The following is a 576,716-nucleotide window of genomic DNA, read 5'->3' as shown; positions in this document are numbered from 1 at the left end:
ACTAGGATAGCTTTCTTTAAAATGTTGTCTTAAACCTATCTACCATAAGAGTCGAATTGGACTGGTGCAAGGTGGCCACTTTAACTAGTGACCAGCATATGCCAGGCCAACTTCTCACACTTGGGGTCCAATTGAATAATCCAACTCCACCGGGTACTTACCTCAGAGCAAGTGCTGGTCAGTTAATTGCGGTTCAATTTAATAATCCAAATCCATTGGGTACTTACCTCCGGGCAGGTGCAGGTCAGTGACTTGGGGTCCAATTGAATAATCCAACTCCCCAATGTGCTAAACTCAGGGAATGTGCTGGTCAGTGATTTAGGGTCCAATATAATATTCCACCTCTGCCGGGTACTTACCTCAGGGCAAGGGCTGGACAGTGACTTGGGTCCAATTTAGTAATCCAACTCCACCCGGTACTTTGCTCCGAGCAGGTGCGGGTCAGGGACATGGGGTTCAATTTAATAATACAACTCCACTGGATACTTACCTCAGGGCAGGTGCTGGTCAGTGACTTAGAGTACAATATAATATTCCAACTTCGCCAGGTACTTACCTCAGGGCGGACGCTGGTCAGTGACTTGGTTTCAATTTATTAATCCAACTCCACTGGGTACGGACCTCAGGGCGCGTGGTGGTCAGTGGTTTAGGGCCAATTTAATATTCCAACTCCACTAAGTACTTACCAAAGGGCAGGTGCTGGACAATGACTTGAGTCTAATTTAATATTCAAACTCCACCCGGTACTTACCTCAAGGCAGGTGCTGGTCAGTGACTTGGGGTCCAATTTAATATTCCAACTCCTCCAAGTACTTACCTTAAGGCAGGTGCTGGACAATGACTTGAGTCCAATTTAATATCCCAATTCCATCCAGTACTCACCTCACGGCAGTGAATTGGAGTCCAATTTACTATTCCAACTCTACCGGGTACTTACCTCAAGGCAGGTGCTGGTCAGTGACCTGGGTCGAATTGAATGATCCAACTCAACCAGGTACTTACATGAAAGAAAACAAACACCCACATAGTCCTCTGAATTCACAAGACTTAACAAACCATTCCTTTATTTCATACACAAAACCAAAAAGCCAGAAACAGCAAACAGCTGTGCTAGAACTGAGACCAAACTCAAGCTTTATCCATCACACCCAAAAGAAAATTACCATCAGGTAACCGATTATTTTTATTCTACTTTGAAAACCCTTCCCACACTGTAAAAGCAACAATAAAAGTAAACTGCTGTACATTTCTTCCACAGCAAATTTGTAAAATGTCCTAACTCCAGAGAATATACCAAATAACAACATCTGTTTTTCTTCCAAGGATTGAAAATATTTAAAAAATACAAAGAAAAATGTCAAAGCATACACAATGCAACTTAATTTTTCTTCATTGTCCAACAGATTGTACAACGGTGGCATCCTCTAGACAGCTAATTATGTCAAATCCAGAACTGGAAACAATCTTTTAAAATATGGTGGCTATCTTTATTGCAAAGTCTGATTTACAGGACCAAGGAGTCATTTGAGGTGTGTACAATATTTCTCTTCCCATTGCACAGGCAGAGCGGTTACCCTGGAATATACCATTGTTAGGACAACAGAGCATAACCACTCTGCCTATGCAATGGAAATAAAAGTACGCGAAAATGTTCAACAAAGAAAGCTTCTTGAACACTCCTCCAATTAATCTTTTGGTACCATTTTAAGGGAAGTGCACGTTCCAGTGCACGTTACAAGTAGCATGACCTCAGTCCCCAACCTTAGAAGGACGGTTCAGAGGCAAAAACTAGCAAGTAATCCCCACTGTGTAACACCCCGAACCTTCGAAGACATTAGCATCCTTCCCCAACTAACTATAACTTTCTCCAATGAACCTTTCCTCCTATATGACAATGAAAACCCTTTAAAACAAACTTAAATTTTTAGCACTAACCATAACCTTGTAACCTTAGAGAATAGTCCAATTTGGATGATGGATGGAACATTTAAATCTACACCCCATCCATTTTCACAAATTCATACTCTTCATGCTAACAGGGATAACACAACTGTTCCTTTAGTGTATGCTTTGCTCGATGACAAACATTCCTCAACGTACACTGAATCTTAAACAGTGATCTAAAGCAAAACTCTGAATAAAAGTCCTGGAAAAGTAATAATTGATTTTGAATTAACCAAATTATACCCTGATACCCGCACTCAAGGATGTTTCTTCCACTTTTCACAGGCAAATTGGTGAAAGATTCAGAAATCTTTCTTGGCTGAGGACTATTTGTCAAGCAGTAAACTACAATTTGAATTAAGGAAACTAAATGCGTTATGTTTTGTACCACCAGTGTAGATGAATTCTACACTTCCATCAGCGAATTAGACTATTTTACCCAAAATGAAGAAAAATTGGCCCCTCTACTAAATTACTTTGAGGATACATGGATTGGCCGTCTAAGCAGGTCAGGTCGTAGGAGGAAACCAAGGTATCCTATAGAATGGTGGAACTTCTATCCAACATGCTTAGAGGGTGGTGTGAAAACTAACAATGCCATTGAGGAATGGCACAATTCCTTCAACAAATCAGTAGCCAAACATCATTATAATCTTTATCATTTTCTGGAAATTTTAAAGAAGGAACTAATGGGGTCATTTTAATGGTGAAAGGCCTGCCACCGCCAGCAGTGCGGTGGGGGGCCCTCCACAATCGGAAAGCAATTTTCCCCCTGCTACATTACAATGGCAGGGGGAATCGTTTTCCGACCGTGGCGGAAGCAAAGGCCGCCAACCACACTTCTACCACAGGCAATCGTATCAATTGCCTGGCGAGTGGTCAGCATGCCTAAAATGGTGGCTGTGCTTAGCAGGCACCGTCCACCAGATTAGGATGCTGGCCACAGCCAGCCTTTCTGTGGCTGGTAAACCGCCATTGAAAGTGTGGTGGAGATTGCATTCGGGGGCCCGTTGCGGGCCGCCCTTGTGTTGGGGGAGGTGGTGGTACACTGGAGGGTACCCATGGTACCCCCTACATTTCCATGCTAGAAGTGGCAGGCACTGCGTGGTGCCTGCCACGTAGTACAGGGAAACGCACTACATACAATTTTTAACATTGCAGCGGTTGCTGCAGCCAGCAGCACCCTCCGCAATGGTAAAGATGCAAGATGCCACCGCCACGGTGGCAGTCGCATTGTCATTCTACGTACAAGACCACCGCCATACAGGCTGGCGATCCCAAGCACCACCCCGATAGCGGGCGGACTCTAGTCCGCCTGCCATCGTAATGACCCCCTAAGTTTCCAGAAAATGAGACTAGTTCAATCACTGTCAGGTAGCCTGAATCCACAAATTTCTAAAAAGTAAAGAAATGTCTGAAAGACTATTGGAAAAACCAAAACAAATTTTGTTGATGGTGGCTTCTGACTACCTTGATAGTATTGCATATATACTACATTTCTAACACTATCTAACAACTTTCCCACATTACTTGCCAGTTTTTAAACAATCACCAATTCATCTGGATTTTTATTTTTTTATTCTATAAAGGGGCCGATTCTGATCTGGGTCGGAAGGGCACCAAACGCGATCCGGCAGGAAGAACTATGAGCCGTACGCGTGTTTTACGGCCGACACGTACAGCTGTATGAGCGAGCAAGTACCATGTGAGATTCACCGACCCAGTCGTTTCCGGGTCCGAACCGCTCCGTACGTCTCGGCCGGAAGCTAACCGTGGCATGCAATGGATGCGATTTACAACTGAGCCAGTACGATGCACGCGTCGGACAGCCTGTGCGAGCCGGAGTGTCCGGCTCGCTAAAGCTCCCAGAGTCTGACTTCGGGGGTCCGCGTCGGACCCCCTGACACCCGCAGCCCTACGACTCGGACACAGGGGGAGACCTATGGGTCTCCCCAACACAGGCATGTACAGTGCGGATGGCACCGATGCGTACCCACTGTAGGGGGCGCACTTGTTCGAGACGTACCCATTCAGTCAATGGGAGTGCATGTACGCGTCGTAAAACTGGCTCCCATTGACTTCTATGGAAGTTCGACCGAACCGAGTCTGACAGCATACGTGCGCATCGTACTCGCTCGGTCGGACTGGAGGGGTCCAGCTCGGTCAGAAAACACTCCGGATCCGACTCGGTCAGAGTGCTTTCCGACCTGGATCGGAATCGGCCCCAAAATGTAAGGAAAGTTGGGGTTCTTAACTTTTGATGTCTTCTTTTTTCAACTCATGGTGACTATAAAACACGCCAGATGTCACTATGAGTCTCCAAAACTTGCAAGAACAATTGATTCTCCACTCATTGATCCATTCGATTTTTTTTCTGGAAAATACAATTCAAAATTAAAGCTTCGAAAAAATCTCTTCCCAAAACATTTCAAAATAGGTAACTACATTAGCCTTAATCCACACCAAGAATGTTGCTTTTCATAAATGAATGAAATTACCAGTTTCTTACCCGAAAAAATGAAACATGTTTTTAGGCAATTACTTCACCCATAATCCACCAAAAGACTGCTTTGTCTTGAAGTTTAAAATACTGCACGATTTTCAAAAAATATTTGAAAAACATTTCTTCATGCTTCTATATTAGCCTTAATCCAAAGTACTTCAAAATTCTTTCCCCCATAAAAATTGTGTTTTTTTCACAAACAATATTTTTTTTTTCAACAAGGCAAATACATTAGTCTTGCTCCTCTACAATGACATTTTCTTTTCCAAAGATCCACTGTTCTCTTCACAATACATAAATCCATCTATGAAAGGCAACTGCATTAGCCTTAATCCTCATCTGCTACTACTGTGTGTTTTTTAAATGGCGGACTTCTTCCTCGACACCAAAATAGCTCAAGTCCTTTGTTGCTAAACTGCGGTTTTTTGATGACCCGAGATCCATCTACACCGATTTGAAAAAAAAAATAGTATATCCAAACACTTCTAATTTTGAAACGCCTATTTGTTTAAAAAAAAAAAAAAACACCCTCACGCGGAGAATAGTGAAGCTTACCTGCACTGGAAAAGTACACTATTACATCTACACAACCCTACGGACTGTCTTCAATCTAGAGCTAGCCACCATATTTCTTAAAAATATAAATTAAATCAGAATTACCTGACCGCAGATCTTCCCTCATCCAAATTTAAATACGCCGCTCCACCAACTGGTAAAATACACTACAACTGCATATGTCACCGCCTTCTACTAAAATAGAAAAGGGACTATTTTACCCATTGAACTGATTGGGATCCTGTGAGAAACAGCTCATTTTTATTATTTGAATTTGTTATTTTCTCGTTTGTGTAGCTAAAATATTTTAAATAAATATTTATTAAAAGTGTATTAAATAACAAAAAGTCAATAAAAATGATTTAACAAATATTGTAATTCTTTGTGAAAAATAAAATGTCTAACTCAAATGTCTCTCTATAATAATTATAAACTTAATAATGATTTAAACATTTTTTTTAAACCCACTGCTCTAACACCTTTAACTTATTTTAGATACCACTTACTGTTTTTTTCCCTTTTTTTATGTTAAAAAAATAGCTAAGCATTTAATTATGTACCAGGGTATTTAAAATAATTTCTACACCTATCCCATAAATCCCCAAAATTACATAACTAAATATGTGTTATTCATATTTTTATCTTTTAAATGAATAAATAAATATAATTATAAAAATATATAAACAATTAATGTTTAATGCCCGGGTATTCAAATTAATACCTGGGTATTAAAAAACTCCCACAACCATAACCCCTATACCACCTGTATTATGTCCCTAAAGGTAAGTATTGTAAAACTTTAATATCATTTAATTAATAATAAAACAACATTTATTTTAGGAGTTTAGTAATTAATACTCATGTATTTCTAATAAAACCTCAGTATTAATTCAATACTCAATAATAACTAATATATACTCACAGCCCCTTTCTTAAAGGTGTCTGTTAAAAATCATTCTAGTAAAATGATTTTTTAAATATATAAAAGTAATATTTAATACATGGGTATAAAAATAATACCTGAGTATTAAAACACTTTTCTGCCCATAACCCCTATATTCCCTGCATCCTGGCCCTTAAAATATGTATTGTAAAACTTTAATATAATTTAATTAATAATAAAATAGCACTTATTTTCAAAATGTTTATATTAATTAATACTCAGGTATATCTACTAAAACCTCAGTAATATTACAATACCAAATAATAACCAATATATCCCCACAATCCCTTTTTTAATTGTGTCTGTTAAAAATCTTCCTAGTAAAATGATTTATTACATATACTAAATGAATATTTAATACACAGGTATGAAAATTATAGTCGAGTTTTAAAACACTTCTCCGCCCATAACCTCTTACGTTTCTGCATACCGCCCCTTAAGGTAAGTATTGTAAAACTTTAATATAAATTAATTAATATTAAAATTGCATTTATATTAGGAGTTTAGATAATAATTAGAGCTCCCGGTTATATGGTATTCATTTTTAGGTCATTTCTGTCTTTATTTATCCATATTTATTTTTTGTCAACTTTTTCTGTATTTATCCATATATATTATGAGTTTTGTGAAAAAAAGTAAAGCCGAAACTGGTATATTTCCACTTTTATTTAACCAATCAATATGCAGTCATGCTTGAATGCCTGCCAGGTTTCAGTGATATGAACACCCGCAGAAGATAAATCAATGCACTTATATTAAAGTATGCACATTTCACTATCACCCTTGTGCATAGCTACTACTGTTTAAGCCTCTTTACTAAAATTCCATTCTTTTTTAACCCCCTTACCTTTCAATCCACACAGTTATTGGCCTACCAGTGTATTTAAAATCACTCAAAAAAGCACCCAATTTCCGTTTTTATCCACATTTAAAAATAAATACAGACAAGAAAATAAATGGTTTTCTGTCCGTATTTATCTGTAAAAATCAGTAAAAACAGAAAACAGGGAGCCTTAATAATAATTAAAACTCAGGTATTTCTAATAAAACTTCAGTATTAATACCAAACCCAATAATAACCAATATATCCCCACAACCCCTTTCTTAAATGTGTCTGTTAAAATGTTTCTAGTAAAATGATTTATTATATATATTAAATTAGTAATCAATACATGGATAAAAAAATTAATATGTGAGTATTAAAACACTTTCCAACCCATAACTCCTATATGGCCTGCACCCCATCCCTAAAGTTAAGTACACTTTTAAAAAAAAATAATATATAATTAACCAAATACAATTTTGAATACTTGGGTACTAAAATAAATACCTCAATATTAAAACACCTCCCCAACCCATAAACTCTACATATACCTGTAACCCTTCCCTAATTCTGAAATTCAAGAATTTAAAATATTGAATACTACTCAATTAAAAAAATTAAACAGAATTAATTCATAATTTACAATAAAACAAAGCCCCCCATAACATTATTAAAAAACGTAATTAATAATTAAAAAAATATTACTACTCACCCAAGATGCGTGGTTCAAGCTTGTTGTGGTTCACACACCTATGTTGTAAATGAAGACGTGGTTGAGTCAACGCATGGTTCAGGTGACCTCGTTGCTCTGACTTCGTTGTTAAAGTAATGCGTGGTTAAAGATGCGTGGTTCAGGTCATTTCTCATGTATTAATTCATGCAAGGGTGCATACTATGAACCAGGGTGTCAGTGCGCTTTATAGAGCAAAAAGAGCATGTGTAACATGGAGCCCATGACTACACGGCTGGAAATAAATTACAAAATATATATTTACCAGGAAAAAAATGTAAACAAAGGGAAATAGAAGGGAAAAGGCTAATTCAGGGAGTAGTGCAGATGGAAATCCGCACAGTGGAGCTAAAACGAGAACATGTCAGGTTTTCACTCTCTCGGCCAGTGGGCTTGCGTGAAGCAAGACTTAAAATTACAAGACTAGAAAAGTGCTGAAAGAAGAATATACGTGATGTCTTTGGTATTGTTGAGAACCAATGAGGGGAGCAGAAAAAAGGTAGGGTGGCAGTGACAGTGGAAGTCAGTGAAGGCAGATGTCAATGCAAGGGCTGACAGTGACGGATGAAAGTCTGTAACTTTGTCAGACTAAGTGACCATCTGTGAAGCTCTACTGGGCTGCAGGTGCAAGTAAAAGGGTGGTTTTATAGATTTATGGGGAGATTAGCAGGGCATGCACAGGTGAAAAAATGTCATGTGTTATCTCGAGCGAAGATAGAAACCTAGTTGTTCCATACCCAGGCAAGCAGGCAGAGAGGTAAGAAATCTGGTTACAAGGGCTCCTTTATGGTTCTGACGGGAGACAAGAGGTGAACATAAGCAGACTGCAACAGGCACGGAACGTCAGCAGAGAGACAGAGCCAATCAGAGAGATGCTCCAGATTGTGCCATGGAACTGGAAAGAGGACACACAGTATTGAATGTTTTAGAAACATTGGATGCTCCCAAGAAGTATTACGAGAAACCAGCGATCAGAACGATGGAAAAGAAGGCGCGTTTTGTAATCATACGTTGCCGGCCACTTTACTAAAGAATTATTATTTATTGAATATTAGAGAAGAAGTATGTATTTAACGCTTGTTGGTGATTTTGAGTCCTTACACTATACACACGAGGCATTCTCGTGGGAGATAGCGTTTACATCGCGGTTTTTACACCGCATGTAAACACAATGCAGTTGTTACAACGACCGCCTTGTTACAACGCAGTGCCATTACTACGCAAGTCGTTACAACGACTTGCGCTAGATGGTGCGCTGGATTTAGGAATAGTAAGGTTTACTATTCCAACACTTTCCATAGTGTTGCACACACTGGAGTTGGAATAGTGAATCATACTAATCCTAAATCCAACTCATCATCTAGTGCAAGTCGTTGTAACGACTTGCGTTGTAATGGCAGTGCTTTGTGACAACGCGGTCGCTGTAACGACCGTGTTGTGAATGCATCGCGGAGTCAAATCCGCGATGTAAAGAGACATGTTACATTATCACAAAGGTGCGTGGACTCCCAAAGTGGCTACCACGCAGTGCAGAAATTAAGAAGGGGGCACGGCCTCCCAAATTGGCCCGATGCTGAAAGATGAAGCTCAACATCCTTGAAGTGTGTGCCACACTGATCAAGATAAAGAAACGAACACTTGTGTGAAGAGCAACATGGGATTAGTTGGGTGGGAAAATTCTGCATTAAAATGCAAGCAGCTACAGTGTTGAAGCTGAACACAGGCAAACAGTACAACTAAAATCGATAGTCCCGCAAAAGTGTAAGGGTATCGTACTAGGTCAATGCTCCAAGTGGGAGGAAACGAAAGACAAAAAAGGAGGGACAAGAAGAACGACTGACCACTAGCAAGCAAGGATTTTTAAAGGACACTGAAAGAGACAAATTAAAGCAGTTCGCATGTTTCATATAGGTACCCTAATATAAGCCCAAGTAACATCATACCCTTTCACCTACATCACCCCCCCTGCATTACACAGCGACGAGCCTTTTTAGGATTGAACGCCTTATAAGGATTGAACCTTTTACCTAGTTCTAGTCCTGGGCACAGAAGGAGGTTTCCATGAACAATAGTGTTCTATGACTTCATCTTTAGACTGACACTGCATGAATGAATATTCATGAGGCCACTTGGAAACCAGGCAGGGGCTATACACCACCTTCGTACTATCTACCCACAAGGTTCATCCCATACGTCATTCTCATACTCAACAATGACTAACACAAGAACAAGGGACAAAGGGACTCTATATACTTTTCTGTATAAATACAGCACCTCTTGCTAGCAGTAGTTAGAAGGAACTGAGACTTCCAGGCCGACACACTGACCAGAGACGCTGAGGCTCCTGCATGTAGACGCTCGAGCTGACAGCGGTCTAAACATCCCTTGCGGGGTGTCCAACTCGAGTCCAATACGGGGTCCTACACTCTCTCGCTTCAGGTAATGGGGTTAGACTAAACCTAGAGGAATTCTTGGCTTTACACCTACTCACATCCTAGGTACACTTAGGTACATCTAGATAGGCATCGTAGGAGTATGCACACTTATATCTTGTATTTTATATTCATGTATTCGTTCATGAATGTTGGAAAATGGTAGAATTGTACTATCCTTTTATATTCACTGTACTGCTGATCATATATCTCTGCTACTGTCTAACGGTTGTCGCAGCACATATATTTTACATTGGAAGAACAACTGTGCAATAAATACTTATTAAACGCCCGACTGTTTCTTCTGTGTATCTCGCTGAGATGAAGTAAGTGAGCACGAGTGACTGAGTGAAAAGTAGTACATTGTTTCCATGTTCCTGGGGGATCAGGTTGCCATGTTCTAAGGTTGCCAGAAACTATTCTCTCCCCGATAAGAGGAGATTCTATTGGCACTGTGAGCTAGCTAGCCGCAAAACAGACTAACATATCGGGTGGGGGTGCTCAGAGTTAGTCTGCCACCAAGCCTACAGTTTATGTTACCAAAACGCGCAGGTCCTGTATGGGTAATATAGGAACTACACGACATGGCGCCACCAACGTTGGTTGGTACTTATTTAACCGTAGAATCTGAGTAGCTCAGTCGTGCTTATTCTCAGAAACCCCTACTCACACAACGGCAGAGATGTATGGAGTGGGTGGGCACACACTCCACCACAGCTGAGTAGGCGAAATATCCTATTTATTGGCTGTTGGTTAATCAAGCTTGACAGGATATAGTGTTCCTAAATAATTGTGCATAAAACCTTATCTTAGTTCTCTTGAACATACTTCTTTTTATCAAAATGACTCAGGACAGAGATCACCCAGTGGTAGTGGCTCGACGTATCTCACTAGACGGAGAAGACGTGGAAGGAATTCTGGTTGCACCCAAATACAGACCTACTATCACCCTGAAACTATTGGACAATGGGTTACAAGCTAGGGATGGATTCGTAGCCTTTGTGATTGAGGCACACGAATCAAACAAAACAGAGGTATTCTACTTGTGGGTTACATTCCCAGCAGCAGATGCACAAACACAGACATTCTACTACTATACAGATGGTGATGCACCAGTGGAATATAGTCCTTTCGATGACATAGAGTCACTTACCAGGAAAAATGTTACTGGTTTAATGGCGCCCTATCCCACTTAAGAGGAAGAATAAGGCTTGGTCCGTTAGGAAGACCAGGAGCAACATGGCCTATATTAGCAGGCTACACACCTCTTCCTGACATTGAAACAATGCCACACGGAGACTTACTCATCCAACACAAAGATTTATTTAAAATGTACAGAACATTGACGCAATTCGCCACGAGGACTTTCACAGTCCAACCAGCAACAGTTGCGACACATGCAACTCATTCCCAGAGTACAGCAACTAAAATTACCCCACAAACATCACACGCAGTAATGGACAAAATGCCCGCAAAACGCGAACAAATGCCATTCTGGGTGGCTCAGAAAACAACTCAGCTGGAGGCAATATTCCCAAATACTACCCCATTTGAAAAACACAGAGGTGCCGATCACGATCCTGTAAAAACCGGGTACGAACCGTCGGTCGGAGCGTATTCTCCGTCCGACTCGTACCCGGTTGCAAAACATTACAAACATGGAATTACGATTCGCACGGGAACACCATTTCCGTACGAATCGTAAAAAACCCCGACCGAACCAAATAAACATACAAATGCGATCCGGGAAAGCGCCGACCTGACGTTGGGACGCTTGCAGCCTGCCATTCACGAACCAGGAATAACGATTCGCACCGACGTCATCCCGCACGGTGATTATTTTCCGGCTGCCAAAAACTGCCGGGAAACCAGGACGACGCGAACAAGGACCACCAGTACGCGACGGACACACAGGACGACGCGAACAAGGAGGACCAGTACGCGACGGACAGACATGGACCCGAACCTACGAGTCATCCCGGCCCTCATAGCAATCGACCTCCTCTACAGGTTCGGACGCAGACGCCGCCGAAGGTCAGAACAACTAAGGGAGGGGGGAAAGTGGGGTGGGGTGGGGGTGGCAGGACCAGGGCTGGCCACAAACCCCCCACCAAAGTCACACAGCACACATGCCCTGGACATACCTGACTCCCATACCCTGGTCACTACGAGGGGGTGGGGGCGTGTCCAGATAAGCCAGCGACCGCCACAACGGAAGTTCGTCACGACGCGAACCGGCAACACAACCAGACATGTACGTCCCGTACCCACGCCTGAAGAGCGTGGGTACGAGTCGAACCACGCCCACACCCACGTCACCCCAACAATGGCGGGACGGCTCGTACCCACGTGGCAAAGGCCTGGGTACGGCCCGCACAAGCATCACACAGCGTGGGGACGGATATGTACGGACCCTACCACCACCCCGTATGCATGGAGCGTACCCCCACCCCAACAGTGTAAGTACGACCCGTACCCACCCGCGTACGTATGGAGCGTACCCCCACCCCAACAGTGTAAGTAAGACACGTACCCCCCACCCGCGTACGTATGGAGCGTACCCCCACCCCAACAGTGTAAGTAAGACACGTACCCCCCACCCGCGTACGTATGGAGCGTACCCCCACCCCAACAGTGTAAGTACGACTCGTACCCCCCCCACGTACGTATGGAGCGCACCCCCACCCCAACAGTGTAAGTACGACTCGTACCCCCCACCCGCGTACGTATGGAGCGTACCCCCACCCCAACAGTGTAAGTATGACCCGTACCCACCCGCGTACGTATGGAGCGTACCCCCACCCCAGCAGTGTAAGTACGACTCGTACCCCCCCCGCGTACGTATGGAGCGCACCCCCACCCCAACAGTGTAAGTACGACTCGTACCCCCCACCCGCGTACGTATGGAGCGTACCCCCACCCCAACAGTGTAAGTATGACCCGTACCCACCCGCGTACGTATGGAGCGTACCCCCACCCCAACAGTGTAAGTACGACTCGTACCCCCCACCCGCGTACGTATGGAGCGCACCCCCACCCCAACAGTGTAAGTACGACCCGTACCCACCCGCGTACGTATGGAGCGCACCCCCACCCCAACAGTGTAAGTACGACTCGTACCCCCCACCCGCGTACGTATGGAGCGTACCCCCACCCCAACAGTGTAAGTAAGACACGTACCCTCACCTCGAATGCATGGAGCGCATCCACATCCGTGTATGTCATGAGCGTACATATTGTGAAATCGGAGAGGTGGGTGCAGAGTCCTCCCAGCAGTGCCCTGAGACAGGAGAGGTGGGTGCAGAGTCCTCCCAGCAGTGCCCTGAGACAGGAGGGGTGGGTGCTGAGTCCTCCCAGCAGTGCCCAGAGACAGGAGGGGTGGGTGCCTAACACTCACAGCAGTGCCCAGAGACAGGAGGGGTGTGTGCAGACTCCTCCCAGCAGTGCCCAGAGACAGGAGGGGTGGGTGCAGAGTCCTCCCAGCAGTGCCCAGTGACAGGAGGGGTGGGTGCAGAGTCCTCCCAGCAGTGCCCAGACACAGGAGGGGTGGGTGCAGAGTCCTCCCAGCAGTGCCCTGAGACAGGAGGGGTGGGTGCAGAGTCCTCCCAGTAGTGCCCTGAGACAGGAGGGGTGGGTGCCTAACACTCACAGCAGTGCCCAGACACAGGAGGGGTGTGTGCAGAGACCTCCCAGCAGTGCCCAGACACAGGAGGGGTGGGTGCAGAGTCCTCCCAGCAGTGCCCAGAGACAGGAGGGGTGGGTGCCTAACACTCACAGCAGTGCCCAGAGACAGGAGGGGTGTGTGCAGAGTCCTCCCAGCAGTGCCCAGAGACAAGAGGGGTGGGTGCAGAGTCCTCCCAGCAGTGCCCAGACACAGGAGGGGTGGGTGCAGAGTCCTCCCAGCAGTGCCCAGTGACAGGAGGGGTGGGTGCAGAGTCCTCCCAGCAGTGCCCAGACACAGGAGTGGTGGGTGCAGAGTCCTCCCAGCAGTGCCCAGTGACAGGAGGGGTGGGTGCAGAGTCCTCCCAGAGGTGCCCAGACACAGGAGGGGTGGGTGCAGAGTCCTCCCAGCAGTGCCCTGAGACAGGAGGGGTGTGTGCAGAGTCCTCCCAGTAGTGCCCTGAGACAGGAGGGGTGGGTGCCTAACACTCACAGCAGTGCCCAGACACAGGAGGGGTGTGTGCAGAGACCTCCCAGCAGTGCCCAGACACAGGAGGGGTGGGTGCAGAGTCCTCCCAGCAGTGCCCAGAGACAGGAGGGGTGGGTGCCTAACACTCACAGCAGTGCCCAGACACAGGAGGGGTGTGTGCAGAGACCTCCCAGCAGTGCCCAGATACAGGAGGGGTGGGTGCAGAGTCCTCCCAGCAGTGCCCAGAGACAGGAGGGGTGGGTGCCTAACACTCACAGCAGTGCCCAGAGACAGGAGGGGTGTGTGCAGAGTCCTCCCAGCAGTGCCCAGAGACAGGAGGGGTGGGTGCAGAGTCCTCCCAGCAGTGCCCAGTGACAGGAGGGGTGGGTGCAGTGTCCTCCCAGCAGTGCCCAGACACAGGAGGGGTGGGTGCAGAGTCCTCCCAGCAGTGCCCTGAGACAGGAGGGGTGTGTGCAGAGTCCTCCCAGCAGTGCCCAGACACAGGAGGGGTGTGTGCAGAGTCCTCCCAGCAGTGCCCAGAGACAGGAGGGGTGGGTGCAGAGTCCTCCCAGCAGTGCCCAGAGACAGGAGGGGTGGGTGCAGAGTCCTCCCAGCAGTGCCCAGTGACAGGAGGGGTGGGTGCAGAGTCCTCCCAGCAGTGCCCAGACACAGGAGGGGTGGGTGCAGAGTCCTCCCAGCAGTGCCCTGAGACAGGAGGGGTGTGTGCAGAGTCCTCCCAGTAGTTCCCTGAGACAGGAGGGGTGGGTGCCTAACACTCACAGCAGTGCCCAGACACAGGAGGGGTGTGTGCAGAGACCTCCCAGCAGTGCCCAGACACAGGAGGGGTGGGTGCAGAGTCCTCCCAGCAGTGCCCAGAGACAGGAGGGGTGGGTGCCTAACACTCACAGCAGTGCCCAGAGACAGGAGGGGTGTGTGCAGAGTCCTCCCAGCAGTGCCCAGAGACAGGAGGGGTGGGTGCAGAGTCCTCCCAGCAGTGCCCAGACACAGGAGGGGTGGGTGCAGAGTCCTCCCAGCAGTGCCCAGACACAGGAGGGGTGGGTGCAGAGTCCTCCCAGCAGTGCCCAGACACAGGAGGGATGGGTGCCTATCACTCCCAGCAGTGCCCTGAGACAGGAGGGGTGGGTGCCTATCACTCCCAGCAGTGCCCATGGAACGCAAAGGGTGGAGTAGTCACAGATACCATGCCCACAAATGTCAGTCAGGTGCACAAAGACCCTGCAGTACATGTACCACATGTGTACGATGCTGGGAGCATACGCATGCATAGCGCAGAAAAGAAGACATGTACACATGAAGTCATGTCAATAGGCCACATACACAAGTACAATGACTACCAAGGATGCCACGAATGATGCAGGTGGAGACATCGCTCAGCATGCATGTGCAAAGGTGAAGGACTACGTCACACACCCAGCTAATGGACACACAGCTCTGTCCCAAAGTCAGGGGACACCCTGCAGGGAAGAAGTCTGGGTACACAGAGGAAGGAATACACCTTGGGACTATTGCAACATGCAGCAACTGCTTACATGAATGGACAAAGGTAGCTAACACCGTGTGATGGCACACAGATCCCAGGGTCCCCCCTATGAGCAGCACACTACTACATTTCCCACACACCCAACACATGACCAACACCCACAACCATGTAGCAGCCCCACCAACAGCAATGCCAGCAATGCAGGAGTGTTCCAAGGCCAAAATTAAAGAGCTTTATTCAGCATGAGAAAAAAAGTAGTATGACGTAAGTCCAATTATAACAAAGGCCATAGGGCAGTCCAGGTGTCCCAGCTGGATGGGGACACAGTGGGATGCGTGTCCCCTAGCTTGCCTGCACAGTTACAATCCATCGTCTTCCACAGGGGTGAGGGCATCATGTGGGGGGGAAGAAACAGGCACCGCAGGGACAGGAGGGTGAAGGGTAGGCGTTGTGGGTGCAGGGATGGAGGACTCCACCACAGGGGGTGGGGCAGGGCCAAAGGCGGAGGCCAGGATCTCACTGCACACCTTAGCAAGGTCCTCCAGGGACTCCCCTGCACCCGAAGGAACCACAGGCCCCAAGGAGGGGGGGGGGTCAGAGGGATGGGTCGCAGCGCCACTGGGGGAGGGTGTGGACAGGGGGGGGACTCAAGCACCCTGACCAAGGACTTCCTTGACCGCTTGCGTGGTGGCGTCACTGTGGGGCTCAGGGACAGAGCGGCCATGAACGAGTCTTTGGGGGAGATGTGGCCAGCAGAGCTGAGGGGAGGGGATTTGGAGGGAGTGGATTGGGTGGAATGCGGACTCCCACTCTGGCTGCGTGTCACACGTTTGCCCCCGACCCAGTGGGTGTGCCTACTGCACCCTGTGTGTGCGTGTCAGGAGGTGTGCGGCGGACCTTCCCTGCTGGTGTGGTGCCTGTGTCTGTTGTGGTGGGTGCATGCTTACGTCTGGGTGTATGTGGGACAGACATGAGAGTGGGAATTGTGGAAGGAGCAGGGGTAGGGGGTGGGACGTAGCGCTGCAGGAGACCCACTGCTGCAGTCAGTGTGGAGTCTATGGACCTCAGCAAGTTGCGTTGGTCAGCCTGCGATGAATGAATGCCCTCCAAGTATGCCTCCATGTTGTTGAGGACCTGGCTGTGGCCATGGAGGACATTAAGGATCGCAGTCTGACCAATCTGCAACTGCCGCTGGATGTCCACAGACTCAGCATTGGCGGCAGCAGTGGAGACAGGGGCAGGGGGTGCGGTGCCTGGCAGGAAGGAGACATGTGGGGACCGGGCACGCTGGGAAGGGACACGAGCACGTGGGAGGCGGCTGATGCCAATGGAGGGGGCGGTGCCAGATGTAGGGCTGCTGTCAGATGGTGGTGCAGCCACCGCCCACTCGGAGTGATCACCCTCGGACCCGTCAGCTTCGTAGTCTGTTGTGCCAGTCGACAGGTCCCCGGGGTCACTCTCCACCGCCTCTGTCCCACTCGAAATGCCAGCACTGATGTCACCGCTGGCACTGGTGCTCGGTCCCTCCGCGCCGTCTGTGTCCATGTCTCCCTCCGTGTCCCCCGACGATGCTGTGGGCAGGGTGAAGAGACAGGAAGTTATCATACACCTGTATACATAAGTCACATGAGTCAAATCTACGTAGGCAACAGTGCATAGCCTGAAACAAAGGAAGAGTTATATCTACATCACAAGGTACATATGTAGGGCATGCAAGACACAGTTTTTTGACCCACCATGCCATTGAAAATCCATGGAGAGCATCACACAATAGCAAATGAGATGATATGGAATTTTGACTGAGGAGCATGGCCCTGGGGACAATCCAGCACTGCATCTGCACCACACAGCGTGGCAGGAAAGTGGGATGAGCAGGGACAAAATCCATTAACTAGAGGCACATGCAGCATAGGAAATACTGAGAACATGGCCACCCTGACTGGCACACTGCACCTTGAGTGTATGTCCAGGCAAACATCACACACTGGGCAGTCCTAGCAAGGAGTTATCAGGTCTTGACATGTCGGACATGCCCGCACCACCCACCCCCTACATGAGACAAATCAATGGAGACACAGGAAGCATGTACATCTCTTAGTCTGGGTGAAATACACATGGGATGCTAAACTTCTATATTGCACACAAACTACCCAAGGTGCGGCAGTGCAAATTATCATGTACAAATGGGCAGCATCAGATGATTGCAACAAGACACAAAGGCAATGGCCACCGTGAGTATGTAATAGGAAAATCAGGTCAGGCTGTACAGTGGACACTTGTAATACACCTCACGTCAATATACATGTTTGCAGGGGACAATGGCACAGAGCACAACCTATGCTGTAGACACAGCGATTGTCGACATTCTCGGCTTACACACATGAGACCTAGGAAAATATGCCCCTGGGGACAGTAGTGGGCACACAACTCCATGCTCCTGAATGGGAATGACTGCGACACACGCTAACATCCCTGCACTAGGCCTAACGCACAATCATGCACATCATGTCACAGGCCACCACATGGGACATGCCTGCTGGAAGGCCTGCCACTCGAGAGATTAACTCCCATGTCTGGACACAGCATTAGTGCCAACTGACATGGAACCCACAAGTCCAGAACTGGACAGGGCACAGGCAAGGTCACACAACCTGTTACACACCACCCCCACACATGATGCTGCAGGCATTGTACACTTGGAGAAGGTGTCAGGCAACATAACCTTGTGATGGAGTGACTACACACAGACCAGGGAACACATTGCAAGGAGGGGAAGGGAGGCAGGAGAACACTGCAATACTGAGGGGAACATGATCTGCACAGCACCATAAACCCTGGAAGTGTATCCATGGAACAGTGCACTTACAAATGCTGGTGAAACACAACAAACACACACAAGTACCTACCCCCTTCCGGCTGCTGCATCTCCTGTAGACGCCTGTCCAAGTCAGGAAAGACCACCGCCAGCACACGTTTCTGGATGTGGGAGAGACGGCGGCGCCCGCGGTTCTTGTGGCTCTCAGGTGAGTCCCCCAGCAGGACCCGTGCGATCCTCCGCGTCCAGCACCGGATATCCTGCCAGCGTTTCCTCACCTGGGGCAGGCGCCGCTTCCGACCATCCGCACTCCTCACGGCGCTGACGGCGTCCAGCCATATCTTCTCCTTGGCAGAGGCGTCTACCTGTGAGGATGGACAAGTGACACTACATCAATACACCTGGCACATGTCACAGGGACACAGCAGGGACCCCCCTACAGTACATAGCATGTGGGTCACACCTGGACACAATGCCAGAAGTCACAGTCACGAAAAAGGGGCACAGTCTGTGCCAGTGGACACTGCACTCACCTGATAACCTGGTCGCCCATACAGCATGGGGTACTGTGGGAGGATCACATCCACCAAAGCCATGTTCTCCTCCAGGGTGAATGGCTGTGACCTCTCCACAGCCCTTGACATGGTTCCAGGGAATCAGTAGCAGCAGCTGGGTCGTGGAATACAGAGATGTGCAGGCAAGTGCTCCCTCATGGGACCTGGCTGCCTTATATCAGCCTTGCTGGCCCATCTCATGCACAGGGGTACAGAGTGATTGGTCACTCACATTTGCATCCTATGTTTCCTCCAATCCCTTCAAACCTAGCAGTCTGTGGGTTCTCTATCGGTTTCATTCTCCTGCATGATGTCAGCCCCACAAACACATTGCAACAAAGTAGAAGAATTCCAACTGACTTCTGCTGTGCACCTTCCAGAACAATTTCGAAATTTGAACTTGGTCTCCATGACAACCAGCATGCATGTAGGCCTTAATACTTGTCCCCTATGTAATTTTCAGCGTCACACACAGGTACGGTGCGTTTCGGGGCCCAAGGGCACCCCAAATGCATTGCAACGGCCCCTACACGCATGCCTACGTTCACTATCATTATGGGTCTCCTCGCGTATGCGTACTCGTCGTGGTACGGGCCGTACACACGCCTGTACGCTCACTATCACTACGAGTACGCATACGCGAGGACACCCATAGTGATAGTCAGCGTACAGGCGTGAGTACGGCCCCATCACTATGGGTGTCCTCGCGTATGCGTACTCGTCGTGGTACGGGCCGTACACACGCCTGTACGCTCACTATCACTACGAGTACGCATACGCGAGGACACCCATAGTGATGGGGCCGTACTCACGCCTGTACGCTCACTATCACTATGGGTGTCCTCGCGTATGCGTACTCGTCGTGGTACGGGCCGTACACACGCCTGTACGCTCACTATCACTACGAGTACGCATACGCGAGGACACCCATAGTGATGGGGCCGTACTCACGCCTGTACGCTCACTATCACTATGGGTGGACTCGCGTATGCGTAGTCGTAGTGGTACGGGCCGTACACACGCCTGTACGCTCGGCATCACGATGGGTACACATACGGCAGCACTCCCATAGTGATATGGGAACATACACAGGCCCTCTTCGCAGCAGTACAGCGGTTTTCACACATCACAGTGGTGACAGGCGGCACACAGGTAGGGATAGGGCGGACATACTTGTCCATGGATGGACATACTTGTCCATTGATTGACATCAAGGCATCATCTGTGCATTACTACATGTGTGGGGCACAGGTGTGACGGCCTGTGATGTGGCACATGACTCCTGAGTGGAGAAGGCACCAGTTGTATGATGAGATGTTTACAGATGTACCGTGTGATGGTGCAATGTGTGCCAGGCATGGCCTTGGCTCCTTTGACATGTGTGCATGTCGTTCTGCACACTTGGGGTTGGCGTCACTGGCATGGCACGGACACCAACACACGGAAGTGTCCCCTGATGCCCGGTACAGGGTTTATCACACCTGACTTTTCACTACCCACGGTGCACAATGTGACTATGTCATGTATGTGTGGGGGCTTCCCATCAGGTTGATGTTGGAGCACCCTCAAAAGCTGCAGCCGTTGCAGCAACCAACATGTGTCTGTGTGTAGATTGTCATTGCACACTGTTCCGCACACCATGCCACATGTGGTATCGGAAGTGAGGTGCACATGTATGCATGGGACACGGAGTAGCGTAACAAGGACATGTCAGCATCCTCACAAGGAATGTGTGGTGAGTCATGACATGTGCACCTTCATGGCAAGGTGTGTGGGCTGTCCTAGTGGAATGTCATTTGACCTGTGGATCCAGTGTTCCGCTACCAGTCTCTGCAATCGGCATCCTACTGCTGCTGATGTGTGGGCGTATGTCACTCCTGTCTTGCGTCTGGCTGTTCACTTGCACTGGGACACAGCTATTCCCATGGCGTGGCATGGGGAGGTTCTCAATCTCCGTGTGTAGCTGAGTCTTGGTAGGAGGGTCACCTGGCAGCCATACGTGTCCTGGGCATGTAGCACATACCTGACTCCCTATGTAGCATATGTGTATTGACAGATTAACATGTGCTCAGTACATATGATTTGTTGTCGTAGTGCCCTCACTCTTCCTTGTCATTTCCTAATTAATGCAGAGCGCCGCCTCTTGCCCGACCTATTCCGGACTTGGCTGCCATGCAGGAGAATGACAGCATCCGGCTCTACCGCTTCACCCAACCGTTGATTCTGGAGTTGACGGCGAGACTGGCACCACATCTGCAACCGCAGCACAGGTATCCTACGGCACTGACACCCCAGCTGAAGGTAATGGCTGCCCTACATTTTCTTGCCACGGGTACCTTTCAAAATACCATAGCTCATGTTGGTGGCATGTCCCAGAGCATGTTCTGCCGTGTGCTGCATGATTTCTTAGAGGCCATGTTGATTCACCTGGATGACTTCATCAAGTTCCCAACCCCTGAACAGATGACTGAGGTCAAGCGTGGATTCTATGCCCTGGGAGGGATGCCCCATGTCATTGGGTCCATAGATGGAACACATGTAGCTTTGGTACCACCACACGCACGGGAGGTGGTGTACCGCAATCGAAAGCACTACCACTCTATTAATGCCCTTGTGGTGTGTCAGGCCAACATGGTGATTTCACATGTCTGTGCTCGTTTTCCAGGATCAGCACACGATGCCTACATCATGAGGCGTAGCAGGATGCCTGAAATGATGATGCAGCGGCGCAACGAACGGGCATGTGTTGTTGGTGGGTACAGTCTGTCTGTCCTGTATTTTGCATTACCTACCAGCACTACCGCTTCACCACTTCTAACGATGTCCATGTGCTTCCCATGTAGGGGACGCTGGCTATCCCAACATGCATTGGCTGCTCACACCTCTCCGCAACCCCATCACGCCGGCCCAGCTCCGCTACAACACCGCCCATGGCCGGACAAGGCGAGTGATCGAGAGGACGTTTGGCCTGCTGAAGAGCCGATTCAGGTGCCTCCACAAGACCGGCGGCGCACTCCCATATGCCCCGGAGAAGGTCTGCAAGATCTTCATGGTCTGCTGCATGCTGCACAACATGGCAGTTGAAAGAACTGTGCCACTCATCCTGAATCAACATGACGAGGACCATCCACCCGTGGAGGACGAAGGGCTTGGCAATGTGGCTAGAGATGTGGAGGATGTGGAGCCGCAAGAGGACATCCGGACTCGGCTCATACGCGACTTCTTTGCTTAGTGGTGAGTACCAGTGTCTGAGTGTGCACGCATTGGTCCCCGTGTGGCATGTGTTGTGATGTGTGTGTCCACCTGCAGGTATGGCACGTGAGTCAGAGGTGTGTGTGGGTGTGTCACTGGAGTGATGGTGGCCGTGATGGTAGTATTTCCCCAGTCATAATTGTGACCTAGCATGTTGTCATCCATACATGTGTCGAGTACATGCACATGCAAGTGGCTGTGCTTTTTGTGGCTGACTTCTTGTGTGTCTCTCTTCCCCAGGTACTTGCGCATGCCGTCTGCTGCTTGCATTGTTGTGGCACTGCTATTCCTCCTGGACACGACATCGTGGGCTGACTCAGCGTTACAGGCACGGACACGTTTGGAAGTCTCCATAGGGTAAGGGATGCATCAGGGGTGTATTGGGTGTGGCAGGTGTTCACGATGTATGCACACTGGCCCTGTCGATGTTTGGTTCCTCTGCAGCCATGTGGCATCAGCATGGGACATGTCATGCAGCTGTGTACACCTGAATAGATGGTCTGCCTGGTAGACAGTCATCAGTGATGGGATAGGGGATTGTGATGATGGCATCAATGTGTGTGACACTGCCCTCGGACACATGCGGTTAGCATTGGCTTGACATGGTGTTGGACTTCCACATCAGCGGATCAATGGTGTATGGCAGTCTCTCCGTGAGCAGCTGTGGGTGTTGAGCTGTTAGCCGAGGCTTGTGTGCCAGTTCCATGGCGAACACACATTTGTGCTGCAGAAGGGGGGTTCCAGTGTTGGACCCACATGTTACTCCACATGATGTGTTCATGTGTACTTCAAGTAGCCTCTGCACTCCCGAAAACATGACTAATAAAGGTGTCCCTATGCCTCCAAGGTGCCTCTTCTCAGTCAATGCTGGTGTGTTGCCACGGTGCATCCAGCATGTCTGGCATGGTATTCCCTGATTGTGGCTATGTGTCTATGTGTCGAGTAGCAAGATGCAAGCTGTGTGTGTGTGCTGAGACTGTGTATTGGGCATGATGTCCATGACTGTGTGGGTATTGTGACATGTGCCATCCCCATGCATACAACGTTGTCCATGACCCCATTCTCTGCATCCACCGGACTCAAGCTTGCAGGACATGGTTCTGCCACCTGTCTACACATACCTGGGTGCCCCCCAGGACACTGGACTGGATCCCTGACCTCTGCGCATGACTGTTGCTGTACTCAATGTGTCTGTCAGCACGGTTGTTCGGCCACCCCCTCAGCTGGTTGGGCCCATCACGGGTGTGTATGGTGCTCCATGTCTGTCTTGCCTAATACACTGTGACCCATGTGTCCTGTGCCAGACTCAGGCCCCAGGGTGTGGATGGTTGAAGACAATAGATGACTCAGGCATGTTTAGACTTTACAAGACACATGTTAGCTAATTATGCAACCAGCAGGCATCTACTCTTCATAATGTGATTTATTATTGGGGGGGGGGGGGGGGGGACAAAGTGAGGGGCTTTCCGGGAGTTTGGAATCCAAAGTTCAGTAGGGGAGTTGGTGTCCTTGCCATTTGAAATCCTCACAGTCCATGCCACAGTCTTTGTCAACATTGGTCAGACAGTGACCAGCAGGGCCATGTGGCAGAGAATGTCTCTTGATGCTGTGATGCTGTTGGTCCAGTGGCCCAGGTGCCAGGCCAGGTGTCCTGGGAGATGGTGATGTAGCGCCGACCCTCACGGTCCTTTCCGTGGACGACCCGGCCTCCTGCGGGGACCCTCACCAGCAGGCCGTGACGACGTCTGGGATGCTCCATCGGATGTTACCTCCTCCTCCTCCTGATCCCTCCCTGTGGGTGGTGATGTTCTCCGCCTTCTGGCACAGGGAGGGTCGGCCATGTTGTCGGCCATCCGACGGAGTGTATCGTGAATCCCCTGGAACGCCGTCACTTGCTCAGCCTGTCTGTCCTCCATCCTCCGTTGGTGTTGCAGTAGACAGGCATGTTGCTGGGCCTGCTGGGTCTTGATCCCCTCTAGGATGGACACAACCTGGGCCATGCCCGTGGTGTCCTGCCGGTATGTGTCCATGATGTCACGGACATGGCCAAATACCGGTTCCCCAGCCAACTGGTCAGGCTCGCGCCTCCGCCGTCCTCCACTCCCACCACCCCTGCCCACTTGCACCTGGCCTGCACTTGTGGGTACATCGGGTCTCCGGGACCCCTGAGGGGTGGCATTGGCGTTGTCGCCTGCCTCCTCCTGGGTGCCCGGGACACCGTGTCCCTCCTGGCCAGCCTGGCTGCATTGTGGTGTTGGGGCAGGGATCCTGGGTGTCTCCTGGGATGTGGCAGGAGTGGGGGTGGTGGTTGGCACAGTTGTACCTGATGCAGGTGCTGCAGGTGGTTGGACACCAGAGGTGCCAGGTCGGTCGGGGTCGTCCACAGAGTGGTGAGAGTGGTCGCTGCCGGTGGGATCGGGCTCCCGCAGATCCGGGTCCTGTGAGTCTTCCCCCCCAGTGTTGGGGGGTGAACCACGACGTTGACCTGTGTGTGAGAGAGACAATGTTAATTTTGGTCCATGCAACATCCATGTTTCATCTGTTTCAAAGTTGGGACATTTCCTCTTGGAATTGGGATCTGTCTTGCATTCCACTCACAGTGCACTTGTGCATGGGTGTGTCCCTTGAGAACCACTTTGGCCCCTTTAACTATGTGTGGCACAGTCTTACTTGCTGCGTCAAGTGTGACTGCAGTCAGCAGTGGAGTGGGCAGGTGTGGCGAGCCATGCATTGGCGCCTTTCGTGTAGCACTGTACATGTGCACATGGAGTGGATCCACACACTTATATGATCCAGGTAGCTGTCGTTGTGCTCCTGAACAGGTTGTGACATAGCCCTGTGTTTTGCCATGGGGAAGAGGGGGGGGTTCTGGGACTGGCCACCCTTGTCTACATGCACGCAGTCTACCTGCTGACGAGCAGACATTCGCACACGCCACACGGCTGATTTGCTCTCCCTGTGTCTCGCTCCCTCTCTGTCCCCCTCTCCCTCCCTCTCTGTCCCCCTCTCCCTCCCTCTCTGTCCCCCTCTCCCTCCCTCTCTGTCCCCCTCTCCCTCCCTCTGTGTGTCACCCTCTGTCACCTCAGGCCAGCTTCCTGGGCACACACTGTTAGCAGATCTTTGAATGGGCCTTGGCTTGTTGAAGTGAGTTTGTTTCTGATCTCCAGGCACCCATTGGGTGTAGTGTCTGTGTGTGCGCTGCTGCTGTGGTGGTGTGTGCTGCCACTCTTTCACAATGTTGGCTGTTCATTAGCTGCTGTCATGTGCGAAACAGTGCCTTCACCCCCATGTGTTGATGCAAGGCGTCCGCCATTTGCTGGCAAGTCATTCCTGTGTTGGGACACACTGTTTGTCTGGCTGTAACCTAGGCCATATGGGCAGTGGGCATTGTTGTCTGCTTCGGAGTTGCACTATGTGATATTTGGTGCCCAGCCTCCCGCCATCCGGGTTACCGTGTCATGTGTTGGTGTCTTCTGTGGCCTGTGACTTGACATTGTCCAGCTGGGTGCATGGGGCATGGTGGCAGCAGTGGCATGTGCGTGTTCATGGAGTGTGGTTGAGTCATGCGATGGCTTGGTGTTAGAAAAGGTAGACGGACCGGGAGGGCCGGCCGGGGTCAGGAGGAGAGGTCTCCGGGGAGAACCGTCTCCAGCGATCGTACAGACAAGTAACTTCCCCCCCACAGACAGATACCACACACAGATAAGGTTCAGTGTTCTTTATAAGCACTTCTTAAGGTACGGTTGAATGGTACAAGGAGGTCTGGACTCAGGGGTCCCCTCGATTCGAGTCTCGCAAGGTAGGAAAGGGGGTAGCGGGACAGTCTGTTTACCAGTCAGGTAGTTCGGATGAGATGATGAGCTCACAATCCTCGAGCTTGGTGGTTAGGTGGTACGGGCCGCGGCAGCGCCAGCAGGTCCCGGTGTTGATGGTCGTTACAACGGGCCGCGGCAGCGCCAGCAGGTCCCAGGAAGACGGTCGATGTACGGTCCGCGGCAGCGCCAGCAGGTCCCGGTGAAGATGGTTGTTACAACGGGCCGCGGCAGCGCCAGCAGGTCCCAGGAAGATGGTCGATGTACGGTCCGCGGCAGCGCCAGCAGGTCCCGGTGAAGATGGTTGTTACAACGGGCCGCGGCAGCGCCAGCAGGTCCCAGGAAGATGGTCGATGTACGGTCCGCGGCAGCGCCAGCAGGTCCCGGTGAGGATGGAGATTGCAGAAGGCCGCGGCAGCGCCAGCAGGCAGAACGATGGGTCACAAGAGCGGGCTATGGCAGCGCCAGTAGACCGTCAAGGCTGAGTTCACTCGGTGTCTCTCGACTCCAGGATACAACTGCCTTCCTGCTCCGGAGCTGCCCCAGTTATAGGGCTGGTGCCCTTTGATGTCCGGACCCTCGCACTTGGAGGTCGGAGGGTCCGGGATGAAGGTGTCCAGATACCCAGCAGGGGGTGGAGCCAGTGCCTGGGGGAGCTGGGGGCGATCGGCACCTGGCGGGGGAGAGCCTTTGACACCTCGTTCTCCCATTGACCTGCCAAGTGGTCCGCTCACCTCCTGGGTGGATGGTGGTGCCGGGATGTCGGGGCCGGCCAGGCCCGGGGTTGGGGTCGGGGTGAGGCCACGCGGCCGCGTGGTGCAGGGCCCAAGATGGAGGCTTGACCCGGCCGGGGAAGCCGGTGGGGCTGGACCCCGTGATGAGTAGTGGTCCGAGGGCAGAAGATCCGTCGGGAGACGGGGTACAGGTGCTTGTCGCGGGGGTATGCCTGGTGGGCCGGAGCTCGGGCCCTGTCGTGCGGGGAGGGAGCAAGCCCTCTGTGTGGCCTGTCCAACATGCGTCCCCCCCAGCTGAAGGCGGGGAGAGTCACCCATCTCCTTGGGGACTCTCTTCGTCGAGGCGGAAAAAGCGGGACAGGCCATCCGCGTTGGCGTGGTCTTGGCCTGGTCGGTGCTCCACGGTGAAGTCCATTCCCTGCAGGGAAATGGACCAGCGCAAGAGTTTTGGGTTCTCCCCCCGCATCTGCATCAGCCATTGCAGGGGTCGATGGTCGGTTTGTACCCGGAAGTGGGTACCGAAGAGATATGGTCGGAGCTTTTTGAGGGCCCACACTACTGCAAATGCCTCCCTCTCGATGGTGCTCCAACGCTGTTCTCGGGCCAGGAGACGTCGACTGATGAAGGCCACCGGCTGGTCATGACCTTCGGGGTTCAACTGAGAGAGGACGGCCCCGATGCCGTGGTCGGAGGCGTCGGTCTGCACCACAAATTCCCGACTGTAATCGGGGGCCTGGAGCACAGGGGCGGTGCACAGGGCGGCCTTCAGCTTCTCGAAGGCCGCTTGACAATCAGGAGTCCAGTTAATCCGCTTCGGTTGGTTCTTGGACGTGAGACCCGTGAGGGGCCCCACGATGCTGCCGTAGTCCTTCACGAACCGCCGGTAGTAGCCGGTGAGCCCCAAGAAGGCTCGGACCTCGGTCTGGGTGACGGGGGGCTGCCAGGACTGGATGGCCGCAATCTTAAGTTGTAGGGGGGCCACCAGCCCGCTCCCCACTTGGTGCCCAAGGTAGGTCACAGACCCTTGGCCAATTTGGCACTTGCCGGCCTTAATGGTGAGGCCGGCCCGCTGGAGGGCTTGTAGGACCTCTTGGAGGTGACGGAGGTGGTCGGACCAGTGGCGGCTGTATACAGCGATATCGTCCAGGTAGGCAGCGCTGAACTCTTCGAGCCCCGCCAAGACCTGGTTCACAAGGCGTTGAAACGTGGCGGGGGCATTCTTCATGCCAAAGGGCATGACCTTGAATTGATAGTGGCCATCGGGGGTAGAGAAGGCTGACCGTTCCTGAGCCCTGGGTGTGAGGCCGATCTGCCAGTAGCCCGCTGTTAGGTCGAAGATACTAAGGTAGCGGGCGGCCCCCAGCCGGTCGATCAGCTCGTCTGCTCAGGGGATGGGATGAGCGTCGGTCCGGGTGACAGCGTTCAAGCCCCGGTAGTCGACGCAGAATCTCAGTTCAGGTGCGGTGCCGGGGGCAGCGGCTTTGGGAACCAATACAACCGGACTGGCCCAGGGACTGTCCGAGGGCTCGATGACCCCGATCGTGAGCATCTTGGCCACTTCCTCTTGTATGCAGGCCCGTACCCGATCTGGTACGCGGTAGGCCCGGTGTCGGACAGGGGGACTGTCCCCGGTGTCTACGTCGTGCAAACACCAAGGGGTGACCCCGGGGGTGAGGGAGAACAGGGCAGCGAACTGCAGCAGGAGGTTCCGGCAGTCCTGGCGTTGCTCCGAAGTGAGGGCGTCAGAGAGCCGGACCCCGTCCACGGAGCCGTCATTCTCCTGAGTCTTCAGAAGATCCGGGAGGGGTTCGGAGTCTCCCTCTGCCCCACTGTCCGTAGCCATCAGGAGGCTGAGTTCTGAGCGCACAAAGTGTGGTTTGAGTCGGTTGGTGTGGAGGACCCGAAGGGGGTTCCGGGAGGTCCCCATGTCGATGAGGTAAGTGACGGGGCTTTTGCGCTCGACCACTTTGAAGGGCCCCGTCCACTTATCTTGCAAGGCACATGGTTCGGTGGGGGACATCACCCATACCCGCTGACCAGGCTCGAATTCAACGGAGGAGGCATTGTGATCATACCACCTCTTCATGTCCTCCTGGCTGGCCTCGAGGTTCGCCTTGGCCATCTCCCTGAAGCGCCGGGTCTGGTTTCGTAGGGCCAGGATGTATTTGAAGACGTCTGGAGGGGTTGTTAGGGGGGCCATCTCCCAACCTTCCTTGACTAGGCTGAGGGGCCCTCGCACAGGGTGCCCGTACAGGAGTTCGAAAGGGCTAAAACCGAGGGACTTCTGGGGAACTTCCCGGTAGGCGAAGAGGAGGCACGGGAGTAGTACATCCCACTGGCGACGGAGGGGCTCTTCCAATCCCCCAATCATCCCCTTGAGAGTGCGGTTAAAACGCTCCACTAGTCCGTTCCCTTGGGGGTGATAGGGGGTCGTGAATCTGTAGGTGACCCCGCATTGTTGCCAGAGGGACTTCATGTATTTGGATATGAAATTTGTGCCTCGGTCGCTGACGACTTCTCGGGGGAAGCCTACCCGGGAGAAGATCCCCATTAGGGCCCGGCCAACCACCGGAGCTGTCACGGTACGTAGGGGCACCGCCTCGGGGTAGCGGGTGGCATGGTCCACTAGCACTAAGATGAACCTGTGTCCTTGTGCCGTGCGGGGGTCCAGAGGCCCCACAATGTCTATCCCCACCCTCTCGAACGGGGTGGTGACCACAGGGAAGGGTTGCAGAGGGGCTTTCAGCTTCCGACCACTCTTCCCGCTGGCTTGGCATGTGGGGCAAGATCGGCAGTGGTTCAGGACGTCATTCCTCATTTTTGGCCAGAAAAAGTGGGTCACTAGGCGACTGTACGTTTTGTCCTGGCCCAGGTGTCCAGCCAGGGGGACATCGTGGGCTAAGTTGAGCAGAAAGTCTCTGAAGCGGAGAGGTACCACCAGAACTCGACCGGCCCCCAGCTCGGCGATTCTTTGCTCGCTGTAGAGCAGGTCATTATCCCAGTAGACCCAGTGAGTTCCGGTGGCGTCCCCTGCGTTTTGGGCGCTGGCTTGTTGGCGGAGTCCCTCGAGGGAGGGACAGGTCTTTTGTTCCTGGCGGAACTGTTCTTGGGTGGGCCCCCCTTCTTGACGCCACTGAGCCAGATCCGGAAGGTCCTGGGGTTGCGCGTCCTCTTCGGTCGTCGGGTCCGGGAGGCCGGCCTCGCCGTTGCCCTCTACTGGGGCGACCGGGGGCGGAGGTGCTGGCCATTCGGGTTCTTCTGATCGGGGGGCGGCACGGGCGGCCATGGACCGGGTGGTTATGCAGGCCCAGTCCGGGAGGCCCAGCATCCCCAGGTGCTCTCTTCTCTCGACGGTGGCCCACGGGGAACTCTCGAGATCATTCCCCAGGAGGCAGTCCACGGGGGCATCGTCCCGGACCGTCACTTTCAGCAGGCCGGAGACCCCTCCCCATTCGAATGGGACGCAGGCCATTTTACACATACTCTCAGAGTTATCTGCCGAGCGGACGGGGCAGAGAATGTTCGGCAGGATCTGCTCGGGCTTCACCAGGTGACAGCGGACGGCCGTCACACTGGCGCCGGTGTCACGCAGGGCCTCGGCCCTCTGTCCATTAATGGTCACCCACTGACCGTATTTCCTGGTGTTGGCGGGTAGGGGAGCCCGCGGGACCATGTCTCTTCCCCCTAAGCACGCCAGGACCATGGCGGCCGGTTCCCACCCTTGCTGGGCCGGCTCATACTCTTCGGGTTCCTCCGATAATCGCTCTTCCCCCAGGGCGGCGGCCGCTACCTGGCGGGGCTTGGGTGTTTGGTTTAGCGGGCAGCTCGGGTCATTGGCGTAGTGGCCTAGTCGCTGGCACCGGTGGCACGTGACGTTGGCTCGGAACCCGGGCCGCAACGGGGGGTTGCCCCGACCGGCCGGAGGCGGGGTGCTGGCCACGGGTGTTGCTGGCAAGGCGTCTCTCCCTCGACCCTGGCCCCCTCCTCCTCCCCGAGGACGGTGCTGGCCTTGGCTGCTTCTGTTCTGGTCGTGTGGCCCTTTCCGGCCCACTCGGGTGCTTTCCCATCGGTCAGCTTCGGCGGCGAGCTGCCGGGGGTCAGTCAGCTTACTGTCGAGGAGGTGCTGCCTGAGCTCGACGAAACAGTTGTTTGACAGGTGCTCCCATACCATAAGGTTGAAGAGTTGTTCGTAGGTGGTGACCTGACTCCCCTTGATCCAACCCTCGAAGGCACGGCTGAAATAGTTCACGTATTCTACCCAAGTTGTACCTGGGATCCGGGTGCAATCTCTGAACCTCTGGCGGTACATCTCGGGTGTGAGGCCGTAGCGGGTGAGGAGGGCAGCCTTCATGTGGTCGTAGGACGACATTTGGTGATCTGGGAGCTGCAGTAGGGCATCGCGACCCTCGTTGATAAACCTCCCCCAAAGTCCGGCTCCCCAATCACTCCGGTCGATCCGGTGGGAGGTCATGGCGATCTCATAGGCTTTAAACCATTGCTGTATGTCGTCTTCTCGGACATACTCGCGGACAACATCCTTGGGGATATGGACTTTTTTCTCAATTGGCCCCGGGGTGTGTGGTCGCTCAGGCACCCCCAGTTCCTTATTCTGTTTTCGCAGTTCTATCTCCGCTAGTCGGCGCTCGTGCTCGAGCGTTATTTTTTTCTCCTCCAGCTCTCTCTGTCTCTGCTTCTCTTCTCGTTCATCTCGGAGCCGCATGTGCTCGAGGTTGAGTTTCTGTTCAGCTAACTTGAGTTCCCCATCCATCTTGAGTCGTGCCATCTCCAACTCGTGTAATCTGATTCTGTCTCTTTCTCGGATCTCCTCCTGTGAGAGGCCCGTTCCCCGCTCCTCGGGAGCCGTGGCGTTCCCCTCTGGTGTGATGCTGTTTTGGTCTGGTGTGACGCTGCTTTGGTCGGAGGGTCCTGCGACCCCAGTTTCTGTCCATGACTCAAGGGCGCGCTTTAGATCATCCTTGGTACTTAGGCCGGTGGTAGCAATGCCAAGTTCTATGCAAAATTGTCTCAGTTCGCGGTGGTTGTATTCTTCTAATTTCTCCATTTGGAATTTCTCGGTGGGGCTGCTATCTTTGGTCGACATCGTGTTTTTGTCGTGGGGTGAGCTACTCTCTGTACGATTACGCGTTGATTCGGATCCCACCGCTGCCACCAATGTTAGAAAAGGTAGACGGACCGGGAGGGCCGGCCGGGGTCAGGAGGAGAGGTCTCCGGGGAGAACCGTCTCCAGCGATCGTACAGACAAGTAACTTCCCCCCCACAGACAGATACCACACACGGATAAGGTTCAGTGTTCTTTATAAGCACTTCTTAAGGTACGGTTGAATGGTACAAGGAGGTCTGGACTCAGGGGTCCCCTCGATTCGAGTCTCGCAAGGTAGGAAAGGGGGTAGCGGGACAGTCTGTTTACCAGTCAGGTAGTTCGGATGAGATGATGAGCTCACAATCCTCGAGCTTGGTGGTTAGGTGGTACGGGCCGCGGCAGCGCCAGCAGGTCCCGGTGTTGATGGTCGTTACAACGGGCCGCGGCAGCGCCAGCAGGTCCCAGGAAGACGGTCGATGTACGGTCCGCGGCAGCGCCAGCAGGTCCCGGTGAAGATGGTTGTTACAACGGGCCGCGGCAGCGCCAGCAGGTCCCAGGAAGATGGTCGATGTACGGTCCGCGGCAGCGCCAGCAGGTCCCGGTGAAGATGGTTGTTACAACGGGCCGCGGCAGCGCCAGCAGGTCCCAGGAAGATGGTCGATGTACGGTCCGCGGCAGCGCCAGCAGGTCCCGGTGAGGATGGAGATTGCAGAAGGCCGCGGCAGCGCCAGCAGGCAGAACGATGGGTCACAAGAGCGGGCTACGGCAGCGCCAGTAGACCGTCAAGGCTGAGTTCACTCGGTGTCTCTCGACTCCAGGATACAACTGCCTTCCTGCTCCGGAGCTGCCCCAGTTATAGGGCTGGTGCCCTTTGATGTCCGGACCCTCGCACTTGGAGGTCGGAGGGTCCGGGATGAAGGTGTCCAGACACCCAGCAGGGGGTGGAGCCAGTGCCTGGGGGAGCTGGGGGCGATCGGCACCTGGCGGGGGAGAGCCTTTGACACCTCGTTCTCCCATTGACCTGCCAAGTGGTCCGCTCACCTCCTGGGTGGATGGTGGTGCCGGGATGTCGGGGCCGGCCAGGCCCGGGGTTGGGGTCGGGGTGAGGCCACGCGGCCGCGTGGTGCAGGGCCCAAGATGGAGGCTTGACCCGGCCGGGGAAGGCGGTGGGGCTGGACCCCGTGATGAGTAGTGGTCCGAGGGCAGAAGATCCGTCGGGAGACGGGGTACAGGTGCTTGTCGCGGGGGTATGCCTGGTGGGCCGGAGCTCGGGCCCTGTCGTGCGGGGAGGGAGCAAGCCCTCTGTGTGGCCTGTCCAACACTTGGGGTGGTTGCGTGCCTGTTAGTGATTTTGGTTGTGGATGCCGTTCCCCCCATGTGAGGTGCGTTGTTTGTGTACTCACCCGGGTCTCGGAGTCCTTCTAATCCTTCGACTGCCTCCACCGGCAGTATGGCCATCACCCTCTCCTCCCAGGGCTGGTACTGTACGGGTCTGCGGGAGGGCCCTCCTCCGGTGGCGTTGGCCTGGTCGTGTTCCTCCTGCCTCTTGGCTCTGACCCTCCTCCGCAGATCGTACCACCTGTTCTGGCATTCCTGCCTGGTCCTTCTGGTGTCCCCAACAGCATTCACAGCATCAATGATGGTCTGCCACATGGCTGTTTTTGCTACCATGCTGGTGTTTCTGACCAATGTTCCAAAGAGCTGTGGCTCGACTCTGAGGATTTCATCAACAAGAACCTCCAACTCTCGGTTACTGAACTTTGGATTCTTGGTAGTGGGCATGGTGAGGGGTGTGGGTGTGGATGGTGGGGTGTGTGTGTGGATGGTGGGGGGGGTGTGGATGGTTGTGGGTGTGTGGGTGTGGTTGTGCAGGTGTGTGTGTGTGTGAATGTGATGAGGGTGTGTTTGTGAAGGTGGTTGTGTGGAGATGTGCAAGTGTAAGGTGTGGTGAAGCTTGTAGTAAGGTGCTGGTAGTTGTCTGTGGTGTCTAGCAGCAGTGAGTCTGTTGCAAAGGCTCATGGTTTGTGTGTGTGGGCCCTTTTTATTGGTCCATTGGTGGGTGTGGCTGTGTTTGAAGTTTGGGTGGGTGTGTTATAAGGAGTGGTGGTGTTTAGTGCCTCTGTTTGTTTTTGGCAGTTGCAGGTCAGTGTATGTGTTTTTTCAGTGTTTGTTGGCCATGTTTAGTGGCTTTGTGCCATTCGAATAGTGTATTCTTGTGTTGTTTTGGATTTTCCTGGTTGTGTACGTGCGTTTTGAGCGTGTGTACGGTGTGTACATGGGCCATTTGGTTGTGCGGTGCTGGCCTTGTGTGTGGCTTGGTACGACTCGTACATGCGGTTGTGATGTTGGGGCCTGGGGAGCGCTCCGTACTTAGGAGGTTGTGTTGGGGGTGCGACTCTGACGTACTGGGGTGTGGGTACACGGTGGTACGACACGTACAGGGGTGTGGGTAGGACTCGAACGTACTGGGGTGTGGGTACACGGGGGTTCGACACGTACAGGGGTGGGGGTAGGACTCGAACGTACTGGGGTGTACATACACGGGTGGGGGTTCGACACGTACAGGGGTGTGGGTAGGACTCGAACGTACTGGGGTGTACATACACGGGTGGGGGTTCGACACATACTGGGGTGTGGGTAGGACTCGAACGTACTGGGGTGTACATACACGGGTGGGGGTTCGACACGTACAGGGGTGTGGGTAGGACTCGAACGTACTGGGGTGTACATACACGGGTGGGGGTTAGACACGTACAGGGGGGGTAGGACTCGAACGTACTGGGGTGTACATACACGGGTGGGGGTTCGACACGTACAGGGGTGTGGGTAGGACTCGAACGTACTGGGGTGTACATACACGGGTGGGGGTTAGACACGTACAGGGGGGGGTAGGACTCGAACGTACTGGGGTGTGGGTACACGGTGGTACGACACGTACAGGGGTGTGGGTAGGACTCGAACGTACTGGGGTGTACATACACGGGTGGGGGTTAGACACGTACAGGGGTGTGGGTAGGACTCGAACGTACTGGGGTGTACATACACGGGTGGGGGTTCGACACGTACAGGGGTGTGGGTAGGACTCGAACGTACTGGGGTGTACATACACGGGTGGGGGTTAGACACGTACAGGGGGGGGGTAGGACTCGAACATACTGGGGTGTGGGTAGGACTCGAACGTACTGGGGTGTACATACCCCCCGTGTATGTACACCCGAGTACGAGTCAAACCCCCCCGTGTATGTACACCCGAGTACGTGTCGAACTGTATGTGTCGGGGGTACGCACCGTACATACACGGGTGGGGGTACGACTCGAACGTACACGGGTGTACATACACGGGGGTTCGACTCGAACGTACTCGAGTGTACATACACGGGGGTACGGCGCGTACATGCGGGGGCTGGGGGGGGTACGGCGCGTACATGCGGGGGCTGGGGGGGGTACGGCGCGTACCGGGCATCTGTTTGGACGTCTCCATGGTTGCTATTGGAGTTCGGTGCGGACGGTCTTTTAACCATACGGTTGTACATTCGGACGCCCGGGACGGATCGTGATTCCCCGGTCGGACTTCGCTTTTCACGTTTGTACGGTAAATCGTCCGAGGACGTGTCGGACACTTTTTCCGACCCGGGGACGTGTGGGGAATTATTCCCAATGCGACTCGTATGGGCTTTTTACCATGCGAATCATGATTGACAGTTTGTACGGCACTTGTACGATTCGTACGGTAAAATGACCGGATACGAGTCGTACGGGAATTTTTTTTACCGGATCGTAATTGGCACCAGAATGTTAACAATCTGCTTTCCCATGAAGATAACACCACAATTGGAGGATTGTACACTTGGGGTACAATCTTTGCTGCCATATATACCTGAACTCCTGGTATTCCTTTATTAGCGGTGATACCAGATGTATTAAGACAAATACAGAATGAGTACGGAGCAGAGTCTGCTTTGAACTTGAGGATGATGTTGCTAAGCGACTTTGACCAGGTATCGGCCATAATCCTAGCTAGTATTAAAGGGGAAGCAGCGTCAGTGGCAATCCGCCAACGCCTAAGGGAGTTCAATCCGTTGGAACAACAACATCAACTTCCCAAAATAATTGTAGCTGCTTATGCAGAATTAGGCATAGAACAGTGGTTCCCAAACTTTTGACTCCTGAGGACCCCTATTGAGTCACCACTGGAAGCCGGGGACTCCCAAGCAATTTGTAGGATTTAACTTTCAAACATTAAATCAGTAATTCAAAAAAAATAAACAAACGTGTGCACTCAAAACAAATACTCAAATTACTAAGGATTTTAGGGGCATATTTACAAGTCCCTATCGCCATGGGAACGTCACTTTTTGCAATGTTCCTGTGGCAATAGGGGCTTTGCCTTATTTACAAGGCAGCGTTAAGCCACTTATTGTGGCTTAACGCTGCCTTGTAAATAAGGCCCCCTATCACGCAATGCTTAGCGTGAAAAAGGTGGGCAGTGGGAGTTGCAGTGGGCGTTTCACTCCAACACCCATTGATTTTGACGCTGCCCTCTATTTACAAGGTCAGCTTAAATAGGAGACAGCACCAAAATTAAGACCATGAAAAACCTGGTCTTAACTTGGCGAAATGAGGAGAAGTGCCTTATTTCTCCTCGTTTTTGCTTTTTACACCTTTGATTGTTTATGTTCAGGATGGTGACCCTTCCTGCACTTAAACAATCTTTAATAAAAATGACGTTTTGTAACTTCCATGTGTGCTGCATTAGGCAGCACACATAGAAGTGACAAAAAGGCATTACAAAATTGTTCATGTGCAGGAAGTGGGAACATAGCAGCATCAGGATAATGATAGACTGGGAATAAACATATGTTGCTAACTTTTACCATGCAGTTTGCAAGCAGCTCTTTGACAGTTTATAGGACACTGCTAGATTACGATTTTCCCTTATGAATTGCACAGTGACAAAAGAATCTCTGTGACAAAATCAGTAGCCCACTGACCTATGCACATAAAATACTGTTTTTAAAATGCATTGTACACGTTCTTTGCAGTAGGCATATTAACCCTCTGTGTCACATTAGATAAGTCAACGCTGCCACTAGACAAAACTTTCCTCACTCTCCAGCAGGTACATTAATCACTGGCATTTTCTTGACACTTTTATATTTGCTCAAAAACTGCTAATTTTACAAGGAACTTTGCAGTGCTTTTAAAACTGCTGCCTGCGGACCCCCTGGGAATGTGCCACGGACCCCTGGGGGTCCTCGGACCCCAGTTTGGGAAACACTGGCATAGAAAATTTGGGTGGGAAAGCCTTAAAACCACAACTGATGGGCAGTCCTGAAAAGGACACGTCTAAGCAGACACCTTTTTATTCTAAAAAAGAAGTGGGACAATAAAAAACAACAAAGCTTTACAAAAGGCAGATCTCAGTCCCGAGGTATCACTCCATATGTGTAGGGGGTGTCACTCCATATGAGGTCCTTATTTGCGACGAGAAAGTGTGTACCTGATCTTGATTGTGTAGGCACAGCGGCGGATAAGACACCATTTGATATCCATGATCGTTTGGCTGTTTTACAGGATCTAAATAAATCCAGGACACAACAAAGCAAAGTCCACAAAAAATAGACCGCCACTGGGGAAGTCAAGGCAGTCACAGCAAGACTTGTCTGGATCCCAAAAGTCGGGGATCTGGTCAGAGAGAAGATAGCGGACAGAAACCAATTCGGACCATCCTACAGAAAACCTGTACCTGTCCTAGCAATTCAAGGAACAAGAATTTTACTTTTGCCGCCTCTTGCCAGCAAAAAGGAGAAACGATTTGTCTCAATCGACTTAATCAAACCACACTATTTGGCTGATACTAAGCAGTAGGCCTTGTGGACTCCACAGTTGCAGACACCCTCCTCTTGCTGCAATCCAAGAAGTTCAAACAGAAAGACTCATCACTTTTGAAGAGCCTCCTGTACGGAATGAAAGACTATGCAACAATGCTATGGAATTCGTTCCCCTTGAACCTGAAGTTCAACTTCAAAACAGAACTTAAAATAATTCACAAGTTGCAATTAGACCTAATACAGAAGTCTACGTCAACATACCTCGACGAGAGCAAAATGCGATTTCAACAAATACCGATGCATTTCCAACAATTGATCGAATTGGTTCTGGCTATTTCATGAACTTTGATATGTATTCCTTGGATCCAAGCGAACCAGAAATGACGCCAGCCAAACAAACCTGCAAGCAACAAATCAAGAACTTTCTTAACTTTCTTCAAAAGACATACCTGGTATTGCCTTGGGTAGAACTCTGGGTAATTACTGGGATACTGTTTTTTATTTTCTGGCTAGACTTAGAAATAACTTTTAGCATGCTTATTAATGGAAGATACCTCCAAAAAACCTCTACAGTCCAAAAGGTCAACTTGATTCTGAAGCCACATCAATCATCACATCGTGAACAAAGAGACTTGTCATCAGTGAACATTACAGCAGTTCCTATACTGGACGGTATAGTATGGGACAAGGTTGATTTCGACATATTTGGCCCGACCGAACTTTTAAAAATATCTCATGTATTTAAAATTTCATTCAGTGACATCATCACCTCCAGTACATTTTCTGACGATTGGGAAACTGAAACTCTTAATAACATGTTGTCTGATTTATAGAACACTGCAGCATTTTCTAATACTGAAATGTTAGAAGGTTCTTCAGAATATGACACATTTTACTGTTACCAACATTATGGTCATCATTTGCTACACAAATCAATAACACCTCGAAATGTTTTTCAGTATCATCAACGGGAACATTGCCCTACACCACCAAAAAGTAGTTTGCAGACATTTGCACAAAAGTTTCATATTTTTCAGGGTTTAACATCACTGACCGACCTCATTTTTTTATAAGGTTATACTGACATCGGCACTGAAAATTATGCTGACTAACACCAAACAGATTTACTCTACTTCCTTTATTGCCCAACTGTCACAGGGTTTTGACCTATGGAAGGACACAATCGACTTAAAACCAGTCTGGGGTTCTAGAGACTGGCAAGTCCTGGAAACAGAAGCGCTATTTAGTGCTTGCCTCATTCTACAGCAGATGATATTTCTAAATGACACTGTGCAACAGACATCCTATCTTGGACTAGCCAAGAACAATGACATGAACACACCTCGGTTTGCAACACCATCACAGATGGAGGGGTGGCAGAATTTTACGTCATAGGAAGGGGCAACAGTACATGACATAATACAGTACAATAAAACAGACCCCAATTGGAAAGAACGGTTGGTTTGGCCCTTAGACACAAACAGATGTCATAAAAGATTCTTAGGTAATACCGAAGGGTTTAGTATACACAGGCCAGACCCACGCTATGTACAAAGAGAGCACCTAGGGGTAGTGACATCCTATAGTGTTGGGAAGTTGTGCCTTGATTGGCTAGAAACCTCAACACTCACAGAAGTGAAATAACACTTATCCTCACTCTCACAGGACATGGATCTTCGGGATTTTCTACAAGGTCCCAGGAAACATCGTCAAAAGCATTTCGTATATGCTGGCATCTATGCCACCTACAATGAAATCTGGAAAATATCGCAACAAGAGGCCGCAGGAAGAATACGGGCAATAGACCGTATTAACTTAGAGAAATCACTGGCTGTGGTGGATAATGGGTTAACAGACTTTGACCTCCAGGATTTATTCTTTAGGCAACATTGTGTCTTCTGCGATAGACATACTGGAACACGATTTGGCCATATTACAACACGAGCAATCTCAGTTACGTTCTATTATGTTACTAAGCTGGACGATGCAATCTTTGCACACAGGCTATGTGCCTTGGCGCTTTATCAACACGACTTCTCTGTTTTCTGGATATAATCTAACAGGTAAACAGGTTGAAATGAGACAAAGGGGAGCTAACGATACAATGCTGTGTACTGAAAAACTGGATTGACTACCATTTACAGTGGGGGAATCACCTTCTACTGAATGGCTAATCCATGGCCATATAACTCTACCGGTCACTACTTTTCAGTTTCAGCATTGCCTTGAGCAAAGGCAGGCAGGCAGATATGAAAACATGGGTAAGGAATACATTAAGGAATCCTGGGAATTACCGTACAGATTTCGATGCCGGAGTGGGGATCGTGAAGTGTTTCTTAGTGGTACAAATTGCAGGAAGAGTAAATATGGTTCTATCCCGGATACTGATTTACCCATAATACATTTTTGTAATAATGGCTCGGCTGATGATAGAGCATCCCGCTCCGCTGTTGATCTTAAGTGGTAAGGTCCTTTAACCAGACTACATCTTGTTTGGTAATACTGGATGGATTAAAATATCGCTCCGGTCTTCCTAGATATTTCAATTCTCTCTGATTAGAACAACCAGGCTATAGGAGATATCTTATTCATACAGTCAAGTATGATTCATCTGTTCAAACTTAAAGCATCTTTTAAGCAAATACTGCACCAAAGCAAGAGCTGTCACAACCAAATGAAATCTATGATAAAACTCATACCTAACTCTTTGTGTAAAATATCTGTAGGAATATAGTGCACTAAACCCACAATATTTGTTCTCAGCAATCCCAGGAGACTCTGGTGCCAATTACGATCCGGTAAAGATTTTCCCCGTACGACTCGTATCCGGTCTTTTTACCGTACGAATCGTACAAGTGCCGTACAAACTGCCAATTACGATTCGCATGGGAAAAAGACCATACGAATCGCATTGGGAATTATTCCCCACACGTCCTCGTGTCGGAAAATGTGTCCGACACGTCCTCGGACGATTTACCGTACAAATGTGAAAAGTGAAGTCCGACCGCGGAATCACGATCCACCCCGTGCGTCCGATGTTACAACCGTATGGAAAAAACACCGTCCGCACCGAACTCCCATAGCAACCATGGAGACATGTGCCCGCATACGCGCCCAACACTCCCCCCAGCCCCCGTACGTTCGAGTCGTACCCCCGCGTATGTATACCCCCACCCGTGTATGTACACCCGTGTACGTGTCGTACCCCCGTGTATGTACACCCGTGTACGTGTCGTACCCCCGTGTATGTACACCCGTGTACGTTAGAGTCGTACCCCCCGTGTATGTACACCCATGTACGTGTCGTACCCCCCGTGTATGTACACCCGTGTACGTCAGAGTCATACCCCCCCTGTATGTACACCCGTGTACGTGTCGTACCCCCGTGTATGTACACCCGTGTACGTTAGAGTCGTACCCCCATGTATGTGCACCCGTGTACGTGTCGTACCCCCCGTGTATGTACACCCGTGTACGTTAGAGTCGTACCCCCCCTGTATGTACACCCGTGTACGTGTCGTACCCCCCGTGTATGTACACCCGTGTACGTTCGTGTCGTACCCCCCCGGTATTTACACCTGTGAACATTCGTGTCGTACCCCCAGTGTATGTACACCTGTGTACGTGTCGTACCCCCCGTGTATGTACACCCGTGTACGTTCGAGTCGTACCCCCCGCCGTGTATGTACACCCGTGTACGTTAGAGTCGCACCCCCCGTGTATGTACACCCATGCACGTTCGAGTCGTACCCCCACCCGTGTATGTACACCCGTGTACGTTAGAGTCGTACCCCCCGTGTATGTACACCCATGTACGTTCGAGTCGTACCCCCATCCGTGTATGTACACCCGTGTACGTGTCGTACCCCCGTGTATATACACCCGTGTACGTACACCCGTGTACGTTCGTGTCGTACCCCCCCGTGTATGTACACCCGTGTACTTGTCATACCCCCCGTGTATGTACACCCGTGTACGTGTCGTACCCCCGTGTATGTACACCCGTGTACGTGTCGTACCCCCCGTGTATGTACACCCGTGTATGTTAGAGTCGTACCCCCCGTGTATGTACACCCGTGTACGTGTCGTACCCCCTGTGTATGTACACCCGTGTACGTGTCGTACCCCCCGTGTATGTACACCCGTGTACGTGTCGTACCCCCCATGTATGTACACCCGTGTACGTGTCGTACCCCCCGTGTATGTACACCCGTGTACGTTAGAGTCGTACCCCCACCCGCGTATGCATGGAGCGTACCCCCACCCCAACATTCTAAGTACGGAGCGCACCCCAGGCCCCAACATCACCACCTTCACACAACATCGCGCATGTACGAGTCGTACCAAGCCACACACAAGGACAGCACTGTACAACAAAATGGCCCATGTACACACCGTACACACGCTAAAAACGCACGTACACAACCAGGACAAACCAAAACAACACAAGAATACACCATTCGAATGGCACAAAGCCACAAAACATGTCCAACAGCCACTAAAACAACACATTCACTGACCTGCAACTGCCAAAAACAAAAACAGAGGCCCAAAACACAACCACTCCTTATAACACACCCACCCAAAGTTCAAACACAGCCACACCCACCAATGGACCAATAAAAAGGGCCCACACACACAAACCATGAGCCTTTGCAACAGACTCACTGCTGCCAGACCCCACAGACAACCTACAGCACCATACTAGAAGCTTTACCACACCTTACACTTGCACACCTTCACACACACACCTTCACAAACACCCCCTCATCACATTCACACACACACCTGCACAACCACACCCACACACCCACAACCATCCACCCCCCCCCACCATCCACACCCACACCCCTCACCATGCCCACTAACAAGAATCCAAAGTTCACTAGCCGAGAGTTGGAGGTCCTTGTCGATGAAATCCTCAGAGTCGAGCCACAGCTCTTTGGAACATTGGTCAGACAGACCAGCACTTCAGCAAAGACAGCCATGTGGCAGACGATCGTCGATGCTGTGAATGCTGTTGCGGACACCAGAAGGAACAAGCAGGAATGCCAAGCCAGGTGGTACGATCTGCGGAGGAGGGTCCGAGCCAAGATGACCGATGAACACAACCAGGCCAACGTCACTGGAGGAGGGCCAGCCCGCAGACCCGTACACTACCATCCCTGGGAGGAGAGGGTGATGGCCATACTGCCGGTGGTGGCAGTGGACGGAGTAGATGGACTCCGAGAGCCGGGTGAGTACACAAACAACTCACCTCACATGGGGGGAACGTCATCCACAACCAAACTCACAAACAGGCACACAACCACCCCAAGCTATCGCATGACTCAACCACACTCCATGAACACGCACATGCCACTGGCGCCACCATGCCCCATGCACCCAGCTGGACAATGTCAAGTCACAGGCCACAGAAGACACCAACACATGACACGGTAAGCCGGATGGCGGGAGGGTGGGCCCAAAAAATCACATAGTGCAACTCAGAAGCAGACAACAATGCCCCCTGCCGATATGGCCTAGGTCACAGCCAGACAAACAGTGTGTCCCAACACAGGAATGACTTGCCAGCAAATGGCGGACGCCTTGCATCAACACATGGGGGTGACGGCACGTTCTTGCACATGACAGCAGCTAATGAACAGCCAACACTGTGAAAGAGTGGCAGCACACACCACCACAGCAGCAGTGCAGACACAGACACTACACCCAATGGGTGCCTGGAGATCAGAAACAAACTCACATCAACAATCCAAGGGCCATTCAAAGATCTGCTAACAGTGTGTGCACAGGAAGCTGGGCTGAGGTGACAGAGGGTGACACACAGAGGGAGGGAGAGGGGGACAGAGAGGGAGGGAGACACAGGGAGACGGACAGAGGGAGGAGGCTGACACACAGAGGGAGGGAGAGGGGGACAGAGAGGGAGGGAGACACAGGGAGACGGACAGAGGGAGGAGGCTGACACACAGAGGGAGTGAGAGGGGGACAGAGAGGGAGGGAGACACAGGGACACGGACAGAGGGAGGAGGCTGACACACAGAGGGAGGGAGAGGGGAACAGAGAGGGAGGGAGACACAGGGAGACAGACAGAGGGAGGAGGCTGACACACAGAGGGAGGGAGAGGGGGACAGAGAGGGAGGGAGACACAGGGACACGGACAGAGGGAGGAGGCTGACATACAGAGGGAGGGAGAGGGGGACAGAGAGGGAGCGAGAAAGGGACACACAGGGAGAGCAAATCAGCCTTGTGGTGTGTGGGAATGTCCGCCTTGTCAGCAGGTAGACTGCGTGCATGTAGACAAGGGTGGCCAGTGCCAGAACCCCCCCTCTCCTCCATGGCAAAACACAGGGCCATGTCACAACCTGTGCACGAGCACAACGACAGCTACCTGCATCATATAAGTGTGTGGAACAACTCCATGTGCCCACGTACAGTGCTACACGGAAGGCGCCAATGCACGGCTCGCCACACCTGCCCACTCCACTGCTGACTGCAGTCACACTTGACGCAGCAAGTAAGACTGTGCCACACATAGGTAAACTCGCCAAAGCTGTGCCCAAGGGACATACCCATGCACAAGTGCACTGTAAGTGGAATGCAAGACATAACCAAATTCCCAGAGGAAATGTGCCAACTTTGAAACGAATGAAACATGGATGTTGCATGGAACAAAATTAACATTGTCTCTCTCACACACAGGTCAACGTCGTGGATCACCCCCCAACACTGGGGGGGAAGACTCACAGGACCCGGCTCGGCGGGATGAAGGAGCCACCGGCAGCGACGACTCTCACCACTCTGTGGACGAACCCGACCCCGACCAACCTGGCCCCTCTGGTGTCCAACGACCTGCAGCACCTGCGTCAGGTACAACTGGGCCAACCACCACCCCCACTCCTGCCACATCCCAGGAGACACCCAGGATCCCTTCCCCACCACCACAATGCAGCCAGGCTGGCCAGGAGGGACACGGTGTCCCGGGCACCCAGGAGGAGGCAGGCGACAACGCCAATGCCACCCCTCAGGGGTCCCGGAGACCCGATGTGCCCACAAGGGCATGCCAGGTGCAAGTGGGCAGGGGTGGTGGGAGTGGAGGACGGCGGAGGCGCGAGCCTGACCAGTTGGCTGGGGAACCGGTATATTCCCATGTCCAAAACATCCTGGACACATACCGGCAGGACACCACAGGCATGGCCCAGGTTGTGTCCATCCTCGAGGAGATCAAGACCCAGCAGGCCCAGCAACATGCGGAGCAACATGCCTGTCTGCAGCAACACCAACGGCGGATGGAGGACAGACAGGCTGAGCTCGTGACGGTGTTCACGGGAATTCACAGTACACTCCGTCGGATGGCCGACAACATGGGCAACCCTCCCTGTGCCAGCAGGCGTAGAACATCACCACCCACAGGGAGGGATCAGGAGGAGGAGGAGGAAACATCCGATGGAGCATCCCAAACATCATCAAGGCCTGCTTTTGAGGGCCCCCGCAGGAGAGCGGGTCGTCCACGGAAAAGACCGTGAGGGTCGGCGCTACAGCACCATCTCCCAGGACACCTGGCCTGGCACCTGGCCCACTGGAGCAACAGCAGCACAGCATCAAAAGACATTCTCTGCCACATGGACTTGCTGGTCACTGTCTGACCAATGTTGACAAAGACTGTGGCATGGACTCTGAGGATTTCATATGGCAAGGACACCAACTCCCCTAGTGAACTTTGGATTCCACACACCCGGAAAGCCCCTCATGTCAACCCCCCCCCCCCAACCAAAATAAAAAGTCACACCATGAAGAGAAGATGCCTACTGGTTGCATTATTACCTTACATGTGTCTTGTAAAGTGTTGGAAGGCGGACCTCGGGGAGTCGGAGAGACCACCCAGAGGGGCCCTCACACTGCACGAAGTAGCCGAGCGCTGCTGAGAAGCCTCCGGGGAGATCCTTCTCCTATCAGGTACTAGCACAGTAACACCACCACACAGGACTCAAGGAGGTTGTCTCAAGACGAGCAATTCTTTATCAGCACTTCAAGGGTACGGGACCAATATTTACATGAAAGGGATCAAGGGATCCACAAAAGTCTCAGTGTCTCTTTAGAAGGGAAGGGGTAGCGGGACAGTCTTTGGCAGGAGCTTGGTACGAGGGTACCTGGGACCCAGTTCTTATCCTCAAGCTGGAGGACCTCCGGATCTCGGAGGGGTCGAGCCGCGACGGCGTCCGTAGGGCTCTGGCGTTCCGTTCGTGGAGGGCCGCGACCAGGTCAGCGGGGCTCTCAAGATGGTTTCTGTTCAGCTCGAGCCGCGACGTCGTCAGCAGGGCTCCGAGGGAGGTTTCAGCGAGGTTGGGCCGCGACAGCGTCAGCAGGACCCCGATGTTCCGGGTGGCTTCAAGGTTTCAGCAAGAAGGAGCCGCGACGCAGTCTGCAGGGCTCGTGGTGGTTTCAAGCAAGAGTTCTTCTCCGTAGGGTCGGCCGCGATTCGATCAGCAGGGCTCTCGACTCCGGGATACAACTGCCGGTCTGTTGTGGGGTCGCCCCAGATATAGGCCTGGGGTCCTCTGATGTCCGGCCCCTTGCGCCCGGGGGGGGAAGAGGCCGGGTTGGGAGCGGGCAGACGCCTAGCAGGGGGAGGCGCCCGGCCCAGGAGAGATGGAGGCCGATCGCACCTTGGTGTGTGGGGACGGTTGGGGGTCCCATCGATACCGCCCTCCGCCAGGGCAAGGAAGTGTTCACGGGATACCCCCTGGCCAGTTCCTGGTGCCTCAATGTCTGGGCCTTGCTGGGGCCGAGGCCGGGTTGAGCGGGGTTATGTGTGCTGGTGTGCAGGGTCACGTGGCAGGTAACAAAATGGTGGAGACCCGAGGTGTAGGTGACCTCGTGCGGCTCGAACGGGTGGCCCGTGGAGGCCAGGGCGGGGAACGGGCCCAATCCCAGGGAAGTCAGGACCACGCCACGAGGCCGGGTCCAACAGGCGTCCCCCCCAGCCGAAGGCAGGGAGAGTCACCCATCTCCTTGGGGATTCTCCTCGTCAAGGCGGAAGAAGCGGGATAGGCCGTCAGCGTTGGCGTGGTCATTGCCGGGCCGGTGCTCAACAGAGAAGTCCATCCCTTGCAGGGTAATGGACCACCGCAGCAGCTTGGGATTCTCGCCTCTCATTTGCATTAACCACCGCAAGGGCCGGTGGTCGGTCTGGACCCGAAAGTGGGTACCGAAGAGATAGGGCCGGAGCTTTTTAAGGGCCCACACCACTGCGAAGGCCTCGCGCTCGATGGTGCTCCATCGTTGCTCCCGGGGCAGCAGCCGTCGGCTGATGAAGGCCACTGGTCGGTCGAGTCCCTTCTCATCAACCTGAGACAGGACGGCCCCGATCCCATATTCAGAGGCGTCTGTCTACACGATAAACTCTTTACTGTAGTCAGGGGCCTGGAGCACAGGGGCAGTGCACATTGCTGCTTTGAGAGTCTCGAAAGCTGATTGGCAGCGGAGAGTCCAGTGCACTTTCTTGGGCTGTTTCTTCGAGGTGAGCTCCGTGAGCGGCCCAACAATGCTCCCATAGTCTCGGATGAATCGCCGGTAGTATCCGGTGAGGCCCAGGAAGGCCCGTACAGCGGTCTGGGTAGTGGGGGGTTCCAATGCCTGGATGGCATCGACTTTTGGCTGGAGGGGGGCCACCCGACCGCTTCCCACCTGATGGCCCAGGTAGGTCACCGATCCCTGGCCGACCTGGCATTTGCTGGCCTTGATCATGAGCCCGGCCCTCTGGAGGGCGGCCAGGACTGCTTTGAGGTGACCCAGGTGCTCAGCCCAGTGGTTGCTGTATACGGCAATGTCATCCAAATAGGCCGCGCTGAAGGCCTCGAGCCCGGCCAAAACCTTGTTTACGAGTCTTTGAAAGGTGGCCGGGGCGTTCTTCATGCCGAAGGGCATCACCCGGAAGTGGTAATGCCCATCAGGGGTGGAAAATGCGGATCTTTCTTGGGCACTGGGGGTGAGCTGGATCTGCCAGTACCCGGCGGTGGGGTCCAGCGTGCTCAGGTAGTGGGCGGACCCCAAGCGGTCGATGAGTTCGTCGGCCCGGGGTATAGGATGGGCGTCCGTCTTGGTCACAGCATTCAGGGCTCGGTAGTCTACACAAAATCGTAACTCCGGGGGGTGGCCTGGTGCGGCGGCCTTCGGTACCAGGACGACAGGGCTGGCCCACGGGCTGTCGGAGGGCTCGATTACCCCGAGGGCCAACATCTTCGCTACTTCGGCCTGGATGCACGCCCGTACTTGGTCGGGTACCCTGTAGGCTCGGTGTCGCACGGGGGGACTGTCCCCGGTGTCGACGTCGTGGATGCACCGGTGGGTCACCCCCGGGGTGAGGGAGAAGAGGGCTGTGTAGTCCTGCAGCAGTTGTTGACATTCGTTACGCTGTTCTGGGGTCAGGGAGGAGGCGAGTTGGACACCCCTGATGGATCCGTCGTGGACGTTGTTCTGCAAGAGGTCGGGTAGGGGCTCGGAGTCGTCCTCGCCCCCCTCGTCGGTCGCCAGTAGCAGGCTCAGTTCGGTCCGGGCCAAGTGGGGTTTGAGCCGGTTAGCGTGTAGAACCCGGAGGGGGTTCCGGGGAGACTCCAGGTCGACTAGGTAGGTGACAGGGCTCTTCTTCTCCACCACCTTGAAGGGCCCGGTCCACTTGTCCTGGAGGGCGCAGGGCTCAACAGGGGCCATGACCCAGACTCGCTGGCCTGGCTCGAACTCGATTGTAGAGGTGTTCCGATCGTACCACCGCTTCATGTCCTCCTGGCTGGCCTCGAGGTTGGCTTCGGCCATGGCTCGGAACTTGCGGGTCTGGTTTCGTAGGGTCAGGAGGTATCGGTAGACGTCAGGAGGGGCGCCTTGGAGCTTCGTCTCCCAGCCCTCCTTGACCAGGCTGAGGGGTCCGCGGACCGAATGCCCATACAACAGTTCAAACGGGCTGAACCCCAGGGACTTCTGCGGGACCTCCCGATAAGCGAACAGGAGGCAGGGCAGTAGGACATCCCATCTCCGCCGGGGTTGCTCTTCCAGGCCCTGAATCATCCCCTTTAGGGTTCTGTTAAATCGCTCGACCAGTCCGTTCCCCTGAGGGTGATAGGGGGTGGTGAATTTATACGTGACCCCGCACTGTTGCCACAGGGACCGCATGTACATGGAGATGAAGTTTGTGCCCCGGTCGCTCACCACTTCGCGGGGAAATCCCACTCTTGAGAAGATTCCCATTAAGGCCCGGCCCACCACGGGGGCCGTTACAGTTCTCAGCGGGACAGCCTCCGGGTACCGGGTGGCGTGGTCCACGAGGACCAGGATGAAGCGGTGGCCCAGGGCGGTCCGGGGGTCCAGGGGCCCCACGATGTCGATCCCGACCCGTTCGAACGGGGTGCTGATGGCTGGGAAGGGCTGGAGGGGGGCCTTGACCCGACCCCCCGTCTTCCCGCTGGCTTGGCAGGTCTGGCAGGACCGGCAGTGGTTGTCCACGTCTCTCCGCATCCGGGGCCAGTAGAAGTGGGTCACCAGATGGCTGTAAGTTTTGTCTTGCCCTAGGTGTCCGGCGAGGGGCACGTCGTGGGCCAGGTTGAGAAGGAACTCCCGGAAGCGGAGGGGGACCACCAACACGCGGCTGGCCCCGAGTTCTGCCACTTTCTGTTCGCTGTACAATAGGCCCTCTGCCCAGTAGACCCAGTGGGTGCCGGTCTAGTCACCGTTGGCTTGCGCGGACGCCTGTTGTCGGACCCCTTCGAGAGAGGGACAGGACTGCTGTTCTTGCTGGAACTGCTCTCGGGTGGGGCCCCCTTCGTGGCGCCATTGTGCAAGTTCTGGTAGGGCGCCGAGGGAAGCGACCTCTTCGGGGGAGGGTTCAGTAGGTCCAGCGTCGGTGTCCGCTTCCCCCTCGCTGCAGGCGGGGGGTAGTGCGAGCCCCACGGGCTCGGCGGCACCGGAGGCCAGGGACGAGCGGGGGGCCTGGGCGGCCATGGACCGGGTGATGGCGCAGGCCCATTCGGATAGTCCCAGCATTCGGAGGTGCTCTCGTCGCTCCACTTGAGCCCAGGGGGAACTCTCTAGGTCGTTCCCCAGGAGGCAGTCCACTGGTGCGTCGTCGCGGACAGTCACCTTTAGTAGGCCTGTCACCCCTCCCCACTCGAAGGGGACCAGGGCCATCTGGCACAGGCTTTCGCTGTTGTCGGCCGTCCGGACGGGACACAGCACATTGGGTAGGATTTGTTCGGGGGTCACCAGGTGGCAGCGGACAGCGGTGACACTGGCGCCGGTGTCGCGAAGGGCTTCGGCACGTCGCCCATTGATGGAGACCTGCTGCTGGTATTTCTGGGTGTTGCTTGGGATGGGTGTGCGGGGCACCATTTCTCGGCTGCCCAGGCAGACCAGGGACATGGCCGCCGGCTCCCACTCGGTGGTTCCTCGGTCGAGGGGTTCTTCCTCCTCCTCTCCTTCCCCCAGGGCGGCGGCCGCCAGCTGTCAGGGCGGGGGCCCGCCGGCCCCGCTTCTTCGGTTCAGGGGGCAGACCGGATCGCTGGCATTGTGCCCGGTTTGTTGACAGCCGTAGCAGGTTATTGGGGGCCGTGGTCCGGTTCTGGCGGGGGTCGCTCCTCTTCGGGCTAGGCTCGGGGAGAGGTGTTGCTGAGGCGGCCCTCGAGGTGGGCTCCGGGGTGCCCCGGCGGGGGGGTCCCGGTTCCGGTTCGGCCCTCCCCCTCCTCCGCGTTGGCGGGGAGGTCCGGTGGGGTTCCTCTGGTACTCCCCCATCGAGTTTCGGGGGACTCGGGTGTTGACCCATCGATCGGCCTCGACGGCGAGTTTTCGTGGGTCGGTCATCTTGCTGTCGAGGAGGTGTTGCCTTAGTTCCACGAAACAGTTGTTGGATAGATGTTCCCAAACAATGAGGTCGACCAGCTGCCCGTAGGTGGTGACCTTGCTACCCTTGATCCACCCTTCTAGGGCCCGGCTGAAAAAGTCCACATATTCCACCCAGGTGGTACCAGGGATCTTCTTGCAGTCTCTAAACCGCTGGCGGTACATTTCTGCGGTTAGCCCGTAGCGGGTGAGCAGAGCCTCCTTCATGTGGTCGTAGGAGGTCATCACCTCTTCTGGCAGCTGGAGCAGTGTGTCTCGACCTTCACTAAGGAACCGACCCCACAGGCCGGCACCCCAGTCCTTTCGGGGCACCCGATGGGAGGTCATGGCCACCTCGTACGCCTTGAACCATTGTCGGATGTCGTCATTTTTGTAGTACTCCTTGATGACATCTTTAGGGATATGTACCTTGGCTTCGGCAGGCGGTAGGGTGTCTCTGTTACTGGGGGTGTCGGTCCCCCCTTTCTTTGCCTTGAGCTCGAGCTCTTTGAGACTCCGCTCGTGTTCAAGGGTCAGTTTCTTTTCTTCCAACTCTCGATGCCGTCTCTTCTCTTCTATCTCCTCTTGTAGCCGTAGCTGCTCTAGGGCCAGTTTCTTTTCCGCCAGCTGGAGTTCGCCGTCCAGCCGCAGTCGTGCGAGCTCTAGTTCGTGGTACCGGACCTTCTCCCGTTCTCGTATCTCCTCTTCGGAGAGGCCGGTTTCTAGGCTGTTTCTCCCTCCGGTTGCCGGAGTTGGTGCGGTTGATGTGGCCACCGTCAGGGGCAGGAGACCTTCGTCCTGGGAGGGGCCTGCCTCGGCCTCTAGCCAGGTCCTCAGGGCTTTCTGCATCTCTTCTTTGGTACCTAGGGCGGTGGTCGCAATACCCTTGTCCTTGCAGAACTGTTTCAATTCTTTGTGCGTGTATTCCTCCAACCGTTCGGGCTGGAACTCCGTGGTCGCATTGTTTTCTTGGTTGCTCATGGCTTCCGTTTGTCTGGATGGGTAGCTAGTGGGTTACTGGCTTGTACGTACTGCGTTCGGCTCGGATCCCGTCGCTGGCCACCAAATGTTGGAAGGCGGACCTCGGGGAGTCGGAGAGACCACCCAGAGGGGCCCTCACACTGCACGAAGTAGCCGAGCGCTGCTGAGAAGCCTCCGGGGAGATCCTTCTCCTATCAGGTACTAGCACAGTAACACCACCACACAGGACTCAAGGAGGTTGTCTCAAGACGAGCAATTCTTTATCAGCACTTCAAGGGTACGGGACCAATATTTACATGAAAGGGATCAAGGGATCCACAAAAGTGTCAGTGTCTCTTTAGAAGGGAAGGGGTAGCGGGACAGTCTTTGGCAGGAGCTTGGTACAAGGGTACCTGGGACCCAGTTCTTATCCTCAAGCTGGAGGACCTCCGGATCTCGGAGGGGTCGAGCCGCGACGGCATCCATAGGGCTCTGGCATTCCGTTCGTGGAGGGCCGCGACCAGGTCAGCGGGGCTCTCAAGATGGTTTCTGTTCAGCTCGAGCCGCGACGTCGTCAGCAGGGCTCCGAGGTAGGTTTCAGCGAGGTTGGGCCGCGACAGCGTCAGCAGGACCCCGATGTTCTGGGTGGCTTCAAGGTTTCAGCAAGAAGGAGCCGCGACGCAGTCTGCAGGGCTCGTGGTGGTTTCAAGCAAGAGTTCTTCTCCGTAGGGTCGGCCGCGATTCGATCAGCAGGGCTCTCGACTCCGGGATACAACTGCCGGTCTGTTGTGGGGTCGCCCCAGATATAGGCCTGGGGTCCTCTGATGTCCGGCCCCTTGCGCCCAGGGGGGGAAGAGGCCGGGTTGGGAGCGGGCAGACGCCCAGCAGGGGGAGGCGCCCGGCCCAGGAGAGATGGAGGCCGATCGCACCTTGGTGTGTGGGGACGGTTGGGGGTCCCATCGATACCGCCCTCCGCCAGGGCAAGGAAGTGTTCACGGGATACCCCCTGGCCAGTTCCTGGTGCCTCAATGTCTGGGCCTTGCTGGGGCCGAGGCCGGGTTGAGCGGGGTCATGTGTGCTGGTGTGCAGGGTCACGTGGCAGGTAACAAAATGGTGGAGCCCCGAGGTGTAGGTGACCTCGTGCGGCTCGAACGGGTGGCCCGTGGAGGCCAGGGCGGGGAACGGGCCCAATCCCAGGGAAGTCAGGACCATGCCACGAGGCCGGGTCCAACATAAAGTCTAACCATGCCTGAGTTCTCATTTGACTTCAACCATCCAAACCCTGGGGCCTGCGTCTGGCACAGGACACACATGGGTCACAGTGTATTAGGCAAGACAGACATGGAGCACCATACACACCCGTGATGGGCCCAACCAGCTGAGGGGGGGGCCGCACAACCGTGCCGACAGACATGTTGAGTACAGCGACAGCCATGCGCAGAGGTCAGGGATCATGTGGAGTGTCCTGGGGGGCACCCAGGTATGTGTGGACAGGTGGCAGAACCATGTCCTGCAAGCTTGTGTCAGGTGGATGCAGAGAATGGTGGCCTGGCCAACGTTGGATGCATGGGGATGGCACATGTCACAATACCCACACAGTCATGGACATCATGCACAATACACAGTCTAATCTCACACAAACAGCTTGCATCTTGCTACTCTACACATAGACACATAGCCACTATCACGGTAAACCATGCCAGACATGCCGTATGCCCCATGGCAACACACCAGCATTGACTGAGAAGAGGCACCTTGGAGGCATAGGGACACCTTTATTAGTCATGTATTCGCGATTGCAGAGGCAACTTGGAGTACACATGAACAGGTCATGTGGAGTAACATGTGGGTCCAACACTGGCACCCCCCTTCTGCAGCACAAATGCGTGATAGCCATGGAACTGACACACAAGTGTCGGCCAACAGCTAAACACCCCCTGCTGCTCACGGAGAGCCTGCCATACACCATTGATCCGCTGATGTGGAAGTCCCACACCATGTCAAGCCTATGCAAACCGTATGTGTCCGAGGGCAGTGTAACACACATTGATGCCATCATCACATTCCACAATCCCATCACTGATGACTGTCAACAAGTCTGACCATCTATTCAGGTGTACCCAGCTGCATGTCATGTGTACCATGGTGATGCGACATGTCTGCAGAGGAACCAAACATCGACAGGGGCAGTGTGCATACATCGTGAACAACTGCCACACCCAATACACCCCTGATGCATCCCTTACCCTAAGGAGACTTCCAAACTTGTCCGTGCGTGTAACGCTGAGTCAGCACACGATGACGTGTCCATGAGGAATAGCAGTGCCACAACAATGCAAGCAGCAGACGGCATGCGCACGTACCTGGGGAAGAGAGACACACAAGAAGTCAGCCACAAAAAGCACAGCCACTTGCATGTGCATGTACTCGACACATGTATGGATGACAACATGCTAGGTCACAATTATGACTGGGGAAATACACTCATCACTGGCACCATCACTCGAGTGACACATCCACACACACCTCTGACTCACGTGGCATACATGCAGATGGACACACACATCGCAACACATGCCACACGGGGACCAATGCGTGCACACACAGACACTGGTACTCACCACTAAGCAAAGAAGTCGCGTATGACCCGAGTCCGGATGTCCTCTTGCGGCTCCACATCCTCCACATCACTAGCCCCATTGCCAAGCCCTTCGTCCTCCACGGGTGGATGGTCCTGATCATCTTGATCCAGGATGAGTGGCACAGCTTTCTCAACTGCCATGTTGTGCAGCATGCAGCAGACCATGAAGATTTTGCAGACCTTCGCCGGGGCATATGGGAGGGCGCCGCCGGTCTTGTGGAGGCATCGGAATCGGCTCTTCAGGAGGCCAAATGTCCTCTCTATCACTCGCCTTGTCCGGCCATGGGCGGTGTTGTAGCGGAGCTGGGCTGGCGTGATGGGGTTGAGGAGAGGTGTGATCAGCCATGGCATGTTTGGATAGCCAGCGTCCCCTACATGGAAAGCACATGGACATAAGTAGGACAGGAGAAGCGGTCGTGCTGGAAGTCTACGCAAAATACAGGACAGACAGAGTGTACCCACCAACAACACATGCTCGTTCGTTGCGCAGCTGCGTCATCATTTCAGGCACCCTGCTACGCCTCATGATGTAGGCATCGTGTGCTGATCCTGGAAAACGAGCATAGACATGTGAAATCACCATGTTGGATAGACACACCACAAGGGCATTGATGGAGTGGTAGTGCTTGCGATTCCTGTATGCTACCTCCTGTGCCTGTGGTGGTACCAAAGCCACATGTGTCCCATCTATGGACCCAATGACATGGGGCATCCCTCCCAGGGCATAGAATCCACGCTTGACCCCAGTCAACATTTCAGGGGTTGGGAAATGGATGAACTCATCCAGGTGAAGCAACATGGCCTCTAAGAAATCATGCAGCACACGGCAGAACATGCTCTGGGACATGCCACCAACATGAGCTATGGTATTTTGAAAGGTACCCGTGGCAAGAAAATGTAGGGCTGCCATTACCTTCAGCTTGGGTGTCTGTGCCGTAGGATACCTGTGCAGCGGTTGCAGGTGTGGTGCCAGTCTCGCCGTCAACTCCAGAATCAACCGTTGGGGGAAGCGGTAGCACCGGATACAGTCATTGTTAGACGGCGACCTCAGAGGAGCCCGGAAAGGGGTCCTGACTACCCTGAGACCCACCCTCAAAGTATCGTAGCCGGGCACTGGCGGGAGACTCCTCAGGGGGAGGAATCTCGTATCTAGGATCGTACTTCTGGCACCACACGACACAGAGACACCATACCGTGCGTTCTTAGGAATCAATCTTTTATCAATCAAGTTAGCACTGCAAATATGTACAAGGAGAGCGCGGGCTCAATGAGTCTCGGAAGGGATAGGGGGTAGCGGGACAGTCTCTGGTAAAGGTTCAAGGCAAGGGCGTATCCGGCGCACAGCTCACAATCCTCGAGCTGGGGGATAGGTTTGTTGTAGTTGGGGTCCGGCGGGACCGTGGGAGTCTGTGGAAGCCGCGAGTCACTCAGCGGGCTCAGGTACAAGTTCGGAGGTCTTACGATCTTCAGGGAGCCGCGAGTCACTCAGCAGGGCTCAGGTACAAGTTCGGAGGTCTTACGATCTTCAGGGAGCCGCGAGTCACTCAGCAGGGCTCAGGTACAAGTTCGGAGGTCTTACGATCTTCAGGGAGCCGCGAGTCACTCAGCAGGGCTCAGGTACAAGTTCGGAGGTCTTACGATCTTCAGAGAGCCGCGAGTCACTCAGCAGGGCTCAGGTGGTTCTAAGTTCCAGGAGCCGCGACCGCGTCAGCAGGCTCTCGTCGTTCCAGCGTCGAATCTGCCGGACAGTCCCAGAGCACCCCTTGTTATAGGTCGACCCCTCTTTGATGTCCGGAGTCTGCCCAGGCAGGGGTCTGGTCGCCTGGGGGTTGCTTGTCGAGGTTTCCTGCCATTGTCTTTTGATCCTTTCAGGGCCGGGTCGGGAGGAGTCCCAGACACCCAGCAGGCATGGAGCCAGCCCTCAGGGAGGCCGGAGGGCCGATCGAAACCCATCGTCCCAGGGGAGTTCAGAGGTGCGATAGAAACTGCTCCTCCCTCTCTCATCCCCTGGCAAGCGTGATGTCCTCCAGCCGGAGTGGCGCCGCTAGGCCCGGGTCGCGCTGGGGCCGGGCGGCCATCTTGGTGCCTGAAGTGGGCACGCGGGCCCGGGGTGGCCGAAAGGAGAGAGGCCATGGACGAGGATGCCCGGGTCTGGTGAGTGTATTCTGGTGGGAAGGATCGGCTAGGCCGTGTGCTTGGGGCTGCAGGTACCAGGTTATGTGGTGCGGGGGCAAGTAGGGCCACGCTTACGAGGCCGGGTCCAACACGCGTCCCCCCCAGCTGAAAGCCGGAGAGAACTGCCCATCATCTTGGGGGGTTCTCTTCGCTGAGGCGGAAGAACCGGGAGAGGCCGTCAGCGTTGGCGTGGTCCGTGCCAGGGCGATGTTCTACGGTGAAATCCATCCCCTGGAGGGAGATTGACCACCGCAGTAGCTTGGGGTTCTCTCCTCGCATCTGCATAAGCCATCGCAAAGGCCGATGGTCGGTTTGGACTTTGAAATGGGTGCCGAACAGGTAGGGGCGTAGTTTCTTGAATGCCCAGACCACGGCAAAGGCTTCGCGCTCAATGGTGCTCCATCTCTGTTCTCTGGGCAACAGCCGCCGGCTGAGGAAGGCGATGGGCTGGTCTAGGCCTTGGTCATTCACCTGGGACAGGACGGCCCCAATGCCATGTTCGGAGGCGTCGGTTTGGACTACAAACTCTTTGGAGTAGTCAGGAGCCTGGAGGACGGGGGCAGTACACATGGCCTTCTTTAGGGCATCGAACGCCTCCTGGCAGGCAGTCGTCCACTGCACCTTCTTTGGCTGTTTTTTGGATGTGAGTTCTGTGAGGGGGCCGACAAGGCTGCCATACCCCCGGATGAATCTTCGGTAGTAGCCAGTGAGGCCCAGAAAGGCTCGGACCTCCGTTTGGGTGGTGGGTGGTTCCCAGGCCAAGATGGCGTCGATCTTCGGCTGTAGAGGGGCGACCTGGCCGCTCCCGAGCTGGTGCCCTAGGTAGACTACTGATCCTTGCCCAATCTGGCACTTGCTGGCTTTTACTGTGAGGCCTGCCTGGCGTAGGGCGGTTAGCACCTTCCGGAGGTGCTGGAGGTGCTCACTCCATTCGGCACTGAAAACGGCGATGTCGTTTAGATAGGCCGCGCTGAACTGTTCTAGCCCGGCCAGGACTCTATTCACCAGTCGCTGGAAGGTGGCCGGGGCATTTTTCATTCCGAAGGGCATTACGCAGAAGCGGTAGTGCCCATCTGGGGTGGAGAAGGCGGACCGCTCCTTGGCTCCCTCGGTGAGCGCAATCTGCCAGTATCCGCAGGTGAGGTCGAAAGTGCTGAGGAACCGGGCTGCCCCGAGTCGGTCAATGAGCTCGTCGGCCCGTGGAATGGGGTGGGCATCGGCTCGGGTGACGTCATTGAGCCCCCGGTAGTCCACGCAGAATCGGAGCTCGGGGGCGACACCGGGGGCTGCTGCCTTCGGGACCAGGACCACGGGGCTGGCCCAGGGACTGTCAGATGGCTCGATCACCCCCATGGTCAACATCTTTGAGACTTCAGCTTGAATGCAGGACCGGACCCGGTCAGGGACCCGGTATGCCCGGTGCTTCACCGGCGGGCTGTCCCCGGTGTCCACGTCATGGACACACCAGTCGGTGACTCGGGGGATCAGGGAGAAGAGGTTGGAAAATTGTCCTAGGAGCTGGCGGCAGTCCTCTTGTTGCTGGGCAGTGAGGGTTGGTGAGAGGTTCACTCCTTCCACGGAGCCATCCTGCTCCTTGACACACAGGAGGTCCGGGAGGGGATCGGACTCGTCTTCGGCCCCGTCATCGGTGGCCAGCAGGAGGCTCAGTTCTGTCCGCATGAAGTGAGGCTTGAGGCGGTTCACGTGAAGGACCCGAAGGGGATCCCGAGGCGACTGGACGTCCACCAAGTATGTGACTTGACTCTTCCGCTCAATCACTTTGTAGGGCCCGGTCCACCTGTCCTGGAGGGCGCCTGGCTTCACGGGGGCCATGACCCATACTTGCTGGCCCGGCTGGAACTCGACCAGAGTGGCATTCTGGTCGTACCAGCGCTTCATCTCTTCTTGGCTTGCCTCTAGGTTGGCCTCGGCCAGTGCTCGGAACTTCCTGGTCTGGTTCCGGAGGGTCAGGACATATTGGAACACATCTCGTGGGGTGGTCTGGGGTGCCGCCTCCCACCCTTCCTTAACCAAACTGAGGGGACCTCGGACGGGGTGTCCATAGAGCAACTCAAACGGGCTGAACCCTAGGGACTTCTGGGGGACTTTTCGGTAAGCGAACAAGAGGCAGGGGAGCAGGACGTCCCACTTACGCCGGAGGGGCTCTTCTAGGCCGGTGATCATCCCTTTCAGAGTCCTGTTAAACCTCTCTACTAGGCCGTTCCCTTGGGGATGGTACGGGGTGGTGAACTTATAGGACACTCCACATTGTTGCCACAGGGACGTCATGTACTTCGAGATAAAATTAGTGCCGCGATCGCTCACGACCTCGCGGGGAAAACCCACCCGGGAAAAGATTCCCATCAGGGCCCGGCCCACCACGGGGGCCGTGACGGTGCGTAGGGGGATAGCCTCAGGATAGCGGGTGGCGTGATCCACTAGGACCAGGATAAACTGGTGACCTTGGGAGGTGGGGGGGTCCAGGGGCCCCACGATGTCGATCCCGACTCGTTCGAAGGGGGTACTGACGACCGGGAAGGGTTGGAGGGGGGCCTTGTGCTTCCCCCCACTCTTCCCACTAGCTTGGCACGTGGGACAGGACTTGCAGTGGGCTTCTACGGCTGCTCTCATTCTAGGCCAGTAAAAATGGGTCACGAGACGGCTTTAGGTCTTGTCTTGACCCAGGTGGCCGGCGAGGGGGACGTCGTGGGCTAAGCCCAGGAGGAAGTCTCGGAAGCGGAGGGGTACCACCAGCACCCGTCCGGATCCCAGCTCCACCGACTTCTGCTCACTGTACAAAATGTTATTATCCCAATAAATTCGGTGTGTTCCGGTTTGGTCGCCTGCGGCTTGGCCCTCGGCCTGGCGCCGCAGTCCGATCAGGGAAGGACAAGTGGCTTGCTCCCGGCAAAATTCCTCCCGGGTGGTGGCGCCATTGGGCCAATTCGGGTAGATCGCCTAACTCGGGGACCGGGGCGGTGTCGGACGGTGAGGGTTCGTCGCTGGCGACTGACCCTTCCGATGGGGGGACGGGAGGACCCTCGGCGGTTACTGTTCGACTTCTCCCAGGGGGGGTGAGTCGAGCTGACATAGATCGAGTGGTGGCGCACACCCACTCGGGGAGTCCCATCATTCCTAGGTGGGCCTTGCGCTCGACGTGCTTCCAGGGAGAACTCTCCAGGTCGTTCCCTAAGAGGCAGTCGACCGGCTGGGAGGTTCTTACGGCAACCCTCAGTTTACCTGTCACCCCACCCCACTCAAACGGCACCAGGGCTACCTGACACATACTCTCTCTATTATCTGCGGAAATCACCGGGCAAAAGACGTTGGGGAGGATCTGCTCCTCGGGGACTAAGTGCCTGAGGACACCGGTGATGCTGGCCCCGGTGTCCCGCAGGGCCTCTATTTGGTGGCCATTGATCTTGACGAGCTGCCCGTATTTCTTCGTGTTGGAGGGCAGGAGGCTACCAGGGACCATCTCCCTATCTCCTAGGGATACTAGGGCCATAGCTGCGGGTTCCCACTCTCCGGTTTCCTCAACCTCTTCCCCCAGAGCTACGTTGGCTATCTGTCTCGCAGGGGTGATTTGGGTGGCCAAGGGGCACTCTGGGTCATTGGCGTAGTGCCCGGGTTTCTGGCAACGAAAACAAGTGACGGTTACCCGGTGTCCCCGTCTCCCGGGGGTCCGGTTACTGGTGGGGGGGGCGCTGGGAAAGGTGGAGGTTGGGTCTTTGGGGGGCTAGGCTGGGACTCTCGCTGCCCTCCCTGATTCCCTCCTCCTCTCTGGCGGGGTGGTCCCTGACTGGCTCGGGGGTATTCTCCTACCATGCCCCGGGGGACCCGGGTGTTGGTCCAGCGGTCTGCTTCCACAGCCAGCTTCCTGGGATCGGTGAGTTTGCTGTCAAGCAGATGCTGGCGTAGTTCCACAAAGCAGTTCGCAGCCAGGTGTTCCCACAACATGAGGTCAGTGAGTTCCTCGAGGGTGGTGACTTTGCTGCCCTTGATCCACCCATCGAAGGCTCGACTGAAAAAGTTTACATACTCCACCCAGGTGGTGCCCGGGATTTTCCTGCAGTCCCGGAATCGCTGACGGTACATCTCGGGGGTGAGGCCGTACCTTGTGAGTAGAGCCTCTTTCATATGGCTGTAGGAGGTCTGCAGAGAGATGGGTAGATCGAGCAGGGTGTCTCTTCCTTCGCTCAGAAACCGTCCCCACAACCCTGCCCCCCAGTCCTTCTGCGGGATCCGATGGGAGGTCATGGCGACCTCGTAGGCCCTGAACCATTGTTGAATGTCATCGTTTTTATAATATTCTTTGACCACGTCCTTGGGGATGTGGACCTTCTGCTCCGCTGGGGAGGCCGCCTCTCGGTTTCCCGGGGGTCTCCCTTCCTCGCTTTTGGGCTTGAGCTCGAGTTCCTTCAAGCTGCGTTCGTGCTCTAGTTGGAGCTTCCTTCCTTCGTGTTCCCGTTGGAGCTTCTTCTTTTCTAGCTCGCCTTGCACGCGCATTTGCTCTACTGCTAGCTTTTTTTCCGCTAACTTCAGTTCGCCTTCGATTTTGAGTTTGGCTAACTCGAGTTCGTGATTGCGGCTTCTCTCTCTGTCCGCGAGTTCTTCCGGGGATAGGCCCCCGTCTGGTACGATGCCTCGCACCTGATTGCTGCTGCTTTCGCCTTGGGGGGGTTCGGCTTCGTCGGGGCGCTCCCCTGGGCCTTCTGGGCGGGAGGCCCCGGCATCCACCCAAGCTTTCAGTTCTTTCTGCAAATCTTCCTTGGTGTTGAGACCGGTGGTAGCGATTTTAAGTTCTTTGCAGAATTGCTTTAGTTCTTTATGCGTGTATTCTTCTAGTTGTTCCACCTGGAACACCCTGTTGGCGTTGGTTTCTGCGGGGCTCATGGCGCTTCCTTCTGCCATCTTTGTCGGTAGTGCGTCCGTCGTTCACGGTACGATCTCTAGGTGATGGGCCCGAATCCCGTCGCTTGCCACCAATGTTAGACGGCGACCTCAGAGGAGCCCGGACAGGGGTCCTGACTACCCTGAGACCCACCCTCAAAGTATCGTAGCCGGGCACTGGCGGGAGACTCCTCAGGGGGAGGAATCTCGTATCTAGGATCGTACTTCTGGCACCACACGACACAGAGACACCACACCGTGCGTTCTTAGGAATCAATCTTTTATCAATCAAGTTAGCACTGCAAATATGTACAAGGAGAGCGCGGGCTCAATGAGTCTCGGAAGGGATAGGGGGTAGCGGGACAGTCTCTGGTAAAGGTTCAAGGCAAGGGCGTATCCGGCGCACAGCTCACAATCCTCGAGCTGGGGGATAGGTTTGTTGTAGTTGGGGTCCGGCGGGACCGTGGGAGTCTGTGGAAGCCGCGAGTCACTCAGCGGGCTCAGGTACAAGTTCGGAGGTCTTACGATCTTCAGGGAGCCGCGAGTCACTCAGCAGGGCTCAGGTACAAGTTCGGAGGTCTTACGATCTTCAGGGAGCCGCGAGTCACTCAGCAGGGCTCAGGTACAAGTTCGGAGGTCTTACGATCTTCAGGGAGCCGCGAGTCACTCAGCAGGGCTCAGGTACAAGTTCGGAGGTCTTACGATCTTCAGAGAGCCGCGAGTCACTCAGCAGGGCTCAGGTGGTTCTAAGTTCCAGGAGCCGCGACCGCGTCAGCAGGCTCTCGTCGTTCCAGCGTCGAATCTGCCGGACAGTCCCAGAGCACCCCTTGTTATAGGTCGACCCCTCTTTGATGTCCGGAGTCTGCCCAGGCAGGGGTCTGGTCGCCTGGGGGTTGCTTGTCGAGGTTTCCTGCCATTGTCTTTTGATCCTTTCAGGGCCGGGTCGGGAGGAGTCCCAGACACCCAGCAGGCATGGAGCCAGCCCTCAGGGAGGCCGGAGGGCCGATCGAAACCCATCGTCCCAGGGGAGTTCAGAGGTGCGATAGAAACTGCTCCTCCCTCTCTCATCCCCTGGCAAGCGTGATGTCCTCCAGCCGGAGTGGCGCCGCTAGGCCCGGGTCGCGCTGGGGCCGGGCGGCCATCTTGGTGCCTGAAGTGGGCACGCGGGCCCGGGGTGGCCGAAAGGAGAGAGGCCATGGACGAGGATGCCCGGGTCGGGTGCGTGTATTCTGGTGGGAAGGATCGGCTAGGCCGTGTGCTTGGGGCTGCAGGTACCAGGTTATGTGGTGCGGGGGCAAGTAGGGCCACGCTTACGAGGCCGGGTCCAACAGTCATTCTCCCGCATGGCAGCCAAGTCGGGGAAGAGGCGGCGCTCTGCAGTAATTTGGAAGTGACAAGGAAGAGTGAGTGCACTACAACAACAATTTATATGTACTGAGCACATGTTAACCTGTCAATACACATATGCTACATACGGAGTCAGGTATGTGCTACATGCCCTGGACACGTATGGCTGCCAGGTGACACTCCTACCAAGACCCAGCTACACACAGAGATTGTGAACCTCCACATGCCATGGCATGGGACTAGCTGTGTCCCAGTGTAAGTGAACAGCCAGACGCAAGAGAGAAGTGACATACATCCACACATCAGCAGAAGTAGGATGTTGATTGCAGAGACTGGTAGCGGAACACTAGGGCCACAGGTCACATGACATTACACTAGGACAGGCCACACACCTTGCCATGAAGGTGTACATGTGATGACTCACCACACATTCATAGAGAGGATGGAGACATGTCCTTGTTACGCTACTCTGTGTCCCATGCATACATACGCACCTCACATCGGGTACCACATGTGGCCTGGCGTGCGGAACAGTGTGCCATGTCAATCTACACACAGACACATGTTGGTTGCTGCAACAGCTGATGCTTTTGAGGGAGCACCAACATCAACCCAATGTGAACCCCCCACACATACATGACATAGTCACATGGTGCACCGTGGGTAGTGACCTGTCTGGTGTGGTAACCCCTGTAGCGGGCATCAGGGGACACTTGCGTGTGTTGTTGACCATGCCATGCCAGTGACGCTCATCCCAAGTGTGCAGTACGACATGCACACATGTCAAAGGAGTCAAAGGCATGCCCGGCACACATTGCACCGTCACACATAACATCTGTACACATCTCATCATACATCTGGTGCCTTCTCGACTCAGGAGTGAGTTGCCACATCACAGCCTTTCACACCTGTGCCCCACACATGTAGTACTGCCCAGACAATGGCTTGATGTCCATCCATGGACAAGTATGTCAGCCCTATTCCTTCCTGTGTGCTGCCTGTCACCACTGTGATGTGTGAAAGGCACCGTACTTTCGCTAAGAGGGCCTGTGTACATTCCCTATCACTATGGGAGTGCTGCCGTATGTGTACCCATAATGATAGTGAGCGCACGCAGGCGTGTACGGGCCGTACCACTATGGGTGTTCTCGCGTATGCGTACTCATAGTGGTACGGCCCGTACACACGCCTGTACGCTCACTATCACTATGGGTGTTCTCGCGTATGCGTACTCATAGTGATAGTGAGCGTACAGGCGTGTGTACGGTCCGTACCACTATGAGTACGCATACGCGGGAACACCCATAGTGGTACGGCCCGTACACACGCCTGTACGCTCTCTATCACTATGGGTGTTCTCACGTATGCGTACTCATAGTGGTACGGCCCGTACACACGCCTGTACGCTCACTATCACTATGGGTGTTCTCGCGTATGCGTACTCATAGTGGTACGGCCCGTACACACACCTGTACGCTCACTATCACTATGGGTGTTCTCGCGTATGCGTGCTCATAGTGGTACGGCCCGTACACACGCCTGTACGCTCACTATCACTATGGGTGTTCTCGCGTATGCGTACTCATAGTGGTACGGCCCGTACACACGCCTGTACGCTCACTATCACTATGGGTGTTCTCGCGTATGCGTACTCATAGTGGTACGGACCGTACACACGCCTGTACGCTCACTATCACTATGAGTACGCATACGCGAGAACACCCATAGTGATAGTGAGCGTACAGGCGTGTGTACGGGCCGTACCACTATGAGTACGCATACGCGAGAACATCCATAGTGATAGTGAGCGTACTGGCGTGTGTACGGGCCATACCACTATGAGTACGCATACGCGAGAACACCCATAGTGATACGGAGCATACGCACGCCTGTACGGTCCGTTGCTATGCATTTGGGGTGCCCTAGGGCCCCGGAACGCACCGTACCTGTGTGAAGCTCCAAATTACATAGGGGACACATGAGGGACAAGTATAAAGGCCTACATGCATGCTGGTTGTCATGGAGACCAAGTTTAAAGTTTGAATATTTGGAAGCAGGTGCACAGCAGTAGTCAGTTTGAATGAATCTACTTTGTTGCAATGTGCTTCAGGAGTTGACATCATGCTGAAGAAAAAAACCACAATGAGAACACACTGACTGTGCTAGGTTTGAAGGGATTGGAGGAAACATAGGATGCAAATGTGAGTGACCAATCACTCTGTACTCCTTTGCATGAAACAGGCCAGCAAGGCAGATATAAGGCAGCCAGGTCCCATGAGGGAGCACTTGCCTGCACATCTTTGTATTCGACGACCCAGCTGCTGCTACTGATTCCCTGGAACCATGTCAAGGTCTGTGGAGAGGTCACAGCCCTTCACCCTGGAGGAGAACCTGGCTTTGCTGGATGTGATCCTCCCACAGTACCCCATGCTGTATGGGCGACCAGGGTATCAGGTGAGTGCAGAGTCCACCAGCACAGACTGTGTCCCTTTTTTGTGAGTGTGACTTCTGGCATTGTGTCCAGGACAGGTGTGGCACACATGCTATGTACTGTAGGGGGGGTCCCGGGGGGGGGGGGGGGAATGCCTGATGTCTCCCAGCCAGTGCATGCTGTGGTGCATGTCTGCCGTCCTCACTTGCATTGTGTTTACTGTGACAATCACTGCATGGTGCATGCCACATTCTGCCTGTCTTGTCCTCCTGGGAATGTAGCCTCTGCAGTCCTCATGTGATTATGTGGTCACCCCAGTGTGACAGGTGACTGCACCACAGATGTGTGTTAGTTTTGTGTACCTGTGCTGAGAGTGTCCACATGATGTGTTCGTACCCTGGACATCGGTGTGTGTGTAAGTCCCCTGTCATGTGGGTGGGTGCATATGTGGAGTGTAGCACCCCAGCTGCATGAGGGATGGATATACCCTGCCCATGTGATGTGAGCAGGGAGCAGTGCTGTGTGTCTGACGTGCAGAGCCAGCCCCACACCTGTGAGCCCCCCCCCCGTCTAGTGGCACATGTGCAGAGTGAGGTTTGTCGCAGCATTTGGCAATGGCAGGTGAATGTCCTGTGCCTGTGTGTGTCTGTGTACTCTGCTGCGGTAGCGTCAGTGGCCTGTGGCATGTGACTGCTTAGAGGTGCTGCACATTATCCTGGTGTAGCTTGTGATGCACAGTGTGAGCCTGGATCATTGATTGTGTCGTTGCCCTCATTCCACCTGTGTACTTTCAATGGCACGTACTGCTTTTGCCCTTCCCCAGAGGATCATGTCCCTATGACAAAGGTGCAATGCGTTGGATGCATACTATGCCTTGTTGTAAACAGCACATTTGTTCTAATATGTCTCTCTGTGACATGTGCCTGGTGTATTGATGTAGTGTCACTTGTTCATCCTCACAGGTAGGCGCCTCTGCCAAGAAGCAGATATGGCTGACCGCCGTCAGTGCCGTGAGGAGTGCGGATGGTCGCAAGCGGCGCCTGGCCCAGGTGAGGAAACGCTGGCAGGATATCCGGTGCTGGACGCGGAGGATCGCACGGGTCCTGCTGGGGGACTCACCTGAGACCCATAAGAACCGGGGGCGCTGCCGTCTGACCCACATCCACAAGCGTGTGCTGGCGGTGGTATTTCCAGACTTGGAGAGGCGCTTACAGGAGAAGCAGCAGCAGGAAGGGGGTAGGTACATGTGTGTTTGTTGTGTGTCACCAGCATTTGTAAGTGCACAGTTGCATGGATACACTGCCAGGGTTTAAAGGTGCTGTGCAGATCCAGTTACCCACAGTATAGCTGTGCTCTCCTGCCTCCCTTCCCCTCCTTGCAATGTGTTCCCTGGTCTGTGTGTAGTCACTCCTTCACAAGGTAATGTAGGCTGGCGCTTTTTCCACGTGAACTATGCCTGTAGCATCATGTGTGGGGGTGGTGTCTAACAGGTTTGGGGACCTTGCCTGTGCCCTGTCCAGTTCAGTGCATGTGGGTTCCATGTCAGTTGGCACTGATGCTGAGTCCAGACATGGGTGTTATTCTCACAAGTGTCAGGCCTTACAGCGCGCATGTCCTATGTTGTGGCCTGTGACATGATGTGCATGAGTGTTCGATACGCATAGTGCAGGGATGGTGGCGTGTGTTGCAGTCATTCCCATTCAGGACCATGGAGTTGTGTGGCCACTGCTGTCCCCTGGGGCATATGTTCATAGGTGTCATGTGTGTCATCACAAAACGTGGACACTCTCAGTGTCTACAGCATAGGTTGTGCTCTGTGCCATTGTCCCCTGGCGCCATGTCTAATGACGTAAAATGTAGTACAAGTGTCTACTGTACAGCCTGACCTGATTGTCCTTGTTCATACTCACGGTGGCCAGTGCCTGTGTGTCTTGTTACAATATTCTGATGGTGGCCATTTGTACATGATTATTTGGACAGGCGCACCTTGGGTATTTGGCGTCCAATCTTGCATTTATGCAGCCCCTGTGTATTTCACCCAGACTAAGAGATGTAAGTGCCACCTGTGTCTCAACAAATTGTCTCATATAGGGGGTGGTTGGTGCGGGCCAAGCCTACATGTCAAAACCAGAATTCTCCTTGCTAGGTCTGGCCAGTGTGTGATGTTTGTCTGGACATACACTCAAGGTGCAGTGAGCCAGTCATGGTGGGCATGTTCTCAGTATTACCTATGCAGCATGTGCCTCAAGTTCATGTATATGGTCCCTGCTCATCCCTTTTTTCGGCAACGCTGTGTGGTGCAGATGCAGTGCTGGATTGTCCCCAGGGCCTGGCTCCTCTGTCAAACTCCATTTCATGTCATTTGCTATTGTGTCATGCTCTCCATGGATTTTCATTGGCATGGTGGGTCAACCAACTGTGTGTTGCATGCCCTACATCTGTACCTTGTTTTGTAGGTGTTACAGATCTTTCTTTGCAGGCTATGCACTGTAACCTATGTAGATTGGACTCATGTGACATATGTATACAGGTGTGTGATTAATTGCTGTCTCTTCACCTTGCCCACAGCATCGTCGGGGGACACGGAGGGAGACATGAGCACAGACGGAGCGGAGGGACCGAGCACCAGTGCCAGCGTTGACATCGTGCCTGGCACATTGAGTGGTACTGAGGCGGAGGAGAGTGAGGCCGAGGACCTGTCCACTGGCACGACTGAATATGAAGCTGACGGGTCCGAGGATGATCTCTCCGAGTGGGCGGAGGCTGCACCAGCAGCTGACAGCGGCACAACATCTCAGCCCGCCCCCTCCATTGCCATCAGCCGCCTCCCACTTGCTCGTGTCCCTTCCCAGCGTGCCCGGTCACCACATGTCTCCTTCCTGCCAGGCACCGCACCCCCTGCCCCTGTCTCCACTGCTGCCACCAATGCTGAGTCTGTGGACATCCAGCGGCAGTTGCAGGTTGGTCAGGCTGCGATTCTTAATGTCCTCCATGGCCACAGCCAAGTGCTGAACAACATGGAGGCATACTTGGAGGGCATTTTTTCATCGCAGGCTGACCAACGCCAGTTGCTGAGGTCCATAGACTCAACACTGACTGCAGCAGTGGGTCTCCTGCAGCGCTACGTCCCTCCCCCTACCCCTGCCCCATCCACACTTCCCACTCCCATGCCTGTCCCACGTACACCCAGACGTACGCATGCACCCACCACAACAGACACAGGCACCACACCAGCAGGGAAGGTCATACGCACACCTCCTGGCACGCACACACAGGGTGAAGTAGGCACACCCACTGGGTCGGGGGGCAAACGCAAGTCATGCAGCCAGAGTGGGAGTCCGCATCCCACCCAATCCACTCCCTCCAAATACCCTCCCCTCAGCTCTCCTGGCCACATATCCGGCAAGGACTCCTTCATGGCCGCTCTGTCCCTGAGCCCCACTGTGACACCACCCCGCAAGCGGTCAAGGGAGTCCCCGGTCAGGGTGGTTGTGTCCCCCTCCCTGTCCACACCCTCCCCCAGTGGCGCTGCGACCCATCCCTCCGCCCCCCCCCCTCCTTGGGGCCTGTGGTTCCTTCGGGTGCAGGGGAGACGCTGGAGGACCTTGCTAAGGTTTGCAGCGAGATCCTGGCCTCCGCCTTTGGCCCTGCCCCACCCCCTGTGGTGGAGTCCTCCATCCCTGCACCCACGACGCCTACCCTTCGCCCTCATGTCCCTGCGGTGCCTGGTACTTCCCCCCCCACATGATGCCCTCCACACTGTGGAAGACGAAGGAGTCTGACTGTGCAGGCAAGCTAGGGGACACGCGTCCCACTGTGTCCCCCATCCAGCTGTGACTCATGGACTGCCCTATGGGCTTTGTAAATATTGAACTTTATCCACTCACAAATTTTTTCGTAATGCTGAATAAAGCCAATTTTTTTTCCTTAGATCACTACTGCTTTTCTGGTATTGCTGTTGGTGGGGCTGCTACATGATTTTGGGTGGTGAACATGTGTTGGGTGTGTGGGAAATTTAGTAGTGTGCTGGTCATAGTGGGGACCCTGGTATCTGTGTGCCATCACAAGGTGTTAGCTAAGTGTCTTTGTTCATGTAAGCAGTTACTGCATGGTGAAATTGTCCCAAGGTGTGTTCCTTCCTCTGTGTACCCTGACATCTTCCCTGCAGGGTGTTTCCACTATGTGGTGCTGAGCTGTGTCTACATCAGCTGGGGGTGTGACGGACTCCTTCAACTTTGCACATGCATGCAGAGAGATGTCTCCACCTGCATCATTCGTGGCATCCTTGGTGATCACTGTACTTGTGTATGTAGTCTGTTGACATGACGTCATGTGGACATGTTCCCTTTTAGGCTGTATGCATGTGTATACTCCCAGCCTCGCACACATGTGGTACATGTACTGCAGGATCTTTGTGCACCTGACTGACATTTGTGGGCATAGGATCTGTGGGTACTCCACCCTTTTCTTTGCAGGGGCACTGCTGTGAGTGATAGGCACCCACCCCTCCTGTGTCTGGGCACTGCTGGGAGTGATAGGCACCCACCCCTCCTGTGTCTGGGCACTGCTGGGTGGACTCTGCACCCACCCCTCCTATGTCTGGGCACTGCTGGGAGGACTCTGCACCCACCCCTCCTATGTCTGGGCACTGCTGGGAGGACTCTGCACCCACCCCTCCTGTGTCTGGGCACTGCTGGGAGGACTCTGCACCCACCCCTCCTGTGTCTGGGCACTGCTGGGAGTGATAGGCACCCACCCCTCCTATGTCTGGGCACTGCTGGGAGGACTCTGCACCCACCCCTCCTGTGTCTGGGCACTGCTGGCAGTGATAGGCACCCACCCCTCCTGTGTCTGGGCACTGCTGGGAGTGATAGGCACCCACCCCTCCTGTGTCTGGGCACTGCTGGGTGGACTCTGCACCCACCCCTCCTATGTCTGGGCACTGCTGGGAGGACTCTGCACCCACCCCTCCTATGTCTGGGCACTGCTGGGAGGACACTGCACCCACCCCTCCTGTGTCTGGGCACTGCTGGGAGGACTCTGCACCCACCCCTCCTGTGTCTGTGCACTGCTGGGTGTGATAGGCACCCACCCCTCCTATGTCTGGGCACTGCTGGGAGGACTCTGCACCCACCCCTCCTGTGTCTGGGCACTGCTGGGAGTGATAGGCACCCACCCCTCCTGTGTCTGGGCACTGCTGGGAGTGATAGGCACCCACCCCTCCTGTGTCTGGGCACTGCTGGGTGGACTCTGCACCCACCCCTCCTATGTCTGGGCACTGCTGGGAGGACTCTGCACCCACCCCTCCTATGTCTGGGCACTGCTGGGAGGACTCTGCACCCACCCCTCCTGTGTCTGGGCACTGCTGGGAGGACTCTGCACCCACCCCTCCTGTGTCTGGGCACTGCTGGGAGTGATAGGCACCCACCCCTCCTATGTCTGGGCACTGCTGGGAGGACTCTTCACCCACCCCTTCTGAGTCTGGGCACTGCTGGGAGTGATAGGCACCCACCCCTCCTGTGTCTGGGCACTGCTGGGAGTGATAGGCACCCACCCCTCCTGTGTCTGGGCACTGCTGGGAGGACTCTGCACCCACCCCTCCTATGTCTGGGCACTGCTGGGAGGACTCTGCACCCACCCCTCCTGTGTCTGGGCACTGCTGGGAGGACTCTGCACCCACCCCTCCTGTGTCTGGGCACTGCTGGGAGTGATAGGCACCCACCCCTCCTATGTCTGGGCACTGCTGGGAGGACTCTGCACCCACCCCTCCTGTGTCTGGGCACTGCTGGGAGTGATAGGCACCCACGCCTCCTGTGTCTGGGCACTGCTGGGAGTGATAGGCACCCACCCCTCCTGTGTCTGGGCACTGCTGGGTGGACTCTGCACCCACCCCTCCTATGTCTGGGCACTGCTGGGAGGACTCTGCACCCACCCCTCCTATGTCTGGGCACTGCTGGGAGGACTCTGCACCCACCCCTCCTGTGTCTGGGCACTGCTGGGAGGACTCTGCACCCACCCCTCCTGTGTCTGGGCACTGCTGGGAGTGATAGGCACCCACCCCTCCTATGTCTGGGCACTGCTGGGAGGACTCTGCACCCACCCCTCCTATTTCACGATATGTACGCTTAGAACATACACAGGTGTGGGTTAGCTCCATGCATACGAGGTGGGGGTACGTGTCGTACATACACTGTTGCGGTGGGGGGTACGCTCCATACGTACGCAGGTGAGGGTACGGGTCATACATACACTGTTGGGGTGGGGGGTACGCTCCATACGTACGCGGGTGAGGGTACGGGTCGTACCTACACTGTTGGGGTGGGGGTACGCTCCATACATACGTGGGTGAGGGTACGGGTCGTACTTACACTGTTGGGGTTGGGGGTACGCTCCATGCATACGGGGGTGGGGGTACGGTCCGTATATATCCGTCCCCACGCTATGTGATGCTTGTGCGGCCCGTACCCAGGCCTTTGCCACGTGGGTACAGCCGTCCCGCCATTGTTGGGATGACGTAGGTGTGGGCGGGGTACGACTCGTACCCACGCTCTTAAGGCGTGGGTACGGGACGTACCTGTATTGTTGTGTTGCCGGTTCGCGTCGTCAAGCACTTCCGTTGTGGCGGACGAGATGGCTTTGCTGGACACGCCCCCACCCCCTCGTAGTGACCAGGGCCTGGGGTCAGGTATGTCCAGGGCATGTGTGCTGTGTGACTTTGGAGGGGGTTTTGTGGCCTGCTCCTGGTCCTGCCCCCCCCCCCCCTTTCCCCCCTCCCTTTGTTGTTCTGACCTTCTGCGGCGTCTGCGTCCGAACCTGTAGAGGAGGTCGACTGCTATGAGGGCCGGGATGACACGTAGGTTCGGGTCCATGTCTGTCCGTCGCGTACAGGTACTCCTTGTTCGCGTCGTCCTGATTTCCCGGCAGTTTTTGGCAGCCGGAAAATATTCACCGTGCGGGATGACGTCGGTGCGAATCGTAATTCCTGGTTCGTGAATGGCAGGCTGCGTGCGTCCCGACGTCACGTCGGCGCTTTCCCGGATCGCATTTGTATGTTTATTTTCGTCGGTCGGGGTTTTGTACGAATCGTACGGAAATGGAGTTTCCGTGCGAATCGTAATTCCATGTTTGTAAGTTTTGTCGACCGGGTACGCGTCGGACGGAGAATATGCTCCGTCCGACGGTTCGTACCCGGTTTTTACAGGATCGTGATCGGCACCTCTATGTTGACATAGCTCCAGATTTCGCTGCCAATGGTTGAAATTGGGATGCTTTTACCTTTATGGACATCCAACATGGTTTTCAAGGGTTTTTGCCACAAATGAGAAGAAAATCCACTACCCTCAGCACAAGATCTCATAAAATTACCAGTGTTCTTTTTTAGTACAGGTTGCAAACGGAGTTTACAATCTATTAAAATACCTAGATATGTAAAATTGTCAACACTACTTAAATGGTGACCCAGCACTGAAAAAATTGCACTTTTTAAATTTTCGGTCCAAAGATCATTACATGTGTCTTACTATTATTAGTACACAATCCAGGCTGCTCATAAAATCAACAACAAGATCTAAAAGCTGCTGTGAACTGCTCGTCGTGCGAGCAACACAGCATCATCAGCCTATAAAAGGACCAGGAGCAATCTGCCCTCGGCACTTGGAACATCTACACCCTGTACTTTAAGTGCCTTCGCCAAGCTATTGACATACATAATAAAGAGAAAGGGGTCCAAAACATAGCCCTGCCGGACTCCCTGTGTAAGTGCAAAGTGCTTGATGCATTTACCGTTGCTACCATAACAAACAGAAGCCCTCAGACCACAATGAAGTTCCGGGAGAAAGCTAACCAGACAATCATCCAACCCTACATATTCCTTCTCTGCCCAGAATTTTCCTCTGTTAACCAGATCGAACGCAGAGCTGCGATCCATGAAGATTGAGATTCTGTTCATCTGTGCCCCTCAATGCGCAAAACCCATGCTGAATATACAACAACATATTCTGTTCTTGGACCACTGGGTTCATCTATTCAGAATACCTCTTCCTATACATTTGACCTCTATATCTATTAAGCTAATGAGCCTGTAACAGGAGGAGTCATTCCTTTTCCCCTTCTTGTAAACTGGCACAATGGCAGCATGTCCCCAAGACTCCGGGAGCGAGCTATTAATAGCATCATGAGGATAAAGATTGAGGAATGAGGCCCAGAGGTCCACACATGCCTCAAACAGGTCACCTGAACCCCCATGCACCCCTGGGGCCGCACCACCAGGCAGAGATACAATCGCATCTCTAACCTCTCCCAATGCAGCCTTGTTGCCTCTCTGTGTATCGAGCCCGTGCGGGCTAGTCGCAGGTCGGCTCCTTATGATAACGAAAGGAGAGCTCGCCGACGAGGACAGAGCGGCTCGAGCCGACAAGTGTGCGATGAATGGGGTCAAGTCAAACAAACACCCCCTGGGTGCAGTGGGGCCGGGCGCAGTTATTATTATTGTCCGTATCTCTGGTACTCTTGTTATTAGTAACATTATCACCAGCAGGATTATTATTATTATTATTACTTTTATTATTATTATTATTATTATTATTATTATTATTATTATTATCCTTATCTCTGATACTCTTGTTATTAGTAACATTATCATCAGCATTATTATTATTAGTCTTATTATTATTATTATTATTATCATTATCATTATTATTATTATTGTTATTATTATTGTCCTTATCTCTGGTATTCTTGTTATTAGTAACATTATCATCAGCAGGATTATTATTATTACTACTATTATTATTATTATTATTAGTATTATCCTTATCTCTGATACTCTTGTTATTACTAACATTATCATCATCATTATTATCATTATCATCATCATCATCATCATCATCATCATCATCATCATCATCATCATCATCATCATCATCATCATTATTATTATTATTATTATTATTATTATTATTATTATTATCCTTATCTCTGATACTCTTGTTATTAGTAACATTATCATCAGCATTATTATTATTAGTCTTATTATTATTATTATTATTATCATTATCATTATTATTATTATTGTTATTATTATTGTCCTTATCTCTGGTATTCTTGTTATTAGTAACATTATCATCAGCAGGATTATTATTATTACTACTATTATTATTATTATTATTAGTATTATCCTTATCTCTGATACTCTTGTTATTACTAACATTATCATCATCATCATCATCATCATCATCATCATCATCATCATCATCATCATCATCATCATCATCATCATTATTATTATTATTATTATTATTATTATTATTATTATTATTATTATTATTATTATTATTAGAGAGAAGTGTGGCTCAATGGTTAGAGCGGCAGATCTCGATGCAGAGCACTGGTCCGCGACCAGGGTACAATTCCCGCCGCGGCAGGGTCTCGGGCTATAAATTCCGCGGACTGGATATTCTCCCCTCAGTGCCTATTCTAATCACGGGCCCCACGCTGCAACTCTGGGCAATAGCTTGCTTAATCTCCACAACGGCCCCAACAGCACTGGGATGCCTGGCTTCACCATGGGGGTGCCCAGGAGTGGACACTTCACACGGAAAACCAGGAAGGGTTCCTTCAGCGGTATGAGTACAGCGCTGAGATACCCCTAGGGGTGATTCGGCGCTATATAAGCACATACACATTTACATTATTGTTTATCGTTATTACTATGCTGATTAATATTTTAGTATAATTATTGTGTTTGTTGTTGTCATGAGATGGCCTGTGCAGAGATGGAAATGTGGCCTGGACAAGAGAGTGGCATCAACCCTCCTTCGAGTCCTCGGAGGGATCTCGCGGGCATCGTGCCAGGCGCTCTCATTAGTTTAATTGTCCTGAGGCTTGGGTCCTGCTTTACATTCACCGCTCCCTGGATGTCTCTCCTGTGAAAGCCCCCGGAGGACTGGGAAGGAAGGTCCCTTGGTGAAATCATGTGTGTTTAAAAACCCTGCTATGTTAGCAGTGAGGGCAGAGGGGCAGCCCTCCCTGGCATGGGCACCATATTCCTGTCTGCAGTGAGGTGTCCTTGTAGAGGACAGAAGGGCTGCCTGCCCTGGCATGGGCACTGCTTCCCTTCCTGCAGAGGTAGGTGAGTTAGAGCAGGGGGGCAGCCCTCCCTGGCGTGGGCACTGCTTCCCTTCCTGCAGAGGGACGTGAGTGAGAGCAGGGGGCAGCCCTCCCTGGCGTGGGCACTGCTTCCCTTCTTGCAGAGGTACGTGAGTGAGGGCAGGGGGGTAGCCCTCCCTGACATGGGGACTGCTTCCCTTCCTGCAGAGGTACGTGAGTGAGGGCAGGGGGGTAGCCCTCCCTGGCATGGGCACTGCTTCCCTTCCTGCAGAGGTACGTGAGTGAGGGCAGGGGGGCAGCCCTCCCTGGCATGGGCACTGCTTCCCTTCCTGCAGAGGTATGTGAGTGAGAGCAGGGGGCAGCCCTCCCTGGCGTGGGCACTGCTTCCCTTCCTGCAGAGGTACGTGAGTGCTGAGAGCAGGGGGCAGCCCTCCCTGGCATGGGCACTGCTTCCCTTCCTGCAGAGGTAGGTGAGTGAGAGCAGGGGGCAGCCCTCCCTGGCGTGGGCACTGCTTCCCTTCCCGCAGAGGTACGTGAGTGAGAGCAGGGGGCAGCCCTCCCTGGCATGGGCACTGCTTCCCTTCCTGCAGAGGTACGTGAGTGAGAGCAGGGGGCAGCCCTCCCTGGCGTGGGCACTGCTTCCCTTCCTGCAGAGGTACGTGAGTGCTGAGAGCAGGGGGCAGCCCTCCCTGGCGTGGGCACTGCTTCCCTTCCTGCAGAGGGACGTGAGTGAGAGCAGGGGGGCAGCCCTCCCTGGCATGGGCACTGCTTCCCTTCCTGCAGAGGTATGTGAGTGAGAGCAGGGGGCAGCCCTCCCTGGCGTGGGCACTGCTTCCCTTCCTGCAGAGGTACGTGAGTGCTGAGAGCAGGGGGCAGCCCTCCCTGGCGTGGGCACTGCTTCCCTTCCTGCAGAGGTACGTGAGTGCTGAGAGCAGGGGGCAGCCCTCCCTGGTGTGGGCACTGCTTCCCTTCCTGCAGAGGGACGTGAGTGAGAGCAGGGGGGCAGCCCTCCCTGGCATGGGCACTGCTTCCCTTCCTGCAGAGGTATGTGAGTGAGAGCAGGGGGCAGCCCTCCCTGGCGTGGGCACTGCTTCCCTTCCTGCAGAGGTACGTGAGTGCTGAGAGCAGGGGGCAGCCCTCCCTGGCGTGGGCACTGCTTCCCTTCCTGCAGAGGTACGTGAGTGCTGAGAGCAGGGGGCAGCCCTCCCTGGCGTGCGCGCTGCTTCCCTTCCTGCAGAAGTACGTGAGAGCTGAGAGCAGGGGGCAGCCCTCCCTGGCGTGGGCACTGCTTCCCTTCCTGCAGAGGTACGTGAGTGCTGAGAGCAGGGGGCAGCCCTCCCTGGCGTGGGCACTGCTTCCCTTCCTGCAGAAGTACGTGAGAGCTGAGAGCAGGGGGCAGCCCTCCCTGGCGTGGGCACTGCTTCCCTTCCTGCAGAGGTACGTGAGTGAGAGCAGGGGGGTAGTCCTCCCTGGAATGGGCACTGCTTGGGAGCCTGTAGCGGTGCAGGAGTGCTGACAGCAGAAGGACTGCCCGCCCTGGCATGGACACTGCTTGGCAGCATGCAGTGGTGTGAGTGCTAAGGGCAGGGGGGCAGCCCTCCCTGGCATGGGCACTGCTTGGGAGCTTGAAACAGCTTTGTGAGTGCTGAGCGCAGAGGGGCAGCCTTCCCTGGCATGGACACAGCTTGGCAGCGTGCAGATGTGTGTGAGGGTTGCGAGTCAGGAGACAGCCCTCCCTGGCATAGGCACTGCTTGGCAAACTGCAGTGGTGTGTGAGTGCTGAGAACAGAAGGACATCCTTCCAAGCATGGGCACAGCTTGGCAGCCTCCAAAAGTACATGAGTGCTGGGATCAGAGGATCAGCCCTTCCTGGCATGGCACTGCTTGGGAGCCTGTAGCGGTGCAGGAGTGCTGAGAGCAGGGGGGCAGCCCTCCCTGGAATGGGCTCTGCATGGCAGCCTTTAACGGTGTGTGAACGTTGAGAGCAGGAGGGCAGCCCTCCCTTGCATGGGCACTGCTTGGGGGTCTGCATCGGTGCACGAGTGCTGAGACCAGGGGGACAGCCCTACCTGGCATGGGCACTGCTTGACAGCCTGCAGCGGTATGAGTGCTGAGAGCAGAGGGGCAGCCCCCCCTGGCATGGGCACTTCTTGGGAGCCTGGAGAGGTGTGTGAGCGCTGAGAGTAGGGGGGCAGCCCTCCTTGCATGGGCACTGCTTGGCAACCTTCAGAGGTGTGATAGCTGGGGGCAGGGTTAGCTCTCCTTGGCAATGGGCATTGTTTGGGGGTCTGTAGCTGTGTGTGACTGCTGAGAGCAGAGGGGCAGCCCTCCCTGGCATGGGCACTGCTTGGCATCCTTCAGAGGTGTGATAGCTGATAGCAGGGGGCCAGCCCTCCCTGGCATGAGCACTGCTTGGCATCCTTCAGAGGTGTGATAGCTGATAGCAGGGGGCCAGCCCTCCCTGGCATGAGCACTGCTTGGCATCCTTCAGAGGTGTGATAGCTGGTAGCAGGAGGGCAGCCCTCCTTGGCAAGGGCACTGGTTGTCTTCCTGCAGAGGTATGTGAGTGCTGAGAGAAGAGGGGCATCCTTCTTTGGCATGGGCACTGATTGGCCGCCAGCAGCAGTGTGTGTGTGCTGAGGGCAGGAGAGCACTCCTACCTGGCATGGGCACTGCTTGGCAGCCTGCAGCGGTATGAGTGCTGAGAGCAGAGGGGCAGCCCTCCCTGGCATGGGCACTTCTTGGCATCCTTCAGAGGTGTGATAGCTGATAGCAGGGGACAGCCCTCCCTGGCAAGGGCAGTGCTTGGGGGTCTGCAGCTGTGTGTGAGTGCTGAGAGCAGGTGGGCAGCCTTCCCTCCATGGGCACTGCTTGGGGGTCTGCAGCGGTGTGTTAGTGCTGAGAGCAGGGGGGCAGCCTTCCCTCCATGGGCACTGCTTGGCGACCGTCAGAGGTGTGATAGCTGGTAGCAGGAGGGCAGCCCTCCCTGGCATGGGCACTGCTTGGGGGTCTGCAGCGGTGTGTTAGTGCTGAGAGCAGGGGGGCAGCCTTCCCTCCATGGGCACTGCTTGGCAACCGTCAGAGGTGTGATAGCTGGGGGCAGGGTTAGCTCTCCTTGGCAATGGGCATTGTTTGGGGGTCTGTAGCTGTGTTTGAGTGCTGAGAGCAGGGGGCCAGCCCTCCCTGGCATGAGCACTGCTTGGCATCCTTCAGAGGTGTGATAGCTGATAGCAGGGGGCAGCCCTCCCTGGCATGAGCACTGCTTGGCATCCTTCAGAGGTGTGATAGCTGATAGCAGGGGGCAGCCCTCCCTGGCAAGGGCAGTGCTTGGGGATCTGCAGCTGTGTGTGAGTGCTGAGAGCAGGTGGGCAGCCTTCCCTCCATGGGCACTGCTTGGGGGTCTGCAGCGGTGTGTTAGTGCTGAGAGCAGGGGGGCAGCCTTCCCTCCATGGGCACTGCTTGGCAACCATCAGAGGTGTGATAGCTGGTAGCAGGAGGGCAGCCCTCCTTGGCAAGGGCACTGGTTGTCTTCCTGCAGAGGTATGTGAGTGCTGAGAGAAGAGGGGCATCCTTCTTTGGCATGGGCACTGATTGGCCGCCAGCAGCAGTGTGTGTGTGCTGAGGGCAGGAGAGCACTCCTACCTGGCATGGGCACTGCTTGGCAGCCTGCAGCGGTATGAGTGCTGAGAGCAGAGGGGCAGCCCTCCCTGGCATGGGCACTTCTTGGCATCCTTCAGAGGTGTGATAGCTGATAGCAGGGGGCAGCCCTCCCTGGCAAGGGCAGTGCTTGGGGATCTGCAGCTGTGTGTGAGTGCTGAGAGCAGGTGGGCAGCCTTCCCTCCATGGGCACTGCTTGGGGGTCTGCAGCGGTGTGTTAGTGCTGAGAGCAGGGGGGCAGCCTTCCCTCCATGGGCACTGCTTGGCGACCGTCAGAGGTGTGATAGCTGGTAGCAGGAGGGCAGCCCACCCTGGCATGGGCACTGCTTGGGGGTCTGCAGCGGTGTGTTAGTGCTGAGAGCAGGGGGGCAGCCTTCCCTCCATGGGCACTGCTTGGCAACCGTCAGAGGTGTGATAGCTGGTAGCAGGAGGGCAGCCCTCCTTGGCAAGGGCACTGGTTGTCTTCCTGCAGAGGTATGTGAGTGCTGAGAGAAGAGGGGCATCCTTCTTTGGCATGGGCACTGATTGGCCGCCAGCAGCAGTGTGTGTGTGCTGAGGGCAGGAGAGCACTCCTACCTGGCATGGGCACTGCTTGGCAGCCTGCAGCGGTATGAGTGCTGAGAGCAGAGGGGCAGCCCTCCCTGGCATGGGCACTTCTTGGCATCCTTCAGAGGTGTGATAGCTGATAGCAGGGGGCAGCCCTCCCTGGCAAGGGCAGGGCTTGGGGGTCTGCAGCTGTGTGTGAGTGCTGAGAGCAGGTGGGCAGCCTTCCCTCCATGGGCACTGCTTGGGGGTCTGCAGCGGTGTGTTAGTGCTGAGAGCAGGGGGGCAGCCTTCCCTCCATGGGCACTGCTTGGCGACCGTCAGAGGTGTGATAGCTGGTAGCAGGAGGGCAGCCCTCCCTGGCATGGGCACTGCTTGGGGGTCTGCAGCGGTGTGTTAGTGCTGAGAGCAGGGGGGCAGCCTTCCCTCCATGGGCACTGCTTGGCAACCGTCAGAGGTGTGATAGCTGGTAGCAGGAGGGCAGCCCTCCTTGGCAAGGGCACTGGTTGTCTTCCTGCAGAGGTATGTGAGTGCTGAGAGAAGAGGGGCATCCTTCTTTGGCATGGGCACTGATTGGCCGCCAGCAGCAGTGTGTGTGTGCTGAGGGCAGGAGAGCACTCCTACCTGGCATGGGCACTGCTTGGCAGCCTGCAGCGGTATGAGTGCTGAGAGCAGAGGGGCAGCCCTCCCTGGCATGGGCACTTCTTGGCATCCTTCAGAGGTGTGATAGCTGATAGCAGGGGGCAGCCCTCCCTGGCAAGGGCAGTGCTTGGGGGTCTGCAGCTGTGTGTGAGTGCTGAGAGCAGGTGGGCAGCCTTCCCTCCATGGGCACTGCTTGGCAACCGTCAGAGGTGTGAAATCTGATAGCAGGGGGGCAGCCCTCCTTGGCAAGGGCACTGCTTGGGGGTCTGCAGCGGTGTGTGAGTGCTGAGAACAGAGGGGCATTAGTTTCTGCCCTCCTGTGCACTTGTACGTCTTTGATGCTTGCAGTGGTGTGGGTGGCAAGAGCCGAGGGGCACACCTCCATTGCATGTCATCTGCTTTACTGGGTGCGGTGGTGTGTTGGGGTAAATTCAGATGGCACTAACCTTGCCAGGGTTTCTCTCCTGGTGGAGCCTATAGACATGCCATGAAGCGCTTTATATGGAACGAGGAGCTGTAACAGGAATACCACCTGGAAGTTGAGGGCGCTGGGGTTCAACAAGCTCAGATTCCAGTGCGAACCTTTGTCACCACAGAGCTGCAAACGCAAATAGATTGAGAGTTTATTTTAAAATCTGTACTGAGGCAAACTATAAGTTAAATAGAGAAACAAAGGCCTGTTCGTTGCGGTGTGTTGAATATTCATGGACATGCTTCAATTATTTTGAATTTACAGAAATTAGACTGAAATATTATTACCAGTTATTGACACCTTTTCTCGTCCTGAAGGAACATATTTTAAAGTAGGTGCCATTATACAGAAATGATGCATTAAACTCGACACCCAGCTGTCTTTTTCTCCTCAAGCCCAGATGGATTTACAAAACTACTGTCTACTCTCAGACTTACACTACTCTTCCTTCTGAAACAAGGGGAACCTGCACATTAAAATTCGTTCTTATCTTTCATCTGGACTTTTGCAACTTCGTCAATCCAGGCCTTCCTCGGCCCTGTGTGAGACAGAGCTCTCATGTTTTTACACTTCATAGGAGGGAGAATTACTGACCCCATTTGATGACGTCACTGTGTGGGTCACGCTCTGAGGCCACCGTGCCAAGGGTACTTGGAAGGTCTCCCCAAATGTCCTTTCACAGCGGCCAGAGTTCTCTAATTCATGGCCTACGTCTGGTTGGGAAAGGTGTTAACTTGGTAAGTGGTTTGGTTTCAATGTCGCCATGTTAACGTTACATTAGTATTTATTAAGGCCCTCATTGAGTGAGTCCAGTTATCAGATTCATCACCTTGAGGGTAACCTCCTCAAAGGCCTTCTCATTCAAGGTCAAGTTGCAGGGAGCGTTCTTCTTTGTTTCCTCATAAAAGTGACAACAAGGTGGTGGAAGGAAGGAATACAGCCCTTGATTTCAGCCACTGGAAACCGATCCGAGCCGCATTCTCCACCATTGCTTTTTGCCCACCGTTCCATTCTAGACAGAGACCAGCCGTATGCAAATCAGTCCCGACCCTGCTCCAATAGGAAGAGTCCAGCTCGAAAGGTCAGACCCGAACAGCCAGACTGGGTCTGTGCATTGTCCGCCGCTCAACCAACCTGTACCCGACTGGAGCGAGCTGTACCCGACTGATGAGCTGTAATAAGGGCGAGCATGGTCTTTGGTTGCTTGCGTTATGGTTCAGAGCGGACCTGATGAGCCGTAATAAGGGCGAGCATGGTCTTTGGTTGCCTATTTTCTGGTTCAAAGCAGACCTGATGAGCCGTAATAAGGGCGAGCATGGTCTTCGGTTGCTTGTGTTCTGGTTCACAGCGGACCTGATGCCACCCTGTATGAAAAGAGCATAGGGAGAGGCGCCCATGCCTCAGGCAACACACTGCGCCCTATGAAAAGAGCATAGGGACAGGCGACCACGCCCCTGCTGCACTGCCCCAGGCCACATGCCACCCTGTATGAAAAGAGTATATGGACAGGCCCCCGCCCCTGTCACGCCGCCCCAAGCCACACGCTGCCCCGTATGAAAAGAGGATTGGGACAGGTGTCAGCGGCCCTGTAGCACGGCCCCAGGCCACACGCTGCCCCGTATGAAAGAGCATTGGGACAGGCGCCAGCGCCCCTGCCGCACTGCACGAGGCCACACGCTGCCCCATATGAAAAGAGCAAAGGGAGAGGCACCCACGCCCTAGCCGCACCGCCCCAGGCCACACGCTGCCCCCTATGAAAAGAGCATAGGGACCGACACCCGCACCCCTGCTGCACTGGCCCAGCCACACGCTGCCCCGTATGAAAAGAGCATAGGGAGAGGTTCCCACACCCCAGACGCACCACCCCAGGCCACATGCTGTCCCGTATGAAAAGAGCATAGGGACTGGCGCCAGTGCCCGAGCCGCACCACCCCAGTCAACACGCCACCCTGTATGAAAAGAGCATAGGGACTGGTGCCAGAGCCCCTGCCGCACCGCCCCAGGCCACCCGCTGCCCCGTATGAAAAGAGCATAGGGAGAGGCGCCCACCCCCCAGCCGTACCACCCAAGGCCACATGCCACCATGTATGGAAAGAGCAGAGGGACAGGCCCCCGCATTTGCCGCACCGCCCCAGGCCACACGCTGCCCCGTATTAAAGGTGCATAGGGACAGGCACCAGCGCCCTGCCACACCGCCCCAGGCCACACGCTGCCCCGTATTTAAAGAGCATAGGGAGAGTCGCCCACACCCCAGCCGCACCACCCCAGGCCACACGCTGCCCCGTATGAAAAGAGCATAGGGAAAGGCCCCCGCCCCTGCCGTAGCACTGCAGGCCACACGCAGCCCCCTATGAAAAGAGCATAGGGAGAGGTGCCCACGCCCCAGCCGCACTGCCCCAGGCCACACGCTACCCTAATGAAAAGAGCATAGGGAGAGGCGTCCACGCCCCAGCCGCACCGACCCGAGCCACACGCTGCCCTGTATTTAAAGAGCATAGGGAGAGGAGCCCACACCCCAGCCGCACCACCCCAGGCCACACGCTGCCCCGTATGAAAAGAGCATAGGGACAGGCGCCCAAGCCCCAGCCGCACCGCCCCAGGCCACATGCTGCACCGTATGAAAAGAGGATAGGGACAGGCCGCCGCTGCTGCCACACCACCCCAGGCCACAGGCTGCCCCATATGAAAAGACCATAGGGAGAGGTGTCCACGCCCCAGCCACACCGCCCCAGGCCACACACTGCCCCGTATTAAAGGAGCATATAGACAGGCGCCAACGCCCCTGCCACACCGCCCCAGGCCACACGCTGCCCATTATGAAAAGAGCATAGGGACTGGCACCCGCACCCCTGCTGCACTGGCCCCACCACATGCTGCCCCGTATGAAAAGAGCATAGGGAGAGGTGCCCACGCCCCAGCCGCACCGCCCCAGGCCACATGCTGCCCTGTATGAAAAGAGCAGAGGGACAGGCGCTAGCGCCCCTGCCGCACCACCCCAGTCCACACGCCGCCCCATATGAAAAGAGCATAGGGACAGGCCCAAGCCCCTGCCGCAACACTCCAGCCCACACGCCGGCCAGTATGAAAAGAGCATGGGGAGAGGCGCCCACGCCCTAGCCGCACTGCCCCAGGAACACACGCTACCCTGTTTGAAAAGAGCATAGGGAGAGGCGCCCACGCCCCAGCCGCATCGCCCCAGGCCACACGCTTCCCCCTATGAAAAAAGCATAGGGACAGGTGCCTGCGCCACAGCCACACTGACCCAGGCAACATGCTGCCCCCTATGAAAAGATCATAGGGACAGGAGCTCGCGCCCCTGCTGCACTACCCCAGGCCACACTCTGCCCCATATGAAAAGAGCATAGGGACAGGCGCCCAAGCCCCAGCCGCACCGCCCCAGGCCACATGCTGCCCCGTATTAAAGGAGCATAGGGGCAGGCGCCAGCGCCCCTGCTACACCGCCCCAGGCCACACGCTGCCCCATATGAAAAGAGCATAGGGAGAGGCGCCCACGCCCCAGCCGCACCGCCCAAGGAAACACGCCGCCCCGTATGAAAAGAGCATAGGGAGAGGCGCCCACGCCCCAGCCGCACTGACCCAGGCTACAGGCTGCCCCCTATGAAAAAATCATAGGGACAGGCACCCATGCCCCAGCTGCAACGCCCCAGGAACACACGCTACCCCGTTTGAAAAGAGCATAGGGAGAGGCGCTGTTAGAAGGCGACCCCAGGGCAGACAGGGAGATTGCCTGAACACCCTGAGACCCACCCTCGGGGTAACGTAGCCGGGTACTGGCGGGAGACTCCTCAGGGGAAGAATCTCGTATCTAGGATCGCACACACAGCACCACACGACAAAGAGACACCACACGGTAGGTTCTTGGGAACAGATCTTTTATCTATTCAACTTCGTCGTATCTTTATGATCACCAAGGTGGGTATGTACAAATAGAGCACGGGCTCAGAGAGTCTCGGTAGGGAAAGGGGGTAGCGGGACAGTCTTTGGGGACCCGGATCAATGCAGGGGCGTATCCAACGCACAGCTCACAATCCTCGAGCTGGGGGATACGCTGCGGTCCAGCCGGACCGAGGGAGTCGTTAGGAGCCGCGAGTCGCTCAGCAGGGCTCAAGCACAAGTTTGGAGGTCTTACGGTCTTCAGGGGAGCCGCGAGTCACTCAGCAGGGCTCAAGCACAAGTTCGGAGGTCTTACGATCTTCAGGGGAGCCGGGAGTCACTCAGCAGGGCTCAAGCACAAGTTTGGAGGTCTTACGATCTTCAGGGGAGCCGCGAGTCACTCAGCAGGGCTCAAGCACAAGTTCGGAGGTCTTACGATCTTCAGGGGAGCCGCGAGTCACTCAGCAGGGCTCAGAGGTTCCAAGGTTGCAAGGGAGCCGCGACCACATCAGCAGGGCTCTCGTCGTTCCAGAGTCGAATCTGCCTGATAGTCCCAGAGCACCCCTTGTTATAGGACCACCCCTCTTTGATGTCCGGGGTCCGTGTAGGCAGGGGTCTTAGCGCCTGGGGGCCGCTCGTTGGAGTTTCCTGCCGTTGTCCTTTGATCCTTTCAGGGCCGGGTCGGGAGGAGTCCCAGACACCCAGCAGGCGTGGAGCCAGCCCTCAGGGAGGCCGGAGGGCCGATCGAAACCCATCTCCCGAGGGGAGGTCAGAGGTGCGATGGAAACTGCTCCTCCCTCTCTCACTCCATGGGAGCGCGATGTTCATCAGCCGGGGCGGCGCCTCTAGGCCTGGGTTGTGCTGGGGCCGGGCGGCCATCGTAGGTGCATGAAGTGGACACGCAGGCCCTGTGGTGCGGGGAAAATGGAGGGCACGGACAGGGAAGTCCGGGTCGGGTGTGTGTGGGTCCTGGCAGGCAGGACCGGCTAGGCCATGTACTGAGGGACTGAATGAGGTGTAAGGGTCAGGGGATGTGGCTAGGGGTCAGGGATGGCCATGCCACAAGGCCGGGTCTAACAGGCGCCCACGCCCCAGCCGCATCGCCCCAGGCCACACGCTGCCCCCTATGAAAAAAGCATAGGGACAGGTGCCTCCGCCACAGCCGCACCGACCCAGGCAACACGCTGCCCCCTATGAAAAGAGCATAGGAAAGGGAGCTCGTGCCCCTGCTGCACTACCCCAGGCCACACTCTTCCCCGTATGAAAAGAGGATAGGGACAGGCCCCCGCCCCTGCTGCACCACCCCAGGCCACACGCCACTCTGTATAGAAAGAGCATAGGGACAGGCCCCCGCATTTGCCGCACCGCCCCAGGCCATACACTACCCTGTATTAACGGAGCATAGGGACAGGCGCCAGCACCCCTGCCACACCACCCCAGGCCACACGCTGCCCCATATGAAAAGAGCATAGGGAGGGGCACCCAAGCCCCAGCTGCTCCGCCCCAGGCCACACACTGCCCCGTTTGAAAAGAGCATCTGGACAGGCCCCCGCCCCTGCCGTAACACTGCAGGCCACAAGCCATCCCGTATGAAAAGAGCATAGGGAGAGGCGACCACGCCCCAGACGCACTGCCCCAGGCCACACGCTACCCTAATGAAAAGAGCATAGGGAGAGGCACCCACGCCCCAGCCGCACCGTACCCAGGCAGTACGCTGCCCCCTATGAAAAGAGCATAGGGACAGGTGCCCGTGCCCCTGCTGCACTGACCCAGGCCACATGCTGCACTGTATGAAAAGAGCATAGGGACAGGACCCTGCCCCCGCTCCCGCCCCTGCCACACCGCCCCAGGTCACACGCTGCCCCGTATGAAAAGAGCATAGGGACAGGCACCCAAGCTCCAGCCGCACCGCCCCAGGCCACACACTGCACCATATTAAAGGAGCATAGGGACAGGCACCAACGCCCCTGCCACACTGCCCCAGGCCACACGCTGCCCCATATGAAAAGAGCATAGGGAGAGGCACCCCAGCCGCACCGCCCCAGGCCACACGCTGCCCCATATGAAAAGAGCATAGGGAGAGGCACCCCAGCCGCACCGCCCCAGGCCACACCCTGCCCCATATGAAAAGAGCATAGGGAGAGGCACCCCAGCCGCACCGCCCCAGGCCACACGCTGCCCCATATGAAAAGAGCATAGGGAGAGGCACCCCAGCCGCACCGCCCCAGGCCACACCCTGCCCCATATGAAAAGAGCATAGGGAGAGGCACCCCAGCCGCACCGCCCCAGGCCACACGCTGCCCCATATGAAAAGAGCATAGGGAGAGGCACCCCAGCCGCACCCCCCCAGGCCACACCCTGCCCCATATGAAAAGAGCATAGGTACAGGCCCCCGCCCCTGCCGCAACACCCAAGGCCACATGCCGACCCGTATGAAAAGAGCATAGGAAGAGGCGCCCACACCCCAGCCGCACTGACCCAGGCAACACGCTGCCCCCTATGAAAAAATCATAGGGACAGGCGCCCGTGCCCCTGCTGCACCGCCCCAGGCCACACGCCACCCCTTATGAAAGGAACATAGGAAGAGGCGCCCGTGCCCATGCCGCACCGCCCCAGGCCACACGCCGCCCCGTATGAAAAGAGCATAGGGAGAGGCGGACCCCACTAAGATTCATTTTAAAGATACCTCAGTGGTCTCAAGCTCATGCTGCAGGGCTCTTTGTGTAACTTGTGGAGGCGCATACTTCCGGTGCAATCAGTGAGGAGGGTGTATGCGTGGAAACCTGTCGGCCACCACCAGTTCTAATCATAGGTATGTTACGACGTAATTGGTAAATACATCCACCCGTTGCTTAGGGCTTTACATATCTACGGGTCACAGGTTGTGTAAATTACAGACCATAAACAGGCTAATATTAAATTGAACGGTATTATTTTTATATAACATCCGTTTGGTTTTCGGTGTTTGTAAATCTCTACTTTACCAATGGATTGCAGTTTCCGCAGTGAGCATGGCCTGTGCTGTCAGTCTGGCCTGTGCATAGATGCGCAGCCGTAGCGAGAGGTTATGGTTCGGGGGTGGAGTCTAGTTTGAAAACACTGACCTGGGCAGGGAAACGCAAGTATTGCATAGTGCGGGATGGGGCTCCCTCGCACCACAACAAACAACACTGCCAACTGAGAGCCACACCAAAGCACTTCAACAGGGCGGCATGGGACAACGGGAAATTCATTTCTGGTATGTCTGCGCCCTCAGGTGGTCATTCTGAAAACCACATCTGAACAAGTCACATCGTGCAAGCGCCTCTCACCCTCTCTCTACCTTACGGGCTTCTCGTGGGTCTTTTTAGGTCTCGCCTGAGACAGCGCTTTAGCGCTGCTCTGGCGAGACTTATAGTAAGCGAGTTTTGGAAGTGCAAACGAGTGCTTTCAGGCCTCCAAATACAGTGCATGTGTGCCGGGCGCGCGCACCATTTGGAGGCCTGAAAGCACTCGTTTTCTTTCACTTTCGCCTGTCACACAGCCGCGCTTTGAAGTGTGATCGCGATTGCGATCACTTACATTTCACGGGCGCTTTGATGTTTTCAGTGAGCCGCGCGGCCACTGAGGACATCAAAGCGCCCATGAACACCATTTGCCACCCCCTTCCTGCTTGTTTTAAAGTTTACAAACTCTCAATTTACTGCAAAAAACGAGAGCTGGGTGCACATGCCCACGTAAAGAATTCAAAGACAAATTTATCGCTCACTATTATCACTGGGTGCCAAATCCTCCTTCCACCCCAATAGCAGGCGGCAGCAGTACACCCTGGTCTGTCCAACCAAAAGGCACATGGAGACTCTACAGCCTATCAGCTCTTCGGGACTGTGATGCGCTAATAGTGGCTGAATGTCTCCAATGCTCCAATCCCGAGCCACTTTACACATTAGCAGTACCGCCCCCTCCAGATTACCCTCAGAATCCGTTAAATCGTGAGATTGGTTGTTAAACGACCGGAAGTACCTACGTTACGAACCAATAGCATGCGTTAACAATCAGCTACGGACATGAGGCTTGATTCACGGATGGTCCCTGTAAGTAGCTGTATTGCTGCTAATTTTTATTTGCTTATGTGTGCCAATTTACTCGGTTTTAATTTTTTATGAGTGACATTTCAGTACCGTGTATGAGAAAAGAACAAAGCAGTAATATAGAAACTGCCCCATACACGTCAGAAATTATTCCTTTTTGTGCACGGTAATAATCTAGAAACTTCCTTAAACAACCACAGCGTTCTGTAACTTCTTACAGAAGGTCGCAATTTTCCTTTTCCTTGTTATACAAACATCTGTGGTGCCATAATAAACAACATGCACTGCAATTTGGTATCTGGCTTTCCACAGAAGGCACAACAGCACGCATATAATGTCATTTGGTAAACATGTAGGTGAAGTTCTAAAAAACTACTTTAAAAAGAAACACACCCTGCTGACTTTTAAGGTTGAATTAAATCAAAACATCTATCCAAAGTGGAACAGTCGTTCCTTGCCATAACTATCCTTAACAAGCATTTGCAATGCATTAGGTCTCGCATTTACGCGAGTTTGAGCTATTGGCATTGTAAATGACAATGCCAATAGGCATTGTTATTTGCAATGTCAATAGCTCAAACTCGCGTAAATGCGAGACCTAATGCATTGCAAATGCTTGTTACTTTTTAGGTCTCGCCTGACCCAGCGCATGTGCTGGTCTGGCGAGACTTATTGAGAGGGCTCCAAAAAGTGCTACCAGGCCAGCCTAGAGCTACAGTGCATGTGCGCGGGTGCACGCGCTCCGTTTTACCGCAATTACTTTCACTTTTGCGGCCGCAAGGCCGCTTTGATGTTGATCACGATCACGCTCGCAATCGCGATCACTTTCACTTTCGCGGCCGCAAGGTCGCTTGGCATAGCCAATAGGTCTCGATTTTGGGACCTTATAAGTATTTAGTTACGCAACTGTTGCATCGCTAAACACTTATAAGGTCCCAAAGGCGAGACCTATTGGCTATGCCAATGCCTGTTTTTGTTTGTAGTAAGGTCAGTAGCTCATATTACATACATATTTTACTTCTATTTTGTCTCCTGCAATGCACAATGTACTGCTTTGTAACCGTTGAGTTAGCGAGACGTTTTGAACTCCTCTCTCGTGGTGATAGTAAGTAAAACCCGTCCTCTCCTAGGGAGGTGCGACCGGTGCCACCGCACCTGGTGCGAACTGCAGGTTGGGGCGCAGTATATTATGGTTTTAAAAGCAGCTGCTTTTGCGTTCTTTGCCGCCAGCAATTTTCAGGCAACAATAACAATTTCAAAATAGCTCTTGTGATTATTTTTTTTTCTGGAGAGACAGAAAGGGGTTGGAGTTTTTTCTCGTGGACGTTTTTACTCATCCTGAGGTAGTGCTGAGGGTTAATGTGACTACTGCAAAGCGCTTTTACCATGGGGATCAAAAAGTGCCTATAATCATGTAAATAGGTCAGTAGGTTACTGCTTTCGCCAGAGAGATCCTACTGTTACTTGCACTTTATATGTTAAATCCTAATGTAGAACAGTGAGGAAATATCTCATCAAAGAGCTGCACGAAAAATGCGAAATACAGGCTGGAGCGTGATGATTTTTCCCCAGTCTTTCATTATCCTCATGTTGCAAAATGGGTTAATTTGGGTTGAATTCAATTTTTATTATTGAAGAGAACCCGCAACCATGGTGTTACTTTTAAATTCTAAGGGGCAGATTTACAAGCCCCTTGCGCCACTTTAGCGTCACTTTTCCTATGATAAAAGTGACACAAAAGTGGCGCAAGGCGCTTGTAAATCTGCCCCTAAATTTGTGCTTCTCCAGACCAAGCACTCTTAAACCATACTGACCACCAGTATGGATGACCTGTGACCCCTACAGCGTGTAGTCCTCTGTCTTACGTAACATTTCATGTACGCTGGTTTACACATGTATGATTGATTGTCTCTGTGTAATATGTGTAGTGTAAAGTGCTCTGACACCCTACAGTGGTATGAGTGGCGCGAGAAAACGAATTAAATGCATCTGAGAGAGAGCGGTTATGGAGACTTGGATGCTAGTTTGGAAATCCATGGCGGAGGTGGTCATTGAGGGGCGCCAGCAGAAATTGTTGCGCCGGGGGCCACCAGCGCCAAAGCCGGCCCTTCCTGAACCTCTTCAAGGACAAGGCGCCCTTTTACAGCCAGCGCCGCTCTCGTTTCATTGCACAGTCAGTGCCTCAAGCCACTACAACAACTCAACATTTTTGGACTTTTTATTATGAGTGGGTCTTACTACCTGAGTCTCTCTCATGGTAGATTCAGGGTAATTTAACTGAACGTGTTCCCTGCGAGTGTCTGCCTTTTAGGATAATGCTGCTGCGCATCTAGGGTAAGGGGCACTCGGCTGGTTACACATGAACACATGAACACATGAACACGCGTGTCGACTTGAGGAATTGGAAGCAATAACTAACAGCTCATGATGGGAGTTCTCCAACGTAAGTTTCCTTATTTGTCTTTGTATCATCACATTCGGTATTGTCTGTGTTGCTGTTATCCTTGTCTTCCTCTTGTTCTGTTTTTTTTTTTTAAGAGAACTTCTTCAAGGCGCATCTGGTGTAGTAATGTCTCTTCTCTGCCTTCTCTTTGCTGTATATGTAGCCTTCCTGTCCAGAGACATCCAGAAAGGAAGGTGAGTCCTGTATGTTGTAAAGTAGAAGTAGTATGTCCTCTCGTATCCATCTTCTCTGTCTAGCTCTTTTTTCTTTCTCCTCTTTCCTTCCCCTTTTCTCTTCTTCTGGGATGTGGGGGTTCAGTGGTGGAGTTCCTTATTGGGGAAGGAGAAATAGAATGGTCCCTCTTGTATACCATACAAGATGATAGCGCTATTGCTTTGACTTTGCTAAAAGAGGAGGGACTCATAGGTAGGTCTGACCCAAACAAATTATCTCCACTTAAAAAAAAAGAAAAACTTAAAAAGAGGAAAACCCAGAATCCATATCCCTGATTTAGCACCATAGCCTGACTTGTTCTGAATCCCTCAAAGTTACCTTCCTTTGAAGTTGCAACAGGTTCTCCTACATGTGTTACTTCGGAAGTTGACCACACACAGAAGAGAAAAACACTCTCTTTTATGAACTCTTTCTCCCCTCACTGACCTTTCTTTGCTTTTCTAATTCCCTCCCTCCAAATCCTTCCCTGGTCTAGAATCTGGGTCAGCCACACTCCTACTGGAGAGTGGCGATTCCGAGGACCTCTCCAGTGGGTTCTGCCTTCCAGAGGCGCTTAAAAAACGACTTTGGCCAGTTTTGGCTCGTTCTGGTTTCTTGCAGCACTTTTCAAGAACTCCTCTGTCTCTGATGCGCCCAGCTGGTATTCTCTTTCCTCAGAGCCATGCAGGACTCGCAGGTCCAGTGCCTCTTCTGCTCCCGATTCTCAGTTGCTCTCCTCCGCACACTTCCCACTCTCTGGCTCGTCTCGTGTTCTTCTCTCCGGCTCTCCTCCAGGACATGCACCTTTTTATAGGTCTCGCCTGTGAGAAGTTGGCCTGGTATATGCTGTCCACTAGTTATAGTGGGCACCTTGCACCAGTCCAAACAACGCCTTATGGTGATAGGTTGAAGGTAACCTTATTTGAAAGCTATCCCAGGGGTAGCTATGGAGAGCAGCCTTCAGGCTAAGTCTTGGAGGAATGTAAAGCAGCTTGTTTTACTAGTCTATAATCTCTTGATTGACCAAATAAAAGGAGAACCACACCAGGTATATATATAACATATATGTATTTATTACTAAACACACCCTGCTAGTCTCTTTATGAGGCTAGAGGTCAAAGCACACATGTTACACTTAATATATCACAGTAAATTAGCACAACATACGATAGGCCCTAGAGGCGAACCAAACCATATATTAAGAAAGTGGCATAAGAACCACGACTTGACAAGACACAAGGCCTAGAGCCTGTAGAATTGCTGGGACGCCAAGGAACAACCCAAGGTAGTGACACAGGGGACCCTCGGAGGACGTCTGCAGTGTGAGAACACAGCTGCGAGCTCTGTTAGCTTCTATGGGGAAAGTCGCGGTTGGAGTTTTAAAGTTTAAGGACACTTAGAGGTGGACTGGGAACAAACCCTTTTGGACTTAGATGGTGCTAGGGCCAACACCCATGGGAGCGCCAGAGTACTCGTGTTACCTCTCCCAGGGAAACCGGGTGCATATGTGTGAAATGGTGTTGGGTAGCGTAGTTGTTTTCAATGGCAGGATACTGAAAAGTGCTGTTGCCGGGAAGAAGAGAAGTGTCCAAAGAGTTCCAAGCCTGGATCAAAGATGTGAAGAACCTTGAAGCAGAGGGGACCGAGTCTGGGTCACTTGCCAGTGACCAGGGGCACGATAGATGAATGCCCACCGATGTTGGGTGCTTCAGGTGTGAGAAGGGGAACCTTGACTCTTCAGCCACGAGGACCAGGAGCTGGATTCGAGCTGTCCCATGAAGGTTGTTGAGTGCTGCAGTGCCGGTGCTCGGATTGCACACAACAAGCCGTGGCAACAGCAACCCACGCAGGAGGAGGAAAGATGCTTCGGGGCAGACCAGCAAGGTCCTGGGGACTGCCCAAGGAATGGAGAGTCAGGGCACATCTGGAGCAACCAGGGAAGCCCAATTAAAGTTAAAGTTGCCTTCACAGGGACCCACCAGTCAACGGACCAGGGATCGCGAAGGTACTTCAACCGAAAAACACAAAGGGCCGGCTCACGGAACACACGTGGAGTGTAAGCCAGCAATCGTCTGTGGAAAAGGTGCTTGGAGACTGGGCTACAAGTAACCCAATGCACAGCCTCAAGGAATGTCAAGAAGCTAATGCACTTGCAAATGTGCACGGTGTCCAGGGGTTCTGGTTCCACGGTACCCACGAGGACTACGGGTCTCAGCTTTGCTGGGGACTCGGGTCAGCCTCTGGGAAGTCTGGAAACCCACCTCCTGTGTTGCAAATACTTCGGAGTCCGGCAGGAGCTTCGGAGATGCAAACCGGTCAGATGCTTCTTTGGTGCCTGCCTTGCAGGGGAGTAACTCCTTTACTCCAAGAGAGATTCTTCAGTCATATAGTCGTGTAGATCGTCGAAGTTCCGGGATTTCTGTATCAGAGTTTCGTCCAGGTGTCATCTAAAGTCCTGTAGCCAGGGGTTCCTTTCTAATACCCAAGGAAGGGGTTGGACATACTCTGGGGACCCACCTATGGGAGGGTCAGGAAAGAGGGGTGGCTACACCCATTTCCTTTGTCCAGTTTCGCGCCAGAGCAGGGGCTGGTAGCCCCTGCAACCGGTTTGAGCTGGACTATGCGCAGGGACACCAAATGTGCCCCCAGTGCTGGAGTGCACCCACCCAGCCCTAATCCACTAAGGCCTGTCTGGGAGGTGCTAACACCTCCCTGTGACAGGAAACCTATTGTCCAGGCCTCCCCTGCCAGAGTTTCGGTCAGCAGCAGGAGGCCAGACTTGTATCTGTGGCTGGCAGCATCCATTTTGTGATGCCAGGGCTCTGTTAGCTGGTACCGGGTATACCGGTGCTGTCATGTCTCTCCCTCTAGAAGGGTGGGATCATACTCCCACACCAGTTACTGCTGTGGGGGTATGATTCCAAGGTGTTTGACACCAAACACGACATGTTTCCGCGCAGCCATCCCAAAATTAGCATTTACTGCGAGGTTATAATGCACTTAAGAGTATATGCTCAGGCTGCATCACAGACAACCCCAGAGAATAGATTCTGAAGGCTGCAGAGGGGCTCTGCTCATGCATGGGCACCCTTTAACATAAAACCAAGCACCCTGCCTTCAGGATTGATAACAAAAGACACACAATTGATGGACGGAATGCAGAACAAATCAAAACATTCCCCCCCAGTCAAGAGATCTGGGTTAAATCCATCATTCTTTTGCTCACCATGCCACCCCAGTTTAGACCTGGCTATATGCAAATCAGTCTTGACCCTGTGCCTCATGGGAACAGTCCAGCCTGAACTGCCAAGCCAGGTCCTCCCTGGCCCAGAAATAAGCATCCAAGGACCGGTTTTGGGGTTTCACCCCTCTTCAGCCAGGATAGCTTGTTTCCAGTGGCACAGTGAGCCCAGGACTCACATCTGAGCATACCTGGCGCACTTAGGGTGAGAAAGCAAAAGACACACAAATGATGGATGAAATGCAAAACAAATCAAAACGTTCACCCCCAGTCAAGAGATCTGGGTTAAATCCATCATTCTTTTGCTCACCATGCCACCCCAGTTTAGACCTGGTGTTAGACGGCGACCTCAGAGGAGCCCGGAAAGGGGTCCTGACTTCCCTGAGTCCCACCCGTGTTGTATTGTAGCCGGGCACTGGCGAGAGATTCCCCAGGGGGAGGAATCTCGCAACTAGGATCGTACTTCTGGCACCACACGACACAGAGAGACCACACTGGGTATTCTCAGAAACAAGCTTTATCAAATAGGTATCACTGCAAATATGTACAAGATGAGCACGGGCTCAAGAGTCTCGGAAAGGTAGGGGGTAGCGGGACTGTCTCTGGTAACGGTTCCAAGCAGGGACGTATCCGGCGCACAGCTCACAATCCTCGAGCTGGGGGATACGTGGTCGGAGTCGGGGTCCGGCGGGACCGTGAGAGTCTGGGGGAGCCGCGAGTCACTCAGCGGGCTCAGGTACAGGTTCGGAGGTCTTACGATCTTCAGGGAGCCGCGAGTCACTCAGCAGGGCTCAGGTCCAAGTTCGGAGGTCTTACGATCTTCAGGGAGCCGCGAGTCACTCAGCAGGGCTCAGGTACAAGTTCGGCGGTCTTACGATCTTCAGGGAGCCGCGAGTCACTCAGCAGGGCTCAGGTACAAGTTCGGAGGTCTTACGATCTTCAGGGAGCCGCGAGTCACTCAGCAGGGCTCAGGTGGGGTCCAGTTCCAGGAGCCGCGACCACGTCAGCAGGCTCTCGTTGTTCCAGCGTCGAATCTGCCGGACAGTCTCAGAGCACCCCTTGTTATAGGTCGACCCCGCTTTGATGTCCGGAGTCTGCGCAGGCAGGGGTCTTGTCACCTGGGGGCCGCTTGTCGGGGTTTCCTGCTATTGTCTTTTGATCCTTTCAGGGCCGGGTCGGGAGGAGTCCCAGACACCCAGCAGGCACGGAGCCAGCCCGCAGGGAGGCCGGAGGGCCGATCGAAACCCATCGTCCCAGGGGAGTTCAGAGGTGCGATAGAAACTGCTCCTCCCTCTCTCATCCCCTGGAAGCGTGATATCCTCCAGCCGGAGTGGCGCCTTGAGGCCCGGGTCGCGCTGGAGCCGGGCGGCCATCTTGTTGCAGGGAGTGGGCACGCGGGCCCGGGGTGGCCGAAAGGAGAGAGGCCATGGACGGGGATGTCCGGGGTTGGTGCAGGTGTCCTGGTGGGAAAGGTCGGCTGGGCCGCGTGCTTGGGCTGCAGGCACCAGGTTTCGGTGGTGCGGGGGCACGGAGGGCCATTCTACGAGGCCGGGTCCAACACGCGTCCCCCCCAGCTGAAAGCCGGAGAGAACTGCCCATCACCTTGGGGGGTTCTCGTCGCTGAGGCGGAAGAACCGGGAGAGGCCGTCAGCGTTGGCGTGGTCCGTACCAGGGCGGTGTTCTACGGTGAAGTCCATTCCTTGGAGGGAGATTGACCACCGCAGTAGCTTGGGGTTTTCTCCTCGCATCTGCATGAGCCATCGCAAGGGCCGATGGTCAGTTTGGACCCTGAAATGAGTGCCGAACAGATAGGGTTGTAGTTTCTTGAGTGCCCAGACCACGGCAAAGGCTTCGCGCTCTATGGTGCTCCACTTCTGTTCTCGGGGTAGCAGCCGCCGACTGAGGAAGGCGACGGGCTGGTCTAGGCCTTGATCATTCACTTGGGACAGGACGGCCCCAATGCCATGCTCGGAGGCATCGGTCTGGACTATGAACTCCTTGGTGTAGTCGGGAGCCTGGAGGACGGGGGCCGTGCACATGGCCTTTTTTAGAGCATCGAAAGCTTCCTGGCAGGCAGCCGTCCATTGCACCTTCTTTGGCTGTTTTTTAGACGTGAGTTCCGTGAGAGGGCCGACCAGGCTGCCATACCCCTGAATGAATCGGCGGTAGTAGCCCGTGAGTCCCAGAAAGGCTCGGACTTCCGTTTGGGTGATGGGGGGGTCCCAGGCCAGGATGGCGTCGATCTTTGGCTGTAGAGGAGCGACCTGGCCACTCCCGACTTGATGCCCCAGGTAGACTACGGATCCTTGCCCGATCTGGCACTTGCTGGCTTTTATGGTGAGGCCTGCCTGGCGCAGGGCGGTTAGCACTCTCCGGAGGTGCTGGAGGTGCTCACTCCACTCTGAACTGAAGACAGCGATGTCGTCCAGATAGGCCGCGCTGAACTGTTCTAGCCCGGCCAGGACCCTATTTACCAGTCTCTGGAAAGTGGCCGGGGCATTTTTCATCCCGAAGGGCATCACGCGGAAGCGGTAGTGCCCATCGGGGGTGGAGAAAGCAGACCTCTCCTTGGCCCCTTCGGTGAGCGCAATCTGCCAGTAGCCGCAGGTGAGGTCGAAAGTGCTGAGGAACCGGGCGGCCCCTAGTCGGTCAATGAGCTCGTCGGCTCGTGGAATGGGGTGGGCATCGGCTCGGGTAACGTCATTGAGCCCCCGGTAATCCACGCAGAACCGGAGCTCGGGGGCGACACCGGGGGCTGCTGCCTTCGGAACCAGGACCACGGGGCTGGCCCAGGGACTGTCAGAGGGCTCGATCACCCCCAGGGTCAACATCTTCGAGACTTCGGCTTGAATACAGGACCGGACCCGGTCAGGAACCCGGTAGGCTCGGTGTCTCACCGGCGGGCTGTCCCCGGTGTCCACATCGTGCACACACCAGTTGGTGACCCGGGGGGTCAGGGAGAAGAGGTCAGAAAATTGTCTGAGGAGCTGGCGGCAGTCCGCTTGTTGCTGGGCAGTGAGGGCTGGGGAGAGGTTTACTCCCTCCACGGAGCCATCCTGCTCCTTGACACACAGGAGGTCCGGGAGGGGATCCGACTCATCTTCGGCCCCGTCATCGGTGGCCAGCAGGAGGCTCAGTTCTGTCCGCACGAAGTGAGGCTTGAGGCGGTTCACGTGCAGGACCCGGAGGGGATCCCGAGGCGACTGGACGTCCACCAAGTAGGTGACTTGGCTCTTCCTCTCAACCACTTTGTAGGGCCCAGTCCATCGGTCCTGGAGAGCGCCAGGCTTCACGGGGGCCATGACCCACACCTGCTGGCCCGGCTGGAACTCGACCAGAGTAGCATTCTGGTCGTACCAGCGCTTCATTTCTTCTTGACTTGCCTCCAGGTTGGCTTCGGCCAGTTCTCGGAACCTCCTGGTCTGGTTCCGGAGGGCCAGGACATATTGGAACACATCTCGGGGGGTGTTCTGGGGTGCTGCCTCCCACCCTTCCTTAACCAAACTGAGGGGACCTCGGACGGGGGGTCCATAGAGTAATTCAAACGGGCTGAACCCTAAGGACTTCTGGGGGACCTCCCGGTAAGCGAACAAGAGGCAGGGGAGCAGGACGTCCCACTTACGCCGGAGGGGCTCTTCTAGGCCAGCGATCATCCCTTTCAAAGTCCTATTAAACCTCTCTACTAGGCCGTTCCCTTGGGGATGGTACGGGGTGGTGAACTTATAGGACACCCCACATTGTTGCCACAGGGACGTCATATACCTTGATATAAAATTAGTGCCGCGATCGCTCACGACCTCGCGGGGGAAACCCACTCTGGAAAAGATCCCCATCAGGGCCCGGCCCACCACGGGGGCCGTAATGGTGCGCAGGGGAATAGCCTCTGGATAGCGGGTGGCGTGGTCTACTAGGACCAAGATGAAACGGTGACCTTGGGAGGTGGGGGGGTCCAGTGGTCCCACGATGTCGATTCCGACTCGTTCGAAGGGGGTATTGACGACCGGGAAGGGTTGGAGGGGAGCCTTGCGCTTCCCCCCACTCTTCCCACTGGCTTGGCACGTGGGGCAGGACTTGCAGTGTGCCTCTACCGCTGCTTTCATCTTAGGCCAATAAAAATGGGTCACGAGACGGCTGTAGGTCTTGTCCTGACCCAGGTGACCGGCGAGGGGGACATCGTGGGCTAAGCCCAGGAGGAAATCCCGGAAGCGGAGGGGTACCACCAGTACCCGTCCGGATCCCAGCTCCACTGATTTCTGCTCACTATACAGGATGTTATTTTCCCAATAGATTCGGTGCGTTCCGGTCTGGTCACCTGCGGCTTGGCCCTCGGCCTGGCGCCGCAGCCCGACCAGGGAAGGACAGGTGGCTTGCTCCCGGCAAAATTCTTCCCGGGTTGGCCCGCCCTCGTGGCGCCAATGGGCCAACTCGGGTAGATCCCCCAACTCGGGGACCGGGGCGGGGTCGGATGGTGCGGGTTCGTCGCTGGCAACGGACCCTTCCGATGGGGGAACGGGAGGACCCTCGGCGGGGACGGTACGGGCTTCTTTGACCGGGATGCTCTCGACTTCTCTCCGGGGAGTGAGTCGGGCTGTCATAGATCGGGTGGTGGCACACACCCACTCGGGGAGTCCCATCATTCCTAGGTGGGCCTTGCGCACTACGTGCTTCCAGGGAGAACTCTCCAGGTCGTTCCCTAAGAGGCAGTCGACCGGCTGGGAGGTTCTTACGGCCACCTTGAGTTTACCTATCACCCCTCCCCACTCAAATGGCACCAGGGCTACCTGACACATACTTTCCCTATTGTCTGCGGATATTACAGGGCAAAAGACATTGGGGAGGATCTGCTCCTCGGGAACTAGGTGCCTGAGGACACCGGTGATACTGGCCCCGGTGTCCCGCAGGGCCTCTACCTGGTGGCCATTGATCTTGACGAGCTGCCCATATTTCTGTGTGTTGGACGGTAGGAGGCTACCAGGGATCATTTCCCTATCTCCCAGGGATACTAGGGCCATAGCGGCGGGTTCCCACTCCTCGGCTTCCTCAACCTCCTCCCCCAGGGCTACGTTGGCTATCTGTCTCGCAGGGGTGACTTGGGTGGCCATGGGGCACTCTGGGTCATTGGCGTAGTGCCCGGGTTTCTGGCAACGAAAACATGTGACGGTCACACGGTGTCCTCGTCTCCCAGGGGGCCCTGTTACTGGCGGGGGGGGCGCCGGGAAAGGTGGAGGTGGTGTCTTCGGGGGGCTAGGCTGGGACTCTCTCGGCCCTCCCTGGTTCCCTCCCCCTCTCTGGCGGGGTGGTCCCTGACTGGTTCGGGGGTACTCTCCTACCATGCCCCGGGAGACCCGGGTGTTGGTCCAGCGGTCGGCCTCCACAGCCAGCTTCCGGGGATCTGTGAGCTTGCTATCCAGCAGATGTTGACGTAGCTCTACGAAGCAGTTCGCAGCCAGATGTTCCCATAACATGAGGTCAGTGAGTTCGGCAAGGGTGGTGACCTTGCTGCCCTTGACCCACCCATCGAAGGCCCGACTAAAAAAGTTTACATACTCCACCCAGGTGGTGCCCGGGATCTTCCTGCAGTCCCGGAACCGTTGGCGGTACATTTCTGGGGTGAGGCCGTATCTTGTGAGGAGAGCCTCTTTCATGTGGCTGTAGGAGGTCTGCAGGGAGAGGGGTAGGTCGAGCAGGGTGTCCCTTCCTTCGCTCAGAAACCGCCCCCACAACCCCGCCCCCCAGTCCTTCTGTGGAATCCGATGGGAGGTCATGGCGACCTCGTAGGCCCGAAACCATTGCTGAATGTCATCGTTTTTATAATATTCTTTGACCACATCCTTGGGGATGTGGACCTTCTGTTCCGCTGGGGGGGCCGTCTCTCGGTTCCCCGAGGGCCTCCCGTCCTCATTTCGGGCCTTGAGCTCGAGTTCTTTTAAGCTGCGTTCGTGCTCTAGTTGGAGCTTTCTTCCTTCGTGCTCCCGTTGGAGCTTCTTTTCTTCCAGTTCGCCTTGTACGCGCATTTGCTCTACCGCTAGCTTTTTCTCCGCTAACTTCAATTCGCCCTCGATTTTGAGTTTGGCTAACTCGAGTTCATGACTGCGGCTTCTCTCTCTGTCCGCGAGTTCTCCCGGGGATAGGCCCCCGTCTGGTATAATGCCTTGCACCTGATTGTCGCTGCTTTCACTTGGAGGGGGTTCGGCTTCGTCGGGGCGCTCCCCCGTGCCTTCCGGGCGGGATGCCCCGGTCTCCACCCAAGTTTTCAGTGCTTTCTGCAAGTCTTCCTCAGTGTTGAGGCCGGTGGTAGCTATTTTAAGTTCTTTGCAAAATTGTTTTAGCTCTTTGTGTGTGTATTCTTCCAGATGCTCCACCTGGAACACTCTGTTGGCGTTGGTTTCTGCGGAGCTCATGGCGCTTCCTTCTGCCATCTTTGTTGGTCGTGCGTCCGTTGTTCACTGTACGATCTCTAGGTGATGGGCCCGAATCCCGTCGCTTGCCACCAATGTTAGACGGCGACCTCAGAGGAGCCCAGAAAGGGGTCCTGACTTCCCTGAGTCCCACCCGTGTTGTATTGTAGCCGGGCACTGGCGAGAGATTCCCCAGGGGGAGGAATCTCGCAACTAGGATCGTACTTCTGGCACCACACGACACAGAGAGACCACACTGGGTATTCTCAGAAACAAGCTTTATCAAATAGGTATCACTGCAAATATGTACAAGATGAGCATGGGCTCAAGAGTCTCGGAAAGGTAGGGGGTAGCGGGACTGTCTCTGGTAACGGTTCCAAGCAGGGACGTATCCGGCGCACAGCTCACAATCCTCGAGCTGGGGGATACGTGGTCGGAGTCGGGGTCCGGCGGGACCGTGAGAGTCTGGGGGAGCCGCGAGTCACTCAGCGGGCTCAGGTACAGGTTCGGAGGTCTTACGATCTTCAGGGAGCCGCGAGTCACTCAGCAGGGCTCAGGTCCAAGTTCGGAGGTCTTACGATCTTCAGGGAGCCGCGAGTCACTCAGCAGGGCTCAGGTACAAGTTCGGCGGTCTTACGATCTTCAGGGAGCCGCGAGTCACTCAGCAGGGCTCAGGTACAAGTTCGGAGGTCTTACGATCTTCAGGGAGACGCGAGTCACTCAGCAGGGCTCGGGTGGGGTCCAGTTCCAGGAGCCGCGACCACGTCAGCAGGCTCTCCAGCGTCGAATCTGCCGGACAGTCTCAGAGCACCCCTTGTTATAGGTCGACCCCGCTTTGATGTCCGGAGTCTGCGCAGGCAGGGGTCTTGTCACCTGGGGGCCGCTTGTCGGGGTTTCCTGCTATTGTCTTTTGATCATTTCAGGTCCGGGTCGGGAGGAGTCCCAGACACCCAGCAGGCACGGAGCCAGCCCGCAGGGAGGCCGGAGGGCCGATCGAAACCCCTCGTCCCAGGGGAGTTCAGAGGTGCGATAGAAACTGCTCCTCCCTCTCTCATCCCCTGGAAGCGTGATGTCCTCCAGCCGGAGTGGCGCCTTGAGGCCCGGGTCGCGCTGGAGCCGGGCGGCCATCTTGTTGCAGGGAGTGGGCACGCGGGCCCGGGGTGGCCGAAAGGAGAGAGGCCATGGACGGGGATGTCCGGGGTTGGTGCAGGTGTCCTGGTGGGAAAGGTCGGCTGGGCCGCGTGCTTGGGCTGCAGGCACCAGGTTTCGGTGGTGCGGGGGCACGGAGGGCCATTCTACGAGGCCGGGTCCAACACCTGGCTATATGCAAATCAGTCTTGACCCTGTGACTTATGGGAACAGTCCAGCCAGAACTGCCAAGCCAGGTCCTCCATGGCCCAGAAATAAGCATCCAAGGACCGGTTTCGGGGTTTCACCCCTCTTCAGCCAGGATAGCTTGTTTCCAGTGGCACAGTGAGCCCAGGACTCACATCTGAGCATACCTGGCGCACTTAGGGTGAGAAAGCAAAAGACACACAAATGATGGATGAAATGCAAAACAAATCAAAACGTTCACCCCCAGTCAAGAGATCTGGGTTAAATCCATCATTCTTTTGCTCACCATGCCACCCCAGTTTAGACCTGGCTATATGCAAATCAGTCTTGACCATGTGCCTCATGGGAACAGTCCAGCCCAAACTGCCAAGCCAGGTCCTCCCTGGACCAAAAACAAGCATGCTAGGACCGGTTTCGGGGTTTTACCCCGCTTCAGCCAGGATAGCTTGATTCCAGTGGCACAGTGAGCCCAGGACTCACGTCTGAGCATACCTGGCGCACTTAGGGCGAGAAAGCAAAAGACACACAATTGCTCAGACGTGAGTCCTGTGCTCTCCATGCCACTGGAATCAAGCTATCCTGGCTGAAGAGGGGTGAAACCCCGAAACCGGTCCTAGGATGCTTGTTTCCAGTCCAGGGAGGACCTGACAGTTCGGGCTGGACTGTTCCCATTGGGCACAGGGTCAAGACTGATTTGCATATGGCTGGGTCCAAACTGGAATGGCATGGTTAGCAAAAAAACGATGGATTTAGGCCCAGATCTCTGTACTGGGGTGAATGTATGACATTGTTCTGCATTCTGTCCATCAATAGTTCTTTTTGCATTTGTCACCCAGAGTGGGACAGGTATGCGCATACGTGAGTCCCGTGCTCTCCATGCCACTGGAATCAAGCTATCCTGGCTGAAGAGGGGTGAATCCCCGAAACCGGTCCTAGGATGCTTATTCCAGTCCAGGGAGGACCTGGCCTGGCAGTTCGGGCTGTACTGTTCTGTTGGACAGGCCACATGAAGGGCTTGCTCCCTCCCCGCATGACAGGGCCCAAGCCCCGGCCCTCCAGGTGTTACCCACAGAAACAACCCGCACCCCGTCTCCAGACGGAACTCCTGCCCCCGGACATCTCTGTATCATGGGGCCGAACCACTACCGGCTCCCTCGGCTGGACCGGCCGCCATCTTGGACACTGCACCACGAGGCCGCGTGGCCTCAGCTCGACCCTAACCCTGGGCCTGGCCAGGCCCCGACATCCCGGCACCACCATCCACCCAGGAGGTGAACGGACCACTTGGCAGGTAGATGGGAGAAAGAAGTGTCGATGGCAATTGGTCAAGGATTCTTCTTCAGAGCGTCGTCCAGGGATATCTGGTTTGCAATGGCAAGGTTTCCCTATCTTATACTAAAGGTAAGGGAGTGACTAGTTCTATGATCCCTCCTATGAGAGGGTCAGGGGAGTTGGTGGCTACACCCACTTTCCTTTGTCCAGTTTTGCGCCAGAGCAGGGGCAGGTAGCCCCTGAACCGGTTTGAGCTGGCATCTGCACAGAGGAGCCTATTGCTCCCCCATTGCAGGAATTCAAAGCACTCTAGGAGTGCACCCACCCAGCCCCAGGAAGGTGGTTACACCTCCCTGTGACAGGATGCCTATTGTTGGGCCTCCTCCACTGTGAGTTTCAGTAAGCAGCAGGAGGGCAGCCCAGTGTCTGTGCTGGTGGCATCCATTTTGTGATGCCAGGGCTCTTTCAGATTTCTACCGTGTTTCCACAGTAGGTACATGTCATCCCCTCTAGAAGGGTGGGATCATACTCCCTCGCCAGTTACTGGTGTGGGGGTTTTATTCCAAGTTGTTTGACACCAAACACGACATGTTTTTATGCAGTCATTCCAAAGTTAGCATTTACCGGTAGGTCATAATGCACTTAAGAGTATATGGTTTAACCGCATCCACAAACAGCCACAGAGGATAGACTCTGCCAGCTGCAGAGGGGTCCTGCTCATGCAGAGGTACCCCCTCACATTGTTAACCAAGCACCCTGCTCTCAGGATTGATAGGGCCTGCCATGGGGTGGCTGATAGATTTATATGTGTGTTTATGGTGAGATATAGAAACCTATATCTCAGTGAGGAGTGCTAACGCTACCTCACCCAGGCTGCAGTAGCAGGCCTGTGGTGTCAGATTGAGTCTGCTTCCCAGGGGTGGCATAATACATGCTGCAGCCCCTGGTATGCCTGTGAAGTGCCTATGCCCTAGGTACCTAAGGTACCATATACTAGGGGCTCATAAGGTACCACAGTATCCAATCATTAGTGCATCTAATATGCACACCAAGTCGTTTAGAGAGAACAGAGAGACTGGGGCCCTGATTAGAAGGGGCCCAGCCAGACTATAGCCAGAAACCAGTGTATACATCAGAAAAAAAGTGGGGGCAACATAAGTGCAGATCCTACTCTCCTACACCTAGTGAAGTCTGCACACCCCCACGTTATACAGAAGCCACCATCCCATCCTTTGTTCAGACCCCCGAACCTGTAGTAGTAGGCATCCTGCCTTTTTCAAGTGCTGCTATCATTTTACCGGCTAAGGCACATGTTGGTACCCTCCTGAGTCAACCTATCCAAAGAACACCTCAGGACTCAGCGCCGAGGCCTGGAAGGGTGGCAATAATACCCTAGAAGAAGGACATGCAGTGAGTGGTGGGACAGGAGGTCAGACAACTAGTGCAGGAGTGCACATTAACTCGCCAAGTGTAGAGCAAATACCACAACAAATCAACCTTGCACAGCTGAAAACAGAATGGGAGAAAATTGTTCCTCAAAATGAGTGGATGGATTGCCTAGGCCATTACGGGGAGAATGAGTTGCTCTACCTGAGTAAGGAGACAGCAAGAGTGGCAAAAGAGGTGCATGCAACGATGGAGAAGGTGGCGGATGAATGCAGAATGATATAACCCAGCAAAAAAAGTTGTGAGAGAATGCTAGGATGGAAATGTGGGATTTGATAAGAATGTTAAAATTACAAACTTGATGAAAATTGATTGAAAACAAAAATTGGGAAAATGGGAGATACTGAAAAGTTTAGAGAGCTGTGGTCCAAGAAATGGAAGGTTAAGGTGATGCAAAAGAGAGAGGGATCAAGAAAAGGTGAGGAAGGAGCCTTTGGAGGAGAGGTAAGGGAGTACCCCTTGCAGTAAGTGCAGGGAGGAGCATACATACCTGTTCCATGATCGCCATCAGACCGTTTCCATTTTACAAACGCTCTTCCAAAGCTCTGAGAAAATCTTTATGAATGGTACAAACATTGGAACAGATTATGACCACCTCCAAAGTCTTGGGGGAAGCCTTGGATGTGTTAATCGAAGTTATAGTCCCAAATGACCTGCGGGTAGAGTGTAAAAGACCAGTCCATTGGCCAACACAAGAATCGCCGTAGATGGCAGGGACTAATGCCCCTTCGCCCATCGTTAAAACTAAATACAATGCAGTCATAAAACATCTAAAGATGAATGTTCCACAAAGGGAGATGGATTGGCCCAAGATTTTCAGAACCTCTCAAGAGTGAAGTGCATGTTTGCTTTGAGAGACTGATGAAGATGTATAGAGAGCACAGCAGGATGAACGATTCGTCAGGTGATAACATGGGAGGGTTTCTTGCATCATTTGTACATGGACTGAGGACAGAGATTAGCAATCAAGTCAACCAAGGTGTCCTTTATTGGCCGATCAAACCAGTTGACGAGATCTTGCAGCATGTGAAATAATGCAGTTACACGGTGGAGGCAAAGCGGAAGAAGCTTAAGGAGAAGCCATTACTCATTTGGCACAGAGGGGAGGAGCTAAGGGTCTTAATGTTCAGCTCTAAGGACCTGAGTTAGACCCCAGTTTTGGAATGGCAATGCAAGGAGCCTCCATGAACTGCAGTGCAAATGACCCAGGGAAGAGGAGAGGTTGAGGTAAGATGTTAGGGACCACTATAAGTCCCCTAAAGAAAGTTACTCCATGTCACCTTTGTAACAGGTTGGGGTATTGGAAGCGGGACTGCAGTTAAAATCCAGACGAAATCATGACTGATTCCCAAGGTCCGAGTCCAGCAGGCCAGAGAGAGCTTCCCCTAATATATCCAGACCCCCTGTGGCTTGCCTGAAGGTTCCTAAATTATATATGTTGTCATGGAGAATTTGTTGAGGGGCCTGGAATCTGCATCCTGTGAAAGGGAGGGTTAGAAGGGGGTCTCAGAGGTGGATGGGACTTTTTCTTGTATTAGATTGAACGTGAAGGAGATAAACAATTTTTTCTTCATCGCATATGTGTGAAGACCATCTTTTCCACATTGGCAACGAGCTGAAACTCATCTCAACACCCAAGTACACTGCTTGCAAGCTTCAAGAGAAGTGTGCTTCTATGAAGCTATGTTGGCTGACTTTGCAGATTTTTATCGACACATCACTGAAGGTACGGCAAGCAATTTGATTTAAAAATACTCATATCACAGGGGTTTGCTAAGAGAGGATAATGGCTTCGTAGTGTAAACGGAGAAGTTCTGAAATTGTGTTTTACCCCTTTTTTAATGCATTAATTGGCATTGCATGTGTGCTTATTTCCTTAAAGTTTTCCAAAGGAATTTAATCACAGAATGTTAAGCATTGTGGGTATTAGAAGCTGTCAGTAACGAGAGGAAGAAAAAGAAACAGGCTGGACGTTAAGGTTGAAGGAATGCAGAGTGAACTCTAGGACACCATGAAGGATCTGCGAGAAACCAAACTGAATGAATGACGTCTTATAATAAAATAATTAAGTGATGATTTAGGAATCATCAGAGGGGGGGGGGGGGGTTGTTGGAGTTGTTTTTCTTCTTTCATATTAAAAGCATGATAAATTGAATGTACGCTAACTTATAGTGTCTTTCATCTTGCATCGACATCACAATATATCATGTGATGTGTACTGCTGCTGTTTGTGTTCTAAATAAAGTATTGTGCGGGTCCACACACTCTGTCCCAGGATATTGCCATACGATGTATCAATTGAGCTGCTTGAGTAAACTGCGAGAATGACTCAAATCCAATGTATTACTACAGTGAGAGAATCTTCAAATGTATTCTGTAGTAAAATGTTTCTTCTTGCTCATTTTCAATAGGTGCACATCCTGAGAACCATGTGTTGGTGTTGAATGTATCAATGTCTTTCTATGAAGTCCTGTGAAAGGGCATGTAGACTTCTGTACTCGGGGGACCCCGTATCCCCACCTTTAGAAGGTGAATCTTTGCCGGATTTCACTTGGAACTGTACTGAGTTCTGTTGTACTTTTGATACGTGAGCTTTGCTGATAAATGTACTGATGGCATGTTTTATGTAATTGGCTAATAATCCTTTCTATAAAGCTTTGAACGGCAAACCTTGTCCGTCGTTCTTTTCAAGAATACTTCAGCATTCGCCATTGAATTTCGTTCAATAGAAACAGTTCCAGTCAGTGAGCATCAAAGTCCGTTTCGGGACCGCTCCGCTTCCGGTACAAGCCATTGGCGTGCCTCATGAACAGGAATTTAGGATAGGGTTGCAAGCCGACATTGTTAAGAGCAGGGCTCGAGTCAGGGTACCACGCGGGTGGACGGCGTCCCCCCACTTATTTTACCAGGTTTTTCCGGGTGGACGCCGTCCCCCCTGCCCAAAAGCTGGACAGCATTGTGTGAGCAGAGAGCCCGGGTGGGAGGGAAGTTTCCCGTAAATTACCAAAGATATGCTAATATTTGTAATTGGAGACTTTAAGAGGCACCGGTGGTGTGTGCAGGCTGGAGTGATTGGGAGGCGGAGCGAGCAGGCGTTGGCGGTTAACGCTTGGAATGTGTGTCCTTCTGTATCTTGTGCACTTTTGAGCACTTCGTTGTGCAACTGGGGCACCCCCTCGGGGGAGTGGGGGGGAGGGGGGGTTGCAAAGGACATCGAGGAACAGACCAGGGGTAGCAGTGCTGTGAAATGCCCCGTCATCTAAAGGCATATGAATACTCATGAGATTCCTGTTGTGACGTCACTTCCAGTGACAGCGTCCCCCCACTTCTCTTCATGAGATTCCTGTTGTGACGTCACTTCCGGTGACAGCGTCCCCCCACTTCTCTTCATGAGATTCCTGTTGTGACGTCACTTCCGGTGACAGCGTCCCCCCACTTCTTTTTTTAGGACTTGTGCCCTGGTTAAGAGGTAATAACCAGGTCTATGAGTATGAAGGGAAGTACCTGCAAGAATCTGAATAAAAGCAGCAATCTTCCTCGCATCTGCTTCATGAAGTAGCCGCGGACAGTGTGTTGCTTCAGTCTTGAGTCCTTGTCATGATATATTCATTTCATGATGTCAGCAAGCCCAGAAGCCAGACAATCAGTTCACCTGATCAGGGTCCCAATACGTCATGCCATGGGATTTTCTGAAATGCCCTTCGTGGGCAATGAGTTACATGATCCCTGTCCAGTGATGTCATAAGTAGGCTAAATAGTTACTTTGAAACCTGAATAATCCAATCTCTTTGATCGCATAAAACTAAAAATTATGCACCGGCTCTCTGTTCCCTGGAAGCAGGCAGGATTCCTGCAGCTGCGGCCATCCCTGTGTGGCCCAAGCCGCTTGCTCATTAAGGCCGCCAGATGTTTGATAACGGCCCCTTTACATGGTCCAATGTGGCCAAGGTATAGTAGCCTTGTACAGTCTTCTTTTCTTATTGACTTATTGTAAGGCAGCTGGCCTGCAATGTTTGTATGCATGAAGCCATCAGTGGTGAAGCTTCCTGAAGCCCACGCAGATCAATGCGTCGCCAGGCTTATATGGAATTTATGTACACAGATTTAAACTAATATCGGTTCAGTTTCCACCTACCAGATTACCAGAGTGAAGTAAATTCTCTCCACGCTAGACGCAAAGATCCTGATGCATTTTGAGGTCTCAGATACGCAATGTCCACTCACGTAAGATCTCTCACTCATCTCTCTGGTATACAAACCTCCTTTCCACACCCATCTGATTATGATGTAATTACGTTATATTCAGTATTTCAATATTTTGTATGGAGTGGCTTCCGAATTCATTTGTTTTATGGACAGTCATGTTTAATGTTCCTTTCCATACAGGTGACCAGAGGATAACACAATGGAGAGAGGAAACCAAAGTCTGGTGACTGAATTTATTCTGTCTGGATTTTCTATTCCACCCCAGCTAAGAGCTGTGCTATTTCCAGTTTTTCTCATAATTTACCTCATCACGTTATTTGCAAACAGTCTCATCATTGCAGTTGTTCAAACTAATCCCCGGCTTCACTCTGCCATGTACTTTTTCCTTTGCAACTTGTCATTTTTGGATCTTTGCTTTTTGACAACAGACATCCCAATATGCCTAAAGGGCTTCCTCTTGGAAAAGAACACCATTACATACTCTGGATGTGTCACCCAAATGTACCTCGGATTCTCCCTAGGCGTGACCCAATGTTTCCTTCTGGCAGTCATGGCCTTGGATCGCTATTTTGCGATCTGCAACCCCTTGAATTATCAACGCCTGATGAGTAAAGTCGTCTGCATCAAAATATGCATCATTACTTGGACCAGTGGGTTCCTCATCTCTGTGGTGCATGTGTCCTTCACAATAACTGTACCCTTCTGTGGACACAATAAGGTCAACCATGTGGTCTGCGAAGTGGCTGCTGTCTTACGTTTAGCATGCATCGATACCCGCCTAATTGAGGCTGTGATCTCAGGGGTTGGGGTAGTGGTTCTCTTGGTTCCGCTGTCCTTAATCATCTTCACGTACCTTCACATCATCTCCACCATCCTGCGAATGCCGACAGCATCTGGCAGACAGAAGGCCTTCTCCACCTGCGGCTCCCACCTGATGGTGGTTAGCCTCTTCTACGGCACAACCATTATCATGTACATGAGCCCCAGGTCAATGATCTCAGCGGAGAGTGAAAAGGTCATCTCCGTCTTCTATGGCTTAGTGACTCCAGCGCTCAATCCAATCATATACACTCTACGCAACAAGGAAGTGAAAGAGGCTATGAAGAAACTTTGTAGCTGAAACAAGGACTGACAAAGATGCAAGGATGGAGCACTAAGAGAGAACCAGAAAGTGTGAACTGGTAGAGAAGACCTCGCAGGTGGTGGGATGTCATGTGTATTTAATCAATTGAGGGAGAGAGAAGCTTTGAACCATTCAGCTTCCAGGCAAGGATTCATTATCAAAAGAGAATGGATCACTTGTACCTGTGTGACCCGGGCTCCGATTGAAGAGCTAGCACAAGTTGCAGCAGCAGATACAGACAGGTCCAAAAAGCCCGCTGGTTCCCCAGAGGCGGCCCGCAAAATGGATAACCAGTTACAGGTACTAATAACCAGTAACAATCACAGAAGAAGGGTAAGTCAGTGACGTACCTCATTTGGGCTGAGAAAACTAGCAACCTCACAAAATCAAAGGTCCTGAAGAAAGCCCCCCGACCCACCTGGGAATTTATAGGGCTGAAACATGTCGACCGCTCACATGGACAAATTAGTGCGTTAGATTAGTAACTCACCTTCATAAGCACCACCTTGATTTTATTTTTTCCACATCTCCAATTAATTAAAGAAGTTTCTAATTTGGAAGAGTAGGCAATTTTAACTCACTTCACTTGAGCACTTTTTCATCACTAATCGCTACTATATTACCAGTGGTTCTGCCTCCAGGTGGAGGATAGCATACCCCAAAAAAAAACAATGATGATGCTGTTACGTCAAAAATAGGTGGATAATCAAGATATACCTCTCGACAACCTGTGTACGTGAATGAGGGTTTTTAAGAGGGCCACCATACCTAACCCTGGTCACACAGGTACAAGTGATCCATTCTTTTAAGATAAATAAAAGGGATGTCCATGTGACCATATCCTTTATTGGTTAATGCTTCAAAAATATTTTGAAACTTATAGTTTCCATCTTTCTGTTCCTGAGAAAAACTGACGCCCACACTGAGGGCCATTGAGATGTTGTTGTCTACACGAACATGTGGGTAGTTATATAATGTCACAACTGAATGAGATGGCCTTCCTAGGCATGTTCCATCACTGAATTTGTTAACTTTTGTTAAATAAACTTGTTTTCCTTCTAAAGAGGTCTCCTTTGGGAGGGTTTGTGATGTCATTTCAGCATAAATAACTTTGGAGACAATCCTACAAATATTTGATGATCTTCAAACTACTTTAGACATTGGCATCATAATGCATGAAGTCAAGCATGATGCTTTGAGAATAATTTGACATTTATGAACAATTTGATTAACTCAAACTCCATTTTTGGTCAATTTTTATCAGCAAAATTAAAATTGTGCTGGCTCACTTCACATCTACTCAATACTTCTGTTCCAGAGGAATGTGTTTTTATTTCATGCTAAAAAGTAGAAAAGCACTGTATCATTAATGGAACAAAATGTAAAAATGTTTTCATAATGTCTACAGAATGTTTCTTTTCAATTGGCATGGTTCATATGCATGTTTTAACTTAGATATAGGTTACAGCAGAAACTAACATCTGTAAAGTCAGGGTAGAAGGCATTGTTACAAGCGCTGTCCCACTGGTACCTGAAGGGAGCGCTCCACATCTTTCAGCATACGAAGACAGGAGTAAGGAGGAAGCCACCAAGGGCCATAGATGAGACCGGTTACAGCAAGTGACCCTTGGAGTCTTCACCGCTTTAGGCAAACTGATTCTGAGGAAGCACGCTACCACGATTACATGCAAAAACGTATCGAGGAAGCACGACCATATTCCCACCCTTATACACACATAGGATGGAAAGTACATGGAGACACTGTATTTCAAGATACCAATAACACAAAAAAAGAGAACAACTTATTAGGAAAACATTCCCTAAATTCCTATGGCACAGTGGGAAAAACCTGCTAACTTATATTTTTACATATATACATGATTGTCCATCCAAGCAGGAGTTTCTTGCTCCACTTGGAAATACATTTTTGGAAATGCTTATCCTTCTCCAGCCTTCCCGGAGGTAACCAGACCTCGCTCCATTAGAACTATCTTCATAGGCCGAAACAATAGTCAAGGGGGGCTCAGAGATAGCCAGAATATTTGCATTTTACTAAGCCAAATTATATTCCCAAAACAAAAGCCTGCACAGGGACAAGTCAAAGGATTCTCTTCTTGGTTTCCCATTGCAGAGGGTGCCGGAGGCAGAGAAAGAACTCTTGGAGGATGATCTTACTTACAAAGAGTTATTGGAGGCTCTGACAAGTGCAGTCTGGCAAAACGCTGGTACCCAATGGATATTTGTCAGAGTTTTTTAATATCTACGCCTCCAAGGCCATTACCTTACTGGAGAACGTGATAAAGGAATCAGTGGAGATCAACCAATTAACACTGGATCTGTGCATGAACAAGATAGTGGTCATTCACAAGCAGGGTTGCCCCTTGGACCTCTGCTCTTTCTGCGGCTCAATTTCCATCCCAAATGTTGAAGTCAAAACGTTGTGAAGGCCCTGGCAAACCTACTTACGAAAATAGCTATTTTTTCATTAGGCCGACCAAGCCAGTCTGGGTTTATACTGGGGAGGGATACTCAACATAATATACGAAGCCCCCTCAATGCACTAGCATTGGCAGATAGGCTGGGCGGAGCAGCACTGATCCTACTCACAAGTTTCAAGGAAGCTTGTGACTCAATGGGATAGGACTACTGTTCATCTTACTACAGAGGATTATATTTGGTCCTAGATTCATTGATTATATGAGGATTCTTAATACAGATCAATCAGTTAGAGGGAGAGTGAGGCAAACGCATTTCCAAAACAAACAGGCACCTGGCAAGGGTGCCCATTGTCATCGTTGGTCTTTGCTATCGCAAACAAACCATTGGAGGAATGGTTGAGAGTAGATTCTCAAGTGCAGGGGTTTGAGTGCCTTTAGGGGGTGCCGGACAGAGAAGCTTTGTACCCTGACAATGTTCTAGTGTTCTTTTCTAACCTGGCGTGGTTCTGCCCACAAGCCCTGTAGCTTATCTGGGTTTTCAGAGCCACCTCTGGACTACATTGAAATAACGCAAAGTCATCAATTTATGTAGTGAGTATTCTCCCTCAGGGTTTGGAGTGGAATCAGGGTCTGCAGATAAGCAGTGCTGGGTTCAGATAGTTAGGTGTCTACGGTACAAGATTTTACCCTGGCTTGGGATAAGAGAAGTCAGCCAGTATTTGAAAAACCAATTGGGGATATAATGTTATGAACAACACTTCCTCTGTCGTTCTTGGGCAGGTCAGCAAATTTTAAAATGGAGGCTCTTCTTCACCTATGATAGCAAATTCAGAATTTTTCTATCAAAATACCATGTTCCTTCTCTGGTTGAATCAATTCCATCTACTTATTCTGGGAGTAGGCATTTCACCCCCTTTGCAGGGGAACACATGAACTAACAGTGAAGGTCAGTCCTGACAACGAATGGTAAACCTCATAAAAAGAACTTAGAGAGCTGACAAGTCCGCATACCAGCCGGTGAATCTTCTTTCATCAGAGTAACTCTCTGCAGCAGTCTTGAGCGTGCCAGAGGTAAATGTGAATCCTTTTAATCTGCCCTTCTCCAGGTAAGTGAGGAAAAAAACCAAGCACCTCAAACTACAACCTGATGCTGATACATTTTTCTATCTCCGACAGTATACCAAGCCATCTCTAAATTACATATAATCTCCGAGTCGATTCTTTAGGACGAAGGAGATTGTTCGTTATTGGGATGGTTTTGGGGACTACTGTCCAAATGGGGTTGGAAAGTGCTAACATTCCTTGGTATGGTTTTAGCCATCGTTTTCTCTTGTTGTCTTTGTATGCACTGTGGTCCCGCCATCTGCGACCTTTGTGCTACTGTGTGCATCCCAAAACCTAAGACACAAAGAACAGAGAATATTAGAATGATGTTAAAGCAACAGCTCGATGACCTCATGGCTATCGACATCGACTCAGATTAACGTGAGTCTGTGTATCTTGCCTGAGTTCTGGCAAAAGGAGGGTCTGAGGAAATTTGATTTTCGATCACAATCGTATTGAGCCTTCATTTTGTGCTCCGCCGCCATTTTGTGTTGCCCTCTCTCAGGCAGCACGACAAACGAAGTCTTTTCTGCTTTTCCTGCAGTATTGTGTCAAAATAGCCTTGTGCCTCTGTTTACAAAGCTGGTGTTAGAAACTGGCCGAGTACACTAATCCCTGTCTGGTTTTTCTAATCCCTGTCTCAACTATCTGTTGGATTACACTATTCTCTTCTGATTTTATCTTATCTTCTGGCCTTCACTGTCCTCTGCTCGTATTCTCTCGTTTCACAACTGTCCTCCAAAACACACAAACGTATCTCGCCACCTGCAAGTCAGTTACAGACACATTAATACCTTAACCTGTGGGGAGGGGTGGCAAACACAGTTGGAGGAGAGGCTTCTTCAGGTTACTCGATACTTTTGTTTTCCAATTCTTTCTATTGGCTCTGACTTATTTTCAGACTATTCTTATTGGTTTTTCATGTATGTTTTAGGTGTCTCCTTCGTTAATGTATATGTCACCTATGTACTATAAAAGATTGTGCGCCACGGAGTGAAGTGGCAGTCTCCTGAGAACATACCGTGTGTACTTCTAGGACAACTGTACTAGCTGCAGCTAATAAAATCTGATCTTTTACGCCGACAGAGTGTCCCGTGTCTCTGTTAGCTGAAGCAGGAGAACCCAGGAGATTAAGGCGTACCCTGCGCCGCCAGGCCCATAAGGTTTCTGGTTCTTCAAATGGCGCCCAACGTGGGGCGGCTTCAGAGGTAGTGGTTCTGCCTGAAGGTCGTGAGGAACCCCGCAAGAAAATTCTGGAGGAATCGCGAACCACGTCAAGCGACCCCTGTATGTCGAAAGTGGTCCGAAGGTCTTTTGCAGCGTGGTTACTCCTTCCTAATGGCTACTGATGACTGCTGCCCTGACTGCCGCCTTGCCTTGGCCCTCTTTTTGGTGATGTATGGTAAAGCGAGACGATAGACGGGCCTCTGTTGGTGTAAGAAGACATCTTAGTTAAGTATTGGTGGGTCGCTCCCACATTTGGTTCTTTGGTTCTTTGGTTGTTTGGTTCTTAGGTTCTTTGGGTCTTTGATTCGGGTATTGCAATAACCGAAGCCGAGGGGTAAGTACATTTGTGCTGTGTTAATTGAGTTAACCCCCTTGATGTTTGTGAACAGTCCAGTGAAATAACGATGCCTGGTCTGACTAAGTTTAAGAAACTTTGTTGCTTTGGTTGTAATAGAGATTCCCGGCTGGAGGACTCTTGTCCGATTCCTTCGGTTGGAACTCCCACTTATGAGCTCTATTCTAAACATGGGCTTGGCCCCATTGCCTTTAACGAGACATGGATCCGATACACGAAGAATGATGGTGTTTTAAAATGGCCAGAAAATGGTAGTTTCGAGCCTGACATACTAGATAATTTGGAAACTATTTTATTTTTAAAAAAAGCCCGGCCGGCAATGTTTGACTCTTTTCGCCTTTGGCGTAAGGAAGCCAAACAGAGAAAAATTAAGCACGAAAAATGAGATAGGAAAGCACAGGGTATGACAATTATACAGGCTGCCCAGCAATTTAAAGATGATGAAGTTAACAATGCGATGGAAATTTCAGAGAGACAGCATCGTATGGCGATAGATAAATGCTATCCGATGTTCCCAGCTTCCCCTTCTGATAAAAGAAAGGATTTAGAGGAAGATCCCTTGATGTCTCACTTATTGAGATTGCCTCTGCCCTATGTACAAGGTGCTAATGCACCCCCGTTGTTACAGCCTGTTCAGCCGCCAGTTGCGCCTCCGCTTGCTCCGGCTCTTCCATATTTGCCCCATCAAGTATTGCCGCCTCTGCCAGCTTTGCCTTCGACTCCTTTTCCTTCATCTTCTTTGCCCTCTGCTCCTCCGGTAATTACTGATTCCTCTTTAGTTAGTTCTCCTAATACCTTGTCCCCTATCCTTATGTCCAATTCTCCGTTTATGAGTAAACGACTCACAGATACGGTCGCTGGTCTTTTATCTCCTTTCTTTGAGGCGTTAAATGTGTCTCCGGCATTTTCTCGAAGACAGTCTCGTAGTCAGTTCCCAGCTTCCGAAGAACGAGAAAGGTTGGACTCTCTCGCTCGCAAATGGATTGAGAAGGGTCCTCAGTATAGTGTACTCGACATTATGCCTACCTTCTCACAGTGGAATGCGCCTACGCAGAGATATGTTTTCAATGTTATGTGTGATACTCTCGTTAAAGGTTGGGAGGATATGGACTTGGGTTTGGTTCCTCAGGGTCTGTTAGATATTCAGGCTAACTTTGATAAGGGACTCATTGTGGGTTCTAAGATTGAGGACGCTGTAAAGACACTTGTTACCTTTAGAACCTTATTTACCTCACAGACTTTTCTTGACTCCGATCCCTCAGTTAGGTTGACACTGAAAAATTACCCAATGAGAGAGGTTCCTCCAGTATGGAGAGAAGAGGTTCCAGCAGCAGGTGCTAATCAAGCTATTCCTACTCACTTCCAGCGAATATGGGTACATGTCCCCTGGAAAAGATCTGAAGTTTTGGCTCTTAAACAGTCTCTACCGGATCCTCGTAAGAACCCTGCAGGTTACTATAAAGAATTGTCACAGACTGTTGATGCCTGCATCATGAATTTAGCAGATATTGATATGTTGATGGGGAATGTAGTCCCACAAGCATTATGGGCTAGGACTCGTAAAGAGAATCATGCCCAAGAATTAGGTGGAGACTGGGATGCTATAATTGCCGCAGATAGAGCCCAAGTGGGTGATGCGAAGCCTGATGCTTTGATTTCAGAACTCCCTGGTAGGATTATTACATTAATGAAAACGATGATGCCTGCCTTGAGAGTTAACTGGGATAAACTAGCCGCGTGTAAACAGAAGAAAGATGAGAGTGTCTCCGATTTCTTCACTCGTTTCGAGGAGACATTCATTGATCACAGTGGTCAGGACATGACTACGGAGGGTGGACAGCGATTATTTGTAGATAAGTTCGTATTTAATTTGCTACCCGAGCTGTCGCATAAGTTGAAAGACTCCGAAAGTTCATGGGCTGTTTCCTCTTCATCCCAGATATTGGCTACTGCTCAATATTATGTAAATAGAGATAAAGAAGAAAAAGATAAGCAAGAGAAAAAGACTAAAGAATTGAAAACTAAGGTTCTCTTGCAACAGGCTTATCCACCTCGTTATGCTGAGCCCCAGTTTCAGCAGCCTCCACAGTTTCAGAGGGTGTATCAAAAGCCTGAGCCATATATTCCGCGACCTTTGTTAGGTCCTAATCAATGTGCCTATTGTAGGGAGGAAGGGCATTTTAAGAATAGTTGTCCGGTTTTATTACAGCGCAATGGGACACTATCTGCTCCACGAGGTCGTGGTTGCCTCCAGTCAGCAAACAGAGGTAGAGGTCGAGGTATGTTGACCCAAGAACAGCGTTCCATTCCTCCTTCTAATTCCATGAACTATTTTGATCAGCAAAACGTCCGGTCCACACAGTATTACAATGAGGATTGTTATGTTGAAGGCGAGAATGAAAGTCTTCATGCTAACTAGGACAGCCATGGACAAAGTAAGGGAGTTGTGTCGATTCCAGTAGCTCAGAATGGACCGTATGTTAATGTCACTACAATGGGTGTTTCAGAGCCATTTCTTTTAGATACTGGTGCGATGAGAAGTTCTATCATTCATTCAAAACTCCCTGGGGCACCTTTGTCTGGCTTAACGAATGTATCTGTAGGTTTTTCTGGCGCCCCAGTTCGTAATCCGGTTTCTTGCCCTTTGCCTATTTCAATTGGCCCTTATTATTTAGAAGTTCCGCTTCTCTTAACGAATGGTTGCGGCGAGAATCTATTGGGCTTGGATCTATTGAAAAGATTACATGCAACGATATATTGCTCTCCTTCTGGTATATATCTTACTTTAGGACAGAAACTGACTTCTCCAATGTATTTGTCTAAAGATCAATTTCCACCTGAATTGCTCTCTCTTCCTACAACGCTTTGGGCCACGGGTCCAAATGATGTTGGTTGTCTTGAAATTCCACCTTATGTTGTTACTCTCAAGCCCAATGCTGAATTGCCACGTGCTCCTCAATATAGAATTTCCACTGAAGGTGAAAGAGCGCTTTTGGAAATCATTCATGATTTGATTCAGAAGGATGTGGTTGAGGAAACGAGAGGTAGCAAATGTAATAGCCCTATTCTTCCTGTTCTTAAACGCACTGATCCTTCTCAGCCTCCTGTTTATCGCTTTGTAATTGATCTTCGGGAGGTAAACAAAATTGTTGTACCACAGTTTCCTGTTGTCCCAGATATCACTGCACTGTTGACGATGATACCTTCTACAGCGGTTTGTTTTTCTGTTATCGATCTGAAAAATGCTTTCTTTAGTATTCCCATTGCCGAAGAGAGTAGAGATATTTTTGGCTTCTCTCTTGGAGGCCGAAGCTTTCGGTTCAAGCGCGCACCTCAAGGCTATTGTGAAAGTCCCTCTATTTATAGTCAAGCTCTGAAATGTCATCTTGATGCTTTTTCCTTGCCGTCTGGTGCTGCTCTCATTCAGTACATAGACGACTTGTTAATCGCTGCTGATTCAGAGGATATATGTAAGAATGTGACGGTTGCATTGTTGCGACACCTATCCAATCTTAATCATAAGGTTTCACCTTCTAAGCTACAATATGTTCGCCAAGAGGTTACCTACTTGGGTCATCTCTTATCAAAGGAGGGAAGACGATTAACCCCAGAACGTATCCAAGCTATTGCGCAAATGTCTGTGCCATCCACACAAAGAGAGGTACGTGCCTTTCTGGGCATTACTTCCTATTGTAGGCAGTGGATCCCTAACTTCTCTCTGTTGGCCAAACCTTTGTTGGCATTCACTTTGAAAGATACGCCTCAGCCCCTTCCATGGACTGACGAATGTCAGAGGAGTTTTACTGACTGACGTGCTGCTCTGTGTTCCGCTCCTGTACTAGGTACTCCTGATTACAGTAAGCCTTTTACGCTCTATGTTCACGAAAGAGAAGGTTGTGCGTTGTCAATCTTAACACAGCGATTTGGAGATAAACAGCGACCATGTGCCTATTTTTCGGCTACGTTAGATCCAGTAGCTAAAGCATTGCCTAGTTGTCTTAAAGCGACAGCAGCAGCAGCAATTTCTATTCGACAATCGGCTGGAGTGGTGCTAGATAATACTCTCATTGTTATGGTGCCAAATGCAGTGGATACTTTGCTAAACAGAACAAAAACACAGCATCTTACGAGTGCTCGTTTGTCTGGATATGAGCTGACGCTCTTGGCTAGTCACGTGCATATCAAACGATGTAATACTTTAAATCCAGCTACTTTGTTGCCTCTTCCAGAAGAGAAAGGTGTTCAAGAACAACATGATTGTTTCTTCCGTACTGAAGAAGAGACAAAAGGTAGAATTGACTTAACAGATACGCCATTAGTGAATCCTAATGGAACGCTATGGGTAGATGGTTCTTGTTTTAAGCTTCCTAATGGAGAGACAACTTCAGCCTATGCTGTTACTACCTTGCATACAGTCGTGGAAACAGCACGCATCAGACATAATTCAGCTCAGGCAGCTGAACTGATAGCCTTAACCAGTGCGTGTGTGTTATCCAAAGGAAAAAGAGTGAACGTGTATACCAATAGCCAGTATGCTTTTGGTGTGGCGTTCAATTTTGGACGTTTGTGGAAAGAAAGGGGATTCCTTACTTCCCACGGCACTAAGATACAACATGGTCAGTTGATGACTGACCTTCTTGAGTCACTTGCTTTGCCTACCCAGATAGCAATTGTGAAGTGTAGCGCACATAAGAAGATTACTGACGATGTTGGTCACGGGAATGCATTTGCGGATGAGGTAGCGAAAAAGACAGCCAGAGATGCTACAAGTCGCATGTATGTTGCGGGCCCTGCAAATTGGGTCAGAGAAAAAGGAATGTATGAGGACACAGTAGAAAGTGTGAAATCAATTCAAGAAGAGGCTACAGAGAAAGAATTGAGAAAGTGGAAAGAAAGTACAGGAATGTTAGATGAGATGGGATTTTGGGTGGAATTGTCCGAGCACCAACGTTGGCTGTTACCAGACGCTTATGTACTACCTGTAGTTACTATGGCGCATGGTCTAGCCCACCTAAGTGCGAAAGGAATATGCAAGCTTCTGGCTCCAGTGTGGCAAAACGAAGGAATCCCAAAGTGTGCAGAAAATGTAGTGAAACATTGCATTATTTGCTTAATGTACAATCCGGGAAAGGGAACCCCAACTTCAGCAGGTCATTTTGCTCCTCCGGCCTATCCATTTGAGGTGTTGCAAATCGATTACATTCACATGGAACGATGCAACAATCTCAAATATGTTCTAGTGGTGGTATGTGCCTTTTCCAGATGGATAGAGGCTTACCCCCTGAAAGACAATACTGCTTTATCTACAGCCAAAGTACTTCTAAAGGAGTTTTTTCCTAGATTTGGTTTGCCGCGCATTGTCTGGAGTGACAATGGGAGTGAATTTGTGGGCCAAGTCATGCAAAAAGTTTGTGCAGGTCTTGGTATAAAACAGAAGTTCCATGCGGCAAACCATCCACAGTCAGCGGGTCTAGTGGAGTGCTACAATGGTACTTTAAAGCTTAAGCTTGCGAAAGTGCAGGCTAGTACAGGCCTTAGTTGGCCCGATGCCCTACCTTTGGCTCTTCTATCCACCAGAACGGCTGTGCATTCTCGTTTGGGACTTAGCCCTTATGAGATAGTTTTCGGACGCCCAGCTAATATATGGGGAGTCCCTCGCCCTAAAAAGTATTCAGACTTGCCATACCCGATGTTGATTGATTATTTGCACGACCTCACAACTAAATTGCGTGTTCTCCATCAACAGGTTCAGAGCGTTTTGCCAGGGGCCTCCACAGACTCAGGTCATTCCATCCAACCAGGTGACTGGGTTTGTGTGAAGAATTTCCAAAGGACGAAGAATTTGGAGCCTCGCTAGAGAGAACCCCGTCAGGTTCTCTTGACCACTCGTACAGCAGTAAAGGTTGAAGGAAAGAACAACTGGATCCATGGCGTGCACTGCAAGAAGGTTCCTTTGCCTTTGCCCTTTGATCAGTGGGTCCGTAAGGGTATAAGTGACTCTGAAAGCGAGAAGGTTCCACATTTTATACCTTTTAGTGATGCACACTTGAATGAAACACTGTCAGAAAAAGAAAACAACGACATTCTCCAAGAAGCTTTGTTTCATGATCAGACTGTACCCGATAAGGCTCATTACAATTTAAGACCTAGATTGAAGAAGAAAACTTGAGATTCTCTCTTATATGTAATTTCTATCCCGGTTGCAGAGTCATGGTAGGAGTCTTGGTTGTGACCTGAGTAGTGGCAATAGGCCTGCAGGACTTGCAGTGTCATAGGACGGCAGACAATCGTGACCAAGTGATTAAGGAAGATTGCCGTGAGCATCCATTTAGAAGATGGAAACTACATTTGGCGAAAGAGAGAGAAAGAACAAAATGAAAGACAATTATTGTAAAATAATGTACAGTCGTTGTGGTATAACTTTATGTGTTTTTATATTATTGTGTATTTTGTTGGCGTGTATAGGTTGGATTGTTCATGCTATGCAGCAAAAAGTTGTCCCTTCTTCTATTACTGTGCCTTCTTATTCTACTATCTCTCCGCATCTATTTGATACACTTCCTCAACATGAACTTGTTAGAAGAATTGAATATTACAATAATTTGTTTATCCAGTTATTACACCAACACCAATTAGTAATTAATACAACCGATTGTTGGGTGTGAGGACTAATGCCTCATACCACAGAAAAAGGGATGCCATATTTAGTCCTTCCATTCTCTTATGAAGGTTCTGCTTGGGCTTATTTTGTAATTTTCTCTAACGCCTATCAAAGCCGATTTAAACGACCTGTCAGTTCTTATATTAGTGGACCAGGTTTCAGTCATAGTACGTTAATAAAGGGAATGGTAGCTATGGCTAAAATCATGGAAAATAGTAAAATTTCTGCTGATGAGAGAAAAGCATATACTAATTGGAACGTCACTCATTATATCACTAGCCTTAGTGATAAGGTTAAACAGGGAAAATCTCCACCAATTTGGACTGTACCTCATCAAGGCAATTTCTGTTTGCAAATAAATGACCAGACTACTGACATCGAACAGAGAAGAAGCTTTTGTTCCCATACGTACATCCACTCATCTCAGAATTCGCCGCCGTTAGTGCCATCTCAGGGCACGTATTTTATCTGTCACGATAGAGCCTATACGTGGTTGCCAACTGATTTTTCTGGAACTTGCTATATAGCTTTTCTTCTTCCCCCTACATACACTGCTTCTTCAAATTTTCATAAGAACAGATATGGCAGAGGAATTATTGATTCCAAAGACACAACAGGACAAGAGGGAGGAGACTTCCTAAAAGGATTTCTTCCTTTTTGGGGTCCTATGGCAAACAGCAGGAGTATGAGACAACTGGTTTGTGTTGTAGAGACTACCATAGACATCACTGTAGGAGCTTTGAGTAATATTACAGCGGAACTACAGGCGGATCGTCTTATGACTTTGCAGAACCGAGTTGCCTTAGATGTTATTCTTGCAGATCGTGGTGGAGTCTGTAAATTGATCAAATCAAGTTGCTGTATTTATATACCTGATGATGCTCCGACAGTATACCAAGCCATCTCTAAATTACATATAATCTCCGAGTCGATTCTTCAGGACGAAGGAGATTGTTCGTTATTGGGATGGTTTTGGGGACTACTGTCCAAATGGGGTTGGAAAGTGCTAACATTCCTTGGTATGGTTTTAGCCATCGTTTTCTCTTGTTGTCTTTGTATGCACTGTGGTCCCGCCATCTGCGACCTTTGTGCTACTGTGTGCATCCCAAAACCTAAGACACAAAGAACAGAGAATATTAGAATGATGTTACAGCAACAGCTCGATGACCTCATGGCTATCGACATCGACTCAGATTAACGTGAGTCTGTGTATCTTGCCTGAGTTCTGGCAAAAGGAGGGTCTGAGGAAATTTGATTTTCGATCACAATCGTATTGAGCCTTCATTTTGTGCTCCGCCGCCATTTTGTGTTGCCCTCACTCAGGCAGCACGACAAACGAAGTCTTTTCTGCTTTTCCTGCAGTATTGTGTCAAAATAGCCTTGTGCCTCTGTTTACAAAGCTGGTGTTAGAAACTGGCCGAGTACACTAATCCTTGTCTGGTTTTTCTAATCCCTGTCTCAACTATCTGTTGGATTACACTATTCTCTTCTGATTTTATCTTATCTTCTGGCCTTCACTGTCCTCTGCTCGTATTCTCTCGTTTCACAACTGTCCTCCAAAACACACAAACGTATCTCGCCACCTGCAAGTCAGTTACAGACACATTAATACCTTAACCTGTGGGGAGGGGTGGCAAACACAGTTAGAGGAGAAGCTTCTTCGGGTTACTCGATACTTTTGTTTTCCAATTCTTTCTATTGGCTCTGACTTATTTCCAGACTATTCTTATTGGTTTTTCATGTATGTTTTAAGTGTAACCTTCGTTAATGTATATGTCACCTATGTGCTATAAAAGATTGTGTGCCACGGAGTGAAGTGGCAGTCTCCTGAGAACATACCGTGTGTACTTCTAGGACAACTGTACTAGCTGCAGCTAATAAAATCTGATCTTTTACGCCAACAGAGTGTCCCCGTGCCTCTGTTAGCTGAAGCAGGAGAACCCAGGAGATTAAGGCGTACCCTGCGCCGCCAGGCCCATAAGGTTTCTGGTTCTTCACACTATCCAAATGACCCCCTTGGTTTGAGAGAGAGCGGGACTTCACCTGGAGACAGGGAGGTACTTCTAAGACTAAGTGGGGGCCCGTGAGAGTGAATGAAGTTTTTAAAAACCAGTGTAATTGCCGAATTACATTTATTCAGAAAGGCAATTATATGGTATTAAAATGACAGGTACGGTGAAAAAAAGGGGGGATTATTGCTCCGTCACCGTAGTGGCTAAATTTGTCGACATTTTTCTGCCTTTTTGGCCCAAAGGGTCCGCGGCATTGCTCCGTAAAACTGTCTACTCCTTCAACACAGGATGCTCACTCACTTTCTCTCCACCTCCCTCCCCCTCATACTTCCACTGCTACCCATGTGCTAACACTCTCTTATACCCCCTCATCAGTCCTCCACCGCTGATCTATCCTGTCCTTCCTTACTGCATTCTATTCCTCCCCACCTCCCCCATGCCTACACCCTCCCCTCCCCTCCCCACCTCCCCCATGCCTACACCCTCCCCACCTCCCCCCATGCCTACACCCTCCCCTCCCCCTCTCCCCCTCACTTTCCATGGACTCTTATCCCTCCCTGTCGCCCACCCCTTCTCCGTCCCATCCCCTTATCCTCGCCCCCTCTCTTCCCTACATCCTTTCCTACAACCTCGCCGATGAGACTACTAACACCGTCAACCCCATTGGTACCTAACCTAAAAGTTATCGCTTATCCAAGATGCTCATCTCCCCTCACACCCGTCCGCTATCATACAATGCTGCAGACCCCACAGACGGTACCCACTAGGGAGCCGGCTCCGCCTAAGCGACTTGGGTACATACTACCCCACCACATGTAGGTTGCCATCCAGCTTCCTTGACCCTCAGAACTATCTATAATTGTATGCGAGCACTCCTCTGAGGCTCTAGCCCTTATCTCCCACCCTGCCCCCTCCCATGGCTATCCCCCATCCTTCCCTTCCCTCCCTATTCTCACCGTTATGTGCTATGTACTATGTACCTTTTCATCCTAATGACCATTGTATGAAGTCGCCATACCTGATGATTACCCATGCTATGTACCCCTATGCCTTCCTTAATTTGCAACACAAACAAAAGAACGCCCACTGGCTGCCACTATCACTAGCTTTCAGGCCACAGCTATGGGGGCAATTAATAGTGCCGTTGAGTGTGTGGAGGAGAGGCTGGGGGCGACAAAGAAAGCTGTGCAAGTTAGCCCCACGGGCGGAGGGGCCACGACTCCACAAGCGCCTCGTTTGGTAGGTGATGATAGAACTCGGCGGAAGTCACAAACCCATGTGTGTCAAAGGCGGTTTAGAGAGTGTTTCGGGTAATGTACGGGGAGCCCAGATTGACACCTCTCGTTCACCACCCCCAGAAAAGGTCAAAGGTTGCAATGAACCTCCTCCTCGACGGAAGCTGCCTCCAGCAGCTACAAAAGCAACTCTTAGCAGGGGGGACACAGTGATGCCCCTCAGATCGACCCAGTAACAGGAGTCCGGAAGGACGCTTCGATGCATATTAGGTTCGCAGACGTCTTAAATCAATCTTTAAAAACATATTTTGACCCAATTTTGGCCATTCTTAATAGCATCGATACTTCATAGAAGATTTTAATTGGGTGAAGTTTAACAGGTCTCTCCAGCAGATCCGAAAAGTCTTTGGAATTAAGTCAAAGACCAGAATCACAACCTGTTGCCCGCAGTTAAGGCGGGATGGGTCCAACACAAGAGTAGGGCCACCAAGATCAAATAAAGAGACCAACACCCCGGAAATCCTTCTGATCTCACTCCCCAAACTAGAAGAGCTGGGGATCGCACGTGGCACAAATAAGCGTCCAGCTTGGATCTGGATGTGGGACCAGTTCACTGGAGATGATGGGACTGATGGTGACGAGCATCAGGTACCGAGATCCAGCGCGCGAAGAATCCTTCAGCCCCCGCCAGAAGCAGTCCCTTTGATAACAGTTCCAGAGAATACTCCATATTTATAATATGATGAGGACACACAGCAATTAAAAAAATAAAGTTGTACATTGGATACAAAAATCTACCTATTGGCATAATTGTGAGGATCTATTTAAGAGCACAAACCATGTACAGAGAGGTGCCAATTACGATCCGGCAAAAACCGGGTACGAACCGTCGGACGGAGCATATTCCCCGTCCGACGCGTACCCGGTCGTGTAAATATACAAACATGGAATTACGATTCGGACGGAAACACCTTTTCCGTACGAATCGTACAAAACACCGACCGACGAAAATCAACGTACAAATGCGATCCGGGAAAGCGCCGACCTGACGTCGGGACGCACGCAGCCTGCCATTCACGAACCAGGAATTACGATTCGCACCGACGTCATCCCGCACGGTGAATATTTTCCGGCTGCCAAAAACTGCCGGGAAATCAGGACGACGCGAACAAGGAGTACCAGTACGCGACGGACAGACAGGACGACGTGAACAAGGAGTACCAGTACGCGACGGACAGACAGGACGACGTGAACAACGAGTACCAGTACGCGACGGACAGACAGGACGACCCGAAAAAGGAGTACCAGTACGCGACGGACAGACATGGACCCGAACCTACGTGTCATCCCGGCCCTCATAGCAGTCGACCTCCTCTACAGGTTACGACGCAGACGCCGCAGAAGGTCAGAACAACTAAGGGAGGGGGGAAAGGGGGGGAGAGGGGGGGGCAGGAGCAGGGGCAGGCCACAAAACCCCCACCATAGTCACACAGCACACATGCCCTGGACATACCTGACTCCCAGGCCCTGGTCACTACGAGGGGGTGGGGCCTTGTCCAGCCAAGCCAGCGACCGCCACAACGGAAGTCCTTGACGACGCGAACCTGCAACACAACCAGACAGGTACGTCCCGTACCCACGCCTTAAGAGCGTGGGTACGAGTCGTACCACGCCCACACCTACGTCACCCCAACAATGGCGGGACGGCTCGTACCCACGTGGCAAAGGCCTGGGGACGGCCCGCACAAGCATCACATAGCGTGGGGACGGATATGTACGGACCGTACCCCCACCCCGTATGCATGGAGCGGACCCCCAACCCCAACAGTGCAAGTACGACACGTACCCCCACCCGCAGACGTATGGAGCATACCCCCACCCCAATAGTGTAAGTACGACCCGTACCCCCACCCGCGGACGTATGGAGCGTACCCCCACCCCAACAGTGTAAGTACGACACGTACCCTCACCTCGAATGCATGGAGCGTACCCCCACCCCAACAGTGTAAGTACGACCCGTACCCCCACCCGCGGACGTATGGAGCGTACCCCCACCCCAACAGTGTAAGTACAACACGTACCCTCACCTCGAATGCATGGAGCGTACCCCCCACCCCAACAGTGTAAGTACGACTCGTACCCCCACCCGCGGACGTATGGAGCGTACCCCCACCCCAACAGTGTAAGTACGACACGTACCCTCACCTTTAATGCATGGAGCGTACCCCCCACCCCAACAGTGTAAGTACGACCCGTACCCCCACCCGCAGACGAATGGAGCGTACCCCCACCCCAACAGTGTAAGTACGACCCGTACCCCCACCCGCGGACGTATGGAGCGTACCCCCACCTTAACAGTGTAAGTACGACACGTACCCTCACCTCGAATGCATGGAGCGTACCCCCCACCCCAACAGTGTAAGTACGACCCGTACCCCCACCCGCGGACATATGGAGTGTACCCCCACCCCAACAGTGTAAGTACGACACGTACCCTCACCTCGAATGCATGGAGCGTACCCCCCACCCCAACAGTGTAAGTACGACACGTACCCCCACCTCGAATGCATGGAGCGTACCCACATCCGTGTATGTAATGAGCGTACATATTGTGAAATGGGAGAGGTGTGTGCAGAGTCCTCCCAGCAGTGCCCAGACACAGGAGGGGTGTGTGCAGAGTCCTCCCAGCAGTGCCCAGACACAGGAGGGGTGGGTTCCTATCACTCCCAGCAGTGCCCAGAGACAGGAGGGGTGGGTGCAGAGTCCTACCAGCAGTGCCCAGACACAGGAGGGGTGTGTGCAGAGTCCTCCCAGCAGTGCCCAGACACAGGAGGGGTGAGTGCAGAGTCCTCCCAGCAGTGCCCAGAGACAGGAGGGGTTGGTGCAGAGTCCTCCCAGCAGTGCCCAGACACAGGAGGGGTGGGTTCCTATCACTCCCAGCAGTGCCCTGAGACAGGAGGGGTGGGTGGCTATCACTCCCAGCAGTGCCCTGAGACAGGAGGGGTGGGTGCAGAGTCCTCCCAGCAGTGCCCTGAGACAGGTGGGGTGGGTGCAGAGTCCTCCCAGCAGTGCCCAGACACAGGAGGGGTGGGTGCCCATCACTCCCAGCAGTGCCCAGAGACAGGAGGGGTGGGTGCAGAGTCCTCCCAGCAGTGCCCAGACACAGGAGGGGTGGGTGCAGAGTCCTCCCAGCAGTGCCCAGAGACAGGAGGGGTGTGTGCAGAGTCTTCCCAGCAGTGCCCAGACACAGGAGGGGTGGGTGCAGAGTCCTCCCAGCAGTGCCCAGAGACAGGAGGGGTGGGTGCCCATCACTCCCAGCAGTGCCCAGAGACAGGAGGGGTGGGTGCAGAGTCCTCCCAGCAGTGCCCAGAGACAGGAGGGGTGGGTGCAGAGTCCTCCCAGCAGTGCCCAGAGACAGGAGGGGTGTGTGCAGTCCTCCCAGCAGTGCCCAGACACAGGAGGGGTGGGTGCAGAGTCCTCCCAGCAGTGCCCAGAGACAGGAGGGGTGGGTGCCTATCACTCCCAGCAGTGCCCAGAGACAGGAGGGGTGGGTGCAGAGTCCTCCCAGCAGTGCCCAGACACAGAAGGGGTGGGTGCAGAGTCCTCCCAGCAGCGCCCTGAGACAGGAGGGGTGTGTGCAGAGTCCTCCCAGCAGTGCCCAGACACAGGAGGGGTGGGTGCCTATCACTCCCAGCAGTGCCCAGACACAGGAGGGGTGTGTGCAGAGTCCTCCCAGCAGTGCCCTGAGACAGGAGGGGTGGGTGCCAATCACTCCCAGCAGTGCCCAGAGACAGGAGGGGTGGGTGCAGAGTCCTCCCAGCAGTGCCCAGACACAGGAGGGGTGGGTGCAGAGTCCTCCCAGCAGTGCCCAGAGACAGGAGGGGTGGGTGCAGAGTCCTCCCAGCAGTGCCCAGACACAGGAGGGGTGGGTTCCTATCACTCCCAGCAGTGCCCTGAGACAGGAGGGGTGGGTGCCTATCACTCCCAGCAGTGCCCTGAGACAGGAGGGGTGGGTGCAGAGTCCTGCCAACAGTGCCCTGAGACAGGAGGGGTGGGTGCAGAGTCCTCCCAGCAGTGCCCAGACACAGGAGGGGTGGGTGCCCATCACTCCCAGCAGTGCCCAGAGACAGGAGGGGTGGGTGCAGAGTCCTCCCAGCAGTGCCCTGAGACAGGAGGGGTGGGTGCAGAGTCCTCCCAGCAGTGCCCTGAGACAGGAGGGGTGGGTGCAGAGTCCTCCCAGCAGTGCCCTGAGACAGGAGGGGTTAGTGCCTATCACTCCCAGCAGTGCCCAGAGACAGGAGGGGTGGGTGCAGAGTCCTCCCAGCAGTGCCCAGACACAGGAGGGGTGGGTGCCCATCACTCCCAGCAGTGCCCATGGAACGCAAAGGGTGGAGTAGCCACAGATACCATGCCCACAAATGTCAGTCAGGTGCACAAAGACCCTGCAGTACATGTACCACATGTGTGCGAGGCTGGGAGTAGACGCATGCATAGGGCCAAAAGGAAAACATGTCCACATGAAGTCATGTCAATAGTCCACATACACAAGTACAATGACTACCAAGGATGCCACGAATGATGCAGGTGGAGAATGGCTCAGCATGCATGTGCAAAGGTGAAGGACTACGTCACACACCCAGCTAATGTACACACAGCTCTGCGCTAAATTCAGGGGACACCCTGCAGGGAAGAAGTCAGGGTACACAGAGGAAGGAATACACCTTGGGACAATTGCAACATGCAGCAACTGCTTACATGAATGGAGAAAGGTAGCTAACACCGTGTGATGGCACACAGATCCCAGGGTCCCCCCTATGAGCAGCACACTACTACATTTCCCACACACCCAACACATGACCAACACCCACAACCATGTAGCAGCCCCACCAACAGCAATGCCAGCAAAGCAGGAGTGTTCCAAGGGAAAAACTAGTATGAAGTAAGTCCAATAATTACAAAGCCCATAGGGCAGTCCAGGAGTCACAGCTGGATGGGGGACACAGTGGGATGCGTGTCCCCTAGCTTGCCTGCACAGTTACAAGCCGTTGTCTTCCACAGGGGTGAGGGCATCATGTTGGGGGGAAGGAACAGGCACCGCAGGGACAGGAGGGCGAAGGGTAGGCGACGTGGGTGCAGGGATGGAGGACTCCACCACGGGGGGTGGGGCAGGGCCAAAGGTGGATTCTAGGAGCGCGCTGCACACCTCGGCAAGGTCCTCCAGGGACTCCCCTGCACCCGAAGGAACCACAGGCCCCAAGGAGGGGGGGGTCAGAGGGATGGGTCGCAGCGCCACTGTGGGAGGGTGTGGACAGGGGGGGGGACTCAAGCACCCTGACCGTGGACTTCCTTGACCGCTTGCGGGGTGGTGTCACTGTGGGGGTCAGGGACAGAGCGGCCATGAAGGAGTCTTTGGGGGAGATCTGGCCAGGAGAGCTGAGGGGAGGGGATTTGGAGGGAGTGGATTGGGTGGAATGCGGACTCCCACTCTGGCTGCGTGTCACACGTTTGCCCCCCGACCCAGTGGGTGTGCCTACTTCACCCTGTATGTGCGTGTCAGGAGGTGTGCGGCGGACCTTCCCTGCTGGTGTGGTGCCTGTGTGTGTTGTGGTGGGTGCATGCTTACGTCTGGGTGTATGTGGGACAGGCATGGGAGTGGGAAGTGTGGAAGGGGCAGGGGTAGGGGGTGGGACGTAGCGCTGCAGGAGACCGACTGCTGCAGTCAGTGTGGAGTCTATGGACCTCAGCAAGTTGCGTTGGTCAGCCTGCGATGAATGAATGCCCTCCAAGTATGCCTCCATGTTGTTGAGGACCTGGCTGTGGGCATGGAGGACATTAAGGATCGCAGTCTGACCAATCTGCAACTGCCGCTGGATGTCCACAGACTCAGCATTGGCGGCAGCAGTGGAGACAGGGGCAGGGGGTGCGGTGCCTGGCAGGAAGGAGACATGTGGTGACCGGGCACGTTGGGAAGGGACACGAGCACGTGGGAGGCGGCTGATGCCAATGGAGGGGGCGGTGCCAGATGTAGGGCTGCTGTCAGATGGTGGTGCAGCCACCGCCCACTCGGAGAGATCATCCTCGGACCCGTCAGCTTCATACTCTGTTGTGCCAGTCGACAGGTCCCCAGGTTCACTCTCCTCCGCCTCAGTCCCACTCGAAGTGCCAGCCCCGATGTCACCGCTGGCACTGGTGCTCGGTCCCTCCGCGCCGTCTGTGTCCATGTCTCCCTCCGTGTCCCCCGATGATGCTGTGGGCAGGGTGAAGAGACATACATCAATCATACACCTGTATACATATGTCACGTGAGTCAAATCTACTTAGGTTACAGTGCATAGCCTGAAACAAAGGAAGAGTTACAACTACAAAACAAGGTACATATGTCGGCCCTGCAGGACACAGTTGTGTGACCCACCATGCCATGGAAAAACTATGGAGAGCATGACACAATAGCAAATGAGATGACATGGAATTTTGACTGAGGAGCAAGGCCCTGGGGACAATACAGCACTGCATCTGCACCACACAGCGTGGCAGGAAATTGGGATGAGCAGGGACCATATCCAGGAACCAGAGGCACATGCAGCATAGGTAATACTGATAACATGCCCACCCTGACTGGCACACTGCACCTTGAGTGTATGTCCAGACAAACATCACACACTGGCCAGTCCTAGCAAGGAGATAACAGGTCTTGACATGTAGGCCATGCCCGCACCACCCACCCCCTACATGAGACAAATCTGTGGAGACACAGGAAGCACCTACATCTCTTAGTCTGGGTGAAATACACATGGGATGCAATAATTCAAGATTGCACACCAAATACCCAAGGTGCGCCTGTCCAAATAATCACGTACAAATGGGCATCATCAGATGATTGCAACAAGACACACAGGCAATGGCCACCGTGAGTATGTACTTTGAAAATCAGGTCAGGCTGGACAGTGGACACTTGTAATAGATCTCACGTCAAGAAACATGGTGCCAGGGGACAATGGCACAGAGCACAACCTATGCTGTAGACACAGAGATTGTCGACATTTTCGGATTACACACATGATACCTAGGAAAAGATGCCCCTGGGGACAGTAGTGGCCACACAACTCCATGCTCCTGAATGGGAATGACTGCAACACACGCTAACATCCCTGCACTATGCGTAACGCACACTCATGCACATCATGTCACAGGCCACCACATGGGACATGCCTGCTGGAAGGCCTGGCACTCAAGAGATTAACTCCCATGTCTGGACTCAGCATTAGTGCCAACTGACATGGAACCCACAAGTCCAGAACTGGACAGGGCACAGGCAAGGTCACAAAACCTGTAACACACCACCCCCACACATGATGCTGCAGGCATTGCACACTTGTAGAAGGTGTCAGGCTACATAACCTTGTGATGGAGTGACTACACACAGACCAGGGAACACATTGCAAGGAGGGGAAGGGAGGCAGGAGAGCACTGCAATACTGTGGGGAACAGGATCTGCACAGCACCATAAACCCTGGAAGTGTATCCATGGAACAGTGCACTTACAAATGCTGGTGAAACACAACAAACACACACATGTACCTACCCCCTTACGGCTGCTGCATGTCCTGTAGACGCCTGTCCAAGTCTGGAAAGACCACCGCCAGCACACGTTTCTGGATGTGGGAGAGACGGCGGCGCCCGCGGTTCTTGTGGCTCTCAGGTGAGTCCCCCAGCAGGACCCGTGCGATCCTCCGCGTCCAGCACCAGATATCCTGCCAGCGTTTCCTCACCTGGGACAGGTGCCGCCTCCGACCATCCGCACTCCTCACGGCGCTGACGGCGTCCAGCCATATCTGCTCCTTGGCAGAGGCGTCTACCTGTGAGGATGAACAAGTGACACTACATCAATACACCTGGCACATGTCACAGGGACACAGATTAGAACACATTTGCTGTTTACAACAAGGCATAGTGTGCATCCAACGCATTACACCTTTGTCATAGGGACATGATCCTCTGGGGAAAGGCCAAAAGCAGTACGTGCCATTGAAAGGACACAGGTGGAATGAGGGCAACTACACAATCAATGATCCAGGCTCACACTGTGCATCACACCCACCCCTCCTGTCTCAGGGCACAGCTGGGAGTGATAGGCACCCACCCCTCCTGTCTCAGGGCACTGCTGGGAGTGATAGGCACCCACCCCTCCTGTCTCAGGGCACTGCTGGGAGACATCAGGCATTCCCCCCCCTGGGACCCCCCCTATAGTACATAGCATGTGTGTCACCTGGACACAATGGCAGAAGTCACAGTCACAAAAAAGGGACACAGTCTGTGCCAGTGGACACTGCACTCACCTGATAACCTGGTCGCCCATACAGCATGGGGTACCGTGGGAGGATCACTTCCACCAAAGCCATGTTCTCCTCCAGGGTGAATGGCTGTGACCTCTCCACAGCCCTTGACATGGTTCCAGGGAATCAGTAGCAGCAGCTGGGTCGTGGAATACAGAGATGTGCAGGCAAGTGCTCCCTCATGGGACCTGGCTGCCTTATATCTGCCTTGCTGGCCCATCTCATGCACAGGAGTACAGAGTGATTGGTCACTCACATTTGCATCCTATGTTTCCTCCAATCCCTTCAAACCTAGCAGTCTGTGGGTTCTCTATCTGTTTTTTTCTCCTGCATGATGTCAGCCCCACAAACACATTGCAACAAAGTAGATTAATTCCAACTGACTTCTGCTGTGCACCTTCCAGAACAAATTCAAATTTTAAACTTGGTCTCCATGACAACGAGCATACATGTAGGCCTTAATACTTGTCCCTCATGTGTCCCCTATGTAATTTGGAGCTTTACACACAGGTACGGTGCATTCGGGGGCCCTAGGGCACCCCAAATGCATTGCAACGGCCCGTACACGCGTGCCTACGTTCACTATCACTATGGGTGTCCTCGCGTATGCGTACTCATAGTGGTACGGGCCGTACACACGCCTGTACGCTCCCTATCACTATGGGTGTCCTCGCGTATGCGTACTCGTAGTGGTACGGGTCGTACACACGCCTGTACGCTCCCTATCACTATGGGTGTCCTCGCGTATGCATACACGTAGTTGTACGGGCCGTACACACGCCTGTACTCTCCCTATCACTATGGGTGTCCTCGCGTATGCGTACATGTAGTGATAGGGAGCGTACGGGCGTGTGTACGGCCCGTACCACTACGAGTACGCATACGCGAGGACACCCATAGTGATAGTGAGCGTACAGGCGTGTGTACGGCCCGTACCACTACGAGTACGCATACGCGAGGACACCCATAGTGATAGGGAGCGTAAAGGCGTGTGTACGGCCCGTACCACTACGAGTACGCATACGCGAGGACACCCATAGTGATAGGGAGCGTACAGGCGTGTGTACGGCCCGTACCACTACGAGTACGCATACGCGAGAACACCCATAGGGATAGTGAGCGTACAGGCGTGTGTACGGCCCGTACCACTACGAGTACGCATACGCGAGGACACTCATAGTGATAGGGAGCGTACAGGCGTGTGTACGGCCCGTACCACTACGAGTACGCATACGCGAGGACACCCATAGTGATAGGGAGCGTACAGGCGTGTGTACGGCCCTACCACTATGGGTGTTCTTGCGTATGCGTACTCGTAGTGGTACGGACCGTGCACATGCCTGTACGCTCGCCATCACGATGGGTACACATACGGCAGCACTCCCATAGTGATATGGGAACGTACACAGGCCCTCTTAGCAGCAGTACGGCGGTTTTCACACATCACAGTGGTGACAGGCGGCACACAGGTAGGAATAGAGCGGACATACTTGTCCATGGCTGGACATACTTGTCCATGAATGGACATCAAGGCATCGTCTGTGCATTACTACATGTGTGGGGCACAGGTGTGACAGGCTGTGATGTGGAACATTACTCCTGAGTCGAGAAGGCACCAGATGTATGATGAGATGTGTACAGATGTACTGTGTGACGGTGCAATGTGTGCCAGGCATGCCCTTGACTCCTTTGACATGTGTGCATGTCGTACTGCACACTTGGGATGAGCGTCACAGGCATGGCACGGACACCAACACACGGAAGTGTCCCCTGATGCCCGGTACAGGGGTTACCACACCTGACTTGTCACTACCCACGGTGCACAATGTGACTATGTCATGTATGTGTGGGGGCTTCCCATCAGGTTGATGTTGGAGCACCCTCAAAAGCTGCAGCTGTTGCAGCAACCAACATGTGTCTGTGTGTAGATTGACATTCCATACTGTTCCGCACACCATGCCACATGTGGTATCGGATGTGAGGTGCGTATGTATGCATGGGACACGGAGTAGCGTGACAAGTACATGTCTGCATCCTCTCAATGAATGTGTGGTGAGTCATGACATGTGCACCTTCATGGCAAGGTGTGTGGGCTGTCCTAGTGTAATGTCATGTGACCTGTGGCTCTAGTGTTCTGCTACCAGTCTCTGCAATCGGCATCCTACTTCTGCTGATGTGTGGGTGTATGTCACTCCTGTCTTGCGTCTGGCTGTTCACTTGCACTGGGACACAGCTAATCCCATGGCATGGCATGGGGAGGTTCTCAATCTCCGTGTGTAGCTGGGTCTTGGTAGGAGTGTCACCTGGCAGCCATACGTGTCCAGGGCATGTAGCACATACCTGACTCCCTATGTAGCATATGTGTATTGACAGATTAACATGTGCTCAGTACATATAAATTGTTGTCGTAGTGCACTCACTCTTCCTTGTCACTTCCAAATTACTGCAGAGCACCGCCTCTTGCCCGACCAATTCCGGACTTGGCTGCCATGCGGGAGAATGACAGTATCCGGTGCTACCGCTTCCCCCAACCGTTGATTCTGGAGTTGACGGCGAGACTGGCACCACACCTGCAACCGCAGCACAGGTATCCTACGGCACTGACACCCCAGCTGAAGGTAATGGCAGCCATACATTTTCTTGCCACGGGTACCTTTCAATATACCATAGCTCATGTTGGTGGCATGTCCCAGAGCATGTTCTGCCGTGTGCTGCATGATTTCTTAGAGGCCATGTTGATTCACCTGGATGACTTCATCAAGTTCCCAACCCCTGAAATGTTGACTGGGGTCAAGCGTGGATTCTATGCCCTGGGAGGGATGCCCCATGTCATTGGGTCCATAGATGGGACACATGTAGCTTTGGTACCACCACACGCACGGGAGGTAGCGTACCGCAATCGGAAGCACTACCACTCCATCAATGCCCTTGTGGTGTGTCTGTCCAACATGGTGATTTCACATGTCTATGCTCGTTTTCCAGGATCAGCACACGATGCCTACATCATGAGGCGTAGCAGGATGCCTGAAATGATGATGCAGCTGCGCAACGAAAGAGCATGTGTTGTTGGTGGGTACAGTCTGTCTGTCCTGTATTTTGCATAGCCTACCAGCACGACCGCTTCACCAGTTCTAACGATGTCCATGTGCTTCCCATGTAGGGGACGCTGGCTATCCCAACATGCCATGGCTGCTCACACCTCTCCGCAACCCCATCACAACGGCTCAGCTCCGCTACAACACCGCCCATGGCCGGACAAGGCGAGTGATAGAGAGGACGTTTGGCCTGCTGAAGAGCCGATTTCGGTGCCTCCACAAGACCGGCGGCGCGCTCCCATATGCCCCTGTGAAGGTCTGCAAAATCTTCATGGTCTGCTGCATGCTGCACAACATGGCAGTTGAGAAAGCTGTGCCACTCATCCTGGATCAACATGACGAGGACCATCCACCCGTGGAGGACGAAGGGCTTGGCAATGGGGCTAGTGATGTGGAGGATGTGGAGCCGCAAGAGGACATCCGTACTCGGCTCATACGCGACTTCTTCGCTTAGTGGTGAGTACCAGTGTCTGGTTGTGCACGCATTGGTCCCCGTGTGGCATGTGTTGTGATGTGTGTCTCCACCTGCATGTATGGCACGTGAGTCAGAGGTGTGTATGGGTGTGTCACTGGAGTGATGGTGGCAGTGATGGTTGGATTTCCCCACTCATAATTATGAACTAGCATATTGTCATCCATACATGTGTCGAGTACATGCACATGCAAGTGGCTGTGCTTTTAGTGGCTGACTTCTTGTGTGTCTCTCATCCCCGGGTATTTGCGCATGCCGTCTGCTGGTTGCATTGTTGTGGCCCTGCTATTCCTCATGGACACGTCATGGTGTGCTGACTCAGCGTTACATGCACGGACAAGTTTGGAAGTCTCCTTAGGGTAAGGGATGCATCAGGGGTGTATTGGTTGTGGCAGTTGTTCACGATGTATGCACACTGCCCCTGTCGATGTTTGGTTCCTCTGCAGCCATGTAGCATCACCATGGGACACGACATGCAGCTGTGTACACCTGAATAGATGGTCTGACTGGTTGACAGTCATCAGTGATGGGATAGTGGATTGTGATGATGGCATCAATGTGTGTAACACTGCCCTCGGACACATACGGTTTGCATTGGCTTGACATGCTGTGGGACTACTACATCAGCGGATCAATGGTGTATGGCTGTCTCTCCGTGAGCAGCTGTGGGTGTTTAGCTGTTGGCCGACTTTTGTGTGCCAGTTCCATGGCTATCACGCATTTGTGCTGCAGAAGGAGGGTGCCAGTGTTGGACCCACATGTTACTCCACATGACGTGTTCATGTGTACTTCGAGTTGCCTCTGCAATCCAGAAACATGACTAATAAAGGTGTCCCTATGCCTCCAAGGTGCCTCTTCTCAGTCATTGCTGGTGTGTTGCCACGGTGCATCCAGCATGTCTGGCATGGTTGTCCCTGATAGTGGCCATGTATCTATGTGTCGAGTAGCAAGATGCAAGCTGTGTGTGTGGGCTGAGACTGTGTATTATGCATGATGTCCATGAGTGTGTGGGTATTGTGACATGTGCCATCCCCATGCATCCAACGTTGGCCAGGCCCCCATTCTCTGCATCCACCAGACTCACGCTTGCAGGACATGGTTCTGCCACCTGTCTACACATACCTGGGTGCCCCCCAGGACACTGGACGGGATCCCTGACCTCTGGGCATGACTGTTGCTGTACTCAATGTGTCTGTCAGCACGGTTGTGCGGCCACCCCCTCAGCTGGTTGGGCCCATCACGGATGTGTATGGTGCTCCATGTCTGTCTTGCCTAATACACTGTGGCCCGTGTGTCCTGTGCCAGACTCAGGCCCCAGGGTGTGGATGGTTGAAGTCAAAAGAGAACTCAGGCATGTTTAGACTTTACTAGACACATGTAAGGTAATAATGCAACCAGCAGGCATCTTCTCTTCATGGTGTGAATTTTTATTTTGGGGGGGGGGGGGGTATGACGTGAGGGGCTTCCCGGGAGTTTGGAATCCAAAGTTCAGTAGGGGAGTTGGTGTCCTTGCCATTGGAAATCCTCAGAGTCCATGCCACAGTCTTTGTCCACATTGGTCAGACAGTGATGTAAATGTAAATGTATGTGTCTTGTAAAGCGCACTGCTGCCCTGAGGCGTCGTGGCGCTGTAGACCGCTGGGGAACCCGTCCTGGCTATCCCTGTGAGATGGTCCCTCCTGGGTATCTCCAAGGTGAAACCAGGCATCCCCGGCGAATGTGGGGGGCCGTTGTGGAGATGAGGCAAGCTAATGCCCAGAGTTGCCGAGTGTGTTCCTGGTTAGAGTAGGTACCGAGGCGAGAATTATCGAGTCCGTTTTGACCCTGGTCCACAACCCTGCCGCGTCGGGAATTGAACCCTGGTCCCTGGCCGATTCTCTGCTTGCGGATCTGCCGCCTCTAACCAGTGAGCCACACCTCTCCACAGTGACCAGCAAGGCCATGTGGCAGAGAATGTCTCTTGATGCTGTGATGCTGTTGCTCCAGTGGGCCAGGTGCCAGGTGCCAGGCCAGGTGTCCTGGGAGATGGTGATGTAGTGCCGACCCTCACGGTCCTTTCCGTGGACGACCCGGCCTCCTGCGGGGACCCTCAGAAGCAGGCCGTGACGATGTTTGGGATGCTCCATCGGATGTTTCCTCCTCCTCCTGATCCCTCCCTGTGGGTGGTGATGTTCTACGCCTTCTGGCACAGGGAGGGTTGCCGATGTTGTCGGCCATCCGACGGAGTGTATCGTGAATCCCCTGGAACACCGTCACTTGCTCTGCCTGTCTGTCCTCCATCCTCCGTTGGTGTTGCAGTAGACAGGCATGTAGCTCCGCATGTTGCTGGGCCTGCTGGGTCTTGATCCCCTTGAGGACGGACACAACCTGGGCCATGCCCATGGTGTCCTGCCGGTATGAGTCCAGGATGTTACGGACATGGGAATATACCGGATCCCCAGCCAACTGGTCAGGCTGGCGCCTCCGCCGTCCTCCACTCCCACCACCCCTGCCTACTTGCACCTGGCCTGCCCTTGTGGGCACATCGGGTCTCCGGGACCCCTGAGGGGTGGCATTGGCGTTGTCGCCTGCCTCCTCCTGGGTGTCCGGGACACCGTGTCCCTCCAGGCCAGCCTGGCTGCTTTGTGGTGGTGGGGCAGGGATCCTGGGTGTCTCCTGGGATGTGGCAGGAGTGGGAGTGGTGGTTGGCCCCGTTGTACCTGACGCAGGTGCTGCAGGTGGTTGGACACCAGAGGGGCCAGGTTGGTCGGGGTCGTCCACAGAGTGGTGAGAGTCGTCGCTGCCGGTGGGATCGGGCTCCCGCAGATCCGGGTCCTGTGAGTCTTCCCCCCCAGTGTTGGGGGGTGAACCACGACGTTGACCTGTGTGTGAGAGAGACAATGTTAATTTTGGTCCATGCAACATCCATGTTTCATCAGTTTCAACGTTGACACCTTTCCTCTTGGAATTAGGATCTGTCTTGCATTCCACTCACAGTGCACTTGTGCATGGGTGTGTCCCTTGGGCACCACTTTGGCCCCTTTCACTATGTGTGGCACAGTCTTACTTGCTGCGTCAAGTGTGACTGCAGTCAGCAGTGGAGTGGGCAGGTGTGGCGAGCCATGCATTGGCGCCTTCCGTGTAGCACTGTACATGTGCACATGGAGTGGATCCACACACTTATATAATGCAGGCAGCTGTCGTTGTGCTCGTGAACAGGTTGTGACATGGCCCTGTGTTTTGCCATGGGGAAGAGGGGGGGTTTTGGCACTGGCCACCCTTGGCTACATGCACGCAGTCTACCTGCTGACGAGCAGACATTCCCACACACCACACAGCTGATTTGCTCTCCCTGTGTCTCCCTCCCTCTCTGTCCCCCTCTCCCTCCCTCTCTGTCCCCCTCTCCCTCCCTCCGTGTGTCAGCCTCCTCCCTCTGTCCGTGTCCCTGTGTCTCCCTCTCCCTCCCTCCGTGTGTCAGCCTCCTCCCTCTGTCCGTGTCCCTGTGTCTCCCTCCCTCTCTGTCCCCCTCTCCCTCCCTCTCTGTCCCCCTCTCCCTCCCTCCGTGTGTCAGCCTCCTCCCTCTGTCCGTGTCCCTGTGTCTCCCTCCCTCTCTGTCCCCCTCTCCCTCCCTCTCTGTCCCCCTCTCCCTCCCTCCGTGTGTCAGCCTCCTCCCTCTGTCCGTCTCCCTGTGTCTCCCTCCCTCTCTGTCCCCCTCTCCCTCCCTCTGTGACCCCCTCTCCCTCCCTCTGTGTGTCACCCTCTGTCACCTCAGCCCAGCTTCCTGGGCACACACTGTTAGCAGATCTTTGAATGGCCCTTGGCTTGTTGATGTGAGTTTGTGATCTCCAGGCACCCATTGGGTGTAGTGTCTGTCTCTGCGCTGCTGCTGTGGTGGTGTGTGCTGCCACTCTTTCACAATGTTGGCTGTTAATTAGCTGCTGTCATGTGCAAAACAGTGCCTTCACCCCCATGTGTTGATGCAAGGCGTCCGCCATTTGCTGGCGAGTCTTTCCTGTGTGGGGACACAGTGTTTGTATGGCTGTGATCTAGGCCATATGGGCAGAGGGCATTGTTGTCTGCTTCTGAGTTGCACTATGTGAATTTTGGGGCCCACCCTCCCGCCATCCGGGTTACCGTGTCATGTGTTGGTGTCTTCTGTGGCCTGTGACTTGACATTGTCCAGCTGGGTGCATGGGGCATGGTGGCGCCAGTGGCATGTGCGTGTTCATGGAGTGTGGTTGAGTCATGCGATAGCTTGGGGTGGTTGCGTGCCTGTTAGTGATTTTGGTTGTGGATGACGTTCCCCCCATGTGAGGTGCGTTGTTTGTGTACTCACCCGGGTCTCGGAGTCCTCCTAATCCTTCGACTGCCTCCACCGGCTGTATGGCCATCACCCTCTCCTCCCAGGGCTGGTAGTGTACGGGTCTGCGGGAGGGCCCTCCTCCAGTGGCGTTGGCCTGGTTGTGTTCCTCCAGCATCTTGGCTCGGACCCTCCTCCGCAGATCGTACCACCTGGCTTGGCATTCATGCCTGGTCCTTCTGGTGTCTGCAACAGCATTCACAGCATCGACGATGGTCTGCCACATGGCTGTTTTTGCTGCAATGCTGGTCTGTCTGACCAATGTTCCAAAGAGCTGTGGCTCGACTCTGAGGATTTCATCGACAAGGACCTCCAACTCTCGGTTACTGAACTTTGGATTCTTGTTAGTGGGCATGGTGAGGGGTGTGGGTGTGGATGGGGGGGGTGTGTGTGGATGGTTGTGGGTGTGTGGGTGTGGTTGTGCAGGTGTGTGTGTGTGTGAATGTGATGAGGGTGTGTTTGTGAAGGTGGTTGTGTGAAGGGGTGCAAGTGTAAGGTGTGGTGAAGCTTGTAGTATGGTGCTGTAGGTTGTCTGAGGGGTCTGGCAGCAGTGAGTCTGTTGCAAAGGCTCATGGTTTGTGTGTGTGGGCCCTTTTTATTGGTCCATTGGTGGGTGTGGCTGTGTTTGAAGTTTGGGTGGGTGTGTTATAAGGAGTGGTGGTGTTTTGGGCCTCTGTTTGTTTTTGGCAGTTGCAGGTCAGTGAATGTGTATTTTTAGTGTTTGTTGGACATGTTTTGTGGCTTTGTGCCATTTGAATGGTGTATTCTTGTGTTGTTTTGTTTTGTCCTGGTTGTGTACGTGCGTTTTTAGCGTGTGTACGGTGTGTACATGGGCCATTTGGTTGTACGGTGCTGTCCTTGTGTGTGGCTTGGTACGACTCGTACATGCGGTTGTGATGTTGGGGCCTGGGGTGCGCTCCGTACTTAGGAGGTTGTGTTGGGGGTGCGACTGGAACGTACTGGGGTGTACATTGACGGTGGTACGACACGTACAGGGGTGGGGGTACGACTCTAACGTACTGGGGTGTACATAGACGGTGGTACGACACGTACAGGGGTGGGGGTACGACTCGAACGTACTGGGGTGTACATTGACGGTGGTACGACACGTACAAGGGTGGGGGTACGACTGGAACGTACTGGGGTGTACATAGACGGTGGTACGACACGTACAGGGGTGGGGGTACGACTCGAATGTACTGGGGTGTACATACATGGGGGTCGGACATGTACAGGGGTGGGGGTACGGCTTGAACGTACAGGGGTGTACATACATGGGTCGGACACGTACAGGGGTGGGTGTACGACTCAAACGTACTGGGGTGTACATACATGGGGGTGGGACACATACAGGGGTGGGGGTACGACTGGAACGTACAGGGGTGTACATTGACGGTGGTACGACACGTACAGGGGTGGGGGTACGACTCGAACGTACTGGGGTGTACATAGACGGTGGTACGACACGTACAGGGGTGGGGGTACGACTCGAACGTACTGGGGTGTACATTGACGGTGGTACGACACGTACAGGGGTGGGGGTACGACTGGAACGTACTGGGGTGTACATAGACGGTGGTACGACACGTACAGGGGTGGGGGTACGACTCGAATGTACTGGGGTGTACATACAAGGGGGTCGGACACGTACAGGGGTGGGGGTACGGCTCGAACGTACTGGGGTGTACATACATGGGGGTGGGACACGTACAGGGGTGGGGGTACGACTGGAACGTACTGGGGTGTACATAGACGGTGGTACGACACGTACAAGGGTGGGGGTATGACTGGAACGTACTGGGGTGTACATAGACGGTGGTACGACACGTACAGGGGTGGGGGTACGACTCGAACGTACTGGGGTGTACATGGTACGACACGTACAGGGGTGGGGGTATGACTGGAACGTACTGGGGTATACATAGACGGTGGTACGACACGTACAGGGGTGGGGGTACGACTCGAATGTACTGGGGTGTACATACATGGGGGTCGGACACGTACAGGGGTGGGGGTACGGCTCGAACGTACTGGGGTGTACATACATGGGGGTGGGACACGTACAGGGGTGGGGGTACGACTGGAACGTACTGGGGTGTACATAGACGGTGGTACGACACGTACAGGGGTGGGGGTACGACTGGAACGTACTGGGGTGTACATAGACGGTGGTACGACACGTACAGGGGTGTGGGTACGACTCGAACGTACTGGGGTGTACATTGACGGTGGTACGACACGTACAGGGGTGGGGGTACGACTGGAACGTACTGGGGTGTACATAGACGGTGGTACGACACGTACAGGGGTGGGGGTACGACTCGAATGTACTGGGGTATACATACATGGGGGTCGGACACGTACAGGGGTGGGGGTACGGCTCGAACGTACAGGGGTGTACATACATGGGGGTCGGACACGTACAGGGGTGGGTGTACGACTCGAACGTACTGGGGTGTACATACATGGGGTGGGACACGTACAGGGGTGGGGGTACGACTCGAACGTACAGGGGTGTACATACACGGGTGGGGGTGTACATACACGGGGGGTACGTCTCGGACGTACGGGGGTGGGGGGGAGTGTTGGGCGCATATGCGGGCACATGTCTCCATGGTTGCTATGGGAGTTCGGTGCGGACGGTGTTTTTTCCATACGGTTGTAACATCGGACGCACGGGATGGATCGTGATTCCTCGGTCGGACTTGACTTTTCACATTTGTACGGTAAATCGTCCGAGGACGTGTCGGACACATTTTCCGACCCGAGGACGTGTGGGAAATCATTCCCGATGCGGTTCGTATGGACTTTTTACCATGCGAATCGTGATTGCCAGTTCGTACGGCAATTGTACGATTCGTACGGTAAAAAGACCGGATACGAGTCGCACGGGGAATTTTTTTACCGGATCATAATTGGCACCAGAGTGTTGCTGGCGGCCCTCAAACAAAGGAGGGCCCCGGAGACTGTAGTGTTGTTAATTTTACAAACAAATATATGGCTGGGTCTCTCCTGGAAAGACTTTCTAGATGACGTCCGACAAGGGGGAGGATGATGGCCGTTCCTCAAGGGGGCGGATCATGGCCGTTCCTCAAGGGGGCGGATCATGGCCGTTCCTCAAGGGGTCGGGTCATGGCCGTTCCTCAAGGGGGCGGGTCATGGCCGTTCTTCTCGGTTAGTTTTATAAACCAAGTGTGCAGGTTTCTTCCACGCTACGTCCCACACATGGAGGTGCTCCTGAGTTATTCCCCATTTCGACGCACAATCGCTTTCTTCCTTTGGAGCAGATTGACTGACTGCAACCCCAGAGGTTATAGGTTGCTCAGGAACTGTCAAGAGAGGCCATGGTGGAAGTCACCCAGGGAGATGGGATTCCTTCTTCTGTAAGAGCTAAAACGGAATTAGATTCTGTCATCCAGCTGGGAAAGAAGGGGGGCCCATTTATGTTTGCAAGCCTTGCCCTGGACTCTGAAGTTCTCATGGCAGTGATGGCTGTGCAGGGGGCACAGGTCAGGCCCTTCAAAAGATCAATACATGGAAGTGCTTATTTTGGAAAGGGGCGGGTCTTGCAGCAAGGTGAGAAGTGATGACTGTTTAGATCTTGTAAAGGGCCCCCGATGTTGTTTGCCTCCAAGATACCTGGGACTAGGAAATAGTATATATTGATGGGTTCGTATCTATCCACCCCAGCTGCTCACTCGTAAGGGGGTCACAGCCGAGGTGGGCTGCTTACTTTAATGGCAACCACCCTGGATAAAAAGACCCGAAATTCCCACTTCGACTTGCCGCATATCACATTATGTACAAACCAAATGTCACACTTGTAACTGTAATTTAAAAAATATATAATTGTATTGAAGCCAACACTGAATTAGCTGTTAGGCTTGAAAGCTCTCAAAGTAAATATCTCACGGATCTTAATACTGATCATATCATCTTAGGGGGGGGGGGATTTTAATTGCAGGTCAGGCCCATTATCAAAAATGTGGGTTTATAGACAGATGGGAGAGATTTCTGTCATTTTGAACACAGCCACTGTGGGGATGTTTTTAATTCTATCCAAATTCTCTCTTTTCTGACAATAGATTTCAACACACAGTGAGGACAAGAGGAGGGCACATGTCCCGGCAGAGGCCAGGGCCGTCCTATTGCTTGTATTGTTCTCTCAGAGCATTATAAACCAAGGTCAGTGTACCCCTCTACTCTAAAAATATAGGGGCATATTTTCAATAATTATCGCTGGCCGTGCTTAGCGATAATTTTGTTATCACAGGCTATCTCTGGAATTTATCGCCCTGGTAGCGCGTTATTAACAACGTGTTTCTCCAGGGCGATATAAATTCCAGAGATAGCGAGGTTATCTCCCTTTTGCAGGGAAAATCGCTGGATTTCCAGTGATGTTCCCTGCAAAACGGCGATAACCTTGCTGATACGACCCACAGGGTCGTATCAGCATAATCCACCCCCTATGTTAGGCATGGCTAAATCAGGATTCTAGCAGACGTTAGATTTTGGCGAAAACGGCCATTTTTGCCAAAATCTAACGTCTGCTAGAATCATGTGGGCTGCCTTGTAAATATCGCGATGTAAACATTATCGATATTTGCAAGGTAGTCCATCCGGGGTACGCCCAGTAACGCCCACTTTGCATCTCATTACAGATGCAAAGGGAGGCGTTGGGAAAAAGAGTGCTAACATGCAATTATGCATGTTAGCACCCTCTTGTAAATAGGGCGCTGGTTTTAGCTCCGCTTTTTTGGCTTTGTAAGCCAAAAAAGAGGAGATAAAGCCCTTGTAAATATGCCCCATAGTTTTGTGATCATTCCCCTTGTCGGTTGATTTTGAAACACAGACCAAGAAATTAACATTAGGCGTACAGCCGATAATCTATAACAAAAGTAAGAACCTCGGGGCAGATTTATGTTGCACTTGCGGCACTTTTGCGCTGCCGTTGCGTCACTTTTGTGACGCAGCAGCGGCGCAAATCCTGCGCCATGGTGCGGGGCATTTACAAACGTGACGCATCTCCCAGATGCGTCACGTTGTAAAGCCCTGCGCCACATGTAGGCGTTCCAGGGCAGGTGGGGGCGTTCCGGCGCAGGAACGCCTCCTAAAAGTGGCTGAGTGAAATCTACAAGATTTCACTCAGTCACTTTTAGGCCCATGCTGCGTCAAAACCCTGCGCCTGCTTGAAGCAGGCGTAAGGATTGACGCAGCATTGTACAGATAGGGCCCCCCCAGATCATTGCTGGAGCTGCGTCGCACTTGCGACGCAACTCCAGCAATGCGCCACTTTTCGGCACAAATGCGTCACGCATCTGTGCCGTTTTTGCCCCATGGTGCGCCGCATTATAAATGCGGCGCATCCATGGTGGCGCAGCTGTGGCGCATAATAACTGGCGCATCCCTGCTGATATGCAGGGATGCGCCAGTCGTCATAAATCTGCCCCCTCGTGCGTAAATGGGCCTCCGTAAACCCTGACATTCTTCTTGAAAGATGAATGAATGAAATTAGGTACCAAGTCTGGACTTGTTTAGAAAGTGACATAAACCCACAAAGTACGCTGGAATCTTTTGCCGATATAACCCAAACAATGAATGAAATTTTAAAAATTTACCAAAAGACAAAAACCCATAAACCCCATAAATGGTTCAATAGCGAGTGCTCACGGAGTGATAATAATCGCATTATGGCCTTAAAACAGAAGCCCAGGGATAAAGGGACTGTGAGATCATGTAGACATCACTTTATACAGGCACCTTCGGCTCACAGGGTGACCATCAAGAAAGAGGCGTGGCAGAGAATATATGAAGCAAGTGTCAGCAAAGATTCGATCTCTTTTGAGAGACTGTTCATGCTCCCTTTTTTCAGGATAGTCATAATAGCTGTATTGATGTTATTATCCCACCTGATAAATAGATGATCATTTTTACTGACGTATACGAGAGTGATGGGGAGCGTATTTGCCCAGTAGAGTTTGATAGTCACACTGATGAGAGTGACCGAAAGTTGGCCCCTCCCACATATAAGGAAGGCATTAACCCAGACCACGAAGGTCAAAGCACCTGGCCCGGATGGTGCCCCGGCTGACCTCTTTATGGCAAGCCCTGACTTATGGCTCCCAGAGTTAACTAACACCCTAAGCTGTGTTGCAATGTCAGGCCCGTTAAAATCTTGGTCCGGTGTGATAACTGTTCCCATTTTTAAAAAGGGAGACAGGTCAAACCGTAAATGTTATCGCCCAATCTCATTAATTGATTACACATGTAAGTTAATGGGTAGGGTTATACTCGATCACTTAGAAACATGGGTAGACAAGAAACGGAAATTTTCAGAGGTTCAATATGGATTCAGGAGAGGTTTGGGCACCGTCGAGCAGAGCCTCTACTTCCTCCTGTTCATAACAAAGTACACATTGGCTAAAATTTATGGATTTGACATCTGCTTTTGACTGGGTGGAGAGAGGGAAACTCTGGGAAGAGATGCTGGGAATGGGCATAGATTCACCCGTGGTATATTTCTGAGCACAGATCCATCAAGATGTGACAGGTCGAGTTAGATGTGGGGCAGATGGTGAACTCTTAGCACCGTTCAAAATGAATTGTGGGGTGAGACAAGTGTGCGTGTTAGCCTCTTTTCTGTTCTGTCTATATATTTTATGTTGATCTTGAGTTATTTGAATCAGGGTGCGGCTGATGGTGCAAGGGTGGGTTCTAGAAATCTCCCAGCGCTGTTATATGCGGATGATTGTGTACTGATCTCAAGAACTGGTGTGGGCTTACAAACTCTTTGAAACCGATTTAATGATTTTATGAGCAACTTGGGTCTGAAGACTAATACAGCTAAGTCACACGTCATGGTGGTTGGGAAAACTCCCTCTTAGTTAAGATCTTGTTTTATCAATATTGATAAGCTACTCCATGAATTAAACTTCTCCTATTTAGGTGCCCCTTTTGACCACAGAGGCTCTTGGCATCAACTCATTGAAGTTAGGAAAAGAAGTTTTGATAAAACCCTTGTGGCACTATTTAGGTTTGTGAGGAAATTGGGTTCTAAACCCATTAACGCAATAATTAACATCTATATTGCCCAGTGCTGTTCTGTCATCCTGTATGGGGCCGGAGTTTGGGGCTTTTTCAATGTTTCCATTTTGCAATCGACAGAAAATGTTTTCCTCAGAATACTATTGACAATCCCCTCCAGCCTCCCGAGCATCTTAAGTCATATGGAATTCGGCTTGACCCCTCCAATACATCGTATTCAAACTGCCCCAAATACGCAACGGGTCTGTATCCGGTCGAATGAAGGACCAGCCCTCAATCGAGCAATAATACAGGATTGTTTAAGTCTTGATCATATGCATAAAATACCTTGGCTTAGGTATATTAAAAAGCAGTTTGAATTTATGGGGAGACCAGATTGCTTTACCAATCCACAACTCATTACCACCGTCATGAAATCTCAGCTAAAGCAGGATTGTTTTACTGTTTTAATGGAGCACAGGGAACGTATGGAGTCGGGCAAGAAGGGCGTAGCCAATGATCTGCCCTTGGGTTGTACCAAACGAATAGAGCCATACCTTTAGTTCCCTTTCGGTCATTCCTAAAGATTCTTTCTTGTCAGATTTAGGTTCAGTATCGCTCATCTATTGCGCTCTTATCCCGGCAGACTATATTATGACTCTTACTTAGACCCTCGCCCATGTGACTGCATATCATTCCAGGACATGCGGCAGTTCCTTTTATTCTGCCAGTTAGACTCTAGACCTCGGAGAGGTTTTATCATTCCAGTATGGAGGGTGCTGAACATCAGGAAATGCAGGCCAGCGCTACGTCACCTCCAGCTTCTTAAAACAGAATATATATGTCAAATCATTTAAACATGTATTTTCACTGCACTGCGACTAAGAAATATAGTAGGGAAATGAATAATTGACATATTTTGTGTTGTAGTTTATACTAATAATTCCCTCACAAGACAACATTTTATATGAAGGTCACTCATTTTTGCCCTTTTATGTGGCACTCTGCACTTTAAATGTTTTTTTATGGCTAGTTTTATAGTTTTTAATGCAACCTATATGAACATAGAATTTGTACACATTGACTGAGTATTGGAGGATATACATTCAGTGATTTTAATGATGGTATATAATGTAAGTCATTCGATGAATAATGTTCATTGATTTAGTTAGTGTTTAGCTTTATGCAGTTTTTATTATAACTTATATGAGTTCATCTTTGCTTCACTCAACTAAGACTTAAGATTCTTGATGTTGTTAAGATGATTAGCTTTGACGAACCGAATAAGTACATCAATTTTTAGATTGTTTGACATGGTCAGTGCATAATAACAAAACATAACACTTGTATTGTAAAGTGCACTTAAAACCCATGGGCCTCAAGGCACTGAATAACAGATGTTTACTGTAACTCAATGGTGTTCATTTTATCGACCTGTAATGGACAGGAGGGCTGAGCGGGCCCGCCGAGTTTTGAACCTGTGACCATGACGTCAGACACAGGCCCCAGAAGTGGATGCATTAGTCCACTAAGCCACCAGACCCAGCTATACATGTGTTCATGTATTTTTTTAATGTATATTTCTGCTACTCTTATGGTTACTTAAACCGAATAAAGTTTACTGACTGACTGACAAAGGGAACAGTCACTATTTTGGTACCCCCCACACCCACCCCCAAAAAAAGTTGAGAACCTTTCATAGTAACTGCAGGGAGTTGAAACTGCACCACTGAAAACCGAAGTCTCGATTTTTGCCCACCACATTTTCAATGAGGGGTTCTTGCTGGCTAACTACAAAGGAATCCACGTTCAACATTAGAATGTATAACCTTGATACCTGATGCAAGGAGCCGTCTTCACTGCTAGAATGTATTACCTAGCCGGTGTAAGGATGTTTCCTCTCCTTCTCTGGGCAGGGAGTGGATTGCATCCTGCGAGCTCCCGCCACAGCCTTTCAATTCAGGTGTGCGGTCGGCTCAATTAACTAAGAGCTCTGCCTGCTTCTGTTCCTGGTGATGTTCAGCCACCATCTCTCCTCTCCTGTGCACTCAGCTCAGATGAGCAGCTCAGGGGATTATGGGGCATGACCCTCAGAGGGAGCGAGCTTCTTGTATGCAGACGTCTCACCGGTGCCAGAGATTCACTGACACCCAGTGCAAATGAACATACTTCCTTAGTTGTTTATTGGGATAACAAATATATTGTGGAAATGTGAACAAATAGTTATTTTTACTACTTGTTTCTGAACATTTTGGCCAGTACTGATCCCAATCCAAGATGGCCGAATTAATTCCAGATTACCCGACATCCTGTATGGCAGTATGTAAGGGGAGGCAGTAGTTTGTGCCAGATTGCGCACTCAGTGAACTCCGAGAATTCTCCCCCTTCTCCACTTTCTGCTTAACTTCCTGCTTGGTCTGGACAGCTGGAAGGTTTTTCTGGTTCCCATTTATTTCCTTCCTGTTGGATATTATTTCTGGAGCATTTTAAAACTCCAGTTTCAATCTGGCATCTGCCACTGCCTCTAGAGATAGTAGACTGTGCCTATGAAGAACCAGATGCATGGGGGCTAGCTTCCAAAGAGCTCCTCTTCAACCCTACAATGTATCATCTAACCAGACTGATCGATGGATACTAGATGCATGGGGCTGTAACTACCAAAGAGTCCATCTTCAACACTAGACTGTATTACCTAACCAGACTGATCAATTGATAGTAGATGCATGGGGGCTAACAACCAGGGTTCATCTTCAATGCTTGAACATATTACCTAACCAGACTGATCAATTGATACTTGTTGCATGGGGGCTAACAACCAGGGTTCATCTTCAATGCTAGAACATATTACCTAACCAGACTGATCAATGGGTACCAGATGTATGGGGCTAATAACCAGGGTCCATCCTTCAGCACTAGAATTTATTACCTAACCAGACAAGATGTCTGGGGGCTAACAACCAGGGTCCATCGTCAATGCTAGAATTTATACCAAATCAAGCTGATTGATGCATGTGTGATGCAGGGGAAACTAACTCCCAAAGAGTTCATCTTCAACGTCGGAATTTATTTTGTGACCAGACTGATCAATGGATGCTTGATGCATGGGGATAAGTATCGAAGAGCTTGATGCATGGGGATAAGTATCGAAGAGTCCATCTTCAACGCTGGAATTTATTATGTGACCAGACTGATCGATGGATGCTTGATGCATGGGGATAAGTATCGAAGAGCTTGATGCACGGGGATAAGTATTGAAGAGTCCATCTTCAACGCTGGAATTTATTATGTGACCAGACTGATCGATGGATGCTTGATGCATGGGGATAAGTATCGAAGAGCTTGATGCATGGGATAAGTATCGAAGAGTCCATCTTCAACGCTGGAATTTATTATGTGACCAGACTGATCGATGGATGCTTGATGCATGGGGATAAGTATCGAAGAGCTTGATGCATGGGGATAAGTATCGAAGAGTCCATCTTCAACGCTGGAATTTATTATGTGACCAGACAGATCGATGGATGCTTGATGCATGGGGATAAGTATCGAAGAGCTTGATGCATGGGATAAGTATCGAAGAGTCCATCTTCAATGCTGGAATTTATTATGTGACCAGACTGATCGATGGATGCTTGATGCATGGGGATAAGTATCGAAGAGATTGATGCATGGGGATAAGTATCGAAGAGTCCATCTTCAACGCTCGACTTTATTATGTGACCAGACTGATCGATGGATGCTTGATGCATGGGGATAAGTATCGAAGAGCTTGATGCATGGGGATAAGTATCGAAGAGTCCATCTTCAATGCTGGAATTTATTATGTGACCAGACTGATCGATGGATGCTTGATGCATGGGGGTAAGTATCGAAGAGCTTGATGCATGGGGATAAGTATCGAAGAGTCCATCTTCAATGCTGGAATTTATTATGTGACCAGACTGATCGATGGATGCTTGATGCATGGGGATAAGTATCGAAGAGCTTGATGCAAGGGGATAAGTATCGAAGAGTCCATCTTCAACGCTGGAATTTATTACCTAACCAGATTCATCAATGGGTACTTGATGCAAGTGACTAACTAGCAAAGATTCATTCTTCAATGCTAAAATATATCACCTAACCAGATTGATTGAAGGATACTTGATGTATGGGGGTTAGCTACTCCAGACTGATCAATAGATGCTTGATGCAGTGGGGCTACCTACCAAAGAGTCCATCTTCAACACTCAAACTAAACCAGACTGAAAAATGCATAATTAACGCACGGAGTGCATCCTCAATCCTAGAATATTTTAAATAACCAGATTGATTGATGGGTACTTGACATATATGGGTTAGCTACTCCAGACAGAGAGATGGATTCTTGATGCAGGGCGATTAGCAGCCAAAGAATTCATCTTTAGTGCTGGAATTTATTACCCACCTATGAACTACATCCTTGGAAACACCCAGAGATAAAGGTTGACCTACACAGCTTGTAATATCAATTTTGTAACTCATAATGAGGGCCTCAGTGGTGTTGTTAGTTTGTTTCTTTCTTATGTTTGTGCAGTTTGCTTTATGGTTTCTGCAACCAAAATAAACCATTTTGTGAAGATGAAGATTTAATTGTTGAACAATATAATTTGGATGTTTCCACTTCTACACCCATTCTGAGTTCACCTGTAATTATGTTCTTACCAATAAGAGTTTCTACCTACACTGGATCCTGCTCACATTCCAGCAAGTAAAATCTGCAGAAATGTAAATGGAGACGATGGCCCAGAATAGGTGAAAACTCAAAGAAACAGGAGCACAAACTCCAAGTCCAGCAGTTAAAACTTTAGAATGACTGCAGTTGCACCCCACTGAATACATACTCAAATTTAATCTGCATCCTCCTTTCAGGGGACACCAAGCTCTGTTTCCTTGCAACCTCTTATTGAGGGCCTAAGTTCCGTCTGAGGGGTGCACTTTAAACTAGTCTCCCCACTTTAGGGGAAGCAGCTCAGATGCTTCTGCTCTGGATTGAACACACAACAGGTGATGGGAGGGTGCCCACAATAAGTCTAACCACTGGCAATCGCTCTGGCCGCATCCCAACCCATCATTCTTTTTGCCACCATGCCACCTCAGATTACACCCAGCAATATGCATATCAGTCTTGACCCTGCTACAACAGGAACAGTCCAGCCCGAACTGCCTAGCCAGGTCCTCTCTGAACCAGAGCACAAGCAATCCAAGACCGGTTTCATCATCCTGATTATGGCCCTTCAGTTGGGTGAAGCTCAGTTCCAGTGGCACAGAGCGCACAGGACCCACCTCTGAGGATAACCTTGGCCACTTGGGGTGTTACATAAAACACACAAAGGGTGATGGGAGGATCCCTGCAATAAGTCTATCCACCGGCAAACGCTTAGGGTAGCATTCCTAACCGTCTTTCTTTAGGCCACCATGCCACCTCAGATTAGACCCAGCTACATGCACATCAGTCTTGACCCCGCTCCAATCCAAACAGTCCCATCATCACCTTTTGTGTTTTTTATGTACTGTCCTAAATGGCAAGAGTATGCACAGACGTGGGTTCAATGTTCACTGTGCCACTGGAACCAAGGTATACCTGGCTGACGAACCCTTATCAGGGCGAAACGGGTCCTAGATTGCTTGTGTTCCAGTTTGGGGAGGACCTGGCCTGGTAGTTCGGCTGGACTTTTCCCATGAAAAGCAGGGTCAAGACTGATGTGCATATGACTGGGTCCAAGCTGGGGTGGGATGGTGAGCAGAAGCTTGGATGCTACCCCGAGCAATTGCCAGTGGTTAGAGAAATTGCAATCATTTTTGCGTGTTGCTGCTCTGGATTGACCATGCACTGGACTCTCATCACCTCCACAATTGCACCATGAGTAGCTGCAGAGCGTAAGGACCGTGATTGACTTATTGATTTTTCACTAAAAATCCTCACTGAGAGACTCCCAGTGACAGAAGTCTCCTGCTTAGAATTATGTATCAGAAACAAATATGTTTGTTTTTCAACTTAAACAAAATGCTCTGTACCCCTGGACCGGGCAGGGCTCCAGAAAGGGATTTTGTGGTCTAAAACTGAGGGTTTGCTGTTACCATCTCATGTCCTTTGGCCATTATTACCATGTAAATGTCTATTCTATATCTCCCTCAGAATAATATATTGTAAAACAAAGATAGCATATGCACCACAGTTGCCATTAGGGCGTCTTCCAAATTTTGGAGCTTGCCCTGGTGGTTTTGGAAGGGTGAGTAGCGCTGGAGTATTGCACATATGTGACCTATTTTACAACAGACTTCCCCAGTCGAGGACGGTTATCGTGGCACTGAGTGTATGTATTATATATATTTATTGTCTACTTTTATGGCTTTTGCCAAAATAAAGTTATTTATGATGACAGGACGAGGTCATCCCTGCAGGCCAGATTCTGGTGCATGCATCACTCGTGAGAGTGACACAACTTGAGGTCACGTATAGTCGGAGCTCTGCAGACACACAATGCTGCACTCGCTATGGTCCTAGTAGGTGCACTCGCTATGATCCTAGTAGGTGCACTCGCTATGGTCCTAGTAGGTGCACTCGCTATGGTCCTAGTAGGTGCACTTGCTATGGTCCTAGTAGGTGCACTTGCTATGGTCCTAGTAGGTGCACTTGCTATGGTCCTAGTAGGTGCACTCGCTATGGTCCTAGTAGGTGCACTCGCTATGGTCCTAGTAGGTGCACTCGCTATGGTCCTAGTAGGTGCACTCGCTATGGTCCTAGTAGGTGCACTTGCTATGGTCCTAGTAGGTGCACTTGCTATGGTCCTAGTAGGTGCACTCGCTATGGTCCTAGTAGGTGCACTCGCTATGGTCCTAGTAGGTGCACTTGCTATGGTCCTAGTAGGTGCACTCGCTATGGTCCTAGTAGGTGCTATAAAACTAGTGTCCTGCTTTATGCTATAAAGCAAAAGGTTCTGTTGAAGCTGGCAGGCTTGAAGTCGAAATGGTGTTCAGGAGCAAGACCTCTGACCCCGGTCTGAGGCCTGCTCTTCTCCCCAGCAGCTCTGCTGTGCCCTGCTCCACCGCAGACCCTCTTGGCCCAACCCAGGTAGGATTCAAGACCGCTGTGTGCTGAGTTCCCACCTCGCTGGCATCCTGTAATTGCCTTGTCCCCTCCTGTGAGTATCATGACTGTAGCTTTTTCCCACTTGTGCTTGCGCTATTGTTCTTGCATTCTGCTCAATTATTGTTATTTCTCCCTCTGTAATTGTGCCCATCCGTTGTTTCTGTGCCCATCCGTTGTTTCTGTGCCCATCCGTTGTTTCTGTGCCCATCCGTTGTTTCTGTGCCCATCCGTTGTTTCTGTGCCCATCCGTTGTTTTTGTTGTGTCCGTGTACTTTTTCCCGCTATTACCGCCCCGCTCCCGCCTCCCAGCTGCACGTTCCCTACCCCCACCCCTACTTAATGGTGGCCCCTGTGCAGACGTGCCCAGCGGGTGCAACGCTGGCGCGCTGAAGGTGCGCCTAAGGCAAGCCCTTCTGCGCTAGTCCACAACCTGACTGCGGCCAGGGCCAGGAACCCTGGATCAACAACCTTCCACTGCTACGACCCCACCGCCCTCCTCACACTCCACCCCGAAAGACTCCGAGACTGCCAGCAAGCCTCACCTAACACGACCCATGGCCAGTTCTCCTGCCGCCAATGCCACCAGACCCTCACCACCACCCCAGCCTCCAACACCACCGACATCAGCATCAGCGACACGCTAAGATGCATTCTCCTCAACGTGCGCTCCGTACACAAACACGCAGTGGAAATCTGGAACCTACTCAACTCTCTCTCGGCCAACAGCACCTTCTTCACGGAGATCTGGACCAACGCCTCCTCCGCCCCCGACAACAACACTGCCATCCCGGACGGGTACAAGATCCAGAGGAAGGACTGTCCCAACCACCTGGGAGGAGGCCTCGCCATCACCCACAAGAGCAACCCCCGCTTCACCACATTCAGCGATACCTTCCCCTCAGCCGAACACCTGAACTTCCAGATCCAGACCAGCCCCAATGCCACATTCCGAGGAGAACCCTCGTCTACAGACCTCCCTGCCCCCGGACACCTTTCACCACCACCATCTCCAACTTCATCGCACCCCACGCCATTGCATGAATGAGCTACATACTAATTGGAGACTTGAACTTCCACCTTGACGACGCCAGCGACCCCAACTCCACCATCCTTCGAGACAACGTTGCTAATATCGGACTTAAACAACTCGTCACCACACCAACCCACAGAGCAGGACACACCCTCGACCCCATCTTCGCTGCAGGAAACAGTGTTCACTTTAGCCACACAATGCAACCGCCATGGACCGACCACCGCTGCATGCACTTCACTGTCGACAAACCCAAGGCACACAAACCAGCCCCACGCCCACCACGAAGGAACTAGAGCAAGGTCACCGTTGAGTAAATTAACTCCACCCTCACCCGAAACAACCACACCTGGGCATCCAATGCAAACATCGCAGCCAGAGGACTCCACACTTGGATCTCCAACTGTGCAGACGAGCTCGCCCACTACGCCGCCCCGACAAACAGCGTTACAACAAACAAATGATGGACGGAATGCTGACAATGCAGACATTCTCCCCCAGTCAAGAGATCTGGGTTAAATCCATCGTTCTTTTGCCCACTACGCCACCCCAGTTTAGACATGGCCATATGCAAATCAGTCTTGACCCTGTGCCTCATGGGAACAGTCCAGCCCGAACTGCCAAGCCATGTCTTCCCTGGACCGGAATCAAGCATCCTAGGACCGGTTTCTGGCTATCAGCCGTCATCAGCAAGGATAGCTTCACTCCAGTGGCGTAGTGAGCACGGGTCCCACGTCTGGGAATACCCATCCCACTTAGGGCGAAAAGCGTTACAACAAACAAATGATGGACGGAATGCTGACAATGCAGACATTCTCCCCCAGTCAAGAGATCTGGGTTAAATCCATCGTTCTTTTGCCCACTACGCCACCCCAGTTTAGACATGGCCATATGCAAATCAGTCTTGACCCTGTGCCTCATGGGAACAGTCCAGCCCGAACTGCCAAGCCATGTCTTCCCTGGACCGGAATCAAGCATCCTAGGACCGGTTTCTGGCTATCAGCCGTCATCAGCAAGGATAGCTTCACTCCAGTGGCGTAGTGAGCACGGGTCCCACGTCTGGGAATACCCATCCCACTTAGGGCGAAAAGCGTTACAACAAACAAATGATGGACGGAATGCTGACAATGCAGACATTCTCCCCCAGTCAAGAGATCTGGGTTAAATCCATCGTTCTTTTGCCCACTACGCCACCCCAGTTTAGACATGGCCATATGCAAATCAGTCTTGACCCTGTGCCTCATGGGAACAGTCCAGCCCGAACTGCCAAGCCATGTCTTCCCTGGACCGGAATCAAGCATCCTAGGACCGGTTTCTGGCTATCAGCCATCATCAGCAAGGATAGCTTCACTCCAGTGGCGTAGTGAGCACGGGTCCCACGTCTGGGAATACCCATCCCACTTAGGGCGAAAAGCGTTACAACAAACAAATGATGGACGGAATGCTGACAATGCAGACATTCTCCCCCAGTCAAGAGATCTGGGTTAAATCCATCGTTCTTTTGCCCACTACGCCACCCCAGTTTAGACATGGCCATATGCGAATCAGTCTTGACCCTGTGCCTCATGGGAACAGTCCAGCCCGAACTGCCAAGCCATGTCTTCCCTGGACCGGAATCAAGCATCCTAGGACCGGTTTCTGGCTATCAGCCATCATCAGCAAGGATAGCTTCACTCCAGTGGCGTAGTGAGCACGGGTCCCACGTCTGGGAATACCCATCCCACTTAGGGCGAAAAGCGTTACAACAAACAAATGATGGACGGAATGCTGACAATGCAGACATTCTCCCCCAGTCAAGAGATCTGGGTTAAATCCATCGTTCTTTTGCCCACTACGCCACCCCAGTTTAGACATGGCCATATGCAAATCAGTCTTGACCCTGTGCCTCATGCGAACAGTCCAGCCCGAACTGCCAAGCCATGTCTTCCCTGGACCGGAATCAAGCATCCTAGGACCGGTTTCTGGCTATCAGCCGTCATCAGCAAGGATAGCTTCACTCCAGTGGCGTAGTGAGCACGGGTCCCACGTCTGGGAATACCCATCCCACTTAGGGCGAAAAGCGTTACAACAAACAAATGATGGACGGAATGCTGACAATGCAGACATTCTCCCCCAGTCAAGAGATCTGGGTTAAATCCATCGTTCTTTTGCCCACTACGCCACCCCAGTTTAGACATGGCCATATGCAAATCAGTCTTGACCCTGTGCCTCATGGGAACAGTCCAGCCCGAACCGCCAAGCCATGTCTTCCCTGGACCGGAATCAAGCATCCTAGGACCGGTTTCTGGCTATCAGCCGTCATCAGCAAGGATAGCTTCACTCCAGTGGCGTAGTGAGCACGGGTCCCACGTCTGGGAATACCCATCCCACTTAGGGCGAAAAGCGTTACAACAAACAAATGATGGACGGAATGCTGACAATGCAGACATTCTCCCCCAGTCAAGAGATCTGGGTTAAATCCATCGTTCTTTTGCCCACTACGCCACCCCAGTTTAGACATGGCCATATGCAAATCAGTCTTGACCCTGTGCCTCATGGGAACAGTCCAGCCCGAACTGCCAAGCCATGTCTTCCCTGGACCGGAATCAAGCATCCTAGGACCGGTTTCTGGCTATCAGCCGTCATCAGCAAGGATAGCTTCACTCCAGTGGCGTAGTGAGCACGGGTCCCACGTCTGGGAATACCCATCCCACTTAGGGCGAAAAGCGTTACAACAAACAAAACTGGAATCAAGCTATCCTGGCTGACGAGGGCTGAAAGCCCGAAACCGGTCCTAGGATGCTTGTTTCCAGTCCAGGGAGGACCTGGCTTGGCAGTTCGGGCTGGACTGTTCCCATGGGGCACAGGGTCAAGACTGATTTGCATATGGCTGGGTTCAAACTGGAATGGCATGGTGAGCAAAAAAACGATGGATTTAGGCCCAGATCTCTGTACTGGGGTGAATGTATGACATTGTTCTGCATTCTGTCCATCAATTGTTGTTTTTGCCCCGACAAACAGCGCCCTACGAAAGCCGCCTGGTTCACCACCCATCTTCAAGAAGCCAGGTGCACCTGCAGATGCCTGGAGAAGAATTAGAGAAACACCAAGACAACTGAAAGCTACTCCACCTATAAGGACGCCGTGACAAACTACCACAACCAAATCAGAACTACCAAGAGGAACTTCATCTGCAACAAAATCCTCGCCAACTCCAAGGAACTCTTCAACGTCATTCAGGAATTCACCAACCCATGCAGCGAAGCCACAGACATCATTCCATCCCAAGACCTCTGCGACAAGCTGGGAGCCCACTTCCACCTCAAGATCAAAACCCTCTAAGACAACTTCATCGACCATCCACCAGAAGCCGCAGCAGGCCCCCCACCCCCACAAAGAAACCATCCAGCTCACCATCTCCAACTGGATGCCGATCACGACCGAAGACACTGCCTCAACTATGAAAGGCATCCACTCGGGGCCCCCACAGACCCATGCCCTCCTCATATCTACCACAGAGCCGCGGCCGCCATCGCGCCAGAACTGCAACGCACCATCAACACCACCTTCAAAACAGGCACCTTCCCAGATGACTAGAAGCACACAGAAGTCCGGCCCCTGCTCTAGAAGCCCACAGCAGACCCCACTGATATCAAGAACTACTGGCCCATCTCGCTCCTCCCCTTTGCAGCCAAAGTTGCAGAGAAAACATGTCAGCAGGGAACTGACATGATTCATCGAAGAGAACGCCATCCTTGATCCATCCCAATCCAGATTCCAGAGCAACCACAGCACAGAGACCGCCATACTCACCGCCACAGATGACATCCACACCCTCCTGGACCAAGGCCACTCCGTAGCCCTCATCCTACGCGACCTGGCAGCGGCCTTCGACACCGTCTCTCACCGCACACTAGTCGCCAGACTGCATGACACCAGGAACGGCCCTGGACTGGATCCGATCATTCCCCACCGGCAGAAGCTAAGAATCAGACTACCACCTTTCCCCTCCGATCCCACGAAAATCACCTGTGGAGTCCCACAGGGTTCATCACTGAGCCCTACCCTCTTCCACATCTACATGGCCCCCCTCACAGCCATCGTGCGACAACACGGCCTCAACATCCTATCCTATGCCGACAACACCCAGCTCATCCTCTCCCTCACCTAAGACCCCACCACGCCAAACTCAACTTTCAGAAAGGAATGCAAGACTTAGCGGTATGGATGACCAACAGCTTCCTGAAGCTCAATTCCGAGAAGACAGAAATCCTCATCCTTGGAGTCATCCCTTCAGCATGGGACAACACCTGGTGGCCGACTGCCCTCGAAAGCTCTACTACCCCCTCACACCACACCAATATTCTCGGCAATGTACTCGACTCATCACTCACCATGAACCATCAGGTCAACTCCGTCACCTCCAGCTGCTTCAACACCCTCTGCATCCTTCGCAAGACCATCAAATGGATCCCCCGCAAGTCAAGGAAGACAGTCACCCACGCACTCATCACCAGCAGACTGGACTATGGAAATGCACTCTACGCCGGCATCAACAAGTCCCTACTCCGCAAACTCCAGACAATACAGAACACCTCCGCCAGACTCGTCCTTGGCATCCCCTGGCACGAACACATCAGCCAACACCATACGAAGACTCCGCTGGCTCCCCATTGTTGTGTACAGATTTAGATTCCGTATATAGGTTTCCCGATTTCTTCCCTTATATAGGTACAATTCACATTGCCCTTATTTGGACATAGAAATCCGGCCCTTATTTAGACATTGTCCGTACAAACCAAATACAGGCATGGCCAACTACATCCGTCCATCCACGTCACAACAAATTCTAGGAAAACCAGACCCTTAAGCCTTTAGGAATTTCCCTCAGCTTGAATATTTATTTCTCCAAGAACTCATTAAGTATGCATGAACATCTATTCCTTAGGGGTTCATTCATGACGTTCCTCTGCCCGACATTTACGTCAATACTGGCATTCCCAGACACCTTCAAGGTATAAATATACCAGCACTTGCCCTGGCAAATTGTGGTTCCCGGAGGATTCGATCCAACCCAGACTATGCGGTTCGCCACGGCAAGTTTGGATGGAGATCGAGTTCCAGCCTGATGCACTGATCTGACGCTGCTATCCTCCTCACAGAGAATCCAGCTCCAGTGCTCTCTGACTTCCCTTGCGGGAGGTTAGACTATCGACTCCAGAAAAGAGATTCCAATCTCTCTCATTCTAAGGTATGGAGCTGACTTGAACTTACTTTTTGCAACTCTTGGCTATACTAAAATATAGCTGGCTATACTTTAGAAATGGCACCTACTTCAAACCTCGTATTGCACTTAGGATAGGTACACTGGGGTAGAACAATTTAGAAGCATCAGATGAGTATCACATTTTAGCTTATGTTATTTATTTATGTATTGTGATTAATATAAGTCATAGCTACAAACCATGCTATTGCAGAATTATTTTATCTTACTGCTAACCTCATACATATTATACTTCGCAGTCTGTCTTACGATTGTAGCAATTCATATCTCTTGCATGAGAAATAAGACTGTTCAATAAACCCTTTTATTGAAACGCCCGTCTCTCTATTTCTGTGCAACTCTGTAGAAACGAAGCATGCACGATTGACTGAGTGAAACTGTTATCTATTGTTTCCACGATTCTGAGACTGTTCTTATTCTAAAAGGAAACAAAGATGTCATGTTTATGCGGTTGTCAGAGACTAATCCCTTCTTGTATATTCGAGAAGTTTCTAGTAACCTCTGAGTTAGCTGGCACACACAAGTAATTAAGTTTAATATACTTGATAGAGACATACTGACCATAGTCCTATGTCAAATCTATAGTGTATGTTATTCCAATGCGTAGAGCCTATCAGGGATATAGGAACTACACTACACCACACCAAGGAGAAAAGAGTCACCTTCAAAATCCTCACTCACGCCTACAAATGCCTCCACAACAAAGGATCCAAATACCTCAATGACAGAATCAACTTCCACGTACCCAAAAGAAACGTTGATCTTCCAACCTCGCACTGGCCGAAACCCCGCACATCCATAACGCTATAGCAGGCAGAATATCCTTCTCTCACATCGCGGCCAAGACCTGGATTGAGCTACCGGCAGACAACAGACGCGCCCCTCCCTGAACACCTTCAGGAAGACTCTCAAGACCTGGCTCTTTGGCTAAACAGATCTGCAGACCCCCCCCCCCCCCCTTCCTCAGCGCCTTGAGATGTTCACGGGTGACTAGCGTACTTAGAATTCCCCTGATTGATTGATTGATTGATTGAGACATAATAAGGCCACTGACAGATGAGGAATTGCACACAACTCTGTAATATATCACCATAATTTCCAGTGAAGCCCATTTTAAACCTTTACAATTATCTGTAGTGCAAATATTTCACATTCAATGCCTCAAGGCAATATACCCAAGAGTCCCAGACATGTTTCCTATGTCAGGAATAAAGGAATTAGGCAGGCTTGGATAGTCACTTTTGGGACTGGTTGCCATTGAATATAGTCAAGAAAGCCACTAAGGCTGTTGATGACCAGTCTATGGTGGCTGGACCCTTAGGCTCTTGATGATCAGTCTATGGTTGCTGGGCCCTTAGGGTGTTGATGACCAGTCTATGGCGGTTGGGCCCTTAGGCTCTTGATGGCCAGTCTATGGTGGCTGGGCCCTTAGGCTGTTGATAACCAGTCTTTGTTGGCTGGGCCCCTAGGCTCTTGATGACCAGTCTATGGTGGCTGGGCCCTTAGGCTCTTGATGACCACTCTATGGTGGCTGGGCCTTTAGGGTGTTGATGACCAGTCCATGGCGGCTGAGCCCTTAGGCTCTTGATGGCCAGTCCATGGCAGCTGGGCCCTTAGGCTCTTGATGGCCAGTCTATGGTGGCTGGGCCCTTAGGGTGTTGATGACCAGTCTATGGCGGCTGGGCCCTTAGGCTCTTGATGGCCAGTCTATGGTGGCTGGGCCCTTAGGCTGTTGATGACCAGTCTATGTTGGCTGGGCCCTTAGGCTGTTGGTGACCAGTCTATGGTGGCTGTGCCCTTAGGCTGTTGGTCACCAGTCTATGGTGGCTGGACCCTTAGGCTGCTGGTGACCAGTCTATGGTGGCCGGGCCCTTAGGCTGTTGATGACCAGTCTGTGGTGGCTGGGCCCTTAGGCTGTTGAAGGCCAGTCTATGGTGGCTGGGCCCCCTAGGGTGTTGATGACCAGTCTATGGTGGCTGGGCCCTTAGGCTCTTGATGGCCAGTCTATGGTGGCTGGGCCCTTAGGGTGTTGATGACCAGTCTATGGCGGCTGGGCCCTTAGGCTCTTGATGGCCAGTCTATGGTGGCTGGGCCCTTAGGCTGTTGATGACCAATCTATGTTGGCTGGGCCCTTAGGCTGTTGGTGACCAGTCTATGGTGGATGTGCCCTTAGGCTGTTGGTGACCAGTCTATGGTGACTGGACCCTTAGGCTGTTGGTGACCAGTCTATGGTGGCCGGGCCCATAGGCTGTTGATGACCAGTCTGTGGTGGCTGGGCCTTTAGGCTGTTGATGACCAGTCTATGGTGGCCGTGCCCTTAGGCTGTTGATAGCCACCAGTCTATGGTGGCTGTGCCCTTAGGCTGTTGGTGACCAGTCTATGGTGGCTGGGCCCTTAGGCTGTTGGTGACCAGTCTGTGGTAGCTGGGCCCTTAGGCTGTTGATGACCAGTCTATGGTGGCTGTGCCCTTAGGCTGTTGGTGACCAGTCTATGGTGGCTGGGCCCTTAGGCTGTTGGTGACCAGTCTATGGTGGCTGGGCCCTTAGGCTGTTGGTGACCAGTCTATGGTGGCTGGGCCATTAGGATCATCCTTGGTGGAGGTGAAGGGGAGACACGTTCAGGTCTGAAGTGGCCGCAGGGCTTTATAAACTCCTTAGGAACATGTTTGGAAAACTTTTCTCTGTTGTAATGGCTCCTTCACTGCCACTTAGTTCGTTTACCGTTGTTGTGTTGCTCACACTTCTTATTTTGTTCCTTTCTTGGTTCCATGACCACCTTGCCTGAATTCTGACCTCTCTGGATTATGGTTTGGTTCTGTTAGCTGTCCTATTGCATGAACTCTGGTTTATGATTTGGTTGTGGTTGCTGAATGGTTGTGTGAACTTTGTCTTGCCTCTGGATTCCATATAGGTTTCCCGCAGCCCGCCATTATGAAGCTGGTTAGTATATCCACCAGTACCTCTTCTTCTCAGAGTATTTAGGTGTTTATGCAACATAATAAAAAGTTGTTGGTGTTTTTACCTTCAGCATAGTTTGGCATTCATGTCTGAAGACACTATTGTGGATCCCCTGAAATGTAAGAGATGTGTGGTTGACAAGACTGCGCCATTCCAGCCGTTTCTTCTCTCTCGCTCCAGTCGTACTCCTTCCGCTCCAGGGTTCAGGTCTGCTGCTCGTGCTTCCACATGCAGGGGCAGAACTATGTTCGGAGGAGTGGGGCGGATTATTCTCAGACTACTGGACAAGATCTGGCAATCTTTACCTCGTACGCAATGGGCAACTGCTGTAGATGTTTTCCATATGGAATGGGAATAGCAACCCCTGACACATTCAGGGAAGAGGAGACTGACCTCACGACCGTGCCGGGCAGGTGTAGTTTAAAAGCACCCGGGATGTGTCTACTGGGCTGATGGTGCATCCTATTTATGACTGATAAAACTCTGAATTTGTGGTTTCACCACTGCTGCTCCCTAAGAAACTGATGGCATGGCTTGAAGATCTCCATTCACGCCTCAGGTTTTTGGGCAGAACTACTGAAATGGACCAATGCTAATAATAACATGAACACAATACCAACAGCAGGACGGCGGTCGTGGGATGCCACACTGGTACACCTGGCTCTAAAATAGGGACAACATTACCTGCATTGGAGTCTGCTACTAAGCCTGGCTAGAAAGTAGGGCAGGAGAAGTTGCATCATAGGATGGCCATTCTGCTAAACTGGGCACTCAATCAATCAATCAGGGAATTGTAAGCGCGCTACTCACCCGTGAGGGTCCCAAGGCACTAAGGTGGGGGGGCACTAAAATAGGGAAGGTGGTAATTGCATCTAAGGATGCAACGCTGCTAAGACTAGTTTGAAAATCGAGAAGATGGTAGTTGCATCAGAGGATTCTGGTAAAGGTGGTTCTTAAATTGAAAGGCAGTAGTTGCTGAAAGGATGTTACTAAACCTGCCTCTAAAATAGTACAGGCGGTAGGTGCACCAAAGGATGCCGTGTTCTTAAACCTGACCCTAAAATGAAGAGGGCGGTAGTAGCCTGGAAGGATGCTATAATTCTGATGAAAGCCATGCCCACACCCCCTCCACATGGATCCAGTGATCATGGGTGTGGCCATGAGACACTGGGGATGAGGCTGCCACTGATGCAGACCTCTAGGTCTTGCATGAACAGTGTGACCTGCAGGAGTGCCTTGCCTCGGATTCTGTGGGAATCACAGAGTCTGAATTCCCTCCATGGGCATGTTCTAACAAGGGGCACTGAGAGGATCCAGAAGCAGGCGTAAACATAGATGTGACTTATTGTGCGCTCGAGAAACATGAACATTCCCATGGTCGTGACTTGTCGTTTTTTTCAAATTCTTTTTGTGGTTTGCATGACATCAAATGAGCACAACAGGTTTGACGCACGCGCACGTGTGCACAGACACCAACACGCTGCTTCTTTGATAATTAATCAATTTGTACAACACAAAATGAAACATATTATAAATTAACAAAACAAGATTGATGCATAGTATCTAAAATCTCAACAAATTAATAATTTTGACTCAAATCGCACCCAATTCTAACTGAAAAGTATCCTCTAAGGCCAGATGGGCATAGAATTCAGTTTGCGATTTCGTAATAGCAAATGTTTGCAATTTGCTATTAGGAAATCACAAACAGCTATGTACAACAGTGTGTTTTACACTGTTTACGATTTCCAATGGATAGCAAGGGACCTACCTCTTTAATATTCATGAGGCAGGTCGCAATTTGAGACTTATTGGGAATGGCCGGCACTCACAAGGATGGTGGCCTGCTCGAGTCAGCAGACCACCATGTCTGGGACTGCTTTTTAAATAAAGCAGTTTTTATTTTTTGAATGAAGTCCTTGTTCCTTAAAGGAAAACGCGCTGCATTTAAAAAAAGAGAAAATGAAAGTTTCCTTTTCATTTTTTAAGAGCAGGCAGTGGTCCGTGGCATCGCTGCCTGCTCTTAAAAAATATTGCCGCCCACATTCATAAAATGGAAGGGGTCCCTTGGGGATCCCTCCCTGTTTGCTAATGGGTTACCACCAATGTTCCCTCTAATTCTTATCCTCTGTGTGCGGCAGTGTAGTGTCTCCGAACGCTGCAGCCATGGCTATGTGCGCCAAAACCCTAGCAGCCTAGCTCTGTTAAGGAGAGAAATGTTATTCTTCTGTTTCATGTAACATCTCCTATGCATTGATTTACACATTATGATTCAGTGTCTCTGTGTAATGTGTATGCGAAGTAAAGTGCTTAACACCTTACAGTGGTGTGCATGGCGCTATTAAACAAACAAAATATGAGAGTGAGAGGGGTTATGGAGACTTGAGGGGTACTGGTAAAGGTTGGTAATGAGAGTATCCGTGGCGGAGGTGGTCTTTGGGGCGTTAAACATTGTCACACCAGGCGCCACCAGCACTAAAGCCGGCCCTGTTCAAATTGAACTAATAATTACAGTGAAATTATGAAAACATCCCACATTGCAATTTTAGACCTTGGCAGCTATGTTGCTGCATTTCTTCTCTTAGTAGGGTTGGGCTGCGGGGTGATTGTGTGCCTTTGTTAGAAGACGACCTCAGAGGGGCCCGGAGGGGCACTGACTAGCCTGAGGTCAACCCTCAAGGTATCGTAGCCGGGCACTGGCGGGAGACTCCTCAGGGGAGGAATCTCGTATCTAGGATCGTACCCTCGGCACCACACGACAAAGAGACACCACACCGGGAGTTCTTAAGAACAAATCTTTATCAGATCGGAGTCGTAGGATCTTTATGATCAGCAAGGCAAAATATATACAAGTGGAGCGCAGGCTCACAGAGTCTCCGAGGGGGTAGGGGGTAGCGGGACAGTCTTTGGGGATATGGATCAAATGCAGGGGCGTACCCGGCGCACAGCTCACAATCCTCGAGCTGGGGGATACGCTTGTCGTCGTCGGGGTCCGGCGGGACCAAGAGAGTCTGTGGGAGCCGCGAGTCACTCAGCAGGGCTCAAGCACAAGTCGGAGGTCTTACGATCTTTTTGGGGAGCCGCGAGTCACTCAGCAGGGCTCAAGCACAGGTTCGGAGGTCTTACGATCTTCAGGGATCTTCAGGGAGCCGCGAGTCACTCAGCAGGGTTCAAGCACAAGTTCGGAGGTCTTACGATCTTCAGGGAGCCGCGAGTCACTCAGCAGGGCTCAGGTGTTTCCAAAGGCGAATCTGCCGGATAGTCCCAGAGCACCCCTTATTATAGGACGACTCCTCTTTTGATGTCCGGAGTCTATGCAGGCAGGGGTCTTGTCACCTGGGGGTCGCTTGTCGGGGTTTCCTGCTATTGTCTTTTGATCCGTTCAGGGCCGGGTCGGGAGGAGTCCCAGACACCCAGCAGGCGTGGAGCCAGCCCTCGGGGAGGCCGGCGGGCCGATCGAAACCCACCTTCCCAGGGGAGCTCAGAGGTGCGATGGAAACTGCTCCTCCCTCTCTCATCCCAATGGGAGCGCGATGTCTCCCAGCCGGAGTGGCGCCTCTAGGCCAGGGTCGCGCCGGGGCCGGGCGGCCATCATGGTGCATGAAGTGGGCACGCGGGCCCGGTGTGGCCGAAAGGAGGAAGGCCACGGACGGGGAAGTCCGGGTCGGGTGTGTGTGGGTTCTAGTGGGAAGGATCGGCTAGGCCGTGGGCTCGGGGGCTGCGTGAGGTGCATGGGTCAGGTTAGGTGGTGCGGGGACAGGGATGGCTATGCTACGAGGCCGGGTCTAACACGCGTCCCCCCCAGCTGAAAGCCGGAGAGAACTACCCATCCTCTTGAGGGTTCTCTTCGCTGAGGCGGAAGAACCGGGAGAGGCCATCGGCGTTGGCGTGGTCAGTACCAGGGCGATGTTCCACGGTGAAATCCATCCCCTGGAGGGAGATTGACCACCACAGTAGTTTGAGGTTTTCTCCTCGTATCTGCATGAGCCATCGCAAGGGGCGATGGTCGGTTTGGACCTTGAAATGGGTGCCGAACAGATAGGGGCGTAACTTCTTGAGGGCCCAGACTACGGCGAACGCCTCGCGCTCGATGGTGCTCCATCTCTGTTCTCTGGGCAACTGCCTTCGGCTGAGGAGGGCTACGGGTTGGTCTAGGCCTTGGTCATTCACCTGGGACAGGACGGCCCCAATTCCATGCTCGGAGGCGTCCGTTTGTACCACAAACTCCTTGGAGTAGTCGGGAGCCTGAAGGACGGAGGCTGTGCACATGGCCGTTTTTAGGGCATCGAACGCCTCTTGGCAGGGAGTCCCGTGAGGGGGCCGACTAGGCTGCCGTACCCCCGGATGAATCTCCGGTAGTAGCCTGTGAGGCCCAGAAAGGCCCGGACCTCTGTTTGGGTAGTGGGGGGTTCCCAGGCTAGGATGGCGTCGATTTTGGGCTGTAGAGGGGCGACCTGGCCGCTTCCGACCTGGTGCCCCAGGTAGGCTACCGAACCTTGCCCAATCTGGCACTTGCTGGCTTTCACGGTGAGGCCTGCCTGGCGCAGGGCGGTTAGCACCCTCCGGAGGTGCTGGAGGTGCTCACTCCATTCGGAACTGAAAACTACGATATCGTCTAGATAGGCAGCGCTGAATTTTTCCAGCCCGGACAGGACTCTATTTACCAGTCGCTGGAAGGTGGCCGGGGCATTTTTCATCCCGAAGGGCATCACGCAAAAGTGATAGTGCCCATTCGGGGTGGAGAAGGCGGACCGCTCCTTGGCTCCTTCTGTGAGCGCAATTTGCCAGTAGCCGCAGGTGAGATCGAAGGTGCTGAGGAACCGAGCAGCCCCGAGTCGGTCAATGAGTTCGTCGGCTCGGGGAATGGGGTGGGCATCGGCTCGGGTGACTTCATTGAGTCCCCGGTAGTCCACGCAGAAGCGGAGTTCTGGGGCGACACCGGGGGCAGCTGCTTTCGGGACCAGGACCACGGGGCTGGCCCAGGGACTGTCTGAGGGTTCGATCACTCCTAAGGTCAACATCTTTGAGACTTCGGCTTGAATGCAGGACCGGACCCGATCAGGGACTCGGTAGGCTCGGTGTTTCACCGGCGGGCTGTCTCCGGTGTCCACGTCATGGACACACCAGTCTTGGGGGACCAGGGAGAAGAGGTCGGAAAACTGCCCTAGGAGCTGGCGGCAATCCTCACGTTGCTGGGAAGTGAGGGATGGGGAGAGGTTCACTCCCTCTACGGAGCCGTCCTTCTCTTTGGTGCACAGAAGATCAGGGAGGGGATCCGACTCCTCCTCGGCCCCGTCATCGGTGGCCAGCAGGAGGCTCAGCTCCGTCCGCACAAAGTGGGGCTTGAGGCGGTTCACGTGGAGGACCCGGAGGGGGTCCCGTGGTGACTGGACGTCCACCAAGTACGTGACCTGGCTCTTCCGCTCAATCACTTTGAAGGGCCCGGTCCATTTATCCTGGAGGGCGCAGGGTTTCACGGGGGCCATGACCCATGTTGGAAGGCGGACCCCGGGGGAGTCGGAGTGACCACCCAGGGGGGCCCCCACACTGTACGAAGTAGCCGAGCGCTGCTGAGAAGCCTCCTAGGAGAGGTCCTTCTCCTATACTGTACCAGCACAGTAACACCACCACACAGGACTCGAGGCTGTTTATCACGATGAGCAATTCTTTATCAGCATTTAGGAGGTTACGGTTATCGATATATACAAGGGGGGGATCGAGGGATCCGCAAGAGTCTCAAAGTCTTTGGTAGGGACGGGGTAGCAGGACAGTCTTTGGTAGTGGCGGGGTACGAGGGTACCTTAGGCCCAGTTCTTGTTCCTCAAGCTGGAGGGACTCCGTGTCCCGGAGTGGTCGAGCCGCGACGGCATCAGCAGGGCTCTGGTGATCAGTTCGTGGAGCTTGAGCCGCGACTAGGTCAGCAGGGCTCTTCAGGTGGTTCAGTTCAGCTCGAGCCGCGACGACGTCAGCAGGGCTCTGGGGGAGGCTTCAGCGAGGGTGGGCCGCGACGGCGTCAGCAGGGCCCCGATGTTCCGTGAGGTTCCTTGTCTCAATAAGGTGGAGCCGTGACGCAGTCAGCTGGGCTCGTGTTATAGGGTCAAGCAAGAGTTCTTCTCCGTAGGGTCAGCCGCGATTCCATCAGCAGGGCTCTTGACTCCGGGATACAACTGCCGTTCCCTTGCGCGGTTGCCCCAGATATAGGTCTGGAGCTCTTTGATGTCCGGACCCTCGCGCCTGGGGGGGGTGGAGAGGCCGGGCTGGGAGAGGCCAGACGCCCAGCGGGAGAGGCGCCAGGCCCGGGGAGGCCGGAGGACGATCGCACCTAGGTGTGGGGGGGACGGTGGGGGTCCCATCGAAACTCTCCTCCTCCGGGAGAGGTGAAGTGGCCACGTGGTGCCCCCTGGCCAGATCTTGGTGCCTCGATGTCGGGGCTTCGCTGGGGCCGAGGCCGGGGGGAGCCGGGTTGCGTGGGCTGGTGCGTGGAGCAAGCATGGAGGGAACCCCGAAGAGATGAGGGGTTCCTGTGCGGCCTGGAAAAGGGGGCCGCTGAGGCGGGTGTAGGCAAATGGATACAATCCAAGGGGGACCTCGAAGGAAGGAGAGGTCCCTGGTGGCCTGAAAGGGCGGCCCGTGTAGGCCGGTGCGGGGGGGCGAGCACAAACCAAAAGGGTTAAGACCACGCCACGAGGCCGGGTCCAACAGGCGTCCCCCCCAGCCGAAGGCAGGGAGAGTCACCCATTTCCTTAGGGGTTCTACTCGTCGAGGCGTAAGAAGCGGGACAGGCCGTCGGCGTTGGCGTGGTCACTGCCGGGCCGGTGTTCAACAGAAAAGTCCATCCCTTGCAGCGAGATGGACCATCGCAGCAGCTTGGGGTTCTCGCCCCTCATTTGCATTAACCACCGCAAGGGCCGGTGGTTGGTCTGGACCCGGAAGTGGGTGCCGAAGAGATAGGGCCGGAGCTTTTTGAGGGCCCTCACTACAGCGAAGGCCTCCCGCTCGATGGTGCTCCACCGCTGCTCCCGGGGCAGCAGCCGTCGGCTGATGAAGGCCACGAGTCTGTCGAGTCCCTCCGAATCTACCTGGGACAGGACGGCCCCAATTCCATATTCGGAGGCGTCCGTCTGCACCACAAACTCCTTGCTGTAGTCCGGGGCCTGTAGCACGGGGGCCGTGCACATTGCTGTTTTGAGGGCCTCGAAGGCCGCTTGGCAGCGGGGGGTCCACTGTACCTTCTTGGGCTGCTTTTTTGACGTGAGCTCTGTGAGGGGGCCGACAATGCTCCCATAGTCTCTGATGAATCGCCGGTAGTACCCGGTGAGGCCCAGGAAGGCCCGGACAGCTGTCTGGGTGGTGGGGGGTTCCCACGCCTGGATGGCATCAACTTTCGGTTGGAGGGGAGCCACCTGGCCGCTCCCTACTTGATGGCCCAGATAGGTCACCGATCCTTGGCCTATCTGGCATTTGCTGGCCTTGATCGCGAGCCCGGCCCTTTGGAGGGCGGTCAGGACTGCTTTGAGGTGTCCCAGGTGCTCAGCCCAGTGGCTGCTGTATACGGCAATGTCATCCAAATAAGCCGCGCTGAAGGCCTCTAGCCCGGCCAGGACCTTGTTCACTAGTCTCTGGAAGGTGGCCGGGGTGTTCTTCATGCCGAAGGGCATCACCCGAAAGTGGTAGTGCCCGTCAGGGGTGGAGAAAGCGGATCTTTCTTGGGCACCGGGGGTGAGCTGGATCTGCCAGTACCCGGCGGTGAGGTCAAAAGTGCTCAGGTAGCGGGCTGCCCCTAAGCGGTCGATGAGCTCGTCGGCCCGGGGAAGAGGATGGGCATCGGTCTTGGTAACGGTGTTCAGGGCCCGGTAGTCCACACAAAGTCGTAGCTCCGGGAGGGTGCCTGGTGCGGCGGCTTTGGGCACCAGGACGACGGGACTGGCCCACGGGCTGTCGGAGGGCTCTATGACCCCGAGGGCCAGCATCTTCGCCACCTCAGCCTGGATGCAGGCCCGTACTCGGTCGGGTACTCTGTAGGCTCTGTGTCGCACGGGGGGACTGTCCCCAGTGTCGACGTCGTGGACACACCATGGAGTCACCCCCGGAATGAGGGAGAAGAGGGCCGCAAAGGGCTGCAACAGTTGCTGACAGTCGTGGTGCTGTTCCGGGATCAGGGAGGGGGCGAGTTGGATGCCTTCGATGGTCCCGTCGTGGTCGCTGGTCCGCAGGAGGTCGGGTAGGGGCTCGGAGTCGCCTTCGCCCCCGCCGTCGGTCGCTAGCAGTAGGCTTAGTTCAGTCCGGGCAAAGTGGGGTTTGAGACGGTTAGCGTGCAGAACCCGGAGGGGGTTCCGGGGAGACTCCATGTCGATCAGGTAGGTGACAGGGCTCTTCTTTTCCACCACCTTGAAGGGCCCGGTCCATTTGTCCTGGAGGGCGCAGGGGTCAACCGGTGACATGACCCAGACCTGCTGGCCCGGCTCAAACTCAATGGTAGAGGCGTTTTGATCGTACCATCTTTTCATGTCCTCTTGGCTGGCCTCGAGGTTGGCTTCGGCCAGGGCTCGGAAACTTCGGGTCTGGTTGCGGAGGGTCAGGAGGTATCTGTAGACGTCGGGAGGGGCATCTCGGGGCTTCGTCTCCCAGCCTTCCTTGACCAGGCTGAGGGGTCCTCGGACGGGATGCCCGTACAACAATTCGAAAGGGCTGAACCCCAGGGACTTCTGCGGGACCTCCCGATAGGCAAACAGGAGGCACGGCAGCAGGACATCCCATCTCCGCCGTAGGGGCTCTTCCAGGCCCTTGATCATGCCTTTTAAGGTTCTGTTGAACCGCTCGACCAGTCCGTTCCCCTGAGGGTGGTATGGGGTGGTGAACTTGTACGTGACCCCGCACTGCTGCCACAGGGACCGCATGTATTTAGAGATCAAGTTCGTACCTTGGTCGCTCACCACTTCTCGGGGGAACCCCACTCTCGAGAAGATCTCCATTAAGGCCTGGCCCACTACGGGGGTGGTCACAGTTCGAAGCGGGATGGCCTCAGGGTACCTGGTTGCGTGGTCTACGAGGACCAGGATGAAGCGGTGACCCAGGGCGGTCTGGGGGTCCAGGGGCCCTACGATGTCTATTCCGACCCGTTCGAAGGGGGTGTTGACTGCTGGGAAGGGCTGGAGAGGGGCTTTGACCCGTCCCCCCGTCTTGCCGCTGGCTTGGAAGGTCTGGCAGGACCGGCAGTGGTTGTCCATGTCCCTCCGCATCCGGGGCCAGTAGAAGTGGGTCACCAGGCGGCTGTAGGTTTTGTCCTGCCCCAGGTGCCCAGCGAGGGGCACATCATGTGCCAGGTTAAGGAGGAACTCCCGAAACCGGAGAGGGACCACCAGCACTCGACTGGCCCCTAGTTCGGCAATCTTCTGCTCGCTGTACAGTAGTCCTTCAGCCCAATAGACCCAGTGGGTTCCGGTCTGGTCACCGTTGGCCTGCAAGGCCGCTTGTTGCCGGACTCCTTCAAGGGAGGGGCAGGTCTTCTGTTCCTGCAAGAACTGTTCTCTGGTGGGGCCCCCGTCGTGGCGCCATTGGGCAAGTTCCGGGAGTGTGCCGAGAGAGGCGATCTCGTCCGGGGGGGCACCGTGGATCTGGCATTGGTGCCCGCTTCTTCCTCGCTGGAGGCAGGCGGTGGCACGGGCCCCTCGGGCTCGACGGTGTCAGCGGCCATGGACGAACGGGGAGCCTGGGCGGCCATGGACCGGGTGGTGGCGCAGGCCCATTCGGGTAGTCCTAGCATTCGGAGATGCTCTCGCCGCTCCACTTGAGCCCAGGGGGAACTCTCGAGGTCGTTCCCCAGGAGGCAGTCCACCGGAGCGTCGTCGCGGACAGTCACCTTCAGTATGCCCGTCACCCCTCCCCATTCGAAGGGAATCTGTGCCATCTGGCACATGCTCTCGCTGTTGTCGGCCGTCCGGACGGGGCATAGCACATTTGGCAGGATCTGTTCGGGGGCCACCAGGTGGCAGCGGACAGCGGTGACACTGGCTCCGGTGTCACAGAGGGCTTCGGCCCGTCGTCCATTGATATTGACCCACTGTTGGTACTTCTGGGTGTTGCTCGGGATGGGGGTTCGGGGCACCATTTCTCGGCTGCCCAGGCAGACCAGGGACATAGCCGCCGGCTCCCACTCAGTGGACGCCCCGCTGAGGGGTTCTTCCTCTTCCTCCCCTTCTCCCAGGGCGGCAGCCACTAGTTGTCGGGGCGGGGGCCCGCTGGTCCCACTTCGTCGGTTCATGGGGCAGGCAGGGTCACTGGCATAGTGTCCTGTTTGTTGGCAGCCGTAGCAGGTTATCGTGGGCCGGGGTCCGGCTTTGGCTGGCGTCGTCCCTCTTCGGGCTAGGCTCGGGGAGGTGTGTTGCTGAGGCGGCCCTCGCGGCGGACTCCGGGGCGGCCCGGCTGGGATGACCCGATTCCTGTTCGACCCTCCTCCCCCGCCGCGCTGGCGGGGGGGTCCGGTGGGGTTTCGCTGGTACTCCCCCATCGAGCTCCGGGGGACTCGGGTGTTGACCCATCGATCGGCCTCGGTGGCCAGCTTCCGCGGCTCAGTCAGCTTGCTGTCGAGGAGGTGTTGTCTTAGCTCCACGAAGCAGTTGTTGGAGAGGTGTTCCCAAATAATGAGGTCGACCAGCTGCCCGTAGGTGGCGACCTTGCTCCCCTTGATCCAACCTTCTAGGGCCCTGCTGAAAAAGTCAACATACTCTACCCACGTGGTACCGGGGATTTTCTTGCAGTCTCTGAACCGCTGGCGGTACATTTCCGCGGTTAGTCCATAGCGGGTGAGCAGGGCCTCCTTCATATGGTCGTACGAGGTCATCACTTCTTCCGGGAGCTGGAGTAGGGTGTCTCGGCCCTCGCTAAGGAACCGACCCCATAGGCCGGCACCCCAATCCTTCCGGGGTACCCGATGGGAGGTCATGGCCACCTCGTACGCCTTAAACCACTGCTGGATGTCGTCGTTTTTATAGTACTCCTTGACGACATCTTTGGGAATATGGACCTTGGCCTCGGTGGGCGGCAGAGCGTCTCTATTGCTGGGGGTGCCGGTCTCCCCCTTCTGGGCCTTGAGCTCGAGTTCTTTGAGGCCCAGCTCGTGTTCGAGGGTCAGCCTTTTCTCCTCCAGCTCTCGATGCCGCTTCTTCTCCTCTATCTCCTCTTGTAGCCATAGCTGTTCTATGGCCAATTTCTTTTCGGCCAGCAAGAGTTCGCCGTCCAGCCGAAGTCGTGTGAGCTCTAGCTCATGGGTCCGGACCTTCTCCCGCTCTCGTATTTCTTCCGCGGAGAGGCCGGTTTCCAGGCTGTTTCTCCCCCCGTTCGCGGGGGTCGGGGCTGGTGGCGTGGCTGCATTCAGGGGCAGGGGACCTTCGCTCTGGGAGGGACCCGCCTCGGACTCTATCCAGGTTCTCAGGGCTTCCTGCATCTCTTCCTTGGTACCTAGGCCGGTGGTCGCAATGCCCTTGTCCTTGCAGAACTGTTTTAACTCTTTGTGTGTGTACTCTTCCAATCGTTCTGGTTGGAACTCCATGGTCTCTGTTCGTCTGGATAGATAGCGAGTGGGTTACTGGCTTGTACGCTCTGCGTTCGGCTCGGATCCTGTCGCTGGCCACCAAATGTTGGAAGGCGGACCCCGGGGGAGTCGGAGTGACCACCCAGGGGGGCCCCCACACTGTACGAAGTAGCCGAGCGCTGCTGAGAAGCCTCCTAGGAGAGGTCCTTCTCCTATACTGTACCAGCACAGTAACACCACCACACAGGACTCGAGGCTGTTTATCACGATGAGCAATTCTTTATCAGCATTTAGGAGGTTACGGTTATCGATATATACAAGGGGGGGATCGAGGGATCCGCAAGAGTCTCAAAGTCTTTGGTAGGGACGGGGTAGCGGGACAGTCTTTGGTAGTGGCGGGGTATGAGGGTACCTTAGACCCAGTTCTTGTTCCTCAAGCTGGAGGGACTCCGTGTCCCGGAGTGGTCGAGCCGCGACGGCGTCAGCAGTGCTCTGGTGATCAGTTCGTGGAGCTTGAGCCGCGACTAGGTCAGCAGGGCTCTTCAGGTGGTTCAGTTCAGCTCGAGCCGCGACGAAGTCAGCAGGGCTCTGGGGGAGGCTTCAGCGAGGGTGGGCCGCGACGGCGTCAGCAGGGCCCCGATGTTCCGTGAGGTTCCTTGTCTCAATAAGGTGGAGCCGCGACGCAGTCAGCTGGGCTCGTGTTATAGGGTCAAGCAAGAGTTCTTCTCTGTAGGGTCAGCCGCGATTCCATCAGCAGGGCTCTTGACTCCGGTATACAACTGCCGTTCCCTTGCGGGGTTGCCCCAGATATAGGCATGGAGCTCTTTGATGTCCGGACCCTCGCGCCTGGGGGGGGCGGAGAGGCCGGGCTGGGAGAGGCCAGACGCCCAGCGGGAGAGGCGCCAGGCCCGGGGAGGCCGGAGGACGATCGCACCTAGGTGTGGGGGGGACGGTGGGGGTCCCATCGAAACTCTCCTCCTCCGGGAGAGGTGAAGTGGCCACGTGGTGCCCCCTGGCCAGATCTTGGTGCCTCGATGTCGGGGCTTCGCTGGGGCCGAGGCCGGGGGGAGCCGGGTTGCGTGGGCTGGTGCGTGGAGCAAGCATGGAGGGAACCCCGAAGAGATGAGGGGTTCCTGTGCGGCCTGGAAAAGGGGGCCGCTGAGGCGGGTGTAGGCAAATGGATACAATCCAAGGGGGACCTCGAAGGAAGGAGAGGTCCCTGGTGGCCTGAAAGGGCGGCCCGTGTAGGCCGGTGCGGGGGGACGAGCACAAACCAAGAGGGTTAAGACCACGCCACGAGGCCGGGTCCAACAACCCATACCTGCTGGCCCGGCTGGAACTCGACCAGAGTGGCGTTCTGGTCGTACCAGCGCTTCATCTCTTCCTGGCTCGCCTCCAGGTTAGCCTCGGCCAGCTCTCGGAACTTCCTAGTCTGGTTTCGGAGGGTCAGGACGTATTGGAACACATCGCGGGGGTGGCCTCGGGGCACCGCCTCCCACCCTTCCTTGACCAGGCTGAGAGGCCCCCGGACGGGGTGCCCGTAGAGTAACTCAAAGGGGCTGAACCCCAAGGATTTCTGGGGAACTTCTCGGTAGGCGAACAGGAGGCAGGGGAGCAGGACGTCCCACTTACGCCGGAGGGGCTCTTCCAGGCCCGCGATCATTCCTTTCAGAGTCCTGTTAAACCGCTCTAGCAGGCCGTTTTCTTGGGGGTGGTACAGGGTGGTGAACTTATAGGACACTCCGAATTGTTGCCACAAGGACGTCATGTATCTGGAGATGAAGTTCGTACCGCGATCGCTCACGACCTCGCGGGGAAAACCCATACGGGAAAAGATTCCCATCAACGCCCGGCCCACCACGGGGGCTGTGACGGTGCGCAGGGGTATGGCTTCAGGGTATCGGGTGGCATGATCCACCAGGACGAGGATAAAGCGGTGCCCTTGGGAGGTTGGGGGGTCCAGAGGCCCCACGATGTCGATCCCAACTCGCTCAAAAGGGGTACTGACGACAGAGAAGGGTTGGAGGGGAGCCTTGCGCTTTCCTCCGCTCTTCCCACTGGCCTAGCATGTGAGACAGGACTTGCAGTGGGCTTCTACATCTGCTTTCATTCAGGGCCAGTAGAAGTGAGTCACGAGGCGACTGTAGGTTTTGTCCTGGCCTAAGTGGCCTGCGCGGGGAACGTCGTGGGCCAAGCCCAGGAGGAGGTCTCGGAAGCGTAGGGGTACCACCAGCACCCGGGCGGATCCTAGCTCCACTGACTTCTGCTCGTTGTACAAAAGGTCATTCTCCCAATACACCTGGTGCGTTCCAGTTTGGTGGCCCGCGGCCTGGGCCTCTGCCTGTTGCCGGGGCCCGACCAGGGAAGGACAGGTAGCCTGCTCTCGGCAGAACTCCTCTCGGGAGGGGCCCCCCTCGTGGCGCCACTGGGCCAACTCGGGCAGATTGCCTAACTCGGTGACCTGTGCGGAGTCGGAAGGTGGGGGTTCGTCACTGGTGACCGACCCTCCTTGTGGGGGGTCGTTTGGTCCCTCGGCGGGGACCATCCTGTCTTCAGTAGTCGGGGCGTCGTCGACTTCCCCAAGGGGGGTCAGTCGGGCCGCCATGGATCGGGTGGTGGCGCACACCCACTCAGGAAGACCCATCATCCCTAGGTGGGTCTTGCGCTCGACTTGTTTCCAGGGGGAACTTTCCAGATCGTTCCCCAGGAGACAGTCGACTGGCTGGGAGGTTCTCACTGCGACTTTCAGTTTACCGACCACCCCTCCCCATTCAAAAGGCACCAGGGCTACCTTACACAGACTTTCCGTGTTGTCAGCGGAAATGACCGGGCAAAAGACGTTGGGGAGGACCTGGTCTTCGTTGACCAAATGACTGAGGACACCGGTGATGCTGGCCCCGGTGTCACGAAGGGCTTCTACTTGGTGGCCATGGATTGTGACGAGCTGCCCATATTTCTTCGTGTTGGAGGGCAGGAGGCTTCCAGGGACCATTTCTCTATCTCCTAAGGATACTAGGGCCATTGCTGCGGGTTCCCACTCTACGGTCTCCTCAACCTCCTCCCCCAGTGCTACATTGGCTAGCTGTCTAGCGGGGCGTGCTGCCTGGGTGATGTGTGGGACCATGGGGCACTCAGGGTCGTTGGCGTAATGCCCGGGCTTCTGACAACGGAAACAAGTGATGGTCACCCGGTGCCCCCGTCTCAGGGGGGGGGGGCGGATACAGCTGGTGGGGGTGCCGGGAAAGGCGGAGGTTGGGTTTTCGGGGGACTGGACTGGGATTCTCTCTGCCCTGTACATAAGGAAGAGGGGGGGACCGGGAGCTAGTTATGGTCCAGTGTCTGTGCTCCGTGTTATATCTATAATATTCAAATGTAGACACTGTTCCTAGAGAGGGAAAGGGCAAAAAGAAAGAGATAAACGAGGCGAGAGGCCTAGGCTAGTATTAGACCCAACTACACTAGGATTAGGTGGGGGGGGGGGCATACCTTAGTTTCTCTTGTTGCCCTCACACACCCCGAAGGATGTCATGCTTCATCATTGGGCGTTTGCTCCTCGTCGGGCCGGCGCTGCAATGCCCTACGGGTCCCCCGAAGGGTCACTTTAGCGGAGATCTTTTAGAGAAAACGCCGTTTGGTGCATGCGGGTGTGTGGTTTGGGTCCTAATAAAAAGATGTGTGGTGATGGGGTGTGTTAGTGACGTGGTAGCCTAAAAATGTCTAAGGGTTACTGGGATAAGGTTTAATGTGAATAGCACCCTTGACATAATAAAAAACCCGTAGGTTGGGTGTTACCTTATTGGAAATAATGTGCCATTAGGTAACTTGTGTGTGGTCATGCGGTCGACATGTTTCGCGCCCCAATGGTCCAAAAGAGGATCCCTGGCGCTTCCTCAGGACCAAAAAAGAGTGAAAGTGAATGTGCACTAAGGGATACTACCCTCAGTTACTATCCGGGCGTCCACTCCGAGGTAGCACTGCTCTCTGTGTGAGAGTCAGGTCGCTCCAGGATAGACAGCCTAGGTAAATATGGAGACAAAGAAAAAGAAAAAGGAGAACATCCTGCCTATTAAAGAATGTTCACCTATCCAAGATATTCAAAAAAACGAGTGCACAATAAAAACATACATACAGAAGGGATATCGCCTCCACTCACGGGTGGTGGCGTGATGGGGTCTCAACGATAAGCTGCCGGGTGCCTGGGCCAGGGAAAGGGACCTGGAAAGGAGACAGCCCGTCGCCGACCGGAGTCGCCCATTAGTCCAGGCACTGACCGTGGTAGAGGTTAAACCAAATGTCCAAAGCCTCATGTGGCATACAGTGTATAGGTCTGTCATTACGGTTCCTACTGCTATATGTTACAAACACTCACCTAAAGACGGGGAGAATAATGCTCCATAGGTTAGGGGACGAGCGTACACACCTTCTAGTGCTGTGAAAAAGGAATAAATGACAGGCAACTGCTAGTCAATCCAGCTCATATAGATTCTAAACTTGTCTGAGCTGTCTTGTACACTGTATTTGAGTCAATGGCCAGTCTCCTCAGTACTCACAAATGCGTTTTTACTCACAGTTTTGCTCCGGCGTGGCCTCTTCACCACCTACCCCAGTCGTCCTCCTACCTGGAATGGAGACGAGGATCTCTACGGGTTTCTTATGTAGTGCCCGCGTTGACTTAATTGGGGCGAGAACCGTGTCCGGTCGTTAACGAGGAGCAGCTGTGTTTTCGTTAGTGTGTGTTTGACGCGCATGTGCAGAAGGTAGACAGGTGAACGAGGCGCATGCGTATATCAAAAAATGTGGTTCCGGCTCTCGTTCTGCTGTTGCCATGGTTATGTGCCTGTGCAGTCCTCAGTGTTATGTGTATACAGCTGAGTAGCGTTTAGCAAACTATCTACACGGTTCGAAAAAGCCCATCTAGTACAGAAAATAGGGCGATCATAATTTGAATAACTCGTCTTAGTGTTGGAGCATCATGCTGCCACTGATATACGGTCAGTCGTGAACTCGGGAGAGTTTATTGTTGATTGTTAAATGAGACTCGGGGGGATCGAGGAGGGGGGGGGGGCGGGGGGGCGGGGGGCGAGGAAGGAGAGAAATTGCGTACCAATCTCATTATCATGATATTACGGGTAGCTCCCTATCAGATTGGTCAAAGCTAAGGGAGCGAAAGTGGAGTCAAGTTGTTAGGGTGCTCCTAGTTGCGACAGAACCCCCTAGGGAGGGGCCGGTCGTGCCTTAGTCTTAAGGTCGTTGTGTGGCTGGTGACTCAGGGAAGCGTATTCTAGAGCCTCCTATCTCATATGAACAGTGTCGCTCCAAAAAAGAGAGGTGTCATGAAGATAAGGGAGACCCTGGGCTTGTTATGGCTAGATCGTACCTCAGTCTTAAGGTCGTTGTGTGGCAGGTGACCCAGGGAAACACATTCTAGAGCCTCCTGTCTCATTTGAACATAATTGCTAAATGAAGAGAGGTATCACGAGGATAAAAGGAGACCATAGGCATGTATATGGCTAGGTGTGAGCTCGTAAGAATGTAGTTATGGGTGTGTACTGCTGAGTTGGCATATAAACCCCTCATATTGGGTTATAATTCAGTCCATGGTATATCGTCGTTCAGGCCCACCTCATTGGTCCGGAGACGATGTACCCAGCGCTGTTCTCTGCGCAGTAGGGTGTTATTATTCCAGTGTTGATTGTTTTCCAAAACTGTCCACTTGATGTCGTCACATGTATGCCCTTTTTCCATGTAATGATTCGTTAGTCTGGTTGCTGATCTCCCCCGTCGGATCGTACTCCTATGTTCGCTTATCCTTAGTTTCACCTGTCTTGTGGTCATCCCCACGTAGCGCAGTGTGCAAGGACAGGTGATGAGGTACACACAGTTTTTTGTGTTGCAGTTCGTGTGGCTCCGTTGGTCCCACGTGACTTTGTCCAGCTCCAAGTGTGTAGTATGTTTGGTGAAGGGACATGCACTACAATTGCCGCATGGGTAGTGGCCTTTTACAGCAGGGAGGGACCATAAGGTGGATTCCTGACGAGTGGTCTTCACGCGTGGTCTCGTGTTGATCAGTTGGTCCCGTAGGTTGGTAGTCCTCTTGAACGCAAACCTGGGGCGCTCCAACATGAGATTACCTGTGTTCAGAATTCTCCAATTACGGTTCACGATGTTTTTGATTTGGTTTGATAGAGGGGTGAAGGTTGTGACACAGGTGATGGTGTTGTCGGTTTCCTTAGTTTTTTCTTCTAGGAGTGCCTGGCGGTTGTTGTTCCTGGCTCGTTTGCATGCTCGTTGTATGACCCTTTCAGGGTAATGTCTTTCTTTTAGATTAGATGTGAGGGAGTTTGCTTGAATGTCATATTCATGGGTGTCACTACAATTCCTGCGAATCCGCAGGAATTGTCCAAAGGGCAAATTTTCCCTCAGTGCTTTGGGGTGATGGCTGTGAAAATCAAGTAGGCTGTTACAATCAGTCGTTTTTTTGTAGATGGTAGTGTTGAGTTTACCCCTTTCGAGGGTGATCAGTAGATCCAGGAAAGGAATCTCTTTTTCACTTTCTGTTTTGGTAAAACGTAGGTGAGGGTTCAAGTTGTTTATCCATGTGTAGAATTCCTGGCAGGTCTCCGCACCACCCTTCCATAGGATGAGCACATCATCGATGTATCGTTTCCACGTTACCATGTTCTCTCTGTAGGGGTTATTCTCAGTGAAGATGTTATTAGCCTCAAAATGCGCCATGTACAGCCCTGCCAGGCTCGGCGCGAATGTACTCCCCATGCTGGTCCCTTGTATCTGATGGTAAATGGTGGTCTTGTACATAAAGAAGTTGTTCTTAAGGGCCAGCATGATCAGTTCTGTGATGAAGCTCGCAGGTGTGTTGGTGGGTAAGTCTGTCTCGAGTAAGAGTTGTTCAACTACTTCAATCGTAGCATCTTGCGGGATGTTTGTATACAATGCCTCTACGTCTAAAGTTAAGAGGAGGTTGATGGGCTCGGTATTGTTCTCGTTGATCTCTTGTATCAGGTTCAAGACGTCCCTGGTGTCTTTCAAGTAGGCCGGAGTGGCTTGTACCATAGGTCGGAGGAAGAAGTCACTGAACTTGCTCAGTGGCTCCAATAGCGAGCCTATTCCAGAGACGATCGGTCGTCCTGGTGGTGGAATGATGCCCTTGTGTATTTTGGGTAGTAGGTAGAAGTATCTCGGTGGGATCAGTCTCCAACTTCTTGTAGTATTCGGATCTCCCGAGTTGTTTGACGCATTCTCTTTCGTAATCCTCTACTGACAAGTGGAGCCACTGTCATATTGTCAGTAGAGGATTACGAAAGAGAATGCGTCAAACAACTCGGGAGATCCGAATACTACAAGAAGTTGGAGACTGATCCCACCGAGAGACTTCTATCACGGATACGCATCCTTGTCAACGAAGCTACCAATGAGGGGTGGATCACAGCCCACGAGGCGGCATTCCTTATTAACGAGAACCCTAGGATGCCGTACTTCTACCTACTACCCAAAATACACAAGGGCATCATTCCACCACCAGGACGACCGATCGTCTCTGGAATAGGCTCGCTATTGGAGCCACTGAGCAAGTTCAGTGACTTCTTCCTCCGACCTATGGTACAAGCCACTCCGGCCTACTTGAAAGACACCAGGGACGTCTTGAACCTGATACAAGAGATCAACGAGAACAATACCGAGCCCATCAACCTCCTCTTAACTTTAGACGTAGAGGCATTGTATACAAACATCCCGCAAGATGCTACGATTGAAGTAGTTGAACAACTCTTACTCGAGACAGACTTACCCACCAACACACCTGCGAGCTTCATCACAGAACTGATCATGCTGGCCCTTAAGAACAACTTCTTTATGTACAAGACCACCATTTACCATCAGATACAAGGGACCAGCATGGGGAGTACATTCGCGCCGAGCCTGGCAGGGCTGTACATGGCGCATTTTGAGGCTAATAACATCTTCACTGAGAATAACCCCTACAGAGAGAACATGGTAACGTGGAAACGATACATCGATGATGTGCTCATCCTATGGAAGGGTGGTGCGGAGACCTGCCAGGAATTCTACACATGGATAAACAACTTGAACCCTCACCTACGTTTTACCAAAACAGAAAGTGAAAAAGAGATTCCTTTCCTGGATCTACTGATCACCCTCGAAAGGGGTAAACTCAACACTACCATCTACAAAAAAACGACTGATTGTAACAGCCTACTTGATTTTCACAGCCATCACCCCAAAGCACTGAGGGAAAATTTGCCCTTTGGACAATTCCTGCGGATTCGCAGGAATTGTAGTGACACCCATGAATATGACATTCAAGCAAACTCCCTCACATCTAATCTAAAAGAAAGACATTACCCTGAAAGGGTCATACAACGAGCATGCAAACGAGCCAGGAACAACAACCGCCAGGCACTCCTAGAAGAAAAAACTAAGGAAACCGACAACACCATCACCTGTGTCACAACCTTCACCCCTCTATCAAACCAAATCAAAAACATCGTGAACCGTAATTGGAGAATTCTGAACACAGGTAATCTCATGTTGGAGCGCCCCAGGTTTGCGTTCAAGAGGACTACCAACCTACGGGACCAACTGATCAACACGAGACCACGCGTGAAGACCACTCGTCAGGAATCCACCTTATGGTCCCTCCCTGCTGTAAAAGGCCACTACCCATGCGGCAATTGTAGTGCATGTCCCTTCACCAAACATACTACACACTTGGAGCTGGACAAAGTCACGTGGGACCAACGGAGCCACACGAACTGCAACACAAAAAACTGTGTGTACCTCATCACCTGTCCTTGCACACTGCGCTACGTGGGGATGACCACAAGACAGGTGAAACTAAGGATAAGCGAACATAGGAGTACGATCCGACGGGGGAGATCAGCAACCAGACTAACGAATCATTACATGGAAAAAGGGCATACATGTGACGACATCAAGTGGACAGTTTTGGAAAACAATCAACACTGGAATAATAACACCCTACTGCGCAGAGAACAGCGCTGGGTACATCGTCTCCGGACCAATGAGGTGGGCCTGAACGACGATATACCATGGACTGAATTATAACCCAATATGAGGGGTTTATATGCCAACTCAGCAGTACACACCCATAACTACATTCTTACGAGCTCACACCTAGCCATATACATGCCTATGGTCTCCTTTTATCCTCGTGATACCTCTCTTCATTTAGCAATTATGTTCAAATGAGACAGGAGGCTCTAGAATGTGTTTCCCTGGGTCACCTGCCACACAACGACCTTAAGACTGAGGTACGATCTAGCCATAACAAGCCCAGGGTCTCCCTTATCTTCATGACACCTCTCTTTTTTGGAGCGACACTGTTCATATGAGATAGGAGGCTCTAGAATACGCTTCCCTGAGTCACCAGCCACACAACGACCTTAAGACTAAGGCACGACCGGCCCCTCCCTAGGGGGTTCTGTCGCAACTAGGAGCACCCTAACAACTTGACTCCACTTTCGCTCCCTTAGCTTTGACCAATCTGATAGGGAGCTACCCGTAATATCATGATAATGAGATTGGTACGCAATTTCTCTCCTTCCTCGCCCCCCGCCCCCCCGCCCCCCCCCCTCCTCGATCCCCCCGAGTCTCATTTAACAATCAACAATAAACTCTCCCGAGTTCACGACTGACCGTATATCAGTGGCAGCATGATGCTCCAACACTAAGACGAGTTATTCAAATTATGATCGCCCTATTTTCTGTACTAGATGGGCTTTTTCGAACCGTGTAGATAGTTTGCTAAACGCTACTCAGCTGTATACACATAACACTGAGGACTGCACAGGCACATAACCATGGCAACAGCAGAACGAGAGCCGGAACCACATTTTTTGATATACGCATGCGCCTCGTTCACCTGTCTACCTTCTGCACATGCGCGTCAAACACACACTAACGAAAACACAGCTGCTCCTCGTTAACGACCGGACACGGTTCTCGCCCCAATTAAGTCAACGCGGGCACTACATAAGAAACCCGTAGAGATCCTCGTCTCCATTCCAGGTAGGAGGACGACTGGGGTAGGTGGTGAAGAGGCCACGCCGGAGCAAAACTGTGAGTAAAAACGCATTTGTGAGTACTGAGGAGACTGGCCATTGACTCAAATACAGTGTACAAGACAGCTCAGACAAGTTTAGAATCTATATGAGCTGGATTGACTAGCAGTTGCCTGTCATTTATTCCTTTTTCACAGCACTAGAAGGTGTGTACGCTCGTCCCCTAACCTATGGAGCATTATTCTCCCCGTCTTTAGGTGAGTGTTTGTAACATATAGCAGTAGGAACCGTAATGACAGACCTATACACTGTATGCCACATGAGGCTTTGGACATTTGGTTTAACCTCTACCACGGTCAGTGCCTGGACTAATGGGCGACTCCGGTCGGCGACGGGCTGTCTCCTTTCCAGGTCCCTTTCCCTGGCCCAGGCACCCGGCAGCTTATCGTTGAGACCCCATCACGCCACCACCCGTGAGTGGAGGCGATATCCCTTCTGTATGTATGTTTTTATTGTGCACTCGTTTTTTTGAATATCTTGGATAGGTGAACATTCTTTAATAGGCAGGATGTTCTCCTTTTTCTTTTTCTTTGTCTCCATATTTACCTAGGCTGTCTATCCTGGAGCGACCTGACTCTCACACAGAGAGCAGTGCTACCTCGGAGTGGACGCCCGGATAGTAACTGAGGGTAGTATCCCTTAGTGCACATTCACTTTCACTCTTTTTTGGTCCTGAGGAAGCGCCAGGGATCCTCTTTTGGACCATTGGGGCGCGAAACATGTCGACCGCATGACCACACACAAGTTACCTAATGGCACATTATTTCCAATAAGGTAACACCCAACCTACGGGTTTTTTATTATGTCAAGGGTGCTATTCACATTAAACCTTATCCCAGTAACCCTTAGACATTTTTAGGCTACCACGTCACTAACACACCCCATCACCACACATCTTTTTATTAGGACCCAAACCACACACCCGCATGCACCAAACGGCGTTTTCTCTAAAAGATCTCCGCTAAAGTGACCCTTCGGGGGACCCGTAGGGCATTGCAGCGCCGGCCCGACGAGGAGCAAACGCCCAATGATGAAGCATGACATCCTTCGGGGTGTGTGAGGGCAACAAGAGAAACTAAGGTATGCACCCCCCCCCACCTAATCCTAGTGTAGTTGGGTCTAATACTAGCCTAGGCCTCTCGCCTCGTTTATCTCTTTCTTTTTGCCCTTTCCCTCTCTAGGAACAGTGTCTACATTAGAATATTATTCTCTCTGCCCTCCCTGGTTCCCCCCCCTCTCTGGCGGGGTGGTCCCTGACTGGCTCGGGGGTACTCTCCTACAGGGCCCCGGGAGACCCGGGTGTTGGTCCAGCGATCCGCCTCGACAGCCAGCTTTCTCGGATCCGTGAGCTTGCTGTCGAGCAGATGCTGGCGCAGTTCCACAAAGCAGTTCGCAGCCAGGTGTTCCCACAACATAAGGTCCGTTAGTTCTTCTAGGGTGGTTACCTTGATGCCCTTGATCCACCCATCGAATGCGCGGCTGAAGAAGTTCACATACTCCACCCAGGTGGTGCCCGGGATCTTCCTGCAGTCCCGGAACCGCTGGCGGTACATCTCCTGGGTGAGGCCGTACCTTGTGAGGAGGGCCTCTTTCATATGGTCGTAGGAGGTCTGCATGGAGGTTGGTAGGTCGAGCAGGGTGTCTCTCCCCTCGCTCAGGAATCGTCCCCACAACCCGGCCCCCCAATCCTTCTGCGGGACCCGGTGAGAGGTCATGGCGACCTCGTATGCCCTGAACCACTGTTGAATGTCATTGTTTTTGTAATATTCTTTGACCACATCCTTGGGGATGTGGACCTTTTGCTCCGCCGGGGAGGCCGCCTCTCGGTTCCCCGGGGGCCGCGATTCTTCGCTTTTTGCTTTTAGCTCCATTTCCTTCAAGCTGCGTTCGTGCTCCAGTTGAAGTCTCCTTCCTTCGTGTTCCCGTTGGAGTTTCTTCTCTTCTAGTTCTCCTTGCACTCGCATCTGTTCCACTGCTAGCTTTTTCTCGGCTAATTTCAACTTGCCCTCGATTTTGAGTTTGGCTAATTCGAGTTTGTGATGGCGACTTCTTTCTCTGTCTGCGAGTTCCTCCGGGGATAGGCCCCCATCTGGTACGAAGCTTCGCACCTGGTTGCTGCTGCGTTCTCCTTGGGAGGGTCCAGCTTCGTCGTGGGGCTCCCCCGCTCCTTCTGGGCGGGGGGCTCCAGAATCCACCCAAGCTTTCAGTGCCTTCTGCATATCTTCTGTGGTATTGAGACCAGTGGTAGCGATTTTGAGTTCTTTGCAGAATTGCTTCAGTTCTCTGTGTGTGTACTCCCCCAGTTGTTCCGCCTGGAACACGGTACTGGTGTAGTTTTCTGTGAGAACCACGGCGTTTCCTTCTGCCATCTTTGTCGGTAGTGCGTCAGCCGTTCACGGTACGATCTCTAGATTATGGGCCCGAATCCCGTCGCTTGCCACCAATGTTAGAAGGCGACCTCAGAGGGGCCCGGAGGGGCACTGACTAGCCTGAGGTCAACCCTCAAGGTATCGTAGCCGGGCACTGGCGGGAGACTCCTCAGGGGAGGAATCTCGTATCTAGGATCGTACACTCGGCACCACACGACAAAGAGACACCACACCGGGAGTTCTTAAGAACAAATCTTTATCAGATCGGAGTTGTGGGATCTTTATGATCAGCAAGGCAAAATATATACAAGTGGAGCGCAGGCTCACAGAGTCTCGGAGGGGGTAGGGGGTAGCGGGACAGTCTTTGGGGATATGGATCAAATGCAAGGGCGTACCCGGCGCACAGCTCACAATCCTCGAGCTGGGGGATACGCTTGTCGTCGTCGGGGTCCGGCGGGACCAAGAGAGTCTGTGGGAGCCGCGAGTCACTCAGCAGGGCTCAAGCACAAGTCGGAGGTCTTACGATCTTTTTGGGGAGCCGCAAGTCACTCAGCAGGGCTCAAGCACAGGTTCGGAGGTCTTACGATCTTCAGGGAGCCGCGAGTCACTCAGCAGGGTTCAAGCACAAGTTCGGAGGTCTTACGATCTTCAGGGAGCCGCGAGTCACTCAGCAGGGCTCAGGTGTTTCCAAAGGCGAATCTGCCGGATAGTCCCAGAGCACCCCTTATTATAGGACGACTCCTCTTTTGATGTCCGGAGTCTATGCAGGCAGGGTTCTTTTCACCTGGGGGTCGCTTGTCGGGGTTTCCTGCTATTGTCTTTTGATCCTTTCAGGGCCGGGTCGGGAGGAGTCCCAGACACTCAGCAGCCGTGGAGTCAGCCCTCGGGGAGGCCGGCGGGCCGATCGAAACCCACCTTCCCAGGGGAGCTCAGAGATGCGATGGAAACTGCTCCTCCCTCTCTCATCCCAATGGGAGCGCGATGTCTCCCAGCCGGAGTGGCGCCTCTAGGCCAGGGTCGCGCTGGGGCTGGGCGGCCATCATGGTGCATGAAGTGGGCACGCGGGCCCGGTGTGGCTGAAAGGAGGAAGGCCACGGACGGGGAAGTCCGGGTCGGGTGTGTGTGGGTTCTAGTGGGAAGGATCGGCTAGGCCGTGGGCTCGGGTGCTACGTGAGGTGCATGGGTCAGGTTAGGTGGTGCGGGGACAGGGATGGCTATGCTACGAGGCCGGGTCTAACAGCCTTTGTTAAGGTTTTCGTGTTAATTGCAGCTCATGATGGGTGCTGTGATTAACATGAAAACCTTAACATCGTAAGGATTTTGAGTGCCAGGGCCAAACTTATTTCTGGAGCCCCTGATTAGAACAGCTTGGGATTTATGATCCAATTTCATCTTTTTCATGTCCTTTTTGGCCAGGTCACCGACACTGCAGAGGCACACTGTTCCAAATTCTAAATGTGCTTCCATCTAATATTCACGGATAGTAATATGTTTTTTCAAAATTGTAACATGGCCTGAAGGAAAAGGAGAGGAGACTTGTGAGAAATAGGATTTAGTGGCGGAGAAAGGGGGAGAGAGGAACTAAGTAGAAAAAAAGTCAGGGCGCAAAGACGAGGAATGAAGAAGGGGTAATGGAGAAATTGGTAAGAGAGGGACGGAAAGAGAAAGGCAGCCAGAGGCTTTGGAGAACTGGGAGGGAGAACGGAGAATGAAAAACCGGTAAGAGAGAAAGCAAAGAACAGGCAGCGAGAGGGAAATGGAGACAAGAATGGGATGGGGAAGAATGGGAAAGTGGGTAAACGTGGAGCGGGACTGATATGAGGAAGAAGAAAAAGAAGAGAAGGAGACACGAGAGCAGCTGGGGAGAGGAAGGAAAAAGGACAAAAGATATGTTAGAGAAGACAGCGAGTGTGGTATGGCAAAGCTTCGGAAGTAGCGTCTCTGCATATCGACGTCAGAGAAGACAACGAGTGTGTTATGGCAAGGCTTCGGAAGTAGCGTCTCTGCACATTGACATTGGGGGGTTCTATAAGGAGCCTTTATCGCCATCTTGTCATTTCGAAACGTGCACTCTATGTAACCGTGCTCACATGAACAAACTAGGAAGGGTGGAAGGCTGGTTAGGCCTTGCCAACATTTTTAATCTTGCGAAGATGCAGGTCTGAGCAGATGGCAGCTGCAAGTGTGTAAATGACGGATCCATCTGTCGGGAGTATTCTCTTCACTAACACTTGCTTCCCTTCTCTTTTTGAAACTCAGGGGCAGTGACACTAGGCATATCGATGTGCCCTGCTCACACTGCATACTTCTCACTAGTAGAGAAGCTAGGGCATGGCGTAGACAGTGTGGGTGGGGCAGCACCTGAGGGTGGGTCTAGGGGTGGAAACTCCCCTGACCCTAACTCTAATTCTGACCAGACTGGTGATAATGACCAGACTGTGGTGAACACAGACCACCAGGATGAGGATGAGGAGGATGACAATAATTCCACTTCCTTTATTCCTCCTGGTAGGCCTGACAACAGGGCTAGAAGGGATAGATCTATGTCAAGGGGATCTGTCCAGTCTAACTCCTCTATAGGGACCTCTGTCTCTTCTCACAGAGGAAGGGAAACCTCCCAGGAGAGGAGAGAGAGACTGCTGAAGTATGAGCAAGACAAGTTCAACCTCAGAAAACATCTGATGGCCTTAGATAGGGAAGCCCTTGAGCTCTACAGAGCTAGTAAAAAGGAGTACCTAGAGTCCCTTGGTGGCAGCAATTTCCCTAGAGATAGGGAGAGGTCTTATGACCATAGAAACCCAAGTAAGATTGTCCCTCCCTACCAGAGTGGGGATGACATCCACAAATGGATAACTGCCTTGCAGAGGGCCTGTAAAGTACAGAAGGTCCCTCAAGGTCAGTGGGCTGCAATCTTATGGCTCTCCTTTGCAGACGAAGGTAGAGATAAGCTCCACACTGTAAGAGAAGAGGATGCTGATGATTACAAAGTCTTGAAAAGTGCACTAATAGATGGGTTTGGCCTAACCACTGAACAATACAGGTTAAAGTTCAGAGACACCCAAAAAGCACACAATCAGGACTGGGTTGACTTTGTTGACTGTGCTGCTAAGGCTCTGGAAGGTTGGTTATTGGGCAGTAAGGTGTGTGAATTCAAAGGATTCTATAATCTGATAATAAGGGAGCAGACTCTTAATAACTGTCAAAATCAGCTGTTGCACCAGTACCTGGTAGACTTAGATCTGACCTCTCCCCAAGAATTGGGAAAGAAGGCAGACAAACGGGTCAGAACCAGGGTGAGGCAGAAGGTACAGAACCAAGGTGGTGACCCAAAGAAGCAAGATTCCAAAAACTGTGACAAGGGTGGGGACAAGGGTAAAGACCAGAAGTCTTCTAAAGGGCCCCACAAATCTTCTTCAGGTGGGGATTCACAGTCAGGAAAGGGTAAAGGCCAAAAGAAACCTTGGTGCAAAATCTGTAAACAGAAAACTCACTGGACTAGTGACGGCACCAAGGCCAAAGAAAATAGTCCAGCCCCCACCAATGCCCCTAAGGCACCTGCTCCCCCTAGTGCAGTTACAATTGGTGGTGGGAATGCACCGAATAGGGTTGTAGTAGGGTTGACCCTGGGTTCTGAGATGGACTCTGGCCTAGTCAGAGTACCAACTCAGGCTGTGCTTGTCAGTGATGGAGGCATGGATATGTCCCCCTTTGTGAGTCCCAGTAACTTGTGCAAATACAGACAGCAGCCTTTAATTAATGGAGTTGAAGCTTGGGCATTCAGGGACACAGGAGCAAGTGTCACAATGGTGACAAAAGATCTTGTGGATCCTGGGCAGATTATACTTGGTGAAATGTACCAAGTTACCAATGCTAGCAATGTCAGAACAGACCATTCTCTGGCAGTTGTTAACTTCTCCTGGGGAGGGGTAACTGGCCTTAAGAAGGTTGTGGTAAGTGCAGACCTACCAGTACAGTGCTTGCTTGGCAATAATCTAGAGACTGCAGCTTGGGCTGAAGTGGAGCTCAGGACACATGCAGAAATGTTAGGAATCCCTGCACATGTCTTTGCTGTGACCAGGTCACAGGCAAAAATGTCAAAAGCTGGACAGGCTGTGGATTCTGGAATAATTGACCAGGTGCCTCACAAGAGGAGGAGCAGTAGGGTTAAGTCAGAGTCTTCCCACCTGTCTCAGGAAACTGATCAGTCTCCTCAGGGAGATGATCTTGAGCCTGCAGAAGTTATTGTCCCAGAGGAGCTTGAACCTGACCAGATTGAGTTATTGGGGACAGGGGGCCCTTCTAGGTCTGACCTGAGCCAGGAGCAGAAATCCTGCCCCTCTCTTGAAACCCTCGGACAGCAAGCTGCTGATGAGGGTGCTGGGAATGCTAGTGGCACCCATAAAGTTTATTGGGATGATGGACTCCTATACTCAGAGAGTAGAGACCCCAAGCCTGGTGCATCCAGGAGGTTGGTTATACCTCTGGAGTTTAGGGGTTTCCTATTGTCACTAGCCCATGATATTCCCCTAGCAGGACACGTAGGCAAGAACAAGACTTGGGACAGAATTGTTCCTCACTTTCACTGGCCCCACATGTCTGAAGACACAAAGGAGTTTTGTCGCTCCTGTGTAACCTGTCAAGCCAGTGGCAAAGCAGGTGTCACCACAAAGACCCCCGTGTTACCACTACCTGTGGTGGGGTTGCAATTTGAAAGGGTAGGGATTGACATTGTTGATCCCATGGATCCCCAAACAGCATCTGGGCACAGATTTATACTGGTGGTAGTGGATCATGCCACCTGGTATCCAGAAGCAATTCCCCTAAGGACCACTACAGCACCTGTAGTGGCAAGAGCTCTCTTGAGTGTGTTCTCAAGAGTAGGCTTTCCAAAGGAGGTAGCATCTGACAGGGATGCAAACTTCATGTCTAGTTACTTGACTGCTATGTGGAAGGAGTGTGGAGTGAACTACAAGTTCACCACACCCTATCACCCACAATGCACTGGTTTGGTTGAGAGATTCAACAAAACCTTAAAGGGCATGATCAAAGGATTCCCAGAGAAGCTTAGGCGAAAATGGCACCTGCTCTCGCCCTGCCTTTTATTTGCATACAGGGAGGTGCCTCAGAAGGGGGTTGGCTACAGCCCATTTGAACTTCTGTTTGGTCACCCTGTCAGGGGTCCATTGTGTTTGGTGAAGGAAGGATGGAAGTTACCTCTCAAGCCCCCAAAGCAAGACATAGTGGACTAAGTACTTGGTCTCCACTCCAGGGTGGCTGAGTACATGAAAAAGGCAAACAAAAACCTTGAGGCTAGCCAGGCACTGCAAAAAGCCTGGCATGACCAAAAGGCTGTACTGACTGTTTACCAGCCAGGACAGAAAGTGTGGGTGTTGGAGCCTGTGGCACCAGCAGCTCTCCAGGACAAGTGGAGTGGACCCCACACTATTGTTGAACAGAAAGGGGAGGTTACCTACTTGGTAGACCTGGGAACCCCTAGGAGTCCCCATAGGGTTCTCCATGTCAACAGGCTGAAGCCATACGTGTACAGGGCTGACATGGGCTTGCTCATGGCAACTGATGAGGGACAAGAGGAAGAGAGTGACCCACTCCCTGACCTCCTCTCACAGAACCCTGATGATGGGTCAGTTGATGGTGTAGCCTTGGCAGGCAGCCTCACTGCCCAGCAACAAGCTGATTGCAGACAGGTGCTCAATCAGTTCAGACACATTTTCTCACTGACTCGAAGTCAGACTACCTGGTGCACTCATGAAGTGGACACTGGGGACAGTCTGCCTATTAAAAATAAGATTTATAGGCAACCTGACCATGTCAGGGACTGTATCAGCACAGAAGTCCAGAAAATGTTGGAGTTAGGTGTTATTGAACCCTCAGATAGCCCCTGGTCTAGTCCAGTGGTCCTTGTTCCAAAACCTCACACCAGTGGTGGAAAAAGAGAGATGAGGTTTTGTGTGGACTACAGGGGTCTCAATGCAGTCACTAGGACTGATGCCCATCCAATACCAAGGGCAGATGAGCTGATTGACACTTTGGCCTCAGCCAAGTACCAAAGCACATTTGACTTGACAGCTGGCTACTGGCAGATCAGACTAGTTGATGATGAAAAAGCCAAAGACAGCATTTTCTACCCCTTGTGGGTGCTACCAATTTGTGGTAATGCCCTATGTTTGAAGAATGCACCTGCCACTTTCCAAAGGTTGGTGAATACAGTTCTCACAGGTCTGGAAGACTTTAGTGCAGCATATCTAGATGATATTGCTGTCTTTATCTCCACCTGGGAGGATCACCTGGTCCACCTAAGGAATGTTTTGGAGGCCCTGCAAAAAGCAGGCCTAACTATCAAGGCTACTAAGTGCCAGATAGAGCAGAGTCAGGTTGTGTACCTGGGCCACTTTGTAGGTGGAGGCCAGGTTCAACCATTGCAGAGCAAAATCCAGACCATAATGGACTGGGTTGCTCCAACTACCCAGACTCAGGTGAGAGCCTTCTTAGGCCTGACTGGGTACTATAGGAGATTTGTCAAAGGGTATGGATCAATAGTGACACCCTTGAATGACTTAACTTCTAAGAAAATGCCCAAAAATGTTCGGTGGACAGCTAGCTGTCAAAAGGCATTTGATGACCTGAAGCAGGCCATGTGCACTACTCCCATTCTACAGAGTCCTGACTACTCCAAGAAGTTCATTGTACAAACTGATGCATCTGAATTGGGGGTTGGGGCTGTACTGTCACAACTGAATGAAGAAGGTCAGGATCAGCCAGTAGCTTTCATATGTAGAAGGCTGACCCCTAGAGAGAAACGTTGGTCAGCCATTGAGAGGGAGGCCTTTGCTGTGGTTTGGGCTCTGAAGAAGTTGAGGCCATACTTGTTTGGTACTCACTTCCTTGTTCAGATAGACCATAAGCCCCTCTTATGGCTAAAACAAATGAAGGGTGAAAACCCCAAACTGCTTAGGTGGTCCATTTCCCACAGGGGATGGACTTTACAGTGGAACATAGACCTGGGAGTAACCATGCCAATGCAGATGGACTCTCTATGTATTTCCACTTAGAACGTGAAGACTCAACTGGTCAAGGTTAGTTTAATGTCCCTGCGTTTGGGGGGGGGGGGGTTGTGTAGGAGAGTAGGATCTGCTTCACATGGGTACCCCCACTTTTTGCTGGTGTTTCACTGTTTTATTTACCTTAGTCTAGCTGTGGCCCTGCTAATCAGGACCACAGCCTAGCTACTTCCTCTCTAAAATGGTTTCCATGTACATTAGGTACATATCTAATTGGATTCTGGAGTGCCTTATAAGCCCCTAGTATATGGTATACTATGTACCTAGGGCATAGGTACCTCAGAGGCCTATCAGGGGCTGCAGCATATATTATGCCACCCCTGGGAAGCACTCCAAAATGGCACTACAGGTCTGCTACTGCAGCCTAGGTAAGGGTGTGCTTGCAGCCCTTACAGTGGTATAGGCTACCTATATCCACACACATATATACAGACACATATAAACCTATAAGCCACTCCTACGGCAGGCCTTGACAATCCTGAAGGCAGAGTGCTTGGTTTTATGTGAGAGGGTGCCCAAGCATGAGCTGAGCCCCTCTGCAGCTTTCGGAAATACTTACTTATGACTCCATGCACTTTGGCGGTAATCAATATGATTTGCTTCTATTGTGCCCAATTTCCTTTAAGTGTTTTGTTTTGGTTTTTAGATCATTAGTATAACATGTATTTGAACTTCAGATGTTAAACCTAGGTGTGCCCACTGCTTGATTCTCAAAGCTATAGGGTCACAGTCTTTTGTCATGCCCTGCTCTGAGGGGATCGTCTGGCCTTCAAACACACTCTGCACCCAGTTGCCATAAAACAAAACCCATAGAGTGCAACGCTACTGAGAAGTGGTGTACGTATGTGTGACCCACCACACATACAACTATTAGATAATTATTTATTTTGTAGTTGCATCACATATATAGTTTTTAAGGATATCCTGAGCCGCCAGTAATAAAATTTAAATGGCAAGGACTCTCAGAGATATTTTTAAACCACCCGACATCACACCTTTGCACCACACCAGCTCCGCTGTAATCAGGCGTCGTAGCACAACCGGGGGGCATTCGACCACCCGGTTGGGACCCCAATGATGAAGCATGACACCAACCAGGTTGGTGTGTGAGGGGTCTTTTAACCAACCCAGTGGGTTCCCAAACACTGTCTCACAGTGATCGTATCACACTTTGTTGGGTTTGTCCACCATTGATAAAACACTCGTGCATTCCTGTTAGACCTGGCACCTTGGCGTGAGTCTCCCTTCCACTTTTTGTCGCTGTGCCTCATGTGTTTTTATGGTGTTGGCCGCTCAGCGCACTCTGCCACTGCCAACCAGTGCCACAGTGCAAGTGCTCCCTATGTAAATGTATATGTTGGTTGGATCCCATGATTGGATTATTTGGTTTACTGTCAGACCCCAGTAAAGTGCACCAGGAGTGCCAGGGCGTGTAAATACAAATGCTGCTGATGGGCTTGCAGCACTGGTTGTGCCACCCACAGAAGCGGCCTGGTAAAATGTGTCTAGGGTCTGCCATTGCAGAATCCGCATGCAGGCTGGTACTGACATGCTGACTGGCAAGTGCCCACACTTGCCAGTCCCTAAACCTTCCCTTAACTTCATGTTAGTCACCCCTCTGGTAGGCCCAAGGGCAGGGTGCGTTGTGAGCCTAAGGTAGGACAAGCCCTGATGTGCGTGGCATGTCCTAATAGTGAATGACCGCCATTTTTGTAGTTCACTATTGTAAGGCTACCCTGTTCTCATAGGCCAGAATGGGCGGTTAAGATTGTTCCATCCTATGATCCTAACCGACCCAGGGAACAGGGTAGAAGATCGAGTTTAGTATGCCTGAACTCGGAATAATAAGGTACATTTTTTCGTAAGTTTTATTTTAATATTCTGTGTTTGCTAAGGCCACTTTTAGAAAGTTGGCCTTTGCTTGCCTAACCATTTCAGCCCGCCTCTGCGTGATGTGTATCTGATGTCTGGCTTGCGTGAGTGACAGGGCAGGGGGAACCCAGATGGGCAGGGCTAGGTAGCCTGGTGGTGAATAGGAAGATTGACAGGTAGATGGGTGGGAGGAGTACACCTGAACTCTGAATAGGACCGTGCTCTGCCACCACATAGCTGGCTCCGCCCCCTGTGGAGCGTCTGATCACTCTGCCTTGCACTCTGAAAGAAGAAGCCTGCATCGTGTCAACAAAGTGCTCCAGAACCAGACTGAACTACGCAAGGGACACCCTGGCCTGGGAGAACAAAAGAAATGCAGTATAAATGTAGGAGCCCTGCTCCTAAGAAATCAGATCCGCTTTTGACCAAAAGAAGAATCTCTGCCTGAGGAGGAGGCGCCAGGAAAGCTGTAAGGAGGAAGACTGTCCCTATCCTGGGGGACTGGCCTGCAGTGGTGACCTTGCTGCCAAGGGAGAGAAGAGGAACCTTGCTTTATTTTTACTTTCAAGACTTGTGCTTTTCAAAACGATGTCCAAGGGCTTGGAAACGAGCTTGCCCCCTGAACTGAGCCCCAGGACTATTGGGCTCAACATGACCTTCACTAGCCCGCCGCTGGACTGTGGTGTTCCTTCCCTCGCCGAAATCGTGACTCTTGTGCCCTCCAGCCCCTCCTTGAGCTGTGACCTGACTGCTTAGCCGCCCCTGCCTTGGGAAGAGCCTCGCTCGATCTGAGCCGATCCCCCGACGCCGTGCTGGGCTGCCCGTCACCTCACTCGCCGGAGGCTCGCTGCGCAGCTTCACCCCTCCCGCCGGAATCGCCGTTGTGAGCATCTCCAAGCCTCGGACGGCCCGGACGCAGACTGCGTGCCCGGCTGCCCCGCTTTGTTCACTTGCCACCTGCAACACCCCGCTCTTGCCGTGAGCCTGAAGGATCAGACCCCCATCGTGAAGTGTGGGAGCCCCGGACGCCGCCTCGTCCTTCTGATGAAGAGCCGCTGAAATCCCGCACCCGCCTTCGTGTCAAGAAACAAGGTACTGTACTTACGAACTCAACCGCGAGCTCGCATCGGATCCAGGGTCCGCAACGTTCTGATTTCCCTGTCGTCTGCCGCGTGCTTCCCGGTTGCCGCCTCAGCGCGAAGTGCGCTGAGGCCCACAGTCACCTTTGTGCCCGCCTAAGAACTTTCCGTAACAAAGAGAACTTTACCGTATTTATAGAAATTGTGGCCCCACCGTTTCACCGTCACTGGGCTGTGTATTAACTCTGCTGAAACTATATAAAAATCTTATTTTCGTATACAACCTGATTGGTGTCCGTTTGTGGTGCATGCAAGGGGTTTACTGTATGTGTAATTGCAATTGCTTAACCGTGTACGCCTAAGGTTTAGCCTTGACTGCTCGTGCCACGCACCTAGAGGGTGAGCAGGGGTTATTCTGAGGAGTCATCCTTCACCCTGACTAGAAGTAAAAGGTCCCTGCTTGTCACTGGTACTTACCTGCGCCAACCAGAGCCCCCTCATTTCTAACAATTCCCCACACTGCCTCCATATTTTTGTCAGTGTCTGAGTCTTTTTTGTCATGCCAGTTTTTTATCAAAGTGTGTTGACACTGAGTATCTGTGTGTGTGTGAGAGATTTTGTGGCATTGTCCCAGTCATGTGTGTGGTTTGGTGTGCACCCCTGTACCGATGCGATTAATGTTTGAGATAGTGGAGGCTTACAAATGATGGGCCTGATCCACAAAGGTAAAGTTAAACCAAAAGTCCAACTTAGACCAAAAGTCTAACTTTACTACTTTTTAGTATTCACAAAGGCAAGTTAGTACGAGTAAAGTTAGAGTTTTGGTCTGTGTTAGACATTTGGTCTAACTTTATGTTTGTGAATACCGAAAAGTGGTATGGTTAGATTTTTGATCTAAGCTAGATTTTAGTCTAACTCTGCCTTGGTGAATACCTGAAAAGCAGTAAAGTTTGACTTTTGGTCTAACTTTACCATTGGGAATACCTGAAAAGCAGTAAAGTTAGACTTTTGGTCTAAGTTAAACTTTTGGTCTAACTTTACCTTTGTGAATCAGGCCTGGTATATATAAGTGTGGCTCTGAACGTGACACAGTACTTCGTGCTTATGTATGTGTTTTGAGTGGGTCTGTGTCTGAGACATTGGTGTTGTTCAAATATCATTTTGGTTCATGTTTTAGAATTATTTATAATTCTTATTATGGTAAATGTTAGAAATGGGGGTCTCTAGTTGGCAGAGGTAGGTACATTTGTCCAAATAGGGATCCTTGCTTCTAGTCAGGGTAAGGGGGATACACGCTTGAGATAACCCCTGCTCACCCCCTGGGTAGCTTGGTACGAGCAGAGAGACTGATCCCAAAGGCAATGTTTAAAGTATTTGTACTCAAGACACACAGTAATACAGTGAAAACACCACACATGGGCACCACACCAGTTTAGAAAAATAAAGTATCTTTATCTAAACTCAACACGACCAAAACAACAAAAATCCAACATACACGTAATAAGAAAATAACTTTAAAAAGGTTACAACTTGGCCCATAGAAAACTATGGATGTGTGATTTCTCTCACAGTACCTGTAGTTGCGACAAAATTCACAAGGCCGAACAGCCGCAGAGATGGGAAGCGTCGGAAAACAAAGCGATGCGTCAGTCCCTGAGACCATGGTGAGGTGATGCGACAGTTCTGCTGCACGCAGGAGAAGTGATGTGTTGAATCCGGTCAGTTGGGAAAAGTGATGCATCGGTTCCGAGGCGGTTCTCATCCGCGGGTGATGCATTGGGAAAACTTGCCACACAGGTACGATGCGTAGAAATCCACGATGCATTAGCGATCGATGTTCACAGGAACAAATACATCCAGCATATGCATATAATATATATATATATATATCCCACCCAGACAACATGGATAACCCCGACGTTACCTTACAGGACATAGCAGCCATGCTGGTTAGTATCCAAGCTGAAAACCGTAGTCTACGACACGATATAACTACCTTACAAGGGCAGGTGGGTGTGGGAAACACAGGACCTTGGGGTACCTCCCCTATACATCGACCCCGGCAAGAAGGGATATTAAGGCCTCCCTTGTTCAACCGGGGGGTCCCTCACCTTCTCCCTCGACTGCTTCCCCACCCGTTCAGGTCATAGCCCAACCTGCGGCACAGCTGGCCGCACCAGAACGTTTCTATGGCAATAGCACTGTTGGACAGGCCACACGAAGGGCTTGCTCCCTCCCCGCATGACAGGGCCCAAGCCCCGGCCCGCCAGGCGTGACCCACGAGAATCACCCGCACCCCGTCTCCCGACGGAACTCCTGCCCTCGGACCTCCATGTATCACGGGCCCAAGCCACCACCGGCTCCCTCGGCCGGGTCAAGCCGCCATCTTGGGCCCTGCGCCGCGAGGCCGCGTGACCTCCCCCCGACCCTAACCCTGGGCCTGGCCGGCCCCGACATCCCGGCACCACCATCCACCCAGGAGGTGAGCGGACCACTTGGCAGGTCAAGGGGAGAACGAAGCGCCAAGGACTCTCCCCCGCCAGGTGACGATCGCCTCCAGCTCCCCCAGGCACCGGCTCCACCCTCCCGCTGGGTGTCTGGACACCTTCATCCCGGACCCTCCGACCTCCAAGTGCGAGGGTCCGGACATCAAAGGGCACCTGCCCTATAACTGGGGCAGCTCCGGAGCAGGAAGGCAGTTGTATCCTGGAGTCGAGAGACACTGAGAGAACTCAGCCTTGACGGACTACTGGCGCTGCCGTAGCCCTATCTTGTGAACTATCGTCCTGCCTGCTGGCGCTGCCGCGGCCTTCTGCAACATCCATCCTCGTCGGGACCTGCTGGCGCTGCCGCGGCCCGTTGTAACGACCACCTTCACCGGGACCTGCTGGCGCTGCCGCGGACCGTACCTCGACCATCTTCACTGGGACCTGCTGGCGCTGCCGCGGACCGTGTATCGACCATCTTCACCGGGACCTGCTGGCGCTGCCGCGGCCCGTACCAGCTAGACCACCAAGCTCGAGGATTGTGAGCTACCCACCATACCATCTCAACTACCAGACTGGTAACCAGACTGTCCCGCTACCCCCTTTCCCATCTTGAGAGACTTGAATCGAGGGGACCCCTGAGTCCAGACCTCCTTGTACCTTGTTATCGTACCTTAGGAAGTGCTTATAAAGAACGCTAACTCATCTCCTTGTGTGGTATCTGTCTGTGGGGGGGAAGTTATTTGTCTGTACGATCGCTGGAGACGGCTCTCCCCGGAGACCTCTCCCCTTGTCCTCGGCCGACCCTCCCGGTCCGTCTAACATTGGTGGCCAGCGGCGCGATCCGAATCAACGCGTAATCGTACAGAGAGTAGCTCACCCCACGACAAAACCACGATGTCAGCCAAAGATAGCGGTTCCACTGAAAAGTTCCAAATGGATAAGTTGGAAGAATATAGCCACCGCGAACTTAAACAATTCTGCATGGAACTAGGCATTGCTACCACCGGCCTGAGTACCAAAGATGATTTGAAGCGCGCCCTTGAGTCGTGGGCAGAAACTGGGATCGCCGGATCCTCCGACCAAAACAGTGTCGCACCAGAGGGGAACGCCACGGCTCCCGAGGAGCGGGGAACGGGCCTCTCGCAGGAAGAGATCCAGGAAAGAGAAAGGACCAGATTACACGAGTTGGAAATGGCACGACTCAAGATGGACGGTGAACTAAAGTTGGCCGCGCAGAAACTAAATCTAGAGCACCTGCGGCTCCGAGAGGAACGAGAGGAAAAACAGAGACAGAGAGAGCTTGAGGAAAAAAGAATAACACTCGAACACGAGCGCAAACTGGCGGAAATAGAACTTCGGAAACAGAATAAAGAACCGGGGGTACCTGAGCGACCGCACACCCCAGGGGCAACCGAGAAAAAAGTCCACATCCCCAAGGATGTTGTCCGAGAGTATGTCCGAGAAGACGACATACAGCAGTGGTTCAAAGCCTACGAGATCGCCATGACCTCCCACCGGATCGACCGGAGTGATTGGGGAGCCGGACTGTGGGGGAGGTTCGTCAACGAAGGTCGCGATGCCCTGTTGCAGCTCCCAGATCACCAAATGACGTCCTACGACCACATGAAGGCTGCCCTCCTAACCCGCTACGGTCTCACACCCGAGATGTACCGCCAGAGGTTCAGAGATTGCACCCTGATCCCGGGTACAACTTGGGTGGAGTACGTGAACTATTTCAGCCGAGCCTTCGAGGGTTGGATCAAGGGGAGCCATGTAACGACCTACGAACAACTCTTTAACCTTATGGTATGGGAACACCTGTCGAACAACTGTTTCGTCGAGCTCAGGCAGCACCTCCTCGACAGTAAATTGACTGACCCCCGGCAGCTCGCCGCTGAAGCTGACCGATGGGAAAGCACCCGAGTGGGCCGGAGAGGACCACACGAGCAGAATCGAAGCAACCAAGGCCAGCACCGTCCTCGGGGAGGAGGAGGAGGCCAGGGGCGAGGGAGAGACACCCTCCCGGCAACACCCGTGGCCAGCACCCCGCCCCCGGCCAGCCGGGGAAACCCCCCGATGCGTCCAGGGTTCCGAGCCAATGTCACATGCCACCGATGCCAGCGAGTCGGCCATTACGCCAATGACCCGAGCTGCCCGCAGAACCCAACGCCCAAGCCCCGCCAGGTAGCTGCCGCAGCCCTGGGGGAAGAACGACTATCAGAGGAACAGGTAGAGTATGAGCCGGCCCAGCAAGAGTGGGAACCGGCCGCCATGGTTCTAGCGTGCCTAGGGGGAAAAGACATAGTCCCGCGGGCTCCCCTACCCGCCAACACCAGGAAATACGGTCAGTGGGTGACCATTAATGGGCATCGGGCCGAGGCCTTACGTGACACAGGCGCCAGTGTGACGGCCGTCCGCTGTCACCTGGTGAAACCCGAGCAGATCCTGCCGAACATTCTCTGCCCCGTCCGCTCAGCCGACAATTCCGAAAGTCTGTGTCAAATGGCCTGCGTCCCCTTCGAATGGGGAGGGCTCTCCGGCCTGTTGAAAGTGACGGTCCGGGATGATGCCCCCGTGGACTGCCTCCTGGGGAATGACCTGGAGAGTTCCCCGTGGGCCACCGTCGAGAGAAGAGAGCACCTGGGGATGCTGGGCCTCCCGGACTGGGCCTGCGTAACCACCCGGTCCATGGCCGCCCGTGCCGTCCCCCGACCAGAAGAACCGGAATGGCCGGCACCTCCGCCCCCGGTCGCCCCCGTAGAAGACAACGGCGAGGCCAACCCCCCGGGACCAACGACCGAAGGGGACGCGCAACCCCAGGACTTCCCCGGCCTGGCTCAGTGGCGTCAAGAAGGGGGGCCCACCCAAGAACAGTTCCGCCAGGAGCAAAAGACCTGCCCCTCCCTCGAGGGACTCCGCCAACAAGCCAGCGCCCAGAGCGCAGGGGACTCCACCGGAACTCACTGGGTCTACTGGGAGAACGACCTGCTATACAGCGAACAGAGAATCGCAGAGCTAGGGGCCGGTCGAGTACTGGTGGTACCTCTCCGCTTCAGAGACTTCCTGCTCAACCTGGCCCACGATGTCCCCCTGGCTGGACACCTGGGCCAAGACAAGACTTACAGTCGCCTAGTGACCCACTTTTTCTGGCCGAAGATGCGGAACGACGTCCTGAACCACTGCCGGTCCTGCCCCATGTGCCAGGCCAGCGGGAAGAGTGGCCGTAAGCTGAAAGCCCCTCTACAGCCCTTCCCAGTGGTCACCACCCCGTTCGAGAGGGTAGGAATAGACATTGTGGGGCCCCTGGACCCCCGCACGGCACAAGGACATAGGTTCATCCTGGTACTGGTGGATCACGCCACCCGCTACCCCGAGGCGGTGCCTCTACGAACTGTAACAGCTCCGGTGGTTGGCCGGGCCCTAATGGGGATCTTCTCCCGGGTGGGCTTCCCCCGAGAAGTCGTCAGCGACCGAGGCACGAACTTCATCTCAAAATACATGAAGTCCCTCTGGCAACAGTGCGGGGTCACCTACCGATTCACGACCCCCTATCACCCCCAAGGGAACGGACTAGTGGAGCGATTCAACCGCACTCTCAAGGGGATGATTGGGGGATTGGAAGAGCCCCTCCGTCGCCAGTGGGATGTACTACTCCCGTGCCTCCTCTTCGCCTACCGAGAAGTTCCCCAGAAGTCCCTCGGCTTTAGCCCTTTCGAACTCCTGTACGGGCACCCTGTGCGAGGGCCCCTCAGCCTAGTCAAAGAAGGTTGGGAGATGGCCCCCCTAAAGACCCCTCCAGACGTCTTCAAGTACCTCCTGGCCCTACGCAATCAGACCCGGCGCTTCAGGGAGATGGCCAAGGCGAACCTCGAGGCCAGCCAGGAAGACATGAAGAGGTGGTATGATCACAATGCCTCCTCCGTCGAGTTCGAACCTGGTCAACAAGTGTGGGTGATGTCCCCCACCGAACCATGTGCCTTGCAAGATAAGTGGACGGGGCCCTTCAAGGTGGTCGAGCGCAAAAGCCCCGTCACTTACCTCATCGACATGGGGACCCCCCCGGAACCCCCTTCGGGTCCTCCACACCAACAGACTCAAACCACACTTTGTGCGCTCAGAACTCAGCCTCCTGATGGCTACGGACAGTGGGGCAGAGGAGGACTCCGAACCCCTCCCGGATCTCCTGAAGACTCAGGAGAACGACGGTTCCGTGGACGGGGTCCGGCTCTCCGATGCCCTCACCCCAGAGCAACGCCAGGGCTGCCGGGACCTCCTGCTGCGGTTCGCTTCACTGTTTTCCCTCACTCCCGGGGTCACCCCTTGGTGCTTGCACGACGTCGACACCGGGGACAGTCCCCCTATCCGACACCGGGCCTACCGCGTACCAGATCGGGTACGGGCCTGCATACAAGAGGAAGTGGCCAAAATGCTCACGATCGGGGTCATCGAGCCCTCGGACAGTCCCTGGGCCAGCCCGGTTGTACTGGTCCCCAAAGCCGCTGCCCCCGGCACCACACCTGAACTGAGATTCTGCGTCGACTACCGGGGCTTGAACGCTGTCACCCGAACCGACGCTCATCCTATCCCCCGAGCGGATGAATTGATCGACCGGCTGGGGGCCGCCCGCTACCTCAGTATCTTCGACCTAACAGCGGGCTACTGGCAGATCGGTCTCACACCCCGGGCTCAGGAACGGTCCGCCTTCTCTACCCCCGATGGCCACTACCACTTCAAGGTCATGCCCTTCGGCAGGAAGAACGCCCCCGCTACATTTCAACGTCTTGTGAACCAGGTCTTGGCGGGGCTCGAAGAGTTCAGCGCTGCCTACCTGGACGATATCGCTGTATACAGCCGCCACTGGTCCGACCACCTCCGCCACCTCCAGGAGGTCCTACAGGCCCTCCAGCGGGCCGGCCTCACGATTAAGGCCGGCAAATGCCAAATTGGCCAAGGGTCCGTGACCTACCTGGGACACCAGGTGGGAAGCGGGCTGGTGGCCCCACTGCAACTTAAAATTGCTGCCATCCAGTCCTGGCAGCCCCCCGTCACCCAGACCGAAGTCCGAGCCTTCTTGGGGCTCACCGGCTACTACCGGCGGTTCGTGAGGGACTACGGCAGCATTGTAGGGCCCCTCACGGGTCTCACGTCCAAGAACCAACCGAAGCGGATTAACTGGACCCCCGATTGTCAAGCGGCCTTCGAAAGGCTGAAGGCCACCCTGTGCACCGCCCCTGTGCTCCAGGCCCCCGATTACAGTCGGGAATTCGTGGTACAGACAGACGCCTCCGACCACGGCATCGGGGTGGTTCTTTCCCAAGTGAACCCCGAGGGTCACGACCAGCCGGTGGCCTTCATCAGCCGACGTCTCCTGGCCCGAGAACAGCGCTGGAGCACAATCGAGAGGGAGGCCTTCGCAGTGGTGTGGGCCCTCAAGAAGCTCCGGCCCTATCTCTTCGGTACCCACTTCCGGGTACAAACCGACCATAGACCCCTGCAGTGGCTGATGCAGATGCGGGGGGAGAACCCAAAACTATTGCGCTGGTCCATCTCCCTGCAGGGGATGAACTTCACCGTGGAGCACCGACCGGGCCAAGACCACGCCAACGCAGATGGCCTGTCACGCTTCTTCCGCCTCGACGAGGAGAGTCCCCAAGAAGATGGGTGACTCTCCCCGCCTTCAGCTGGGGGGGACGCATGTTGGACAGGCCACACGAAGGGCTTGCTCCCTCCCCGCATGACAGGGCCCAAGCCCCGGCCCGCCAGGCGTGACCCACGAGAATCACCCGCACCCCGTCTCCCGACGGAACTCATGCCCTCGGACCTCCATGTATCACGGGCCCAAGCCACCACCGGCTCCCTCGGCCGGGTCAAGCCGCCATCTTGGGCCCTGCGCCGCGAGGCCGCGTGACCTCCCCCCGACCCTAACCCTGGGCCTGGCCGGCCCCGACATCCCGGCACCACCATCCACCCAGGAGGTGAGCGGACCACTTGGCAGGTCAAGGGGAGAACGAAGCGCCAAGGACTCTCCCCCGCCAGGTGACGATCGCCTCCAGCTCCCCCAGGCACCGGCTCCACCCTCCCGCTGGGTGTCTGGACACCTTCATCCCGGACCCTCCGACCTCCAAGTGCGAGGGTCCGGACATCAAAGGGCACCTGCCCTATAACTGGGGCAGCTCCGGAGCAGGAAGGCAGTTGTATCCTGGAGTCGAGAGACACCGAGAGAACTCAGCCTTGACGGACTACTGGCGCTGCCGTAGCCCTATCTTGTGAACTATCGTCCTGCCTGCTGGCGCTGCCGCGGCCTTCTGCAACATCCATCCTCGTCGGGACCTGCTGGCGCTGCCGCGGCCCGTTGTAACGACCACCTTCACCGGGACCTGCTGGCGCTGCCGCGGACCGTACCTCAACCATCTTCACTGGGACCTGCTGGCGCTGCCGCGGACCGTGTATCGACCATCTTCACCGGGACCTGCTGGCGCTGCCGCGGCCCGTACCAGCTAGACCACCAAGCTCGAGGATTGTGAGCTACCCACCATACCATCTCAACTACCAGACTGGTAACCAGACTGTCCCGCTACCCCCTTTCCCATCTTGAGAGACTTGAATCGAGGGGACCCCTGAGTCCAGACCTCCTTGTACCTTGTTATCGTACCTTAGGAAGTGCTTATAAAGAACGCTAACTCATCTCCTTGTGTGGTATCTGTCTGTGGGGGGGAAGTTATTTGTCTGTACGATCGCTGGAGACGGCTCTCCCCGGAGACCTCTCCCCTTGTCCTCGGCCGACCCTCCCGGTCCGTCTAACAAGCACGAAATACAGCATTTTCCTTAACCAATGCCACCTGCACTTCATGGCCAGAGCGACTGCTTTCCCCGATGACGCCTCCAAGGTCACTTTTGTTCTCTCCTATTTAGGAGGCGACGCTGCCCAGGGGTCCATTCCTTTGGTGGAGAACGACGAGCCCTTGCTATACAACTTTCCAGTTTTTAAAGAGACCATGCGACGTATGTTCGCCCGCCATACATTCGTGCAAGCCGCGGACAACGAATTACTCAATTTGAAACAGGGCAACACAGAACTGCTGCATTACATTACCACCTTCACTCGTCTGGTGGTGGAAGCCCGCTGGCCAGAATCAAAACAAGTGTCGGTGTTCTATAGAGGCCTACGCGATGAGTTGAAAGACCTCATCTCCCAAATGACAGACCCACCAGAGGAGATCGGCCCGTTTATTGATATGGTAGTCAGACAGAACTATCGCCTACAAGAGCGGAGAACCGAAAAGACCAAGGGAGGTGAGGCCAGACTCCCTGGGCCCGATTCACAGAACAAACTTAAGACAAAATCCTAAACTTAGTACCATTTTGGTATTCACAGAATGCACTTACTACTTCTGGTATTCACAGAATGAACTTACTACTTTTGCGATTCACAGAATAAACTTACTACTTTTGCTATTCACAGAATGGATTTAAGACTACTAACTTTACGTCCGCACTCGGGCCGGAAATTCCGGGCCGGAGGCGGGGCTTCCGGGCCGGAGGCGGAGCTTCCGGCCCAGAGGTGGAGATTTTAAATCTCCGCCACTGGGCGGAATCCCCACCTCTGGGCCGGAAGCTCCGCCTCCGGCCCGGAAGCTCCGCCTCCGGGCCGGAAGCTCCGCCTCCGGGCCGGAAGCCCCGCCTCCGGCCCGGAAGCTCCGCCTCCGGGCCGGAATTTCCGGCCCGAGTGCGGACGTAAAGTTAGTAGTCTTAAATCAAGTCTGTGAATAGCAAAAGTAGTAAGTTTATTCTGTGAATCGCAAAAGTAGTAAGTTCATTCTGTGAATCCCAGAAGTAGTAAGTGCATTCTGTGAATACCAAAATGGTACTAAGTTTAGGATTTTGTCTTAAGTTTGTTCTGTGAATCGGGCCCCCTGTGTACAGAGACACGCCAAAACCCCGCGATGCTCCTGAGCCCATGCAGATCGGAGGTGTCCGTGCCCCCTTAAGAAAAGAAGAAAAGGAAAAAAGACGGAAACAGAACTTATGCCTGTATTGTGGCAAGAACGGTCATTTCGTGCGGGACTGCCCTGCAAAGCCCCGTCAGCCCAGAGAGAGGACTCCTTCTGTTCTCCCGATCATCCGAGGAGAAGGGTTGGGAAACGGGACCTCCCAGTAGCAAACGGGGTCTGTCTACTGGGACTGCTAGCCGAGAAAAAACAGACCCCTACCATCTGTGCCGACCACCACCACATGGGCGTGCCGGTGTTCTTGCAGTCATCAACAGGATCATCATGGCACGTCGTAGCCTTGATCGACTCAGGAGCAACCGGGAATTTCATCGATGCCCAGTACATGACGGGTCTGGGCATGCAGAAACGAACAAAAAGAAAACCCGAAACCGTGAAAGCAGTGGACGGCACGGACTTGACTTCCGGACTAATCCGATATCAAACAGAAGACCTGCAAATGGTGCTGGAAAACCAGCACACAGAGACCATCGCCTTTGATATCATCGATGCCCCTCAGTTTAGGCTTATATTAGGCCTTCCCTGGCTGGTACAGCACAATCTCCTGATTAATTGGGCAACCGGTAAAACCGTATTGGACTCTGTCCATTGTGTTCACTCTTGCTACTCTTCGGAGACAACAAACATTACAAAGGAGGTCCAGGCCTGTACACTGCCACGGGACGGGATGGGTATGGTCACACACGAGACCGTACCCAGGGAATACAGAGACCTGGCTCACGTCTTTGACGAACAAGGTACCAACACCCTACCCCCACATCGCCACTTCGACTGCAGAATTGATCTACTTCCAGGATCCACGCTCCCCTGCAGCCGTGTTTATTCCCTCACAGAAAAGGAAAACGAACATCTTCGCGCCTACCTCACCCAGTACCTACAGAACGGATTTATTCGCCGTTCCAAATCTCCTGTCTCTTCCCCCCTCTTCTTCGTGGCGAAGAAAGAAGGCGATCTACGCACTTGTATAGACTTTAGGGCGATGAACGCCATTACAATTAAGAACAGGTATCCTCTACCATCGATACCCGACCTACTGGATCAAGTGAAAGGTGCTGCCATATATACAAAGCTGGATTTACGAGGGGCCTATCATCTTGTCAGAGTCTGTGAGGGGGATGAGTGGAAAACCGCCTTCCGAACACGGTACGGGTTTTTCGAGTATCGTGTCATGCCCTTCGGACTCTGCAATGCCCCAGCCGCCTTTCAGTATTTTATTGATGAGGTGTTAAGGGAATTCATCGACCACTTCTGCATCGTGTATATCGATGATATACTGATTTACTCCGCAGACATGAAGGAGCACCTCCAACATGTGCGAGCTATACTCCAGAAATTGCAGCAACACGGGCTGTACGTAAAGCTAGAGAAGAGCGTGTTCCACACCACAACGGTGGAATTCCTGGGACACATTCTAACACTGGGAGGCGTTCAAATGGATTCCAGAAAAGTTGACGCCATATTGCAGTGGCCGTCCCCAGGCTCCGTGAAACAAGTCCAGAGGTTCCATGGGTTCGCAAACTACTACCGACGCTTTATTGCGGGCTTTTCCCGGACTGTTACCCCCATTACATGCTTATTACATAAAGGGGCATGTTTCCTATGGGACGCCAAAGCAGAACAGGCGTTTCAAGAACTAAAGACCAGGTTCACCTCGGCTCCGATACTGAAGCACCCCGACCCTAATCGCCCCTTTATAGTAGAGGCCGATGCCTCACAGAACGCCCTAGGGGGAGTATTATCGCACAGAGACAGCAAAACCGATCTGCTCCACCCGGTAGCCTACTACTCCAGGAAGCTACAACCAGCAGAACGCAATTACTCCATTGGAGATAGGGAGCTCTTGGCCATCAAAACAGCGTTTGAGGAATGGTGGCATTACCTAAAGGACGCTAAACACACGGTGACAATCTTTACCGATCACAGAAATCTACGGTTCCTCCGTTCAGCCAGAGCCTTGACGGCGAGACAACTACGCTGGACTCTCTTCTTCAACGAATACGATTTCCAGATCACCTACCGACCCGGAAGGGAGAACGCCAAGGCCGACGCCTTGTCCAGGCTAGAGGAAACCGAAGACCAGGCACCCTCCACAGAACCAGTACCCGTTATTCCCATCCGATGCTTCCAGGGAGCAGTGTCCTCCTCCTCCTTTTTGACACAACTGCACCACGATCTAAAACAAAAGGATCCGAAGGACTGGACAGGAGACATCCAAGGACTTACAGAACAAGACGGATTCCTGTTCAAGGAGGGGCGGTATTACTTACCACTACCTACTCACCAGCAACAAGCACTGGTCATGTGCCACGACCACCCCCTATCTGGTCACCCGGGGTACCAGAAAAACAAGGACCATTCTGGTGGCCTACCCTAAACCTTGACACACAGGCCTACATAGCTCGTTGCCCTGTCTGCACTCAAGGAAAGACACCCTCACAACCCGTAGTAGGGCTGTTGCATCCCATTCCTGTTCCCCCTTGCCCGTGGCACACCGTCTCGATGGACTTCGTAGTGGAACTCCCTAAGACCACCACGGGATACACTACCATCCTTACTATCGTGGACCACCTAACGAAAATGGCACATTTCGTACCACTGAAACAACTACCCTCAGCTGCGGAATTGGCAGCCATCTTCATGCAGAATGTGGTACGACTACATGGAATCCCTTCAGTGCTAATAACAGACAGAGGAACTCAATTCGTGTCCAGGTTCTGGACAGAGGTTTGCTCTCTTTTGCACATGGAAGCACGTTTGTCATCATCCCACCATCCCCAAACCGATGGACAGGCAGAGCGAACGAATCGTACCATGGAACAATACCTCCGTTGCTTGCTGCTTTCCTTTGAAACAGAATGGTCCAATGTGTTATGGATGGTGAAGTACGCCTACAATAACAATAAACATGCTGCCACTGGGGTTTTCCCGTTCTATTGTCTCCAAGGACACCATCCCAGAACGACTCCCTGGGAAGAGGCCCAGACTTGTGTAATACCTACCATACAGGAGCATCATGCCTTCCTCCGCACCGTATGGCAGCAAACCCGTTTCGAGCTAGCCAAAGAATACTACAAACAAAACACAGATAAACACAGGCAAACCGAACCTACCTACGTAGCAGGGGATAGGGTGTGGGTGTCCATCAATAACCTCAACACACATGGGCCCAAGAAACTGTTGCCCCGATACATAGGTCCCTATCCCATAGCTCGGGTTATCAATCAGGTGTCCATGAGGCTATCACTGCCTCCCCACATGAAAATCCACCCTGTCTTTCACGTCTCTCTCTTACGTCCTGCCAATCCTGACTGCTTGATAGCGGAGCCCCCTCCTCCTGTTCCTGTGGATGACCACATGGAATACGAGGTTCGGGCCATCCTTGATTCCCGTAGAACAAGGGGGAAACTCTTTTACCTGGTAGATTGGAAGGGGTATGGCCCAGAAGAACGCTCCTTGGAGCCCCTTTCACATGTCCGTAATGTGCCTACCTTGGTTCGTGCCTTTCATACCCGGCAACCCCAGAAGCCCCGTCCTGTTACACCTCTTTGACCTGCGGGTTGGTCTATTTTAGGGGTGGGTACTGTCATGTTCTCGCTCGCCTCCTCGCTTCCTGATGAACGGGAGCGAGGCAGTCTCCTCTGGTAACGAGACTCCTCCCACCTAAATCCGCCTGGCAGGGTAGCAGTCTAGTTGTTGAAGGTCAACGCAGCTGACGCTACCGGCCGGCCGGCACTTCCGGTTGATTCTGCTTTTCAACGCAGAAGACGCCCACATCAGCGCTTCAGATACTTCCCCTGAGCTTCGCAGGAGCGTACGTGAAGGCTCTCTCTGCAACCGGTCACTCTGTCCGGACCGCGCAAGGGCGCCCACAGATTCTTCCTTGGTGACTCTTGCAGAGGCACGGAGTCACGCTTGCCTTGTCTTCCCCTTCAGCGCAGGAGCGCTTAACCCTTTCTCCCGCGACTCGTGCGACGGCACGAAGTCGCGTTCACTGTTGTCCCGCAAACTCAGCGCAGGAGCGCTTAACCCTTTCTTTCGCGACTCGTGCGACGGCACGAAGTCGCGCTTACTTTGCCTCACAAATCCAGCGCAGGAGCGCTTAACCCTTTCTTTCGCGACTCGTGCGACGGCACGAAGTCGCGCTTACTTTGCCTCACAAACACAGCGCAGGAGCGCTTAACCCTTTCTTTCGCGACTCATGCGACGGCACGAAGTCGTGCTTACTTTGCCTCACAGACCCAGCGCAGGAGCGCTTGATCCCTTCCTCAGCGGCTCATGCAACTGCCCGAAGTCGCACTTGCTTTGATCCTTCAACTCAGCACAGGAGCATTTTATTTCAGGTGACCCTTGAGGGATTCATGGTTTATGTTACCTGTATCTGCCCACTGTACTTGGTGCATGTGTCTGCCCCCCCCTTTAACTGGCGCGATTGTTACACCTGCATCCTCTCTCGCCATTAGGTGGTTTCGACACAAGAACCAGAAAATCACGGAGGGTGCCCCACCACGACATCCACCATATTGCTTTCACCCACTTCTTGGCAGCCTCCCCCGGTTCCCTCTTTGACCTGGTTAGTGTATTTGGTCCTTCCAGAAGGAGAAGGGCACAGGAGGGGGTTGTCCACGTCGTCCCCGTGGGATCTCTCCACAAGCAGGAGGTAAGAATTGTGGGGACCTGACAGCCCCCTGTTCAAGAAGTCTCAGGAACAGCAAAGACTCCAAGCCCAATGCCATCTATGACGCCGCTGCTGACTCCGTGTCCTGAAGGCACCGCAGAGGGCACCGCCGCAACGCCGCACCGCAACCTTGGTCTCACTGACAACGCCTGTCGACGCCGCCACCGAGCCGCTGCTTGCCCCGCGACCTGTGGGCACAGTAATCCGCACCGCCTCGCTTCACGCTGAAGCTTTGGCACCTCAGAGAGCACTGCCGCAATGCCGCACCGCGACCCTGGCCTCACCGCCGCCGCCTGTTGATGCTGTCACTGAGCCGCTGCTCGCACCGTGACCTGTGGGCACCGCACTCCGCACTGCTTCGCTTCACGAATACACCTTGATATCCCCGATGACGACACTCCAAGCCGGACTCGATGCCACTGCTTGCACCGTGATTTGAGAGCATCGCTCGTAAAGTTACACGACGCACCGCCCTCATCCCGCACCGCAGCCTGGGCCTACCGACACCAGTGCCATCGACTCCAGTTCGTCAGCCGACGACAGCGCTTCAGCAACGTCGCCGCCGCTGCTGCACCGTGACCTGCCAGCACCATGACGAGCACCGCCTTCATCTGAAACCGCGACCCTGGTCTCACCGACGACGCCATCTGACGCCGCCACCGATCCGCTGCTCGCACCGCGACCTAAGGGCACCGCATGCCGCACCGCTGCATTTCGCACTGCATCACCCGACGCCTGCCGACGCCAGCGCTCCTGACTCCATCAGAGAGGAGATCGACCTGCAACGCGTGTGACAATGAGAGGTCATCGACGACCTGCATTTCTGAAAGGTACTGTGTGCAGGTCTTCCCGACACCGTAGCTGACCCTCGACGCCGCGGTCAGCCAGAACTGTTTGGATTTGTTTGTTCACGATGTCGTGGATGGATGCCGGATGGAACATATAGGCGAAAGGTTTCCCCTAAGTGCTTTTAGGTCCAAGAGGAGGGGAGAACGACAAATGAAGAAAGGGAACCTCTTATCTGACCTGTCTTATTCTTGTAGAATTAATCTCTTGTATACTACAAAAACCCCCAAGGTGCAAAGTTACTCAGAAAGCATTTTCATTTTTTTATATAGGATATTTATTATTTACTTTTTTTAAAAGAAAAAAATATATACATAACAGAGTATTCATGATTGTTAGGTTGGCATCTAATTCATGTATAGAGCATGCACTGTATTTCCTCATAAATTTAAATTTTCATAAGTGCTTGTGAACATGAAACAAAACTATATAAAAAGACTTTTGTTTAGAGACCCCAAAAAGAAAATCAAGGAAACCGTCACATCAACATTCTCACCTATCATTCACTCCTGCATACTAACAAACATTCTCCATAGATACATTTTCATTAAAAACCAACAAACCATCTCTAGAAAGAGATCCTACTTCAATTCTAATGCAAACAAAATTAGTGTGTATCCATAGATTTATGACAGTTCTTATTATGTCCTAGAATTCTGAAGTCATGACGTTTTAAGTCGAATTCTTCTGAGGATCTCCCAGAGTGTGGTTGGTGCTTCTGGTCGACGTACGTTTCGGAGACTGACTATAAGTACCACGTCTCCTTCTTCAGGACCAGTGTGTTGTTACAGATATCTTTTAACATCTGAACGGCGAAAAAGTAGGGGTTCTCTCTATGTGGGAATACAGAAAAAAAGTTTTGCATGTATGAGAGTCAAACTTGCAACTGGGGGTTAGTTAATTTTCAAATAGTCTTATATGTAAGTGCTCTCGCTTAGTTAGAGCCAATGCAGCTAAAGATTAGTATTAGCAGCATCACTATAACGTTTCCAACAGTATTGCAAACAGAAAAAAAGGGATAGTGCCCAAGCGATGAGTGACCCAATGGTGCTTCAAAGTACAAAAGGCGTGCCATAGGAAAAGTTAAAACCTCCATGAGCTTGCTATGAGTCACACGGACTAGTAGAAAAAAGGGAGAGTAAAAGAAAGGAGGTATAGACGTAATGTTCGCCTACGTGTATTTGTTGGCTTGGCCTCTGATATCCAAACACCTGTTCCGTGCTCCCACTGATATAGTGGGTACGATGGTATTCTAGAGGTCTATAGGATACAAATAGGGTAGAGATATACCTTATAAATATGAGCTGGTGTTAGTCATTATACTACGAAAAACATAGATTTAAAGTTGTCTCACCCTTTATAAGTTTTATGTGTATATCTTGGCATGTAAGGCCATTGCTCATTCTTACATGCTGTTTATTCAAAAACACAACGAAAACGATTGGTCCCACTGTGTCTGATAATTGTTTCAATTTCATCTAAGGATAAAAAATGAGAGTGTATATGTATCAGGGATACAATAGCACAAAGATCCTTCAACAAAGGTGAGATTAGGGTACCTTGCGATGCTTACCCAAGTTACTTAGGTGCATAAGTCCTTAAACAGATACGCTGCATGTCAATCCTGTTGGCTTGCGCAATTTAACTCGTTGTGTTCAGGGGTACAATCTAAAAAGGGGAGAGGAAACAAGAGTTTGCTATTGCAATCTTGTCAGTTAAATGGATGTGCAGTCAGTGATGTTATTACTGGAGGAAAGCCTATGTTAATGGTGACCTGGTGATGTCTTTAATGTTATAAGTGCTCAAGCTGTGGTAAGGTTGCTTCGAGCGACTGCGCATCGGGTGCGGGTTTTTAGAGGTGACCTATCCCCTGAGCATATTAACAGTACTAAGTATGTGGGTTCTGATTGTAAACTTAGCACACGCTATATGCAGGACGTGTGAATGTTGCATAATGAACATAATTAAAACCAGGATACACATTAATATATGATAACTGTATCCAAATCATGTGGTCATTGCGGGGGAGACACAACTAAAGCCTGCAGTCACATGCAGGTATACACGTGCAACGTAGATCTTAGTATGTGTACTATACTGGTGCTCCTGCAGTCGCGAGGTCGGAGTTGGCAGTGTACATTACCCATTAGGTTGTGTATTTTTCATGCAGTTTCTATTTCTATCACACACTCATGTATCAATTCGTGAGCGGCTATGTCCAAAGCGGTTAGTCGTTGCGCAGAAAAACAATTTGAATGAGCGGTCATACGCAAGTGTACACGTGCAAAACGGTTTGGTAGGGCCCCTACGGTCGCGGGATAAAAATAGACATACCCTTTAAAATGAAAATCCTCGATATTTTGATATTTGCTTTCTATTTATCTCAATTAGTTAAGTTATAGGGTCTTGCACTGTCCTTACCTCCTAGCTAGCGTCGCTTGTCGTTTTCCTCATCGCCAAGTTAGGGAAGCGGGAGTATGATGGTAGCCGTGTATTTGTTTGAAAGGCACTGCGATCACGTGTTGCAACGTGAGAGTCAGGTGGCGTACGCGTTCGTACGATAGGAACAAACCGAGTGTCACAGTCAGCGCCATCTTCGGATGGTATTTGAATTGGTGAAAAGACGTGGTACTTGCCGGATACATGGTGATTGAGGTTGACAAATACGAAATAGATTAGTCCGAAATAATTACATGCAGATGTATATTGCTCAACTTTGTGTGGAGAATATCTATGGCCGTACATGTACTAGTATAGGGCGTGTGTATATTAGTGCTGGTCCTATATTGGAAGGACTGCAAAAGCGGATTCGATGTCTAGATAGTAGGCAGTCACTGTATGCGCTGGCATTGTTTTAATGGTGGCTCTATATAGCGTGCACAGACACACCAATATTACAGTCTCCGGGAGCTAATATGGGCGCCATCTTGGAGTGGTCTAAAGTGATCTGAGTTAGAAAACAGATCCTCACAGTGCGGCATACCACTTCTACAGTTGCTGTACTACCGGCGCGATAACTTAAAAAAATGTAACAGAGCCATCATAAGCTAGTCTGGGATGAGTGTTGGTAATGAATAACACGACTATTTCTCGTTGTCTGTGTTCTATAGGACAGACCCAGTATTATAGAGTGTGAATGGTATTGAGCTGGGCAGAGTCTAACCAACAGAAACAGAAATAACAGAGGGCCAGATAAGTTGGAAGTCCACCAATGCAGGATTGAAAACACGAATTGGCAGACATATTACAGAAATCTAAAGGGTTGGGAACAGTATATGTCAATTATTCTGTAACTAGCCATATTATTTCCTCGTTCAGACCTTTACGTACAGTGTCCAGATGAAAGGTCCAGAATGTTTCACGCTGTTTTCTGGTTTTGGCTGGGTCCTTGCCTGGTACTGTCTTGACCTTTTCTATAATAATCCATGTTATTTCTGTTTCCTTATGGTTGCAATCGAGGTAATGTTTGACCAGAGGTGCTTGTAACTTTTTGGTTCTTATCGCTGATTTATGTTCCGAGAGTCTCAGCCGAAACTCTCTAGATGTTTCCCCTATGTAGCCAAGGCCGCATGGGCATAATATCAGGTAAATAACATTTGAGCTCCTACAGTTGGTCATTTGTTGTAGTTTACCTGATTTTTCGCCATATGTCCAAGTTTGTGAAACTATGGCGTGTTCGCATGCATGGCAGTTGCCACATCTGTGGTTACCTATTGGTAGTGGTTTGCCATCCAAGGTGGTTTGTCTGGTCTTGTTTTGTGGTTGGAACCTACTGTGCACCAATGTATCTTTAAGGTTGGAATTCCTTCTGAAGGCTACTATAGGTTTGTGTATGGTGTCGGTATCTTCGTTGGTGTTCAGGATTTTCCAATTTTTATCCAAGATCTGTTTGATTTTATGATTGATATTCGAATGGTCTACCACGCATACAAGTTTGTCTATTTTCTCTTTGGGTTCATTACTAATAAGGGCATCTCTGTTATCGTATTTAGCCCGTTTGAGTGACTGACGTATCAGTCTTCTCGGGTAGCCTCTGAGAAGGTGCATGCTCTATATATGAATTAGATGCCAACCTAACAATCATGAATACTCTGTTATGTATATCTTTTTCTCTTTTAAAAAAAGTAAATAATAAATATCCTATATAAAAAAATGAAAATGTTTTCTGAGTAACTTTGCACCTTGGGGGTTTTTGTAGTATACAAGAGATTAATTCTACACGAATAAGACAGGTCAGATAAGAGGTTCCCTTTCTTCAATTGGATGCCGGATGGAGCTATCGACATCCAGGAACTGTTTTTCAAAGATACTCTGATAACTGAAGATTTTTAAGTACTGTATTGTGGATTTTTATCGTATTGGTCTTGTCTTAAGTATATAAAAATATTGGATATTTTTCTAAACTGGTGTGGTGTCCGTTTGTAGTGCTTACACTGTATTACTGTTGGTTATGCGCAAATGCTTTACACACTGCCTCTAAGATAAGCCTGACTGCTCATGCCAAGCTACCAAGGGGGTGAGCAGGGGTTATTTTAGGAGTGTAACTCCTTTATCCTGACTAGGAAGAAGGGTTCCTACTTGGACAAAGGTGCAAGCCCTTGCCAACTAGAGACCCCCATTTCTAACAAGTGCAATCTGTGAATGGTAGTTTATTGTATATTTTGTAGTACTGCTGTAGCACTACAAAGTGCAGTTGATGAATCAGTCCTGTAGTGTACCAAAATGTTGCAGTAGATGATAAAGTGCAGATATTGTGGTATAATTTTAAGTATGAATGCTGTAATTTAGATTCTTTCATTTTTTTATGTTATGTTAATATTTTGGGGTCTTTTTTCTGGGTCTATTAAGTGGGTTACAATTTACAAGTAAATGCTTAAAATGTAATAACATATTTTTTAAATATTTTTTAGTGATTTGGATGAGGAGTGTGTGGAAATGTACTGCATTTGGAATGTTGTTGGGGCTTGATGATGAAAAAAGGGAATGGGAAGCCATAAGGGTTCTGTAAAGAAGCAGGGATGAGAGGGCTGGAGCTGGAGGTTACTGGATGTAATGATATGCTTACAAATGAAGCTTAAGAAGAATCCACTCTACACGTGGTCACTACAGATTTTGGCGACAAGCGATTCTGCGCAGGGGGCTGACAATTGGAAGTGACCTCCACCCCTGGACAAGTGCTGTCATATGGGATAACAGTGCTAAAGGAAGGTATTAGCCTTGCACTGTAAGTTTTGTGTACACTTGTGGATTAAATGTGGTGTTCCCCTCAAGGGACAGCGTGAAGATTAATGATTTTAGGCAAGATATGAGAGTTATACTGCTGTGAAACAGATCGAGGAATCTGAGACTTCCGTATTGAATGAAATATCTAATTAGGAGTATTGCGAGTGGAGTGAAAGAAGCTACAAATATCTTAAATTTGATTTTTTGTGAGACTTAGCCAGGTGGCTCAAGTGCAATCTTACACGCTATTGTTCAAGTACGGCCTGAGCGATGTGAACGTGTTGCATTCCTCGTGCTACCGTTCACGCGACAGCTCAAGTGCTCAAGAGCCTCTCATATTACCTCAGTTCTGAGCTTGAGCATGTTGTGGTTCCTCTTGCTCAAGTCATGGTACATGGCAGCGCGGTCACGGTTCCTCCTTCACACTGCAGTCACGCAGTCCCTGTGTGTGTGCCGCCTGCCTGAAATCCTGAAGATTCCTACAAGGGGTTCTTTTGACAACAAAGCTTATGTACTTAAAACTATTTCTAAAGCCCTAATTGGTGGCTTTTAACAAATAAATTTACATCAATTGAATTAATTCAAAACTAATATCAGCAACTGAAGAAACAAAAATTAAAGAAAAACGGGAGTATACTTATAGTGAACAAATTTATGTAGAAAATTCTATTACAAAAAAGGCGTACAAAATACAATTCACATGATTACAAAAGTGGCTGAGACAGATTATTCCACAGTAGATACTTTCTCATGAACACTTAATAGCTATTTCTAAAAATCTTACATAAGGAAAACATCATTGAAAATACAATGAACAATTCCCAAAGCAAACTTGACAAATGAAAATGGGTTCAAATGTCGATGTTTCGGTCTTGTTTACTCTCGCATTTATAGGACCATCTTCAGGACGAAGTATTGTGATGTGGACTGAAGACCCTTGAGCAAAGCAAAATTAATCAGTCTGCTTGTGAATTTTATACGGATGGTGATAGACAAAAATGGGGATCAAGGGACGTATGGTGGCGGCTATCAGGTCAAAAATGGCTCACCACATGACTGTGTTTAGTTTTGGTTAGTCAGACACTCCCTCTGCAGTCCTAGGGGTAATGTCGTCATGGGACAACTTTTGATTTAATCAGGAGTTGTTCCTGTCACACGTGCGTCCGTCATAGATTGGGTTTGCACTTTAGGCCGCGGGAAATCAACTTAGCCAACGCAGGGAGTTTGCACTGCAGTCCCAGCATGTGAAAGGGAAAGGGAAAGAGAGGTTCACTGAAACAAACAAAGGACCTCTGCCTGCTACTGCATGGAAAGGGTGGATATGTCCAACTGAGATTGAAAGAAAGACTGTGAACATGAATATCAGATATTCACAGCGATTATTTCAAATTATTATATAGAGCTGTTATTTTAATATATTATTTCAATTTATTATGGTAGCTTGGTATTTTAGTATTGTGAGACCGGCCTCGTGGCGTGGGCCCTCCCGACCAGCAAGCTACCCTGCAACCGCACCGATCCTCGATGTCACAGACTTCCGGCCCCCATGGCCCAAAATCCCGAGGGCCGGCCAGATCCCCAACACGCATGCCCGGCCGAGGGAGAGCGAAACCCCCCAAACCAGACCGAGAGGCGCCGACCCTGTCACACCTCTGGTCTCTTCCCCGAGGGAGGTTTCGATCGATCACCAGGCCCCCGGTGAGCGGCCGCCTTGCCTGCTGGGCGTCTGGAGTCCCTCCCGGACCCACCTGAACAGATCAAAGGGCCGAGCGACAGGAAGCCCCGACACACCGCCCCAGGCACCCAGACCCCTCTCGGCAAGGACTCCGGACTTCAAAGAGGAGGGGAAGTATAACAAGGGGTGTGGAAGGGACGGGAGGCAGAGAAGACCTGGACTGACGAGAGCCTGCTGACTTGGTCGCGGCTCGATCGCTCCCCGAACCAAAGAACTCCGAACCATCTGAGCCCTGCTGACGCTGTCGCGGCTCCCCGAACTCTGAACCATTTGAGCCCTGCTGACGCTGTCGCGGCTCCCCGAACTCTGAACCATCTGAGCCCTGCTGACGCCGTCGCGGCTCCCCGAACTACGAACCTCCGGTGCCTGCTGAGTGACTCGCGGCCCGCTCCTCCAAGAGAATCGGCAGAGATTGCCGAGAGAAGCAACATCCCCTCAGCTCGAGGATTGAGAGCTGTGCGCCGGATACTCCGCAGAGACACTGATTCAAAGACTGTCCCGCTACCCCTTACCTCTCATCACGAGATCGCTGCCGCTTGTGGCACCAATTCTGCACCTGCCTTCCGGATCATAAAGATCCCTGACAACTAACGATAAAATCTATTGTCTTACAAAGAATTACTGTGTGGTGTCCCTCTATCCGAAGTGAGTAAGCGCAGCGTGTGCGATCCTAGGTATGAGACCCTTCCAGGAAGGGCCTCCCCGCTCTTGCTCGGCCTAACTCTGGGAAAGGTGGGCCTCCGGGTGGTCGGGAACGCATTCCGCAGCCTCCCCGGGGAACGCCTTCCAACATTTGGTGGCAGGCGACGGGATCCGAGCCAACACCTAGAGATCGTGTAGTAGACGGCTGACGCACTACCAAGAAGAAATGGAAGGAGAAACTTCCATAGGTGCCGCAGGCACAAACCCGAGCACGACATTCCAAGAGGACCAGTTAGAATCTTATACGCACCGAGAACTGAAACAATTTTGCAAAGACCTTGGAATCGCTACCACCGGACTAAGCACGAAAGAGGACTTCCAGGGAGCATTAAAAACCTGGTGCGAGGCGGGAGCTCCCCGGACACAAACAGAAGGAGAGCCTCCTAATGAACCACGAATCACCCCGGGGAGGAACGGCGCCCCCGAGGGGGGCCTATCCCCAGAGGAACTAGCGGACCGAGAAAGAGGTCGCAACCACGAACTAGAACTAGCAAAATTAAAAATCGAGGGAGAGCTAAAACTGGCCGAAAAGAAAGTGGCGGTGGAACAATTACGCCTACAAGGAGAACTCGAGGAAAAGAAACGAAAAAGAGAACACGAAGAAAGAAAACTCCAACTGGAGCACGAACGTAGCCTGAAAGAGATCGAGCTCAAGGCTAAGAATGCGGAGGCCAGACCCTCGGAAACCCAACCCCTCTCCTCCACCGTGGAACCAAAGGTCCACATCCCCAAAGATGTGGTGAAGGAATACTATAAGAACGACGACATCCAGCAATGGTTCAAAGCCTACGAAGTCGCCATAACCTCCCACCGAGTCCCGCAGAAAGACTGGGGGGCTGGGCTGTGGGGCCGGTTCCTGAGCGAGGGGAGAGATACCCTGCTGGACCTGCCCTCCACGGTGATGAACTCCTACAGTCACATGAAAGAGGCCCTAGTAGCCAGATATGGGCTCACCCCTGAAATGTACCGGCAACGGTTTAGAGACTGCAAGAAGATACCCGGTACCACCTGGGTGGAGTACGTGAACTTTTACAGCCGGGCCTTGGACGGGTGGATCAAGGGCAGCAAGGTCTCCACCTTTGAGGAGCTGTTCGACCTAATCGCATGGGAACACTTGTCCGCTAATTGCTTTGTAGAGCTGCGCCAGCACCTCCTGGACAGCAAACTCACAGACCCTCGAAAACTGGCCATCGAGGCTGACCGGTGGGTAAACACCCGGGCCTCCCGGGGTCCCGTGGGAGACTACGGTCGCCACAGTCAGGGACCCCCCCGCCAGAGGGGCGGAGGGAATCAAGGCCGGCCAAGGGAACTCCCGGGGGGATCCCCGCTCAGCCCCCCCAGAGGACAACCTCCGCCCTTTCCAGCTCCACCTCCGGCCAGCACCGGGCCACCGGGGAGGCCAGGGCCCCGAGTGAGGATCACCTGTTTCCACTGCCAACAGACCGGACACTATGCCAGCAACCCTCAATGTCCCATGTACCAGCGAACCGCCACAACAACCCCGCCGGCTCGACAAATGGCCTCCGTAGCCCTGGGGGAAGAGATGGAAGACTCCGAAGAAGGGGAACCAGCCGCCATGGCCTTGGTCTCCCTGGGGGACCGGGAGATGGTTCCCGGAACGTCCCTGCCCGCCAACACGAAGAAGTACCGACAGCAGGTGACGGTCAACGGTCACCGCGTCGAGGGCCTCCGGGACACGGGGGCGAGTGTCACGGCGGTTCATTGTCACCTGGTCTCCGAAAATCAGATCCTGCCCGGCGCCTTTTGTCCCGTCATATCATCAGACAATTCCGAGAGCCTCTGCCGGATGGCCCTAGTTCCCTTCAAATGGGGGGGAGTCACCGGCAAGTTAAAAGTGGCGGTCCGAACCTCCCAGCCCGTGGACTGCCTCCTGGGCAACGACCTTGAGAATTCCCCGTGGGGAAAAGTGGAACGAAGAGCCCATCTCAAGATGATGGGCCTACCCGAATGGGTATGCGCCACCACGCGCTCGATGACTCTCAGAGTGCCTTCCTCCGAGGTGGGGGAGGCCATGCCGCTAAGCACCGCCACCATCCCCGAGGTCCAGGATGCGCCACCCGAGTTCAACGACCCCCTTCCGGACGAAGCGACCGTTCCCGACGAGGGGTCCGTGCCTCCCGACCCCGAACCCCTGACCGAGCTCGGGGACCTGCCGGAAATGGCCCAGTGGCACTGCGAAGGAGGCCCCTCCCGAGAAGAATTCTGCCAAGAACAATCCACCTGCCCTTCCCTCATTGGACCCCGACAACAGGCCGAGGCCCAAGCAGCAGGCAACCGGACCGGCACCCACTGGGTATACTGGGAAAACGGCCTCCTGTACAGCGAGCAGAAGTCGGCCGAGTTGGGATCGGCCCGAGTACTGGTGGTACCCCTGCGCTTCCGAAGTCTCCTCCTGGGCCTGGCCCATGATGTACCCCTGGCCGGACACTTAGGCCAAGATAAGACCTACCAGCGACTCGTCACCCACTTCTATTGGCCCAAGATGCGAGCGAATGTGGAGGCCCACTGCAAGTCCTGCCTCATGTGCCAGGCCAGCGGAAAGAGTGGGGGGAAGCGCAAGGCTCCGCTACAACCCTTCCCCGTCGTCAGTACCCCTTTTGAGCGGGTAGGAATCGACATCGTGGGACCGCTGGACCCCAAGACCGCCCAGGGCCACCGGTTCATCCTCGTCCTGGTGGACCATGCCACCCGCTACCCGAGGCCATCCCCCTCCGCACCGTGACGGCCCCCGTGGTGGGCCGGGCCTTGATGGGGATCTTCTCCCGCGTGGGGTTCCCCCGCAATGTCGTGAGTGATCGGGGTACGAACTTTATCTCCAGATACATGAGGTCCCTCTGGCAGCAGTGCGGAGTATCGTACAAGTTCACCACCCCGTACCACCCCCAAGGGAATGGCCTAGTCGAGCGCTTTAACAGGACACTGAAAGGAATGATCATGGGCCTCGAAGAACCTCTACGCCGGAGATGGGACGTCCTCCTCCCATGCCTCCTGTTCGCCTACCGGGAAGTTCCACAAAAATCCCTGGGGTTCAGCCCATTCGAACTGCTATATGGACATCCCGTCCGGGGACCCGTGAGCCTGGTCAAGGAGGGTTGGGAAACGACTCTCCGGGGGACCCCTCCGGATGTGTTCCGATACATCTTGGCGCTCCGCAACCAGACCCGGAAATTCCGAGAACTCGCAGAGGCGAACCTCGAGGCTAGCCAGGAAGAGATGAAGCGCTGGTATGACCAGAATGCTACGCTGGTCGAGTTTCAGCCGGGCCAACAAGTCTGGGTCATGGCGCCGGTGAAACCCTGCGCCCTCCAAGATAAATGGACTGGACCCTTCAAGGTGGTCGAGCGGAAGAGCCAAGTCACCTATCTCGTCGATGTGCAGTCCCCGCGGAACCCCCTCTGGGTTCTCCACGTGAACCGCCTCAAACCCCACTTTGTGAGGACGGAGCTGAGTTTACTCCTGGCCACCGACGATGGGGCCGAAGAAGACACCGAGCCCCTTCCAGACCCCCTGGGGGCGAAAGAGACCGATGGTTCCGTGGAGGGGGTGAGACTATCAACCGCCCTCACAGCCCAACAGTCTGACGACTGCCGTCAGCTACTAAGGCAGTTCGCGGACCTCTTCTCCCTGACCCCTGGGGTCACCAACTGGTGTGTCCACGACGTGAACACCGGCGACAGCCCGCCAGTGAGACACCGGGCCTACCGGGTCCCTGATCGGGTCCGAACCTGCATCCAGACCGAGGTAGCGAAGATGCTGGCCCTCGGGGTGATTGAACCCTCCGACAGCCCCTGGGCCAGCCCGGTAGTCCTGGTTCCGAAAGCGGCTACCCCGGGTGTCGCCCCCAAGCTGAGGTTTTGCGTGGACTACCGAGGACTCAATGCGGTCACCCGAGCGGACGCTCACCCTATGCCCCGCGCAGACGAGCTCTTTGACCGCCTCGGGCCGCTCGCTACCTCAGCACCTTCGACCTAACTTGTGGATACTGGCAGATTGCCCTCACCGAGGGAGCCAAGGAGTGCTCCGCCTTCTCCACCCCGGATGGGCACTACCGCTTTAGGGTGATGCCGTTTGGAATGAAGAATGCCCCGGCCACCTTCCAGCGGCTGGTGAACAGGGTCCTGTCCGGACTAGAGGGGTTCAGCGCAGCATATCTCGACGATATAGCGGTATTCAGCTCCCAATGGACCGAGCACCTCCAGCACCTCCGACAAGTCCTGCTGGCTCTGCGCTGGGCCGGCCTCACCATCAAAGCCAGCAAATGTCAAATTGGGCACGGCTCCGTAACCTATCTGGGGCACCAGGTGGGAAGCGGACAGGTCGCCCCCCTCCAGCCAAAGATCGACGCCATCTTGTCCTGGGAACCCCCCACGACCCAAACGGAAGTCCGGGCCTTCCTGGGCCTCACTGGTTACTACCGGAGGTTTATTAAGAACTATGGCAGCATCGCAGGCCCCCTCACAGAACTAACCTCCAAAAAACACCCCAAGAAAGTACACTGGACCCCCCCATGCCAGAAGGCGTTCGACACCCTAAAGGCCGCCATGTGCGCGGCTCCGGTGCTCAAAGCACCCGACTACGCCCAGGAGTTTGTGGTCAAGACGGACGCCTCGGAACACGGCATCGGGGCTGTCCTCTCCCAGTTCGACGACAAGGGCATAGATCGGCCCATAGCCTTCATCAGCCGAAGGTTACTGCCCCGGGAACAGCGGTGGAGCACAATTGAACGAGAGACTTTCGCAGTAGTCTGGGCCCTCAAAAAGCTACGGCCCTACCTGTTTGGAACACACTATGCTGGAAGAATTGCTAGAAGCAAGAAACATATTGCTGTTTGGATGAAGGAGAATGATATGAGCAAACATAGTGTAAGGAACTCTGAAAAAGAGGTCACTGCAATCGCAGTTCAAGAAATAAAGGTGAAGAAACCTGCCAAAAGTGTGTAAACTAGTCCAAGTAAAATCGAAGACAAAAAAAGGATATTATGTTGCAGGTGTGGGGGTCTGGGGCACATTGCCTCCAGTTTTGCGTGTGGGGCTAGGAATGTGGTGTGCAGATCTTGTGGAAGAAAGGGGCATTAGGCATAGGTTTGAAGATCTCAGGGGAGGATGCAGGATTCCAATATGAAATTGGTGGAGGGTTTGGATGAGAGCCAGGAGGAAATTATATTAACAATAAATGAGGTGGGTGATTCGACCCAGCAAGGAGATCACGGCGACCAGAGTAAAGGGGTGAAATGGGAGAGTACAGATAAGTTGGAGAAGCGTCATTGTGACATTAGGGACGGCGCAGGTTAAGATGTTAGTTGATTCAGGGAGTTTGTTTACTTTGGTGTCCCAGGAAACTTTTAAAAAATGATCTTAAGAGGGAGATCAGCGAAGTACATCAGGCAGATGTGAAGACTGTAGGATGTGGTGGCAAAATAATTAACATATTTTGGATGCGATAGATGGATATTTTCTTTTTTTTAAAGTAGTGTGCATGGTAGGGTGCATGTGACTGTGGAAGGATCTAATCTTTTGGGGTGGTGGCACTAGAAAGATTTGAATATTGTTTGGATCCTAATGATGAGGAGCCTGTCATGGTCATGGAAACTGTGGAAGAATGTGAAGTGCCAATGCATGGTGTGGATGATGTTGACACTGAGTGAGGTAGGAGATTGGTACAAACATTTCCACACGTATTTACAGATGTTAGGTATGTTGGAAAAATGTACCCATCGTATAATTCTAAAGAAACATGCTGTTCTGGTAGGCCATAAGGTGAGACACATACTATTTACGATGAGAGAACCACTTCAGCAAGAATTAGACATGCCACTGAAAGGAAATATCATTGAGCCAATTGAGTCCAGAATGGCTTGCTCCCATTGTGGTTGCCCCTAAGGAAGGTAACAAGATTCATCTTTGTATTGACTTGAGAGATTTGAACAAAAATATATGAGTGGATCGCAAAGCCAGTGCCCAATATTGCAGAGTTGTTGAGTGTGATTGGTGGAGGCAAGGTGTTCAGTGTCTTGGACATGTTGGCAGCATATCACAAAGTGAATTTACATCAAGAGTCTCGCCATCTTACCTTTTCGTCACTCCTTTGGGAGCCTTTCAATATTGCTGGATGCCATTTGGTTTGACTTCGTCCTCTGCAGCTCTTCAGAGGATAATGCACAGCATCTTTCAGGGAATGCAAGGAGTACTATGCTTCCAAGATTGGATTGGAGAGCATGATGTAACTATAAAAAAAGAGAAATGTCAGATAAGAAGGGAGCAGATAAATTATTTGGGACGTGAGATTTCTGTAAAAGGTAGAAGGCCTATGTGAGAAGTTGGCCTGGTATATGCTGTCCACTTGTTATAGTGGCCACCTTGCACCAGTCCAAACAACCCCTTATTGATGATAGGTTAAAGATAACCTTTATTGAAAGCTATCCTAGTGGTAGCTATGGAGAGCAGCCTTCAGGCTAAGTCTTGAAGGAATGTAAAGCAGCTTGTTTTACCAGTCCATAATCTCTTGAGTGGCTAAATGAAAGGAGACCACACCAGGTATATATATAAAATGTATGCATTTATTCCTAAACACACCCTACTAGTCTCTGTATGAGGCTAGAGGTAAAAGCACATATGTTATACTTCAAATATTACAGTAAATTAGCACAATACACGTTAGGCCCTAGGGGCAGACCAAACCATATACTAAGTAAGTGGTATAAGAACCATGACTTGACTAGACACAAGACCTAGAGCCTGTAGAATCTCTGGGACCCCAAGGAACCACCCAAGGTAGTGACACAGGGGACCCACGGGGGACATGTGCAGTGTGAGAACACAGCCACGAGCTTCCGTTAGCATCTATGGGGAAAGTCGCGGTTAGAATTTTAAAGTTTAAGGACACTTAGGAGTGGACTAGGACCAAACCCTTTTGGAATTAGATGGTTCTAGGGCCAACACCCACGGGAGGACCGGAGTACTCGTGTTACCTCACCCTGGGAAACCGGGTGCAGAGCTGTCGCATCATCCTTTTCAATGGCAGGAGACTGAAAAGTGTTGATGCCGTGAAGAGAAGTGTCCGAAGAGATCCAAGCCTGGATCGAAGATGTGAAGAACCTGAAAGCAGAGGGGAGAGAGTCTGGGTCGCTTGCCAGTGACCAGGGGCACGATAGAAGAATGCTCACCAATGTCGGGTGCTTCAGGTGCGAAGAGAGGAAGCTTGACTCTTCAGCCCGAGGACTTGGAGGCGTCGAGGATGACCAGGAGCTGGGTTCGAGCTGTCCCACGAAGGATGTCGAGTGCTGCAGCGTTGGTGCCCGGATTGGACAAAATAAGCCTTGGCAACAGCAACTCACGCAGAAAGAGGAGAAATGCTTTGGTGCGGACCAGCAAGGTCCTGGGGACTCCCCAAGTGATGGAGAGTCAGGGAACACCTGGAGCAACCAGGGGAGCCCAATTAAAGTAAGAGTTGCCTTCGCAGGGACCCACCAGTCAACAGACCAGGGATCGCGAAGGAGCCTAGAACGAACACACAAAGGGTGGGCTCATGGAAAACGTGTGGAGTGTAGGCCAGCAATCTTCAGTGGAAAAGATGCTTGGGGTCTGGGCTACAAGTAAACCAATGCACAGCCTCAAGGGATGTTGAGAAGCTGATGCACTTGCAAAATCTGCACGGTGTCCAGGGGTTCCGGTTCCACGAAACCCATGAGGGCTATGGGTCTCAGCTTTGCTGGGGACTCGGGTCAGCCTCTGGGAAGTCTGGAAACCCATCTCCTGTGTTGCAAATTCTTCGGCGGGATTTTCAGAGATGCAGACCGGACAGATGCGTCTTTGGTGCCTGTCAAGCAGGGGAGTAACTCCTTTACTCCAAGGGAGATTCTTCAGTCATCTAGTCGTGTAGATCGTCAAAGTTCTGGGATTTCTGTATCAGAGTTTCGTCCAGGTGTAATCTAAAGTCCTGTAGTCAGGGGTTCCTTCTTTATACCCATGGACTTACTCTGGGGACCCACCTATGGGAGGGTTTGGAAAGAGGGGTGGCTACACCCATTTCCTTTGTCCATTTTTGTGCCAGAGCAGGGGTTGGTAGCCCCTGCAACCGGTTTGAGCTGGACTATGCACAGGGACACCAAATGTGCCCCCAGTGCAGACTTCAAAGCACTCCTGGAGTGCTCCCACCCAGCCCTAATCCACTAAGGCCTGTCTGGGAGGTGTTAACACCTCCCTGTGACAGGAAACCTATTGTCCAGGCCTCCCCTGCCGGAGTTTTGGTCAGCAGCAGGAAGCCAGACCCGTGTCTGTGGCTGGCAGCATCCATTTTGTGATGCCAGTGCTCCGTTAGCTGGTACCAGGTGTTGGACTTGGCCCTTCTGGCAAGTTCACCCCTGAAACTTTTTTGCTTTTATTGGTGACTTGGTGATAGTGGTTTTTGGTTCCTGCGCACTTTCCCTGGGTCCCAGGGTAAAGTGCGTACGCACGCTGAATGCATGTGGTGAGATAGGCCTGCCCTCCCATAGGAATGCATGGGGAATGTATGTGTCCCTAGTAGTTCCTGATGCGTGGGGTGTGCAGGCCCGAGTTTGGTATGTGCGGACTCGTGTGATTGAATGCTGCGCGATGATGTGTGCGGCGTGCATGTACCTAGTGTGGAAGTGCCACTTCTAGAAGTGGGCACTTCTGTGTGCAGTGTGTCTGGCGTGTGATTGGCTGGAGCTGGCTGGTGAGCCTGGCTCCAGGAGTCTGGTTGGGTCTGCCCCAGTGGTGAGTGTGAGATTAGCATGCTGATGGCTGGGGAGGAGTGCACCTTGGACCTGAATAGGGCAGGGTTTTCCCCACACAATGCTTGCTCCGCCCCCTGTGGAGCGACCGACGACCCTAGCCCTGCCAGTGAATAGAGTGAGGGGCTGAGCACATCAAGGGTGCTCCCCAACCAGCTGCGACTGGTTTTCCCCCTCACCCTGAACCCAGAACAAAGGGATTTGGTGTATAAAAGAGGGGCTGTGACCCCATGAAAATGTTCTCGTTCTGTACTTGAATCTGCCAGGGGCGTGCTGCTGCTGGGGCCCAGGGGAAGGCTTGCCTCCCTGGGCCCTGCCCAGCCCCTGGATGCCCTGGACGCTGGAGGACTTCTGGGACCATTCTTTGCCATTGCCCCATACTTTCCAAAGACCTCTTTGCTGGGAGCTTTTTGCTCCATTTCTTTATGCCTCCAGGACTTTATTGACCTAGCGCCTGGAAAGCGCTATCTTTTCCCCCAGGAAGGAGGAACATGTGGGCCTTGGCAGCGCTGGGCTGCAATCTCCGCCGAGGGAATCCCGACGTAGGGATTCCCCCGTAATGCTGGTCTCGCGGGTGCCCACCCCGCTGCCTTTGCTTTAATTTTATGCAGGTGCCCACCCTGCGTCTCCGTTTCCGTATTATAACTAAGCGGGTGCCCACCCCGCGTCATGGCCGCCTATTTTGATATTTGAATAAGCGGGTGCCCACCCCGCTGTACGATGTCCTAACCGAGGGAGCCTACCCCTCTGTGCTGCCAAAGTTTGCCGCTGCCGCCCGCGGCCCGCCTGGTTGTGGGCGGGGCCGCGGGACAGAAGCGGAAGTGCCGCCATTTTCCCCGGAGCCTCGCAGGCTCCACCAGTGAAGTCCCGGTCCCGAGATGGGGGACCGGGCGAAGACCGGCGCATCCAGGGACGGGGCTCTCATGAGGTGAGAGAGCCCCGCCAGTACAGAGAAGTCCCGGTCCCAGAAGAGGGACCGGGCGAGGAGAGAGCCCTGCATGTAAGGCGCCGCTCCGGAGTCCCCGGAGACCGATTCCTGCCTCCGCCTCCCCCAGCCGGTGAGTGTGCGAGAGAGTCCGGGTGGGGGGGAGGCAGTGTCAGAGCGGCCCCGTCTGGCAGCGGGCCGCTCCACCGAGGCAGGCATGTTTGTTAGAGCGCCCCTTCTGTAGTAAGGAATCCCTTAATACGTCCATGCATTGTTAAGTTAGCATAACCACGTTAGATGTTAGAAAGCCATCTTGCTGCTTTTGCGCACGACACTGCGTTTACATGTTATTGCTTAAACAAACTGCTGACTCGAGCTTTGCCTCACATGAGAGCAATCTGTTGTTACCATCCCGAGCTCTGCGCAGCGACCTTGGTCTGTACATGGTGTGACAAACAGTCTGGGTTGTTAGACAATGCATGTTTTCCACTCTAGGTTGATCGACCCACTATTTAGCCATAACACACGGGCAGCTGCGAATACCTGAAAGCTGGGGCTTTTAATATTGCAGACATCATGTTTAATATTCAGACCGAAGACGAGCCTTCCTGCGAGAAGACTCCTGATGCTCCTGTGATGTGAATTCACTAAGCTGATCTTTGAGGTATGGGGTCCCCTATTCAAGCCTAAGAGACCTTCTATTAGCATAATAATAATATTAGCTTCTTAGTAAAGGGAAGGTGGTAGTATCCACTGTCATTTATAACATGATCACTCCTTTTATATTCTATGGTATTGTAACGATGCTGATGGTTTTAATTATAATCATTTGTCTGCTTGTATTAGCCAAAGTACTGCATATGAGGACACGTGGTCTATAAAAATAAACTCTTTTTATTTTCACCGTGGCTCTGTTTTATTCTTGTTGTGGACTGATGTAAGAATAATATACGAACAGGTATTTCCGATTCCCACCATTCCTGAGAGTACACTGAGTCGCGTGTTCTGGGTTGTCTTTTCATTGGGACCGCCGAGCTAAATCTCGGATACCGAATGGGACACTTATGCTAGCCGGATACTGGGTTCTGGGTTCTGAGGTGAGTTTTTGGTACACCACAATTCACTGAGGTCCTGGGGTTCTACGCATAGTTCTGTGTATAAGCAGAATCCCTGCAACATGGCGCACCTAACGTTTGGTCTATGAGTTGAAACGCCTTAGTAGTGCTTATATTAGTCCACAACACCCTCATTCTTGTTTCCGGATAACAAGTCTGACGGATTTAAACCTACCTATTTCTGTTGATATAGGTTTCTTCAAGCTTGATCATTAAAAAGGTTATTGAAGCCTTGTGCTACTGATTACTTCGAGTGTAGCTTGTCCTTATGTCGGTAGAAATAGCGGCGCATAGCCGTGCAGCTCTGAAACGTCATTTGACGCAGTATGGGGTGCCGGACACTGGTATGAACGTCATCTTTGTGGTAGGAGCCGATGCGGCTCATCCTTATGAGTTGTACTCTTGGGTGACGCTGCCGGCGGTGAGTGAGGACGATAACTCCTTTCATTCTTACACTGCCACTGCCGTGCCAGCGAACTATACACCGTATAGGACACAGGAAATACCAATATCTGCTTGGCAGCATCTTATTTGGTTTAATGGCGCCCTTCCCCATGCGGTTATACCGCCGAGAATGGGCCCCTTATCAATTGCAGGGGCCACTTGGCCGGTACTAGCCGGATTTACGCCTCATCCCCGTTACCTCACGGTGACGGTGGCTGAATTGCGTGTACTACACACTGCCCTTATTACAGTTTACAGGGCGTTGGTGCAGTACGTGTCGCGCAATGTGCAGGCGGGGGCACCTGCTGTTGCGGGACAGCCTACTGACCACCACGCGGTGGTCATTAGTCCTGTTATGGTTAATTCTGTTATGGGCAAGCGCCCCCAAACGCGGGATGATTTCCCCTTTTGGCTTGCTGAAAAATTTGACCAGATAGAAGCGGTTTACCCGAATACATCTCCTGTGGAGAAACACAGGATCCTTACCATTAGTTTGCCTAAGGACTTGGTACCCGACATTGATGATTGTGTGAACTGGGGCAAGGTCTTTGCAGCGACGTACTCACAGTGCTTTGGCACTCCGTCTATGTCGGTGCTGCCCTCCGTTATTAAACGTGTTCAAGATAACCACGGAGCGGAGTCTGCGATAGAATTAGGCATGCGGCTCCTCGGACAGTTTGACCTGGTGGCTACCATGATAATGTGCAACCTTAAGGGTGATGCTATGCAGTTCCAAGTTCGTAATGAACTGAAGAAAGTTGCTGATGAGGATAAGCTGCGGGAATTTGCGAAAATAATCTCGTCTGCGTACAGAGATTTGGGTCGTAGCTCTTTAGGAGTTAAGCCTGTGATCAAAACTCCCGAAATTAAGCAGCAGGGTAAGGCGGAAGCCTCTGGTAAGGATGACCGTCCAAACTTTCCGAAACAAAATTGGCGGTCAAAACAACAGGGAAAGCAGCAGCAGAAACAGGGCTCTCGGCCTGCCTCTCCCGTACAGTCAGGTAGTGAACGCACTTATGATCTGCGTGATCGTGCTACTATTAAGTCTCCTGATAGATTTCAGGTTTCTGAACAACGTTCTCCTCGTTCTTCACAGGAAACATCGGCTTCACAGTCCGGTGGCGGAGGCGGTGGCAAAGGTCGGGGTGCTCCACAAACAAGTGACCAGCCACGGCAGACTGAGGGTAAAGGCAAGCAGGACGAATTTGCACGACAAAGACCCCCGTTTCAGAAGAAGAAAGTGGCTGCTCTGACGGCAAGGTATGCCTCAGATAGTGCGGACACAGCTTCGGAACCGGACATGGGCGCTGACGCTCCTGGACAACGCAGCGGAAATTACCATAGTCCGTCAAGCTCTGCGTCCATTTCTGGTGGCGACAGCAACTGATATCTTGTTGAGACAGCTGACACCAGAGTGGCTCCCCCTGACAGACTTTATGAAATAGTCTTACTGATTGAGGGTGACATTCAACGTACAATAAAGGGGATTTTTGGGGATAATCTGACTACCACCTATGATATCCTCCTAGCGGAGGCAGATTGGCCCCCAGCTTTCATTTTAGAAGCTCCTAGAGGGGAGGAGGTAATCCTCCCGTCCTTTGCGCACACAGTGCCTAAGGACCAGGCTGAAGTGTATGCTGAGGAGTGGGCGCTGGCGCTTGCGCCGGCGGTGTATCGTACTCAAGTGGGATGGGACAGGTTGTCCCCCTGCCATGAGATTCCATTGCGGTCTATGCCCCAGCCTCAACCCCAATATCCCATGCGTCATGAAGCTAGACCGCACGTCGCAGCAATCCTTGAACAATTGGAATATCAGGGTGTTATTGAAACTTGTGTGTCACCTATGAATAACCCTTTATTCACTGTGACGAAGCCTGACGGGTCGTACCGTTTAGTTTTGGATTACCGGCACTTAAATTCGCATTGCCGGACCTGCGCGGTACAAAATACTCATAGCTCGGCTCTTGTCGATACTCTCGTGCGTAAGAGATTTAAAACGACACTTGACATCTCCAATGGCTTTTTTAGCAATAACCTGTCCACACTGAGTAGCCAGTGGACGGCGTTTACTTCGGGCGGCAAACAAAAACAGTTCACAAGATTAGCCATGGGCTATAAAAACAGCCCTGGCGTCTTTTCCGCTCGCGTGGTCTCTCTCTTAGAGAGAATAGACCCCGACGCATACTCCTATGTTGACGATATCTACCTCACGGATGATGAGCTGATGCCACATCTGTCTCGAGTCGACAATATTATAGTGAGTTTTGCAGACTATGGCTACAAATTTAATTTTGCGAAGTCTCACATCGCGGAATATACAGTGTTGTTTTTGGGCTACGAGCTCAACAATGAAGGTAAGGGATTGGCTCCTCACTTTCTGGAGAAGTGCGCATGCCTGCGTGCTCCTACAACACTGAAAAAATTGCAATCTCTGCTGGGCTTTCTGAATTTCGGTCGTACGTATATTCCGGATTATGCCCAGCGTATCAAGCCGCTATACGCCTTGGTACAACCTTCTTTTTCGAAGTCTAGCTGGCAACTAGAACATTCTGCTATCTTACAGTCTTTACAGGCTGATCTTCTTGCTTCACAATATTTGCTGACACGTGATAACCGCACTAACCTGGTAATAAGAATAGTGCCAGGCGCAGTGGGTTTCACGTATTTGACGTTCAATGAGGGCGATACAGTCCCCATTGCGTATAAATCACACTTGTACACCTCTGCTGAATTACGTTTTTCCACTGTCGGGAAAGTTCTGACGGCGGTACAGATGGCGATCCTTAAAGAACGCGCACTGTCGCATGGAAAACAAATACTGGTTGTAACACCGTATCCTGCCCTGGAGGCAGTGACAAAAGCAAGTGTACCGAATTCTAAAGCTTTGCATCCACGGTGGATACAATGGGCCACGACTCTGACATCACCAGATGTCACTTATATCTTTGACGCCTCTTTACAGACTCAGGAGTACTTGCAGTATGAATTCGTTCATCCGGCTCCTCTGTCTTTGCGCCCGCTCGAAGAATACCATTGTGTCATATACACTGACAGCTCGGCGCAGCCGGCGATTGGATCAAAGCATGCCTATTCTGCGGCTTGCGCAATTGTCGTAGGTACATTCGTAAATGGTGAATTCCAATCTGATGCAGTGCATACGCAGTCATTGGGTGATTGTACCGCGCAATTGGCGGAGCTTCGAGCTCTGGTGCTTGCACTGGAGTTTGCTGATTCCCGAGTCACTACTCTTATAGTGAGTGACTCCTTTTATTGTTTCCAGTCCTACAATGACAATTTACACTTCTGGTCTCAAAACGATTATCGCGATACCAAAGGTAGCACAATTAAGCATAAATTGCTTTGGGTTCGAGTGGCAGACTTTAAAGAACGTCTCCCTCTTGTGAATGTTATTCACACTCTTGGTCACCAACGACTTGGTGTCCATGCTGTCGGTAACAGCTTGGCTGACGAGGCAGCTAAAACCGCAGTGGCTACATACTTAGTGGCAGCAGTTACAAGATCCAAAAGTAAGTTTGATGATGACATCTTGGCAGCTATTGCTGCTACAGAGAAAGGAAGTGATTACCCGAAGGGTTTTCCTTCTCGTTATTTTTATCACTTAAGTCCTGATAACGTCCCGTTAGTGAGGATTAACGACGTTGGTGACAGAATTATTCCCAACGCGGACTGCAGACCAGCTTTGATATTAGCAGCGCACGAGGGGTTGGCGTCAGCCCACGCCGGCGTGTCCGCTACTATATCTCTGTTACAACAACGTTACTGGTGGTTTGGTTTATATAAACAAGCGCGCGCTTATGTACTTGATTGTGACATTTGCCAACAGATTAAACCTTCCTCTGTTGCGCGCCCACCACAGACACAGTTGTACATATCTAATAAACCATTTGGTTGTGTTTATTTAGATCACTGCGGTCCTTTTTCTTCTGTTACTGCGTACAAGTATGTCTTGGTTGCAGTGGATTCGTGCACACGTTTTCTCTGGGTATGGCCACAAAGGAGTGCTGACTCGCGGACTGTCATCAGGGATTTGCGTGTCTTTGTGGGAACTTTTGCGTGTGGTACCTTCCATTCTGATCAGGGCCCTGCGTTCGCCTCTAAGGCTTACAAGGAGGCTATGAGAAATTTGGGGGTCCAAGTCAAATTTTCGTCCCCCTACCGACCTGAGGGTAATAGTGTGGTGGAGCGAATGAACCGTGACTTAAAGCAATCTTTGACAGCACGTGTTTTAGGCACAGGCCGGAACTGGCTAGCCCATTTGTATAACGTCCAACGTGCACTTAATAATCTCCCTAGAAGGTCTCTGGGTGGGCGGACCCCGTACATGATGCTCTTCGGAATCAGGATGTTTGTCCCAGACCTTGATGGTCTAGACATGGCGGCGTCGACCGCACCCTTTGACGTAGATGATCACTGTGCTGTTTTGCAGACTCTACAAGAAGCCAGAGACACTCTTTCGAAGGAACACTTGCCCTCCACGTCTGAAGCTGAGGTTCAGATTCCGGTAGTCGGCTGGCTACCCCGAGTTGGAGACCTGGTCCGTGAGAAGGTGGAGAACAAGAAGGAGTTCGGCCCCTCTTATCGTGCACCAGTTCCAGTGCTTGGAGTGCAGGGTACAAGAACAGTCATTTTACCTCCACTTCCTGGTCGAAAAGAAAACAGGTACATCTCTATTGACAATGTCAAACTTCAGCGAGTGGCCGATACTTCTTAGTCTGACTCCAGCAGTTTCATGCCAGACGATGCAAAGAAATTCAATGTTGGTTCCTGCTTCTAACACCTTGTCTGATGTTGCCATCGAGATGCAGTTAGTTACTGATCCCTTGTTACTACCACCGGCTGGTGGTCTGCCCGAAGAGACTGGATATGCTTATCCTACAAATGGTCACTCGCCTGTTTTACAATCTACGGCGCTTGACCAGTCCCGTTTCTCCTTTGACACTAACTCATTGCCCTCCACTCCCCCTTCGAAAATTGCTGTTTTTGCTAGTTGGTTTAAAAGACATTTTTTGCTCACCCCTTGGACATGCATCTGGCTGATGCTTTTCAGTGTTTTTTTGTTTATGTCCATTGGATTTGTAATAGTGTTTTTCCGTCTGGTGAATGGACACTATTCCACTGAGAGATCTACAATTAGACTTATCAATGGAACTTTGGCCCCACACTCCTCGTCCCACATCATGAAAAGGGACCAGACTTTTGTGAATATTACTGCCTGGCCCATTTTGGATGGAATTGCGTGGGATGCTGTTAAATTCCAAATTCATGGTCCTACAGAGGTCATCAATGTTCCTAATGTATTTCGTGTTTCTATGGGTGATGTGGTTAAGCAGAACATTCGTTCTGATGATTGGGATGTTCACGCCATTGAAGCACTGTTTTCTGATTTGAAATATTATGCCGCTTTTGATGCAGAAGATTTATATGAGAATGCGGCTAATTATGCTGAACAGTATTGTTTTCAACATTATGGCAATCACTTCCTGCATAAAGCTAATACATTTCGTAATTTTGTAAATTTTACCCAATGGGAACACTGCCCTACACCATCTTTAGGCAGTTCACCTACATTGGTTGATAAATATACTTATTTTACTGATTTCAGTGTTTCTAGCCCAGCATCCTTTTATTTTAAAGTGTTGCCTGAGTCTGCCTCAAAGGTTAGACTGACACACCAAATTACTGTATTCTAAGTCCTTTATGGATGAGTTGTCAATCAAAGGTTATGACCTGTGGAAGGCTACTGTTGATCTTAAATCTGTTTGGGGTTCCAAACCGTGGCAGGTTCAGGGAACTGAAGCTTTACATCGTGCCTGTCTTGTACCAAATCATATATTGTTTTTGAATTCAACCATCTTCCAGACCACCTGTCTCGGATTGGCAACTACTAAAAAACTGAATTTCCCCTCTGTTCCGGATCTGGGCGCTTACCCAAATTGGGATAACCAAACTGATCTGTCCCTTCCTGCTTTGCAGTCATTAGTTTCTAATACATCTTTCAATATTTCGAAATTTAGTAGTGAAGGATGGTTAGTTTGGCAAAGCAGTTCCGATACTTGTCAACGTCGTTTTCTAGGTCTCAAACCGGGGTATACTCAGCAACACGTAGACCCTCGGTTTGAGTCCTCTCATACAGTAACCACCTACTCTGTAGGGAAATTATGTCAATCCTGGCTGCGACATTCCACCTTGGCGTCTGTCAAAGTTCATTTATCGAAATTACATGACAAAATAGATTTGAATGATTTTGTTAAAGGTCCTGTGGGTGGCAGATCCAAGAGGTGGGCGTATGCTATTTACAACGAAGTATGGAAATTGTCGCAAATTGAAGCAGCTTCTAGATTGAGGGCTATTGACCAAGCAAATATGGAAAAGGTATTAGCCGTTGTAGATAACAGCATTAACACTCTTTCTTCCAGGATTTATACATTAGACAATATTGTTTCTTCAATTGTTGATATTGTACATGATGATGTGTCTGTATTGTACCATGGTCAAAACCAGTTGCGTTCTGTTATGCAGTTTGCATGGACGTTACAAACGTTAAAGGCAGGGAAGGTCCCCTGGGACTATATGAATACGACATTGTTATTCCTTCCCTTTAACCTTAGTGTAAAGCAACAGTTCATGTCCATGAAGGATGCTACGTATTCATTGTTACACATTGAAAAATTGGAGCCGTTACCTTTCTCTGTGGCGGAATTGAATTCAGCCGTGTGGTTAGTACATGGGTTGATCACTCTCCCGTTCGCGCTTTTTATGTTTACATCATGTATGAAACACTATGCTCTGGGTAGATATGACCAACTGGGTACCACTTTCATACATGAGGTGTGGTCACTCCCTTTTACGTATAGATGTACAAGAGACGGTGCAGAGGTTTACCTGAAAGGTGAGGAGTGTACCTCGACACCTGATCATTCTGTAGTATGTAGGCACATTCAGTTACACGGTGCTTGCAATGTACACGCCCCGAATTTGGCCTGCGTCCTCAAAGGTATCCCAGTGCCAGTGATTACACCGTCTTTCACGCTGCTTGCAAACGGTAGTTATTTAATTTTGAATAATGAAGCTTGCTGCGGGATGTTAGTGGGAATCCCATATATAGTAACTGTATCGCAGCGAGTAGTCTGCTGCAATAATGTTCTATTTCCACCCCCGCATGGGCGGCTGGATGTTTCCATCTGGCCTTCGATTCCGACCTTGAAAGCAGAGTTCAACAAGATGAGCAGAATAAGAGCTCTATTGTCCCAAAAGGAGGTGCCATTGACTTCCTCCCGAGAAACATTTGTCCTTCACGTGGCAAATACGCGCACTGAGGTGCAGGCGCTTTTGAATACTGACCTCCCCCTACATTTTGGAGCTTTGATCCAAACAATTTTCAATGCCTCGTCAACAACTGGCCTGGCTCATTTTTTTAAACTTGTGGGCTCAGGCCTCGTGACCTCCTTCCAAACTATTTTTGGTGTGATTCCGGCATTTTTTCATTCTATTTTTTCGAGCATCTTTGGCGGTTTCCCGCTGCTTCTGGCGCTGGTGGCAGGTGTGCTGCTTTTACTTTTCGTCTTACGAAATGGCTGCTCTTTCTGTGCCCCACGACAACCTGTCCCGGCTGCGTCTTCTTCGTGACAGGATGCTTGAATATTATGGTACGCTGCCATTGGCAACTTTGAGCCTGGCTTATGGATTATCCTTCCGGTATTCCTACTTCACCTGCGTGCAACCTGTCTTTCACTGCCTAGATTGTCCCTTTGAATGGCCTCTGGATTTCTGCTTAACCAACACGGTGTCTCCGGTGCCGGATTATGATCGACTGATGAGGCCCTTAGTGTCTCACGAGTTTGCCTGTTCTGGTGTTCGGATTATGGCCTGTGGTGCGGCGCATGGCATCCTGGGTAATTGGGACGTCGCAAGGGCTGCTTATGACTTCTTGAATATGAGCTATCTGGAGGAACACGTCGGTTGCCCTCTGATTGTGCTAGAGGCTCCGCTTATTGAAGAACATGTATGTTCCTTTTCCTTGCTTAACTGGATGGCTGAAACTTTTAGCGGCAGTGCCAACGATTTTCTGTTGGAGGCTGTTGCTACGTATGCTGCATACACGTTCATGGATTGAGTGAACTGTCTTCCGCTGCGTTTTTTCCACCATGCCCTGAACGTTACCTGTGACTTTGGAGTGCTGGCTAAAGCAGCATTTTTTTTTATTTTTTTATTTCCCATTTTTGAGGTTTTTTTGTTGTTTTGCTTGATTTCAATTTGAATACGCCTTGTCCTGCTCTGTCGAAATTGAACTCTGCGTTCTCTCATTTCTTCCCTACTGGTTAGTGCTTCGATCAAGGGGGCATGTAGTAAGGAATCCCTTAATACGTCCATGCATTGTTAAGTTAGCATAACCACGTTAGATGTTAGAAAGCCATCTTGCTGCTTTTGCGCACGACACTGCGTTTACACGTTATTGATTAAACAAACTGCTGACTCGAGCTTTGCCTCACATGAGAGCAATCTGTTGTTACCATCCCAAGCTCTGCGCAGCGACCTTGGTCTGTACATGGTGTGTCAAACAGTCTGGGTTGTTAGACAATGCATGTTTTCCACTCTAGGTTGATCGACCCACTATTTAGCCATAACACACGGGCAGCTGCGAATACCTGAAAGCTGGGGCTTTTAATATTGCAGACATCATGTTTAATATTCAGACCGAAGACGAGCCTTCCTGCGAGAAGACTCCTGATGCTCCTGTGATGTGAATTCACTAAGCTGATCTTTGAGGTATGGGGTCCCCTATTCAAGCCTAAGAGACCTTCTATTAGCATAATAATAATATTAGCTTCTTAGTAAAGGGAAGGTGGTAGTATCCACTGTCATTTATAACATGATCACTCCTTTTATATTCTATGGTATTGTAACGATGCTGATGGTTTTAATTATAATCATTTGTCTGCTTGTATTAGCCAAAGTACTGCATATGAGGACACGTGGTCTATAAAAATAAACTCTTTTTATTTTCACCGTGGCTCTGTTTTATTCTTGTCGTGGACTGATGTAAGAATAATATACGAACAGGTATTTCCGATTCCCACCATTCCTGAGAGTACACTGAGTCGCGTGTTCTGGGTTGTCTTTTCATTGGGACCGCCGAGCTAAATCTCGGATAACGAATGGGACACTTATGCTAGCCGGATACTGGGTTCTGGGTTCTGAGGTGAGTTTTTGGTACACCACAATTCACTGAGGTCCTGGGGTTCTACGCATAGTTCTGTGTATAAGCAGAATCCCTGCAACACTTCGCTCCTACGATTACGGGGGCATGGTTGTTTTTCTGTTGTGGTGCCTGGTGAAGGCACAGTACCGGTGATGTTTAGAGCGGCCCCGGATGGCAGCGGGCCGCTCCAACGACGGGCATGATGGTTTACAGAGCCTACGAGGCTCCAACGCTGGGTGCCAGTTCCTCGTGTGGGGACATGTTCATTTCAGAGCCCTGAGTGGCTCCAGCACGTGTGCCAGTTGTTCTCTGAGCCAGAGGGCTCCAACGTTTGGCCCCCCTCAGTTCCCTAAGAGCCAGAGAGGCTCCCACCCAGCCTTGTTTGCCCAGAGAGCGAGTGCGCTCCACAGTACTTTGGGGCAAGTTCCTTTTCGATATTGGCGCCCAGTTATTTCAGGAGCCCGTGCGCTCCATGGGGACATGTTACTTTCTGAGCCAGATGGCTCCCACGTTTGGGCCTATTGTTTCAGGGGCTATTGAGAGCCCCTGCCTTATTTGCCTTCCCAGCTGCGCAGCACTTAGTGCCAGCTGCAGCGTTTAGGCCCTGCTTTGTCCCCAGCTGCCCAGCAAGTAGTGGGCAGCTGCTACGTTTAGGTTTTGGTGCAACCTGGACTATAATGTGATTTTGCTGCTAGGAAATGTACTGTGTAGTATGTTTTGCGCCACTTGTGTTCATGCTTTTGGTGCTAGGAAATGTACTGTATATAGCATGCTTTGCGCACCCTGTGTCTTATACCTCTAAGTGTGGTTATCTCTGCCTAGAAGGTTGTTTTACCTGTTTAGGTTGAGGGTAGGGAGAATGTACTTCCCTGTGCGATGTGCGCCCCTAGTATAGTTATACTTAGGTGGTTAGGTCTAATGCGTTAGACCAATGAGAATTGCATAATGTGATTTATGCCCCTGTGATAGATGCAGGATAGGTTTTACACCTGATGCTAGTGTGATGACGCTGAGGTCATTATTGCGCCAGTAGAGACTGGTTGTGCTCTACAGTTACTTTGTGTTATGTTCTACGTTTACTATTGGTGATTTGTGCTATGTTCTAAGTGCTAATTCCTGACAGTGGTCCATGTGGCCCTGTCCCCTGTACATATAATCCCTTGTAAATTCTGCCCGTGCCTGTTGGCACATTGTAAAGTGTGTGTTTTTATCTAATGTGTTGTGGTATAATACAAAGGTTATTTTTATACAATACCTTGTGTGGAGTTTCTTTTGTGGTGGGCCTTGGGTGTTGTTGCTGGGTGCGCGCGTAAACGCTTTACACATCGCCTCAGAGATAAGCCTGACTGCTCGTGCCAAGCTACCAAGGGGGTGAGCAGGGGTTATCTTTGGCGTGTAACTTCCTTGCCCTGACTAGAGTGGTGGTTTCTGCCTGGCTTTGGCGCAAGCCCTAGCCAACCAGAAATCCCATTTCTAACACCAGGTATACCGGTGCTGTCATGTCTCTCCCTCTAGAAGGGTGGGATCATACTCCCACACCAGGTCCTGGTGTGGGGGTACGATTCCAAGGTGTTTGACACCAAACACAACATGTTTCTGTGCAGCCAGTCAAAAGTCAGCATTTACCATTTAGTTATAATGCACTTAAGAGTATATGGTCAGGCTGCATCACAGACAACCCCGGAGAAGAGACTCCGAAGGCTGCAGAGGGGCTCTACTCATGCATGGGCACCCTCTCACACAAAACCAAGTACCCTGCCTGCAGGATTGATAAGGCCTGCCATAGGGGTGACTGAAGGTTTATATGTGCAGTGATAGGGTGAGATATAGTGAACCTATATCTCTGTAAGGGGTGCATGCACCATCTTACCCAGGCTGCAGTAGCAGTTCTGTGGTGTGATTTTGGAGGGCTTCCCAGGGGTGGCATAATATATGCTGCAGGCCCTGGTAGGCCTCTGGGGTACCTATGCCCTGGGTACATAGTATACCATATACTAGGGACTTATAAGGGCACCCCAGAATCCAATCTATGGTGTACCTAAGGTACATGGAATCAATTTAGAGAGGAAGCAGCTAGGCTGGGGTCCTAAATAGCAGGGCCCCAGCCAGACTAAAGTAGAAAAACAGTGAAACATCAGCAAAAAGTGGGGGTAACCATAATAAGCAGATCCTACTCTCCTACAGCCTAAAAGAAGCATTGTGAAGGCAGTCGAAGATGCACAACACCCTTGTGATAAGGAACAATTAAAATAGTTTCTTGGACTTGCAGAATACTGCTCCAGGTTTGTATCCAATTTTGCTGATATGGTGGAACCAATGAGAAGATTGTTAAAGAAAGGGGTGTTGTTTGAGTGCAGTACAGAATGTGAGATACCATTTAATAATGTCAAATGGTCACTTGCACATGCCATTTTCAGGCAATTTTGATGTCAATAAAAGAACCATAGTAACATCTGATGTGAGTAACATGGGTCTTGGTGCAGTGTTGACCCAAAGCGGGGATGATGAGGAAAGGATCATTGGATTTGCATCGTAAAGATTGCAAGGGGCGGGGCAGTCATACTCTGCCATTGAAAAGGAGGCGTTGGCCTGCTGTTGGGGAATGAATCACTTTAGGTTTTACTTGTGGGGATTACCTTCTGTGCTCAAGACAGATCACAAGCCATTATGGCATATTTTCAAAGGTGGAAGAGGTCTTGACGGTAGTGTGACACCTCGCATCTCTAGATGGGAGATGTCGGTAATGGACTTCAATTTTGTGGTTGAATTTGTTAGAGGGAAGAAAAATGTGGTTGCTGATTGTCTGTCACTTATGCCTGTGGAGGAGGGAGAAGATGTTGGATTTCAGATAACATTGAACAAGTGACGGTTCCTATTGAGGGGAACTTGGTTTGAAACAAGAGGAGTGGAAGGATGCATTGCTTAGAGACGAGGAATACAAAGAATTGAGAAAACTCATAAGCAGTGGTTGGCAATCCACTGGTGTTTTGAGTGAAGGTCTGGGACAGTATTTAAGAGGGAAGGATGAATTGAGTATTCAGGCAGATAAGATTTTGAGGTGCAGTCGAATTGTTCCATCCAAAGTATTGAGAGGAAGGTTGGTGAAGATTGTCCATGAGGGGCATTTGGGTAAAGTATGATGAAGAGGAGATTGAGGCAATTCTTTTGGTGGCCGGGAATGGACAAGAAGGTGGAAACTGTTTTGATTGTTATGCTTGTAGTAACAGTTATATGAGCAGGGTTGTCAGGCAACCACCTCTTGGGTGCATGAACGTGCCCGCTCAGCCACGGGAGAAGTTAGCTATGGATTTCTTGGGTCCTATGAAGAAATTGGGTCCAAGGAATGGATTTTTGGTGGTTCTGGTGGATTACCATAGTAAACGGATTGTGATTTAGTCCATGGAGCATATTACTACCACGAGGGTGATTGGGTTTTTGAAGGAAGTAGTTTTGGAGGAAGGGATTCCGAAGGTGTTGGTTATGGACAATGGGGTGCAGTTGGTTTCGAGTATCATGGAGGAATGTTTGGCAGATTTTGGTATTAGACATGATATGGTGGCATCGTTCAGACCGCAGGCAAATGGTTTAGTGGAGAGGGTCAATCGCATCATAATGGATCGTATTCAGCAGTCCTTGGAGAATGGACTGTTGTGGAAAGAGGAGTTGAACAGAATGTTGTGGGCTCACAGAGTGACTCCTCATTCAGTAACTGGAGTGTCTCCTTTTGTTGCTCTTACGGGCAGAGAACCAGCAACAAAGGAATCTCCCATGTGGTTGCAGAGGAAAGATCAGATTTGGGTGGACCGTGAGTGCATGGCAAAAAGGGTGATGGAATCCCAGAATCGAAATATGTTTAATTATGACATGAGGAAAGGAGTGAAAACTGTGAGGATTGCTTGTAGTGACTGGTTTGTCATGAAGAAAATGGGTCATGTGAGGAAAGCGGAAAGCAAATTTTTCCAGCCACAGAAAATGATTGATGTGAAGGGATCCGTCATCAGATTGGAAGATGGAAAAGAGTGGAGTGCGGGAAATTTGTATAAGGTGAAAAATCCTGATATCGGCAAATTAGTTGTGTTTCCAGATTCTTATAGTCGTTGAATTGTATAAAATTATTGAAGTTGTATGTTTATTGTTTTATTAGGGTGGTTTGAGCAATTGCCAATTGGTACTGTTTTATGGGAAGGGGGGAGATATGTGGAAATGTACTACATTTGAAATGTTGGTGGGGCTTGATGATGTAAAAGGGAATGGGAAGCTATGAGGGTTCTGTAAAGAAGCAGGGAGGAGAGGGCTGGAGCTGGAGGTTACTGAATGTAATGAAATGCTTACAAATAAAGAAGCTTAAGAAACCACTCTTCGCGTGATCACTACAGAGTGTTTTTCTGTTATTGTTTTAAAATAATTAAAAATTATTTTTGTCATCAGATTTTTATTGACTTTTGAAGAAAAAAATAAACAGTCTTAATTAGTATACTAAATAGCTTGTAAATGTCAAGCATACAAAACATACAGTTTGAATGAGTGGAAAATATTTCCTAGACAGACCTTCGTAAACTGTATACTACTTCCTTACATAGACAACTTCATTCTTATCAAACTTTTAACTACGTATCAGTGAGGCAGAAGAAAAATACATTGTAGAGGCAAAAAAGGCAAGATTTAACTTTCAGTTATGAAAATAACAGACCCATTGGAGAAAGGCAAGGTATAACGATTATAAAAGTTGACTTATTTGTCATGAGAGGAAATACTTCCATATTAAATAAGTAGACAACGATAAATAATGTATGCAAATGTCTGCCTGTTACTTTGAATAATGTTGTTTGTATGCAATCGGGTCTTTCTTGACAGGTCCCTAACAACCATTAATTATTGTGACAGTGATGATACAAATGGGCACCATATAGGGTCAAAAATATGTGATTGGTCTAGGAGTCGATAGAACATTTTCTCATTCGCTGCTGCCATTGCCAGTGATTGTGACGGGGATAAGTCCAAAAGTACATTGTTTGAAGTATTTCTGATGCTTGCTACCCTTTGCCAGGTGGTTTGCAGAGATTTACAGGACAATATCAGGTATATTGTACCTTCGCCAGGATCTCTATACTTTCAGCAATAAGAGGTTGGAGACTAATTGGCAAGTCATAGTCTCTGGAAGGGGGATGGGAGGATTGTCTTTTTATGTAATGTAGTTTGTTTCTCTTCCAAATATATTATGCAAGTTTAGCTTGCCACATTTCTCTTTTAGATGTTGTTGTAGTGACTTAAAATGCAGCTCTTTGTTCAGTGTTATACAGCCCTGATGTGACACCTCTAAAGCCCCTCCACCCCTTTAGATACAAGCGTAAAGGGGACTGAGGCAAGGGGAAAGCGTCACATGCATGCAGTATTTTAGAGGAATATATCTTCACCTTTGGGTTTTTTTCTAAATGAAATTCTTCTTGGAGTGTTTCAAAGGGTTTGACCTTTCCTCCAGTTAGTATTTGATCAATCTGCTTAATTCTCGACTGGCAACTCTAACCAGTGAATCATGCATTTTTCAATCTGTAATGCAGTACTATTTCAAACTAGGGCTTGTGTATCTACAAGTCCTTTGAGCTCTAGCTATTTGTGGGTGTGGGTTCATACTTATTCTGTTTCTTCAGAATTAGATTTGAGGGATCGCTTTTGGCTGCTGCACTTTTGTCTAAATTCCAGGTGCAAGGCTGTCTTCCATCATGTGTTCTTTCTAGTTGCAACCAGTCTGGTGCTTCCAGGTCTAAGAGGTAGGCTAGGTGATGGGTTTTAGGCGATAGGTCCATTTTTGGTAACCTCAGGCCCCCTGATGGGGTGACCACCCATAGTTTAGAACATTTCAATTTGCATATTGTGGTCCCCAGATATAGTCCTTGATCATTTTGGTGATGCACTGAAACAAAGGTTTAGGAAAGGAGAGAGAGAGCATTCCAAACAGGCCTTGAAACATCTACTCACCCACTCACTATGGCAAGGCAGAGTTTATCAGGACAAGCTATTTTTAGGACCTACTGGCCCATTTTAGCGAGCGATCCCAAGAACCGGTGTTACGTTAATTCAGAAAGTGAATGAGCAATAAAGGCGCATTTGCTTTGTGCTCAAGGACAGAGGTCAAATGCCACCATAGGTCTTCTTACAAATTGCTGCTTATTATATCCTAGAGATTCGTTTTTAATTTTCCTTCTCTGACTGCTAAGTTAGACTTTTCTGTAAAGTGAACTGTGAACCTATGTGTGGAATTGCAGTTAGAATAATAAATAAATCCGTTCCATCCTCCCCAAACATATACACTTTCCTCATACATAGAAAATCTGGCCTACTCCTTTCCTTAATTTTATTTTAAAAAAATTGGAGTTGGAATACTAAGTTTGCCCCTCTCCCTATATACACTTTCCCCAACATTTGTCGGCCTGGTGTAAGAATACTAAATTTGACTTCCTTTATTTAAGTATTTTATTCAATGTTTGTGGGAGGGGAATTAGTAAAATAAATATACCCACGCACACAAGGCTCTATACAACCATGGTCCTGCCTACATTAACCACCGCCTGAACTTCAACCAACCGCCTGGATACCCTAGCAGGTGATTAACCGCGCTTTATAAATCCTGCTGCTATTATTTGTTCTTTTGCCATGATGTCATTTACTTTTTCATTTTTACCATGTTCAAATCTATTCCAGTGTGCAAGAAATTGCACATAACATATGTAGAATGGTTTCTGAATGGAAGTTTCTATGGAACCAACAGTTTCTGTCCTTTCTCTTCAGTATTGATTCTGTGGCATTGCATTTTACTGAACGCTTTGACACAACCATTAAACGTATTTGGTTTATTGACAGTACTGTTTCTTTGCTATTCTCCTAGCTATACTTTCCTTAAGACAGTTTCATCATATTCAAAACATTACGGACTTTCCCTAATGTGTGTTCTCTGGTGTCTTCTTAGGTGATCCTTTGTACTAGAAGCATACTCGCATTCAGAACACTGATAGGGTTTCTCATCTGTATGGGTTCTATGGTGTGTCACTAGATTTGATTTAGTAGTAAAAGTCTTTCCACATTCCCTACATGTATACGGCCTTAGACCGGCATGGGCTGCTTGATGTCTGTTTAGATGGCTTTTGCCTTTAAAAGCCTTGCCACACTCAGTACATTTAAATGGTTTCTCCCCAGTGTGGCTTCTCTGATGTAGAGTTAGATTTGCCTTTGTAATGAATGCTTTATCACATTCAGAACATGTATATGGTTTCTCCCCAGTGTGAGTTCTCTGATGAAGTACAAGTACTCCCATTGTACTATACACTTTGTCACATTCCACACATTTATATGATTTCTCACCAGTGTGAACTTTGTGATGTGAAAATAAATGGGCCTTAGTAGTAAAAGCTTTGTCACATTCAGTACATTTATATGGTTTCTCACCTGTGTGATTTCTCTGATGTAACGTCAGCTGAGAATTTGTTCGAAAAACCATATCACATTCTGTGCATTTATATGGTTTCTCCCCTGTGTGTTTTCTATGATGAAGCAAAAGCTGTCCTTTTGTACTGAAAACCTTGTCACATTCAGTGCATTTATGTAGTAGCTTACCGGTGTGGATATTCAAATGTTTATATAGATAGTCCTTAGTGGTATACGCCTTGTGACATTCAGGACATTTATACAGTTTCTTGCCCTCGTGATTTCTCTGATGTTGCGTCAGCTGTTTGTTTGTACTGTAAGTCTTCTCACAATTAGTGCATTTGTATGGTTTCTCGCCAGTATGATTTCTCTCGTGTACCATCAGTTGTCCCTTTGTCGTGTAAGCATTGGTGCATTCTGAACATTTATATGCTCTTTCAGCTGAATGGATTCTCCTGTGTTGCGTCACATCATGCTTCCTAATGAAAGCTTTGTTACATTCAGTACATTTATATGGTCTTTCCCTGGTGTGAATTCGCTGATGTCTCATTAAGTGTCCTTTGGTAATGAAAGCCATGTCACATGCATTGCATGCATATGGTTTCTCTCCTGTATGGCTTCTTTGATGTATCACTAGCTCTCCTTTTGTCCAGAATGCCTTGTCACATTCTGTACATTTATGGGGTTTCTCAACAGTGTGGGTGTTCTGATGACGCAACAGAATATTTATGAGCTTGAAACACATGCCACATTCTAAACATCTATATGGTTTCTCTCCAGTATGGCTTCTCTGATGTACTTCCAGTTGCCCCTTTGCAAAGAAAGCTTTGTCACACTCAGTACATTTAAATGGTTTTAGTCCTAAGTGGCGTTCCAGATGTACCTTAAGAGAGCCCTTTGTGCAGAAAGCTTTTCCGCATTCAGAACATTTATATGGTTTCTCACCTGTGTGAATTCTATGATGACATTTAAGATCATTTCTTGTAATGTAAGACTTGTGACATTCACTACATTTATATGGTCTCAGTCCAGTGTGACCCGCTTCATGTACCTTTAGATGGCAGCTTTTAATAAAGGTTTTGTTACATTCTGAACATTTATAACGTCTCTCCATTACTTCACTTTAAAAAAACATATATATGAAATCCTTGTCAAACAGACTGTTGCTTACATTGAAACTTTTTAAAATTTAGTTCATATATTAGAGTTCCACAAGTATCAAGGTCTCCTTGGATTAGTGTTTCACCTTTTGGAATGGTATTACATCCAAATTGTACTTATAGTGTATGTCCCATAAAGTCCTTTACATTGCATGTTTGTAACATTTAGTAGATATCTGCAGCTCCTCAGGATACACTGAAGTATATAACTGTGGTCTTTCCCATGTGGAAAGCAAATGATTTGCCCTTTTGATGAAACGTGTCATACTCATTAGACACAAAATGTGTGTTGGTGTCATATACCCATTGTATACACTTGCAATGGAATATCTTATTTCACCAATAATGACTGTAGATATTTTCGATCCCCTTTGGATTTTTTGTGTCTTACATGCTCCCTGATATTTAGCTCCCATGGGCAGAGCCAGTGAGTTCCCAGCTACTTCTAGGGAAGAGGTGCTTCCAGAAATGATTTGCCAGCTACGTCAATGGAGGAGTTACTTCAGGAAACAGTTGAAGGTGCTGTTGTTTTTCCTTTCTTGCATTTCTTCAAACTGAAGGACTAGAAAAACAGAGAGCTGACATTAGTTCATAACCTAAGAATAAATTCATCATAAATATAACAATCTGTTATTAACATATTTCTATATCTTTCTGATGTCATTTGTAGTGCTCCAAATTACTTCACCCTCTTACTAGTTAAATCAAACTTCTGCGTAGAGACTCCAGGGACCCCACTCACAAGATAGCCATCAGCCAAAGATACTGGATAAAATCTTGCCGAAGCTTAAAACTTAACATTACCAGAAGATAGTTTGTTCTTCTTTGATGGCTCTCCTTCATAAAGCCCCATGGTCCAGCCACAGACATTACCTCCTCACTTCCTCATGTGATGCTCCAAATGGGCTCGGAAGCAATACCAATATTTACCAGCATTATCCCAGTGCAAGCACTGCACCACGACTGGGCGCTATTCTACCAAGAATGCCCACATCATAAGAAAAATTACCATAATTAGGGCCTGATTTAAAAGTCGGCGGAGGGGAACACTCCATCACAAATGTGACGGATATCCCATCAACCGTATAACAATCAAATTCTATTACATGGGGATCTACCGTATTACAATCAAATTCTATTACATGGGGATGGTAATACGGTACACAGGATATCCGTCATGTTAGTGACTTAATATTCCCTCCGCTGACTTCCAAATCGGGCCCTAAGTCAGAAAGATTATGATAGGAATGAACACCACAGTGCCAAGACTGCCAACAACTGATGTATAATTGGCACCTTAAAAGCAGAGCAAGTCTCAAAAGAATGAATACTTTTGTGCCACAAATTCCCATAAAATGTAAAGAATGATCAACATTCTGCTTGTTCACATCTGCACCATCAATTAGCAATATATAACGTATGCACAGTCACTGACTAATCCTAAATAAGTGTTCAGATTTGCACTATCTCTAAAATATTAATTGAACTGAGATTGTATCCAACCTTCACATATCCTAACTGCTACTTTTCTAAAGAATTTGAGGTCTAAATCCCTATGCAAAAAAACATATTTGAAATTGAACAATCATGGCTTTATCTATAGCCAGAAAAGATTGTCTACTTGCTGCACAAAAATAAAAGGTCTCATCCTTTAAACTGTGCAGCTCAGTTATATAAATTAAAACGAGGATGTGCCCTGTCACCCTATCTAGATATCCATATATCTCCTTCCAGGCTTGTCTGGGTGTTTTTGAAGCCCAGACAAAATGAACTGGAGTTTTCTGAAGAAAGCTGGTTCAATGTATTTGGGAAAGGCCTGAAACAGAAAGCTAAACTTAATGTAAGATCACAGTTTTCACAGCGTTTATTCATCCTATGATAGTCAGGCACAGCTTGATGTATTTTTCTTAAATTAAAGTTTCAACCTTGGATAGGATCAAATCGCAATTAGCTTTTTTCATTTCTTTTGATTTGTATTTTACATATTCTGGTTCCCAGATATTTCCCTGTTGATATAACCAAGATTGACTTACACTGTTCCACTGCATTAGCTCACACTTAGTATGGATGTCCTTATACTGAGACAAACCACTCAACTCTTTAAGGATTGGGGGAGGGCTGTTTATACGTTCACATTGCTTAGGAATGTGAGCTAATCACCGGCATATAATTTCACTTTTAGCTCAAACCGAGGACAGGTTAAGGGCAGTATGCTTTTATCTATTTTAGGAGCAATGAAGAGGAGAGAGGACAATCCTGATTCGCACCCTCCAAAGGGGAATCCAAAATCTAGTAGTCACCCTTAGACAGTTGTAGCCCAAGCAAATAAAAGCATCTGGAGCATCAACTACATATATGGAAAGTGTTTTTTTTCTCCATTAGAGCAGAATCAGCTCCGTGGTCAAGCATATTAATGTGTAGTCAATTGGCACTGGAAGTAATCCCTGTTGATCTAAATGAATGGCCCTCCATTTCACCCTGCTCAACCCCATATTAGGAAAGAAACGAGCCAATAGAAGTCACACATTTTCAGGCCCTCGTGGAATTTATTAAAGACTGCAATTAAGACAGATTACCATAAGTGTGGTGCTTCAGTAGTGGTAATCAGTTTTGTAAATTATTTCTCCAACAATGGAAGCAAATTAGGATGATTCAAAACAGCTCCTATTTCTGCAGACGGTATAGAAGCAATTAATGGAACTGCATCTTCATCATCATCATCATCCAGTCTAGGAAAACCTATGGTCATAGGACAGCAACGATGGCCTTCTTTGGGACCAGCAGTACTTTTTCAGACAGTACTGAACTGAACTCCTCTTTGAACACTTTGAACTATTTTTGCAGCATTTCAAGAGTAATCCTATTTACAATATTGTGGCTTTTTATCGTTATTGGTCTTGTGTTAAGTCTATATATAAATATACTTATTTTTTATAACTACTTGTGTGGTGTCCCTTTGTAGTGTCCCTCACTGTGTTACTGTGTATGGTCATAAATGCTTCACACACTGCCTCTGAGATAAGCCAAGCTGCTCGTGCTACGTTACCACAGGGTTGAGCAGGGGTTATCAAAGGGTGTAGCCCGCTTACTCTGACTTAGGAAGAAGGGTCCCTACTTGGACAGTGGACAGCCATTGCAAACTAGAGACCCCCATTTCTAACATGCAGCCTCAATCTTTTTCACATATATTTGCTGCATTTCCCACATAATCCATCATATGCTGTATAATCTGCAAATAAAATTTAACAACAACAAAAAAATGTTTCTAACTCATAGGGTTTAAAAGTTTGTAAAAAAGCAGTGACACGTGTTGCCAGGCAGTGGAAGGCCCTTGGCAAAGGATGACTGGTCACCTTTCTGATGCTTATCGCCTTATTTGTGGTTTAAACTGGTACTAATGAGGTGGAAGCAATACCCAGGCAATACTACCAAGTGTATAATTGACAAAATAATGAAGTGATACTACCACAAATATTGCCCTAATTAGTCCGCATAAGTTGCCTTTACTTGATGTATAATTTGGTGAATCCTGACGCATAATTTGGTCTTCCTATGCCGCATAATTCCACTGGCCCCATATATAATTTTAGCAGCCCACGAGAAGTACATCCTGGTCATCAGGAATACTTGACGCAGGAAAGAACATAGAAACTCAATTGTTTTTCTAAAACACATCACAAGATATTATGATTCTTATTGGTGAAAAGAAAATTGCTACTGGCTTTCAATTACTGAAATCTAAAGAGATTATTTCACACACAAAAAGCTAACGAAAACATTTTTTTTAAATGTTAAAGATTGTCGACGTAGAGTATTGACCCAGCAGCCCTAGCACTAAAGTGCAGTTCTGTTTAGGCCAATTTGCACAAAGGCAGTCACTCACTGTGCAGTACACCCAATGACTGGAGTGGGCTGAACCTTGGCTCCATGCTGTATACCGTGATAAGAGGAGACAAAATGTGAATGACATTTCAACAGACCAATCCAATGCATGCTTTGTTATGTACATGCATATATTTTTCTATTTATTTTTTACTGTATAAGGCTGGTGAAGCAGCTAAGTGACAGTGTTAGTGCTGATTTTTCCTTACAACAGTGAAAACTTTGGGGGTTCAATTTGAGTACAAATTCAAAAACGTACGCTTGTGGGTTTGCACTTAAACGTGGCAGTAGATTGTCAATTTCTGGACTACTCAAAGAGTTATTAGAAGTACCCCTCGGAAGCTGCAATAGTCACAATTCAAAGGAGTATTCTGCATTCCACAGGCATAATTATATAGAGGTACAATTAATTACACATTAGAAAATGTCGTGAATGAGTGCAATAGTACTTCAACTATTTTTTTTATTGTTTTCTCTAGAAGGAAAATGTGTATTTCTGCAGAGCAAGCCCTTCCCATAAACCACATCAAAGTAGTTGTTGTTCCTTTCCTAACCGCACCCTGCTAGCAGACTCACTTCCGGTCTTGTCAATAAAAAATCTTTGATTGTTTCAATGAAGGTAATGGGCAAAAAAAGGATTGTATTTACCAGAAAATAAGTACGCTTTTGGGTATTTCCAAGCTTTCCGAGTTTATACAGCCTGATAAACAACCCGCCCTCTTAGAAGATTTACTCACAAAAAAAATGGTGTGACTAAATCTTTTGCAGGAGAGTAAAACCACATTTAAGAAATATAAAACAACTGCTTAGTGGTTTTAACGACTCTGGTTGTTTGAATTAGGCACATCGTTTAATGGTCCGGCATCTGATAAGATTCTCAAAGATGGGGGCCACATTACATTTCCCCATTTGAATATTAAAATACCAGACATGCCTTTAGGACTGTTGTTTTTACTGTATCCCCAAGCCATAAGATATATGGACTAGCTGCACCCCTCTGCTAAGTCTCCTAGTCTGTGTTACTAACACCTGATGCTACATGGGACACGTGCTGGTTGATAAATGCATCGGTGTGCAGAGGGGTGAGAACAGAATGACATTATGGTCCCTACATTCAGGCCTGTTTCTATGAATGATTACCCAGTACTCAGGACACAAGCCATTCACCCATGTAGCAGTCTAGTTGTTGGCCGCCTCAGGGACCTCAGACCCCAACCCGGAAATCCATACACACAATGTATCACCTTCTGGCCAGGCGTGGCCAGAAGGCTTTAAATAAACGTGCCGGAGTCGCTCGGGACTTCCGGTCAATGCTAGCACACCTTGAGTCTGTTGTCCCCTCATTTCACCCGCATGGCCTACCCCCAACTCTAGGCCCTGACACTGGCAACGAGGGTGGGATAGAAAAGAAAATCTCACCGGCTTTCCTGTCAGCCGGAATCGCCTGATCCAACCGCCAATCTGCCGGAATGCCCTGCTGAAGCAATCGGAAGCGGGCAGTGGAGCAGAACGTCAAGCGGCAAATCACCGGCCAGTGGAAGAAGGTACCGCGGATATCAGTGACGGTGCCGCCTGGAAGGATTCCCCCTCCCAGCAGCGAAGCGTCAGTGCTCCCGGCAACGTCCTGCCTGAGCCTGCGTAAGAGCCCAAAGAAGCACACACGCGTGAGCGAGATGCTCAGGGGCCAGGCCGCGCTAGGATCTAGGAAGCGCGCATGCGCAGGCCAGACTGGCCCGATCCTCCAGGCTGCCATCAATCAAAGGCAGTGACAGCACCCAGCGGTCTCAGCAGGAACAAACAAGCATTGGCAAGGCCCATCCCCAGAAATCAATAAGTACTGGCAGAGCCCAATGCAAGAAGGGCAAACCAGCTTTACACCTCGACAATAAGCACTGGCAAAATCAAAAAAAAAGGCAGGACTGTCAAACAGTAAGCCATAAACAAGCACTGACAAAACCAGGCGACAGCAGCCAGTCACTGGTGAAGCACATCAAACCACACACTCAACAGAGGCCGTCAGGAAGCAAGCAGGCGATGTCACCATGCTTAGCCATGACAGATCAGGCGGGGGCAGCAGCAGCTCCACATCAAGCGGCCCGGCAGCTCCACCAGCGCCTATACACTCCCAAGTCAGTGCTCTACCACCTTTAAGTGAACTGATTGAACCGGCAACTGCATCGCCAAGGTGGAAAGTGTGGGTTGGCCGACTGGACAACTATTTTATCGCCACCAGAGAGAGATGGCGCCGTCAAGAGGTCGTTGCTGCTACACTTCGCAGGGGATGAGATATATAAATTGTTCACGCACCTACCAAACACTGGGCCCCCCACAGATTACGACGCAGCCGTAAGGGCACTCAATGCCCATTTCGACCCTCAACTACATCTCGATTACGAGCGTTTTAAATTGCGGCAAGCCCGTCAAAGAGAGGGTGAGTCTATGCAAGCTTTCCACGCACGCTTGAGGGAGCTGGCCAGCACATGCACTGATGATGATCCAGCTAAAGAGGTGCACGCGCAACTAAACCAAGGGTGCAGAAACAAAACTCTAAGGACTCTCATCCTTCGGCAATCCCGGATCTCCCTAGAAGACATGCTTGTTTTAGCGCGATCCCACAACCTGTCCGAAGTCAGGTCCACAGCGATGGAAGCGGCGCTCATGCCTACAGCTGGTCAAGCTGTGACAGTCAAAACAGAGCGGGCGGACGCAACCCACACCCCAGGTCGTGGCAACTGAGGGCGATGGCCCACGAGAAGACCGCGCCAGCCGCAGTGCGGATACTGTGATAGAGAAGAACATGTCCCAAGCGGCTTCCCTGCCAGAGGGAAGACATGTTCGAAGTGCGTAATCCCCAATCATTTCTCCAGCGTATGCCGAGGGGGTATGCGGAGCAGAGGAGTTGCAGGACGAAGGCCACCAACCAAAGTGGTGAGGCACCTCTCGCTAGAGGATCCTGACATGGCACGAACGCTGAAGGCATCTCCTCAGCACAGGACATACCTCGAGGACCCGTCCACTGAAGAGGAAGAAGAGTGCTTCCTCATATATTTCGCAAGCGACCTCAAACGAAGGCGACGCCCTCACTCGACATGCGCTATTGAGATTGCAGGATCCCCCATTACGGCCCTCATTGACACCGGGGCCTCAGTCAATGTCATGCGGAGCCAACATTACAAGAGATTGAACCCAAGGCCACAACTCACACCATCCAAAGTTAGGATCCTCACGTATGGTAGTCAAGCGCCACTACCACTAAGAGGCAAAATGACTGTTCAAGTAAAGTCAGAAAGTCACGAAGTGACAACCACATTCCATGTGGTCGATAGAGAAGCAGACATCCTAGAAGGAAGTCACACCGCTGAAGAACTAAGCAAAGTGACGTTCGCAAATGCGGTGAGGACACTACAAACAGAAGATATCCTAGAACTATTCCCACAGCTGTTCAAAGGGCAAGGGAGCATGAAGCAACCTCCCATACGTTTGCACATTGACAAGTCAGTAAAGCTCGTGGCCCTAAGACACCGACGCATTTGGTTTCACCTACGACCATTAGTTGAGCAGGAGCTACTTAAACTTGAACAACAAGGGGTGATAGAAAAGTAACTGGACCAACCCCCTGGGTATCCCCCATGGTAATAGCCGAAAAACCGAAACAGCCTGGACAGATCAGACTTTGCATAGATATGCGCATGAACAATCAGGCGATACGACGGGAAAGACACTTGACGCCCACCGTGGATGATATCCTCGCTGACCTAAACGGGTCCAGGTGGTTTTCTAAGCTAGACTTCAACGCAGGATACCACCAGTTGAGGTTGGCAGAAGAAAGCAGGTATATAACCAATTTTTCGACACACCTGGGGCTCAGACGCTACAAAAGGCTAAACTTTGGAATATCATCGGCTGCCAAAATTTTCCAAAACGCTGTGAGGGAAGTCTTGTCCGGGATCCAAGGAGTATTGAATGTCAGCGATGACATCTTAATACACTCAGCGACCCTAGAGGATCATCACCGGCAACTCCAGGCCAACCTCCAGCGCCTCACCGAACATGGGGTGACCCTCCACAAGGAGAAGTGCCAGTTCTTTAAAAAATCATTCGAATTCTTTGGCTATGTTTTCAGCAAGGAGGGTGTGAAGGTAGACCCCGAAAATCACAGGCAATCCAACTAGCCCCAGCCCCCACAACGGCGTCGGAAGTTTGAAGCTTCTTGGGTATGGCAACATACTGTGGGAGATTCATACCCAATGTTGCGACTGTTGCAGAGCCGTTGCGGAGCTTGACAAGGAAGGACGTTGGGTGGAAGTGGGGCCCAGAAGAGGAGGAAGCTTTCCGTAAGGTAAAATCAGCTTTGTTGGAAAAGACGACCATGGCCTACTTCGATACTAAACGACCAACAGAACTGATAGTGGACGCCAGCCCTGTAGGCCTGGGAGCCATGCTGACACAAGAAACAGACCCAGGAACATGGGTCCCGCTAGCATTCGCAAACAAGTCACTGACAGCAACAGAGACAAGGTATTCACAAATTGAACGCGAAGCACTTGCCATCAAGTGGGCCTGCAACCACTTTCATCTATATTTGAGCGGGCACCCTTTCCGTGTGGTAACAGATCACCAACCGCTGATTCCGTTGTTCAAGGGAACCGCACCTCATCTGCCGCCACGGATCGAGAGATGAGCTATTCAACTCCAGCACTATCAATTAGATCTAGTCTACAGGCCAGGTGCCAAAAATCCAGCGGATTTCTTATCACGACATCCGGCGGTCTCCCCGGAAGAAACCTCCAAGCAAGAAAAGTTGAAGGAGGAGTTTGTCAACATGGTCACGCAGTGGGCCTGCCCAAAAGCCCTTACCATATCAGAAATTGAGACTCATACCCAGTCGGACATGATTCTAAAGAAAGTGCTGGAAGCAATACAGAAAGGCTCATGGGCCATGTTCCTCCACGACGTGAGTGGATGGAACGAAGCAGACTGGTCCCGTCTGGGGAAGGTGTGGAGAGTCCATGCAAAACTGAGCGCTGCAGCCAATGGCGTAGTATTTACATATCTCTGACCCTCCAAGATCGGGTGACCGCTCTAGCACATGAAGGTCACCAAGGAACTAGACGGATGAAAGCCAGGATGAGGGAGAAGATTTGGTTCCCGAACCTAGAAGAAGCCGTAGATGACTTTGTACGCGGGTGCCGAGCATGTCAACTCGCTGGAGGCCCGGAGGCCCCAGCTCCAGTGATAACCGAAGACCCGGCACCGTCACCCTGGTCGTGGATCAGTCTTGATTCTGGAAGTTTTCCAGACGGGCAAGTGACCGCTGTCCTGATTGATGGTTACACGAAGTACCCCGTGGTGGAGGTGCTACCGTCAACTGCGTTCGACCACCTGCTACCAATGCTGGATAAGACTTTTGCACCATTTGGTCTGCCACACGTCGTCAAAACAGACAATGGGCCCCCATTCCAAGGGCACGAATTCAAGGAATTTCTGTCGCGCCTAGGCGTAAAACATCACTGCATCACACCGCAGTGGCCCCAAGCGAACGGTGAGGCAGAAAGGTTCAAGTGGACATTGAACAAAGTTCTACGCATATCCGTGGCCGAACAGTCAGACCCGGAAGTCGCCCTCCAGAGATTACAGCGGGAGTACCGGAGCACTCCACACTGACCCACTCAAAGGTCCCTGTGGTCGCTGATGCTATCTGGGCAGAGACGGGACAACATCCCAGTAGCGGTTAACTGGGAACCTGAACCTTATGACCCGGTGAGCCCTCAAGCAAGGAGGCCAGCCAACAACGAAAGAGCGAGCAGACGGCGAAGAGCACAGACCCGACCGATGACGCCAGGATGTGTTGTCCTAGTGAGAAACCGTCGCAGCGGAGGCAAGTTCCGCATGCCCTATAAACCAGGGCTATGGCTTGTCAAATCAGTCAAAGGCACGGCTGTGACAGCCGAGAAGGATGGAGAGGTCATCATTCGGAACATCTCATGGTTCAAGTGAGTGCCTGTCTCAGAAAGGGAGAGACCGAGAGCTGAAGTGTCGCCTGAAGAAGGAAGCGGGTGCCTAGACGTCATTCCCTAGCGCCACGGGTAGCCCGAGCCTGATCCCGGTGACTCCGGAAATTTACGGAGACCCCAGAACAGAAGACCTGTCGGTCACGGATGATAGCGCTAGCCCGAGAGGAGGCACCCAGCAACATCGGTACAATCTGAGACCTCACCCGAGGCCCAATCAAAGACTTGCTGACTATGTGTGTTAACTTTTATTTTGCTTTGATTTTGAACTGATTTGGGATGGGATGTAGCGGTCTAGTTGTTGGCCGCCTCAGGAAGCTGAGACCTCAACCCGGAACACCATACACACAATGTATCACCTTCTGGCCAGGCATGGCCAGAAAGCTTTAAACGGGCCGGAGTCGCTCTGGACTTCCGGTCCATACCAGCACACCTTGAATCTGTTGTCCCCTCATTTCACCCGCATGGCCTACCCCCAACTCTAGGCCCTGACAACCCATACGTTTGACACTCCTGTTATACTTTTGAGACTCAGCTTTAATAAAATCTCAATAAATGCACACTGAAGCAGAGCAAAGCGTATCGACTGATGAAAAGGTGAAAAATAGAGCATGATGGCAATATCACAAAATAAACACTGAACGTTCATAGTTAATGGACCTTCAGTTTTGCAATGGAAACGTGCATGAAAAATCAATTGTATAAATATCACCTCAAGCCATATCACACCAGCCTTGAATAACAGACAGAAACCACAACAAATTCAACAAACTAGTATAAAACATGGCCGGATCCCATGTTTGATGATTTTAGTTTGTTGAATTGGTGTGGATCCCAAGTGTTCCCAGGCTATGCATGCACTAGGGATGTGTGGCTCCTCTCTACTATCCTTACATTAGGTAAACTCCATGCGAAGGGCCCTCCCAGAGGTCCAGGCCCCCCGTGGAGGGCTGCAGGCCCCCCACAAACACTGGCAGTGCTGGGCTGGGCCCAGGGGCGCAAGCACACTCCTGCCCCCATGCAGGGCTTGTACCTTCTGCAGTGAAGGGCCCCCAGAGGGTGCAGGCCCCCCCCAGGCCCCCTTGGGGAGGGCTGCAGACCCCCCACAAACACTGGCAATGTTGGGCTGGGTCCAGGGGTGCAGGCAGACTCCTACCCCCCCTGCAGGGCTTGTACCTTCTGTAGTGAAGGGCCTGATCACCCGGGGCACCGCCCAGAGGGCAGAGGTGCTTTATTTGTGCAGGTGCTGTTGATGGCTCTGGCTCATGTCCACTGACAAGGGTTTGTAAGGAGCCTCCAGTGCAGGAACTATCAAACCCCTCACCCATGCCACGTACTTCAGGATTTGAACTGATCTTCGTGAGATAAAATCCAAGAAACTGTCTTTACAGAAACCATAAAACGGATCCTAGAATGCGCCCTTACTCTCTGCGGTCAGCTGCCGTCCTGCCTGCAGGAGACACTCCTGGGCCTTGTGGGCTCGATCGGTGTCTGTGGATCTGGACATGCGCACTCCTTCCGTGATCGGTGTCTCTAGTTCTGAGCGTGGGCGCACTGCTCGCATGAACCGTATTTCTGGGTTTGAGCATGCGCACTCCTCACGGGCGTCTCTGGTTCTGAGCGTGCGCACCTCTCCTGCAATCGGTCCAGCCTTTTGAGCCTATTTCTGAGCATGCGCATTCCGCCATCTCTGTGATCGGTGTGTCTGGTCCTGAGCATGCGCACTCTTCCCTCTGCTGTGCTACAAAAGTCCGTATTTAAGTCTCTGCTAATGCGTGCAGAAGAGCACAGCCTCTGAGCATGCGCACAATCGAACTTCCGGCAGAAGACTGTAACGTGTATTTTTATATATGTTTTTATCCAGCCTTGCCAAGTATCACGCATCAGGCGCTAGACTAATGCCTTTCAGTGTAGTGATCCGCATCACTGCACTGAAATGCAAAGTCACGCATTATAGCCTCCTCACCCGTCAAGTCGGAGCGCTGCTATATTCAAATGTACCACACAAGCTACACTGGCAGCTCGCTGGGCGCGCTGTTCGTGGCAGGCTTGGGGGCTCTGGCGCAGCTGCAAGAGTTGCACAGTGTTACAATGTATCACTTAGGACACGCGTGCGGCATTTGCGTTCACTGACGTCAGGACGTCGGATTCATTGCTTGCCCAATGGCAACCAGGACATTGTACGCCACTTTAGCCGCCGTAGGTGGCATGTCTCAAAGTTTGCAATGAGCTGCTGCCTGCTCTAAGGCCTTGCTGCTGGGACAATGGCAGCATAGCACACCCCTCACACCGCATGGTGGGTGGTTCCCAGCGATGGACCCAACCGGCGGCTCACATACCCGCTGGGACACACTGCAGTGCTGCCGAGGGCAATATGGAAAATAGCTTACCGCTGCAGTGCGCGCACGTGGTATTCCGCAACCGGACTAGATCCCACCGGCCGTGGCTGTAAAACAGTGTGTGTGTGTGTGCTCAGGTCCTGGCTGAGACAGAATCATGGGGCATGAGGAGACATTAATGCCATCCTCGAAAGAAGTAAGTGTGCCTGAGTCCAGTATATTAGTTGCTTTAAGTGCGAAGGCCACAATTCTATTGAAAGGAGGGCGGGGCACACGGCAATACTTTTAAACTTAATGTTGTGAAGCCCCGCAACGCGACTGATGGACCCGGACGGTCCCAACCCCTGGCACAGACCACGGTCAGCGGCCACGGGGAAAGTATGTGTGGGTCCCAGTGCCCCTTGAAGTGTGTATAATCTCTGACATTTGGTTGGCAACGGTATTGGTTTTAAATTAGCAGTTGTAGCGCGGTCATGATCACCTGCCTGCCAGTGCCCTCTAGCAGAAGTTCACACAAAGTATGTGTCAGGAGCCTGCCAGTGGCGTCTCGCAGCAGAGCAACATTGGATAGTGTAATGTTGTGCCCTTTACCAAGTGGTAGCGCCCCACAGATGACACTAGGCGTAATGGTGGTGTAGCAGGGTTTTATTCCTAAATACACATTCCCAGCAGGAGCGCCGGTACGGAGCTCCGATCCCCTTTGAATCGGCGCGCTAGTGCCGAATCCAAAATGGCCGCCGCCGGAAGTCCGGTGACGTCGCACGTAGTGCGCGCCGCGGACTAGACCGCAACACCACATCTCCCTCCTTTATAAACACAACATGCCAAGTCCCTCCTTCCCACTTGAACAGTCTTACTTGTGGTCCAGGCTGAACTCTTCGAATCTTCGTGGCAGCATTATTCTCCTCCCGCAGCGTGTTCTCCTGCCTCCTGTGCTCGCAGTCGGGGTGGTGTCCCCCCCACTCGGGAACGCCGCTCCACTCGCTTCTCTGAGTTCAGGACCACCCAACTCTGTCTCTACCACTGTCTCTTGGTCACTTAGTCCTGGTGTCTCGACTCCCCCTTCTCTTGGACTCCAGGTCCCTTGAGGGGAACTTCCTACTTCTCCTTCTGGTCTTCTCCTATCGCCCTTTGCCGCCGGTGTGGACCTGGTCCTTTCCATGCTGTTCAGTTCCGTTCTCTGCTCTGTCTCATCGGCCCTGGTACATCTTGCCTTACGATCTTGGGCCCATATCTTCCCGTCGCTCAGTAAGGCTGATGTGGAGTAGGGTTCCACTACCTGGAATGGGGGCGTGAATTTGCTGTCCCCCTTCCTCCCAGGTGTTGGCAACTTCACCCTCACCCACTCTCCTCTTTCCAGTGCGACTTCCTTAGCGTTATGCCTTGAGTCGTAGTAGTTTGTGTACACGGCTTGCGCCTTTTCCAAGTTCTTGCGCACCACTGCCGGTGACCAATGACTCTGCACGGTGAGCCTCTTCCAGGCCACGTTGTCTCGGGTGAACGGTTCTCTTCCTCTCAGTATTCGGAACGGGCTGTAGCCTGTGGAAGAGGGAGTTATCCTGTAAGCCCATAGCAGACGCTTAAGTTCCTTCTCCCAGCTTGCCCCTTGCCCGATTGCCGCTTGCACAGACCCCATTATTACTCTATTAAATCTCTCCACTGCTCCATTCCCCGCGGGGTGGTAGACCGGGGTGCGTCTGACCGTTATCCCATTTCTGTCCATGAAGGCGTCCCATTTGGTCGACGTGAACTGTGGGCCGTTGTCGCTTAGGATCCCCTTGGGGATTCCTTCCCTGATGAATATGTCCGTGAGGAATCCTAAGATGGTGTCTGTCTCCGCGTTCTCATCCACATGGACTTCTGGCCACTTCGAGTACCTGTCAACGACCACGGTGAGGTACTTCTGGTTACCGCTGGCGTCTTGTATGGTGCCTAGGACGTCTATTGAGATTTCTTCCCACGGATTTTTCGGACAATCAAAACGTCCCAGCGGTGGACGCAGCACCCTTTGTGTCTTGTCTGCATTGCTGCACTGCTCACACGCTCTGACGTGTCGTTCCACCGCGAGGTCCAACCCTGGCCACCAGTAGTCCTCCTTTACTCTTCCCTTCGTTTTCACGATTCCCAAATGCCCTTCATGGGCCAAGGCCACCACTCTAGATATCAACGCCATCGGAGGTACTACCTTGTTACCCCGGAACAGAAAACTTGGGTCGTCCCCAAACGACAGTTCTTCTCTGACCTCCCAGTACTGTTTGAGTTCTTCTCCGAGTAGCCTCTTCTCCGGCCACCCTTGCGTCACATATATTTTGACTGCCTTTTCCTTCTCGTCTGACTCATACTCTTCTTCCCACTCCTGCCTGCTGATGGCTTTCTCGTGATCGCCCATGAACGCCACTGCGTACTCCGCCCAATTTTCTGCGTCTTGCGTCTCTGCAGATTGCTTAGCTGCTGCCCTGCTTAGGTAGTCCGCTACTCTGTTCCTGGTACCAGGTATGTACTCCACATCGTACACGTAGTCGAGGAGTCGTAGCGTCATCTTGGCGATTCTTGGTGTTGCGTGCTCATGGCCGTTGGACGTGAGAACTTTTACCAGGGGTTTGTGGTCTGTTCGTAAGAGGAATCTTCCTCCCCACAGGATCTGTCGGAACCTCTCCACCGCCCACACCACGGCCAGCATTTCTTTTTCAATCACGCTGAATTTGCGTTCATTGTCAGCCAACGTGCGGGACGCGAAGCTGATTGTGGCTGTCATTCCTTGTGCAGACCTTTGAGTTAGTACCGCCCCTAGGCCTCGGTCGCTCGCGTCTGTGGTCAGGATCGTGGGAGCCGTTGGGTCGAACCCTTGAATGGGTACAGCATCGCATATTTCTCTTTTCATCCTCTCGAATTCCAGCTGTTGTTCTTCCTTCCATGCAAACGCCGTTTTGTCCTTCAGGATCGACCTCAGGTGGTGTGTCTTTGATGCGAAGTGGGATACGAACTTGCTGTAGAATTCAGCCATCCCTAAGAACGTCCGTACCTCCTCCTTGCTTGAGGGTGTGGGTGCATCCCTGATGGCAGCCACGTTGGACGATTTGGGTTTTATGCCCTCCTGGCTGATTTCATGCCCCAGGTACGTGACAGTTTCCATTCCAAACTTGCACTTGTCCCACTGGGCTGTGAGCCCATTCTGCTTAAGTACTGCCAGTACATCCGTTAGCTTCCGGTCATGTTCTTCCCTGGAGGCTCCCATCACCAAGATGTCGTCCTGGAAGTACTGGATTCCCTCCATCTTGTTGAACAGGCGGTACATCAATTTTTGGAACACTGCTGCAGCAGAGGCAAGCCCGAACGGCATCCGTAAGAATTTGTAGCACCCAAACGGTGTTATGAACGATGTGAGATGGTTGCACGATTTGTGGAGTGCGATCTGGTGGTATGCAGACGTCAAGTCTACAGTGGAGAACCACCTGGCACCCTTGGTCTTGGCTAGCATCTCGTTGATGCGGGGAAGAGGGAACTTGTCCACCACAATGTTCTTGTTGAGTTCCCTGAGGTCCACACACAACCTCACCTTCCCGTTCGGCTTCTGCGCCACAACTAAGGGGGCCAACCATTCCGCATTGTCGATGGCTTCGATGATCCCGTTGTCCTCTAACCTCTGCAGTTCCTCTTGTACTGCCTCCCTGGTGCGGAACGGAATGTTTCGCACTTTGTGGGACACTGGTCGGGCTCCTTCCTTCAGGTTTATTCTGTGCGTAAATTTGGTTAACTTCCCTATATTGTCTCTGAAGACTTCGGGAAACTCCTCCTTCCACTGCCTTGCTCCCACTCCAGGGTCTTCTTCCATCATGAGCACTTGTACACGTCCTCCCGGGTTCAACTTTATCCCTAGCTTTCCTTGATCCCTCCATCCTAACACTGATGGCCCCTTTTCTGCCACGTATAATTTCCCTTCGCACGTTCTACCCTTGAACTCGAAGGTTAGGGGGCAATACCCTACCATCGGTATGGGTTCCCCAGTGAATGTCACAGGATGGATGTCCGTGGGACGCAGTTGGTGTGTTGTAACCGGTGCGAAGTCCTCCTCCCATATCTTCCTTCTTATGATCGTGTAGGGGGAACCTGAGTCTGCGACCATTGTGACTCTTACTCCCCCGATGTTCATGTCGCATCTAGGTTTCTTGTCGACCGCACCGTCGATCCCCAATATCTGATCCTCTATCATCAGGATCTCTTCGTCGTCCTCCTGGCTTTCCGCCTCTTCCTCCTTGCCTGTCTCCTGTGCCACATACTTCACTTGCTGCCTTGGTGCTTTCCTTCGGCATACTCTTTCGTAATGGCCCATCAGGCCACAGTACGTACACTTAGCTCGGAACGCTGGGCACACTTTGTCGTTGGCGGCATGTCTATTACTGCCGCATCTGTAGCACGTGTTGGTGCTCCCTTGTCCCTGTACCTGCTGTTTCGCGCCCCGGGTCGTGGGCTTCCTGTATGTTCGCGTGTTGTGTTGTTCTGCCGCCACTTGACCCTCGCGGTTCTTCCGTTCCTCTATCCTGCACACCGCTTGTTCTGGGAGACGGTCTTTCTTAGCCGCCTCTGCACACCTCTTGGACATTTCTGCTTTCTTCACCATGGCCACCACTGTCTTAAGGGGTTCGTCCCCGTTATCCCACAGCTTTTCCTGGATGGAAGTGTTCACTGCATGCATTACTATCTGGTCCCTGATCAACTCTTCCTGGAAGGTCCCAAATTTGCACGTCAGGGCCAGCTTCTGCAATGCCGCCACATACTGGTCGATCGTTTCCCCTTTGTGCTACGCTCTGTGGTAGAAGTTGTACCTGTCTACGACTGTACACACCGTCGGGCGGTAATGGGCGTCCAGATCGTCAATTGCGTGCTGAAACACATCATCGTCTCCTGCCGGCCGCACTACCTTCACCAGATCGTCGTATACTCTCTGACCCGCTGGGCCCAGATGATGTAAGAGTATCCTCTTCCTGCGCGTGCTCGGGAATACTGCGTCGCCCTCCTCCTCTAGAGCGAACAGGTAGTTCATGAAATACCGCTTCCAGTCCTCCCACGGCATCTCCGGAACCCCCGCCTTTGTTAGGAAGGGTACTGGGTTCGGCAACGAGGACGATGTGGTACTCATCTTGCTCCCAGCTCCCTTCCGCCGCGTTCTTGGGCTCGAACCACTCGACGCACTGGTGCCACTGGAGCCCCCTTCGCCTGGGTCGTCGTCTTGGCCGGACTTTCCGCTTCCTGGGTGTCCTTCTGTGACCCCCGCCACGATGTATGGAGTTGCCTGGCCACGTGCACCCCCTTGGCGCTATCCCTTCTCCGCCGGCTGCTGCCGTCCTGGACCAGGCTGGGCTGGGACCCTTCCGTCCTGATGCGCCCCCTCTGCCGCTCTCCGTAACACTGCCGCACTCCTGCTAGGGTGGTGGCGGTGACCGTGGTTGTAGTCAGCATGCACACCACGTGGCATTCACCCTGGAGGCAGCGCTGGTCCGTTTTACCTCCTCGTCGCCATTGTAATGTTGTGCCCTTTACCAAGTGGTAGCGGCCCACAGATGACACTAGGCGTAATGGTGGTGTAGCAGGGTTTTATTCCTAAATACACATTCCCAGCAGGAGCGCCGGTACGGAGCTCCGATCCCCTTTGAATCGGCGCGCTAGTGCCGAATCCAAAATGGCCACCGCCGGAAGTCCGGTGACGTCGCACGTAGTGCGCGCCGCGGACTAGACCGCAACACCACAGATAGCTCTCTGTGATAGCCCTGCTGCGGTGTGATCTGTGCGCCCAAGGTAAGGGGGAGGCGGCGGACCAGGGTGTGATTATTTTTGGGTGTCTGTGAGTCAAGGAGTAATGTTAAATTAATGCTGCTTGCTGCGAGTGACCTATGTGCCTCAGCAGCCTAGTGCTCAGCTACTTGTCCACGAGTCAGCTGTGTTGACTCTCTTAATTTTAAATCTAGGCACCTTATCTATGCTGCTGTTTGCAGGACTGGGCAGGTAGCGCGATCCGCTTTCGGGGTAATCATAATTTTTATTAGGGTTGAGGAGACTCGTTTTAATAGGCTACAGTGCCATGGCTGCCGGCTCACATTGACTGCCTGAGGCTTCCCAGTGTCTGTCTGTCTGCGGCGGTGTCCACAAGTCAGCTGACTGTGTCACTTTATTTTTTGGGGCCGCTGACAAGGTGTGTTGTTGAGGAGCATCAGCTATAGCTACAACCGAAGGTAGCAGGGAGAGGTGGACATAGGATTGTGCCTACTACAGATTTAAAACTGGAGTTAATTGCCATGTTTTAGGTTGCTTATGTGCGATACTCCTTATGTGCTTTGTTCCTATGTATGACATCTCAATTCTTGAGTTATGGCACTCTCACAGTTAATAGAATAAAGCAGTTGTGTACATGCAACGTAAGTAATGCCTCACCTATATGCAATGTGATGCTCTAGAGTGGATGTTGAAACACCTGTGATGTTTATGCAACATTTACAATGAATAATGCATACAACAGTGTCATGCCATCCTCACAATCACTCCGTAAAGCCTGTGTCCGTCGTTTTTAACCTTTTACCTGCTTGATATATACATGAGCGTGTTTGGATTTAAACGTTTTGGCGAGCTAACACTGCAGGGCCGGAGACCAGAAAAGCTTGCTTTGGGGTGGTATACGCTGCCTTTAGTCAGTTCTGCGCGTGCCCATGTGCTCATCTCTGCTACCTCTGACTGGCTCTGAGGGAAAGAGAACAACTGGAGCACAGGGAGATAGGGATTGACAGTCTGACTTCTGGTACCATGGTCAAACAAAGCATAACCTGATGCTGAAAGCCTGTCATCATGTTTAATTTTGCTCGTGAGAAAGAGTCACTCACAGTCGTTGAATGTCACTCATAATTACACTGAAATTATGAAAATGTCACTCATAAGCAATCTGAAACCTTGGCAGCTATGATAACCTATCTTATGTATTTCAGTGCTATGCCTTCTATTCTGCATGTATTTCTTTAATCGTCTCTCTTTATTCTGTTTGGAACTCACAGTATGGTTCTGAGAACTTAAAGGTGTCGTTCCTTGCCTGTCCTCAGAGCCATATGCATGTCATGTCTGTGTGGTGGGTCCTAATTCAAGGATTAATGTACCTTACTTCCAGACAACGACTTTGTGACTTATTTTGGGAATTTACTGATACAACCCACACTACTTTTGATACCACTGGGGTGTTGAGAAGTTCGTAGAATATTTTTATCGTCTACGTTAAAAGGACTCACCAACGGATTTCTACACAATTAGCCCAGCCTTGTTGGAATTTGCGCAGGACAAGACTCTGCTTCGTGAGTTGAATGTGATTGATTTATTTTTGTTGTTGGCCATCAGTCCTTTACGTTTGCTTCCTACCGTAACGGCTTCTCGCAGCATTTTTTGACTTACTGCTATCGTTATTCCTGTGATGCTACCTGGGCTGTGGCGCTCCTAGGTTGCACCCGGTACTTGCTTTCCCTGCTATTGTGACACTTTCCATGGCTGGGAGAAGGCTGCCATGTCCCCTTCACGTCAGACCCTGCTGCTGTGACGCTTGCCGTTGCTGGGAGAGGGAGGACGCTCCCTAGAATCTTCACATCTGACGTCGGACCCCCCGTATAACACACAGGACATCCGCAGCCATAGCACCAGCAGTAGGCAACACTCCCCACCCCACCACAATAGCATGCATGTTCTACGCATAAATAAAACACAGCACACAATTTTTGTTTGGGGAAAACTGCTGCAGGTTTATTACATACACCGTTATGTAATATGGTGGGTTATCTTACGGGCGATCCAAGGGCAGGCAACCATCTGGGCCGCCTGCCCGCCTGATGAGCCAAGCAGCACTGGGGCGAACCCCATCTGTGCTGCCCCTTCTGGTGATCCTCTTCCCGGATCACGGTCCCTTATTACTCACGCCCCTTTCAGGGCGGAGCGTAGCAAGACAAGCCACCGGTTGTTCAGGCCCACAACCGCCCGAAGGACTAATGGGGCGCCGACACGGTTTTCCAGGAACCTCCCATGAGGCTCCTGGGCTCTGGCACCCCCTATGGTGCCGCGCAGAGGTACCCTTCGGTACCCATTTGCTTCCAGATCGCCCTGTAACTCCGCCTGCAACGAAAAAGAACTACATTACAACATTCTATGCCTCCCCCGCTGCTTCCACGCCGGGTAAGCGGTAGGGTGGGAGACGGCGTGTCCAGGGCGCAAAAGAGGAAGGCCAGTGGGTGGGGGAGGCCTATTTACCGCCCGTTCCTCGCGCCCCAGAAATGACACGCCCTGCAAGCCGCAGCACCCTGGCTGCCAGAGTAAGGGGACTCCTCCCTGAGGGGTCCCCACACTGAGAAGATGGGGGGTGGGCTAGTGCCTCGCTGGCACTAGAGGCCTGCCCTCCTTAGGGCACCCTGCGGGCGCCTCTGGAAGCCGCATAGAACCAGCAGTAGGCAACACTCCCCACCCCACCACAATAGCATGCATATTCTACGCATAAATAAAACACACTACACAATTTTTGTTTGGGTAAAGCTGCTGCAGGTTTATTACATACACTGTTATGTAATATGGTGGGTTATCTTACGGGCGATCCAAGGGCAGGCAACCATCTGGGCCGCCTGCCTGCCTATTGAGCCAAGCAGCACTGGGGTGAACCCCATCTGTGCTGCCCCTTCTGGTGATCCTCTTCCAGGATCACGGTCCCTTATTACTCACGCCCCTTTCAGGGCAGAGCGTAGCAAGGCAAGCCCCTGGCTGTTCAGGCCCACAACCGCCCGAAGGACTAACGGGGCGCCGACACGGTTTTCCAGGAACCTCCCATGAGGCTCCTGGGCTCTGGCACCCCCTATGGTGCAGCGCAGAGGTACCCTTCGGTACCCATTTGCTTCCAGATCGCCCTGTAACTCCGCCACAGCTCTGGAGGCGGCCACCGTAAACCCTCAGCCAACTTAAAACGCGCCACAGGGCGTGTTTGCAGACATGTCACCTCAGGCCATGACCCCTTCCTTCACCATTGTGCAAACGCGCCCCGTGGCGAGTTGTAAGTTGGGGAATTAATACTGAGGGTCCCTGAGGGCCAGCTAGCCCAACAGGTATCTCCAGTATGCGCCAGGGAGCTGCGTTGCAGACAGGTGTTCAGAGGCCACGCCCCTTTTTACACCTCTCTGCAACGCAGCTCTCTGGCACTTACTGGAGGTACCTAGTGGGCTAGTTTGACCGTAGGGACCCTTAGGATTCAAGGAGACTTAATCTCTACACTTAGAACGGCCACAGGGCGCGTTTACACAGTGGTGAAGGGAGGGGACGGGGCCTGAGGTGACGTGTGCAAACACTGCCTGCGGCAAGTTTTAAGTTGGGGAAATAATTCCCCTTGAATCCTGAGGGACCCTGGGGGCCAACTAGCCCACCAGGTGCTTCCAGTATGCCCCACTGCGCTGCGTTGCAGAGAGGTGGTGCAGGCCGTGCCCCTTTTTACACCTCTCTGCAATGGCGCTCACTGGACATACCTAGTGGGCTAATTTGCCCCTAGGGACCCTCAGGTTTCAAGGGGACTTAATCTCCCAACTTAAAACGGCCACAGGGCGTGTTTACACAGTGGGGCAGGGAGGGGACGGGGCCTGAGGTGACGTGTGCAAACACGCCCTGTGGCGCGTTTTAAGTTGGGGAAATAATTCCCCTTCAATCCTGAGGGCTCCGGGGGGCCAACTAGCCCATTAGGTGCTTCCAGTAGTCACCACTGCGCTGCGTTGCAGAGAGGTGGTCTAGGCCGTGCCCCTTTTTATACCTCTCTGCAATGCAGCTATGTGGCGCTTACTGGAGGTAACTAGTGGGCTAGTTGGACCCTAGGAACCCTTAGGATTCAAGGGGACTTAATCTCCCAACTTAAAACGGCCACAGGGCACGTTTACACAGTGGTGAAGGAAGGGGGACGGGGCCTAAGGTGACGTGTGCTAACACGCCCTGTGGCACGTTTTGAGTTATGGAAATAATTCCCCTTCAATCCTGAGGGACCAACTAGTCCACCAGGTGCTTCCAGTAAGCACCACTGCGCTGCGTTGCAGAGAGATGGTCTAGGCCGTGCCCCTTTTTACATCTCTCTGTGACACTTACTGGAGGTACCTAGTGGGCTAGTTGGACCCTAGGGACCCTCAGGATTCAAGGGGACGTAATCTCCCAACTTAAAACGGCCACAGAGCGTGTTTGCACAGTGGTGAAGGGAGGGGACGGGACCTGAGGTGACTTGTGCAAACATGCCCTGTGGCGTGTTTTAAGAGGTAGTTTTAATCCCCCTGCCCTATTATATACTAGGGGCTTACAAAGGAGGTCATGTTAATCACAGGGGGACCCCAATGCATAGTGTTCCCTAGTGTATGTAGGTGTTTTCACTGTATTCTAAGTGTGTTTTAACATAGCACTGGCTCTAGGACTGGTTAGTCAGACTCAGTTACCACCAGTATCCGTCTGAAAAAGTTGAGGGTACAGGTTGATTTTGCAACAAGGCTTCTTTCTTCTCTTCTGTTTGTTCTTTCTGCACGTTTTCCTTCTTCCTGCACTTTTCTTTGTCTTTGAGGACTTCTGTTGCTTCTTTCTGCATTTCTTTTTTTTCTTTCTGTGCGTTTTTTCTTCTTTCTTCACATGTCCTATCTCTGTAGGCATAGTTAGAAATTAGCATTTAAAAAAAACCTTTGAAATTCACTGAAAAAACCATAGGTTTCAAGCACGTTATAGAAAGGAATTAGCATTTAAAAAACCTTAGAAATTCACTTAAAAAACCATAGGTTTCAGGGGCGTTATAGTTTGCTGGACATTTCACTCGTACAAAACCATTGAAATTCCCCCGTTATAGTTAGTTCAGCTAACTATAACTCGCACGCCCGCAATGCACTGCTGATGACGTCACATATTACATCACTCATGACATCACTGATGACATCATCCTTGTGATACAGTGGCAGACCTCCTCTCACCGTAATTTAACCTTTGATACACACATAAAATGGAAACTAAAATTTTCAAAACAATGGACATACCAATACCAGTTACAACTACCTATTCAGTAATTCTAAGATCTACATACACATCCACTCATTCACCAACAGTCCCATATAGTCACTCATACATGTACTCACTCATCATATGTACTCATACACCTATATATCCTGTTACACACTGCCGCTCATCCATAGAGTTACTCACACACATAGTCACTGATGCTAATAAAGAATCAAACATCCATGTACTTGCATATAAAGTTATAGACACACCACCACACTTACTTCTACAAAAACTTACACATACTTACTCTTTTGAACACTCACTTATAGAAACACATACTTATTCATAAAGGAACTCTTCCAATCTCTCACTCTCACATATACTCACTTATATACTCCAATACTCACATATACTAGTTTAAAATATATGTAGTTACTTATAAAGACACTATTGAGACAGTCATTCACTCACTAACACACCCATAAACACACTCATCCACCCATACAGTAATGCACACATACATTCTTCAGCACATACAAATAGTGACTCACTCATTCATGCATGTATGTATGAACTAAGTAATACCCCCACTGAACCATACAGACACTCATACTGATACTCGAAAAACCAAGTAATAACCCATATAGACACTCATGTAGCTACTCACCAAGCCATGCAGCCACTTATACACAAGGTGAGAGACTGCTACAGATATTTATATATTTAAACATTACTCACTAACCCATGTATTCACTAAGATACACATAATCAGTCAGTTATACAATCACTTTTTCATTACAAAAATCATCCATTTAGACACTTATGTACCCTTTTTATCTTCCATCGACCTTGAGATATACATATATAAAACATATTTCATTTTCAGAAAAACTCACATTCACTGTATGACGTCATCAGTGATGTCATCAGTGATGTCATGAGTGATGTAATAGGTGACGTCATCAGCAGTGCATTGCGGGTGCGCGAGTTATAGTTAGCTGAACTAACTATAACGGGGAATTTCAATGGTTTTGTTATTGTTGTTATTGTTAGGGAGATTTCTAAAGCGCATGACTCACCCTGGGGCATCTCGGCGCTGTACCTAGTTGAAGACTAAGGAGGATAAGAGAAACACGTGACGGAAGAGAGAATTCCCAGTGATCAGAACAAAAAGGTTTTCAGTTGTTTCCTGAAAGTACTAAGGGTAGAACATCCACGAAAGGAAATAGGTAGCATATTCCAATAGCGAGGGGCAAGATATGAAAAAGCCTTTCCCCCGGAGCAGGAGAGACGAATTCGGGGGATCTTCAGGAAACCAAGAGAGTTTGATCTAAGGTTGCGGGTCGAAGTCTGTTTAGTGAGCCTTCTTAACCGGTATTTGGGGCCTTTGCCGTTTAGGGCCTTTTATGTAAGACAGCAGGTCTTGAAGTATGATCGTTTCCCGACCGGGAGCCAATGAAGGTCTCGCAACAGAGGGGCTGAAGGTGAACCCACAGGACGGTTTAGAATCATTCACACAGCGGTGTTTTGAATGACCTGCAGTTTTTTTAGCAGCGTCGGGCCTAATTCTGCCAGCAAGGCATTACCATAGTCGAGGCGGCTGATCACCATGGCCTGGACTAGGGTTCTGCGATGCTTGGTGGGAAGGAAGGGCAGGATCTTCCGTAAGAGCCGAAGGCTGAAATAGCAGGAACTGGAGATTGCTGCTATATGTTCCTTCATGGATAGAGCCCGGTCAAGTTTAAACCCCAAATTTTTCACTACTGGTTTAACGGGGGGGGGGGGGGGAATGACACCCAGCTCTTGAGGCCACCAGTCATGGGACCAGAAAAGAGGGGCTTTCCTAATTAACATGATTTCAGTCTTGCTTGGATTCAATTGGAGATAGTTTCCAGTCATCCAATTAGAAATGGCAAGAATACCAGCCGCGAAACGTAGATGTTCTGATTCTGCTTCAGGGTTAATTTTGAAGATAAGCTGGGTGTCGTCCACGTATGAGACTATCTCAAATCCACATGACTCTGCTATTTTAGCCAATGGGGACATGTTCATATTAAACAGTGTGGGACTGAGGGAGGAACCCTGGGGTACACCTTTATCCAGACAGCACTTGTCCGAGCGGTAGGCCCCAGCAGGATTGTTTAATTTCTGTCAGACAGAAAATTCTGCAGCCATTGTAGGGCTTGATCTTGGATGCCACAGGAAAGCAGTCTCTCCGTCAGCTTGGAGTGTGCGATGGTGTCAAAAGCTGCGGAGAGATCCAGGAGGACCAGAATAGCTGATCCTCCGGCATCCATTTCTTGCCTCAGTGAGTTGGTCACCGCTAGGATTGCGGTTTCGGTGCTGAATCCCGGACGGAAACATGATTGTGAAGGATCCAAAAGATTATTGGAACCCAGATAAAGACTCAGCTGTCTATTTATGGCCGATTCGAGTAATTTGCCCAACAAGGGTAGCAGAGATATGGCGCAGTAGTTACTAAGTACATGGGGGTCCGCAGCCGGTATTTTCAGGATAGGTCGGACATAGGCTTCCTTCCAAATGGAAGGAATTTTGCCTGAAATGATGGAACAGTTGAAAATTCCTTGAATTTCCGGGGCGCAACATGAAGCTAAGAGGGCCATAATTCAGGGGGGGCAAAGGTCACTAGGTGAGCCAGATTTAGCCGAGGATAACAAATTTGTGACTTCGGTTATCGAGATAGGTTCAAATTGTTTGAGATTGCAGAAAGTCCGGTGGTTGGTTTCTAAAGAACTTATGCGAGAGGCTGAGGTCTGGGCTAGGGGGGAGGAGAAGTTGGTGTAAATCAAAGTGATTTTTTTCATGAAAATGAGTTGCAAGAGAGTTACAAAGTTCCTGTGACGAGTGAAATGTCCAGATAACTATAACGCCCCTGAAATCTATGTTTTTTTCAGTGAATATATACATATATATATTTTTTTAAATTTTTTTTCCAACAAACGTCACACGGGGACAAGCTGAGGCTTGCAACGGATGCACAAATATCCACATGAGGAGAAAACATTTATTTTGGGGCATTTTGTTCACATAAGGGGTCCCTCAGAGACTAATATGTTCAACTCATGAAGTCAGGGTACCTATACCCTGACCCTTTCTACAGCTTTCAGAATATATTTCCAGCCCCCAAGACCGTGCTCCACTATATAAAATGTCATTATATAAAATGCCGACCACACTATTGGCTTTCTAATGATACATTATTTAGGGCACTATGTGCCATACATGATGTATCATTAGAAAGCCAATTATAGGTCTTGTTGCATTTAGTACATTCATATGGTGCTAGAAATGGGGTTTCTAGTTGGCAGAGGTTTGCATCTTGTAGAGACCACCACTCTGGCCAGGGTACACTAGATACACACTAAAAGATAAACTGCACTCACCCTCTAGTAGTTTGGTACAGAGCGGTCAGGGTTATCTAAAGAGGCAATGTGTAAAGTATTTGTGGAAAACACACCCACAGTAACACAATGAAAACACCACTGAAATACTCCACACAGCTTAAGAAAAAATAGACAATAATCTTAGAAATAAATAAAGACCAAAACGAGATATTTAAAGAATAAAATGAGTTCTAGCACTTTGAAGCGATAAGCAATAATGACAGTTATCTAGTGGCGCTGGACCGAGGCAAAGTCAAAAGTTTGGGTCGATCGTGCTAGAGCGCAGGCTGGCTACAGGACCCATGCAGGCCCCGGCGAACAAAGTACTTTATCTTAGTTGCAACAGCAAAATGTGTCAATTTTCTCCATGCAGTTGTGGCGATGCATTGGTGCTGAAGATGAAGTGCTGGAGCCAAGAAGCACTGGTTCCAAAGCGATGCACTAGTTTCTCCCCATACACGAGGGATGCATCGATCTCTGCTATGCTCCTGCAGCGGTGATGCACGGTTCCATGCGTCGGGTTCTGCAGGCAATGCATGGGTTTCAATGAGATGCCCAGGGTCTGCTCCTACCACAGTGACAATGCGTTGATTTCTGCTCATGCAGTCAGCGGATGCATCAGTGTGTCTGTAGCAAGAATCTTGGCCACTTTCCATGAACCATGCACAAAAGCAGGGGTAGAGACTTTGATTTCCCTGAGTCTCAATCAACAGGCAACCCATTGGAGATCACTCTGGTTGCAAGGCAGAGTCCAGCTCTCCTCAGCAGAGTCAGACAGCAGCGGAGCACCACTAGAGAAAAGCAGTCCTTCCAGGTGAGCAGTCCGGGAAAGGTGACAGTCCTTTAAGTAGCACAACAGTTCTTCTAACAGTGTAATAACAGGTCCAGAAGTGCTTGCTCTAGTAAGGCCAGCGAACCAGTGCGTATACCCAGTTGTGCTTTTAAAGTTGAGGTGACTTCAAACAAGGGTCTTTGAAGTGCACTAATGTCCTTTTTTCTGAGCCCTGGATTCAGACTATCTGTGGGGGATAATCAACACTTTATGCGGGGACAGGACACTACCTATTCAGATGTAACCGTCCGCTCCTTCCTCCCTTCCTTCCCGGTAAGAGCCATCAGGATACAGATGGGTACTGAGACACAGCTGACCTTCCTGTGTTTTGGACAGTCGGGAGGGAATGCACAAAGTGTAGCTGTCATCCACCTCAGACTTCTATTGGAGACAGGCTGCAGACACACACAGCTGTTAGAACAGAGAAATATCCACTTTCTAAAAGTGGCATTTCTAAAATAGTAATGTTAAATCCAACTTTACCAGTAAAGAGGATTTATCATCGCCATTCCAAAGATATAAAACTTGATACAGCTTCTCCTTTCAAATCAGGAATTAGAGCTTAAAAGTCTATTAAGGAATTCCCAATGTTAACCTAAGAGACAGGTAGACTTCACTGTAGTGAAAAACGAATTTGGGTGTTTCCTACGACCAGGACATATTAAGCTTAAAACTACATGTCCTGCCTTTTACTTACACAGCACCATGTCCTGTGGGCTAACTAGGGCCTACCTTAGGGTTACATATGTAATAAAAGAGGAGTTTAAGGCTTGGCAAGTAGTTTCAATTGCCAAGTCAAAGTAGCAGAAACTGCACACACAGGGCCTGCAATGGCAGACCTGAGACAGGTTTGAAAGACAACTTGTGTGGGAGGCACAATCAATGCTGCAGACCCATAAGTTGCATTCAATTTACAGGCTCTGGGTATATAGTATACCACTTTACAAGGGACTTACAAGTAAATTAAATATACCAATTGTGTATACACTAATGATACCATGTTTAGGGAAGAAGCACATGCCCTATAGCACCGGTCAGCTGTGGTAAAGTGCTCAGAGTCCTAAGGCTGACAAAAAGAATCAGCAAAAAGGGAAGGTAAGCAGGGAAAACGTCTGGGGAAAGACCACCCTAAGGCTGACAGCTCTAAAACATGTCCCCTCCAGCTGTCAGTGGGGAGAGCTACCCAACCTCTGGGGAGTTCTCATCACTAAGGTGGCAAAACCTGGCTAGATCATCAGCATTGGCGTTGAGTACCCCTTGTCTGCGTTCTGCCCTGCAGTCCATACGCTGCAGGCAAATGGACCACCGCCAAAGAGGTTTTGCATGAGCCACCGGAAGGGCCTGCGGTCAGTCTGAATCCGGAAGTGAGCACCAAACAGGTATGGTTACAACTTCTTCAGTGCCCAGACCACAGCAAAAGCTTCTCTTTCTATTGCACTTCACCTTTGTTCCCAGGGGAGTAAACTCCAGGAGATGAAGGCCACAGGTTGGTCTAGGCCCTACGTATTGTGTTGCAAAGGTACTACCCCCTACACCACGCTCTGAGGCATCAGTTTGAACAATAAATTCCCTGGAAAGGTCAGGGGGCCCTAAGCACAGGAGTTATGCACATGGAATGCTTAAGGGAGTCAAATGTTTTTTGCCATGCCTCTGTCCAAATCATATTTCTGGGCCGCTTTTCAAAAGTCAGCTATGTCAAAGGGGCAACAAAGGTGCCATAGCCCTTGACAAACCTCCTATAGCACCAATTGAGGCCCAAGAATGCTCTAACCTCAGCCTGGATTTTGAGGGGTACCCAGGCCATGATAGTCTCCATGTTGGTCTGGAGGGATTGCACCGGCCCCCTGCCTACCAAGTGTCCCAAGTACACCACAGACCCCTGCCCTATCTGCCATTTACTTGGCTTGATGTTCAGGTCTGCCTGTTGCACAGCATGAAGCACTTTCTGAAGGTGAAAAAGGTAGTCCTTACAGCTGCTACTGAAGAGGTCTATGTCATCCAGATAAGCAGCACTCAAGGCCTCCATTCCAGCAAGAACCTGGTCCACCAACCTCTGGAAGGTGGTAGGGGCATTTTTGAGTCCAAAGGGAATCACTCTAAACTGATAGTGGCCCTCTGAAATGGAGAAGCGTGTCCTCTCCTTTGCTCCTTCTGTTAGGGTGATCTGCCAGTACACTGATGTAAGATCAAAGGTACTTCAGTACTGGTCAGCCCCTAACTGTTCAATAAGCTCATCAATCCGGGGATGGGATGAGCATCTGTCTTTGAAACGGAGTTGAGCCCTCTATAACCCACACAGAACATAAGTTCAGGTGTGGTGCCCAGTGTGGCAGCTTTTGGTACCAGTACCACAGGACTGGACCAGGGAGTACTGGAGGGTTCTATCACCGTCAATTCCAGCATCTTGGAAATCTCTTCCTTAATGCTGGCCCTCACCATGTCTCACAGCGGGTAGGATTTATTCTTCACTGGAAGGTTGTCCTTTGTACCCACATCATGGGTACACAGGTGGTTAGTCCCAGGGATGAGGGAGAACAGAGAGGAACACTGCCCCACACTTGGAGGCAGTCTACCTGCTGTTCAGGATCCAGACTGGGGGACAGGATTACTCCCTTCACTGATCCATATTTCTCATTGGAGGCTAAGATGCCAGGGAGGTTCTCTCTCCGGTTCCTCCTCTCTAACTGTTACCAAAAGCATGGTAAGCTCCCACCTCTCAATGTGGAGTTTGAGGCGATTGACATGGAGCACCCTGTGGGGTTGCCTAGGGGTCTGGAGGTCCACCAGGTAGATGGCCACACCCTTCCTTGCAATCACTTCATAGGGCTCAGTCCAACAGTCCTGGATGGTCATGGGTTCCACAGGTTCTATAACCCACACTTTCTGCCCAGGTTGCAAGTCAACAGTGATAGAATTTTGGTCATACCACTGTTTCATTACATCCTGACATGCTTCCACATCTAAGCCGTTTGGCTTCTGAAGGCCAGCATGCAGTTCACTATATCCCGAGGAACCTTCCTGGGAGCTTGCTCCCACCCATCCTTCACGAAGCTCAGAGGTCCTCTAACTGGGTGTCCATACAGAAGCTCAAAGGGGCTGAAGCCCACTCCCTTCTGTGGCACCTCTCTGTATGTAAACAAAAGGCATGGCAAAAGGAGGTCCCCCTTACACCTCAAAGACTCAGGAAGCCTCTAATCATGCCCTTCAGGGTCTTGCTGAAGCTCTCAACTAACTAATTTGTTTGTGGGTGGTTTGAAGTGGAAAACGTGTAGGTTACTCCATATTCCTTACGCATTGACTGCATATAAGCAGACATGAAGTTGGTGCCCCTGCCAGACACCACTTCCTAGGGGGAAACCACTCACATAAAAGTCCCCATCAAGGTCTTTGCCATTGCAGGTACAGCGATGGTCCTCTGAGTTATTGCGTCTGGGTACCTAGTGGCATGATCCATTAAAACCAGGATAAACTTGTTGCCTGGAGAAGTCTGGGGATCCATAAGCCCTTTCAAAAGCTGTGCCAATGACCAGCAAGGGATTGAGGGGGTCTTTAAGCCTCTGCCTTGTCTTCCCACTGGCTTGGCAGGTCACGCAAGTCCTACAGAACACATCTGAGGAAGTCTTGATACTAGAATAAGTTGTGAACAAGTCTTGCAAGGGTCTTGTATTGGCCCAGGTGTCCTGCCCAGGTAATTTTGTGAGCCAGCTCCAGTAGGAAGCCCCTGTACATTGGAGGGCCTCCAAGGCCCTTGCTTTCCCATGCACAGGATCCTTAGGCTCAATGTAAAAAAGGTTGCCCTCCCAGTATATGGGATCACTTCCAGAGGCATCACCAGTTGCTTGGGCTTCAGCCTGTTGTCTGAAGCCCTCGATGGTTGGGCACTCCCTTTGTGCCCTACAAAACTCCTCCTTGGTTGGTCTGCCTTCTACATGCCATTCGGCAAGTTCTGAAAGGTCACCAAGGGGAGCAATGTTCTCCTCAGTGGGATCCAGGGCACCCACTGCAGATGCCCCATTCACTCTAGCTGGGAGATATGCAGGGGCTGGTTGTCCATGCCCTCTTGTTATGTTTGGTAATTGCATTGATTATGTAAGGGAGTGTATTTTCTTTGAGCAACATGCTTTGGTTATCTATTGCATATTAATAGGTTTGTGTTTAGTTGAGAGCGTCAAATCTTGCACTGCGATTTTGTATTCTGGAACACTTCACTACATGTCAGTTATTAGAAGACATTGGATTACACAGTTGTGTTGTACTGTGCTGCTGTGCAATAAACTATTATATTTTATTCAGAGGTATGATCTTTACAAGCCGTCCGATCGTATCTGGGATAGGCTCCCTTCTGGAACCTTTGAGCCAGTTCAGTGACTTCTTTTTGCGTCCTTTGGTCCAGGCTACTCCAGCTTACCTCAAAGACACCAGAGATGTGCTCAACCTCATCCGAACCATTAATGATGAAAACACCGAGGAAATCAACTTACTGCTCACACTGGACGTGGAAGCACTCTATACGAATATTCCGCAGGAGGCAACCATCGAAGTGGTAAGCAACTTGTTACAAAACTCGGAACTTCCAACGTCTACACCGGCAAACTTCATCTCGGCCCTCATTGCCCTTGCTCTCACCAACAACTATTTTATGTACAAAACCACCATCTACCACCAGGTACAAGGCACCAGCATGGGGAGCACCTTCGCGCCGAGCTTGGCTGGATTGTACATGTCACATTTTGAGACCAACCACATCTTCACAGACGCCAACCCGTTTCACCGACACCTGGTCACTTGGAAACGGTACATAGACGATGTGCTGATCCTATGGAGAGGACAGGCATCTAAGACACTGGAATTCTTTGAGTGGATCAACAATCAGGACCCCCATTTACGCTTCACTATGACCTCCAGTGACGAGAAAATCCCTTTCCTGGATTTATCTATCCAACTAGAAAATGGGATACTTCACACCAGCACGTACAAAAAAGAGACAGACTGCAACAGCCTCCTGAGTTTTAAGAGCCACCACCCAAAAGCTCTACGGGAAAACTTACCCTACGGCCAGTTTCTCAGGATTAGGCGCAATTGCAGCAAACTACAGGATTTTGACAGACAAGCCACCACCCTATCTGAGAACCTGGCGAAGAGGCACTATCCAGCAAAAGTAATCAACCAAGCTAAAAAACGGGCTAGGAACAACACTCGTGAGGGCCTCCTGGAAACGAGAGAGCCCGATACCAATAACGTGATCACCTGCGTCACAACCTTCACCCCCCTCTCCAACAAAATCAAAAGAATCATCAACCGTAACTGGAGAATCATAAACAGTGATGCACTAAACATCCCAGCACCTCGTTTTGCCTTTAAAAGAACCAGTAATTTAAGAGACCAACTGATTAATACACGGCCACGCCAGAAACAAGCGAGAAGAGAGAACACTCTGTGGGACCTGCCAGCAGTGAAGGGGCATTACCCGTGTGGCTCATGTAGTACCTGCACCACAACATGACACACGAAAGTCTTAGAAATTGGTGAGCTAAAATGGGAACAAAGGAAGCACACGAACTGCAACACCACTAATTGTGTATACTTGATCTCATGCCCATGCGAACTCTACTACGTAGGCATGACCACCAGACCCATCAAAACAAGGATCAGTGAACACAAAAGTACCATCAGACGAGCCCGCGCAGCCACTAAATTGACGAACCATTTTCTGGAAAAAGGGCACCCCTGTGAAGCGATCCAATGGACCATCCTGGAATCCAATAATAACTGGACTAGCGAGTCGCTCTTTAGGCGCGAACAACGCTGGGTGCACCGCCTGCACACAGACACCCAGGGGCTCAACGACGATATCCCATGGACCGAGCTCTAATACTGTCATTTTTGTATGCATGTATAATGTGTAATCCATCGTACATCGTCCCTCCGGCTAGGAGCCAAACAACTGAATGATTAGACCAACGCTCGTCTCAATAGCTCTTAGGTGTATCTCCCGGGCCTGTTTGGGCCGTACCAACTATGAGGAGATACTGCTATATTCTAAACACTATCCGGTAAAGGATGGGACATTTACACCTTCCGCACACGTTAGCGAGTTATCACTTGGCCCCGCCCATACTCCGCCACACCCTCAAACTTGGCAACATGCAGGGTAGACCGGCCATAGGCTGACAGTGACACACCTACTTGTGTGGTCTAGTTTGCTATTCCGGTATTAACACACTGTAAGCACTTCACGGTCCGCATGCGTGTAGTAACACACCTCACAGACAATACGCATGCGCCAAAACACCTAATCACGCATGCACAAGAGAACACTGGAACACTCTGTTTCACCGCGCATGCGCAGCTCCGGCCTCCCATGACTCATCGTGCCGTCGAAACCGGAAATAGGTACCTCCTTCAATCACGGGGCTCAGTCTTTAAATATCATGGGCTAGGCAAAATCAATCACCTCCGAGCAGGCGTCTGGACCGGGCAGGTTTCCAGTGCCGTCACCTGAGCAACCCGTGAGTATGACTCGAGGCGATCCAGCTACCCAGATTACAACGTAAGCATTTATCCTGCTCTACATTTGGCAACGATGTAAGTAAATCTAACGCTCCACTTTGTTTCCTTTACCCTCTGGGTATTCCCTGCTGATACGCATCATTTCCGACTTACAGCCCTAGATGGTGTGGGCCTCCTACGCCGCTTTTTAACTCAAGGAGTAATTCCAACTCTTATTATAGGTAAGACTACTCTTAGCGCACTTCATTCGTGTTGAACTTACGAATCTAGTTACACACACAACACACGTGTCTTTTTGACTGGCCTGGTAGACGACACGCCAGGTGAGCCCGCTGCACAGCCAAGTGGAGGTGTCCGGGCCCCGCGGGGTACAGCAGTTTACCTAGCGAGTCTCCAGCTGGGTTCTGTGACCGCCTCCGGGACCCGGGACCAACCATCTTTTGACTGGCATGGGACCACACCCACGCCTGCCCGCTTCTCCAGAACTTTGAGAGTAGCCTGGGCCTCCAGGTGCATGATACTATGACTGTCTCATTGTAAATATGTGATTTCTCGAATCACTGTGTACTTATGCGGATCGACAAGGCACGTCCGCATATGTATTTTAACTTCTGCATTTCTCTTTGTTTTATCTTTCTTTTGGTCTAGGTACACCGCAAAGGGGGCATAACAGACTCCTTTTTTCACACACTACCTGTTTAGGAGACACTGTACTCCCCCCCCTTTATTGCCGAGTGAGAGGGTGATATTTTACCCCCCCCACTACACATAGTCTGGGCACCTCTCCCCACACTCTTCACCTCTACTGGTCCTGATGAAGCGCCATGGATCATTCTGACCACTAAAAGGCGCGAAACATGTCGACCATTTGACCTGTATCTTCAGTTACTACTGACACATTACGTTTTGATTAGTAACATCTTTCCACGTTTTTTAGTGTACCAAGGGTACCTTCTTATTAAATTAGCTTCCCAGGTAACCCTTAGGTATTTTTATTCCTGCACACACTACCGTCACCACTGACCCTGGCACTCCCCCTCCACATACCCGCATGCACCAATCGGCAGCTCTCTTAAAAGATCTCCACTAAAGAGACCCTTCGGGGGACCCGTAGGGCATTGCACCGCCGGCCCGACGAGGAGCACTGCCCGATGATGAAGCATGACATCCTTCGGGGTGTGTGAGGGCAACAAGAGACACTTTTGTTGTCTCCCCCCCATCCTGAGTACCCCATCCTAGACCACGAACAGATAGATCCATCCCTTCCTCTTTACTTTCCTCTTGTTGAGGTACGGTCTTGGTTGACTTTCAACCATACCGACCCTGGAACAGTGCCTTCTAGTAATTACCCTATTGACTTCTCGGAGCACAGGCACTGGACCATTAACCAGCTCCTGGTCCCCCCCTCCCCTTTTTTTGGATACAGTATTAAGCACGGCGGCTCAGCCGAGGGACCCTCTCTTTCACTTGCTTTCCTCATCTTTTTCCTCTCTTGTTTCCTTCCCCATTTCCACTTCTTGACCCTTCTCCCCCACCTTCCCTGAGACATGTCATTTTCTACCTTGGGGGACAACCTAGGCCTCAGCTACGGTGAGGACATTGTGGCTGAAATCCTGAGAACCCCTTCACTCCTAGATGTTGATGGCAACACAGCAGGGACCAGCGCACAAGGCGACTGGAATACCCTTACTTCTCTCAAAAAACTTCAGGTAAAGACCGCTCTTCACGGCTCTATTATGACCGAATACCTCAGAGCAAACTCTGCACCTAACGGATTGCTGGTCCGCACGGCACCGAGGATCTTTTTGGAAGACCTTATATTCAGACGCGAATGGAGCCAAATTGCATGGAAATGCACTCGGGATTGGATCATTTTGATCATCAGTACCGCAAAACGCCTATCGGATGCTTTGATTGTTAAGATCAATATAGCAGAGAACGGTCTCAAAACCAGCATTAGCCTTTCTGCATATAAAACTCGCCTAGCAGAGATAAACTCTGAAATCTCTGACCACCGAGACTACCTTCTAAACCAGAAGATAACCAAACTACAGAAGGACCTGAAGAGATTTGATAGGGAAAAGATCTATCTCTATACAAAAGAGGACTTCCAACCAACAGAGACCGACACGATCTCTGACGATGGATCATCAACGTCTAACCAATCAGGTCGTTCCTCGGGTAGCAACTCGAGTAATCATAGCTGGGGCCGTCGCTCCAACCCACAGGGTCTATTACCACCACCACTAGGGCCACCACCTTTCTACGGTTTTCCACCCCAACCATTCCCACAACACGGACCCATGTGGTACCCTCCATACAACCCACTACAACAGGGTTTTCAGCAACCATTCCTCCACAACCCTCCTCCTCCTTTTCAGAACAGAGGCAGGGGCAGAGGCAGAGGAAGAAGAAGAGGGAACAAGCAGGTACATTGGCAAGATCCGGACAACCAACAGAGAACAACGAGAAGCATGGCACAACACCAACAAAAAAACTGATCGTCAACCTGTCTTCGAGACCTTTGAATGCCGACGAGACCACAGCCTTGGAACTAGGACTTGGGTTTGTGCCCACTCCACAGGAGGACAATTTCAGAACCAATGAGGAACTACATCAACTGTTTCGCAAAGTGAGACTTAGGGCCTTCTTCAAAGACAACCAAACACAGACTGAGGACGACACTGGCTTGAGACCCCCGTCGAAATTCACCCCCACCGCTGGGATGGTCCCACACGAGGTCCTCACTTTCGAAAAAGCTGTTCTCAAGGAGGTTAATCGATTAGAACCTCCGAACGCTTACAACAACTTTCCCAAAAAACTGCGGAGAGCGGTAACCACCCTTCAGAATGATGACTCCATCGTAATAAAACCGGCGGACAAAGGGGGCGCCACTGTGATCCTCGACATACAGGACTATGAGAAGGAGTGCCTGCGCCAACTTAACAACACTGAGTACTATGAGATTCTAGAGACCGATCCAACTTCAAGGCTACTGAACCAGATCAGAACCTTGGTCAATGAAGCAGCAACAGAGGGATGGATTACATCTAAAGAAGCAGCCTTTTTGGTGAATCCATCTCCTAGGATGCCCTACTTCTATCTTCTACCTAAGATCCATAAGGGGGTAACCCCGTGCCCTGGCCGTCCGATCGTATCTGGGATAGGCTCCCTTCTGGAACCTTTGAGCCAGTTCAGTGACTTCTTTTTGCGTCCTTTGGTCCAGGCTACTCCAGCTTACCTCAAAGACACCAGAGATGTGCTCAACCTCATCCGAACCATTAATGATGAAAACACCGAGGAAATCAACTTACTGCTCACACTGGACGTGGAAGCACTCTATACGAATATTCCGCAGGAGGCAACCATCGAAGTGGTAAGCAACTTGTTACAAAACTCGGAACTTCCAACGTCTACACCGGCAAACTTCATCTCGGCCCTCATTGCCCTTGCTCTCACCAACAACTATTTTATGTACAAAACCACCATCTACCACCAGGTACAAGGCACCAGCATGGGGAGCACCTTCGCGCCGAGCTTGGCTGGATTGTACATGTCACATTTTGAGACCAACCACATCTTCACAGACGCCAACCCGTTTCACCGACACCTGGTCACTTGGAAACGGTACATAGACGATGTGCTGATCCTATGGAGAGGACAGGCATCTAAGACACTGGAATTCTTTGAGTGGATCAACAATCAGGACCCCCATTTACGCTTCACTATGACCTCCAGTGACGAGAAAATCCCTTTCCTGGATTTATCTATCCAACTAGAAAATGGGATACTTCACACCAGCACGTACAAAAAAGAGACAGACTGCAACAGCCTCCTGAGTTTTAAGAGCCACCACCCAAAAGCTCTACGGGAAAACTTACCCTACGGCCAGTTTCTCAGGATTAGGCGCAATTGCAGCAAACTACAGGATTTTGACAGACAAGCCACCACCCTATCTGAGAACCTGGCGAAGAGGCACTATCCAGCAAAAGTAATCAACCAAGCTAAAAAACGGGCTAGGAACAACACTCGTGAGGGCCTCCTGGAAACGAGAGAGCCCGATACCAATAACGTGATCACCTGCGTCACAACCTTCACCCCCCTCTCCAACAAAATCAAAAGAATCATCAACCGTAACTGGAGAATCATAAACAGTGATGCACTAAACATCCCAGCACCTCGTTTTGCCTTTAAAAGAACCAGTAATTTAAGAGACCAACTGACTAATACACGGCCACGCCAGAAACAAGCGAGAAGAGAGAACACTCTGTGGGACCTGCCAGCAGTGAAGGGGCATTACCCGTGTGGCTCATGTAGTGCCTGCACCACAACACGACACACGAAAGTCTTGGAAATTGGTGAGCTAAAATGGGAACAAAGGAAGCACACGAACTGCAACACCACTAATTGTGTATACTTGATCTCGTGCCCATGCGAACTCTACTACGTAGGCATGACCACCAGACCCATCAAAACAAGGATCAGTGAACACAAAAGTACCATCAGACGAGCCCGCGCAGCCACTAAATTGACGAACCATTTTCTGGAAAAAGGGCACCCCTGTGAAGCGATCCAATGGACCATCCTGGAATCCAATAATAACTGGACTAGCGAGTCGCTCTTTAGGCGCGAACAACGCTGGGTGCACCGCCTGCACACAGACACCCAGGGGCTCAACGACGATATCCCATGGACCGAGCTCTAATACTGTCATTTTTGTATGCATGTATAATGTGTAATCCATCGTACATCGTCCCTCCGGCTAGGAGCCAAACAACTGAATGATTAGACCAACGCTCGTCTCAATAGCTCTTAGGTGTATCTCCCGGGCCTGTTTGGGCCGTACCAACTATGAGGAGATACTGCTATATTCTAAACACTATCCGGTAAAGGATGGGACATTTACACCTTCCGCACACGTTAGCGAGTTATCACTTGGCCCCGCCCATACTCCGCCACACCCTCAAACTTGGCAACATGCAGGGTAGACTGGCCATAGGCTGACAGTGACACACCTACTTGTGTGGTCTAGTTTGCTATTCCGGTATTAACACACTGTAAGCACTTCACAGTCCGCATGCGTGTAGTAACACACCTCACAGACAATACGCATGCGCCAAAACACCTAATCACGCATGCACAAGAGAACACTGGAACACTCTGTTTCACCGCGCATGCGCAGCTCCGGCCTCCCATGACTCATCGTGCCGTCGAAACCGGAAATAGGTACCTCCTTCAATCACGGGGCTCAGTCTTTAAATATCATGGGCTAGGCAAAATCAATCACCTCCGAGCAGGCGTCTGGACCGGGCAGGTTTCCAGTGCCATCACCTGAGCAACCCGTGAGTATGACTCGAGGCGATCCAGCTACCCAGATTACAACGTAAGCATTTATCCTGCTCTACATTTGGCAACGATGTAAGTAAATCTAACGCTCCACTTTGTTTCCTTTACCCTCTGGGTATTCCCTGCTGATACGCATCATTTCCGACTTACAGCCCTAGATGGTGTGGGCCTCCTACGCCGCTTTTTAACTCAAGGAGTAATTCCAACTCTTATTATAGGTAAGACTACTCTTAGCGCACTTCATTCGTGTTGAACTTACGAATCTAGTTACACACACAACACACGTGTCTTTTTGACTGGCCTGGTAGACGACACGCCAGGTGAGCCCGCTGCACAGCCAAGTGGAGGTGTCCGGGCCCCGCGGGGTACAGCAGTTTACCTAGCGAGTCTCCAGCTGGGTTCTGTGACCGCCTCCGGGACCCGGGACCAACCATCTTTTGACTGGCATGGGACCACACCCACGCCTGCCCGCTTCTCCAGAACTTTGAGAGTAGCCTGGGCCTCCAGGTGCATGATACTATGACTGTCTCATTGTAAATATGTGATTTCTCGAATCACTGTGTACTTATGCGGATCGACAAGGCACGTCCGCATATGTATTTTAACTTCTGCATTTCTCTTTGTTTTATCTTTCTTTTGGTCTCGGTACAACGCAAAGGGGGCATAACAGACTCCTTTTTTCACACACTACCTGTTTAGGAGACACTGTACTCCCCCCCCTTTATTGCCGAGTGAGAGGGTGATATTTTACCCCCCCCACTACACATAGTCTGGGCACCTCTCCCCACACTCTTCACCTCTACTGGTCCTGATGAAGCGCCATGGATCATTCTGACCACTAAAAGGCGCGAAACATGTCGACCATTTGACCTGTATCTTCAGTTACTACTGACACATTACGTTTTGATTAGTAACATCTTTCCACGTTTTTTAGTGTACCAAGGGTACCTTCTTATTAAATTAGCTTCCCAGGTAACCCTTAGGTATTTTTATTCCTGCACACACTACCGTCACCACTGACCCTGGCACTCCCCCTCCACATACCCGCATGCACCAATCGGCAGCTCTCTTAAAAGATCTCCGCTAAAGAGACCCTTCGGGGGACCCGTAGGGCATTGCACCGCCGGCCCGACGAGGAGCACTGCCCGATGATGAAGCATGACATCCTTCGGGGTGTGTGAGGGCAACAAGAGACACTTTTGTTGTCTCCCCCCCATCCTGAGTACCCCATCCTAGACCACGAACAGATAGATCCATCCCTTCCTCTTTACTTTCCTCTTGTTGAGGTACGGTCTTGGTTGACTTTCAACCATACCGACCCTGGAACAGTGCCTTCTAGTAATTACCCTATTGACTTCTCGGAGCACAGGCACTGGACCATTAACCAGCTCCTGGTCCCCCCCTCCCCTTTTTTTGGATACAGAATTTTGGTCATACCACTGTTTCATTACATCCTGACATGCTTCCACATCTAAGCCGTTTGGCTTCTGAAGGCCAGCATGCAGTTCACTATATCCCGAGGAACCTTCCTGGGAGCTTGCTCCCACCCATCCTTCACGAAGCTCAGAGGTCCTCTAACTGGGTGTCCATACAGAAGCTCAAAGGGGCTGAAGCCCACTCCCTTCTGTGGCACCTCTCTGTATGTAAACAAAAGGCATGGCAAAAGGAGGTCCCCCTTACACCTCAAAGACTCAGGAAGCCTCTAATCATGCCCTTCAGGGTCTTGCTGAAGCTCTCAACTAACTAATTTGTTTGTGGGTGGTTTGAAGTGGAAAACGTGTAGGTTACTCCATATTCCTTACGCATTGACTGCATATAAGCAGACATGAAGTTGGTGCCCCTGCCAGACACCACTTCCTAGGGGGAAACCACTCACATAAAAGTCCCCATCAAGGTCTTTGCCATTGCAGGTACAGCGATGGTCCTCTGAGTTATTGCGTCTGGGTACCTAGTGGCATGATCCATTAAAACCAGGATAAACTTGTTGCCTGGAGAAGTCTGGGGATCCATAAGCCCTTTCAAAAGCTGTGCCAATGACCAGCAAGGGATTGAGGGGGTCTTTAAGCCTCTGCCTTGTCTTCCCACTGGCTTGGCAGGTCACGCAAGTCCTACAGAACACATCTGAGGAAGTCTTGATACTAGAATAAGTTGTGAACAAGTCTTGCAAGGGTCTTGTATTGGCCCAGGTGTCCTGCCCAGGTAATTTTGTGAGCCAGCTCCAGTAGGAAGCCCCTGTACATTGGAGGGCCTCCAAGGCCCTTGCTTTCCCATGCACAGGATCCTTAGGCTCAATGTAAAAAAGGTTGCCCTCCCAGTATATGGGATCACTTCCAGAGGCATCACCAGTTGCTTGGGCTTCAGCCTGTTGTCTGAAGCCCTCGATGGTTGGGCACTCCCTTTGTGCCCTACAAAACTCCTCCTTGGTTGGTCTGCCTTCTACATGCCATTCGGCAAGTTCTGAAAGGTCACCAAGGGGAGCAATGTTCTCCTCAGTGGGATCCAGGGCACCCACTGCAGATGCCCCATTCACTCTAGCTGGGAGATATGCAGGGGTGGTTGTCCATGCCCTCTTGTTATGTTTGGTAATTGCATTGATTATGTAAGGGAGTGTATTTTCTTTGAGCAACATGCTTTGGTTATCTATTGCATATTAATAGGTTTGTGTTTAGTTGAGAGCGTCAAATCTTGCACTGCGATTTTGTATTCTGGAACACTTCACTACATGTCAGTTATTAGAAGACATTGGATTACACAGTTATGTTGTACTGTGCTGCTGTGCAATAAACTATTATATTTTATTCAGAGGTATGATCTTTACAATGGCGACAAGTTGTAGAGGGTTACCTACTACAACATCGTCTGCTGCACAGGAGCAATAATACTTCCACCGAACCCGAAACAAGAATATGCAACACCTCTGCATGGATCGCAAGAATCACCGGTTTACCTCCAACTGCGACACCGCTGCATGGATCGTTCTGTTTGGAGACCGGTTCTTTGGTGATGATTATCCAACCTTATAAGCCGATTTTCAGCATTTTATACTTTTTTGATGTTTAGCTGCCGCGACCGATATTTCATGCACTGCTGCCACGAGCACTACAATTAGGAGCAAGTAATGCTGCCATGAGCCCCACTCTCTCTCTCTTGTGAGAGAGAGAGAGTACCTCTACACACGGCTCATTGTCAACAGCTTTGTTTATCTTAGGGCTTGAATACAGACGCATAGTTCCTTGGCAACAGCATTGCTTCGTTACGGCCTGACCTACGTGAAGCGTCATGCTCTTCTCTCTCTCCATACTGACGTTCCACTTCCTCGTAGGCTCACCTGGTTGTTTCCGGATTCTGAGATTCTTTTCAGTTTTGTACGCACACGTAATATCAAGTTCTGCTTTATTAACTCTTCAGTTCCACAATACTACGACGAAATGACGGCAAGTCCAGCTCACTGAAGGTATTGGGGCAGTCATTGCATAAAGGATTATTTACTTTGTTGGAGAATGCTAATGTTAGCTTTAGGTAACGTAATATTAGTTTTTCCTTCATGCTGAGGAGTTAATGGTACAGTTTTGGCACAGTTTCTTAAAGAAAAAAGTGACATATAAAGAACCATTTTATTTCGCAATAGTGCTTTTTCACTTTGACTTAATTACCTTTTCTAACAGTTTCAAACAAAATACAATTTGATACTCGAGCCAAATTTTGTAGAATAAAGGGGAACCTCCTATCCCTTGGACTAGATGGAAAGAGGTGTTTATAACGTGTCATAACAGCTATCGATGGGGAAAGAATGGCGTCAGAAAGGGGAAAAAACATATTATTGCATTGTTTGGGTTCAGAAGGTCAGGTGGTTTTTTGAACCCTACCACCTGTGGAAGGACAAAGTGATAGGAATGTATATGAGGAAGCCATGTTGAGAATGGAGCACCGCCTTAAGCCTACATTCCGTGCTGCCTTATACGGATTTAAGTTCTGTACCTGTACACAGGAAGAAAATTAAACATTTGAGGAGTTCCTCATAGGAATGCAGTCACTTTCAACTAACTATAATTTTGGACCTATTACTGATTAGATGATTAGAGACCAAATTATAGTCCACGTTAGGAGCAAAAACGTCCAAGAACAATTGTGGGTTTTGGAGGATCCAAACTTACAGATGGTTATTGCTACTGTCAAAGCTCTAGAACAATCAGAAATATGGATGAAATCATTGAGCAAAGAAAATTAGAATGCAGAGGATGTGTGTAGTGTGGGTTCGAGAGGTCCCAGGGCAGGTAGTCAGTCAGTCTTCAGGTAGCTTTCACGGAAATATTCAACCTGTGAATACTAGCAGTTTCCATGGGGGTAATCAAACACTCAGAAGAGGAGACAGGAATTGTTACCGTTTTGAATGTGGCAGCACCAACTACATAGCCTTGTAGCCTTTGTGTCCTGCATTAGGTAGAGAATGCAGCAACTGTGGGCGCCTAGGACATTTTGCAAGAGTTGCAGAGATTCCAGAAAATAGGTGGTACTACAGGCATAAATGGGAAAGTTTTGCATGTAAGTGATGATTGGGACCAGAATGAAGAAGGCGAAGGCAATAAGAGTATAGTTCTGTCCATTTCTAAAGGTATGGATGGATCAGAAATGGATGGTACTGAGGTACAGGAAGCTTAGAGACCACCCAAATGTAGTATTCACGTATTAGAAGTAAATCTAGAGTTGATGGCTGATTCGGGATCACCATGGACTATTGTTACTAAAGACTATTGTGTGTGACGGTTGGGAAAAAAAATGTTTGGATACGCTCAAGGAGTCTAATATAATTGCAGAGTTTTGATTGTTCCAGGATTGACATGTTAGGGTATGAGGGAGTAGGTATTGAGTTCAAAGGGAGAATGTGCAGATTAAATTATATGGGGCTGTCAAGGGTGTGAATATGTTGGGGTGGCAAGACCAAGGAAACTTGGGGCATTATCCTTAACCTGAGGTGTAAGGATCCTGTGTTATTACAGTCTGAGTGTGAGCAAAGGGATGGAATAATACAATTGTTCCCCAAGGTTTCAGTCATCGTATTAAAGTAAAGCTAATGCTGTTCCTGTGAAACACAAACTTAAGGGGGTACCAGTGAATGCCAAACAGGAATTAAAAGGAGTGCTGGAAGAGTTTGTCAATGAAGCGATAATTGAAGAGGTTGAATCCTCTAAGTGGGTATCGCCCATTGTTTTGGCTCGCAAACCTAAAAAGGGCATCAGGGTATCAGTGGACATGAGGGCCCTTAATGCAGATTTAGCGGAGGAATGTCACCTATTGCCGAACTTAAATGAAGTTTTGAGTATGCTTGAAGAGCCAAAGTTTTTTCCACTTTGGATCTTAGTTCGGCATACCATCAAAGTGAACTTAGAGGAACTCAAGCATTTCACTGCATTTCTTATTCCCCAGGGTTTATTTCAATTTAAAAGGATGCCATTTGGATTTGCCCCTGCAGCTTCGTTATTCCAGAACGATACCAAAGGGGATGATGGACGGAGCGTTTGAGCAAATAAAACACTCATCCCCAGTCAACTGATCTGGGTTTAATCCATCATCATTCTTTAGCTCACTCCACCACCCCAGTTCAGACATGGCCATATGCAAATCAGTCTGACCCTGTGCCTCATGGGAACAGTCCAGCCTGAACTGCCAAGCCATGTCTTCCCTGGACCGGAAACAAGCATCCTGGGACCGGTTTCGGGTTCATAACCCCCATCAGCCAGGTTATCTTGAATCCAGTGGCAAAGTGAGCAAGGGACCCACGTCTGAGTATACCCTACCAACTTAGGGCGAACAAAGTGATACCAAAGGGGATGATGGACAGAGCGTTTGAGCAAATCAAACACTCACCCCAAGTCAACTAATCTGGGTTTAATCCATCATCATTCTTTAGCTCACTCCACCACCCCAGTTCAGACATGGCCATATGCAAATCAGTCTGACCCTGTGCCTCATGGGAACAGTCCAGCCCGAACTGCCAAGCCATATCTTCCCTGGATGGGAAACAAGCATCCTGGGACCGGTTTCGGGTTCATAACCCTTATCAGCCAGGCTATATTGAATCCAGTGGCAAAGTGAGCAAGAGACCCACATCTGGGCATACCCTGCCAACATAGGGCGAACAAAAAGATACCAAAGGGGATGATGCACGGAGCGTTTGAGCAAATCAAACACTCACCCCCAGTCAACTGATCTGGGTTTAATCCATCATCATTCTTTAGGAAACTTTGGTATCGCTTTGTTCGCCCTAAATTGGCAGGGTATGCCCAGACGTGGTTCCCTTGCTCACTTTGCCACTGGATTCAAGATAGCCTGGCAGATGAGGGTTATGAACCCGAAACCGGTCCCAGGATGCTTGTTTCCCATCCAGGGAAGACATGGCTTGGCAGTTCGGGCTGGACTGTTCCCATGAGGCACTGGGTCAGACTGATTTGCAGATGGCCATGTCTGAACTGGGGTGGTGGAGTGAGCTAAAGAATGATGATGGATTAAACCCAGATCAGTTGATTGGGGGCGAGTGTTTGATTTGCTTAAATGCTCCGTCCATCATCCCCTTTGGTATCACTTCGTTATTCCAGAGAGCAAAGTTCCACATTTTTAAAGATCTGGATAAATGCGTGAAGTGCTTCCAGTATAACATCTTGATATTTTCTCAAAATGACGAAGAAAACAGGGAGCATGTAGTTACTGTGTGGAAATTATTGGAAGGATTAATACTGAAGGGAGAGAAATGTAAACTTTTCTGTGAATCTGTTAAATATTTAGGGCACACTTTGTCGGGTGAACGGGTGGTTCCAAAAAATGTTCCTGCTTCTAATAACAAGGAGAAACTGTTATCTTTTGCAGGATTATGCGAATATTACAGTGAATTCATACAGGCTTTTGCTACTAAGAGACCTTAGGAGGAGTAAAGCGTAATTTATATGGACAGACAAACAACAGGTTGCTTTCCAGCAGATAAAAAGGGAAATTGCACATGCTTCCACATTGTGACCTTTTTGTAGAAATGACATGCACTATTACAGTTTGTATGGTATTGGGAGAGGTTTGGGACAGAAATGTGGTGAAGAAGAATAGTGTGTTGCGTTTGCGTATAAGACACTGAGTGAGACAGAAAGAAGGTATTCAGTTATTGAGAAGGAGCTCCTGACGTGTATAAGCGATTGAGCACTTCCGTAACTATGTGTGGAGGAGTAGGTTCAATCTTAGGACATACCACAAGCCACTGGTGAGCATTTTGTCTCCTGGTGGGAAGTAGAACGCCACTGCACGGATTGCCAGACTTGCCTCAAGGTTACAGGAATATAACTTTGGAGTAGAATATCTGCCAGTTAAACGTAACGTTACAGCTGATTGTTTATCTAGGTTGCCATGTCCTGATGAAGGTGATGTGGAGCGTGAGGAAATTGAAATGATTACAAAAGTTAAGGATTTTGTGGGTGTGGAGTTTGCTGGATTGTCAGAGGAAGCATGGAAAAACAGATGGAGGAAGATGACAACTTGCAAATGGTTAAGTAGTACTTAGTAATTGGAAGGCCTAAAGAGAAGAGTGTTATCACTGAAACACAACCATTTTTCATAGTTTCAGAAGAATTGGTTATGGAAGGTGACTTATTATTCAAGAAGGGAAAGAGTGTTCCTCCTGCTGGAATGTGAGGACAGATTCTGGAGTTGGCTCACCAGTGACATCTGGGAATATCTTTAATGTAGAAACTGGTTAGGTCTGTTTTCTGGTGGCCTGGATTGGATACAATGATATACTTCAGGCCTCAAAAAATCATGAAAAATGTTACTGGACCGAGAACACCTGTTTTTTCCAGCTTAACGGACCATTAAATGCTAAAAATATCTCTTCCTGCTAAAATCTCACTGACAATTTTGAATGTATTTTTCGAGGCCTGGACCTGCTGGTAAGGGATTGTAGTGTATGTTTGAAAAGTGATAAAATGCTCATAGTGTTTCATGCTCTACTTAATCCGGTTTCCTGGTCGGTCTCACCTAGGGAAAAAGTAGCTTTTTATATATAACTGGTCCTTTTAGCACTCTACCTCAGGAAGCGATAATCGCCCTGATCATGATTGACTATCATTCTAAGTAGCCAGAGGTTACATTTGTGCCACAGATGACTTCTAAGGCTGCTGTTGAATTTTTTAGAGAAATATTTTCTAATGAAGGTTGTCTTGAAGTGATGGTGACGGACAAAGGTTGGTCTTCTTTCTACATGCTGTTCGGCAAGTTCTGAAAGGTCACCAAGGATAGCAATGTTCTCCTTAGTGGGATCCAGGGCGCCCACTGCAGATGCCCCATTCACTCTAGCTGGGAGATATTCAGGGGCTGGATTCCCATGCCCTCTTTTTATGGATGGTCATTTTAATTATTATGGAAGGAAGTGTATTTTCTTTGTATAACATGCTTTGGGTATCTATTGCATGTTAATAGGTTAGTGTTTATTAAAGAGTGTCAAGTGTTCCACTGTAATTCTGTATTCATGGAACACTTGACTACATGTCCGTTATTAGAAGACATTGGATTACACAGTCCTGTTGTACTGTGCTGCTGTAAAATAAACTATAATTTTTGTATACACCGGTTTCATCTTTACACTTCTGCCTTTCCCCTTCATAGCAGCTGGCTGGGCCCTTATTCCAGGCTCCAGCGTTTTGAGTGCCATCCTGGGCAACCAAGGACCTTGTTGTGGCACAGAGCCACTCAGGTAACCCCAAAATGTTCAAATGAACCTTGAGCTCCACTTCCTTCCAGGAAGTCTGCGCAAGGTCAATACCAAGCAAACAGTCCATAGGCATGGCACGGCTCACAGCAAATTTCAGAAGACCTGAACCCCCCCACTCAAATGGAACAAGGGCCACTGGTTAGTGACCCTCTCTGTTGTCAGCCACCACAACCTGGTGTAATGCATCGGGTATCACGTGCTCTGGGGACGTCAGCTGACTCCTTACCATAGTCATGCTGGCACCTGTATCCCTCAGAGTCTCTGTTGCATGGATCCTGCTGGTAAAGTAGGACTGTGTCTTATAATGACAAGACGTCAGAATGTAGGGACTCAGTCGGTCTACAACATCAGTACCTATCAGTCCAATCCCTGACTAGCTCATAGGGCCTCACCTGAACTCCTAACCTCTCCACAGTAACAAGTGATTTCGGCAACCTCGAACAGGACACTCTGGTCCCCAAGGGAACTGTGGAAACAGATCTTACCACTTTCGCTGTTCACTCATGCATGCCTATGGTAGACACAAGAAAGACAAAGTTTGTATACAATACATTTATTGAAACTATCATAGTCTAGCAGGTAACAAATGTGCTGCGATTATTAGGCAAATTAAGCTAAACAGAGTAACCAGCACTACGCACAAACAGGATAAATATCCGACCATCGCAAATTATCTATCTATCTAGATCTATCCTTACTCTTGGAGCACCGTGTTGGTGTTATTTGTAAGATCTCTGGGATTAGCCGAAGACCCTATACTTGATAGTGTAGTCAGGTGGTCAGCATCAAGAACATAAACTCAGCTTGCGCAGGGCTGTATGTCAATCAATGCAATCATTCCAGCACAGTCCTCACCGCCGGAATACTCCTTTCTGACCGCCAAGAAGACAGGTTACATTTTATATAATAATAACTGCTGTGTTGGAAAATGCATCTGTGCAACAATGTTATGTCTAAACATTAGAAGCTGTGGTTGAACGAACAATACAAAAGAATACACTATGTTGTTCTATATTCCGTCTAGCCTTGTATGAAATGTGCAAACTGTATTCCAAGAAGAGCCACTAAATAACAAGCAACATGTGCAGCATATTCCTAGAATAATGTCGCAAAAGCAAACATGTGACATATGACCATGCAAAGCAGAGTTCGTCTAAAATGTGAAAATAAGGGACAACCAAAGTGGGTCCAAAAGGGATATCCCTACACTTTCATACCTTGCCCACTGATGGTGACCCATTACCTAAACTTTGTAGTTTTAGAGAGCACGTGGATCTTAGGAACCGTCTCACTGTCACCCAGGGACACTATGGTAACCCCACTAAACTTCCCCCCGTTAACTGGGACAAACTCCTCCCCCAGCACTGAACTCACAACTCCTGGAACCTTTCCTCCAGTGGCAGGTTTTGCTCTTTTTAGACACTTGTTAGGGTGGTTTTTCTTCTGGTGGCCAGATTATGAATGGGACATTTTCTCTTATGGATTATTTTGGAGGCCTAAAGAGAAGTCCTTATTTTTGTCTCCTCCTCCTTCTGTTGGGAACCCTAACCACTCTTTTGGTAGTTTCCCCCCAGAAGCCTTCTTGGATACTCTCATGCTGGTCCAGATGCCCACCTCCTCAGCAAGCTTCCTGGGGTCAGAAAGCTTGCTATCAACCAGGTGTTGGCGCAAATCTAGAAAACAAATATCAAGCATGTGCTCCTTCAAAATCAAGTTGTACAGCCCTGAATAATCATTAAACTTACTGCACCTCACCCAGCCCTTCAGCGCCTTTCTAGTATAATCCAAGAAATCCATCCAGGCCTGTGATGTGAGGCTGGCTCTGAACGATTGCCTATACTTCTCAGGGGTCAACACAAACTTACTAAGATGGCCTTCATTACAGTGAAGCATGTCTGGTCCCCACTTCTAGTGTCAGGAGTGTATCCCTCCCCACTGTGGATATGTATCGCCATGAACTCTCCTTGGGGAGAGGATGAGGTCCGTCGGCTAAATTGCCGACTTAGGTCCTGGAAACCAGGGTTAGAGCCTCGAGGTCGCGTCCACATCCTGTGATTCTGGGCAAATCACTTAATCTCCCCGTGCCTGAATGTGTAATATAAATACGGTGCTCATGTAAAGCGCTCCAATACCTTCGGGTCGAATTCGCGCAGTATAAATATGCAAAAAAACTACCATCCCAAGTCTCCTCTGGGACTTTGTGCACTCTTATAGCTGCTTCATATATTGCAAACCACTTAGCTATATCATCCCCTACCACAAAGCTGGGCACCAACTCTTTGAGAATAATAATTCTGGTTTCACTAGTGGACATTTTGGGATTGCTGTAGGGCTCTTATGTCCAGTTCCTTTAGATTAAGGTCAAGGGGCAGTTTCTTCTCCTCAAGAGCTGCTTGCATTTTGGTAAGCTCTAGCTTGAGCCTCCTCTCTTCCATCCTGCCCTCAAGCTCCTCTGAGGACAGGTTCCTTGCAAATGAAATGCTGCTGCCTGCTCTAGGGACACCAGCTGCATTACACCTAATACTTGCTTGCCTCTCCTCAGGCAGTTCCAAGACATTATCTAGGCTCCTCATCCTCCTCCCTAATTTCCTGCTTCTCCTCTTCTGAGACCCGAGACCCTGTATCCCGGACCTCTTCCTAAGATCTCAAAGCCTTCTGCAGCTCCACCTTCTGGGTTTAGCCTTTAGTAGACACTTGAAACTCCTTGCAACAGTCTTTAAGCTGGGCCCCCTGTAGGATTCTAACTTGGCCAGCTCAAAGTTAATTAATACAGGTGCAGGTGCTGCTTCTCCAGAGGCAGACATGGTTTAGTAAAAAATTAAAAAGCCAATTTGGGAGAACTAAAAAATGTCAAATTGCTCTCAGTATAGAGTTGTAGTGAACAATGAGTTACTTTATGGTATTGCACAAAAACAAGTCCCATCCTCGCCGCTGATCACCATTGTTAGAAATGGGGTTTCTGCTTGGCTGAGGTATCCACATTGTCCAAATAAAGACCACCACTCTAGTCAGGATAAGCTAGATACACACTAAAAGATAACCTGTGCTCACCCTGTGGTAGCTTGGCATAGAGCAGTCAGGCTTATCTAAAGAAGCAATGTGTAAAATATTTGTGCAACAAACACAAACACATACAGTAACACATTGAAAACACCACAAAAAAATCCACACAGGTTTAGAAAATTAGACAATACTTTTATAAATAAATCAAGGCCGAAACAAAATCCAATAAGTAGAAGTTGAGTTATGAATTCTTAAAGAATAAAGAAATCTAGTGCTTAGAAGCAATAAGCGCCGATGGGGGTTATCCGGTCGCTCTGGACCGGGGCAAAGTGTAAAGTTCAGACCAAATGCAAAGGCGCTCAGGCCGGCTACAGGACCCACTCAGACCCCCGAGAACAAAGTACTTAATCCTGGTCGCAACAGCGAGAGGACTTGATTTTTTCTCAACAGAAGAGTCCCGTCACTCTAGCAGACAGTATAAGGTAAACCGAAGTAATTGAGAACTAAACGGAGTCAAATAGCCAGGTTTTGACTTGCCTTTTAAAGGCAAGGTATCAACCTGCCGTAGTTTGAAAGGAAGATTATTCCATAGTTTTGACAATCGCACATTAAAGAGACTGCTACCACATTGAGACTTCAGGAATTTTTGGATCCGCAGGAGGCGACTATTGTTGGATCTAAGAGCCCTTTTTGGAGTTTATGGAGACAGCCTATTTAACAGATAACTTGCGGCCTTGCCATGAAAAGCTCTGAAAGCCAACGTGAGGGATTTGAAATTAATACAGAGTTCCACCGGGAGCAAAGGCAAGTGCCTCAAATGTGGCAAGATATGGTGATGCCTTTGACCTCTCCTGATTAGTCTAGACACTGCATTCTGAATTAACTGAAGTCAGTGTATCAAATACACAGTCCAAGTTAGAGTCAGTTTGAGTAGTCCAGGAGGGATGTAACCAATGAATGAACTACCGTTTTGCTTGTCTCTCTGGAACCAGATCTAGACACTTCATTAAAGTTTTCATCTTCAGAAAACAGAAAAATATGTTTAATTTGCACCTCAAATGAGAGAGAGGAATCAAAGAGAACACCCACATTTCCAATTGACAAGGTAGGATTAGGAGGGAGAGGTGTCGATCTCTGTAATCCTGCTGTGGTGGTGGTCACGTTCTGCAGATGATGTGTCAGTTCCGATGTGATGCGCAGGGTCTGCTCCTGCCTCAGGGATGATGCATCGATTTCTGCTTATGCAGTTAGTGGCTGTCTCAGTGCCGCTATAGAAAATATCTGGGTCCACTTCCAGCGGACCAGGCACAAGAGCAGGGACAGAGTCTTTAATTTCCCTGCGTCTCAATCAGCAGGAGGCAAGCCACTAATCCTTTGGAGACAACTTTCCAGCTTCCCTCAGCAGAGGTAGAAAGCAGCAGGGCTGTCCTTCAGGGTGGCAGTACTTTAAGCAGCACAGCAGTTCTTCCAACAGAGTGTAGCTACAGGTCATTAAGTGTCTGATTTGTTGGGATCAGAGACGCAGTACTTATACTCAGTTGTGCCTTGGAAGTGTGGTGACTTGAAAGAAGCATCTATGAAGTACACAAATGTCCTTTCTTCTCAGCCCAGGCTATTTGTGGGGAGTAATCAGCCCTTTGAGGACACGACACTACCAATTCAGATGTAAGTGTCAGCTCCTCCCTTCCTTCCTGCCTAGGAAGAGCCATCAGAATGCAGATGAATACTCAGACACAACTAACCTTCATGTGTTTGTGGCTGTCTAGAGGGAATGCACAAAGTGTAGCTGCCACTCATACCAGACATGTATGGGAGACAGGCTGCAGGCACACAGAGCAGTAAGAACAGAGGAATGTCCACTTTCTAAAAGTATATTTTATACAGACAGTGGTCCCTCACAAAACAACGATGAGAAAAAGTGAATAAATAAAGAAATGCAATGAGATCTATATTAGTTTGTCCATCCGGACAAAAATACTTCAATACATTTGTATTTAAGAAAAAAATCAAGTGGAACACAATACTGACAGTTAAAAAAAGAGAGGAAAGAGAGGCTCAGGCATTCTTTACTGCTTGGAGACAAGTAAGCAGTTTACCAAGCTAATATGAATATTAACATCATAGCACAATTTATTGAATAATACATAAGACAGTGTCAAGGTGTGTAGAGTTGACGATCCCTTACAAACAAGATACCAGGATCATCATCAGGACATAGGTATATATGACTGAGGCTAATGCCTGTTGATCGTTCACAGCAGTGAACCAGATCCCATAAAGGACAGATACTGGAGAGGTACGCGCAATAGCGGTTGTCACATGGAGGTCCACTAAGGTGGTCCGATGACTAAAGCAGGAGTATACCGATAAGGCTGGCAACCAACTGCGGGGCCAGACATAACATGCGGCGAGATCCCAGCTGGTGGAAGAGAGTTGCGAAGTTATGAGGAAATAGTCGGACCATCAGTAGTGTGCCTTACCGGTAGTCTGACTATTTTCACATCGCCTAGAAACTCTCTTCCTCCGCGAGCCAGGATCTCGCCATATGCTACATCTGGCCCCGCAGTTGATTGCGCTTACCTCTCCAGTATCAGTCCCCTATGGGACCTGGTTCACTGCTGTGAATGATCAACAGGCATTAGCCTCCGGCATATATACCTATGTCCTGATGATGATCCCTGTACCTTGTTTGTAAGGGATCAAAACTACGCCGACTGTACACACCTTGACCCTGTCTTATGCAATATTCAATGAATTGTACTGTGGTGTTTATGTTCATATTAGCTTGGTAAACTGCGTACATGTCTCCAAGCAGTAAAGAATGCCTGAGCCTCTCTTTCTTAACAGTAACAGTGTTTGTGTTTCTCTTGATTTTTTCTTAAATATACATATATTAAAGTATTCTTGTCCGGATGGACAAACTAATATAGATCTCATTGCGTTTCTATATTTATTCCCATTTTCTCATCCTTGTTTTGTGAGGGACCACTGTTTGTATAAAATATACGTACCCAAGGTCCCTGACCAATTCAAATTGGGTTCCCTTGTCTACTCATAACACTTTCTAAAAGTGGCATTCCTAAAATAGTAATGTTGAATCCATCTTTACCAGTAAAAAGCATTTATCACCAATATTTCAAATATATAAAACATGACCGAGCTACTTCTTTCCAAACAGGAATTACAGCTTAAAAATGTATTAAGGAATTCCTAATGTTAACTTATGAGAGGAGTAGGCCTCACAGTAGTGAAAAAATAATTTGGGTGTTTGTCACTACCAGGACATGTAAAGATTAAAAGTACATGTTCTAACTTTTACTTACATAGCACCCTGCCCTATGGGCTACCTAGGGCCTACCTTAACAGCGACCTGTATGTAGTAAAAGGGAAGTTTAAGGCTAGGCACGTAGTTTTAAATGCAAGACGGAGTGGCAGTAAACTACACACACAGGGCCTGCAATGACAGGCCTGAGACAGGTTTGAAAAGCTACTTGCGTGGGAGGCACAATCAGGGTTGCAGGCTTACTAGTAGCATTTAATTTACAGGCGCTGGGTATATGGTACACCACTTTACAAAGGACTTATAAGTACATTAAATATGCCAATTGTGTATTTACCAATGACGATACTCAGATTGTAGTGGCAGTTCCAAATCAGCCGAGTACCATCAGAAAACAATTCCATGACTGTATGGCAGCAGTCAGCACCTGGATGAGCAGTAACTGCTTTAAACTGAAATCCAACACAACTGAGATGGAACTGTTCAGAAATGGTCCCTCTTTTTGGTCTCCGAGTTGGTGGCCAGAAGAACTGGGATGTTTACCTAAGCCGATTGTTAAAGCTAAAAGGTTTTGAAGTGATCGTAGATAACAAGCTCTGCTTTTCTAGTTAGGTTAACGCTTCAACATCATCTACTTTTCTATTCTTAAAAAGATCAAAACTATCTTAGATTTTATTCCTCCTATCTCCCAAAAAAGTGTAATATCGACCTTAGTTATGGCCAGGCCAGACTACTGCAACAGCCTATATCTGAATTTACAGCAACATCTAAAATGCAGGTGTTGCAAAATACTGCAGCAAAAGTACTCTCACAAACAACCAAATTTACCTGGGTGAGAAATAATATTCAAAAACTGCATTGGCTGCCAGTGAAAAGCAGGAAAAAATGTAAAGCACTGTGCATTGCTTACAAGACACTACATAACTTGGGATCCCCCTAATTCACTCACATGCTTAGGTGGTATATACCCAATAGGACACTTCGATCTGCCAATTCTAAACCCTTGGTGGTACCCAGGTTTAAAAAAGATGACTTGGGGGGCAGAAGTTTCTTCACAGGAACTATTGTGGCCTGGATTGAACTTTCTTTGAATATCTGTACCGCCACACGCTTGCTGACCTTTGGAAAGGCCTTGAAAACCTGTCTCTTCAGTAATTAGACGATAGCAAGGTCACTAGGAACCTAATAACCCTAGATCAGGGAGCTAGTGCCAGGACACCTCAGGGTAACAGTGTGCTCTATAAATTAAATTAGCATAACATTACCATGTTTAGGGGAGAAGCACATGCACTTTAGCACTTGTCACCAATGGTAAAGTGCTCAGAGTCCTAACGCCAACATAAAGAATCAACAAATAGAGGAGGTAAGCAGGAAAAGGTCTGGGGATAGACCACCCTAAGGCTGACAGGTCTAACATATGGTTTCTCCCTGTGTTGATTTTTTGATGTTACATTAGAACGCTCGGTTACATTCCATACAATTGAATGGTTTTTCCCAATGTGGATATTCTGGTGTTGTAACAGCTCACATTTTGTCTTGAACGCCTTATCGCATTGAGTACATTTCTGTGATGTTAGACTAGTGTGCAGTATCTTATGTATTATTAGTCAATTCTACTAAATGATTTGCCACATTCAGCACATTTATATGGTTTCTACCCGGTGTGGATTTTTTGGTGTTGTGCTAGTTGTTGCCTTCCAAAGTAGGCTTTGTCACATTCAGTGAATTCAGAAGGTTTTTACCAGTGTGGATTTTCTGGTGTTGCACCAGTTTTCCCTTTGTGATAAATAAATTGTCACATTCAGAGCATTCATATAGTTTCTCGTCAGTGTGGAGTTTCTGATGATTCATTAGGCTTTGCTTGGTAGCAAATGCTTTGTCACATTCAGTGCATTCAAATGGTTTCTCCCCAGTGTGGGTTTTTTGATGCTCTGTCAACTGCTTCTTTGTAATGAACGCTTTTTCACATTCAGTACATTCAAATGGTTTCTCCCCAGTGTGGATTTTCCAATGTCGCATTAGGCTAACCTTTGTACTTAAAACCTTATCACATTCACTGCATTCACACTGTTTCTCCCCAGTGTGGGTTTTCTGATGGACTATTAGGTTTTTATTAGTAAAGAATGACTTATTGCATTCAGTACATTCATATGGTTTCTCCCCTGTGTGAACTTTCTGATGTTGCATTAGCTCTTTGTTTGTAACAAACGCCTTGTCACATTCATTGCATTCATATGGTTTCTCCCCAGTGTGGACTTTATGGTGTTGTGTTAGTTCTCCCTTTGTAATGAATGCCTTGTCACATTCAGTACATTCATAGGGTTTCTCACCAGTGTGGACTTTCTGGTGTCGCTCAAGTCGATCCTTCCTAGTGTAGGCCTTATCACATTCAGTGCATTCAAATGGTTTCTCTCCAGTGTGGATTTGCTGGTGTTGGGTTAGTTCCTTCCTTGTAATGTAGGCCTTGTCACATTCAGTACATTTATAAGGTTTCTCACCAGTGTGGAGTTTGTGATGTCGCGTTAGATTTCCCTTTAGTCTGAATGCCTTATCACATTCAGTGCATTCATATGGTTTCTCTGTAGTGTGGAATTTCTGATGAACCGTTAAGGATTCCTTTCTACTAAATGCCTTGCCACATTTAGCACATTCATATGGTTTCTCCCCAGTGTGGATTTTCTGATGTCTCATTAGGCCTGCCTTTATACTGAATGCCTTATCACATTCACTACATTCATATGTTTTCTCACCAGTGTGGACTTTTTGGTGGCGCAATAGCTGTTCCTTTTTAATGAATGCCTTGTCACATTCAGTACATTCATATGGTTTTTCCCCAGTGTGGAGTTTCTGATGATTCATTAAGTTTTGCTTTCTAATGAATGCCTTGTCACATTCAGAACATTTATATATTTTTTGTCCCGTATGGACATGCTGATGTTGCGTTAACTGTCTCTTTGTAACGAATGCCTTATCGCATTCACTACATTCATAGGGCTTCTCCTTGGTGTGAACCATCTGATGGAGTATTAGGTTTCGACTAGTAAAGAATGACTTAATGCATTCAGTACATTTAAATGGTTTTACTCCTGTGTGGACTTTCTGGTGGTGCACAAGCCGTTCCTTTCTAATAAAAGCCTTGTCACATTCAGTACATTCAAATGGTTTCTCCCCACTGTGGACTTTCTGATGTAGCATTAGCTTTGCGTTTGTAATAAACGCCTTGTCACATTCAGTACATTTATATGGTTTCACCCCTGCATGGATTTTCTGATGTCGTGTTAACTCTCCCCTTTTAATGAATGCCTTGCCACATTCAATACATTCAAATGGCTTCCCCCCAATGTGGACTTTCTGGTGCCGCGAAAGTCGATCCTTTCTAGAGAGGGCCTTGTCGTTTTCAGTACATTCATATGGTTTCTCACCTGTGTGGAGTTTTTGAGGTTTCAATAAATGTTCTTTCCGTCTGCATGCCTTGTCACGTTCTGTGCATTCATTTGATTTATTACTAGTGTGGATTTTCTGGTGAGATATTAGGTTTCTATTTGTAAAGGATGACTTATCGCATTCAGTACTTTCATACTGTTTCTCCTCAGTGTGGACGTTCTTATGTTTCATTAGCTCTTCATTTGTAATGAACGCCTTGTCACATTCAGTACATATACATGGTTTCTCTCCTGCATGGACTTTCTGATGTTTAATTAACTGTCCCTTTGTAAAGAATTTATTTTGACATTCAGTGCATTCATGTAGTTTGTCTCCTGTGACAATTTTCTGATGTTTCATTAGTTTTCCCTTTGTAATGAATACCTTGTCATATTCATTGTAATCATATTGTTTCTCTCCAGTGTGGAGTTTCTGATGATTCATTATGTTTTCCTTTTTAATGAAAGCCTTGTTGCATTCAGCACATTTATATGGTTTCTCACCAGCCTGGAGTTATCGATGTTGCATTAGATTTTCTTTTAAAGTCAATGCTGTGTCACATTCAGTACATTCCAATGATTTCTCACCGGTGTGGAGCTTCTGAAGTCGCCTAAAGCATTTCTTTAGAATGAAACCCTTGGCACAATTAAAACATTGGATGACTTCCGCTCTCTGTGTCCCGCCTGAAGTATGTTTAGAAATCCTTTTTTTATATAAAGCGTTTTCACATTAAAAATATGAATAAGGAAGGACTTTCCATTATGTGGATGGTGAATTAAAACGGATATCTCTTGTTCATCACTTCCTTATTAGATTCAATACATTTGCACAATCTTTTTTCCAATGTGCCAAAGTCAAGCATTTAAAATGTCATGCTTTTATAAATTTTTCCAGAAATGCTTTGGTTCATAGTGTGGTCGAGTATCTGTGTAGAATACAAAATAGTTTAGAGTTCCGTCAAAAGTTAAATGCTTTTAAATTTATTAGGCACATATTGCCACTCCAAAGTGCAGTATTGGCACTCAAATGAGATCACATCTCCTGGAAGAACATAAGCCATAGCAACAATCTTAGACCTTGCTTCTGTAGTTTTGGATTCTTTATGCCATGGGAAGTTGCATTTACCTCAAACCTTGTTAAAACTGTTGTTACACACAATTTATTTCAAACACTTTAATGTTTGATCCAGTTTCTTTCATGCTTTATTTGTTTTACCTGTTGGGGTGACAAAAACAGATTTTGAAAGAGTTACAAGTCAATTCCACATATGTTTGAAACCGATATGTAGGCAAAATCAAATATACGCATAAAGGACATAAATGATGAAAGGATGTGTAAAGTAAAACTGTTTCACCGCCCCCTCTGATATCACATTGTGGCCACTGGTTCCAATGTCTCTCTGACCTCCTGCCCACCCTCTCAGTCTTGCAAAGTGAACACACTTTCTATTGTTGTTCCCAAGCCCCCCGCACCCTCTGGTCTCTGATAGTCACGACTTGGTTTAATGTTCTCCATGTGCTGTCACTGTTCTGTTCAGACTCATGCAATGACCCCTACTCAAAGTTTATCATATGGGGCCTTTGGTTCTGATGACCTCCTTGAGCTCCTCATGTCATGTCCAGCACACACAGAAACCAATAGCTACAATGCTCCCCTATCACCAAGATTTTATGCCACAACAAGAGGCTAACATTATGCATTCTCTTCCCCAGCGGCTACTTATAAAAGAACCATAGAGAACATAGGAAAAATGTCAAAAAACTACATCATGCAGTACATTCACCCCTCTTTTCAGGGCTACTCCTCAGACAGTTAAGTGTCCTTGCGTTTGTGTTGTAAGAACCTACTGTTTTAGCTTGGTTAGAGGCATGTTTTATTTTTGGAAGTTAATTTTCATTATTGGCTATTCATCATGATACGTTTAGCTTCGGAAGGGTCTTCTTTTGTTTTAACATTTACAAACATCTTTAACTTTAATTCACATCTGGTAGGTCTGAAGGTTTCTAACGCAGGGTGATTTCAGTTAGGATTGTGATTTAGGAAAAGTTTCAATTTTCCGGACTGTTCCTAGAAAGCTTGCCATATTTCATAATTACATGCAAACCATCCCCTAAAAAATCACTCGGATTTAACAAGAAGAGAAGCACATTGTCTGAACAATGTCAGAAACAAAGCCAAATGTACTAAAAATGTGATTGCAAAACCGGTTGCGAATTATGTATTTACCTTTTGCAACCCTTATTTTATTTTATGTACTGACCTATGAAGTACTAGATCTGTCCAACGAATAACAGGCAGTTGCAAAACACCCTGCATAATGAATATTCAACAGGCAGATCACAATCTGCTACCCCCTATGATTGACTACAATTACAGGGATGGTGCCTGCAAGGGACAGCATACTACATTCCCTGTGATTATATTTGAAAATTGCAAGTTTTTTTCTAATTTTTTAAAGCAGCTCAAGTTCTTTAAAGGAAGTGGGCTGCTTAAAAAAAAAGGGGCTCCTTTTGGAAAACTTCAGTGATAGCTGGCAGTGGTTCTCTAGACTGTTGCCTACTACCTTCAAAGCTCCCACCCCGGTAACAACGGGGAAGGGGACGAAAGGATACCTGTTAGAATGGTCATGAAATGAAATTAAATATTTATAAAGCGTGCGGATACTCACAAGGAGTGTCCCGGCGCTGATCTCATGGCAGAAACCTCATGAAAGACTAACCCCACCCGTAGTTATTGTTGGAACAGCCACGTTTTCAGTTGTTTCCTAAAGGACAGCAGGTCCTGCGCTTGCCTCAGATATAGTGGTAATTCATTCCATAAACACGCAGCATGCACCTGAAAAGACCTTCCTCCAATCCGAGATTTTGTGAACTTAGGAATCACTATAAGAGATTGCCTAGAGGATCTAAGGACCCGTTGAGGCTGGTAGCATTGGATTCTGTTCCTCAGGTATACAGCACCCGTATCATGGAAAGCCCGATAAGCAAGCACTAAGGCCTTAAACTGAACACCTTATCTCACCGGGAGCCAATGAAGGGCTTCCAGGAGATGTGACATACGTGTTCTGGTGCTTACCCTAAGAATAGCTCTGGCCGCAGCGTTCTGCACAACCTGCAGCCGAGTGAGCAAATACTCAGGCAGCCCCAGATAAAAGATGTTCACATAGTCCAGCCTGGATGTGATCAAGGCTTGCACAACGATCTTACGGGACTCCATCGGTAGGAGAGGAAGGAAGTTCTTTACCATTCTTATCAGGCCGAAGCAGGTGCCAGCGACTGCTTGGATTTGGGCCTTCATAGTAAGATCGAGCCCAGCTTGACTGGGGCCGAAGAAGGTGACATGTCGCTGGGCCCCCATTCATTCCAGTCCTCGTTTGGGGAGCAACCCAAAAAAATTATTTCAGATTTTTCTGAATTACATTTGAGTTGGTCCCGTCGTAGCTACGCGAACACCTCAGTTAGACATTCTTTTATCTCCCATCCGCGAAAGCACGCTCCTTTATCACAAGTAAACAGGAGTCGGCATAGGAAATAATCTTTGCTCCATGCTGCTCAGCCAGAAGAGCGAGAGGGGCCATATATATATATATTAAAAAGGGTGGGGCTCAAGACGGAGCCCTGCGGGACCCCTACTTGCATTGAGGTGCTAGTCGCTGAAAATGGCGGAGACCAGATTTCCTGTTGCCTCTCCGAAAGCAACGAAGCAAACCATTTGTACACCATACCCCCAACCCCACACTCTGCCAACCTATGCAGAAGCCGGTCATGGGGCACGGTGTCAAAGGACGCAGACAGATCCAGTAGTATTAAGACAGCGCTGCCCCTTTTGTCCATTTGAGCTTTAATAATTTCAGAGACCTCCAGTAAGGCTGTTTCTCTACTAAGAGAGTCTCTGAAGCCCGACTGGCTCTCATGCAGCACAAGGTTACCTTCTATGAAGTCTGTTAGTACAGAGTTGACGTACTTCTCCAAGACCTTCAAATAGAAAGGCAGCAGGGAGATAGGCCTGTAGTTGGATGCGATCGCAGGATCGGCTGAAGGCTTTTTAAACAGCAGAATAATTTTGGCCCTTTTCCAACAACTGGGTACTGTTCCATGTCCAAGGGAAGAATAAAGAACTGAATTGATTGCCGGGTTTAGAGGTTCCGCAATCTTCTTCAGAATCCTAGCTGGGCAGGGGTCGGACGGAGAGCCCGACTTCAGGGAGGTCATAATATCCAGAGATTTTTCCAGGGAGATGGGAGGAAAAAGGGAGAGTGCACAGCACGACCTCGGTGGCCGGACACCCAAAGGCCTATCCACTTCAGGAGGACCCATTGGGGCAAATGATTGTTGGATCAGATGGATCTTGTCATGGAAGGGTAAAGACCTTGCTTACAGCACTGGGAGATGTGAAATCTTTAACAATTTTAAATATTTCTTTACTTTTATTCGCCGCCCCTTTTATTTTTAAGGTAAAGATTTTTTTCTTTTCCGTCCGGACATCGTTATAATAGGCTTTCAAAGCTTGTTTGTAAATAACTAGGTCCGTGGAATTATACTTGGTACGCCAGACTCTTTCTAGGCGCTTGCAGGCACTTCTGCTTTCCCTGAGTGTCACTGTAAACCACGGTGCGGAGGCACGGTTTCTTGTGCCATTCGGCATTTTATGAGGAGCCAATACCCTCACCTGATCTTCCAGCCATTGCTCCAGACCAGGAGCGTCGATTTCTGGATCTCCGCTAACTGGAATCGGGTGCTTCCCCAGGGCACTCTCTAGGCTGTCAGGCGTAAACTTATTAAAAGGTCTAAAAATAACAGGATGAAGCATCTCCCTGTGTTGAGCGTGCGCTGCAAATTTCGGAAATTTAAAGTTCAGGAGATAGTGATCCGACCATACCAATGGTTGGGGAGCCTCTATTTCCGTACTCACATTGGAGAATACTTGATCTAATGTATGACGTCGCTCGCGCAGCGTCTCGTTTTGTAGGCGCCAGGTCTTAACAACTAGACTGCGCTTGGAGTAAAAATGGCGGACTCGGGCATGTCAGGATAGTACTGGCGTTCAGCTGCCCCCAACCGCAAGGAATATGAAAAAAATTAACAACAGTTCCCCACAATTTCCACTGCAGAGAGCCACAATTCAATTCCCCCAAGACAGTTGTTTTTTTAAAAATGCCACAAGAGCTTCAATTCAATTTCCCCCCAAACAGTGATTTCAAAAATGCCACGACCCCTTAACCACAACAGCAGCAGTGATGGATTTACAAGGCAGACACACAATAATTCCACGCACACTATCGGCAGGCAAGTACAGCAGTGTCAGTTTCAAATACGAGATCGGGCGCGCTCGCGCAGAGTCTCGTTTTGTAGGCGCCAGTTCTTAACAACTAGACCGTGCTTGGAGTAAAAAATGGCGAACTCTGGCATGTCAGGATAGTACTGGCGTTCAGCTGCCCCCAGCCGCAAGGAATATGAAAAAATCCTTGACATGCCTCTCAAACCTTTTGGCTTTGCCCTTCCTCTTTAGCTGGATTAATTGTGTTGGCATTAGGACTCTGTGCTCATTACCACTGCTAACTACTCTAAAGTGAGTGAGCTCACTCCTCCAAACAAGGTAGAATTGGCTTACACCTAATTGGCACATCTAATATAGCTTTATGGCCCGCTGCTGAGGGCTATACCGGTTGTTAAAGACCCTGGACAAGAGTTATAGGCCTGAGCTAAGGCGATGGAGAGAGCCTTTAAAAACTAGTATATAAGGCTATTGGAACATTGCACACACTAAGGATAGAATGGTATAAATTAAAAAGGGTGAAACAGACAGACAACCATTGGAATGTTGGGGCAAAAGATTACATCAGCCATTGCAAGCCCCGAGCCCCTTCATTGTCTCCAATGGGGCTCTCAAAATTCCAATGTTCTAATTTACCTGCAAGTCCCTGTTAAAGTGGTACTGCATGTACCTCAGGCCTGTAAATTAAATGCGACTCATGGGCCTGCAGCACCCCTTGTGTCATCCACTAAAGTTACCCTTTAAAACATGTCTTAAGGCTCCTACTGTAGCCTATATTGCAGTTTTAAAATTGCCAAACTGCTATTTCGACCTGCCAAAATAAATCTTTTAGAAAAAATGTGTGATACCTGACCAAACTTTTATGATGTTCTTCTCAATTCCGTTTTCTTTATTCGCAGTTACTCCTGGACGAAGGGTGTTGCACCCTAAATGCATTGGGTCACACGTCAAAAATTTTAATTATCAGCTTTTCGTACTGAGATAGCATCAACATTAATCTGCAAGTTTGGAGCAACATTTGTATCAGAAGTCTAAATTCGACATGTTTTGAATAAATTGTGTACAACAGTGCAAGAATTATGACTATTTTAACTTGAAGATTTTGAATATCGACAAAAAGCAAATAACAATGATTATCATTGAAGACCTCTGGCATAAAGGTGTGTGTTTTGGTTTTCGTTCACCTGAGGTAAACTAACTTGTAAAATAAATCTTTTGCCGGGACTAAACTTTTGTTTTTAATACATAAAAGCCTCTAGAGGCTTATAGGGCAGGGTGCATTGTATTTAAAAAGGAGGAGATGTTGGTTAAAGTCATTTTTCACTGTTGCAAGGGCTATTGCTCCCTTTGAAAACACTGGGTTACCTTATTATATTTAATAAGCGCTAACTTTGGATTGGGAGCACACAGAGATCTGCTGTTTACATTCAAAATAATAGTAATTGAAAATACTCTTCAATGATAAAGGCAGATTTTAAGTTACAATTCTAAAAATGCCACGTTTAGAAAGCTTGCTATTTTGTCCTAATCATTTATGCCTTTTAACAGCATCCTGTGCCAAGGACCATGAATAGCTCTGCTGTTGTGGTTTGTGTACTGAATCCTGTCAGACAGAGACACAAAATGAGCCTAGGTGTTCATAGGAAGGGCCAAACTGTCAGGGTGGCTAGGGGGAGCTGTGTCTTGCCCCCCTTACACTTCAAAGAATCCTCTTACAAGACACACAAAGGACACTCACACCAGCCTTTTGTTACCCCAGACCTCTTAAAGCCTTGACAGGGAAAGGGAAGACATTTCCAGAACTGTTTGTGGGGTAGGATATTGTGTGTGGGGGGGGGGGGCGACGGGACAACACTAAGGCTGGTACCAGGTATAAATGTTGGACTTCTTGAGCCATTCTTCAATACACTCCTGGACCTGCTGAGATTACAGAAAAAGGACTGGCTTGTCCCCCAGAGGACTGTCCTACTGTTGAGGCCGACCTTGCTCTCCGAGAATAAAGTCTGGAACTGCTCCCTTTATTCCGGGCTAATCTGAGGGACTCCAAGGCTGAGTTGGCTGACCTCCTGGAATCCAAAAATCTCCAAAGGCCTCCTTGTAAATGCCCAGCTGACCTGTTGCAACTGGACCTGCAACTAGAACTGCCTGAGCCCTGCTAGATGGAGTCTCCAGAAGCGTCTCCCCAGGTCCTGGATCCATAGCTAGCATCAGAGTGCATTCCTCTTCAAGAAAAAGAACTAATGAAGTTTTGATCAATTTATTAATTTATTTATCTAAATTGGTTTGGGATTTTTCTTGTGTTTTACTTTATAACTGTCAGTGTGCTGCATAAATACTTTACAATGCCTCTAAGTTAAGCTTGACAGCTTTCTGCCAAGCTACCTGAGAGTTAAGCACAGGTTTATTTAGTGACATGTTTGGTTCACCCTGACAAGGATTGTGATTGAGTGGGGCTTTCAACCCCTCAACATATAACCCAGTTTCTTACAAGACAAATTTCCCTGTGCAAATCAGTTACCAGTGGAAGAAACAGCCAACATCATGGGGACTATCCACTCCGGGGCTCCGCCGGACCACTTCCCACATCACTGCTACAACATGGGTGCCTCCCCAATCAGGAAAGTACTCATACATCCTGAGCACCTCCATCACCAATGCGGCGTTCCCGCAGGGAAGGAAACATGCAGGAGTAAACACACTTGAAAAGAAACCTTCAGCAGACCCCAACAGATAGCAAACTACCACTTTTCTCAATACTACTCCACCCAGGCAAGGTCATGGAGTAAGACATTGACAAGCAACTCGCGGTGAGCAGTCAAAATATCGAATTTTGGATATTGACCTACAATTATATCAAGTTTACAATATCGTAGGGACAGAATATCGATGTCAAGAATATCGGTGACCAGAATATCGACCTTAAGGTAAGTAATATCGTTTTTTTTATATCGAAGTTAGTAATATCGAAGTAAGTAATATCGTAAGCAAAAATTCTGTTGTTAGTATCGATATTTATATTAGTGTTATGTATTTTAGTATGTATTTTATATGTATGTAACATTGTTTGTAATGTATTCTAAATATTTCTAAATATATGTATTAAATGTTTAGAAATTACTAATTTTTTAAGTAAATTTTGCGTTTTAGTATCAGAGCGGGTTGTGGGTTTATAGGGGCATAGGGAGGGAAGTAATTTATTAATAATTAATTAATTAATATGGTTTATAGTTGTAGTTGAGTATTAATTTATTGTTAATTATTAATTGGCAATTGATTTCTAATAATTAATTTATCATATTAATTATAAATGTATTGTTTTATTTATTGTTATTGTTTATTAATTTATTGTTAATTAGTAATGGGTAATACATTTTTATTAATTGATTAATAGATAATGAAATTAATTATGTTAATTTTTATGTGTAGCGGGTTGTGGGTTTATAGGGGAATAGGGTGGGAAGTAATCTAATAATTAAAAATGTATGTTTTAATTTATGGTTATTGATAAATAATTTATTGGTAATTAATTATTAATTGGTAGTTAATTTTATTAATTGAATAATTTATTATATTAATTTATTCTTATTATTTATTTGTTTTAATTGTTAATTTATTAATTGGTAATACATTTTTCATTAATAGATTAATGGCAAATTAAGTTAATTGTGTTCTTTTTCATCTGCAGCGGGTTGTGTGTTTATGGGGAAATAGGGTGCGAAGTAATTTAATTTTATTTAAGTAATTATTTATTTTATTTTCTTGGTATTTATTATTAATTTCTTAGTTAATTAATTTTATAAGTTATTTATTTTAAAAAAAATTATTTAATTAATAAGTATGTTAATTTAACCCCTTTCCTATCCAATACTTTCCCTGCTGTTTCACTCCCTGGAGTGGGAATAGTCATTTTTAACCCTACGCTATCCAACACTTTTCCTACTGTTGCAATCTCTGGAGTGGGAATAGTAATTTTAACCCCTACGCTATCCAACACTTTCCCTACTGTTGCACTCCCTGGAGTGGGAATACAAATTTTTACCCACCCGCTATCCAACACTTTCCGTACTGTTGCACTCACTGGAGTGGGAATAGTAATTTATACTCCTCCGCTATCCAACACTTTCCCTACTGTTGCACTCTCTGGAGTGGGAATAGTCATTTTAACCCCTACGCTATCCAACACTTTCCCTACTGTTGCACTCACTGGGGTGGGAATAGTAATTTGTACCCCTATGCTATCCAACACTTTCCCTACTGTTGCACTCTCTGGAGTGGGAATAGTAAATTTTACCCCTACGCTATCCAACACTTTTCCTAATGTTGCACTCACTGGAATGGGAATGGTAATTTCTACGCCTACGCTATCCAACACTTTCCCTAATGTTGCACTCACTGGGGTGGGAATAGTAATTTTTATCCCTACGCTATCCAACATTTTCCTTAGTGTTGCACTGTTTTGAGTTAGAATAGTAATTGTATTACTTCTACTATCTAATATTTTTTATATAATTTTTGTTAATGTAGTATATAATGAATATTAAAAAGAGTGTTTTTTTTAACTTGTTATATATATATTTATTAATTTTTTATTTATATTGTTTAATGTGGATAGATGTATTTATAATACATATGACATTTTAAAACAAGCATTGGCATAGCCAATAGGTTTCGGCTTTGGGTCCTTATAAGTGTTTACCCACAGCTAGTGGCTTTGTCAATGTCTTTAAGCACTGTTGTAGAGCACTCTGGCTGCGGTGCAGCATGTTAAAAAGTTATCATAAAAAAGTGTTGTAAGCATTTTTGTTACCTTACATATAAGCAAGAAAACATTATGTACAAATGAACGACCTTGAGAGGCAAAAAGGGTTGGTATGGAGTTAGTGGCATGGTACTGACTCTGTAGCAGCCCTACTGACTTCAGGGTTGTCAGTCAGTCATGAGATCTACCTTTTTGTCTGGATGGATGCGTGCAGCGGAGGCTGGATGGCCGAACGAATGAACAGATGCATCAATGGAATTTCTGTGGATATTCGAAATAAGCAAAAATGGATGAAAGGATGGAAAGGTGAAATGCTAATGAATAGGTGGGTGGGAGGATGACTTAAAAAGATAAAATGTGAAATGTAAATCCAGTATTTGTAAAGTGCACAGCTACCGGAGGCATCCCGGCGCTGGGGGTCGTCGGGAAGATTCAGCGAGCTATTGCCCAGAGTCGCATGGTGCTGGGCTGACCTACCACCGGTGCCGGGGATCGAACCGTGAGCCCCAGCGTCCGGTGTCAGTCGCCCTAGCCGCAGCGCCACAGCTCTTCCCTCGCTAGATCGCTGAGTGGATGTAATGGCGAAGGAAACTCTTCATGGAAGTGTCGGGTTTATTTGGTTTACTCACACAGTGTCATTAGAGGTTTGGTTAAAAGTGGGGGGTGTTTTCGTTTTCTGACTGCATCCCTGAAAATACTTTAAAAATACTCCAGAGTCCATCTATAAATGCATCTGATGGTGAGTAACACAAGATGCGATGCTTTTATTTTCCCGAAAAATAAAACACTCCAACTAAAATCGCATTTGGAAATGTATGGACTTGCACTTCCTACTGACCTCAAATCTACGATAGTAACATTTAAAAAATAATAATAATAAGGAACACAGAACTAAGAGTTGTGTACTTATCGTGGTTGGCATTGACTATATAATTGGCACAAAAAGGTGGAGAAGATAAAAATGACCATTGTGTGGTAAATATTCACGGACAAAGGCGTAGTCCCAAGATGACCTCTTGGTGAACCTCGGTGAGGTTCTGAAGTGGAGCAGAGACCCTGAGACCCTGTCTTTAAAACATTAGTCACAGTACTGCTGGTTAATGAAGTACCACGCCCAATTGCCGCCATTAAAGTAGACAATAATGCATTGTTTCCTTGCATGTAGACCTACTACATCTTGTTACTTCTTTACCAGTTCCTTAAACACAGGCAAGGGGGCTGTAATTATGTTATTTTTCTTCTTTCTTTGAAGGGCCTGTAGCTGATCTAAAACTCTTCCCCTGCGCAATAAATACGCTGCTCAAGTGTCCCGATGCTCATGCAAACTTAGAAGCCAACAAGCATAGGAAGTTAGGACAGCGCACATCTAAGAAATGAATCTACTCACAGAACCATAGTCCGCAAACTCCTGAAGATGCATTTCACGGTGTGACAATAAGGTACAAGACTGTTCGATTACAGCATGTTACAAGATTATTATTTGACTCGGAAGTCACCAAGCCCGCTTTATTTACCACCATATATTAATGTAGTTGGCTACGATATGGTGCACGCCTCATACCAAGTCACTGTCGCCGTCACACCGCTTTCCACAGACGCAAACATACACAATATGAAAACAAATCACAGGAAACATACCTAATGTAAATTAAAGTACAGCGTCCCATGAGTGGTGTGCACGCGCAGTAAGGGTGAAAACAGCACCACATGCGGCCACCACCACCCCACAGTCCAGCCTGCAGCCTCGACTGCCCCACAGCACCACCTGAAGCCACCCAGTCCTACCTGGGAGCCGCTTGTGTTGGTGGTCTCTGTCCACTGCTGTCAGTGAGTGGGGGCGCTTTCACCTGTTGTCTAGCCACCTTCACAGTGACCACAGCACCCTTACATTTAACAGGAAGGTATCTTACTTACACCATTAGAAACGGCAGAACTGGGGTATGTAGCGCTATAAAACACTGTATTAATCATCTCTAGGCACTACTGTTGGTGCCAGGTTCCATGTGTTTTAGGAAAGCTCTTTCGTCCCCTTCATCCATCTCCTCGACCCAAAGCCCTTGAAGAGGGTCCATTCTGGGGCCCCCAGGGTCTCTCCTCACAGCACGCCATGCTGCTGCCAGCCCTATCTTCCCTCAAGATGCCCCCTCCCACTGCACCGGGACCCAGGGGTCCAGGGATCACACTCCCGGGTCTCACCTCGCACTCTCTGCTCGGTTTAATGAAGAACTCGTTATAGAACTTGCTGCACTGATCCGGCACCACCCACCGCATGGTTGTATCTGTGATGGAGGGGGCCCCGGAGAGATAGTGCAGGCCCGGGTCCCCTGCCCCGCTGCGCTCTGCCAGAGTCACAGGAAACATACCTAATGTCAATTAAAGTACAGCGTCCCTTGAGTGGTGTGCACGCGAATTAAGGGTGAAAAAACCCAGCGATCTCAGAGGGATGGTGGGGGCATTACAGCCGCCATGCTTCTGCTTCCGGGTAACGAGCCGTGATGGACAGGTCAGGCAAGAAAGAGTGCAAATCCACTCAGCCAATCAGAAGAGAAGACAAGCATTTAAAAATGCAATAGGACTAGTATTTACGAGAGCCCTATTGCATTGTAAACAAAACTGCGGTCGTGCAAGAAGGCAGGAAAGGGAGTGGGTGGGGGGGTTGTGGTGGACAGAGAAGTGACGGACTGCAGGAGGGAACGGCGGAGGCAGGGGAACAGTACTGTTTTGAAAGTAAAGGGGCCGATAGCCATGGAGGGACAAAAATGACGTCATGGCCGTCAGAAGGCGGGACTAACTTGCCTAACATTAGAATGCGGCATTTACAATTTCGGCCAATTAAAAAGATAGCCGGAATGATTGCGGAGCTTCCCCCACTATTCTGTATAAAGCATCTCTCGACGAGACAGCGCATGCGCTGCCTAGGCCGAGACCTAAACATTATAAGTTATTAAAATAATTATTAAAAATTATTAGTAAGTATATATATTATATGTATATGTTTAATTTATTTTTACATTATATATATATATATATTCACTGAAAAAACGATAAGCTTTAGGGAAAGTTATAGTTAGTTGGACATTTCACTCGTACAAAACCAGAGAAATTCCCCTGTTATAGTTAGTTCAGCTAACTATAACTTGCGCCCCTGCAATGCACTGCTGATGACGTCACATATTACATCACTCATGACATGGTCAGTGACATGGTCAGTTGCTGGAACCTTCTAGAAGAAGGGTGGGGTTTACTTTTGCCACCTTAGAGGGTGGTCACCTGACCTAGGGATACTGAAGGTAAGGAGGGAACATTTTTCGTCAGTTGGGGCGACGACGACCTGGGGGAACCTACGCAGGAGTTTTAGGCGGTAGGGCCTAGTCAGGGACCTATGCCACTGAAAGTGACAGGGCTTAGGTGCTGCCTTTTAAGTTGAGTGAGGGATCCTGAACTAGCCCACTGATCTGTCCCAGTGGGAGGGGAACACAGGGACAACCTACCAAGCCTGACTTAGAACTTCCTTCAGTCACCAACTCAATCTACCCCCCGCCCCCCCCCAAGGAACCAAACTACTAAGGGCGCCAGAACCAACAAGAGCCAAGAGGACCTCAAAGCTAACCACAGAAACTTACCACAGAAACTTACCACAGAACTGCTGGGGGATCGACCAGGTACCTGCGTGTGCCACTCCTGCGCTCCCTGACTTAACCTGGGCTCCCTCCCTAGCTTGTTCTGCCACTGGCGTGTGGCCTGCCACCTCTCCACCTACCTGCCCCGAGCTAGGGCATCATTGTGGGAGTAGGGGGTGCTGGGCGCCAAACCAATCGCCACCTCCCAAGCTGCGGGCCAACCCTTAATTTCCTCCACCCCCGCTGAGGGAAACCTGGAAATCACTAATCGCCGCGGCCCTGTGCCGCAAAGATCGCACCCGGTTATCTCTGGGGACCCGCGGGGAAGACCGGGGCACCCCCGCTGCCGTCGCGGCCCGTGGCCCTCAGGGGAGAGAGGGTCGCGGGAATCCGAGGAAAGGCCTCGTTAGGCCTGAAGCCAGGCACAGAGTCACCTGACAGGGGCGGACTGCTGAACGCCGCCCCCGCTGCTTCGCCATTCTCTGGGTAGGCCGCGCCCCCGCAGGCCGCTCTGTCATTGGCGGCTGCGGGCGCGCCTGGTCCGGAACTCCGGCGGAGATATTCCACGAGCAGCCCTCTTCGGCCCGGACACGGACAGGAGGCGCGCGCGGCTGGCGGGAGAGGCTCGGAGGCAAGTGAGCCCCCGCCCAGCGCGAGGACCATTGGGAGTGACCCGCGAGGGGTCGAAGACCAAGGTAACCCCCGGGGAGGAGGGCGGACGGCTGAGTAGAGGCCTGGGACTCGCCCCTCCCCCGGGGAAGTCCTTTGCTGAGCCCCGTGGGGCCCCCAATGCCCCGGTAATGGGAGTGAACCGGCCCGTGGCCCAGCCGACGCTTGCCCCGTGAAGGGCTGAGCGAGCACCAGCGAGGGAAGGGTTTTGGGAAGATAGGGGGGACTGTTCACCCCTGCCTCAGACTGCCAGAACTCGACGGCTAGAAGTTAAGGCCCTAACTCAAGGCAAAATTGGGTGGATTTTTTTGATTATGCCCGTAAGGCTCTAGATGGTTGGGTGCGTGGCAGCGAGGTGCACGATTACGAGGGCTTGTATGATCTGTTTTTAAGAGAGCACCTCTTGGATAAGTGTTTTCTGGAGCTGCGCCAACATCTGGTGGACCGCAAGTTGACTGATCCCCGTGAGGTTGCGGAGGAGGCGGACATTTGGGTTAGCACCCGGGTGTCTCACAAGGGCCCCGGGGGAGATGGCCCGAAAGGCGGACAGGGTTTCCCCCAGAAGAAAGGGGGGGGGGAGATAAAAAGGTGGAGTTCTCCAGAGGCCCACAAACTAGACAGTTTGGGAAAGGAGTATGGACCCCACCTCAGTCCAATTCCCCAAAGCCCACTTACCCTGACAAGAGTCAGCAGCCAAGGATTGTGCGGTGCTATGAATGTGGGGAGATTGGACACTACAAGAGCGATCCTAAGTGTCGCAAGAGACCCCCAGCCCCAACGGGCGGGAAGAGCCCCGGGATGGCTAGTGTAGCGCTTGGGGTGGAGCTGCCCCTAGATAGGGAAGGGGAGTGGACAGGCCTGACCCTGGTTTCACTCGGGGATAGAGAGATGGTCCCAGTGGTGTCCCTACCCCCGAACACTGCTAAATACCAGCAGAGGGTGAGAGTTAATAGGGAGGAGGTGGAGGCTCTGAGGGACACAGGTGCCAGCATGACCACCGTAGTGAGGCGGCTGGTGTCCCCTGAGCAGGTGATCCCAGAGGAGTTCCATCCGGCCGTGTTGGCTGACGGCAGTGTGAGTTACTATCCAGTGGCTCAAGTTCCCTTTGAGTGGGGAGGAGTCAAAGGCCTATTGAGAGTTGCGGTGAGCCCTGCCTTGCCTGTGGGGTGCTTACTAGGGAACGATCTAGAGCACACCGACTGGAAAGATGTGGAATTTCGAGCCCATACTGAGATGCTGGGGTTACCAGGATGGACTTGCGTAGTCACGTGGTCCATGGCTGCCCGGCATGGAACTCAACCCGGGTTGGAGCCTGGGATAATGGCCCAACCCAACGCCGATTTTGGAGAGAAGAATGTGGTGGAGGACACGCCCCGTGTGATGGATGGGGAGCCCGCGGAGGTACCCCGGAGTCCGCGGAGGTGGATGTTGTTCCCGTGGGGGACATGCCGACCCTTGCCGACTGGCATGTGGAAGGAGGGCCTACCCGGGAGGACTTTTGTCAGGCGCAGAGGGAGTGCCCTACGCTTGATGGCATGCGGCGGCAGGCCGAAGCCCAAGCGGCCAATCAGGAGACTGGCGGTTATCACGTGTATTGGGAGGATGGCCCCCTTTACAGTGAGCCTAAGGTTCCGGTGCATGGATCTTCGAGGGCCTTAGTGGTCCCCCAATGCTACCGGGCCTTCCTGTTGGAGTTGGCGCATGAGATACCCTTAGCCGGACACCTGGGCCAGGACAAAACCTTTGCGCGGTTGGTCCCACATTTTTATTGGCCCAGGATGAGAGTTGCCTCAGACACCTATTGTAAGACCTGTAAGTCTTGCCAGGCGAGTGGCAAGACTGGGACTAAACTGAAGGTCCCTTTGGAACCGACTCCCGGTGGTCGGGACCCATTTTGAGCGGGTTGGCATCGACATTGTTGGACCGTTGGACCCTCCGACCTCAGAGGGACACCGGTTCATTTTGGTATTGGTGGACCACGTCACTCGGTACCCGGAGGCTATTCCTCTGAGGACCATCACTGCACCGGTGGTGGCGCGGGCCCTGTTGGGGATTTTTACCCGAGTGGGATTCCCCAAGGTCGTGGTGTCAGACAGGGGCACGAATTTCATGTCGGCCTACATGCAGGCCATGTGGAAGGAGTGTGGGGTGACCTATCGGTTCTCCACTCCTTACCACCCCCAGACTAACGGGCTCGTAGAGCGCTTTAACAAAATCTTAAAGGGGATGATCCGGAGCCTGCCAGAGGACTTGAGGCGGAAGTGGGACGTCCTCCTCCCTTGCCTGCTGTTCTCCTACCGTGAGGTGCCGCAGAAGGGAGTCGGGTTCAGCCCTTTTGAGCTGCTCTATGGCCATCCCGTTAGGGGGCCCCTCAGCCTGGTGAAGGAGGGGTGGGAAAAGACTTCGAAGAAGCTTCCCCGTGATGTTGTCAGCTACATGCTGGCATTCCGCAGCCAGATGGCCAAGCTGTGGAAGGCAGCCTCAGATAATCTGGAGGCTAGCCAAGCCGTCATGAAGGAGTGGTATGACCGCAACGCTCGGACGGTGGAGTTGGACGCTGGACAGAAGGTGTGGGTCATGGAGCCTGGGGAACTTAGCGCCCTCCAGGACTGGTGAACTGGTCCGTACGAAATTGTGGAGCGACGAGGCCAGACTACCTATGTCATTGACTTGAAGACCCCCCGTCAGCCCCATCGGGTGCTCCCCGTCAACCGCCTGAAGCCGCACCATGAGCGATCTGAGCTTGCTCTCCTCATGGTGACGGATGGGAGCGAGGAGGAAGAGAGTGAGACTCTTCCTGACCTTTCGGCGGCCCAGGAAAAGGATGGATCGGCGGACGGCGTGATCCTCTCCCCATCCTTGACCCCAGAGCAACAGAGGGACTGCCGCCAGGTGCTGGGGCAGTACGCCTCGTTGTTCTCCCTCACGCCTGGAATCACTCATTTGTATACCCATGATGTGGACACAGGAGACAGCCCACCGGTAAAGGACAAGTCTTATCGGCTATCGGACAGAGTGAAGAACAGCATCCAGAGTGAGGTGGCAAAAATGCTGGCGCTGGGGGTGATCGAACCTTCCAGTAGCCCGTGGGCTAGTCCGGTGGTGTTGGTGCTGAAAGCGGCCCCACCGGGCACCACACCAGAACTGCGGTTCTGTGTGGACTACAGGGCATTGAACTCTGTCACGAAGACAGACGCTCATCCGATCCCACGAGCAGACGAGCTGGTGGACCAGCTGGGAGCAGCCCGGTACCTCAGCACCATCGATTTGACGTCTGGGTACTGGCAAATTGCCATGGCCGATGGAGCAAGGGAGAAAACAGCGTTCTCCACCCCAAGGGCCACTTCCAGTTTAGAGTGATGCCCTTCGGGCTCAAGAATGCTCCGGCCACTTTCCAGCGGTTGGTTAACCAGGTCCTGTCTGGCCTGGAGTCCTTCTCAGCGGCATATCTGGTTGACATAGCTGTCTTCAGTAGCACCTGGGAGGACCATCTGCTGCACCTCCAGGAGGTACTGCAGGCTCTGCAACGTGCTGGTCTAACTATCAAGGCCAGCAAGTGCCAGATTGGACAGGGATCTGTCATTTACCTGGGACACCTGGTGGACGGGGGTAAGGTGCAACCTCTCCAGGCCAAAATTGAATCCATCATGGCCTGGGAGCCCCCAAAGACCCAAACTGAGGTCCAAGCTTTCCTCGGCCTCACTGGGTATTACCGCCGGTTTGTCAAGGGATATGGTACCATTGTAGCCCCCTTGACAGAATTGACGTCCAAGAAGCAGCCACGAAAAGTAATCTGGACGGCTGCTTGCCAGGAGGCATTCGAGACTCTGAAACATGCGATGTGTACCGCTCCGGTGCTTGCGTCACCGGACTTCGCAAAGGAATTCATTGTACGGACGGACGCCTCAGAGCACGGCATAGGTGCGGTGCTCTCGCAACTCAACACCGAAGGCCAAGACCAACCTGTGGCCTTTATCTCCAGAATACTCCTCTCTCTGGAACAACGGTGGAGCACCATCGAGCGAGAAGCCTTCGCGGTGGTCTGGGCTCTGAAGAAGTTGATGCCATACCTCTTTGGCTCTCACTTCCTGATTCAGACGGACCACCGCCCCCTTCGCTGGCTCATTCAGATGATAGGCTAAAATCCCAAGTTGCTAAGGTGGTCCATTTCCCTACAAGGGATGGACTTTCGGGTGGAACATCGGCCCGGAGTGGACCACGCCAATGCTGACGGTCTCTCCCGGTTTTTCCGCCTTAGCGACGAGAACTCCCTAGAGGTTGGGTAGCTCTCCCCTCTTTCGGCTGGGGGGGACGCGTGTTAGACCTGTCAGCCCTAGGGTGGTCTTTCCCTGTATTTTTGCCCTTGCCTCCTTTTTTACACCCACTTTTTCGTTGGCCTTAGGTCTCCGAGCGACTTTCCATTGCTAATCAGTGTTAAGGTGCAGGTGCTCTCTTCCCCCAATATGGCTGCCACAGGCCCCTGCTACTGCGGAGTGGCCTTTTTAGTAGCACCCTAGTTGCCAGGAGCTGGCTGGGACCCTACAACATTGTTGCAACACCAGCCCGTCTCTTTGTCCTATAGCTAGAGTGGGGAAGCTCCTGGAACTTGCTGGAACCTTCTAGAAGAAGGGTGGGGTTTACTTTTGCCGCCTTAGAGGGTGGTCACCTGACCTAGGGATACTTAAGGAAAAGAGGGAACATTTTTAGTCAGTTGGGGCGACGACGACCTGGGGGAACTTACGCAGGAGTTTTAGGCGGTAGGGCCTAGTCAGGGACCTATGCCACTGAAAGCGACAAGGCTTAGGTGCTTCCTTTTAAGTTGATTGAGGGATCCTGAATTAGCCCTCTGATCTGGCCCAGCGGGAGGGGAACCCAGGGACAACCTACCAAGCCTGACTGAGAACTTCCTTCAGTCACCAACTCAATCTACCCCCCCCCCCCACCCCCCCCCCCCCAAGGAACCAAACTACTAAGGGCGCCAGAGCCAACAAGCGCCAAGAGGACCTTAAAACTTACCACAGAAACTTACCACAGAACTGCTGGGGGATCGACCAGGTACCTGCGTGTGCCACTCCTGCGCTCCCTGACTTAACCTGGGCTCCCTCCCTAGCTTGTTCTGCCACTGGCGTGTGGCCTGCCACCTCTCCACCTACCTGCCCAGAGCTGGGGCGTCATTGTGGGAGTAGGGGGCGCTGGGCGCCAAACCAATCGCCACACCCCAAGCTGCGGGCCAACCCTTAATTTCCTCCACCCCCGCTGAGGGGGACCTGGAAATCACTCACTGCCGCGGCCCTGTGCCGCAAAGATCGCACACGGTTATCTTTGGGGACCCGCGGGGAAGACCGGGGCACCCCCGCTGCCGTCACGGCCCGTGGGACGCGGCCCGCAGGGGAGAGAGGGTCGCGGGAATCCGAGGTAAGGCCTCGATAGGCCCTGAAGCCAGGTACAGAGTCACCTGACGGGGGCGGACTGCTGAACGCCGCCCCCGCTGCTTCGCCATTCGCGGGGTAGGCCGCGCCCCCGCAGGCCACTCTGTCATTGGCGGCAGCGGGCGCGCCTGGCCCGGAACTTCGGCGGAGGTATTCCACGAGCAGCCCTCTTCGGCCCGGACAGCGCCGGGAGGCGCGCGCGGCTGGCGGGAGAGGCTCGGAGGCAAGTGAGCCCCCGCCCAGCGCGAGGATCATCGGGAGTGACCCGCGATGGGTCGAAGACCAAGGTAACCCCCGGAGAGGAGGGCGGACGGTCGAGTAGAGGCCCGGGACTCGCCCCTCCCCTGGGGAAGTCCTTTGCTGCGCCCCGTGGGGCCCCTAATGCCCCGGTAATGGGAGTGAACCGGCCCGTGGCCCAGCCGACGCTTGCCCCGTGAAGGGCTGAGCGAGCACCAGCGAGGGAAGGGTTTTGGGAAGATAGGGGGGACTGTTCACCCCTGCCTCAGACTGCCAGAACTCGACGGCTAGAATCTAAGGCCCTAACTCAAGGCTCTGATATAACGCCTCATTCAAAGCTCGGATGCAGTGCTTTGACCCCAGGCTCTGATGTAGTGCTTTAATGTGATACACTGGTCCCAGGCCCTGATTCAATGCTCTGAGTAAACGTGGGGCCCCGGGCTCAGAGGTAAAAGTAATGTTCAGCGCTTCAGTGACATGCAAGATATAGCGCTTCAGTGATATGCAATGTTTAGCGCTTCAATGATATGCAATGTGTAGAGCTTCAGTGATATGCAATGTGTAGAGCTTCAGTGACATGCAAGATATAGCGCTTCAGTGATATGCAATGGTTAGCGCTTCCGTGATATGAAATGTTTAGCGCTTCCGTGATATGGAATGTTTAGCGCTTCCATGACCTGTAATGTTTAACGCTCTAAAGGATTACCCAGTTTAGCGCTGCAATGACCTGCAATGTTTGAGGCCCTAATGGATTGCCATGTGCGGCGCTAGGCGCCAATGCTGTGTTTGACGCTCTCCAGAATCGCCAGGTGCCGCGCTTTGATTCAATGCTAGGTTTTGATGTTTTAAAGAACTGCCAATCTATTCCTAATGAAATGCTTTTGGTCCTAATGTTGATCTAGATAAAACTGATTGGTTTTATTCAACCTGCTGTGTGGTGTCAATTATTGTTATTGTTATTGTTATTGTTAGGTGTATTTGTAAAGCGCAACATTCATCCTGCAAGGATATCACGGCGCTGCAAAAAATAACAGTCAACCAAAGCATTAACCTGAGAGCATATTGGTTATTCTGGAGTAGGGAATAGTGCAGTTTTTAGTTTTTTCTTGAAGATGGTATAGGAGTCCGTGAGTCTGAGGTTGATCGGTAGTTCATTCCAACATTTTGCAGCAATATGTGAAAAAGCATTTCCGCCCATTCTGGAAAGCTTAATCCGAGTGGTGGCTGCTTTGGCTGAGGCTTGCGAACGTAGGTTCCGCGCTGGAGCATAGAACTTAATTCTATTTCGTAGAATGTAAGGGCCTGTATTGTGGATTGTTTTATGGGCAATACATAGCATTTTAAACATGGCTCTTTGTCTCATGGGCAGCCAGTGTAAGGCTCTCAGACAGCTTGTGGCAGAGTCGTACTTTCTCTTATTGCAAACTGCTTTTGCTGCAGCATTCTGGACCAATTGTAATTTTCTAAATAAGTAGTCCGACATTCCTACAAATAGCGAATTGCCATAATCCAGCCTGCTAACTAGTAATGACTGGACAAGGATCTGTCTACATTCAAGTGGGATCCAGGGGAAGACCCTTTTCAATCTTTTTAATATGGCAAATCCTTTGCCACATATTGAGGAGACATGGCATTTCAAAGATAAAGTGGTATCCATCTGAATTCCTAAATTCCTAGCAGACGATGTGGGGATTGGTGGAGAGCCTAAAGAGGTTGGCCACCAGGTGTTATCCCAGAGCTGTTTGGCCCCACCAAAAAGTAGAATTTCTGATTTGTCAGCGTTCAGTTTTAAATAATGGCCGTGCATCCAATTGGATAGCTCTGACAGGCAGTTGTGTAATCTACTTTTGGTGTCATTATCTCCATTTAGGGTTACCATCAGCTGAGTATCATCAGCGTAGGAGCAGATATTAATGCCCCATTTCTTGCCAATTAATGCCAAAGAGGAGACATATACATTGAACAATGTTGGGCTCAATGTAGCTCCTTGGGGAACTCCATATTTAATCTTACGGGGGGTAGAGGTAAAGTTACCTAAACAAATAGACTGGGATCTGTTTGATAAAAAAGACTCCAGCCAGTTTAGGGCTTTACCTTGTATTCCTTTTGCAGCAAGTATATGAATTAGCAGTTTATGGGACACGGTATCAAATGCCGCTGATAAATCAAGGAGTATCAGGGCCACCGTTTTACCTTTATCGACCTGCATACGAATGTCGTCCATTACGGCCAAAAGCGTTGTTTCTGTGCTGTTGTTAGATCTAAATCCTGTTTGGGAGACATCGAGAAGATTGTTGATCTCTAGATAACTTGACAGTTGTTTTGATACCAGTCTTTCTAACACCTTCGATAAGAAGGGGAGCTGTGAAATGGGGCGGTAGTTGGCTGGATCGTTAATATCCGCACCCGCCTTTTTTAGTAATGGAATTACTGCCGATTTTTTCCAAACTTCTGGAAAGACAGCTTGCTCCAGAGACTGGTTAAAAACTTTTGTGACTGCGGGGCCAATTATAGGAGTCAGTTGGGAAAAAATGAAGTGTGGGCAAACATCCCATGGTGAGCCAGATTTAATTTCTGACATGGTTTTAGTGATCTCATCTTCTGAGAATGGGCCAAAGGTAGAGCAGTTGGTTTGCAAAGTAGGGTCAATCTGATACTCCACAGAGGCCTGAGCGTTATTTGTGAAAGGGGCATATATTTTATCACAAAAGTAATCGCTGATTTTTGAGCAGTTCTCTTGTGATGGAGTCAGATTGGATGTGAGACAAGGAGGATTACAAAATTCTTTTACAATTTTAAAAAGCTCCTTGGATGAATTTTTATTCTCTAAGATTTTTTGAGAAAGGTAGTCTTTCTTTGCTTTACGTATGGCAGTGTGGTATATTTTCAGCTGATGTTTGTAAATGGCTCTGTCTTCGGCGTTTCTACTTATTCTCCATTTATGCTCCAGTGAGGTGCATTTTCTTTTTTCGATTTTTAGGTCTGGGCCATACCATTTCTCAGAGGTTTTTGATTTCAATCGATTGGTTGCGCGAGTCCGTGAACAGTGGTCAAGTGCTTTCTCTATGTTCTCTCGTAAGAGGCAAATTTTTTCTTCGCATGTCATTTCGGAGCTAGAAAAAAAGGAAAAATCTTCCTTGAATTTTTCCAAGGAAAATTTGCTCCAACATTTAGTGGAGTTGACCGACTGAACTAGCGGTCTGTTGGTTTTTAAAGGTAGGTTTAAGGTAAAATCTATCCTGGAGTGGTCTGTCCATGTCAAAGGAGTTATATCCGTAATGTTGGTCTTTGATATGTTTGTAAATATAAGATCTAGCATATGCCCCGCTCTGTGTGTGGGGCGAGCTATTTTCTGTGATAGTTGTAGGATTTCCATGTCTGTAGTAAGTTGTTTAGTTAGGGAATTATTGGTTAAATCGAAATGAACATTGAAGTCACCAATGACTATAATGTTTTTGTGATTGAGGCAGAATGGAAGGATTTGTTCGAGAAGTTGGGTGCTAAAATCAGTTGTACTATTTGGGGGATTGTAGATGATTGCACATCCGAGGATAACCTGAGTGTTGATGAAAATGGAGATGGTTAGCACGTCGTGATTACTTAGTTGAGTGACTGTTTCTTGGTAACATGAAAAACTATCTTTAAATATCATGGCCACTCCGCCACCTCTCTTAGTTTGTCGATTTAGATTAATGATTTTATACCCAGTGGGAAGGGCTGCGGTGATATCCGGGGTATTGTGCTCACCCAGCCAAGTCTCCGAGATGAAGACAAAATCGGGTCTGCTATCATGTAACATGTCCCATAGCTCTGTCGAATGTTTAGGGAGGGACCTAGCATTAACATAAATGCATGTGTAGTCCTGTGTGGGTGTGACTTCCGATGAGGGTAGCTCCAAGTGGTTACAACTCCATCTACAGTGGCGGCAGCTAAAGGGGCCCATGGTGTGGGAGGGTCCAACCTTCGCACAAAGGGGGGCTGTTAAGGGAGTATTTAACATAAGCAGCTCACCTCGCGTGTAAACCATTGAGGGTTTGCCTGGTCTGCCTGTAGTTGGGGAGGCAGGGGTTGTGGCCCCTGGTCCCGGCCTGTCGCGGACGGGCGCAGACGGGCGCAGATGGGCTCGCCTTTGGCGCGCATTCGACGCGCCCGCTGCGCTCGTCCGCTGCGCTTCCTGTAGGGACACATCTTTTATAAGAGAAATAGATGAAGGGGCGAGTCTCTGAGCAGGGGGCGGGGCCTTCAATCGGCCAATGGCGTTCCCGTGTTTCCTCCAGTCACCCTCCCACGTCAGCTGTCAGGGCGCTGAGCGCAGAGCGCAGGTAATGCTCGTTAATTTAAAACAGCGAAAATTCACAAATCATATATAATTTTTAAAATGGAACAGATAATCCTACTCCCGGCTGAGCCTCAGGAGGAACTGCAATTTAAAGCGCAGCGCTCGTAGTCAGCGCGCGCTTTTGTAGTGCAGAGGGGCGAGTCTCTGAGCAGGGGGCGTGGCCTTCAATCGGCCAATGGCGTTCCCGTGTTTGCTCCAGTCACCCTCCCACGTCAGCTGTCAGGGCGCTGAGCGCAGAGCGCAGGTAATGCTCGTTAATTTAAAACAGCGAAAATTCACAAATCATATATAATTTTTAAAATGGAACAGATAATCCTACTCCCGGCTGAGCCTCAGGAGGAACTGCAATTTAAAGCGCAGCGCTCGTAGTCAGCGCGTGCTTTTGCAGTGCAGAGGGGCGAGTCTCTGAGCAGGGGGCGTGGCCTTCAATCGGCCAATGGCGTTCCCGTGTTTGCTCCAGTCACCCTCCCACGTCAGCTGTCAGGGCGCTGAGCGCAGAGCGCAGGTAATGCTCGTTAATTTAAAACAGCGAAAATTCACAAATCATATATAATTTTTAAAATGGAACAGATAATCCTACTCCCGGCTGAGCCTCAGGAGGAACTGCAATTTAAAGCGCAGCGCTCGTAGTCAGCGCGCGCTTTTGTAGTGCAGAGGGGCGAGTCTCTGAGCAGGGGGCGTGGCCTTCAATCGGCCAATGGCGTTCCCGTGTTTGCTCCAGTCACCCTCCCACGTCAGCTGTCAGGGCGCTGAGCGCAGAGCGCAGGTAATGCTCGTTAATTTAAAACAGCGAAAATTCACAAATCATATATAATTTTTAAAATGGAACAGATAATCCTACTCCCGGCTGAGCCTCAGGAGGAACTGCAATTTAAAGCGCAGCGCTCGTAGTCAGCGCGCGCTTTTGCAGTGCAGAGGGGCGAGTCTCTGAGCAGGGGGCGTGGCCTTCAATCGGCCAATGGCGTTCCCGTGTTTGCTCCAGTCACCCTCCCACGTCAGCTGTCAGGGCGCTGAGCGCAGAGCGCAGGTAATGCTCGTTAATTTAAAACAGCGAAAATTCACAAATCATATATAATTTTTAAAATGGAACAGATAATCCTACTCCCGGCTGAGCCTCAGGAGGAACTGCAATTTAAAGCAATTATTGCGGGCGTTTCCTGTCTCAGTGGATGTGTGTGCTGTATGGTCACTTTACATGTAAGCCTTTGGATGCCTACCTGCTCGCGCCACGCTACCCCCATAGGGCCTGGTGACTCCCGGTCCTACATTGGTGGCAGCGGTGGGATAAGGACCTGTGACTATACAGCACCCTCCAGTGAGACGGAGGGCGCCGCAATTAGACGCCTATTGTGTATTTTAGCTCTGCATCTTTTATTGCTGCATTAATTGACCCCCACTGCCTAGACTGAGTGTGTGGAGTCCTGGTTAGCCCAACACTGTTACTCACATCCTAGTATTTTTCTTGCCTTGATGTCTCGGTCCCCACCTGTCACAATGGAGTTCCAGTTAGCCAACCTTGAGGGGTATACAGTAAGGCAGCTGAGAGAATTCGGGCAGGGGATGGGGGTGCTGGGGGTGCGGAGAGCCAAAGGACCGGAACTCCGTGCAGCCTTGAGGGCATGGGTAGAGGCCCATCCAGAGGGGAGAGGGGATGGAGGACAGGAGGGGCAGGGTGCACCTCAGGAGGAGAGCACGCAGGAGGAGCTAGACCTGCTCAATGTTGATGTTTCTGAAAACTTGCCACCAGGGAGACGTTCTGGGGCAAGCAGTAGTGCAGGGTCTAGGAGGAGTGCGTCACCAGAAGAGTATGAGGACAGGAGGGAGGAAAGGCAGTTGAAGTGGGAGCTGGCCAAGCTAGAACACGAAAGGGAAAATAGACGATTAGCGATGGAGGAGAAGAAGCTGGCGCACGAGCTTCAGCTTAAAGAGTTGGAGCTGCGAGCGCTACAGTTGAATACGTCAGGTAATGATAATGGTGGCAGCGTACCAAAGGCTCAACAGGAGCCAAAATTGTATCTACCCAAGGATGTGATTGCCAGTTACACGGTGGGGATGACATCGCCAAGTGGCTGGAGGCGTATGAAGTGGCCTTGACAGCCCATGGGGTACCTGAAAGCAACTGGGGGGGTGGCCTGTTTCGCTACATACCTCCCAATGTCAGGGACACCCTCTTGTACCTAGCAAAGGCGGATCAGGTCATGTATGCCCCCATGAAAGAGGCGTTACTTAAGAAATTTGGCCTCAACCCTGAAAGGTATCGGCAGAAGTTCTGTGGCAGCCATAAGCTGTCCACGCAAAATTGGGTGGATTTTTTTGATTATGCCCATAAGGCTCTAGATGGTTGGGTGCGTGGCAGCGAGGTGCACGATTACGAGGGCTTGTATAATCTGTTTTTAAGAGAGCACCTCTTGGATAAGTGTTTTCCGGAGCTGCGCCAACATCTGGTGGACAGCAAGTTGACTGATCCCCGTGAGCTTGCGGAGGAGGCGGACATTTGGGTTAGCACCCGGGTGTCTCACAAGGGCCCCGGGGGAGATGGCCCGAAAGGCGGACAGGGTTTCCCCCAGAAGAAAGAGGGGGGAGATAAAAAGGTGGAGTTCTCCAGAGGCCCACAAACTAGACAGTTTGGGAAAGGAGTAGGGACCCCACCTCAGTCCAATTCCCCAAAGCCCACTTACCCTGACAAGAGTCAGCAGCCAAGGATTGTGCGGTGCTCTGAATGTGGGGAGATTGGACACTACAAGGGCGATCCTAAGTGTCGCAAGAGACCCCCAGCCCCAACGGGCGGGAAGAGCCCCGGGGTGGCTAGTGTAGCGCTTGGGGTGGAGCTGCCCCTAGATAGGGAATGGGAGTGGACAGGCCTGACGATGATTTCACTCGGGGATAGAGAGATGGTCCCAGTGGTGTCCCTACCCCCGAACACTGCTAAATACCAGCAGAGGGTGAGAGTTAACGGGGAGGAGGTGGAGGCTCTGAGGGACACAGGTGCCAGCATGACCACCGTAGTGAGGCAGCTGGTGTCCCCTGAGCAGGTGATCCCTGAGGAGTTCCATCCGGCCGTGTCGGCTGACGGCAGTGTGAGTCACTATCCAGTGGCTCAAGTTCCCTTTGAGTGGGGAGGAGTCAAAGGCCTATTGAGAGTTGCGGTGAGCCCTGCCTTGCGTGTGGGGTGCTTACTAGGGAACGATCTAGAGCACACCGACTGGAAAGATGTGGAATTTCGAGCCCATACTGAGATGCTGGGGTTACTGACGAGACGCACTCTGCTGAGTAGCTGAGAGGCCGTCTCGGGGGCAGCCGCTGCTATAGGACCGCACCTAATCTTAACTGTTCCTGCCAGCTTTCGGCCTATCTCTCTCCTTCCGTTCCCTATTAAAATCTTAGAGAAGGCGGTGAGCAGATCCCTCTCGAGTTATCTTGAGGCCAACCGTCTGCTGGACAAGGACCAGTTCGGCTTCCGCCCATGCCACGGAACCGAGTCTGCATTAGTCACCATGATGGACTCGTTGCGGATGCGGGCTGACACAGGGAGCACCGCTGTTTTGGTGCTCCTAGATCTGTCAGCCGCATTCGATACCGTGAGCCATAAAACTCTTCTGGGACGGTTGACGGAGGCTGGGGTGGAGGGCCAGGCACTACAGTGGCTTTGTTCCTACTTAGCGGGAAGGCACCAAATGGTGACTATGGGTCCTTTCGTCTCGGAGAACACACCCGTGGACTTTGGAGTTCCACAGGGTTCCAGCATCAGCCCCATCCTGTTTAATATATACCTGCAGCCGCTATTTTCCATCATTAAAACGTTCGGGGTGGAGCTGATCAACTATGCGGATGATACTCAACTGGCCTTCTCTCTGGAAGGAAAACAGGCAGTTCCCCTGGAGCAGTTCCAAAGCTGCATGAGGCAGACTACGGACTGGCTGCGGAGAAACTGCCTGCAGTTCAACGGAGACAAAACTGAACTGCTGCTCTATGCACCAACAAAACTGATCCAACATCTACCAGTGGATCTCAGGCTCGCTCCGGACACAGCCCCACTGACGCCAGCTAGCACGGTACGGAATCTGGGGGTTTTATTCGATAACAACCTCCAGCTGGTTTCACAGGCTAGTAAAACTTCCAGCACCTGTTTTGGTCTGCTGCGACTTCTACGTCGAATTCTTCCGCTGCTGCCTGCAGGCTCCCACAACACGGTCGTCAGAAGCATCATCCTCAGCAGACTGGATTACTGTAACTCTCTGTACCTCGGAGCCCCCCAATACACTCTGCAGGGGCTACAGAGAGTTCAGTCAGCTGCTGCCAAGTTGGCACTTGGTCGCAAGTTTGATTCATCCTCCACCCAGGCACTAAGAGAACTACACTGGCTACCCGTTAGAGAGAGGGTCCTTTTCAAGTCTCTGTGCCTGGTTCATAAGGCAATTCATGGAATAGGCCCGATCCCACTCCAGGAAAGATTCGCCTGGTACTCCCCCGTAAGGCAGCTGCGGTCATCCAAGGCCAATCTACTGGTACAGCCCAGCTTCAAACGGGCTAGACTGGGGGGGGGAGGGCCTTTAGGGTGGTCGGAGCCCAAAGCTGGAACGCGCTCCCACCCGAACTCAGACAGACGCAGTCACTGGTGGAATTCAGAAGGAGCCTTAAGACCTGGCTTTTCCCAGCAGCATGATGTCCCCGACTTTGCCTCTTCGTGCGATAAAACATCTCGTCTGGTCAGAGCGCCTGGATACCCGTAGGGTTACAGTTCTTCTGCGCTATATAAATTTTTTATACTATACTACCAGGATGGACTTGCATAGTCACGCGGTCCATGGCTGCCCAGGCATGGAACTCAACCCGGGTTGGAGCCTGGGATAATGGCCCAACTCAACGCCGATTTTGGAGAGGAGAATGTGGTGGAGGACACGCCCCGTGTGCTGGATGGGGAGCCCACGGAGGTACCCCGGAGTCCGCGGAGGTGGATGTCTTGCCGACCCTTGCCGACTGGCATGTGGAAGGAGGGCCTACCCGGGAGGAATTTTTTCAGGCGCAGAGGGAGTGCCTCACGCTTGATGGCATGCGGCGGCAGGCCGAAGCCCAAGCGGCCAATCAGGAGACTGGCCGTTATCACGTGTATTGGGAGGATGGCCTCCTTTACAGTGAGCCTAAGGTTCCGATGCATGGATCTTCGAGGGCCTTAGTGGTCCCCCAATGCTACCGGGCCTTCCTGTTGGAGTTGGAGCATGAGATACCCTTAGCCGGACACCTGGGCCAGGACAAAACCTTTGCGCGGTTGGTCCCACATTTTTATTGGCCCAGGATGAGAGTTGCCTCAGACACCTATTGTAAGACCTGTAAGTCTTGCCAGGCGAGTGGCAAGACTGGGACTAAACTGAAGGTCTCTTTGGAACCGCTCCCGGTGGTCGGGACCCCTTTTGAGCGGGTCGGAATCGACATTGTTGGACCGTTGGACCCTCCGACCTCAGCGGGACACCGGTTCATTTTGGTATTAGTGGACCACGTCACTCGGTACCCGGAGGCTATTCCTCTGAGGACCATCACTGCACCGGTGGTGGCGCGGGCCCTGTTGGGGATTTTTACCCGAGTGGGATTCCCCAAGGTCGTGGTGTCAGACAGGGGCACGAATTTCATGTCGGCCTACATGCAGGCCATGTGGAAGGAGTGTGGGGTGACCTATCGGTTCTCCACTCCTTACCACCCCCAGACTAACGGGCTCGTAGAGCGCTTTAACAAAACCTTAAAGGGGATGATCCGGAGCCTGCCAGAGGACTTGAGGCGGAAGTGGGACGTCCTCCTCCCTTGCCTGTTGTTCTCCTACCGTGAGGTGCCGCAGAAGGGAGTCGGGTTCAGCCCTTTTGAGCTGCTCTATGGCCATCCCGTTAGGGGGCCCCTCAGCCTGGTGAAGGAGGGGTGGGAGAAGACTTCGAAGAACCTTACCCGTGATGTTGTCAGCTACATGCTGGCATTCCGAGATGGCCATGCTGTGGAAGGCAGCCTCAGATAATCTGGAGGCTAGCCAAGCCGTCATGAAGGAGTGGTATGACCGCAACGCTCGGACGGTGGAGTTGGACGCTGGACAGAAGGTGTGGGTCATGGAGCCTGGGGAGCTTAGCGCCCTCCTGGGCCGGTGAACTGGTCCATACGAAATTGTGGAGCGACGAGGCCAGACTACCTATGTCGTTGACTTAAAGACCCCCCCGTCAGCCCCATCGGGTGCTCCACGTCAACCGCCTGAAGCCGCACCATGAGCGATCTGAGCTTGCTCTCCTCATGGTGACGGATGGGAGCGAGGAGGAAGAGAGGGAGACTCTTCCTGACCTTCTGGCGGCTCAGGGGAAGGATGGATCGGTGGAGGGCGTGATCCTCTCACCATCCTTGACCCCAGAGCAACAGAGGGACTGCCGCCAGGTGCTGGGGCAGTACGCCTCGTTGTTCTCCCTCATGCCTGGAATCACTCATTTGTGTACCCATGATGTGGACACAGGAGACAGCCCACCGGTAAAGAACAAGTCTTATCGGCTATGGGACAGAGTGAAGAACAGCATCCAGAGTGAGGTGGCAAAAATGCTGGGGGTGATCGAACCTTCCAGTAGCCCGTGGGCTAGTCCGGTGGTGTTGGTGCCGAAAGCGGCCCCACCGGGCACCACACCAGAACTGCGGTTCTGTGTGGACTACAGGGGATTGAACTCTGTCACGAAGACAGACGCTCATCCGATCCCACGAGCAGACGAGCTGGTGGACCGGCTGGGAGCAGCCCGGTACCTCAGCACCATCGATTTGACATCTGGGTACTGGCAAATTGCCATGGCCGATGGAGCAAGGGAGAAAACAGCGTTCTCCACCCCCGAGGGCCACTTCCAGTTTAGAGTGATGCCCTTCGGGCTCAAGAATGCTCCGGCCACTTTCCAGCGGTTGGTGAACCAGGTCCTGTCTGGCCTGGAGTCCTTCTCAGCGGCATATCTGGTTGACATAGCTCTCTTCAGTAGCACCTGGGAGGACCATCTGCTGCACCTCCAGGAGGTACTGCAGGCTCTGCAACGTGCTGGTCTAACTATCAAGGCCAGCAAGTGCCAAATTGCGCAGGGATCTGTCATTTACCTGGGACACCTGGTGGGCGGGGGTAAGGTGCAACCCCTCCAGGCCAAAATTGAATCCATCATGGCCTGGGAGCCCCCAAAGACCCAAACTGCGGTCCGGGCTTTCCTCGGCCTCACTGGGTATTACCGCCGGTTTGTCAAGGGATATGGTACCATTGTAGCCCCCTTGACAGAATTGACGTCCAAGAAGCAGCCACGAAAAGTAATCTGGACGGCTGCTTGCCAGGAGGCATTCGAGACTCTGAAACATGCGATGTGTACCGCTCCGGTGCTTGCGACACCGGACTTCGCAAAGGAATTCATTGTACGGACGGACGCCTCAGAGCACGGCATAGGTGCGGTGCTCTCGCAACTCAACACCGAAGGCCAAGACCAACCTGTGGCCTTTATTTCCAGAAGACTCCTCCCTCGGGAACAACGGTGGAGCACGATCGAGCGAGAAGCCTTCGCGGTGGTCTGGGCTCTGAAGAAGTTGAGGCCATACCTCTTTGGCTCTCACTTCCTGATTCAGACGGACCACCGCCCCCTTCGCTGGCTCATGCAGATGAGAGACGAAAATCTCAAGTTGCTAAGGTGGTCCATTTCCCTACAGGGGATGGACTTTCGGGTGGAACATCGGCCCGGAGTTGACCACGCCAATGCTGACGGTCTCTCCCGGTTTTTCCGCCTTAGCGATGAGAACTCCCTAGAGGTTGGGTAGCTCTCCCCTCTTTCGGCTGGGGGGGACGCGTGTTAGACCTGTCAGCCCTAGGGTGGTCTTTCCCTGTATTTTTGCCCTTGCCTCCTTTTTTCCACCCTCTTTTTCGTTGGCCTTAGGTCTCCGAGCGACTTTCCATTGCTAATCAGTGTTAAGGTGCAGGTGCTCTCTTCCCCCAATATGGCTGCCACAGGCCCCTTCTACTGCGGAGTGGCCTTTTTAGTAGCACCCTAGTTGCCAGGAGCTGGCTGGGACCCTACAACATTGTTGCGACACCAGCCCGCCTCTTTGTCCTATAGCTAGAGTGGGGAAGCTCCTGGAACTTGCTGGAACCTTCAAGAAGAAGGGTGGGGTTTACTTTTGCCGCCTTAGAGGGTGGTCACCTGACCTAGGGATACTTAAGGAAAAGAGGGAACATTTTTAGTCAGTTGGGGCGACGACGACCTGGGGGAACCTACGCAGGAGTTTTAGGCGGTAGGGCCTAGTCAGGGACCTATGCCACTGAAAGTGACAGGGCTTAGGTGCTGCCTTTTAAGTTGAGTGAGGGATCCTGAACTAGCCCACTGATTTGGCCCAGTGGGAGGGGAACCCAGGGACAACCTACCAAGCCTGACTGAGAACTTCCTTCAGTCACCAACTCAATCTACCCCCCCCCCCCCCCCCCCCAAGGAACCAAACTACTAAGGGCGCCAGAACCAACAAGCGCCAAGAGGACCTTAAAACTTACCACAGAAACTTACCACAGAACTGCTGGGGGATCGACCAGGTACCTGCGCTGTGCCACTCCTGCGCTCCCTGACTTAACCTGGGCTCCCTCCCTAGCTTGTTCTGCCACTGGCGTGTGGCCTGCCACCTCTCCACCTACCTGCCCCGAGCTGGGGCGTCATTGTGGGAGTAGGGGGCGCTGGGCGCCAAACCAATCGCCACACCCCAAGCTGCGGGCCAACCCTTAATTTCCTCCACCCCCACTGAGGGGGACCTGGAAATCACTCACTGCCGCGGCCCTGTGCCGCAAAGATCGCACCCGGTTATCTCTGGGGACCCGCGGGGAAGACCGGGGCACCCCGCCGCCGTCACGGCCCGTGGGACGCAGCCCTCAGGGGAGAGAGGGTCGCGGGAATCCGAGGAAAGGCTTTGATAGGCCCTGAAGCCAGGCACAGAGTCACCTGACGGGGGCGGACTGCTGAACGCCGCCCCCGCTGCTTCGCAATTCGCTGGGTAGGCCGCGCCCCCGCAGGCCTCTCTGTCATTGGCGGCAGCAGGCGCGCCTGGCACGGAACTCCGGCGGAGGTATTCCACGAGCAGCCCTCTGCGGCCCGGACACCGCCGGGAGGCGCGCGCGGCTGGCGGGAGAGGCTCGGAGGCAAGTGAGCCCCCGCCCAGCGCGAGGATCATCGGGAGTGACCCGCGAGGGGTCAAAGACCAAGGTAACCCCCGGGGAGGAGGGCGGACGGCCGAGTAGAGGCCCGGGACTCGCCCCTCCCCCGGGGAAGTCCTTTGCTGAGCCCCGTGGGGCCCCCAATGCCCCGGTAATGGGAGTGAACCGGCCCGTGGCCCAGCCGACGCTTGCCCCGTGAAGGGCTGAGCGAGCACCAGCGAGGGAAGGGTTTTGGGAAGATAGGGGGGACTGTTCACCCCTGCCTCAGACTGCCAGAACTCGACGGCTAGAATCTAAGTCCCTAACTCAAGGCTCTGATATAACGCCACATTCGATGCTCGGATGCAGTGCTTTGACCCCAGGCTCTGATGTAGTGCTTTAATGCGATACTCTGGTCCCAGGCCCTGATTCAATGCTCTGAGTAAACGTGGGGCCCCGGGCTCAGAGGTAAAAGTAATGTTCAGCGCTTCAGGGACATGCAAGATATAGCGCTTCAGTGATATGCAATGTTTAGCGCTTCAGTGATATGCAATGTGTAGAGCTTCAGTGACATGCAATGTGGAGAGCTTCAGTGACATGCAATGGTTAGCGCTTCCGTGATATGAAATGTTTAGCGCTTCCGTGATATGAAATGTTTAGCGCTTCCATGACCTACAATGTTTAACGCTCTAAAGGATTATCCAGTTTAGCGCTGCAATGACCTGCAATGTTTGAGGCCTTAATGGATTGCCATGTGCGGCACTAGGCGCCAATGCTGTGCTTGACGCTCTCTCCAGGATCGCCAGGTGCCGCGCTTTGATTCAATGCCAGGTTTTGATATTTTAAGGAACTGCCAATCTATTCCTAATGAAATGCTTTTGATCCTAATGTTGATCTAGATAAAACTGATTGGTTTTATTCAACCTGCTGTGTGGTGTCAATTATTGCGGGCGTTTCCTGTCTCAGTGGATGTGTGTGCTGTATGGTCACTTTACACATAAGCCTTTGGATGCCTACCTGCTCGCCACGCTACCCCCATAGGGCCTGGTGACTCCCGGTCCTACAACCACCATCAGCATGCATCATGGCGCTGTACTCTTTGGCCCGATCTGCTGCAGTTATTTGGGTAGGTAGATGTGATCGGTGCTTCACAGTCTTCAAAGGCTGCATAAACTTCTCCATCGTGCTTTTGTTGTGGTGGGTTGTTTGCCGCTTGGAATCCAAAAGATCTCTGGCTTGTGGCACACTTGCGTTATTCACCTACAAATATATTTGGTGTTACTAGATGTGTTCCAAAGGGGAAAAGGACATTGCAGTTGTTGGACGGAAAGTTAAGAAAACGTAGGTTAAACGTGGTTAAAAATGCATGTAACTCTGAAGCAAAGTTGCATACATGGCGCGTTAACATACAGGTAGGCAGAGGTCCTTCCAAGGGAAATGGCACACTTGTGTAGTCCCGCTAGGCAACTTTTAGTCTGTGGAGGGCAGTGGGGGTGCGAGGTAAACATAAAAAACATAAGGCAAAAGTGTTTCCCCCCAAAAAAACAACCGTGCCCAAAAGTGCCTGCAAAGAAAAAATCACATTTGGGCAAAAACGGGAAGAAGGGGAAGGATGAGCCACCTGCAAAGAAAGTGAAACCTAACCGCGCAAAACAAATTTGTACAAGTGTACTTGTAGGAGCATGTGAGAAGTTGGCCTGGTATATGATGCTCACTAGTTAAAGTGATCACCTTGTACCATGCCAAGCAACCCTTATGGTGTGGTTGTAAGTCAACCTTTTCGGACTAGCTACCCTAGTGGTAGCGTAGGCTAAGCAGTCTTTGAGGCTAAACTCGTGAAGCGTGTTAAGCCAGCTGTTTTACCAAATGCAACCCCCTTTTTTACCAATGAAAGGACACCACACAGATATATATTCAAAATATATATGTATTTATTTCTCAAAGTAACCCCTAGTCTCTTTATGAGCACAGGAGCACAAATCGTCAAACAAGATTATCACAGAATACACAGAAGTTGCACTTTATATGGATAGGCCCTGGTGGCCACTCGAACCATATACTAAAATAGTGGTATAAGTACCACGAACAGAAAAGGGAAAAGGCCTAGGGCCTCTAGAATCGCTGGGCCTACAAGGAGCTAACGTCAGTTAGTGACCAGGAGGTCCACGGGTGGCGTGTGCAGAGCAAATAGTCACACGCGTGCTCCCATAGGTTTCAATGGGTGCGTAAAAAGTACAAAGTTACTGCAAAGAGGATCTTCCGGATGGACTAGGAACTCAAGATTTGGAACACAGGCACTAGAGATGTAATACTACACTTGGGCACAGGTGTGCCAGCTTTACCTCACCCACAGGAAGCGGGTGCATAGGCCTCGAAGTGCGTCGGGTTTCTTCTATCTGTTCCGTGGAGCTTGAAGACAAAGATGCTGCAGGCGGTCGGTCCGGGAGAGATGCAGTGGATCCAAGAGTGGATCGGAGATGTTGAAGACCTGTAAGCAGAGGGGACATTGTTCACAGTCACTAGCCAGTGACCAGCGTGGCACCAGGTGGGTACCAGGCAATGTCGGGTGCAAACAGGAAGAAAGGTGTAGCTTGTCTCTGCAGCCACGTGGTCCCTGGAGGTCGACGACGTCCAGGAGTCGGTTCACGAGCTGTCCCACGCAGGCTCTCGCTGTCGGCGGTGTCGGCGACTTGATCGAAGCAAACAAGCCTTGGCAAAAGCAATTGTTGTAGGAAATGAAATAAGCTGATGGTTCTGACCAGCAAGGTCAGAAGAACTGCTCCTTTGGAGGGGAGCAAGGGCCAGTCTGGAGCAACCAGACCAGCGGTGTATTTCTTGAAGTTCGTCGCCAAGATGGCTACCAGCCAGCGGGCCAGCAACCGGTTAGGCGCGTCGAGTGGCAAAATGCAGAAGGGCCCCACGCAGATCGTGGAGATGCTGGAGGGCTCACCTTTGGTGCAGATGCTGCTCGGGTGTTGGGCTTCTCAGATCCCAAAGCACAACTTGGAGGGAGCCTCGGTTGTTGCGCTTGTCAGCTTGTCGTAGTCGTTCCAAGATGGCTGGCTCCACGTGTCTCGGTGCCTCCACGGGTCTCCTCTTTTCAGGGACTGTGGATCGGGCGGTGAGAGGTCTGGAGGTCCAGGTCTTGTCAGTCTCTGGGCTCGGGCTCCGGCGGGAGGCGGCGGCAAAGCAGACGTTGATTCGCTGGATGGTGCTTGCGTTAGCAAGGTGGTCACTCCCTGACCACAGGGGAGATTGGCTTCAGTCCTCTGTGCAGCAGAGCGTCGAAGTTCCCGTCTTCTTCTTAGTGTTAAGTTGATTCCAGGATGTCTGAAGTCTTAGGACACAGCTCCTACCTTTAAGCGGATTCTAGGGGCCGGACTACCTGCTAGGTCCCTCCCTATGGGTGGGACCAGGAAGGGGGGTGGTTACACCCCCAATCCTTTGTCCAGCTCGCCCCAGGCCCGGGACTGGTGTGCCCCAGGACCGGTTTGAACTGGCATATGCACCGAGGCTCCTTGTGAGCCACAGGCATGTCTGGTTTCTTTCAAGCCCTACCTGACCAATACACAAAATCCTGTCTGGGGTGGTGCACGCACCTCCCCTGGCAGGAAACCCTTTGTCCACACCTCCCAAGCTGGAAGGACTCCCAGCAGCAGGAGGGCAGACTTGTGTCTGTGGTGGCAGCATCCATTTTGTGGAGCTGAGGCTATGTCTGATTTTACCCGGGTTTCAGGTACTGTACATGTCGTGTCCCTCTAGAAGGGTGGAATGCTAACCCCGTCGCCAGAATTGGCGAGGGGTTAGTATTCCAATTCGTATGACACCTTACTCGACATGTTTTGATAAAGCCAAACCAAAGATAGCATTTAACCGCGAGGTTCATAATGCACTCAAGAGTATATGGTATGACGATATCTGGAAACAGTAGAAGGAAGTTGTTCCGACCACTGCAGACAGGCTCAGCTCATGCCAGAGCACCATCTCACATGGAACCAAGCACTCTGCCTTCAGGATTGTTAAGGCCTGCCATAGGAGTGACTTATAGGTTACCAGGTGTCCCATTTAAGGTTAGGTATAGGTATACTACACCTAAGTAAGAGGTGATTACACCAACTTACCCCAGCTGAGTGATCAGCCAGTTGTGTCAAATTGTTAGGCCAAGCCTGGGGTGGCATAATACATGCTTCAGCCCCTGGCAGGCCTTGGGTACACCAATGCCCTGGGTACCTAGTGTACACTGGTACAGGGGCTGACAGGGTGATCCAACCAATTGGGTATGTACCTAGGGTACATGGAGTCCATTTTAAAGAGAGAACAGCCAGGCTGAGATCCTGAATAGCAGGATCTCAGGCCAACTAAGTCGAAAAACCAGCTAGACACTAGGCAAAAATTTGGGGGTAACCATAGTCAGATATCCACCTTCCTACACAACCCCCCCCCAAACGAAGGGAGATAAGGCTGACCTTGACCAGGTAAGCCTATATTGCCCAAGTGGCCATATAAGGAGGAACCAGCACTGGCATGGTTACCCCCTGTCTCATGGTCCACTAAGCAATCCCTCACCCTAAGGGTATCAGAGGGTCTCCACCATAGGGAATCTCTACCTTTGGTGTGTCTTGGCAAAGTAAAAGGCTGGTGTTGAGATGGAGTACTGAAGTGAGTGTCCTCAAAGTGAGGCCTCACCTTCCTCCAATCCCCCTCCACCATGGATGCCTTTCTTTCCTTAACTGAGTTGCACTGTGCTCTCAGGGTCAGCCTCTGGCTACCTAAAGCTGGAGGCTGGGTCCCTTTTGTGGGCTTACTGGAGGGACAGGTCAGGTCTGGGGCCCTAAGGTCCCATGTTTGCCTGTACCCAACAGAATCCCTCTGGGGGAGATCCCTAACTACCTGTAAAGGAGATCCCTCAGGAATGTTTTTACCCATCACCTGACTAGGGCTACTAGCCAGGCAATCCTCATTCTTTTGATGGGGGGGTTCTTGTGGACAGGGGCCCTCTTGGGGTCCACTGGCCTCCCTGACCTCTGCAGCCCTGGGCTGACTGAGGCAGGGTAGAGAGAGGCAGGCTACCTGCACCAGACTGGGTCCCACCTTGGAAGGGGCCACTGACATTAGAGGCTCTGCCATGCCAGGCCTGGCTACCTCTGGGGCAGTTCCTTCACAAGGGGTGAGGTCAGCTCCCTGAGGAGGCTGACTTTTTCCTAATGTCTGGGGAGAGGGAGACTTTTCTTCCTCCCCACTACTCTCTGTTTGTGTGGAGTGATCCATAGTTTCAGGCTTCACTACACCTATGTCAGTCTGAGTATAGGCTGAGACCATTACAGCCTTGCCAACCTTTTCAGGGGGGCACTCAGTTTGTGTTTGAGCTGTGACTGTCACAGCTCTGCCAGTCTCTACAGGGAAGTCTGTCTGTGCCTGGGCTGTGGCTACCACTGCCCTTCCAACTTTTCCAGGGAGGAAATCTATTTGGACAGGGGTTGTGAATGGCACAACCCCACTACCCTTTTGTGAAAGGCCTACCATTTTGGAATGGGTGTCTTGTTCAACTCCAGCCCAAGCTGAGAGTTCTAAGTCATTCCCCAGTAAGCAGTCTACAGGCAAGGTTGGGGACACTGCCACCCTTTTAGGGCCGGTGACACCTCCCCAGCTGAGACATACCTCTGCCATGGGATGACTGTTCTGTTTGCCATCAATGTTGGTCACCTGGTAGGAGAAACCAGGCAAAAGCTGCTCAGAGGGAACTAGCCAATGGGCCACCATTGTGATGCTAGCTCCAGTGTCTCTGTAGGCCTCAGCTTTTGTACCATTGATGTAGGGCTCCTGTCTGTACCTACCCAAAGTGTTGGGACAGGCAGTGAAGTTGGCAAACCCCATGCCACCATCACAGACAAGAGTATCTGCTGCAGGGGAATTGGCTAAGCCAGGGTCCCCCTGTGTTCCCCAAGTAAACCCACCTAAATTTTTGGGGGCACTCCCACCACCTGGGGGATTACTGCTGACAGTAATAGGTGGTGTGACAGGAGTAATTGGAGGAACAGTTTTGTTTGTAGCCCTTGGGCAACTGCTGTCAGTTTTCCAATGCCCAGGAGTTTTACACTCATGGCAGTAAGGCTTTTTACCTGTGGTAGAGGAGGGAGCTTGGGACCCACCACCCTGTGTGGAGTTTTGGGGCCCTGAGGAAGATTTCTCTTTTGCCTTATCCCCTCCCTTCTCTTGAGGTTTGGTGGTATCTTTCTTTTGGTCACCACCCTGATTCTTAGGCCTGATCCTGGTCCTGACCCATTTATCTGCCCTCTTTCCCAATTCTTGGGGAGAGGTCAAATCTGAGTCTACCAGGTGTTGATGGAGGAGCTGGTTTTGACAGTTACTTAAAATCTGTTCTCTCATCATCAAATTGTACAATCCTGTATAATCAGATACCTTACTTCCCAGCAACCAACCCTCCAAAGCCTTAGTGGCACATTCAACATATTCAGACCAGTCCTGAGTCTGTGTCTTCTGGGTGTCTCTGAACATTAACCTGTACTGTTCAGTGGTTAAGCCTAACCCATCAACTAGGACACTCTTCAGGACTCTGTAGTTTCTGACATCCTCCTCCCTAACAGTGAGGAGTCTATCTCTGCCTCTTCCTTCAAAGGAGAGCCAGAGGATTGCTGCCCACTGGTCTTCAGGAACCTGCTGTACTTTGCAGGCTCTCTCAAGAGCAGTTATCCATTTGTGGATATCATCCCCACTTTTGTAGGGGGGCACAACCTTAGACAGGTTCCTATTATCAAAGACCCTATCTTTGTCCTTAGGGACAATGCTGCCACCAGTGGGTATAGACCCACTCTCTCTAGGTTGCCTAGCCTTCCTCAGTTTTTCTTCCATCAGGGCTACCTCTAGCTCCTGCTTCCTGATCCTCAGCTGGGCTTCCTGCATTCTGGCCTCATGTTCCCTCCTCTGAGGGGTGGTCATCCTTTTCCTGGAGTGACCTTGAGAGCCTCTAGAGCCATGGGAAGCATTGGAGTCACCTGAGCGATTCCTTTGCCTCCCAAGCCCTGTGTTAAGTCCACTGGGGAGATCCAATGGGGTAAACCCACTGTCAATCCCCAATAGCCTTAGTTTAGCTGGGCCAAGTATAACACTTGGCACTGGGCTAGTTCTCCCTTCATCCTCACCACTTTCTGTATCCCCATCACTTTCCTCCTCTGTAGTATGGTGCTCATCTAAGGGATGGCTATTGGAAGGGGGTACCTCTGTGGCATCTTCAGAAGGGGGGCCTCCTGTTCCTGACCCTAAGGGGGCTAACTGGGAAGCTTTCCTGAGTTCTCTCTGATTCTCATCATTTTGTAAGAGTTCTCTGAGCTCAGCAGAGGTAGGATTCTTGGGCTGTTTAAGGCCTCTAAGAGTTGCCAAATGCCTGAGCTCATTCTGGTTAAGGGTAGCAAAGCTGGATGGTGCCCTCTGGGGGTCACTCTCAACAGAGATGGGTACAGTGGACCCCTCTGCCACGGCCATTGCTCTTAAGTGTGGGTGGATGTGTTGCAGTCTACCTACACTTGGGTTTACCTACTAAACCTATCTAGTAGTTGTAGTCAGGGTGTGCTACTCCCTTTGCTCTACAACAACTAAGTTCAGTAGAACTTATGTATATCTAATCTTGTTTTATATGTACCTACAGGTACCTATGTGATCTTTCAATTGGTAACCAAGAGATTACAATGGTAAAACACAGCAAGCTCAAATCCAACCGCTGCTCACCAATGTGAGAAGTTGGCCTGGTATATGATGCTCACTAGTTAAAGTGATCACCTTGTACCATGCCAAGCAACCCTTATGGTGTGGTTGTAAGTCAACCTTTTCGGACTAGCTGCCCTAGTGGTAGCGTAGGCTAAGCAGTCTTTGAGGCTAAACTCGTGAAGCGTGTTAAGCCAGCTGTTTTACCAAATGCAACCCCCTTATATACCAATGAAAGGACACCACACAGATATATATTCAAAATATATATGTATTTATTTCTCAAAGTAACCCCTAGTCTCTTTATGAGCACAGGAGCACAAATCGTCAAACAAGATTATCACAGAATACACAGAAGTTGCACTTTATATGGATAGGCCCTGGTGGCCACTCGAACCATATACTAAAATAGTGGTATAAGTACCACGAACAGAAAAGGGAAAAGGCCTAGGGCCTCTAGAATCGCTGGGCCTACAAGGAGCTAACGTCAGTTAGTGACCAGGAGGTCCACGGGTGGCGTGTGCAGAGCAAATAGTCACACGCGTGCTCCCATAGGTTTCAATGGGTGCGTAAAAAGTACAAAGTTACTGCAAAGAGGATCTTCCGGATGGACTAGGAACTCAAGATTTGGAACACAGGCACTAGAGATGTAATACTACACTTGGGCACAGGTGTGCCAGTGACAAAACACAGCACCAAATGCACCACTCAATTCATAGAATACAAATAAGTCCAAGTCTTCAAAGTAGTACGTTTTCCAAAGGGTTCTTCTTTATTGTTCAATTAAAATGTGAATTTTTTGACAACAGCAAAAACAGCCGACGCGTTTCGTCCAACTTTGGACTTCTTCAGGGCTAAGATCGTAGGTTGAAATATAAGCACATACAGTTCTGATTGGCTCAAATCGAAAGTCTAACACAATCCAGTCGGATAAGGTATATCCTTGGTATAAGATCACAATCCTGTATAGGAGAGGAAATGAATAATACTAATTAGAATTCGGAAGTTCAGAAACAATGTTCCTAAGCCATCAGTGACAGGTCATAGTCGGATGATAAGAACGAATTTGTCTTATCCTGGGATACCCGATTCAGTATCCAAGAGCGAAATGAAAGGCAAGCGTCCGCTCCGTCCAGTGACACCTTATTATTATATTGAGTCACTCTTAAATCCGGTGCTGTCTAAGTGGGATTCCGCTAGCCTTGTGGTTTTTACTTACAGAGGTGTGCCAGCTTTACCTCACCCACAGGAAGCGGGTGCATAGGCCTCGAAGTGCGTCGGGTTTCTTCTATCTGTTCCGTGGAGCTTGAAGACAAAGATGCTGCAGGCGGTCGGTCCGGGAGAGATGCAGTGGATCCAAGAGTGGATCGGAGATGTTGAAGACCTGTAAGCAGAGGGGACATTGTTCACAGTCACTAGCCAGTGACCAGCGTGGCACCAGGTGGGTACCAGGCAATGTCGGGTGCAAACAGGAAGAAAGGTGTAGCTTGTCTCTGCAGCCACGTGGTCCCTGGAGGTCGACGACGTCCAGGAGTCGGTTCACGAGCTGTCCCACGCAGGCTCTCGCTGTCGGCGGTGTCGGCGACTTGATCGAAGCAAACAAGCCTTGGCAAAAGCAATTGTTGTAGGAAATGAAATAAGCTGATGGTTCTGACCAGCAAGGTCAGAAGAACTGCTCCTTTGGAGGGGAGCAAGGGCCAGTCTGGAGCAACCAGACCAGCGGTGTATTTCTTGAAGGTCGTCGCCAAGATGGCTACCAGCCAGCGGGCCAGCAACCGGTTAGGCGCGTCGAGTGGCAAAATGCAGAAGGGCCCCACGCAGATCGTGGAGATGCTGGAGGGCTCACCTTTGGTGCAGATGCTGCTCGGGTGTTGGGCTTCTCAGATCCCAAAGCACAACTTGGAGGGAGCCTCGGTTGTTGCGCTTGTCAGCTTGTCGTAGTCGTTCCAAGATGGCTGGCTCCACGTGTCTCGGTGCCTCCACGGGTCTCCTCTTTTCAGGGACTGTGGATCGGGCGGTGAGAGGTCTGGAGGTCCAGGTCTTGTCAGTCTCTGGGCTCGGGCTCCGGCGGGAGGCGGCGGCAAAGCAGACGTTGATTCGCTGGATGGTGCTTGCGTTAGCAAGGTGGTCACTCCCTGACCACAGGGGAGATTGGCTTCAGTCCTCTGTGCAGCAGAGCGTCGAAGTTCCCGTCTTCTTCTTAGTGTTAAGTTGATTCCAGGATGTCTGAAGTCTTAGGACACAGCTCCTACCTTTAAGCGGATTCTAGGGGCCGGACTACCTGCTAGGTCCCTCCCTATGGGTGGGACCAGGAAGGGGGGTGGTTACACCCCCAATCCTTTGTCCAGCTCGCCCCAGGCCCGGGACTGGTGTGCCCCAGGACCGGTTTGAACTGGCATATGCACCGAGGCTCCTTGTGAGCCACAGGCATGTCTGGTTTCTTTCAAGCCCTACCTGACCAATACACAAAATCCTGTCTGGGGTGGTGCACGCACCTCCCCTGGCAGGAAACCCTTTGTCCTCACCTCCCAAGCTGGAAGGACTCCCAGCAGCAGGAGGGAAGACTTGTGTCTGTGGTGGCAGCATCCATTTTGTGGAGCTGAGGCTATGTCTGATTTTACCCGGGTTTCAGGTACTGTACATGTCGTGTCCCTCTAGAAGGGTGGAATGCTAACCCCGTCGCCAGAATTGGCGAGGGGTTAGTATTCCAATTCGTATGACACCTTACTCGACATGTTTTGATAAAGCCAAACCAAAGATAGCATTTAACCGCGAGGTTCATAATGCACTTAAGAGTATATGGTATGACGATATCTGGAAACAGTAGAAGGAAGTTGTTCCGACCACTGCAGACAGGCTCAGCTCATGCCAGAGCACCATCTCACATGGAACCAAGCACTCTGCCTTCAGGATTGTTAAGGCCTGCCATAGGAGTGACTTATAGGTTACCAGTGTCCCATTTAAGGTTAGGTATAGGTATACTACACCTAAGTAAGAGGTGATTACACCAACTTACCCCAGCTGAGTGATCAGCCAGTTGTGTCAAATTGTTAGGCCAAGCCTGGGGTGGCATAATACATGCTTCAGCCCCTGGCAGGCCTTGGGTACACCAATGCCCTGGGTACCTAGTGTACACTGGTACAGGGGCTGACAGGGTGATCCAACCAATTGGGTATGTACCTAGGGTACATGGAGTCCATTTTAAAGAGAGAACAGCCAGGCTGAGATCCTGAATAGCAGGATCTCAGGCCAACTAAGTCGAAAAACCAGCTAGACACTAGGCAAAAATTTGGGGGTAACCATAGTCAGATATCCACCTTCCTACAGAGCACATATGCCCGGTGTTTACACTCGGGGCGGGGGCCAACAGTGCTTAACGGGAGTCTAGGGGAAAACCCCAAGACAGCACCAAACCAGCCCCAAGAAATACAAAAAACAAAATTACAATTATGAAACACACATGATCACGCAGAATCCCATCACCAAACCATGCACAGCGCTCCCACCCATCGCAAGTAGGACTTCACAAATATTTAGCATATGTGGTATTCATCTCCCCGGAAGTATACAGAAACCAAAACTTACTCGTTCTGTGCAGCAGAAAGCATATATTAGTTGCCAGACGGCCCAATGGCTCTTCAACCAGCAGCTTCTTTCCTCCGGGACTCTACAAAAGAAGAAAAAAAGAGTTACAGCTGGCTTGGCTAGCCCTTCCCATGGCACCTGTCCCACATCACTGACACCTCCCCCACTACGCCGCTTTAAAAACCACAGCACCCCCTTGTACCCCCTGGGCCCGCATGACCAGCTGGCCCCAAAAGAATGGCATCTGGACCTGCCGCACACCGGGCATGCGACGGGGAAAAACTTACCTGTGCTCTGCACCGGCTCTTGAACCAGCAGCTTCTTTCCTCCGGGACTCTACAAAAGAAGAAAAAAGAGTTACAGATGGCTTGGCTAGCCCTTCCCATGGCACCTGTCCTACATCACTGACACCTCCCCCACTACGCCGCTTTAAAAACCACAGAACCCCTTGTGCCCCCTGGGCCCGCATGACCAGCTGGCCCCAAAAGAATGGCACCTGGACCTGCCGCACACCGGGCACGCGTGCCCGGTGTGCAGAGGGCCCCCAACAAACTTTTTTTTTACAAAAATGCCCTGTGTACAGCAGGCCCCGGCAGAAATGTCACCTGAGGGCCCGCCGCACACTGGGCCCCCAACAAACTTTTTTTTTTCAAAAATGCCCCCGGGGGGCCCGCTGCGTGCCCTGTGTGCGGGGGGCCCCCAACAAACTTTTTTTTTAAATGGCAGCCCGGGCCCGCCGCGTGCCCTGTGTGCAGCGGGCCCTGGCAGAAATGTCACCCGAGGGCCTGCCGCACACTGGGCACGCGGCGGGCCCCCAACAACCTTTTTTTTTTCAAAAATGCCCCCGGGGGCATGCCACGTGCCCTGTGTGCGGCGGGCCCCCTCCAAACTTTTTTTTTACAAAAATGGCAGCTGGGGCCCGCCGCATGCCCTGTGTGCGCCGGGCCCCCAACAAACTTTTTTTTTAACAAAAAATAGCAGCCGGGGCCCGGCGCGTGCCCTGTGTGCGGCGGGCCGCCAACAAACTTTCTTTTTTTACAAAAAAGCCCCCCCCCCCCGAGGGCCCACCGCGTACCCTGTGTGCGGCGGGCCCCCAACAAACTTTTTTTTTAACAAAAAATAGCAGCCGGGGCCCGGCGCGTGCCCTGTGTGCGGCGGGCCGCCAACAAACTTTTCTTTTTCAAAAATGCCCCCCTGAGGGCCCGCCGCGTGCCCTGTGGGCAGCGGGCCCCGGCAGAAATGTCACCCGAGTGCCCGCCGCACACTGGGCACGCGGCGAGCCCCCAACAAACTTTTTTTTTCAAAAATGCCCCCGGGGGGCCCGCCGCGTGCCCTGTGTGCGGCGGGCCCCCAACAAACTTTTTTTTTTCAATAATGCCCCCCCGAGGGCCCGCCGCACACTGGGCACGCGGCTGGCCCCCAACAAACTTTTTTTTTTCAAAAATGCCCCCGGGGGTCAGCCGCGTGCCCTGTGTGCGGAGGGCCCCCAACAAACTTTTTTTTAAACAAGAAATGGCAGCCGGGGCCCGCCGCGTGCCCTGTGTGCGGCGGGCCGCCAACAAACTTTTCTTTTTCAAAAATGCCCCCCTGAGGGCCCGCCGCGTACCCTGTGGGCAGCGGGCCCCGGCAGAAATGTCACCCGAGTGCCCGCCGCACACTGGGCACGCGGCGAGCCCCCAACAAACTTTTTTTTTCAAAAATGCCCCGGGGGGCCCGCCGCGTGCCCTGTGTGCGGCGGGCCCCCAACAAACTTTTTTTTTTCAAAAATGCCCCCCCGAGGGCCCGCCGCACACTGGGCACGCGGCTGGCCCCCAACAAACTTTTTTTTTTCAAAAATGCCCCCGGGGGGCCAGCCGCGTGCCCTGTGTGCGGAGGGCCCCCAACAAACTTTTTTTTAAACAAGAAATGGCAGCCGGGGCCCGCCGCGTGCCCTGTGTGCGGCGGGCCCCGGCAGAAATGCCACCCGAAGGCCCGCCGCACACTGGGCACGCGGCAGGCCCCCAACAAATTTTTTTTTTCAAAAAATGCCCCCCAGGGCCCGCTGCGTGCCCTGTGTGTGGCGGGCCCTTGGCAGAAATGCCACCTGAGGGCCCGTCGCGCACTGGGCACGCGGCGGGCCCCCAACAATTCCAGCCAGCAGTACAGCAGCTTACCTGGGCCTCCCGCCGCACGACCGCACCAACGATCGACCAACGATGATGCTCCAGCCGCTCCAGACCAGCCAGGTGAGTCAGCAGCAGGAAAGAACAGCACAGCAGGGCAGGTGAGGAGTGTAGATAAACATCACCTCGCCTGCCTGCTGTGAGGACCCCCCTTCTATTGGCCCCGTGGCAAGAGCCACTGGGCCAATAGAAGGGTGGGTCTGGATGCCAGGATTTCGCGGGCACTTTTGTAAAAATCGCAGCATTTTTACAAAAGTGCCGATTTCGCGATTTTTTTGCAAATCGCGAAATCCTGGAGGGTCTGCTAAGTGCGCTGCCGTGTAGTCAAGATATAGATCAGACATTCCAAGGCCACCATCAAAGGTGGACTTACACACAGATTGAAAAGCAACCTTATGACATCCTCCAGCCAATACAAAGTGCATGAGCTTGGAGGTCAGGAAGAGGAACTACTTGCAAGGAATGAGATATGGATAGTTCCTCAGGACATAAAAATAGCACAAAAAGAGACACATCATCTTGAAGAGCGCAAAGCACCAAAAGGGATTAAGCGGTAGAGTGGCCCAGCGGTGTAGGTCCCAATCAAGAGTTTGTGCAAGTCCCTTAAAATGAAGTCCCCATGCTAGATCAGGGAGATGGGATATGTGAATCCCCAGATATTTGTAGGAATTGCGTTGGATGGAGATGTCTGGGCACCAAGACCGCCCCTTTACCTCCACAAGGGTGTACTTGCCCACATTAATCTGAAGGAATGACGCCTCGCCATATAGACAAAGGTTGTCCAGGCAAAGAGGTCCAGAGGCCTGAGGGTGTCCAAGGAATAGGAGAATGTTATCCGCATATAACGCGATACTGTCTTCAAACACAACTCCCCACCACCATCTCTGTACCCAGGCGTCGCACCGTATAAGACATACCGGAGGCTCTATCGAAAGGAAGGAAAGCGGGCAACCCTGGCACATACCCTGTCGGATGGGAAAGGGGGTTGATAAGATGCCATTCACCCAAACCTGGGCAGTCGAGTTACAGTAAAGAAGACGAATCGTCCAACAAAATGTATTTCCTAAGCCTGCCCGCAGGAGATCTGTGTCCAAAAAGTCCCAGGAGATCATGTCCAAGGCCTTAGAAAAAATCTATAAGCAAGAGGGCCAGCATGTCACCTAAGTCCTGCGTATGAGAAAGGGCCGCCTGCACGACCCCGCATAAAAACACATTTCTCTGGGTGAATGAGATAGGGAAGAGTCCGGGTTAGTTGAGTTGACAAAGCCCTGGAAAATATCTTAATATCAGAGTTACTGAGAGAGATGGGATGATAACACTGGTCCCTGGGGAGGCCTTCTTTAGGAAGAACCACAGTGGTGGCGCAGTACAGATCTGGGAGGAATATTATACTGCAGCAGTGTAGAAATTGAGCAGATGGGGGGGGCAGAGCATCTTAAAACTGCTTGCCCTACTCAATGGCGTAACCATCTAGGCCCGCAGTTTTCTCAGATTGTAAAGGCATCACGGCAGTCTCCTCTACGGTGAGGTCCTTATCTAATTCCCGGGACAAGAACTCAAGAATGGATGTTAGCGGAATATCAAAGAGAATGAGATGGTCTCTCTCCGGTGAAGACTGTGGGTGTCGGGCACACAAACCCTGGTAGAAATCTGCAAAAGCTCGAGCAATCTCAGGTAGATCCTCAAAGAGGTGACCAGATGAGCCCCAAATCGTAGGCACCACTCTGTCAGAGATGCCACGGGTCACCAACTAGTATAGCAACTTGCCAGATTTTTCACTCGCTTCATACAGCTTGGGCGAAAGCTAGGAGACGATGAATCTCCTCCGCCTCATGGTGGCGTAGGTCGGTCTCCAGATGAAGTATTTGGACCTCCAGCTCAGCTATTCGCGCCAGCCGCCGGGCCTCACAACGCCGCAAATAGCCCTTCAAGTGGCCCCTTAAGCAGGGCTTGCAGGATGCCCACAGTGTAACTGCAGAGGATACTGAGCTCACATAAAGTTGAAAGAAGGCCTTTAGTTCCTCCTCCACAAATTGGACGCAGTCAGGGGCCTGCAGTTACCAGATAATGAATCTCTAGGCAGGGTGAAGGGGGTGGTTGAGTACCCCATTCCATTAAGAGGGGTGCATGGTCAGAGATGCCACGTGGAAGAATAATTACCAATTGGACAGAGAGAAGGTCGGCGGCTGGTAGCCATAGCAGGTCAATTTGCGATTCCATATTGTGGGCCGCCGATTGGTATGTATAGGCTTGCGTCGCAGGTTGTCATGAGCGCCAAGCATCGCACAGCCCCATAGAAACTGCCCAGGAAAATAAACAGACCGAACGAGTCTGCCAGGCCTGATATGAAGCGGTGGAGGAATGAAGGTAGGGTTAAGGACCGCTTTAAAGTCCCCTCCAATCACTGTAGTCCCCACAGGGACGGTCAAGATAAAAGATCGTAACATCTGGAGAGTGGATTGCAACAGTGGTGGGGGAACATAGAAAATGAAGTTATAATGCTTGGCTGCCAGGTGACCCTCAATTCCCACATATCGCCCCTGGAGATCCTCATCGATCTTGGTGACCGTAAAAGTGAGGGATTTATGTAAGAATATAGCAACTCCCGGGAGCCCTTCACAAATCCAGAGTGAAAAACCCTGTCATACCCAGAGCATCCCAGAAAGGCCTATATCTCTTAACATAGTGCAGCACCTCAAAGCGGTTGATCTGGTTTAGGACACCGCTGGTGTTCCAGGAGAGGACCATCAAGTTAAGGACAGACATGGCAAGTGAGGAAAGGCTCTGTAGGTCCTGCCAAAGGCCATGAATATCTGTCTACTTTATGATCAATTTGTAAAAAAGGGTCTGCAGCTCCTGTCAAAGAGTCAGGGTCTACCAGGAGGCAGGTGGGGAGAGTGCTCTCTTAGAAGCATGGGCCCTCACACACCCTGAGGGGTGTCATGCTTCATCATTGGGTGGCTCCTCGTTGGGTCGGCACTGCAACGGGCCCGCAAGGACCCTCACACACCCCAAGGGGTGTCATGCTTCCTCATCGGGCGGCTCCTCATTGGGTCCGCACTGCAACGCCCAACGGGCCCCGCAAGGGCCCTTACACACCCTGAGGGGTGTCATGCTTCATCATCGGGTGGCTCCTCATTGGGTCGACACTGCAACGCTCAACGGGCCCCGCAAGGGCCCTCACACACCCTGAGGGGTGTCATGCTTCATCATCGGGTGGCTCCTCATTGAGTTGGCACTGCAACGCCCAACGGGCCCCACAAAGGCCCTCACACACCCTGAGGGGTGTCATGCTTCATCATCGGGCGGCTCCTCATTGGGTCGTCACTGCAATGCCCAACGGGCCCCACAAGAGGGCTCTCCACCGGAGTTCTTATTATTTTGCTGATGAGTGAGGTGTGGTGGTGGAGTGTGACTAGATTAAAAAAATGTGCAGCAAAAATAACTAAAGAACCACACTGCGGAACCCTTTGGCCTTCGGCAGCGGGTGGCGAAACACTCACCTGGACACCTGGTAACCTGTGGGGGACCTGCGAGGCGGACGCCCTCGCATGCTCACGACGCTGTTGGTGTTTGCTGGCTGCCACACGAAGGGAGCGCCGGACTACGGCTCCCAGGATCCTAGCGGGTACCGCCCCCTCACGCCAGCACTTCCGCCCGGAGGCGCTAAAACCAAACGGCTCCCTCGGTGGAGCGGGAGACACTGCAGAACACTTTGGCCTTCGGCAGCGGGCGGCGAAACACTCACCTGGACACCTGGCAACCTGTGGGGGACCTGCGAGGCGGACGCCCTCGCATGCTCACGACGCTGTTGGTGTTTGCTGGCTGCTACACGAAGGGAGCGCCGGTCTACGGCTCCCAGGATCCTAGCGGGTACCGCCCCCTCACGCCAGCACTTCCGCCCGGAGGCGCTAAAATCAAACGGCTTCCTCCGCGTCGCGGGACGCGCGCGGGCGGCGCCGGGCTAAGTCCGGGCAAAGGGCGGGCCCTCTGTGGCCCTCAGAGGACCGAGAGAGGCCGGGTCGGGCCACGTCATTAAGGTGTAAGGCATATACCCGCGAGCACCTGGATTGGGTGACCTGCTTATCCCCTGGATTACAGATATTGTTGTACTGGTTTTATTTTATTCATTTTGGCTACCTTGTATCACTGTATGTGTTGGTGATATTATATTGTGTTATTGTTTAATTTAAATTTTAGGAATTCCCAGGGTTTTGCTTACCATGGCTAAATCTACACTGGGAAGTAAATCCTCTACTGCCTCAACATTAGATAACTACTTAGTTAAAGTAGTTACAAAAATTAATAGCGATAGGCGCAAATCCCTAGGTCAGGGGTCCAATTCAACGACCACCTGCCCTTTATTAGATGATACATCCACCATATCTTCCCCTCCATTTCACGGCGTGAACAGTTCCAATGATAACCACGATTTGGTAACCCTGGGCGATCGAGTTCTTGTTGAACAAGAATTGCCAGAAGCTAATAGGGAACCAGTAAATGATGTAAATGAGGTCCCATCAGAGGAATCCCCGGACCTGACTATTCAGAGAGTTCTGAGATCCCGTAAACGCACTCAATTGAAACAGGGAGGTGCACGAAGCATCCACAAAAAAACAGGTTCTGCGTCTTTAATCGGGGTTACCTCGGAGGTAGCCTCTCCTAATAATCTAACAACTAAGATTGATCCTGACCAATTAGATCTTTTGGCAGGCTTTTTGGAGGCTAAAATTTTAAAAATAGTTGTACCCCTAGTAACCAAGATTGGCGAACTATCGGCAGAGATTGAAGGTTTACGTAATCTCGTGGCCCTTAGTAACAATTCTTCCGGGAAATCTTGTAGTGTAGCTGGGGGTTCATGTGGAACTGTTGATCCTCATAAGTCCCCAAAGGTAATTTCAAATTGTGCTGAATCCCTGGCCGTTGTACCCACGATCAACGTGAATAATACTTTACCACTAGATAGCTGTTCAAGGAGCAACCAGGTACCCAGGAGCATGCATACGGGTGGAGTGAAACCAGACTTACCCCCTGATTGCGCCCTTTTTGTTGTAGTGTTAACAAATGTACCCCCCCTGAAGGATGGTGCCCAAAAAATTAATTCAGAATCCCACGAATCTCTTAAAAATAAAACAGTTTCGTGGTTAAATAAACATTGTGGATTTCCAGTGCATTTAGCCCACCAGATATTAACAACTAGAAGAGTTTCATGGATAGGGCATTCTCGTAAGAACACAAAGGGGGATTGTGTTATAATAAACTTTAGCAATCCTTCCTTAGTCAATAACACCCTATTAAAAGCTACCTTGCTCCCTCATACCGATCAGGGTATTACCCTCCGATCACTGGGTTATTTTTATAGGCAACAGACAAATCTACCCATTAGTGATCCGTTGGAGGGCAGAGTACGTTACCCTGAAGGACAGTTTTTTCATGGTGTCGTCACTTCTAACCGTTTTCAAGTTTTGATTGATTTAGACTCTAATGATTGACTCCACCATGATTGGGTTACTCCTAGATCTACCAGGGAAGCTTCAATTTCAATATTGGAGGAGGACCAGGGATTAAGTGGAATTGAGTTAAGCACGAGGGTAGAGGGCACCTCAAATGCTATGACTGGAGTGAGGAATGTTAATGTTGAAAATGTGGATAGTATAGCTGTTGTTCCATTGCAGCCCCTAGGCACAAGTGTCCTTAGTTGGAATATAGCCGGCCTTAACAGCAAAGCGCATGATCCCATATGGAGGGACTGTTTATTAGGCCATGAAATTATTGGGCTACAAGAAACTTGGGACACTGAAAGTACCTTCTTGTTGGATGGGTTTTCTGCTTTTTGGTCACCTGCGGTGGTCTCTTGCAGGGGGAGGGCAAAAGGCGGACTTCTCACTCTCATTTCATTGACACTCGAGGGTAAATATAGTAAAGTGGAGTCAGGTTCGCCTCATTGCCTAGCAGTGGAAATTCAATCCAACTCTAATGGGAACTGGCTTATTGTTAATTTTTATAATTCGTTTACTAAGAGTACGCCAAATGAACATTTAGTCAGTCTATATGATTTTTTGCAAATGTATAATGAAAATAACAAGAATCCCTATTCGGTTATAGTGCTTGGTGATTTTAATGTTCATTGTTGTTTTAGCAACTGTTTTGTATGGGACAGCTTAGGTCCATCAAACCAAGGAAATACGCATTTCGAACATACACCACAGGGTATGTATCTAGATGAGCTTCTTGCTGGCAATGCCTTGGTTCACCCCGTTAATCATCCAAATGATATCCCAACCTATAAAGGAAGCGGCTTGGGCTCCACCATTGATTACATTTTTGTCAGCACAACCCTAGCAGATAATGTTAGTCGATACAAGGTAAATTGGTCTATTTACAGTGACCATAATTCCGTCCAGATAATCCTGACTGACGATCTTAGGAAAAGAGAATCTGACAATCCCACTGTCAGAACTCTGGACATAAGGCCAACTGACCAAACACGTCGCCTGAAATGGTGTCAAGTGGTACCAAAGGACTTTAATGAGAATTTGTTGGGAACGGTTGGGGATGAAATGCATATGTGTTTGCAAGATGGGATTTTTGGTGAAGCGGTCCTGACAGCTTATGGTAAAATTTGTTCTCAGGTAAACAGTGATCTTAAAAAAGCATGTAAGGCCAAACCTACGAACGGGGAGAAATGGTTTGATCATAGCTGCTCATCAGCCCAACGGAAGCTAATGAGAGCTCTGAAAGCTGTTCCACCAGACAGAGCAGAAATCGCTGTATTCAGGAAAGCCTATAAAAAGGCACAGAATAAGCGTAAAAATGAAATTAGGGAAGAGGCATGGAATGAACTTTTATCCATCGATGTTATCAAAAATAGTGCCAAATTTTGGTCTATCGTAAACAAGCCTTTTTTTAACGGTAAAAGTAATAACGAGCTTGACTGCGGTATCCAAGAAGATAAGTGGTTTAGCCATTTCAAACAGGTGTATGATGGAGATGGCCCTAGGGAGACGTCCTCACTTAACTTGGAGAATTATACCCTGTCCTTTACAGAACTAGAGGTCACAAATGCCATCATGCAAATGACAAGCAATAAGGCGCCGGGACCTGACGGAGTCCCGGCAGACCTTTTTAAATCAGATATAAAAACCTGGTCTAAAATTTTATTCAATGTCTTCGTAAACGCATGTCAACTGGGCCTACCGTCGACTTGGGCGAAATCTGTCATCATACCTATTTTTAAAAAGGGTGATAGAGGTGATCCGAGCTGTTACCGTCCAATCTCCCTAATAGATTCATCCGTGAAAGTACTGGGGAGGGTTGTCCTTGCCCAACTGACTGGTTGGCTAGAGGAAACAGGAACGCTCTCTAAGGTCCAGTACGGATTTAGAAAAGGGATGGGCACCATAGATCAATGTCTAAACTTACAACTATTAATTGGCAAATACACAGTGGCCAAGAAGGGAACCTTATTGGTAGCCTTTATGGACCTGTCATCGGCCTTTGACCGTGTAAATAGCTCAAAACTATGGTCCCTGCTCCTATCCCATGGAGTAGACAAAGACATCGTCTACTTCTTAGCTGATCTACATAGAGAGTTATCGGCTACAGTTCGGTATGATCAAATGGGCAATTGTACAAAAGATATACCCATATCAAATGGTGTTAGACGAGGGTGCATTTTGGCACCTCTCCTTTTTACACTTTACATAAATGAATTAGACAATGCCCTAATCGCCTCATGTAATGATATCCCTCGTGCAGGGAAATGTTTAATCCCTGCACTTTTATATGCCGATGACGCCGCCCTAGTCGCAAGAACGGGAGTGGGCCTTCAGTTACTGCTTGATTCATTTGCAGGTTTTATGAAGGCCCTGGATTTAACTGTCAATTTTGCTAAATCGCATGTTATGGTCATTGGTCAAAAATCCGCTAAGTCTAAAACCTTTAAATGTGGGGGTCACCAATTATCCAGGGTATCTTCATTTCCTTATCTGGGCGTTCTTTTTGACGACCAAGGTTCCTGGGTAACCCAAATAATAGCAAAAAAGATTGTTTTATCTAGAGCAACTGTGGGTGTTCTGGGTTTTGCCAGAAAGCTAGGCGCCAGACCAATGAGGGCCCTCATTCAAGTTTATAAAGCCAAGTGTCTCTCCTTGGCATTGTATGGAGCTGAGATATGGGGCATCAAAAATGTCAAAAGCATTCAGATTGTCGAGGATAGGTTCTTAAAAAACCTCCTTTCAGTCCCAATCTCAACTGCTAACTATAATGTCCATCAGGAACTCGGAATCGGTTTTTTAGAAGATAGCATTGCCCTGGCCCCATTATTGAAATGGATTAGCATTTGGCTTAACCCGGATCTACAGCTGAATCGTACAATTATGAAAGATTGTACATTGCTAGATTATGGGTCGCGTATACCCTGGCTGAAATATATTCAGAACCTGGCTATAAAGCTAGGTAGACCTGAATTATATCAGTCTCCAGAGGCCCTAGTAAAAGGTGACATTAAATGGTGCAAAGAAACATTTATGCACATATCTACCATGGATAGGGAAGGGAACGAGTTGGTTAAGGGCACCGTTAGGGCTCACCAGCTTTGTAAAACAACACCATCCATGGAACCATATTTAGGATTTGTCACAAATGTAAATCACCGTTTCCTTCTGACTAGATTCGGACTAAATCAATTACATCTCCTGTTTGGAGATAGGAAAGGTTGGAAAAGGGCTGTGGACCTTGGCCCTTGTTCCTGTGACAATTTTTCCCCACAGGATATGACACATTTTTTCTTCTTTTGTGAGCACTTTATTGATATAAGGAAACGCTTTTTACTCCCTATATTAAGAAACAAAGGCTTTGTTCAGGTGAGACCTGCTCTTCTTTACCTTCAGATGTTAAATGATGTTTGGGAAACTCTTAATATTGCGAATTTTTTATCCGTTGTAATTCGCTCCTTGAGGAAATGAACTGTATCCTTTTTAATGTTTTAAATTGGACACGTTGCTCTGTTTTATTAATTTGTGTCAATGTGTTTTTTAGCTGTAATGATCATTTAAAATGAAATCTGTATTTTTAAGCCTATTTATTGTAGTATGCTTTTATGGTTTTGCACTTAAACCGAATAAAGACTTTTGACTGACTGACTAACTAAAGAATCCAAAACACAATGTAATCACTGGGTTCCTTTGTTATGGTTAAAAACGTCGAGTCAGGTGAGAGATGCATACAAGGTCCTCTCCAACACTAGGTTGTGTTTATGAGGAAATAGAGGGTCAACATGTTTCATGCCTGTTACTGTCTAAAAGATCATGGCATTTCATCAGGACCAAGAATCCTTACTTACTTGTTTGGGGATGGTAAACCAGGTCATGTAGATAAAACCAAACCCTAAATAAATCACACAGATATATAGTATACCTTCTGGGGGAAGACATAGAGAGGGAAGAGGTAATGAAGGAACAGAATGTTAAAATACAATATCATCATGCTATGCCATTTGCAAACAGAGGCATGCAGGACGCTATCCCGATCAATGCAGATGTGGGACATAAACCACAGTAATTAACAAGCATTGGCCTAGCCAATAGGTCTTGCCTTTGGGGCCTTATAAGTGTTTAGCCAGAGATATTTGCAATGTTTTTAAGGTATGTGTAGAGCAATGTAGCTGCTGTGTTTAGCACATGGTATACACACCGGTAATAATCCGGAAGTAAAAGCCTAGTGTACCATGGTATAGACCGGGAATGCTCCGGAACTGGAAGCGTAGTGTGCTATGGTAAATACACCGGTAATGCTCCAGAAGTGGAGCATTTTCAGTAATCGGAAGTGGAAGCGTAGTGTGCTATAGTATGCACACCGATAACGCTTTGGAAGCATAGTGTGACATGGTAAACACACCGGTAATACTCCGGAAGAAAAAGCCTAGTGTACCATGGTATACACCGGTAATGCTCCGGAAGTGGAAGCGTAGTTTACCATGGTATACACACCAGTAAAGCTCCGGAAGTGGAAGCATAGTTTACCATGGTATACACACCGGTAATGCTCCGGAAGTGGAAGCAGAGTGTGCCATGGTATACACATGGGTAATGGTCTAGAAGTAAATGCCTAGTGTGCCATGGTATACACACCGGTAATGCTCCAGAAGTGGAAGCTTAGTGTCCATGGTATACACTCCGGTAATGCTTCGGAAGTGGAAGCGCAGTGTGCCATGGTATAGACAGCGGTAATACTCAGGAAGTAAAAGCCTATTGTACCATGGTATACACCGGTAATGCTCCGGAATTGGAAGCAAAGTGTCCATGGTATACACACCATTAATGCTCCGGAACTGGAAGCCTAGTGGGCCATGGTAAACACACCGGTAATGCTCCGGAAGTGAGGCATTTTTAGTAGTCGGAAGTGGAAACGTAGTGTGCTACGGTAAACACACCGGTAATGCACCAAAACCAAACGCCTAGTGTACCATGGTATACACCGGTAATGCTCTGGAATAGGAAGCATAATGTGCCATGGTAAACACACCAGTAATACTCTGGAAGTAAAAGCCTAGTGTGCAATGGTAAACACCGGTAATGCTCCGGAAGTGGAAGCGTAGTGTGCCATGGTAAACAAACCAGTAATGCTCCAAAACTTGAAGCGTAGTGTGCCATGGTATACACACCGGTAATGCTCCAGAAGTGCAAGCATAGTGTGCCATGCTATACACACCGGTAATACTCCAGATGTAAAAGCATAGTGTCCATGGTATACACACCGATAAAGCTCCGGAAGTGGAAGCGTAGTATGCCATGGAATACATACCGGTAATGCTCCGGAAGTGGAAGCGTTGTGTGCTATGGTAAACACACCGGTAATGCTCCAAAAGTAGAAGCGTAGTATGCTATGGTATACACACCTGTAATACTCTGGAACTAAACGCCTATTGTACCATGGTATACACCGGTAATGCTCCGGAATAGGAAGCATAGTGTGCCATGGTAAACCCACCGGTAATACCCCGGAAGTAAAAGCCTAGTGTACCATGGTATACAACGGTAATGCTACGGAAGTGGAAGCATAGTGTGCCATGGTAAACACACCGGTAATGCTCCAAAAGTTGAAGCGTAGTCTGCCATGGTATACACACCAGTAATGCTCCAGAAGTGGAGGTGTAGTGTGTCATGGTATACACTGGTAATGCTCCGGAACTGGAAGCATGGTGCCATGGTATACACGGCGGTAATACTCAGGAAGTAAAAGCCTATTGTACCATGGTATACACCGGTAATGCTCAGGAATTGGAAGCAAAGTGTCCATGGTATACACACCGGTAATGCTCCGGAACTGGAAGCCTAGTGGGCCATGGTAAACACACCGGTAATGCTCCGGAAGTGAGGCATTTTTAGTAATCGGAAGTGGAAGCGTAGTGTGCTATGGTAAACACACCGGTAATGCACCAAAACCAAAAGCCTAGTGTACCATGGTATACACCGGTAATGCTCCGGAATAGGAAGCATAGTGTGCCATGGTAAACACACCGGTAATACTCCGGAAGTAAAAGCCCAATGTGCCATGGTATACACCGGTAATGCTCTGGAAGTGGAAGCATAGTGTGCCATGGTAAACAAACTAGTAATGCTCCAAAAGTTGAAGCGTGGTGTGCCATGGTATACACACCAGTTATGCTCCAGAAGTGGAAGTATAGTGTGCCATGGTATACACACCGGTAATACTCCAGAAGTAAAAGCATAGTGTCCATGGTATACACACCGGTAATGCTCCGGAAGTGGAAGCGTAGTATGCCATGGAATACACACCGGTAATGCTCCGAAAGTGGAAGCGTTGTGTGCTATGGTAAACACACTGGTAATGCTCCAAAAGTAGAAGCGGAGTATGGCATGGTATATGCACTGGTAATACTCTGGAACTAAAAGCCTATTGTACCATGGTATACACCGGTAATGCTCCGAAATAGGAAGCATAGTGTGCCATGGTAAACACACCGGTAATACCCCGGAGGTAAAAGCCTAGTGTACCATGGTATACACTGGTAATGCTACGGAAGTGGAAGCATAGTGTGCCATGGTAAACACACCGGTAATGCTCCAGAAGTGGAAGTGTAGTGTGTCATGGTATACACTGGTAATGCTTCGGAATTGGAAGCATAGTGTCCATGGTATACACACCGGTAATGCTCAGGAAATGGAAGGTTAGTGCGCCATGGTAAACACACCGGTAATGCTGTGGAAGTGGAGCATTTCCAGTCATCAGAAGTGGAAGCGTAGTGTGCTATGGTATGCACACCGGTAATGCTTCAGAAGCATAGTGTGCCATGGTATACACACTGGTAATACTCAGGAAGTAAAAGTCTATTGTACCATGGTATACACCGGTAATGCTCCGGAATTGGAAGCATAGTGCACATGGTATACACATCGGTAATGCTCCGGAAGTGCAAGCGTGGTGTGCCATGGTATACACACCGGTAATGCTCTGCCGTGGAAGCATAGTGTCCATGGTATACACACCGGTAATGCTCCAAAAGTAGAAGCGTAGTGTGCCATGGTATACACACCAGTAATACTCCGGAAGTAAAACCCTAGTGTACCATGGTATACACCGGTAATGCTCCGGAATTGGAAGCATAGTGTCCATGGTATACACACCGGTAATGCTCTGGAAGTGGAAGCGTAGTGTGCCATGGTATACATACCGGTAATGCTCTGGAAGTGGAAGCATATTGTGCCATGGTATACACACGTGAAATGCTCCGGAAGTGTAAGCGTAGTGTCCCTGGTATACACACCGGTAATGCTCCTGAAGTGGAAACGTAGTGTGACATGGTGTACACATCGGTAATACTTAGGAAGTAAAAGCCTATTGTACCATGGTATGAACCTTTAATGCTCCAGAATTGGAAGCAGAGTGTACATGGTATACACACTGGTAATGCTCCGGAACTGGAAACATAGTGTGCTATGGTAAACACACCGGTAATGCTCCGGAACTGGAAGCATAGTGTGGTATGGTAAACACACCGGTAACGCCCCAAAAGTAGAAGCGTAGTGTGCCATGGTACATACACGGGTAATGCTCCAGAAGTGGAAGCGTAGTGTGCCATGGTGAACATACCAGTAATACTCCGAAAGTAAAAGCCTAGTGTACCATGGTATACGCCGGTAATGTTCCGGAATAGGAAGCATAGTGTCCCATGGTAAACACACCGGTAATACTCCGGAAGTAAAAGCCTAGTGTGCCATGGTATAAACCGGTAATGCTCCGGAAGGGGAAGCGTAGTGTGTGCCATGGTAAACACACCCGTAATGACAAAGGTGCCTACAGCATTGAGGGGAGAGAAGCTGCCAGAGGATGTAATTACATCTTTTTTAAACTTGTGCCTTGTGAAAAATTACATCCAGGATGCTCAGTGTTGTATTAAAAAAGTGCTGTTATAGATTTTCTGCAAACTATTAAGTTTTATTTAAGTAACCTGATCCTGGAATGCAGCGCCAAGATAGCCCCACATTTGTTTATGGAACTAAAAACCAGCGCGGTCGCGAAAGTCAAACGTCCGCTCGCTCCCGAGAACCATAAGCCATGGGAGTGAACGTTTACAGAAAAGGCGGGACATACCCCCGCCTTTGGTCATTTGCGTGCTTTCATTTTTGAAAGCCACACGCAATGGCCAATAAAATGTGTGGGTGTAAACAAATTCACACGGAGAAGTCTGTAGGAAGTTGGGAGTGCTTACAAGAAGCCTCCCCATAGAGAAGCGCATGCGCGCTGCGCTAGTCTAGACTTAAAAACCACAAAGTAAGCCAATAATACAAGCATGCAGGTCATTATCGCCATTAATGCTTCATAGCTGTGGAAAAGTCCACCTCAGTAATTAAAAACACTATGTCGGCCAGTCACACATATCACACAACACGTACCGTATGCCCAGTGATAGAGCGAAGATCAGATGAAGGAAGCTGCCTGATGGTCCCATGGACGGGACTTACCAAATCACGGCATACCGAAGGTCATAATGAGAAAGTCAAATAAAAGGCGGCAAATTTTGCAAAGCTCCTGCCAATGTTGGAGCTTAGGTTAGCAGGCCGGTTGCAGCGTTATCATTGTCGGAGGAAAAACAGTTTACTTGCAGTTGGCGGTGATCACGTCTAGCGGCCGACCTACCCCTTATTCCGCCAATTCAGGAGTGATTCTCTCAGGGCATGCACGTTTTTTAACCTTTTCGGTGCTCATGACGGAACGGTTCCGTCATGAGCGTCGGTTGAGCTGTGCTCATGACGGAACCGTTCCGTCATGACCACGCCCGCGCAAGAAACGGTCAGCGCTGAGCGGGAATCGGCGCCGCATGGAAGAGGTTAAGGGACTTCTGGTCCAAGGAGACCAGAAGATAGAGTGGGGGATACAAATTGCTGAGTTTCATTTTGGGCACCATCTTAGGTGAAGAGAGACACCCAGCGAGTCATCAGTGACAGAATAGACTTACTGTAATGGTTAACGTAGTTAATATGCAGTGTTTAGTATTGTGGAAACTAGCTGAAATGGCTGTTAGCATCAGCTGAAGCCATTTTGTTTTTGGCAGCCATTTTAGTTAGCCATGTGCTCGCCATGTGCTTCTCCCTCTTCACTATTGCCTGCCCGTGTATTCTGCTTAAGTCATCAGTTACAGTTAACTTCTTCAGCAATGAGCCAGAGCCTTGCACATGCTCAGAAAGACCTGTAGCTGCCAGAATGCACCTGCTCTTAGTGTATAACGGGCAGGCTGTTTTTACTGATGTAAGGAGAAATGTCTCCCCTCCCACTTTGTTGAGCAAGCAATATTTGTATGCCCATATTAGTCAATAATTATTCTTGTATATGCCACCCCTTGGTCTCATGCTGACTATGCAACAAATGTATATATAAGGTCCCTGGTCTCTGTACTCCTTAGACTGCCTCCTACAGTGGCCTGAGGGTACCGTATTGACGCAGTCTCCCTCATGTGAGGTTAATAAAATTGTTATTTTGATATTCCAGCTTCCGTGTCAATCTCTTCTTTGTTGGTTTAAGGACCAGGTGCATCAGTGAATCCCTAAAAAGGCTTTTTTATTCTACAGTATGCTTCCTGAAAGGTTGATTTACCGGCTGGGGAACCCCCCGGAGAAGGTCTTTTGAATCATGTTGTGAGAACATGGTCTGAGATATTCCAGGATGGGATGAACTTGGACCCATTGGCATTTGATTAAAAGGCAAGGAGACAGGATTTCTGATAACGTGAAGAAAACATGGCCCGAGTAGTTCACCGTTGGGTGGGATGGACTTAAACCCACCAGCATTTGATAAAAGGCATGGATACCGTGAATCCCCCAGCATACAATTCCAAAGTGTGGATGTATAATGGGGGTTATCCCTGCGAATAATTGTGCTATTGAGATTGACAAGCCTACAGAATGCATTCTGCAACACTTGGCAAGGTGTGATTGTAGGAGAGTAGGGTCTGCTATCCTATGGTCACCCCAAATTTTTGGTTTTTGCTTCACTGGTTTTTGACATATTAAGGCTGTGGGCCTGCTAATCAGACCCCCAGCCTGCTGTTCTCTCTAACTAAATTGACACTGTGCACCCTAGGTGCATAACCAATTGGAATTGGATCACCCTGTGAGCCCCTGTACCAGTGTACACTAGGTACCCAGGGCATTGGTGTACCTAAGGCCTACCAGGGGCTGAAGCATGTATTGTGCCACCCCTGGCCTGGCCTAGCAATTTGACACAACTGGCTGATCACTCAGCTGGGGTAAGTTGGTGTAACCACCTCTTACTTAGGTGTAGTATACCTATACCTAACCTTAAATGGGACACATGTTAACCTATAAGTCACTCCTATGGCAGGCCTTGACAATCCTGGAGGCAGAGTGCTTGGTTCCATGTGAGATGGTGCTCTGGCATGAGCTGAGCCTGTCTGCAGTGGTCGGAACAACTTCCTTCTACCGTTTCCAGATATCGCCATACCATATACTCTTAAGTGCATTATGAACCTCGCGGTTAAATGCTATCTTTGGTTTGGCTTTATCAAAACATGTCGAGTAAGGTGTCATACGAATTGGAATACTAACCCCTCGCCAATTCTGGCGACGGGGTTAGCATTCCACCCTTCTACAGGGACACGACATGTACAGTACCTGAAACCCGGGTAAAATCAGACATAGCCTCAGCTCCACAAAATGGATGCTGCCACCACAGACACAAGTCTGCCCTCCTGCTGCTGGGAGTCCTTCCAGCTTGGGAGACGTGGACAAAGGGTTTCCTGCCAGGGGAGGTGCGAGCACCACCCCAGACAGGATTTTGTGTATTGGTCAGGTAGGGCTTGAAAGAAACCAGACATGCCTGAGGCTCACAAGGAGCCTCGGTGCATATGCCAGTTCAAACCGGTCCTGGGGCACACCAGCCCCGGACCTGGGGCGAGCTGGACAAATGATTGGGGGTGTAATCACCCCCCTTCCTGGTCCCACCCTTAGGGAGGGACCAAGCAGGTAGTCCGGCCCCTAGAATCTGCTTAAAGGTAGGAGCTGTGTCCTAAGACTTCAGACATCCTGGAATCAACTTAACCACAAGAAGAAGACGGGAACTTCGACGCTCTGCTGCACAGAGGACAGAAGGAAATCTCCCCTATGGTCAGGGAGTGACCATCGTGCTAACGCAAGCACCAACCAGCTATTCGACGTCTGCTTTGCCGCCACCTCCCGCCGGAGCCCGAGCCCAGAGCCCGACAAGACCTGGACCTCCAGACCTCTCGCAGCCCGATCCACAGTCCCTACAAAGAAGGAACCCGTGGAGGCACCGAGACACGTGGAGCCAGCCATCTTGGAAGACCGACGACAAGCTGCAAGCGCGACAACAGAGGCTCCCTCCAAGTTGTGCTTTGGGTCCTGAGAAGCCCAACACCCGAGCGGCATCTGCACCAAAGGTGAGCCCTCCAGCATCTCCACAATCTGCGTGGGGCCCCTCTGCACTTTGCATCTCGACGCGCCTGCCCGGTCCCTGGCCCGTTGGCTAGTGGCCATTTTGGCGACCTAACTTGAAATCAACGACGCTGGTCTGGTTGCTCCAGACTGGCCCCAGCTGCTCTCTAAAAGAGCAGCCCCTCTGACCTTGCTGGTCAGAACAATCAGCTTTCTTGACTTTCCACGACTCCTGCCTTTGCCAAGGCTTGTTTGCTTCTTTCGAGTCGCCGACACCGCCGACAGCGAGAGCCTGCGTGGGACAGCTCGTGACTCGACTCCTGGACGTCGTCGACCTTCAGGGACCACGTGGCTGCGGAGACAAGCTACACCTCTTCACCTGTTGGCACCCGACATCGCCTGGTACCTATCTGGTGCCACGCCGGTCACTGGCTAGTGACTGTGAACACTGTCCCCTCTGCTTTCAGGTCTTCTACAACTCCGATCCACTCTTGGATCCAACGCATCTCTTCTGGACCGACCGCCTGCAGCATCTTTGTCATCAGGCTCCATTGAATCGATAGAAGAAACCCGACGCACTTCGAGACCTATGCACCCGCTTCCTGTGGGTGAGGTAAAGCTGGCACTCCGGTGCCCAAGTGTAGAGAAACACCTCTAGTGTCTGTGTTTTGAATCTCAAATTCGTAGTCCATCCAGAAGACCCTTTCTGCAGTAACTTTTAAACTTTTACGCACCCATTGAAAACCTATGGGAGCCCACGTGTAACTTTCCTCACTGCACACGCGACCCGTGGACCTCTTGGTCACTAACTGAAGTTAGCTCCTTGTAGGCCCAGCGATTCTAGAGGCCCTAGGCCTTTTCCCTTTCCTGTTCGTGGTACTTATACCACTATTTTAGTATATGGTTTGAGTGGCCACCAGGGCCCATTCATATAAAGGGCAACTTCTGTATATTATAACGTTGTCTTGTTTAACGATTTGTGCTCCTGTGCTCATAAAGAGTCTAGGGGATACTTTGAGTAATAAATACATATATATTTTGAATATATATCTGTGTGGTGTCCTTTCATTGGTATAAAGGGGGGTTATATTTGGTAAAACAGCCTGCTTAACACGCTTTAACGAGTTTAGCCTCAAAGACTGCTTAGCCTACGCTACCACTAGGGCAGCTAGTCTGAAAAGGTTGACTTACAACCACACCATAAGGGTTGCTTGGCATGGTACAAGGTGGTCACTATAACTAGTGAACATCATATACCAGGCCAACTTCTCACATTGGTGAGCAGCGGTTGGATTTGAGCTTGCTGTGTTTTACCATTGTAATCTCTTGGTTACCAATTGAAAGATCACATAGGTACCTGTAGGTACATATAAAACAAGATAGATATACTTAAGTTCTACTGAACTTAGTTGTTGTAGAGCAAAGGGAGTAGCACACCCTGACTACAACTACTAGATAGGTTTAGTAGGAAAACCCAAGTGTAGGTAGATTGCAACACATCCACCCACACTTAAGAGCAATGGCTGGGGCAGAGGGGTCCAATGTACCCATCTCTGTTGAGAGTGACCCCCAGAGGGCACCATCCATCTTTGCTACCCTAAACCAAAATGAGCTCAGGCAGTTGGCAAATATCAGGAGCCTTAAACAGCCCAAGAACCCTACCTCTGCTGAACTCAGGGAGCTTTTACAAGCTGATGAAGATCAGAAAGCTCTCAAGAAAGCCTCCCAGTTAGGCCCCTTAGGGACTGGAACAGGAGGCCCCCCTTCTGAAGATGCTACTGAGGAACCCCTTTCCAATAGTCACCCCTTAGATGAGATTCATACTACAGAGGATGAAAGTGATAAGGGTACTGATACAGAAGGTAGTGAGGATAAAGGGAGAACTAGCCCAGTGCAAAGTGTTATACGTGGCCCAGCTAAACTAAGGCTATTGGGGACTGACAATGGGATCATCCCATTGGATCTCCCCAGTGAACTTAACCAAGGGCTTGGGAGGCAAAGGAATCACTCAGGTGAATCTAATGCTTCTCATGCCTCTAGAGGCTCTCAAGGTCACTCCAGAAGGAGGATGACCACCCCTCAGAGGAGGGAGCATGAGGTCAGAATGCAGGAAGCTCAGCTGAGAATCAGGAGACAGGAGCTAGAAGTAGCTCTGATGGAAGAGAAACTGAGTAGGCTAGGCAACCTAGAGAGACTGGGTCTATACCCACTGGTGGCAGCATTGTCCCTAAGGACAAAGATAGGGTCTTTGACAATAGGAACCTGTCCAAGGTTGTGCCCCCCTACAAAAGTGGGGATGATATCCACAAGTGGATGACTGCTCTTGAGAGAGCCTGCAAAGTGTAGCAGGTTCCTGAAGACCAGTGGGCAGCAATCTTATGGCTCTCCTTTGAAGGAAGAGGCAGAGATAGACTCCTCACTGTTAGGGAGGAGGATGTCAGAAACTACAGAGCCCTGAAGAGTGTCCTAGTTGATGGGTTAGGCTTAACCACTGAACAGTACAGGTTAATGTTCAGAGACACCCAGAAGACAAAGACTCAGGACTGGTCTGAATACATTGAATGTGCCACTAAGGCTTTGGAGGGTTGGTTGCTGGGAAGTAAGGTATCTAATTATACATGATTGTACAATTTGATGATGAGAGAACAGATTTTAAATAACTGTCAGAACCAGCAACTGCATCAACACTTGGTTGACTCAGATCTGACCTCTCCCCAAGAATTGGGAAAGAAGGCAGACAAATGGGTCAGAACCAGGGTTAAGCAAAAGAACCAGAACCAGGGCCAAGGGGGTGATCAGAAGAAAACAGACCAAAAGGGTGGAGATCAGAAATCTAAAGACCAGAAGTCTTCAACAGGGCCCCAAACTAGCACTAACGAGGGTGGGTCCCAACCTAAAGGGAAGAAGAAAGAAGGTCCAAAGAAACCCTGGTGCAAATCTTGCAAGAATACAACTCACTGGACTAGTGATTGTAAGAAGGGTGGAGCCCCCAACACTGTTGCCCCTAAGGCACCTGCTCCCAGTACTACTGTTAGCAGTGTTGGTCCCCAGACAAAGGGTGTAGTGGGAATCACTATGGGAACTGAAGGAGATTCTGACTTGGACAGAACCCTGACACAGGCAGTCTTGATCTGTGATGGGGACATGGATTTGTCCCTGACTGTGAGCCCCAGTAACCTGGGCAAGTACAGACAGACTTCTTTAATAAATGAAAAAGTGGCTCAAGCCTACAGGGACACATGTGCCCGTGTCACTATGGTGACACCAGGCTTTGTGGATCCTGGACAGTACATACCAGGTGAGAATTACCTGGTGACCAATGCCAGCAATGCCACTACTTCACACAGTGTGGCAGTTGTTAACTTCTCATGGGGAGGGGTAACTGGCCTCAAAAGGGTTGTGGTTAGTGCAGACCTCCCAGTAGAATGGTTGTTGGGCAATGACCTAGAGAGTTCTCTATGGTCAGAAGTGGAGTACAGGACACATGCAGAGATGTTAGGTATATCACCACATGTCATTGCTGTGACCAGGTCACAGGCCAAAAAGTGCCTTACTGAACCACAGGTCTTGGATCCTGGAACAATGGACCAAGCACCTACCAAGAAGAAGAACAGGAGGGTTAAGGCTGTGCCTTACCCCTGCCTCCAAGTGATGATCAGCCTTCCCAGGAAGATGATCTAGAGAACCCTGAAGGAACTGTCCCTGAAGAGCTTGAACCTGATCAGGTTGAGTTTCTGGGGACAGGGGGACCTTCCAGGGCTGACTTGGGACAGGCTCGGTTATCCTGTCCATCTCTTGAACCCCTCAGACAGCTGGCTGCTGCTGAGGCTGCTGGGAATGCTCAAGGTACCCATAAAGTGTATTGGGATGATGGGCTCCTTTATTCAGAGGCTAGAGACCCAAAACCTGGTGCAATCAGGAGGTTGGTTATGCCTCTGCAATTTAGGGGCTTCCTTCTTACCTTGGCCCATGATATTCCTCTAGCAGGACACTTAGGCCAGAACAAGACTTGGGACAGGCTTGTCCCTTACTTTCACTGGCCTCACATGAATGAAGATACCAAGGAGTTTTGTCGCTCCTGTCTAACCTGCCAAGCCAGTGGCAAATCAGGTGGCACAACAAAGGCCCCCCTAATACCACTACCTGTGGTGGGGGTCCCCTTTGAAAGAGTGGGAATAGATATAGTGGGTCCCATGGATCCTCCCACTGCATCTGGGCACAGATTTATACTGGTGGTAGTGGATAATGCCACCAGGTATCCAGAGGCAATTCCCCTTAGGACCACTACAGCTCCTGTTGTGGCCAGGGCCCTGCTGGGAGTATTCTCCAGAGTGGGGTTTCCTAAGGAGGTGGTTTCTGACAGAGGTACCAACTTCATGTCAGGATACTTGACAGCTATGTGGAAGGAATGTGGTGTCAACTACAAGTTCACCACTCCTTATCACCCACAATGCAATGGGCTTTTTGAGAGATTCAACAAGACCCTAAAGGGTATGATCAAAGGATTACCTGAAAAGCTCAGGTGAAGATGGGACATCCTTCTACCCTGCCTTCTGTTTGCTTACAGAGAGGTCCCACAAAAAGGAGTTGGCTACAGCCCCTTTGAATTGTTGTTTGGGCACCCTGTAAGAGGCCCACTGTGTTTAGTGAAGGAAGGATGGGAGTTACCTCTCAAAAAGCCTAAACAAGACATAGTGGACTATGTACTTGGTCTCCGCTCCAGGATGGCTGAGCATATGGAGAAGGCATCCAAAAACCTTGAGGCAAGCCAGGCCTTACAGAAAGCTTGGCATGACCAAAAGGCTGTCTTGGTTGAGTTTCAGCCAGGACAGAAGGTATGGGTGTTGGAGCCAGTGGCCCCAGCAGCACTCCAAGACAAATGGTCTGGACCCCATACAATCCTGGAAAAGAAGGGAGAGGTTACCTACTTGGTGGACCTAGGAACTCCCAGGAGTCCCCACAGGGTACTCCATGTTAACAGGTTAAAAGCATATGTTGACAGGGCAGACATGGGCTTGCTCATGGCTACAGATGAGGGACAGGAGGAAGAGAGTGACCCTCTCCCAGACCTGTTGTCTCAGAACCCTGAAGATGGTTCAGTTGAAGGAGTGACCCTTGGAGGCAACCTCACTGAGCATCAGCAGATTGAATGTAGACAGGTTCTACAATCATTTCAACACATGTTTTCATTGATACCTAGTCAAACTGACTGGTGTACCCATGTGGTGGACACTGGTGACAGTCTGCCTGTGAAGAACAAACTTTACAGACAACCTGACCACGTCAGGGACTGTATAAAGGCTGAGGTACACAAAATGCTGGAACTGGGTGTCATTGAACCCTCAGAGAGCCCCTGGGCTAGCCCAGCGGTTCTGGTCCCCAAACCTCACACCAAAGATGGCAAGAGAGAGATGAGGTTCTGTGTGGATTACAGAGGACTCAATGCTGTCACTAGGACAGATGCACATCCTATTCCAAGGGCAGATGAGCTCATAGATAAACTGGCTTCTGCTAAGTTTTTGAGCACATTTGATTTGACAGCTGGCTATTGGCAAATCAGGTTAGCTGAAGAGTCTAAGGCCAAAACAGCATTCTCAACCCCAGGTGGGCATTATCAATTTTTGGTGATGCCCTTTGGTCTGAAGAATGCACCTGCCACCTTCCAAAGGTTGGTAAATCAAGTCCTTACTGGGTTGGATGACTTTTGTGCAGCATATCTTGATGACATTGCTGTCTTTAGCTCCACCTGGGAGGATCACCTGATCCACCTGAAGAAGGTACTTGAGGCTCTGCAAAAGGCAACCTCACTATCAAGGCTACTAAGTGCCAGATAGGGCAGAGTAAGGTTGTGTATTTGGGCCACCTTGTAGGTGGAGGCCAAGTTCAACCACTGGAGAGTAAGATACAATCCATCAAGGACTGGTCTCCTCCAACCACCCAGACTCAAGTTCGAGCTTTCTTGGGCTTGACTGGGTACTACAGGAAGTTTGTTAAGAACTATGGGTCCATTGTGACTCCTCTTAATGATCTGACATCCAAGAAGATGCCCAAAAAGGTTCAGTGGACAGTAAGCTGTCAAAAGGCATTTGATGACCTGAAGAAGGCCATGTGCTCTGCACCTATCCTGAAAAGTCCTGACTACTCCAAAGAGTTTATTGTCCAAACAGATGCTTCTGAGTTGGGTGTGGGAGCTGTGCTGTCACAACTTAATGTAGATGGTCAAGACCAACCCATTGCTTTTATTAGCAGAAGGTTGACCCCCAGAGAGAAGAATTGGTCAGCTATTGAGAGGGAGGCCTTTGCTGTGGTGTGGGCCCTGAAGAAGCTGAGGCCATACTTGTTTGGCACTCACTTCAAGATTCAGACCGACCATAAGCCCCTCTTGTGGCTAAATCAGATGAAGGGTGAAAACCCCAAACTGCTTAGGTGGTCCATTTCCCTACAGGGGATGGACTTTACAGTGGAGCACCGGCCAGGTACAGACCATGGGAATGCAGATGGTCTCTCCAGGTACTTCCACTTAGGACATGAAGACGAGACTGGTCAAGGCTAGTTTAATGTCCCTGCGTTTGGGGGGGGGTGTGTAGGAGAGTAGGGTCTGCTATCCTATGGTCACCCCAAATGTTTGCTTTTTGCTTCACTGGTTTTGACATATTGAGGCTGTGGACCTGCTAATCAGACCCCCAGCCTGCTGTTCTCTCTAACTAAATTGACACTGTGCACCCTAGGTGCATAACCAATTGGAATTGGATCACCCTGTGAGCCCCTGTACCAGTGTACACTAGGTACCCAGGGCATTGGTGTACCTAAGGCCTACCAGGGGCTGAAGCGTGTATTGTGCCACCCCTGGCCTGGCCTAGCAATTTGACACAACTGGCTGATCACTCAGCTGGGGTAAGTTGGTGTAACCACCTCTTACTTAGATGTAGTATACCTATACCTAACCTTAAATGGGACACATGTTAACCTATAAGTCACCCCTATGGCAGGCCTTGACAATCCTGGAGGCAGAGTGCTTGGTTCCATGTGAGATGGTGCTCTGGCATGAGCTGAGCCTGTCTGCAGTGGTCGGAACAACTTCCTTCTACCGTTTCCAGATATCGTCATACCATATACTCTTAAGTGCATTATGAACCTTGCGGTTAAATGCTATCTTTGGTTTGGCTTTATCAAAACATGTCGAGTAAGGTGTCATACGAATTCGAATACTAACCCCTCGCCAATTCTGGTGACGGGGTTAGCATTCCACCCTTCTAGAGGGACACGACATGTACAGTACCTGAAACCAGGGTAAAATCAGACATAGCCTCAGCTCCACAAAATGGATGCTGCCACCACAGACACAAGTCTGCCCTCCTGCTGCTGGGAGTCCTTCCAGCTTGGGAGACGTGGACAAAGGGTTTTCTGCCAGGGGAGGTGCGAGCACCACCCCAGACAGGATTTTGTGTATTGGTCAGGAAGGGCTTGAAAGAACCAGACATGCCTGAGGCTCACAAGGAGCCTCGGTGCATATGCCAGTTCAAACCGGTCCTGGGGCACACCAGCCCCGGACCTGGGGCGAGCTGGACAAAGGATTGGGGGTGTAACCACCCCCCTTCCTGGTCCCACCCTTAGGGAGGGACCTAGCAGGTAGTCCGGCCCCTAGAATCCGCTTAAAGGTAGGAGCTGTGTCCTAAGACTTCAGACATCCTGGAATCAACTTAACCACAAGAAGAAGACGGGAACTTCGACGCTCTGCTGCACAGAGGACAGAAGGAAATCTCCCCTATGGTCAGGGAGTGACCATCTTGCTAACGCAAGCACCAACCAGCTATTCGACGTCTGCTTTGCCGCCGCCTCCCGCCGGAGCCCGAGCCCAGAGCCCGACAAGACCTGGACCTCCAGACCTCTCACAGCCCGATCCACAGTCTCTGCAAAGAAGGAAGGAACCCGTGGAGGCACCGAGACACGTGGAGCCAGCCATCTTGGAAGACCGACGACAAGCTGCAAGCGCGACAACAGAGGCTCCCTCCAAGTTGTGCTTTGGGTCCTGAGAAGCCCAACACCCGAGCGGCATCTGCACCAAAGGTGAGCCCTCCAGCATCTCCACGATCTGCGTGGGGCCCCTCTGCACTTTGCATCTCGACGCGCCTCCCGGTCCCTGGCCCGTTGACTAGTGGCCATTTTGGCGACCTAACTTGAAATCAACGACGCTGGTCTGGTTGCTCCAGACTGGCCCCAGCTGCTCTTTAAAAGAGCAGACCCTCTGACCTTGCTGGTCAGAACAATCAGCTTTCTTGACTTTCCACGACTCCTGCCTTTGCCAAGGCTTGTTTGCTTCTTTCGAGTCGCCGACACCGCCGACAGCGAGAGCCTGCGTGGGACAGCTCGTGACTCGACTCCTGGACGTCGTCGACCTTCAGGGACCACGTGGCTGCGGAGACAAGCTACACCTCTTCACCTGTTGGCACCCGACATCGCCTGGTACCTATCTGGTGCCACGCCGGTCACTGGCTAGTGACTGTGAACACTGTCCCCTCTGCTTTCAGGTCTTCTACAACTCCGATCCACCCTTGGATCCAACGCATCTCTTCTGGACCGACCGCCTGCAGCATCTTTGTCATCAGGCTCCATTGAATCGATAGAAGAAACCCGACGCACTTCGAGACCTATGCACCCGCTTCCTGTGGGTGAGGTAAAGCTGGCACTCCGGTGCCCAAGTGTAGAGAAACATCTCTAGTGTCTGTGTTTTGAATCTTAAGTTCGTAGTCCATCCAGAAGACCCTTTCTGCAGTAACTTTTAAACTTTTACTCACCCATTGAAAACCTATGGGAGCCCGCGTGTAACTTTCCTCACTGCACACGCGACCCGTGGACCTCCTGGTCACTAACTGAAGTTAGCTCCTTGTAGGTCCAGCGATTCTAGAGGCCCTAGGCCTTTTCCCTTTCCTGTTCGTGGTACTTATACCACTATTTTAGTATATGGTTTGAGTGGCCACCAGGGCCCATCCATATAAAGTGTAACTTCTGTATATTGTAATACTTTCTTGTTTAACGATTTGTGCTCCTGTGCTCATAAAGAGTCTAGGGGATACTTTGAGTAATAAATACATATATATTTTGAATGTATATCTGTGTGATGTCCTTTCATTGGTATAAAAGGGGGTTATATTTGGTAAAACAGCCTGCTTAACACGCTTTAACGAGTTTAGCCTCAAAGACTGCTTAGCCTACGCTACCACTAGGGCAGCTAGTCCGAAAAGGTTGACTTACAACCACACCATAAGGGTTGCTTGGCATGGTACAAGGTGGTCACTATAACTAGTGAACATCATATACCAGGCCAACTTCTCACAGTGATCAACACAGTCTAAAAGACACATGAGAAGTCTTGGAACTATCTGCTGTGAAAACCCCTGAAAATAAGACATGGTTAGAACAACAAACCCAGCTCAAGTAGCCAAATGAACTTGCTCCCTCAACTCCCCCAACCCACACTTCTACCCAGGAGGCATCTGTCACCCTGAAACAAACTACACCTACATTATAGAACACAGGGGGATACATCTGAGGTTCCTAAGTGCCCATTAAGTAGGAGAATGTTCCTGACCATATACAGGTGAATATCAATTTAGGCCATAACCATCTGGCCTAGGGCAGTAAGAGCAGCGTCGAGTCCCGGCATGGGGCAACAAGAGCTAAGTTGAGAAGCAGGCACCGGGCAGATGTACATCCTAGTGAACAAATAGGGGCAAGAATTGCCCGACGTGGTGCCCCTGCTATTTCTGGCAGCAGTGCAATACAAATTAAATGTGACACAGAGGAGGCTACCCACACAGCACTGAATATATCAATGGGGAGATATGTCCAGTCGCATGCGAGGAATGTTTCGACAGTACCCGTCGTGTGGGATAAACAAGGAGGTTTGATTTCAGGGTCGATGGAAGTTTTGCAGATTATTACATAGTGTTATATGCCCCAAATAATCATATTGGCATAGAGCTGGGCCAAGAATTTCTCAAAGACATCCCACCACGTGCTTTATCAGTAGAGGCACGTAAACAACTCGGTTAAGGACCTGGTGTCGTCCCTGGCGAAAATGCATATGGGGCGGGCTTCGGGACCTAATGGCTTCCAGAGTGAGTTTTTGAAGCTTTATATGCCACAGCTAGGTAGCTCATTAGTAGAAGAGGTAGGAGTCATCAGATGCCTCCATGCTCCCCGAGACTGGCGACATGTGGAGATTGTTGTATTCCCGAAGCCGGGACGACCGCTGGATCTACATTCCCTGTACCATCTGATCTCTCTCCTCAGCTTCGAAGTGAAGCTTCTGGCCAAAACCCTGGCCAAGAGACTACTGAAATGTATGTCTGATCTTGTACACCTTGGCCAAGCGAGCTTCATGCCCCAGCGGTCCACATGTCATAACATTAGATGCGTTTATAAGGCCTTGGCCATGGTCGACCGCCTAGCACTCCCAGTTGCGGTACTTTTAGCAGATATGGACAAAGCATTTGACTCTGTTAGCTGGCAATATTTATTTGCTCTAATGAAGAGCATCAACTTCGGCCCGCGCTTCCTCAACAACGTAAATCTCATGTACACGGGCCTGACAGCTTTGGTCTGGGTCGCGAGTGCGACTGCAGCTCCTTTCAGGGTGGGCAGGGGCACCAGCCAGGGATGCCCACTTACCCGATTATTATTTGCTTTGGCAATAGAACACCTTGCAATCTGGGTCCATTCAGACCCTTTGCTGACAGGATTTGAGTGGTCATAGAAGCTATCAGACTGAGTACCTCTCTATGCTGACGACGCATTGTTTTTCCTCACTAATACACGATTCTTGGGCCCGCATTTATTGCAGATTCTGCACATCTTCGGGGAGACAACGGGACTACACACGAAAAAAGGGATATTGGTAGTGTTGTTCATGAGAAAGTCCGAGAGAGATTGGACATGGGCTTTCGGTCTGAATGTAGCAACAGATGGCTTTAAGTATCTGGGTGTATATATTACTCCAAATCCAGCAATTGCCTAGGACCACAATATTGCTCCATTACTGCCCCATATACGTGAGGAGAACAAAGTATGGTCCCCGCTACCTCTCTCCCTACTTGGTCGCTCAATGATTTTTTAAATGGTTTCAATGCCGTGAATGCTCTATCAATTACAGAATTATCTTTTCACCATCCCCCCCCAGCACGGTTTAAGCAGGTCAACACAGCCCTCACACAGTTCCTATGGGGTGGGGGGCAGTGCGCATTGCCTTACTGACTTGTGTCCAGTCCACCTTTAACAGGGGTATTGCTACCCCAGATGTCTACCCATATTATGCAGCAACTCACCTCCTCCATATCAATGAATGGGCAGACCCAGTGTACGCGACAGAGCGCTGGGGGATGCCTTGCGTGTACACTTTCTCTATGGTAGTAAGATAAAAGAGTTACACCCTGCACGCTACCCAAACAGTGTTTCGACTGTGGAAACAGACACTAAAACCAATGGGCTGGTGGACTCGACTGACCCAGATGACTCCACTATGGGTGGGAGGGACCTTTATAAGCCAGGTGGCGTCCCTTTTGGGATTTCAGCAGTGGGATGCCATCGGCATCTCAACTTTGGGAGATGTCATGCAGGGATTAGTCCTTAAATCCTTTCAAGAATAACAGACAGACTTTCAATTGCGCCATCAGCAACTGTATAGATATCACCAACTGCAGCACGCTCTTACTCCCTGTATACATGGCTTACAGGAACTACCAGAATTCAACCCATTAGAGGGCAAACTATTAACTGGGGATCTGGGCACACACAAAATAAGACAAGTCGACCAGACACTAGTGACACGTAGTACATCCTCACTGACAACCATGAGACAGACCTGGCAAGAAGACATACCCACACTAAATAATGACGACTGGATGGAGGCTCTGATGGCACCACGTGAAGCAGCAATATTGGCCACGCTGTGTCTTATCCTATTGAAATTCCTTCATAGAGCCTATTTAACCAGATGTCGCCTATGGCGCATGGGCGTCATTGCCTCGCCGGTCTGCCTGAGGTATGGGATAGCGAGGGCACCTTCCTACATACAGTATGGGAATGTAGAACTAACTAGGAACGAGGCAGCCTCGGCCAATGGGCTCCTGCCGCTGCACCCTACTCTGGCATGAAAGCTCTGTGTGTATAACATTGCCACCCATTGAAATGAATCAGAAAGGATGCAAACAGACTCAGGAAGCAGACTGGTCCAACTGATGAGAACTCACAAGATTATGAGAAAAATTTTTCATACCTCTGCTCCAAGAAATGGGAGACTATGCTTGCCTCGTACGGCAATGAAGCATCAACAATTTCTACCTCTTATCAAAAAGCAGCGAGTCTCAAGGGCTCGGGTCAACCATGCTTAGAGCCTTGCAGCGTTCAGTGGAGGCGATTAATTTTCAGGCAAATAAAATGGACATACAGATCAGCCTTCTGAGCACCCTAGCAATGTACGTAGCAGGAATTGACGAGAAAATCACAAACTTAAATAATCTGCTAAAAAGAGCACAGACTGGCACACAGGGTGCTGGACCAGCATGCAATTCTCCCCTGTCCTTGACCAGCTGCCAACACTTGAGACAATGTCGCAGTGACTCATCGATCTTAAGGATAGGGTTAAAGACAGGCCCTATAAGGTTATAGGACGTCCGCAAGATGAAGCAATAACGGTTCATATATACAAGACGGGGCATGACTGCGCTTCAAAAGGGTGTAACTACAGGGAAGGCTGAGGAGCCGCAGTGTGGGAAACTCTCTGAGTGGAATTAATGAACATACAATCGTTAGTGTGGTCCTCCTGGAACCGACCCCGGTGAGACGCCAGCACTAACAACAAGCATACGAGAGCCCGGCAGGGATCCTCCAACAATGGTCTTGGTGCCAAAATCTTAGAGAGAACAAACATTTGCAATGCAATCGGTCTTGCATTTGGGACCTTATAAGTATTTATCCATCTAGCACATTATCCTGGGTGCTGCAATAGTAAACAAAATGGACATTCATCATCACTAATGAATGCAATAAACTTCGTGATGTGACCTAGCAACGAATCTCCATAAAGCTAAAGACAATTAAATTGGGAAATCCACACACAGCTTTGAAACTGAACGCCGCTATTGGCCTCACAGCTACACTGTAAATTGTTTTTTAACTGAAACAAGATACTTAAAAATAAATATTAAAAGCCTCACTGTGAGCATGCATGGCGTAGCTCTGTAGTCCAGAGCTATTTGACACAGTGTTTCCGAGCTTACAAGCATCACGCGTAGGCTCAACATCCTGTGATTCTGGGCAAATTAGTTAATCACCCCATGCCTAGAAAAAAAAGAATGTGTCCTTCTGTAATGTAACTAACAGGTGCTTGTGTAAGGCGCTCCAATACCTCCAGGTCGAGTTCCTGTTATATAAAACTGCAAAACATAAAAACGTAATGGAAAGAGGGCTCCCTGGACAACTCTGAAACACTGAACACAGACGTTTCTACCCTGCAATATTTAGCCTCTAATCACGTCTCTACTAACCCCCTCGTGATCGGTCACCCTCATACCGGAAAGGCAAGGGAGTGCCACTCGTCAGATTCTGGGAGCTGCAGGTCTCCTCCACGGAAAAGCCGGATCGCCGTCCCCCCACCGACCCCAGTGGAAGACTCTCGAAACCTACACTCCCTCATCCAATCAGAGCCTTCGGATCGCAAACTACAGGAAGCCTCACTACACTCTGCACATTGTCCAGACATGATGCTCAGACTTGACTGTCGCGCTCACTTTAGGACCCCTCTCATAGGAACTTATGGCCTGTATTGTCGCTCCAACTATGACACTGCTAGTACTACATCACGACCTTTAACTCTTAAACGTTCCGATCTACCGGTAGAAGTAGTGAGCTTTCTCTCCCGTCCACTCTGCGAAGACCCCACATAATAAACGGTACTCAGACAAGAAAAATGAAGTACTGTGCATACTAAATTAAGCGGGCGCCTTGCTTAAATGAGGCACTAGGAGGCCCGAGTTAGATGATTTAAAAAATAATAATAATAATGTAGACAGTGGACGCGGAGCTAGAACATCAAGCGTGGCACCCCTGAATATTAAATTACGGCAAGCGCCGTGGTAGAACATAAAGCTCAAAAGTTGCACAAAATATGAAAAGTAAAAGCATCGGTTTACGAGAACATTTTTAAAGCTTGCGGTAGTAGCGTGTCAAATGCCTCCAACAGTCAGTCTCAATTTGATTTAACATTCAACAAATAACGAACAGTCTGGTGCACGCTCTGAAGTCCTACCTGGTCTGTCACCAGTCAAGCCTGAAGGCACAGACAACCGGAGGGCGAGTAAACAAACAGCGCCAACCGGTTACTGGCCACGCCGAACGTCGCTTCGCTGCTTGTGCTGTCTCTGCCTCCCACAGTGAATCGCCACTGTTTTGTCACGCATGCCTACGATGCAAGGCATTGCGCGCATGCGAGACAAAGAGTGCAAATTTAGCCACCTATCAGAAAACAAACAAGCACTGAAAATGCAATAGGACTCATATTTACGCGAGCCCTATTGCATTTTAAACAAAAGAGCAGTAATTAAAGAAGGCACGAATGGGAGAGGGTGGGGGGTGGTTGAGGTCAAAAAAATTACAGACTGCGGGAGGAAACGGGTAGACGTAGGGGAACAAAACAATATTTAAAGAAAAGGGGCTGATAGCCTCGGAAGAACAAAACTGACGACATGGCCGTCAGGAGGCAGAACTAAGAAGCCAAAAACCAATCACAATGCTGAATTTGTGATTGGAGCCAATAAAAATGATGGATGGAAAGTGGGCGGAGCTTCCCCCAGCTATAGTGTATACTGCATGCTTTGCAAAGTGATGGCAGTGCGTTGCACTGTAACGCTATGCGAGACCTAAAAAAAGGAAGGGTTGCAATAAAAAACTTCCTCAAGCAAGTAGTTTGGCAGCCTACCCAATTTTTAACACAGGAAACAGACCATCCTCACTTGCCTACGAACAAAACCTCACAAACAAAAACCTGCCTTAGATATGTGTGAGGTCCCAGAAGCAAACGTGCAAAAGCCGGAAGTCAGCAGCGAGAACGAAATGCCCAGCAGTATAGGGACTGCCCAGGAAGCAGCCCTACTGAATATCCTGGATCGAGTCATGGTAAATAACCGGTTTCTACATGCTATCCCTCCGAAGACCGTCTGCCCGAACGGGTTTGTTAGAACACAGACAGACATTGCATGGAGCCTCATCTAACCTCAAAGGATTGAACATAGCAATGGAGAAGAGGCCGTACCCAGGTGCTTCAAGGCTAAGGACGATTCCATCAACCCACAAATGGATCACACCAGTCTGGGTCACGAGCTCCACCCTAAAAGGTAAACTATAGCTGTTCGCCCCTGGAAGAGCAGTGTTCAATTACTCAGTGTCATTTGTTGGACCCAAGAAAAAACTGACATACTCACAGGAAGCAGTCTGCACATTAATTTACTCAGAATACACATCTAGGGACCCTTTTGACATCCTAAAGAGGGGTAACATTCTCAAGCGTATCCATTCTACGGACACGTTTGGTGAGGTCACATCACAAGATGTTATTTCAATAGAATTCATCGATCCAGAACCAGGACAGTGTAATGAATCCACCAAAGTAACTTGCGGCTCAAATGAGTTGGCTCAGAAGGTTTCGAAGGTGGCCAAGACTCTCAGAAACTAGGGGATCATAATCATTCTGTCAGGGAGTACGGGATATCTGCACGTCCTGGAGGTTTTGAGGAAGGATGAATCAACACTGACTCGACCTAGACATTTTCTGTTTTAATAAATGCATTGAGCAAATCCCCAGGCCCTTCACAACAGCATTTTAGAAGGCCTTCAAATAAGCCTGCCCCAGGCCTTGAGGCAGCAGCTGAATGGGGCCTCCTGTCAGGGGCTTTGAACACACCCAGACTTTTAGGATGACAAAACATTTATCCAGCCATTCTCACACATAAGGGGCGCAGGGTATGTTCCTGGAATATCAATAGTTTGGTCCACAAGCTGAAAGACCCTAAAACCCTTGAACACATCTGGTTGTTTCAAGTAGTGCTTCTGCAAGAGACTTGGTCCCAGGTGGCACTCCATCTGGAGGACTTTGTTATTCTCTTTGTCCCAGTGATCAAAGCGCATAAGCACAAGCGTTGTAAGGGGGGACTTGCAATATATGTATCTGCCACTAGTGCAATTGAATGCCTGGAGCAGGAAAGCAATGAGTATGGCTTGCAAGTAGTAGACAAGTAGACATGGTCCTCAAACATCAAATGGCCTGTCGAAGAAAAGCACGATGGTGAATGTTTATATCCACCCAAATGCAGGATCAAGACCAGAGTTAACTGACAGGTTGAGTGACCTGATTTTGTGGCAAAGATTGAGAGGCACGACAACTGTCTCAGGTGATTTTAACACGTAGCTAATGAGCACATTTCCCATGAATGAGGTTATAGAGGCTTAAGACACACTTTGGATAAAACCCAATCAAGAAACTCCCCAGAGGGAAAAAGAAGATAAAAGAGGTCAAATATTACAAGGTAACCTGGAATACCGTGGCCTCAAAACACTAAACGGCAAAATGACCCCTGAGAAACCGCCTGGTCTTTCTTATTTAATGAACTCTGGGGCATCTCTTATCGATTATACCTTTGTGAGCCTTCCAATGCTGCAGGTTGTCACTGCTTTTGGCTTCGGGGAGAGATTGGAAAGTGGTCATCAACCGCAAGAGATAACCCTGGAAATATATTTGGAAGACCATGCACTCACGGTTCAACAAGAAATACCAGGTTATACAATTAATCTCACACACAATAGGTTCACTACAAACTTTGTAAATCAACATGCCAAGCCAGTCCCGCCGACAGGCAACGTCATGAACACAAGGATGGCCCTTCACAGGGATAGGGGTGTAACTCCTTGATCAGGAGCACCAAAAAGAAAGTTAATCAACTCATGCGGGCTCTGAAAAGGTCACAAAAGGACTCTGAAACCCTTCATAATCTTAGGGAAGTGAGGAAAGATCTAAAAAGATTAAAATGGAAGACTCGGACCGAGTGTCATGACTCTTTTTGGTCAAGGCAGCTGTATGACATTAAGAAAAACAACTCTGCAAATTCTTGGTGGACCATGAATGGGACTGGCAGACCTCTCCCAGGAGTGGCGATCTCTAATATTTCGGAGGCTACTTGGTATCACTTCCTGTTCATCTACTTCAATACTGATGTGCAGGTGGAACACACATACTTATACAGATGACTCAAATCCATCTAAAATGTTGTGAACTCCACAAAGGGAAAGGGATCAGAAACCATCCTGGTGCATTATCAACACATGTACCATTAAGTTGCAAATGGGTGAAGAGAAGAGGCGCTGGGCTGGAATGGAGTCCCGCCAGGTGCAGATACGGATGACCCATCATTCTGGACAGCTCAACTAACCCCGCTCTTTAATCTCATTATGCAGCCCCATTATATCTTGCCCTCATGGCGGGGATTGAGTTTCTCACCAATCTTCAAGGGAGGGGACAAAGGGGATACTGGAAACTACAGCTAAATACTTTGCAGGAGTATTATTGGAAGAACAACAGCCCTGGGCAGAGGCGAACACCAGCATACTGCCAAACCAAACTGGCTTCAACAAACATAGAGGGGCCTCAGCTAACATCATGACACTTTCCTTGCTGAATGACTCTGCAAAGACAAACAACTTCCCGGTTCACTCAGGCTTTATAGACCATAAGTCAGCATTTGATGTGGTTGGCCGGGGGAGGCTCTGGAGAAAACTGGCCAACCTGAATATTACGGACAGTCTGTCAAGGGCCCTGGAACTACTGCCCACTGATAGGTGGGTCAGCGTTAAACTAGGGATGGCTGCCACCTGTCAAAGGCAGCGCCTTCTTGATGGAACGTTGGCCTTTTCAGCAAGAAACGGACGGACTATTAATAGGAAGAAAAACAAAACATTAGTAGCTCAAGGTGAAAGGTTAAAGAAGCGCACCTGCCCCCTGGGAAGCGAAAATATTGAATCGGCTCCAAACGTCAAGTATCTTGGGGTTCACTCCAATGGGAAAGGAAGGTACAGTGAAGAAATGGAAGAAATAAGAAAGAAAGGCAACACATTGACCTTCGGCCTAAGGTCTCTCGACAATAAGATGAAAGTACCATAGCTTACGCTGATTTTGTATGTGGCTCAAGCAAAGGTCCTCCCAACACGGACCTATGGAAGCGAGGCCCTCAGGGGACGGGACAATGTATCTTGGACAAAATGATGCTTAAAGTATACAGGTAAATCTTCCAATTACCATCATATACATCACTGGCCCAAATCAGACTGGAGATCGGCATTACCAAACAATCATTGGTTCGGAAAGCGGCCCTTTATGATCTGTTGTCGCAGACTAAAGCTGGAACCGGAGGGTTCCCTGGGCTATCATCTTTGGTCTAAATTGGAAGATAGACCGCGTCCCCTGCCATGGGTCTATCTGCATCAGTCCCCGTGCACCCTCGGTCTATCCAGAGTCTGGGATTCACCTCTGAGCCACCTGGAGTTTAGAAAAAGTAACTAAATCTAGTACACAGCTGCTTTCAGCGGCTGAGGATAAAGCCAGCTTGACCAAACATAGATATGGATGGATGGCACTTCGCAGTTATACCAGGCTGAAACCACAGGGCTACCTAAGTGAATCCTACAGTAATCAGGTTAAGGGACAGTTCCTGAAATAAAGGCTGGGGATGCTACCCATCTAAAGACATTACCCTCTGTGGAGAAGAAGAGGAGGACAGGAGATCTGTCGGCTATGTGAACATTCTCCATGTACTTTGCTTATGCAGTTCTGTTATAGGGGATTGGCGTGTGAAATGGAAAGATCGAGGAATAAGGTCATGCAGGGAGGAAGTGATGGCCTCTTTTGAACCAACGGATGCTGTGCTGAGCTGCGCAACGCTGACATTCCTTCAGGGTGTGGGAAATGGGCTGTGGCTAAGGATCCAGCGGAAGCAGTGGGAGAAAGAAGAGCTCTAAGGATCCAGTGGAAGCAGTGGGAGAGAGAAGAGCTCTAAGGATCCAGTGGAAGCAGTGGGAGAGAGAAGAGCTCTAAGGATACTGTAGAAGCAGTGGGAGAGAGAGGAGCTCTAAGGATCCAGCGGAAGCAGTGGGAGAGAGAAGAGCTCTAAGGATCCAGCGGAAGCAGTGGGAGAGAGAAGAGCTCTAAGGATCCAGCGGAAGCAGTGGGAGAGAGAAGAGCTCTAAGGATCCAGCGGAAGCAGTGGGAGAGAGAAGAGCTCTAAGGATCCAGCGGAAGCAGTGGGAGAGAGAGGAGCTCTAAGGATCCAGCGGAAGCAGTGGGAGAGAGAAGAGCTCTAAGGATCCAGCGGAAGCAGTGGGAGAGAGAAGAGCTCTAAGGATCCAGCTGAAGCAGTGGGAGAGAGAAGAGCTCCAAGGATCCAGCGGAAGCAGTGGGAGAGAGAAGAGCTCCAAGGATCCAGCAGAAGCAGTGGGAGAGAGAAGAGCTCTAAGGATCCAGCGGAAGCAGTGGGAGAGAGAAGAGCTCTAAGGATCCAGCGGAAGCAGTGGGAGAGAGAAGAGCTCTAAGGATCCAGCGGAAGCAGTGGGAGAGAGAAGAGCTCTAAGGATACTGTAGAAGCAGTGGGAGAGAGAACAGCTCTAAGGATCCAGCGGAAGCAGTGGGAGAGAGAAGAGCTCTAAGGATCCAGCGGAAGCAGTGGGAGAGAGAAGAGCTCTAAGGATCCAGCTGAAGCAGTGGGAGAGAGAAGAGCTCCAAGGATCCAGCGGAAGCAGTGGGAGAGAGAAGAGCTCCAAGGATACAGCAGAAGCAGTGGGAGAGAGAAGAGCTCTAAGGATCCAGTGGAAGCAGTGGGAGAGAGAAGAGCTCTAAGGATCCAGTGGAAGCAGTGGGAGAGAGAAGAGCTCTAAAGATCCAGCAGAAGCAGTGGGAGAAAGAAGAGCTCCAAGGATCCTGCAGAAGCAGTGGGAGAGAGAAGAGCTCTAAGGATCCAGCGGAAGCAGTGGGAGAGAGAAGAGCTCTAAGGATCCAGCGGAAGCAGTGGGAGAGAGAAGAGCTCTAAGGATCCAGCGGAAGCAGTGGGAGAGAGAAGAGCTCTAAGGATCCAGCGGAAGCAGTGGGAGAGAGAACAGCTCTAAGGATCCAGCGGAAGCAGTGGGAGAGAGAAGAGCTCTAAGGATCCAGCGGAAGCAGTGGGAGAGAGAAGAGCTCCAAGGATCCAGCGGAAGCAGTGGGAGAGAGAAGAGCTCCAAGGATCCAGCGGAAGCAGTGGGAGAGAGAGGATCTCTAAGGATCCAGTAGAAGCAGTGGGAGAGAGAAGAGCTCTAAGGATCCAGTGGAAGCAGTGGGAGAGAGAGGAGCTCTAAGGATCCAGTGGAAGCAGTGGGAGAGAGAAGAGCTCTAAGGATCCAGCGGAAGCAGTGGGAGAGAGAAGAGCTCCAAGGATCCAGCGGAAGCAGTGGGAGAGAGAAGATCTCTAAGAATCCAGTGGAAGCAGTGGGAGAGCGAAGAGCTCTAAGAATCTAGTTTGCATTGTTGAGTGATCTGCAGCATTATTGAGGTCATAGTTTCTGTAACGCCAACGGGTCGCTTTAGCCTAAATTTACTCGGCACAGGGGGTCGCTCTACGGAGGAGACGAGGAGGCATGAACGTCACCAAATACCATTTGGTTTTGACCCTTGAAAGATCCACTCAAAATAGTCCGGTAACTGTCCTAGATTTTACAATGAGCATTTGCACTCCAATACCCATAGTGCCCTTTGCATTTTAATGGTTGCACGTGCACCCTACCCCCATGCTGCCGAAAGCAGTTTCTAGCAGAGGTAGGGGTGTGCCTCTTTGGGGAAGGCAGAGCACCTTTAGGCATGTTTGTTCTAGTTTTAAGGAAGGCCCACTAGAACTCATTTTCCCAGGGTAACTCATATATCGCAATGTGCATTTACATTCTAGCTGCACATTGCTATATGCAGTTTACCTGCAGCAAAGGCACTTCCGGCCCCACATAGTCTTACGCACCTTGCGGGGTTGGTGCAGGTTGGGGAGGGCACCAGCACTCGAAAGACACCGCTCTCTCCCTGAACAATGGATGGTTGTTTAGTATGGCTGTAGTACAGCCAACACAGCACTTTAATTGCCACAATCCCTTAGGTATTCAAAATCTTAAATGCATTCGCTGCTAAGCCTGAGTGCCTATAAGTTCATGGAGCCAACAATTTTGAGTAGAAAGGTAGGTAGAGGGGGTTCCTCTCTTACCTCTGCCTAATGCATGGCCAAGAGGCTTATAAGCTTTGTGTGTTATTTTAAATGGGCTTACAAATGATAAACTCTGACATGTAGTCATTTATGAAGACGCTTTGGATGTGAATGTTTTATGTGTTTTATAATGTGTTTTATTGGGCATTACTTTGCAATGCTTTTTAGTAATCAAACAATAAGGATATTAACATGATAAATACAATAAAGACTGTTAAAATGGTGTTTACGTTTCGCATTTTAACATCTTTAATGCAGTAGACAACTTGTTGAAATCCACTGCATGAATCCCGTAGTGCGGAGAAAGTCAGTGGGTCGTTTACCACAAAATAAGAAGAAAATGCTTCTGGTGCATGCACCAGTAGCACCTTTCTTTTAAAAATGATTACTGGTATCTCACACCCCCACGACTCCACAGAGGCAACCCGACACGAAGCCCCCAATGCTGCACAGCGTGTGGCTCGCTGGGTACCCTGACCCACCTGCTGTGAGAATGCCCTCAAATCTCGAGCTACTGGAAGCAGGTACTAGATCATATTGATGCCCATGTTGACACCCAGATACCTCGCTTTCCTGCTCACACTCTCTTGGGTCTTCCCAATCCTCTTACCTTTCCACTCAGAACACGAAGGGGCAGGCAGATAGCACTAGCACTGGGGGCGGCTCTACAAAATATCCTATCCCACTGGGGGACGACCACCTCGCCCACCTATCTTGGGTGGCTCCATAGGTTGTGGCGTATTCTTGGGATGGAGATGATCTCTTTTGCTCACTAACCCAGGGGCTTCATTCCAGGATCTCTGGAAACCCTTCTAGTCGCTGCTAACCTCGGAGTTTAAAGAAGTTACCTGCCCGATGTATCTGAGTCTGTTGTGCCTAGCCGACCCAAGACAAACTGCACCTCCAGACGATATGATGCACCAACGGGCATAGGCTACATAGGGACAGAAGCCCCAGGTCAGGGGGCAAGTCCAAGGGCACCTACTGTAAAAGCCTTATGCCTCAAAGGGAGGGGGGGGGGGGCTTGTTTCATGTATTTACTTTATCTAAGCCAGCCTACTCGATGGGGCTCACAGCAGTGCTTAAAGGGTGAATTGCAATTTTGTATATTGTATGGCTAACCTGAAATCAATAAAGAAATGTAGACATAAAAATGATTACTCCCAATCTGCCCTCTCTCTGGGAGACGGGCAGAAAGACTACTAGACACTAGTGATTTTTTTATTATAGAAAAAAAGTATTGAGTTAGAGTGGCACACTCACGCATCGGGCCCGACACCCACCCCTAATGCGACCCACACTTTTTCTGCCCCTCTACCAGGGGTACTATGGTTTCCCACTTATCTGCCCTCAGAGGCAAAAAGTCCACTAGCACCAGGGTTTTCTTTTATTATAGAAAACAAATATTGGGATCGGACGCCCCACTCAGGAATAAGGCCGGATGCCCACCCCTGAAGGTCCCATGTGGGTGGGAAAGGATACTAGACACCAAACGTGTATGTATATATATACATACATACACACCTATATATTTTATTTATTTTCCCATACCCAAAAACAACCCCAACTCCATGGTAAATTAAAGGAAATTTGAATTCTTTTAAGTGCATTTTTGACATATTGCCCGACAGAGGGGGTAAATTCAAGTTTCCTCTCGCTGCCCATGATGAATTCAGGCGATATACAGGCTCTGGGTCAAACCCAAACATTTTTAAAACTATTTACCCATGGGTGTCCAGGGGTGTGTGACTTGTATGGATTCAACCATGTTTTCTTACTAGGAATGGCATCCAAACCTCAAACTTTGCTTAAAACCATTTGTGGCTTTTCACCAGTCACGCTTAATGCCGGGGCTTGTCCCACGGTGAAGGCCCACTGACATTTCATCCCCGTACACTGCAGTAATTAGGTGCTGCAGTGCAGGTGGCATCACATCTGGGATGAAAAATCTGCATATCGCCTTCGCATGGTCACTGGTTTGGTCTGTACCCGTCACAGGTTATTGGTCTCGTCATTCAAGAAGGGAGCGATTCTACTGCGAGGAGGGTGGAAGGAGTGACATCTGAGGGTAGAAGAACACCTCCTGGTTCACTATCCCAAACAAAAATGGGAACAAGAACATTGCAAATCAAGGCGAGGAGGGTGGAAGGAGTAACATCTGAGGGTAGGAAAACACCTCCTGGTTCACGATCCTAAACAATAATGGGAACAAGAACATTGAAAATCAAGGCGAGGAGGGTGGAAGGAGTAACATCTGAGGGTAGGATAACTCCTCCTGGTTCACGATCCCAAACAATAATGGGAACAAGAACTTTGAAAATCAAGGTGAGGAGGGTGGAAGGAACAACATCTGAGGGTAGGATAAAACCTCCTGGTTCACTATCCCAAACAATAATGGGAACAAGAACTTTGAAAATCAAGGTGAGGAGGGTGGAAGGAGCAACATCTGAGGGTAGGATAACACCTCCTGGTTCACGATCCCAAACAATATTGGGAATAAGAACTTTGAAAATCAAGGCGAGGAGGGTGGAAGGAGCGACCTCGGAGGGTAGGAGAACACCTCCTGGTTCACGATCAAAACAATAATGGAAACATGAACTTTGAAAATCAAGGCGAGGAGGGTGGAAGGAGCGACCTCGGAGGGTAGGAGAACACCTCCTGGTTCACTATCCCAAACAATAATGGTAACAAGAACTTTGAAAATCAAGGCGAGGAGGGTGGAAGGAGTGACATCTGAGGGTAGGATAACTCCTCCTGGTTCACTATCCCAAACAAAAATGGGAACAAGAACTTTGAAAATCAAGGCGAGGAGGGTGGAAGGAGCGACCTCGGAGGGTAGGAGAACACCTCCTGGTTCACGATCCCAAACAAAAATGGGAACAAGAACTTTGAAAATCAAGGCGAGGAGGGTGGAAGGAGTAACATCTGAGGGTAGGATAGCAACTCCTGGTTCACGATCCCAAACAATAATGGAAACAAGAACTTTGAAAATCAAGGCGAGGAGGGTGGAAGGAGTCACATCTGAGGGTAGGATAACACCTCCTGGTTCACTATCCCAAACAATAATGGGAACAAAAACTTTGAAAATCAAGGCGAGGAGGGTGGAAAGAGTAACATCTGAGGGTAGGATAACACCTCCTGGTTCACGATCCCAAACAGTAATGGAAACAAGAACTTTTAAAATCAAGGCGAGGAGGGTGGAAGGAGTAACATCTGAGGGTAGGATAACACCTCCTGGTTCACTATCCCAAACAATAATGGGAACAAGAACTTTGAAAATCAAGGCGAGGAGGGTGGAAGGAGCGACCTCGGAGGGTAGGAGAACACCTCCTGGTTCACGATCCCAAACAATAATGGAAACAAGAACTTTGAAAATCAAGGCGAGGAGGGTGGAAGGAGTAACATCTGAGGGTAGGATAACACCTCCTGGTTCACTATCCCAAACAATAATGGGAACAAGAACTTTGAAAATCAAGGCGAGGAGGGTGGAAGGAGCGACCTCGGAGGGTAGGAGAACACCTCCTGGTTCACGATCAAAACAATAATGGAAACAAGAACTTTGAAAATCAAGGCGAGGAGGGTGGAAGGAGTAACATCTGAGGGTAGGATAACACCTCCTGGTTCACTATCCCAAACAATAATGGTAACAAGAACTTTGAAAATCAAGGCGAGGAGGGTGGAAGGAGTGACATCTGAGGGTAGGATAACTCCTCCTGGTTCACTATCCCAAACAAAAATGGGAACAAGAACTTTGAAAATCAAGGCGAGGAGGGTGGAAGGAGCGACCTCGGAGGGTAGGAGAACACCTCCTGGTTCACGATCCCAAACAAAAATGGGAACAAGAACTTTGAAAATCAAGGCGAGGAGGGTGGAAGGAGTAACATCTGAGGGTAGGATAACACCTCCTGGTTCACGATCCCAAACAATAATGGAAACAAGAACTTTGAAAATCAAGGCGAGGAGGGTGGAAGGAGCGACCTCGGAGGGTAGGAGAACACCTCCTGGTTCACGATCCCAAACAATAATGGAAACAAGAACTTTGAAAATCAAGGCGAGGAGGGTGGAAGGAGTAACATCTGAGGGTAGGATAACACCTCCTGGTTCACTATCCCAAACAATAATGGGAACAAGAACTTTGAAAATCAAGGCGAGGAGGGTGGAGGGAGCGACATCTGAGGGTAGGATAACTCCTCCTGGTTCACTATCCCAAACAAAAATGGGAACAAGAACTTTGAAAATCAAGGCGAGGAGTGTGGAAGGAGCGACCTCGGAGGGTAGGAGAACACCTCCTGGTTCACGATCCCAAACAAAAATGGGAACAAGAACTTTGAAAATCAAGGCGAGGAGGGTGGAAGGAGTAACATCTGAGGGTAGGATAACACCTCCTGGTTCACGATCCCAAACAATAATGGAAACAAGAACTTTGAAAATCAAGGCGAGGAGGGTGGAAGGAGTAACATCTGAGGGTAGGATAACACCTCCTGGTTCACTATCCCAAACAATAATGGGAACAAGAACTTTGAAAATCAAGGCGAGGAGGGTGGAAGGAGTAACATCTGAGGGTAGGATAACACCTCCTGGTTCACGATCCCAAACAGTAATGGAAACAGGAACTTTGAAAATCAAGGCGAGGAGGGTGGAAGGAGTAACATCTGAGGGTAGGATAACACCTCCTGGTTCACTATCCCAAACAATAATGGGAACAAGAACTTTGAAAATCAAGGCGAGGAGGGTGGAAGGAGCGACCTCGGAGGGTAGGAGAACACCTCCTGGTTCACGATCCCAAACAATAATGGAAACAAGAACTTTGAAAATCAAGGCGAGGAGGGTGGAAGGAGTAACATCTGAGGGTAGGATAACACCTCCTGGTTCACCATCCCAAACAATAATGGGAACAAGAACTTTGAAAATCAAGGCGAGGAGGGTGGAGGGAGTGACATCTGAGGGTAGGATAACTCCTCCTGGTTCACTATCCCAAACAAAAATGGGAACAAGAACCTTGAAAATCAAGGCGAGGAGGGTGGAAGGAGCGACCTCGGAGGGTAGGAGAACACCTCCTGGTTCACGATCAAAACAATAATGGAAACAAGAACTTTGAAAATCAAGGCGAGGAGGGTGGAAGGAGTAACATCTGAGGGTAGGATAACACCTCCTGGTTCACTATCCCAAACAATAATGGTAACAAGAACTTTGAAAATCAAGGCGAGGAGGGTGGAAGGAGTGACATCTGAGGGTAGGATAACTCCTCCTGGTTCACTATCCCAAACAAAAATGGGAACAAGAACTTTGAAAATCAAGGCGAGGAGGGTGGAAGGAGCGACCTCGGAGGGTAGGAGAACACCTCCTGGTTCACGATCCCAAACAAAAATGGGAACAAGAACTTTGAAAATCAAGGCGAGGAGGGTGGAAGGAGTAACATCTGAGGGTAGGATAACACCTCCTGGTTCACGATCCCAAACAATAATGGAAACAAGAACTTTGAAAATCAAGGCGAGGAGGGTGGAAGGAGTAACATCTGAGGGTAGGATAACACCTCCTGGTTCACAATCCCAAACAATAATGGGAACAAGAACTTTGAAAATCAAGGCGAGGAGGGTGGAAGGAGCAACATCTGAGGGTAGGATAACACCTCCTGGTTCACTATCCCAAACAATAATGGGAACAAGAACTTTGAAAATCAAGGCGAGGAGGGTGGAAGGAGTAACATCTGAGGGTAGGATAACACCTCCTGGTTCACGATCCCAAACAATAATGGAAACAAAAACTTTGAAAATCAAAGCGAGGAGGGTGGAAGGAGTAACATCTGAGGGTAGGATAACACCTCCTGGTTCACGATCCCAAACAATAATGGGAACAAGAACTTTGAAAATCAAGGCGAGGAGGGTGGAAGGAGTAACATCTGAGGGTAGGATAACACCTCCTGGTTCACTATCCCAAACAAAAATGGGAACAAGAACTTTGAAAATCAAGGCGAGGAGGGTGGAAGGAGCGACCTCGGAGGGTAGGAGAACACCTCCTGGTTCACGATCAAAACAATAATGGAAACAAGAACTTTGAAAATCAAGGCGAGGAGGGTGGAAGGAGTAACATCTGAGGGTAGGATAACACCTCCTGGTTCACTATCCCAAACAATAATGGTAACAAGAACTTTGAAAATCAAGGCGAGGAGGGTGGAAGGAGTGACATCTGAGGGTAGGATAACTCCTCCTGGTTCACTATCCCAAACAAAAATGGGAACAAGAACTTTGAAAATCAAGGCGAGGAGGGTGGAAGGAGCGACCTCGGAGGGTAGGAGAACACCTCCTGGTTCACGATCCCAAACAAAAATGGGAACAAGAACTTTGAAAATCAAGGCGAGGAGGGTGGAAGGAGTAACATCTGAGGGTAGGATAACACCTCCTGGTTCACGATCCCAAACAATAATGGAAACAAGAACTTTGAAAATCAAGGCGAGGAGGGTGGAAGGAGTAACATCTGAGGGTAGGATAACACCTCCTGGTTCACTATCCCAAACAATAATGGGAACAAGAACTTTGAACATCAAGGCGAGGAGGGTGGAAGGAGTAACATCTGAGGGTAGGATAACACCTCCTGGTTCACGATCCCAAACAGTAATGGAAACAAGAACTTTGAAAATCAAGGCGAGGAGGGTGGAAGGAGTAACATCTGAGGGTAGGATAACACCTCCTGGTTCACTATCCCAAACAATAATGGGAACAAGAACTTTGAAAATCAAGGCGAGGAGGGTGGAAGGAGCGACCTCGGAGGGTAGGAGAACACCTCCTGGTTCACGATCCCAAACAATAATGGAAACAAGAACTTTGAAAATCAAGGCGAGGAGGGTGGAAGGAGTAACATCTGAGGGTAGGATAACACCTCCTGGTTCACTATCCCAAACAATAATGGGAACAAGAACTTTGAAAATCAAGGCAAGGAGGGTGGAGGGAGCGACATCTGAGGGTAGGATAACTCCTCCTGGTTCACTATCCCAAACAAAAATGGGAACAAGAACTTTGAAAATCAAGGCGAGGAGGGTGGAAGGAGTGACATCTGAGGGTAGGATAACTCCTCCTGGTTCACTATCCCAAACAAAAATGGGAACAAGAACTTTGAAAATCAAGGCGAGGAGTGTGGAAGGAGCGACCTCGGAGGGTAGGAGAACACCTCCTGGTTCACGATCCCAAACAAAAATGGGAACAAGAACTTTGAAAATCAAGGCGAGGAGGGTGGAAGGAGTAACATCTGAGGGTAGGATAACACCTCCTGCTTCACGATCCCAAACAATAATGGAAACAAGAACTTTGAAAATCAAGGCGAGGAGGGTGGAAGGAGTAACATCTGAGGGTAGGATAACACCTCCTGGTTCACTATCCCAAACAATAATGGGAACAAGAACTTTGAAAATCAAGGCGAGGAGGGTGGAAGGAGTAACATCTGAGGGTAGGATAACACCTCCTGGTTCACGATCCCAAACAGTAATGGAAACAGGAACTTTGAAAATCAAGGCGAGGAGGGTGGAAGGAGTAACATCTGAGGGTAGGATAACACCTCCTGGTTCACTATCTCAAACAATAATGGGAACAATAACTTTGAAAATCAAGGCGAGGAGGGTGGAAGGAGCGACCTCGGAGGGTAGGAGAACACCTCCTGGTTCACGATCCCAAACAATAATGGAAACAAGAACTTTGAAAATCAAGGCGAGGAGGGTGGAAGGAGTAACATCTGAGGGTAGGATAACACCTCCTGGTTCACTATCCCAAACAATAATGGGAACAAGAACTTTGAAAATCAAGGCGAGGAGGGTGGAGGGAGTGACATCTGAGGGTAGGATAACTCCTCCTGGTTCACTATCCCAAACAAAAATGGGAACAAGAACTTTGAAAATCAAGGCGAGGAGGGTGGAAGGAGCGACCTCGGAGGGAAGGAGAACACCTCCTGGTTCACGATCCCAAACAAAAATGGGAACAAGAACTTTGAAAATCAAGGCGAGGAGGGTGGAAGGAGTAACATCTGAGGGTAGGATAACACCTCCTGGTTCACTATCCCAAACAATAATGGGAACAAGAACTTTGAAAATCAAGGCGAGGAGGGTGGAAGGAGTAACATCTGAGGGTAGGATAACACCTCCTGGTTCACGATCCCAAACAGTAATGGAAACAAGAACTTTGAAAATCAAGGCGAGGAGGGTGGAAGGAGTAACATCTGAGGGTAGGATAACACCTCCTGGTTCACTATCCCAAACAATAATGGGAACAAGAACTTTGAAAATCAAGGCGAGGAGGGTGGAAGGAGCGACCTCGGAGGGTAGGAGAACACCTCCTGGTTCACGATCCCAAACAATAATGGAAACAAGAACTTTGAAAATCAAGGCGAGGAGGGTGGAAGGAGTAACATCTGAGGGTAGGATAACACCTCCTGGTTCACTATCCCAAACAATAATGGGAACAAGAACTTTGAAAATCAAGGCGAGGAGGGTGGAGGGAGCGACATCTGAGGGTAGGATAACTCCTCCTGGTTCACTATCCCAAACAAAAATGGGAACAAGAACTTTGAAAATCAAGGCGAGGAGGGTGGAAGGAGTGACATCTGAGGGTAGGATAACTCCTCCTGGTTCACTATCCCAAACAAAAATGGGAACAAGAACTTTGAAAATCAAGGCGAGGAGTGTGGAAGGAGCGACCTCGGAGGGTAGGAGAACACCTCCTGGTTCACGATCCCAAACAAAAATGGGAACAAGAACTTTGAAAATCAAGGCGAGGAGGGTGGAAGGAGTAACATCTGAGGGTAGGATAACACCTCCTGGTTCACGATCCCAAACAATAATGGAAACAAGAACTTTGAAAATCAAGGCGAGGAGGGTGGAAGGAGTAACATCTGAGGGTAGGATAACACCTCCTGGTTCACTATCCCAAACAATAATGGGAACAAGAACTTTGAAAATCAAGGCGAGGAGGGTGGAAGGAGTAACATCTGAGGGTAGGATAACACCTCCTGGTTCACGATCCCAAACAGTAATGGAAACAGGAACTTTGAAAATCAAGGCGAGGAGGGTGGAAGGAGTAACATCTGAGGGTAGGATAACACCTCCTGGTTCACTATCCCAAACAATAATGGGAACAAGAACTTTGAAAATCAAGGCGAGGAGGGTGGAAGGAGCGACCTCGGAGGGTAGGAGAACACCTCCTGGTTCACGATCCCAAACAATAATGGAAACAAGAACTTTGAAAATCAAGGCGAGGAGGGTGGAAGGAGTAACATCTGAGGGTAGGATAACACCTCCTGGTTCACTATCCCAAACAATAATGGGAACAAGAACTTTGAAAATCAAGGCGAGGAGGGTGGAGGGAGTGACATCTGAGGGTAGGATAACTCCTCCTGGTTCACTATCCCAAACAAATATGGGAACAAGAACTTTGAAAATCAAGGCGAGGAGGGTGGAAGGAGTAACATCTGAGGGTAGGATAACACCTCCTGGTTCACTATCCCAAACAATAATGGGAACAAGAACTTTGAAAATCAAGGCGAGGAGGGTGGAAGGAGTAACATCTGAGGGTAGGATAACACCTCCTGGTTCACGATCCCAAACAATAATGGAAACAAGAACTTTGAAAATCAAGGCGAGGAGGGTGGAAGGAGTAACATCTGAGGGTAGGATAACACCTCCTGGTTCACGATCCCAAACAATAATGGGAACAAGAACTTTGAAAATCAAGGCGAGGAGGGTGGAAGGAGTAACATCTGAGGGTAGGATAACACCTCCTGGTTCACTATCCCAAACAATAATGGGAACAAGAACTTTGAAAATCAAGGCGAGGAGGGTGGAAGGAGTAACATCTGAGGGTAGGATAACACCTCCTGGTTCACGATCCCAAACAATAATGGGAACAAGAACTTTGAAAATCAAGGCGAGGAGGGTGGAAGGAGTAACATCTGAGGGTAGGATAACACCTCCTGGTTCACGATCCCAAACAGTAATGGAAACAAGAACTTTGAAAATCAAGGCGAGGAGGGTGGAAGGAGTAACATCTGAGGATAGGATAACACCTCCTGGTTCACGATCCTAAACAGTAATGGAAACAAGAACTTTGAAAATCAAGGCGAGGATGGTGGAAGGAGTAACATCTGAGGGTAGGATAACACCTCCTGGTTCACGATCCCAAACAATAATGGAAACAAGAACTTTGAAAATCAAGGCGAGGAGGGTGGAAGGAGTAACATCTGAGGGTAGGATAACACCTCCTGGTTCACGATCCCAAACAGTAATGGAAACAAGAACTTTGAAAATCAAGGCGAGGAGGGTGGAAGGAGTAACATCTGAGGGTAGGATAACACCTCTTGGTTCACGATCCCAAACAATAATGGGAACAAGAACTTTGAAAATCAAGGCGAGGAGGGTGGAAGGAGTGACATCTGAGGGTAGGATAACACCTCCTGGTTCACGATCCCAAACAATAATGGGAACAAGAACTTTGAAAATCAAGGCGAGGAGGGTGGAAGGAGTAACATCTGAGGGTAGGATAACACCTCCTGGTTCACTATCCCAAACAATAATGGGAACAAGAACTTTGAAAATCAAGGCGAGGAGGGTGGAGGGAGTGACATCTGAGGGTAGGATAACTCCTCCTGGTTCACTATCCCAAACAAATATGGGAACAAGAACTTTGAAAATCAAGGCGAGGAGGGTGGAAGGAGTAACATCTGAGGGTAGGATAACACCTCCTGGTTCACTATCCCAAACAATAATGGGAACAAGAACTTTGAAAATCAAGGCGAGGAGGGTGGAAGGAGTAACATCTGAGGGTAGGATAACACCTCCTGGTTCACGATCCCAAACAATAATGGAAACAAGAACTTTGAAAATCAAGGCGAGGAGGGTGGAAGGAGTAACATCTGAGGGTAGGATAACACCTCCTGGTTCACGATCCCAAACAATAATGGGAACAAGAACTTTGAAAATCAAGGCGAGGAGGGTGGAAGGAGTAACATCTGAGGGTAGGATAACACCTCCTGGTTCACTATCCCAAACAATAATGGGAACAAGAACTTTGAAAATCAAGGCGAGGAGGGTGGAAGGAGTAACATCTGAGGGTAGGATAACACCTCCTGGTTCACGATCCCAAACAATAATGGGAACAAGAACTTTGAAAATCAAGGCGAGGAGGGTGGAAGGAGTAACATCTGAGGGTAGGATAACACCTCCTGGTTCACGATCCCAAACAGTAATGGAAACAAGAACTTTGAAAATCAAGGCGAGGAGGGTGGAAGGAGTAACATCTGAGGATAGGATAACACCTCCTGGTTCACGATCCTAAACAGTAATGGAAACAAGAACTTTGAAAATCAAGGCGAGGATGGTGGAAGGAGTAACATCTGAGGGTAGGATAACACCTCCTGGTTCACGATCCCAAACAGTAATGGAAACAAGAACTTTGAAAATCAAGGCGAGGAGGGTGGAAGGAGTAACATCTGAGGGTAGGATAACACCTCTTGGTTCACGATCCCAAACAATAATGGGAACAAGAACTTTGAAAATCAAGGCGAGGAGGGTGGAAGGAGTGACATCTGAGGGTAGGATAACACCTCCTGGTTCACGATCCCAAACAATAATGGGAACAAGAACTTTGAAAATCAAGGCTCCATTCAAGCGGAAAGGAGAAAACAAAATACTAGTATCTGCCCTATTTCAACATATAAGCGATTTACAAGGAAAGTTATTGAGAAATCAGAAGAATCCCTGGAAAGGACACTCACGCGCTCTTTCTTGGAAGAACAGCCAATGGAATAGGAACGTCCTTCCCGGAACTCTAGTGTTTTCAGATGTTGCCAGGACCAGTCTGAAGTCTGACTCTGAAAAATAAAAAAGAGCAGCAGTGGCTTAAGAGAGGGTGACACAAACACTACGATGCTCTGGCAGATGTTGAGGCCCAGGACAAAGGGTTGTTTAATTAGTAAAGTACTGTCAAGCATCACAAACACCACATGGCAGAGAGCACCAGGCCAGAGAGGGAGAAACACTGAGCATTGATAGAGAGGAGTTCAGCCAGCAGAGTATCACCTACGTCCAAGAGGCAGATGAGAAAGATTTCAAGCCTGTGGCCAGCTAGATCAGGGCAATGTGCAGTAAATGGACACTAACCAGTGTGCAAGACATTTATTAGTGACCGGCTGGATGCACCAATAGCTTACATCGCTGTTGATTCAGGGCACTGTTCCCTTATATTGATTATTGCCGCCTACAATGGGTGCTGACAAATCTCTCTGGGCTTCTGGTGAGGAAATAAGACATTGATTAGAAGTTTTTGATACTATAAATGGGAACTAAATATCGAGGAGAAACATTTTTATAAGGATAAAAAAGTTCAGAGAAGGCATACGATTGTTTAGTTGGAAATTGTGATTTACTGAATTATAGAGGACACACCCTTATCTTTTTATTTAGATCAAATGGGGTTGTCTTTTTGTGAGATGTTGGTGATACTCTGTAGAAGAACAAGGGAGGGCTGCCTGCGGTCTGACAAAGTGGAAGAAATTACCTCAGTTTGTAAAAAGAGGAGGGGCAGTGGTTTAGACTTAATGATCAGAAATATGTAATTAGGGATAGAATTAAATGTTAGACATTCTTATGGTTGTGCAGCTAAGAACGGAATGTGCGCTTGAAAGGAGAAATGTAAAAATGTGTTGCAGAGTTGGTACCAATGGGGCTCGTGATGCTGGTGACGAAAGAGCAGAGTGTCATCATGGAGCAAATTTGGAGGGAATATCTGAAGGAAGATTAAGGAGGTGCCCTGTGTGTATAATTACTACAGTAGGTCTGAGCAGATAAAACATCTAATTATAAGTATGAAGAAGTAACTAATGGTTTAAAAGTGAAGAAGGCAACAGGACCGGATCATGACTGAATCTCAAATCCAGTGTTATTACAAGAAGGGAATTTTTGGGTAACATCTTTCATTCTGTTTTTGCACTTATAAACAAAACTGGGGAATACCTCCCTCTTGGAAGCTACTTTGGAAAAAGGGAGATCCCTCAAACCCTTGGTCATAGTCATTCATTTCATCACTTGATTCCTCCTTGGAGGAGTTATGTCTTACCCGTTCAACCAGTCTATTTTAAGGAATGGTAAAGTACATCACAGCAGATGTTTGCATTGTGGAGTGTGGTAACAAAGAAGGAGTTAACATGCAATGTATTTCTCTGCTTCGAGGACTTCCATGCTGCACTCAACAGGGTTGATCAGAGAACTTTGTGGTCAAAACTGATTCAAATACATGTTTCATGCAATGAATCAAATGCTGGCAGCCCTGCATAAGAACACTTGGACAAGAGGGTATGAGAATAAAGTGAGGCCTTGACAGGTAAAATATTAAGGTAGAAACTGTGTAAAACAAGTGCCACCATTTTCATGTTTTTCTTGCAGATTTCCTGGAAGAACTGAGCACCCCCCCAAAAGTTTTAGATGAACTCTCACGTGTGTTGTTATATGCAGATGATTATGTGCTTTTAGAGCAGGCGCACGCACTTCTGAATCAAATACATACATTACGGAAACAGCATCTAGAAAACTGCGAGTTTTAACACTAGGGAAGAACAAATTATGATATATGAGACAAGAGAATGGGAACAGTTTCATTAGCATATTGGCCGAAGCAGACTTTTAGTTGTGTTACGATATAGATAGTTGGGGAGGGGGTCACCATTGTTTGGTAGTTTTAAGTGGAAGAAGCAGTACGATTTGAAGTCTGAAATTGTGTAATTGTGTATGGTGGACCTCTGTAGAGCCATTCGTTCATTTTGATTGATAGGAGTAAAGCATGAGTTTTGCGATGTACACTGGATTCCAGTAAGGGGGAGCTCTGCTGTTTGAAAGAGGCCTTGAATCTGCCAATGGTGGTAAGCCTCGAGGCGTTAAGAGTAGAGCCGGGTTTAAGACGCTTCCAAGTAGAGACAGGCGCAATGGGTATGCAGTTTTAAGGACACCTCCTGGAAGAATAAACATTGGCAGGAGTGGGTCAGCTATAACAAACAAGTGTAAAGGAGGGCTGAAACTTGTCTACATTAAACATATGAGAATTAACTTGTTATTTGAAAAAAATGGAATGCAGGAATAATATGGAAAGGAATTTGCTTACCTCTGTGGTATTGATTACATTACAAGAAGGGATTAATAAAAGATGTAGAGACTAATGGATCCAGAATTTAATTTTACTGACCAAAAAGTATGATTCCGTCAGAGAGGTAAGCAACAAGGAAACTTGTAGACTTTTATTAACGGTAAACTTGGAATTCGTTTTTTAAAAAACTATTTGTTGACAACAAGGCAAAACAGATCAAGGCAGTCATAAGGTTCATCCATAGATACCAATGTTACAACACCCCCATGCAGCTCAGATATATGCATATAATCCAGAAAAGGCCATCATAAGTCATAAGGTTCATACATAGATACCAATGTTACAACACCCCCATGCAGCTCAGATATATGCATCTAATCCAGACAAGGCTGTCATAAATCATAAGGTCCATCCATAGATACCAATGTTACAAAACCCCCATGCAGCTAGATATATACATCTAATCCAGAAAAGGCCGTCATAAATCATAAGGTTCATACACAGATACCAATGTTACAACACCCCCATGGAGCTCGGATATTTGCATCTAATCCAGAAACGGCCGTCATAAATCATAAGGTTCATACACAGACACCAATGTTACAACACCCCCATGCAGCTCAGATATATGCATCTAATCCAGGAAAGGCTGTCAGAAATCATAAGGTTCATCCATAGATACCAATGTTACAACACCCCCATGCAGCTCAGATATATGCATCGAATTCAGAAAAGGCCGTCATAAATCATAAGGTTCATACATAGATACCAATGTTACAACACCCCCATGCAGCTCAGATATATGCATCGAATCCAGAAAAGGCTGTCATAAAGCATAAGGTTCATACATAGATACCAATGTTACAACACCCCCATGCAGCTCAGATATATGCATCGAATCCAGAAAAGGCCGTCATAAATCATAAGGTTCATCCATAGATACCAATGTTACAACACCCTCATGCAGCTCAGATATATGCATCTAATCCAGACAAGGCTCTCATAAATCATAAGGTCCATCCACAGATACCAATGTTACAAAACCCCCATGCAGCTAGATATATACATCTAATCCAGAAAAGGCTGTCATAAAATATAAGGTCCATCCATAGATACCAATGTTACAACACCCCCATGCAGCTCAGATATATGCATCTAATCCAGAAAAGGCAGTCATAAATCATAAGGTTCATACACAGATACCAATGTTACAACACCCCCATGCAGCTCAGATATATGCATCGAATCCAGAAAAGGCAGTCATAAATCATAAGGTTCATCCATAGATATCAATGTTAAAACACCCTCATGCAGCTCAGATATATGCATCGAATCCAGAAAAGGCGGATCCATCCATAGATACCAATGTTACAAAACCCCCATGCAGCTCAGATAAATGCATCGAATTCAGAAAAGGCTGTCATAAATCATAAAGTCCATCCATAGATACCAATGTTACAAAACCCCCAAGCAGCTCAGATATATGCATCTAATCCAGAAAAGGCTGTCATAAATCATAAGGTCCATCCATAGATACCAATGTTACAAAACCCCCATGCAACTCTGATATATGCATCTAATCCAGGAAAGGCAGTCATAAATCATAAGGTTCATACAGATACCAATGTTACAACACCCCTAAGCAACTCAGATATATGCATCTAATCCAGAAAAGGCTGTCATAAGTCATAAGGTTCATACACAGATACCAATGTTACAACACCCCCATGCAGCTCAGATATATGCTTCTAATCCAGAAAAGGCCGTCATAAATCATAAGGTCCATCCATAGATACCAATGTTACAACACCCCCATGCAACTCAGATATATGCATCTAATCCAGAAAAGGCTGTCATAAATCATAAAGTTCATCCATAGATACCAATGTTACAACACCCCCATGCAACTCAGATATATGCATCTAATCCAGAAAAGGCAGTCATAAATCATAAGGTTCATACACAGATACCAATGTTACAATTCCCCCATGCAGCTCAGATATATGCATCTAATCCAGAAAAGGCCGTGCGCAGGAGAATTGAGATGTGGAAACAAGGGGAAGTGGTGTATGCAGTGAAGAGCATTCGCCATGAGAGAAAAAGGGGCATAACCAGCTTAGCTTCCCTAGGGGGTGATGCCACAGCCAATGGAGATAATGATTGCAAAGCCTCCGTTGAGAGTGACGCAGGGCCAGGTATTGGACTATTCTGCTACATGAAGGCAGAGTATCACATCGTGTTGGGTGTCGTAGAACATGCGTCTGCACCTCTATGAGTGCTTTGGGTCAGTCCTCTTTGGTAGACATGTCCTACCATAGTTGGATTAACCGCCCCCATCGATATTTAGGCAGTCCCTCAGAATCAGGTCTAATGCTTGTGCGTGCTCAGCCCTCCAGAGTCCTTTCAGCACCTTAATGTTGGGTGATGCTCCCTCACAAGCAGCCCCCTTAGCCCCCCCTCCTTACTCCCCATCCCTACAGCATAGGTCCCTTGGGAGATTTACAAAAGTGCGAAACAAGCCCAATAGACAGGTCGCTGGGGCCCTGGTGATACTGCGGCCCGTGGCAGTATTAATGTAGTTCATCACTGGGTCCCAGGAAGAGAGAAGGACTGGGCACCCCCATACCATATGCAAGAAGTCCCACCCCAGTTTCCTGCAACGGGAGAATGCCGTCTGCGTCCCTGTGAACATAGGACCAATGCGTCCCTGTGAACATAGGACCAATGGGTCCCTGTGAACATAGGACCAATGCGTTTCAGTGTAGAATATGCTCTAGGAGTGTTGTCAATTTGTATTAATCAGAACTTGCTTAGGATTTTGTGCCAGTTCCCTTCCATGAGTACTTGCCCCATATCTTGAGATGAATGAATGAAATAAAATTTATATTGCTCAACTAAAACCCGAAGGCATCAAGGCGCCTACAAAACAAATCAAAATCAGAAGGCAGAACACAGCTACAGGTATGACCTCGCAAAAAGACGGGTTTTCAAAGCATTTCTAAATAGCTGTAGAGTGGGAAGGGACCTAAGTTCCAGTGGGAGATCATTCCACCACTTAGGTGCCAGAATGGAGAAGGCTTTGCCCCCCCATTTAGTTTTCCGGATACGGGGGACTAATAAGAGAAGTCTGTTGGAGGAGCGCAAGTTCCTGGAGGGGCTATAGAGAGATAAAATAGATCCAACTCCGGAGGAGCTACCATTAGCTAAAGCCCTATAGGTCATGCACATGGTCTTAAACAGTATCCGGTCCTCCATAGGAAGCCAGTGTAACAATTTTCTGGCAGAGGTAGCCGAGGCACGCCTGGGCAAATCAAGGACAAACCTAGCTGCTGCGTTCTGGGCCATTTGCAGGCGCTGCAGAAGACTTCTATTCAGTCCCGCATATAGCGCATTGCAATAGTCCAGCCGGGAGCCGATGAGAGAAACAGCAACTTGTTTCCTTGCCTGCTGCGAGAGATAGTGCCTAATTTTCCTCAGTATGTGTATAATGCCCCAACAGGTAGAGACAGTTCTATTAACTTGTTGACACATGTTGAGGGTGGAGTCGATCAAAACTCCTAGGTTCTTGGCCGACGAGGCGGGAACAGGACACGCTCCCAATGAGTCCGGCCACCAATCGGATGACCATACCTCTTCCTTTCCTCCAAACACCATCACCTCCGTCTTCTCCCCATTCAGTTTCAATGAATTGTGAATCATCCATTGGCCTACTGCCTCCATACAAGATCTAAAATTGGAGGCACTCGAACTAACTGACTGGGAGAGAGAGACGAGGATCTGTGTGTCATCTGCATAGGAAACTACCTCCATCCCAAAAGATCTAATTAGTCTGGCAAGGGGGGTCACGTATATGTTAAAAAGGGTCGGACTTAATGCCAACCCCTGAGGGACCCGACATTGCACAGACATGGATGGAGATAGGAACTCCCCCAACTTCACTCTTTGCTCTCTTTGGTCGAGGAAAGAGGTCAATAGACACAGGGCTGCTCCCTCAACCCCAATCTCCCTCAGACGAGATGATAAAACTGAGGTAGAGAGGGTATCAAAGGCTGCCGTGAGGTCCAGCAGGATCAGGAGGGTGGTCTGACCCCCGTCCACACGTGTGCGGATATTATCCAGCACTATGGTGAGGGCCGACTCGGTGCTATGTTCCCTCCTGAAACCATGCTGGGAATAATCAAGGCAGCCTGAACTTTCTACAAAAGCTGCGAGATGTTTATTCAGATGAGTTTCTAACATCTTCGCAGGGGCAGGGAGCAGTGAAATGGGGCGAAAGTTCTTTAGGACCCCAGGATCAAGAGATGGTTTCTTGAGTAAAGGCTTCACTACCGCCCTTTTCCATTGAAGGGGGAAAATACCATCCCTCATGGCCCTATTCATGATGTCAACGAGAGGGGGCAAGAGGGTTTCCCTGCATTGCTTAAGGATCTTAAGAGGACAGGTATCCAGTGGTGAGCCTGACTTGGTATTATTCAGGAGGATCTCTAAATCCTGCAAGGAAAGGGGAGGGAAGGACTCCAAGCGTCCCAGAGAGGAATTCTCAGTAAAAGCAATGGGAACAGGAGCCACATCCCCAAGTACAAGGGGCTCAGTTGTTAAAGTCCTCTGCAGCTCTAAAGCGGAATAAATGTCAGAGATCTTCGTCTGGAAAAAGACAGCTATGCTGTTACAGAGCTGCTGCGAAGCAGTAACAGGGTCCGGGGTTTGAAAGGACATAAGAGAGTCCACTATCCTGAAAAGCTCCTTAGGGGAGGAGAGTGAGGAGGTAAGGGCCGTGAAATATTCCTGTTTAGCCCTTATCACTTCCATCTTATATTTCCTCATCAGGATTTTGTGGGCCTCCTTGTCCACCCGATCCCAGCTAGTATGCCATAGCCGCTCCCATCTCCTAACTTCCTGTCTGAGAGATCTTAAATGCTCAGAAAACCAAGGGGCAGAAGGCTTTTTTCTCGCTGAGTAACGCGACCGGATAGGAGCCAACTCATCCAGCGCCTCAGTGACAGCCTTTTCAAATTGCGCGACCGCCACCTGGACATTCTCCTCATGAGGAATGGACAGGCTAGAAGCCCAAGGAGCAAAGGAACTATCAGTGATTTTCTTAAAATCCCTACGTAGTTCCATTTTGCTCAGAACTTTTTCGTACCCGTCGACGGTCGAGCAAGACACCTCAAACGGGACGCCCAGATGATCGGACCATGAGAGGAAGAAGGGGTCCTTTACCACCAACCTCCCATCATTCGAAAAAATCCCATCTAGCGTATGACCCGCTCGATGGGTAGCACCTCTGACCAGTTGAGTCAGTCCACAGGCTGACATAACATCCAGCAGGGAAAGAGTATCAGTGGCCTCCAACAACTCTAGGTGATAGTTTAGGTCTCCCAGAACAGTTAAATTTTCATGGCCAAAATAGGGTTCTAAAATATGAAGCAGCTGTTGTCCAAAGTCCCCTCTAGGACCAGGGGGACGATAAATCAGAATCCCATTAAAAGTGGTCTCATGAACACCTTTTAAAGAGAAATACAAGGCTTGAAAGTTATCCTTGGGGTCTGATAGAGGTAGGGTATGGCAATAGAAGCTGTCTTTGTACAAAATCGCTAAGCCTCCTCCCACACGACCCATTCTATCCTGCCGGGACAGGCAGTAGCCCACAGGGACCGCTTCAACAAGATCTGGACCAGAGGAGTCCTTTGCCCATGTCTCCGTGACAAAGACCCACGAGGGTTTCCTGTCCAGTACAAGCTCCTTAAAAGCAGTATTATTCTTTATCAGCGAGCGGGCATTAATAAGAATACAGTCTTCACTCACCAGACTGATTCCTATATCAATATTGTGTCTTGACGAATGGGAGGATGGGGGAAGGATCGGATCCCCAGAACCTACCAATGAGCATCCACAGCCTAGAGGAAGTAGAAGATCATCCGGAGCGTTCTTGTGGGAACATGAGAGTCCGAATGGTTTCAGCCTGAGAAGGTCGTGCCTAGAATATCTAAAGGACATAGGATTTCCCCTGTGATGACCAGATGTCCAGCCGGCCAGCCCGTCCTCAGCGCGGACGGGCGCAGACGGGCGCAGACGGGCGCAGACGGGCGCAGACGGGCGCAGACGGGCGCAGACGGGCGCAGACGGGCGCAGACGGGCGCAGACGGGCGCAGACGGGCGCAGACGGGCGCAGACGGGCTGGACTCTGGCGTGACTCCGGCGTCACTGTGGCGCACACGCTGAGCGCAAACGCTGCGCGCCCTGATGTCCAGTTAAAATAGGGCTCTATCCGGACCACCTGACTGCTAGAGCGCAGAGTGAGGAGAGAGCTTCCCTAGAACCCACCCAAGATGGCGCCCAGTACTTGCAGAACGCGAAGGTCAGAGCCGCCAAATAGCGGTGAGGGGCACGATTATAGTGCGGCAATGCGGAGGGTGAGTAAAAGCAAGGAGAAGCAGTAGACAAAACTAAAAACAAAGTAAAAGACAAAACGGGATAATTAAAATCGCTGAGGCGTCTTAATGCAAGCGCATCGCGCAGTAGTGTGGAGCCTAATAGGTAGTTCCTACCTCAAGCCGTGCTTATAAGGGTAATGCCCAAGAACTGCCTCTATCCAGTCCACCTGACTGCTAGAGCGCAGAGTGAGGAGAGAGCTTCCCTAGAACCCACCCAAGATGGCGCCCAGTACTTGCAGAACGCGAAGGTCAGAGCCGCCAAATAGCGGTGAGGGGCACGATTATAGTGCGGCAATGCGGAGGGTGAGTAAAAGCAAGGAGAAGTAGTAGACAAAACTAAAAACAAAGTAAAAGACAAAACGGGATAATTAAAATTGCTGAGGCGTCTTAATGCAAGCGCATCGCGCAGTAGTGTGGAGCCTAACGATAATTGTGAGGTGTAAATACATTCAGAATATAGGATTCCTTTTGATTATCATTCAATTTAGTACAGTTACCTATGATCTTCTCAACAGCTAAAGTGATGACCTACTGCAATTCTTGTTAAAAGGAGCACTGTTTAGTTAATGTTAATTTGTTAAACGCACATTTGAATATATGAATCACAGATAAATTTGCATAAATTATTTGTAGAAGGTGTAGCCGTAGTTACGCGGCTCCATCAGTGTACAATACCATATAACAACATATTTTTGAATCCCACTACGATTCAGAAGGGCAGTAGCCACTTGGATTAAGAATCTAGGATTAGACAGGATGAAAGAGCCATTACTTTAGGGACTGTGGGATGTGACGTGATGATTGATCAAGTGAAGATTTACACATGGGGTACGGTGCTTCCCTTACGCTATCAGTCCGCCAGCCAGTCATTTTAAGGTCGAATATTTTGATTACTAGTGCTCTGTGAAGTAAGGGCATGTTGACAAAGGCACATCCCTCTGGCCGTATGCACTTGTGTTATGTGGCTTAATCTCCCCTTCTTTAGGTACTGCCTCAGGTAGTGTTTTTACAATCTCTGAAGGTTTTTGAAAACCAAGTACCTCTGCACCAATTCCATGCTTGCACGAATTCTATCCTACCTTAATATTAAAGATCATCGGCCTGTCAAGTCACTCGGCTCATTTTGTGTCTGTGTCTGTGCAAACGGCGCTTTATAGATAAGGGTGATTTCGTGCAACTGGCCGGTAAAGGAACACATTGTGTCCAGGCCTAAGTGGCCCGAGGGTTATAATTGTATTTTTATAGCGCTTACTACCCTTTATGAGTCGTTGAAGCGCTTTTCAGCGAGTAACACATTACTCTGGAATCCAAAGGATTATTGGTGGATTAGAATATGGAAATGTGTGTTAATCTGAGCGGTGGACATCGGAGTCTGTTAGTTTGATTGAATAGGCTAAAGAAGGGATGTGGGAGGGAAAACTCTAGAGAGTGTTATTTGGGAGAGCAAAGTAGTTAGATGAGGTTTGGGGTGATTGAAAAAAATTACACAGAAACTGTTATCTAAATATATATTATTCTGTTGATTAGTGTACTTGATTCCTAACATTTATAACATCAAAACATCACAATTTCATGACCACAATATCTATAATCTGTTCAACCCAAATCATGGGGAGTTGGCATTAATCATGCAATGGAGTCATGTGGTTTAAGATGGGAAACTTCTTGATTTATTTGTATTCCTTTTGCAGATACATATACATGTTCAGCGCAGCCAGGGCGCTTCGTCCTACAAGGACTTCATCGGGGTTGTGATTAGTAATCTACTTCCAGATGTGATTTGTAACTGGAAAAAACAGCTTACGCTCTTTGGAACCAAATCATTGAAAAATCATATGAGAGGGAATCCTCATAAATATTAGGCTTCAATACATATCAGTGTGCCCTCCTTTGTCCGAGGGAAAAGCGATTTCTTTTCATGAAATCTCAAGACGAATTTTCATACCCATCGAGTAAAGGGAACGACAACCTCTATCTTCCGAAGTCGGGATGAGGTTTGGGGGGATTAAAGGAGCGAAGAGTCTAGAAAAGGTTATTATGGAGATCATAGTAGTAAGATGAGGTTTGGGTTGAGTAAGGGAAGGATAGAGGAGGGAGGAGTCAGGAAAGGAACTTGGGGCAATTATAATAGTAGAATTAGGTTTGGGATGAGTCAGACAGTCAAGGTGGAGGATATATTGCAAGAGGTATTGAGTGAGACAGAGTAGTGCACTGGAGGAAGTTGAAGGCTTTTATTTCTTTCTTTTTACAGTTAGGAGTAAAGTAATAAATATACAGATACACAACTACATAGAAAGGAGGGCATACATGTATAAGGAAAATAACAAGGAGATATAAAATTGCATTGCATAAAGTTCCATATGTGCAAGTATGGACAGATAATCAGAAATTCAGACTGTCAGGTGTTTCTGAAAGTAAAAGGTAATTCACTTGTGTATTTTATTTTTATGTTTTCCTCAATATTTTAAGAGTGAAGCACTTATAGATACAATTGGTCTGATAATATTTACATATTGTGATGGATAAATACAATAAACAGGGTCCCATAAGCATCTATTCAAGCAACTTATATGAAATCTATGCAGTGACCTATATACATGTTAAGGATAAAATAATGCAGCATGTTCACAGCATTTCCACCAGGACTGCTGAACCCAGAGGAGGGTGCCTCCATATTTTGATATAGGTGGACTCATGTAAATATGCGTTTAGTTTCAAAGAAACAGCACGGAGCACTCACAAGATAATACATTTCCTGTTTATTTGAATCAGACACGTTTTGACATGATGCCTTTCTCAATGCTTGTTTTCAAGTGAAGTCGACACCATTATGTTCATTTAAATAATTCAAAAATCACCTACATCTGCTTCCACTGGAGGATTCAGAACATGGCAAGAGAGAGGACTGGTGCCATCCATGTCCTGATACCTTGTGCCTTGAAAAGAAAGCAGCTAGCTCCTCACACTGAACCTGAGAGAAAGTGAAACGGTTGGGGCTGTATTCTCAGGGTCAGAAAGTGTTTCAACTACTTAAAATAAAGTTGTCAAGCAGTTTGGGCTGCAGAACCTCTGTCAGAGAAGGAGGAGGCTCTAGCCAAGTAGCAGCTTTTATGGTATTCTTTTATAACCACCTCATATTTTGCTTTAACATCAGTGCTGTAGGATTTTTGCCACATTCTCTCCAGAGATTTACAATTCTGTTTGCTATTCCATAGTGTATCTTTGAACCAGGGGGCCAGTGGAAAAATTCTATGATGATTTTTGGTCATGATCGGATAAGGCAATCAAGCACCAATCCAATCCACCTATCAATGATAGACACGTCAGGACAAACAGAGTTATGTAGCGTTGGATTGTTCTCCTCTAGGTGGGAGTTCAAGGCAGACATATTGAGCTTCGACCAGTTCCTGCCCAAGGAGGAGGACTGGAATGCTCCTGGCCGGAGCGTGCCTGAAATCCAAGGGGAAAAGGGGACTGCGTAGTGGTTGGACCAGGCTAGGGGTAGGGCTGGTCAGCTCGCAGGTTCTTCTTATTATAGAAAATGGGATCAGGCCTATGGCCGGCCTCGTGGGTAGGACCCCCGGTGATCAGGTGGATATCCAAGGCCAAGAACTCCTCAATAAGAGAGAAGGCCACCTTGCATGCCGTCTTATCAAAATGGATATTAAAATCTTAAATCATTGTAAAACTAGGATACTTTAAAATATTTGGGAATAGAACCTCCGTTAGGGAGGTGCTCCAACTGCCCACCGGACCAGGAAGGCGATAGGTCCGAGAACCTGACATAGCGGAAGTTTTAGAGAGTCTGAGAGAATACAAGAGCTCCACAGTTTGGGATAGAGAGTTTATATATTTTACAGACATATTGAGCTTTAAAAACAAGTGCAATGACCCCCACTATCCATTTTCTTGTTAAGGCGATCTATCGTAAGAAGTTGGAGGGCAGAGTGGCTACAACATCTGGTGCTGAGGCTTCATTTAGCCATTTTTCCATCAGAAAGGCAGCATCAGGGCCATGATCTGATAGAAAACTAAAGAGATCTGATTGGTGTTTCCCTAAAGAGCGACAGTTGAGATTAAAAAACTTGAGATGGAAGAACTTGCTATGGGCACGGTGTCCCTTTCAGGTATTGAAGGCTGCCCTATGCGGCGGAATCTGCGCAGCATCGAAGGGGTTGAAGGCTGCCCTATGCTGTGTGTTTACACATCACCAAGTAAAGACTTCTGATTTGTTTTCAACCTTTTTTTCCCCCACACAGAATTACAACAAATGTGCCTTTATAACAACTGAAATATATTTTTAGATGTTTGTACAGTTCATTTATTAGGTATTTCAATGCTGTGTTACAAAAAAGGCCTGCCATCTTACAGCCGTTCATTTCACATGCTTTTACAGCACAACTGTTACACAGTCCAGTTTAGAAAATCCTCTAAATTCACAAAGATAAGTAAACGTAAGAAGACAAACTGACTTTTGACCTTTGTCTTTTAATGCAGAGCAAAGGTGACAAGAAAAAAACCCAGATTTAAAGGCATTTTTATTGTTCATTCACTTTGTGAGTGAACAGAACACCTGTTGGGTCACCAGCATGGACCAGTAGGCCCTACAAATAGCTCGCCCTGATGAAATCTGACTCACCATTGCAAGTAGGCGAGTAGATTTCTCGACACCTGACAGCACAAAGTCTAAGTCTATGTTGATACCACCTTCTTTGTCTTTTTCCACTGGGCAGTTTAGGGCTCAGAGAAGTTGGGGCTATAAAATGGAGGTGTCTGTCTTGGGTATCCTTCAACAAACTTAAAGGCCTGTGCAGGTGTGAGGGGAGGGCTCAGGGTTGCTGCTTGGAAGCTTGAGGGACAATCGGGAATGCGCATGCTGGTGTGCAGGGGGGCAGGGAGTTGCTCCACAAATCAGAATCTCCTTGGATACAGATCCACACTTTGTAGTTCCTGTTCAACCCTGCAGGTAAGGCCACTAAAAGTACTGATCTTCAAGCACTCAAATCACTTTTTCTAGCCAAAAATGAGTAAGAGATGCTCTTTCTAGAGTTTAAACTAAGAAGCAGAATAAGCAGGTTCAGAAACACATTCTGGTCAGTCTCTGAGGGGTATTTTGCCTTCTTAGCTCGCAAAAAAAGGGGTTTGCGATGGATTGCATTTTACAGGCCTTAGCACAGTACAAGGGAAAACTAGGAGAGAAATTTAGTAAGTCACGGGTAGAAATAAACAGCAGCTTTAAAAGTACAATATGCACAGAAACCAAGAGGTAAATTTAAACAGTCATGGGTAGAGGAAAAAAACTGTTGTAAAGTTTCAAGAATACACTGCACAAGGTCTGTGTTTTTTTCACCTTCTTTGTCTTTTGCTCACAGGGCTGATTAGGGAACAGAGAAGCTGGGGCTACAAAATAGAGGTGGTTGTCTTGGGGTTTCCTCCAGAAACGTTAAGGGCCTCTGCAGGGGTGTGAGGAGGGCTCAGGGCTGCTTGGCAGCCAGAGGGCCAACGAGCAAAGGACAGGCTGGTGGGCAGGGGGCAAGGAGGTGCTCCTGAAGTCAGAATTGGATAGACAGGCTCAATCCACACTTTGGAGTTAATTTTCAGCCCTGCTGGTAAGGCCCAAACCTAAAGCCACTAAAAATCCTGTTTTACACGCAGTTAAATAAATCACTTGTCAAGCCACAAACAAGTGCTACATACACTTTTCAAACACAATTTAAACCACAAAGCATATTCAGCAGTCTCTTAACACACTGGTTAGCATCTGGAGTGTATTTGTATTTAAACGGGAGATTTGGGATTGACTTCTAGAGGCCTTTTACACAGTATAGGGGAAACCAGGAGTGACATGAAAACAGTCACAGGTAAAAGAAAACAGCAGTTTTAAAATTACAAATTTCACAGAACCCAAGAGATAAATTCAAACAGTCAAGGTTAGAGGAAAAGAGCAGTTTTAGGTTTGAAAAAATACACAGCACAAAGTCTGTGTTCTTCCCACCTACTTTGTCTTTGCCACTGGGCAGTTCAGGGCTCAAAGAAGCTGAGGGTACAAAATGGTTCTTCACCATCCTCACCCCATGCCAGCCGCATACTAGCCACCACTTCCCCATCCAGTAGGAAATGGTGGGAGGGTAACTCATAATCCTCAATGAGCTCTGAAAAGCCATGCAGTTTCCCATCCGCAAGCCAATTTCCACGCACTGTCATAGCTCTTCTTTCCCAGTCTTGCAACCCTGAACAGTCCCCTGCATGTGGGTGGTGCAGTAACGCTGTCAGTGGGAGATCCTTTGCATAAGGGGTGCTTGTCTGCGTGTGCTGTAAGGCCCTGAACCACGCACACGGAAGAGTATCCTGTAAGACTCCTGGGAGGTCAGCTCACCATCCATCCTTTGGGGTAAACAATATAGATAACAAATTGGTGTGGTGCCGAGTGAAACATACCCCTGGCGACATGTCCTCCTACCTGCAGTTTCTCTAATTGGCCGCCCATTTGAGATGCGCCGCAAGGTAATGAAGTTCCAGGTCTGGGACTGCCTGTTCCCCGCCATCAATAGGCAACCGAAGCTTGACCAATGTAGGTCTTTTGTGTCCCGAACCCCCGAAGCAACACTGTCCATCTCGCTGAAGATGGTTTTTGGGATACGAATCGGAAATTTTCCGATGTAATAAAAAGATGGGGTATGAAAACCATGCTCGCTAGGGTGACCCTGCCCGCTACTGACAAACGAAGGGTGAGGCAAAAATTAATGGATTATCGGAGTGATGCTAATGCCTCTCCGAAGTTACCCTCTAGTACATCTGCCACAGAATGGTCAATACGGACACCCAGGCAATAAAAAGTACGGGGTTACCAGTAGAGGTCATGCCCTACTTCCAAGTCTCAACAATCGGCCATACTCCCCTAGATCATCGCAGGCGCCCTCCATGTCCAAACGCTTACCCTGGAGGTATAACAAGTCCTCCGCACATGGGGAAATGTAGAGGGGGGACCGTAAACCGATAGCCCCTGATAGTACTGGCCAGTACAGATCTTCAAGGCTAGTGGTTCAATAGCCACTACAAACAACACTGGTGATAACAGACAGCCCTGACATGTGCCACGTCCTATTCTGTAGGAGGCTGAAATACTAGTCCCAGGCTTGACTGTGGCTGTAGGAGACGAGTACAGCAGGCCTGACGGGGTGAGGAAGCCACGCCCCACCCCCATGCTGGCCACTGCAGCATGCATGAAATCCCAACGCAATGTCGAAAGCCTTCTCCATGTCTAAAGAAATGGCAGGCGCTTTGGGATAATCCGTTAATGCAGTCTATAGAATATTCAGTAATTGGCGGATGTTAGGGATCATGCTGCGTGTGGGTATAAACCCTGTCTGATCGTACCATTGCGTTGGGTAATAATAAACATCAGTTATTCAGTGCCAAGATACCTACGGGTGAACGTGCGCTTTACAAATACACGTTATTTTATGATTATGTAAAAGGGTACTGCGATGTGGAAGTAGTCCGAGTATTTTATAATCCACTTTTACTATGGACAGAGGTCTATAAGACGTCACCCAATCACTATCTTCATCCTTCTTGAGAGGGGCACTAGCAAGGCCTTCCTCATTGTGGGTGGGAGATGCTGAGTCACTCTGGCTGTGTTAAAAGCATAACGAACAACTTGATGGATGGAATGCTGAACAATGCAAACATTCACCCCGGTCACAAAGATCTGTGTTTAATTCATCGTTCTTCTGCTCACACCCCACCCATGTTTGGACCCAGCCGTTTGCAAATCGGTATTAACCCTGTTACTCATGGAAACAGTCCAGCCCAAACTCCCAAGCTAGGTCCTCCCTGGACAGGAAATTAGCATCCTGGGACCGGTTCCAGGGCATCACCCCTCATCAGCCAGCCTAGCTTGAATCAAGTGGTGCAATGAGCATGAGACCCACGTCTGGGCATACCCTTCCCAACAGTGTGTTGCAACAAAAGCAAAAGGAACAATTGATGGACGGAATGCTGAACAATGCAAACATTCACCCCCAGTCACAAAGATCTGGGTTTCATCCAGCGTTCTTTTTTGTGTTGCATTCCCACCCTTAGTGGGAAGGGTATGACCAGACGTGGGTCCCGTGCTTGCTACGCCACCAGTTCAAAGCTAGCCCGGCTGACGAGGGGTGAAACCCCGAAACTGGCCCTAGGATGCTTGTTTTCCGGTCCAGGGAGGACCTGGCCTGGCAGTTCGGGCTGGACTGTTCCTATAGGGAGCAGGGTGAAGACTGATTCGCATATGGCTGGGTCAAAACTGTAATGGCGTGGCGAGCAAAATAATTATGGAGTAAACTTAAATCTGCGACTGGTTGGGGGGGGGGCGAATGTCTGACAATGTACAGCATTCCAGCTATCATCTTTTTGTGTTGTGTTATAAGCGTAGTCAGGATTAGGCCAATGCGTCATCACAAGTTGCATGAAATTGCAGGGGTAGGCCTTCTGTCCAGGCACCTTGCTCTAAGTCAGAACTCCCCCCCCCCCCCCCCCCCCCTATTCCAGGCTCATCAAGACTGTTCTTGGGCTATTATTTCCGCATGGAGTTTGGTGCATGGGTCCCCACCGTGGTTGAAATGCAATGGACACGCACTACCGACTAAAACACCTCTCACTCTACCAGCAGAGAGGAGGCTGTTACAGTGGTTTTCCTGCAGTTGTTACAAATCGGGTCTCCTAACATTGTTTTGAAGACCTGATCATCAAGGGCTGCAACATTGAGTTTCCAGGTCAGAATGCAGGGTCTACTTAGATTCCAATCAAGGGCCACTAGCAACATCAAATTGGAATTAGTTCTGGAACAGTGATTTGGTGTAACTAATGAATTAATTCAATTTAAAGAGTGTTGGAAATGGCCCTTTCTGCAGGGTTTTCTCAAACTTTTGTCTTCCTCTTTTTCTGACCTTGTTTTTGTTAGCTTTAGGACTCTCCGCACTTTTTCACTGCTAACCAGTGCTAAAGTGCTTGTGCTCTCTCCTTATAATGTGGTAACATTGGGATATCCACAATTGGATTATTCTATATACTTATAAGTCCCTAATAAACTGCACTAAATGTGCATAGGGCCTAGAAATTAAATATTAGTGGGCCTGCAGTGCTGGTTGTGCCACCCACTTATGTAGCACTTTAAACATGTCTCAGGCATTTCACTGCAGAGCCTGTGTGTGCAGTTATAAACTGCCATGTCGACCTGGCAAAGTAACCTACTTGTGAGGCCCAAACCTTCCTTTTTATTACATATAAGTCACCCTTAAGGTAGGCCCTGGACAGCCCATGGGCAGGGTCCAGTGTATTTAAAACGTACGACATGTACTTTTAGCTTTACATGTCCTGGTAGTGAAATACTCAAATTCGTTTTTTTTTTTTATAAACTTTATTTTTTGATTTTTAACAATGCATAACAAGGCAGGCTTATATCAGGCAACATAATCAGTTTCCTACATGAGTAATCAGTTTCTAATGCTCCACGCTATGTCTAATAACATACCAAATACACATACTTCTGTAAGTGGAGATGTCCCATGAGCTTCATGAGTAGTATCACAGTTCTACATGTACCTCAGTCCAGAATCACATGTACCACAAACAACTGCTTATCACCTTCAATTATGGTGCTACCCATTAGGTAGATGTGTTCACAGAATCTTGGGCTAGGAGATAGCCTTGTAGCGACCCCCAGATGTCCTTAGGCTTAGAAGCATGGGGCAGCAGTTCGGCATATGTGGTGTTCTGCTCTTGACAATACAATAAATCTGCCAACCATTCCTTAAACTTCAGTGCACAGCCTCTCCGCCATCTGCATGCCACCCTACGCTTTGCCAACAATAAGGATACTGCTATGAATTTTCTATATTTGTGAGGCATCTGTTTGGTATATCCTAATAATGCAATAAGCGGGTCTCTGACCATGCTGATATCAACCATCTTCCCCAATGCTGTGAACACCTGGTCCCAGTATTCCTGTATACTCGCACATTCCCATGCTAAGTGTATAAATCCAGCCCGGCTGCTTACACCTTTCACATCGATCACTATCTGTTAATTTAAATCTGAGTTTTATAGTATAATTGGTGCAAATATTTATAGTGTATTATTCGCAACCTACAACTAGCCGAAATCTGCACTGTTTGAAGGCAACAATATCTCCACTGTTCATCCGTAATATTCTGCCCTATGTCCTCTTCCCAATGCTGCCTAGCTGAGCCAGCAAGCTGCCCTCCATGTGCGTGTATCTTGTGATATAATCCAGACACATGGTGTTTTCCATCTTTGGATCCTAACATCTGATGTAATGGCCCCTGACACTCCGGTTCCCGTGGGAAGTCAGGGAGGAGCGACCGCATTCCCTGCCGCAGTCGGAGGAGCGACCGCATTCCCTGCCGCAGTCGCACATATAAAAACATATCTAGAGATGAATATGTCATTTCCTGCATGAAATGTTCCAGTGCGCGTACTTGTCTTTCAGGAAACAGATCTCCCCACGTACTGATATGGGCTCTTTGACAGAGATCACAAAACCCCTTCTCCTGCAGCAGAGAGGGGTCAGGATGATACGTGAGGGGCAACCTAGGAGAGTATATGAAAGGTATATTCAGATGTTTTGCTATCTGGCACCATGCATCGACCGTGTCAGTTATTGTGGGGGCCGGCTCTGCTCGCGCCCGCCCGGCTGTGTATGAGGCCATTCAGCGGTATTGGGTCTGCCAGCCAGTCCTCCACCGCCACTTGCGGCATATAGTGAGGGGGGTAGATCCAATAGTAGGCATAGTGTGCCTGGGCACTCAAGAAGTACACCTCAAAGTCAGGAATGTTAAACCCTCCCTGATCATACGGCCTGGTCAATATGGACCATCTCAATCGCGGTTGCTTCCCTCCCCATAGCAGCCTAGTAAGCTCAGAACGCAAACGTTGGAAAAACTGTTTCCCGGGATGATAGGGTATATTTAGAAATAAATAAAGAAATTGCGGGAGTATTATAATTTTTATAATGGACGCCAGTCCTGCCAGTGAAAGGGGTAAGGAAATCCAGCGTGTCACATTCGTACTTAAGCGTTCCATGGCTGTACCGTAGTTTCCTCTTATAGTTTCATCTCTATCCCTGGTTATCTGTACCCCCAGGTACTTTAGATCATCATGGCACCACTCCAGTGGAAAATCGAGTGGGAACGGGGTGTCCGCTTCCGTATGGGGGAATACCTGAGATGTCCCCAAATTAATACCCACTCGAGACAGCCTGCTGAAGCGTATAAACTCCCTTAATAAGGGATTGATGTTGACTTGGGGATCCCTTACATAGAGCGTGATGTCATCCGCGTAAAGGTAAATCAATATCTGCCTTGACAGAAGCGAAACGCCTTATCCCGATGGACCTGCCGCAGCCGGGAAGCCAGTGGTTCCACCGCAATGGCAAATAAGAGCGGGGATAACGGACAGCCCTGACGGGTCCCCCTGGTTATCAGTAGCCGCTGAGATAAATGCCTGTTAATTAAGATTCTGGCCGAAGGTTGATTGTATAATAGCTGTAGCCACGATAGATACAGACGGGGATAACCCATCCGCTGCAGTATCCCAAATAGATAATTCCATTCCACCGAGTCAAACGCATTGGTGGCATCCAGAAACACCGCGACAAGCGGGAACTCCGGTGCCACCGTCTGAATTAGCGAGAATAGGGTCCGGAGATTATGAGATGTCGCCCTTCCTGGCACAAACCCGGATTGATCTGGAAGTATCAATGTATCCATAAGAAGGGTCAAACGGTTTGCCAACACCTTTGCCAATATCTTGGTATCACAATTCATCAACGACAATGGTCGATATGAATCGCATGACTCAGGGGGCTTCCCTGGTTTCAACAGAGAAGTGACTATAGCTTCCCTCATTGAGAGAGGCAAAATCCCCACCTCCAGGGATTCTTCATAAACCTCTTTAAGCACCGGCGCCATGATATCTATATAACTTTTATAAAATTCAGTGGGTAACCCATTTGATCCCGGCGCCTTACCATTTTGTAACTGCATGATTGCTTCTTTTATTTCATCCAATTCGAACGGAAGGCACAGAAACTCCCTCTGTGTGTCACTGAGCCACCCAAGTGTTACCTCTCCAAAAAAAGTCATCTAAATCAAGCGATCCCTGTCTCTGAGATGTATACAGGCTTTTATAATGGGTATAAAATGTGTCTAAAATTTCCAATGAGTCTCGTGTTGATGTTTCCCCTAAAGCCTGTATTTCCAAGATGTGCGATGCATAACGGGGAAATCTGGTTATCTCCGCCAATGCCTTCCCTGGCCTCTTCCCTTCACCGTATCTACGAGCTACCCAATGACGCCCTCTATGTTTCGCCACTCATTGCGCCGCTTCCTCGTATTCCGTTATTTTCTCTCGAAAGGCTTTTTGTATTTGCCCAACCTCTCCTCCCTCCATTCTGCATTCCAAACCCTTCAAGTCCTGTTCTATCCGTTGTAATGTTCGTTGCAAGTCCCGCAGCACACCAAAGCTTTTGGAGAGGCAGAAGCCTCTTATAGTCACTTTAAACGCCTCCCATATCACTTCTACACTGTCTACCGATCCTTTGTACCTCCTAAAGAAATCTTGAATCTCCTCCCCCAGCTCAGCTTGAAAGACCACATCCAGTAGGGCCGTGGGTTGCAGCCGCCAGCTCGGTCTAGGAGTATCGTAGCCCGGCACGTTCAGCGTCACTTTTACCGGGCAATGGTCAGAGAAGGTTCTAGCTAAGTGCGCCACGTTGCGTAGGCCCAATCCCAACCCCCTCGACAGCAAGCAGTAATCAATCCTAGCCCAAGTCCCTCTATATGAGGTGAAGTGAGTACCTTCCCTCCCCTGTGGATATAGGTGCCTCCAGCTGTCTATAAGACCACCTTCCTTAAGAATGCCTTGTAACGCCTCCTGTGCTCTATTATAGTGATGTGGCGCGGAGTGCGACCTATCCAGGTGGGGCTGAAGTACCGCATTGAAATCCCCTCCCCATATTATGTGAGTAGAACCAATGGTTAATATTTTACTCAACAGGGCATTAAAAAACAACGGACTATCCACATTAGGGCCATAACAGTTTACAAAGTTAATAGAGTCCTTCCCCAGCCTCCACCACACTATGATGTATCTGCCTTGCGAGTCTTCCATCACTCCTATCTGTTCAAATCTAACCTGTTTCTTGAACAGTATCGCCACTCCCCGAGCATGTGTCGAGTATGACGAGAAGAAGCGATATCCTGCCCATTTGCTCGCAAAGCTATTACCTGCCCTCGGTGCTAAGTGGCTCTCTTGCAGCATCGCTACATTTATTTGTTGCCTGTCCAAATATGCTAGCACCTGCCTCCGTTTCCGCCCATCTCCCAGTCCTCTAATGTTCCAGGTTAGCACTCTCAGCATGTTGTTATCGCCCTGCATCTCCACTACCCATCAATCCCAGCCGAATCTTTAGTTTTAAGCTCTTGTTTCTTAAGTTTTGGTGTCCTTGGAAACCTCCCACTCTGCTTGAAACTACCTGCTGCCATACTACTGAACTCTTTTTAAACACCCGCCCCTCCCCCTCCCCCTCCCCCACCCACTACAGCACCCCAAACATGCCAGAATTATACATCCCTCCCCCACCCCAACTCCCGTTAGTCCCTCCTGTGTTGATCGAAGTATAGTCCCCCCCGGTATGAAACCTTGAGAAACAGTCACAGGCAGGACCAAAGGGCAACAACCAAGAAAACTATGGAAAGAGGGTATTCCCCGACGGGGTAACTCCCCAGGTGACTCACGACTGCCTCTAAACCGTTCAGCTGCGCTCTTCTGAACCTCAAGCGTCTGGACAGTGTTCAAGGGTGGCTGACTGTGTCCATACATCTAGATAATCACTCGGCATTTCACACTCCAAGGGTAAATCTCCCCACCGGAGTGAAAGTCATATCCTCCACCGTTTGATACCACAATGAGTGTGAGTGAGGCTTCGCAATCTCTTGCTTGTCAGCGAACACGCCCATTTTCTCCCCTGCCTCTGCTGTCAATTCGCTTCTGGAGAAGGAGAGCGTCTCAGGTCCTCCAGTCGTGATGTTGCAATTTTTTCAGGAACTCCTCCACCTGTTGCGGCTTGGTGTAGAACATCTGCTTTCCCTAATGCGGAGACGTGCTGGATATAAGAGGGCATAGTCTATCCCCGCCTGTCTCAATTTTTGCTTCACCGCTAAGAATTTGCGATGTTCGTCTGCACATGCATCATGAAATCCGGGAACATTGTAAAGGAGACTCCCTCATACGTCAAGTCCCTCCGCTCTCTAGCAATTCGTAGTGCGACATCCCTATCCCTGTAGTTCAGCAGTCGAGCGATGATGGGCCTGGGCGCACCCCCAGGAGACGGCAGCGGTCCAAGAGAGCGGTGGGCTCGCTCCACTATAAAGTGAGGAGAAAGTAAGTCTGCGCCCACCACAGCCGTTAATAGCTTCTCGATATACTCCTCCATCCTCCCCGTGTTGGTGCTCTCCGGTATCCCCAAAACGCGTATATTACTCTTGCGGCTACACGCTTCTAAGTCCTCATTTTTAGCTGCGATGATTTTGAGCAGTTTATCAAGCTGTGCCGTCATCTTTTGTACTTGCTCCGCAGTGTCTCCAACATTGGATATGCGTTGCTCAGCCTCTTTCAGCCGCGTCTCGTGGTCTTCCAAGTTACGGGCGATTGTATCCATCCTCGTCGCCATTGTGTCCATTTTTCCTCCAATATCCATGAACCCCCGCCGCATCTCCAGCAGTAGTGCACCCAGACCATCGCCCACTATAGGGTCCAGTGTTGCCGGCGCTGAGTCCGCCCCTGCATCGAGCTCTGCGTTTTGTGGTTGCGCTGATTTTTTGGCATCGAACGGGAGTCGTGACTGACGGGCGTCCGTCTTTCCCATCTGGCCACGAGTTACAGCAGCAGCCATCGTCTCCAGGATGGGGTGATTATTCTCCCCAAGAACTCCTGCCGCCGATCGTCTCAACCTCCAACCTGACGATATAAGGGCACAGTGTGACCTAGCGCCTCGACGCACTGCAATGCTCCCACCTTCTGCAGCAAGATGTGTCTATCCCACTCACCACAGGCAGACCTGTCTCAGTGCGTCTCGTGCCCAGTCTGAAGGAGGAAGAGGACTAGATCCGAATATGCGTGCTTACCACGCTAACTACCAACAATGAGTCCCTTAGTGCGCTCTCAGCCCAGATTCTCCTTCATGTGTGGCAGGGCGCCGGTATGGTAATTGGTTAATTCCGAAGACAGCCGTGTTTAGATTCTGATCATATCTTCCTGAAGAGTGCAGGCTCCCGTCCCTTGCCCGAGCACTCAGTGACGGGCCCTCCGTCGTGCTCTCCTTGATCTGTACAATAGTACCAGGAGGCCCCCACTGCTCCCACTGCACCTGGAATAGCAACCGGCCAGCTCAGTGTTATTGCGCCGTGATGTAGGGGATGGGCTCCCCCCAATAGACATCCGCCGCTATCACTTCGTGGTGCCAGGCCCTGCGGCGCCGTCTATTTTCATGCAATGTCGTGGTTCCCGCGTTTCTTTATTAGGCTGCCCGCCTACGTTCGCACGGCCGATTGTGGGTGCCGCTTAGGTAATCCCTCAGCCCCCGAAGCCGCGAAGATCACAGACAGTACTCACGAGCGCACCTCGAGTACTGTGCGCGCTGGTAGCTGCATCGAAGCGGGGATCCAAGGTCCGCTGCGTCCCGGCCGGTGCTCGCGGCCTCTGCCGTCACTCCCGGCTGTGGCCCAGCATCCTCTCGTCTTCCCCTTCCACCAGCACTGCCTGACCACCGGCTCCCCTCACCGAAGTACGTGATGAGTCGCGCATCAGGCGAGGGCAATCCCGGGAGCCGAGATATTCGATCGCCTCTCCTTACCACCTTCAGTCGCAATGCCCGGCCTTTCCGGGCATCAGAGACCGCGCGTCTCCCGTAGTGCTCTGCAAAGTCACTCAGCTCCACGGCCAGGAAATCTGCTCTCGGACCCCATGCTCTGCTCCCAGTCGCTTGTGAATCGGTGCTGTTTTCGACAGATTTTGGTATCACCAGTATCAGCAGCAAGTCAGGAATATTTTTCACACGGCCATACCAATTTTATGACAAGTAATGCAGGATAAACGTTGGATTGTTAAGCCGGCCTGTGGGAGCCTCACAGAAGAGCGGCCACTCTGCTCGTGCGCCACCTAGCGCCCCCCACTCAAATTCGTTTTTGACTACTGCAGAGGCATGAGTGACGTGTAGTCGCAGGTGGAGCATTCACGTTGCAGCAGTTCGAGGTAGTGAGGGAGTGCTGGGGGCTGTCCCCACTGCCAGCTTACCACCTACCGACATAGCTGGGGACCAGCACACCAGCAGTTCGTCTGTTAGCTGCGCCGGCTCACTGTTGATTACTACAGCCGTCTACCAGCCAGCTCTGTATTTGCAGGCTATTGGGCCATGGAGTAGAGCCCCTGGAACTAAAAGTCAATCTGGTAATTTTCGGAAATCATTGGCAGATCCCAGGGATTGGTGGCTGCGATCGACTTTTGGGCTTAGCCTGGGAAAGATAAGGTACCCAAAAGGATGCAATTGTTACACATCATAATAATTGGAATAACCAGTCAAATTAGCATGTAAAGTTGCTACCATAAAAAGAACAAACCGAAAGTTGGAGCAGCTGCCTGACTGGTTACAAGGGTACACAAGAAACTTTCAGTTTTCCTTTTCAATCGCTGAAGATATTATTTGTAAGACTATCCCAGTACAAGAAGTCTTACTAAATACCTCTCGTAAGCCTGCATGCTTTCTGTCTGCTTGTACTTGCCATCATACATAACTTAGAGTAGTTAAATTAAAAAAGGAGGACTTATATATCTGGTTCAATTGTGGACATTTGTGTTTAACCAAGGATACAGTTAATTTATCGTCAATCAAGCCAAAATCCCCAAAAAATAAGGCCCAACAAAGAAAAGAATGCCCCATAATGAAGAACGCCTTATAAACATAAATGGTGATGTTATAGTTTGTGAACCCTCAGTTCTAGAAGAAACTCCAGCCGTAAGCTTTGACAAGGGGTCAAAGAATCTGAAAACACCAAAACAGAGCTCAATAGAAGAGGGTTTCACAACTCATTACCCTGCAACATCTTACAAGAGCCCCCTACCAATGAGTTATTACCAACAGCAATGATCCCTGAACCTCTGGAGTCAGCTTTAACTCACTCAATCTTTCTTCAAAGCACAATAGTAACCATGGCACAGATCCCTGAACCTCTGGAGTCAGCTTACACTCACTCAATCTTTCTTCAGATCACAATAGGAACCACGGCACAGATCCCTGAACCTCTGGAGTCAGCTTACACTCACTCAATCTTTCTTCAAAGCACAATAGGAACCACGGCACAGATCCCTGAACCTCTGGAGTCAGCTTTAACTCACTCAATCTTTCTTCAGAGCACAATAGGAACCACGGCACAGATCCCTGAACCTATGGAGTCAGCTTACACTCACTCAATCTTTCTTCAGAGCACAATAGTAACGACGGCACAGATCCCTGAACCTCTGGAGTCAGCTTTAACTCACTCAATCTTTCTTCAGAGCACAATAGGAACCACGGCACAGATCCCTGAACCTCTGGAGTCAGCTTACACTCACTCAATCTTTCTTCAGAGCACAATAGGAACCACGGCACAGATCCCTGAACCTCTGGAGTCAGCTTTAACTCACTCAATCTTTCTTCAAAGCACAATAGTAACCACAGCACAGATTAACCATACTTCAGCTGTCGAACAAGCATCAGATTCAGATTTCAATGTGGACTTAATCTATGGGAAAGGAATCACCATGGAAAATCGTAAGATACAAAACAGGATTGATATATGATACTAAGAACTCATTGGACTGATCAAATAGCCTATTAGAAATTTAAAATATTGTGCAACAAGTAGAACAATCTAGTATAATCACAATGGAAGTCACCGGAAACGGATGATAATAATATAATAATATAACAGCCGCTTTTTCTGGGCCACCTGCAATGATCGCGATAAGCACCACAAAATATCCGAATCAATCAATCAGGGGGTTTAAAGCGTGCTACTCACCCGTGAGGTCTCAAGGCGCTGGGAGGCGGTGCAGCTCTAGTTCAAAAGAAGATCCAGGTCAGATGACATTTGTGGTTTATTATGTAGACAAGATTCATTGTATGGCTGCAAGATAGATACATACGCAGAATGTGGAAGGCAATTGAAAGCTTAGTGACGTAGTGGGCCAGACATCATCAGGTCCAAAACTAAATAAATATATACACACTTCCATCTCAAACAAGTGAAAAAGCTACAATACATGAGATCACCGAGCAATGCATGTATATTTGGCCACGCACATATAAACTATTGTTCTGGAAAAATCACAAGGAACTATGAAAGGAGAAACAGTGACCGTTCTGGACTTACCACTCCGGGGGATGAGAAACGTCAGTGTGAGATCTGGGGTAATCACACGAGGGGCTATGAATGGTCGAACTGTGACAGTTCTGCACCAACTTCTCCAAGGGACAAACGATGTCAGGCAGTCTCGGATCCGCTGCAACCAACCCAAGGGCAAAGAAATGTCAGGCTGTGGCAGGCCTGGAATAATCAACTCGGATGAAGTAACATTGAGTAGAGCCGAGTTCTGAACCACCACTTTGTAAAGCTGCCCTCGAGCACCAAACAGTGCATTTTGACTTATTGAACAAGGAGATGTCACACAGAGTCAGTCGTGGATCAGTCTTGATCAGGAGCAGAAGGAAGTGACTTGTGGATCAGTCACTGCCAGAAGCAAAGGGAAGTGACCCATAGATCAGTCACTCCCATGAGCAGAGGGAAGTGACCGTGGATCGGTCACTCACAAAAGCTGGGGGTCGTGGCCATGGACCGGTCACTCCCAAGAGCTGGGGGTAGTGACCGTGGATCAGTCAATCCCAAGAGCAAAGGGAAGTGACCCATAGAGCAGTTACTCCCAAGAGCAAAGGAAAGTGACCCATGGATCAGTCTCAGTCACTCCCAAGAGCTGGGGGTAGTGGCAGATGATCAATCTCAGCAGAGGGCAGTGACCCATGGATCAGTCACTCCCATGAGCAGAGGGAAGTGACCCATAGATGAGTCACTCCCATGAGCAGAGGGAAGAGACCGTGGATCAGTCACTCCCAAGAGCTGGGGATAGTAACCATGGATCAGTCACTCCCAAGAGCTGGGGGTAGTGACCATAGATCAGTCACTCCCAAGAGCTGGGGGTAGTGGCCGTGGATCAGTCACTCCCAAGAGCTGGGGGTAGTGACCATAGATCAGTCACTCCCAAGAGCTGGGGGTAGTGACCGTGGATCAGTCAATCCCAAGAGCAAAGGGAAGTGACCCATAGATCAGTCACTCCCAAGAGCTGGGGGTAGTGGCCGTGGATCAGTCACTCCCAAGAGCTGGGTGTAGTGGCCGTGGATCAGTCACTCCCAAGAGTTGGGGGTAGTGGCCGTGGATCAGTCACTCCTAAGAGCTGGGTGTAGTGGCCGTGGAGCAGTCACTACCAAGAGCTGGGGGTAGTGACCGTGGATCAGTCACTCCCAAGAGCTGGTGGTAGTGGCCGTGGATCAGTCACTCCCAAGAGCAAAGGGAAGTGACCCATAGATCAGTCACTCCCAAGAGCTGGGGGTGCGGCTGTGGATCAGTCATTCCCAAGAGCTGGGGGTAGTGGCCGTGGATCAGTCACTCCCAATAGCTGGGGGTAGTGACCATGAATCAATCTCGGCCACTGGGCAGAGGGAAGTGACCTGTGTGATGTGCGGAAAAAAGTAAAAGGGATAGTCAGTAAAAGGTCCGTGCTCATGTCATTAACTTGGTATTAGAGGGACGGGGGGCACTGGTGTATAAATGAGGAACAGTTTAGATGCAGAGCAGTACCCTCCCTAGTGGGAGAAGTGACAGCTTCAGACCAGCCATAACAGCTTTAACACAACGCTAATCATTTACTTCAATCTACATTACTTAGTGAACAAAATAATTGTTATTAAAGATATGGTAAAAGACGTCTATTCATTTGAAACCACTGGTCCACAAATTCAACTGAACAATCAGGGTTGAAATGCCTTCTCACTTCAGTCACTATCAGGAATAGAACATTTTATTGGCTTTTTATAATTAAAGGCCTGTAAAATAGGTGCTCAATTATTAAAAGCAGTGTTAGCAAATGGAGCTTTTTCAGAGTCTAATCCTGTAAGTCTGTTGTAAATAGCATATGTTATCGAGATACTTTACAAACGGTCATAAATAACTCCCCACGATCAGTAGCATTTAAAGAGTCTGGTATCATGCAAACATCTCAAAGGACAATGAAAGCCGACTGCAATCCATCAGATCATGGAAGCATCCTATTAGAAGCCGGCCAGTCAATATAACAAGAATTAACACATATAAGAAATATACCTAATCAATCCAATAACCCAGGTTTAACAGAATCGAAAGATGGATAGGGATTTAATAAATATATAAGTAAACAGACTCAAGGAAAAATGTAAATAAAAAGCCAAACCAGGACAAAAAAAATAACTCAAAATATAAAAACAATAAAGAAAGGTTGTTCTCTATTTTTTAAGGGAACAATCAACGTAGGGTCACTATCAAATTTGATGAGACACCTAACATATACATGGTCACTTAAAAAATGAATACAATTAACAATAAGCAAATAAATACTGGACAAACAAAATAGAATTTGCTCTCTTTTACATCCAGTCAAACGTCAACTGATGAAATAACACTACTGACTTTAGAAAGGGAAAAAGATTCAATAAGAATGAAATACTTAAGGAAATAGCAAAGGGAATTAATGAAAATATCAATAATTTCAAATTAAATACTGATAATTTAACAGGGATAGATGGAAGAGAAAAAATCATAATGTGTGACCAATTACCAACCTCTTCGCAAAATCTACCAATTACTACATCAATTCAATAAAGTAACGAAAAGCAAGCTAATTAAGCAAACTATTCTGGATCACATTCCGATAGGAAAAATGGAAAATGCCCCAAAAAAACAATGGTTCTATGATTAACGAATGAGCAGGTACCATTTTTGATCCAACTACTCACACTCAACTTGATTTCTGCCCACAATATCATTCTGAGGGCAAAAGATGTTTTGAATCGGCATAATATATTGAAATGAAATTCTGTATTTGAAGACCTGAAGGGAGTTACCTCTGAAGGCTTATTAAGTATTGAATGTATTGTGAACCTACTTCCTATTAAGGACACAACACACAACTTGGAGGTCTCATGAGACTGTGAATATATTCTGGTCTATGAAAAAACCCTTCTAGTTTGGGGCATTCTTATTAAAGTAGTACAGCAAGAGAAATACTCTTTCTTCTTAAGACACCCACGAGCTGATTACAATGCATCTAAATGATCATCACTTGCGAACCCTCGTAATATGGAAAAAGATCTAGATATTGTTTTAACAAATGAAGTGGATACTTTAAAAATAAAATTGTGTAATACTAATGCATCCAACAGAGAAGTCATTGTTCCTATTGGAGTAGTGCCAGTAGAAGAGAGTCTGTTCTTTTCCTTTTGAATTTGTGCGGTTTCAGCAGGAGAGTGCTGGAGCTTCTTAGGGACTGAGGCATACCAGAGAGTTCGAGCTTATTTGCCACGTAAGATGGAGTATTATGGTGGAGCGCTTTGTGCGTCAGGCAAGCAATCTTGAACCTAATCCGATCATTGAGCAATAGCCAGTTGAGCTGAATTAAGTCAGGTGTGATGTGATCATGTTTACGCGAGCCCGTGACAAGTCTTGCAGCAGATTTCAGAGTGACCCTTATGGGGTCTGACTAGCCTTAGGCAGCCCAGCCAAGGTCACAATTCCATATTCCACAAGGGAGATCACTAGAACCTAGACTGCAAGTTGCAGGTCCACAGGAGGTAAGAACAGCTTGATTTTCCTAAGCATGTTGAGATGGTAGTTGGCTCCCCTAGTTTTTGCGCTGATATGTTCTTGCATATTGAGGTATTTGTCTAGCGTGATGCCTAAGGATCTAGTGAAATCCACCACATGAGGACTGCCGTTGAGGGTCGTAAGATGTTTGAGCCAGTCTTGCGCATAGCGACGAAAGCGCAGTAAGAAACTGACGCATCACCGTTCCTGCGTGTAATGAAATGACGCATCACCTTCCCTGCACAACTTTCGTTGTATAGCGTTACGCATCCAAAGGTACATTGAACTCAAAGTGTCGCATTTACCATCTTAAAAGAACTAAGCTATTTCTACCATTTTTGAAGTACAGTATTGTGGATTTTTGTCGTTTGTGGTCTTGTGTTAAATCTCTATAAAGAATACTTATTTTTTAAATAAAACCTGAGTGGTGTCCATCTGTAGTGTTGCCACTGGGTTACTGTATGTGTTCACAAATGCTTTACACACTGCCTCTGAAATAAGCCTGTCTGCTCATGCCAAGCTACCAAGGGGGTGAGCAGGGGTTATTTTAGGAGTGTACCCCCTTACCCTGACTAGACACAAGGGTCCCTATTTGATCAGAGGTACCTACCTCTGCCAACTAGAGTCCCCCAAATCTAACAAGAAGGATAAGTAGACATGGCACATTATGGTCGAGTAGACTCAAGGCATCATCAACAATGTGGGTTAGGGCCGTTTCAGTACTATGCACCCCGCTAATACCAGATTGGTATAGGTCAAGCAGCTGAAACTCTTCGATGTGATTGCAAAGTTGTAGGTGTACGCATTTCTCAAGAAGTTTAGCTAGAGTCATATTGGAAATTGGGCGGAAATTGTTGGGATCAGATAAGTCTACATTGGGCTTTTTTGGAATGGGAGTGATTTGACCTATCTTTAGGCAATCAGGAATCCTCCGCTGTACGAGCGATTCATGGATAATCACGGACCCGAGAGGGAGGATGGCAGATCCAATGTCTTTGAAGAGTTTAGCCGGCAAGGGATCATGGAAATGATTAGAGGGTTTTAGTGACATTACCAGGCACATGCATCAACCTTTTTTGCGAGCGCAAATGGTGCGATTCGGAAAAATCGGCCGTTTGCGCCTGCAAAAAGGGCTTCTGCGATGCATCAAACTGCAAGGCTCTCGCAATTTAAGAAATCGCAATTTAATGCGGTTTCTTAAATTGTGATTGCATTTAAGGATTCGCAATTTGCGATTCCTTAAATGCAATGCATGATGAAATCGCAAATAGCGATTTCGCTAATAGGGGTCGCAAATTACCATCAATTTGAACTTGATGGTAATTAGCAAAAACTTTGAAAAATGCACTAAAGTGCATTTTTGAAAGTTATAGGTTACACACACGTGCATAACATGTGTGCACAGATCAATTTCACGGGTGCAACAGGGTGTCCTTTTGACACCCTAGCACCCTGAAATTGCATGCGCAATTTGCGAGTACCTATTGGGTACTCACAAATTGCGCTTGCAATTTCCCATTCATTCCTATGGGCCTGTAGGTACGTAGGAATGCATGGGAAGGCATTCCTTAATTGCGACTCGCAATTTGCGAGTTGCAATTAAGGAATATTTGGGAATTGCTAATTTTATAGCGATTCCTACATGCATAGGCTTTTGCAATTCCTTAATTGCGATTCCTTAATAATCGCAATTAAGGAATCGTAAAGGCCTACATTGTTGCATGTGCCCCTATGCTTTCATGCTGCGGATAGGTTTATTGTAAGAACTTTTTGCTCTCCTCAACTGTTTGAGGTTGGTTATGGATGGAGAGTTTTTCCATAATCTTTCCGAGAGCCTTCGTTTCCAACGCTCTCATTGAGGAAGCCATTGAACCAATGTTTGGACTGGTTGTCCGGAATACTTTTGAGTTGCTTCAGAGCAACTGTTTCGAGTATATTAGTCTTGGTCTGTAGATATTGTTAAGTTAGGTCATCTAAATTGATCATGTTAGGGGTTGGAGGGAGTAGGTTGTTGCTAAGAGAGGTTAGGTCCATTGCTTGAATGTCATTTAGATTCCTGGACCACTGTTTGTTCTTATGCGGTTGACCTGGTATAGAAATGACCTTTACAAGAATGCGAAAGGAGATTATGTAGTGATCCGACCAGTCATACGGTGAGATGCTTTCCAGTTGTATCAGGTTATCCTTAGCTATGATTAAATTGAGGGTGGAACCCTTGTTGTGGGTGGGTTCATTGCAAACATGGGTGAGGTTAAGGTCTGTGAGGAAAGCCTTGAAGGTACACAGCGAGGGATCAGTTGTATCGTTCCCGTGCAGATTGAAATCCCAAGGAAGATATGGTTAACGGGTAGGTCTGAGTTAGAAGCTATGATTTCCATCATCTGTTCGATGAAGATAAGATTGTCTCCAGGAGGATGGTAGTTTGTGTGGAGCAAACAGACCATCTTCTTGTTGTTCCGGATTTCAACACTCAGGTGTTCGTGAGAGAACATCGGCACAGTTTGTAAGAGTCTCAGAGTGATACTGGAGCAATAAATGTATGCAATACCGCAGGAGCTATAAATGTATGCAATACCCCCACCCATTTTAACAGGTCTATCCAGCCTGACGATGTCATATTTAGGAGGTACTAAGATGTCCAAAATTGGCAAGGAGAAGTCGTTGTGCCATGTTTCCGTTAATATCATGATGTCTAGGTCATGTGTAAGAATAAGGTCGGCAAGATCAGTAGCGTGTTTGAATACTGACCTGCAATTTTGTAGCATTGATTTGATGTGTGATTTAGTTTCCACAGTTTCTAGGTGTGATGTGGGTACATAGACTAGGTTGTTCTTGTACATATGGCCCTATGCGCTTTACTGAATGGTAGGTAAGTAACAGGACCAGGAATTGGCAAGGTCATCAGGGTTCAGTGTAGATTTCTCTAGGACGGGGAGGATCTGACCTGTCTTGAGAGCTTCTGGGAAAATAGCCTGAGCAAGGGAGACATTGACAATGAAGAGTAGGAGTGAGAGAGCATCTCCTGAGAGAACTTTGATGAAGGACGAGAATAAGACATCATCTTCATAAGAAATAGCTTTGAGGGAGTTGAGTATGTCGGCAAGATCTTCAAGAGATAGGGCATTAAATTATGATAATTGCGGGATTCAACAGTGAAGTGAGGGACTATGAGATCAGGCAGGCTTGGTGTTGTAGATGTGATGTTGGATTGTCTGTTTTTTTTCACTGTAGAAGTTATTACCATTGCACTTTTCTGTAGAATGAGGAATAGGCTTGTCTGGTAGGGGGTTGACACAGTGCTTGATTGTCTTGAAAAGCGTTCTGCATTTGTTAGTGGCATCATTGATGGTGTCTATGTAGTACTTAGCTTTAGCAGAGGTAATGGGCCGCAAGGAGATTTCAGTATCATGACGGCATGAGGAGTTCTGGTTTCCTTCCATTTTCTTTCCTGACTGTGGATGAATTGTTTATTTTCAGCAAGGTCTTATAGTACCAGGGCCCTGAAGGATTCCGCTTGCACCTGCATGTTGTAATTGGGGTGTGGATGTCCACGTAGTTTTCAAAAACAAAGTTAACGTTTGTTGTGTGTTGGTGTCAGAGGTGGAGCTGATAGGGTGAGAGGTTAGTTCAAGAATTAGGTTGTCCACGGGGCAGTCTTGAATGATGAGATGGTATGGTCTTCTCCTTTTGGGTGACTTTGGTTTTTTGTTAGGATACGGAGCTGGGAGATAATGATGGCGAAGTGGTCAGTCCAGCCCTGGGGTATGGGATGTTTGTAGTGGATTGTTGGTGATGTTGAAAATACATTGTTGAGAATGTGGCCTTTGGAGTGTGTTGGTTGTGTAATATGATAGTTTATGTTCAGAGTGTCAATAAGGTGGGGGGTGGTGTCTCTAGCTTTCTTTGAACCTGTGTTGTCTGTGAGGTTAAATTCACCCAATAGGGCAGCCCTGCCAAATACCACGCATCAGGCATTAGACTAATGCAGTTAAGTGTGGTGGTCCGCATCACCGCTGCAAAATGAGAAGTCACACATTTATAGAGCCTGATGTCTCCTGAAGTTGCTGGCAAACTGAGACAGGAGCACCGCTATTGGTGCACATTAAGCAAAGTGCGGACCGCGCGCTGCTCTGTCAGCCGCGCAGTGTATGACATACTGCACTACACTGTCCAGTACGGTGCACATTAAGCAAAGTGCGGACCGCGCGCTGCTCTGTCAGCCACGCACAGTGTATGACATACTGCACTACACTGTGCAGTACAACTGCACTGATCTGCTTGGGAGTTATTTGTTTACAATAAATAATCTCATCTGCCGGAAGGTGGTTCCTGTCGTGCCGGCCAGGCTGGGCTCAGCTGTGCTCTCACTGGCTCAGGCTCCAGCCCTGTTGTGGCCATCGCAACATTGTCTATTTGCCACCTGAGAAGGAATTGAAGTCAATAAGTGGGTGGCGTGAGCAGACGGAAGTTATGTTTGTAAGTTTAGTTTTGCAGTCTGCCACCGCTTGCACTGTCGCATTTGCCTCTCAACTTGATGCCATGCGACCGGACCAGGCTGCTGGAGGCTGCTTGTTGCGGCCGTGGGTCTCAGTCAATCTCAGCTTCAGGTCTTCAGACTCGTACTGGCTACTGAGGTTAGTATGTAACTTGTGTATAAATAAAGTCGAGTGACGCGATTAACCCCTTGCGTGCAGGTTTATTTCTCCCGCTGTGCGGGAGAAATAAACAGCGTTCGGGAACACGATGTCTCCCGGCCGTCGTGCGCACACGCCCACCGTAATGCACGACGGCCGGGAGACGTTGTGCGCACGCAAGGGGTTAAAGAACATTATTAATTTATTTTTCAATCAATCAATCAATCAATCAATCATAATACTTGTATAGCGTGCTACTCACCCGGAAGGGTCTCAAGGTGCTTGGGGGAAGGGGGATGCTACTGCTCGAACAGCCAGGTCTTGAGTTGTCTCCTGAAGGCGAGGTGGTCCTGGGTCAGCCGAAGGGGAGGGAGTTCCATGTCTTGGCCGCCAGGTAGGAGAAGGATCTGCCTTCAGCGGTGGCTCTTCGGATGCGTGGTACGGTGGCGAGGGCGAGGCTAGCGGACCGTAGCTGGCAGGTGGGCGTGTGGAAGGTCAGGCGGTCGTTGAGGTACTTGGGGCCCAGGTTGTGGAGAGACTTGTGTGCGTGGGTGAGGAGCCTGAACGTGATCCTCTTGTTGACGGGGAGCCAGTGCAGGTTCCTCAGGTGGCTGGAGATGTGGCTGCGTCGAGGGATGTCCAGGATGAGTCGGGCGGAGGCGTTCTGGATGCGTTGTAGTCTTTTCTGTAGCTTGGCTGTGGTTCCGGCGTAGAGGGTGTTTCCGTAGTCCAGCAGGCTGGTGACGAGGTCCTGGGTGACCGTCTTCCTGGTTTCGATCGGGATCCATCGGAAGATCTTGCGGAGCATGCGGAGGGTGTGAAAGCATGAAGAGGAGACGGCGTTGACTTGTCTGGTCATCGAGAGGGAGGAGTCCAGGATGAAGCCCAGGTTGCGTGCGTGGTCTGTCGGCTTGGGGGCGGTGCCCAGGGCTGGGTGCCACCAGGAGTCGTCCCAGGCAGAGGGTGATGGTCCAAGGGTGAGGACTTCCGTCTTGTCTGAGTTTAGTTTCAAGCGGCTGCTCTTCATCCACTCGGCGACGTCTTTCCACTCTGCAACTGAAAAGTGCTTCAATGCTCTGGTTGCCGCAGGCTGGTTTAGGTAGCTTTTGGCACGATTCTGAATGCTTTCGGAGAGCGGATGGAGAATCACAAGTTACTCATACATACCGAATCTATAAATTATGTTTTTTGACACTCAAGTGTGTGTCAACATGAACTACTTTCAATTTAGCTGATCTGGGACGTGGCCTGTGGCTTGCTGCAAATGTTGTTTATTAAATCCATGCTTGTGTTTACAATCAGAAGAGGGACGCTCAGTGAGGGCTTCTGCTGGTCTTGGCCTCCCATTACACTCATGGGAGTGCTAGTTTGAGGATACAGAACACCCCCTAATCTCTCATCGTTCTGCAGTGCACAGGCCAGATGCGGCTGCCTTCACTATTTTGAGCCACACGCAAGCTTCAGTTTGCATACACTGTCTGCAGCCCTTTAGAATCATTTCTCCTTTGCATGTCAATAACTAGAAGACAGACGTGTTCACCGTCTCCTTCTCTTTTGCTAACTCATGTTTTCATGTTTTAAAAGGCACAATTCTGTTCATGCTCTAATTAGCAATTCTGAATTCATTCAATGCTCACTCAAATCAGGAGGAATATTTGATTTTGATCCACATAATCTATGCATAGCATTTTAAGCGACATGTTTTTGTTTTGGAGAAAAATGTGACCTTTAATTGCAGGTCCCCATTATAAAAACTATAGTTAAAACTGGCATGAGAAACGCCACACCAATTACATTCTATTTCTTTGAGATCAATGTTATTGCAAAAGCTAATCACTAGAGCCAAAATGTGTGTACAGTGGTAATATGTGAGACACCGAGTAACAAAATACATCTCTGCTGGGTTTATTGCAGTGTAATAGCAATTATACATTATATCCAGGACCACTGGAACTATACAATTGTTCAGCTGCGATGGTTTTAGCATAATTACAGATGTGCAGCATTTGCCACATAATCCATCATCTGTTACATAATCTGCAGATTTTAAGAATTTTTTTTCTTATATCTAGCTCTAACGGTTGCAAAATTACTAAAAATGAGGCGTCACATGTTGCTGTGCAGTGGAAGGCCCTCTGCAAAGCTGGACTGATCACTTTTCTGCTGCTTATTGCTGTATTTGGGTGTTAAACTAGTATTAATGAGGTGCAATCAATGCCCATACAGTGTTACCAAGTTTAAAAATGATGAAACAATGGAGTGATATTACAAAATGTGCCACGTTTTGCCACATAATTTGCCTTTTCTTGCTGCATAATTTTCTCAACCCTGCCACAATTTGGTCCTCTCCTGCCACATAATTCCAGTGGTCCTGATTATATCCCTAGTCACCTTTTTTTTTTTTGCTAAACAAATTTTTATTGTTGTAATAGAATGCAAACACCATTGACTCGACATTGCAGAATACCAATAATGACGGATTACAGTTGGAGGAACACAGACATTGCAATCAGACCCCACCCTCCCGCAGTGAGTACAATACATTGTGTAGAAGGAACAAGCTACTCCACGGCACCCAGCCATGTGCCCATCACCCTCCGGTATTTCTAAGGACACCCCCGTGCCTCGTACATGGGTTTCTCTTGTGCCGCACACCAATCCACCCCCCATCTCCATCCCTCAGAACTTGGTGGTGTAGGACATTTCCAGGAGGCAGCTATATCCCGTTTTGCCACGACCATGGCTGTATTATAGAATAACTTCTCGTTCCTGGACCCATCAAGTAAATCTGTAATCCCTAGGAGGGAGTGACGTGGATTGTGGGGAACCTCCCACCCCAGGACCTCGGACAGCTCAGTTTCAATCTCTCCCCAGAACTGCGCCAGTCAGGGGCATGCCCATACCATGTGGAAGAAGTCAGCCGGGTCTTGACAGCATCTTGTGCAGGAGGCGGATGGGGAGAGACCGTCTCGATGCAGGCGCTGTGGGGTTAGGTAGGCAGCGTGTATGTAGTATAATTGAATCAGGCGGAGTTTGGCGGATGTGGTGATTGTCCTGGGCTACATGAGAGCATCACGCCTGTCCTCCTCATCCAGGGGGCCCACCCACTGGTCCCGATTCGGTCGAGCGAAGTCGGGGTATTGTTGACCAGCGTCTTTTAAATACGGGAAATACCCCCCTTCCCCAGGCCGCCCATCATGGTCTGTGCTTCAGGGGGACTTTATTCAGGGATCCCAGTGTCCTCAGGTAAGCGTACGTGGAGGGCATGCCGCATTTGTAAATATTTGTAAAATTGTGATTAATGGAGGGAATATTTGGATTGGGTGTACGGGAAAGGTCTGAGTCTGCCTGGGCCATCGGTAGAGACCAGCCCATTGAGGTCTCGGAGGAGCGATGCCTGTTGCAGGGCGGAGAGCCCGACCGGCTGGAGGAGTACCTAGGGTCCGGAGCCGCTACACTCAAGGACCTGATTGCCAATGTTAGTGATTGGCGCCCCCTGCGTGACCGCGTCCGATGCCGGCGCTGGCGTCCCGGCGATCTCTGTGCCTCAGTCCGTGACTCCTGGCGTTCTGGGGAGGAGGCACGTTGTTGGCGGAGAGGGCGTTCCTCCGTCAGCCATGTCCAAGCTGCCTGGGGTGAGTCAAAGAAGTGTGTCTTGCTTTGGAAAATGACTCGAAGGCGCGCCGGGAACTGAAGTTGATATTGTAGGCCCAGGGTGTGCAACTTTTTCTTGACGTCCGTGTAAGAGCGCCGGAGGTCCTGGACCTCCCTGGTGTAGTCCGGGAATATCAATATGACGTGATTTTGAAACTTGAGGGGCCCTATCGCCCGAGCCTTCCGCAAGATGGCGTCTCGGTCCTTGAAGTCAAGAATTTTGAGAATAATAGGGCAGGGCGCAGCACCGGGAGGAGGCCTGGGTACCAGAGACCTGTGTGCCCTTTCTACTACAAACCATGTCGATAGGTCCCCTCCCGGGATCCACGCCATGAACAGTCGGCTCCTGCTCGGAGGTGGTAAACCTGTCCATTTTAGTCTGTGTAGGGGCCGGTGTAGGCTTGGGACCCCTGTCCCTCCCCATAGTCGTGGGAGTGTGCAGTGCCACCGAGGTCGTGGGGAACCCGGGGGGACGGAAGGCCAGCATGGGGGCCACAGATCTGCAAAGGCTTAGGCAAGGGGGGGGGGGGGGGGCCACGGCGTGCTCCACAAGGTTTCACTCAGGTGGCCTAGTTTTGGAAGAACGCTCCCTTCAGGACCAGTTTGTAGAGAGCACCCTCTGCCACCCGAGGAGATGGTCGATCCTACTCGTGGATGGGCCCAGGCCCCAACTACTCCATCAACCGCCAGCCAGACCGCGTGGAGCCAGCGCTCCACAGCCAGGAGAAGAGGACCCCACACAAGTCCACCACAAGCGAAGAAGAAAAGGAAGGGGGGGGGGGGGGCCCAGACACCGCAGCCAGTTCCCGCCCCAACCGCCAGGAGCGGGGAACACCACCTCCGGGACAGTGCTAACGTGGCGCCCAGGAGGGGGGCCCGACCCAATGCCACCAGGCCCCACCACCTAGGGCACCATGGTCAGGTCTATCAATCGGCCTCCACACAAAGCATAGAGGAAGAGGGCCCTGCACAGTGCCAGAGATGGAAGTGGAGTGGGGGGAGAACGATCCAACCCCTACGCTGCTGCCCGACCAACAGCTGGTCCCCACTCACCGTACAGATCAGCCGCACCGCCCGGGGGCCCCTAACACCCCAAACACCTCCTCCACTCAGCCAGTGTCCCACCAGAGATGCTGCAACCCCACCAGGCCAGTCTAAGCTCAGGATCGCAGGCCCCTCCCGGGCCGGGAGCCGCAGCCGCCGGGTGGACCCCTCAGGAGCCGCAGCCAGCCACGTCCCCTCAGCACCAACAGACAACAACACCGCAGCCTCGCTGATTGGGGCCGGGCATACGTGGACGTATAGGCCGCAAACCCCAAGAGGTCACGAGGATGTACATGGGGCGCAGGGGGACTGGTGATCCGCACCCTCGCCTTCGCCGCCGCTGCCCGACCGACAGCCGATTCCCACCGCTCACCTTACGAAACTGTTTTGCCGCCCCGGGTGCCAGCTGATATGCTGGCCGAGCCTAGGCTGGGGTACACCACGTCTTGCAGGGCAGGACACACGCTCAATGGCAGGCTGTCCACAGGACAGAACAGTCGCAGGCACAGCACATCCTCCAGAAATACCGGCTGCCGTCTGGCCCCTCTCAACACCGCCGATCACCCGGTGCCGCGGCCCCGATGAGTAGGGGCCGCGCTCGCAGAGACAGCAGGCCGCAAAAGGCCACACGCCAGAGGAAGCCACCGGTCACGCTCCCAGTGGCAGGCCGCCCCGAGGCCGGGACAGGAGCCACAGGCGCCGCACGGCCTCCGCTGATGCCGGCAGCCGCCTGAACCCCTTAAGCACCGTGTATCTCCCGGTGCCGCTGCCCCGATAGTTGGGGGCCGCGCTTGCAGGGACTCAGCAGGCCGCAACAGGCCCGAGCCGAAGAAAGGCACTGGAGCCACAAATCCACACGAAAAATGCCAGATGAGGGGCACCACCAGTCGGGGGAACCACAGGTTCAGGTAGGAGGTCCAGATGGGTGCCGATGAGCGCTGGATTTGAGGCGGATGTCAGAGGGGTCCGGAGCACTCTTAGAGTGCGACCGCCATCTTGACGCCTCAGGCCACGCCCCCTAGTCACTTTTAATATATGCTTTTCACAATAAATACAACCAACCTGGCGCTTTTGCATAGCTTCTCATAATAAACTGATCAGGCCTATTACCTACAGTAACATTGATTTGAATTATTTTAGAGAGCTAGCAGCCGAGCTAAAGTCTTTTGAAAAAATTACAGCCTATGTGCCTTAGCCTCTCATTCTCCTGAAGTTTGCCAGGAGTTGCGGTGGGCTGGACAGCACTCCGACTCCGCGAGTCAACTGACCGAAGGGACTGAGTATTTATGATAATTTATTAGCAGGCAGCTGAGATCATCAGCGCTGATGCCTCTCACATCCTGTTTGGTACAGTCGGGTCCGACAGTGCCCTTTCATTTCTGGTGCTTTTCAGCAGTTTCAAGATCATATTAGAGTTTCTTGTTGCTCAAATGGGTGTAATTTCTGATATTTATATGTTTCCCTCCTCTTCATTGCTTGATTTTGCTTGCAAGGAAGGGTCACTCATATTTACACTGATATTATGAAAATGCCACACATAAACAATCTGAAATCTTGGCAGCTATGAGAGAGAGGTGTGGATCTGTTGGATAGAAGAGGTGGTGAGGAGACTTCCTTCTCTATCTCTGTACCTCCCCCTGCTGAGCTGCAAACCAGAGCTGGTGAGGACTTCCTTCTGCTCCTCTGCCTCTCCCCTCCTTCCTCCTCTACCTCTCGAGTCTACTGAGTTGTAACTCAGGGCTGGTGGTAACTTCCTCTGCTTCTCTTCTTCTCCCTGTTTCTCCCCCCAATACCTCTCCTCTGCGTCTGTAAGTCTTGCTCCTCTCCTAAATTGTAACTCCGGGCTAGTGGTAAATTGCTCTGATTGTCTTCTTCTGTCGGTATCTCCTCCTCCCCTAGTAACTCTCCTCACTATGTGTACCTCTTGCTCCTAAGAGATAACTCTGGGCTGGTTGTAACTTCCTCCGATTCTCTTCTCCGGTATCACTCCCCTGTACCTCTCTATGTGTACCTCTTGCTCCTAAGTTGTAACTCCGGGCTGATGATAACCTACTCTGATTCTCATCTTCTCCCTGTCTCTCCTCTTCCCTCAGTAACTCTCCTCTGTATTTGTACCTCTTGTACGTCTCCTAGGTTATAACTCAGGGTTGGTGGTAACTTCCTCTGACTCTCTTATTCTCCCTATTTCTACCCCCCAGTACCTCCCCTCTCTATGTGTACCTCTTGCTCCTCTCTAAGTTGTAACTCAGGGCTGGTGCCACCTTCCTCTCCTTCTCCCAGTACCACCTCCTCCCCCAGTACCTCCCCCCTCCCTATACTCCCTCTTCTCTCTGTACCTCTGGGTCAGGGCCGGTGGTAGCCTCCCTCTGCTGCCTCCTCCTCCCCCAGTACCTCTCCTCTCCCTATACTCCCTCTTCTCTCGGTACCTCTGGGTCAGGGCTGGTGGTAGCCTCTCTCTACCACCTCCTCTTCCCCCAGTACCTCTCCTCTCTATGTGTACCTCTTGCTCCTCTCCTAAGTTGTAACTCAGGGCTGGTGCTACCTTCCTCTGATTGGCTCCTTCTCCCAGTGCCTCCTCCACCCCAGTACCCCTCCTCTCCCTATACTCCCTCTTCTCTCTGTACCTCTGTCTCAGGGCTGGAGTGACCTCCCTCTGCCGCCTCTCTTCCCAGGATCCTTCCCATCCCTCTCTGAGGGTCATTCAGGATCTTTGTAGAATAACAAGGGATTGTTTACGTTCTCATTGATTCTACCAGGTTCATGTGCTGCTCCATATACAAAGTAAAATGCCGGGTCCTTACCGGCCCGAGCCCCGCGGCCTTGCCTTGTGTTTCTTGATTTTATTACCCCGTGTGTATTTACATGTTATGCGACAAAGAACAGTCTTTATCAATGTGAGCGTCATTGTATTGAAACAAGTGAAGCGAGTGTGTTGAAACGCCCAGAGTGGCCTACTTTGGAGATGGTAAACCCGGTTTGAGTCACGGAGTTGGTTCAATATCATGTGATTGTGAGCAAATCACTTTATCTCCCTGTGCCTACCAAAATGAATATGTTCTTTTGTAATGTAACTAGTACTCCTGCAAAGTGCTCCAATACCTACAGGTCGAGTTCACGCTATACAAAACTGCAAAAAACAAAAACGGATTTCAACAATCAGACGTTATCATTGCTCCCTGTTGTAAGTTAATAGTTATCCTAACTAGGTAATGTTTCCTTAAATTGGTAGGGCCTGCATTCTAGTGTTGTCATGCTTTAAGGGTTATTGATTAGTGAGTTGGATGCTGGCTGAAGAGGAAGCACCAACCGCAGTCTTTGTGTGCAATATAGGTTAATTGGAACCCCGTTCTACGTGTGAGTCTACTTTGTAACATTGGTGAGGATCTTCAGCTACGTCATGTTGTAGAAGCTGAAATAAGAAATAATACCACACATACAACTCTCTATCAGCACAAAATGTAGCAAGGTTTATTGGAGACCAACAAACAGTGGATTAACGTGCAGCACGGAGACATCAGCAAAGTCACTGAATGTCCAAAGAGGTGATGTATCTGGCAGTTTTTATAGGCCCAAACCACAAAGGATGTAGCATCATATCATACGTAGTACAAATGAAGCATAGTTAATTTGACCAATTAGCAAAGGCCTAAGCAGTGCTATACCATTTAAGGTCCGAAACATATTGTTCCTGACCACGTGTCCCAAGTAGGCAGTTTCTGGGACTTTCCACTGTAATGTAAGATATCAGTCTGGTACAATTCCAGTTAATAATTGCAACATAATAGTAATGACTTGAAATATTGTGAAATAGGATATGCTGAAACGTTTGTGTCTAAGCGAGCATCTTCCTTTGTCACGTATCTTGTTTCGAGCAAACCTTGTGTTACTAAAGCCATTCCTCTGAAGCAAAGGAAAAGTACAAGCATCTTGTGCAGTGATTTTCATGTCAACTTAACAGGGCCTAGAAGCTTACTGCATTTGGTATCATAAAGAAAGATGGCTTCTAAATTGCCCCATCTGATACCAAATCACTAATTCCTAATGTCTCACCACCATCTCCTCTCCTTCATCATCAGCATTGGTGTGATGTTCATGAGGTCCGTGCCATTTGTTGTGGGGCATACATTGTGCACAGCAGGATATAAATGCTGTGCAGCATGCTGGACAAACATGGATCATTATGCAGAGGGTGATTAGCACTGTTATTATTACAATAATCACCTCCAATATCCATGATCCCCCAGTCTCCTAACCATAGCATTAGCTGTTCCCACATTCCTCCAGTGTGTATGCCGTGTGCTTCCTCCTTTATGTCTTTTATGTTATGTATTGCCTTGTCTATATTGCGGCTGTTGTCAGGTATCCAGGAACAGTACACCTGGTGGATGGCTTGGCATACTCCTCCTTCCTTTGCCAGGATGGTGTCTAAAGCGCCAAGAAACCGATGGTGAAAGTGCGCGGTACAAATATTTTTAACATAACATTTAACATAACAAAGCAACCCTGTTCTGTATTACTACTGCTCTCATGGCAGTGAGTTCTTCAGTGATATTTCCCAAAGCTGCTACTGTTGGATCTGCAAGATCTTTAATCATCCTTGCTAACTGGTGTGTCCGTATGGAGGTATATACTGCCCCTACACCAGGCACCATTGCCCCTAACACGGTCACTAGATCATCCTGCCATTCTGGTGTCCTCCTAACCCTTCCTGTCCGGTGCTATTGGTGTTCAACCTGTACTAGGTCAGTGAAGTGTGTAATTTGAGGCAGGACTGAGGCAAGGTAGCAACTACCATACCATCCCGGGGGCAAATAGAAGTATTCCCATTGGTCACAAAGAACAGTCCCTTGAATCCCACTAGTCCAGGTGAAGATCGCTGATCATTCTTCCTAATTAGCGATAGCTTTGTTGTGTGTGTGCAGTTACTCTCACCAATGAAAATTGATGGCGTTACTGAATATTCACCTTCTGAAATTCGTAGGGCTTAATCATTCCTTTCCTCGCATTCCCTTAATCCCTGCTCACCCCTCGCTAACCCTGCAATGCTACACCCAAAACTGCATTTCCTCCGTGCTTCCCTTCCCTTCACTAGTTGTGATATTGTGCATGGTTGCTTGAGGGGGCGCACCGGCACAGCTGGCTTTTTAGGTGCCGTCCATTTAAAATGCATGAAGGTGCGATGAGCTGTTGTCTTACCCTAAATCTGTTTTTTTTTTTATACCTCAGCCCCTTTGTCCCGGCCTTCCCTGTCTTTCCACTCCTCATTCCTAGCAGTCTTGTCAAGTGTATTGAGCATTGCCTGATCTCTTTTTGCTGCTTGCATGTTCATGCGCGGCACTCTCTGTGTCTTAGGCCTTGCAGTTGCCGGTCCTACTGCTATCCCCTTCATGGAAACTGCAACAGTAATGGACATGTTATGCTGTCTGAAGAGCATATCGCGCATTAGGACACACCCCACATATTTAGAGACAGGTAGGACATTATAGCTCATGCTGTTTTCTGTGTTTGTTGGTAGATGTGTGCAAACATAACATCCCGATATGTTCATAATGCGTACATACATTTTTAGCATCTCAACAAATGTATTCCCTTGATACTCGTTCCATAATTCCTGTTCCTTTTCTCTTTTAATATCAACCTTCCCTGGAATGTCCAGCTCTGTCATTAATTTTCCTTTCTTCATCTGTTATATTTGAACCACTTCCATCCCCCACCTCAAAATTAAGGAGCGGCATTTACAAATCTTTTGCATATATTATTATCAGTGCAGTCACAATTATCCCTGGGAATGGCGACAGTATTGCCAGTAGCACTGATGGCCATTTCTTTTCCTCTGCACATGGTCTTGGCATGTTCGTAGGCGTTCGTAGGCGTTTGTAGGGGTGTCCTGTAATAAGTCTCTTATATTTCTTCACTTTGATCAGTGCCTTTAATCAACGTCTCTTATAAGGCCAGAACCAGTGTCCTCTATTGCATAAACCACGCAATCTAGAATGTCAAGACGTGTTAATGCAATATCTTGCGCTGGTACCTGATATCCGAAAGTAGGGAATGAAATGTCGTGCAAAATTAGGCTTCTTAGTCCACTCAATAGGGGAGGGTTTGGCACAGTCAATTGCAGTACTGACTTTTTCTCTATCCCAGGAGACAGCAGTTTTATGCGAATTATTAGTTCTAACTCTTCCACTTGTATCCGCAGAGATCTGATTCTTCCAGACCTTATTATTGGCATTTGCAATCAGATGATGCTATTCATGTTATAGGCGTGTCCTTGATAGCTTTGCCTTCGGTATTTACCTAGCATGGTCTGTATCGCTACAGGTGCTATTTGTACAGACTCCAGCAACACTAACTAGCAGGTTCTGCGCCGCTATTGGAATTGAATTGATGCAGACCCAGCAACACTTGAAAAGGATTGTTGGTGCCTGTGTTGTGTACTGTCAGAGGTTACTAGCACGTGACAGTTGGCACTTATTTGGCATGATACCTGGAGCCTGACCTGCTGTGCGCAGCAGGGGAGTGCCTCTGGTATGTTCTTTTTTCTGTTGGAGGCCTGGCCTGCAGCGAACAGGGAACTACCTCTTCTTCACTAATTGTCCGTTCTTGCTTGTCTGGTGGAGCGAAGGTTGTACCTGCAGGACGCCTCAGATGCCACTGGAGGTGGTAGCGGAGCTTGATCTCTGCTGTCTGGCCCTGCTGCTTTCTTGGTGTAGGAGCTGTGTATCCAGGATGTCAGCCCTTCACACTTGACGGCTGTTGCTGTAGTTAAGAGGATCTGGTGCGGTCCCTTCCACCTTGGCTGGAGGCAGTGCTGTCGGGTGTGTGCCTTTACCCAGGTCCAAATCACCAGGCTGCAGATCATGTGGCGGTGGAGTTGCTGCTTCTGGAAGAGCCTGCAGAACCTGGCGATGAATATAACGTAAGGTCTCTGTTAATTTCTTACAGTAACATAAAAGCAAATCGTCTGTTATCGATAGTGGAGCTGTGGACATATGGCCTGCAATGTTCATGGGGCGGCCGAAGACTATTTCGTGGGGGCTGAGCTTTGTTACCCTATCTGTGTGCTTCTCATTGCCAGCAGGGCTAGTGGTAGTGCATCCACCCATGAAAGTTCAGTTGATAGACACACATTTTTCAAATCTTATTCTTCAACACCCCATTCTTCCTCGCCACAGCACCTGCTGCTGGTGGGTGATAGGCACAGTGTAACTTTTGTGTGACCAAGCCCCTTACATATTCCCCCTATAACATGGTAAATGAACGCAGGTCCATTGTCAGAGCTCAGAAGGGATGGAATTCCAAAGCATGTCAATAAGTCTTTCAGGAGGCATTTAGCAACAGTGTGTGCATCACAGTTCTTTGTTGGATAGGCCTTGCTCCACTTGCTGAACATGCATACTATTACCAAAACATGTTTGTATGTCTGGGTGGGGGGGCATGTCAATGAAGTCTAGCTGGAGACTTTCAAAGGGTCCGTAGGGCGGTGGGAAGTGGCCAGGAGCAGTTGGTGTACCTTTCCCAGTATTATACTGTGCACTGACAGTGCATTGTCTGCAAAGTTTTTCTGCTATTTGATGAAACTTGCAGCGGTACCAACATTGGGAAAATAACCTGATCATGCCGTCCCGGCCAACGTGTGTGGGACCATGAAATAGGTGCGCCATGGAGGGAAGCATGGATGAAGATAGGCATTTTTTTTCCATTAGGCCCTGTCCATAAACCTTCCTTTGTTTGCACATACCCACCCTTTGCCCAGTCCTCTTTTTCATTTTTCTCCACTTTGCTCTGAATGTGTATGGGATCAAAATGTAATGAATCATTGGTAGTATCTGTGTCATTACTGTTGCTGATTATCTGCACCGTAGCTAGCCGACAGCCTGTCAGTGCTATTCTCTTTGTCTCCCCATCAATGAATGCATTTCCTTTTGACACATAGTCCTTTGCTGAAGTGTGTGCTGCACATTTGATGATAGCCACTTGTGATGGTAATAACAGGGCTTGGAGAAGGTCACTTATCAATTGGGCGTGTTGTATTTGTAGGCCTGTGATGTGAGGAATCCCCTCATTGACCACAGCTGGCCAAAGTCATGGACCACTCCGAAGGCATACTAGCTGTCTGTGTATATGTTCTCTTTTTCCTTTAGCCAATGTGCATGCCCTCGTCAGTGCCACGCGTTTGGCTGCTTGTGCGCTCTTGGTGTTTGCCAACCTTCCCCCTTCCAGTAGTTTATTAGCTGTGCCCACTGCATAGGAGGCCTGCAAAGTTACTTTGTCATCCCGAAGACATGACCTATCTACAAACAAGCCCCCTTTGACATCGGGAAGTGCTGTGTCTTTCAAGTCTGGGCGCACCTTTGTGTGTCTGTCAATGGCTAATGCACAATCGTGAAAGGCATCGTCTGATTCTAGATCATCCAGCTTGTGCTCTGTTGGCAAAAGGCATGCTGGGTTCAAAGTGGTGCATCTCCTGATGGCAATGTGTGGTGCTAACAGTATCAGTTCATACCTGGTAAGTCATGCATTTGTTAGGTGCTGAGTCTTAGTGGACGTGAGCAGTTTGTCCACCGCATGGGGAACGTGCAAAATCATTGTGTGTGCCAGCACAATGCTCTCAGACTGTTCTACTGCTGGTGCTGGTGCCGCGACTGCTCGGCGGCAAGGTGGGAGCGCAGAGGTCACTGGGTCTAGTGTGGCTGAGTAGTATGCCACTGGGTGGTAGTAGGATCCGTGCTTTTGACTTAACACCCCTAGTAAGCACCCTCCCTTCTCATGGCAGAACAGGTGGGAATCTTTGCTGTAATCTGGGAGGCCTAGCGCTGGTGCTCCACTCAGTTCACTTTTGAGTTTGTTCAATGCCTTGTCACAATCCGGTGGCCAAGGTACCACGTCTGGGATCTCTTTGTGTGTTAGTGCTTGTAATGGCTTTGCAATGAGGGAGAAATTTGTGATACAGTGATGACAGTATCCCGTCACCCCCAAAAATGCCCGAACCTCTTTTTGTGTGCGTAGTCGGGGAAAGTGGGTGATTGTTGCTATCCTGTCAGGTAGTAATCTCCTGGCCCCTTCAGACAGTTCGTGGCCTAAATATGTCAGAGCAGTGAGGCAGAACTGTAATTTCTTGGGCAAAACCTTGTAACCTTTTATTGCTAGGTGGCACAGGATGGCAATAGTGTCCTGTACGCAAGCATCCCTTGAAGGCGAGGCCAGTAGTAAATCATCTATGTACTGGATAAGAGTTGAGCCTCCCTTCAGTACCAGGGAGTCCAGATCTGTCTTTAGTGCATTCGTAAAGATGGAGGGTGATTCTGTAAAGCATTGAGGGAGCCTTTCTCATGTTAGTCTCCTCCCATTATACCTAAAACTAAAAAGATACTGGCTGTCTGGGTGCAAGGGGATGGTAAAGAAGGCGGAGCTTAAATCCAGCACTGTGAAGTATGTGGCTGTGACTGGGATATTGGACAATCTTGTTGCTGGGTTTGGAACTACTGGAAAGAAAGGTATCACTATTTTGTTCAATTCCCTCAGATCTTGGGTAAAACGGTAGACGGGGGCCCCATCCGGGCCCTTAGATGCTTTCTTGACAGGGAGTATTGGTGTACTGCATTGGCTAGAGCGTATCTCCCTTATTATTCCCTGCTTCAGGAGGTCCTGTATTACTGGTGCTATGCCCTCCTCCCCTTCCTTTGAAATTTTGTACTGTGGGACTCTTGGGAGGAGGGCTCATGCTTCAATTTAATCTGCACTGGCGGGTAATTCAACACCTGTCCTACGTCATTTGCACTGGTAGCACAGACTTGGGGTGGCACACAGTTGCGCAGCTCTGAGGGTATGACGGGGTCAGTGCAGGTCATGAAAGCTTGTAACATCAGACCATTAGGTCTGCTTTCTAGGAAGACCCGTTGGTGAGCAGTGTATGGTGAATTGCAATTTACAAAGCAAGTCCCTACGTAGCAGGTTCACTGGACAGAATATGCTGAGGATAAATTGATGGTTGACAGTTATGGTGCCTACCCTTAATTGTAGTGGCTGTGTGAGATATTCATCTATTGGTTGTCCCGTCATTCTGACTGCTGTAACCTGTGTTCCCGAAAGTGGTGCCTCAGGCGTCACTGACGCCTTTAGCATTGATCTTTGAGCTCCTGTGCCTATCAAGAAGGGTACAATTTTGCCCCAAACTGATCCCTCTACATATGGACCTGATTGATCCACTCCTATGGCTGGAGCTATTAGGCAGTCTTCCACTTTCAGGCATCCCTAGAATAAATCTTGTGGCAGTGGTGGGAAGCCATTGTCCTGCTGTCCCCACCCGTCCCTCCCTGTCCAATCCTGCTGTGTTGGAGGCATTTCGCTGGGCATGTAGCCATGCTGTTCATTATTTCTATACTCTGTGCTCTGGGTGTTATGCTAGTATTGTTGTTGGTCCTGTCCCCTATTCTGTGTGGGCCTGCCTTCAGCATTTTTCTTTTTTAATATTGGGCAGTCTGCTTTCCAGTGGTTGGGGTCCTTACAGTAGAAGCAAGCTGTACCCGGTGGCGGTAGGGAAGCTGACCTGCCATTCTGTGGTCTTCCTGTACCCTTCCCCCTACCTCAGCCCCTCCCTCTTCCTTGCTGACTTGTGTAGAACCTTTCTTGTGCTACCATTAGTCTGACTTTTTCTTTCTTTATTTTCTCTGCTTCGATTGTCTGTACATTGGACTGATAATCAGAGCAGTATCTTGCTGCTGCCAGCACCTTTTCTATGGGTTCTTGCTGCCAGCAAACAAACGATGTTTGTAGGTGTGTTTTAATAGGCGGTCTCAGGCCTTGGACAAAAGTGGTGACAAAGGCTGGCATGGCTTCTCCCATTGGATTTTTTAGCCCGCTGTTCTGCTGATAGACTTGCAGAAGACGGTCAAAATAGGAGTTCACACTCTCATCTTTTTCTTGTTTGGTATGTATGATCTTGTTCCAATCTACCTTGTCTTCTGGTATTTTCTGTAGTTCTTATCAACTTCATCTCCTGGTGCTCCTCCCTTCCTTCTTTTTTGCTCCCCCTTTGGCTACTCCACTTTCCTATTACAATCGCCCACAGATCCTTTGGAACTATTATATTAAATAAAGTGTCAAAATCTCACTATAACAGTCCTCTCAAAAACGTCATCCTGTCTAGCTCAGCGTACCATTTCCTTGGTTTTTCTCTGAGCTTGGGGAAGTCTTTAGTAAAGCACATAATGTCTTGTCTAGACCAAGGGACATGGACATATGCCAATTCGTTAATTTTACTACCTGGTGGAGGTGGTATTTCTCGAAGGGGCATTATTTATGCTGGTGGGGCAGCCGTTGGTGGTGCTGGTGTTCCCTTGTGAGGGGTGAGGGTCTGGACTACTTCTAAAACTACAAATGTGTTCACCAGCTGCTTCCTCTGTTGCAGTACTGTATATTGTAGTCTGTCTTTGTATGTTTGCAGGTCCGAGTCTGTGAAGCTGAACCTCGCTATATCCCAGTCATACTGTGCAGGTAGCAGTGGGACTACACCTGTACTATCTGGGCCTGCGGCCTTTGCTCTCTGGACGTAAGCATTGTGAGCTTGGGGGCCTTTTCCATTAATTGTGCTTGTGCTAGTGACAGGACCTTTTCTAAGTATGATCGGTTGTGGTGTTGTGTGAGGGCGTCTACTGCTAGTGTTCCTCCCACCATTGGCTGTGTTTGATTTCAGTACTCTCTTTTGTACTGAGGCAAGACGTGTGGAGATGAAGTAGCACTATTTGTTTTACTGAAACGGTCACGCCTAGCCTGGGTTGCAGGCTGTTGAGTCCCTACTATTGCCTGTTCTAGTAGTCCAATGTCATGGACTGTTTGCAGTACGTATGTACAAACTTCCCAAACCAGGCACTGCCACTGGGTTGATGACATAGTGTCGTCTGCTGACGTGTCGTTGAATTGTTGTAGCCATTTGCGGTCTATTAGTTTTGGTTGCGTTATGTCTCCGTGTGCACATTGAGCCTGCAGCTGTTTTTTCTTATCACTATATTTGCTGGCGGCGTGGACTGCCTCTGTCATTAGCTGCAGAACAGCAATGTCTTGGACGGTGTCCAAGTCTATCTTGGTAGCCTCTTCGTTGATCAGCTTGTGTGTTAAGGCTACAGCATCTGTCTTGAGCTGTTGAGTTAGCTTAGGGGGATTTTCTGCGGGAGCGGAGTGTGAGACTGTTGTGGATCTTATTCGCCCCATTAAAAGGACCTCTAGTACTGAGTCTTCGTCTCTGTAGGAGAGTAGGGTCTGCTATCCTATGGTCACCCCAAATGTGTGCTTTTTGCTTCACTGGTTTTTGACATATTGAGGCTGTGGGCCTGCTAATCAGACCCCCAGCCTGCTGTTCTCTCTACTAAATTGACACTATGCACCCTAGGTGCATAACCAATTGGAATTGGATCACCCTGTGAGCCCCTGTACCAGTGTACACTAGGTACCCAGGGCATTGGTGTATCTAAGGCCTACCAGGGGCTGAAGCATGTATTGTGCCACCCCTGGCCTGGCCTAACAAATTTGACACAACTGGCTGATCACTCAGCTGGGGTAAGTTGGTGTAACCACCTCTTACTTAGGTGTAGTATACCTATACCTAACCTTAAATGGGACACATGTTAACCTATAAGTCACTCCTATGGCAGGCCTTAACAATCCTGAAGGCAGAGTGCTTGGTTCCATGTGAGATGGTGCTCTGGCATGAGCTGAGCCTGTCTGCAGTGGTCGGAACAACTTCCTTCTACCGTTTCCAGATATCGCCATACCATATACTCTTAAGTGCATTATGAACCTCGCGGTTAAATGCTATCTTTGGTTTGGCTTTATCAAAACATGTCGAGTAAGGTGTCATACGAATTGGAATACTAACCCCTCGCCAATTCTGGCGACGGGGTTAACATTCCACCTTTCTAGAGGGACACGACATGTACAGTACCTGAAACCCGGGTAAAATCAGACATAGCCTCAGCTCCACAAAATGGATGCTGCCACCACAGACACAAGTCTGCCCTCCTGCTGCTGGGAGTCCTTCCAGCTTGGGAGACGTGGACAAAGGGTTTCCTTCCAGGGGAGGTGCGTGCACCACCCCAGACAGGATTTTGTGTATTGGTCAGGTAGGGCTTGAATGGAATCAGACATGCCTGAGGCTCACAAGGAGCCTCGGTGCATATGCCAGTTCAAACCGGTCCTGGGGCACACCAGCCCCGGACCTGGGGCGAGCTGGACAAAGGATTGGGGGTGTAACCACCCCCCTTCCTGGTCCCACCCTAAGGGAGGGACCTAGCAGGTAGTCCGGCCCCTAGAATCCGCTTAAAGGTAGGAGCTGTGTCCTAAGACTTCAGACATCCTGGAATCAACTTACTACAAAGAAGAAGACGGGAACTTCGACGCTCTGCTGCACAGAGGACAGAAGGAAATCTCCCCTATGGTCAGGGAGTGACCATCTTGCTAACGCAAGCACCAACCAGCTACTCGACGTCTGCTTTGCCGCCGCCTCCTGCCCGAGCCCAGAGCCCGACAAGACCTGGACCTCCAGACCTCTCACCGCCCGATCCACAGTCCCTGAAAAGAAGGAACCCGTGGAGGCACCGAGACACATGGAGCCAGCCATCTTGAAAGACCCACGACAAGCTGCAAGCGCGACAACAGAGGCTCCCTCTAAGTTGCGCTTTGGGTCCTGAGAAGCCCAACATCCGAGCAGCATCTGCACCAAAGGTGAGCCCTCCAGCATCTCCACGATCTGCGTGGGGCCCCTCTGCACTTTGCATCTCAACGCGCCTGCCCGGTCCCTGGCCCGTTGGCTAGTGGCCATTTTGGCAACGAACCTTGAAAACTACGACGCTGGTCTGGTTGCTCCAGACTGGCCCCTGCTGCCCTCCAAAGGAGCAGCCCCTCTGACCTTGCTGGTCAGAACAATCAGCTTTCTTCATTCTTCACTCCTGCTTTTGCCAAGGCTGGTTTGCTTCCTTCGAGTCGCCGACACCGCCGACAGCGAGAGCCTGCTTGGGACAGCTCGTGAACCGACTCCTGAACGTCGTCGACCTTCAGGGACCACGTGGCTGCGGAGACAAGCTACACCTCATCACCTGTTTGCACCCGACATCGCCTGGTACCTACCTGGTGCCACGCCGGTCACTGGCTAGTGACTGTGAACACTGTCCCCTCTGCTTTCAGGTCTTCTACAACTCCGATCCACTCTTGGATCCACCACATCTCTTCTGGACCGACCGCCTGCAGCATCTTTGTCATCAGGCTCCATTGAACAGATAGACGAAACCCGACACACTTCGAGACCTATGCACCCGCTTCCTGTGGGTGAGGTAAAGCTGGCACTCCGGTGCCCAAGTGTAGAGAAACATCTCTAGTGTCTGTGTTTTGAATCTTAAGTTCGTAGTCCATCCAGAAGACCCTTCTAGCAGTAACTTTTGAACTTTTACGCACCCATTGAAAACCTATGGGAGCTCGCGTGTAACTTTCCTCACTGCCACGCGACCCGTGGACCTCCTGTCACTAACTAACGTTAGCTCCTTGTAGGCCCAGCAATTCTAGAGGCCCTAGGCCTTTTCCCTTTCCTAGTCGTGGTACTTATACCACTATTTTAGTATATGGTTTGAGTGGCCACCAGGGCCCATCCATATAAAGTGCAACTTCTGTATATTGTAATACTTTCTTGTTTAACGATTTGTGCTCCTGTGCTCATAAAGAGTCTAGGGGATACTTTGAGTAATAAATACATATATATTTTGAATATATATCTGTGTGGTGTCCTTTCATTGGTATAAAGAGAGGTTACATATGGTAAAACAGCCTGCTTAACACGCTTTAACGAGTTTAGCCTCAAAGACTGCTTAGCCTACGCTACCACTAGGGCAGCTAGTCCGAAAAGGTTGACTTACAACCACACCATAAGGGTTGCTTGGCATGGTACAAGGTGGTCACTTTAACTAGTGAACATCATATACCAGGCCAACTTCTCACAGTCTCCCTTATTTTCCTTACCTCCCTGCTTTTCTTTCTCTACTGGCATGCATGGGTATAATCCTACCACATCCATTTGCACTTTTCTCTAATCTTCATTTATTTTTTGCTTATTTATTTCATTTAACTCCTTGTTCTTGACCTCTAATAATTCCCTGTGAACTTTCGATTTCACATCATTAGTTGTGCGCATGTCGCGTAGAACCAGATCCCACTGAAAAAATGATTCCCATTCTGCTGGCTCTTTTTTCCTTTTAGTTTCAACATTTGTCTTAAATATGACAACTTATCGATGATGTACGTCCCCTGATGAGGGAACTGTAAGTCCGGTCTCCTAGCTGTCAGGTCATGCCATTTATGTATAAATAGTATGGAATGCAGTCCTTTTTGTAGGGCCACATGGTATGCCGGGGAGTCTTTGGGGGGTGCTGGCTGACTGCTGTCTAAATTATTTTTACAGAGAGTGTTTCCCATTGTGAGAGATGAGTGGAACGTGTGTGAAGCGTGTGTGCTAACCTTCCTTGCAGTGCAGGGACAATTCAGACACACCAGACAGATGGGTGGGGTCTCGCGCTATACTATGAACAGACAACACAGTGGGTAAACGAACGCTATCATGTGCTTCTCAGCCATTCTCCAGCTGTTGCAATAGCAGAGGGAGCCATTTGGCAGGCAAACAGACAGGTCACTGGCGTCCCATGAACAGAATGAAGGGTGACAGGAAAGTATTTAGAAGAAAGATTAGTAGTTCCATCTCCTTGCAATCTCCCGTTAACCCATAATCGGGCGGAAGGGGCGGCTAGGCGGAATTGAAGCCACCCTGGACTGCGCCATGGGGTCCAGGCAATCAAGTAGATAGTGCAGAATGGTGAACTCTTCTACAGTTCAGGCAAACACATAAAACATGAAGCGAGCTCTGGCGACCCTGCGCAGCAGCGCTGTCAGAGAGTCTGTGTGCTGTGACTATGTGCAGTGTTATTACTCTAATCCCAGAAGAGTAACAGGGGAAATAGGAACACTATTGTTGGTAAGTCAGAGGACAACAGGAACAGGACACAAAGGGGAGGTATTGTGCAATAGAGGGCAAATATTAATAAGACAGCCAGCCAGTCCATGATAAATGGGCGGTAATGTAAGGAGACATTTGGTATGGTGGCAGTAAGTATTTCAAGGGTGCTTATTATATCGTCAGAAAGTTAGCAGCGTCAAATATCAGTTATGTAGCGTCGCAGTACCCAATAAAGAAATTATGTCTGACAAAACTAACAATACCCTACAATCCTAACTATACTTGGCCACAATATACGAGAGGCATATGACACTACAGCAATAGAAAAATGCAAGGAACCCAACAATAATAGACAATAGGACAACTGATACTCCCTCCTTTTTGTGCCTAGGTAACTCCCTAGGCACAGCTAGAGACCACCTCTGGCATCCAGCAGGAGGCAGCGCCCCACTGGGGACCCGGGACCAGCGCAGCAGAGGTGAGTTAGCTGGACTCAGACCTGAGTTCATGGACCCTAAGAACTGGCACCCTGAGAGAAACTGTTGCAACCACAGGAGGAGCAGCCCAACTGGCCACAGCCTCCACGATATTGTTCCAGCACAAGTAGGATGTGCAATGACAGGGGTGCTATAACCACCACCACCTGTACCAGGGGAGCAAAACTGCCATAGCTCTAACATGAGGGGCTACCTGCTACAACCCAACCTGGAGGATTTAAAACCCTCAATCAAGACTCACCGGTGGCTGTTGAGTCTGGCAAAGCGTACCGACCTCTGCTCCAGTCAATGGGAAGTAGCTGTGAAGGTCCTCCACCCCCCATCGGCCGGGGACTCACTGCTAGCAAGACCGGGGGTCGGGGGTGCAGTAGGTCGCCCTCCTCGGTACGCCGTCAGCTAGGTGCTGCCTGGCACCAGAGAGTCACTGCGTGCAGGGAACTTGCAGAAGGATGCCGTCCCCGGCCAGATGGGTGAGGGTATCCAGACCAGGAACTAAAACGTAGAGCAAAAATTGCACATGTAACGAATTCTGGCAGAGACCAGCAGCAATGTCAGAGGTCAATAGCCACGCATGGAACAAGAGGAGAAAGCCTGTAGCAAGAGCTTACGTTAGACAGGACTGAAAAATGAATCATGAGAGCCACGAAAAGGGCACAGATAAAAGTGATTAGGACAGCCACAACGAGAGCCATTGGCAATTCCCATAAACTGTGAAAACATAACACGTAAACATCACCAGGGCACAGGCAAACCGTTCCTGGCATGAGAAAAGAAATGGCAGATGGAGAGGGAGAGAGAAGAGCAATGAAGAGCCGTTAACCAGAGATCATACAAACGCGCTGAGAGAGAGAGAAGGAGCAGGAGCCAGAGATATGACAAAGTCAACTTATGGGCAGACAGTCCCCCAGCATCTAAGGGAGGCAGAGGAGAGATAAATGCAAAAGTTATCGAACCTCAGGTCTCCGAACCCCGATGGAAGCCGAAGTCCAGCAGCCAGCCTGCGAAGTCGTCAGTGATCCAGGAGCCGCATTCTCCACCAAATGTAAAAGCTGAAATAAGAAATAAGAAATAATACCACATATACGACTCTCTATCAGCACAAAAGGTAGCAAGGTTTATTGAAGACCAACAAACAGTGGATTACCGTGCAGCACAGAGACATCAGCAAAGTCACTGAATGTCCAAAGAGGTGATGTGTCTGACAGTTTTTATACGCCCAAACCACAAAGGATGTAGCATCATAACATACGTAGTACAAATTAAGCATAGTTAATTTGACCGATTAGCAAAGGCCTAAGCAGTGCTATACCATTTAAGGTCCGAAACATACTGTTGCTGACCACGTGTCCCAAGTAGGCAGTTTCTGGGACTTTCCACTGTAATGTAAGATATCAGTCTGGTACAATTCCAGTTAATAATTGCAACATAATAGTAATGACCAGAAATATTTTGAAATTGGATATGCTGAAACGTTTGAGTTTAAGCGAGCATCTTCCTTTGTCACGGATCTTGTTTCGAGCAAGCCTTGCGTTACTAAAGCAGTTTCTCTGAAGCAAAGGAAAAGTGCAAGCGTCTTGTGCAGTGATTTTCATGTCAACTTAACGGGGCCTAGAAGCTTACTGTATTTGGTATCATAAAGAAAGATGGCTTCTACAATGTATCCTCTTGGAAGACTGCACTACAGGTTGGTGTGAGGACCTGAAGATCATCACAGACTCTTGCTGGGAGTTACGTGTTTGAGGTGTTGTGGAGAGTGCTACGGCTTCAACTTGGTGGCAGCGACATGGACATTCGATTGAGTCAAGGTATTTGGGTGTTGGAGAAGTTGAAGCGTAAACGGTTACCTTGCTCAAGCCGGTGACCATTAGCTCTTGAGGCACACTGCGGTGCCACCGCGTGCGATCCAGCGTCTGCGCGTGGAGGAGGCGCTAATCCTTGTGCTTGAATTCCCAACAAAAACTCAGCACAATCACGTAGCTTACGTCGGTGAGTCAAGCCCAACTGGTTATAAAAACAACAGTACGCCTTGACGTCGGAGGCCATGTTGGAAGAGACGTTGCACATTCATGAAATCAATCAGTGAGGCAACAGCAGAACCCATTTTAGCAGACGGGGAGGGCGGGGGCGCAATTTTTGAGAACTCTTGCATTTACTAGAAATATGAGAGGTCAGTATCAAAGCCCTCCCAAATTGTGGTTTTGTGAATGTCCTCTGGCCAAGGTATGGGGAAGTGTGCATGTTTCAGAGGGCCCCGGAAAATGATTTTGGGAGCTTACAAAGAGCATTTTTTTCTGCACCCTAAGAACTGGCAATAAGTAGATAAGCAAGTGGTTACCAGGCTCATCTTTAAGCACAAGGTAATTCTATGTGTTAGCTGCATACATCCGATATTCAACACTGTATGTCTGTAAGCATTCAATAGCTGGTGATAGGACGGAGCCCAAAGGTAAGCCATATTTCATGCTGGCTAATCTGGAGAGAAAGAGACAAAGTCAGAAATATAGCAATCCCACCGGACCAGAGAAATGCGTGACATGAGCTGAACTGAAGCAATAACCAAGGAGTGCTCATAAAATAGATAACAGTGAGCGGTGGCTAAAACGGCAGATGTACTGAGAAATGCCAACCAGAGTTAGTTCTGGAGAAATCACAAGGAAGTATGAAACGTGAAACAGTGACCGTTCTGAACTGACCACTCCGGGGGATAAGAAACGTCAGTGTGAGATCTGGGGTAATCACACGAGGTGCTATGAATGGTCAAACTGTGACAGTTCTGCACCAACTTCTCCAAGGGACAAACGAAGTCAGGCAGTCTCGGATCCGCTGCACCCAACCGAGGAGCAAAGAAATGTCAGGTTGTGGCAGGCCTGGAACAATCAACTCGGATGAAGTAACATTGAGTAGTGCCGAGTTCTGAACCACCACCCCGGGAGCTTCGTAAAGCTGCCCTCGAGCACCAAACAGTGCATTTTAGCTCATTGAACAAGGAGATGTCACGCAGAGTCAGTCGTGGATCAGTCTCCATCAGGAGCAGAAGGAAGTGACCCGTGGATCAGTCACTGCGAGGAGGAAAGGGAAGTGACCCATAGATCAGTCACTCCCAAGAGCTGGGGGTAGTGACCATGGATCCGTCACTACCAAGAGCTGGGGGTAGTGGCCATGGATCAGTCACTCCCAGGAGCTGGGGGTAGTGACCATGAATCAGTCACTCCCAAGAGCTGGGGGTAGTGGCCGTGGAGCAGTCACTCCCAAGAGCTGGGGGTAGTGACCGTGGATCAGTCACTCCCAAGAGCTGGGGGGAGTGGCCATGGATCAGTCACTCCCAAGAGCTGGGGGTAGTGGCCGTGGATCAGTCACTCCCAAGAGCTGAGGGTTGTGGCCGTGGATCAGTCACTCCCAAGAGCTGAGGGTTGTGGCCGTGGAGCAGTCACTCCCAAGAGCTGGGGGTAGTGGCCGTGGAGCAGTCACTCCCAAGAACTGGGGGTAGTGACCGTGGATCAGTCACTCCCAAGAACTGGGGGTAGTGGCCATGGATCAGTCACTCCCAAGAGCTGGGGGTAGTGGCCATGGATCAGTCACTCCCAAGAGCTGGGGGTAGTGGCCATGGATCAGTCTCGGCCACGGAGCAGAGGGAAGTGACCCCTGTGATGTGCGGAAAAAAGTAAAAGGGATAGTCAGTGACATGTCCGTGCTCATGTCATTAACTTGATATTAGAGGGACGGGGGGGGGGGCGGCACTGGTGCATAAATGAGGAATGGTTTGGATGCAGAGCAGTACCGTCCCTAGTGGGAGGAGTGACAGCTTCAGACCGGCCATAACAGCTTTAACACAGCTTTAACACAGCGTTAATCATTTACTTCAATCACATTACTGAGTGAACAAAATAATTGTTATTAAAGATATGGTAAAAGACGTCTATTCATTTGAAACCACTGGTCCACAAATTCAACTGAACAATCGGGGTTGAAATGCCTTCTCACTTCATTCACTATCAGGAATAGAACATGTTATTGACTTTTTATAATTAAAGGCCTGTAAAATAGGTGCTCAATTATTACGAGTAGTGTTAACAGATGGAGCTTTTTCAGAGTCTAATGATGTAAGTCTGTTGTAAATAGCATATGTGATTGAGATACTTTACAAACTGTCATAAATAACTCCCCATGATCAGTAGCATTTAAAGAGTCTCGTATAATGCAAACATCTCAAAGGACAATGAAAGCCGACTGCAATCCATCAGATCATGGAAGCATCCTATTAGAAGCCGGCCAGTCAATATAACAAGGATTAATACATATAATAAATATACCTAATCAATCCAATAACCAAGGTTTAACAGAATCGAAAGATGGATAGGGGTTTAAAAAATATATAAGTAAACAGACTCAAGGAGAAAAGTAAATAAAAAAGCCAAACCAGGACAAAACAAGCACTTGCAATGCAATAGGTCTCGCCTTTGCATAAATTTGAACTATTGGCACTGTAAATGACAATGCCTTTTATTTATGTGTTTTGAAAACCTGCAAGTGGTACGTAAACACACACTTTGTACTTATAGTTGTTGCTTACGAGAAGCAAGGCTGGCAGTAACGGGGTTAGTGGGCTTATGAAAAGAAACAATACTGCATTTAAATTGGAGGTTCTTCTGCAGTGGCTGGTGCATTACCCAAATAGTGCAGTTTTGAGTGTAGTGTTCAAGAGATTTAGAATGTTTCTCGATTGGACGCTGAGATGAAGGTCTGGAATGCCTCGGTCTTTGCACTAGCTGTATGGTTTTCTGTTCAGAGGATAATGGTGAGTGAATGTCTGTCCGAATGTTACAACAATTCCTGCATATGACTGAAGGGTTGATACCAGTTTGTTCCCTATGGGGCTGCAACTGGAGCAGTTAACACAGGGATAAGCAAAAGAGGAGTGATGAGATAAGAGGGGCTCATAAGTAACATCAGAGGCAGTAGGAAATAGATGAGTAGGAGGTGATTGCACTTCTTAATGCTCCAGAGTGGGCGAACAGTGATGGTCATCCAGTGGATGTATGGATTTGTAGTCATTCCATCATGAGATGGGCTGGAAAGCATGCAGGCATGAGAGGATTTGTGGGGCGTATCTAGTTGTGGTTAAAAGAAGTGAAGATGTCATGAAGGTGAGGTTGCCCCAGCTGTTGCCCTTGTTGTGGGAGTAGATGGGTAAAAGTGTCAGGCCAGGCGTGTTGGTCTTACAACTTGTAAAAAAATTACTCAATGCAGATCTTGTGCCTGGGGCTACCAAAGATGATGAAATGAGACAGCTTGGATGTTGCCATACACATAGCAGGAGGAAGTTGCTCTCAAGAAGGCCATAGAAGGGGCCAAGAAAGCATCAGCTGTTGATGGAATGAGACCAGATTCACTAGGGAAATGAGTGGTGTTTGCGTGATGGTAAGTCGAAGGGTTGTGGAATACCTGATGGTTAAATATGACAACCAGCATTGTTCTGTCACGATGAAGGACATCAGTCCTTTTTGAGGAAGAAAGAATATTTGTCTGTATTGATGGAAGTGGCTGATTGTTTGAGGAGAACCAGCAGGGGATAGAAAGAAACACCTATAAAGTCATTTGTGCGGTAGCAGAGCGGGGTCGTTCGTGGTCAGGGTTCTAGCTTAAATAAAAGATGAATGTTGACTAGTTATATTAGGTATGTTTTTAAAATGGCTGCAATGCCAGCTGTAGTCCAGGGGAGGGAGCAGGCTGAAAACAGAAAAGTGGACTTATGTAACAAAAGTGGAGTGAGTGCCAACAATGATCGATTTCACGTTTAAAGTAGGCTCATTTTTGAAGGTATAAACAAATTATTGAGTTGAAATTCAAGAGATAGTCACCCCTTCTTATTAAAGAGACTTGTATACAACAAAACAATGTTTCTGGTGTCCTTTCCTCAGCTTCCCATTGTGAGATACAAGTCATCATCTTCCAGATGTGAAAGAAAATATTTGCTTACAGTTACACAATTTGTGGTGGTGAAGCCGCGATTTATCCAGGTTTTCTAATTTCACTTTGTACAAATCATTCAGCAAATGGGTATCTATTTAAGGCTCTGTTTTAACCTTTGTGCACTTTTCTGCATTTCTTATATAGAGTGAGCTTGATCCTGAAGGTATTGGAGCGCTTTACATGAGCACCCATTACATTACACAAGATAACCATCACTTATAGGGATGGGTAGATGAAGTGATTTGCCCAGAATCACGGGATTGCTGAGCAGACGCTGAGACTCGAACCAGGTTCCCGAGGTCCAAACTCCACGGCTCTGGCCCGAACGTCACATCCGTGGTAGGGAAGGGGGGGGCCAAGGAGGCAGGCAGAAGTCGGATGAAGACTCGTCTGGTTATAGAATCGAGCTTTCCAACAGGACCTCGAGCTGAGCCGGAGTCAGGCTTCATGCCCGAGCTCTGTGGCTCGCCCTCCTCTACACGGGGCGTGCTGTAACTGGTCCCTGCGAGTGTGCTAGGTGCGGGATACAACTGCATTAACGCTGTCATCTGGGCCAGGAATTTCAAAACACCTGGCCAGTCGATTAAACAGTGTTTTGATATAATCTCTTCTGGTACAGCTCCACTCACGCCTGATAGATAAAAGGCCACAGTCTCTGTTAAAAACACACACACTACCAAAATCTGTTTTCAAAAGAAAACAGATTACTTCAAAGTACCCATGGTTTTGGGCCGCGCTCTAATTCCGTCCATTATGGTTTTGCCAGACTCCAGTGGAAAGCCAATAATTGATAAATGCGCAGCCCATATTCCAAAATGTCGGTCTTCCCCAGCAGCAGCATTGTCTCTGGCAAGTAAACAGCGCGGGTGAAGTCTGTAATATGGTCAACTCCCTCTAAAGAGCAGAAGTGATGACCCGGTGACAGGACAGGCAGAAAGAAGAATGTGGGGAGCAAAAGCAATCCAATGGTTTCCTCGAGTTAGAACTGACCCCCAACTCTGCAGTTGTAGTGAGAGGAGTTCTGAATTAGAGGGGACCTTCTCGACCCCAGTGCCCTGGTGTTGGGTCTCAGGACATGTGTCTGTCTTTACAACTAGCAGCGTGGGTGCACTGAAGTAGGTGGTGTCGCCGGCTGGTGCCTGAAGAAAGCACATGCGTGTTGTGCAGACTTGTGCTACCGCTGAAGTGCGAGCAATCACAAACACTTCACACATAGAAGGTTCTGTGAGAGATGTCTCTCCAAACTGAGCACTGGTTCAGGGATTGTACACGTCTCATGAACCTCTTAAGTCTTTCCTCACAAGAAACAGCTGGGCGCGCGTGCTTGCAAAAGGCGCGGCCCTTTTAATGCAGGTGCTATAAAGTTGGCACACAAACTCAAAATTGTAGAAAACATAAAAAGAGGTGCAGGTGGATATGTGGGAAGAAACGGGGCAATAAACAGTACCCACATCTGTTAATAAGCTTGTACGTAGAATTACTGCTAAGTATTCTAAAACAATGTTCTAACACCTCCGTTGTATACTTGAAATTCAACCAGGCGCTAAATAAAACTAGTGACTGGTTTCTGCTACGCGTCAACTGCCTTTTTGAGCATTTCTGAGTTCACTTGAATTAGTAGCATTTCAACTGAGTAAATAACTGTGTCGACCCAATGACGGCTTCTTACAAGCTAGAAAAATAATTATAATCAGAATGTACAAATTCGATTAATTCCAATGTCCCTCTGGTTTGTGATGTAGTAAACTTAAGGTGAGCGCGTTGAAATCGGCTTGGACACCACACCGGCAGCATTTAACCCTTTCAGGATCTACCAGCTCTTATTTAGCATTCGACCAATACTCCACCCACCGGTCTCCAGCGGTGAAGCATGCAGGGCCACCCAGCACTGCTACATGGCTAATGGTTCAGACACAGGTTGCCCAGGTTCACAAACTTGGTGCCTGTTGCGCAGTGTACAAAGGAAGGCGTTAACTGGCAGGGGCGAGTGTGACCAACGGAGAAAGAAAGGGCCGCAGTGCACTTCACAAAAACGACCAAAATGTAAATTGGAAAAAAACACACAGGGGGATGGCCGCCTGGTGCTGCTTGCTCCACCCACCAGAAAGAGTGCTGACATCTAAAAACAGAGCCTGCTCTGGGATGCAATTAAATAAAGCAATCGATTTTGTGTAGAAGGTGCAATTTGTTACAGCACATCAAAAACATCTCGCCGGATTTAATAAGTACCCAAACCATCCAAGGGGAAATTGGATTCTTGAACCGTAACATTAGTCCTAGCACTGATGCTGGCCGATGAGTAGGCACCTGGGCCTTTTCCTGTTCACACCAGATAGCCAACATTGTCTCAGGAACATTTAATTGGACGAGGATGAAAGCGACAGGACATGGCACGGATCCTCTAAGTGTAAAAACTGTGAAAAGCAGCAGCATGTCTGGGTTGTTTGTTTCTGTCCCACCCTCTCCCTTCAACTTGATCTCCACCAATCCCTGAACACAAAGAGGAGCTGTACTGCAGGTGAAAGCACCAAGGGCGAGGGGATGTTGGGAGCGCCAATGTGCAATAAATGAGAGCAAGGCACAGTTGCATAGCAATAATCAAAATCATATTAGTGTGCATTTTATTAAACCATAGATGTAATGCAGGTGGCGACCATGGTGGTGCGTACTTAGGCAGTGACTAGGGGATGCATGTTGTTTGATTGTGTTTGGTATGTGATTGCTGCTTGTCACTGTGTGTATTGTTTAAAAATAATGGCAGAGGTGAGTGCATGTCAGTTTTGATGTGACTGCGTGGTAAATGCGTGTGCGCAGTTTTGTGCATAATTGTACGTGACAGTGAGCTTGTGTATGTTTGTTTTCCGTAAATAATATTTTGTAGATTTGTGCGACTGGTGTGTGTGGACAGAATTGCATGCGCATACGGCAGCGCACGTATGCGCCTTTGGTCGACGCAGTGTATGTAAACGTGCAAACATATCGTTGCTCATCCCAAAGTAGAGTACGGTGCACGACTTCAGTACAGGTGCTAAATAGTGCGCGCTCCTCCAAGGCAATGCATCGCAGGAAGGTTAGACAGGTTCCCGCTCTAAGCAGGCACATTGTGCGGAGAGAGCCCTACCACTCCACCCTGCGCTCTGGATCCACAACTCGGGCATTGTGTTTTCTTCCCCTACTTATGGGTAGCTAACTGGATGGTGTGTAAAGGGGATCATTTGTGCACACTGTGGGCGCCACGGTGGGGTGTTGTTATAGGCATAGCATGAGCTCACTCTGCGGTGTTGGCAGATTGAGGCTGTACCGGCAGCTGTATGTGCATAATCCCAGGCTGCGGCAGTTTTAAACACCATGGACAGTGGGCGAGCCGCCAGCAGCCGTCACAAGGACCAGGCCCAGCTCCACATCAAGAGGGGGCCGAGAGCGGGCGCCTGGGAGCGGGACTCCATGCCACAGACTGAAGGGCACTATGAGAAATGACACACCCCTCAAATCTCTGTGCTTCGATGCACTGGGTGCACTGATCCCAGTTACTTAAACAGTAATCAACATATGCACGCCATTCATGCCTTCGTCCGAGAAGCGAGCTGTGTGACACCCACAAAAGCGCATAGTAACGAGGGGGCAGTGGCCAGTACAGCGCCCAGACCCGCACAGCGCACTGCAGAGCGGCCATGCGGACACAGGGCCAAACACTGCAGCATGGCACCCTGGAAGAAAGGGAGCCCAGTTCCAGGGCAGGAGAGGGCGTCTAGCTGTTATGGGAGTGGACCTCAAAGCGTGAGCGAGCACTCTTGGGGTGCAACAGTACACCCAATTGTAGGGGGCATGCACATGGCACCCACAGAGGGGTGGGACATTACACCTACAGTGGGAGAGGATGACGCGCACGAGAGAGCAGGCGACACCTACGAGTTCTAATGAAGACTACAAGGTAATACAAAAGGGCATTCCCAACTGGCAAATTAAATAATAAGAGGCGCAAGCGCGGGACAACGAGGAGCGCTGGAATGTATGGAAGCTAGACTAGGAAGCGTCAGAACCTCCAATATTTGAGGTCACTGGCCGAGGAGGTGGTGGCGTGCTACTGGTCATGGTAAGCGCCAATCGATCTACCCTATTCAGAATATTACTAAATATAACAATTATGAAAAAGATTTCCAAAGAACAGCACCCACGCATACAATCCCTAAAAGCAGGCTGCTGCTGGTTCGGAGGGGGTGGGGTCTCGGAGAGAGCAGATTATCCTTGCGGCCAGTCACCAGAGGGCTCAGTAACCGTTACCAGGGAAAGCGTGCGCCCAGCATGCACCTGCAGCGGCTCTGGACTGAGGGGTGCAGCCTCGTACAGTCACAGGGCAGGGGCCCTTCTATGAAACAGTAATTTCAACAAATTGGGGCAAGTGTAGTGCGGGCACCATCAATAAACCGTTCAGTTCATACTCGCCCCCTCCCGTGCTTGGCGCAGGTGGTACGGTCCCTTCAGGGCGCAACTGCCCCGAAGGGATAGAAAGGCTTCGTAGCGGGCGGACTTGCACCCGCAGTCAGTCACAGCGGGTGCAGGTAGGCGCTGGGTGATTCCAGGGATTGCGTGCCGGCCCGCGTGGGGGGAAGAGCCCCCTCCAGTAGGACACCACGCTGCCTCCCACCAAACCCCCGAGCAGGACGGCTCGAGCGGCGCGCTTCAGTGGCCCCAGTCCCTCACCTGCTGCATAAGGAGGGCGGCCGCCAAGAGCCGCAGAGCATGGGTGATGAGCAGTGTCCTCCGCCGCGGGTAGCCCCGCGCTGCCCCGCACATGATGCGCCGCTCCGGGCGACCTCCCAGCCCCTATGATCCGGCTGCAGTCAGCAATAGAGTCCGCCCGGTGATGATGCGCCGTCCTGAGCCCCCTGCTCCGCCGTCAGAGCCGCTGTTGCTGAAAGAGGCACTCCCGATGCAGCGAATCCCGCTCCCCGCACCTCCCTGACTGGCGCTCCCTGTGCCAGCCGATGCCTGGTTTGCATAATGCCGGCTCCTAACGGTGCTGAGTGTGCTGCGCTCCTCTCTGTGATGAGGTTGCCTGTGGCGGTGCTCCCCTGGCCGGGTTGGGAACCGCTTGCCGGTGCCTGGCTCCTGCGCTCCTCCGGCTGTTCTGAGCCTCAGTCAGTGTAAGCCCATGGTGGCTGTGTGCGCGCTCAGGCTGTGCCTGTCCTCTTGTAATCAAGAGGAGACACGCCAAGCAGAGGGGCTGGGAGCTTCGCACTGCCCGCACACATAAAATGTAAGCTCCCACTGCAGCCAGCTCGCAGGGTAAAAGCCGCCGCTGTCCTCGAAACGTACACTGGTACTGCTGCGCTTCCCTCACAAAACCTGCAAAGTGTCGTGCAGGTTGGCACGGCACCGCACTCAGACCCTCACTTCCAGAAGGCGCGTACTACGTCAAAGACAAGTGACTGTCCCCCGCTTTCACTTTCGTCCGTCGTGAAAGGTTTCTTGTCTTTATGGGGCCATGTGTTTGAAACACATGGCCCCATAAAGATATGAAAGCTTTTGCGACGCACTGAAGGCAGACGAGCCAGTCCAAGTAGGACGGCTCAAAAAGCCAAAAGTGAACGTCACAAACAGCTCTTTCCCAATGGCTGGCCAACGTTTAGCATAAACGGTGACGCCGGCCAATGGGAAAGAAGGGCGGGGCTTAAAGCCCTTTACAGAAAATACCCAAAAACATTCAATCCCGCCAGCGAGACTGCGCATGTGTGCAGCCCACGCCAGCTGAAACCTAAAAAATAATCAAAAATATAAAAAAAAGGGTGTTTTCTATTTTTTAAGGGAACAATCAACATAGGGTCACTGTCAAATTTAATGAGGACACCTAACATGTAGGAGAGTAGGATCTACTTCACATGGGTACCCCCACTTTTTGCTGGTGTTTCACTGTTTTTCGACCTTAGTCTGGCTGTGGCCCTGCTAATCAGGACCACAGCCTAGCTGCTTCCTCTCTAAAATGGTTTCCATGTACATTAGGTACATATCTAATTGGATTCTGGAGTGCCTTATAAGACCCTTGTATATGGTATACTATGTACCTAGGGCATAGGTACCTCAGAGGCCTACCAGGGGCTGCAGCATATATTATGCCACCCCTGGGAAGCACTCCAAAATGGCACCACAGGTCTGCTACTGCAGCCTGGGTAAGGGTGTGCTTGCACCCCTTACTGTGGTATAGGCTACCTATATCACTACCCTATACAGACACATATAAACCTATAAGCCACTCCTATGGCAGGCCTTGACAATCCTGAAGGCAGAGTGCTTCGTTTTATGTGAGAGGGTGCCCAAGCATGAGCTGAGCCCCTCTGCAGCATACGGAAATACTTCCTTATGGCTGTTCTGTGATACAGCCATACCATATATTCTCAAGTGCATTATAACCTCGCGGTAAATGCTAACTTTGGAATGGCTGCATCAAAACATGTTGTGTTTGGTGTCAAACGCTTTGGAATACTACCCCCATGCCAATTCTGGCGGCGGGGGTAGCATTCCACCCTTCTAGAGGGAGAGAGACATGTTCACACTGGCTAAACCCGGTAGGATTTTCCTGAGCCCTGGCATCACAAAATGGATGCCTCTGCCACAGGCACGGGACTGGCCTCCTGCTGCTGACAGAAACTCCGGCAGGGGTGGCCTGGACAATAGGTTTCCTATCGAGGGGAGGTGTCCACACCTCCCCAGACAGGCTGATGTGTATTGGGGCTGGGCGGGAGCACTCTCTGGTGCTTTGAAGTCCTGCACTGGGGGCACGTTTGGTGTCCCTATGCATAGCCCAGGTCAAACCAGTTGCAGGGCCTACCTGCCCCTGCTCTGGCGCGAAACTGGACAAAGGAAATGGGTTTAACCACCCCTCTTTCCTGTCCCACCCATAGGTGGGGCCTTAGAGTTAGTCCATCCCCTAAACTTACTATAAGTATAGGAATCCAGTCCCTAGGACTTTAGATTACCCTGGACGAAACTCTGCAACGTACATCCTGGACCTTCGACGCTCTATTCTGACTAGAAGACTGAAGAGATCTCCCTTGGAGTCAAGGAGTGACTCCCCTGCTTGGCACGCACCAAAGAAGCAGCTGACCGGTCTGCAATTCTGAAGCTCCCGCCGGACACCGAAGTCTCTGCATCCCCAGAGGTGGATTTCCAGACTTCCCCGAGGCTATCCTGAGTCCACAGCAAAGCTGAGGCCCGTGGTTATCGTGGTTATCGTGGGTAACGTGGAACCGTGACCCCTGGACACCGTGAACTTTTGCAGCAACACTATCTTCCTGGTCCTCCTCGAAGTTGTGCTTTGGGCTCCGAGTAGCTCCAGCCTTGAGCACCTTCTGAACCGAAGACCGTTGGCCTCCACTCCACGAGTGACCCGTAGGCCAGCTTCAAGTGCAACCGCTCGAGGCTCCTTCGCGATCACTAGCCCGTTGGCTAGCAGGTCCCAACGAAGGCAACTCCTTTTCTGATTGGGCTCACCTGGTTGCTCCAGACGTGCCCAGACTTTCCCTCGCTGGGTGAATCCCTCAGACCTTGCTGGTCTGCACCGCAGTCCTTTCTCTAAATTCCAGTGACTTGCCGTTGCCAAGGCTTGTTGGGTCCATTCTGGTCGCCGACACCGCAGCACTCGACAGACTTCGTGGGACAGCTCGAATCCGGCTCGTGGACTTCGTCGATGCCTCCTGGACCTCGTGGCTGAAGAGTCAAGACACCCATCAACTCACCTGAAGCACCAGACATCTGTGGGCATTGGTCCATCCTGCCCTCGGTCACTGGCTAGTGACCCAGACTTTGTCCCGCCTGCTTTCAGGTTCCTTACATCCTAGATCCAGGCTTGGCTCTCTTCGGACACGTCTCCTCTTCACGGCAGCAGCAGTTCTTTGCAGGCTTCCATTGAAATAGACGACGCGACCCGACACCAAAAGACACCTATGCACCCGGCTTCCCTGGGTGAGTTACATCGAGTACTCCGGTGCTCTCGTGGGTGCTGGCCCTAGAACTTCTTAAGTCCAAAAGGGTTTGGTACAGACTCGATTAGAAGCGTCCCTAATCTTTAAATTTCCAACTGTGACATTTCCCATAGAAGATAATAGGAACCTGCGATTGTGTTTCCACACTGCATACAGTTCCCGTGGGTCCCCTGTGTCACTACCTTGGGGTCCCAGCGATTCTAGAGGCAATAGGCCTAGTGCCTATTCCAGTCGTGGTTCTTATACCACTTTTTGGTATATGGTTTGGTAAGCCCCTAGGGCCCAAACGTGTATTTGTGCTTTTACTGATTGCTATCTTGTAACTTAAGTACTTCGAACTCCAGTCTCAAAAAGAGACTAGAGTGGTGTGTTTGATCTTAAATACATATATTTTAAATATATACCTGGTGTGGTTGTCCTTTTATTTGATCATTCAAGAGACTATAGACTGGTAAAACAAGCTGCTTTACATTCCTTCAAGACTTAGCCTGAAGGCTGCTCTCCATAGCTACCACTAGGATAGCTTTCAATAAAGGTTGTCTTTAACCTATCACCATAAGGGGTTGTTTGGACTGATACAAGGTGCCCACTAGAACTAGTGGACAGCAAATAGCGGGCCACCTTCTCACATAACATATACATGGTCACTTAAAAAATGAATACAATTAATAATAAGCAAATAAATACTGGACAAACAAAATAGAATTTGCTCTCTTTTAGATCCAGTCAAACGTCAACTGATGAAATAACACTACTGACTTTAGAAAGGGAAAAGGATTCAATAAGAATTAAATACTTAAGGAAATAGCAAAGGGAATTAATGAAATCATCAATAATTTCAAATTAAATACTGATAATTTATCAGGGACAGATGGAAGAGAAAAAATCATAATGTGTGACCAATTACCAACCACTTCGCAAAATCTACTTACTACATCAATTCAATTAAGTAACGAGAAGCAAGCTTATTAAGCAAACTATTCTGGATCACATTCCGACAGGAAAAATCGAAAATGCCCCAAAAAAACAATGGTTCTATGATTAATGAATGAGCAGGTACCATTTTTGATCCAACTACTCACACTCAACTTGATTTCTGCACACAATATCATTCTGAGGGCAAAAGATGTTTTGAATCAGCATAATATATTGAAATGAATTTCTGTATTTGAAGACCTGAAGGGAGTTACCTCTGAAGACTTATTGACTGTATTGCGAACCTACTTCCTTATAAGGACACAACACACAACTTGGAGGTCTCATGAGACTGTGAGTATATTCTGGTCTATGAAAAAACCCTTCTAGTTTGGGGCATTCTTATTAAAGTAGTACAGCAAGAGAAATACTCTTTCTTCTTAAGACACCCACAAGCTGATTACAATGCATCTAAATGATCATCACTTGCGAACCTTCGTAATATGGAAAAAGATCTAGATATTGTTTTAACAAATGAAGTGGATACTTTAAAAATAAAATTGTCTAATGCTAATGCAACCAACAGAGAAGTCATTGTTCCTATTGGAGTTGTGCCAGTGGAAGAGTCTGTTCTTTTCCTTCTGAATTTGTGCGGTTTCAGCAGGAGAGTGCTGGAGCTTCTTAGGGGCCGAGACATACCAGAGAGTTCGAGCTTATTTGCCAAGTAAGAGGGAGTATTATAGTGGAGGCTTTGTACGTCAGGCAAGCAATCTTAAAGTTGTAGGTGTATGCATTTCGCAAGAAGTTTAGCTACAGTCATAATATTGGAAATTGGGCGGAAATTGTTGAAATCAGATATGTCTACATTGGGTTTTTTTTTAATGGTTGTTTCTTGACCTATCTTTAGGCAATCAGGAATCCTTCGCTGTACGAGCAATTCATGGATAATCACGGACCCGAGAGGGAGGATGGCAGATCCAAAGTCTTTGAAGAGTTTAGCCGGCAAGGGATCATGGAAATGATAAGAGGTTTTAGTGACATTATCAGGCGCATGCATCAACCTTCTTTGCGAGCGCAAATGGTGCGATTCGCAAAAATCGTCTGTTTGTGCCTGCAAAAAGGGCTTCTGCAATGCATCACACTGCAAGGCTCGCACAATTTATTGCGATTTCTTAAATTGTAATTGTGCTTAAGAATTTACAATTTGCGACTCCTTAAATGCAATGTATGATGAAATCGCGAATAGCGATTTCGCTAATAGGGGTCGCAAATTACCATCAATTTGAACTTAATGGTGATTTGCAAAAACTTTGAAAAATGCACTAAAGTGCATTTTTCAAAATTATAGGTTTCACACACACATGCCTTTGGGGCATGTGTGTGTTTAACATAAGTGCACAGATCAATTTCAGGGGTGCAACAGGCAGTCCTTTTGACACCCTTGCACCCTTGAAATTGCATGCGCAATTTGCGAGTACCTATTGGGTACTCGCAAATTGCACATGCAATTTCCCATTCATTCCTATGGGCCTATAGGCCCGTAGGAATGAATGGGAAGGCATTCCTTAATTGCGACTCGCAATTTGCGAGTTGCAATTAAGGAATGTTAGGGAATCGCTCGTTTTAAAGCGATTCCTATATGCATAGGCTTTTGCAATTCCTTAAATGCAATTCCTTAATAATCGCAATCAAGGAATCGTAAAAGCCTACATTGATGCATGTGCGCCCATGATTCTTCTAAACTCGGCATGGTCAGGCAGTCTGAAATTGTTCCATGATGCGTTATCTTTTGGAGTAAGGCCTATTCCACTGTAGGACATAGCAATCTCTGAGGTTAGGAAGGGCGATGTAATGGACTGAGCAAGATGAAGCGTATAGTGTGATGCATGTTGGAGTTCTAGTGCGATCTTTCTAGACTTTTTGAAAAAATGTGCGGAGAAGGCCCCTTCACTAGGGGGAGATATCGTGGGAGCAGATTGAAGGTCAGTTGGATGGTTAGCTTGCTGTTTTATGATTTTGAAAAGCTTTTTAGGTCTGTTTGTAGCATTTTCTAGTTGAGATCTAAAGTGTTCAGCTTTCATGCTGCGGATATGTTTATTGTAAGAACTTCTTGCTCTCCTCAGCTGTTTGAGGTTGGTTGCGGACGGAGAGTTTTTCCATAATCTTTCCGAGAGCCTTAGTTTGCCACGCTCCTCATTGAGGAAGCCATTGAATCAAGGTATGGACTGTTTGACCGGAATCCTTTTGAGTTGTTTCGGAGCAACCGTGTCGAGTATATTAGTCATGGTCTGTATATAGTGTTCAGTGAGGTCGTCTAAATTGATCATGTTAGGGGTTGGAGGGAGTAGGTTGTTGCTAAGAGAGGTTAGGTCCATTGCTTGAATGTCATTTAGATTCCTGGACCACTGTTTGTTCTTATGCGGTTGACCTGGTCTAGAAATGACCTTTACAAGAATGCGAAAGGAGATTATGTAGTGATCCGACCAGTCATACGGTGAGATGCTTTCCAGTTGTATCAAGTTATCCTTGGCTATGATTAAATCGAGGGTGGAACCCTTGTTGTGGGTGGGTTCATTGCAAACCTGAGTGAGGTTAAGGTCTGTGAGGAAAGCCTTGAAGGTACACAGCGAGGGATCAGTTGTATCGATCCAGTGCAGATTGAAATCCCCAAGGAAGATATGGTTAATGGGTAGGTCTGAGTTAGAAGCTATGATTTCCATCATTTGTTCGATGAAGATAAGATTGTCTCCAGGAGGATGGTAGTTCGTGTGGAGCAAACAGACAATATTGTTGTTGTTCCGGATTTCAACACTCAGGTGTTCGTGAGAGGACATCGGCACAGTTTGTAAGAGTCTCAGAGTGATACTGGAGCAATAAATGTATGCAATACCGCAGGAGCTATAAATGTATGCAATACCCCCACCCATTTTAACAGGTATATCCAGCCTGATGATGTCATATTTAGGAGGTACTAAGATGTCGAAAATTGGCAAGGAGAAGTCGTTGAGCCATGTTTCCGTTAATATCATGATGTCTAGGTCATGTGTAAGAATAAGGTCGGCAATATCAGTAGCGTGTTTGAATACTGACCTGCAATTTTGTAGCATTGATTTGATGTGTGATTTAGTTTCCACATTTTCTAGGTGTGATGTGGGTACATGGACTAGGTTGTTCTTGTACATATGGCCCTATGCGCTTTACTGAATGGCAGGTAAGTAATGGACCAGGAATTGGCGAGGTCATCAGGGTTTAGTGTAGATTTCTCTAGGACGGGGAGGATCTGACCTGTCTTGAGAGCTTCTGGGAATATAGCTTGAGCAAGGGACACATTGACAATGAAGAGTAGGAGTGAGAGACCATCTCCTGAGAGAACTTTGATGAAGGACGAGAAAAAGACATAATCTTCATAAGAAATAGCTTTGAGGGAGTGGAGTATGTCGGCAAGATCTCCAAGAGATAGGGCATTAAATTATGATAATTGCGGGATTCAACAGTGAAGTGAGGGACTATGAGATCAGGCAGGCTTGGTGCTGTTGATGTGATGCTGGATTGTCTGTTTTTTTTCACTGTAGAAGTTATTACCATTGCACTTTTCTGTAGAATGAGGAATAGGCTTGTCTGGTAGGGGGTTGACACAGTGCTTGATTGTCTTGAAAAGCATTCTGCATTTGTTAGTGGCTTCATTGATGGTGTTGATGTAGTTCTTAGCTTAAGCGGAGGTAATGGGCCGCAAGGAGATTTCAGTATCATGATGGCATGAGGAGTTCTGGTTTGCTTCCATTTTCTTTCCTGCCTGTGGATGAATTGTTTATTTTCAGCAAAGTCTTATAGTACCAGGGACCTGAAGGATTCCGCTTGTACCTGCATGTTGTAATTGGGGTGTGGATGTCCACATAGTTTTCAAAAACAAAGTTAACGTTTGTTGTGTGTTGGCAGACGTGGAGCTGATAGGGTGAGAGGTTAGTTCAAGAATTAGGTTGTCCACAGGGCAGTCTTGAATGATGAGATGGTATGGTCTTCTCCTTTTGGGTGACTTTGGTTTTTTGTTAGGATACGGAGCTGGGAGATAATGATGGTGAAGTGGTCAGTCCAGGGGTATGGGTTGTTTGTAGTGGATTGTTGGTGATGTTGAAAATACAAGGTTGAGAATGTGGCCTTTGGAGTGTGTTGGTTGTGTAATATGCTAGTTCACGTTCAGAGTATCAATAAGGTGGGGGATGGTGTCTCTAGCTTTCTTTGAACCTGTGTTGTCTGTGAGGTAAAATTCACCCAATAGGGCAGCCCTGCCAAATACCACGCATCAGGCATTAGACTAACGCAGTTAAGTGTGGTGGTCCGCATCACCGCTGCAAAATGAGAAGTCACACATTTATAGAGCCTGATGTCTCCTGAAGTTGCTGGCAAACTGAGACAGGAGCACCGCTATTGGTGCACATTAAGCAAAGTACGGACCGCGCGCTGCTCAGTCAGCCGCGCACAGTGTATGACATACGGCACTACACTGTGCAGTACAACTGCACAGATCTGCTTGGGAGTTATTTGTTTACAATAAATGATCTCATCTGCTTACAATATATAATCTCATCTGCCGGAAGGTGGTTCCTGTCGTGCCAGCCAGGCTGGGCTCAGCTGTGCTCTAACTGGCTCAGGCTCCAGCCCTGTGGAGGCCATCGCAACATTGTCTATTTGCCACCTGAGAAGGAATTGAAGTCAATAAGTGGGTGGCGTGAGCAGACGGAAGTATGTTTGTAAGTTTAGTTTTGCAGTGTGCCACCGCTTGCACGGTCACATTTGCCTCTCATCTTGATGCCATGCGACCGGACCAGGCTGCTGGAACTGCTTGTTGCGACTGTGGGTCTCAGTGACTCTCAGCTCTAGGTCTTCAGACTCGTACTGGCTACTGAGGTTAGTATGTAACTTATGTATAAATAAAGTCGAGTGACGTGATTAAAGGACATTATTAATATATTTTTCCACTCTGCAACTAAAAAGTGCTTAAGAGCTCTGGCCCCCGCAGGCTGGTTTAGGTAGCTTTTGGCATGATTCTGAATGCTTTGGGAGAGCGGACGGAGAATCACAAGTTACTCATACATACCGAATCTATAAATTATGTTTTTTGACACTCAAGTGTGCGTTAACATGAACTACTTTCAATTTAGCTGATCTGGGACGTGGCCTGTGGCTTGCTGCAAATGTTGATTATTAAATCCATGCTTGTGTTTACAATCAGAAGAGGGACGCTCAGTGAGGGCTTCTGCTGTTCTTGGCCTCCCATTACACTCATGGGAGTGCTAGTTTGAGGATACAGAACACGCCCTAATCTCTCATCGTTCTTCAGTGCACAGGCCAGATGCGGCTGCCTTCACTATTTTGAGCCACACGCAAGCTTCTGTTTGCATACACTGTCTGCAGCCCTTCAGAATAATTTCTCCTTTGCATGTCAATAACTAGAAGACAGACGTGTTCACCGTCTCCTTCTCTTTTGCTAACTCATGTTTTAAAAAGGCACAATTCAGGGAGGGGCGCGTTGGGGGGAGTTGGGTAGGGTGGGGGGGTACTCGCGGGCGAATTTCTTTGAAGTGTTGGTATAACCTTTACCCTTCAATGTAGGCTGTGGTAGCTGGGGCCTTGGGGTATAGGGTTGGTTGGGTTACGCTTGGGCGAGGTTGAGCTTGTTTCACTGTCAATTTGCCTGCTTAAACTTATTAAATAAAGTTATTTAAAAAAAAGGCACAATTCTGTTCATGCTCTAATTAGCAATTCTGAATTCATTCAATGCTCACTCAAATCAGGAGGAATATTTGATTTTGATCCACATAATCTATGCATAGCATTTTAAGCGACATGTTTTTCTTTTGGAGAAAAATGTGACCTTTAATTGCAGGTCCCCATTATAAAAACTATAGTTAAAACTGGCATGAGAAACGCCACACCAATTACATTCTAGTTCTTGGAGATCAATGTTATTGCAAAAGCCAATCACTAGAGCCAAAGTGAGTGTACTGTGGTAATATGTGAGATACCGAGTAACAAAATACATCTCTGCTGGGTTTATTGCACTGTAATAGCAATTATACATTATATCCAGGACCACTGGAACTATACAATTGTTCGACTGCGATGATTTTAGCATAATTACAGATTTGCCGCATAATCCATCATCTGTTACATAATCTGCAGATTTTAGGACGTTTTTTTCTTATTTCTAGCTCTAACGGTTACAAAATTACTAAAAACGAGGCGTCACATGTTGCTGTGCAGTGGAAGGCCCTCTGCAAAGCTGGACTGATCACTTTTTTGCTGCTTATTGCTATATTTGGGTGTTAAACTGGTACTAATGAGGTGCAATCAATGCCCATACAGTATTACCAAGTTTAAAAATGATGAAACATGGAAGTGATATTACAAAATGTGCCACGTTTTGCCTCATAATTTGCCTTTTCTTGCTGCATAATTTACTCAACACTGACACATAATTTGGTCCTCTCCTGCCACATAATTCCAGTGGTCCTGATTAAATCCATAGTCACTTTTAATATATGCTTTTCACAATAAATACAACCAACCTCGCGCATTTGCATAGCTTCTCATATTAAACTGATCAGGCCTATTACCTACAGTAAAATTGATTTGAATTATTTTAGAGAGCTAGCAGCTGAGCTAAAGTATTTTGAAAAAATTACAGCCTATGTGCCATGGCCTCTCACTCTCCTGAAGTTTGCCAGGAGTTGCGGTGGGCTAGACAGCGCTCTGAGTCCGCGAGTCAACTGACCGAAGTGACTGAGTATTTATGATAATTTATTAGCAGGCAGCTGAGATCATCAGCGCTGATGCCTCTCACATCCTGTTTGGTACAGTCGGGTCTGACAGTGCCCTTCCATTTCTGGTGCTTTTCAGCAGTTTCAGGATCTTATTAGAGTTTCTTGTTGCTCAAATTGGTGTAATTTCTGATATTTATAGGTTTCCCTCCTCTTCATTGCTTGATTTTGCTTGCAAGGAAGTGTCACTCATATTTACACTGATATTATGAAAATGTCACACATAAGCAATCTGAAATCTTGGCAGCTATGAGAGAGAGGTGTGGATCTGTTGGATAGAAGAGGTGGTGAGGAGACGTCCTTCTCTATCTCTGTACCTCCCCCTGCTGAGCTGCAAACCAGAGCTGGTGAGGACTTCCTTCTGCTCCTCTGCCTCTCCCCTCCTTCCTCCTCTACCTCTCGAGTCTACTGAGTTGTAATTCAGGGCTGGTGGTAACTTCCTCTGCTTCTCTTCTTCTCCCTGTTTCTACCCCCAGTACCTCTCCTCTCTGTAGGTCTTGCTCCTCTCCTAAGTTGTTACTCAGGGATAGTGGTAAATTGTTATTGTGTTGTCTGCCGGTATCTCCTCCTCCCCTAGTACCTCTCCTCACTATGTGTACCTCTTGCTCCTAAGAGGTAACTCTGGGCTGGTTGTAACTTCATCTGATTCTCCTCTTCTCCGGTATCACGCCCCAGTACCTCTCCTCTCTATGTGTACCTCTTGCTCCTAAGTTGTAACTCCGGGCTGGTGATAACCTACTCTGATTCTCATCTTCTCCCTGTCTCTCCTCTTCCCTCAGTACCTCTCCTCTGTATGTGTACCTCTTGTACGTCTCCTAGCTTATAACTCAGGGCTGGTGGTAACTTTCTCTGACTCTCTTATTCTCCATGTATCTCCTCCCAGTACCTCCCCTCTCTATGTGTACCTCTTGCTCCTCTACTAAGTTGTAACTCAGGGCTGGTGCCACCTTCCTCAGATTCTCTCATTCTCCCAGTACCTCCTCCTCCCCCAGTACCTCCCCCCTCCCTATACTCCCTCTTCTCTCTGTACCTCTGGGTCAGGGCTGATGGTAGCCTCCCTCGGCTTCCTCCTCCTCCCCCAGTACCTCTCCTCTCCCTATACTCCCTCTTCTCTCTGTACCTCTGGGTCAGGGCTGGTGGTAGCCTCCCTCTGCCGCCTCCTCCTCCCCCTGTACCTCTCCTCTCCCTATACTCACTCTTTTCTCTGTACCTCTGTCTCAGGGCTGGTGGTAGCCTCTCTCTGCCTCCTCTCTTCCCCAGTACCTCTCCTCTCCCTATAACTCCTCTTCTCTCTGTACCTGTCTCAGGGCTGGGGGGTAGCCTCCCTCTGCCGCCTCCTCCTCCCCCTGTACCTCTCCTCTCCCTATACCTCCTCTTCTCTCTGTACCTGTCTCAGGGCTGGGCGTAGCCTCCCTTTGCCACCTCCTCCTCCCCCCCCTGTACTTCTCCTCTCCCTATACTCACTCTTCTCTCTGTACCTCTGTCTCAGGGCTGGAGTGACCTCCCTCTGCCTCTTCCTCCCCCAGTACCTCTCCTCTCCCTATACTCCCTCTTCTCTCTGTACCTCTGTCTCAGGGCTGGTGGTAGCCTCCCTCTTCCTCCTCTCTTCCCCAGTACCTCTCCTCTCCCTATACCTCCACTTCTCTCCGTACCTGTCTCAGGGCTGGGGGTAGCCTCCCTCTGCTGCCTCCTCCTCCCCCAGTACCTCTCCTCTCCCTATACCTCCTCTTCTCTCTGTACCTGTCTCAGGGCTGGGGGTAGCCTCCCTCTGCCGCCTCCTCCTCTCCCTGTACTTCTCCTCTCCCTATACTCACTCTTTTCTCTGTACCTCTGTCTCAGGGCTGGAGTGACCTCCCTCTGCCTCTTCCTCCCCCAGTACCTCTCCTCTCCCTATACTCCCTCTTCTCTCTGTACCTGTCTCAGGGCTGGGGGGTAGCCTCCCTCTGACGCCTCCTCCTGCCCCTGTACCTTTCCTCTCCCTATACCTCCTCTTCTCTCTGTACCTGTCTCAGGGCTGGGGGTACCCTCCCTCTGCTGCCTCCTCCTCCCCCTGTACCTCTCCTCTCCCTATACTCCCTCTTCTCTCTGTACCTCTGTCTCAGGGCTGGGGGTAGCCTCCCTCTGCCGCCTCCTCCTCTCCCTGTACTTCTCCTCTCCCTATACTCCCTCTTCTCTCCGTACCTGTCTCAGGGCTGGGGGTAGCCTCCCTCTGCCGCCTCCTCCTCCCCCAGTACCTCTCCTCTCCCTATACCTCCTCTTCTCTCTGTACCTGTCTCAGGGCTGGGGGTAGCCTCCCTCTGCCGCCGCCTCCTCCCCCAGTACCTCCCCCCTCCCTATACCTCCTCTTCTCTCTGTACCTGTCTCAGGGCTGGGGGTAGCCTCCCTCTGCCGCCGCCTCCTCCCCCAGTACCTCCCCCCTCCCTATACTCCCTCTTCTCTCTGTACCTCTGTCTCAGGGCTGGTGGTAGCCTCCCTCTGCTGCCTCCTCCTCCTCCTCCTCCTCTCTTCCCAGGATCCTTCCCATCCCTCTCTGAGGGTCAATATACAAAGTAAAATGCCGGGTCCTTACCAGCCCCGAGCCCCGCGGCCTTGCAATGTCTGCGGCGGAAGAAGAGCCTCTTCCAGACAGGAACAACACATCTCTGAGCATGCGCAGATCATCTATTACTCCACTAGTCATCATACGCGTCTCAGCGTCTGAGCATGCGCAGATCATCTATTACTCCACGAGTCATCATAGGCGCCTCAGCCGCTGAGCGTGCGCAGATCAGAGGTACCGGCACATTATAAGTATCTCAGCCTGCGAGCTTGTGCAGATCTCATCTTCTACACATTACAGTCCTCTTACGCATGCGCACACCTGCATTCCTGAGATCTCCCAGCTTCAAGGCTTGTGTTGCGATGCTTTCATGGCGCTATTTACTAGTAAAGAAGGTTCATTCTGAGCAGTCATGTATTCTTTTCAGAGTGTTTCTTGATTTTATTACCCCATGTGTATTTACATGTTATGAAACAAAGAACAGTCTTTATCAATGTGCGCGTCATTGTATTGAAACAAGTGAAGCGAGTGTGGCGTAACGCCCAGAGTTGCCTACTTTGGAGTTGGGAAACCAGGTTCGAGTCTTGGCGTTGGTTTAATTTCATGTGATTGTGGGCAAATCACTTTATCTGCCTGTGCCTACCAAAATGAATATGTTCTTGTGTAATGTAACTAGTGCTCCTGTAAAGCGCTCCAATACCTACAGGTCGAGTTCCCGCGTGTAATGTTGGGCCCGGGGCCTGGAAATAATGACACTCGGTACACACAGGTATGCAAGTGGTGGTCAGTGCAATGCCTGCCACGCCCAGAGCCCTGGGCTTTTTATTAGCACTAGTGCGTGCCGTCCGAGGGGACGTCGGGCGCACCCAACTCCGGCTACGCAAGGGGGGGGGGGGTGAGACCCTGACACACGCGCGCGGACCCTCGGGCTATGGTTCGGTCCGTCGCGCAACATTACATTCCTCCTTTACCCAGAATTGAAAACTCAACACAACTCGTCGCCTATCGCGACTCGAAAACAGCTTTAGCAGTCTCTAAAGAGTCTCATGGAAAACAAAAGAACAGTCTTACTTGGTCGGTTGTTGGAGGGGCAGCCTTCCTTCACTCCCACAGCTGACAGCGGGCCACAAAGTCTCTGTACCTCTGGGACGGTCGCGGGTGCGGGCGTAGGTGATACTGGCCCTGGCTGCGCCCATCTGATTGGGTGAGAGACATGTCCTCTGATCCGCCCGCTTCCACCGAGTCTGGGCGGCCTGGCGCCGCTTGTGGCACCTCTTCCCGTCCTGTTGACGCTGAGGGGGTATTGTCGGCGCTCTCCGCCCTCTGGGGTTCTTCCGCTCCTGGGGTTTTCCGAGAGCTGTGGGATGGGGTTGGGTAGTGGTCTTCCAACTCCGGGAGGTCTTCTTCCTCATTTTGCGGGGCTTTCTTGAAGAACGACACGTTTCTAGTCACTTTTTCACCGCCTCTGGCGGCTGTGATCAGGTTCCCTTGTACATCGGTGACAATCCATGGGGCCAGTTCAAAGGGCAGGCGGAATTTTCCCCCGGGGTGCCGGTCTTTCACTAGCACATGGTCGCCGACCTGGATTGTGCTGTCTGACGCTCTCCGCCGCCGGGAGGCTTCTTGGTTCGCTTTAAGTCGATTTTCTGTGGAGCGGTTGGGTGGGTCTGGTGATGACTCCCACACAGGATGGTGCGGGATAGTGTCCCGGATCGCTCGACCCAGACACAGGTGGCTCGGGGGAACCCCGGTGGTGCAGTGGGGTGTCAGCCGGTACTCTCGCAGGAATTGGTAGAGGGCTAGCTCGACGTTGACGCCGTCTGCCAGGGCAATCTGAATAGTTTTGTTTAGAGTCCTCATCAGTCTCTCAACCTCACCGTTTGCCTGCGGCCACCGGGGGGTGATGCGGCGGTGTTTAATGCCGCGGGATTGCAGGTACTCGGCCAGTTCCGTGCCATTGAATGGTGGACCGTTGTCTGTGCGCAGCTCACTGAGGAGTCCGTGGGTGGCCATGACTTTTTCCAGCTTGGGGATTACGTCCGCCGCTGCAGTTGAGGGGACAATCTCCACTTCGGGGTACCGCGAGTAGTCGTCTACCACAACTAGCATGTGCCGTCCTCCAGGGAGACTGCCGAAATCGGCGCTGGCTCGCACCCACGGCGAGATCGGGCCCTCTTCCGTGATCACGGGTGCTGGGGGGTCGGGTAGGCTGGTCGCCAAACACACCGGGCACCGCTGGACCGTGTCTTCCACCATCTTGTCGAGTCCCGGGAACCAGAGCTTGCACCTGAGGCGGTTCTTCGACTTGACAATGCCTTGGTGAGCGCCATGCGCCAGGAGGGCGGCTCGTTGGGTGAGGCTGCCGGGGAGCACCAGGTGGGGACCTCTCAAGAGACACCCTTCGGGGGACACCGATAATTCATTCCTGACGATGTAGAGCGCTTTCAGCGCCGCCTGAGCCTCGGGCGTGCGAAAGGATGACGGGCTTTGGAGCGGCCTCCAATCTCCAGACGCGACCGCTCGGATGGCCATCTGCAGGCAGTCGTCTCCTTCTGTAGCCAACGCAACCTCGTTGAGGGACATCGGCAGGGGCCGGGACCTTTCCACAATCATCCGGACATATTCCTCGGTAGCGGCCGCCTCCGTGGCTTCCATGTCCGTGGCCGGGCGGGCGTGTCTGGACAGGAAATCTGCCGGGTTTCGGGCGCCTGGTCGGTACTCCACAGTGAATTGGAACTCTTGGAGCTGGAGGACCCATTTCTCTATCCGCAGGGGAGGGCGTGATGACGAGCCTTGGAACAGCGGGACCAGAGGCTTGTGGTCAGTGATCACCACAAACGGGTGTCCATACAGGTAGATGTGGAAGTGGCGACACCCCCACAGGATCGCGATGGCCTCCTTCTCGATCTGCGAGTACCGCTGCTCCGTTGGCGTGAGTGTTCTGCTTGCGTATGCGACGGGGGCCCATTCCCCGCATCTTTGCTGCTGGGCTAGCACGGCTCCTAGGCCTGTCTGGCTGGCGTCCACTATGAGTTGGGACTCGAGCCGTGGGTCGAAGTAGGCCAGGGTGGTGTCGGCCGAGAGCGCCTCTTTGGTTCTCTGGAACGACTCTTGCTGGGCGGGGCCCCACTCCCAGGTGGCGGAGGCTTTGGTGAGGTCGCGGAGGGGCCCCGTGAGGTCAGATAGGTCGCAGATGAACCTCCCACAGTACGTGACCATTCCCAGGAAACTGCGGACAGCTGTCACGGAGGTAGGCGCGGGGGCCGCGTGGATGTCCTTTACCTTATCTGGGTCCGGGCCTATCCCCTGGTCGGAGAATCGGTATCCGAAAAAGCTGATGTCTTTGCGCAGGAAGTCACATTTGTCTCTGTGGAGGGTCAGGCCTCGTTCCTGCAGCCGGGAGAACACCGCTCGGAGGCGTCGGATATGTTCATCCAGGGTAGGGGCATGGACGAGGATGTCATCGCTGACGTTCAAGACGCCCTCCAGCCCCTGCAGGACATTCTGGATAATGTTCTGGAACACCTCCGCGGCGCTCGAGATCCCAAAATTTAGCCGGGTGTAGCGCCAGAGGCCGGCGTGCGTGGAAAAGGTGGTGATTGGGCGGGAATCGGGGTGCAACGGGATCTGGTGGTACCCCGACCTCAGGTCCATCTTGGAGAACCATTTGGAACCTGACAGCTCTCCCACGATGTCGTCGATGGTCGGCGTCAGGTGGCACTCGCGCCTGATGGCCAAGTTGGGGACGCGCATGTCCACACAGATCCGCACTGCGTCCGGCTGTTTCGGTTTTTTCGCCACCACGATGGGTGACACCCATGGGGTGGGCCCGCTTACCCGTTCGATAATTTCCGCTTGTTCCAGTGTCCGTAGTTCTGCTTCCACTTTGGGTCGTAGGTGGAACGCGATGCGTCGATGCCGGAGGGCTACCGGGGTAACTGTCTTGTCGATGTGGAGGTGTACGGCGGGCCCTCTGAGGCACCCGATCCCGTCGAATAGGGCTGTGTGCTCCTGCACCAGATGGTCAAGGTTGCTTGTTTGGACCGTGAGGGCGAAGTGGATCAGGCCTAGGTCTTGGGCTGTCCGGCACCCCACTAGGAATCCCGTCCCTTCCTGTGACACGTATATTTTGGTTGGCAGCCGAGTGGTGTCGTGGGACAGGTCAGTCCTGAAAGCCCCGCACAGGCGTAGGGGGCGATGGGTGCCGTAGGCATACACTTGCACCCTCGTGGGCCGGAGTGGTGGAGCGCTCCTCAGAGTCCGGTACACGCTGGCTGACATCAGGTTGATGGAGGCACCGGTGTCGATCAGGGCCGGCACGGCCTGGTCCTGTACTGAGACTGTGCACATGGGTCCGGTTGACGGGGACGCGGCCAGGGTGTTGAGCATCCGCACGACGTGCACCGAGGCGACATCCGCTTCGTCGTCGTCATCCATGTCGCTGTTGGTGGCTGTGCTGGGCAGGGGTGCCAGCTGTCTCACCCTCCTGGGCGGGCCTCCTTGCTTCTTCCTTGATGTGGACAGGCACACGCTCGCAAAGTGGTTGGCCTTGCCACATGCGCTGCAGATTTTGCCTTGGGCCGGGCACGCCCCTTTATGAGGTGTCGCTCCTCCACACCACACGCAGGCTCGGCTGGGAGACGATTGGACCGGCTTCGGGCTCCTCCGCTGGGGGTGCTTCGAGCGGGTGTCCGCTACCTCTGCCATGATGGCGCACACCGGTTCCGTTTTGATGGCGACTGCCGGCTTCGGTTCCATGTGCGCGGCTCTGGCCTTGGACAGTTCCTTCGAGCGGCCTAGCGTGAGGATGTCGCGCATTGGCATATTGTCCGCCTCCAGTACTCGTTCACGGAGCTTGGACGACACGCAGCCTTGGATGAACTGTGCGCGGATCTCGTCGTCCGCATCGGGGAGCGTGCACGTGCTGGCCAGTTTTTTGAGCCTGGCGTAGAAGACGTCCACCGACTCCTCTGGGAGCTGGCGGGCTTGGCGGAGCAGGAAACGTTCATAGTCTGCGCTCGCAAACGGTTCAAAGTACGCTGTGATGGCGTCGCGTAGCGTGGCGTAGGTCATGGGCGGCCCAGCTTCCACCACGTCTTTAGAAATGTCATGTATCGCCTCACCTCCCAGGTGCAACAGCATGGCGCGCCTCCGCACCACTGCGACTTCCGCCGCCACGAAGTAGTTCTCCAGACGTTCCACCCATTTCTTCCAGCGTGCGGCTTGAGACGTTGGGGTGCCGGTGACCTCGAAAGGTTCGAGGGGAGGTACTGTGGCCATGGTCGCAGAGAGCGGCAGCCGGGGGCGTCACCGACTCACTGTAGGGGGCACACTGCACACCCAGGCGTTGTCCGCAGGCAGGCAGGTCAAACGGAGGGCCGGGGGCCCGTCGAGGGGGTGCAGGGCCAGCCAGGGGCTTCCTTCGCCGGAAAACGGGCCTCACGCGAGATGCGTGGGGAACGGCAGGGCCGGGCCACGTGTTGCACGCGAGATGCGTGAGATTCGGCAGGCGGGTCCCAGCGTTCCGCGCGCGCAGGCCCCGTAGCAGAGGCAGGCAGCCGGAGGAGGAGGAACCAGTCGTCGCCGGCCTGGGAGGCAGTCAGGAGCGTCGGCACACAGGTGAGGGCCAGCCGGGGACCTCACAGGGCTGCCAGGGGGGGGGGCCAGGGCAGCGCAGGGGCCGGGCCAGAAGCAGGTGGCAGGAACCGCTCCTTGGGCAAGAGCGAGGGTTCGGTGATTACTCGAGGGGGTGGCGGGACCACCTCGTCGCCAGTGTAATGTTGGGCCCGGGGCCTGGAAATAATGACACTCGGTACACACAGGTATGCAAGTGGTGGTCAGTGCAATGCCTGCCACGCCCAGAGCCCTGGGCTTTTTATTAGCACTAGTGCGTGCCGTCCGAGGGGACGTCGGGCGCACCCAACTCCGGCTACGCAAGGGGGGGGTGAGACCCTGACACACGCGCGCGGACCCTCGGGCTATGGTTCGGTCCGTCGCGCAACATTACACCGCTATATAAAACTGCAAAAAAAAAAAGCAGATTTCAACAATCGGACGTTATCATTGCTCCCTGTTGTAAGTTAATAGTTATGCTGACTAGGTAATATTTCCTTAAATTGGTAGGGCCTGCATTCTAGTGTTGTCATGTTTTAAGGGTTATTGATTGGTGAGTTGGATGCTGGCTGAAGAGGAAGCACCAACCGCAGTCTTCTTGTACAATATAGGTTAATTGGAACGCCGTTCTACGCGTGAGTCTACTTTGTAACATTGGCGAGGATCTTCAGCTACGTCATGTTGTAGAAGCTGAAATAAGAAATAATACCACACATACGTCTCTCAGCACAAAAGATGGAAAGGTTTATTGGAGACCAACAAACAGTGGATTAACATGCAGCACGGAGACATCAGCAAAGTCACTGACTGTCCAAAGAGGTGACGTGTCTGACAGTTTTTATAGGCCCAAACCACAAAGGATGTAGCATCATATCATACGTAGTACAAATGAAGCATAGTTAATTTGACCGATTAGCAAAGACCTAAGCAGTGCTATATCATTTAAGGTCCGAAACATCAATCAATCAATCAATACATTTATAAAGCGCGCTACTCACCTGTGAGGGTCTCAAGGTGCTGAGGGGGGATGGTGTAACGCCCTGAACGTCTCAGGATCGTTTAACAGACACGACAATGTGAGGACGCAACCACTAGTGAAGGGTTAGTTGTTTTAATGAAGGCAAATATAATACAAAGAATAAACAAAAGTTATAGTCACTGGAATCCTCCAGGCTAAGTACGTTACCAGCCCACAGCACGGATGGTCCTAACCGTCCTCTGCATATACGCCGGTCCCGGCGTATGCCAACAGAGGGCAGAAATGAAATGGCCGACAATGCCAATCGGTAGGCTGTGAGGGGCACGAAGAGTGTTGGGGAGAATCGAGGAGTCAGGGAAACACCCAGCCGGGGTCTCTACCTGAAGGGAGCAGCCGCTCAACCTCTTCCTCAGACTGCACCGGGACGCGGAGTCACCTCCTGGTGATGCGTCACCGATACCCCAATCACAAGCAAGAAGACTGAACCGAGAGCAGCCGCTCGATCGATCCTGTGGACTTCCGAGTCTGTAACGCGGCAAACACCTCCTGGTGTGCGTTACAGCTGGCAGTCCCTGTGTCTCTGGTCGGGCTGGGAGTTACGACTCCAACCAGCAAAAGCGCCACTGCGCTTGGACTCAGCCGAGTCAAAAAGCGAAGCTCAATGGTTGACCGGTAGAGCTTCCGGGTCCTTCACAGGTGACGATGGGGCAAGACACGGCCCAGGGAGTAACGACTCGACCTACCTCCGTTCTTGCCTTACTGGAGCACCACTCCGGAACACTGCTCTTCACGAAGCAGGTACGTCGGTGTGAACACAATATCCGACAGCGTTGTACCTCCCGGTTCCTCCCTTTATAGGGCGTGTTTTCCTTGAGTTATGTAACAGCTCTCCTGTTTACATAAGGGCGTGTTTCCTTGAGTTATGTAACAGCTCTCCTGTTTACATAAGGGCGTGTTTCCCTTGAGTTATGTAACAGCTCTCCTGTTTACATAAGGGCGTGTTTTCCTTGAGTTATGTAACAGCTCTCCTGTTTACATAAGGGCGTGTTTCCCTTGAGTTATGTAACAGCTCTCCTGTTTACATAAGGGCGTGTTTTCCTGGAGTTATGTAACAGCTCTCCTGTTTACATAACCTCTCAACCGCTAAGCATCCTGGGAGATGTAGTCCGTTTTCGCTGGTTACCGTTTTCCTCCCCTCGTATGACAGGAATTCTTGACAGATGGGTGGGGGGGGGTGCTGCTACTGCTCGAAAAGCCAGGCCTTGAGGTGTTTCCTGAAGGTGAGATGGTCCTGGGTCATTCGTAGGTGTGCGGGGAGGGAGTTCCATGTTTTGGCTGCCAGGTAGGAGAATGATCTTCCTCTAGTGGTGGTTCTGCGAATCCGTGGGACGGTGGCGAGGGCGAGGCTGGCGGAGCGGAGCTGGCGGATGGGAGTGTAGAACGAGAGGCGGTTGTTGAGGTATTCGGGGCCCGTGACGGGCTTTGTGTGCGTGGGTGAGGAGACTGAATGTGATCCTCTTGTTGACGGGGAGCCAGTGCAGGTTTCTCAGGTGGGCGGATATGTGGCTGTGGCGAGGGATGTCGAGGATGAGTCGTGCGGAGGCGTTCTGTATGCGTTGTAGTCGTTTCTGAAGTTTGGCGGTGGTTCCTGCGTAAAGGGCGTTTCCGTAGTCCAGTCGGCTGGTGACGAGGGCTTGGGTGACGGTCTTTCTGGTTTTGGTGGGGATCCACCTGAAGATTTTCCGGAGCATGCGCAGGGTGTTGAAGCAAGAGGGCGAGACGGCGTTGACTTGCTTGGTCATCGTGAGGGAGGAGTCCAGGATGAAACCCAGGTTGCGTGCGTGGTCCGAGGGTGTCAGCGCGGAGCCAAGTGCTGTGGGCCACCAGGAGTCGAGCGACGTGAGTTTCATCCATTCTGCAACGTATTTCATTCCTTCCTGGAGGTTGGTTTTGGCAGCGGCTGGGTCTTTGGTGAGGGAGAGTATCAGCTGGGTGTCGTCGGCGTAGGAGATGATGTTGATGTTGTGTTTGCATGCGATGGCGGCGAGGGGGCTCATGTAGATATTGAAGAGGGTTGGGCTGAGCGAGGAGCCTTGGGGTACGCCGCAGATGATCTCTGTGGCCTCTGAGCGGAAGGGAAGGAGGCGGACTCTCTGGGTTCTGTCAGAGAGGAACGAGGAGATCCAGTCCAGGGCCTTTCCTGGGATCCCGATGTTGAAGAGGCGGGTTATTAGGGTGCGATGGCCTACGGTATCGAAGGCTGCCGAGAGGTCCAGGAGGATGAGGGCGGCTGTTTCTCCGTTGTCCATTAGGGTCCTTATGTCGTCGGTGGCTGCGATGAGGGCAGTCTCGGTGCTGTGGTTGGCTCGAAATCCGGACTGGGAAGTGTCAAGCGAGTTGTTTGCCTTGAGGAAAGCTGTCATCTGTTTATTGACGGTCTTCTCGATGACTTTGGCCAGGAAGGGAAGAAGAGAGATGGGGCGGAAGTTCTTGAGGTCTTTGGGGTCCGCTGTGGGTTTCTTCAGAAGGGCGTTGATTTCTGCATGCTTCCAGCTCTCGGGGAAGGCGGCTGACGCGAACGAGATGTTTATGACGTTCCGGAGATGGGGTGCGATGATGGTGTCGGCTTTGTTGAAGATATGATGGGGGCATGCGTCGGAGGGGGAGCCGAAGTGGATAGAGTTCATGATGTTGGCCGTGTCTTCAGTGCTGATGGGGGTCCAGGCGCTGAGGGTGGTGGTAGGGGTCGCTTGTTCGGTGACTGGAGGCGGAGTCTGGGGTCCGAAGCTGTCGTGTATTTCTGCGATCTTTCGGTGGAAGAACGTGGCAAGGGAGTTGCAGAGTTCTTGTGACGGTGTGATGTCGTTTTTGCTGGCGCTGGGGTTGGAGAGCTCTTTGACGATGTTGAAGAGTTCCTTGCTGTTGTAGGTGTTGTTGTCTAGTCGTTCTTTGAATGATATCCTTTTGGTGGTGCGGATCAGCTGGTGGTGTTCGCGAGTGGCGTTCTTGAGGGCTGTCATGTTAACTGTAGTTTGTTCGTGGCGCCAGTTTTTTTCGAGGGTTCGGCAGGATTTCTTAGATTCTTTGAGGGCGTCTGTGAACCATGAGGTTTTCCTGTTGCCGGTCATGCCTGGGGGTTTTTTCAGTGGTGCGAGGTCATCGGCGCAGTTGGTGATCCACTGTGCGAGGTTGTGGGCTGCGTCGTTGGTGTCGGCGGTGTAGGCTGGCGGGTTCTGGCTCAGCGAAGAGAGGAGCTGGTCTGTGGTGATTTTGCTCCAGCGTCTGCGGGGTATTTGTTGCGTGCGGTGGTGGGATGTGTTCTTTTTGAAGGTGAAGTGGATGCATCTGTGGTCGGTCCAGTGTAGTTCAGTGGAGTGGCTGAAGGAGACGTGGTTGCTGGCGGAGAAGATGGGGTCGAGCGTGTGGCCAGCGAGGTGGGTGGGGTGTTCACCAGTTGCTTGAGTCCGAGGTTGGCGAGGTTGGCGAGCAGGGTGGTGGTGTTGTTGTCGCTGTTTTTCTCCAGGTGGAAGTTCAGGTCCCCTAGGAGGATGTATTCTGGAGATGCTAGGGCGTGCGGGCTAATGAAGTCGGCGATGGTTTCGCTGAATTGTGTACATGGGCCCGGGGGTCTGTAGATGAGCGTTCCTCTAAGGGTGGTCTTGGGGTCGGTGTGAATCTGGAAGTGTAGGTGTTCGGCGGCAGAGAGTGTGTCTTCGGTGATGGTCGTGATGTTGATGGTGCTCCAGTAGACGATGGCGATTCCTCCTCCGGTTTGGTTGACGCGGTCCTTCCGGGTGATCTTGTAGCCGTCCGGGATGGCTATGGTGATGTCGGGGGCCGAGGAGACGTTCATCCAGGTTTCCGTGAGGAAGGCGACATCCGGTGCTGTTGTGTCGAGGAGGTCCCATAGTTCGACGGCGTGCTTGTGGACGGAGCGTGTGTTGAGGAGGATGCACTTGAGGTGGTTGTTGTTGTGAGGTTCGGCGGGTGGTCTGCAGGTTCGGAGGCAGGTGTATTTGCAGGCTTGACAGGTGAAGGGTCCGTGGGTGCGCTTCAGGGTGGCTTGGTAGCAGGCGGGCATTGAGGGCGGAGGAGTCATACCTTAATCGAGTGGCCTGGCTCCGGCGGGGGCCAGGGGTTCTGGCGCTGGGCGCGGTCCAGGCGCAGACGGGCACAGACAGGCTCGCCTTTGGCGTGCCTTCGGCACGCCAGCGGCGCAGCCGCTGCACGGCCTCCATATGAAGGGCTGTGGGAGGGAGGAGCAGCTGGGAGGCGGGAGCGGGGCGGCGAATGGGACGAGCGGGGGGCGGGGTCGCAGGGAAGCAGCGGCGGGAGTGAGAAAGGCACAAAGGTAAAACGGGGGAGCAGAACAGAGGGGTGAAATCGGGGCAAAAGGGCACAAAAGCAAAACGGGGGAGAGGGGGCACAGAGGCACAGCAGTGGGGGAGATCAAGTGCAACGGGCAACAGGTGGACACAGAAGTAAAAACGGGAGACAGGACACAGAGGCGAAATCGGGGCAGAGGGACACAAAAAGCAAAATGGGGGGAGGGGGCACAGAGGCACAGTAGTGGGGGAGAACAAGTACAACGGGCAGCAGGTGGACACAGGAGATACAGAACCAGAGGGGCAGGACTTACGTAGTAGCACAGTTAGAAACACAGGCAGCGGGCAGCAGCAGTATCAGCGGGGCAGCGTCACGGGAGGACCGCGTGGCGGCTGGGGGGGCGACCTGCCTGAGGACAGGGTCAAAGGTCGCTCCCTTCACCGCTGCGTGGCCTCCATATGAAGGGCTGTGGGAGGGAGGAGCAGCTGGGAGGCGGGAGCGGGGCGGCGAATGGGAAGAGCGGGGGCGGGGCCGCAGGGAAGCAGCGGCAGGAGTGAGAAAGGCACAAAGGTAAAACGGGGGAGCAGAACAGAGGGGCGAAATCGGGGCAAAGGGGCAACTAAGCAAAACGGGGGAGAGGGGGCACAGAGGCACAGCAGTGGGGGAGATCAAGTGCAATGGGCAACAGGTGGACACAGAAGTAAAAACGGGAGACAAGACACAGAGGCGAAATCGGGGCAGAGGGACACAAAAAGCAAAACGGGGGGGAGGGGGCACAGAGGCACAGCAGTGGGGGAGAACAAGTACAACAGGTGGACACAGGAGATACAGAACCAGAGGGGCAGGACTTACGTAGTAGCACAGTTAGAAACACAGGCAGCGGGCAGCAGAAGTATCAGCGGGGCAGCGTCGCGGGAGGACCGCGTGGCGGCTGGGGGGGCGACCTGCCTGAGGACAGGGTCAAAGGTCGCTCCCTTCACCGCTGCGTGGCCTCCATATGAAGGGCTGTGGGAGGGAGGAGCAGCTGGGAGGCGGGTGCGGGGTGGCGAATGGGAAGAGCGAGGGGGCGGGACCGCAGGGAAGCAGCGGCGGGAGTGAGAAAGGCACAAAGGTAAAACGGGGGAGCAGAACAGAGAGGCGAAATCGGGGCAAAAGGGCACAAAAGCAAAACGGGGGAGAGGGGGCACAGAGGCACAGCAGTGGGGGAGATCAAGTGCAACGGGCAACAGGTGGACACAGAAGTAAAAACGGGAGACTGGACACAGAGGTGAAATCGGGGCAGAGGGACACAAAAAGCAAAACGGGGGGAGGGGGCACAGAGGCACAGCAGTGGGGGAGATCAAGTACAACGGGCAGCAGGTGGACACAGGAGATACAGAACCAGAGGGGCAGGACTTACGTAGTAGCACAGTTAGAAACACAGGCAGCGGGCAGCAGCAGTATCAGCAGGGCAGCATCACGGGAGGACCGCGTGGCGGCTAGGGGGGCGACCTGCCTGAGGACAGGGTCAAAGGTCGCTCCGTTCCTGACCACGTGTCCCAAGTAGGCAGTTTCTGGGACTTTCCACTGTAATGTAAGATATCAGACTGGTACAATTCCAGTTAATAATTGCAACAAAATAGAAATGACCAGAAATATTGCGAAATGGGATATGCTGAAATGTTTGTGTCTAAGCGAACATCTTCCTTTGTCACGTATCTTGTTTCGAGCAAGCCTTGCGTTACTAAAGCCGTTTCTCTGAAGCAAAGGAAAAGTGCAAGCATCTTGTGCAGTGATTTTCACGTCAACTTAACAGGGCCTAGAAGCTTACTGCATTTGGTATCATAAAGAAAGATGGCTTCTACAATGTATCTTATTGGAAGACTGCACTACAGGTTGGTGTGAGGACCTGAAGATCATCACAGACTCTTGCCGGGAGCTACGGCTTCAACTTGGTAACCGCGACATAGACATTCGATTGAGTCAAGGTATTTGGGTGTTGGAGAAGTTGAAGCGTAAACAGTTACCTTGCTATTCTTTGAAAATACTTTGGATTTGTTTAAATTTTCATCACCAGCCGGTGGAATAGGGTTGGGTGCCGCCAAAGCGATCGCCACGCATTGGAGTAATCAGGAAAAGACGTCCTCGTCCAGAAGTATTTTCAAAGAACAGACGACCCTGAGGGGTGTCGGCTGACACCTCCACGAATAAGGCACAGGGAAGCCATTCAATACACTTCCGTGTCACTAGGCTGTCATATCCCTTCCTGTCCTGATGAAGACCCGCTTTAGATGCTTACAAATCTGCACTACATCTTAGGGTCGAAACGTCGACGTTGCTAGTTCAACTTGTCCACGCAATCCCACAACTAGAATAAGGAATACTATATCCTGCTGTGGTCTATGTATCTGATGTTGGACTTCTTTTGTAAAATCTCGTCCATCTGTGTAAATATGTGTTATATGTGTTATTTTTGTACAGCACCATGTCACTAAACACGATCAGTCACTAATTGCTTCACAGTCCACGTGTTTTATTATTTTCTTTGGACAGCCTTATATATATTTTCTTGATGTATACAAAGAGTAAAAAAGGAATTCATTTTCTGAACTTCTTTCATTGTTATGTGTGTGCTTAGTTCCCTTCATTGAATTATTAGTGAAATACTTATGACTTTTATTAAGTGTATTAAGTACATTAGAAACTAAGCTTACATGACTCCCAACAGAACCACTGTTTGTGTTTCACATATACTCCCAGGTTCTGAGGGTTACTGGGTTACCCCATTATCTTTAATGTGGATACCTCATCCAAAGCAGCAGCATATGGTTGTAGCTCAGGGGTGTTTTTTAAGCGTAACCAAATGAGCAAGGTGTAGCTGTGCTTTTTGGACAATTGAGAATCTACCCAGATCAAATCTCAGCGGTTACAGGGGGTTACTCTGTGGGAGAGAGCAAAGTGATCTCAGAAATTTATTTTCGGTCACTAAGAGTGCATCCAATTTTTTTAACCCTCAGAGTTCTGCCCCATAAAGAGCTGCTCCTACTGCTTTGTGATGGTAAGTGCAGAGGGGAGCAGCTAGTGGCTTGCTCGATGAGATAGTGTGCTCCTTGATCAAAGCCCCTGAGATGCACCTTAGCTGGAGGTTCTGCCTCTTAACATGATGTCTCCAGGAAAGGTCTTTGGAGAGAGTGATACCCAAGTAACCAAAGTTACTCACTCTCTCTAATGGTTTTCCCTCTAGAAAAAGCTTTCCCTTTAACAATCGGTGAGGGTTAATCATTAAGAGCTTGGAATTTGCAGTGTTTATCTCCAGACCTCTTTGTGCGCAAAAAGACTCAAAGCATATTAGGAGGGGTGGCAGGCCACTCGGGGTCTTGGAAACGATCAAAGTGTTGACTGCAAAAAGTAAGGTTGTCACCTTGTCCCCCCCAGGGTCGGTGCATCGGCTGGGCTCCAGGCAAGAAACTGGACAACACCATTAATGAAGAGTGAGAAGAGAGTGGGGGCCATTACACATTCTTGTCGGACCCCTCGGTCGACCTTGATCGGGTCTGAGAATTTACCCTGGTTTCCCCAACATACCCTTGCATAGTTGTTCTCATGCAGGCGAACGGTCAGTGACAAAATTTCAGGTGGGATACCCATTTCCTTCAAGAAACACCAGAGTTTGTGTCTGGGGATAAGGTCAAAAGCAGACCGTAAATCAATAAAAGCTACGTATACGCCTCCCTGAGAAATTGTCACTGTCTTCCAAGTTAGTAATAGGAAACGGAAAACCTGATAGATAGTGCTGACTTTCTGTCTAAACCCGGCTTGAAAAGGGGTCAGAATGTTGTTGTCTTCTATCCAAACTTGGATTTTTGTAAGAAGTGCTCAGCCAAAGACCTTTTGGGCACTGTCGATCAGACTAATAGGTCTATAGTTCGAGGGCAGTGAGCGATCACCCTTCTTGGACACTGGGATTGCCTCTGCCCCTTTCCACGGAATTGCGGAACCGGCGGCTATTCGGTTGGCCAGGGCCAGGATATACAATGACCAATTCTCAGTGTTACTGAGAAATAAGGCGCCAGGGATAGCGTCCGGACCGGGGGATTTGGATCCAATAATTGCATTAATACTGGTTCTTATTTCAGCTAAGGAGAAGAACCCATCAATCTCAGAGCTGTCATAATCGACTGTTGGGTCTCCGTTAGGAGTAACAGGCCCTCCAGTGTATGGAGACGAGAAGTGGCGATGCCATTCCTCGACGGCAATATTATTGTCAGGTGACTGGGACCTGTTTTCCTCATCCCTAGTTACTAAAAGCCAAGCATCGCTGATCAGTGACCAACGCTCCACTTCCCAATACTTTTTGGCTTTGAGAATCACTTCTTGTAGTTTCGCCTGGTTTCCCTCACTTGAATTACGTTATTTGATCGGATTGCGGAGGCCAAATGGGTTCTAAGGTCCCTGTATTCTCGTGTGAACCAAGCAAACTGCGATTTTAAACTTTTTTCCCACCCTGAGAGTATCGTTGTATTTTAAAATAAGTGGCCAACAAGTTAAAAAAGTTAGTGTGGCAGTCAGCAATCTTGGCAAGTTCACCCAGGGGTTCTGTCAGACTGAGCATCAATTTAGTACAGGCCTCCAAGTTGGTGTTAATTAGAGCTAACTTCTCTGGGTCCATTGCTACATGAGCCCCTTTAAGCCGCTTGTTATCATTGGTAGAATGAATCACCCTGGTGGCAAGAGTGGCATCAGACGAATTAGGGCGTCTAGCCCAGGGAGAGATTAGGGTTAGCTCGAGGGGATTGTGATCACTATCCGTAGTAGACCCTACAACCATGTGAACAACTTTGGGCCATAATCTCAGGTCTAACAGAAAATAATCAATTCAGCTCATATTGGTGGTCCGGTTAAAAGTATTTGCACCTAACTTATCATAGTTGGTTCACCCGTTAGTAGCCCTCAAACCAAATTTAAGAGTTATTGCATTAAGCTGCAGTGCCGTTTTGGGCCATTTTTTGATAGGAGTAAGATCCAGGGGGGAATGAGTCATAGCTCCTCCTCCTCCTTGCTTCCACACAAGTCCTCCTGCCCTAGCAGTTCAAAAGTGACATTAAAATCTCCTGTGATTATTAATGGCAATAGAGTATCTTTTGCATCTAAGGGATTCCCCAAATCCTGAAGGTGGATGATGTGCTTCCCGCTTTCGTTGCTCTGGCGTACACATTAAAAAGATCAACCCCCAACCCATCTTCTGCCCTCATCTGGACTGCCAGTATGTCTGGGCTGCTGGTCTTAAGTTCTTTAACAGAACAGTGGAGGTCGATTTTGATTACGATTAGTAAACCTCCGCTTGGGTGCACAGATTTATTACTAATCGCAGAGCGATGGAATGTGATGTACCCTGGGATAAAGATGGGCGAAGGAGACCACGTTTCTTGTAGAATACAGATGTCATACTTTTCTACATATTGGTCCAATGGGCAAGTGCGAGTTTGGTTGTCACCCCGCCAACATTCCATGACAGTAAAGAGAGTTTAGTAGTGTGAACTCTATTGGCTAAAGCTACAGGATTTTCACCCTCTCCCAATTCTCCTCTATAGGATCCAGTCCGGTGACCCAGGTGACTGCCCCCCTCAAGAGCCAGTGGATGCGGTCAGGCACCCATCACCAGTTGTAGTGCGCAGGGCAGTGGCTAAAGGTAAGGTTGGAACATCTGTGCATATTGTCTCAGAAAAGTAGGAAAGTGAAGTGGAAGGAATACTAAAGAGCCTGAGAGCAAAGTTTGGCGTACAAGTCAATCATTTGCATCAAAATACGAATCGGGGCTCTGCTGGTGTATCAGGCAGTGACTAGATGACAACAATGGGTGCATTAGTGAGCGATATTTCATCTGTATCCCAGTGTAAGTGGAAGGATTGAAGATCGCATCCAGTGCGATTAGATCATGGGCCAGGTTTGCATCGCTAAAGAGCAGTTCAATACAGTCTGTCAAGGAATTGATTCAATTAATCCTTTTTGCCCCACAAATGACTTCCCTGATTATTGAGTGGCACCCCCTCACATGGCGTATCCAATGTATACTTTTGTTAATAAGGAAGTCTTTGTTTTCATGGCTCACGGGAGATGATAATCTGTGGACATTGGTCCAAAAAATACTCTTAGGGGCCCTTGTGGTGAGTTTCGCCTACAGGGTATATCCCGATGGAGGCGAGCATCAAAGAGGGAGGAATTGGGAGACCACAAGATGGCAGCTGGACTGGTGTATGACTGTGAATAATGTTGGCATAGGACATAGTATTCCAGAGGGTCAGAGGGATTCTTGCTGATAGAATTTGCAACAGATACTAGAGATGGAACAATTGGACTATCAAGGGTAGTGGTGGGGGTCAACGATTTTACAGGAGGCTGCTAAGATGGTTGGGCTTCTATATCACCTTTATTTACTAGCAATTTGATTTGTTCCGTTAGCTCTTGGACTGCCTTTTTTTAGAAAATTTACCTCGGACCTCAGATCAGCTATAGTCTTATGTGGATCTCGGCCCTTCAGAACCTGGTCGGTAGAGGCAATCTCATGTATGGACTGTGCTGAAGTATCTCGGGCCCTAGGTCAGCTCTCGATTACTGTCTCCCATCCTCTAGGCTGTGAGACTCACCTAGGCCCATCCCCACTACCACCGGGGGCTCTTGCATGAGCTAGAGCGGGAGAAACCTATCAGAGAGGGTAAGATCGGTAGTTAGAGTAGTAACAGCTGAAGCGTAGTCAAGTACCCTGGTAGGGAGTTCAGAACTTATCACCTCCTCTACCTCTTCTACAACATTGTTATGTCGTAAATAAAATATTACGCGCTCAGAATTTCTATAATATCAATATGATCATGCATAAAGCAAGAGGCTGAGTCTGTGGTATCATGTTCAACAAGGGCTTTAATCAAATAACTCGAGTTATAGGGAGAATAGTTCCATCACCACAAGGGATCAGGACCAGGATTCTCAAAAAGATATTCTCAAACATTATTCACAGAGTACAGTATATATATGTTTGTAATAATATACATAAGCAGGAGTGCTTCAGGCGGAGCAAGAGAGAATGAGATAAGAGCATGTGGGTGTGTAAGTAGGCGTGAAGGTGGGCGTCCACTTGATGATAATAGGTAAGTGTCATAGGTGGGTGGATGCCTGGAGGGGGTTGCGTGATCAGCTGGAACTTTACTGGAACTTTGCCTTACTTGTGCTCAACTCGAGCATGACGTGTAACTGACGTGTGAAAGGGTTGCTATGCAACCGGGGAGTCTGGAGTCTGAAAATGAGGCCTTCAGTGTCAGGGCGACCAGCACATCTTGTATTATCTGATATCTAAAGTCTGGAGCAGGGACTGATTCGTGACATAGGTTGCCCATCACCAAGAGCCAATGTGGCATTTATTTCTTTGTTTACTGCTGAAGTCTTACATGGGGGCTATGGGCTTTTCACTGACGTGAGCTTTGTAATCGCACAAAAAGAGACAGGAAGGCTAGGCTTTCTCCTTTGCAGATGGGTTATGTTTATCCCTCCTTCTCCAGGCAGGAATGTGGTTTCGGTAGGAGTAAGCAGATAACCGTGCTCAATACTGTCTCGGACAGGGCCCCTTTGGCTGAGGCCCAAGTGTGCAAGGCCAAGGATACGCAGCTACAGCTTTCAGAGCGTTCTGAGGCCTGAAACCTCTTTTCGGCTCTGGCTGAGCCACAATAATGGAAATGCGGGAAAACATGATGCAAAACGTTTAGGCCTCAGAGCAGAATTGTCGTTTCTCTCATGGGAGACTGGATTATGGCAGGCCACGTTATAGCATAAGCATCATGATAGACAGGCCATGGAGGGGAAATACATAGGTGACATGTATGTGCACATGAGTGGTGGGGAACACACGGGGACACATAGGCCTCATGATATTTTATTTTCCTCATTCCCTCCTTGTCCCCTAGTGGACCCTCATGTCATATCTATTCTCATGAGACAGTCAATCTGTTCTTGCAGCATTATTTTACCATTTTCAATGCTCTGTAAATGGGGATGTGGAACACATGCAGTAGCACACAGGCCGCAAATGGCCGGGCCACACTGCAGACATAGGCAACAACTGAATATCATCAGTAGTATTAGTCCACAGACTGTCAACACTTTCCATCCCCATGCTGATATTATTTCCCAGAGCCAACTGGACCAAGTCCACGTGCCTGGGTCTTGGTGTATGCTTTGGGCAATCTTGTGGAGTCTTGTTATTGCTTTGTATACAGACGGTGCGTTATTAGGTATGAAAACGCAACAGCTGGAACCGATGACCCTACAGGCCCCGCCCCTATCCGCTAGGATGACGTCAAGAACAAGACGATTCTGAAGAACGACCATTCTCATAGCAGACTGTTCCTGGGTCAAGTTCCCCAGGGCTGATGCAGTCTCATTAGCAACTGTTTCTAGAATCCTTGTTAGTCTGCGGATAAGTTTACTATTCTGGACGGGACCTATGAAGAAAAAGAATCCTTTGTTGAAATCTGTATATTGCTCCCAAGCTGTTTCAGTCTGGTCAATGCCGGAGGCATCGAGCCCTCGTCTGTGTCTGATAAGTGCTAGTTGGAGATTTTGATGATAGTTCGATGGGGCCAAGAAAACGGGTGGTAGAAGAAATGATATGTAGCACGTCCCACCCCAGTCTAAGGGCAGTTGTACATAGGCTGTCTGGCCACAAATAAAGTAGGTGTGTCATGATGCTCTGAAGTAAGACTTTCCTTTGTCTTTAAACACCAGTATAGTGTTACACTCGCTGTGCCCCAAATGTACAGAGCCTTCTTTTCTGACACACAAGTTCCCTTTTACTGGCAGGACTGTGATTGAGGATGGACCTAAATTGTGTATGGGCTTGACATTCAACACTATAAAGTCAAGGGTCGCATTTCCTTGCAGATACTCTTCATTTTCTAGATCTGTACCTTTCCTTTGGGGAAGACCTTCTTCATCTTGTGGTAAATATTTAAATTACCTGTACTATTTTTTATGCGGTAAAGTCTAGTAAGAATAACTCAGTCAAAATAAGAGGCAGAATCCGTGGTATTAGAGGTTCTGAAAAGGGCTTTATTCCTTACAAAGGAATTATAGTTCGAACCAGGCAATCTTATTCCATCACCACGAAGGTTCAGGAAGGGATAGGCAATACATTATTGACAAGTAACAATATATATATGAAAAGCATTGCATTAAGACAGATGCAGGAGGCGTAACAGCTGATAATACAGATAAGAATACACATACGTAATGAAAATAGGCGTAAATACAGGCGTATACTAGAAACGTCATTTAAAATGATGTCACAAGTGGGTGGATCCATAAGAGAATCCTGCAGTGTCAGCAGAAATATTTGGCAGAGATGCGCGCGCAGCCGCATGACGTGTGATTGACGTGTGATTGACGTGCAACTAGAGGGTGAAGGGGAATTGACATTTAGCTCTACATATGGAGACAGAAGTCTGGGGGGTCAGGTCAACCTAATCCCAAATCGTATCTAATATCTTTGTTTAAGGAACTGTTTTATCCAAAAGGAAAGGTCTCTCGGACGGAATCTATTCTATACTGACTGTTAGTGCATGTACAAGCGTCTATGTGTCTACATGAGATGCGAGGGGGCAGGAATCTTCCATGGTAACAGGAGCTATGAATTACTTGCATAGAGATAGCGAGGCCGAGCCTTTTGCTCGGTAGCTGGAAGGATGTTTACCTAAACTACTAGACAGGAATGCATTGGATGAGGAGCGGAGCAGATAACTTGAAGGCTGAATACAGTTTTTGGCAGGCAACAGGCCGCGTCAGGCACCGCTAGCCGCGCAGGGAGTAAGACAAAATTCATGGACACGGATGCAGGTCCAGGCTGGAGCATTTCAGAGGCAGAAGCAGGAAAAGGCTTGATGACAGAATTCAGGGCCTACTCGCCTGAACTGTAAAACTAGAAAAGTGAACCATATAAAGTCGGTGGCCAATCATACTTAGGAATGGAATATTCGACCCATTCATGGCGGATCTGAAAGAGGACATGTTGACGTTGGACGCACATGTATTTGCGTCTTCATAGCTGGAACTGGAGGGAACATACATGTACTTATAGCATGTACATGGAGCCGTTGGGGTCTAAGATAGGGGACATAACTGGTCATAAAATTCATATTTCCTCATTCCCTCCTTGTCCCCTACGGACCCTTATGAAATATCCATTTTCATCAATCCATCAATCTGTTCATATAGCATCATTTGTTCTTCTTTCTTCTTCCGGGATCTTGAATGAAAATTTGAAGGCGGGATACACGATGTGGCACACAGACCACAAATCGCTGGCCCACATTGTAGACACAAGCAGCAACTGAATAGTATGAGAAAGCCAATACCTAGGAAGGATAGGATCCTCCATCCCCAGGCTGACAACACGCTCCAGAACCAACCGGACCAAGTCCAGGTGCCTGGATTCTGGTGTATCTGGCTTACGATCTTATGAAGTCGAGTTATGGCTTTATATACTGACGGCGCGTTTTCTGGTATGAAAACACAGCAACTTGATCCGATGACCCTACAAGCTCCGCCCCTATCGGCCAGAATGACGTCAAGGACAAGACGATTTTGAAGAACAACAATCCGCATCGCAGACTGCTCCTCTGTTAAGTTGCCTAAGGCGGAAGTAGTTTCATTCACTACTGCTTCAAGGGTTCTAGTTAATCTACGTATCAACTTACTATTAGTGACTGTACCTATGTAGGGAAAGAAACCTTTATTGAAATCTGTGTATTGCTCCCAGGCTGTTTCGGTGTAGTCGACAATCGGGAGATCTCTCTGCTGTCTATTGTGTACTAAATGGGTATTCCTATGGTAATCAGGCGGGGCTAGGAAAACAGGTGGTAGAAGGAATGCAATGTAACAGGTACCATCCCAATCTAGGGGTAGGCGTATGTATGCGGTGTGACCACAGATGAAGTAGGAGTGACGAGAAGCTCTAAATGTAGACTTGCCTTTATCATTGAATTCTATTACAGTGGTACATTTACTATGGCCCATGTGTATTGAACCGTTCTTTCTTACACATAATTCGCCTCTAACTGGAAATACTGACATAGCGGGCAAGATTGGTGTAGCTTCGGATTCAACATTCAGGATCATGAGATTAAGTGTAAAGTTACCTAGTCCATATACTTCATTTTCTAGATCAGTTCCTGTTCTTTTGGGAAGTCCCTCCTTGTTAGGGTAGCAGACTTTAAGTAAAACTAGGTTCAGGTTTCCCCAAACCCAGTTGTCTTGATAAACTACTGAATTTGAATCTAGGGAATTAATCAAACTAAACCATGCTCCACAGGAGCCATTGTGTGTGAATGGATACGGAAAGAGGGGCAGAACTCCCCTATATTTCTGATAGGGAGGGAGTCGGCCACATATCCAACAATTTGTAGCATTGCTGGTCTGATGAGAATGATGTAACATACTAATGAATGTGTTGTTGTGCAGCGCAAATCTATAGGACAACTCATGCGGGGGTAATTCGCTAAAAGAATGTTCGGCAGTAGCATTGAAAGCACGCTTGGAAATAGGGTAATACATGTGTAATAATATACTGGCAATGATAATCAGAAGACTTAGAAAAAACATAATTAACAATGTCACTATGCAGTGACTACGAAGTGATTTACAGTACGCATGTTTCTTGAGCTGTTTCTGTCTATTTCTCTCTCTATTTCGGTCTAGAGGATACATGTCAGAGACAAATTCAACCAATTCACCTTGGAGAGGACTTAAACAATCAAATTGTCTGACTTGCTAGACCTTAGTTTCAGTTTATAGTTTTCCTTTTCTGTCTTGTCAACCAGGGGGAGTTTTGAGTCAGTCTGTGAGGGAATGCAGGGCTGATAATTCAAGTCGGATGATAGTCCATGAAATTTTTTGATATGGCTCGAGTGCAACCACCCTTTACGTCCCTCAATCTTCACAGCTGTCCTTGTGGTCAATAAGACGAGTTTAGGCGACTGCCAGCGAGGCTCCAGCGGGTTCCTTCTGTCGAAGTTCCTTACAAGTACAATATCTCCCGGAACCACGTCATGGGGCTTCACCTCAGTGTTATCGGGAAAAGCTGCAGCTACCTGTGAACGACAAGATTGTAGTGCAGACATCAAGGAAGCCAGGTAATCTGTCAGCATATTACAATCAACATCAGTTATTTTACGAGGTATAGGCGTCCCCCACATATTTGGTGGTCTACCGAAGATCACCTCATACGGGGATAGCCCTGTTCGAGAGTGTGCTACCATTCTCATGTAAAAGAGCGCAACCGGTAAAGCTACTATCCAGTCGACACCTTTTTCTCTACATACTTTGGACAGTCTAATTTTCAGAGTTTGATTATGTCGCTCCACGAGACCTGCTGCCTCGGGATGTCGGACACAGTGGAATTTCCATTGGTAGCCTAACAGAAGTGAAACATGTTTCATTAGCTCGGATGAGAACGGCTGGCCATTATCTGAGTACACGATACGGGGCAAACCATACCGTGGGAAGAATTCTCGAACTAACTGTTTGGCAGTAGTCGGGGCAGTGTAATCTGAGACGGGATACGCCTCTGTCCACCGGGAAAGAGCGCATACAACTACGAGGACATATTTGAATCCTCGACATCGTTCCATCTGGACATAATCCATCTGGAGGACTTCAAAAGGGTGATCGGGGGGTTGAAATCCACCCTGTTCTACAGGTACGCCTTTTCCTGGATTGACCTGACAACAAATCATGCAGGTACGTACTTTCTGTTTAGCTGCTGCTCGCAAGTGTTTATTGAACCAAATGTGTTGAATACTGTCTAGCATAGCTTTCTCTCCTAGGTGCGCTGGACTATGTATTGTGTTAATGATGACCTGAACCATTGAGTCGGGGAGAAACCATATAGATTTTCCCTTCGTCATCCATCCTTGATCCGTTTGGATCCCTCCTAATTCAGTCCATCTCTTTATTTCTTCTGGTGTAGCATGTGTCTGTATGTCAATTACATCAAGGGCGGGATCCTTAACTGTCATGCAGTGTGTTGGTGTCGGAACTATTGTCTTTGTCGTGTCAGTTGGACGAGTCTGATTCTGAGCAGTCTGTTTAGCTGTTCTGTCAGCTAGGTCGTTACCCTGAGAAATAATGTCAGTCACTTTCGTATGGGCCTTGCACTTCATAATCGATATTGCAGTAGGCAGATGTATTGCATCTAACAGAGCTTGAATAAGGGGACCGTGCTGAATGTGGGCACCGTGAGAAGTTAAATAACCTCTCTCTCGCCAAAGTACGCCGAAGTCATGGACGACTCCGAATGCATAACGTGAATCTGTGTATATGTTGACTTTCTTATTTTTGGCTTGAATACAGGCTTGTGTCAGAGCGATGAGCTCTGCTGCTTGAGCTGACAAGGTATCGATCCAATTTGTTTCAATAATTTCAGTGTCTGTTGTGACTGCATAAGCGGCCACTAACTCTCCTGTACTTGTTCTCATGCATGAACCATCTACATACAATGTCAGGTCTGGGTCTGATAATGGAATATCTGTCAAGTCTTGTCTGGGTTTCGTCGTAATAGTGATAACTTCAATACAATCATGTGCCAATGGGTCTGTTCCACTTAATGGCAAAAGTGTGGCAGGATTTAATGTACTACAACGTCTGATTTCTATGTGTGGCTGGAACAATGTCAATTCATAGCCCGTCAGTCTTGCTATAGTCAAGTGTTGTGTTTGGGTCCGGTTCAAGAGAACCTCTACTGCGTGTAGTACTTGTACTGTCAATTGATGTCCTAACACTATGGCATCGCTTTGTCTGATTGCTAAAGCTGTTGCTGCGACTGATTTCAGGCACGCAGGAAGAGCCTGAGCTACGGGATCTAATGTACTAGAAAAATAAGCACATGGCTTGTGTGATCCTGCTTGTTCCTGCGTGAGTACTGACAAAGCAGTACCTTCACGTTCTGTAACAAAAAGTGTAAAACGTTTGCTGTAACATGGTGTTGCTAAAACAGGTGCTTGACATAAAGCTTTCTTTAAGCTTTCAAAAGCTTGTGTATGTTCCTGAGTCCAAGGGAGGACAGTCGATGTCGCTGCCTCCTGTGTTGTCAACTGAATGAGTGGTTTTGCTAGAAATGCATATTGAGGGATCCACTGCCTACAGTACGAAGTGAGGCCTATGAATGCCCGTACCTCCTTTTGTGTCTTAGGTGGCGGCATGTTAACAATTAACTGGATACGGTCGGGTGTAAGCTGTCTTCCCCCCTTGGACAGCAAGTGCCCAAGGTACACAACTTGCTGGACACAGAATTGCAGCTTTGAAGGGGACACTTTGTGCCCCTTGTCGGCTAAGAAATGTAAAACCGTCAGTGATGCTTTTTCACATTCAGGTTCGCTTCGGGCGGTGATCAGCAGATCATCGACGTATTGAAGCAGGGCAGTGTTAGCTGGCATGTGGATACTGTCAAGTTCTCTTTTCAATGCTTGGCTATAGATGCTGGGGCTTTCTGTGAATCCTTGAGGTGCGCGTGCGAATTTAAAACTTCGTCCATTTAAGCTGAATCCGAACAAATATTGGCTTTCCGGATCGATTGGGACGCTAAAGAAAGCGTTCTTGAGATCAATTACAGTAAAGAACGTTGCTTCTGAATCTATGGCTGTTAGCAATGAAGAGATATCTGGGACCACGGGGTATTGTGGTACAATGCATTTATTTAATTCTCGCAGATCAATAACTAATCGATATACTGGTGGTGCTTTTGGATCTGTTCGTTTAAGAATCGGAATTATCGGGGAATTACATACATTGGAGTCCGTTTCCACGACCACTCCTTGTGCAATGAGCTCGTCAATGATTTGCAGCAAAGCCACTACAGCATCTGGTGGTAATTTATATTGTCGCATTCGTGGTAGTACTACTCCTGTTTTGAGTGTGTCTCGATATGGTGTAATGTGCATACAACCTACATCAGTGGGGCCTTGTGCCCATAAATGTGCAGGTAGATTCTGTAACCGGTGATCCATGTCTCTAGACACGTAGTGACCTTTAAAGTCACGCAAAAATAGTCGTACTCCTTCCGGAGAACAACATATTACAGCTCCTAGAGCCTTCAATGTTTTTATACCTAACAAGTTTTCTGGACATGATTTCGTAAGTAATAGATCTGTAGTCCGTGTTAACGGACCGACTGTGAATGCAAGTGGTTGTGATACTTCGTTAATAGTAGGTGTTAGACCTGGCACCTTGGCGTGAGTTTCCCTTCCACTTTTTGATGGTGTGCCTCGACTGTTTTGCTGGTGTTGTCCGCTCAGGGCACTGCGCCACGGCTAATCCGTGCCGCAGTGCAAGTGCTCCCTACGTAAAGTGTACCTGTAATTGGTGTCCATGATTGGTTCATTGGATTCACTGTCAGTCCCCAGTAAAGTGCACCAGGGGTGCCAGGGCTTGTGGATGCCAATGCTGCTGGTGGGCTTGCAGCGCTGGTTGCGCCACCCACAGAAGCGGCCTTGTAAAATGTGTCTAGGGTCTGCCACCGCAGACCCTGTGCGCGGTCCGGGACCGTCGCGCTGACTGCGCAAGTGCCCCCACTTGCCAGTCCCTAAACCTTCCCTTACCTACCTATTAGCCACCCCTCTGGTAGGCCCAAGGGCAGGGTGCATTGTAGGCATAAGGTAAGACATGCCCTGGTGTGTGTGGCATGTCTTAGTAGTGAATTACAGCCCTTGTCGTTTTTCACTATTGAAGGCTACCTGCTCTCCATAGGCCAGAATGGGCTGCTGGGATCACGCCAACGCTGTGACCCCAGTGGACTCAGAGAGCATGGTAGAAGTGTCAAGTTTAGTATGCCTGAACTCAGGATGATAAAATACTTCTTGTAGTCAAGTTTATTTTAGTATCCTGGGTTTGTAAATGCTACTTTTAGAAAGTTAGTGTTTACTGACCTGACCATCTCAGTCCGCCTCTGCTGTGTGTGTGTGTGTTCTGCCCAGCAACAGTAAGGAGCAGGGTGGGGGGATCCCCAGAGACAGGTTGGCTGCCAGGTGGTGGGTAGAGAGATTACACCTGGATGGGTGGGAGGAGTACACCTTGACTCTTGAATAGACCTGTGCTCTGCCACCACAAAGCCGGCGCCACCCCCTGTGGGGCGGCTGATGTCTCTGCCCTGCTGCTGAAAGGAAAGAGCAGAGTCACCATAGCAAAGTGCTCCAGAACTGGACTGAGCCAGGCCTAGGCCCCCTGGCGCTAAAGAACAAAAGAATCATGGTATAAAAGTAGGAACCTGGCTCCTAAGAAATCAGAATCCTGTTTACCACAAAGAACCTCTGCCCGACTAGAAGGAGAAGGAGACGCTGGAGGAGCTGGCCTGCTGCCTGCCTTGCTGAGAAAGGAGAGGAAGAGACTTACTGAAAAGACTTTGCTACTTTGTGCTTGAACATTCTCCAAGGGCTTGATCTGAGCTTGCCCCCTGAACTGAACCCCAGGAACAGTGGGTTCTCTGTGCTTCTTGCTCGTCCTCCAATTCGAGCCGTGTGTGCATCCCGCTGGAAAAGAGACTGCGCCCCTCATCGCCCCTCCTAGGGCCGTGACACTCAGAAGCTCGCCTGCCTCCAACCCGTGAGAGCCCCGCTCCGTCCCGAGCCGCTCTCTGTTCCCGGGCCAGGCCGCCTGCATCCCTGTCACCGCCTGCCATTGGAGTGCGCTGAACGCGCTATCACCCCTCCTGCCGGAAGCCGTCCGACGACTGTGATCTACGCCGGGTCACCCAGCTGCACTAACCGTGCCCTGCGACCCCGCTTCGCTATCCCCGGACATCTCAGGCCGCGCCGCCCCCGCTGTGGAGACCCTCCTGCACCGCCGTGCTAAAGGGTCGCGGGCCGCGCCTGCCTACTTGCCCACACCTGCTGATTGAGGACCCAAGAACACTTCCCAAGCTGAGAGTCGCACCGACCTGTGCTGACTCTCCACATCACGGAAGAAGTTCCAGCATCGGGCTCGGGGCCCGCAACGCCTTATTTCCCCGTTCGCAGGAACCGATCTCTGTAAGTACTGGAACTACAAGTAAAGAGACTACGAAGTATCCATTTGAAGCTACGAACAACGAACATTTGCCCGCTTTACAACCTGGTGGCATAGCGAAAACGTTATTGGTCTTGTGATAAGTCTGCTGAGATATATATACACCTTATTTTTACATAAAGAATCGTATTTTTATATATATCCAAGTCTGGTGTCCGTTTCTGGGGGGATTGATGTATTTACTGTGTGTATGATTGTAAGTGCTTAACCAACAACGCCTGAGGAATCGCCTTGGCTGCTCACGCCACGCACCTAGAGGGTGAGCAAGGGTCATTCGCGAGGGGTTATCCTGCGCCCTGACGTGGAGGAGAGGGTTCCTGCTTGACACAAGGGCAACCTTGCGCCAACCAGAGATCCCCGACTCTAACATTGTTGGCAGCGGTTGGGATTTCGGATTGGCACTTGTAATTTGCATACAGTGAATTATTAATCACCAGATAGTGAGAGCAGACCAAGTAACGCAGCCACAGGTTTTCATTTTCTGAACTTTGTTGAGACATCTGCCATTACTGCGACCATGCCTGGCTCACACTCCGCTGGGAGAGCACTCTCTGTGATTTCTGGAATCGATGAGGTGGATTGGGAGAGACTGGAAGGCTACACGATGGAGCAATTGAAAGGCTACAGTGTACAATTCAGAGTCCCCCATGCTGGATGCAAGAGGAAGACCCAGTACACCAAGGCGTTGAGAGCCTGGAAGGAGTCACGAGACCTACGGAATGCGGGGGACATCGTTCCACCCGACAACCTTGAGGAGCCCAGCAGAGTCCGGTCGCCAGAGGAGCTGGCAGACAGGGCAGCAGAAAGGGCGCATGCAATGGAGATGGCAAAGTTGGCAGGACAAATGGAAATGGAAAAGCAGAAGTTGGCCCTGGAGGCACAACAACGCCAAATGGATCATGATATCAGATTGAAGGAGTTGGAGCTGAAGGCGAAAAGTTTGGACACCGCTCCTTCTGGTGGCAGCACTCCACCAGCGCAGGTAGAGTCCAAGGTGTACATCCCCAAAGATGTAGTAAAGGAGTATTTCAGAAAGGATGACATAGGGCAGTGGTTTAGGGCCTACGAGGTGGCCATGTCCTCACACCGGGTCCCTGAGAAAGACTGGGGAGCGGGGTTGTGGGGAAGGTTCCTTGCGGAAGGGCGGGACACACTGTTAGATTTGCCCTTAGAAGTCCAGACCTCATACCCCCATATGAAGGAAGCTTTAATGACCAGGTATGGGTTAACTCCTGAGCTATATAGACAGAGGTTCAGGGAGACCAAGAAGATCCCTGAGAGTACGTATGTGGAATATGTGACCTTTTTCTGCAGAGCGCTGGATGGTTGGGTGAAGGGTAGCAAAGTGAATGATTATCAAGGGCTGCTTGATTTAATTGCATGGGAGCACTTGTCCAGTCAATGTTTTCCTGAGCTACGCCAACACCTGATAGATAGCAAGCTGTCCAACCCGAGGAAGCTTGCTGAGGAGGCGGACCGCTGGCTCAGCACCAGGGTCCACAAGGGTCAAGTGGGAGACTCCGCCAAAGGTGGGCAGGGTCCCCAGCAGAAGAGTGGGGGGGACAAGGGTAAACAGAAGGGGTTCCAAAAAGGCCCCCAAAGTAATTCCCAAGGGAACCAGCAGAAGGGTTCTCAGCCTCCCCCAACCCCGCAGCAGAACGGGGCCCCGACAGGTAGACCTGTTCCAAAGGGGCCCTTCAATTGTTATAAGTGTGGCGATCCGGGTCACATTGCCTCTGATCCTAAGTGTCGCCTGTTTGGTAAGACCGCACCCACTGGTGCTCCACCCCGGCAAGTAGCTAGTGTTAACTTTGGGGAGGAAGTAGCAGTCCAGGAGGGTGGGGGTCCCGGGCAGATGACCCTAGTCTCGCTAGGAGACAGTGAGATGGTCCCTGTAACCTACCTGCCCTCTAACACTAAGAAATATGGGCAGGTGGTGACCATCAATGGAAAGAAGGTGGAGGCTCTTAGAGATACAGGAGCCAGCGTGACCTCGGTGAGGCAACACCTGGTGTCTCAAGAGCAGATTGTACCCAATGCCTACTGTAGGGTTGTCAATGCTGACAACGTAGAGAGTCGTTGTCCAATGGCTCAAGTTCCCTTTGAGTGGGGGGAGGTCTCTGGTACTCTACAAGTCGCTGTGAGAACTGACATGCCTGTAGATTGTCTGCTAGGGAACGACCTGGAGAGTTCCCCTTGGGAAAAGGTGGAGAAGACCACGCATCTGAGGATGGTGGGTCTACCCGACTGGGCGTGCGTGACCACCCGGTCCATGGCAGCCAGTAGGGGTGTTGAGAGGGTCCTGGAGCCTGAGGGAGAGGTCCAGGAACCGGCCTTAGGGAGAAGGCGCAGGAGGCGCGGGAAACCGGCCCCCGAAGTTCCCACGGCCCAGGAGGAAGTAGACCCTGAGGGGGATGCTCTGGAGCCTACCGGGGAACAGATTGCCGAACTGGGAGATCTGCCTGAGCTGACCCATTGGCAGCAAGAAGGAGGTCCCTCCAGGGAGGAATTCTGCAGGGAGCAGAAAGAATGCCCTTCTCTCGTGGGTATGCGGCAACAGGCTACAGACCAGGCCAACGGTGTTCAGGCCAAAACACACTACGTGTACTGGGAGAGTGACCTCCTGTATTCCGAGCCTAAGGCTGCTGAACCTGGGTCAGCCCGTGTGCTGGTGGTACCCCAGAAGTTCAGAACCTTCCTACTGGGGCTGGCTCACGATGTGCCTTTAGCAGGACATTTGGGGATGGACAAGACCTATGACAGGCTTGTCACCCACTTTTACTGGCCCCAAATGCATAAGAATTCAGATTCCTACTGCAGAACCTGTCAGACTTGCCAGGCAAGTGGTAAGAGCGGAGGGAAGCATAAGGCTCCTCTGCAACCTTTCCCTGTGGTCGGTACGCCATTCCAACGAGTGGGTATTGATATTGTGGGGCCTCTGGACCCCAAGACAGCCCTGGGCAACAGGTTCATCCTGGTCTTGGTGGACCATGTCACCCGGTACCCTGAAGCCATCCCTCTGAGGACAGTGACGGCCCCCGTGGTGGGACGGGCACTGATGGGAATTTTCTCCCGAGTGGGATTCCCTCTAGAGGTGGTGAGCGACAGGGGGACCAATTTCATATCCACATATATGAAATCCCTGTGGAAGGAGTGTGGGGTAACTTACAAGTTCACCACTCCTTACCACCCCCAAGGAAACGGGTTGGTTGAGAGATTCAACCGAACCCTCAAAGGCATGATCATGGGCCTGGACGGTCCAATGAGGCGTAAGTGGGACGTCCTCTTGCCATGCCTGCTCTTCGCTTACCGGGAGGTGCCACAGAAGTCTCTAGGATTCAGCCCCTTTGAGCTTCTGTATGGTCACCCGGTAAGAGGACCTCTGAGTTTGGTAAAGGAAGGCTGGGAGCAATCTCCCAGGAAACCTCCCCAGAATGTATATAGTTACATGCTGGCCTTCCGAAACCAGACTCGGCGTTTCAGGCAACTTGCTGAGGCAAATCTGGAAGCCAGCCAGGAGGAGATGAAGCGGTGGTACGACCGGAATGCCACTCTGGTAGAGCTTCAACCTGGACAAAAGGTGTGGGTCTTGGCCCCAGTGGAGCCTTGTGCACTTCAGGATAAGTGGACAGGTCCATTTGAGGTTGTGGAGCGCACAAGTCCTATCACCTACTTGGTGGACATGCAGACTCCCAGGAACCCTTTGAGGGTCCTACATGTTAACCGCCTTAAGCCCCACTTAGAGAGGACCGAAGTGGGCATGCTGCTGGCCACTGATGATGGAATGGAAGAGGAGACCGAGCCTCTTCCTGACCTCTTAGTGGCCTCTGAGAAAGATGGGTCAGTGGATGGAGTTAACCTCTCACCCACCCTGACGCCCGAACAACAGGAAGACTGCCGCCACTTGTTGGGACAGTTTTCCGACCGATTCTCCCTGGTTCCTGGTGTCACCGATTGGTGCGTCCATGATGTGGACACAGGAGATAGCTTACCTGTGAAGCACAAGGCTTACAGGGTAACTGACAGGGTCAGAGCTTGCATTAAGGAGGAGGTCTCCAAAATGCTTGCGCTAGGGGTGGTTGAGTCCTCCAGCAGTCCTTGGTCCAGCCCCGTGGTCGTGGTCCCAAAGGCTGCTGCGCCGGGAGCCACACCTGAACTCCGGTTCTGTGTGGACTACAGAGGACTCAATTCAGTCACGAAGACTGACGCGCACCCCATCCCCAGAGCTGATGAGCTCATTGATCGGCTGGGGGCTGCCCGGTTCCTCAGTACGTTTGATCTAACGTCTGGGTACTGGCAGATCGCCTTGACCGATGGGGCCAAAGAGAGGTCAGCATTCTCTACACCAGATGGGCACTTCCAGTTCCGAGTCATGCCATTTGGAATGAAGAATGCCCCTGCCACCTTTCAGAGGTTGGTCAACCAGGTACTGGTTGGGCTGGATGCGTTCAGTGCCGCCTACCTGGATGACATCGCAGTGTTCAGTGCCACCTGGCCTGAACACCTGCGCCACCTCTGGGAAGTGTTGATGGCGCTGCGCCGAGCAGGCCTCACGATCAAGGCAAGCAAGTGCCAGATCGGGCAGGGTTCCGTGGTGTACTTGGGACACCAAGTGGGGAGTGGCAAGGTGGCACCCTTGCAACCCAAAATCGAGACCATCCTGGCTTGGGAACCCCCCAAGACGCAGACCGCAGTGAGGGCCTTCCTGGGGCTCACTGGGTACTACAGGAGGTTTGTTAAGGGCTATGGAACGATCGTTGCCCCCTTGACCGAGCTGACTTCGAAGAAGCAGCCCAGGAACGTGATTTGGACTGACACCTGTCAGAAAGCTTTCGACACCCTGAAGACTGCCATGTGCACGGCGCCCGTGCTCTTGGCCCCTGACTTCTCCAAGGAATTCCTAGTCCAGACAGACGCTTCAGAGCATGGTGTAGGGGCTGTTCTCTCACAGATGACTGAGGAGGGCTGGGACCAACCCGTAGCCTTCATCAGTAGGAGGTTACTTCCACGGGAAAGTAGGTGGAGTGCAATTGAGCGAGAAGCATTTGCTGTGGTCTGGGCGCTGAAGAAGCTAAGACCCTACTTGTTTGGGTCTCACTTCCGGGTTCAGACGGACCACAGGCCCCTCAGATGGTTGATGCAAATGAGGGGTGAGAACCCGAAGCTGTTGAGGTGGTCCATCTCCCTACAGGGTATGGACTTTACGGTGGAACACCGTCCTGGTACAGATCACGCCAACGCTGACGGTCTGTCCAGGTATTTCCGCCTTAGTGACGAGGAACCCCCTGGGCAAGGGTAGTTCTCCCCACATTTCAGCTGGAGGGGACACGTGTTAGACCTGGCACCTTGGCGTGAGTTTCCCTTCCACTTTTTGATGGTGTGCCTCGACTGTTTTGCTGGTGTTGTCCGCTCAGGGCACTGCGCCACGGCTAATCCGTGCCGCAGTGCAAGTGCTCCCTACGTAAAGTGTACCTGTAATTGGTGTCCATGATTGGTTCATTGGATTCACTGTCAGTCCCCAGTAAAGTGCACCAGGGGTGCCAGGGCTTGTGGATGCCAATGCTGCTGGTGGGCTTGCAGCGCTGGTTGCGCCACCCACAGAAGCGGCCTTGTAAAATGTGTCTAGGGTCTGCCACCGCAGACCCTGTGCGCGGTCCGGGACCGTCGCGCTGACTGCGCAAGTGCCCCCACTTGCCAGTCCCTAAACCTTCCCTTACCTACCTATTAGCCACCCCTCTGGTAGGCCCAAGGGCAGGGTGCATTGTAGGCATAAGGTAAGACATGCCCTGGTGTGTGTGGCATGTCTTAGTAGTGAATTACAGCCCTTGTCGTTTTTCACTATTGAAGGCTACCTGCTCTCCATAGGCCAGAATGGGCTGCTGGGATCACGCCAACGCTGTGACCCCAGTGGACTCAGAGAGCATGGTAGAAGTGTCAAGTTTAGTATGCCTGAACTCAGGATGATAAAATACTTCTTGTAGTCAAGTTTATTTTAGTATCCTGGGTTTGTAAATGCTACTTTTAGAAAGTTAGTGTTTACTGACCTGACCATCTCAGTCCGCCTCTGCTGTGTGTGTGTGTGTTCTGCCCAGCAACAGTAAGGAGCAGGGTGGGGGGATCCCCAGAGACAGGTTGGCTGCCAGGTGGTGGGTAGAGAGATTACACCTGGATGGGTGGGAGGAGTACACCTTGACTCTTGAATAGACCTGTGCTCTGCCACCACAAAGCCGGCGCCACCCCCTGTGGGGCGGCTGATGTCTCTGCCCTGCTGCTGAAAGGAAAGAGCAGAGTCACCATAGCAAAGTGCTCCAGAACTGGACTGAGCCAGGCCTAGGCCCCCTGGCGCTAAAGAACAAAAGAATCATGGTATAAAAGTAGGAACCTGGCTCCTAAGAAATCAGAATCCTGTTTACCACAAAGAACCTCTGCCCGACTAGAAGGAGAAGGAGACGCTGGAGGAGCTGGCCTGCTGCCTGCCTTGCTGAGAAAGGAGAGGAAGAGACTTACTGAAAAGACTTTGCTACTTTGTGCTTGAACATTCTCCAAGGGCTTGATCTGAGCTTGCCCCCTGAACTGAACCCCAGGAACAGTGGGTTCTCTGTGCTTCTTGCTCGTCCTCCAATTCGAGCCGTGTGTGCATCCCGCTGGAAAAGAGACTGCGCCCCTCATCGCCCCTCCTAGGGCCGTGACACTCAGAAGCTCGCCTGCCTCCAACCCGTGAGAGCCCCGCTCCGTCCCGAGCCGCTCTCTGTTCCCGGGCCAGGCCGCCTGCATCCCTGTCACCGCCTGCCATTGGAGTGCGCTGAACGCGCTATCACCCCTCCTGCCGGAAGCCGTCCGACGACTGTGATCTACGCCGGGTCACCCAGCTGCACTAACCGTGCCCTGCGACCCCGCTTCGCTATCCCCGGACATCTCAGGCCGCGCCGCCCCCGCTGTGGAGACCCTCCTGCACCGCCGTGCTAAAGGGTCGCGGGCCGCGCCTGCCTACTTGCCCACACCTGCTGATTGAGGACCCAAGAACACTTCCCAAGCTGAGAGTCGCACCGACCTGTGCTGACTCTCCACATCACGGAAGAAGTTCCAGCATCGGGCTCGGGGCCCGCAACGCCTTATTTCCCCGTTCGCAGGAACCGATCTCTGTAAGTACTGGAACTACAAGTAAAGAGACTACGAAGTATCCATTTGAAGCTACGAACAACGAACATTTGCCCGCTTTACAACCTGGTGGCATAGCGAAAACGTTATTGGTCTTGTGATAAGTCTGCTGAGATATATATACACCTTATTTTTACATAAAGAATCGTATTTTTATATATATCCAAGTCTGGTGTCCGTTTCTGGGGGGATTGATGTATTTACTGTGTGTATGATTGTAAGTGCTTAACCAACAACGCCTGAGGAATCGCCTTGGCTGCTCACGCCACGCACCTAGAGGGTGAGCAAGGGTCATTCGCGAGGGGTTATCCTGCGCCCTGACGTGGAGGAGAGGGTTCCTGCTTGACACAAGGGCAACCTTGCGCCAACCAGAGATCCCCGACTCTAACAGTAGGCTTTCCTGAGAAACCAAGGGAAATATTTTGTGAGCCTGAGAGGGGTGCCCCTGGAACTTCATCGTGACTGATAGTGGTTCTGCTTGCCCCTGTATCGAGTAGAAACTTTCGGTCTTTCCCCAATACTTGACTCTGTACATAAGGACCCTCTTGATCTACTGGAACCTCAATAAGGGGTAACCCAACTTCCCTCTCTAGGCTATTTCATGTGTAGCGCTGATACTCTGGATAGTCATTTTGTGCATACTGATACATCTGTTGTGTCGTGTTTTGTGTTGCAGCAATAGGCTGTGGCTGTTGTTGTTGTTGTTGTTGTGGTTGTGGTGCGGATGTTCTCGGGGTAGAGCACCATCGACAGGTGGCGTGTGTGGTGGAACATTAACATATTCCGGAGCTACATCGTCTAAATAGGAGGAAAGGAAAATATCTTTTGCGGTCTTGGGATGTGCTTTAATCGGGAGTAATGGGGGTGGCAAATCTTTCGGTATTTCCGGGGTGGCCTTAGGTAGACCTTCGGCTAAAAGAGGATACATACCATTCATAAGAGCATTTCGTTGTCTGTCTACTTGTTCTGTTTTTACTCGGATACCTTCCTTAACTAATACGTCTTCTCGGGCTTTATTTGAGTTCTCCCTACTTTTCTCTTCCTGTCTGAGCGCTTTCTCTGTGCGCCTATGCGATTCTTTACGCCATAACTCAATGGCATCTTTCTGTGACTGTCTGGCTTTCTTTTTCCATAATTCTTCTTCTACTCTCATGATGCAATCTGCATCCCATGTCCCAGCTGCGGGCCACCTCTGACTTTCTGCTAGATTCTTGGTGTAGTCCACCCATAAGTCAAGATATAATACGGCATCTAGGCCATGTTTATGATACATAAAATACCCTGGAGTGTCCCTAGGTGGAATGGGAACAGCTTCTTCGAGTACTCCTTTTCTAGTTTTGATCTGTCTTAATTTTGAAAAGAACGGCATCTTTAAACCTTCCTACTTGATTCTTACTTGAACCGAACTTGAACACAATTAATACAATAAACACAATAATGAACACTCATTCATACCACAATTTTTAAACACAGTAAAACATTTAACATTTAACTTTTAACGAACAATGATAATTAGAAGAAAACTAGTTACTGACATAATACTAATACTAGATAATATTGAATTATATACATGAACATACTGGATATACTGCTAAACAGTACAGATACACTGCTAAAACAGTGCAGACCGGATCTGTGTACCCAAACCCGTCAGGACCGGCACAAATTAATGTGCACGTCTAACTGCCTCCCCAGCAACGGTACTCACCGGGTAGCACGGAACGGAAGGCCTCGGAACTGAACTGAACTGGACCGGACTGGACTCGACTGGACTCGGAACTTCGGAACCTGGTGGGCCTCTGTATACCTCGGATCTTGCTCTCTCAGCTAGGCTCTGGTCGGGATACTTCGCACTTCTCACCGCCTCGTCTGGGTGTTGATCGCAGCCTCAGTCACCCCCGCTTGGCCGGAGGGAGATACAGGAAATCCTGCGGGTACGCGTTTTTGTCCGTCCAGCTGTGGCAGGAGACCGGGCCTGCAACGCACCTCCGGCGCGTGAGATGAGAAAGTGTCCGTATTCGGGCGCCAATTTTTGTGGTAAATATTTAAATTACCTGTACTATTTTTTATGCGGTAAAGTCTAGTAAGAATAACTCAGTCAAAATAAGAGGCAGAATCCGTGGTATTAGAGGTTCTGAAAAGGGCTTTATTCCTTACAAAGGAATTATAGTTCGAACCAGGCAATCTTATTCCATCACCACGAAGGTTCAGGAAGGGATAGGCAATACATTATTGACAAGTAACAATATATATATGAAAAGCATTGCATTAAGACAGATGCAGGAGGCGTAACAGCTGATAATACAGATAAGAATACACATACGTAATGAAAATAGGCGTAAATACAGGCGTATACTAGAAACGTCATTTAAAATGATGTCACAAGTGGGTGGATCCATAAGAGAATCCTGCAGTGTCAGCAGAAATATTTGGCAGAGATGCGCGCGCAGCCGCATGACGTGTGATTGACGTGTGATTGACGTGCAACTAGAGGGTGAAGGGGAATTGACATTTAGCTCTACATATGGAGACAGAAGTCTGGGGGGTCAGGTCAACCTAATCCCAAATCGTATCTAATATCTTTGTTTAAGGAACTGTTTTATCCAAAAGGAAAGGTCTCTCGGACGGAATCTATTCTATACTGACTGTTAGTGCATGTACAAGCGTCTATGTGTCTACATGAGATGCGAGGGGGCAGGAATCTTCCATGGTAACAGGAGCTATGAATTACTTGCATAGAGATAGCGAGGCCGAGCCTTTTGCTCGGTAGCTGGAAGGATGTTTACCTAAACTACTAGACAGGAATGCATTGGATGAGGAGCGGAGCAGATAACTTGAAGGCTGAATACAGTTTTTGGCAGGCAACAGGCCGCGTCAGGCACCGCTAGCCGCGCAGGGAGTAAGACAAAATTCATGGACACGGATGCAGGTCCAGGCTGGAGCATTTCAGAGGCAGAAGCAGGAAAAGGCTTGATGACAGAATTCAGGGCCTACTCGCCTGAACTGTAAAACTAGAAAAGTGAACCATATAAAGTCGGTGGCCAATCATACTTAGGAATGGAATATTCGACCCATTCATGGCGGATCTGAAAGAGGACATGTTGACGTTGGACGCACATGTATTTGCGTCTTCATAGCTGGAACTGGAGGGAACATACATGTACTTATAGCATGTACATGGAGCCGTTGGGGTCTAAGATAGGGGACATAACTGGTCATAAAATTCATATTTCCTCATTCTGGGAAACATGCTTTATTCATGACTTTATTCAAGTCACCCCATACCCAGTCGCCCCTACACTCCTTGTCTTGACATTCTTTGGCATCACCGTTGATGGATGTCATTAAGGCAAACCATGCTCCGCAAGAACCATTATGGGAGAATGGAAAAGGGAAAAGAGGCAACACTCCCTTCACCTTCTGATACGGGGGAAGTCGGCCACAGACCCAGCAGTCTGTAGCATTGCTAGTCTGATGTGAATGGTGCAGCATCTGAATAAAGGTATTGTTGCGTAAGGCAAGTCGATATGATAGCTCATGGGATGGCAGATCACTAAATGTGTGCTTTATGGTATCATTAGTAGAGTGTAAGAGTGAGGCAATAGGAGGAAAAATAGCATGTAGTATTAAGCTGATACATATCATCGTGATGCACAGAGAAATAAAAAAATCAAAGTCACTATACATCTACCACGTAATATTTTACAGTATTTGCTTTTCATCTTGCTCTTTTTCTCATCCGCAGTATCCAAGATCTTATGCAAGCCAGAATACATGTTCAACCGCTTCACCACCTAGTGGACTTAATTGATCAAACGGGTTCTGACTTTTTAGATCTAAGTTTAGCTTTGTACTCCTGCTGGGGAGTCTTCTCTAGTAAAGGGGGCTCAAAGTCTGAAGTCTTTATGTCCTTTTTAAACGAATCGTTATTTCCAAAGTAGCGTTTACAATGATGAAGATGAACCCATCCTTTCCGTCCTTCGACTTTAACAACGGTCCTCGTGGTCAGTAATACCAACTTGGGCGTCTTCCACCTTGGCTCAAGAGGGCTCGTTCTATCAAAGTTCCGGATGACTACATAATCCCCAGGAACGAGGGAATGTTCCTGGACCTGGGTGTTGTCAGGGAAGGCGGCAGCAACCTGCGAACGACAAGAGAGTAGTGCAGACATCAAGGAAGCCAGGTAATCTGTCAGCATGTTACTATCAACATCAGTGATCTTTTTAGGCATTGGAGTGCCCCACATATTCGGTGGTCTACCAAAGACCACTTCATAGGGAGATAAGCCTGTTCTAGAATGGGCTACCATTCGCATGTAAAAGAGGGCAACCGGCAGGGCTACCATCCAATCTACACCTTTGTCTGCGCAAATCTTTGCTAGTTTTATCTTTAAGGTCTGATTATGTCTTTCTACAAGGCCTGCTGCCTCAGGATGTCGTACACAATGGAACTTCCAGGTATACCCTAACAGAAGGGACACCTGTTTCATGAGTTCAGAGGAGAAAGGCTGACCGTTGTCGGAATATACGACACGCGGTAATCCATAACGTGGGAAAAACTCTCGTACCAATTGTCTGGCGGTAGTTACAGCAGTATAATCAGGGACTGGATAGGCCTCTGTCCATCTTGATAGGGAACATACTACTACTAGGACATATTTGTAACCTCTGCATCTGTCCATTTGGATATAATCCATTTGGAGGACTTCAAAAGGATGGTCAGGTGGATGGAATCCACCTTGTTCCATTGGAATGCCTTTACCTGGATTGAATTGGCAACAGATCATACATGTTCTGACCTTTTGTTTCGCTGCTGCACGCAGGTGCTTGTTGAACCATATATTCTGTAAGCTGTCTAGCATTGCTTTCTCTCCTAAGTGTGCAGGACTATGTGCAGTATTTATGATCACTTGTACCATCGAATCAGGAAGAAACCATGTTTCTTTGCCCTTAGTCATCCAACCCTGATCAGTCAGTACCCCTCCTTGTTCCGACCATTTCTTTAATTCGTCTAGAGTAGCATGTGTCTGTATGTCTTGTACATCCTTGGAAGGATCCCTAACTGTCATGGCTTTGGACATTAATGGTACCTGTGACTTTGTCATGTCTAGTGGGGTCTGAGCTGTCTGTTTAGCAGTTCGGTCTGCCAGATCATTGCCTTGGGAAATGGTATCTGTGGCTTTAGTATGTGCTTTGCATTTCAGGATCGCTATGGCTGTTGGTAAATGTATCGCATCTAGAAGGGCTTGAATAAGGGGGCCATGCTGTATCTTGGCCCCGTGAGAAGTCAAGAAACCTCTTTCCCTCCATAGTACGCCGAAGTCATGAACTACCCCATATGCGTATTGTGAGTCAGTGTAAATGTTTACTCTCAGGTGCTTAGCTCTTATGCACGCTTGTGTCAGAGCGATGAGCTCTGCTGCTTGTGCTGACAGTATGTCTATTCTTTTAGTCTCTATGATTTCAGTAGCAGTGGTCACTGCATATGCTGCCACTAATTCTCCCGCCCCCGTCCTCATACATGAACCGTCAACATAGAGTGTTAGGTCAGGGTCTGGGAGTGCAACATCCGTCAAGTCTTGTCTTGGTTTAGTCACGGTATGTATTACTTCAACACAGTCATGTGGGGAAACGTTTTCTGTACTGGAGGGCAAAAGAGTAGCAGGATTCAGTATGTTGCATCGTCTGATCTCTATGTGTGGTTGAAATAACGTCAGCTCATAACCTGTCAGTCTCGCTACAGTCAGGTGTTGTGTTTGTGTTCGGTTCAAGAGAACCTCTACTGCGTGTGGTACTTGTACTGTCAGGGGGTGGCCCAGCACTATCGAGTCACTTTGTCTTATGGCTAAGGCAGTTGCTGCAACAGATTTTAGGCACGCAGGCAAAGCCTGTGCTACTGGGTCCAATGTACTAGAAAAATAAGCACAGGGCTTGTGTTTTCCTGCATGATCTTGTGTTAGGACAGATAGTGCTGTTCCATCCCGCTCTGTCACAAAAAGCATAAAAGATTTGTTGTAATCAGGGATCGCTAAAACTGGTGCTTGACATAAAGCTCTTTTTAATTCTTCAAATGCCACAGTGTGTTCTTGTGTCCAAGAGAGGACTTTAGTAAAAGCTACCTCCTGTGTCATCAACTGTATTAGGGGCTTGGCTATGTGAGCATACTGGGGAATCCACTGCCTGCAATATGAAGTGAGGCCAATGAATGCACGTACCTCCTTTTGTGTCTTGGGCTGTGAAAGGCCAGAAATCAATTGAATACGTTCTGGTGTCAGTCGCCTACCCTCCTTGGATAGCAAGTGCCCAAGGTACGCCACTTGCTGTTCACAGAATTGTAACTTCGAAGGGGACACTTTATGCCCCTTGTCAGCTAGGAAATGTAAAACAGTGAGTGATGCATTTTCACAGTCAGTTTCCGATCGTGCAGTAATGAGAATGTCATCTACATACTGTATCAGTGCTGTAGTGGTAGGCATATGAATACTGTCTAGTTGTCTTTTGAGTGCCTGACTGTAGATGCTAGGACTTTCCGTGAAGCCCTGTGGTGCTCTTGTGAATCTGAAGCTGCGGCCTTTTAAACTGAAACCAAAAAGATATTGGCTGTCCGGATGTATTGGGATACTGAAAAAGGCATTCTTCAGATCGATAACTGTAAAGAACGTAGCCTTCGCATCAATGGCAGTCAATAATGAAGAAATGTCCGGGACCACAGAGTATTGTGGCACCACACATTTGTTTAATTCTCGCAGGTCCACAACTAATCTATAGACAGGTGATGCATTGGGATCAGTTCTTTTAAGAATAGGAAGAACAGGTGAGTTGCATATGTTTGAATCTGTCTCTATCACCACCCCTTGTGCGATGAGTTCATCTATTATTTTCAGTAACCCTACTTCAGCTTCAGGTGGAATTTTATATTGTCTAATCCGTGGCAGCACCACTCCTTCCTTGAGGGTGACCTGATATGGTGTAATGTTCATGAAACCTACGTCAGTCGGGCCTTGTGCCCATAGGTGCTGTGGTACATTTTGAAGCCTGATGTCAATATCTTTCATAACAAAATGTCCCTTGAAATCACGTAAATACAGTCGCACTCCTTCTGGCGAGCAACAGATAATTGCCCCCAGTTCCTTTAACGATTTTATGCCTAGTAAGTTTTCTGGACATGATTTGGTAAGCAGTAAGTCTGTTGTATGTATTAGTGGACCAACTCCTAAAGAGACTGGTTCTGAAACCTCATTGATAATAGGCTTTCCTGAAAAGCCCAGGGATATACTCTTTGAGCCCGAGAGAGGTGCCCCTGGAACCTCAGAATGACTGATGGTAGTTCTACTTGCCCCAGTGTCAATCAAAAACTTTTTATTCTTTCCTAGTAAACGTGCATGCACATAGGGACCCGCTTGGTCCACAGGAACTGGAATAAGGGGCAAGTCGAATTCCCTCTCTGGGCTTCTTCACGAATATGCTTGGTATTCTGGATAGTTAGTCTGAGCGTGCTCATACATTTGTGTTGTGGCGTGGGTTGGTGCAGGTGCATGGACAGGCGGCGGCGGCGGAAATGTATCCGATGTCTGATGTGTGTTATTTTCTTTGGGAGGATAAGATCGTGGCTTTGTTTTACCTATCGCTATATTGTGTTTCAGGACCGCACATTCATTTACGAAGTGGCCGGGCTTCTTGCAATAATTACAGGTCCCATTACTTTGTTTCGTGCTATTCTTGTTCGTGTTTGTGTTTGCCGGGGTCGATTGGGCCACCAGCATCTTCATCTTTGTGTCTCTCATGCGTCTCTTGTCCTGTTCGTGTTCTTCTCTAATTCTGTTCTGGTGGTATTGTAACATCTGTAACATTTGTGAAGGGCTGTTTAATTGCCAAGTACTCTCAACCTTCAGTACCCTATACTTTACCTCTGGTAGGGAATTTTCTACTAGTTTGCTCACGAAAAGATGGGGATATGAATCACTACCGGGCTTAAGACCACTATTGATAGTGAAACATTTCTCAAACCTAGAGTAAAAATCGCTAGTGTCCTCGTCTGGTTTCTGTTTACAGGCTGAAATAGCATCCCAGTCTTCTTTCTTGGTAATTAGTAATCTGGGCAAAACTTGTACAAGGAGTTCAGGTAGGTCTTTAGCTCGGGGACCCAGACCAACCCCCGGGCCTCTTCCCACTTCCTCTCTTTCCAACAGATCCCAGCTGAGCCTTTTCTCTCCCACCTCCCAGTCCTGTCCTTTCAGCTTCTCGTAAATACCAGCAGGCAATAGTACTTTTAATAACTTTAGAATGTCAGCATATGTATATTCTCCTAAGCGAAGAATGTCCTTTAGTTCTCGGTGAAAACCCCCCGGGTCTTTATCATGGGATGGTAACATTTTTTTCATTTCCAGTATCTCTAATTTCGACAAGGGGGTGTAGACATACACCCGTTGTAGGTCATTGTTTGCATCCGTTACAGGATGAACCTCTCGTAGGGGGTTCAGCTTGTCGTATGACTGTTCCTTAACCTGTGGTGGAGCGGGAAGCAGGGATCTAGTCACGTATACTATATACTTGTGTCGCTGATCCAGAATGACATTAATCAGTTCAGTACCCATGTTCATCCACCTGTCTAGTATTATGTCGTCCAGCAACTTATACAATAGACCAGGACCAGAATATTGACTCTCATATAACGTGATCAAATGTTGGACCATGTAAACACCAGCTATGCGCTGTTCGTTTGGTGGGAGGCTCAAGAACGTTTGGGCTACGATATCATTATTATATATATCGTATTGGGATATCTACAGGGTGGCTGATCGTGCTAATTCATTTTCGGTCGGGGTGAGGGGCTGATCGTTACCTAGCCATTTATTCACCGCTTTCTCGGTGATCTGGAACAAACTTTCAAGGGAATATCTTTCTTTTATGGCAGTTCCCTGTTTACGGTGATTGAGGCCCTTGGGCCTTTCGAATCGCCGGGCACGGGCCACATAATGTATTCTGTCTTTGTCCCCTGCTTCGTCATCAGATGATAACTCAGCTGTTTCGTTCGGGCCTCCTTCGTGTGACGCTATTATTGCCTTTCGGATTTTGGTCAACATGTTGTCTGTCTGGCCTGATTTATCATGCTGACCGGCATCTATGCGATCACTCCAACCAATATAACAACGGTCTACGTCCCCGTCGCCTTCGTCTTTTTCCCTGATCAGACAATTAATTAGGAAGCGAAGGATATAGTTCTTCACAATTACCTTTCTATTTTGTACAGCTTCTGCTATACACTCAGAACCTTCCCCTGTTCTTATGAATGTGTACATTTTCTTTAGATGTTTATCCATATCTGGTAATTTTTCCAAATCTGCGACTGCTCGTCTAAGCCGTAGTGAAAACACGAGCATTCTGCCCTTTCCTGGATCTGGGTCATATATACATTCGGAGATGTCTACTTTTACTGTCGGCCCCCCTCCTGATGTTGCCCCGGATCCTCCCTCCCCGCCGTCCTCGAGCTCCTGGAGTTGTTCTTGCGTTGGGGGTGCAGGGAAAATTCCGTCCACGTATGATGGTGGGTGTTCTTCTAGGTAGGTGTTAATGAACGTGTCGGATGCTGTTTGTTTTATTTTTCGGGGTACTTGCGGTGGCACTCTAACTGGTCTTTCTACTGGGGCCACTTTTGCTAGTTCCTCTGAAAGGACGGGATAAATACCAGCAACAGCAGTATTTCTTTCTCTTTCAGCCTGCTCTCTTTTTACCCGTTCCCCTTCTTCCTGTAATTTCTCTTCTTTGGCTTTTTCGGACTCCTGTCTACTTCTCTCTGCTTTGTGGAACTCTTTCTCTGTTCTTCTATGTGACTCCTTGCGCCATAATTCAATGGCATCCTTCTGAGCAGGTCTAGATTTTCTCTTCCATATCTCTTCCTCTACCTTTATAATGCATTCCGCATTCCACGTTCCCGTAATGGGCCATTTATATTTTGTCTCTAAATCCTTCGTGTAATCCACCCATAGTTCTAAAAACAACACGGCATCTAAACCATGCTTACAGTACATGAAATGTCCAGGTGTGTCTCTAGGCGGAATGTTAACTGGTTCCTCTAGTACACCTTTTCTGGTACATATCTTACGCAGTTTTGTAAATAACGGCATGTTGGAATGTAACCGAAAACAAAAATCACAATGAACAAAAAAAAACAAAAATCACAATGAAACAAACTTACACAAAAACCTGACACATTCAAACCTAACTGAACCTTACTAAGACAATAACATTCATACAGTTATATCGGTGCACCTGAAAACTTGGACTTGAATTCTTGAATGCATGCTCTTGAACATACCGGTCTCACAAGTGAGACACGTCTTTACCGTGTTCATTAAATGAACCCGTCATTATTGCAACCCCCATGAGAAACTCACCGGGAAGCAGAACTTGAACTTGAACTTGAAGGCCTCGGACACTTGACGCTGCGCAGGGAATGGCGTATCTTAGGTGGATCTCTAGAAACCTCGGACACAGCTCTCTCGCAGAGTGGGCTCTGGGTCGGGACGATCCGCAATCCTCACCGCCTCGTATGGATGCCTGGTCGCAGTCCGTCTCCTTCGTTGGCCTGAGGGAGTTGGCGGGAAAACCCGCGACGTGTACACTCGAAGTCCGTCACGGCTGTGGAAGGGGGCAAAACTGGACCTTCATCTCCGGCGCATGGGGAAGGAGATTTGTCCCTATTCGGGCGCCATTAATGTCGTAAATAAAATATTACGCGCTCAGAATTTCTATAATATCAATATGATCATGCATAAAGCAAGAGGCTGAGTCTGTGGTATCAGGTTCAACAAGGGCTTTAATCAAATAACTCGAGTTATAGGGAGAATAGTTCCATCACCACAAGGGATTAGGACCAGGATTCTCAAAAAGATATTCTCAAACATTATTCACAGAGTACAGTATATATATGTTTGTAATAATATACATAAGCAGGAGTGCTTCAGGCGGAGCAAGAGAGAATGAGATAAGAGCATGTGGGTGTGTAAGTAGGCGTGAAGGTGGGCGTCCACTTGATGATAATAGGTAAGTGTCATAGGTGGGTGGATGCCTGGAGGGGGTTGCGTGATCAGCTGGAACTTTACTGGAACTTTGCCTTACTTGTGCTCAACTCGAGCATGACGTGTAACTGACGTGTGAAAGGGTTGCTATGCAACCGGGGAGTCTGGAGTCTGAAAATGAGGCCTTCAGTGTCAGGGCGACCAGCACATCTTGTATTATCTGATATTTAAAGTCTGGAGCAGGGACTGATTCGTGACATAGGTTGCCCATCACCAAGAGCCAATGTGGCATTTATTTCTTCGTTTACTGCTGAAGTCTTACATGGGGGCTATGGGCTTTTCACTGACGTGAGCTTTGTAATCGCACAAAAAGAGACAGGAAGGCTAGGCTTTCTCCTTTGCAGATGGGTCATGTTTATCCCTCCTTCTCCAGGCAGGAATGTGGTTTCGGTAGGAGTAAGCAGATAACCGTGCTCAATACTGTCTCGGACAGGGCCCCTTTGGCTGAGGCCCAAGTGTGCAAGGCCAAGGATACGCAGCTACAGCTTTCAGAGCGTTCTGAAGCCTGAAACCTCTTTTCGGCTCTGGCTGAGCCACAATAATGGAAATGCGGGAAAACATGATGCAAAACGTGTAGGCCTCAGAGCAGAATTGTCGTTTCTCTCATGGGAGACTGGATTATGGCAGGCCACGTTATAGCATAAGCATCATGATAGACAGGCCATGGAGGGGAAATACATAGGTGACATGTATGTGCACATGAGTGGTGGGGAACACACGGGGACACATAGGCCTCATGATATTTTATTTTCCTCAGTTAGATATGTGGAACACTAATGAGGGGTCGAGAGAACAGTTTTTTGTGCTGCATGTTTGAGTGTTTTTAAACATTGATGGAATGCGTTTAGGCCGGCAGGACTTTGCACTATTGGGGCGATTTGATAAGCCTGGGGGCAAGGGGTCAGTTGTAAGTTGACTTGCGATTTAAAATTTCTTCGCATTCAACAAGGAGGTCGTCTATGCGATCAAGAACACAGTTACCTGCTGCCGACTTGAGTACTTAGCTGGTTTTATTGGATTTTGTTTTCGGTTGTGTCCCTCAGTCCCCGTTTTCAAAGTCTCTGACTTTCCTTTTCCCCATGGTGGTTTGTGACGATTGTGGGGCTTAGTATGTTTTCAAATCTAGAGTGTGGTCAAAAATACTTCCCAAACCCTTTTTTGCCTGGAATTACAACTAATATACCCAGCGTACAACCTGGGGAACACAAGGATCACAACTTACAGTAACCAACAGAGCTACTAAGCTGACCACATCTCACAGCACGTATACAATAAATTACTATGCTATGTTGTGACTCTAATCGACAGGGATTCGGTCGGTAGGTAGACAACAAGCAACCAACAGCCCAAGGAACCCAAAAATAGGCGACCCAAAGGAGCGAATGGGCCGAAACCAGGTGCTCGACTGGTGTGGCAGGTAATGGGGGTCAAAAACAGAGTCCAAAGACAGAGATTTCCAGACAGGGACAAGGTCAGAGATGGAATCAAAAACAAGATCAATTGAACTCACAGTTAGCTGGTCCACGAGTCAAAGGGGGTGGCCCTGCCCTGCCTCTTCCTGGCAATGACAGGCAAAGATGGGCCTGGCCTTTGCCCGGGCGCGTACCACGCTGCTGGAGCCCTTCTCTGATTTTAAAGCGCCTCCTGATGCGCAACGATGGGGACGGTGGCAGGGAGCCTCAAGGCAGACCGCATCCTGTGGTCCCCCCGTGATGGTGTAGGCAGTGGAGTCCCCTGTCATTATAAAGATGGTATCCCTTCATACAAACCATTTCGTAATTCCCCATGGGTTTCCAGTAGGAAACACAGTTGTGATTAAGTACTTTGACTGTTGAGTCTTTTTTTTTTATGTTGACATTTTTTATTGAATTATACAATAAAATACATAGTAAATATCGATTTCGTAAAACAGTAGATCAGTGATAAAATAGAGAATAAATATTGTGATAAGAAATAGAAGCGGATAAGCATAATAAATAAGATAAATAAGAAATCATTATGCATAAATATTGAAGTATGAATTAATAAATAGATACATTCGTAAATGTATACATATAAATGGATACATTCGTAAATGTATACATATTAGTAGAAACAAGGAAAGAGATTAACAGTGTATACTCTATAACCTGTTATAATAAATAACAATATATAAAATTTATGAATACAACTTACATTTAGATAAAAATAATAGCTTAATAGAGATAACAAGATTGATAAAATTAGGTTACACAAGAGTAAAGTAAGGCAAAAAGATGATATGAAAAGTGAAAGGGAAAGAAAAGAAGATAAGGAAGATGAAGCAAAACAGAGCCTGAGTAAGGGGGGGAGGGGAAGACAAAGGGTAAGAAAATGAAATAGTAAAGGAGAAGTATATGAAATAATGAATTAAGTAATTGAGTTATTTACATTAGAAGAGAGAGTTGAGTTGGAATCATCATTGATTTTAGTTTTCAAAAAGGGAGACCAAGTTTGAAGAAAAATGTCAACTTGGTCCTGGAGATGGTAGATTGTGTGCTCATGTAGGGCCGTCTGCATCATTGCCACCAACCATTCTTCCTGAGAGGGTGCAGATGGAGACTTCCAGTGGCGCAAAATGCAAATCTTGGCTGTAGCTAATGTAGTGTGAAGAAGACGAATTTGTGGCTTAGAAAGTTTTGGAAAACCACGGAAATCATGTAAGATAATGGTGGCAGATGTAAGTGGTAAAGATAATGACATTGTGGAGTTCAGAGTTTTGCCAATGAAGGTCCAAAAGGACCTGGTTTGTGGGCATTCGCAAATGATATGGACTATGTCACAACCAGGATTGGAACATCTCCAGCAAGCAGTGTGCGATAGTAGACAAGCTTTATGTAATTTAATCGGTGACCAGTGCCAATCATGAAGAATTTTAAAGATGCAGAATTTAAGCCACGCTTCACGAACTCCTTTGTGCAGCCCCTCCAGCATTTGGTCCCATTCAGAAGTCGTATATGAAATAGATAAACAGGATTGCCATTTATTCCGAAGAGTATGGGAAAGAGGCTGTGAAAAAAGAAGGAGCAAAAAGGTTTTATAAAGACCAGCAGTCACACCCTTAACCTTCCCCCATATATGTAGATAAGATAATATTGGAGAAACCTGAAGCAACCAAGTGTTTCTTCAGACGTTGTTGAAGTTGAGAGTATTTAGAGGAGTGTTGTATTGGAAGATTAAATTCCTCACAAAGTTGGGAGAAAGTTTTAAAATCTCCATCATGAAGAAGTTGATCTGGAGAATAAATGCCGGCTTCTTGCCATAAAGGCCAAGATAAAGTGTGACCATTGATACGGATGGTTGAGTTATTCCATAGGGGAGCTTTAATATGAATTCGCACATTTGAACTTAGTATGCGATAACACCTCTGCCAAGATCTGTGCATGGCTGATAAGATCGGATTTTTAGAGTCAGAAGAACTAGTACCACTACCATATAAAATAGATAGACCTGAGTCCTGAGATAGAAGATGATGTTCGACAGAGACCCATTGTGGAATGTCTTTAGATTCTGGCAGAAAATAAGAGAGTTGGGAAATATGTAAGGCAAGTGAATAGTGTTCGATGGATGGAAGACCCATACCTCCATATAACTGGTGAGCCTTTAGTTTAGCTGCAGCAAGACACGGTTTAGCTGAGCCCCAGATAAAGAGCTTAATCTTGGAATCTATTGATCTAAGGGTAGCTAAAGGGATTTGGAGGGGGAGCATACCTAAAACATAAATGAATCTCGGTAAAGTAACCATCTTGATAGCTTGAACTCTACCCCAAAGAGATAGTCCTAGAGCTTTCCACTTATCAAAATCCCTCTGCATTTGAGAAAATAAAGGAGATAAGTTATCTGCAACCATATTTTCCAATCCTCTATTGACTAAAATTCCTAGGTATTTAAGATGTGAAAATTGCCAATGAAAAGGGAATCCATGGGGGAGGAGCCTAGCCTGCAGCCGAGATGGCCGCCTAGCTCTTCGGCTCCGCCGACCCTTTCGCCCTTCGTCGATATCCTGGCAAGAATCCTGCGCCTCCTAGCCCTACGCGTACCTGCGCCACGTTCCTGACCACGATACTTTGACTCCGGTTGAAAACGGAGCTGCCCCGGCGGAGTTGGGCCCCGGTTTCCATTCCGGCCTTCCAAGCGGTCGCAGCCGGGCCATTGTTTAGTGGGGACGGCCGGCGGCGACAACGATAGCAGCGGCCGCTGTGGAGAGGGAGGAGCCGGTGCACCGGACCTGGAGCGCGGCGCTGGGATTCTCACAGCAGCCTTTTCCATGCTCGGCTGCCCAGCGCGCCCCGCTCGCAACATTGTATCCAGCTCCCGTATACTGTATCCCGGCCCAGCTGGGAGAGGGCCGGGATCGCTTCTTTGTTGCAGCCTACAGCAGCGGACGCCATCTTCCGCATCGGAAGCCCTGGTCTCGCCGGTGGGTTTCCCTGCACCACAGATTCCCCTGTCCTTGAAGCCTTTCCACGACCGGCTGCCTCCACGTTTCCTGCACCGCCGGGGCCCCGCAGAGAGCTTATCACCTTCCAGATACCGATGGCCGGTGAAGGGGGCTTGTTTCCCGGGGCGCTCGATGGTTGCTTGCCTAAGATGGCGGACGCAACAGCACCCTCCATCCTTGATCCACCGCTGGGGCTTCGCGACATCCTGGCAGCTCTGGAGGACCTGTGGTTGGCCTTCCGCGACTCTGCCACTGGTTTGGAGGACCGGTTTGATCGAACTTTTTCAGCTGGCCATGATGATTCTCCAGTGCGGCATGTTAAGCCACATCTTCAGTCGACTGTCGGTGGATCACCCGAGTTGAGGTATGTGGCAGTGACGGGGGGACGTGTCCCAGTGCCCGCTGCGGTACTCCTCGGCTCTGCCCTGGAGGAGTCTGACAATCCTGCTCCCTTGGTATGGCCGGAGCTTGTGCCTCAGCCGCCGTTTTGCCCATCTCCTTTGTCCTTTGGTGCCACGTTTCTGAGCGTCCTCCTGGACTTGCTTCCTGTACATCGGCCGGCCGCTACTATGGGATTTATGCATCGTCCTGCTCCCTGTTGTACTAGCCACCGCATAGCAGTGGCGCATTCTGTGGTCCTTTACTATCGAGCTTCGCTCCAGTTTGACTTGTCTCTTACCCCTCGATTGCTGCAACGGACTCCATGGTGGCCCATCCCGTCCAGGTTGGCTGTACTGCAATTGGATTCTGTTGGACTGCAGATTCGAAGGGGCCAAGGCTGAGGAAGGGGGTTTTTCTTGTTGCACATTGATACGTATATGGCTGGGACTGGGACTTGTGACTGTTGGAGGTACATGTAGCAGGGTGTTAGGTCGGGGCCTGGGGTTGGGTGACCGCGGGTAACGATTTTGCTTGTATTGAATAGATCCTTGGCCCTCCTCCGATCAACCGTGACATTCTTTTTCTTTTTCTTCTCTTTCTCTTCTCCTACATTTCGGGTACTCTTTTGGGGCGACAGACACACTGCTAGGGGGGGTAGGCCGTAGCCTCTGCATGCGTGTAGGGTGGGGGGTATATTTCCTTGTTGGTTTTTTTTTCTATGGGCCTCCTTTTTCTTTCTTTCTTTTCTCTCTTTCTCTTCTTCCTTTCTACTCTTTACCTTTCTCGTTTGCTCTTTCCTTTCTTATTTCTTGGGTCGAGGGGAGGATTGGGAACTTGTGGGTAGTGCTTGGGGATCGTCATGTGATATGCTTCTTTTCTATCCTGATTTCATTGAGTGCGATTGATTACCTTACGGATAATGCTTGCTAATTCTTCTGATGATCGTTGCCCACTATAGTCCTAACTGCATTGCTCTGCTTCGGATCCTTCCAGACCTGTTGCTATGGACTTATTTCAAAACTTTATAAAACTTAAACCTCATCATCCTGGCGCTCGGCGGCACAATTGTGTATAACGTAATCTGGTCTATTCGTGCTTGTACTGATATGCTGCTGAATCGTATAATTGCTTGCTGATGTGCCCTTTTTTGTCGAGGCCGGCCTGAGGGTTGTAGGCCCGTATCTGTCTGCGCATACTGTTAAATAAAGGTTTTCCAAAACAAAAAAAAAAAAAAAAAAAAGAAAAGGGAATCCATAAATTGATGATTTTGTAGTGCCAACCAAAATAGGTAACGCTTCACTTTAGTCCCAATTTATTTTATAACCGGAGGAACAATCATTAATAATTTGAAGGAGGGCTGGGAGAGATCGGGGAAGATTAGTAAGAGTAAGAAGAATATCATCTGCATATAAATTAATTTTAGAATGCCCAATTGAGAGGGAGACACCTATTATATCATAAGATTGTCGAATTGCAGCAGCAAGAGGTTCCATTACTAAGAGAAAAAGAAGGGGGGATAACGGGCAACCCTGGCGTGTACCTCTCTGAATTGGAAATGAGGTAGATAAAAACCTCCACAATTTACTTGAGCTGAGGGGTTATCATACAATACACACACTTTATTAATAAATTGGCCGCCCAACCCAAATCTGTGCATTATTGTAAAGAGATATTCCCACTCAATGTAGTCAAACACTTTTTCTGCATCAAGCGAAAGGGCCAAGGCGTCTTCTGAAAGATGTTTAGCAGACCATAGTGTATGGGCCAGAATACGGAGATGGTTCCGAGAGGAACGACCTGGGACAAAACCCACTTGAGAATTATGTATCGAGGAGGGCAGTACTTTGCGGAGACGGGACGCTAAAATACTAGCTAAAATCTTAATATCAGAATTCAATAAGGAAATAGGGCGATAGCTACCACATAAAAGAGGGTCTTTGCCAGGTTTGGGTAAGAAGGCTATAATTGCCTTATCAGCCTCGAGAAATGCAGTATGCAAAGTATCAACCATATTCTGACCAGTCCATCTATAAAATTCAGCGGGAAAACCATCCTCCCCAGGTGCTTTATAGTAAGGCAGAGCAGCAATAGCTGTAGAAATTTCATCTCTTGTGATATTACCTTCAAGCAAGGCTCTGCCATCATCAGAGAGCCGCAGGAGATTCACCGCTGCTAGAAAAGATGACATCTTATCTAAGTCAAGTTGATTATTTGGAGTATATAGAGATTGGTAAAAGGAGGCAAATTCATTAACTATTTCCTGAGGCCTGGTGAGTATGTCACCTTCAGCCGATCGAATAGCTGGAATAGCCATAGCAGCTTCTCTTTGACGTAATTGTGCAGCTAATAATCGCCCAGCCTTTAATGTAATGTCTCCCTTTCATTCTTTGCAAAGCATACTCAGCTTTAGATGTAAAGAGACCATTAAGGGACATGCGTGCTTGCTCTAATAATTTGCGATTTTGTAAATTAGGATCTGATATATATAATGGTGAATGTCTCATTCTAAATCTGCTTGTTTTGCAATATTATTCTTATTAATGAGAGCAGCATCCCGCATTAACTTTCCTCTAATGGTGGCCTTGGCTGCCGCCCATACTGTTCTCCTAGAAGTAACAGAATCCTGATTAATAGAGAGATAGTCTTGGAGATGGGATTGCAATTGAAGTTTACCCACGGGTGTCCTGTATTTCTGTACGCTCATACGCCATGGTTTACGTCCCAGTTTTGATAAACCTAGATCTAGAGATAAAAGAACAGGAGAATGATCAGATAATGCTGCTTCCAGAATTTTAGAATCTGTGACCAGTTGAACCGCTTTGTGTGATAGAAGAAAATAGTCTAAGTGGGAAAATGTGCCATGTAAGGAAGAAAAAAACTTATATTCCTTATCTTGTGGGTGGCTGAGACGCCAATGGTCAACCAAACCGTTGTCGGAGAGTATATCTTTTAAAATGGCCCAATCTGAAGCATTAACCCTATCAAACTGACCCGTTTTGTCTAGGATAGGATAGGATAGGATCTTGTACCAAATTCCAGTCCCCACCAATAAGGTATTGTGAGGCATTAATCTCTGTAAGAAGACGATTCAATTGAAGGAAAAAGGATTTTTTAGTGCCAATCGGAGCATAAATTGATCCAAGACAGATTGAAGAATTCCCAATACGTAATTTAACAAAGACATATCGTCCATCAGGATCTGACCATGTCTTGGAAATCGTAATTGGAAGTGATCTCCGAATAAGAATTGCCACTCCACATTTACGGATAGGATTAGCATTTGTAGAGTAATTTTTGTGAATGCTGCTATGAATGACCTTCCCCACCCAATCTCTACTGAGTTTGTCAGATTCAATCTCATCAAGGTGTGTTTCTTGCAATAAAGCTATGTCCACATGCTTGGCCTGCAAATAACTTTCTTCCTTTTAATGTAATGGGTGAGACCATGCACATTCCATGTAATAACAGATAAAGGATGAGTATTAGTCATGATGGAATATGTTCAAAAGATATTAATAGTTAATATGATAAACAAACAATTAAAAAAAAGTGCAGTATCAAAAACTTATAAGTTACAAATGTAAGAAAGAAGGAAACGAAGATGTAAGAAAAAGAAAAAGGAAGCATGTATAGCAATAAATAAAGAAATCAAGCTATATTATGCAATCAGAATAACTATACCTATGAGAAATAAAAAAGAAAATCAAGATTTATGTAGGTCTATTGCCTACAACTTTTCACTTTTAACTGCGGGTCTGGGCTCACTGGAGCACCGTCACGAGTACGAACCCCCTCAGGAGAGTGGAATATTGATATGAGTATTAGCCAAGACAATAAGGCATAAAAACCGAAGAGAGAAGAAAACTCCTTCTGAGGCCTAAATGCATATGTAGGCATGTATTAAAAGAGAAAATCCATGCATAACAAAGTATAAACAAAGAGAGTAATCTAAAAGGCATGGTGAACAGTTAAAATTATCATTCATAAATACAATTCACGTTGCATACTTATAATAAATAACATGTATTTAAAATAAACAACAATAGAGATGAGCATTAATATTGTCTAAGAAGGAGTATCAGAAGCGTAGAAATGGATAAAGAACTTATTCATAAAAGGTGAATATATCTACTATTCAAAGCATGTATGACATAATATAACAAATGATCGACATAGTATATAATTGGGAATGAAATTCTTCTGTTAAAAGAACTCAAATAGAATATATATTAAATATAGTTACAGAACTAAATACTAAACAACATTTTACTATAAGCACCTGTAGGAGAGTAGGGTCTGCTATCCTATGGTCACCCCAAATTTTTGCTTTTTGCTTCACTCGTTTTTGACATATTGAGGCTGTGGGCCTGCTAATCAGACCCCCAGCCTGCTGTTCTCTCTAACTAAATTGACACTATGCACCCTAGGTGCATAACCAATTGGAAGTGGATCACCCTGTGAGCCCCTGTACCAGTGTACACTAGGTACCCAGGGCATTGGTGTATCTAAGGCCTACCAGGGGCTGAAGCATGTATTATGCCACCTCTGGCCTGGCCTAACAAATTTGACACAACTGGCTGATCACTCAGCTGGGGTAAGTTGGTGTAACCACCTCTTACTTAGGTGTAGTATACCTATACCTAACCTTAAATGGGACACATGTTAACCTGTAAGTCACTCCTATGGCAGGCCTTGACAATCCTGAAGGCAGAGTGCTTGGTTCCATGTGAGATGGTGCTCTGGCATGAGCTGAGCCTGTCTGCAGTGGTCGGAACAACTTCCTTCTACCGTTTCCAGATATCGTCATACCATATACTCTTAAGTGCATTATGAACCTCGCGGTTAAATGCTATCTTTGGTTTGGCTTTATCAAAACATGTCGAGTAAGGTGTCATACGAATTGGAATACTAACCCCTCGCCAATTCTGGCGACGGGGTTAGCATTCCACCCTTCTAGAGGGACACGACATGTACCTGAAACCCGGGTAAAATCAGACATAGCCTCAGCTCCACAAAATGGATGCTGCCACCACAGACACAAGTCTGCCCTCCTGCTGCTGGGAGTCCTTCCAGCTTGGGAGACGTGGACAAAGGGTTTACTGCCAGGGGAGGTGCGAGCACCACCCCAGACAGGATTTTGTGTATTGGTCAGGTAGGGCTTGAAAGAAACCAGACATGCTTGAGGCTCACAAGGAGCCTCGGTGCATATGCCAGTTCAATCCGGTCCTGGGGCACACCAGCCCCGGACCTGGGGCGAGCTGGACAAAGCATCTCGACACGCCTGCCCGGTCCCTGGATCGTTGGCTAGTGGCCATTTTGGCGACGAACTTTGAAATCAACGACGCTGGTCTGGTTGCCCCAGACTGGCCCTAGCTGCTCTCCAAAAGAGCAGCCCCTCTGACCTTGCTGGTCAGAACAATCAGCTTCCCTCTCTTTCCATGACTCCTGCCTTTGCCAAGGCTTGTTTGCCTCTTTCGAGTCGCCGACAGCGAGAGCCTGCGTGGGACAGCTCGTGACTCGACTCCTGGACGTCGTCGACCTTCAGGGACCACGTGGCTGCGGAGACAAGCTACACCTAACCACCTGTTTGCACCCGACATCGCCTGGTACCTACCTGGTGCCACGCCGGTCACTGGCTAGTGACTGTGAACACTGTCCCATCTGCTTTCAGGTCTTCTACAACTCCGATCCACCCTGGGATCCAACGCAGCTCTTCTGGACCGACCGCCTGCAGCATCTTTGTCATCAGGCTCCATTGAATCGATAGAAGAAACCCGACGCACTTCAAGACCTATGCACCCGCTTCCTGTGGGTGAGGTAAAGCTGGCACTCCGGTGCCCAAGTGTAGAGAAACATCTCTAGTGTCTGTGTTTTGAATCTTAAGATCGTAGTCCATCCAGAAGACCCTTTCTGCAGTAACTTTTAAACTTTTACGCACCCATTGAAAACCTATGGGAGCCCGCGTGTAACTTTCCTCACTGCACACGCGACCCGTGGACCTCCTGGTCACTAACTGAAGTTAGCTCCTTGTAGGCCCAGCGATTCTAGAGGCCCTAGGCCTTTTTCCTTTCCTGTTCGTGGTACTTATACTACTATTTTTAGTATATGGTTTGAGTGGCCACCAGGGCCCATCCATATAAAGTGCAACTTCTGTATATTATAACATTGTCTTGTTTAACGATTTGTGCTCCTGTGCTCATAAAGAGTCTAGGGGATACTTTGAGAAATAAATACATATATATTTTGAATATATATCTGTGTGGTGTCCTTTCATTGGTATAAAGGGGGGGTTACATTTGGTAAAACAGCCTGCTTAACACGCTTTAACGAGTTTAGCCTCAAAGACTGCTTAGCCTACGCTACCACTAGGGCAGCTAGTCCGAAAAGGTTGACTTACAACCACACCATAAGGGTTGCTTGGCATGGTACAAGGTGGTCACTTTAACTAGTGAACATCATAAACCAGGCCAACTTCTCACATTGGTGAGCAGCGATTGGATTTGAGCTTGCTGTGTTTTACCATTGTAATCTCTTGGTTACCAACTGAAAGATCACATAGGTACCTTTAGGTACATATAAAACAAGATAGATATACTTAAGTTCTACTGAACTTAGTTGTTGTAGAGCAAAAGGGAGTAGCACACCCTGACTACAACTACTAGATAGGTTTAGTAGGAAAACCCAAGTGTAGGTAGATTGCAACACATCCACCCACACTTAAGAGCAATGGAGGGGGCAGAGGGGTCCAAGGTACCCATCTCTGTCGAGAGTGACCCCCAGAGGGCACCAACTCTCTTTGCTACCCTAAATCAAAATGAGCTCAGGCAGTTGGCAAATATCAGGGGCCTTAAACAGCCCAAGAACCCTACTTCTGCTGAACTCAGAGAGCTTTTACAGGCTGATGAAGATCAGAAAGCTCTCAAGAAAGCCTCCCAGTTAGGCCCTTTAGGGACTGGAACAGGAGGCCCCCCTTCTGAAGATGCTACTGAGGTACTCCTTTCCAATAGTCACCCCTTAGATGAGAACCATACTACAGAGGATGAAAGTGATAAGGGTACTGATACAGAAGGTAGTGAGGATGAAGGGAGAAGTAGCCCAGTGCCAAGTGTTATACGTGGCCCAGCTAACCTAAGGCTATTGGGGACTGACAATGGGATCATCCCATTGGATCTCCCTAGTGGACTTAACCAGGGGTTTGGGAGGCAAAGGAATCACTCAGGTGAGTCTAATGCTTCTCATGCCTCTAGAGGCTCTCAAGGTCGCTCCAGAAGGGGGTTGACCAGCCCTCAGAGGAGGGAGCATGAGGCCAGAATGAAGGAAGCTCAGCTGAGAATCAGGAGACAGGAGCTAGAAGTAGCTCTGATGGAAGAGAAACTGAGTAAGGCTAGGCAACCTAGAGAGAGTGGGTCTATACCCACTGGTGGCAGCATTGTCCCTAAGGACAAAGATAGGGTCTTTGACAATAGGAACCTGTCCAAGGTTGTGCCCCCCTGGGGATGACATCCACAAATGGATGACTGCTCTTGAGAGAGCCTGCAAAGTGCAGCAGGTTCCTGAAGACCAGTGGGCAGCAATCTTATGGCTCTCCTTTGAAGGAAGAGGCAGAAATAGACTCCTCACTGTTAGGGAGGAGGATGTCAGAAATTACAGAGCCCTGAAGAGTGTCCTAGTTGATGGGTTAGGCTTAATCACTGAACAGTACAAGTTAATGTTCAGAGACACCCAGAAGACACAGACTCAGGACTGGTCTGAATACATTGAATGTGCCACTAAGGCTTTGGAGGGTTGGTTGCTGGGGAGTAAGGTATCTGATTATACAGGATTGTACAATTTGATGATGAGAGAACAGATTTTAAATAACTGTGAGAACCAGCAACTGCATCAACACTTGGTTGACTCAGATCTGACCTCTCCCCAAGAATTGGGAAAGAAGGCAGACAAATGGGTCAGAACCAGGGTTAAGCAAAAGAACCAGAACCAGGGCCAAGGGGGTGATCAGAAGAAAACAGACCAAAAGGGTGGAGATCAGAAATCTAAAGACCAGAAGTCTTCAACAGGGCCCCAAACTAGTACTAACGAGGGTGGGTCCCAGCCTAAAGGGAAGAAGAAAGAAGGTCCAAAGAAACCCTGGTGCAAATCTTGCAAGAATACAACTCACTGGACTAGTGATTGTAAGAAGGGTGGAACCCCCAACACTGTTGCCCCTAAGGCACCTGCTCCCAGTACTACTGTTAGCAGTGTTGGTCCCCAGACAAAGGGTGTAGTGGGAATCACTATGGGAACTGAAGGAGATTCTGACTTAGACAGAACCCTGACACAGGCAGTCTTGATCTGTGATGGGGACATGGCTTTGTCCCTGACTGTGAGCCCCAGTAACCTGGGCAAGTACAGACAGACTCCTTTAATAAATGCAAAAGTGGCTCAAGCCTACAGGGACACATGTGCCAGTGTCACTATGGTGACACCAGGCTTTGTGGACCCTGGACAGTACATACCAGGTGAGAACTACCTGGTGACCAATGCCAGCAATGCCACTACTTCACACAGTGTGGCAGTTGTTAACTTCTCATGTGGAGGGCTAACTGGCCTCAAAAGGGTTGTGGTTAGTGCAGACCTCCCAGTAGAATGTTTGTTGGGCAATGACCTAGAGAGTTCTCTATGGTCAGAAGTGGAGTACAGGACACATGCAGAGATGTTAGGTATATCACCACATGTCCTTGCTGTGACCAGGTCACAGGCCAAAAAGTGCCTTACTGAACCACAGGTCTTGGATCCTGGAACAATGGACCAAGCACCTACCAAGAAGAAGAACAGGAGGGTTAAGGCTGTGCCCTCCCCCCTGCCTACAAGTGATGATCAGCCTTCCCAGGAAGATGATCTAGAGGACCCTGAAGGAACTGTCCCTGAAGAGCTTGAACCTGATCAGGTTGAGTTTCTGGGGACAGGGGGACCTTCCAGGGCTGACTTGGGGCAGGCTCAGTTATCCTGTCCCTCTCTTGAACCCCTCAGACAGCTGGCTGCTGCTGAGGCTGCTGGGAATGCTCAAGGTACCCATAAAGTGTATTGGGATGATGGGCTCCTTTATTCAGAGGCTAGAGACCCAAAACCTGGTGCAACCAGGAGGTTGGTTATACCTCTGCAATTTAGGGGCTTCCTTCTTACCTTGGCCCATGATATTCCTCTAGCAGGACACTTAGGCCAGAACAAGACCTGGGACAGGCTTGTCCCTCACTTTCACTGGCCTCATATGAATGAAGATACCAAGGAGTTTTGTCGCTCCTGTGTGACCTGCCAAGCCAGTGGCAAATCAGGTGGCACAACAAAGGCCCCCCTAATACCACTACCTGTGGTGGGGGTCCCCTTTGAAAGAGTGGGAATAGATATAGTGGGTCCCATGGATCCTCCCACTGCATCTGGGCACAGATTTATACTGGTGGTAGTGGATCATGCCACCAGGTATCCAGAGGCAATTCCCCTTAGGACCACTACAGCTCCTGTTGTGGCCAGGGCCCTGCTGGGAGTATTCTCCAGAGTGGGGTTTCCTAAGGAGGTGGTTTCTGACAGAGGTACCAACTTCATGTCAGGATACTTGACAGCTATGTGGAAGGAATGTGGTGTCAACTACAAGTTCACCACTCCTTATCACCCACAATGCAATGGGCTTGTTGAGAGATTCAACAAGACCCTAAAGGGTATGATCAAAGGATTACCTGAAAAGCTCAGGCGAAGATGGGACATCCTTCTACCCTGCCTTCTGTTTGCTTACAGAGAGGTCCCACAAAAAGGAGTTGGCTACAGTCCCTTTGAATTGTTGTTTGGGCACCCTGTAAGAGGCCCACTGTGTTTAGTGAAGGAAGGATGGGAGTTACCTCTCAAAAAGCCTAAACAAGACATAGTGGACTATGTACTTGGTCTCCGCTCCAGGATGGCTGAGTATATGGAGAAGGCATCCAAAAACCTTGAGGCAAGCCAGGCCTTACAGAAAGCTTGGCATGACCAAAAGGCTGTCTTGGTTGAGTTTCAACCAGGACAGAAGGTATGGGTGTTGGAGCCAGTGGCCCCAGCAGCACTCCAAGACAAATGGTCTGGACCCCATACAATCCTGGAAAAGAAGGGAGAGGTTACCTACTTGGTGGACCTAGGAACTCCCAGGAGTCCCCACAGGGTACTCCATGTTAACAGGTTAAAAGCATATGTTGACAGGGCAGACATGGGCTTGCTCATGGCTACAGATGAGGGACAGGAGGAAGAGAGTGACCCTCTCCCAGACTTGTTGTCTCAAAACCCTGAAGATGGCTCAGTTGAAGGAGTGACCCTTGGAGGCAACCTCACTGATCATCAGCAGATTGAATGTAGACAGGTTCTACAATCATTTCAACATATGTTCTCACTGATACCTAGTCAAACTGACTGGTGTACCCATGTGGTGGACACTGGTGACAGTCTGCCTGTAAAGAACAAGCTTTACAGACAACCTGACCACGTCAGGGACTGTATAAAGGCTGAGGTACACAAAATGCTGGAATTAGGTGTCATTGAACCCTCAGAGAGCCCCTGGGCTAGCCTAGTGGTTCTGGTCCCCAAACCTCACACCAAAGATGGCAAGAGAGAGATGAGGTTCTGTGTGGATTACAGAGGACTCAATGCTGTCACCAGGACAGATGCACATCCTATTCCAAGGGCAGATGAGCTCATAGACAAACTAGCTTCTGCTAAGTTTTTGAGCACATTTGATTTGACAGCTGGCTATTGGCAAATCAGGTTAGCTGAAGAGTCTAAGGCCAAAACAGCATTCTCAACCCCAGGTGGGCATTATCAATTTTTGGTGATGCCCTTTGGTCTGAAGAATGCACCTGCCACCTTCCAAAGGTTAGTGAATCAAGTCCTTACTGGGTTGGATGACTTTTGTGCAGCATATCTTGATGACATTGCTGTCTTTAGCTCCACCTGGGAGGATCACCTGATCCACCTGAAGAAGGTACTTGAGGCTCTGCAAAAGGCAGGCCTCACTATCAAGGCTACTAAGTGCCAGATAGGGCAGAGTAAGGTTGTGTATTTGGGCCACCTTGTAGGTGGAGGCCAAGTTCAACCACTGGAGAGTAAGATACAATCCATCAAGGACTGGTCTCCTCCAACCACCCAGACTCAAGTTCGAGCTTTCTTGGGCTTGACTGGGTACTACAGGAAGTTTGTTAAGAACTATGGGTCCACTGTGACTGATGCCCAAAAACGTTCAGTGGACAGTAAGCTGTCAAAAGGCATTTGATGACCTGAAGAAGGCCATGTGCTCTGCACCTATCCTGAAAAGTCCTGACTACTCCAAAGAGTTTATTGTCCAAACAGATGCTTCTGAGTTGGGTGTGGGAGCTGTGCTGTCACAACTTAATGTAGATGGTCAAGACCAACCCATTGCTTTTATTAGCAGAAGGTTGACCTCCAGAGAGAAGAATTGGTCAGCTATTGAGAGGGAGGCCTTTGCTGTGGTGTGGGCCCTGAAGAAGCTGAGGCCATACTTGTTTGGCACTCACTTCAAGATTCAGACCGACCATAAGCCCCTCTTGTGGCTAAATCAGATGAAGGGTGAAAACCCCAAACTGCTTAGGTGGTCCATTTCCCTACAGGGGATGGACTTTACAGTGGAGCACCGGCCAGGTACAGACCATGGGAATGCAGATGGTCTCTCCAGGTACTTCCACTTAGGACATGAAGACGAGACTGGTCAAGGCTAGTTTAATGTCCCTGCGTTTGGGGGAGGGTTGTGTAGGAGAGTAGGGTCTGCTATCCTATGGTCACCCCAAATTTTTGCTTTTTGCTTCACTGGTTTTTGACATATTGAGGCTGTGGGCCTGCTAATCAGACCCCCAGCCTGCTGTTCTCTCTAACTAAATTGACACTATGCACCCTAGGTGCATAACCAATTGGAAGTGGATCACCCTGTGAGCCCCTGTACCAGTGTACACTAGGTACCCAGGGCATTGGTGTATCTAAGGCCTACCAGGGGCTGAAGCATGTATTATGCCACCTCTGGCCTGGCCTAACAAATTTGACACAACTGGCTGATCACTCAGCTGGGGTAAGTTGGTGTAACCACCTCTTACTTAGGTGTAGTATACCTATACCTAACCTTAAATGGGACACATGTTAACCTGTAAGTCACTCCTATGGCAGGCCTTGACAATCCTGAAGGCAGAGTGCTTGGTTCCATGTGAGATGGTGCTCTGGCATGAGCTGAGCCTGTCTGCAGTGGTCGGAACAACTTCCTTCTACCGTTTCCAGATATCGCCATACCATATACTCTTAAGTGCATTATGAACCTCGCGGTTAAATGCTATCTTTGGTTTGGCTTTATCAAAACATGTCGAGTAAGGTGTCATACGAATTGGAATACTAACCCCTCGCCAATTCTGGCGACGGGGTTAGCATTCCACCCTTCTAGAGGGACACGACATGTACAGTACCTGAAACCCGGGTAAAATCAGACATAGCCTCAGCTCCACAAAATGGATGCTGCCACCACAGACACAAGTCTGCCCTCCTGCTGCTGGGAGTCCTTCCAGCTTGGGAGACGTGAACAAAGGGTTTCCTGCCAGGGGAGGTGCGAGCACCACCCCAGACAGGATTTTGTGTATTGGTCAGGTAGGGCTTGAAAGAAACCAGACATGCCTGAGGCTCACAAGGAGCCTCGGTGCATATGCCAGTTCAATCCGGTCCTGGGGCACACCAGCCCCGGACCTGGGGCGAGCTGGACAAAGGATTGGGGGTGTAACCACCCCCCTTCCTGGTCCCACCCTTAGGGAGGGACCTAGCAGGTAGTCCGGCCCCTAGAATCCGCTTAAAGGTAGGAGCTGTGTCCTAAGACTTCAGACATCCTGGAATCAACTTAACAACAAGAAGAAGACGGGAACTTCGACGCTCTGCTGCACAGAGGACTGAAGGAAATCTCCCCTATGGTCAGGGAGTGACCATCTTGCTAACGCAAGCACCAACCAGCTATTGAACGTCTGCTTTGCCGCCGCCTCCTGCCGGAGCCCGAGCCCAAAGCCCGACAAGACCTGGACCTCCAGACCTCTCACCGCCCGATCCACAGTCCCTGAGAAGAAGGAACCCGTGGAGGCACCGAGACACGTGGAGCCAGCCATCTTGAAAGACCGACGACAAGCTGCAAGCGCAACGACAGAGGCTCCCTCCCAGTTGTGCTTTGGGTCCTGAGAAGCCCAACCACCGAGCAGCATCTGCACCAAAGGTGAGCCCTCCAGCATCTCCACGATCTGCGTGGGGCCCCTCTGCACTTTGCATCTCGACGCGCCTGCCCGGTCCTTGGCCCGTTGGCTAGTGGCCATTTTGGCAATGAACTTTGAAATCAACGACGCTGGTCTGGTTGCCCCAGACTGGCCCTAGCTGCTCTCCAAAAGAGCAGCCCCTCTGACCTTGCTGGTCAAAACAATCAGCTTCCCTCTCTTTCCACGACTCCTGCCTTTGCCAAGGCTTGTTTGCCTCTTTCGAGTCGCCGACACCGCCGACAGCGAGAGCCTGCGTGGGGCAGCTCATGACTTGACTCCTGGACGTCGTCGACCTTCAGGGACCACGTGGCTGCGGAGACAAGCTACACGTAACCACCTGTTTGCACCCGACATCGCCTGGTACCTACCTGGTGCCACGCCGGTCTCTGGCTAGTGACTGTGAACACTGTCCCCTCTGCTTTCAGGTCTTCTACAACTCCGATCCACCCTGGGATCCAACGCAGCTCTTCTGGACCGACCGCCTGCAGCATCTTTGTCATCAGGCTCCATTGAATCGATAGAAGAAACCCGACGCACTTCGAGACCTATGCACCCGCTTCCTGTGGGTGAGGTAAAGCTGGCACTCCGGTGCCCAAGTGTAGAGAAACATCTCTAGTGTCTGTGTTTTGAATCTTAAGATCGTAGTCCATCCAGAAGACCCTTTCTGCAGTAACTTTTAAACTTTTACGCACCCATTGAAAACCTATGGGAGCCCGCGTGCAACTTTCCTCACTGCACACGCGACCCGTGGACCTCCTGGTCACTAACTGAAGTTAGCTCCTTGTAGGCCCAGCGATTCTAGAGGCCCTAGGCCTTTTCCCTTTCCTGTTCGTGGTACTTATACCACTATTTTAGTATATGGTTTGAGTGGCCACCAGGGCCCATCCATATAAAGTGCAACTTCTGTATATTATAACATTGTCTTGTTTAACGATTTGTGCTCCTGTGCTCATAAAGAGTCTAGGGGATACTTTGAGAAATAAATACATATATATTTTGAATATATATCTGTGTGGTGTCCTTTCATTGGTATAAAGGGGGTTACATTTGGTAAAACAGCCTGCTTAACACGCTTTAACGAGTTTAGCCTCAAAGACTGCTTAGCCTACGCTACCACTAGGGCAGCTAGTCCGAAAAGGTTGACTTACAACCACACCATAAGGGTTGCTTGGCATGGTACAAGGTGGTCACTTTAACTAGTGAACATCATATACCAGGCCAACTTCTCACAGCACCTATAATAAGTAGTGATACTCATGTTTGTCACCCTAACTGAAAAACAAGTTACAGGTGGAACATAAGAGTTGAGTATTAGCTCAGCTCCATAAGCTAAGGGACCTGATAAAAGAGAATATTAGCAGAGAATACAACTATGGGGATAACATGTGACAACTATGTCTATTGACCATCTGATGTGGATTTCAAGGGAGATCGAGACTTATCGCTACGCTGTTCGTGTGCCGAAGTGACCGCAGGCTGTAAAATAGATGTTTGATCACCCTGTGCACGAAAAGGGCGACCCAAATCTCTACCTCGATGGCGAACTTCACCAATGTTGCGATGTCTGTTAACTGTTCAGGTTGTGCAGATTGATCACAATGTGGATCGTGAGGAACATGCTGTACATCCATATCCTGGATCGATAGGCTGTCAAGAAAATGTTGTAAGTCCTCAGGGTTGTAAAAGTCTCTGGACTCACCATTTTTAGTAATGCGTAATCGCGCAGGATCAAACAAGCCATACTTAATGTCCAACTTCTGTAATTGTGGCCTCATCGACAAAAATAACTTTCTTCTTTCGTTGGTCTCCCTCGAGAAGTCTGCTGCCATTTGTATTTGATGACCATCATAGATGTAGGATCTTTGCGTGCGTGCTAGCATTAGTATCTGTCTGACTTGCTCATGGCGCAAAAAACAAGCAATTAAGGGTCTTGGTCGAGAATTTGGAGATTTACGTAGTGGACCAATACGATGACCACGTTGAATTTCTAATGTTTGGTCAAAAGTGATGCCAAGTAGCTTGGGAAGAAGGTCACATAGGAATAACCTAGCATTCTGGCCTTCAATTTTCTCTGGAAATCCGAAGAAGCAAATATTGTCTCTTCTATTGCGATCTTCCAAGTCAACAAGCTTACTACGAATAAATAGAAGGTCTTGGTCACTGCGTTGTACTAAGTCAAGTTTAGTCTCTACTACTGTTAATCAACGTTCTAGCCCTTCTGTTTTTTGATGGACAAGCACTATATCGGCTCTGATGGATTTGGTTTTTGATGTAAGGGAAGAAATGTTATTGTCCATCTCTGTCAAACGGCAGCTAATAGATAACATTTTCTGTAATATGCGATTCATAGTTGCCCCTGTCTCTGCTGTGGAGTTGACTGGAGATGGACTAGGTGGTGATGGAGTTGAACCTTTAACGGACATATTACGTGACTGTTTACGCGTGTCAAGAAAAGAAGACAGTTTGGAATTTTTGTTGCCGTTTTTGTGATTAGACATCTGAAAATGCTTCTCTTCAATATACTGCACAGACTAGGTACACTTGTAAATATAAGGATGAAAAAGAATGCCACATTTAATCTAAAAGGCTGTTATGAATTTTATGAAATGAAACGCAGTATAAGGCTGACAAAATGTTCAAAGCATTGAGTGGGAAGGATATACTGCGTCACTAAAGTTCTTCACATAAAATATTCCAAAGGCAGAAAAATATTTTCCTCCATTAGATCACGTAGATGCTGTGGTAATAATATTGTGCCCTCATGAAAGAATGCCTTTAATGAATAATAGCATTCCATCTGGAGACATTCTGAAAATGCGTCATAAAAATACAGAAAATGGTGGCTGATTTAAAAAGTCCATACGTTATGGTTCCCATGTAATTGTTGCCAAAGGAGAGCTGGAGAGCTGTTTTTAAAAGATTTACGATGAAAAACTGTGACAGAGTATATATTAGCTGAAACGCAGAAAAGCAACGTGTGAGGTACTGCAGTGAAAGCTGAAGTCCGAAAGTTAAAGATATGTCTAAAACCCTTTCTCAGGCACCCATAATCAATGTACCACATTCCTGAAATTATGTCAGAGGCTTTCATCCCTGATAAAGCTTAGTATTTAAGGACCACCACGCGACCCCTTAGGGAGAAAGGGCCTTCACTTCGGATTATCCTGCAAGATACCATCTGAAGGCAATCTTGGTTATTGCTGGCACTCAGAGATGATGATGCATCTTGCCTGACACTGATAAGAGGTGAAAACCTGAGGAAGGATGCTACAGCAGCGCGTTCACCTTTCACAGGGACGGCCGACTCCACAGGTTTTCCGATAACAACAGCCTGAGCTGTCAACAAGGTATGCAGTGAACTGCTTCTCCCTAAGAAACTCTAGACTGCAGGTTTTCCGATTACGTGCATTTCTAAAGAAGCGCATAGAAGTAGGTTTTAGGGTATTGGGCTTTTAGGTGACATTTTAACCACATTGGAAATGTTCATTTTATTCTTGTTGTTTACAATGTGCCTTCTTGTTGTTTTTATGTTATCCTGTGTGATTATTTTAGATATACTGAGAAACAGATTTGCCCTGTTGCAATAAATACTTTCAGTTAAAAGTATCTGTTCTTCTTAGTGTGTGTTGTGTGTGTGTGTGCAAGTGCGTGTGATACAGTGAAGAGCGAAATAGGTTACTCCCTCTCCCTCACTAAAAAAGTGAGTTGCACCACTTACCTGGGGAAGACTTTCTCAGATCACACCCCGTTAGTGATCACCCTTACATGGGGCAGGATCCCCACACCGGTCCCCATCTGGAAACTATGGCCCCAATCACTGGAAGGCGCTGTCTTTCGTGATACTGTGGCATCGGCCATTACCAATTACTTCACGAAGAACCCTTATTCGACCTCGCACCTCATAGAGTGGGACGCGTTTAAAACAGTCATATGGGGCACTGCTATCAGAACTACAACAGGGGCGAGACAAGAAATACACTCCAATCTTAAATCTGTCAAAAACAGCATGAACAAATTAGAGCAAGAAGTAGCAAGTGACCCATCAAAACTGGCACTGTTGCAGGAGGTACGCATTGAGCACGACGATCTGCTGCAGCGTCTCAGGGTCATGGACTACAGATCCTATACCCAGATAAAACATGCAGAGGCAGACAGGTCAGGAGCGCTCCTGGCGAGGATATTGCGAGGTGCACCCCGCCCACCCCAACTCCAATATATGAAATAACTACGGCAGGAGGAGACACTGCGAACACGCAGCAGGAAATAAACACATTCAAATTATAGGACTCCGCAGGACCTACTGAAGGGCAACCTGACCAGAGCAGTGAGGGCGCTATGCTACCAGACGACCTTCTGGACCTCGCTACTGATCTCTGTAATGGGCAGTATAGACATCTCTAAGATAGTAGTACTCCCACATCTGCTATACTTCTTAATAAACTTGCCGGTATTGATCCCTACCTCCCTGTTTAAAACAATAGACACACTCCTATCGGACCTCATCTGGGGTAATGGCCGTAGAAGGGTGGGACTCACCAATCTGCAACTGGAGACGGACAGAGGAGGGTTTGGGGTGCAGGACTTTCGTGCCTACTGTTATGCAAGCCAACTTCAATGGCTATGGTACTGGTTCGCCGGGCACAACCTGCACAAACTGGGTTATACCGCACAAGCCTTCAACCGAGGAGCCCTACACACCCTACTACTGCGCCGGAGCATGATTCCCAAAAGGGCCCCAATGCTTTTACATATAGCACTCACATACTGGAAAAGGCACTGCAATACACGCACCAGCGCCCCCATACGCCAATAACACTCCCTTACTAGGAATCACCACACACACTGGTTTGATTACTAAACGGAGCATCCTCAGCTGGTCTAAGGAGGGGGTCACCACAGTAGGGGCGTTGTTTACTAATGTTGTCCTAATGGACCACAAGAACTTTGCTCGGGAGAACGGGGTTCCATGCAATCTTTTTATGATTCATGCTACCATACTGTGAAGAATCACTGGGCTCCAGATGGGGAAGAACCCCTAACACACAAACTTGTACATGCTATGTACTTAATGGGTGAAGGGTGCCTCCTCATAAAGTTCACCTGTTTCACCCGTGGGGGGAAGCAACCCTTGTAGAACAACGCTAGAGTCATAGTTTACACAACTGTTGATGGATCCATTGTCGGAATGCCCTGATATCTTCTAATCCAGTGCAGGATATGATCACCAGTCTCTAAACAGTGCAAAGTAAAGTCAAAGGGGCTTACCAGTATAAAATAGGATCAGTGGCACACAGATAACACAGGAGAGGACCCGGACATATGTAGCACATGATACATGCACTCACCAGGGTATACGTGTGAAACCTGGCATCTTTGTGAAGAGATCTCAGAACTACGTATGCCTCCAGCAGTGAGTGTGGCCCCCACCAAGACCAGCTCCCCACAGCCGGGCAGACGCTACAGCAGGGAAACAACCAATGAGGAAATGGCCACATGCGCCGGAACATACAGGGTCCAACGCTACATCAGTTTGGGTGGCCCGGCTTGGTAACTCCACAGCGACTGTCCCCAACCCAGGACCCAAGACACCAGCTGGTCCAGATGCCACAGACGGCACCCGGGTTTGTGTAGTGGGAATAGTGGTGCCACGACTCAGTGCTCCAGACTTAGAAGGGAGTCTCCTCAGCTCCTTTCACCCAGGCTCACGCCACCCGAGGGAGGCTCCAATGTGTCCGGCCGTGAGGGAACACAAGAAAGGGGCCCTCAACTCCTATGGGGCCTGGGAACACTAATGAAGGCAGCCACTGTACATGACTGCTTAGCCATACCTTACTGCAACTTCTTAATCATGACATCATTCCACAGTACGTCACATTTTTTTTCCTTTATTTCTCTAATTTGACGACCTCTCTTCCCCCTTCTAAAGAGCTTTTTAAGATCGTAGACTCTCTATGCTCTCTTCAGATACCCGACCCAGTTGTGGCCTCACAGGAGCTTTGCACTAACATCTCCGATTTCTTCTATAAGAAAATTTCGGATATCCATCTGGCCTTAGAAAACCAGAGGAAGTCGTTGGATGAGCCCTCGCTTCTCAACATCAAGGCCTCCGAATCCTGGAGGAGAAATCCCAATAAGTCTCTCACCCACTTTCCTTCGCTTTCCCTTGAGGGGCTGAATCTCTTGTTAGACAGGACTAAGTCGGCCTCTCCTTTAGACCCTTGTCCTTTGAAAGTTCTAAAGGAATGCAAGGATACTCTCTTACCTCCACTGTTGGAAATTATGAATGGGGCTATGACCCAGGGTATCTTTCCCTCGGTCTGGAAAAAGGCCATAGTGAAGCCTCTTCTTAAAAAATCTTCCCTTGATCCCGGAGCATTAAAGAATTTTAGACCCATTTCCTTGTTACCTGCTCCTGCAAAGATGCTTGAAGCCCATTTAAACCTACATCTATCCACCTTTCTTGACTCCTCTGAGTTCCTGGATAGCTCTCAGCACGGATTCAGGAAATCTCATAGCACCGAATCCGCCCTGACTATGGTGGCTGATAACATTCGTCGTAAGGTTGACCTTGGTCAGACGACGATTCTAGTCCTGCTCGACCTGACTGCAGCGTTTGATACCCTGTCTCCCTCTACCTTAACATCTCGGCTGAGGGAGGCAGGGGTGGCAGGACCGGCTTTAAGTCTTCTTGACTCTTTTTTACATTTTAGAGAGCAAAGAGTCATGAGTCCTATCCCCTGCTAAATCTTTGCAATGTGGGGTGCCCCAGGGTTCGGCTTTAAGTCCGACCCTATTTAATATCTATGTGGCCCCCCTTGCTAGATTAGTGAGATCTCAGGGGATGGAGGTAGTGTCCTATGCCGATGACACGCAAATTATGGTGTCTTTAGCCCACACTATTAGTGAATCGGCGTCTGGCTTTAGGTCCTGTATGCAGATGGTAGCTGAGTGGATGATTCTAAATTCATTAAAACTCAATGCCGATAAAACAGAGGTCCTGGTCTTTGGCAAGGACCAGGACATTTGGTCCAGTGAGTGGTGGCCTACATCTCTAGGAACTTGCCCCACTCCCTCTCCGGCAGCTAGGAATCTGGGCGTCATTTTTGATCCCGCACTCTCCATGAATCTTCAGGTCAACAGGACGGTGTCCACCTGTTGGGGAGTCATCAAGACCTTGAAAAGAATCCTTCATTATTTGTCCCCGCAGGCACGTAAACAGACAGTGACTGCCCTTGTAGGCTCTAGGTTAGATTATTGTAATGCATTATACGCAGAGTCCAATAAATATCTTATTCAGCGACTCCAGCTGGTGCAGAACGCCGCTGCCAGATTTGTTTGGTCTCTTCCTAAGGACGCCTCTGTTACTCTGGCCAGGAAGAATTTACACTGGCTTCCAATTACTTTTAGAATCTCTTTTAAACTTCTCTGCCTTACTTATAGAGCCCTGCAGGCTGGCCCCACAGATGCTCTGGGATCCTTGCTGACCCGCTACATCCCCAGTAGGCATCTCCGGTCCTCAGATTCTAATCAGCTGGCAGTCCCTCGCTTTAAGAAGGTTAGATGGGGGAGTAGAGCTTTTTCTATCGCTGCACCTATACTCTGGAATGATCTCCCTTTGGAGATCAAGCCGCAACCCTCTCTGGCCCTTTTCAGGAAGGCTCTTAAAACTTGGTATTTTATAAAAGCCTACCAGTAAGCTCTTTTTTTTCTTTTCTTTTTTAAGTTAGTTTTATTTGGTGAGGCGCCTTGACGCCCATTGGGCTTAGTTTGCGCATTATAAATCCCCATTCATTCATTCATTCATTCTTTACATTTATTTTTTATTATCAATTATATTTTTCAAAGAAATGAGTGGTATGTCACTGCAGTTATCATCTTACATAATACTAGATTTTCTGGCACTTTCACAACAAAAGAAGGTCATACATAAACACAGATATCATACTTAATAAACCAAATATTTAAAGGAAAACATTGGCCTGCTATTGAGACATTTGAATACATACTTCAAGTTCCATGTTAACTCCAAGGTGTGTTAGAAACTGGTAAGAAGCACATGTGTCTTGCAAAATGAATCATCTTTTAATTTATACATTCTAAAGAATGCGGTGGCATGTTACTGTGACCACTAAATGCATAAGATTGGAATTTCACTGTAATGTCAAGGCTGGTGATGGTTAGGACAAAATACAGCTCACATTCTTAATGTAACTGGTTTTAGGGAAAACAATTTTAAACAAGCATTAGAAATGCAATAGATCTCGCATTTGCTTGAGTTAGAGCTATTGGTGTTGTAAATGAGAATGTATTACACCTATGTTTTTGCATTTCTGTCTTTGCCGGATGATTACTCGATCTCCCTTCTTGAAAGTAGTGTCCTGAGAGTCTTCATTTTGCGTTTATGACAGGAATCAGCTCTGCTTTGCTTCTTGTCATTAATTTCTCTGTTAATGGTCCATTGCGGCAATTTGCTTTGCATGGCTCTCCCAAACATCAGGATGGCAGGACATTCACCTGTATTTTAATGGGGGTTGTCCTATAGGCATGAAGAGTAGAATGAAGATCTGACTTGAGTTCAAGCTTTTCTAGTGCCGCACGGTGGACAGTTTTTGGAGGGTGCTCATAAAATGCTCCACAACACCATTTGCTTGTGGCCATAGAGCTGTGCTTTTCTGATGCTTCATGTTTAGATGAGTAAGAAAATCTTTGAATTCTCGCATGGTAAAAGGTGGGCCATTGTCAGACTTCAGAATTGAAGGAACACCCCATGTTGGATAAATGCCTTCTAGTCACTTGATAAGTTTCCCTTGAGTAATCTGTGAGAGAGGTCTTCCACCATGGGAGAAGGGGAATACTCATCAATTACACCCATTAGGTGATGTCCATTGTCAAGGGATCCAAAGGAGTCAATAGCTATTCTCTCCCACACACGCTTTGGAAGATAAGACATGTTGAATGGATGCTGAGTTGTTTTGGGAGATATGCAATTGCACAAACGATAGGCTTTCAATCCCCTTTCAACTCTTTCATTAAGATGAGAGAGCCACACTCAGTCCAGAAGGGCTCGTTTGGTGGCAATGATTCAACTATGCTCTTCGTGTGCCACGTCAATGTGATGCTGTCTCAGTGTTCCTGGTATAACAATTCTCAAACGTCGTAAGGCAGTTCCTTCCTGTATAATGGAAAGTTTGTCTCTGACATTCTTGCACTTCTGATTTTCACTGTCATTGGTAAGAGGTAGAGTGTGTTGTTTCCAGGATAGATGTGTAACAATGTCTTGGAGTATTAGCATGTCTATAGCCATGCTCGTAGCAGCAATGATTTTGTCCACTGATATAGCTGCAGGTGTGCTGACTTTATAATGAAATTGACATAGACCTCAGCCGCCTTGGAAGTAGCATCATGGCTCTGCACTGGCACTCGTGAAACGTAGTCAGTGGGCTTTGGTCTTTACCAGCCTGGTGCAGAATAGTGTAATCATATTCCTGCAGTCACAAACCCCACCTCTTGATCTGAGGAGGCATCTTGGCTTTAGGATTGCTAAAGATAGTGAGCCATGCTTGATGGCTAGTAACAAGAGAGAAATGTTTTCCATACAGGAACACATGGAAATGTTCACAAGCCCAAACCACAGCTAGGCTTTCTCAGGTTGTGAATAGGCACATTCAGTTTCTGACATACATCTGCTAGCATAAGCCACAATATGCCTTTGAGCATTTGGATGCCCACTGTGTTGGTCAAGGATTGCACCCAAACCTGCAGGACTTGCATCAACTATAACTTCGGTATGTAGCTTCAAATCAAAGTAGGCCATTTCAGTGGCGTTCTCAATTGCACTTCTGATTTTCTTGAAACTTTATTCGCATTCATTTGACCATTGAAATGAAGCATTTAGTTTAGTCAAGTAATTCTCTGAATGAAGCTCTTACTATGGCAAAAGTGTAGCATAGTTATATCTTGTGGGGGACTAATAGCTGAAAAAGCCAGTACTTTAGCTGGATCTGGAGTCATTCCCCCATCAGCAAAAATATGGCTAAGGAATTTGAGTTTTGGGGAACTCAAATCGCTGCATTTAAAGTGATACCCGCATCAGTAAGTAGACAGCACACTTGTGTAAGAGTTTTATCATGTTCTTTACGTGTGGCCCCAAAGACTAGTATTTCATCACTGTATTCGAAAACATTTGTGACAGGCTGTATTATGCATCTAATGACGTTTTGAAACTGTTCAGCAGCTGATGGAACTCTGAAACTTTATCGTTTATATCTGAACAAAACAACATGTGTAGAAAATGTAGTAATGTACCTGCAATTTTTTCCAGTTCCAATTGATGATATCATTTGATCAGATCAAGGCGAGAAAAGACTTCGTTCCACTGAGCTGTGTGGTCATATCGGCAATGTATGGACCTGGATGTTGTTCTCATTCAATCACCTTGATAGCTTGGCGCATATCAACACAGATGCGCACAGAACCTTCACTCTCCTTTTTTGGCACTACCACTATGGGCGAAACCCATGGCTTGCGACCAGTAGGACGCTCAATAATTCCTTGCTTTAGGAGTGACTCAAGTTCTTTTTCTACAGCTTCCTGTAAATGAAATGCAATTCAACTGTGTCTCTGAGTAACAGGACGGACATCCTCATTTATATGCAGTTGCACTTTCATTGTTTTCAGCTTTCTTAAACCATGAAATAATGATTGTGAGAAGGTGGTTCTGACCATCTGAGCCCTGTCAGGCTGGATTAATTACCTTCCTCCGCAAGCTGTAGCATCAGAGGCCTAGCCCTTCACTGCAAGCATTCCCAAGGACGCAAGGTTTTCTCTCCAGGAGGAAGAGATGTTGGGGAAGCTGCAGGTTATACATCAGCAGCTGTCACCCGGTGCCAGGCACCCGGCCTGCTACGGGCTCGGGCCTTGAAGTCAGCAAGAGGGGAAGGGGGCTTTTCAGAGACCATGTGGCATGAGACCCCTGGACGACGCCATTTTTAAGTATCCCAGAGGCCTGTGTAGGAAGAGAGGCCCAGAAGGAGAGCCAGGTGAAAGGCTGGAGCAGGGAGCCAGTGAAGACAGCTCCTTGCATAGTCACCCTCCTGGAGGCAAGGAGGGTGGTGAGAAGTGCTCCAGGTGGCTAGGGCTGGCCACCAGGAGCAAGAAGAGGCCAAGATGGCGAAATTCGGTCCCCCGGGGGCTGAGATATGCCCTCCTGGAAGGTAGGCGACCTTTGACCTCTGATCAGATCAACAACGAAGCATGTGGGCCTCCGCCACCGGTCTTGGATGTGCCCACAGGGTGGGTCAGGTCCCAGGGGCTGTCCCTAGAAGAAAGTGAAGCGGGGAGCGCCGTTGCCCCCCACACCCTCCGTGAAGGTGTCAGGGAGCCCAGGCTCTCCACCTCGCAGTGAAGTCGGGGAGTGAAAAAGCACCCCCGGGGTGCCAGGAGCCCACCCTGGCCCCCAACAAAAACAAAGGTAGGGGAGTGCCATCGCGCCCCCCTGGAAATTTTGCGAGGGGCCCAGGACCCCCAACTCCGGGCCCTGAAGAAGTTGGGGAGCGCTGTAGCACCCCCAGGAAGAAAAAAGTGGGGGAGTGCCGCCACGCACCCCGTGAAGGAATTCCTGGGGCCTGGAACCCCCAACTCAGGGGCCCTGCCGAAACAGAAGCTGGGGTGCACCATCGCACCACCCCTGAAGAATTCCCTAGGGGCCTGGGATCCCAACTCCTGACCCGACGTGAGGGGGGAGTGAAGTTGCAATCCCCCGCAGGAAGAGGAAGGAGGGCGGAGTGCAGCCCCCCAAGGCCCCGACCTGACCGGCAGCCTCATCCGTGTCTGCCCGCAGGAGCAGGCAGAACAGAATGAAGAGCCTGCTCCTGCAGCAGCACGCAAGGGTGCTGGCCAGTCGAGGAGCAGACGAGAGCAGCCAGGAGTGGGCTCCCCGAGCTGCTCTCCAACCTAGCAACAATGGAGGGTGGCTGGGTGGGACCGGGCCCCCGCGAAAGTGGAAACGCAGTGCGAGGCCGCACACGAAGGCAGAATGGCTCTCCCTGGAGCAGCGGGAGAGCCTCTGCTCAGCTATTCACGAGCTGAGCAGGAAGCACCCCATAATGCCTAGCAGGGCAGGAGCAGGATACCAAGGAAACCTGCTTGTTTTCAGCGTGTGGTGACCCCAGAAAGCTGGGGACGCCACCATTTGGTTGCAAAAGGTGCAGGGGGAGCTGCAGGAGCAACGCAGACTCCCCCAACACAAAAGAGGAAAGTCCCTCTCTAAGTCTCTGGGGACTTACAGGAAACAACCCCTCAAGGGTTTAGCCATGCTGCAAAACCAACCTTTGGCTAGAACTTTTGTTCTGCACCTGGGTGTGAGTGTTTGGGACTGCATCAAGATGTAAAGGGCTGAACTTGGGATGTCTTTGGAGAGACATTCCCTAGAGGTGAAGAGGTGCAATTGCACAAGTGGTGCATTTACATGATGTTGTTCCTAATGGGGGACTGGAAGTCACATTTAATATGTGAAATGCTAAGTAAATTGGACATTTGTTGCTAGGCATTCCTGCCAGGGTGCCTGGTTGTAATTGCATAATTCAGTGATTATAAATGTGATGCCTTTTAGGGGCTGTGGTTGACTTGCATTATACCGGTTAACAGATATGATAAGTGCTGTCATTCTAAATAATGCCTAGACATGTATTCTTGCTACTGCGTTAGTTGAACACCCCAACTGTCAGCCACTGTGATTTAAGTGGGTATACTGTATGGTCAGTATGAGATGCTCAGTAAGGGTTATGTGTCACTATGGCAGGTGTTCCCATTATAAATGCTTGTTAAGATAATGGGGTGGGCCGCCACTGGGATGGTGCCAGTGGGAAGGGCCCTCGCTCCAGGTTATGGTCAACTCAAGGCATTTGGGGGCAAGATGATGTGCATACATGTGAGTGGTGGTACTATACCCCCCTGTGGGAGGGGTGGGGATGTTATGCGATGTCAAGACGTATTTCCAACAGCTTATGTATATTTGTAAATTGATGCATAGTATTGAGTAGTGGGTGTGTAATAAATGTACTCTTCCTTTTTATAAAGCAAAGTACAGACTGGACAATCAATTATTGAGTGTTATTTCGGTGTACCTGTAAATGGCGATTACTAGCCCACACCACCTCCATTGAGTGAGCCTTAGACTGCTGTGATATGCTATCCTCTGAAAGTCAAGCGCTACACTGGGGTGTTTGGCTCCAAGTGAAGGACAAATGTAGAGATATTGTTTGTGCAGGCCTCGTTTTCCAACAATGAAGGAAACTGATTCACTAACTTGTGATGCACATTCATGTTGTAGTTCACAGATCTGTTGATAACAAATCGTATTGAGCAACCATTCACCTTTAGAGTAATTTTAGGACAATATTTGAGTGACTTTTGTGATTTTACTTCTCGATTTTTCTTTGACTCGCATTCTTCTCTGCATGCAGCCAATCCAACATGCACACGTTTCTCTGAGGTAAACATCGTCATCGCACATCCATCGTCTTCACTGTTGCTTGACAAGGATACAGAAGAACTTTGAGATGAAGATTTAGACGACAATCAGCTTCTTTTAGTGTCTACTTGGCTCAGGTGATGTTACTTGGCATTGCAGGCTTGCATTGAACATCACGTCTGGAACATTCTGGAGCGCATTTTATCTTCAGGACGTGGCGCACATAATTTTTCCTTTGCTTTTCAGACTGTAACAAAATGATTATTTCCCGCAACGTTTGCATACTTGACCAATGGTGGGACATTTACTGTCATGTGGAAAGGGAAAAATGCATCTGAAGCACCATTTCTTCTTCTTTGGCGCCATCAACTTGTGTCCCTCATATTTTTTATGATCATGACTGATACACTTTGGGCTCCACTGGCCTTCACGTCAGTAACTTGTTTGTCGCCACGTTCCTCTGCTTTGGCAGCGATTAGGACTTGCTCTAGGCTCAGCGTTTCTCTCAGGAATCAGAAAGGCAACCATCTTTGACTCTTAGCCGTATAGCTTTTTCATCATTAAACTCATTTAATCTACAATGTTTGATGAGCATATCAAGTCTTTCTGCAAATTTGTCGATCGTTTCACCAGCTGTCTATCTTTCTTGACAATATATCTTTCGTAATAGACATTTGGCATTGGATTGAACTTGATATTGAGAGCTTCTTTGATTTGATGTCAAGAGTCGTATTCACCTTGTGGTATTTTCTTTATCACTATCTTTACTCCTTCACCTGCAAGATTCTTACGGTATTTGATGGTCTTTTTGTTATCTATTTCTACCAGTGCATCAATGAAATCATTAAAACGTTTCAATTCAGTCAGTCCATCTTGCGCCAACTGCAGCTGCATCATAACCAGTAGTGGCCCTTGCTGACTAGAGTATATGCTGTTCAGCCGGACCCGCACCATTCATACCACTTTGCAAGTCCGTGCTTCAGAGTCGTTATGCCTATCTTAGGTTGCATGGCTTCTTTAAGTGCGGCCAATGGAGCCTTTCAGCTTCTTAAAGACTTTCGAGTCATGCGGAACGCGCCCCACGCCTTCTGTTTTAGGTGCGTTAGGGCAAGTCTCCTATGTGGATTCTCAGTTCTTCTTCCACATTGAGTCCCACATATCTCCTGGCTTCACTCATAAGTCCACTATCTGCTTGGATCTCTTCTCCTGAGAGAGAGAGAGTGCTCTATTGGCCCCCTCTGGATTCAATGTTCACCTGCTCAATGGCATAGTACCTCAGCATATTTCCATTGCTGGAGTAGAATTTGTTAAAGTGGCAAGGCTACAGGATTGTCAACATTTATTGCCCTCATGTGCTCCAGAACCTGTTTTTTATGAGAATGGATAGTGCTTTCTACATATTGTTTTTTGCAAGGACACTAAGACACACTAGATGAAGACACCGGGGGCTCACTGTGGAAGAAGAACCGATATTCCACATAGGACACTAGACACAGCTTTGAAGAGATGTCCTAATGTTGTTGTTATTCCTTAGCTTTTAGTAAAAGAGTGAATCTGCTTTTAATCAGTTTTTAAACTTATTTTTTAAGAAGAGCAAGGGGATTTGGAGATGGAGGAAGAAGGCAACATGGCCGGCAGAGTTTACTTCCCCTACACTTTTCTTCGTTCTATCCATGGAACTGAGCACCTTCTGGAACCCAAGCTAAGACTCATTAATTATGTAAGCCTTTGAGATTATGCTCCCATTTTCTTTTTTTTTTCTATTTAGTATTTTTGTTCAGTGCTGAAGGCATGTTTATTTTATTTATTTTGAAAGTTTTCTATAGCGCAAACATGACCACCTCGGGTATCAGAGCGCTTTACAGTTTATACATCAAGAGGGATACAAACAATCAAAAACAGAACCAATAAAGCGTGAAATACACAATCATGTAAAGCCAAGGCATTCTCGTGACCCTGGCCGCTGGGTCACAGATCTGCAACTGTGACGTCAATATCCAATGGAATAGCCAGTCAGAGGCAGAAATTTCTTCATCAAGAGCACTTTGACTTCATTTTTGAAGAGGACAATGGAAGGATTTACCCTGACTTCAGGGGGGAGGGAGTTCCAAATCCTCTGTGCCATACCTAAGAAGGCTCGATTGTAGGATTTTATTTTTCTTGAATTTTTGTGGTTTGAGCAATAAGGTGCTGGCGCTTCTCGAACCACATGAGAGCTCCAGTTTCTGAGCGAGGTACAGTGGGGTATTGAAGTGAATGGTTTTGTGTGCCATGCATGCAATTTTTTACTGTATCCGAGCTTCACATGGAAGCCAGTTCAGGGACAACCGGTCCGTGATGTGGTTGTATTGTGTGGCGCCTGTTACGAGCCTGGCAGCAGAGTTGAGGGCAGCTCTAAGAGGAGCAGTCTTCACTCTAGGTAGGCCGAAAAGGATTGCGCTGCCATAGTCCAGCTATGAGATCACTAAGGCTTGCACTGCCACCTTTAGGTCATGAGCAGGGAGATAAGGTTTGAGTTTCCTTAGAGTGCTGAGTTGGAAGTCCGCTCCTTTGGTGAGGGAGCTGATGTGCTTCTGCATGTTCAGACTTTTGTCTAGCATAATTCCCAGCGAGGTTGCAGAATCAACAAGGTTTACAGTTAAGAGCAGTGAGATGAATCAATCATTGCTCGATGACCGGAGATTGCTTGTGCGGTGCGATTAGGAGGAATTCAGTTTTGAGAGAATTTAACTTCAAGTGGTTGTGTGTCGGCCAGCTTTGAGTTTCCAATAGGTCTGAGTTGAGGGACCAGATGTCCTCAAGGGAGGCGATCTTCAGGTATAGTTGGGTATCATCCGCATATATGTGATAGTGAATGCTGGATGACTTCAGAATTTCTTTCAATGGCTCTATGAACAGGTTGAAGAGCGTGGGTGAGAGTGCTGAACCCTGTGGGATCCCGAGCGTGACTGGCGAAGGACGAGACAGGGACTGGTTCACCTTGAAGCTTTGGGATCTGTTATGAAGGAATGAGGAGAACCAGTTTAGTACAGGCCCAGACAACCCCATCCTGTGTTCCAGGAGGTCAATTAGGTTATCATGTTTGACAGTATCAAATGCTGACGAAAGGTCTAGAAGGATCAGTAGGCAAGATTCATTTTGAACCAACATTCTTAGCTCATCATCGACAATGTGAGTTAACGCAGATTCTGTACTATGGCCAGGGCAGAAACCAGATTGGCATTGGTCCAGGAGTTGGAAGTGACCGATGTGGTTACAGGGTTGGGCGAGAACACATTTCTCCAAGAGCTTTGCCAACGTGGGGATGTTCGAGATTAGGCGAAAGTTATGAAGGTCCATGGGATCTGCAGATGGTTTCTTTAGAATCGTGTTGATATGATTATTGATCATTACAGTATAAGAAGAGAAATTATTATTTCACCTGTTAACTCTTTGGTTAGTCTCTGCCCACTGAGGGTACTATAGGAATACAAAGGTACATTATTTACAGTGTATATGAGGACATAGATAGTACATGCTATGACATCCATAAATGTTTTGACCTTGGTGGCAGATTTCTGTAACCCACTATAGGCATTATAAGATGATCAGTAACACATTAGGAAACTAACTACCAGCATCCTTGTTAGTTTCTGGCCACTATGAGCATTATAGGAACACAGAAGCATTTTATATACAATGTATTTTTAGTGCATGACATAGCATGTGCAGCATCAATTGTGACATCTATTATGCTCTGATTACTCTAAATGTGTGAACTAACCGTTGCCCACTAGGGGCATAACAACATAGCCAGTGACACACACAAGATAGATTTAGACATACAGGAAATGTGGGAAGTTGTATGTAAAGAAACATTGAAATTGGTTTATTGCATTTCCTTTTTGAAATGTCTAGATGTATTATATACTGCTTGACTATATATAGGGTGACTTGATCCTAATAGACATCACAAGACGAAGTCCACAGAAATTTAAGGTGCTTGCTCCTCTTTATATGTTTATGTCACTTAAACACTGCATATATGGAGAACTTAAACAAATTTGCCAGTATCGTGACCAAGATATATATATATATATATATATATATATATATATATCTCCAAAACAAGCAGTTGCGGTTTTACTGGCGTGCTGCCAGATCGCTGGTGGTGCACAAAATATAGCGCTAGAAATTTAAGAAATATGTTTCCCAATCTATTATGATTAAGAAGCAGGCACTCGTCGTCGTGGGGATTCTCCCATTTATTGTCCTGGTTCCATTAGACACATAAACAACAGAGTCTTGCTGCCTTTCTCAACCTAAAAAATGCGCCATATTGGTGCTTCTTTTAAAGCTGACCCTTCAACAATAAAAATAGACGATGCACTATGTAAAATAAACATTGGGTCTACATCAGCATGTGGGAGAATCAACAATATTACGAGCACTGCATAACTCTAAGGTTTCCATACAGTGTTTTACAGGCCAATTTGAGGTCTCTAAGAGCGCCTGAATACCATGGTTTAGCACCTTCAAATTCACGAGTTCAGCATGTCTGCTCTAAGGAAAACTCTTGTTTAGTTTAATAGGCTAAACCTTTGCTCCAAACATAATACAAATCTAGCCACATATAGTATACACATGGCCACTGAGTTGCCTCAGTTTATTAACCGCATTGTCATCAGTGCAGGGGTAGGAATGTTTCCGACCTCATGTTTAAAAACTGTCACTTTTAATAAATAGATAACTAAAGCATAAAGTAGCAGCACACTGTCATTTGCAATCAGCTGATTTTAGATTGAAATGTCTACTACAGAATGTCCCACTGACGTGTTTTTTAAACTATATAGTGTATAATGTCTGGAAATCGAGTTTCTCCAAATATTTGTCATTTGCACATCACCAAGTAAAGCCATGTTGTGATTTGTTTTGCTCCTATGTAAACTTGGTTTGCATCACACTTCTGAATTACAAAAAAGTTCTTTCATAATTCCTGATATATTTTAAAATAATTGTACTAATCATTTACAAGCTGTTTAAATGTTGATAGAAAAAAACATGACATTTTACAGCCTTTTGTTTCACAATTATTGTCAGATAACTCACTTGACAAAAAGCACTAACTATAATAAGAGAAAGAAAAGTAAAAAAATAATTTCCAGGAACAGATAAGGAACAATTAGTAAAAAGACAAACTGACATTTGGCCTATTTCCTTGAAAAGACAGCAAATGAGTCGACAAAAAAGATGTAAAGGTATCTTTATTGCTCATTCACTTTATGAATGAACGGAACACCTGTTCCTTCCAGTTTAAATTAACTCGCCAGCAAGATCGAGTAAATGCTAAAAATAGTTTGACCTGATAAAATCTGACTCGACATTGCGAGTGGGGGAGTGGATTTTTCGAGCCCTGATATATATATATATATATATACACACACACACAAAAACACAACACGTTGGGTGTTGCAGCCGACGCTATGAAAAGACGTAGAAGGAGCTGACACTATAGCTGACTCTTTTTTTTTATTTCAAAGATTTTTATTGAAATTTTTGCATAAAAAAGGAACACAAAACATAAGCACACAAAACTAAACATTTAGTCATACAAAAACACAGAACATGCACAAAATCTGCGATTTCTAAGATCTACAGTACCTTCAGCTTCCTTCTATTTTCTTTATAGTCTGCCTTCCCCCTTCTGTTCTAATAAGGGGTCTCGGGTATGTAGGAGGGGGAAAGATGCCTTATCTGCGGTAAGTGTATAGGAGCACAGAGAGAGAGAGAGAGAGAGGGAGCTTGGTGGATTGTTCTAGAAGCTAGGCGGCAGGTGTCAGTCTTGCCTTCTTCAGGGGGGTTCATATGGGCCTAGGTACTTATCCATAGATGTCCACATCCCTCTGTTAGGCTGTCTCCACAGTGAGTCTCGTAGGGTCATTGCGTCTGCCCCTCTAAGATATGTTACCCAGTTGAGCAACCCTTTGAACGATGCCTTGGATGTGTCTTTCCACTTGTTTAGAATCAATTAAATCCCGGCAGTTAGCAAAAGGTCAAGTAGGTCTCTATCTCTTTGAGACATTGGGCCTGTCGTGATAGGTGTAGTTACTAGGGTTGCAAACTCTGGATTAAGGGAACACCCTAGCATGTCTGTTAGAAAGGTAAAAAATTTTCCCCAGTAGGTTTTAACTTTAGGGCAGTAAAAGATGAGGTGTGCCAGATCTCCATTCTCGCTATTACTGTTCCAGCATAGGTCATTTGTGTTTATGCCCAGTTTCGCCAGATGAGCGGGAGTCCAGTGTAGTTTGTGTAAGATCCAGAATTTTGTCTGAGCCAGTACCGGGGTTACATTACTGTGTGTGGGGGAGGACCATAGTATTTGGCTTTCCTTTTCGCTTAGAGTGTTACCTCGCTGTGACTCCCAGTATGTTTGTGTTTTAGTGTTGAGTCTTGAAGTATTTGGGCGCAGTAATCTATAGATGTGTGACACATGGTGTCCCGTTTTGTTGAGGCTAGACATGTACTGGAAGATTGAGGGCGTGGCATTAGACATTCTCGCTCTAGACAGTGCTGCTTTTATCTTTAGAAAGTTATATAATTCAATGTCGGGTAGGGTGCGTTTGTTTTTAAGCGAGGTGAACGTAACCGTTGATATATGTTTTATATTAACTTTTTGTATCTATATTTTTGTAACTTACATCAGAATGCATTTAGTTACAGAACAATAAATGGTTAACTTGATCATTAACAGCGGTGGTGCTATCATTTCTAAAAGTATTTGCACTATTTCTACTGTCATTTGCAATCCTAGTGCATAGGTCGAAGTGGGTATGTTTTGATCGTGGGCCTAAGCAGCAAGTGTGCTATTTTATTTTTCTTCTTTTCATACTGTTTAAGTGTGTTTCACCTTGCTCAGATTTGATAAAGATCTTCTACAACAACTACTTTGTGAAAATATTCAACATGGAATTGAGAGTTTGAGTAGTACGCATCACAATTCTTCTCTCCTTTCTCCTGAAGACAGTGTCTATACGTTTTAACAAACATTTAATGACAAATTGAACCTCATTATCAAGCCTGGTTTCCAGATGATACATTAAATACCTCTTTGTAATGAATGTCTGGGAGGATTCACTGCATCCAGTGGTTTGTCTCCAGTGTGGCTTCTCTGATGTTGCATTCGATCTCTCTTTGTAATGAATGTTTTGTCACTTTTAGTACACCCATGTGGTTTTTTTTCATATGCACTTTCTTATGTTGTATTAGGCATCCGTTTGTACTGAATGTCTTGTCACATTTAGTACATTCATATGGTTTAATCCCTGTGTGGAAATTTAGATGTTCTGTGAGCTCCCATTTTGTCTTGAATGCCTTAAGACATTCCGTACATTTATGTGGTTTTAGACCTGTGTGCACTACATGATGAACCTTTAAACTGTCAATTCTAGAGAATGTCTTGTTGCATTCAGTACATGCATATGGTTTCGCCCCAGTGTGGACATTCTGATGTTGCATTAGTAATGTCTTAGTTGTGTACACTTTGTTACACTCTGTGCATTTGAATGGTTTTTCCCCTGTATGAACTATCCGATGTTGCAACAGCCCAGATTTCGTCTTGAATGCCTTAGCACATTCCGTACATTTATGTGGTCTTAGACCAGTGTGTAGTGCCTGATGTATTGTTAGATAATCAATTCGAGCAAATGCTTTGCTACATTCAGAACATTTATAAGGTTTCTCTCCTGTGTGGGTTGTTTGGTGCCGCCTTAGCGATGCCTTTGTAATGAATGCCTTGTTACATTCACAGCATTCATACGGTTTCACTCCAGTGTGGGTTTTGTGATGTTGTATTAACTCGTCATTTGAAGGGAATGTCTTCTTACATTCAAAACACTCGTAAGGTTTCTCTCCTGTGTGGATTTTCTGGTGTCGCGTTAGTTTTCCCTTTGTAATGTAGGACTTGTCACATTCAGAACATTCATAGGGTTTCTCTCCAGTGTGGAATTTCTGATGATTTATTAGATGTTGCTTGGCAATGAACGCCTTATCACATTCAGTACATTTATATGGTTTCTCCCCAGTGTGGATTCTTTGATGATCTGTTGCTTGGTTCTTTGTAATGAAAGTCTTCTCACATTCAGTACATTCATACGGTTTCTCCCCAGTGTGGATTTTTTGATGTCGCATTAGGTTTTCGATTTTACTGAACGCCTTATCACATTCACTACATTCATATGGTTTCTCCCCAGTGTGGACTTTCTGATGGAGTTTTAGGTTTCTATTAGTAAAGAATGACTTGTTGCATTCAGTACATTCAAATGGTTTCTCACCCGTGTGGACTTTCTGGTGTTGTATTAGTTGTCCCTTTGTAATGAAAGCCTTGTTGCATTCAGTACATTCATATGGTTTCTCACCAGTGTGGAGTTTCTGATAACTCATTAGGATTTGCTTTGTAATGAACACCTTGTTACATTCCGTACATTCATATGATTTCTCCACAATGTGCAGTGTCTGATGTCGCCTAAGGTATTTATTTAACAAGAAACCCTTGGCACATTCAGAACATTTATATGGTCTTAATACTATGTGGCCAGCCTGATGTCGATTTAGAAGTCCTTTTGTACTTAAACGTTTGTCACATTCAGAAGATAAATATGGTCTCTCCATTAAGTGGATGGCGTGTTATGATTGATATGTCTTTTTCATCACAACCTTATTTAATTCAATATATATTTACATGTTCTTTCTCCAATGTTGGCTTTCCAATGTATCCAAAGACAGACTTTTAAAATGTTACGTTTTAGTACATTTATAGCTTTTTCAGTGAATGCGATGGTTCATTAGTGTGTTGAGGGTTTCTCTATGTATACTAAAAATGTAGGGCTCCTTCAGAAGCTATATGTTTTAAAATCTATTAGGTACATTTCACTGCCCGGAGTAAAGTACTTGCAGTCAATTGGCATCACATGTACTGGAAGATCTTCTGAAAAAAACACAATCCGTGAGCTTGTTTGAACAGGTTGGATTCTTTGGTGACTGAAAAGACTTTCTTGAGACTTTATCACCAAAATAGGAATCTACATTTACCACCAAGGTTTTAAAAGTTATTGTTCTGCAGGACTTATTTGACAGAGTTTAAAGATTGATCCATTGTTCTGTCTTGCTGTGTTTGTGATACCTGTGGATTGAAAAAGCAAATCTTGAATTAGTTAAAAGTAAATTCTACATGTTAGAAACTCATGTGAAGAAAACATGGCAAATGTGTATAGAAGACAAAAAAGCAGTAATGATGTGCAAAGTAAAACAGTATTACAAAGTAATGAAGAGCCAAACTTCTTTCATTAAAGTCACTGGGAGAACACGTGACACCAACATTCAGAGATCATGAGTATGAATTAAAGTCAATCAATGCCAATCCGACTGCCAAGACTGACTGAAACAAACACTTCATTCTCAACATTCAATGGGGGAGACGAATGAGGATAAAGTCAGGGGAGAATAAACAGAATGTGAATAAATAAACAGGCATCACAGCAGAACAGCCATAATTTAAAAAAAAAAAAACAATGTGTTGCCATTTTGACCCTATCTCTTCCTCTGCATGAAGTAATTAGGACATTTACACCCATCAAACATACACCTCTTATTACTTGATGATGATACTAATGATAATTACGAAACAAATTAAGATTATATATTTATTTGTGTTTTATAGAGTGCGGACAGGACCTGTTAGGGTATCAGAGAGCTTTAGAGGGTTATCAGGTTGTATACAAATAAGACGTAGGTAGAGGGGGTGGGATCAAAAACAAGTACAAACATTTTACAAGTCAAAATGTAACGAAGGTCCAAGAATATAAGTGTGGAGTGCCAGGAGGTGCAGGGTGGATAGCATCCGATCAGCCCAAGGTGTATTAGTAACAGAATAAAAACAAGGGGAGTGTAATGCAAGAATTAGGAGAGGAATTTGCCCATTAGGAAAGCTTTGGCTTCCTTTTTTGAATGAAATGAAATGAAAATAAATTTATAACGCGCATAACTTAGCCCAATGGGCATCAAGGCGCCTAACATAATATATTGAATAACCATGCAATGCTTAATAGTAGGCTTTCCCAAAATACCAGGTCTTGAGAGCTCTCTTAAAGAGGGGCAAGGATGAAAGGGCCTTGAGCTCGCAGGGGAGAGCATTCCATAGTCGAGGGGCCACTGATGCAAAGGCTCTACCTCCCCATCTTGTCTTTTTAGTGCGGGGATAACAAGGAGGTTCTGTTGAGAAGATCTGAGACATCTGCTGGGTACATAGTTAAGTTTTTAAACTTGCCAGAGACGGAATTCTTCTAATGGTGGGCGGGAGTGAGTTCCAGATACTTGGTGCGGCTCCAGAGAACACACAATTATAGGTTTTTTCCTTTCGAAAGCGCGGAGGCTCGAGCAAGAGGTCTCTGGAGGACCGGGAGTTTCTTGCAACTCCGGACACCAGGAGTTTCTGGGTGAGAAATGCAGGGGATTTAGTGTATAGAGCCTTGTGAGTGATACATGCCAGTTTGAGTTGTATTCTGGCTTCAAGTGGAAGCCAGTTCAGAGCTTTCAGATGCGGTGAGATGTGGTCGAATTTTTTAAAACCTGTTCGGAGTCTGGTGGCGGCGGCGTTGAGGCAGGCTTTTAGGGGAGCCAGGGAGGTCTTGGGTAGGCCAGAAAGGGTAGAGCATCCATATTCAAGTCTGGAGATAACTAGTGCCTACACTGCCATTTTTAGGTCATGAGTGTCAAGGAAAGGTTTTAGTTTTCTTAGATAGCTCAGGTGAAACCTGGCGGTTTTGGCCATTGAGTTGATGTGGTCACGCATATTCAAACTGCTGTCCAGGGTTATTCCGAGGGATTTGGCAGAGTCCACTATAGTCGTGGGCAAATTAGGACTGCGATCGACTTAGTCCATTCCCAAATGTCAGGGTTGGTTTTGAGTGGGGAGATTAGAAGGAATTCCATTTTTTGTGCACTTAGTTTGAGTTGGTTGGAGGTGAGCCATTGGACAGTCAACTTCAAGGCCTCATTCAGAGAAAAGATCTCCTCCGGAGAAGAGATGTTGATGTAGATCTGGGTGTCACTGGCATACATGTGGTATGAGATATTACTTCTGCTAGCGGTTCGAGGTAGAGATTGAAGAGAGTAGGGGAAAGGGTTGATCCTTGGGGGACTCCGACCGTAATCGGAGAGGGAGCAGATAGGTTACCATTGACTAAGAATCTTTGGGAGCGTTCCTGGAGGAAGGATCTAAACCACCGAGCACGGAGCCACCCAGTCCCATCCTGAGTTTGAGGCGTTCGAGAAGTTTCTTGTGGTTGACCGTATCGAAAGCCGAGGATAGATCTAAAAGGATTAGGAGACAGGTTTTGCCTTGGTCAAGGGCTTGGAGAGCATCATCCACGATATGGAGAATGGTGGTTTCAGTGCTGTGCCCAAGCCTGCACCAGGATTGGAAATCCTCTAGTAGGTTGAAGTTGGTGATGTGTTTGTTCTGTTGAAGTTGTACACATTTCTCCAGAACCTTCGCTAGGAGTGGGATATAGGTCTAAAGTTGTCTGGTGAGGCAGGATTCAGCGTAGTTTTTTTAAGATGGGGATGACTTGACCAGCTTTTAGAGACTCAGGTATCGACCCCTGTAGAAGGGAGGCATTGATTATTGCAGTCCAAATAGGAATGATAGATTGGGAGGCAGCGGCCAAACAGTTGGAGGGGAGTGGGTCATTAAAGTGGTTGTTTGGGTTTAAGGAGGATAGAATTTCCGAGATGGAACAGTCGTCATATACTTTGAAGTTGGACCAGTGCGCTTGGTTTTTTGGTGATGTCTGGGGAGGCAGCATGGAGAGATGAGGCAGGTACGGAGGGGGTTGGGAGTAGGTAGCTGAG

At 49.6% G+C, this 576,716-nt stretch overlaps 3 protein-coding genes across 16 annotated transcripts; 1 reads left to right on the top strand and 2 right to left on the bottom strand.

The window, feature by feature from the left end:
- Nucleotides 1-109,108: 109,108 nt before the first annotated feature.
- On the top strand, nt 109,109-110,029 carry LOC146822520 (olfactory receptor 2D3-like). Its single transcript, XM_085610065.1, has one exon. The coding sequence runs from the start codon at nt 109,109-109,111 to the stop codon at nt 110,027-110,029; it is 921 nt and encodes a 306-aa protein (XP_085466191.1).
- A 139,643-nt stretch (nt 110,030-249,672) lies between these two features.
- On the bottom strand, nt 249,673-487,142 carry LOC146822519 (uncharacterized). Of its 14 annotated transcripts, none has more exons than XM_085613639.1 (8): nt 487,041-487,132; nt 463,743-463,838; nt 463,031-463,281; nt 433,103-433,138; nt 354,319-354,367; nt 354,032-354,113; nt 343,745-343,987; nt 249,673-252,031 (listed from the first exon to the last, which is right to left on the bottom strand). In XM_085613639.1, exon 8 carries the CDS (start codon nt 251,421-251,423, stop codon nt 249,813-249,815), a length of 1,611 nt encoding a protein of 536 aa, XP_085469765.1. In that variant the 5' UTR covers nt 251,424-252,031; nt 343,745-343,987; nt 354,032-354,113; nt 354,319-354,367; nt 433,103-433,138; nt 463,031-463,281; nt 463,743-463,838; nt 487,041-487,132; the 3' UTR covers nt 249,673-249,812. The 14 variants fall into 14 exon arrangements, 13 of the variants coding, with proteins under 13 accessions (XP_085469765.1, XP_085469762.1, XP_085469764.1 ...); XM_085613636.1 differs by lacking the exon at nt 433,103-433,138 and adding an exon at nt 406,190-406,285; XR_014963323.1 differs by lacking the exon at nt 249,673-252,031 and adding an exon at nt 310,215-310,470.
- LOC146822518 (uncharacterized) lies at nt 307,370-573,602 on the bottom strand. Its single transcript, XM_085613650.1, has 2 exons — nt 572,540-573,602; nt 307,370-309,578 (listed from the first exon to the last, which is right to left on the bottom strand). The coding sequence occupies exons 1-2, from the start codon at nt 573,474-573,476 to the stop codon at nt 307,516-307,518; spliced, it is 3,000 nt and encodes a 999-aa protein (XP_085469776.1). The 5' UTR covers nt 573,477-573,602; the 3' UTR covers nt 307,370-307,515.
- Between the last annotated feature and the right edge of the window lie 3,114 nt (nt 573,603-576,716).

This window comes from Triturus cristatus, chromosome 6, assembly GCF_964204655.1.
Source record: "Triturus cristatus chromosome 6, aTriCri1.1, whole genome shotgun sequence".
NCBI classification, from domain to species: Eukaryota; Metazoa; Chordata; class Amphibia; order Caudata; family Salamandridae; genus Triturus; species Triturus cristatus.
The sequence above is the reverse complement of the archived record's forward strand: the minus strand, read 5'-3'. Positions and strand labels throughout refer to the sequence as shown.

What these genes read in the sequence shown, in the direction of transcription:
- LOC146822520 (XM_085610065.1), top strand. Translation starts at nt 109,109, where the DNA reads ATGGAGAGAGGAAACCAAAGTCTGGTGACTGAATTTATTCTGTCTGGA.
- LOC146822518 (XM_085613650.1), bottom strand. Translation starts at nt 573,476, where the DNA reads ATGGAGAGACCATATTTATCTTCTGAATGTGACAAACGTTTAAGTACA. An exon ending in CCACACAGGAGAGAAACCTT is followed by an intron (nt 309,579 to 572,539) that starts ATAAATGTTCTG and finishes GAGACAAACTAC; the next exon opens with ATGAATGCACTGAATGTCAA.
- LOC146822519 (XM_085613639.1), bottom strand. Translation starts at nt 251,423, where the DNA reads ATGGAGAGACGTTATAAATGTTCAGAATGTAACAAAACCTTTATTAAA.